Source organism: Ovis canadensis, chromosome 26, assembly GCF_042477335.2.
Source record: "Ovis canadensis isolate MfBH-ARS-UI-01 breed Bighorn chromosome 26, ARS-UI_OviCan_v2, whole genome shotgun sequence".
Lineage (NCBI taxonomy): Eukaryota > Metazoa > Chordata > Mammalia > Artiodactyla > Bovidae > Ovis > Ovis canadensis.
The window spans coordinates 41834964-42351362 of NC_091270.1; the positions used below are offsets into that span (position 1 = coordinate 41834964).

Sequence of the window (516399 nt, forward strand, 5' to 3'; positions counted from 1 at the left end):
TCCCTGGTGGTCCAGGGGCCAAGACTCCACAGTCTCAGTGCAGGGGGCCCAGACAAGATGCCTCGTGCTGTAGCTAGATGGTCCTGCATGCCACAAGGAAGACTGGGAGCAGCCAAATACATTTTAAAATTTACCAGGTTTATGCTGTGTCTTTACTTCAATAAATGCTCCCCCAAATAAAATGCAGAAATAAAAAGTCCTTATTCTCAAAAAGTTTACATTCCCATCAGAGCAGACAATACAAATAAATATACAATATGTTGAGAGGTAAAAATGCTGTAAACATCTGATTGTAAGAAGGATGAATTCAGCGAGAACGCAGACGTGACAGAGAAAGCACAGTCTGACACATGTTCTGCCACATGAAAAGCGTCCTCAGGCTTCCAGCCACCCACCTCAGAAGCTCAGCTTCAACTTGCTTTCTGAGTCAGGCTGACACCTACCTTTGTGCTGCTAACTGGGCTCAGCTGAGGATTGTCCTGCCAGGGACGGATGTGGGCGTGGTTAGCAGATGGGTGGGGTTACATGTGGGACTTCCCAGGTGGCTCAGTGGTAAGGAATCCACCTGCCAATGCTGCCGATGCAGGTTTGATCTCTGGGTTGGGAAGATCCCCTGGAGGAGGAAATGACAACCCACTCCAGTATTCTCGCCTGGAAAACCCCATGGACAGGAGAGCCTGGCAGGCTGCAGTCACAGAGAATCGGGCATGACTTAGCGACTGACCACATATCTCGAGCTCACATGTAAAGCCTGACTCACAGAAGAGCACGCACCCTCAGCTCTGCTTCTCCAGGTGCTGGAAGGATTTGATCAGATATTTTGTACATGATTGTTTATATTTTAGAGTGTTTAATGAGAAATGTTAGAATTGCAGAAATGGAAAAGACATTTCCCCATGGCCAGCGCGTGTTTTTGGACAATCTGCTGTGTGCCCAGGCCTGTGGAAGTCAGTTCTAAGATACAGTTCCAACCAAAAGTAGTTTATCATCTTAATAACAAGATGGATACCTGTGAAACAATTACAGAATAATATAGGAATTTAAATAATCAGACTTAGGATCACCCTGGTGGTCCAGTGGCTAAGACTCCTCCTTCCAGTGCAGGGTATGCAGGTTTAATCCCTGGTCAGGAAGCTAAACTCACATGCTGCAGGACCAAAAAAAACCTAATCATAAAACAGAAGCAGTATTGTAACAAATTCAATAAAGGCTTTACAAATGGTCCGCATCAAAGAAACAACAATCTTAAAAAAACTATCTCGTGTGATTTTTAAAAACTGTAAAAAATTGGAAAACAAACAAAAACACGATAGGCTTGTACAGTATCCTGTATCTCCCCTTTATAGCATTTGTCACACGTGAAATTTTATTTATTTTTTAAAATAATTTTATTTATTTAATTTTCTGGCGGTGCTGGGTCTTCACCGTCACGTGGGCTTTCCTCTGTTGTGGTGAGCGGGAAATACTGTCTAGCTGTGGTGCTTGGACTTCTCATTGCAGTGGCGTCTCCCGTCGCAGAGCACTGCTCTAGAGGGTGCGGGCTTCCGTAGTTCCACCACGTGGGCTCAGTAGCTGCAGGTCCCGGGCTCTAAAGTGCAAGCTCAATAGTTGTGGCCCACAGACTTTGTTGCCCCAGGACATGTGGGATCTTCCCAGACCAGAATCGAATCCAGGTCTCCTGCACCGGCAGACTGGGCCACAAGGGAAGCCCATGTGTGTGATTTTATTTTTATATGTGTGGGTATTTGATTGTTCATCTCCTCACCAGCCTGTTAGCGCTATAAGTCTGGGACTGGGTCCAGTTTTGTTCACCATCATAGTCCTTAGAGTGGAGGAAAGTGCCCCACACAGAGCAGGCCCTTGGCGCACATGTGGAATGAAATAACTGAATGTGAGAATGTAACCACATCAGAAAGACAGAGTGGTTTAGCTGTCCACAGCATGGGCTGTGCCGTTAGATCGATCTACAGATTCCTAGATGATTACTTGTGTGTCCTTGGGTAAGATCTTTCAAGTAAATAAATGTTTCACTCCCTTATCTCTGCATAAAATGGGGAGAATTATCATTCTCACCGGGACGGTTCATTGTGAAGGATGAAAGACAGGGGCAAAGTACCTGGCACAGAGTAACTGCTCAATAAACAGCACTTCTGAGTATTACCTTTGAAAGTATTCCAGTAGTTGCTTTTATGAGGTTGAGGCAGAAACTAGCAGAAATTATGAATCTAGTTTCTAGTCCTCATTTCTAAAAGAAGAAATGAGATGAGATGTGTATCCTGCTTGCACGCATTCTTCACTCACTCATTCCATCTGATGAAGCCCCAAAGCCAGTGTTCTGGGGTGAGCGTCTAACTTGTTGAAAGTCAGCAGACCTGGCTCCTGAGACTCTCTGGGCTGTGTCGACTAGCCACATCAAAGCTGCAGGCCAGCGCAGCCAGCAGAGCACTGGCCCTGGGACTGGCAAGGCTCAGGGTCTGTGTGACCCTGAGCCTTCCAACCACAGTCCTTAGATCTCTGCAGGAACCACAGTGAGTCTTCAGGGCCCAACATCTCAAAGATCCCCTTCCTGTGAAATTTCAGAGGTTTCTCCTGGGTCAGGGAATCTTGGGTAGTAGTTAGCATAAATATTCTCACGTCCTCGCCCCAAATCCCAGTTTAAAAACTGGCTTAAAATCCAAACACGATCACATGTTTACACCCAAACATGATCCAATGTGTATTCCCCACGTGGGAGGAACTGGCAAACCAGGTTGGTGAGCATCAGAAACAAAATCACCTGCCCAACTAGTTGCTCAGTCATGTCCAACTTTTTGTGACCTTTATGGACTGTAGCCCACTAGGCTCCTTTATCCATGAGGATTCTCCAGGCAAGAATACTGGAGTGGGTTGCCATGTCCTCCTCCATGGCATCTTCCCAACCCAGGGATCGAACCCAGGTCTTTTGCATTGCGGGCAGATTCTTTACCATCTGAGCCACCAGGGAAGCCCATTTCCCCAATAGTTGACTGGCAAAGGAAGGAGTTTCTACTCTGGTTTTACCTGAGCAGCGAGAACTAGGTGGGCCACATGCAGGATAGGTGATAATAAGCTCCAAAACCTAACCTCCCCCGCCATATTCCAGATGGCACAGATCATCCCCCCAAATTCCCTCATTAGAAATTCATCTTTTTAGTAAAGTTATTGACCTTTCCTTACAGTTCTTTTACTGCAATGTTTTAAAAGTCTCTCTCACTACCTGTATTATTAACAGGCTCCTGTGAACTGATGTAACAGTTCCTTTATCCCAGCCCCCAGAAGGTTGGATGGCAAAGATGAAGGGCACTGGAAGGAGACTGGGTCCAGTCTGAAAGCCAGGAATATGCCCTGCTTTTGATTTGAATCACTGAGGATTTGATATTCTGTTTATTAAAAAAAAAAAGATTTTTTAAAATGTGGATCATTTGTAAACTCTTTATTGAATTTTTTACAGTATTGCTTCTGTTATATGTTTTGGTTTTTTGGCTACAAGGCATGTGGGATCTTAGCTGCTTGACCAGGAATGTAACCCACACTCCCTGCATTAGAAGGCGAAGTCTCACATGGATGGAGTCTGTCATACAGAGTGACGTAAGTCAGAAAGAGAAAAGCCAATATTGTGTATTAATGCATATATGTGGGATCTAGAAAAATGGTACAGCTGAATCTATTTCCAAGACAGGAATGGAGACATAGACATAGAGAACAGAGACGTGGAGCCGGTGGAGGAAGGGGAGGGTGGGAGATTGAAATTGACAGATATACACCACCACGTGTTAAATAGCTAGTGACAACCTGCTACAAAGCACAGGAAGCTCCGCTCAATGTTCTGTGATGACCTAGATGGGTGGGATGGGGGTGAGAGGGGAAGGAGCTCCAAGAGGGAGGGGATGTATTATACCTACAGCTGGTTCACTTCATCGTACAGCAGAAACTAACACAATATTATAAAGCAATTATAAAGATTTTTTAAATTAATTAATTAAAACATGGGTGAAGTCTCAACCACTGGACCACCGGGGAAGTTCCAATGTTTTCTTTAAAGGACTGTGTAATTCAAAGAAAAAAAGCTTCGAAGAGTAACTCACACATTCATTTATTCATGTTCACCAAGTGCCTGCTGTGTGCCAGACATTATTCAAGGTAGAGTCTCCCCCAGCCCCCTACCTTTTGAGAGGCAAGAGGCAAATATAAAGGAAGACCCCGGCCTGTGTCCCCCTCTTCTTCTCATCTCACCCTGAAACTTTCTCCCACACCAGGAAGGCCCCTCTACAAACAGTGTGGATGCTCCAGTCAGCCTGTCGAAGCTCCATCCACACCCATTTCGCCAGAGTCTTAGGACAGACGCAAGGAAGAGGCTGATGCAGACTCTGGAAGTGGGCTTGAGGCCAACATGTGGGTTCCTGGTGCATGCTCTAGAAGCAGGGGCGTGGGCTCCATGTGGCATAGCCACTTACCCACACAGACTCTTCACCTCGACAGTGGTGGGGTGAGGGAGGCACGACCAGAGAAGGGCCAGAGAGACCTCGTACAGCCTGTTGGGGTGTAAGGGCAGTACTGATTCTAGATGCAGGGAATACATGAAGAAATGTACCAAAATCTCTGCCTTTGTGTTGTGTACCCTCCAGTGGAAGGAGACAGACTATAAGCAAATACATAGCAAAAAGTAAATAACTACATATATAGTATACTTAGGGGCTTCCCTGGTGGCTCAGTTGCTAAAGAATCTGCCTGCAATGTGGGAGACCTGGGCTCAATCCCTGGGTCAGGAAGATGCCCTAGAGAAGGGAATGGCAACCCACACCAGTATTCTTGCCTGGAGAATCCCATGGAAAGAGGAACCTGGCGGGCTACAGTCCATGGGGTTGCAGAGAGTCAGAGATATTTGATAGTAAGAAGTACTCTGGAGAACACAAGAGGTACAGACAGTGCAATTTTAAATAATGCGGTTCGAGCAAGGTACTGTACTGAGATTGCTGTAATAAAGTATCACAAGCAGGGTAACTTAACCACCAGATACATTGTCTCATGGGAGTCTGAATCCAAGGCATTGGTAGGGTCTGTTCCTTCTGAGGCTGTGAGAGAGAATTGTTCCGTGTCCTTCTCCTGGCTTCTGGTAACCTCAGGTCTTCCTTGGCGGGTAGATAGCTGTCTTCTCCTCGGGTCTTCACACCATCTTTCCTTTGCATTCGTCTGTCTCTGTTTCTAAACCGTCATCTTTCTACAAGAACACCAGTCATGTTGGGTTAGGATCGCACCCTAAAGAATGACTTCATCTTCTCTTGGTCATCTGCAAAGATCTTTTTTCCAAATAAGGTCATATTCACAGGCACCAGGAGTTTGGATGTCAACATATTCCTCAGGGACACAAGTCAACCCTTATCAGAAAGCTTTATTGTCAAAATGCTGCTGCTGCTGCTAAGCTCAAAGGTGAAGGGTTAAAGGGGTGACCCATGCTGAGATCTGGGGCCAGGCTTTACAGCAGAGGAAACAGCACGTCCAAAGCTGCTTATTTCTCCAGAACAGCGTTTTGGTGGGTTAATACAATGAGCCTGGAAGGTCAGGGAAAGAGAGTCTGCAGCAGAATAATGCAGTCCTGGGACTTCTCGGTGGTACAGTGGCTAAGACTCCACGTTCCCAATGCAGGCGGTCTGGGTTCAGTCTCTGGACAGGGAACCAGATTCCATATGCTGCAACAAAGATCAGAAATCCCCTGTGCCACAGCTAAGACCCAGCACAGCCAAATCAATAAAACATTTTTTAAAGAGAAAGAAGAAATGACCCATCCACCTCTCATGGATGTCCTCCATAACCTCAAAGTCCATCCTTTGGAAATGTTGGAGACTCTTACATTTCCCGAGAGCAAGGTGTAAGGTCACTGGAAACGGAGAATAAGCCCCCTACCTCCTGGTGGTCAGTGAGAACGGGTGATGCTGAGAGTACACAAGCCACCGTTCTCTTTCATCTCCACTCCAAGAAGTGGCTGGTACCCTTCAGCCCAGGAGGAGCCCGTGGGACAAAAGGGAGTGTGGCTGGAGGCAGGTAAGGGCTAAGATGACAGAAGACAAGGGAGTCAAGTTTATCATTGAAAGATGCCTGTGGAATTTTGAGGATGAGATGAGATGAGATGGCCGGATGGCATCACCAGCTCAACGGTCATGAGTTTGAGCAAGCTCTGGGAGTTGGTGATGGACAGGGAAGCCTGGCGTGCTGCAGTCCATGGGGTCGAAAAGAGTCGGACACAGCTGAGCAACTGAACTGAATGGAATTTTGTCATCATTTATTGCTACTCTCTTGTCACGTTCAGCCCCCCATAACACGACCATCATTGACAGCTTTCATTCTAATTTTCGTAGTATTTTTTTTCTTAGTTTTTAATTGGAGGATGATTGCTTTACAATGTTGTATTGGTTTCTGCTGTACAACGCGAATCATCTTAGCTTCTGAAATCCTATCTTACTGATGAAAACTAGAGAAGTAAAAGAGAAAAGGCAAGTTTCCTGGAATTCAAATTTAGAGTAAGAGGAACCAGCCATGGATAGTTAGTGTGTGTGTTAATCGCTCAGTCATGTCCAACTCTTTGAGACCCCATGGACCATAGCCCGCCAGGCTCCTCTGTCCATGGGATTTCCCAGGCAAGAATACTGGAGTAGGTTGCCATTCCCTTCTCTAGAGGATCTTCCCAACCCAGGGATCAAACTCGGGTCTTCTGCATTGCAGAGCCAGCAGGGAAGTTTTCAGTTAACACACACAAGAGAACAGGCATGTTTCCTGGAATGCAAATTTAGAGTAAGAGGAAATGTCTTTAGTTGAAATCTGACAGCCACTGATCAAGCCCAGCATTATGGACCCACGTAGCCTCAAAAGTTCTCCCTGGTGTGTCTCATTTCAACTCAGGTCAGGAGTGGAACGGGTAGTTCTTCAGACTTCCACTGAATCATGCCTAACCTTCTGGCTTCACTTATCTGCAAGCTGGAATGCTCTCTGCAGCCGTCAGCCATCACCCCCCACCCTTCCCTTCATCCTGCTCTGTCCTCAGATAACAATCCTTTCCAAACAGGCTCTGTTCCCACCACGTTTGGAATGCTTCAGAGTCAAACTGTGAATCAGAACCGAAGTCCCTTCATGCCATTCCATTCACCTTCCTCTCACATTCCACACCTCGCCCTTAGCTGGAGGGGCCCGGGTGGTTTTCCGCTCACGACTCCCCCAGCTCCGCCTGACCTGGCCCAGGCTTGTTGGGAGACTAAGTCCTTTGTTCCCGGCCCCCTTGGGGCCCTGGGCACCCTTCCTTGCCATCCCAGCTCTGCAACAGTCTCCTCCTTGTCTGCCCAAAGCCCACTCCGGATCCAAGTTCCCGTGTAAGCTCTGGCCTCGTAGTTATTTTCTAGTGATGTGTACCCTTGGTTTCTCCCTCAGGCTGGGACAGGAAGCCCAGAATGTTCTGTAAAGCATGGCAGAGGGAGAAAAGAGACAGTATCAGCCTGTCCCAGAGCCTTGCGCTTTCTGGGGTTTTCAAAGTAGAAAATAGCTTCCTTTCCAGGGCTCCCCTATCTCTTCCAAAATGGAGACACTTGGTGCCTAGGGGCGTGGGCAGCCCCCCAGGTGGGTTGTCTGTGTCATCAGGAATGTCAGGATGGCAAAGGGAGAAGGGTGAACAAAAGGCCTTGTGTGTGCCCAGCAAAATTTACTTGGAACCTACCAACTCCCAAATATCCTTAAAGGGCTTGGAAATCAATCCGTAGTGAGCATCCCTCAGGCGCCTTGCACATTCATTTTCCTTGTATAGTTTTATATTTATTTGTATGCAGATATACACATGCAAACCACTGTGGGGTAGGTTTTATCATCCTCATTTTACAGATGCAGAAACTGAGATGTGCCGTGCTAAGGGCCTCGCGGGTCATAGAGCTAGTAAGGGGTGTAGCCCAGACTGAAGTCACTCCTGAGTTCAAACCCTGTGCTCTTTCATTTCCTCTTATTTAAAAATAAATATTGTTGTTTTTCTGAATATCTAAGTGATACATATTCTTTTTTTAATGTATTTTTCTACTGAAGAATAGTTTGTTTACAATGTTATGTTAGTTTCTGGTGTACAGCAAATTGATTCAGATATACATATACATATACATATATTCTTTTTTAGATTCTCTTCCTTTAGGTTTATTACAGGATATCGAACACAGTTCTCTGGGCTATACAGTAGGTCCTTGTTTATCTAAGTTTTTTTATAAAGTAACATGTATCTGTTACTCCCATATTCCTAATTTATCCCTTCTCTCCCTTCTTCCCCTCCCATAACCATAAATTTATTTCCTATGTCTGTGAATCTGTTTCTGTTTTGTAAATAAGTTCATCTGCATCTTTTTTTTTTTAGATTCCACATATAAGTCCTAAAAATTTCCCTCTAAGCACTGCTTTCGCTGCATAGTTTAAGCTGTATTTTCATTTTCATTTTGTTCAAAATATTTTAAAATTTCTCTTGAGATTTCTTCTTTGAACCATGTGTTATTCAGATGTGTCTTGGGGATTTTCCAGCTATCTTTTTACTCTTATTTCTAGTTTAATTCCTGTCAGATCTGAAAGCAGACATTGTATGATTTCTATTCTTTTACAACCACTGAAGTATGTTTTATGGCCTAGAAGGCATTCTATCTTGGTAAATGCCCCACGTAAGCTTAAAAAGAATGTATATTCCACTGCACATCGATGAAGTTGTCCATAGATGTCTATTCTATCCCGCTGATTAAAAGGTGCTATTGAGTTCAACTATGTCCTTACTGATTTTTGCTTCATGGATTTGTCTATTTCTGATAGAGGGGTGTTGAAGTCAGTATCTGTGATAGTGGATTCATTTCCTTGCAATTTCTCCTTACATTCCACCAGTTTTGCTTCACATATTTTGAGGCTCTGCTGTTAGGCACATATACATTAAGCATTGTTATTTCTTCTAAATAACTTCTTAAGTCTAAGTTTATGATACCTTGTACAGTTTTATGTCCTTTTTTCTCACTAAAAACAGGATTTTGCTCCTAGGCACCAGCCTTTTCCACTACATAAGTCTAATATTTCTTAATCAACTTGGTTGGGACCAATTTGTGATGATTCACAGCATTGCCTGGCAAGATGCTATTCATGTGTTCTGGAAGGTGGTAGGAGAGGGTACAGGACTTCAGGTGTGGAAGGGGTTGACAGGGAGCCCTTGGCAGCTGGCAGCCATTATCAGCAGGGGAGATGGCAGAAGAACAGGCAGAAGTTTCAGTTATTGGGTGAGACAGCAGGTCAGCATCAGCACAGATTGGACCAGTGATGCTCTTTCCATCTGAACACCTGCCTATTGGTACAGAGTTAGGACCAGGAACCCAAAGCAGAAGGCATTTTGGGTACTTCTTAAGACGGAAGCCATGTGGGCAAAGGACAGGGCAAGGTTGAGAGCCTGTGTAGAGTAGACACCAAGGTCAACACCACTCACCCAGTCTGGGTGTCCAGCGGGTCTGCAAGATGGCGCCTCCAGTCTCTGTTCTGAAACTCAGGGAACTTTCTCATTTGTCGCCTCGGAGCTGTGCATGGCCTCTTGTCACCTGGGCAGCCGAGCCACAGTTGGAAAGTGAGTCGTGACAGATGTTTGACGTGTAAGCCCTCGTTAGTAACCACCTCTGGGAATTTCTTCAATTACTTTCCCAAGCAATTCACTTGTCTTCTGGAGCTTTGGCCTTGATTGGCCATGCCTATGCTCTCAGAATGGAAGAAGGAAAAATGCTCTAAAGAAAGGATTGGGCAATGTTAAAATAGTAGGTTGGGTGAGGGCAATGACCTTAATGCTACTGAAATGAGCTGTGTTTTATACTATTCTCAGTTTCAAGGTCTCCAAGGTCTATGCCCAGTGCAATCATATGCTGAGCTTCAGGACTTCCAGACCCCTCACACAACAGTAACCCTGAGCAAGCTTTGAGTGCCAACCAAGTCACCAGCTCCGAAGATAAGGGCTGACTTTGTCTTGCCTTCTAAGAGGGGCTTTGGCATCTTTCGTGGACTAAAATTTTTCTGAAACATCTTTTGCTTTCATTGAAATACAGTTGTGTTTCCATAACAGATTAATAAAGAGTGTTCTAGAACTAGCAGTAGGATCCTCTCAGAAGCATTGCCTTGGAGCCAAGAGACAGTGTAGTATAATCCCGGAGATTGAAGTCTCAGATTTTGAATTGATGTTACGACCAAGTGCAGTGGAAGGACCAGGAAGAGCAGAGCAGGACGGAAAGGAATACAGTGATGTGGTCAGGAAGCAGAGGCAGACACGCCTTCACCCCTTCCTGCCTTGTTATTGTCCAGCGAGTTACTTACCCAGAGCTCCAGTTCCCCCAGCAAGAATTCCCAGCATGGCCTCTTGAGGAGGGATTCCTTATCTGTTTATTGAGCATCTGTTAAGCACAGTGAGCCTCTTGTCAAGCACAGCCAGGTGTTCTTCATCTTCTATCCCAAATGCCTAACACAATGTCTGGTACATTTCAAGCATTTTACCAATGATTATTGAATAAGTAAATAAATGTATGGGTGGGAAAAAAAATAAATGAATGGAGAAAGAAATGAGTCAGTTAGAACTGCTGACCTTTGAGAATCTGCTTTGGAAGGGCTGAAGCTTAGAGGAAGTGATAGTCTTGGTGTCCCTAGCAGTTACTAGTACTAGCCACAGAAGTAAGTAGAAATAAAAGAGTTGGCTCCCTTCAAAATACGTAGCCCGTAGAAACAAGGTTGCTACGAAAGGGATGGAAAAAGCCAGAAGTTAACCAGCTCCATTGTGTAAGGAGCAATGTGGCCCAGCAAGACGGTTGGGCCAATTTCATTAATACTCTTAATGATTAATTTCTTAGTTAATAATTGACATGTCATAGCAGAGAAGCCTGAAAATTGAAATGGCGATGGTTTCATTATTTCAGATTCTCATGCGTGTCTGAGTCCTGTTAATAGTCACCATGGGAAACATCTGCAGGGGTAAGGTGCACTTTTAATCCTCTGACATGTTTAAATAAATTCAAATAAAATAAATGTAAATGCAGGTCTCTTGGGGTACCAGAAGAGGGATGAGCATCATCAAGAAGGAGTACTGGACTTCCTTAAATATCTGGGTGCTCTGAACAGGTCCTCATTTAAGATCTGAGGCTCTCCAAACAGGGCTGCCAGAAAATCGAGTCACCCCACACGTATTGGGGGCGATTCGTATAACAGGAAGAGCACTGGAGATTTTTGCTTTGTCATTTCCTCTTTGAATACAACAGAAAAATCCATTTAGCCAGGATTCTGGAACTCTGCCGATGCTTCCTGTCCTATCTGACTGTAAAATTCAACAAGGGATCATAAATAATAGACATGAGGTCAAAAATACATCTGGGGAATCCTGTCAAAGAGAAGGGCTGACGTCAATGACTTCTGCCTGGCCTCTGATATTTAGTCCTGAGAGTGAGAAGCGAGATTACAGCTGAGGGGAGGGAATGAGGCAGGGACTCAGTTCAGCCCAGGTAGCCCTGGTGTTCTCTGATCTGCGGCTGCATAAAAATTTCCCCAGGGCTTAGCAGGTTAAAACAGCAGTCTGTCTCATGGCCCTGGGGGTCAGGAATTCGGGAAAGTTCAGTTGGGCGATTTTTCTGCTTCACTTGTATCATCTCGGGAGGTCTCAGCTGGAGGGTCCGTGGCTTCACCCTTCCATTCACATGTCTCGAGCCTGGTGGGCTTGACTGGAACTGCTGAGCAGAGTGTGTTCCCAAGACTTCATGGCATGGCAGTCTCAGGGCAGACAACCTCTCACATGGTGCCCAGGGCTCCCAGAGAAAGTCTGCCAGGAGAGCTAGGTGGAAACTGCACAGCTTCTTAGGTCTTTACCCCCAGAAGTTCCAGAATGGCCCTTGGGCAGCACTCTACTAGTCAAGCAGGTCACTAAGGACAGGCCAGCTCCAGGGGCAGAGGCATGAGGCTCCACCTCTAGATGGGAGAAGTGTGTGCCCAGCTGCTCAGCTGTGTCTGACTCTCTGCAGCCCCATGGACTGTAGCCAACCAGGCTCCTCTGTCTGTGGGATTTCCTAGGCAAGAATACTGGAGTGGGTTGCCATGCCCTCCTCCAGGGGATCTTCCCCACCCAGGGGTCAAACCCACGTTTCCTGCCTGGGCAGGCGGATTCTTTATCACTGAGCCACCTGGGAAGTCCTGACATTGGGAGAAGGAGCCAGCATTTGTGGCCCCATTAACCTAGGCCATTGGAGAATGGAAGAAATATCCCCCCAGTGGAGGGTGGTCCCCGGCAGAAGCCTATTTTCATTTCTCTGCAATAGCAAGAAGGAACTGGAGAGATCAGAGGCAGGTCTTTTTTTTGGCCCCCACCCCCACCTCAGCACTGCATGGCATGTGGGATCTTAGTTCCCCAACCCATGGATCTAATCTGCGTCCCCAGCAGTGGGAAGGGCAGAGTCTTAACCACTGGGCCTCCAGGGAAGTCTCACAAGGCAGGTCCTGAACACACCCTCCCAACCTCTCCCAGGGACTCAAGGGTGCTGCAAACAGCCCTGGAGACTCAGTGACCCAAGGCCTTCCCTGTGAGTACCTTTTTCTGAAATGAAGAGCTCTTTCTGACCTCCTTCCCTGAGCTTTCAGCCCATCTCATTTACAAAGTCATATACCTCTGGAGGTCTTGAAAAAACAGAGATGCTCTTCCTGTAGCCACACTGATGAGGAAATTGATGAGGAAACCAAAGCACAGGCCTCAGACCCAGCACATCCTATAAACATTTACGTGCAGGCCTTTCTTCACCTGTTAAAGACATAATTCTTCATAAACTTTTCCACAGTGTTTTCCAGTTCCTAAACACAGGGAAGCAAGGTTATGGGTGAAGACGATCCATGCATTCCACAACAGACGTTTACTGCCCTCAATCCTGGGGCAAAAGAGCTGGCTCCTAGCAGTACAAGGAAGGACAGAACGCGTAGACCCTTCACACCAAGTGAGTCATAGGGAATGACAGGAGCCCAGAACTCTACAAAACCTTCTCAAAACTCCCTGAGTAAGGACGATCATTTAACCTCTTCACAGACGAGGAAGAAATGGACTCAGAGAGGTTAGGGAATTTGTCTAATGGCACACATTTGGAGGTGGTGGTAAAGCTGAGATTAGAACCTAGGTCAGGCAGTGAAACCTCCTTTCAGAAGACAAAAATCCCCTCACAGAAAGGAAGCAGAGACTTCCACCAAAGTCCAGTGGTCAGGACTTTGCCTTCCAATGCTTGGTCAAGGACCCAGAATCCCTCGTGCCTAGTGACCAAAACACTAAAACATGAAACAGAAGCAATATTGTAACAAAGTCAATACAGACCTTAAAAATGGTCCACATTAAAAAAAAAAAAAAAAGACAGAAAGGAAGCGATTGTACTTCTGGGTAAACACGTCTGGGTACAGAGGGTGCTGGTCTTCCTGAATCCCGCTCCTTCTCATCTCCATCATTAGCGCTGGAGAGGGGACTAGAGAGGGACCTGAAAGCAACATACAGGACCAATTTTTCCAGTTAAGCTATGATCTCTCCAGGCCCTGGCTGTCTTCTTTGGCACGTTTGAAAAATATCCATCGCCTCTGGAGATCAGGCTGGCAATATATAAAAGAGAGCTATAAAACTGTCCCTACACTTTGACCCAATGGTCCCCGCTGTGGAATAGACCCCAGGGGAAATATGCAAAAGAGAAAAGCAAGCAAATAGCACCGAGAGGTTTACCGTAACACCATTCACAACAGTGGAAAAATGGGGCATGACCCAATGCCCCAAATTAGGAAAAGGTTATGCGAACGATGGTACATTAAGACAATGGAATGTTATGTTACTATTAAAGGGAACTGAGTTTACAGATTCTGTTGATACATCGAAAGGCACATGTAAGATAATCGCAAGAGAAAAGAAAAGAATGTGAAAGAGTATGTACACCCTGACCTCGGACATAAATCAGTCTGTGTGCTCATCGATAAGGATCAGAAGCCCACAGAATGTTGCAGATAGCTGGTGCTCGACATCTATAGCATTTTTCCCCCCCTAAACTCCATAGTACCTTGAAAAGACATCCATCATTCACGTTTGTTCCCAGTGAGGAGAGAGGGGATTTCCTCATTCCAGGGCTCAGTATGTGTCTGCAATGTAATGTGTCTGTAGGGAGCCAGCAGCCGGCACATCCACATGATAGAAACACAGTGTTCAGGGCAAGGGGAGGGGCTGCCTGGCCTACACTCACTGGGCCATCTCTCTGTAATCACAGATAGTCCTGGGCCCCGCAGCCCGGGCCAGATGAGCGCGCATTTCAAGGGGGATAACTAGCATGCGTGGTGAGTAAGGACCATGGGATACGGGAAGAGCTGGAAAAGCCTGGGAATATCTGATCTGAAGCAGAACGACCTATCAGAGACCCAAGAAACTCTCCTCCAGCCCTTGGGAAGCAGTCATTTGAGAGGGGGTTGGGCTTGCTTAGTGGGTTGGGAAGACCTATGGACAGAAGTTATGGAACAGCAGCAGACTTCAGGCTGACATGAGGGATACAGTACACAAGAGGCGGTGAGTCCCACACCACCAGAAGCATGGACGCAAAGCATGTAAATTTCCATCACATAAATGGCCCTCCAGTTTGACCTTCACCGGCTCCAGCAGAATTACGCATCAACCCAAGGGACAGACACAGTTCCTCTGATTCACGGAGGCCTGAGGGAAAAACAGTAAAAATAGAATAGTCTGCTCTCCATGTACCAAGATAATTTTCCTGACCTGCTGTCAGTGGGGCTTCCATTGTCAGCTGTTTTCCTAGGACTGATCCTAAGTGTTTACAAAGTGATGTCGTGGAGAACTACAGACAGGCCAGAGGTACAACCTATAGCTTTCCTGTTTTCCAGTGGAAAGTGAATTATCCTGAACTGAGCAGTATCCGTAATCTTTGACCTCATCAGTGACGCAAACAACTCTGTCTTCAAGAAATTTACCCTAACAGAATGTTGTCGTCTAGTGGCTTCTGCACTGTTTAAAACGAGAAGCCCATTAGTAAAAAAACACAAAAATAACCTGAGTATGTACCCCTAATGTCTGTATGCTAATATACAAATTTAAACATGAACTGGGGCTTCCCAGGTGGCGCAGTGGTAAAGAATCTGCCTGCCAGTATAGGAAACACAAGGGATGTGGTTTTGATCCCTGCGTGGGGAAGATCCCCTGGAGAAGGAAATGGCAACTCACTCCCATATTCTTGCCTGGAAAACTCTATGGATGGAGGAGCCTGGTGGGCTATAGTCCATGGGGTTGCAAAGAGTAGGACACAACTGAGTGACTGAACATGTACTCACAGGAACTACTGTCAAAACATATTAAATATCCACAAAGTTCAATTTCTTTCTTACCTACCTGCAAAAGTATATAAACAAGCTCCAGTATTTTCTCTCTAAGCTCCTTGGATCATTTTACTCACCCCTCCCTCCCTGCCCTCAACTTGAATACTCACTGACAGTCCATAGCTCATGCCAACAGAGGTCAGTCTGATAATATTGGAGCAACTATAATAGGAACAAACACACTGGGCTTTAAGATAATGGGAATATCTAATAAACACTCCTACCTCTGGAAAAAAAAGTAGATCTATTGGTAGGTACTGGAGCTGTGATTTGAGCAACTTTTCCCAAACCAGTTTAAAAGTACGACGAATAAAATCTTATAATAAAATATGTGCAACTTTATAACAACTAAATAGAAAGCTTTAAAAAGTAAAGGATAAAAAATACGGGATCTCATTACTGAATGTCAGTCGTGCTACCTACTGAATGGATAGATTCATCTATTAATTCAGTATTTATTAAGAACCTACTAAGTCTAGTCAAAGCTATGGTTTTTCCAGTAGTCATGTATGGATGTGAGAGTTGGAGTGTGAAGAAGGCTGAGCGCTGAAGAATTGATGCTTTTGAACTGTAGTGTTGGAGAAGACTCTTGAGAGTCCCTTGGACTGCAAGGAGATCCAACCAGTCCATTCTGAAAGAGATCAGCCCTGGGATTTCTTTGGAAAGAATGATGCTAAAGCTGAAATTCCAGTACTTTGGCCACCTCATGCGAAGAGTTGACTCATTGGAAAAGACTCTGATGCTGGAGGGATTGGAGGCAGGAAGAGAAGGGGACGACAGAGGATGAGATGGCTGGATGGCATCACTGACTCGATGGAAGTGGGTCTGAGTAAACTCTGGGAGTTGGTGATGGACAGGGAGGCCTGGGGCGCTGCGATTCATGGGGTCCCAAAGAGTCGGACACGACTGAGCGACTGAACTGAACTGAACTGAACTGAACTGAACTGAAGTATCGATGAGGCATTGTGTGCTAGATGTTGGGGATACAGTAAGAGGAAGAAAAACAGAGGGTCCCTGAGATTGTGAGATGATAAACAAGTGGATGAGACAGAAAACACACATGCAGATAAACAAATTTCTGATTATAAACTGTGGTCCGTGCACCATGAATTAAATGAGCAAGGTGATGTGATACACAGGGATAGGAGGAGGGAAGAGACAGCTTCAGAGAAGGTCCCCAGGGTGGGCTTCTTAGGAAAGTGATGCTAAAGATTGAGGAGAGGCTGTCACACGGAAGACGGGAAAGACCTACACAGCACATTGCCAAACGCAAATCATGATACCCAAAGGCCCTAAACCAAAGGGCAAACTTACACTCACCTTTTAGTTGGAGTCCATCATGTATATTTTCTTATTTTTTTTAATTTTTTGGCTGTGCTACATGGCATGCAGGGTTTTAGTTCTTTGACTAGGGATTGAACCGGTGGCCCTGCAGTGGGGGCATGGAGTCTTAACCACTGACTGCCAGGGAAGTCACCCATCTTGTATATTTTAATACCCTCTAGGGTGGCTTCCCTAGTGGCTCAGTTGGTAAAGAGTCTGCCTGCAATGCCAGAGGCCTGAGTTCGATCCCTGGGTAGGGAAGATCCCCTGGAGAAGGAAAAGCCAACCCACTCCACTATTCTTGCCTGGAGAATTCCATGGACAGAGGAGCCTGGTGGGCTATAGTCCATGGGGGTTACAAAGAGCTGGACTCGACTGAGTGATTAACTTTCAGGCTGGCGCTAATGGTAAAGAATGAGCTTGCCAATGCAGGAGACATAAGAGACACAGGGTTCAATCCCTGGGTTGGGAAGACCCCCTGGAGAAGGAAATGGCAACTCATTCCAGGATTCTTGCCTGGAGAATCCATGGACAAAGGAGCCTGAGAGGCTATAGTCCATAGGATCATACAGAGTCGGACACTCCTAAAGCAGAGTTGTTTTTCAGGCTCCTGATGCACTGAGTGAACAGGTATCTGGTGCTAAGAAGTTCCCTATAACTGGGCCATTAATGTCCTCATTCAAGGAAGCACACACACTCTCCCCTCCTTGGTCAAGGCTTCCTGACATCCTTTCTGGATGACACTGAGACAAGACTTCACAGCTACAGACAAGCTTCCCTCTGGCCCTGCCCATGGGGACCCCTCTTAGTTGAGCAGGGTCAGCCAACCCACACTAGTGGGTACAGCAAACAAAACTGTGGACTTGCTCTGAAGTAGTTCAAATTCCCTGCAAGGGCACGTGATTAATCTTAAAATGTAAGACACCTGGATTGAGTACGTTGCAGTTTCCGTGCCCGCTGAAGACATAAATGCATGGTCGGTAGGGTGGATTTATGAGACGGTACCATCTGGGATTCACATTCTGTCCATTAGGTCGAGCTAAGTGTGGTCAGGAATGCAAGAAGAGCCGTGCTGAAATGGGGGAGCAGATAAGCAGTTAAGATGCCTTAAGTGAACCCAGCTGGACAAGCAGGCCTGTCAGTAGCAGCGCCACACCAGGCAACCCTGCTGAGCCAACTTCAGACTCAACCCTCAGATGTTCGAAAAGCAAAATACCAGTCCTTTGCTGTTTCATCTCACTGGCTTTCTGTGCACGCTTACGTGACAAGAAAACCGGAAGAGAGATCACCCAGAAACTCTTGAGACGGCAAAGAAGAAGGGTAAGTCTGACCTTGAGCTTGAACTTGACTCACACTCTAGGATTTTGTGGAAAGATTTTTTTTCACAACAGCTATGAATCTCAGAGGATCATTGACACTTAGTTCAGTTCTGAATATCGCCAATGAAAGGGTGAGGAGGAAAGTCCCTGGATTCTGTTTATAGAGAGATAACCCTGAAGTCAGGTAAAAAAAAAAAAAAAAACAACAACAACTGGGTATTAAAATAGTGTTAGAAGAGAAAGATAGCTTTCTAATGGGACCAGGAATAGCAGAGACACTTCTGATATGAAACCTTTGTCACTTTAATGTCAAAGAAACATGAGGAAAGGGAACCCTCGTGCCCTGCTGGTGGGAATGTAAATTGGCGCAGCCACTATAGAGAACTGTATGGTTGCTGTTGAGTCGCTCAGCCGTGTCCAACTCTTGGTGACCCCATGGACTGCAGCACACCAGGCTTCCCTGTCCTTCACCGTCTCCAGAGTTTGTTCAAATTCACCTCCATTGAGTTGGTAATGCTATCGAACCATCTCATCCTCTGCCACCCCCTTCTCCTTTTGCCGTCAATCTTTCCCAGCATCAGGGTCTTTTCAAATGAGTTGGCTTTTCACATCAGGTGGCCTAAGTATTAGAGCTTCAGCTTCAGCATCAGTCCTTCCATTGAATATTCAGGGTTGATTTCCTTTAAGATGAAAGTACCTAAAAAAACTAAAAATAGAACTACCATATGATCCAGCAATCCTACTCCTGGGTATTTTTCCAAAGAAAACAAAACCACGAAATTTGAAAAGATGTATGTACTCCCATGTTTGTGTGCATGTAGTCACTCAGTCGTGTCCGACTCTTTGCAATCCCATGGACTGTAGCCCACCAGGCTCCTCTGTCCACGGGGATTCTCCAAGCAAGAATACTGGAGTGGGTTGCCATTTCCTCCTTCAGGGGATCTTCCCACCCAAGGGATCGGACCCAGGGCTCCTGCATTGCAGGTGGATTCTTTACCTTCTGAGACACCAGGGAAGCCCACCCCCATATTTATTGCAGTGTTATTTAAAATTACCAAGATATGGAAACAACCTAAGTGCGTGCCTGTCAATAGAGCAATGGATAAAGAAAATGGTATGTATGTAAATACAATGGAATACGACTCAGCCATAAAAAATACAATGAAATCTTGCCATTTGTGACAATAAGGATGGATCTAGAGGCTAGTAGGCTAAGTGAAATAAGTCAGACAGAGAAAGACAGACACCATATGATTTCACTTACACGTGGAATCTTAAAAAAAAACCCACCAGATTTACAGAGAACAAATTGGTGGTTGCCTGAGACAGGGACTACGCATGGGTAAAATGGGGAAACAGAGTCAAAAGGTACACATGTCCAGTTCTACAATAAGTATGTCCTGGGGATATAATGTACAACATCCAAATTACTATAAATAGTAATATAGTGCTGCATATTTGAAAGTTGCTAAGAGAGTAAATCTTAAAAGTTCTCATCGAAAGAAAAAAATTCTGAAACTTTGTATAGCGATGGATGTTAATCAGACTCATTGTGCTGGTTATTTCATAATATGTACAAATATTGAATCATTATGTTGTATAACTGAAACAACATCATGTTTTGTGTCATTTTACCTCCATTAAAAAACAACACAAACTGAAGCACATCCAATGGTTGTATAAAAATGTAATCTGGAAAAAAAGAATGTAATCTCAGTAATCGTTTATACACTTAAAACAGAGAGCAACCAAATGCATAAAAATTCAACCAGGGAAGAAACAGGTATTCCAGAGAATGTAGACCAGAATTGGTTTGATTTTGATTCCCAGCAAAACCTAAAAATTAGTGCATAACAGATGGTAAGTAAACACTGAGAAAAGGAACAAGTGAAAGATACAGCCAAACTAGCTTCAGTTATTTTAAAAGATTTTTTTAAAGATTAATTTAAAAAATAGAGAAGGCTGTGTCCTGTGTGCCATGATTTGCAATAGATGTGTAACAAAATCTCTCAGGGTCTCTTGGTCAGAGGAGACACATGGGTTCCATGCAGAGGTGATGGGATCCACGGTTGATAGAACAAACTGAGTGGACTGTTGGCCCTGCATGAGCCTAAAGAGGGTCCCCACTGTCTGGCCCTAGTCCTGCTCACTGAACTGTTTTTGCTAGCCTCCCAGTGGACACACGGAAGACCACATATCGTGTTTTATGATTGATGCCACGTTATAAGGGACTGTCGGCACACTGGAGGGCTCCACCCAAGCGTCCATGCACGAGCTATGGGAGCTTTTGTGGGCTTCGATTTCCTTCTCTGAGTCTCAGCAACATGAGAATACCTCCTAGAGGCTTTGCGAGAATTAGACTGCACAGCAGAAGTTAAACACCCAGGAGAGAGATTCAGTAAATGTGGATTTCCATCTACTCTTTAGAAAGGGCTGGGATTCAATATTATCTCGATAGCTGAGATTGATAGACTAAAAATCCAAAACAAAATATAATAGAATACACACCTTATCTTAAAATAGACAAAGGATAGCCAAGGGAGAATGAACCTAATATCAACTTTGATTAAAAAAATAGAAACCCTGGGAATGTTTTAATTGCCTATGAGTTCATGGTAAAAGGGTAGTTTTTAGACTTCTTTTTAATGTATATGATTCTGGATCTTTTTTTTTTTTTCCCACACTACAGGGTTTGAGGGTATCCTAGTTCTCCGACCAGGGATCGAACCCCAGCCCACAGCAGTGGAAGCACACAGTCCTAACCACTGCACCACCAGGGAACTTCCAGAGGTAGCTTTTAAAAAGATACATAATCTGAAGAAACCTATAGTAGGGCTGGTATGGCGTGGAATAGGGCTGATGGCTGGGTGTTGCAATTAGGCAAAATTTGCTCAATGAAAGAATACGTTTCCTAAAAGAAAAGGCTGTTTGTGGATGAAATTAGTTTCCGCATAATGTCGTGGCACCTCCATTAGCCTCTCTAGGAGGGGAGTACTCTTGTTTAAGGTCTTTCAAGGTCTCTCTCAGCAGCACTTGGGGTCCCTCATTCCTGGGCTTCTCTCTCGTGGGCTCTGGTCTGGGAGAGAAGTACACATGGCCTTTGCCTGAGTGCCGCCTAACACCCTAGGTCCTGTGCAAGGAAGCTCTTCTCATATTTGGACACTTGGTCTGGCAGCATCACCATGTAGTGTTATGAATCTGTTTCTCACCAAGATGAGGCAGTAATAAAATAAAAAGAGAGCAAGTCCCAGGTCTGGAAAGACTGAATGTCTCAATTTCTGTTCACCTTTGAGTCACGTGGAGGTGATAACAAGTACTCAGGTAAGGTCTGCACTGACCAATGAATCATCGGTTCAAGATACTGTATATTTACTGAGTGATCAAACTGATCTCTTCTTTAAAAATACTTATTTATTTTATTTTTATTTGCTTGGCTCTGGTGAGTCTTAGCTGCGGCATGGAGAATCTTTAGGGTTAGGGTTAATTTGCAGCATGTGGGATCTAATTTCCCAACCAGGGATCAAACCTTGGTCCCCTGCTTTCGGAAATCAGAGTCTTAGCCACTGGACCACCAGGGAATTCCCTGATGATCTCTTAATAATGAAGAATTCTGTAATTCAAATTTGATCCTGTAGGTGACCCTTTTCTTGCTTCTCCATTAGCTGAAAGTATTGTAACAATTTACAACCTAGTCTCATAAACTCATATCAGGAAGGATCATTGAGTCTTTCCTGGAACTTAGTTATTTCTGAAAATTCATATTGACTCAGATAACATACTTTCCAAATTTTGTTGTTTACAGAAGCAAGTCATCACTGAATTATGTTTATAGTAAAAGTAGGCAAAAGGACAGTAACATACTAAAATAAAAGTAACACACCACATTGAGTCTGTACAGAAATAAATTTGTTTCATATTTACAAATACAGGTACTCAAAATGGACTTTCTTTAAATAAGGTCTTTCTTCTCATCTGCAACTGTATTTAGTACATGCCAACATTACTAAAAACAAAGCCATTTTTTAGTTAGGGGAATAAAAATGCATCGCATCTGCTTTTTTTTTTTTTCCCCCAAAAAAAGAGGAAATATTTTCACCATTCTTAAAGTGATCAAAAACATCCAAGTGGACTTTTAGGGAGTTTTCCAAAAGCAAAAGAAAGGGGAAGTTAAATAGAAGAGAATCTGGTACCTGAATGAATTTTTTCCCAAAATATAAAAGATTAGTTTCGCAAAAATCAAAGCACAGTGTATCTCAGGGGCTCAGAATAGCTCCTGAACTATCTGGATAAGCATATCATTTGTTATACAATTTATATTGTTATAAATGTGAATCTGGTGTTAAGGCATGAGAAGAATACAAGCTCTAATAATGAGTATATTATGATTTTCTAGGGTGACAAGTTATTATCAGTAATTTTGAATCTCAGCCCTTTGCTTGTTAAGCTTTACACTAAGCAGAGCTTCCAAATTAAGAATATATTTGAAACACTTTCTTAAATTGCCTTTAACATGAGACTCCTTGATTGAATCCAACCTGCTTTGTGCTGCCGACTCTCTTGCTTTCACTGGGTAGCAGCGCTGACCCTAGACCGTGGGTCAGGAAGGTAGAAAGACACCCAAATATCCTCCCCAAATAGCTGACATACCTGTGGAGGCAGAGCTGTCTTGACTGCACTTCACCACGCTGGCAGTTTTCTGTCCAAGTCTTCCCACCATGGGAAATCGTCTATGAACAAATCTATCTTCCAGTCCACTGGGTTAACTTTTCCTCAAAATTCTTTTTACCTGAGGTTCTTCCTTCCTCTCCCCAGGAATCTACTGCATTCAGTCTTTCTCCTCCTCCAGTTAGCTCTCTGATTGAAAACATAAACATTGAATTTAACATGACTTCTGGGTGCTGTTCAGAATAGTTCTAAGTGGCAAAATATCTCCCCCAAAAGAAGAGAGGATTATGGAGGTAAATGGTACCAAGAATGAATCTGGTGTGGATATACCTGTTACTAGTTGGACTGTGAAGAAAGCTGAGCGCCAAAGAATTGATGCTTTTGAACTGTGGTGTTGGAGAAGACTCTTGAGAGTCCCTTGGACTGCAAGGAGATCCAACCAGTCCATCCTAAAGGAGATCAGTCCTGGGTATTCATTGGAAGGACGGATGCTAAAGCTGAAACTCCAATACTTTGGCCACCTCATGCGAAGAGTTGACTCCCTGAAAAAGACCCTGATGCTGGGAGGGATTGGGGGCAGGAGGAGAAGGGAATGACAGAGGATGAGATGGCTGGATGGCATCACGAGCTCGATGGACATGAGTTTGAGTGAACTCCGGGTGGGATGGACAGGGAGGCCTGACATGCTGCGATTCATGGGGTCACAAAGAGTCAGACACTACTGAGCAACTGAACTGAACTGAACTGATGAGGATAAATATATGAGAAGTATAATTGAGCTTGTAGCAGGGTCTACTAAAATATAACTTTCTGTTTTTCTTTTCTTAAAAATTATTTTATTGAAGTATAGATGATTTATAGTATTGTGTTGGTTTCTGGTGTAGAGCAAATTGATTCAGTTATACATATATAAATTTATTCTTTTTCACATGCTTTTCCATTATGGCTTATCACAGGATATTGAATATAGTTCCCTGTGCTATACAGTAGGACCTTACTTATTCATTCTATACCGAGTAGTTTGCACCTGCTAATCTGAAACTTCCAGTTTATTTTTCCCCCACCAACCCCTCCTTGGCAACCATAAGTCTGTTCTCTGTGTCTGTGAGTCTGTTTCTTGTTTGAGATAAGTTCATTTGTCATATTTTTAGTTTCCGCATATAAGTGATATCATGGTATTTGTCTCTGTCTGATTTACTTCCCTTGTCGTTGTGTTTAGTTGCTAAGCTGTGTCTGACTCTTTGCGAACTCATGAACTGCAGCATGCCAGGCTTCCCTGACCTTCACTGTCTCCCGCAGTTTGCTCAAACACATGTCCATTGAGTTGGTTAGTATGATAATTTCTAGGTCCATCCATGTTACTGCAAATGGTATTATTTCATTCTTTTTCATGACTGAGCAGTATTCCATTGTCTATGTATGTGTATATATGTATACACACACACACAGATCCATTCCATTGTGTGTGTATATATATGTATATATTTATCATTTCTTTATTTATCTATGGACATTTAGGCTCTTTCCATTTCTTGACTATTGTAAATAGTGCTATACTAAACATTGGGCTAAAACATGAGTTTCTATTTTAAAAAATCAAATGATATTTTATTATGTGAATGTTGTATATGCATAAAAATCAATGATCAAGAACAGCTTCAAATAACCTGTTGATGGCCCTTTACATTAGTAAGCCTTGCGTTGCACTGCGGCCTGGTTTCAAATTTGCAGCACTGCCTAAGTTCAATGTCAGATATCTCAGTTTGGAAAGATCCTTTGGCTCTCTCTGTATAAATAAATGAGACATTCTTTTTTCTCGAAAATGATAATCACACTATCTGTAGATTGAACCAAGGACATGGGTAGAAATTTTAATGGAAGGGATGAAAGAGAAACAGGAATTAATGTTGATGCTTCAGGTGCTAAACCTAGGCAACTGGGGAAATTAATAAGTTCGGTTATGAAGACATAATCTATAAAGTGCTAAAATAATGTTCATGTTTGGTGTAGGTACAAAGAAACCAGCTGAGAAGAGAAATTCTGGGAAAGGGACACTGGGACAAAGAGTGATGCATTAGGATGGGAAATTCCCACCTTGGAGGGTGAGATACTTAAGCAGATGTTTCTGACGCAATTGCAGATTTCCAATTGGAAGCTGAATATGGCAGTAAGTAAATCCGGTGGTGCTAGTGGTAAAGAGCCTGCCTGCCAATGCAGGAGACGTAAGAGACCAAAAAGATGCGGGTTCGACCCCTGGCTTGGGAAGATCCCTGGAGGAGGAAGTGGTAATCCACTCCAGTATCTTTGCCTGGAGAATCCCATGGACAAAAGAGCATGGCGGGCTACAATCCATGGGGTTGCAAAGAGTCAGACATGACTGAAGTGGCTTAGCATGCATGCACTGGAGACAGACATTTAGCAGTCATCCACACAGGGGTGATGCTTAAGGCTTCGAGTAGATAAGGGACAATGACGAAAATCTCTTTCATTTTTATAATATAAATCTTTTTGTTGCCTTCTCCTCTGGTGTGTAGTCCATTATTATGTCTCTTCTGTGTCCATCTATTTTGGTTTCGCTTACATGCTCACAGTGGGTAAGAATGTGTCTAACTTACTTTGAACAGTACACAATTCAATACCATTACTAAGCAGGCGCGCTCTCTCTCTCCCTTTTTTTCAGTATTTATTTTTAGTTATTTGGCTGCATCAGGTCTTAAGGCGGTACGCAAGATGTCTAATCTTGGTTGCAGCATGCAAACTCTTAGTTGCAGCAAGCACGCAGGATCTGGTTCCCTGAACTGGGATCCAAGCTGGGTTCTCTGCATTGGGAATGTTGAGTGCCGCCAAGCAGGCTCTTAATGTGTACATTTCTTATCCAGATCTGAGTTGGTTTGACCTGGGCTTGGGGAGGGCAGGACCCAGCTCCAGGACACAGATCATGGAGTTAAGTATGAGCAGAGAGACAGGGTTGAGAATTAAAAACCCACGCAAAAGGCAGCGCCGTTGTGAAGGTCCTCCGAGGAGGCAGAATCCAGGCAGAAGACCATCAGAGGGCAAGCAGAACAGGTTCGAAAGGGAGGGCAGAAGGTTTAATGAGTAAGGAGGAAATAGATAACATGTGATGGTTTTCTCTGAGCTCCTCCACCAGGGATATATTCCTGAGTGTATGATTTCAGAAGCTCTGACACACTCTCTTCATAGTTCACCCAGTATCTCGGGGTTTGGAGCATGCATCCGGACATGTACCTTCCCACATGTGAATTAGTGTCTTTTCTTACAGTTAGTTGTGATTTTGACCATCTGCAAAGTACTAAATTGTAAGCATCTCAATGGCAGGGATGTGTCAGAAGCGCCCCTGCCCGCCCCCTTCATGGTCTACCCTGGAGCTCTTGAGGAACTGCCCCAGGCCTCCTGCAACCTGGGTTGACTGAAAGTAGGGTCCACTGGGTGCCCGAAAAATCCAGGACTCATTTTGCTAATACTAAACCGAGGACCTCTCCCTCGCTGTACCTTTCTCCTAACCCACATCATTCTCTTCGTACCACCAGGCAACCTCCTCACTCCCCAGCCCTTACCTAGCAGGCTCTTCACATGTGCATTTCTCAGCCAGATCTGAGCTGGTTTGGCCTGGGCTTGGGGAGGGCAGGATCTGGCTCCAGGGCACAGACCATGGAGCTGAGTGTGAGCTGAGACAGGGCCCTGGAGGAGGATGTTAGAGAAAGCCATCGCGTGTTATCTCTTTCCTCCTTACTCATTAAACTTTCTGCCCTCCCTTTCTGACTTGCTCCACTTGCCCTGTCCAGGTCTCCTCCGGCTGGGTTTGCAGCTTTCTCTGACACAGCACTTTCTCTGAAATACCCTGCCTCAGGCTAAACGGGCCCCAGGCTGAGAATCTCTGCGCTTTTGCGCAGGCAGCCTTGCCCAGTGCATCCCAGAAAGAGATCTGGTCCTTCTTGTGGTTGTCCACACCCTCGGCTCTGACCTGTTCATCCCACATTTCTGACACCCTTGCCCCACTTCCTCCACTATGAAAGAGAGTGAAAAGCTAAAGGTTGAAACACTTACATCCTGTCTTAACAGGTATATGATCATTAGCAAATAAATATAATAAAATATAATTCAAGTGAATGAATAAAAACAGCTCACCTTTGGGTGGATATAGCTTTGGGGTTAAATAGAAACTTTTTTGCGTAAAATTAGAACCAGTTGCTGTGTTTTCAGAAACGGCTTTGCTTTGCCAAGCAAATTGGCAGAGATGTTCTTGCAATAAAAGGACCACATCCTAATATCTTTTCCTAGCTCCAACCTATAAAATGCGGTCGCTATGGCATTTCCAAACATCAGGGAATTATAACTTCCTCCCATCACACCACCAACGTTGCTAGGAACAGAAAGAGACAAGCCAACATCTTTATTAATTTTTTTTGAATAAATTGTTACTGTACACATGTCAAGTGTTAGAAACTGGGCTAAGCACTATGAGAATTCCAGTTGCATAGGTGCTCTGATCCCTGGTCCTCAGGCACTCACAGTCCAGCAGGGGACACCAGACAGGTACATTCAGCCACACTACAAGGCAGAGTGTCATAACTGCCATGGGAGTGAGTGGTGGGGAATTCACGTGCCATGAGTTTTCAGAGGAGGGAGAGAGCATTTCCGGCTTAATAGCGGAAGTTCAAGTTGAGCTTGCCTTTTGCTTGTTCAGTAACTATTGAATGGATGTCTCTGAGGACTGGGGACTGTGCTCATTGTTGGGGATACCAGAGTGGGCAAACAGCCACGGCCCCATGGCTTCCATGAGAGCCTAGAGAGAAAGTAGAGCTTAAAAGATCACACAGTAAGGCGAAGGGGTGGGCGATGGATTGGGAGATTGGGGTTGACATTTATACACTGATGATAACTACGTGCAAAATAGATAGCTAATGAGAGCTGGCTGTACCGCACAGGGAACTCTAGTCAGTGCTCTGCGGTGACCTAAATGGGAGGGAAACCCAAGGAAGAGGGGACATATGTATACGTGTAGCTCATTCACTTTGCTATTCAGCAGAAACTAACGGTGTAAAGCAATTTTGAAAAAGTGAAAGTAGTCACTCAGTTGTGACCCCAAGGACTATAGCCCACCAGGCTCCTCTGTGCATGAAATTCTCCAGGCAAGAATATAAGAGTGGGTTGCCATTTCTGTCTCCAGGGGATCTTCCTGACCCAGGGATCGAACCCAGGTCTCCTGCATTGTGGGTGGACTCTTTACTGACGGATTCATCAGGGAAGCCACTGTACTCAATATTGGTTTTCCTTCCTATGAAGAGCTTGTCTCAGCCCCTTCCTCTTCCTCTCAGGAGTGAGTTGCCAGAGAGCAAGCGTTCTCATGGACTCCCAGCAACTAAACTCCAATTTTAAAAATCACACAATATATAACAATAACTTATGGTAAGTTGAAGGAAGGAAGTTGAGGGAGTTAAGAGGGCTCGAAGGAGGGGGTCAGGTCAGGGAAGAATTCCCTATGGAAGGGATGTGACAGCTGAGATCTATAAATGAGTAGGAGTTAACTGGGGAAAAAAAGAGAAGAAAAGCAAGAAGAAAGGAGAGGGGAATAGGCATTAGTGTCAAAGCACATGCAATGTTCTTAATGTAAAAATAAATGGTGACTTAAAATGTTTGAAATGCCCCATATAGCAAAAATAATAGGGAAGAAGGAAGAACAGGAAGAGACTGGAGCCAGACCACTCAGGACCTGGGGAGATAAGCACTTTGGTCTTGATCCCAAGAGCAGTGAGAATTTACTGAAGGGATTTAAGAAGAGAAACAGGACTTCCCTGGTGGTGCAGTGGTTCATGCAGGGGATGTGGGTTTGATCCTCGATCGGGGAACTACCAAAAAAGAAGAGGAGAAACAATCAGATTCCTCTGTTAAAACACTCTTCCGGCCACTTTGCCAGGAATGATTATTTCTAGAGCTGCAGGGTGGGTGCAGAAGACAATTCTACTACAGGCAATTACACGGGTCCAGGCAGTGGGTACGATGGCATGGGAGGAGACAAGTGGGTGGATGGGGGAGATAGGTGGGAGTAGAAAGCTGGTACCAGTTCTTAGTGGTAGGTTGCAAGAATACGGAAGCCTTTATTCTCAATTCCGACTTTCCTTCCTATAAAGAGTTTGTCTCAGGCCCTTCCTTTTCCTCTCAGGAGTGAGTTGCCGGACAGCAAGAGTTCTCATGGACTCCTGGCAGTGACTGAGATGAACATACCCCTTGGGATTGAAATGTGAATGGATCTGCTTTCTTTGTAGCTGGGGCACCAAAGCCATCTGGCCCTCACACTGAATTCAGTCCTCAACCCTATCAGTAAAGCCGATCTTCTGGTCTTCATAAGTCCTCTTCATTTTATTTCCCAAGTTTTTCACAACTTAGGAAGAGAGATGCTATTTATCAGGGAATCCTTTGAAACTCCCAATAGACTGGAGGTGGGGCGTCCTTAATGGATGAATCAGATTTTGACAGAAATAGAAGGGAAAGCATTATAGATATGAGGACAGCCTAAGGAGAGAGGAAAGTGATAGAAAAGCCTATAAGCTGTGAGGGTGGAGAAGGGAGTGAACTAGTCTAGCTAAAGTTGAAAATCTATGTGGAGAAGTTGCTACAGTCAGGCTGGAAAGATTGGATTAAGATTATGGAAGGTTCCACATGAGGGATGTGCTAAAAATTTTGGACTTCATTCTATAACCAAAGGAAAGTCATTAAGGTTTTCAAGTAGGTGGTCTGAGCTAAACAGCTTGTGGTATGTTGGGTAGGTTGAGCATGGAAACTAGTTAGTAAATTATTACAAAGTCCTGAACTAGTGCGGGAATGATAAAGAAGAAACAAATACAGACATGTGAAGGAAGAATTAGCAGGTTTTTCTTAAAAGATGAGATGTGATGCGTGGTAAACAAGATGAATTTAAGACGGCTCCAGAGTTTGCATTCTGAAAGCCAAGAGAACAGGAGTACCATGTGGATGTTGGGAAGAAAACGGTAAATTCAGTTTTAGACACCCCAGGAAAGGGACAGTTGTGGGGGACAAAAGATCATGAGGGACAGACAAGTGGATGCATCCACGTGCAGAGATGACACTGAACCTCCATCAGCTCAGGGCATCTCCCTTCCCTACGGTTACAACACGCACTTTCCCGGGTGGGGGGTCCTAAGGCGACTGTTGGTCTAGAGGGCTTTAAGCATTTACAAGCTGTTCACCTTCTAAGAACAGGAGAAGACAGAAGAAGACAGTTGTCTCGTCCAGACACAGGAATAAATTTTATTTAATGGGTTAACATTTAAAAGTCAGGAATTGATTTTCAGCAAAGATATCCAGCCTGAAGGAGGGAAAGAATAGTGTTTTAAATGAATAGGGCTAGGAAAACTGGATATCAACATGCCAGAGAATAAGATTGTACCTTTACCTTACATTGCATATAGAAATTAACTCAAAATGGACAAAGACCTAGATTTAAAAACTAAAACTGTAAAACTCTTAGAAGAAAACAGAGAGGCAAATCTTCGTGACCTTAGATTTGGCAGCGGTTTCTTTAAAATGACACCAAAAGCAGGCAACAAAATAAAAATAGATAAATCAAACGATTAAAATTAAAAACGTTTGTGCCTCAAAAGACATTATCAAGAGAATAGAAAGACAGCCCATAGAATGAAAGAAAATATTTATAAATTGCATATCTGACAAGGCTTCAATATCTGGGTTATTTATTTATGTATTTTTTTGGCCATGCCATGCAACCTGTGGGATCTTAGTTCCCCAATCAGGGACTGAAACCAAGCCCCCCGCAATGGAAGCACAGAGTCCTAACCAATGGACTGCTAAGGAATTCCCTGGGTTATATTTTTAAAAATTCCCAGAACTCAACCACAAAAAGATAACAGAGCTAATTTAAAAATAGGCAAAGGATGTGAACAAACATTTCTCTATAGAAGATATACAGATGGCCAATAAGCACATGAAATGATGTTCAACATCACCCATCATCAGGGAAATGCAAATCAAAACCACAGTGAGATAGTACTCGATACCTACCAGGATGGTATAATAAAGAATGAATCCTTGTACATTTCTGATTGGAATATAATATAGTGTAGACATTGGAAAACAGTCTGGCAGTTTCTAAAAAAAGTCTTATACCTAAAATAATTGGAAGTAGGGACTGAGATATGTTCACCAATATTCATAGCAGCATAACTCACAATAGCCAAAAGGTGGGAGCAACCCAAGTGTCCCTCACAGACGACTGGGTAAACAAAATGTGGTCTAACCATACAATAGAGACTAGCAGTCAGCCTTGAAAACGAATGAACTTCCAATGTATATTACAGCATGAATGAACTTAGAAGATACTATGTTTAAGGAAATAGGTCAGGTACAGAAGGACAAATCTTGTATGATTCCACTTAGATGAGATACCTAGAAAAGGCAAATTCACACAGACAGACAGTAGACTAGGTGTTACTCAGGTGTGAGGGAACAGAAATGGGAAGTTACTGCTTAATGGGTACAGAATTTTGTTTGGAGTGATAAAGTTTTGGAAACAGTGGTTATAGCTACACAACAAGGCACTTAAAAATGGTTAAAACAGCAAATATTCTTACCACAAAAGGCCAATAATAGTTGAATAAAAATGGTTAAAACAGCAAATATTCTTACCACAAAAGGCCAATAATAGTTGAATAACTAGATTAATGTAATAATTATATTTTTATTTTTTTAATTGTTTCCTTTTTTCCTTTTTTAGTTTTAGTTGGAAAGTAATTGCTTATAATGTGCTAGTTTTTGCTGTAGTGATAATTATAACTGTCCTTTACTGACTGCTGTCTGCATGCCAGGAGCTTTACAAGTACCATCTAATGTTATCTTCGTAATAGCCCTATAAGGGAGATGCTATTATTATCCCCATGTTATGCAGAAGGAAACTGAGGCTAATAGAAGCTAAATAATGTTCCCAGAGTCACCAAGCTGGTAAATAGTGTGAAAGTAAAATGATTTCAAGTCACTTAGTTAGAAGTTGAAGGAATTCTGCTTTCTTTTGTTGTTACAGTTAAACTTCTGTATCTAAAAATAATATTTTTAAGAAAATAATGCTAAAAAAAGACTATAATTACTTCTAAAAACAATGTGGTTTTAGAATAGCAGTGAAATACCAATTTCTGCCTCTTTAAAAAAATTATTTATTTTATCTGGCTGCATCAGGTCTTAGCTGCAGCCTGCAGCATCTTTTGTGCAGAAGTGCATGGGCTCTAGAGCACTCCAGTTCAGCTGTGGCAGCTCGAGGGCTTAGTTGCTCCAGGGCATGAGGGAGGTTAGTTCCCCAACCAGGGGTGGAACCCTTGTCCCCTGCATTGGATTCTTAACCACTGGACCACCAGGGAAGTACCCCAATTTCTGTATGTGTGTGTATGTGAGTCACTCAATCCTGTCTGACTCTGTGACCCCATGGACTACAGCCCACCAGGTTCCTCTGTCCATGGAATTCTCCAGGCAAGAATACTAGAGTGGGTAGCCTTTCCCTTCTGCAGAGGATCTTCCTGACCCAGGGATAGAGAACCCGGGTCTCCTGCATTGCTGGCAGATTCTTCACCATCTGAGCCACCAGGGAAGCCCAATTTCTGCTTATTTAATCGAAAAGACGTAAACCTGTATAATAGCTGCTGTTTTTGAGGATGTAATGAATTGAAAACCTTTGAACAGCAATCTGGTAATGTAAATCAGTACAATCCTTTTAGAAAGCCATTTCACAAGACATACCAGAATACCAAACACTCATTTTCAAAGTCATTCTACTTCTGGAAATGGATTCTAAATGAGATTCTACATATAGAGAGAAAGTTAACTATGCAAAGGTTTTAACTGAAGCATTGTTTTAAAAATGGTTAAAAAAAAAAAAACTGTTTGATATAACCCTGGGTACCTCAGGAAGCCCATATTATTTTTTTAAATAAAATGTTTAAAATCCTTATTTTTATAAGATCCTTATTTTTTAAGATTAAAAAAGGTAAAAAAAAATGAAAACAGTCTAAACTGCTCAAAAATTTTTGAATACATTATTATATATATTTATTCAGCAGAATATTGGAGAAGGAAATGGCAACCCACTCCAGCCTGGTAGGCTGCTGTCTATGGGGTTGCACAGAGTCAGACACGACTGAAGCAACTTAGCAGCAGCAGCATTCGGCAGAATAAATTTCTTAGAATATCACATATAATATTTGAAAGTACCTTTTTACAACGTTAAGTTTTAAAAGTTAGATTAAAAATTGGATGTCCATTATGAGTGTAGTTCAGAAAAAAATAGTATACAGAAGAGAAAAATTAATAAATAAACAAAAAATAAATAAACTTTAAATAAATAAACAAAAAATTTCAAATGAAATTACCTTTCAGTGGTGGAATTCTATAATTATGGAATTCTTTTATCTATTTCTCATATATCTAAAAATGAGCATATATTACATTACAATTATAAAATAAACTTTAAAATAAAGTATAGTTAAAAAGGATCAAATTCATATTCTTCTTCTGGATTAGTGAGTGAAATAAAAGATTTTCTTTTCTCATCTTCAAAGATGGTATGTTCTTTCTATCACATTTTAAGAGCTCTGGTGTGATTAAAAAGACTAATAAATGACCAGGAAATCATGGGTCATCAACTACAACTCCCTGAGGAATGAGCAGAAAGCCCTAAGCCTTGAAGTTAGCATTAAACTAATGTAAAAAATTAGTCATGTTAATCCACCCAAATTACATACACAGTACCTCATTTATTGCTTAGTTATGTAAAGACTCAATACACCAATGCAGTGAAATTGAAGCAAGTTTTAATAACAAACAGCAACGGAGGTTTCACTAAGTGAGGCAGAGATTCGACTGGAAAGATTTTGAAATGATTAAAATATTACAAAGAGCTGAAGACAATGCCAACACAGGGAAGCTCTTGGCTGATTTATAGCCAGATCACCCCCTGTTGGGGTTGGCACGTGTGCCTCGGGTGACCCTGGAAGAGACCTGGCTGAGACATGGGACAGAGCTAATGACTCCATCAAGCTGAGACCAGGGTACAGTTAGATGCATCCTTATACTAAATGGACATCACAAATTTGTGATTCCGTCTGCATAAGATTTTATTTCTACCTCAGGCTCCGTCCTGTGTCAAAATTTGCCAGTGATTTTTATGAATCCCTTGATGATTTTATACAGATCCAAATGATGCCTCTGACTTCTTAATATCCCTATTTAGCCATTAGATTTTGATGGATCAATTTAATTTTTAATATTGAGCATATTCTATATTTTAGACTAGGGAGTATAAAGCCATTCGGCAGTTAATGAGTTTCATCATTACATACAAGCCAATGAACAGTGTCTTATTTAAATTGGGCAAATGTTAACAACATACCCAGAACATGTTTTAAAAACACTCTATGGCATATGGCAAACTTTCATGGTAGATGTGAAAAAGGAAAAGGAAGAGAGAATTGACAGTGTAGAGGCCAGAAGGAGACATATCCTCAGCTTACTCTTTTACTGGAAGGAAGTTCTGTGGGTCAGGGGAGGCTGGTGGGCACGGAGCGGACCTCCTAGTTGTATCCATCTTTCCTATAGATTTATCACAGTGCCCGAGGTGCTACTATTACTGTTTTCCCCGGGAGTCTTAAAAGCTAATCATGTTTATGGTTCTGCTTTGAAGATTGCAAAGCACCTCTGGGAAGACTTCTTTTCTAATACCTCCAAGCAGGCGCTCTAACCAGTTGATCAAGATTGACTGGTAGACCTTTAATGGAAGAGGTTTGGGTTTCCGTTCTGCCTCGCCACTTACTAAGAATGACCTGGGGCGGGTTATCTTCTCCAAGACTCAGTTTCTCTAATTATAAAACAAGGATAATAATATTTACTTTGAAGGGCAGTTGTAAGGAGAAAACAGATGTAAAATAACCACAACGATACTACCTGGGCTTCCTTGGTGGTCCAGTGGATGGGAATCCGCCTGCCAGTGCAGGGGACGTGGGTTCGACCCCTGGTCTGGGAAGATTCCACATGCCCCGGGGCAACTAAGCTTGTGCACCACAAGTGCTGAAGCCTGTGTGCCCGTGAGCCAGCAGCAAGAGAAGCTGCTGCAGTGAGAGGCCCACACACTACAACTGGAGAAAGCCCACACAGCCACAAAAGCCCAGCGTGGTCATAAATAAATAAATGATACCTCTTTTAGCACAGCCACGTGGGTCAGTGGGAAGCTCTTAGCTCCTGACTGAGTTTCAGCAGCTCGGATCACAAGCTTCTCCAATAGAAGAGTTTTTGATCTAGAGGCCTCCAAACTTGGAAAGGTGGAGATATGTTTATGTCATAAAATGAGATACTCAGACACACACACTGTATTGTTGTGGTTCACTAGCTAAATCATGTTCAGCTCTTTATGACCCCATGAACTGCAGCATGTCAGGCTTCCCTGTCCTTCAGTGTCTCCCTGAGTTTGTTCAAATTCACGTCCATCGAGTCGGTGATGCTATCTAACCATTTCATCCTCTGCCACCCCTATTTCTTTTTGACTTCAGTCTTTCCCAGCATCAGGGTCTTTTCCATTGAGTCAACTCTTTGGATCATGTGGCCAAAGTACCATGATCCAAAGAGTTGACTCATTGGAAAAGCCCCTGATGCTGGGAAAGATTGAAGGTGGGAGGAAAAGGGGACGACAGAGAATGAGATGGTTGGATGGCATCACTGACTTGATGGACATGAGTTTGAGCAAACTCAGGGAGATAGTAATGGACAGGGAAGCCTGGCATGCTGCAGTCCATGGGGTCTCAAAGAGTCGGACATGACTGAGCAACTGAACAACAACAACAAAGCTTTAGGATGGACTGGTTGGATCTCCTTGCAGTCCAAGGGACTCTCAAGAGTCTTCTCCAACACCACAATTCAAAAGCATAAATTCTTTGAAGCTCATCAGCCTGCTTTATGGTCCAACTCTCACATTCATACATGATTACTGGAAAAACCATAGCTTAGACTAGACAGAGCTTTGTTGGACAAACACTTTAGAGACTGTGATTCAGGAAGTCTAAGAGGCTTTGGAGGTCAAGAGTATAGATTCTGGAGTCAGACTGCCTGACTGGGTTCAAATGCCAGCTCCCTGGCTTACTGTGTGTGTCTGTGAGCAAGTCATCCATCTTCTCTGACCTAACTCTCTTCATCTATAAAATTGTGATAATAACAGTAACTTACCTCAAATAATTGTTAATGGGATAAAATTAGTAAGCGTGGGGTAGAGCCTAGCATCTGATATTTTTAAAAAGCAGTAGATCATGAGATGCAGCTGAGCTAAAATCACTTTGCTACAAAGCTCTTTTTAATTAGCTTCCAACCATTGGCCCTTAATGTAATTTCAGAACTAGAAACAGAAGATTCAGGGACATCAAAGAATAATTTTTGGCAAATGACTGATCGCTGACAAGGAAGATAAAAATGAGGCGGCATTGCTTTTTGATCATGCCTTATATGGATACATTTATGAAACACTGGACAATTTTCAAGGTAAACCATTTGCGTCAAGAAGCACAAAGTCAAAAGATTGGAAGGAAAACCAAAAATTACAGGATTGCGCTTGACAAATCAGAAGTAAATGAATCATTGCCAGAAATGTTTCACACTGCTTAAGTTGGACGTTGAAAGTCGAGGGAAGAAGATATACCCATCTTAAAATGGAGAGAATTCTATAAATTAGATCCATTAAGAGCTTCATGCCTGTATATTACAAATAGACCAGCTCCTCTAAGAGTCAGAAATTGAAAGTAGACAATATGTAGAGAGGAAATTTCAGTGCTTTTAGCAACTTAGTATGTTGTCCATATTTCCAAAATGCAGAGACTGTCGGGCATTCCTTACAGCTTCTCTTCCTTGCTTTTTAAAATTGCCCTTTCCAAATTCCTTTCTCTTCTTGTGTACCATCATTTACTCGTCTAAGCTACTGTAATGTCAAAACCCATCAAAAACCATGGCATCTAGGTATTTACACAACATATTTTAATTGAAAATTTTTGTTGCAATAACTATAGATTTACATGCAGTTGTCTGAAATAATACAGAGAGTCTCTTTATCCTTTATCCAGTATTCCTTAATGGTAGCACTTTCCAAAATTATACTATGGTATTATGACCAGGTAATTGACATGGCTAAAATCCACTGATCTTATTCAGATTTCCCTAGCTTTACTGATACTCACTTGTTTGCATGCCTGTGTGTTTATTAAGTTCTATACAATTTTATCATCTGAATAGGATCATATATCTGCTACGAGAGTCAAAATACTGAATATTCCAACACCACAAGGATGCCTCTTTAAACCACATACACCTCCTTCCTGCCCTACCCCACCCCCAGCCCCAAGTCCCCTACCCTGACATCTATCTTTCTCCCATTTCTAAAATTTTGTCATTTTTTGAAATGTTATGTAAATGGAATCATCCACTGTGCAACCTTTGGGGACTGGCTTTTTCCAGTTAGGATAATTCCGTGGAGAGTCATTCAAGTTGTCCTGGGTATCAGTAGTTCATTCCTTTTTATAGCTAAGTGGTAGGAAAGATGTTCCACAGTTTACCTGACCATTAACCTGTGAGAGGACATTTCGGCTGATTCCAGCTTGTCTATTACAAAGAAGACGTCCATGAACACTCATGTACAAGTTTTTGTGTCAATATAACTTTTCATTTCTCTGGGATAAATGCCCAGGAGTACAATTGCTGGATCATAAGGTAATTACATGTTTAGCTTTCTGAGAAATTGCCAAAATGTTTTCCAGACTGGCTATATTTTTTACATTCCCACCCACAATATACAAGCGATCCAGTTTCTCTATATCCTCACAAGCATTTAGTGTTGAGATTTCTTAATTTTAGTCCTTCTGGTAGAGGTGTAGTGATATCTTGTATGTAATTTTGATTTGCATTTCCCTGAGGGCTAATGATGCTGAATATCTTTCATGTGGTTATTCGCCATCTGTATATTCTCATCAGTGAAAGATGTGTTTGCGTCTTTTGCCCATTTTCTAATTGACCTTTTTTTATTTTACCATTGAATTTTGCAAGTTCTCTGAGTGTGTTTCATATACTAGTCCTTTGTCATACATGTGATTTGTAAATACTCATTTCCAGTCTGTAGTTTATCTTTTCATCATTTCAACATGGTCTTTTGCAGAGGAAATGTTTTCAATTTTGATGAAGTCTGCCGATCTATCAGTTTTTCCATTTATGTATTATGCTTCTGTGTCAAGTCAAAGAGCTCTTTGCCTAGCCCTAGATCAAGATTTTCTCTATGTTTATACCTAAAATATGTTATAGCCTTACATTTTACGTTAAATCAGTGATCCATTTTTAGTTAATTTTTGCATAGGTGTAGAGTTTAGGTCAAACTTTGTTTATTTATTTATTTTTTGGTCTCTGAATGGCCAGTTGCTCCAGTGCTATTTGTTGAAAATGTTCTCCTCCCTCCATTGAATTGCTTTCTCACCTTTACCAACAATTATTGACTGTATTTCTGTGGCTCCATTTCTGGAATCTTTGTTCTGTTCCATTGCTGTGTCTATATCTCTACCTTGATTACTGTAGCTATACAGTAAGCCTCAATATAGGGTGAGTGATTCCTCCACTTGATTCTTGCCAAGATAGTTTTAGCTGTTTTAAGCCCATGACTTTCTTTATAGATTTTAGAATAAGCTTCTCTATGTGTGCAAAAAAATCTTGCTGGGATTTTGATAGGAATTGTATTAAATCTATAGGTCAGTTTGGGGAGAACTGATACTTTAAATATGTTGGACTTTCTAGCTATAACCACAATATGTGTATTCATTTATTTAGATCTCCTTTGATTTCTTTCACTGAAGTTTTATAATGTTCAGCATACAGATCATGCTTTATGTATATTTAAATATTTTTGCTTTATTTGAGCGATTGTAATTTCTGTAAGTTTACTGTCCAACGGAAATGCTATAGTATTTTTGTGTGTTGATCTTATATCCTAAACCTTTGCTGAACTTATTAGTTCTAAAAGATGTTTTTGTAGACTTCTTGAGGTTTCTACATAGACAATCATGTTGTCTGCAAATAGACGTAATTTTATTTCCTCCTATCTAATCTGTCTACCTTTTTTAAAAATTCATTTTTCTTGCTTATTGCAATGGATAGAACTTCCAGGACTATGCTGATAAGAGTGAGAGTAGACTTTTTTGCCTTGTTCCTGATCTTTTTCTTTAATTATTTATTTTTATTTTATTAAATTTAAAAAAAATTAGCCATGCCACGTGGCATGCAAGATCTTAGTTCTCCAATGAGGGATCAAACCGGTGTCCCCTGCAGTGGAAGAGCAGAGTCCTACCCACTGCACCACCAGGGAAGTCACTGTTCCCTGATCTTAGAGAGAAAGCATTCATTTTTTCATCATTAATTGTGTTATAGCTCTAGGGTATTTTGTAGATGCTATTTGTTAGGTTTAGATATCTCCCTTGTATTTCTAACATTCTAAGAGTTTTATCATGAATCAGTTCTGGGATTTAACAAATGATTTTTCCTACATAAAGTTGATATGGTCATACAATTTTTCTCTTCTGCTTGTTGATCTGGTGCATTATCTTTATTTATTCAGAAAATTTTTAATTGGAGTATAATTGCTTTACAATGTTGTATTAATTTTTTCTTTCTTTTTGAATGTTGAACCAGCTTTGTATACCTAGAATAAATCTCATTTTGTCATGGTTCATAATTCTTTTTCTGAGAGATGTTGTTCTGGTTTTTGTTGTTGTTGTTGTTGTTTACTGACTTTATCTGCTTTTGTTATCAGGGTTCATAAAATTAGTTGGCTTCATAAGATTAGTTAGAAAATGTTCTCTCCTCCTCTATTTCCTGGAATAGGTTATATAAAACTGGTCATAATTCTTCTTTAAGTGTTTGGTAGAATTCTCTAGTAAAACTATCTGATCCTGAAGATTTTGGGGGGAGTGGGGTGAGGTAGAGGAGGAGAAGGGTAGTTTTAAAAAACAGATTTTTTTTTTTAGAACAGTTTAGATTCATAGGAAAATTAGATGGTACAGGGAGTTCCCATGTATCCAGTTCCTCTGTTATTAATATCTTACTTTAACAAGGTGCATTCATTCTAACTAATGAACAATATTGATACGTTAATATTAACTAAAGTCTATACTTTATTCAGAAGACCTTAATTTGACCTCGTGTCCCTTTTCTGTTCCAGAACCCCACCTAAGGGTTACCATGTTGTGCTTGTCTTGTCTCCTTAGGCTTTCTCTTGCCTCTAACAGTTTCTCAGACTTATTTTGGATGAGTTTAAAAGTTTTGAGAAGCACTGTCCAGATATTTTGTAGGATTCCCTTCCATTGGAACTATCTGATGTTTTTCTCATGATTAGAGTGAGGTTACAGGTTTGGGAGAGGAGGAACACAGCGGTAGAGCGCCATTTTCATCACACCTTATCCACGTTATTAATACATATTATCCACACGATTTATCACTGTTGATGTTGACTTTGACCACCTGGCTGAGGTGCTGTTTGCCGGCCTTTTCCACTGTAAATGTAAACCCTTACTTTCCATGTTATTTTTTGAAACGAATTTACTACGTGTAGCCCAGGACTTCCCTGTTGGTCCAGTGGTTAAGAATCCACCTGCCAGCGCAGGGAACACAAGTTTGATCCCTGGTCTGGGAAGATCCGACATGCCTTGGGGGCAACTAAGCCCATGAGCCACAGTTGAGCCCCCACTACAGAGCCGGTGTTCCGAAACAGGAGAAGCCACTGCAATGAGAAGTCCATGCACCACAACTAGAGAAAGCCCACGCACACCGCCAAAGACCCAGTTCACCCCAAAATAAGAAATAAACTAATGCTGGCACAAAGAATTTATTATGTGCAGCCCACACTTAAGGAGGAGTTATGCTCCTTCCCAGTTCCTTTGCAGCCAGAGTATTTGTATAAATTATTTAGAATCATACATGGGAGATTTGTCTCTTCTCCCCTATTTATTTATTTATTTATTTATTTATTCACGGCGTAGCAGATTTTCCTTAATGCCTTCACCTTCTCACATGTCACTAATGGCAGATATGGGATGGCTGTCCAGGTGAAAGCACCCATTATCCTCTCTTGGTTCTGCAATGCTTGGATACATAACAACCATCTTACTTTATAGGTGCGATATGGCACAAGATCCTTAGTGAGACGGAAGTGAATAGAGACTCACCAGGATGTCAGGGTGTCACGGCGCAGAGGCTGGGCTAGGAATCGGGAGGCTGCAGCTGGACTGCTCTGGACTCTAATGAGCTACGTGACCTTGGGGAAGTCAGACTCTGCAAGACGTATGTTCACATGCAAACACGAGAACTGAAACCGATCAGCCCTTCCGATTCTAAAAATATCCACGTGTTGCAAAGCCACAGCTGGGTTCAGAGTGGTTAACTGATCACTGCAGGCGCAAACGCTGCGGTTTTCCCTGACCAGCTCTGGTGTGTGGACTTGAACCATACAAGGGGTGGCCTTGTACTTGGCCCTGCTTCACGGTTCCATAGCCATGTTTCCTGACTCTGTCTTCCCTTTCCATGCCTATTACTACGCTATCATTAACGTCATCAAGCTTCCATACCGAGACCACCACAGTACTCTCCTGGTGAATATCCCAACTCCCATCTCTTTCCCAGCACTTCAGCATACACCCTGCAGTAAGGGTTATCTGAGAGCTGCAGATTTCTTGAAGTTATAGGTTGAAGGAGACCTTAGAAAACAACCACTCTGGGATTTACCAAATGGTTTTTGTTTTGTTTTTCCCCCTTTACATAGAGTTTCCTTTTATTTTTTCCACTGTTCAAGCATTTTATTTTATTTATTTTTAAAATTGGGCTTCCCTGGTGGCTCAGACAGTAAAGAATCTGCCTGCAATGCAGGAGACTTAGGTTTGATCCCTGGGTTAAATTGATTTTTATTGAAATATAGTTGCTTTAAAACGTTGTGATAGTTTCTACTGTACAGCAGAGTGAACAGCTACACATGTACATATATCCTTTCCCTTTTGGACTTCCTTCCTATTCAGGTCACCACAGGGCATTAAGTAGAGTACCCTGTGACATTAACTGTGTTTTTAATAGTGGTTATGCTCACACAGATAAACCTGAATTTGTGATAAACTGCTTTTGAAAATTCTGTATTCCTCCCAGAGATTTACAACTCATGCTTGTATATTCAAGCATGTTCCTTGCATCATATTTTACTACCACCTATGAGTCAGGTCTCAACACTGCTGAAAAAAAACAACAGGATATAATTTTTTAAATATTATACACATATATATATATTTAATAACATATATGTGGGGTGAAAATTGCTCTGAGGAGTCTGGTTGTAGGGAAACCCTCTTAATGTTTAACCCAGAGTTCCTCAAATGAATTTGACCACAAAGCCTTTTTATTGTTGTTGCCACAAAATACCAATAACATATCTTAGAATGACTGTTCTCAAGAACATGGTTGGAAAGTGCTGACCTGCCCGTTTTCTAGATGAGGGAATTTTATCAATTGTTCAAAGTCACAGGGCTGCTTAGTAATACTTGTTTAGTTGCTAAGTCATTTCTGACTCTTTTGTGACCCCATGGACTGTAGCCCGCCAGGCTCCTCTCTCCATGGGATTTCCCAGGCAAGAATACTGGAGTGGGTTGCTGTTTCCTTCTCCAGGAGATCTTCCCAACCCAGGGATCAAACCCCTGTCTCCTTCATTGACAGGCAGATTCTTTACTGCTGAGTCACCAGGGAAGCCATTTAGTAGTATAGCTGGGACTAAAGCCCAGGTTTTCCAAATTCCTGATGATCCAGCATCATACCACACCACTATCTATGAGTCAGGTCTTAAGACTGCTGAGAAGCAACAGGAAGTGGTTTTTAAAATATTGTAAAATATTACTACACATATGTTTTTTATAACATATATGTGGGGTAAAAAAGGTATTAAACACCCATTATCCAGGGGAAGAAGGAGAATATTATCAGAACCTCGGAGTCCTTAGAAAGCTCTACCTAATTGTACCATCTTGTATTTATCATTCATTTGCTTTTCTTTATAATTTTACTGCATATATACAAATATACCCCTAAAATATATTATACTGTTGTAAATATTTTGAACATTTAATTAATACAACTATACTATTATTTTGCGACTTGTAAAGTTTTTGCTTATTAGTTTTGTGAGATTCATCAATGTCAATAAGTATAGCTAGAATTCCTTTATATATATATATATATATATCACATATATTTATTTATTCAGGGCTTCCCAGGTAGCATTAGTGGTAAAGAACTTGCCTGCCAATGCAGGAGTCATAAGAGAAGCAGATTTGATCCCTAGGTTGGGAAGATCCCTGAAGGGCATACAGTGTTCTTGCCTGGAGAATCCCATGGACAGAGGAGCCTGGCAGGCTATGGTCCACAGGGTTGCAAAGAGTCGGACACAACTGAAGTGACTTACCATGCATTTATTTATTCTCCTGTCAACTGATATCTGAGATGATTCCTTCTCTTTATTTTGGTTGCTTTTGAACTGTGGTGTTGGAGAAGACTCTTGAGAGTCCCTTGGACTGCAAGGAGATCCAACCAGTCTATCCTAAAGGAGATCAGTCCTGGGTGTTCATTGGAAGGACTGATGCTGAAGCTGAAACTCCAATACTTTGGCCACCTCATGCGAAGAGTTGACTCCTTGGAAAAGACCCTGATGCTGGGAGGGATTGGGGGCAGGAGGAGAAGGGGACGACAGAGGATGAGATGGCTGGATGGCATCATGGACTTGATGGACAAGAGTTTGAGTGAACTCCGGGAGTTGGTGATGGACAGAGGCCTGGCGTGCTGCGATTCATGGAGTCGCAAAGAGTCAGACACGACCGAGTGACTGAACTGAACTGAACTGAAGCAGTGTTGTATGAATTATCTTCCATGTACACACGTGTGTGAGCACATGTGCTAGTGTTTCTTTAGGCTATAACCTCAGAGAGAAGTGGATGAGTTATTAATATAAAATATACCACCTTCGCTTTTACTAGATAATATGAGAGAGTGTTCAGTTCACATCCTCACCAGTAGCGTATGAGGATTTCCATTGTTCCACATCCTTGGCAGCAGTAACTTGGCAGATTTTTTTTCAAGTTTATATTCTAGAAAATTTCAAACATAAACAAGAATTATAAGCATTCTTCAGCTTCAACACTTACTGATCCACAGCTGATCTTCCATGGGCCATCCTGGAGTATTTTAAAGCCAATTTCAGATGCACTATCACTTCATCTGTAGAAATGTCAGCATGTATCCTTAAAAAGATCCTACCTTTAAAAAACGGAGCTGAGACTTACATGCAGTAAAGTACACAAATCTTAAGATTACAGCTCAGTAAGTGAGTTTTCTCACATATCCACAACTGGGAAACCCACCCAGATCAACATCTAGAATGCTTTCAGTTCACCCGGAAGGTTCCTTTAAGAACCTTCCTAAGACCTAATAAAAGACCTTATAAAAACACAAGAACAAGAGCACTATCACACTGAAAATTGGATAACAGTTCTTTTTAAAAGTATTTGTGTATTCTCGGCTGCCTCGGCTCTTAGTGGTGCAAGTGGGATCTTTGTTGTGGCACTTGGGCTTCTCTAGTTATGGTCAAGGGCTTAGTGGTCCCAGAGAACATGGGGTCTCAGTTCTCCAGTTCAGTTCAGTCACTCAGTCGTGTCCGACTCTTTGGACCCCATGAACTGCAGCACACAAGGCCTCCCTGTCCATCACCAACCGCCAGAGTCCACCCAAATCCATGTCCATTGAGTCAGTGATGCCATCCAACCATCTTATCATCTGTCGTTCCCTTCACCTCCTGCCCTCAAATCTTTCCCAGCATCAGGGTCTTTTGAAATGAGTCAGGTCTTCGCATCAGGTGGCCAAAGTATTGGAGTTTCAGCTTCAACATCAGTCCTTCCGACGAACACCCAGGGCTGATCTCCTTCAGAATGGACTGGTTGGATCTCCTTGCAGTCCAAGGGACACTCAAGAGTCTTCTCCAACACCACAAAAGCATCAATTCTTCAGTGCTCAGCTTTCTTCACAGTCCAACTCTCACATCCATACATGACCACTGGAAAAACCATAGCCTTGACTAAACAGACCTTTGTTGACAAAGTAATGTCTCTGCTTTTGAATATGCTGTCTAGGTTGGTCATAACTGTCCTTCCAAGGAGTAAGCATCTTTTAATTTCATGGCTGCAATCACCATCGGCAGTGATTTTGGAGCCCAGAAAAATAAAGTCAACCACTGTTTCCACTGTTTCCCCATCTATTTGCCATGAAGTGATGGGACCAGATGCCATGATCTTCGTTTTCTGAATGTTGAGCTTTAAGCCAACTTTTTCACTCTCTACTTTCACTTTCATCAAGAGGCTCTTTAGCTCTTCTTCACTTTCTGCCATAAGGGTGGTGTCATCTGCTCACCTGAGGTTATTGATATTTCTCCCGGCAATCTTGATTCCAGCCTGTGCTTCTTCCAGCCCAGCATTTCTCATGATGTACTCTGCATAGAAGTTAAATAAGCAGGGTGACAATATACAGCCTTGACGTACTCATTTTCCTATTTGGAACCAGTCTGTTGTTCCATGTCCAGTTCTAACTGTTGCTTCCTGACCTGCATACAGGTTTCTCAACAGGCAGGTCAGGGGGTCTGGTATTCCAATCTCTTTCAGAATTTTCCACAGTTCTCCAACCTAGTTTCCAATTTCCTAGTTCTCCAACCAGGAATCAAACCCACATCCCCTGAATTGAAAAGCAGATTCTTAACCACTGGACCACTATAGAAGTCCCACAGTTTTCTAATATCATGAAATATCGAGTCCATGTTCAAGTTTCTTCTGCTTTTGTTTTATTTCATTAGTCCTATTAATTGTTTCTATGTCATTTATTTGTTTTTATTTTATTTCATTTTATTTCATTAATCTGCTCAAATCAAGATCAAAGTAAAAAACTACCCCTTTCTCCTTCTTGCAATTTATTTGACGAGCAAAACAAGGAGTTTATTCTGGAGCTTCCTGTGGTCTGAGTTTTGTTGGAGGCATTCTCGTGGTGCTGTTTCACAGGTTCCTCTGTTCCCTGTTTCCAGCAATATATTTGTTGCATCCTGAGACTGCATCAGATTCAGGATCAAATTTCTGGCAAGAGCATTCTGTAAGTGGTGGTATGTTCTTCCATTAGGAAGAAGGTTGTCTCTGTTGATTGTTGGAAAGGCAGAAATCATTGATGATCACTGTTTAGTTCATTAATTCACTGGAGGCTGCAGACTTGTCAGATGCTATCATTCCCTTTTCATTTATAAGCTAGAATATTTCTTTAAAGAGAAACTTCTGCTTGCCATTTATTTGGTTAACCTGAGATGCATTTTGTATGACAAATTGCCAAACTTTAAAATTTCTACCAATATAAAATAATATTGCGGTTTACATTTTCTATTTCCCTAATTACTAATGAAATTTTCATATATTCCATGATTTTCTTCTGTCAATTGTCCGTTCTTTTCTTTTGTCCATTTCCCCCCTTTGTACTATAGGCCTTCTTACTGGCTTTTGAATTGTTCACATATTTTGGATACTATTTCTTTGTTGGTTGAAAATATCTTCTTTTGGTTTGTGGCATTCTCCTTTTGGCCTCTGAGGCTTTCCCCTTGCTTTATTACCAGCGTGGGAAAACATTTTAAAAGATGTTCATTTTGCCATGTACAAGGCACAGATAGCCACACCACTAGAGGTATGTGTAAATAAGCATGATGTTTACTGGGAAATATACGGAAAGAGCAGACGGAATGGTCCGCCGCCTGCCATCCTCTCTCTATTCTGTGAATAAATGTGTTTGAGCAAGGTATAGCTCATTTGTAGAGAAATTAGACCACGAGAATAAAAGCTTCCTAATCAATGATACTAGCTTATTCCAAAGAGGAACTTCCAGAGCTCATCTTCTGATATCCTTTTGCTGAACTATGGTAGACCTGCTGAAGCAACTTCTTACTAAGCTACAGAAATGGGAGAGCAAATGAGCCTCCAGAGCCATCTTTTTAAAAAATTATTGGTGGGGTGGGCCCTGCGCTGGGTGTTCGTTGTGGCACAGGGGCTTCTCTAGTTGCGGCCCATGGGATTAGTTGCCCCGAGGCATGTGGGATCTTGGTTCCTTGACCAAGGTGGAACCTGCATCTCCTGCACTGGACCACCAAGGAAGTCCCTTGGGAATTTAATTTTAAAACTATTGTGCAGGTCCTAGCATGGAAAGTGGTTGGGGTTCACAGGAGGAGGGCAGCCAAGCAGGGTGACAGCCTGGCAGGCCTTAGAAGAGCGTGTACGGTGGAACTGAGCAATAGGTGAATTCATTGAGGGTAATGAGAGCCAGGTTTCTCACTGATGGAGAAGGGAATTACAAATATAGAAAAGGAAAAAACTAGAATGAGCATTGTATGTTGGGGTTACAGGGACTGATGTGAACTAATGGTATGGAATACAGAGATGTAGAAAGGAAGATATATATTTTATGTATATGTGTGTGTGTGTGCAAAAATCTAAGTGTGACGGTGACACTTTTATATATTCCCTCGCTCTGTCCATTAAGAGAACTAGTAGCAATGAGCACCTAATACCCAGATCTTGGTATCTAAATTCCTTTTCTCTGCTAAAAGGGGTCCTTGTAGAAATGACTGATTCTAGGTCTGGGGCATGGGAAGCACAATTTGAGTCTATGACATCTTCTTTTACCAGAATGTAAGGAAGTGCTTATAGACTGATGGGATGTAACAAAGGGACACAGGAGTCAGTTTGAATGGGGCTCAAATCTGGGAAAATCTGAGCATCAAAATAAAGAATAATAGGGACCTCCCTGCTGGTCCACTGGTTAAGGATCTGTCTTGCAATACAGGGGACTCGGATTCAATCCTTGGCTGGGGAACTAATATCCATAGGCCATAGAGCAACTAAACTCTCATACTGCAACCAGAGAGTCTGTGTGCCTCAGTGAAAGTTTCCACGTGATACAATGAAGATTCTACATGCTGCAACTAAGATCCAGTGCAGCCAAATGAATAAATTTGTACCCTGTAGCCTGTCAGGCTTCTCTGTCCGTGAGATTCTCCAGGCAAGAATACTAGAGTGGGTTGCCATTTCCCACTCCAGAGGGTCTTCCCAACCCAGGAATCGAACCCAGGTCTCCTGCATTGCAGGCAGATTATTTTTTTTACCAACTGAGCTACAAGGGAAGCCCTTAAATAAATAAATATTTAAAAACAAATAAATAAATAATGACAGTAACAAATTATATTCCATTGAATAGAATACGAATCCACCAGTCCACACGACTTGTCAATAGACAAATGAGTAAACACACCCGCAGAAAGTCAACTAACAAGTTTAAAAAGAGTGGTTGAATTAGAAAACTACCACTTGTCAGTCGTTATAACGATTTTTAACTGAGGCAGGAAACATCAACTGATGCTAAAACCGGAAGGTGAAAGTTGGATGAGAACAGGATATTTACACAGCCTCAAAGTTCCTTCCCACAAAATAATGATTAATTATGAGGAAAAAGAGTAACCTTACCATCAGACACTATTAACATTATTTTCAGACCCTCTGACATGAGCTTCCTGAAATGCAATAAGAAAAACACAGCATCACTTTTCTGATATCCCTGCCAAAGATGGGTAATAATCTAATCATGAAAAGAGAAAGCACCAGACAAACCCAGTTGAAGGATATGCTACAAAATAATTGAGGAACTATTCTAGTCAAAGAAACCCGAAGAGACCTAACAAGACATATACACACCCGACAGCGTGTGACCCCGGACTGGACCCTTTTGCTTTAAAGGACGTTTATTGAGACAGATGGGGTTTCCCTGGTAGCTCAGATGGTAAAGAAGCTGCCTACAATGAGGAAGACCTGGGTTTGATCACTGAGTTGGGAAGATCTGGAGAAGGGAATGGCAACCCACTCCAGTATTCTTGCTCAGAGAATTCCCTGGACAGAGGACGCTGGTGGGCTACAGTCCATGGGTTCACAAAGAGTCAGATATGACTTTCACACGTTTTCATTGAGACAGACGGTCCCTGAAACTTGATGATGTTTCTGGGTGAATAATATATGAGAATTCCTTGTACTGTTCTTGCCATTTTTTCTGTTTGAGATTGTTTCAAAATAAAAAGTAACAACAACAACAACAACAACAACAACACATAATAAACAGAGGAAAACCAGAAAAGTTCCAGATTTATAGTCAGATGTGGGAACAGCATGGAACACTTAAATACTCAAACATTTCTTTCTGGTTAATGGATGAAAGAAAATCCTTTAAATGAAAGGAAAAACAAAAAGGCTCACATGGCTGTAAATATCAATATTTCTTGTCTAGGTCTTTATGGAAAGTACTTCAGCAAATAACATTTGTATTAATTAGCAAAAATATAACAGAAATGCGCTTCCCAGGTGGCACAGTGGTAAAGAATCTTCCTGCCAAAGCAGGAGACGAAGGAGATGTGGGCTCAGTTCTTGGGTCAGGAAGATACCTGGGGGCAGGAAATGGCAACTCACTCCAGTATTCTTGCCTGGAAAATTCCATGGACAGAGAAGCCTGGCAGGCTACAGTCCATGGGGCTGCAAAGAGTCAGGCATGACTGAGCGACGGCACACACCCAGGTAAAAGAAATAGATTGATCAAAAAAGGGGGGCAGAGCTGTATAGGTCAATGTGATTAGTCACTACCTCACAAACACCTACGCAGTGAAAAGCAAGAGTTTAAAGTGAAGAAATTACGTGCAGTTCAAAATCCAATGAAATATATAGTACTGGAAAAAAAAAAAGATATAAACAGATAGGACTATGGGCCCAGTGCCAGAGGATATTCTCAGAATGGGCTTCAGACCTAAATTTTAACCATCTGTTTTCTTTTTTGTTTAAGACTCATCCTATTCAACCTTTTCAAAAAGGATGAACCTTTTAATAGGAAGTCTGTATTTCTTCATAAAGACCGGAGAAGCACGCCAAGTCCTTAGCTGAGTTAATCTCCAGAAAGCAGGCTCTGTTTTAGCATTGCAGGAGAAGGCAATGGCACCCCACTCCAGTACTCTTGCCTGGAAAATCCCAGGGACGGAGGAGCCTGGTGGGCTACAGTCCATGGGGTTGCTAGGAGTCGGACACGACTGAGCGACCTCACTTTGACTTTTCACTTTCATGCACTGGAGAAGGAAATGGCAACCCACTCCAGTGTTCTTGCCTGGAGAAGCCCAGGGACGGTGGAGCCCAGTGGGCTGCCGTCCATGGGGTCACACAGAGTCGGACACGACTGAAGTGACGCAGCAGTAGCAGCAGAGCATATTGTGAGGACTTGGCTTACGGCAAATTTATTTCATGTGGTCGTGTGTCAGCTTATCAATCAAGGAGCTGATGGACTGGCAATGTGTGTCCTAACTTTGTACTTCTGTTAAAATAAAATACGGTATTGATTTTCAAATGGTCTTGACTTCAGCTCTGAGAAGAAGGTGAGCGACGGTCACTAGTCCGACTTTACAAATAAGGAAACCACATCTAAACGAGATGAGGCACCTTTCCCAGAGTTGATTCTTACAGATGGCAGGACTTGGGCTTAACATAGATGCACTATCGCTAAATTTACTTTGATTTCCATATCAGGCTCATGCACAAAAATAAAAATTCAACAGTAAGCAGTTACTCTGTGATATCAGTTGTTCATATGGTGTACATCTCAAAAAACTTATTCATTCAATTACAGCTAGTATGAAGAACTCATTTCTAATTCATTTCTTTTTTAAAAAAATATTTTTAATTGGAGTATAGTCGCTTTACAATGTTGTGTTGGTTTCTGCTGTACAACAACATAAATCATCTGTAAGTATACATATATCCCCTCCTTCTTGAGCTTCCTTCTCATCCATCCCCATCTCACCCCTCCAGGTTTTCATAGAGCCCCGAGCTGAGCTTGCTGGGATATGCAGTAGGTTCCCACTCGCTGTCTATTTCACACATGGAAATGTATATATGTCAATACTACTCTCTCAATTTGTCCCATCCTCTCCTTCCCCCAGTTTGCCCACAAGTTCATTCTCTCTGTCTGCATCTCTGTTTCTGCCCTGCAAATAGTTCATCAGTACCATTTTTCTAGATTCCATATATATGCTTTACTATACGATATTTTCTTTTTCTGACTTACTTCTGTATGTCAGACTCTAGGTCCATCCACCACACTACAACTGATGCAATTCCATTCCTTTCTATGGTTGAGTAATATTCCATTGTATGTATATACCACACCTTCTTTACCCATCCCTCCACTGATGGACATGTAGGTTGCCTCCGTGTTCTGGCTATTGTACATAGTGCTGCAATGAACATTGGAGTACATGTGTCTTTTTGAATTATGATTTTCTCAGAATTATGAATCATGATTTTCTCAGGGTATGTGGGCTTTCCCAGGGCCTTAGCGGAAAAGAATCTGCCCGCAGCGCAGCAGCCAAAGGCGACATGGGTTCAATCCCCGGGTCGGGAAGACCCCCTGGAGGAGGGCACGGCAACCCACTCCAGTACTCTTGCCTGGAGAATCCCATGGACAGAGGAGCCTGGCAGGCTGCAGTCTATAGGGTCACAAAGTGTCAAGCACAACTAAAGCGACTTAGCATGCACGCACATACAAGAGTATATGCCTAGCAGTGGGACTGTGACCAAGCAATTTCTTTGGAATGTATTCAAGGGAAATAATCAGGCAATATATGAAGACGTTTCTGCATGGATATTCCTTATTTAATATTAAGAAACTGTCAACGACTTAAATGTTCACTCATATACAAGTTGAACACCCATAGGGGCATTCTTCAAAGCTTAAAAAAAGATTAGATAGGAAAATCTAAGGTGTCTTCATACAGATAAACATTCATAACATGGTTAATTTAAAAAGCAGGTATAGAGAATTAGTATATAATAATAACTTTTAAAATATACATTAAAATTGATTTAAAAAATAAATTTAAAGCAAACCAATTAAATAAATTGTTGAAACAAACTGTTTAAAAAATCTATTGGACCAAGATGAATATATCCAGCCTCTAGTTTTGAACCTTTTCAGTCAGAGAATATCCATTTTACATTTACAAAGATTAGTCATACATACATTTTAATATAGGTCACTTAGGGTAAAAATTATGGTAATGCTCAGGATTACTGAGACCTTAAATTTATATACATACACACACACACATACACAAAGATCTAGTTTTGCAACTTTTCAGCCACTGATGTTTATCTTATCTAATTAGTCCTATTTCTTTGTCTTTTAAAAACTTATATACTTACTTTATATTTAAACTGATTTGATGAGGCTTTTTTTTGGAGGGGGGGCGGCCAGGCTCCATAGCATGTGGGGGCTTCCTTGGTAGCTCAGCTGATAAAGAATCCGCCTGCAATGTAGGAGACCTGGGTTCGATCCCTGGGTTGGGAAGACCCCCGGGAGAAGGGAACAACTACCTACTCCAGTTTTCTGGCCTGGAGAATTCCATGGACTATACAGTCACCAAGAGTCGGACACGACTTTCACTTTTGTGGCATGTGACTTTTTAACTCCCTGACCAGGGATCGAACCCGTGTGCCCTGCAGTGGAAGTGCATAGGCTTAACCACTAGACTGCCAACGAAGAAGTCCCAATGAGGCTTTTTTCATTAGCAGAGAAATTAATTTCCAATAAATAGGAAAATATGCTGTTTTTCTTTTTTCTGCTGGATATTCCTAAAAAAAGAGGAGAGAGACTTAAAATGTTAACAATAAAATGTGCAAAAAAATAAAGGAATCTGGGAACAAGACACTTTCCTTTCGATCAATCCTCCAAGCTAGAGCCCCATTTTCACTCTCACTTCCACGCTACCAGCTGCTCTCAAAGCTTTTGGGGATTCTTCAGCGTAAGGCTGCTTCTCAATTTTCTCCCATCAGGCTTAGGATTTCATTTTCTTAGCTTCCCCCAATTTTATTGCTGTTGTTCTCTTTCATTCTCTTTATCCTTGTTAATTTACGTCTTAAATGGTAACAGCCACAGCAAGAAATCTTTTCTGTGTTTTTATTGGAGATTTTGGAACAGAATGAACAGAAACATGTAGGTTTCTCCTGCCATCTTCAAACAATAAAATGTGACAATCCACATATAGTCTGTAGCACCGTTCCCTGGCCAGTGCTTTTAGCTGGTATTATTTTTATTAGTGTGCTTATTCCCCTTTTATATCTGACTGCTTGGTCTGCCTCTTTTCTGGCTAGTCTTTCTCCTTGTGCCGTCTTAGCATAGATGCTTCCTAAGATTCTATTCGTCAATCTCTTATTTTTTTTTAAGCTCACCTATGATTCCACTTTGGATGGCACCCAAATATACATATTAGCTCCTATCTCTTCTGGGTTGCAGATCCATTTTCCAACCATCAGCGTGATCCTGACACTTGCAAACCTTATAAACTTGATGTTGAACTTGATGCTCATCTAACCGTACAACCAACTCTTTCCTGACATCTGTTTTTTTTTTTTCTTTCTGGCGTTGGCATCACTAAATCCTTGAAGCCTTGAAACCTGGCTTTTAGGTCAGATGCCTTATTCTTCCTTAGTTCCTACATTCCGTCATTGGTCACATTACATAGCTTTCCCATAGCATTCATGTCCATCCTTTTTTCTCTGCTTGTCCATGGACCATTCACCATTCCTGTTTCCCATCTCCCATTTCAACTCACTCAAATCTATACAAGCTACTAAAGATTTCTTTCTAAAGGGCAGTTTTTATTTTAATGTATTTCTATTTATTTACTTAATTTTTGACCATGCTGTGAGGCTTGTTGGCTTTTAGTTTTCCAACCAGGGATTGAACCCAGGTCCTTGTCAGTGAGAGTGTGGAGTTTGAACCACTGAACTGCCAGGGAGGTCCCTCAGGCAGTTCTTAACAATGACTAAATGAATGAAATCTTCAGCCTTATCCTTAATACTCACGTATAAATTCTTTACATTCTCAACAAGTTAGAGTACGGTAGGCATTTACCATGTTTATTTTTGCATTTGACTTTTGACTGTTTATAAGTGAGTCTCTAAAAGGCCATAGACATTTGCTAATTTATTATTTTCCTGAAGCACAAATTCAAATCACAGCTATAAAATCGGTTACAAAAAAAAAAAAAAAGTCACTTATCAAAAGCGTGCTTGCCAACTGCCCTACAGCCACACCTTAATCTGGCTTTGCTGTTTTCTACTTATCATCATGTATTTAGTGAATTTTATTGAGGTTCTGAAGGCACTGTATATATTTTTTCAATTCCACTTTTCTTGTTGTGGAAAGGAAAGTACACGCCAGAAATGGCATCTGCGATCTTCGCTGTTTTACAAATCTAACTCTTAGGTGGAGGGGTACCACACTGGCCCGTCCTTAAGTATGTCCAGTGTTTCCTGGTTTGCAGAACTTGGCTTCCATTCTTCCCTACTCCAGTGTTTTCTACTGTCTATTGCTACATTAATAACCACCCCAAATGCTAGCGGCTGAGAACACGAGTCATCGACCTGCACACAAGTGAAGTGAAAGTTGCTCAGTCGTATCTGACTCTTTGTGACCCCATGGACTGTAGCCCTCCGGGCTCCTGTGTCCATGAGATTTTCCCAGGCAAGAATACTAGAGTGGGTTGCCATTTCCTTCTCCAGGGGAGCTTCCCAATCCAGGGATCAAACCGAGGTCTCCTGCATTGCAGGCAGATTCTTTACCATCTGAGCCACCAGGGAAGCCCTGCTCACAAGGGTATTTACGATTTGGGCCATATCCTGAGAAAGCCTGTCTACTCCATGTGGTGTCAGCCAAGGGATCTCACTGGAGAGCATCCACCGCCGAGCCAGCTCACTCTGAAGGCTGGCTGCTGATGCCGGGAACTCAGATGAAGCTGAGTGGGGTTGAAGGAGCATGGCTAGGGCTTGAGTTTCCTCCACGTGGGCCTCTCCCAGTGACTTCTTGTGCTTTCTTATTACATGGAAGCTGGGTTTCAAAAGGGAGGAAACAGAAGATGCCAGAATTTTTTTTTTTAATTTATTGGAGTATAGTTGCTTTTCAATGTTGTGTTACTTTCTACTCTACAACAAAGTGAATCATCCATAGGTATACATATATCCCCTCCCTTGTGGACCTCCCACCCCACCCCCATGGCACCCCTCTAGGTCATCATGAAGCACAGAGCTGAATTCCCTGTTCTGTGCTATACAGCAGCTTCCCACTAGCTATCTATTTCACACATGGTAGTGTATGTATGTTGGACTTCCCAGTGGTAAAGAACCTGCCTGCCATTGGAAGAGACACAAGAGATGCAGGTTCAATCCCTGGTTTGGGAAGATCCCCTGGAGGAGGGCTTAGTTGCTCAAAGGCGTGTGGGATCCTCCCAGACCAGGGATTGAACCTGTGTCTCCCACATTGGCAAGCAGATTCTTTATCACTGAGCCACCAGGGAAACTCTACCCAGACATTTTTTATGCCTGGGTGCAGAATTGCCAGACTGTCTTTTCCTCTACATGCTTTTGCTTGAAGTAGAAACAGGCCTTTACCTCTGGATGGCAGGAGTCGTGTGTATGTACCAAAAAGTGATGTTATTTGGCACCATGTTTGATTTTTTTTGTTATCTGAACTCGGGTGGCTCAGATGGTAAAGAATCTGCCTGCGATGGTGGAGACCCGGGTTTGATCCCTGGATAGGGAAGATCCCCTGGAGAAGGAATGGCAACCCACTCTAGTATTCTTACCCAGGAGAATCCCATGGACAGGGGAGCCTGGTGGCTATAGTCCATGGGGTCTCAAAGAGTCAGACACGACTGAGTGACTTTTACTTTCTCTGAAGATTAGCTACTACCATCCACTGTGGCCATAATATATTCTCCTCCCAGATGAAAATATACTTGTCTCCTTCCCTAAAATATCAAAATATCTCGTCACATTATCTACCTAGTTCAGGATAAGGGTTGATCAAGTCACTATCAAGTCCAAAGTGGCTCAGTAGGTAAAGCGTCTGCCTGCAATGCAGGAGACCTGGGTTCGATCCCTGGGCCAGAAGATCCCCTGGAGAAGGAAACAGCCACCCACTCCAGTATTCTTGCCTGGAGAATCTCACAGACAGAAGAGCCTGGTGGACTACAGTCCATGGGGTCACAAAGAGTCGGACAGGACGAAGTGACTTTCACTTTTCAGTCTGAGGGCCAAACCTCACCTGTGGGCTATTTTTGTACAGCCCTGAGATAAGAAGGGTTTTTAGATTTATTCAGGATCGTAAAAAACAAAGAATAATATGCAGCAGGGATCACACATGTGACCTGCAAAGCCTAGAATATTCCCTACTTGGCCCTACATGGGAAAAGCCTGCCAGTCCCTGGTCTAGAATAGCAGCATCTGGGTCAGGGCCAAGCGCACATGTGGCTTCTCGGTGCGTTCCTTACCTATGGCTCCTCAGACACGACTTTTGTTTGATCTGAAGGTCAGTGGACTCAAGAGACAAAATAGCTGTCTTTCGCATTTGTTGTTCAGTTGCTTAACTGTGTCGCACTTTGTGACCCCTGGACTGCAGCACGCCAGGCTTCCCTGTCCTTCACTATCTCCCTGAGTTTGCTCAAACTCCTGTCCATTGAGTCAGTGATGCCATCCCACCATCTCCTTCTCTGTCACCCTCTTCTCCTGCCCTCAATCTTTCCCAGACTCAGGGTCTTTTCCAGTGAGTCAGCTCTTTTTATCAGGTGGCCAATGAATATTCAAGGTAGATTTCCTCTAGGATTGACTGGTTTGATCTCCTTGCTGTCCAAGGGACTCTCAAGAGTCTTATCCAACACTGCAGTTCAAAAGCATCAGTTCTTCAGCACTCAGCCTTCTTTATGGTCTAGCTTTCATATCCATATATGACTACTGGGTTAAACCACAGCTTTGGCTATATGGACCTTTGTTGGCAAAGTAATGTCTCTGCTTTTTAATAGCTGTCTAGGTTTGTCATAGCTTTTCTTCCAAGGAGCAAGCATCATTTAATTTCATGGCTGCAGTCACTGTCTGAGGTGATTTTGGGGCCCAAGAAAATAAAGTCTGTCACTATTTCCATTGTTTCCCCATCTATTTGCCATGAAGTGATGGGACTGGATGCCATGATCTTACTTTTTTGAATGTTGAGTTTTAAGCCAGCTTTTTCACGCTCCTCTTTCACTTCCATCAATAGGCTCTTTAGTTTCTTTTCACTTTCTGCCATAAGGGTGGTGTCATCTGCATATCTGAGGTTATTGATATTCCCTCCAGCAATCTTGAGTCCAGTTTGTGCTTCATCCAGCCTGGCATTTCGTATGATGTACTCTGCAGAGAAGCTAAATAAGCAGGGTCATAATATACAGCCTTGCCATTCTCCTTTCCCAATTTGGAACCAGTCTGTTGTTCCATGTCTGGTTCTAACTGTTGCTTCTTGACCTGCACACAAGTTTCTCGGGAGGCAGGTAAGGTGGTCTGGTATTCCCATCTCTTGAAGAATTTTCCACAGTTTGTTGTGATCTGCACCGTCAAAGGGTTTTAGTGTAGTCAATGAAGCAGAGGTAGATGTTTTTCTGGAATTCTCTTGCTTTTTCTATGATCCAAAGGATGTTGGCAATTTGATCTCTGGTTCCTCTGCCTTTTCTAAATCCATCTTGTACATCTGCAAGTTCTTGGTTCACATACTATTGAAGCCTAGCTTTAAGGATTTGAGCATTACTTTGCTAGCATGTGAGATGAGCACAATTGTCTCTCACATACCCAACACCTAATGGTAAGGTAGGGACAGAAACCCCATAATAAATACTCCCATTTAAAAAGGGAAGAATATGAGAGGGAGGTGGCTACTGGTCCCTAGCAATTCTGAAACCCATCTGGTCAAATGATATCACTTCCTTAATTATGCCCACTCCTGATCTTTAGGAGTAATTCTCAGTGAGTCTTTCATGCATCTTGAGTTATCTTCCCTTTTGGAAACAGTTCATCATTGCAAATAAATAGTTTCCTCAGCCTGTGTAAAATACTGAAGGTCCAGAGACCTCTTTTCAATATGAATAGTTTCTATTTCAGTGCAAGCTATTAAATAGTAGAAATCCTTAAAAAGCCAGAAGTGTCATATACTTAAAGTTACAATCCTCTCTCTTAGACAAAAACTGTATTCATATTTTTTATCAAGACAGGCCCTTCTCAGGGACTTCCTGGCAGTCCAGTGGTTAAGACTCCACACTTCTAAGATCCCACAAGATCTTAGAAAAAAGAAAAAAAAAAGAAAAGAAAGACCCCTCTCTACCTTCTCTGCCTTTGCACACTATTAAGCGACATCATCATTTAGATCCCCAGAAGCCCTGCTCTCTAGTTGAAAGGATCTATAAGGTACTACCTTAAATTTTTCTGAGATATTCTCTTCTTGTATAACAATTTACTTTCAAATTGTTATATTTCACACATTTCACACTTTCTGTTGGTTAGGAATCCAGGCTCTGCTTAGCTGGGTCCTCTACCTTAAGGGCTCTCAAAGGTTGTAAACCAAGATGTCAACCTGATCTGTGTCAGTTTCCAGTAATAAGATAACATAGACTAGTGGTTTCAACTTTTTTCTTTTCTTATAGTTTTGGAGGTTGGGAATTCCAAGATCAAGGTTCCAGACAATTTAGCTTTTGATGAGGGCCCTCCTTCTGGCTTGTAGATGACCATCTGTATACTCATAGAGCAGAGGGGCCAGAAGCTCTAGTGTCTCTTCTTATCAGGGCACTGATCGGGATCATACGGGCTCCTCCCTCGTGACCTCATCTAAACCTAATTATCTCCCAAAGGCTGTACATCCTAACACCATCACACTGGGGATTCCGTTCAGTTCAGTTCAGTTGCTCAGTCACGTCCAGACTCTTTGCAACTCCATGGACTGCAGCACTCCAAGCCTCCCTGTCCATCACCAACTCCTGGAGTTTATTCAAACTCATGTCCATTGAGTCAGTGATGCCATCCAACCATCTCATCCTCTGTTGTCCCCTTTTCCTCCTGCCTTCAATCTTTCCCAGCATCAGGGTCTTTTCAAATGAATCAGTTCTTCGCATCAGGTGGCCAAAGTATTGGAGATTCAACATTGGGGATTAGGGCTTCATAATATGAACTTGGGGGAGGATACAAACATTCGGTCTGTAATAGGTCTTATCTAACTAAGGCTGTACTTAGGGGAAAGCTTCCAGGCATACTCACATGGTTGTCGGCAGGATTCAGGTCCTCGTGGGTTGTTGGGCTGAAAGCCCCAGTTCCTTGCTGACCCTTGGATGTATGCGTCCACCACTCCTTGCCACATGTGCCTCTCTATCCAATATCATAACTGCTGGTTTCCCTCAGAGGCAGCAAGTGAGAAAGCAAGAGAGAGTGTGTACAATGGGAGCTGAGGTCTCTTTGTAATCTAACCTTGGAAGTGATATCCATCACTGTTGCTATGTTCTAGTCATTAAAAGCAAGTCACTATGTCCAGCCCAAGCTTCCTTGATGGCTCAGTGATAAAGAATCCGCCTGCAATGCAGGAGTCATGCATTCAATCCCTGGGTGGAGAAGATCCCCTGGAGGAGGGCATAGCACCCTATTCCAGTATTCTTTCCTGGAGAAACCCAGGCACAGAGGAGCCTGGCGGGCTACAGTCCATGGGGTTGCAAAGAGTAGGACACAATTGAAAGGTCTGAGAATGCATGCATGCATGTCCACCCCACACTCCAGGGGAAGAATTTATTATACCAGGGCTTGGGTACCAGGGAGTAGGGATCACTGGGGGCCACTATAGACGCTGCCTACCATGGGGGTCTTCTAACTACATCCTTGTGGTTTTATTTTTTTCAGGCTATGCCCTGGGTCTTAGTTGCAGCGTGCAGGATCTTTGATCTTAGTTGCAGCCCGTGGACCCTTTAGTTGCAGCCTGTGAGATCTTGTTCCCAGACCAGGGATAGAACCTGGGCCCCCTGCATTGGGATTCTTAGCACTGGACCATCAGGGAAGTCCTCAACATCCTTGTCTTGAACTTTACCTAAGGCCAGATTCTTTTGGTAGCACCCTGGCTTTGAGCTTTACCCTGAGGCCATATTTTATTTTGAGAGTGGAGAATCTAGGAATAAAGCAGCTTTCTTTCACATCCAGAAAGTCCTGGCTTCTTTAGATTTTCGCCCAGATTCTGATTGAAAATGGAACAGTTCCTTTTTCCTTTAGCTCACTTCACTTCTCTTGCGCTAACTCAAAAACGTCTAAAGGAAACCATCCAATCCTTTTGACATTCTATCCAGATCTAGCTAGATCCACATGTTCATTAGGTATCTTTCACATAATAGCAGGCTAGTTTGGCTAACTGTTCTTCCAATATGTAAATGGGGTCCCCTTTTCTCTTGCCTGCAGTGACAATACTCAGTGTCCTTAAACAAAGTTCTCTGTGGTTAACCCAGTGGTCCAGTGGTTAGGACTTGGGCTTCCATGGTAGGAAGCACAGGTTCAATCCCTAGTCTGGGAACTAAGATCCTGCAAGCCACAGGGTGTGGCCAACAAAGAAAGGAAGAAAGAAGAAGAAAAAAATGATCTTCATGAGCAGACTCCTCAAAGTTCTTCCAGCTTCTGTCTAACACCTGACCCCAAAGCCACTGCCACTTGTTTGGGGTTGGTCACTGTGACACCAGGATCCCATTTCTAGGTATGCAAATTATGTTTCAGTTATCTATTTCTGTATAACAAACCATCCCCAAACTTCAGTGTTTTCAAACAACAGTATTTGCTTTTTGGCTAAAAATTTTGCAACAACTCATTGACGACTGTTCACATCTCTTCCATGCGGTGTCAGCTCGGACAGATCAGCTGGACAGGAATGTCCACTTGTGAGATAACTCACTCGTAAGTCTGGCATTTGCTCCCCACTCTCTGTTGCAAGCTCAGCTGTAAGCCAGGGACCTAATTCTCTTCCACTTGGGCCTGTTCATGTGGCTGTGTGGGCCTCCATAAATGTTGGAGGGAAGTAATTGAATCTCAGAATTGTTTTAGGAGGTAAAAATCAAGATGTTGTACAACAATGTGAATATACTTCATACCACTAAACCCTACACTTAAAAGAGGTTAAGATGGTAAATACTATGTTGTGTGTTTTTGGCCACAATTAAAAATTAATAAATAAAATCAGGGGAAGGTGGTTATGGCCTGGAGGAGGATGGGGGCGGGCTGAGGGAGAGAAAAGTGCTAAGAAGGACAAAAAACAACAAATGCAGCCTGTGGCTTCAAAAAACATTTTTGGTCCAGCAAAGGATGGAAAAGAGTTCACGGACAATCGTAACATTTGTGGTAGATCCTGCAGCTTTCTGCCATGGGTGCTAACAGAGTTACGAAGCCTACGCCACACAAACTGCCTCAAAATAGACCTTTAATGTCTGCAATTCCCAGAGAGGAACATTTAAGACAGAATTATAGGTTTGGATTTCTTAAAGCACACTTCAAAATGAACACTGCCAGAAAAACAGAGGTGAGTGATGAAAACTACAGGTGCATAGAATATTTCCCTCTCAATCTAGTAAAGAACCTTGCAGGCCAGAAGCAATGAGGCAAAGCGGTGGGCAGGGGGGTAAGCAGATGTTTCTTGGTCATTAGATTGGTCCTGTATTTCTAGGAATATAAAATCCCTTTGTTGTCTGATAACTCTTAGCATGTCTGGAAACTATTGCTACTGAGATCTCATTTTGATACTATCTTTCTTTGAAGTAGTAAATCAGGTCATAAAGATCATTTATATCCTGATTCAACCCTTTGTCCTCCTCTCTCTTTTGCTTCACTGACAAAGCTTTATAAATAGCCAGTCTATTTACAGATTTTCACTGAGTTTTGTTGGCAACTTAACTCTATTGTTCTTCCAAGTAAGCCTAAACTATTCTTCATACAAAGGACAAAATAGGAGTCGCTCTTTTTCTGGTATATTACACCATGAAGTTCACACTCACCATTGACTATATGTTGTAAATTTCCCTGCTTTGTTGTAAATTGCCTGATGTGTCTGTCAGTGTGTGTGATTTTATTTTTCGAAATCTCATCAGTTATCCCCTCCTGCACAAGCTCTCTATCGAGGGTCTCCCACTGCAGAACAATGACTAAACACCACTACCAGGAACCTGCCTAGTGCTTTTGCAGTGCTCTCCATGCCGAGACCTCTACTAATCCAGTCCCTCCTGCAAGGTCTTGGAAGGGTCTGTTTGAATCATTCACACCCTAGAATTAATACCTGATAAGAATGTGTTTATTCATTCCGAAGTAACTATCAAGTGCCTACTACCTGTTGGGTGGACACAATAAGAAACAGGCCAGACAAGGATCCTCCATAGAACATATTCTCATTTTTTTATTCCAGAGGTTTTTGACTTTTAACAACCGACAAGGTGCCAACTTGGCTTAAAGACAAAAGCATCAGGTTCTGTGTTTGAGATTAAGCCACATTTCCTTGGATGGGGTTAGGGGAAGTTCTCCAGCATCCTAGAATCACAGGACACCCACCTACTCCTAAGTGGAGTCTAATGGGACGTTCAGAGACTAGTTCTATTGTCATTTTTCCTGGGCCTCTGCCAGGCTCCAGTTAGACAATACCTTTCTGTGAAGTGTATTCAGGAACAGGCAAGAATGGCCAAGGAGGGCAAAGAATGGCCAGTGGCTGGCATTGGTGGTCAGCACATGGGCCCAAGACCACCACTTGGCCATTGCTCAGAAAGACATTGCCCCCTCGTGGTTCCTTATATAACTGAGGGAGGAACTGGAAGTGCAAAGGGCCAGTTTCCAGATTAACTTTTCTCTTACCTCTTTTGAACTTTAACTGCAATTTCAATAGTCTCTTGGTTTATTTTTATCCAGGGTATTTTTTTTTTCCCATAGAGAGAAATGACATCATGACAGCAATGGAATCTTTTATCAAAATCTCCACTCCAACCCCAGAGAAGTCTAATTTAATATGTAAATCCAAATATCACTCCTGCTTTTTCTTTTCAAAACGCTCTCAAAGCAAATTATTTTCTTCGGTTTCTACGTTGAACCAGGACCTGCGGTTCTGGTGATGTTGCCACGGAGCTGTTTGGGGTATCTTGTCTCCAGGACACCACTTTAAATTCCCTAAAAGCAGAAGCCTTATCTTCAACTCCGTCGCCACCCCCATCTCATTCCCAGGAGCACTTAAACCAGTCCAGGGTGAAGAATGTCTAGTGGGGGAGGAGGGCGGGGGCAGAAGGGGGGAGGGGAGGAGACTGAAGCAAGCCAATACATAATTAGAAATTGTGATCGTCGCTGGGGCTGGAAGGGAATAGCTTGCTGTGCAAAATCCCGGGAGTGAGAAATGAAGGAAAATCTACCCATGTTTAGAGTTTTAAATTATGTGTTTGTAGAAATGGCAACCCACTCTAGTATTCTTGCCTGGAGAATCCCAGGGACGGGGGAGCCTATGGGGGTCGCACAGAGTCGGACACGTCTGAAGTGACTTAGCAGCAGCAGCAGCAGCGGCAGTCACTCAGTTTGAAAGCTTAAATGATACAATATTGGAAAAGTTCTCGGTGGCGCAGGAAAAGTGGAAATGAACCATGTCAGCTTCCAAGTATAGCCAACAACTGGGTCCGAATGGGTGCCAGGTGCTATAGTTTTATCTATCAATTTACAATCTCCTCTAATAAGCTTCTGGGAGAGGAATAGAACTACTATTTCAGAGGAGGAAGCAGAAACCAGGCAGTTCTTCCTTCGGCGGGTGGGGAGCCAACAGGCATGGTACGCTCACCTCCCAGTATGCTGAGTCTCCCTTCTTTCAGTGGCTTTGACCCTCAGATTATGTCTTGGCCTCCAGCTCGGCTGGCAGTGAGAAATGTTCCCTCAACCAACAAATATTTATTGAGTGCCTACGATATACCAGGTAGCGTTTTCAAACTGCCATGGGATTCAAACGACAAACAGGGCCCGGTCTTGTCTTCCAAGAAGGATCTCCCGAAAGGGTGAGAGAGGCAGGTAAACAATTCCAGGACAGTCTGATAAGGGCCGTAGAGGAGTCCGAGCAAGGGCGGCCGGAGAAGTTTCGGAGGACCCGGCGCGGAGATGGGGTCTGAAGATGCGCCCTGAAAACGCCGGCCCGGCCCCGGCTGCCCCCGGACGTCACCCCAGTTCCCGCATCCTGTCATTACCAGCTGCCCACTAGGTACTGAAGAGGAGGGGGAGGGATTGGGGAGCGAATCCCTCGTGAAGAGCGAGCAAGCACACAAAAGTAACACATCACACTTCCCGGGCGCCGGAGCCCCGCTCCGAGCTGCGCGCACGGCCCGGCGGCCTCCAGGTGCCAGGCGGACCCAGCCTTCGGCCCTCCCCCTCGGCCCTCGCCCTCCGACCTACCGCGGAGCCGGGGGCCGGGGTCCGCCGCTTCCGCCCGCCGCCCGCCGCCCCTCCCCAGCGCGCGCCATCCGGCCGCGGGGCCGCAGCCCTCGGCGCGGCCCCTCCTCCCGCGGGGGGCTCTGCCGTCCCTCGTCCCGTCCCTCCGGGCTCCAGCCGGCAGCCCACGTCCAGGGAGGGCGGGGAGAGGAGGGGAGGGGAGGGAGGAGGGAGCGAGGGGAGGGAGGCAGGCGAGAGAAGGGGAGCTGCTCGGAGCCCGGACCTCCCAGAGCCAGCCAGGAGCGCGCACTCGGCGGCTCTCCGGGTCCCCGCCGCCCCGCACCTCCCTCCCGCTCCTCTCGGGGTACCCCTCGCCCCCTCCTTCCAGCAGCTGCTACGCCCGCGCCGGCGGCCGCCCCCCAGCCCCTCTCGGCCACATCCCCAACTCTGCGGACTCACTCCCGGGACGCGCGTCCTCGCCCCGTCCTTCCTTCCTGCCTTCCCTCGCGCCCGCCCGCCCTCCCCAGGTCTCCCTCGCGGGTCGCGATTGTCTCCGTCCCCTCCGCGCTGCGCCGGCGCCTCGCCCTGCGCCGTCTTCCCCTCGCACTTCCTGAGTCGCCGGCCGCCGCTGCCCCGACTCCAGCCCGCGGCGTCCGGGGAAGGGAGAAGTGGGCGAGCGCGCCCTCGCCCAGCCCCGCGCCCCAGCCCTGCCCGGCGAGGGAGGACCGGGAAGATGAACAACGGCGGCAAAGCCGAGAAGGAGAACACCCCGAGCGAGGCGAACCTTCAGGAGGAAGAGGTACGGAGCGGCTCGGTGCCGGGGCGGGGACGACCTGGGACGGCGGCCGCGGGCTCTGCCCAGAGTGCGGGTGGCTGGCCGGCGGGGCGCGGGTCCGGGGGCGCCGGGCTGCGCTGGGGAAGGGGCACCGAGGGTTTGGGAATCGTCCTGGCATGGAGACGCAGCCCCAGAGTGCGGCCACGGGATGAGGGTGTATCATCGGAGAGTGTGTTTTGGTGGGTCCACGCGCGTCTGCGTGCCTGAAAATTGCGTAACTTTGAGGACTTTCCCGAGACCTCCGTAAGTATAATGGTCAGCTTTGTTTGCCCCGGATTTTAAAAGCGGAATCGAGAGCTGACTCCTGGGTGACCTCAGATGATTGGGACCCGGAGGGTCAGCACTTAGTGCTGGGTCCGGGGCTGGAAGTTGTGGGGTGTGTGTTTGTGGTTTAGGGAAGAAACTCGGGGAAAGTTCTCATGAAAAGACACCTTCCGTTCCCTGCCCCCCCCAACCCCCACAGTTTCTATGCGAAAAGTTCTCGGTGAAATATCTTTCCCAGCTAAGGCGTTTTGGATTAATAGATAACTCATCAGCCGCATTCTTCTCTGATGAGTCAAAGACCCCGAACCTGGCTGATTAGGTTTTGTAAATTTAGGGGCGTTGCGGTTGTGGGGCGCAGCATGCTGGAGTTTCAGACTTTGCAACTCGCGAAGTGTTGATCCAGACTGTTTTAATAGGACTTTGACGTCTGAGCGTAAATTTTATGTGGTGCGTCCCTAACAACGGTAAAAATGTTGCGGCTGCAGAGCGTTCCTTTGGTAGAAACAAAACTCAGTACATGTCGGGGAACTCCTGAACAATCCTTTCAGAATTTTGTAGTTGGGATATTTGCGTTATCTTGTTAAATGGGGCTCTGTACTTGTAGGTGCGTTATCTAGAACCCAGTAAACACTGTTTTCCGCCTACCTTTTGAAAAGCCCAGGAAATTGACTTCTGAAACATTCCAAAAGGAACTTAAGAGTATGTGTAGATGCAAGAAAGTATGCAGTCTAGATAAAAGCATTCTTACAGAAAGGTGAACTGATTTCTAAGCGGTTAGGGTGTTGAGATGATTATGGAAATACTATGTTGTGTGTAAACTAAAATTCTGATTGTGAAGCCCAAGGTTGCTGAGGACTTAATACACTTAAGCCCTCAGCACTTGTAAAATGGGAACTATTTAAATGGAGAAGACAGGAGAGCTCCAAGACCAAGCCAAATATTATGCAAAATAACACAAGATTTTACTCTTAACACCGTTGTTCGTGAGTGCAACCCAGGTGAAATGCTGTTGAGCCTGACGTTGCCGTCTCACCTGAGCAAATCGCCTTTATTATTATAAACTGTTCTGAAAAGCATTATTTTTACATGCTGGTTTTTTTAATTGCAAGTGATGGAATAGTACTGACATTTCTTCTCTTTCAGAAAGATGGAGACTTGAATTGCAAGTTCTGCTTTTTTTCTTGAACCTCACTGGCTACTTTCCTATTTTATTTTCCCTACCACTGAAATAAAATTTAAAAATAAAAGGTAGTTTCTTTTTTTTTAAATGCTGGAGTATTTTATTTTTTATAATTAATAAAAAAGGTAGCTTTATTTAAGGAGTTGCAATGGCTTCAGAAACCTTTCTGTTTCATTAGATTGGCGATCTGTTGACTTCTAAGGGTAAGACTGTATCATACATATGAAACCATCTTTCTCTCTTCACCAGAAAGAGAAACTTGTAAAAGTTCATTAGGGTAAACCAAAGACTATTTTCTTTTTTTTTTTTTTTGGCACACCATAAACTATTTGACAGAATTAAGCATAGAAAACTCAGGTTTTTCTGTTTGACCCAGCTCAGCTTAACTGCCTGCAGCACTGGCCTGTTTGCCCAAACCCTGGGTGTCTTTATATGTGCGAGGTTGGGTACCAGTAAAATCACAGGTGATCCCAATACAATGGCTGTCTCTTAACCTGTCCTATTGCCTTGTTAAGTCTTCCTTTATCAGGTGGAAATGGCCCGTGGTTCTAGAAAGTATCTGTCTTTATAGCTAGATACTTGTTATTTTAAAAATAAGGGGACAGATTAAAAAAATAGAACCCAAGCTGTACAAAAGATGGAATAGACAAAACAGATACACCGTGAAGGGAGAGGTTTTATGATGTTAAAAATTTGGTAAAAGTTGGCCTGAATGATCTCGATAATTTTGCCCTAATTCCCTGTTTGGGGTTTATGTTTTGTTTGTGAAAAACTCCTCCTTTTTTCCCCAACCCTGAAAGCCACAAGTAAAACACATGTGTTTGAGTTCCATTAATGTGCTCAGCAATATACAAAACCACCCAAATGGTCCTTTCCCTTGCCCACCCAGGGATCAGCAGTTTGTCCTCAAACACATTGGAAAGCCGCGGTGGAGGATTCCAGTAAACAGAACACACATATAAATGTATATACACAAAATGATGAGTGTTTTGTAGCTTCTGGTAGCCATTGAGCTGATGAGTCAGTTCAGTCATCTTTGAGGGAAAATAGTTCATTTCCTAGATCATCAGGGTTATTTAGACTTTGACAAAATCCAGGTTTTATTCTATCCCCTCCCCCTCATTTAAGTGTGTTCCTTTTATCTTCTGGTACATATCAGCGGCCCACCTCCTGGTCTGAGAGCTTCTGAAGCTCACTCTGAAACAATGATGCTGAAACACTTTCTTTAGTTCCATTGCTATAGTAGGAACAGTCTTGAGACCTAGGAGCATTTCTGCAGCTTTTTAAGTAAGGTTGGAAGTTTTTGAGACTGCTTTGGGTAATATTTAAAAACTTTGAGGAAAAATAATTTTAAGACTTGGCTAGCCAATAGTGTGAGAGAGAGGATACATCTGGCTTTCTGGCTTCTAGTGTGCTGTACATGCGTATTCCTATGCAACTTGTCCGGGTAAAGAAGAACCGGTTGTCAAAATCTTAATGGCGTCTGAGATTTGCAAGGCTTCTGTATACATTTGTGTAGGGGCAGACAGGACTGGGTGACTGAATAACAGGGCAGTAGAGCTTTTCTTACATAGCTTTACAGTTAATAGCTTTACAGTTAATAAAAAATTCCTTGAATTTACCTCTACTTTTGGACTAGACATTCTTCTCTTCAAATACTTCACACTTGACAAATTTCACTACTGTTAATATGTAAGAGACATAACTTTTTGGCTTGAAGTTCTGTATATTGCAACAGTCTAGTAGTAGATATCGTTTTTGATCCCTGAATTTTCAAAATGGAAATCAGATAAATAACTTGGTCTTATTTTTCCTTTTATGGTATGCCGTTGGACACTTTTCAGGCTGATTACAAGTCATTTCTAAAAGGTGTGTTATTTACGGCGAAGCACTGGTGTTAGTTTTCTCCTTAAATTGCTGTGAACGTTCTTTAAAACAAAACCTGGCCTTGTTGGAATATTGATCAAAAAGATGTTTGGCAGATGGTGGTCAGAAATCACAAAGTCAGGTGTTCAGAAGTTTAATACAGATCTCTACCTCGCATTCTACCTTTTAAAGTGCTTTGTAATTTTTCCCAAATAACTGGGGTCATGAAGAAAATTGTTTCTGATATAATTGGCACAGAGAAATGTGTGGTGGTTTGATGCGGCAACCTCAGGTTTTCATTGAGCATTAAGATTCATCAGTATTTTGACCTGGGGAAAAATACAGAATGGTTTTGTACAGTTTAACCAAGTTTGGAGTCTGTTACTCCAAATCAAATCAAATACAGTAAATTTATATTTCAGTCATAAATAGGATTTGGTGACAGCGTTTTGGATGAAAATGTGATGATTTCATAGTAAAATGATGCTGCAAGACCACTGCCAATATGGCATGCCCTTAGTTTTCCAGTAGTGGTTTTAAAATTTCCGTGATAAACCCTGACACTCACATGTAGTCATCTGTTTCTAAGGGCATTTGTGTGTTTAATGCTCTCATTGGAGATGCTTTCATGTAAATTTTGCAGGTTCATCTTAATTTTCCACTTTGAGGATAGAACTGTGACTGGTGATGGGGAATAAAATGGGAATTCTTGGGCACTGCGATGAGGGCATGAATTATTGCGGCTTTCGGAAGGACTTTGGTGGTCTGTGTCAAATTTTCAAGCCCTTTTATTCCGTGCTTTTATTTTTAGAAATTTACCCTAAGGAAATAAGCATGCACAAAGATTTATTTATAGGATGAACATTGGTTACTTATAGACATAAATAGTCTGTGAATTTTCACTAACAAGGAAATTGCTAAGTAAATGGTTGTGTAATTCCTCAAAGAGAATACTATGTAGCCATTAAAAGCCACATTTTAAAAGAATGTACCTATGTGTATTTACTTTTTTTGGGGAGGTGGCTTAAAACATTTATTCTCTTAGCTTTAGAGGCTAGAAATCTGGAATCAGTGTTTACCTCTCTTTGAATGCTGTAGTAGAGAATCCGACTTTCTCTTCCAGCCTCTGGATTTTAATTAATTCCCATGACATTACATGAAAAAAGTAAAAATAAAAGTTTGCTATTATGTGATGCCAATTTTTAAAAATAATTGAATATGAATACAAACAGTGTGGTGGATTACAGGTCTTTGTATTTACCTTCTGTTGCTTTTCTGGATTCTCTAAATTTTCTGTAATGAACATATAGGCACAGAATCAGTTCTAGGTCTTTGCTTAGAAGAAATCATTAAATACCCTTGCAGTATCTATAGGTGTCACAAAACCATTGTTGGCCACGTTTCATTTTGCTCGCAAGCCTTGCCCCAGGAATCAGGCCTCCATATCTCAAAGCATGTTTACCTCACTCATTTCCTTGTCCTGTCTGTTCCTAGTGATCTTAACCTGCTGTCCTTGTTCTGATGTTCTTTCTCAATCCATCCACACATACACTGCTGGATGCTCTGGTGCCCAACTCCGTCAACACTTGGTGAAGTTTAAATATGACCTTCAAGATTGCTTTTGGTGCTCTGTAATATTCTGCACACCATTTATTTCAACCAGTTTTCCCCTCTTGGTCAAGCTTGAGCTGCTTTCTAGGCAAAAACCAAGGTTCAGCCTGCATTTTGCAAGATCCCATCACCTGAATGTCTTATCCCAAAGAGATGACTTTCCTCAGAATTCCAGAAGTTATATTCTTCTAGTTAACTCGTGAATCATTATCTTTAAAAAAATAAACAAACAAAAAAAACCCCTGCCATCTTAACAGAGTATTTCTAATCCCCAGCACCTCCCCAGGTAAGTACCACCCATACACACTTAAACCTGTGTGCACATATAATTCTTGATAAACAACTTATGAACATAGGAAATATCCTTACTGGTAGGAGTGGTAGTGATGACCTTGAATAGGTAAACTCTCAAAAAGCAGCCACTTAATAACTTCATGTGCAATTTAGAGTCTGTGAAGGATGGACCCCCCACCACCCTCCAAAGTGACCTCCCCAACTTGTCACCTGCAGCCTCCCTTTGTGCCCAGAGGCCAGTGTGCCTGGTCCATCTAACAATGTGGGCCCGCTCATCTCCAGGTGCAGCTGGGTCTTCACTGTTAGAATGTGGTGTCTGCTGTGGGATCCGTTCTGAGCTTTTGGACCAGGGCTTCTGGGAGCTCCAGTTCGATGTGAGAGAAGCATTCCCAAATGAGCCTGCTCTGTGTGACCTGTGTGACTGCCACTTTGAAATGTTTGTGTTCTTTTTCATTTGGCACCTTAGTGTCTGCCCGGGGGTAGGGGAAAGGGAATGCAAATGGTCCTCTTGAACAGTGCTTGCTTTGGTGAAAGGAAAAATTTAGGAAGGAATGAAGAGAATGAGCCTTAGTAATAGCTGGGGCAGAAGTGGCAGCCTGGCTCTGTGGGGCCTGAGGCCAGCTGGGACCAGGCCTTTAAAGTTGATTGGAGGGTGTCATCGGGAATGACCTTGTCTGCCCTGTGGGGATAACTTGCACTGACTCACGTGGGTCCCTTTAAGTGTGGGGAGGATATTGCAAACCACTTCAGTGTGTTGTGTGTGTTGGGGGCAAGTGGGGAGTGCTTGACTGCAGAGCTGGTCAGAGCAGAGTTGCCTAGTTTGTGGCCTGGTCATCTTTGCTGGGCGTCCCACGTGGCTCAGTGGTAAAGAATCTGCCTGCCAATGCAGGAGATTCTGGTTCGATCCCTGGATCACGAAGATTCCCTGGAGAAGGAAATGGCAACTCCCTCCAGTATTCTTGTCTGGGAAGTCCCATGAGCCTGGCAGGCTACAGTCCATGGGGACGCAGAGTCAGACACGACTCAGCGACTGAGCACGCACGCACATCTTTGCTGAGTGCAGAAAAATGAAAATTCTGAACTACTTGATCCTGGGAAATTTTCAGAAATCTTTTTAGCCATTCACCCAGGTAAGAATTATTAACTTTTGAGTATTTACTCTGTACCAAGTACTGGCCAAGCACTTTTATATGTATCTTGTGACTCATCCCCACAATGAGCTAATGTAGCGATCAGGGCAGTGATGAAACTCTTTCTGTGGGGAGGTGACTGAGATCCTGAGTGCCTTGGGACCTTGAAGGTTCTGAGGAAGCCAAGACCTGGGACAAAGTTCCGACTCTTAAGTTGCTCCCAGGTTTAGTGGAGAGGGCCTTGTGTTCAGTTAACTGAGACAGTAGTTTGAGCTGGAAACCAGTCAGCATCTTAAGGAGGGAGAGGGTCATGGAGCTATATCAAAAGAAACTTTTTAAAAAGAGAGGTGATACTGGGATTTTTTTTTTCCCCAGCTGAGGGAAGGATTGAGGCATTAGGGGAAAGATGGTCCAGTCAAAGGGATCGGGCCTTCTGTGAAGATACAGAGGCTTAAGAGGTAAAACAAGCAGGGGAGAAAGGGAAGTATGGGTGATTGGGGTGGGGGAGGGATGGAGGAGTCCCTTCCATGCCAGGGACCAGCACGCTTCCTGTGATGGGAGTGGACTTCTATGCAAGGGGGACGTGGCATCCTGGGAGGTTCCATTGCGGAAGTGGATGCATTAGGTTTCAAGGCTAACGCTGCAGGAATCCTGCTCTTAAAATAAGACAGTAGCTGCTGGTGGTGACTGAGCCTGGCAGGGGCAGGAGAGGTGTTCACGGGCTGCAGTAACTGTCGGATGCTCTAGAGAGGAGACTGGGAGCTCCATCCGTGGAGCCTCTTGGGTTTCTCTTTCGGATGATTAGCTGCGTGGTGGTTGTATTTGTAGAAGCCAGAAAGTTTACCTTGAAAGGGGAAGAAAAGGCAACCGGGAGGTGAAGAGGTTGGATTTGAGATGCAGAGGTCTGATCTTGCAAAGAAGTTTTCAGAACAACTCAAGATTATGTGGGACTTCCCTAGTGGCTCAGGGGTAATGAATCTGCCTGCAGTGTAGGATGTGGGTTCAGTCCCTGGGTCAGGGAGATCCCCTGGAGGAGGGCATGGCAACCCACTCCAGTATTCTTGCCTGGAGAATCCCATGGACAGAGAAGCCTGGCGGGCTACAGTCCATGCATGGAGTTTCAAGAGAGTTAGACATAACTTAGGGACTCAACAATAACAAAAAGATTATGTAGCTGGTCATCGAAAAGGTAAATATGAACTGAGTGCCCAGAAAATTGGAGAGGGTGTGGGACCCCAGTTCCTAGGAAACTTGCAAGGGTAGGCAGCAAAAGATGGACAATTGACTTAAAATTGGAAGCTGTTTTCTTTTAAGGCGTGGGGCGGGGTGAGGGGGAGAGCTGGACATTCTCAGAAAAAGTTAAAGCAAAATTTTAAATGCACTCTCAATTTAGGAACACAAAAATGTCTTGCATATAATCTGCCTAGTTATACTAGTGTTCAGTGTACTTAACCATTTGAAAGGCTGATTCGGAGGAGCCTAAGAAATCTAGTTATATATAGTGTATTTCATATCCTTTCATTTTTTTCTTTCATCAACAGTCTTTGAACATTGTTTTCCTCTAAAATTTGCAGTTCATGCTTAGGCTTTTACTTAAACTTTTCCCAAACCTTTACCTAGAAGGGACATAAAATTTGCAAATAGGTTTGGAAGGTAAAAGATGGAAGGTGTGGAGAGGCTTGAGTATTTTTATAAGAAAATCCCAAATTGCTTTGTTCTTTTTCATTTCATAGGGGTTGGGGGAGTTAGAATGAGTCTTTGGCTAGAGCCCAAAGTCGTCTCTTCTGTGGGTTATATTTTCAATTTATTCATTTCGTTTGCTGCTTTTTCTGCTCTCAGCTAAGTGTCAGCTTGTGAATAAAGAAATGCGGTCCAGGAATTTAAGAACAAACAATTGTGTTTCTCGTAGGTTTTAACCCTACTGCAACCATTCTGATGCACATTATGTAGAATACGGGAGTTAAAAAAAGGAAATGGCAGTAATAAATGCCAATCACGCCAAGGAAGATGGTTCCAAATTCCAGGGTGTAATACAGTATTGTTACACAAATTTAAAACGCTGAGGGGTTGCTAACACAGCATAGCTCGGTTCTGTCACCCCCCTCAGACTTTGCAAAGATACAAAGAAATCTAGGCATCTCAAAATCGTAGTGTATCTCACGAGCCCACGAAAAGAAGTTAGAGACTAATTTCTACTTCCAGTTAATCTTTACTTCTCATGAGTTTTTTCCCTTAAACTTTCTTTGCTTTTCCTAAATTCTTATGTCACTAGGTAGATATGCTGGCAGGTGGCCAGCTTTATTCTAAGAAATTTTTTTTTCCTCAAATCTCCAGGGATCCTGTTTTGTGAACATTTATTTTTCTGATGCCCACCTGTAGGATGGATAGTCTTGGCCTCATGAGAGAAGGGATGGCTCAGAAAGTGCTATCTTATTACAGAAGTATCAGAATTTCCTTTGTGCTCAGAGGGGAAGTGCTACGAAAGTGTAATTACTTTACCCAGCATGTGTGATTTGCAGGCCTGAAAATGTGCGAGTTTCCAAAAGCATCTGTTTTTAAATACAGTATCCCTCTAAGCCGGCAGGATGTGTTTTGGGCCAGGGAGGGGACACACACACAGCTCTCTCCACTGTGACATACACTCACACTCCCTGTCCTGTGCCTTCCGTGGGATGCTGGGTGACGAGAGGCTGAAAGTGTCGGTAATTGCTTCTCTGGGCCTTGCTTATCCTGAGAAGAAACACAAGCTGTCCTGGAGTCCAGTCAGCCTCCCCTCTGCCAGATCACTGTGTCCTGAGTCTGCCTTCTCACCTCTCTACCCTTCTAAGCCTGTTTCTTTCTTTTCTAGGAACTCCAAGCATTTTCCCAGCAGTGAGCAAAACAATAAAAAAAGGTCAGAGTCAGTGCTGAGACCATTTTTGTTGCAAACATTTTTTTTTAGTCTTCACAGGTATTAAAAAAAATTGGAGGGATAATCGAAGATCAGGTGCATGGCTCCAGTATAATCAAACTTATAAAAGCATTTATGGATTCTTGGCAGATTGATTCACTAAGCATCTGTGGACTAATGTCGTCTCTTTTAAGCACTGTGCTTTTCGAAATTTTTTCTTGGAGTATAGTTGTTTAATGATGATGTCTTACTTTCAGGTGATTCAGTTATCCATATACATGCATCTACTCTTTCAAATTGTTTTCCCATTTAGGTTATTACAGAGTATTGACCAGGGTTCCCTGTGGTGTACAGTAGGTCCTTGCTGGTTATATATTTTAAATACAGCGGTGTGTATACTAAGTGTGTACTTTAGCACAGCGTGCACTTTGACACAATGAGGTGTTCTCATGTTTGGGGATGAGGAAACTGAGGCTCTGAGAGATTAAGTAATTAGAGGTTTTATTTGCAAGTGGTGGTAGGAGCTGAAAATCTCTATAGTGGTATGTGAGGTTCATGTAATCTGGGCCTGCTGGTCTCCTTGACCTCATCCACCAGGAGTCACAGCTTCATTATGCTTCAGCTGCTGGGCCTTACTTAAGTCTCTCCAACATGCCAAACCTCTGCTGCCTCAGGGCCTTTGTGTGTGCTCTCCTTTCTGCCTGGGAAACCATACACCCAGGTATGAGGCAGCCTTGTCCTTCTCATTCATTCAGATCTCAGTTCACATGTTACCCAGAGGGACCTTTGGGTAACAAGTTGAAATGAGCCCCAAGTTCCCAATCACTGTCAGAGTCCTCTTATTTGCCCCCCAGGACTTCTTCCTCACTGATATTACCTTGTGTACTTGTACTGCTGGAATGTGACTCTGGCCTTGTTTAAGGCAGTAATTCCAGTGCCTAGAACAATGAGTGGAACTGCCCAATACATTTGTTTGTTTGTTAAATGACTGGAATACAAACCAACTTGTCAAATTCTGAGGCCTGCCATACACTCCATCGTCCTAATCCTTTTCCAGCAGTTTTTCAGTTCAGTCACTCATTCGTGTCCAATTCTTTGTGACCCCATGGACTGTAGCACGCCAAGCTTCCCTGTCTATCACCAACTCCCGGAGTTTGCTCAAACTTATGTCCGTTGAGTTGATGATGCCATCCAACCAGCTCATCCTCTCTCGTCCCCTTCTCCTCCTGCCTTCAGTCTTTCCTAGATTTTCAGCATTTCCCAGCAGTTTTTAGATTAAATCTTAACGCTGCCTTCAAGATGATCAGTTCTCGATTCCCATTTAATTACATCAGCAAGGACAATTAGCACGTGCTTTTAAGCCAGAAATTTTGGATGGCAAGTGATGAGTCCCATGGAGATGAAGAGGGTGCGAGAGAAAAGCTGATTTTCACATGTAAAGGACTACTTCCCTTTGTCCAGTAAAAATGGAAATCGAATACATATTTCCACAGAAGCAGGAGTGAAGTGTGGGCCGCCCAGAGAGTGATAAAGTTGAGTAGAGCAGGGTGACTTGGATTCCTGCTTTGTAGATGTGCTGTTGGTTTGCAAAGAGTTAATGGTAACAGCCCAGGTGGAATTGATTTGGAGATAGACACACAGGCCTTTGATTCAGTCTAGCCTCCAGCTCAGAGAGCCTTCTCTGCTTTGCAAAGTGAGAAGGCAAGCAATGCAGGGTGCTGTGGACTTTAGCAGGCCCTGTCCAGCCTGTGAGCACCTGTGTGGAAGCCATGAGGCTGCCGCTAATCTGAGCCCTGTGAACCCTTAGGGAGGCACCTCACAGCCACTGGTCAGCCTCACAGACTCAGGAGTTGCTTTTATTCCCTGTAAAACACAACAGATGACAGGTTAGGATGAAAGAAATCCAAGTCATCCTTACTTTGGTCATCGGATTGTCTGTTAATCGAGCCCATGAAGGCACTCATGAAAACGCAGGCCATTGGCATATTCTTGTTTATGGCCTTCAGGTCCAATACTTGAGCCTGAACAGACTTTTTATTTTCCTAGTTTTCTTTTTGGCCACCTGTGTGGCAGGTGGGATCTTAGTTCCCCAACCAGGGATCGAACTTGTGTCCCCTGAAGTGGAAGCATGGAGTCTTAACCACTGGGCCACAGCGGAATTCCAAGAGCAAACTTTTTAAACTTTGCCGTCATCCAGTGTCTGACAGTCTTGGAACCAGTGGTATATAATCTTTATAATAGTCGATTCTTGACCAAATAAATCGTCAGTACTCTCTAAGATCCCCTGGAGAAGGGAATGACAACCCACTCCAGTATTTTTGCCTGGAGAATCCCATGGACAGAGGAGCCTGGAGTTGGACACTGAGTGACTAACATACACGTTGAAAAAAATTGTTATACCTTTTTTCCCTTTTGTAAAGGACCTAGGACAAGTCACTTAAGTATCTTGTTTCCCTAACTAAAATATAGAGGTGGAGAGACAACGCTTGCTATGCATTCAAAGAGCTTTAAGTTTTTCGGTTTTATCCCACTTTTCATCTCCTCTGTGTGATGCCAAGTGCTGTGGTGGCCCGCCGGCCCAGATACATCCGGGGTGGAGGGGGAGAGACTGTTCGGGAGGAAAGGTTTTAAGCCTGAGATTGTTTTGTTTTTGTTTTTCTCTAAGCAAATCAGTGCCTCTTCTGGAGAGCTGGGTGGGAGTTTCTGGGTGTGAGCTAACGGCAGGAAATGACCCTCTCTAAACAAAAGGACTCTTTAAGGCCCATCCTGAGTCTTTGTGTTTCTCGAGGAGGGGTTATGCAGAAAACCAGAGCTAGGAAATTAATCTCTGCTTTTAGCCTTTGTAAGCGGGGGAGGGGAGAAAGAAGATTCCTTCCCTGCTCGCCCTCCTAAACGTCCAAAGGGCCCGCCAGTACCCACTGTGAGTGCCAGAGAGGTTTAAGAGCAAGGCAGCTCTTTGGGCCAGTGTGCCTTCATGCCCACAACACGCAAAGAAAAACCAGGTTGGGCAGAATTACACTCACTGTGACCTTCAGCTTTAACCTTGGCTTTCAGCTGCCGCTTGAAAAAATCTATCACCAGCAAAATGCAGAATGGGGAAAGGAGAAGAAAGGAATATTTTGTATGATCTGTTAGTTGGGGTGCTGACGTTTGCTAAATAACGTGAACGTCGCTCAGTCGTGTCCGACTCTTTGCGAGTCCGTGGACAGTCCATGGAATTCTCCAGGCTAGCATTCTGGAGTGGGTAGCCTTTCCCTTCTCCAGGGGATCTTCCCAACCCAGGGATCAAACCCAGGTCTCCAGCATTGCAGGCAGATTCTTTAGCAGCTGAGCCACCCCCATAAATAAATATTTGAATACTACATTAACCACAGTCTTCATTTTTCTAAATCTTGACAGAGAAGAGCCGGTGACTTCTGCCAGTTGATGAACACAAGGCTAAGCTTTTCTGTGTTAGATGGCAAGCCCCTATGAAGAAATGTTGGGCCTTGCCCCTGCTTTGGCATGCTGCTGCTCTTTAAAGTGACCGTTCATTGGATTCATGTATCTGTAGGGCCGAGTCCCTCTGCTGTTCACCTGAAACTACCACAACATTGTTAATTGGCTATACATCAATACAAATTGATCTTAATGACCATTATATCAATATTTACACTGCAGGATTCTGAATTTATATTGCTAGGAAAGTGTCGATAGTTCTGTCTTATCAAAAATTATTTTGCTTTTACAAATTCTTGCTGACTTGCAGCAATGAACTTCTTCCAGGCACACCACTTTTTTTTTTTTTTAAAGGAATATAAATCTTCCACTAATAATTAGAAACACATATTTTGTTGAAAATGGTTTTGTGGTTTTACTTCATTTTCAGAGTGAAAACGACAAATATCTTCTCCAAGAAACTTCCTCAGCCTACTATTTTAGGCTTTATATTGTAACTGTATTTTTAGAAAGGCCTGCCGATGTGTTTGGTGGGTACAATGTGGTGGGGTGGCGGCGGGGGGTGCAGAGGAGGGTAGAGAGGTGGATTCTGTCACAGCACCAGACACTTAACAGAATCGCAGAGATAAGATTAAAGTCAGTGCTTGGATCCCAGAATGAAAGGATCTTGTCTGGATGTTGCATGTGTTGAAAGACTCTGTATCTCAGATAGGAACTGAGTGTAGTATCATTGTAAATTCCAAGGTTTACAGGGGAAAACTACTCTTGTTAAATTCTAGTGTCTGATGCATCAGGAGGTTTTCTCATTTTCTTAATAAACTTGAGAGAAAGGTTACTGTTTAGTGTTAGTAATTTACAGATAGGAAAATTACACATTGACTTAGATTCCTTTGGAGGCTTATGGTATACATTTGGCATGTGTTTTTCATTTGTGAAAGATGACTTTTCAGTTATTATCTGTGTAACATCACTTGTTTTTACAAAGATTAAAATACCAGCGATGATCTGCTCTCTGCATTTAAGCACTTATTTAACTACAATGTCTGGCCGGCCAGTAGAGTTCTTTACATTGAGAACCATCCTGGAACCGTCTTGGGGGTGACTAGGACCAAATTCCCAGCCTGCATTTTTTACACAGGTTAGTGTGTGGTTTAGCTGGATTTTGAGAATGAAGCGTGTCTGAATGTATTGGGTGGAGGGACAGTTCTTTCCCCTAGCTCTGTCCACTGGTGCAACTCCTGGTAAACCTTGAAACAAACTGAAAATATCCTGATCAGGAATGTTCTTGGATGATCAAAAGGAAGCGTCTTGCCAGACCGGCATCTGTTGCTGTTTGGTCATAGTGCACCCAGCCTGCTGACGTAAAAACAAAACAAAAGCCAGTAGGGAGGGAGCAGAGAACTCAAAAATACGCGTGGGGCTTTGAAATATGGTGAGTTTCTAGTTTTGGCAGATGATCATTTGAGAAGTTTTAACCGTTAAAGTGTCCCTTCTCCCTTCCCAAAGCCCCCCGGTTTTAATGAACAATTAACTAGTATGAAAATTGCTCTTTATTACTATTATAAATCATGGGTCATGATTATACAGAAATCCTATTGGTCTGAGCTTATTCTGAACTGTAAAGTGTTTTTCCTTTTGTTTAACAAGTCGTGTTTCTAAGTCGTTGTCTGACTCTGCGACCCCATAGCCTTTAGCAAGCCAGGCTTCCCTGTCCTTCACTATCTCCCGGAGTTTGCTCAAACTCCTATCCGTTGTGTCAGTGATGCCATCCAACCATCTCATCCTCTGTCACCTTCTCCTCCTGCCTTCAGTCTTTCCCAGCATCAGGGTCTTTTCCATTGTGTTGGATCTTCCTATCTGGTGGCCAAAGTATTGGAGCTTCAGCATCACTCCTTCAGTGAATATTCAGGGTTGATTTCCTTTAGGATTGCCTAGTTCGATCTCCTTGCAGTTTAAAGGACTCTCAAGAGTCTCCTTGAGCACCACAATTCAAAAACATCAATTCTTTGGGGCTCGGCCTTCTTTATGGTCCAACTCGTACCTTCATTCCCAGGTGGCACTAGGTGGTAAAGAACGTGCCTGCCAATGCACGCGGGTTTGATCCCCGGTTTGGGAAGATCCCCTGGAGGAGGGCATGGGAATCTACTCCAGTATTCTTGCCTGGAGAATCCCATGGACAGCCTGGCGGGCTACAGTCCACAGAGTTGCCAAGAGTCAGACACGACTGAAGTGACTGAGTACTCAGCACTCACATTCATACATGACTTCCTTATTTACTAATAAAGTCAGTCCCAGGTAAAAGCTTGGGTGCTGCTCACAGCAGGAGACCCAGGCATAGAAATCCAGCAACTTGACCTCCATTGGGACTGACATATATATATTACTATGTATAAAATAGATAACTAATTAGAGTCTTAGAGAAGACGAACAAAGACGGGGCTACAGACTTATCCACTGGCATGCAAAGATACTCATAATGTCAAAAGAAAATCAAATGTAACTAAACACTATTATGGTATGATCTTATTTTTGTAAAAATAGAGGGGAGTGAGTGTGTTTATACTCATACACACAGAAAAGCATATAAATAAGATATACACCAAAATATTAACACTAGTTGTAGAGGAAGGAATTACAAGATTTTAACAAAAAGAAAATTTTAACAAATTTTATAGCTTTTTTTTTTGCTTACCTTTATATTTAAAAAAATTAAAGATTTTATTTTGGGGGCAGGGAGAAGTGAAGAAATTTGGACCCACCCAATGTCATCCAATTAAGTCAACAAATGGTTTATGCATTTTGGTAGTTTCAGTAATACAAACCAGATAAATTAAAAATCCAGTGGAGCTATTATTTTAGTGTTGGAAGAAATGACTGCAGTGTTAAGTGTATAAAAGGATTTAAAATATGCAGCAGTAACTTTTGTACACTGAAGCTAAGCTGTGGCCCATTACAGGAGTGGGGGCCACAGATGTCCAAAATAACAACAAAAAATGGAATTAACATCCTACAGCTTTGGACAAAGGAAACCACTCCAGGATTATACAATGAACAGTATGCTTACTCTTCATCCCAAACCTATTTGTATGGCTGCAAATTAACCCACCGGGGGTGGGTAGCGATATATTTACGGTATACCTTTTCCAAGGAATATGACTGCAGTTTCAGTTTGGAGAATGTAATGCCTTTAAGTTTTGTGGCAGGATTTCAGAACGTATGAGGATGAGTCTGAGGACTGCCAATCTCCCGATTTATCCCACCTCCCTTTTCCCCCTCTTGGTGTCGTTATATTTGTTCTCAGCCCCCTCTTTAATTCTTAATACTGTGCCGTGGTAAGGATGTGCCTTCATATATTGAACCATTTTTTGTTACTGAGCAACAAGTTTGTTTCTAGCTTTGTGATATAAACTATATCCTCCTAGCTAAATCTGTGTGTACACCCTTACTTGATTTCCTTCACTTAGACCCTTAGAAGTTGTAATTTCTGGGTCAAAGGACTTCTATTCCTTTTTAAAGACATTTTAATGTTTATTGCCAAATCTTCTCAAGAAACAATTGTACTAATTTATACTCTCACCAAGAATATTAGCAGGCCCATTCTGCATCCCCGGCCACTGCAATTTTTAAATCTCTCAAAGGTTGCTTCTTCACTCAGTGGCTCAGTGGTAAAGAATCCACCTGCAATGCTGGAGACTCAGGTTCAATCCCTGGGTTGGGAAGATCCCCTGGAGGAAGAAATGGTAACCCATTCCAGTATTCTTGCCTGGGAAATCCCAAGGACAGGGGAGCCTGGCGGGCTACGGTTCATAGGGTCACAAAGAAGTGGACATGACTAAGCAACTGAACACAGTACACACTGATCTGTACAACACTGGGGTGTTACACTTTGAATATATATATATATGTTTTTAAGTGTCGATTATTTATTTGGCTGCATGGGTCTTTGTTGTGCCCCACAGGATCCTCCGTCTTCATTGGCAGCATACAAGATCTTTTTAGTTGCAGCATGTGAGAGCTAGTTGCCTGATCAGGGATTCATACCCAGGCCCCGTGCATTGGGAGTGCCATGTCTCTATATTGACTTCTTTAACCCCACTTCAAGACAACCTAGTTGTCTCAGGCACTGCTGTAGGCACTAAAATATTTGGCAGCTCATTTCTGGAACTGTTATTGAGTTCCCTTGAACCCAATGAAAAGTGTTGATTTTGTGATCCTTGATGTATATTTAGGTCCTTGATGTATAGTCTGGCTAAAAATGTAATGACTGGGTGATGAGGCCAGTACTTGGTGTTCTGAGTGCATGGATAGAATTTCATTGCATTGGTTGCAATATCTAGTGAACCAGTAGCACTGCTGATTAAACTGTATTGTAAGATGCATCCTGATCTCAGAGATGTTACTTGGTGGGGAGATGTCAGAGCCGGTGGATATGTCCTTGTAACTCTACTTTTCTTGTCTCATGGCTTGAGGTAAGCATAGAGACACTTGGAGACACAATAGTCAGTCTGACATAAGTTTTGGTAGACAGTTAGCCAGTTATATCCCTGGAAAGAACTTTAATGGACACAGTTAAAACAGTAATGCCTTTCCTTAGGCATAGACCCTCCAGTGGTACTTTTCCTCCCCTCTAGATTGAGGAGGGAGCCTGGACCTCGGTGTAGATACTGTCATGAGGATTCCTCAGTCTGAACAAGGGACCATCAGGACTTTCTCGTCTGCCCCAGAGGGGGTGTTTTCACCGTGATGCCCATAGCGTACCAAGAGCTACATGTGGCTGAGGAGTTGGGCTCAGGTCTCCCCATGTGGGTTGGGCAGTCACCATTAACCCCAGCCTACAAGGTCCCCTTAATTGTTTCCAGAACATTCCTGCAGAGCACACGCCCTCCACAAAGCCTACACAGATGTTCTTAGAGTGTGGCTCTAGGAAATGAGCAGATGTAATGGAAACCTCAGTCTTGACTCATTCTGACTGTTCCATATGAGTGGAATTTGCATCTCATTTTGCATTTACTCGAACACTATTTCAGGGCAAATTCCCATTGAGGTCATGAAATCCTGAATTTTATGCACGGGGCACCTTTCTCAAAGGAACTGGAAGCTCTTTTGCAAAGAAAAACATGCCTTTTCCCTGAGGCTTTGATTGTGGTTGACAGATGGGGAAGGAGTTGGTGGAGAGACCATTGATTAGCGGTGAAAGAGGTACATCTCCCTGGAGTTCTTTCTTCCTTATCGCTGGTTCTTGTCTTGGCTGTTCAGATAGGATGTGGAAGTGCTACAGAGAGTTCTCTTGTCTGCTCGGAAAGACTGTCAACACAGAAGACAATGGGAAAATACCGCGAGTTCCTTTGTAAATTGACGCTATTGTGCAATATAGACAGACAGCTTAGTAATTCAGAGATCAGTGTGGATGAAGAGGGAAACAGACTTTTAAGAAAGCAAAAGAAAGATGGGTCTTCATGAACTGGGAGGATTTAAATAGGTAGAGAGAATTGGGGACTGGAGCGGAGGTTCACCATCATAAAGGGTTTGGGGGTAGGAATGAATGTGGCATATTTCTGTGACAGCGGGGAGCCTTTTCTGGCTGTTCATTTTGAATGAATGGAGGAGTGATGATGAAGCTTGGAGAATATTTTAATGAATTTTTATCAATCAGTTTTCATTGGTTCCCCAACCAGACTTGTTCCATAAGTGACAGGTATAACCACCTGCAGAACACAATGCCCAGCTTGTCTGCTAGCTCTGAGGGTAGAGAATCCGCCTGCAGTGCAGTCTTCAATCCCTGGATTGGGAAGATCCCCAATGGCAACCCACTCCAATATTCTTGCCTGGGAAATCTCATGGACAGAGGAGCCTGGGGGGCTACAGTCCATGGGGTCTCACAGTCAGACATAACTGAGAGACTAGCACTTTCTTCTTCCTTTTTTTTTTTTTTTTTTTTTAAACATATATGGCTTGCAAAGCCACCTAGCTGTTCAGATTAGCATACTGGAAAAATGAAACAATTTCATCTTTAACTCTTCCCATCCAGCTTCCTCATTGGAGTCATTTACTCCATGAGGGCACTGGTTGCTTTTCGTCTTCATTCTGCAGTAGTGGGGCTGCTTATCAGTCATGGTGGCCTTCAGCTTTAGAAACTGAAAGCATAATTCCCCGGTGAGGCAGTCACTCCACATGTATTAAACTCGGAATGTATTAGGCCCCGGTGATAAAGGGGGCAGCGAACTTAGACATTGTCCTTGACCTTCCTGGAACTTGCAGTGTAGTGAGGCAGCATATCCTAAACAAAAGCGCCAGTAAGTATAAAATTATAAACAGGTCCAAGTCTCACGTCACTACTGGAAGAACCATAGCTTTGACTATATGGAGGTGTTACTTCTCATAAATCAGCTGGCACCTGAAAACATTTGGGGGCTTCTTGGTCAAAGCATCTGACATCTAGGGAAGTAATTTGAAAACTGGAAAGCACTGTCTGCCACTATTTTTTTGTTGTTGTTGTTGTAGTTAGTAGGTAGGATCCTGGTTTCCGCAGCTGACATTTAAAGCTCTCAATGATCAGGCTCTTCATTGCATTTCCAAACTTGGCGTCTGCTGTCTGCCTGTGTGCATTCTCTCTTCTTAACCTTCATCCCTGCATCTAGTCGGGTGATGGTGTCTTCATTCATTCTTTTTTAATAACTCACTCTCTCTCTTTAGTTGTTAAGTAATGTCTGACTCTTGCGACCCCATGGACTGCATGAAGGTATAATTCACAAACCTTAAAATTCACCCTTCTGAAGTATAGAATTCAGTCATGGTTTGTTTTTTTTTTTTAATATTTATAGAGTTGTGCAACCATCACAGCTCTAATTTTAGAACATATTTTGCTATCCCCTCTTCCTCCCAAAATAAAACCTGTGCTCATCAACCCCTCCTCCCAGCCCTTGGCAACTATACTAACTTTTGTCTTCATGGATTTGCCTATTATGGACATTTTAGACAAATGGAATAGTACAAAATGTGGTCTTTTGCATCTGACTTCTTTCACTTGGCATAATGTTTGAGGTTCATCCGTGTTGTAGCATGAATTCATACTTTGCTCCTTTTTAATGCCTGAATAATATTCCGATTGTCTGTCTGTACTGCATTTTGTTAGCAGATTCATCAATTGATAAACATTTGAGTTGTTTATCAACTTCTGGGCACCCTGTTCTTAGAAAGTGACGATTCCACCTCTGGGTCCCTGACATGCTTGTGCCTGGCCCGCTTTGTTCTATCTTCTCCATGAATTTTCATCCCCTCCCCATTTCCAGGCTTCCCCTTTGGGCTTTCCTACTTGTTAGCGTGTCTGGCTTTCCCCCATAGAACAATTATGTTAGTCTCTGACTTAGCACCCTGAATATGCTACCTAGTATTTTTACTTCTATCCTTTCATGAACATCTCCATACATTTATTTGGATCTCAGACTCAATTGCTTGTTAAAGACAGTTCATTCAACAAATACAGAGTTGAGGATAAACCATTGAATAAGGCTGAGAGTCTTACCTTTGTGGGGACATTAGATTGTAGCAGAACTTAGGTGACTTTTTATTTAACTTTTAAAATTAATTTTTATTGGAGTATAGTTGGGTTAAAATGTTTTTACTGTACAGCACGGTGAATCAGCTATTTGTATACATATAATTTTGGATTTCCTTCGTAGGTGGCCTTATTAAATACATAGATGTTTTACTGCTATTCTTTTAGATTTCCACCTGACCACAAGATACCACAGTGTAGATTCTCAGTAAACATTACTTGATAATTATTGCATTGAAATTTTCTTAACTTAAAAATCGAATGAGGCTACTTAATCCTCTCTGAACGGCATAGGTTGCTGGCTGGTTTCCTACTGGCACTGTAATCACAGCTTTGGAGGTGATTCCTGAAGGTGAGAGGATGGGTGTGAAGTGGCCCCTTGGAGACTAGAAACCAGCTTGCAGAGGACAAGTCTCTCATCCTCCTCTACCCCATGTCTTGAGTCCAGACCCTCGCCGGCGTCGTCTTATTTTGCTGGGCTGTTGGAGTCTGAAGTCTTCCTTATTCTAAGGACTGGAATCTGGGGGAGAGAGAGGAGGGCGGGCGGAGTCTGTTCTCCACTTACTGTCCGAGATGAGAAGCTTTCCTCCTCCTTCCTGTTCATGAGGAGGAAAGCGTTTACTCGGTTCCTGATAAAGCTGAGGCTTGTCAGGCCCTGAGCACGGCGCCTGAGAAGGGCTGCCAGGCCAGGCTGGGAGGGCGGCTTGGGGGAGAATGGATGCATGTGCTTGTGTGGCTGAGCCCCTTGGCTGTCCATGGGAAACTCTCACAGCATTGTTGCGTTTTTGTTTCTTTGGCTGTGCCGGGTTGTACTTGCGGCATGTGGGATCGAGTTTCCTGACCCGAGGTTCGAAGCCGGCTCCCCTGCATTGGGAGCTCAGAGTCTTAGCCACTGGACCAGGGAAGTCCCTCACAACATTATTAATCAGCTTTTCTCCAGTTGAAAATAAAAAGTTAAAAAAAAAAAAACCAACTTCCAGCTCCTCACGCAATGCGCCATAATTCCCTATGAGGTCAGGTGTCTGGCTTGCCCAGCCTCTTTTGGAAATGGTGGTAGAATGGCTATCCCAGAGCCCTGTGAGGATTCAAGAGTTAACATTTGTAGAGGCCTCTGGAAATGTTAAGTGCCTGGTGTTCTTATCTCCTTTCTGGGCATAGTTGCCTTATAAGGCTGTCCACTGGGCCGAGGGACCTCTGCTGGGGAGCTGGGCCAGCCCGTGAGGCTAGATGACTGGCCGGCTGTGACAGTTTTCCCAGAATGGGCTCCGATTTCTTATTTTAATACTGGTGATACCACTTTTTTTTTCCCCCCTAATTGTTAGTGTCAGCCTCACAAACACTTTACCCTCAGCTTTATTACATCTATTTTTAGCCCCTCATCTCGGTGATTCTTTCCCTGTGAAAACCAAGTATAGTAAAATCCATTTGAACAAAATAACCCCGTCAAAGTTTTTAAATTTTCTTTTTTTGGAAAGGAAGACTACTCATCCCAAGACGTATTTTGAAGTAAATGAATTCCTTTTTTTTTCTTAAGCTGTATTTGAAAAAAGAAATAGCAGCTATGACTTTCTCATAGCGCTCCTAAAATAATTGATGAAAATGCACAGATATTCAGTCTAGAAGACTACGAACTTTTGTTCATTTTTCTTTTGTGAAACAGCTTTTCAAATAGCAGTATGTAAACATGGAAACTTACGTGTTTGAGAGCCGGTTTTAAAGGTCTTCCTTCTTCCTCCGGCCATTTACTCTTGACATGTCCATTTATGCTTATCAGAACTTTCTGGAGCTTGGCGGCACCCAGGAAGTGCTTTTGTTCAACACCCTCCTCTGAGCAGTGAGTCAGCTGAAGCCCAAGGTTGGATCTGAAGCCCATTCCTTTTGTAAGACCGTGCTATTCCAATTGACCCCTGTGTCTCTTTCTGGGTCCCTTGATGTCAAGCAGAAGGACTCCTATATTTTGAGTTGGTTAACTTATAAAGTAGGAGGGATGATAGCTACTCTCAGCCTACTCCAGGAAAGGTGCTATCAAGGTGAATGGTGTAAATAGTCCAAAATGTTGTTTTGGGATCTAGAGACAGGGAGTAGAAGGTTAGAATATTATGTCTTAGATCCTTGTTGATCTCTACAAGTATTGAAACCTTGGTTCAAACCTGGCTTCCTTTTTTTTTTTTTTAATTGAACGTATCATCAGAACAACAGGTATTGTGGGGAACTTCCCTGGTGATCCAGTAGTTAAAAGACTCTGAGCTTTCTATGCAGGGGGCATGGGTTTGATCCCTTGACAAAAAAAGAAAAATTAAAAGCTAATTAAAAAGGAGCAACAGGTACTGAGTCATTGGTAACTATCTGTACTGGCTTAGTGGGTTACCATCCTTTTCATTAATGATACACTTTTGCTTGCCAGGGCAGTACCTTGTGAGTAAACCTAAGTCCTATTTAGAGGCAATGAGCAAATATTTTTGGTGAGCCTTGTACCTCCTGTATCTGTGTGAATGTTTATAGGCAATCTTGTTTATAAGAAGTGGTGCAGAGTTGGGGAACTTTGGCCTTAGTAGTGGTGGGAAGTGGGACACAGTAGGCTGGGCCTGTTGCTGGTTAGCTCATTTGATGAGAACAGTATGCTCATGACCCCGGGGTCAGTGGACCATCTGTGTGTAGGCCAGCCAGCTCTGCTCTGCTGGGATTCCAGGAGGCTGGGCCATGTGTGTCACTGGTCACGAAGCTGGAGCAGATAGATCACCAGACCCAGGGAACGAATTCAAAACACATGCCCTAAGGATGGAAGACTGCTTGTGGCTCTTGAATTTATGAGTCTATCATAACAGTTAGACATTTTACACAGTTAAAGTTTTCAGAGGAATAACAAAATACATCACTCTCAAGGATCCTAGGAAAAACAGAAAAGGAAGAAAATAAAAAAAAGATCACTTTTCCCACTAGTGACAGATTTTATATTTTGGGTTTTTCTCATTCTTGACACCGTCTATCCTTGACTTTCATGATACCATGGACTTTCACTCTCCCCCGCCGCTTTAACCTCACTCCTTTTCATCTGTTTTCCTTGGTTTGGTTCTTAGGTGATAGTATCCCTTAGCCCTCCATTCTGCCTTCATTTCGCATTATCTTACTCTTCCGTGGATGATGTCCTTAAGCCAGACTTCTCTCCTCAGCTCGATTCAAATATCTGAGTGTCCACACCACCTCCAGTTGAATGGCCCCCATACACCTTAAACTTACCATGACCAGTAGCTGATTTCATTATCCACACCCCCCTGAACCTGCTCCCCTGTATTCAGCATCTGAGCCACCCCTTACCTGGGTGCCCACTTCTTCCTCCTCGCTCCCTGTCTGTCTTCCAGTCCAACAGTTCATCCTCCCATGTGTGTCTCAAGTGTGTTGACTTCTCTCCGTCTTCCCTGCTGCTATCAGGAGGGCCACTGTCAAAGCTTTCTGCACTTCTGTGCCAGCTTTTGAAACACCTCTCTGTCTCTAGTGTTACCTCTCCATGGTCCTTGATCTTTAGGACAGCCCGGGTTGCCTTTCAGAAATTGGAAGTATGCTCTACTATTCTGCTTAAAACCTTTGGTCACATCCTGTCACTCGGTAGCCTCACCCGTGACCCCGTCTCCTGCAGATTCTGCTTTTAATCAGACTGAACTTCACTGACTTCTCTAGTAGTGCACCGTCTCATTCATTTATTCAGGAAGCATTTTTACTGAATATCTACCGTGGCAGGTGCTGTTATAGGTTCTGGCAACATCTCCAAGGAGAATGAGGGGGTCAGGATACACCTGGGGGAGGGCTCCCCTGAATGGCTGTAAGAGCTCTGTTTTGGGGAAAACCTGGGCCAGAACCATGCAGTTCACTGCTTTCCGTGTGAGATGGCAGTGCTTGTACATTCTGTGCCTAGCACAGTGCTTGGGATGCAGGAGGCACACAGTATTTCAGCTTGCATTTCTGCAGGACTTTGAAGGATGACTCTTCAGAAGGACTATATGAGAAGCACATTGTTCAGAGGAAGGGACATCTGATTTCTTCATCAAAAATTAAGTGTCTGAGGTTTGGCAGTGTGGTTTTGTGTTAGTTTTATACTTAAAATGAGTTTGGATAGGGCTGAATTTTCATTTAAGACAGTAATTCCTTTTTGTAACATTCCAAGTCATGTTACGTCGCAATGTGGGATTTTCAGAGTTGGGAAATTCCTGTGGAGCCAGGATATAGAGTGATGTTTCTGGATGTACTAGTGACTTATGACTTGAAAGAGTTGCACATATAGTAGCCATGTCGCCTGCTTTGTCTTGGGTTTGTTTCGCATCATCCTTAACAAATAAACTAAACAAAATGATAAAGGGTAGAAAAGGCCCTGCTCTAGTGAAGTCAGTGTGTAAATGTTAATCCTTAGGAAATACAGTATTCTTTAGTCCTACAGATCCCATTCTTTGACCCTCATTCTGCTGCCTTCATGGTTTTTCATATATGTTTTCCTTTTTGTGGGAGAAGCTTGTGTGTCAAAAGGACAGATACATCTTTTTGCCCAATCTCAGAATACAGTAAAACCTTTTGATAGTGTTTGTGATCTCTGAAAAGTTTGTTAAAATGTTCAGATGATTTACTTTCATATAGCAACAGAGCAGAACAGATCACCTTGATTGGGCACCTAAGCGTTTACAGAATGTTTGCAATCATTGGATGCCTTCTGTTTTCTTTCTCACTGTCTGCATTTCCCAGGGACTTTTCCTACCCAGTACCGGAGAACTGATACTAATCAGTGACTGAAATCAACATGGAGACTCCTCAGAAAACCTGTTGTTCATGAACTTTTAGAGAGCTGCAAAGGACCCTAAATACGATGGCTCCTCATTTTTCCATTGTTAATATAATGTACAAAGTAATAAGACATGATTTTTGTATGTGAAAATACAGAAGTACATGCGGCAAAAAAATTTCCCCCTCAACCTCCTACCCTATCCTGTACCAAAAATGTAATCACAGTTAATGATATAATATTCATCTTTCTTTGCACTTAGATGCAGATAAAAATGTCTTCTTACATGCAGTACATATGATTTGGTCCCTCTCTTTATTTTAACTTGACAATAAATCTTAGATCTTGGGTATCAGAATGTACAGCCTTACCTCATTCTTTTTAATAGTTATATAGTATCTGTTGTATGGATGTACACTAATATATTTTACTACTTCCTGCTGACATTCAAGTTATTTTTCAGTGCTTTTGCCATTACTAATGCTATTGCAGGAAGCATCTTTTATGCATACATCTTTGGACAGGAGTGTGCTGGTATTTCTAACAGTAATAGAGTTGCATTTTATGCATTTAACTTATTAGAACTCAACCATAATATGCTCTTATGTAATTAAAGATGTAAAATTTTATTTTGCCTACATGTTCTTTATGATATATATACATCAGTAAATAAGTTTATATTTATGTATATTATGCATATTCAAACTGGTAGGTTACATACACTTGGACAACTTAAAGGATATTTAAGGATTAAATTTTTTTTTTTTTTACCGTATGTCATTTTAAAATTTACTCTTTAACTCTGGAACATGAGTGTAATGTAGAGATTGCTAGAATTGGATTTTCTGGGTGAAAAGGTTATATGCATTTAATTTTTTGATAATGCTGAATTTTCCTCTAAAAAGACTCATTAATACGCAGGTCCATCTAGTGTTCATTTCTTCACCTCCTTTTTAACATCAGATGTTATCTTTCTTTGCAGTCTTTGGCTGGGAAAAAGGCATTTCATCACTTTAATTTGTATTTTCATTAATGAAGTTGAACATTTTCATATGTTCACTGGTTTTCTGCTTTTAAACAACTTGGTTAGTGGTCCTCTCTTATCCAAGGTTTTGCTTCTGTGGTTTTGTTACTCACAGTCAACTGTAGACCCAACATATTAAATGGAAAATTCCCGAAATAAACAACTCATGAGTTTTAAATCTCATGCTGTTTTGAGTAGTGTGATGAAGTCTTGTGCCATTCCATGCTGTCCCATCCAGAGAGTGAATCATCCCTTTGTCCAGTGTATCCATCTTGGCCATGCACCCAGCACTTAGGATGGGAAGAAGCATATGTAGACTCTGGGTTTCAGGTGTCCACTCGAGTCTTAGAATATATCCTCCACAAATGGTGGCTCAGACAGTAAAGAATCGACCTGCCATGCAGGAGACCTGGGTTTGATCCCTGGTTCAGGAAGATTCCCTGGAGAAGGAAACGGCAACCCACTCCAGTATTCTTGCCTGGAAAATCCTATGGACAGAGGAGCCTGGGGAGGTGGGGGGGACTACAGTTCACGGGATCACAAAGAGTCAGACATGACCGAGCGACTAACACTTTCACTGTATTATAATCTTTATTTTTCTATTGTTATTGATTTCTAGGCTCTCTTTATATATTATAAACATTGTTTATGTACTTTCTAAAGTACTTTGGAAATGTTTCCACTAGTTTTTTGCTTGTCTTAAGAATAGGTCAAGGTGTGATTGTTTGCCTAGAAAATCCAGAATTACCAATTGAAAAGAAAAAAAAACCTAGAATAATAAACTTCAGTAAGGTGGCCAAACAGGATAAGCACAAAATCACAAGACTTTTTTTTAACCTACCAGCATAGGAAAGCAGTATTAAATAATTCTAAATTTTAAGATACATTTTTGGCAGCAGTAAAACCAACTTGAAAGAACAACCTGAAGAATACTGTATTGTAAAGAACATAAAAGACCCGAATAAATGGAGACAGAAACTATATTCCTGGATGTATATTGTAATGTTGCCAGTTTCCTCCAGATTAATTTATAAATCCAATAAAATTTTCAAAGTAATTTTAAAAGAATTTGACAAACTAGTTCCAAAGTTCAATTGGACTTAAAGATGTAAAGACAGCCAAGAAAACTTTGAAAAAGAAGAACTATGAAGGGGGACTTTCCTCACCAGATAGTGAAATCCATTTCAAAATGTTTTTTAAAAAATGTTTCTATGGTGCAGCATTTGAAACAGACGAGTCACTAATTGAGGACAGTGAGGTCCAGAAAGGTGAAATGAGCAGCTGAAGGTCATAAAGCTCAATAAGGTCATTTTTCATGAAGTAGAAAAATATTTCTCAGTTTTTGAACGGATGGCACACCATTCTAACTTTGAGTAAAACTCCATTTGGGGATTTCTGGTTTCGTCATCTGCAAGAGTATTTTAGGAAAAGCATGCATTCAGAGAATCAACTTGCAGAACATTCACAAAGCTTGAATAGAGTTTAGAAAAGATGCTTGTACGCGTCAGCCAAGCCCACATGTGTTTTGTGTTGTGGTGTGTTTCCTGGTGGAGGTGACTCAGTTCAGAGGTGCAGGACTGGAAGGTGAGAGTTCTGGGGTGTATCTAGGAACAGGAAGGTAGGAATAGTTTAGAAATTTAGAATCAGTTGACAGGTTGGTTAATATTTTCTTGATATTGAGTTAAAAGTTTCGAATATTGATCTGTTGCAAGTCATGAGAATGGCCAATTTTAATTTATTTCCCATCGATTTCCCCCTTATGCTTTAAATGTGTGCTGTGCTGTAAAAATAAAAAGGGCATGGATGGGAAAAGGGGTGTGGAGAATTTGTAGTGACTTGTATGAAAATTTGGCACAAAATTTTTTTTTGACTGTGGCTGGTCAGCTGCAGAATGTTCTGTTTAAGGAACTGATAGCATCTTGGGTGGAGCTAGGAGCAGAATCATGTCTAATCACATACTTACCAACTTCCTGGCACTAAGAAAATTATCACCAGGCAGCAGCTACCGGGCTCATGTAACTTTAGTTCTGGACAGGCACATCTGAACTAAATCATTTTTGAAGTAACATTTTTTTGAGCAGATGCAGGCATTACTTGGCTTCCTCTTTCTGGTGATGTTTTCTTCCATCCTCTTCTGTGTTTTTGTCATTGGTGTGTGTACATATGTCAGTCCCATTAAAAATGCGTTAAAGTACAAATATCATATCTGAGTCCTATATTAGTGTGCTTAAATTTGAAAGTACGGTATCACATAGGTGATCCTTTAGAAGATTTCTATGTAAATCTGTGTACCTACTATTGCAGTGCCCTCAGGTCGCTTGTGGGCTACGTGAAAAGTATTAAATGGAGGTTGAAAGTGTTGAAAATGTTGGTTGTTCAGTCGTGTCCGACTCTTTGCAACCCCATGGACTGTAGCCCCCCAGGTTCCTCTGTCCGTGGAATTCTCTAGTCAAGAATACTGGAGTGGGTTGCCATGTCCTCCTCCAGGGGATCTTCCTGACCCAGAGATCAAACCCACGTTTCATGCATTATAGGCAGATTCTTTACCATTTGAGCCAAACGGAGGTTAGAAAAGGTTAATTGCTGTAACAGATAAAAATAATCGCTGGGCAGAGTATTGAGGAACGCTTGTTAGAAGCAGTAGCGTTTGGGCAGGGGTGTGTTGGATTATCTACTGTTACTTTATACACAAACCTGGTCTTTGTTTAGGCATGAGAGTGTCCCATGGCACTTCCTTTTGTAGGAACTTAATGTACAAGAGAAACCCAGATGTGTCTTTCTGAACAAAGTTAGACATATGAGGGTAGATTTTTGAAATCCTTCTACTTGGGCTCATTGCCATTATGTTCTCTTATGTAGCCTAACACACAAGAATTTGCAGAACAAATATGTTTAAAAAAAATTTAAAAAGCCCCTTCTTAAAATGGAAAGATCCCATTCTTCATGGTATTGAATGGATGTGTGTTCATTTTCAGTTCGTATTTGTCCACTCTTCATGCTAGAGGAACTCATTAAACAGGGATCTTTCTGTCTGCAGTAAGTGCCTTTCCAATTTAGTTGATTTTGAAGAGGTCATGTGTCCATTGATCCCCACTATCTAAAGTAGGGTTGAGGGGTCTTCCCTCATGGTCCAGTGGTTAAGATATTCTCTTCCAATGCCAGGGGGCTGTGAGTTCGATCCCTGGTTGGGGAGCCTTAGCTCCCATATGCCTCCTGGCCAAAAAACCAAACCATAAAACAAAAGTAATATTGTAACAAATTCAATAAAGACTTTAAAAAATGGTCCATATTAAAAAAACAAAAAACGGAAAGTAGGGTTGAGAAGCAGGACCTGGTCCAAAGACTTCGGAGCAGCTGAAATGGGTATACATTGCAAAGTCCACACCCTCCTCGTTCATGGCTGTGTTCATAGCAGAGCTGTTCAACCTCACTTCTGGCCTCTTTGCTCTTGAACAGCATCGCCATGGGATTAGCTATCTGGTGCCCCTACCTAGCCCTCCAGCTTTCTGCCCGCCAGTGTCTTACCAGGGCTTTTAAAATTCTTACCCGGACTAGAGATCCAGACGCTCAGACATCTGTACTGTGTGTCCCTTATCTCTTTGTTCCGTGTTTCCGTCACCTTGTGGGTATTTATAGGTCACCAGTTCTGCTTTTGTTGGAAGCCCTGGTGGCAGGGCTTGGCATCTCTTTCCTCTTTGTGTACGTGGGGTCTGGTTGCCCAGCTACCTTGGAGGGAGAGTGAGGAAGGGTCTAGAAAGGGAAGCCTGGAGTCTGGGTTAGACTCTGACTCTCCTTGTTCTCCAGGGTGGGCGGAGCTCCAAGGGCCCAGGGAAAATCTATTGCTGGGGAAACGGCCACTTCCCTTCCATTTCTTCTTTATGGTCTTTCCTTCTTTTTCTTCTCTTTTTAGTTCTTCATCTCTGCTTATATCTCAGACCCACTGGTGCTCATCGGGACCCAAGAATCTGCAGAGTCGATCGGGTTGGGGGTGGGAACTTGCTGAAAGAATAAGGTTTAACTTTTCTGTGAGCAGACTCAGGGATCACTTGAGAAGAAAGTTTTCGGGATGGTGGAGAGTTTACTCTGGGTCTGCGTTCAGAAAATTTAGATGACCTTTCAACTTCTTCAGAGTGCCTTGAGATTTGGCATGCCAGTGTAGGTTTTGAATCCCGGTCTCCTCTGCTGGCATTGTCAGTTAATAGCTGTGTTCCTTTGGGCAAGTTACTTGATTTCTCTGAGGCTGTGTCTTCCTGTGTAAATTGCCAGTCACAAAATCTACCACATCTGGGGCTGCATGTGGGCTTCCCTGGTGGCTCAGATGGTAAAGAGTCTGCCTGCAATGAGGGAGACATGGGTTCGATCCCTGGGTCGGGAAGATCCCCTGGAGCAGGGAATGACAACCCACTCCTGTATTCTTACCTGGAGAATGCCATGGACAGAGGAGCCTGGTGGGTCATGGTCTATGGAGTCCCAAAGAGTCTGACATGACTGAGCAACAAATACATATGGATTACAGCAATAGTAATAGAGAGTATGCCTCCTTGGATTATAAATGTGTGTTCTACAAGTACAAAGCTACCATTATTATTACTACCTTTATTATTATTTATTTGGAAGGGAGTTATCCTGGAGAAATGGATGAGGACAGGTTATGGAGAAATCAACCAATAAGCCTGGTTTTTGTGACATAGAACATTTAATTATAAATCACTTACTTCAGGGGACTTTCCTGATGGTCCAGTGGCTAAGACTCCATGCTCCCAATGTAGGGGGCCTGAGTTTGATCCCTGGTCAGGGTGGATTCCACATACCGCAACAAAGACCTGGGACAGCCAAAGAAAGAAATACTAAACGTGTTTTTTAAAGAAAATAAAATCACTTTAGGTGCAGTTATGTTGGCTTAATAACTAGGTTCATAATCTGTTTTGTCTGCTAGCTAGGTAAGCTTTAGCCTTTCTAAAACCATAGTTTCTTCATCTGTTTTTAAGAAAATGATAATATCTACTTCATGGAACTGTAAAGTAACCTTGTATGTAAAACATGTGGCCGAGTGTCTGACTCAGAGCTTGACCTAAAGGATCTTATTTTTAATTCTTAGTAAACTTTGAATGAGCAATAAATTCTATAGTTAAATTATATCAGCGTATTCTCTGTTCCTGGAAACATGGCTGTTTGCAAAATTTTTGACACTCTTGTGTTATTTTCCTGGAGAAAATATACATACTCAACAATAGCATGAGCCCATTATTAAGGAACACTCCTCCATAAAACCCCTTTTAAATTTTTTGGGCATATCATGTGGCGTGTGTAATCTGTTTCCTGACCAAGGATTGAACCCATGTCGTCTGCATTGAAACCATGAAGTCTCAACCACCAGACCACCGGGAAGTCCTTACTCTGCTCCATTATTACTTGGGTAGAAATTTGTCTTCCTTCAAAAGTTAAGCCCAGCTCTCCAGTGTGTGGCAGTGGATGTAAGCATGGATACTCCTCTCAGCATTCTCTGCTCCCGTGATATAAACATGTATATGTAGAATAAATTTTTTTTAACCACCAACATCTAGCATCGTGAATAACACGTGGTAGTAGCTTAGTAAATGTCTCTTTAATTTGGTTTGATTTTCTGACTTTTAAATGTTTTTTTAAAAAATATTTTTTGTTTCATGGAGTTATAGTATTTGCACTTGTAGTGGTTATCTTGGTGTTTTGTTTCACACTGAACAGGAGGCATATTACTCTGGATATTGGCATGTTACTGAACATGACTTTTTTTCTCAGTTTTGTTGAAACAGCTCCTTTCCTTAACCAAGGAATTTTGGTGAGATTTCGCGTATTTGTCAAACACTAGCTTCCAGACACTGTTCTAAACATCTTGCGAGCCTTACCTTACTGACTTCTCACAACAATCCTATGAGGGAGTTAAAACCGTGATCCCCATTTCATACTTGGAGAAAGCACAGAGAGGGGAGGTAACTTGCCGGAGCTCACACAACTCTGTGATCAGACTGGCAGTGAACTTGGACCACCGCTCTGCCGTTTGCTGCTGGGCATGCTGCATGCCCAAAGGCTCGTCTCTGTGTCTTTCATGAAAAGTCGCTTCTAATCCCGTGGCTTTGTGCAGCAAAGAAATGGAACAGAAATAGAAAAGATGCTGACAACAGAGGAATTGTGCTATGTTGCAATGCTGGTGATATGATGTAAGATGTGATGCTGATGACATGCTGGGTTAGCAATGTTCACATTCCATCAGGGGACCCAGTCGCCAATCTGCATATAAGCTTTCTTGTGTTCAGACTCTTTGGTGATTATTATTCCTCAGAGGGCAGTCATCCTTTTAATCTTGTGGTAGGAAATTAAGAGCGAGTCTCACTGAGGTATGGTTTATTTTTAAGTTTTCTTTTAAATATTAGTTTTGAGAAGTTAATTAAGTACCCAGCCTGTGAATCCAGCGTCTTGGATTTCCTCCGTGTCTTCCCCATTTAGAGGGCAGGTTTTCTTAGAGTTAGATTACAGATTGGTGAGTTTATGCCTTATCAGTAAATCATGAACATTTGGGGTCCTGAATAGGTGGCCGGCTTGCATAATATGACCTGAGTAAAGTTAGGCAAACATAACTATCTCAGATCTTAAAGGCATTTTGAACAGAGCCTTAAGCTAACGTGTTTGTCAGCTTTTCAAGTAAAGCTCAAGAGGCACGGATACTTTCTCATTTTGCTTGCACTGATTTCTTTTTAAACTTATTATGTCTTAGGGTTGCCCCTGGTGTTAAAAGTTACGGGGAGGTCTGGTCTGCTTGAAAGCAGTGATTGTTGATTTGAGGGGTCATTGATCCCTTTGAGAGTCTGGTGAAACCTGTGGATATTCTCCCTGGAAAACACACACGCAGTTTTGTTCCTAACCCCCTAAGGGCCACAGACCTAGACTTTAGAGTTTATGGAAATCCGTCATGGGAGCCAGTCACCCTCCCCTTCTATGTGCCATCTTCTGCCTGCCCGGCTCTAAAAATTTCAGCTAACAGGTTGGCTTATCACACTTACATTCTTGCTTGCACCCCAGGACTGTTTGACTCTGGGGAAGTGTTATCTCAGAAGGGAAGAAATGATACTCCTTTAAACTCCACCAGATATTACCCCTGTAGGACAGGGCTCCCAAACCTCCGGGATCTAATGCCTGGTGCCGCAAAGGTTGGGGGCGGTTGCTGTAGGAGACAGCTGTCAGTGGGCCCTTTCCTAGCCACCATTAGTCAGGTGGGGTGAGGCAGAAAGGGGCCCAGTGAGCGAGCTCTCTCCCCTCCTGCCCCACTGGATTCCGTGGGTTCGCTCACCTTTATGTACCTTGGCACATGTTGTTCTCCACCTGGAATGCCCTTCCATTCTTCCTGCTCCCCAGGAATGCGTGCTCATCTTTCAATACCCAGCTCAAATGGAAGCCTGGCTGAACTCCCAGGCAGCCTCTCTCTCTCTTTGCTGTGTTGCCACAGCAATGTTTAAAGGCCTGGGTTACAGCGCACATACTGTGTTGTAATTATTTCTTAAAAGTTTGGCAGGCTCCACCACCTGTAAACCAAGCACTTGTCTTAATTATCTTGATCACTCGGAACAGTGTTGGATGCTTGGTAGGTTTGCCATCCAGCGTTTAGACAGGTAGGCCGTGGGGTCAGGAAGGCGGAGTGCAGATTCTGCCTTCATGACCTTGTGAGGAAATGACTTCTCTCTGCCTCTGTTTCCTCATCTGTGGGCTTCTGGGGGCAGGTGGATGCCTGTTGTCTCTGGCACATGGTAAACTAGTCAGCAAGTGCTAACCATCATGATTAATCATAATATTAAGCAGTTATATTATTGAGTGAAAAGCTCTTAAGTAATCCAGCTGTAATTGGAGATAGCATTGTTTAAAGAAATGTAGTCAATGCTGTACTGTCCAGCCAATCTAGCTTTTATAAGGCACCCCAAGAGGCTTGGTAGGACCCCCTACTTTCAGCCTATTATCCATCTCCGTATTAGTATTAACTGTGAATTATGTGAGGGCTTTAAAACAGTTGGAAGTAGGTACGTCCTGTGGGAGACTTAAAAGAATAAACGCGTGGTTACCAGAGAGAAGGGGCAGGGGAGATAGATGGGGAGTTTGGAACTGACATGTATACATTACCACATTTAAAATAGATAACCAACCAGGGCCTACTGTATATAGCGGACTCAGCTCAGTATTCTCAAATAACCGAAATGGGAAAAGACTTTGAAAAAGAATGGATATTTCTGTGGATATAACTGAATCACTTTGCTGTACACCTGTAGCTAACATACCACTATTAAGTAGCCATACTCCAATATAAAATAAAAAATTAAAATAAGTACTGTGGGGATATAAGACTTTTTTCTTTACCTAAAGAAAACGCACACAGTTTTAAGGTGTAGTTTAAATGTGTTCACAACCTTGTGTTTTTCACATCACTTTCAGAGCATCACTAGCGATCTTTGGGAAAATGGAACAGGTCACCACCATGTGTAGCCTCAGCAGTAACATTCGGCCCTGTGGGAATCCCTAAGAAACACTTAATCACAAAAGCATTTGCTTCTGCTTCTAAGACAAGTCAAAGGTGGTGAGAAGAAAACATCTTCGAAGTTTTTTCCTGTGTGTGTTTTGTTTGCAGGCAAGCTAGAGACATCCTGCTAAAGTCATAAGTGTCATAATCCTGTTTTAGAACTGGAAGGAGCATCACTGGTGCAGCCTTTTCTCCTTTTTCAAATCAGGAGACCGAGGTCCAGAGAGTGGCTTGATTTGCTGTGTGACATTGTGTCTGAAGGTGGGATGGCTCTATGCCGCCGGTCCTCACGTGAGTCACGTGGATGGCTGTGTGACCGGGTCGGGGTGAGAGGGTGCTGGAGAGCCCATGGTCTCTGCGCAGGACGAGAGCATCTGCCTTCCAGCATGCGCTTGCTTCTGGAAAGCCTTCCTGGACTCCCCAGGCAGTATCTCCTTTATGCTCGCAAAACTAAACTTTGTCTAAATTAAAAGCCGTGAAATCTAGACCTCCTGGAAGGGTATTTACTTTTCCCTTTTAAAAAAAGTAAAACAATTAAGCTAATGACAGTGTTGGAAGCCTGAACTACATCATTCAGTGACCGATATATATGTCCCCCAATTTTTGTAGGGGAATATAAGAGTCTATAATCTTACTTTTCAGTCAAAGTTTAATCAATTATAGTAGGTCTCAATACATGCTTATTAAGGTTTCTTTTTTGGGGGGCGGGTAGGGAGTCCTTAGGTCACCCAGCAAGATCCCTTTTGTCAATTTGTTTATTTTTAATTGGAGGATGATTGCTTTACAGTGCTGCGTTGGTTTCTGCCGTACAACATGGCGAATCGGTCACATACACACATATACACACACACCCTCCTTCTCCTCTTTCATCAGTTTCTTGCTTCTCTTTTTCATGTTTTGGCTTCTTGGTGTCTACATAGTTTATAAGCTCACCAGCCCAATAAATGGTACTATTATCTCCAGATTTCCATGCTTTACAAAAAAAAAGTATATACTTGCTATTGTCTCCTTTTTCAAAGTGTGGGTCAGTTTGTGAATTTTAAACTATTTTTCGCATGAAAGAAGGGAAGGAGAAAGTGCTGTAGAAGTAATTAAATGCTAGTGGTTTATAAATTAAATTCCTGAGCCCTAGTAGCTTGACTCACAGAAGGTTCCTTTTGTTGTAACTATATGGTTATATAATCTACACTTAGCAAATTTTGAAAGTGTGAAATCTCACAATTCCATCTGCCACTGTTGGCAGCACAGGAGAGAACCATACTACTTGTTCTAAGCTTGTAGTATTTCTCTAAGAAACAATAAGTTGCATGTCTTGATTCTCTGCTTCATGTAGAATCAGGATATTTGAGGGGTGAAAACAAAGAAGAGACTTTCTCATGCATATCCCTGAAATGTACTTTTTGGACACGTTGTTCAGAATCTAATAACTAGTGAGTTGTTGAATAACCTTGATCCATTCCTCCACTGTATGTTACAAAGTAAATAGCATATCAAAGAACAGAAATGCAATCACGACAGCATTTAAAAAATTAGTGGTATTGAAGTGTTACATGGAGAAACCAGTGTTTTGAGTTCCTGGTAGCTATCTCAGTTACTGATTGGAAAAAGTGGCATAATCATGCAGTAATCCTTTCATATGTGTTTGAGAATATATGGGTAGCTTTGAGAGACATGTACTAACACTCCTTATTTTTTATGGGATACTGGGCTTTTTATTTAATTGGAGGATAATTGCTTTACAATGTTCTGTTGGTTTCTACCATACGACAACGCAAAGCCTCGATAAGATACATATATCCCTTCCCTCTTGAGTAATAATACCTTATGTAGTAGTTTGTCCTAAAGGGCAAAATTTTAGCTTCTTGCTTCCTCTTCATTTACTTTGCTTGAGCTATGGATGAACATGCTGTGCATTTTTTTGAAAACCCATCTCTTATAATTCACTTATTCCGATAAGATGTATTAAGTGTCTCCCATGTACCTGGCACTGTACGAGCTGCTGAAACTTAGACAAAAACAAGGCCATTTTCTCAGTGAAGGTGATGAGAAGTGAAGCAGGTGACAATGTAGGAAGATAAATAATTACATGTGGGTATGATTTTCTATATAGTAAAAATGGTTTTAAAATGAAAAAGGCCTACTCCATTCACTCTCTTCTCTTTAGTTGAATTAGAGTGCTTATCAGTATATGAATGACTGATCATACAGTTTTGTTGTCAAGAAGACACTTTTAAAGGCTTCCGTGGTAGGTCAGTGGTAAAGAATCCGCCTGTCAACACAGGTTCAATCCCTGGTCCTGGAAGGTCCCACGTGCTGCAGGGCAGCTAAGCCATGCGCCCCAGCTGTCGAGCCTGCGCTCTGGAGCCCGGGAGCCACAGCAGAAGCCACTGCATTTAGATGCTTCTGCACCGCAACTACAGAAAAGCCTGCGAAGCAACGAAGACCAGTACAGCCAAAAATAATAAAAAAGGAGAAGACTTTAAATTTTTGGTTCAACCTCTCAAAGATCACTTTTCTTGAGAACCAATCTTTAATTTGATTTACTATCTGATAGTTGTTTAAAGTGACTCTTTGGTCGAAAAGTTATGATTTTCCGTCCCTTTGAGATGTCCGGAGTCTTTGGATAGATGGAAAATTGCAGTCAAGTCAGCAACCCTGCATCCCATTTACATTATTTATTTATTCTTTTACTCTTAAGCAAGGCATCTTCCACCAGGACCTCTGATCTGGCACTGAGAAGTCCTGACCGAGAGGTGCTCGAGACGTCTTTTGATCCTTGACGATGTTGGTGCCAAGGGCTATTTAAATCCTCCTTGGAGTGATTTTTTTTTTTATCCCTTGAGGACTATTGCCTTAACTTAATGTCGCTTACCTGTTTTGCCTTCCTGTCAACCAAGCCACTTTCTTTGTTCCTTTGGCTGCAGTGACTATCTCCATGAAGGTAGTTATTTTAAAAGCAGATGACAATATTAAAATCAGTTCAGTTCAGTCACTCAGTCGTGTCCAACTCTTTGCGACCCCATGAATCGCAGCACGCCCGGCCTCCCTGTCCATCACCAACTCCCGGAGTTCACTCAGACTCATGTCTATCGAGTCAGTGATGCCATCCAGCCATCTCATCCTCTGTCGTCCCCTTCTCCTCCTGCCCCCAATCCTTCCAGCATCAGAGTCTTTTCCAATGAGTCAACTCTTCGCATGAAGTGGCCAAAGTACTGGAGTTTCAGCTTCAGCATCATTCCTTCCAAAGGGTTGATCTCCTTCAGAATGGACTGGTTGGATCTCCTTGAAGTCCAAGGGACTCTCAAGAGTCTTCTCCAACACCACAGTTCAAAAGCATCAATTCTTAGGCGCTCAGTTTTCTTCACCATCCAACTCTCACATCCATACATGACCACGGGAAAAACCATAGCCTTGACTAGATGGACCTTTGTTGGCAAAGGAATGTCTCTGCTTTTGAATCTGCTATCTAGGTTGGTCATAACTTTACTTCCAAGGAATAAGCATCTTTTAATTTCATGGCTGCAGTCACCATCTGCAGTGATTTTGGAGCCCCCCAAAAATAAAATCAGATAGACTTCATTAAATATAGCATGAGAGTATGGTATGCCTATTAGTCATATGGCTAATAGTTTAATAGTAGCTATTGTAATAAAACCAAGTACAGCTTCTTGGCTCATTCGTAACTTTGGTAGTTTCAATTATTTGTTACTATTTATAGCTTTATTCTTGATAGAACAAGGCAAGGAATAAATAAATGGGAAAATATCCTTACACAGTTGCTTTCTATTTGGCTATATTGCAATGTAGGAAAACAACAAAAGCACAGCTCTTGAGCTTGGACATTCCATTGACTCAAGAAAAAACACCCAAGCTCTGAAGACAGCTTTTATTTGGAGAGCTAGACTTTCTGAGTTTTCCTGTGTGGAATGTTCAATAGAAATCCAGTGCAAGCTTCTGCTCCTCTAAAATGATGATGACTTTTGCCTAAGAATAGATCCTTCTTTTAGTATAGAAACCAGATAAGCTGTCCCACAGTGATCCAAACAGCTAGCAGCCTCACCCCCACCCCACCCCCAAACTTGAATAACAACACAGCAATATAATTTTACCGTTTAAAACTTGGCTGACCCAAACATGAACTTTCAAAGAAAACAAGAGTCATTACTAAAAGAGATTCCATTTCTTTCCGGGGCCTAATTTAAGATGACTTTCCAGAACTTTGAAAAAACTTATTCTTCCAATGGCCACTTAATTGTGAAACAAAATAAACACCCACAAGGGAGGCAAAAGAGAGAGTTCTCTTATGTTTGGATTTTAAAATTATCCTTTTTTGCGGGGTGAGCTTTTTCTTTCTAGGGTTGTCATCCGTTGTTTGGAATGATTTATCAGGTTCCATCCGAAGATTATACTCTTCTGTGAATTTTAAGGGTGATGATTTATGAGTAACTCTTAGTAAGACTTCATTTCTCAAAATTCTGCCCTGTTAAGCGTCTCATAATACCTCTCTAATCTGTGTGCCCTGGGTTATTCAGAACCAGTGAGTGATGGTGTCAGGAGTCTTAAGCCTAGTGGGCCTGGCTTCTAAGCCCTTGCTTGTTTTAGTGAACCATATTGCTTTTTATTGGGTATGCCTTTCTGAACATTTGGAAACTTCCTAGAGATCTGAAGAATTCCTTGGACAGAGGAGCCTGGTGGGCTATAGTCCATGGGGTCGCAAAGAGTCGGACTTAACTAAGTGACTAACACTTTCATTTTTCTTTTACTTGTGAGAATTGAAACAGCTTTGGGGAACTAAAAGAGAGCAGTCAAAGTAGCACAGCAGAGAGTGGACGAGCTTTGAAGTCAGGCTGGGGTTTAAATCCAGACTCTGCATTTTGAGACATTGTCTTTGGGTAGAATGAGTCTCTTTGGCCTCATCGGTCCTTCATTTGCTGTAGCAGGGTCATTGGGATGATGGCATGATTGTATGTATAGGCTCGAATCAACTAAGATACAGGAGGAGTTTATGACACGATAGCCGTTTTACCATAGTTGATTCGTTATTGTAGTTGTTGACTGGACCTAGAACTCCTGTGTTCTGATTTTTGCCATTGTGCACGTAAGACCTGTCACTGTACCTACCCATGTTGTCTAAGTGGTGATGACTTCCAAGTGTGAGTTCCTTGAAGAATAAGATAACTGAGCAGTCATGAGTCTCAGGCGGTCCTAAACCAATGCAAAACTTCCATGAGGTGATTGAACCTGTATTTTATTCATGGTTTGAAAAGAAAAAGTGACAAAACTGTTCAGAATCGTTCATCGTCAAGTCATTTTACTTTTCTAAGCAGTAAAATGAGGGAACTGCATTAGATGGTCTCTGAGTTACCTTCTGAGTCTGAAATTCTGTGATTGGCATTAGACCCAGTAATAGAATCCTGGGACCTTTTAATTTCCACAGTTTGTAGAAAATTAGGTGTATCAAGGATTATTACATGAGCATTGGAGGTAAGGGAGTTACTATCAGTGGTCTTTTGTGTCCACAAGAACAGAAAAAGGAAAAAGTCTGATTTTACCAGATTCTCAAAAATAGTAAGTACCCCCTCATCTCACACACACACACACACACACACACACACACACACACACACGAGCGCACGCACTAGTACACACGCACTAGTACATGATTTAGTTCTCCAAGTGTAAGTTTTTTTCTACTTGTGAGCAGTTTATAGAATTTCATTTAACCAGCTACTAAGGTCACTTGTGGAACTGGGAAAGAGAGACCTCTACATCCTTAAGTAATTTATAATCTTAAGCAATGCTGAACTATATAAAACGACAAAGATTCTAGAACATGTTTCTAAGTGACAGATGTTCAAAGAAGACACATATCCATATGATCCTAGTGGTTCCTAACTCCTTGGATGCCAAGGTAGAACCCATACCCTCTGGTCACCTTTTTAGGTGTATTGCTTTTTTTAAATTAATTTTTTATTGAAGTGTAATTGATCTGTGATATTCTGTTATCTTCAGGTATATAGCACAGTGATTGTTTTCTATATATATACGTATATATGTGTATATATATATATACATATTTATTTACATACATTTTCTTTTCCAGATCCTGTTCCCATGTAGGTTATTACAAAATACTGAATGCAGTTTCCTGTGCTAGACAGTAGGTCCTTGTTGTTCATTTGTTGTTATACATAAAAATCCCATGGACGGAGGAGCCGGGTAGGCTGCAGTCCATGGGGTCGCTAAGAGTCAGGCACGACTTCACTTTGACTTTCACTTTTCACTTTCATGCATTGGAGAAGGAAATGGCAACCCACTCCAGTGTTCTTGCCTGGAGAATCCCAGGAACAGAGGAGTCTAGTGGGCTGCCGTCTATGGGGTTGCACAGAGTCGGACACGACTGAAGCTACTTAGCAGCAGCAGCGTGTATATATTACTCCCAAATTCCCAATTTACCCACCTCCCCCCACCCTTCCCTTACGGTAACCATAAGTTTGTTTTCTCTGTCTGTGAGCCTGTTTTGTAAATAGGTTCCTTTATATCATTTTTTAGAGTCCACATATAAGTGATACCTTAGGATACTTCTTTTTCCGCTTTGCTTCACTTAGTGTGATAATCTCTAGATCCGTTCATGTTTCTGCAAATGGCATTATTTCATTCTTTTTTTTCATGGCTGAGTAGTAGTTCGTTGTGGGTATAGACCACATCTTCATCTGTTCCTCCATTGATGGACATTTAGGTTGCTTCTGTGTCTTGGGTATTGTAAACAGAGCTTCAGTGAACATTGGGGTGTATGTATCTTTTTGAATTATGGTTTTCTCTGGTTATAAGGTGCATTGCGTTTTGATTTAGTTCTTTTCATACATTTCATAGATTTTTGTAATTCGGTAACATGTAATTCGTTATGGTACATGACTTTCTAAAGTCAGAGTCTTAAGCTCTAACTTAGAATTCTGTTCATGTCAGTAATCCTTATGGGGTAATGAGTAGTATGTTGGGTGATATACACAGAAAACCATGAAAGCTTAAAGAGATAGCAGCCAGTGAGGATGTGTGCACAGTCTGTGTGTGTGTGTGGTGATGGGGTGATGAGTTATGGAAGTCTCTATCAGAAATGATCTTGAAGAGGTTTCAAAGGTAAGTTGGTGACTGGGAGAAAAAGAAACAATTTTTGGTTAGATTATTTAAATCAGTTATATACTGATGCAAGATGGAAAAATTTGGAATATGGATAAATACAGGAAAGGAACCAATGTTTCTGACATCTCCTTAAGTCCTTATTTGGAATTTGTTTCCAATAATAATCCCCCTTTTTCTTTTGAAGAAAATATCTGTTCATAGTAAAACAGACTAGGAAAATAGAAAGCTTCTGGTCCCAGAGAATGTTTAGAGATTCAGAAAAGTAATGACTCCAGGCTTTTCATTTTTCTGAATCCTTTAAATGTTCCTACTGCCAGGAGCTTGCTCTTCTTCAGGGTATTCCGTTTGACTATAGACACTTCAGTGGTCTACACACCTGGAACTGTGACTTCCATGCTTGATGCTATTCCTGCCTAGTTGGATGCTGACATAGTTAACCTACTCCTTGTATAGGGGCTTCCCAGGTGGCGCCAGTGGTAAAGAATCTGCTGCCAGTGTAGGAGACACAAAGGGATGTGGGTTTGATACTTGGGTCCGGAAGATCTCCTGGAGGAGGAAATGACAACCCACTCCAGTATTCTTGCCTGGAAAATCCCATGAACAGAGGACCCTGGTGAGCTACAGTCCATGGAGTCACAAAAAGTTGGACACGACTGAACGTGCATGTACATTTGGTTGAACAGCGCAGCTCTAAAAATATTTTAAATGTGCTATCAAGTTTCTCCCAAGCCCTTGTATTTTTCCCTTTAGGATAAACATATCTACTTTGATCAACCATTTTTATTTGCCATAGTTTCCAGTTCCTTTCCTGACTGGATTGCTCTTCTGGAGAGTCTTCAGATGGGATTCTGTCCTCTGAGCACAGCCCTTCTATTCAGGATAGGTTGACACCATTTTCATTCCTTTGTCTAACAACATTATTGTCGCTCAGGACTACACTGGTTTTTCTTGGCACATATTGGTCGGCCTCTTTGGCTTTTTCCCCCAAGACTGGGGCGTGTGGTTTGTCGCAGCTTGCTGGTGCCTTATATTTTTTCATGCAGTTTTGGTTTGCCTGTGTATTTGTTTTCAAAAGAAAGTTGGATTCACTGTGTTGAATTCATATGATTGGATTTTGTACTAGCAGAGATCCTTGTTCATGGATTTCATGCTGCTTGAACATTCGCATAAGAACAATTCAAAGTGAATAAGTCATGAACCTTTGTATGTTTATATTCCTCGTCATGATATGTGTAGCAATTTGACCTTAAGTTGTTGGGATTATAGGTCAAACGTTAAAATTGATCTTATCAAAGCCTGCCATTTGGATAAACAAGTTCACTTCAGAAGAATTTTGTAGTGAACTCTGAGTGCTTAAAAAAAGAAAAAAAAAACCCACTGTTGTTTTTACTTAGGAAATGATTTATCTATTATGGAAGTTTGTCTTAAAGCATAATTTTAGATATTTGCTTAGTGTTCATTCCTATCTTCCTCTTCCCTCGCTGATGAATTAGCCTCCTGGCTTTTAGTAAGATAACAGCAAATCAACAGGGTTCTCTGCATATCTATTGTAAAATTACTGAGCCAACTGATCCTCTTACTTCCCAGGTTTTAGGATGGTCATTGTTTGCCACTTCCGTCCTGTCTGTGCCCTGAAGTAGACTGACACTGTGTAGGACCAGGTGTCGATGGTGATCATTATTGCAAGGGGTAAGGAAGACGATAGCAGCCCGGAATACCATTTTCCCTGAAACTTCTAAGTGACTTGGTAGAGGCAATACTTGTTCAAGCAAAGGTGTAACTGATTACCTTTCACAGAGGAATAAGAATTATCATTAAGTTCTACATTTGGAATTGAATTATTCAGTCCTTTATCCTTATACACGTGAGAAGGTGAAAGGCATTCAAGTGCAGACTATACTTCTCTACCTTTTTATGTTTTTCTTTTCCTTTGCATTAATGATATATATTATTAAAATATCCTGGATGTGCCATGATTTACATTAAGTTTGTATTTATTACATACAGAGCTAGAAATAGAAAGACATGGTCTTATTTGAAATGTCTGTTTGCAGAGGGGAGGTATCTGAATTTACTTGAAAATGTCAAAAATACTCTGATACTCTAATACTGGTGGTTATTTTGACCTTATTTTAGACAAAGTTAATGTGAGCTGTGATCAGTCACTAATGTGAAATATTGTTTGGAGGATAAACTTTGTGTGTGTGTCACTGAAAAGTAAATCTCTTTAATCCTAAAGCCAAATGGAAAGGATATGTTCTTTCTTCGGCGTTTCCTGTTGGGTCTTACAGGAAGAAGTTGAAGGAGTCATGAATTGGCACTTTCCAAGAACTTAAAAGTAATTTTGATAATTCATAGAGCAAAATCTCCTTGGAGAGCCCTTTTCCAGGATAGCCTAATGACTTGGAGACACTGATTCACAGTTTACAAGGACCCTTCTGGAACCTAAGAGCCCTTTAAATAGGCTGGTTTGCAGCGAACATCTCAAAAAAGGAATGTTGTGAAAAATCTTTTGACGTTCTGAAAGCGAACAAGACAGAAGTTCGTCTTTAGAGAGTTAAACTTCCATTGGTTTCTCTCTTGCCAATTGTTTCTTTTATATCATCAAAAATTTTTAATCGTGGTTAAAAGATAAAATTTGCCGTTTTTTTAAGTGTACAGTTCAGTAATGTTGATTATATTCACATTGTTGTGCAATAGGTCTTCAGAACATTTTTTTCCTAACAAACATGAAACTGTTTCTTTGCATTCCCTGCCCCCCACCCCAGTCCCTGGCAGCCGTCATCTACTCTCTGTTTCTCTATATTTGTCTGCTTCAAATAACTGTGTCTAAGTGGAGTCACACTATGCCTTTCTGTGACTGGCTTGTTTCGCTTGGCATCATGTCCTCAGGTTCATCCATACTGTAGCATGGGTCACAATTTCCTTCCTTTTCAAGGCTGAATAATATTCCATTGTATGTATAGACCACATTTTGTGTGGTCTCTCTATCGGTGGGCATTTGGGTTGCTTCTAGCTCCAGGATATGGATTATGCTGCGGTGAATGTGGGTTCGAGAATACCTTTATAAAATCCAGTTTTCAATTCTCCGGGATATATACCCTGGGATAGGATAGCTGAATCATAATGGTAATTCTATGTTTAATTTTTTGAGGACCTGCCATACTGTTTTCCTTAGCATTTACACCAATTTGCATTCCCCACTAATGGTGAAGAAGCATTCCAGGTTCTTCACATTTTCAGCAACACTTTGGTGTTAGGTTTTTTTCTATAGTAATTATCAGTTTTTCACATTAACCATAATGAACAAATACTTTGCGTGTCTGAGGGTACACAAATAGGAGATTTGTGTGTAGTCTGAAAAGCAGGGGTTTGGATTGTTCTTTAACTTGCTTTTAATAGGTCGAGTGCACTGTTTCCGTCTTGATTTTCAGCAAAGCCAGTAGGGGAATTTTTAACCAAGGTAGAAAAAGTGGTGGAACATCATGGTAACTAAAGTTGCCGATTTCAAACTTGGCACAACTATTTATGCTGATAGAAATAAGATACAGTTCAGTCCACCAGATTGTAGGGGAAGCATTATTCATGTCACAAGAGTTTACAAATAACAGGTGTACATAGCGCAACAGCGTCTTTCTTGCCCATTAATGGAAATGTTCCAGAGACGGAGCAGTCTAGAAAGATGGATAAGGTGGTGGATCTCTTCAACTCCCCAGGGTTTCACTTTTTCCATCATAATGCTGCTTTTCTGTCCTTTCTCTGTGATGGTAGAGGCTAGGTAGTATCAGGATTGTTTCCTTGCTGTTATGCCACAACACTAATCTGGAGCAAAGGGCTGTGTGAATGTTGCTTGTTTATGAAATACAGGCATTAAAAAAAAAATGAAATACAGGCATAAACATAGGCCCAGTCTGTTTCCTTAAAATGCAGTACTTATTGTACTTTTCCCGAAGCTTAAATATGGTTTTTAAGAATTTTTTTTTCAGTGTCCCGCATGAATAACTTTGGTGATTATGATTAGAAAACCCCCAACCTCATTCATCTGGATGCTGTAAGAAAGAAAAGACTGCATAGCATAATGGTTAAGAGTTCAGGCTCTGAACTGCTTGAGTTGAAATCTCAACCTTTAACAACTTTGTGAGCTTGGGTAGTTTCCTTGATCCTTAGCCTCATTTGCAAAATAACTCCTATCTCCTTGGGTTGTGATAAGGGTGATTGGATTGATACAAGTCCACACATCCTTCTCTGAACTCTTTGGGAGCAGATGTGCTCCAATATCTTAGATTTTAAAAGGTAACACAGTGTATAACCCACGGATAACACAATACCCTCAGTGAGGTCTAAAGTAGAGCCTCTTACTTAAGCACACTAATGTTTCTCCAGTGAAAGAAATACGCTGAGGGGGAGAAATGAAAACTTGTCATTTCAGGTCACATTTCGCTGCTCAGTGCATTTGCATACACAATCCTTTTCCCTAACACGCCCAACTTTAGGCTTTATGAGCATTTAGGTTTTGGAACTGGTTTAGGAATTGGATCCATACATTTGTAAGCATCATGTTAGTGTTCATTATGTGCAGAACTGAGTTCTTTCTATACTTGATGACCTTTGGCTTGTCATTATAAGAGCAGGTAAATCATTGTGGTTTAAAGTGAGTATGGTGGGGGTCATGTACTTTTATGTATTTTTCACACATTACTATTTCATTTGGGTTTCAGGTCTATCCCTTTTTCCTGTTATAAACAAACTAGAAAGATTGAGGACAAGGTGTGGCAGAAACATGCCATGTTCTTCCGAACTTCCATTTTTTTTTTTTTAATTTTAAAAGAATATCTTTTTCTAGGACTTCTTTGGCAATCGAGTGGTTAAGACGCTACTTCTACTACAGGGGAGACGCTGCTTCTACTACAGGGGACTCAGGTTTGATCCCTGGTCGGAGAACTGGAGTCCTTAAGCCACGGGGAGAGGCCAGAAACAAAACCGTTTCTTTCAAAGATTTAAAATTTCTGAATTTTAAATCACAAAACTGTGATTTCTGCTTTCATTTGCCTCTCCTCTGTAGTGCACATTAAGAACAGAAAACTGCCCAGTAAATCTTAATCTTTTGATCTGCTTTGCTGCCAGCGAATCATGGCTAGAATATCTGGTGTAGAAAATTTTTTAATTTTAAGTAAATTAAGTGCACTTCAGACTTTAGTTTCCTTTTCCAAAGAGAGGAGCCTCCTGAGCTGAGGACTGTGGGGTTAGCTGTCTTATATAAACTCATGGTTAGTATTACCATTGGCCTGAATGTCTAGCAATCTGGTATGTTTTATTCTATTTAAAAAATTCATTTAAAATCTATTAAAATCCATTGACAAATCTCTTGAAGCTTATATTAGAAAATAAGTAGACCTCTAGGTTTTCATCCTCTTTTCAACTACTGCGTGTATTTGCTAGTCAGAACCTGACCAAAGGACAATGTGAAATGCTTGAAAAAATAGTGTATGCTTTTGAAAAGATACTATAAGCAGAAACTGTGTACTTTGAGGGGCAAATTTAAAAATTTAAAGGAAATGTTAGTATCCTTAAGTCTGTAACAAACATCGATCGACAGAAGTAATTAAATACATAAGTATTTAAGTACTACAGGAGAATAATCTTTTAGATTAATTTGCTGGCATATATCTGTTTTCTGAAGAACTTCCAATTCCACTTTTACTCATTTATAAACCAGTAGTCTATTAGTTCCTAAAAATAACTAATTCTCTATAGACGTGAAGCTGATACTGGGGTTTTTAGATTCGTGTTCTCTAACATTTCTTTATCACTTATCTTTAGTCTGCCTATAAATATATTTGTGTGAGGACTTTGATTCCATTGCCTCGTTAAGGCATACCAGTGTGGCCCACTGAAAATAACCTGGAGGGGCTTCCTAGGTGGTCTAGTAGCTAAGACTCTGTGCTGCCAGTGCAAGGGGCCCAGGTTTGATCCCTGGTCAGGGAACTAGATCCTGCTTGCTGCACCTAAGGTTTTGCATGCCAAAACTAAGACCTGGCACAGCCACACACACACACACAAAAGAATAACAAAAAAACATGACTTGGACGGTTAGATCAAAATTGCCAGAAATCATCCTGAAGTAAGCCTTGTTTCTTTGTATAAAGTTGCCTCGGTTGCTGCTTTGCATCATACTGATGTGGGGTATTAATTTTAAAGATGATTTTATAGGTTAGTAGAGTTTTTGTGTCTAGTGATTGCTCCAAGTTCACTTTTCTCTTTAGTGTGGTTAATCTGTGGGGTACATTAGGTCACTTGGTACATTTTATTTTTAGTAGTCTCACAGTATTTTAAATCTTAACATTTTACTCCTTTCCCAAGTAAGGAACCAAGGCCAGCAATCGCTCATGGTGAGGCTGCTCCGTTTTTCAAACTCGCTGCTCAAAACCCAAGGAGCTTAGGAAAGAAACCAAGATGTCTTGGGTTCTTCTGCTTTTGTTTTCTATTTTAAGGTTTAACACAGGTAGATTAACTTTTAGTTTTTAGTTTAATAAACTTGTTTTAAAAGTGAGATTTATAGGATTTGAGTGTATGTGTGTGCATGCATGCAAGCCTGCAGTAGGACATTGACTGCAGCAATGGAAAACAAAGGCCTGGGGCTTAAACAAAGCAGATGTTTATTTCTCACATGAAAGTCTGAAAAGTGGTCCGTGATCTGCCTGTGTGCTTGGTCCACATTCATCGGGGACCGTATTTTGTTGCGCTGTCATCTTCAACACGTAGCTTTTTTTTTATCTTATGGTCTAAGATGACTACTCCTTTCACCATCATATATATCTTCTGTGTAGCAGAAAAGAGGGAAGAGATATGGTGCCTTTATGGGACAACTCAGAACTTGCAGGCAGTTTAGACCTTACGAGTATAACCTTAACGAGCAAGGGAGTTTGGCAAATCATGTACCCAACTAAATTTTCTCAACGTTGGTTACTCATCAGTATTTACCAAAAGAAAAAAAGACCCACCAATGTCATACAGAGGTCCATCTAGTCAAAGCTATGGTTTTTCCAGTAGTCCTGTATGGATGTGAGAATTAGACTATAAAGAAACCTGGGCACCAAACAATTGATGCTTTTGAACTGTGGCGTTGGAAAAGACTCTTGAGAGGCCCTTGGACTGCAAGGAGATCAAACCAGTCAATTCTAAAGGAAATCAGTCCTGAATATTCATTGGAAGGACTGAAGCTGAAGCTCCAATACTTTGGCTACCTGATGTGAAGGACTGACTCACTGGAAAAGACCCTGATGCTGGGCAAGATTGAAGGCAGGAGGAAAAGGGGACGACAGAAGATGAGATGATTGGATGGCATCACAGACTTGATGGACATGAGTCTGAGCAAGCTCTGGGTGTTGGTGATGGACAGGGAAGCCTGGCATACTGCAGTTCATGGGGTCGCAAAGAGTCGGACACAACTGAGCGACTGAACTGACTGACTGTGTTATATAGCCGTTGGGATTTGTACATCACCAGTCTTGGATAACCCTGGAGAATATTTCCTTACAGATCTGTCATGTATAGAGAAGCATGCATGTGTGTTTGCTCACTCATGTCTGAATCTTTGTGACCCCACAGACTGTAGTCCACCGGGCTTTTCTGTCCATGGGATTTCCCGAGTAAGAATAACTGGAGTGGGGTGCCGTTTCCTTCTCCAAGGGACCTTCCCGACCCAGGGACTGAACACACATTTCTTGCATTGCAGGTGGGTTTTTTCACTGCTGAGCCATCGGGGAAATGCTACATGCAGAGAAGGATCTCCTAATTCTTAATTTAGGAAAGGCTTTCTAAGGAGAAAATTGTCACCAAAAACATAAAAGTATGGTTTAAAAAAATAAAATCAATAGAGGTTAAAAAGTAAACGCTTTTCTTCTAATTTGCTTTGAAATAGTTTTAGAGCTTCACTATGTCGTACAAAATTGCACCCTCCTCATGTTTTTTGAATCTTCAGCATCTTTCTGTATCAGCAATATAGCTCTGTCTTCACTTGACAAAATGTTATTTAGCAATTATTTGGGGATTTTTTAAATTAAAATTGGAGTATAGTTGATGTACATCATTGTGTTAAGTTCAGGTGTTCAGTGAAGTGATTCAGTTATATATAGATCATTTTTCAGATTCTTTTATGTTTTTTTACAAGATGCTGAATATAGTTCCCTGTGCTACACAGCAGGTCCTTGTTTATTTTATATACAGTAGTGTGTATCTGTTAATCTATTTGGGGAATTTTTAAACAGTGCTGTTAATGTAGCTGTCACATACTTCATTTGTGATTACATTTTTTTTGGTTAGTTGATGAATTATAGATTGCTCCCTGATTAAAACAGGAGGTTTATAAAGCTTCTTAGTTCATTTTGTTCTTGCCTCAGAAATGTATAGCTTGGTCTTGCAGTGTTCTGAATTTTCTCTGAGAGTACATGTCATGTTGAAAGTCGGAGGCTGTTGGCGTGAAAAGCAGACAAACAAAAACTGAGATGGTTGCCCACCGTTAAATTTAGAATGAGGGACTTCCCTGGTGGTCCAGTGGATAAGACTTCATCTACCAGTGCAGGGGGTGCAGGTTCAATTCCTGGTTGGGGAGCTAAGATTCCACATGCCCTGTGGCTAAAAAAAACCAGAACATAAACAACGGAAGTATTGTAACAAATTCAGTAAAGACTTTTTTTTAATAATGTGAACCATTTTTAAACAATTCAGGGTGAAACATTAAAAAATAGATCTGGGTTTAAATTCTGGATCAATTGTGCATAAGTCATTTCTGTTAAATAGAATATTAGAGTTTTAACAGATTGTACGTTAGTAAAGCATTAGAAGAATTGGTATTTTTCACATGTGATTTGAATGCTGTAACATTAAGGATGTATGAAGTTCTTTGCACGTTTTTTAAAAAAATGTATAGCGTGACAATGTTGGTGGAAGATGCCAAGAGACCTGCGAGGTTGTGCACTCCCAGTGGTTGGTCCCCATATCCTTTTTACCGTTGGCACAAGGATCCCCTCCACCACTGTTACCAATGTATACCTACATTTCCCGAGTGTGTTGCCATTTCCTATTCCAGGGGATCCTCCAGACCCAAGGATAGCACCCAGGTGTCCTGCGTCTCCTCCATTGTCAGTGGATCTTTACCACTGAGCCACCTGGGAAGCCCATTGTTGCTGTTAGTTGCTAAGTCGTGTCCAACTCTCTGAGACCCCTGGACTGCAGCCTGCCAGGCTCCTCTGTCCATGGGATTCTCCAGGCAAGAATACTGGAGTGGGTTGTCATTTCCTTCTCCAGGAAGCCCATACTTGGGCCTAAAAGAGATCAAGCCCTAAAACTCACTCTCTTATGTTTATAGCATTTGTAAACTTGGGGTGTTGGTTAAAATACTGGGAATCTCTAACATGATCCTCCTCTTCTGATTTAGTCCTGTATTCTTATATCCAGAAGCCACTTAAGTTGTGTCCCCTTTTCCCCTCCAGCCTTTAGTTCTTCTAGGTCACGAAGTCTGTCCTTCTCACGTACCACCACTTCTCAGGATGCCAGCCCTGGCACCTCACCTTGGACAGGGAGAGACGGCCCCCGGCGAGATTGGCCCAAAGATACACTAGGGGGTTTCTGCCCCTCGGATAGTCTCTTAGGCGTTTCGTCTTTCAGAGTACTTTTCCATTGTTTTAGAAACAGCTTCTTGAGTACCAGAGCCTACAGTTTTATGGGCAGAGTTTAGTTTCAACAGCAAATCATGAAAAATTACAATTTACATTTAGTTATACTCTAAGTCAACTCGCATGTCCTGTTAGAAGCAGGTTCCCAGCCTTTTTAAAGAACAGTTTATCTTTCTTTTAAACAAATGGAGGTATTACAAGGGACACAGATGGAAGACAGGTTGCCACACCAAAATAAATTAATGCAGTTTCCTTCTCCCAAAGGACATTCCTCTTAAAATGAAGGGTGGGAGAATGGGTTAAATGTACAGAACTTTAGGTTGCTAGTTAGTCCCTTTACAGTCGAGAAGCACAGAGACTAGCCAGCCTTCTAATAATTGTTTTAAAAGTAGATGGCTTGAAAAGCCCTGGAGGCAGAATATTTAATTGCTTGCGTGCTAGTTCCTAAGAATTAATAATTAAGCAGTTCAGCATGAAATGGACTTGCAGTCTACCATGTAGGCTTTCTTTCAGTCTGGTGGAAGCTCTGGATGGTTACAGCCTGATTTATTTGCTCTTATTGCTTACTCCCAGAACCAGACTTTGATGGGGAGGTAAGACAGACCCCCAATGGAGGTCACTTTAGGGTAGGGGCTGGAAGGCTGTGAGCAGAAAGCCAAGCCCATCCCTGTGGCTGGAACTTCACATGGTGAGCACATAGCAACTTCTGATAAACAGGCAGTTCAGGCTTTCAGTCCCACTTCCTGCCTTGGAACTTTTGACAACTTGAATGGGAAGAAGTCATCACATAAAATGCTGCATAATATTTCCAGAGCGGCATGACTGTGAAAAAATAACTGGCATTCTACACTCATAGACTTAGAGGATGAACTTTTGGTTGGTGGGGAGTATGGCGGGGGGCATGGGGGAAGGGACAGGGAGTTTAGGATCGATGTGTATACACTGCTATATTTAAAATGGATAACCAACAAAATCCTGCTGTATAACACAGGGAACGCTGCTCAGTGTGATGTGGCAGCCTGGATGGGAGGGGAGTTTGGGGGAGAATGGCTACATGTCTATGTATGGCTGAGTCCTTTTGCTATCTACCTGAAACTGTCACAATATTGATAATTTGCTATACCCCAAAAACAAAAGAAAAATTAAAAACTATATATATATAACTGGCAATCTAAAAGCTAGCATAGTCTCCTATTGCAGCAGGGGTAACCATGGCTATTAATTTATTGATCATTTTTTAAATTTTATCTGGTTTCCCTTTGACTGAAAGCAGTAGAAGTAAGATTTCACATCGGAGAAAACATTCTTTAATAATAGAGAAACTTCAGAGTAGAATTATTTTTCTTTAGTCTTGTGATACTCACTGATGAAAGGCAGGTGTGTTTCTTGAGCAAAAATCCTGCTACATATGTTGAAATGAGTAGAAAACATATGATGAGCATGATGACTAGCCAGCATTTAATACTTGTTTAAAAGTGGACTGCCTTAAAAGCCCTGGAGGTGGACTATGTGATCATTTGCCCATGCCCCAAAATGTTTCCGTCGTGTGGTCTTGGACAGGCCCTGAGTGATACGACCTAGGAGGCCTTTGGTTTTTCATGACCTGCTCGTAGCAGAAGTAGGCAGACCGACTCGTTTCACTGGCCTGGGCTCCTGAGATCTTTAGAATCACATCTGCCATCCCAGGACCCTATGCCTCAGAAAATTTCATTTCCATGCCTCCGTAAGCTAATATCTAATAAACTTCATGTATAAAATGATGTATATCGGGTATTACTGCAGCTGTTGACACAGGTCTGTACTCATGGGGCTTTGCTGATTTCACAGGACTGAGCTGTCTTTCATTATTTAGTGGGCATTTTCATATAGGTCATGTGAAGGTTGTCAAGAAAGGCCTGAATGCTTTGCACAGAAACTGAGATTTTGATAGATATGGATTACCTCCCCTTACCCCCAGTCTTCTCTTTGGAAATAACTCCCATGATTTCAGCCTCTCCAGAAGTATGAATGGGACTAGTGTCTTTTCTCAGGGGAAACTGTCATTTGACTGACGTTTCCCAGAAGGAAATAGTGATGGACATACTGATAAGAAAGGAGGACAAGGGAGAAGCTGGAGAGTTTTGGGTGGAGTTGGGGGGTGATTTTGTTTAGGGGGACATTTAACCACTTTTTTTCTGTTTTGTAGTTTCATTTACTTATTTTTGGCTGTGCTGGGTCTTTGTTGCTGTGCAAGCTCTTCGCTAGTTGCGGCGATTGGGGCTACGCTGGTTGCAGTGCACAAACTTCTGACTGCAGGAGGCTTCTCTTGCTGCAGAGCGCGGGCTCTTGGCCACGCAGGCTTCAGTAGCTGCGGCTCCCAGGCCCTAGAGCACAACCTTAGTAGTTGTGGCCCACAGACTTGGTTGGTCCGTGTCATGTGGGATCTTCCTGGATCAGGGATTGAACCCATGTCTTCTGCACTGGCAGGCTGATGCTTTACCACTGAGTCATCACTACATGGCAAATAGATGGGGAAACAGTGGAAACAGTGGCTGACTTTATTTTAGGGGGCTCCAAAATCACTGCAGATTGTGACTGCAGCCATGAAATTAAAAGACGCTTACTCCTTGGAAGGACAGTTATGACCAACCTAGACGGCATATTCAAAAGCAGAGACATTACTTTGCCAACAAAGGTCCGTCTAGTCAAGGCTATGGTTTTTCCAGTGGTCATGTACGGATGTGAGAGGTGGACTATAAAGAAAGCTGAGCACCGAAGAATTGACGCTTTTGAACTGTGGTTGGAGAAAACTCTTGAGAGTCCCTTGGACTGCAAGGAGATCCAACCAGTCCATCCTAAAGGAGATCAGTCCTGGGTGTTCATTGGAAGGACTGATGTTGAAGCTGAAACTCCAGTACTTTGGCTACCTCATGCGAAGAGCTGACTCATTGGAAAAGACCCTGATGCTGGGAAAGATTGAGGGCAGGAGGAGAAGGGGACAACAGAGGATGAGATGCTTGGATGGCATCACCGACTGAATGGACATGGGTTTGGGTGGACTCTGGGAGTTGGTGATGGACAGGGAGGCCTGGTGTGCTGCGGTTCATGGGGTCGCAGAGAGTCAGACACGCCTGAGCGACTGAACTGATACTGATACTGACATCAGGGAAAGCCCAGCCCATTTGTTTTTAAAAACCAAAAATAACTATACAAATGGCTCCCATCTTCTAAGGAATGCAGAGTAGTTGGCAGCTAGATGCAGTGTTGATTCAGGAAGTAATTAGCCTGGAACCACTGTAAAGTGGTTGCTTCTAGGTTTCTTCTCCATCATAATTTCTGTTGCTTTATTATTTCAAGCATCCTTAGAAAGATGGTGCATCCATAAACAATACAGTTTTAAAGGATGAAGCAGTGATCAGAGGTGTTTAGTACTAGAACACAGAACTCAAAATTCCCTGTCCAGTGCATTTTCCTCCGTATCACTACCTTTCTCATCTATGGGCTCCCTCAATGAGGCTGCACTCCTATTTCTAAGAGATCGTCAATTCAAGTTGTACTAAGTTCAACATCAGTTGAACTTCAATAAGAGTGAGCAGTAGCCAGAAATGTATTTTACAGTCATCATTGCTTAGTTATCATGAAAAATATGGGCATTCCAGTGGCCTTTTCTCTCTATTAAGAGGTGGCCAAGAAACCCAGTTCCATGAAGTCTAGTAGGAAAGCAGGAAGGAAGGAGTAATTCTTGTTAAATGTGCAGAGAAGATTGTACTGGCCATTACCACTCAGAAGGCATCCAGACTGTAATTTTAAAACGCTAGATGTTAGGGGAGGAGAGGTGAAAAATTAGTAGGCTGGAGTTAGATATTTCACACTGGCATTTTGTTCAGACAGTTGGTGAACCTGATCTTGTAGCTAGATTGATTATTTTTCTCCCCTTCTACTCCCTCTCCTGTAAGAATTTTTTTTCTTTTTTTCTTTTTTAAGAAGTGTCTGTAGTGGTTCTTAGTTACAGCGTGTGAAATCTAGTTCTGTGACAAGGGATTGAACCCAGGTCCCCTGGATTGGAAGTGCAGAGTCTTAGCCACTGGACCACCAGGGAAGTCCCAGATTTTTTTTTTCCCTTTTATTGCACAGGATTGGTCCTTCTTTCATTCCTTTTGGTTTAGTACCTATTGTTCCATCACCTTTGATATCTGTAATGTTGCCTGGGTGGTGGGGAAGAGTACCAAGGGATTCTCAGGCCTCAAATTCCACCCCAACTATGAGATGTTGGTAGTATTTTCTGCTACAAAATGTACACCAGGATACATTGCCTCGCCTTGAAACCATTTCTTGTCAGAGAATTGGGGAAGCCGATTTCTGACATTTCTTTGTCATATGAGGTCTGCTTGTGCTTTTGGTCTAAAAACTGTTATTTTCCTACTTAATAGTTTTCCGTTGGCTAGTCAAAACTTCAAAATCTTTCCCTTTCTAAAATATCAATATCTGCCAACTTTGGAGCAAATTGTGAGTGCTATTGTTAACAAGTATCTCATACTGCTTTGAAGTATGGCTTGTTAGCACAGATGTCTTCTTTGCCCTATCCCATATATTCCTCAGAAAGACATACCAAACTTTATTCATTGTGACCTCCCTAGCAGTAGTTCTCAGCGTGTGTTCTGCCTCTATCAGTATCATTTGGGGCCCTGTTTAAAAATGCAGATTCCAGGGGCCCAGCCATAATCAGGTCTCCAGGAATGGGGACCAAAAGTCTTCATTTTTAACAACCATCCTGCCCTTCGTATGACCCTTCCATTCATTAAAGCTTGGGCAGTCATTCCTGTAGAACCTTTGCATCTGTTCTGTGGACAAGGCAACTAGTTAGAAAAGCAGAATCTTGGGCCCCACACTAGGTCAGCTGAATCACAATCTACATTTTAATAAATTTCTTTGAGATAATATGCACACTGCTGTACAACTGCATGCAAGCAGTAAGCTCTCAGTAATTAATCATTGCCTATTGGTTATATTCTACTTTTCTAAAAACGGCCATTACTTTCAGCTTTTCAGAAATGTAGGGAGTGTCTCAGAATTATTCTATTACATTATTTTCAATAAAAAAGTTCATTGTGTCACTAATTTAAGCACAGACTTTGTGCTTTCCTCCTAAATAAATGCAGAAGTACCTCATAAAATATAATCACAGATCAGTTTCTCATAAGAAAGGGTCTGATTCTTCTCTGCCTGCGTGGGATTCATTCTGGGCCTGGCTGAAAGGTCTCGTCCAAGATGAAGCCAGGTCTTCGCCAAAGCCTGTGTGGCACTTAGCGGTGAGGAACTTTCAAGGGCCACATCCTCGTCTCAGTGGGAGCAAGCATAAGTGAATATTGTTTTGGATGTTTGTTTAAGACAAGAAAACCTTCCTGTGGGCATGGCAGCTTGTTACATTGCTGTTTCCCAAATGTGTCTGATCAGAAAAATCATCTGTGTTCCTTGTTAAAAATTCAGAAGCCGAAGCTTCATCCTCAGGTCAGCTGAATCAATTTCTGGGGAAGAATCCCAGAAACCTATTTTTTTGGACGATCTAGACATTCTTGTAATCAAGCATATTTGAGAAACACTGAATTAGGTGATCTTTCCCCAAGCAGATTACCTTCCTGATTATATTTTTTGTCATCCCTTGTGTTTTCTCCAGTATGTTGTATGTTGCTCCCAAGAGCTGCTCAGGATTACTGGTTTAGAACTTCAAATCATAAATGTGAATACATACTGCATAATACTGTTTTTCAAAGACTTAAAGATTAATGTAATTTTCTACTACTGTGTTCCTTAAAAACATAAAGATGACAGGTATTGTGACGATGGAAGACCTGGTGAAACATCAGAAAATACTTGAGGGGTGGGTGTGTTGTATGTCTGGGTAGGAGGCTTAAATATGTGGCTTGTCATCTCTTAGAACTCCTTTTCTTTACATTTAACTCTTGAATGCTTTAACCTCAGGTAAATTTTTATTATTATGGCTATGTTAGAGAAATGAGTTATGCTTTTCTTTCTTATAATTAGATAATTCATGTGCCATCCTTTTGGAACTTTGCTGAAGAAATCTGGTCCTTTCCCCTTAGAGAATAACAAATTATGTTGACCTCTAGTTTCAGTCTGGTGGCTCAGATGGTAAAGAATCTGCCTGTAGTGCAGGAGACCTGGGTGTGATCCCTAGATCCGGAAGATACCCTGGAGAAGAGAATGGCAACTCACTCTAGTATTCTTGCCTGGAAAATCCCATGGACAGAGGAGTGTGGAGGGCTGCAGTTCATGGGGTCACAACTGAGTGATTAACACTCAACACTAATTTAGGATTAAGAGGGATCCTTGTATCTCAAGCATTAAAACAAGAATTCAGTTCAGTTCAGTTGCTCAGTCGTGTCTGACTCTTTGTGACCCCATGGACTGCCGCACTCCAGGCCTCCCTGTCCATCACCAGCTCCTGGAGTTTACTCAAACCCATGTCCATTGAGTCGGTGATGCCATCCAACTATCTCATCCTCTGTTGTCCCCTTCTCCTCCTGCCTTCAGTCTTTCCCAGCATCAGGGTCTTTTCAGATGAGTCAGCTCTTCATAACAGGTGGCCGAAGTGTTGAAGTTTCAGCTTCGGTATCAGTCCTTCCAATGAATATTTGGGGTTGATTTCCTTTAGGATGGACTGATTGGATCTCCTTGCAGTCCAAGGGACTCTCAAGAGTCTTCTCCAACACCGCAGTTCAAAAGCATCAATTCTTTGGCGCTCAGTTTTCTTCACCGTCCAACTCTCACATCCATACATGACCACTGGAAAAACCACAGCCTTGACTAGATGGACCTTTGTTGGCAAAGGAATGTCTCTGCTTTTCAATATGCTATCTAGGTTGGTCATAACTTTGCTTCCAAGGAATAAGCATCTTTTAATTTCATGGCTGCAGTCACCATCTGCAGTGATTTTGGAGCCCCGCAAAATAAAGTCAGCCACTGTTTCCCCATCTACTTGCCATGAAGTGATGAGACCGGATGCCATGATCTTAGTTTTCCGAATGCTGAGCTTTAAACAAGAATTCATCTAATACTTCATGGTACTGTCATAAAGTCACTGAATCTGTTTGGCTTGTGTAAATCCACTGTTAGGTCATATTTAATTTGGGATTTCAGTGTCTTCTACTTTAATCATTTCATGGGTTTAAATTGTTTTTGATAGAAAAGGAGCTCTTTTCTATTGAGATCCTGACCGTTTCTGTGAAATAATTTAAATACTATCCAGTTGTGGGTTTCCCCCAAGGGAGGGTGTCATCTGTATGTTTCCAGAAGGAAATTTCAATCCCTCAGCTTGGGACATCGAGATCCCTAATTGAAGATGGTAGTGATAGGTGAGTAAGGTACAGTATCTGCTCTCAAGGAATGCATAGTTTAATTGGAAAAGACTTAATCAAAGCCTGTGAAACAATTAGAGATGGAATCAGGCATAGGACCTTGCTACAAGCAGTGCAGCAGGAGTTGAGCAAAGAAGGAAGTCACAGCGCAGTCACGAAATGCTCCTGCTTCGGTGAAGGAAGGAAACTTGATTTGGGCTTCTAAGTCCAGAAGTGAGCCTTCTACTCAAGTAAAGAATAACTATACAACAAAAGACTTTTAGTTAGGAACATGCAAGATATGATGGATATTCACACTGACCTAGGAGAGCCCAGGGAGGTAGCGTTGCAGAAAAGGAAGGAATCACAATTATGAATATTGGAAGGCCGGAGGCTTGGGAATTTTGATGTAGTAGGAAGAAGCTGCAGCCTCTTACAGCGGTGCTGATTGTGAGGCTAGATAGAAAAGGACTCATTTTGTTTGTGTCTTAAAAAAAAAAATTAAATTATTTGCTTTAATTGGAAGATAATTACTTTACAATATTATGATGGTTTTTGCCATACATCAGTGTGAATCAGCCACAGGTATACAAGAGTCCCCCCCATTCTGAGCCCCTCTCCTACTTCCCTCCCTGCCCTATCCCTCTGTCTTTATTTGTATGTGTATCTGATATTCTGTGTTTTAGTATCTTTGAGCCATAAGATGGATTTGCAAATAAAATTTTTAAATTTCTGATAATTTAAAATTTTACTGTGTTCTGATGAATGGGATAGTCTCTAGCACAGATTAAGATGTCTGCCTTATGGGGTCGTCTGAGAGTTATGGGCTGATGTCCAAGCACCACTTACCCTTGGATAGTGTTGAACGGATGGGGCTTGAGGTTAAAGATCTGTTTTCATCCTCCCTGGGTTCATAGTGCCTGTGACACCATTTCGGTGAGCAAAGAAAGTATTGCTTGTAGTATGTAGCATACACTACACACTAAACATATTTCAAATCATTGGCGTATTGTAGCTCAATATAACAAGATTGTCTTTTAATTTTCTGATGACGTTTTATCTTCAGTTGTATTTGGAACATTAGAAAATTCTTTCACTAGGCTCCAAATAAGTTACATTTGAATAGCTGAGCTGTGGCCATTTGGAATGGCCAAGAATTTGATCGAGAAGTTTTGGCACAACAGAACAGCAAAATCTGGAAAGTTGGTTATATCTTTATTTGGTCTTATTAGAAGAGAGACTCTGGCACAGGGAGAAATGTTTTGGCTGTGCCCGTGTCCTGGGCTGGCATACCGGGTTCCAGGGAGATTGCTGACAGGCCGGGTCATGTCCACTATGAAAGAGCCTTCACATGCCCCCAGGTTTTGACAATTTGAGAATTCTTCCTCAATTGGAGATGAACAGTTTTGGAACCACCTGAGCTGTTTGAAAGTCACAAAATGGATAACATAGAGCTGGTTTCTGGAAAGTGTACCATTTTGTATTCTTTACAAATATGCTTTTTCAGAAATGCGTATTTTCATTCACATGTTAAACCTTGAAGTAGAATTCCAAGAAGTTCCTGGAAGGGAGTGGAGGTAGTGTGAACAGCAGTCTTTCACTCTGGAGATTCACTGTTAATAATGGAATATTTGGGGCTTCCCTGGTGGCTCAGTTTGGCTGCCAATGCAGGAGACAAGGGTTCGATCCCTGGGTCAGGAAGATCCCCTGGAGAGGGAAATGGCAACCCACTCCAGTATTCTTGCCTGGAGAATCCCACAGACAGAGGAGCCTGGCGGGCTACAGTCCATGGGGTCACAAAGAGTTTGACATGACTTAGTAACTAAACACCAATAAATTTGTGTCTTAAGTAGTGTGTGCAGTTTGTTCAGTGTTTTTTTTCTTTTTTCCTTAATAGCTATTGTTGAAAAACTATTTTGGGTAATTTTCAAAGTTTTTTTTTGCTTTAATTTATTTTGGCTGTGCTGGATCTTTGTTGCTGTGAGGGTTTTTCTCTGGTGGCGGTGAGCAGGGGCTGCTCTCTAGATGCAGAGCCCGTGCTTCTCATCCCAGTGGCTTCCCTCTTGTTGTGGAGCACAGGTTCTAGGCCATGCATGCGGGTTTCCATAGTTGCGGTTCCCAGGCTCGAAAACACAAGCTCAGTATTTGTGTTGCATGGTCCTAGCCCCTCCACGGCATGTGGGATCCTCCTGGACCAGGGATTGTACTCTCCTATCCTCCATGTGCAGGCAGATTCTTTACCACTCAGTGACCAGGCAAGCCCCCAAAGTATCTTCTGCTGACTAAATGAAGTCCTAAGTTCTGCACTGGAATAATTTAATTTTTAAATATTCTTTTTGCCCTGCCAGCAAAAAATATTCCCTGATAGCAGTTGAGAGGTTATATTTATTTTACTTATTTAACAAAAACTTACATAATGCTTTCTATGTGGTAGGTGCTTTTCTATGTACTTTACAAATATTCACTTGTTTGATCTTCTTAGCAATCATATAAAGCAGGTTTTATTCTATTTCCCATTTACCAGTGAGGAAACGGAGGTTCTAATTAGTTACTAGGTTGTTCGAGATAGTTTAGCCAATAGCAGTGGAAGCTGGGGTTCAAATTCAGGCAGTCTGCCTCCAGAGTTTGCATCCTTAAACACTGTGCTCTGTGGAGTCACTCTTTCTCACAAGAGAAAAAACCAATGCAAATAGCTTCCATCATGACTGTTTTGCTATCAGTTCATCAAATAATTTTACCTATCAGGAACTCTGGGGCCCATTTACCTTGTTTGGCAATAACCAGTCTGTGAATTCTTTAAATTTGTGGCTTAAGATGACATTCTCCTTTATCACTGTAAATAGAAAACAATTTTTAAAAAGTCCTTATAAAAACAATGAAATGTGTGCTCCATTGGTTTGATTGAGAAGTCCTCAGTGGCAAGAACTAAGTGATGGTCGTCGTCGTCTTTTATTTTTTCAATTTATTTGGCTATGCCGGGCCTTGGTTGCAGCAGGCAGGATCTTTAGTTATGTCACGTAGCATCTTTTTAGTTGCAGCATGTGGGATCTGATTGCCAGGGTTCGAAGCTCAGTCCCCTGCTTTGGAGTGTGGAGTCTTAGCCACAGGACCACCAGGGAAATCCCTAGGTTTTCTTGACTTGATGTCCTTTGACCCCAGTATGCTCTTACCCAAATCCTTCCCTTTCCTTTCGCTGTACCTTTGGAATTGGGATAGGACCTAGAGGTAAACTATTCCACACCTTCCTTTTATAAGTAGGGAAATTGAGGCTCAGAGCGGTCATGCCCAAGACCTCAACAGCTAGTTTTGAAGCAGATACGTGACTTAAACTACTAGGCTCAACTTAGTGGTCTTTTCCTTTCATTCTAGAAATTGAAAAGTTACAGTGCTATGGGAACCCAACTTAAATACCTAAGAAACTCTAAAATGTTTTAGATCCATTTGGAAAGCATATATTATGGTTTTATTAATCTAGGCTATTTCTCAACCTCAGACCTCATCCTTTCTTTTCTGACATTTGTTAAATCTTTCAGTACTTCTAACCAACGTATTGTCCTGCTTGTTACTCATGCCGAGTCTTCTGAGACATGCATTCCTTTACATAATTATGCATACACGTAAGTCATGTATGAACTTAATATTGATTTGATCGAAATGACCACACAAATGGAAAGTAGGTATGATTATAAGTGGTTATCAAACCAAACAAATATATCTCACTAGAGAGGTGGTTCACATATAGTGGTCTGGGAGATTATAAATCATCTTGTAAATACATTGACTGTATTTGGAATTGGCAGTTTCTATCACTTCATGGCAAATGGATGGGGAAACAGTGGCTGGCTTTATTCTTCTGGGCTCCAAAATCACTGCAGATGGTGATTGCAGCCATGCAATTAAAAGACGCTTACTCCTTGGAAGAAAAGTTATGACCAACCTAGACAGCATATTAAAAAGCAGAGACATTACTTTGCCAACAAAGGTCTGTCTAGTCAAGGCTATGGTTTTTCCAGTGGTCATGTATGGATGTGAGAGTTGGACTATAAAGAAGGCTAAGCACAGAAGAATTGATGCTTTTGAACTGTGGTGTTGGAGAAGACTCTTGAGAGAGTTCTTTGGACTGCAAGGAGATCCAACCAGTCCAACCAATCAGTCCTGGTTGTTCATTGAAAGGACTGATGTTGAAACTGAAACTCCAATACTTTAGCCACCTGATGTGAAGAGCTGACTCATTGGAAAAGACCCTGATTCTGGGAAATATTGGGGGCAGGAGGAGAAGGGGATGACAGAGGGTGAGATGGTTGGATGGCATCACCAACGGAATGGACAGGGTTTGGGTGGACTCCTGGAGTTGGTGATGGACAGGGAGGCCTGGTGTGCTGTGGTTCATGGGGTTGCAGAGAATCGGACATGACTGAGCGACTGAACTGACTGACCACTGGAAAAACTAGGAGGTGATCCAAACTTAAACATTGAAGTTTGCTCTCTTACTGGAAAAATGGATTATTAGCACTGGGCTTTGCAGTAAACTAACCAGTTTATAAATTAGAGAAAGCAGCTGACATAAAATATATTGTGTTTTTTAAACGACCCAATCAAAAAAATGGGCCAAAGAACTAAACACATTTCTCCAAAGAAGACATACAGGTGGCTAACAAACACATGATAAGATGCTCAACATCACTCATAATCAGAGAAATGCAAATCAAAACCACTATGAGGTACCATTTCCTACCAGTCAGAATGGCTATTAAAAAGTCTACAGACAGTAGGTGCTGGAGAGGGTGTGGAGAAAAGGGAACCTTCTTACACTGTTGGTGGGATAGCAAATTAGTACAGTCACTCTGGAAAATAGTGTAGAGATTCCTTAAAATACTGGAAATAGAACTGGCATACAACCCAGCAGTCCCACTGCTGGGCATACACACCGAGGAAACCAGAATTGAAAGAGACACATGTACCCCAATGTTCATCACAGCACTGTTTAAATAGCTAGGACATGGAAGCAACCTAGATGTCCATGGGCAGACAAACAGATAAGAAAGTTGTGGTGTATATACATAATGGAATATTACTCAGCTATTAAAAAGAATGCATTTGAATCAGTTCTCATGAGGTGGATGAAACTGGAGCCTATTATACAGAGAGAAGTAAGCCAGAAAGAAAAACACCAATACGGTATACTAACACATATATATGGAATTTAGAAAGATGGTAACGACAACCCTATATGCAAGACAGCAAAAGAGACACAGATTTATAGAAAGGTCTTTTGGACTCTGTGGGAGAAGGCAAGGGTGGGCTGATTTGAGAGAATAGCATTGAAACATGTATATTAACATATGTGAAATAGATGACCAATTCAAGTTTGATGCATAAAACAGGACACTCAAAGTTGGTGCCCTGGGACAACCCAGAGGGATGGGATGGGGAAGGAGGTGGGGTTCAGGACCAGGGGACACATGTACACCATGGCTGATTTCATGTGAATGTATGGCAAAAACCAGCACAATATTGTAAATTAATTAGCCTCCAATTAAAATAAGATTGTGTTTTTAAAAATTCTTATTTTAGTTGTGAGGTATTTCATGTACATACCAATATGGGCTGAAATTCTTATGTAGAAACAGGTATGGAAAAGTGGATGGTTCTTGGTGACTTCACCAAAGCCCTGTTAATATAAAATATAGCCTATGCATATATTTTTCTTTTTTCCTTATGACTTTTCTTGGCCACGTGGCACAGCTTGTGGGATCTTAGTTTGCCAACCAGGGATTGAACTCACGTCTCCTGCATTGGAAGTGCGGAGTCTTAACCACTGGACCACCAGGGCACAGGCAACAAGCCTGTGCATATGTGTTTCTCTGCTCTTCTGAAATCACTGGGCTTGACCCTCCAAGTTTTCCCCCTGGTAGTAGTTTAAAATATTTTAAATTTATACTTGTTATTTTTATTTTCCATATCATATGCAATGAATGTTACATAAGATATGGATACTAAAATAGAATATAACTAAGATATATAATACAATAAAAGGTAGTGATTGAACAAATCAGGAAAGTTAAAATTAAGTAAAATACACTTTAAAAAAAAGGTCACATTTCATTCTAATGTCTTTTACAATACTGAATCTTATCAATTAAAAACGTAATAGGAAACAGATCAGTCTTCTTGTGATGGTGCTTTAAAATAGAAATGTGTGTGAATTTGTAACTACCACCTAGCTTCACTGCTTAGTTTTACTGACTGATGTAAATCTCTTGGTTAATGTTTGTATAATTACTTATGTCAAAGTCTTAAAAAAGATGTAGTTCAATTTGTTTAACTCAACTGACTTTGAAATAATTTACATACAGGTCTAAGAAGTACATGTAGAAAGATCCTGGGTACCCTTTGCCTGCCTGCGTGCCTGTGTGTGTGCTAAGTTGCTTCAGTTGAGTCGACCTCTTTGCAGTGGCTCTCCAGGCTCCTCTGTCCATGGGATTCTCCAGGCAAGAATACTGGAGTGGGTTGCCATTTCCTTCTCCAGGGGATCTTCCCAAGCTAAGGATCAAACCTGTGGTTCTTAGGTCTCCTGCATTGGCGGGTGCGTTCTTTACTACTAACGCCACCTGGGAAGCCTGTGCCCTTTGCTTAGTTTTCTCTAAAGATAACATACTGTAAAATTATAGCACAATATCACAACCAAGAAATTGAGGTTGGTACAATCCACTCATTTTGTTTCGATTTCCCCATTTCACATGTGTTCTGTTGTATGCAGTTTTATCCCATTTATTATTTCTTTTTTTAAGGGTCAGAAACCTAGGCATGGCTTAGCTAGGTGTATCTAGTTCAGGATCTCTCATGAGGATGGATTAACTTTTTATTTTTTTGGCCCAGTGCTGTATACTAGGCCCTTGTTGATTATCTATTGATAGTGTGTACATGTCCATCCCAAACACCCCAACTATTCCTCCCATTCCGCTTCCCTTCGGTAAATGTAAATTCATTCCCTAAGTCTGTAAGTGCTTCTGTTTCGTAAATAAGTTCGTTTGTATCAATTTTTAAGAAAGATTCTGCGTGTACGTGATACCATGTGATGTCTGTCTTTCTCTGACTTCGTTTAGTATGATGATCTCCAGGTCCATCCATGTTGCTGCAGATGGCCTTATTTCATTCTTTTTAATGAGTAATATCCCACTGTATATATATATACACACCACATCTTCTTTACCCATTCATCTGTCGATGGTGTCTGGGCTGTTGTAAACAGTGCTGCAATGAACGCTGGGGTGCTTATATCCTTTCACACCATGGTTTTCTCCTGATATGTACCCAGAAGTGGGATTACTGGATCATGTGGTAGTTCTATTTTTAGTTTTTTAAGGAGCCTCCATACTTTTCTTCATAGTGGTTGTACCAATTTACATTCTCATCTGCAGTGTAGGGGAGGGTTCCCTTTTCTCCACATCCTCTCCATTTATTGTTTGTTGACTTTTTGATGGCCATTCTGACTGGTGTGAGGTGACATCTCGTAGTTCTGACTTGTGTTACTTTAATTCTTAACAGTATTGAGCATCTTTTCAAATGCCCCCCAGCCATCTTATATGTCTTCTTTGGAGAATTGTCTGTTTGAGCCTTCTGCCCATCTTTTGATTGGGTTGTTTTTTGGATTTTGAGCTGTTTGTAAATTCAGAAATTAATCCCTTGTCAGAAATATTGTAAAATAACTTTCCTTCCTTCCTCCCAGGGATAAATCACACTTGACTGTGGTGTATGATTCTTTTAATGTATTGTTGAGGGGTTTTGCATCTGTGCTCATTGGTGATACTGGCCTGTAATTTTCTTTTTTCGTGTGGTGTCTTTGTCTGGTTTTATATCAGAGTGATGGTGGCCTCATAGAATGAATTTGAGAGTATTCCCTCCTCTGCAGTTTTTGGAAGAGTTCCAGAAGGAAAGGTGTTGGTTCAGTTCAGTCGCCCAGTCGTGTCCGATTCTTTGCGACCCCATGAATCGCAGCTCGCCAGGCCTCCCTGTCCATCACCAACTCCCGAAGTTCACTCAGACTCACGTCCATCGAGTCAGTGATGCCATCCAGCCATCTCATCCTCTGTCGTCCCCTTCTCCTCCTGCCCCCAATCCCTCCCAGCATCAGAGTCTTTTCCAATGAGTCAACTCTTCACATGAGGTGGCCAAAGTATTAGAGTTTCAGCTTTAGCATCAGTCCTTCCAAAGAAATCCCAGGGCTGATCTCCTTCAGAATGGACTGGTTGGATCTCCTTGCAGTCCAAGGGACTCTCAAGAGTCTTCTCCAACACCACAGTTCAAAAGCATCAATTCTTCAGTGCTCAGCCTTCTTCACAGTCCAACTCTCACATCCATACATGACTACTGGGAAAACCACAGCCTTGACTAGATGGACCTTAGTCGGCAAAGTAATGTCTCTGCTTTTGAATATGCTATCTAGGTTGGTCATAACTTTTCTTCCAAGGAGTAAGTGTCTTTTAATTTCATGGCTGCAGTCACCATCTAAGTCTGACACTGTTTCCACTGTTTCCCCATCTATTTCCCATGAAGTGATGGGACCAGATGCCATGATCTTCATTTTCTGAATGTTGAGCTTTAAGCCAACTTTTTCACTCTCCTCTTTCACTTTCATCAAGAGGCTTTTTAGTTCCTCTTCACTTTCTGCCATAAGGGTGTTAACTTCTCTAAATGTTTGATAGAATTCATCTTTGAAGCCTTTTGGTCCCAGAGTTTAGTTTTCTGGAAGTTTTCAAGTCGATTTGTCTGTTCGTATTTTCTGTTCCTTTCTGTTTCAGTCTTGGGCGATTGTACCTTTTTAAGAATTTGCCTTATTTCTTTTAGGTTGTCCATTTTATTGGCATATAGTTGCTTGCAGTAGCCTCTTATCCTTTGTATTTCTGTGGTGTCTGTTGTAACTTCTCTGTTTTCATTTCTAATTTTATTGGCTTGAGCCCTCTCCCAACTGACCTTATACCTAAAGCAACTAAGAAAGAAGAACAAATAGAACCCAAAGTCAGTAGAAGGCAAGAAGTCATAAAGGTCAGAGCAGAAATAAATGAAGTGGAGATGAGGAAAACGGTAGAACAGACAATGAAACTAAAAACTGGTTCTTTGAAAGATAAAACTGAGAAACCTCAAGACAGTTTTCCCTAGGGCTGCAGTCATCTGAATACTTGGGTAGAGCTGGAAAGTCTGCTGCTAAGATGATTTGCTGGTATGGCTTTTGGTCCATCACCATGTGCTCCACACAGAGCCCCTTACATACCATCATGGTGCCCGGCTTCACTGAGTGAATGATTCGGGAGTCCTCTCCTGGGGAAGCCACAGTGCCTTTTTGGACCCGGTTGTTAGAAGTGACTTCGGCCGCATTCTCTTCATTAGGGGTGAGTCGCGAAGTGAAGCCTGCACTGATGGGCAAAGGAATTAAGTTCTGCGTTACAAATGGAGGGGTATCAGAGATTGGACGTAATTTTAAATTGCCACATGTGAGATTACTAGAATTGTCTCAGTTTTCCAGGTGAGGAAACTTGTGACTGGAGAAGTGAAGTGACTGGTCCGGGGTGTGCAGCTAGGTGGAGAAGTGGGGCATAAATGATAGCAGCCTGGCTTCTCATGAATCTTTTTTTTTTTTTGGCTTCTATTTGTGTGTTGTTTTTACTGTGTGTGCTTTACTGCCCAGAGACCTTAACCTTTGGAAGTGAAAGTGAAACTTTACTGCTTGGAGACCTTAACCCGTTGAGTGCATGTTGAAAAGTTATATTGACTTTACTTCTTCATAATCATCCATATCTGGATATTTATGGCTTGTTTTGCTCCATAATGCCTCCCTCCTGGTACTGTGATTTAATACTCATTTAGTTCATTCTGTAGAATACTAGCATCTATTGCTACCTACTGGGATGCTCACCACTGTCATGTAAGGAAGAACTTTAATTTTGAAGGCATACTGACCTGGCAGCAAAGAATTTAAAGGTGTATATTGGGTAGTTTCCCATGACTAAACATTGGGAAGCAAACCTTTTCTCCCCAGCTTTCAGCTTTTTATTTCTGCAATCTTGACACTTTCTGTAGCTGTTGGAACTATGGTGCATTGTGGTTCTAACAACTACAGAAAGTGTGAAAATCACAAAATTGCAAAACGGCATCACCGACTCAACAGATGTGAGCTTGAGCAAATTCTGGGAGAAGGTGAAGGACAGGGAAGCCTGGCAGGCTGCAGTCCATGGGGTCCGCAAAGAGTCGGACACGACTGAGCAGCTGAACAACAATGGCGCATTGTGAGCTGAAGTTGACAATGGGATCAGGTTCCTCAGATGGAGTTTGTCTGTTACTGATATCAAAAGCAATAAATGCATTAGACCCTGGATAGTTCTAGTACCATAATCTGCTCCTGTGAATTATTTCTGGTTACTTTTAAGTGACCATAAAGAACTCAGTGCTCTCTGGGGTAGTTTTCCTGTGTAGTGTGGGAGAGGTAAAATGATTTTTTTTTTTTAATTTAAACAGAACTGCTTTGTAAAATAACAATCATAATCACCAAAACTATGCTAAAAGAGAGAGGTTTTAGAATTTTGATTATATATCTTCATATTTTCTGCTTATATTTCATTTCATTAGGCTATGGAAAAGTCTATTATTAGCGGTGGCCCAAGGGACCTTTTTGACATACAATTTTGGGGTACTCTATAGGATTGAAAAAAACCTTAAGTGTAAATGCACTTTGAGCTTCCCTGATGGCTCAGGGGTAAAGAATCTGCATGCCACGCAGGAGACAAGAGTGTGGGTTTGATCCCTGGTTTGGGCAGATCCCCTGGAGAAGGAAATGGCAACCCAGTCCAGTATACTTGCCTGGGAAATCCCATGGAAAGAAGGGCCTGGCGGGCTACAGTTCGTGGGGTCACAGAGTCAGACATGACTGAGCATACACACACACCACTACATTTTAGAGTATTATTAATGCACACTTCTGTTTATAGCATACTATATTAATGTATCCATTTAAAAATCTTCCTGTTTTAATGACATAAACAGTGCAGTGTAATTGAACGAAGAGTGGAATTCCATGGGCTAACCAGTATTAAAACAGGATAAACCATCAGAAGTTAACTAAAGGAATTTAGAGAAGCCAGGGTGGGGTGTTTAAAGGGTAAAGCTTCCTGCCTTTATAAGGAACTTCCTGTTGACCTCTAAGGACTTGACAACCATATATTGTATTTGACAGCACTTGGTGAATTTCTTAATAATGAGGTTAAGTTCTCACATGCACACACACAGATATCTAGTTTCCTATCTAGGCTAATCCAGATCCTAAATTCCTGATTTGCCTCTGGTACCCACCTCTCTTTGTGTGACAGCACTCAGTGAATTTCTTAGTAATGAGGCAAAGTGCTTACATGTCCAGACACATCTACCTATATGCTTGCGCAGTTTCAAACCCTTGAAAGTCTTGATCTGTCTTATCCGTTTAAAAATACAGGACTTCCCCGTTGGTCCAGTGGTTAAGACTTTGCCTTAATGCTGGGGGTGCCAGTTTGATCCCTGTTGGGAATCTAAGATTCCCATGTGCCTTGTGGCCAGAAAACCAAAACAGAAAACAAGCAATATTGTAGCAGATTCAATACAGACTTTTAAAAAATGGTCCACATTAAAAACAACAGATGCAAGAGAGGGTCTAGATAAGACTTTGATATTAAGTCCTATCAAGGTTAGAGATTGAGATCATCTAATTATACAGTGACATTGGGTTGGACTGGGAAAAGTTCTTCCAGAACAAAAGTAGAAGCATGGTATACGTCGTGCTAACTTGGAACCCTAACGCCCTGTCCTTGTTCTGAGCCCTGTACATACAAGTTTTTGAAACGGGGCATTTCTCTTCGATGTGTTTCCCTGAGTCTTCCTCCTTTCCCTGACACTTGGTGGTTTAGTTGCTTAGTCGTCTCTGACTCTTTGCGACCCCATGGACTGTAGCCCACCAGGCTCCTCTGTCCATGGAATTCTCCAGGCAAGAATACTGGAGTGGGTTGCCATTTCCTTCTCCGTCCCTGATACTTAATGAAAACTTTCTATCACCTTGGCAAAATGACCCTGGTTTGCATGGACCCCAAACAAAGGTATAAATTTGGTTATACAGATCAGTTCAGTCGCTCAGTCATGTCCAACTCTGTGACCCAGTGCACTGCAGCACGCCAGGCCTCCCTGTCTATCACCAACTCCAGAGCTTGCTCAAACTCATGCCCATCAGGTTGATGATGCCATCCAACCATCTTATTGAATAGCTCTTGGGGCAAATACAAGTGGATCCCTCAAAACTAGGGAGGTGCGCATCATGGGTAATGATGTGGCTTTTTTCTTTGGAAAGGATAGAACAATCCTTCATTGAAAACTAAAACAAACGTGGGAGTCTGTAACAACAGCATTTATCCTATGGTTAGTCAGTCCTTGGTGTCTGTAGCAACGTGGCCTCATGAACCAACGCATACTTTCCCAGGGCCAGAAAAGGAGCAAGTCTTTAGGTTCAGTAGGTGGCCATTGTCAGGAACAAGGAGCTTGACCACCTGTTCCGTCTTGAAGCCAGTGCGAAGAAGAAACTGGAGCTTGACCAAAGGCTGGTCAGTTTCTACTGAGCTGCAACCAGAACTAAATGCCTGGCAGACCATTTAATGATTGTGGTCATCCATTTTTGTGGTGGCAAGATGCAAATGGGAAATCTTTGCAGGCCAGCCAAGCCTTCTTTGGAACTGAGAGGATGTGCGATTCAGTCTTGCAATTTGGTTTTTAAGCTTGTGCTTATAGAATAAGCAGAGAACTCAATTCATTTACACTTTATTTAGAAAGAATAAAATAATTTAACCAGTATGTAAAACTGAGAAGGCTCTGGGACACACACTCCCCTGTCCCAACCTCATGTGTATAAGCAACCCAGCTCTGTGGAATTTATACTGCTACTCATGAGTGGAGCTCTTTTCAATGTCTCTGTCCCTGAAACTATGTTTATTTCATCATCTCGGAAGAGATAAGGCACTTCCTTAGATGCTGGAAAGTGAGTGATCCCTCTTTTCTCGTTCGAGTGAGAAGTAAGTTGATCACAAAGGAAGAACACTCCTTTGACTGTAGTTAGGGTAGACCCTCCTGCTCTGAGGACCTTGAGCCATCAGTGTCCCTTTTTGGGTAAGATTGTAGTTTTAGACTAAGTACGAAGAAGCACTCACTCGTTGTCAGATTTTGAAAAGTGAAGTTAGTTAATATGAATGTATATTTCTACTAGATCAAGTTTGTACCTATAGAGCAAGGGCAAGCAGAAGATAAGAATTTCTAATGACAAAAGTGGATGGGCCGGACTCAAGGTCTATATATATATATATATATTAATCCATTTGAGCTTGTTTGTTCATTTAAAAAAATAATTTATGCTTATAAAATGTTTAAATACCAGATTATATAAATATAAAAATGAAAGTTCTCTTCATTCACTTTCTCTCTCCACTCAGTGAAGAATCTGCCTGCAATGCAGGAGACCCAGGTTTAATCCCTGGGTTGGGAAGATCCCCTGGAGAAAGAAGTGGCAACCCACTCCTGTACTCGTGCCTGGAGAATTCCATGGACAGAGGAGCCTGGCAGGCTACAGTCCATGGGATCGCAGAGAGCAACTAACTTTCACTTTCAATGTGGTATACAGTCTTTAAAAACTTAAAAAAAAAACCCAAAAAACGAGCATGTACTAATCTATAAAAACACTAAAAGAATTACTGGGATTATGAGCAATTTCTGGTGCTTTTATTAAACTTAATAATCAGAAACTTTGTTCTCTATCAGTAGATAAAGATATCTACTCACAGTTTAAATGTGTAAGAATTTGAGAATTTTCTCAAACTTTTTGTGAATTACTTACTTTTGTTGAAATTGAACTTATTTACACAAACTTAAGGATGTTTCAGTCATCCGTTGTAAGAAATGTGATTTTTTTCCTTTACTATTTTCCATATATTGATACCCTATCCTTGTTAAATAGGTTCATAGTCCTGAATTTTTTGCGTTTTATGACTTTTTAGGTCTGTTTTGATTTGTCTGTTTCTTTTTCATTTTTTGACCTTGTTTTTTTTCTCATTCCTCTTTGTCATCTAATTTTGATCTCTTATGCTGTTACCTCTTCTGTGTTTTTGTCAGATGAGTATTTATCATTTGATGTTTTAACTAATATAACGTCTGGGAAACATCCTCACCTCATTTTGTTTGCTGTGTCATCACTAGAAGTGTTGACAAGCAAACACTTACTGTTTCCCCTGAATACACAATGTTATCCTGTCGATTTCTAAAATCAAGGGAAATTTTTATATCGTGTACCCATGGACTGTTGTTACACACTACCCCAAAACAGCACTTTCAGACTCTAAAATGCCCACTGCAGGATCTTACCTGTGAATCCACTTGGCATGTCTCAAAAATGAGTTATTCCAAAAGAATGATTTAAACATCCAGCACATTTGAAAGCTGCTTTTGGAGTCTGTTTGTGTGAGAACTTGGATAGGTGGAGAGAAAGTTTGCAGATGGTAGATGATCATTGAAGCACTCCTGTGGGTTTTAGAATGTTTCAGATGAGAGATTATACACAGTTATTTGTGAGTCATCAGAAAATGAAATGTGGCCTTTCCCAATCCTGTGAATCTAAGAGGAACCTTGAGAGGTCAGCTCAGAGCAGCTGGAGATGATGACGAAAATCTTTTTTATAAACAATTAAAACTTACACAGAAAATGCCGTAGTCTTTGGACACTGTTTATTGGATGTGACTGCTGAAAAGTGTGCGTGACTATTCTCTACTCTGTATTGAAATTAATAAGCATTTGTCTATTGGTTTTTATTTTAATGTCTAGATTTTGTTATTGTTTAGTTGCTATGTCATTGTCTCTTTGCAACACCATGGACTGTAACCTGCCGGGCTCCTCTGTCCTTGGGGTTTCTCAAGCAAAAATGCTGGAGTGGGTTGCTATTTCCTTCTCCAGGGGCTCTTCCCGACTCAGGGATCAAACTCAGTCTCCTGCATTGGCAGGTGGGTTCTTTAGCACTGAGCCACCTGGGAAGCCCAGTGTCTAGATTACCTGTAGGTAATTATCTTATAAGATAATGTGTGTTCTTTATTAAAGGAAGGACACTCACAATGACTGTGCTTCTTGAATTCGAGTTTATTAAATTGGAAGTCAGTCACTGAAATGTGGCTTCTGTTTCCCCATGGGAGCTGGCAGTGCCATTTCAGAACACACAGCGAGTTTCATCCGGAATCTAACTGTGGGCTCCACAGGAATGGTTGGTCATGGCTGAGTCAAGAAGGCCCTGGCTCTTACTGACAGGATGATTTCTCCTGGCGTTTGTTCTTTCAGTCCTGTTGGGGGAGAAGTGAAGTTGGAGGTACATCCGCAGAATCCATTAGCGTCCCTTTGGGATAGAGCTGTCAGCAGCTTCACGTCTCGAACTTCTATGAGGCATGTTGTGTCCTTGATGAAGAAATGTGTTTCCCCGTGTGTCTGATAAGTAAACATCTGCAGTGCCAAAGGCAGAGTGCCAGGCACATCTGTGTCCATAGACAATGCTGTTAAATTAAGGGGCCGACCTGGAAAATGACTGACCTGCCACAAAGTTCACATGGCGTCATTCATTTGTTGTTTGGGGGCACTTTATTGAGTATTTGATCGTGGATTTAAATGTCTTTTAAACTTATAGCTCACTGTTTGGGTTCTAATTGGTTACTCTGAATGAGCTAAGCTTTCTCTTGTTGCAGTGGCAGTTGAGCTCCCTGCAAGCAAGTATCATATCTAACCTTAGTGATCTACATAGACACCCAGCAAAGGCAAAACCTAAAAATGCTTTGCTGTTTAATGACTTAGATAAAATGAGCGGTGGTAAGAAAAGTAGAGAAACTGTAATCTTTTTTATTTTTTTAAATATTTACTTTTATTCATTTATTTGGCTGCACTGGGTCTTAGTTGTGGCAGGTGGGATCTAGCTCCCTGACCAGGGATTGAACCTGGGCCCCTGCACGGGGAGCAGGGAACTGGACCACCAGGGAAGTCCCTAAAATGTTTAAAACATCACCGTGATTCAAGGTTCCAGTCACCGTAGATAAGTATGAAGTAGATACTTAGGAAGAGTTCCTCATCACCCTGACTCATTATCTTAAGTTTTTTTTTTTTTTTTAACTTAATGAAGTTTCCTAGTCTAGGGAGGTCTAGAAAGGATTCAGAGCACATCAATTCCAAAATTCGGATTTAAAAGACCTTTAATTGTCATCATAATTCCATAACCTAGGTATTTAAGATCTATTTCTAATACTCAGTCCATCTGTCCCATCAGAGGAGGGATCAGCTCTTCAGTGAGTGATATCTTGGCAGGTTTCTGAGAAAATAATGGGCTTCACTGACTTCTAGGAAATGTAATTTATGTCCATGTGTAAATAAAATGCCAGATAACTTAGTTGCCTCTAATTTGATGAACAGCAATGAAAAGCAAGCGGCTTGAGTGAGTGACAAACTTCAGCCTAATAAGAGGTCACTTTTTTTTTTTCATGTATAACCCTTTGCTGTTGAAATACTAAGTTAATCTTCTAATTCGGAAATACTTAGATAAAGTTTTCTCTATGAACTTCGCAATTTTTATTGATACAAATATTGACATTATGTATGGTTTTCTAAATAGAGAGCAAAGTAATAAAAAGCAATCTAGGCTATTGTCAACCTAACAATAAACTATAAAACATGCTTATTATAGAAAGATGGAAAATACTAATAAGCTCATAAAAAACAGTAAAATCAGTTATTAGGACTTCCCCCGTGGTCCAGAGGTTAAGACTCCGTGCTTCCATTGCAGAGGGCACAAGTTTGACCCCTGGTCCCAGAACTAAGATCCCACTTGCCACACAGTGCAACCGCCCCCCCCCCAAATTGCTTATTAAGCATATATATCCTCTAAGGTATTTTTACCCCCTTTAGTATACATACATGTGTTGGCTTTTTGCTTTGTAGAATAAAACTGAATGTACTTTTTCCCTGAACATGATTTTTATTGGTTGCATAATAATATATTCAATGGGTGTAGATAAACCTTAATTTATATCAAGTAGTATTTTGTTGATAACTCCCAGATTTCCAGTGGGTTTTTTTTTTTTTTTGGATAAATTGTTTGACTTACAGCTTTCTAAAGCCTCTTTCTGTAGAATAGTGCTATAAATGGTAGCTCATTTCCTGAGTTAACTCCCAGGTCCTAATTGATATTTGTCACTTGGCTAAGCTTCCCAGCTGGACAAATGGTGCTCCAGTGTTTAAAACACAGCATCTGCTTATCATTATTTCCATGGCAATCTCTGTAATAATTTGGTCAGCACCTGGCATAGTGCCAGTCATAATGGGCATTCAACAAAATATGAATGAGTGGAGTCTGGAATTCCCTCTGTCCAGGTTGTCCTGGCCAGGGCAGCCAAGTAGAGCAGATAGTGTTCACTTTCTGGAATGTGGGGAGGGGGTGTGGGTCTCAGGGAGGCCACACAGGGTAGCAGGATCCCTTTGACTGTGTCTTTGGCAGTTGCAGTAATTCAGTCTTAGCAGCGATGATAAAGTTCTTTAGAGTACTCCCCTGGCAGTCCAGTGGCCAAGACTCTGTGCGTCCACTGCAGAAGGCACAGGTTCGATCCTCAGTCAGGGAAGTAAGATCCCACATGCTGCATAGGCAAGAAAAACAAAAAACCCATTTCTTTGGAAAGTGTTTATCACTGGCAAAGTTGAGAGAGAAGGGAGAGACAAAAGGTATATTGACCAACAACAACAAATTTATAAAACACTATACGCAATAGCAACAGAATATACATCTGTTTTACATTCAATATTTATCATGCTCTAGGCCACAAAACAAGGAATTGAAGAGGGTAATTTCTTAAAAGTTTGAAAGTGAAAGTCACTCAGTGTGTCCAACTCTTTGCAACCCCATGGACTATACAGTCCATGGAATTCTCCAGGCCAGAGTACTGGAGTGGGTCGCCTTTTCCTTCTCCAGGGGATCTTCCCGACCCAGGGATAGAACCCAAGCCTCCTGCATTGCAGGTGGATTCTTTACCAGCTGAGCCACAGGGAGGCCCAAGAATACTGGAGGTGGGTATCCTATCCCTTCTCCAGCAGATCTTCCCAACCCAGGGATAGAACCCAAGTCTTCTGCATTGCAGGTGGATTCTTTACCAACTGAGCTACTAGGAAGCCCTTTTTTTTTTTTTAAAAAAGCATTTAAAAAAATGTTTTAAGCATATTCCTACCATATCATCCAGCTATTCCATTTCTAGCTAATTATCCAAAAAGAAAGCATAGGTCCATACAAAGACTTGTACACAGTGATACCTGAATGTTCATAGTCGTTTTATTTGTAAAAACCAGAAACTAGAGATAACTTGTATGTCTTATAAACAAGTGAATGGATAAATGGACAGTGATGTATCCATACCACAGAATACTGTTCAGAAACAAAAATAGCCTTTTGAGATGTGCAGCAACGTGGATGAATCTCAAAATAATTATGTTAAAGTGAAAGAAGTTGGACAAAAAAGGACACATACTTTATGGCTCCATTTGTATAAAACTTCAGAACATGCATACTCATCTATAGTGACAGATGAGTGATTGCCTAAGGATAAAGACTGAAGGAAGATTACAGAGCCATGAAGCAAGGAAACATCACAGGGCTATGATGAGTGTGTTCATTATCTTGATTGTTATGAAAACAATATTGGTTTCATAGGTTAAACATATGTCAAAACTTGTAAACAAGATGTTTAGTTATATGTCAATTATATTTCAATAAAGCTGTTTAAAATATAAATAAATGATAGACATTCATGATTCCGTGGCTATTTACTTCATCATAATGTTTATTATACACCTTTATGTAAATGACAGGACATTTTTCCATATACTTTGCTGGATCAGCAAAAGGGTCCTGCTTGCTGCTTTGTGCTTCTTCAAGCCAGAATCAATGGAAAGTGTTAGGATTCTAGAAATATTCTATTTCTCACTGAGGAAAAGTCTTCATAGTTGTACATGGTTTACAGTGAAGCACTGTTTTTTTTTTCCTTTGGGTAGTAACTCACTTTCACTTTGCACATTCATGCGTTGGAGAAGGAAATGGCACCCCACTCCAGTATTCTTGCCTGGAGAATCCCAGGGATAGAGGAGCCTAGTGGGCTGCTGTCGATGGCAGAGTCGGACACGACTGAAGCGACTTAGCAGCAGCAGCGACTTGATTTCTAATGAGGAACTCAGTCATGTCATATCAGCTTGAGTAGAGAAGAGGAATAGAAACTGTGAAAGTGAAATTGAACTCATTAAAACAGACTGGAGTGGTTAGTAACTGGAACTGGAGGGTGAGGAAAATGGGAGATGTTGGTCTAAGGTTACACACTTCAGTTAGAAATTGAATAAGTTCTGGAGAACCTAATGCATGGTGCTGTATTATAGATGTCCTTGAAGGTTACTGGCAGTAGATCTTAAATGTTCTCACTACAGAAAAAGAAATGGTAGTTATGTGATTTGATGGCGGTGACGTATCTCAAAGCTAGGGGAGTAGGGGACAGAGTAAAGGCATGCAAAACAGACAATTTTTTTTTTTGTGGCTGAGTAATATTCCATTGTATATATGTACCTTTTTCATACTGAGTTTAGTCAGAGAAAGACAAATATTGTATATCACTTATATAGAATCTAAAAAATGGTACAAATGAACTTATTTATAAAACAGTGACAGATATAGAAAACAAACTTATGGTTACCAAGAGGGAAAGGGGGGTGGGAAGGATAAATAGGGAGATTGGGATTGATATATACACAACACTATAAGAAGTGATAAAATGAAAAATGAAATAGATAACTAATAAGACTCAATAATAGCACAGGAAACTCTACTCAATACTCTAATGGCCTAATGAGAAAAGAATCTAAAAAGCAGTGGATATATATATATATGTGTATAACTGATTCACTTTGATGTACAGCAGAAACTAATGCAACATTGTAAATCAAGTATACTTTTCTAAAGATAAATGTTATATGTATTTCTTAATAAGTTTCAAACAAAGTTTTAAAAAACACACTAAGTAGAAACAAATTGTGGTGATGATAGTTCAGTGGTGACTACTTGCCGATTCATGGGGTTCTCAAGGCAAGAATACTGAAGCGGTTTGCCATTCCCTTCTCCAGTGGACCACGTTTTGTCAGAACTCTCCACCAAGACCCGTCTGTCTTGGGTGGCCCCACAGTACGGCATGCCTTAGTTTCATTGAGCTAGACAAGGCTGTGGTCCGTGTTTGGACCACTTGCCAATTGAATTAAGACCATATTCCTGTGCTGATGACTTGCTGTCTCTGTGGTTTGAGCCCCCATTTCCCGTTCAGTTTCGGCTGGCCCTTCTCCCAGAACTCTACTATCCCCCTCTTCGTTAACTGGTTGATGCTTGCTCTCTGCCTGTGCTTTCCCCTCCCCCTCAGCCTTTATATATCTATGTGGTAAATTCCTACCTATCCTCGAAGGATTGCATGCAAATGCCAGCATACTCTGAGTAAACATACTCTGATCCTCCCAGCTGGAAACGTCCCCTGCGTTCTGTGTTTCGGCACCCATTAAGTACATACTTTGTACCCTGGGCCTTACGAGTATGTATGGGTTGGCCACATCTGCCCTGCTGTTCTGGAGCTGAACAGACATAGGGCTATTCATTTGGCTACTGTTGATTCGTAGATGCATTTCAGTAGTTTAATAAACTTCTTCACTTACTAAAATTGCTATAACTATTAATGCCGACGAAGGACGCAATTACAGGACAAGCAGAAGTAAACAAAAATTGTTTGGGGACTTCCCTGGCAGTCCAGTGGTTAAAATTTCATACTTCCAATGCAGGGAGCCTGGGTTTGATTCCCCGGTCAGGGAACTTAAGATCCCACATGCCATAAGGCGCGGATAAGAAATTTAAAAAATAAAAAAATATAAAAAACTTTTTTTTTCCAGAGGCTCAAGAGTGAGGGACATACATATAACTATGGCTGGTTCATGTTGATGTTTGGCAGAAACCAACACAATATTGTAAAGCAATTGTCCTGCAATTAAAAAAAATTTACTATTAAAATTTTTTTGTGTGTGTTTTTGAACCACATTTACTGTCCCCATGACACTTTTTTTTCCCCTTTAAGCTAACATTTTAATTATGGACTCTCTCTTCCCCTCACAGCCTTAGAACCAGGCAATGAAAAGGAAAAGAGAGGTCAGTTTGTAAATTTACATTGGCTAGAAGTGATCCACTCTGATAATTCACACAGAACTATTTAAGAGTTGGGTTAAGAGCATCTTAACATTAGTCACTATGTCATAAAAAGAACACGAATTAGGTAGGAGTTGTGGAATATCTGAAGAAACATGTTTTTTTGGATTTCAAGTGAGCTGTTCTATGACTGTCCCCCGCCTTGATCGCTTCTTATATTTATTTTCCAGGTCCGGACTCTCTTTGTCAGTGGTCTCCCTCTGGACATCAAACCTCGGGAGCTATATCTGCTTTTCAGACCATTTAAGGTACCTTTTCTATCTTTTAGAAATCGTAAAATGAGACAGAAAGTGGGTCTGTCTGGAGAAAGAGACGAAGTGTTTGAGAAACGCCTATTTTTTAAAGTGGTTAGTGAGTCAAGAAGATTTAACGACTCAGTTCTAATATACATTCTCACTTTGGAAATACTGAAACGGCCTTTTGTCCTCCCAGCCGCTAATCTCAAGAAGCTAATCTGTCCTAATTTAGAACAGCCTCAGTTTCCTCCTTGTGTATTCTCTGCTAATTGGTGGTATTTTGAGTACAGATCAACCCAGATACAATCAGTGACTTACTATGTATTTATATCTCAAACGCAGGAGTATAAGTCAAGCCCTACCCCTAGGAGGTTCCTTATTAGCTGAAATACTGGTGTTCATACAATTCCTAGGTGACATAATAGGTTAAATAAGCTTTTATGAACTTGACAAGGAACCTAAAACCATTATTTTTTCGTTGGCAAAATGTCCAACATTGCTGAAACAGTAGAACAGAATTTTAAAGAACAGCTTGGCAAGAGTTGAGGGACGTCTTCCCTGGAGCTTTGTGCATGCTCAGTATCTCAGTTGTGTCCAACTCTTCGCCACCCTATGGACTGTAGCCCGCCAGGCTCTTCCGTCCATGGAACTTTCCAGCAAGAATACCAGAGTGGGTTGCCCTTCCTTCTTCAGGAGATCTTCCAAACCCAGGGACCGAACCTGCATCCCTTATGTCTCCTATGTTGCCCAGTGGGTTCTTACCACTGTGCCACCTGGTGAGATATTTAATACAGTTGTCTGTTCATTGTGATTATCAAGATAAATTTACTTTAGAGATCGTTAATGTTAATTGAAAATTTAACAGGAAATTGAACTAAGGCTGAAATAACCGTGCTGCACAGAGAAACCTTGAAAGTTAGCCTTTAGAGGGTCAGAGACAGCTGGGATTGGGCACAGTGTGGGCTGGAGGCCTTGGCTCTCAAGAAGCAATCCTGCAAGTCAAGGCAGATTCAGGCCCTGTGTCTGAGCTAGTCCCGTCGGCTGAGGACATGTCAGCAGCAGTGTCTGGCCAGGGCCGCACTTAGGACTGAGTGATGGGCCGTCTTCATTGCTGGTTAAAGATCCATTCTGATGGAAGCAGGATCCGAGCCACAGAGGCAAGACGGGTTCTAGCTTCTTAGGGAGAGAGAGTAAATGTGACAGCTGAAAACAGCTGGGTTGGAGAGAAGAACGGGGGTGGAGGGGGCTGCCAGTGAAAACCAACAAAGATAAAATAGTCTAGTTTATGTGCCCCAAAGACACCAGGTGATAATGGACATAACGCCATTCTGACAGCTCTCCTTTTTTCTGCTGGTTTTTTTTTTTAATTGGAGTATAATTGCTTTACAGCGTTGTTAGTTTCTACTGTATAGCATCAAGAATCGACATTATATATACATATATCCCCTCCCTCTTGAACCTCATCTTGCCATCACACCCCTCTGGGTCATCACAGAGCTCCCTATGCTTTACAGGAGCTGCGTGCTAGTTATCTGTTTAGCATACGGTAGTGTATATAAGACAGCTCTCCTTTTAATGCAATGATAATGATGATGTTACAGAGGGAAACAGGTTAGCCGAGGGGTTGGCTGGAGGAAGTGGGGAAGAAAGAGAAGGTGCTGTGGGAAGAGTGCCAACTTGGCAGAATTTCCCATTTCTTCTGCAGAATTGCAGTTTTTACAGTTTTGTAGGATGGGGACTTTTTAAGCTCTTAATGAACACAACAGCTGTGTTTCTGTGTGCATATGGAGAGACCTAGTAGTAAGCCCCTTAGGAATTATCTCACTTAATTCTCATCCCAGTCCTTTAAAGTGAGTTAGCCTCATCCCCACCCCCCATCCCACCCCCACCCTCCACCCTCCACCCCACCCCTACCCTCCGCAAAGAAAGAAAATGAAACTTGGAGGAGTTGAATACATTTTGCTCAAGTTCACACACATAACAGATGGCAGGGCCAAGATCAAACCCAAGCAGTTTGACTTTGCCATTCCTATTCTGAACTAATATGTGATGCTGCTTCTGATTTCTGTGACTTGAGAGGACAGTATATCCCTACAAGTGGTCTGTTACTTGAGTGAAATATCCATTTGTCCTCTGCCGCTGAGGCCTTCGGGGTATTTAAATCTGCACGTTTTTCAGAGAGCGAGAGCACCTTGAAAAAGGAAGAGGCAGGGGTGTGAATCATGACCTCTTGGGCCAGAAGAGCTCAAGGCCTTTGAGGTAAAATGTTTACAGTAGCTAATTGGTAACATAGTTCTCTGCTGGGAAGATAGGAGGGTGAATCAATTGAAACATGCTGCCCAGCAACCCCAACGCGAAAGTCAAGACCCTGGTACATTCCTACCAGCCCTATTTTAATTAAAGTCCCTGGTGGCTGACCCTCGTCTGCAAATCTGTCTCTGGACCAATATGTGCTGTGGTCAATCATGTCAAGTAGTGTTTTTTTTTTCTTCTCCTGTGTCATCTATCAGTGCAAGCCACCTGCCATTGATTACTTGCAGAAATAAGCAGAGTTTGTTATCTTCATCCTGGGGAACCAGGAGGGATCAGAAAGGGAGTGAAAGGGAGTGTTTCCATCTTCCTTGAGGATGAGCTGGAGTAAAACCCAACAGGGAATTTTTGCATCTCCCAATCCTAATACCAGCATGAAAACAGATGGCTGCAATAAATAAGCAAAATAACAGAATTTAGCATTACTGCCTGTTTAACTTTTCCAGGCAATTTTGAAATTTTCATTGACAAGTTCTACTAAGTACACTACCAGTGTTTTGTTGTTGTTTTACAGCAAATATATTTTTCAGTGTGAACAAGTGAATAAGTGTGAACAAGTCATCACATACTCTACTTAACTGCCTTTCTTCTGTCTCTTAATTGTGTCCACCTCTTTGCCACCCCATGGACTGTGGCCCGCCAGGCTCCTCTGCCCATGGAATTTCCACGGAAGAATACTGGAGTGGAGTGGCTTTTATCCTATGTATAAAATGGAAAAGACCTTCTGTTGACATAGATACCGTTTTCCTACTGTTTCCCAATTGCATAAGAACATAGAAAAGAAACATAAGAGAGTGAGTTTCAGGGCTTGATCTCTTTTAGGCCCAAGTGTGGGCTTCCCAGGTGGCTCAGTGGTAAAGATCCACCTGACAGTGCAGGAGACTTGGGCGCTATCCTTGGGTCGGGAAGATCCCCGGGAGTCGGAAATGGAAACCCACTCCAATACTCTTGCCTGGAAAATTCCATGGACAGAGAAGCCTTTCAGGTTACAGTCCAGGGGGTTGCAAAGAATTGGACATGACTAAGCATACAGCACATATATATATATACTTAGGCATATACATTGTGTGTGTGTATAAAACTTGTTTTATAGTTAACAGACATTTGTAGGAAGAGTTGGTCAGTGGTCATAAAGGACTCATTGTCACTTGAGCAAGATGGTATTACAATTGCTTTTTTTCCTGGCGTATTGTTTTTGTGGTCTAAATCTGGTTCTTTATTTTCAGGGCTACGAGGGTTCTCTTATAAAGCTCACATCTAAGCAGGTAAGCATTTCAAACTTGCACATAAGTGATGACTTATAGAATAAATTTTGATTGACTTTCTTCAGGAATGTCACAAGGGCTCAACATCCTTTTTTTTAAAATTTCCATTAAAATTTATTTTTTTATTTTTTTGCTCTAAAATTAAGGGTGAGATCAGTTAAGAATTAGCAGAGGAAAATGATTCCTAATTCCAAAGCCTCCAGCTAGAGTGTCTGAGACTATCCTCAAGGAAGGCAAATATAATGCCTCCAGCATGGTTATATTGGGATTGATCTGTATCTTCAAAAGAAATTATTGTCCAGATTCACTTTTACTGCCAATTTTTTTTTTAAAATACAGTTAAATAGTCAGACTTTTCATTCACAGTCAGTATGAGAAGTTGATGGTAAAGAATCAGGCTCTGTCTCAAACCCTTAATAACCACATGCAGAGTCTTAAGTCTAGAATGGCGCATAAAAGGCACAGGTGCAGAATGGAGGTAGTAATCAGTGACCCTGATAGCGGCTTCAAGGGCCTTGAAATGTTTTGGCTGTGCTTTTTTTTAATCCTGAGCAACCGGCATCTCACTTTGGGTCACTTTTCGTCTCAATACAGTATTCTCTGGTTCATCAGGAATAGGCTGTGTTGCAACTATCCTTCTGGACTCAAAGATACTGAGTCCAAAGCAATTAGGAGTCCTCTCTTGAGTTGGAACAGTATGGTTTACACACCTAATTAAACACAGAACTTTTTAAAAACATCCCTTGGGATTTGAGATTAAAATGTTCATTATATAATTTTGATCATGCAGTGAGACTACAGGGCTTTTATCACTGTGTCATTATATTCCTTGCACTTACAGTGTACCAAAAGGTGATTCGGTTCTCTTTGCATTTTAAACGATGAAGATGCTGAGGTACAGTGAGTTCGATGTAGGACAGTAGAGTCCCTCCACCCAAGTTTCCCTCTGTTCCCTGGTTCACTGCTGCTCACCTTCCAGCCCCTTCTAGACTTAATTTTTTTAATGATTCTCTAAATCTCCAGCTGTCCCTTGAAGAACCACCCTCACCATCCCTTTGATCCATGTTAGAAATTTGGCTAAGCCACTGAGTCATGATTCTTCTGGACTGGCTTTCTGATTTCTGCCCATTGCCTGCGGTCATTTCTTTATCTGAGCTCTTTGGTTTGATGTCACCTTTGACCCAGAAACAGAGACATCCCCTGATATTTTTTTCTTCATATTTCTCTTTCTTTCCTTAGCCCGTAGGTTTTGTCAGTTTTGACAGTCGCTCAGAAGCAGAAGCTGCCAAGAATGCTTTGAATGTAAGTACGAATGATGTTCATCTTCGGGGGTTTCCTTATGAGGTAAAGGGAAAGTAATAGAACCTCTTTGGACAGGAAAGCAAATGGAAGGGATATGACTACTTGATCTAAGAGGAACCGACTCTAGTTAGCCGCATAAAGAGATTTTGCCTAAAATTGTGGTTAGATGTGCAGACTATTAAATAACACTTTGCTCGTCTCTAGCCCTTACTGTAATGCTCAAGATACCTGATGCTGGGGATTTTATTTTAATTCAGCCCAATCATATCCCATGGTGGTGTGCAGTTTACTTCAGCCCCCATTATATCCTCAGTGGCTAAGCCCAAGTCAAGAATAGAGAAAGATCTTGGCTTTCCTTAACACAGGAGGCTTTTAAGTTGTTTGGCTTTTAAGGGCTTCCCTGTCTGTCCAGTGGTGCAGACTCTGTTCCCAACGCAGCAGGCACAAGTTCCATCCCTAGTCAGGGCTGCCTAAAAGTGTATTGTTTAAAAGGTATGTGACTTTAAAAAAAAGTTGTAGTCTTTATTCTGATTGATTTAAAATTTGCATATACTACTTCCCCAGAAGACATTCAGCATTGTGGTGTATAATAAAGGATTTCCTTCTCCAGTGCATGAAAGTGAAAAATGAAAGTGAAGTTGCTCAGTCATGTCCAACTCCTAGCGACCCCATGGACTGCAGCGTACCAGGCTCCTCCGTCCATGGGATTTGCTAGGCAAGAGTACTGGAGTGGGTTGCCATTGCCTTCTCCGATAATAAAGGATAGGCAACTACAACTGAGTAGAGATAACCTGTATTTGGTTTGAAAGCATTTTGTTTCCCATATTTTTAAGACTTTTTACCAGCTTTAATTTAGTAAGATTTTTTTCCCTCCCTTTGGTATGTTTTTTTTAAACAAAAACCAAAAGCAATTTAAGGGGAATCAACCCGGGACAAGGTGGTAGGAAGCAGAATTTAGTTCTGGGCGCCAAGGCCTGATCCAGGTGAGGCGTCTCAGTGAAGAGCCTGGCTCCATCCCTCTCCAGACAGTTGACTTAAGCGGCTATGAATGAGGTGTGAGTACAGCTGCCAGGAGTGTTGGAATACTTCTTGGAGGGTCGGCTTATGTGAACTTGTGGCTGTGGGTCCTGAAGGTGTTCTCCCAGCTGTTTCTCGGCGCCTGGAGGCCCAGGGACCCTGTGGTGAGGGGGGCTGCAGGAGGGACCCTTTCTCATGACTTGGAGACCCAAGGGAAAGGGCCTCCGAGGGAGACTGTTTACTTGGCGTATTGGTGTCGTTGTGACACAGTCTTGAAAGGGTTTTCAGCTTTGGAAAACATGTGTACTCAGAAGAACGGTTTGCTCGTTATTGTTGGTTTTTCGTGAAAGTGTACAGGCACATCTGAGGAATCCCGGAAGTCTAGAGAATTTAGTTTTTGGATTTGGACTAGGGACCTCCTGGTCAGAATAACTGCTTCCTGTGTTCCTCTCCCACAGAACAAAATGTAGTTATTTCCTTCAGTTGTGCATGCTGAGGCACAGTGTGTAACTGAAAATTTGATAGAAAAATGGTTTTGTGAATTTCACATTATATAGATACAATCAGAATCTTTTCAGTATAACCAAATTTTAAACTTAAAATGGATTTCTATTTAGGCAGTGTTTCCTTTCATTCTAGCCTGGTGACATCTTTCTTTTTCTTTTCTAATTTTAATTTTTTTTTAATTAAAAATTTTTTGTTTAGTTTAAAATTTTATTTACATGTAGTTGATTTACAATGTTGTCTTATTTCTGCTGTATAGCACAGTGATTGTTATACATACATATACATTTTTTTCCCCATTATGGCTTAGCACAAGGTAGTGACTGTAGTTCCCTGTGCTATAGAGTAGGTCTTTGTTGTTTATTCAGTCTATATATAATACTTTGCATCTGCTAATCCTGAATTCCCAATCCATTCCTTCCCCCTCTCCCCTCACCTGGGCAACCACAAGTCTAGTCTCTGAGTCTGATTCTGTTTCGTAGTTAAGTTCGTTTGTGTTATAGTTCAGATTCCACAGATAAGTGATGCCATATGGTATTCTCCTTTCTCTTTCTGCCTTACTTCACTTAATATGATAATCTCTGGGTCCATCCATCTTGCTGCAAATGGCACTGTTGCGTTCTTTTTGTAGCTGAGTAGCATTCCATTGCGTGGACATACCACATCTTCTTTATCCAGGTTGTTTTTATTTCCATTGTTCTTATAAAGGAAATAACAGCAGCTGAAGCTTGTTCACAGAGTGGGCTTTCCTTCTCCTTACTTTCTCTCTCCTCTGTGTAGAAACATGTTACTGACTCACTCTCTGAAAAACAGTAGGTTTTTATAGTGGGTTGATTTTTTTTTTTTCCCCTAACAAGAGTTTATTTTTTAGATGTTTAAATGGTCATAGTCACAAATTGTTTCTTTGCCTTAGTAAGAGGATAGCAAGCATCATTTCATTTTTCTTAATGCTGAGGGTTTAGTTCAGTCGCCCAGTCATGTCCGTCTCTTTGTGACCTCATGGACTGCAGCATGCCAAGCCCTCCTGTCCATCACCAACTCCTGGAGTATATTCAAAATGATGTCCATTGAGTCGGTGATGCCATCTAACCACCTCATCCTCTATCATCCCTGTCTCCCCCTGCCTTCAGTCTTTCCCAGCATCAGTGTCTTCCAACTGGTTCGATATCCTTGCCGTCCAAGGGACTCTCAAGAGTCTTCTCCAGCACCACGGTTTGAAAGCATCAATTCTTCCACACTGAGCCTTTTTTATGGTCCAGCTCTCACATCCGTATTTGAATATTTACTGGTGGAGTTTTAAACCTGAGCTTGCTTCTGCTTAGAGGTTGACTTGTGAATTTAGAGCATCTGTTAAAGTGCTGATTGATCTGTTTCTCGATATTTTTAACTTTTATAAAAGTATTGTATTAGAGTTTTTGGTACCTTAGAAACTGTCCTGTTCAGAGAGCTGAGACCAGAAAGGATGGATGGCCCAGCCAGGAAGGGCAGGTTTACAGCTACAACTAGAAGGAAGCCTCGGTGTCTTAATTCTGTCTACTTCATACAACATCTTGCTGTTTGCTTAGTCCGTGGAACATGGCTTCATTTTTCCTAGTGGGAATGACAGATGCCCACGGTAAAGTTTGGTGCAGGACCATGGAGCAGGGTTTCTTTCTTCTCTTTACAGAGAACATGGGCCCGTTGAGGACAACGTACTTAATCATGAAGCTGACACATCTCTGTGACCCAACCTAGTGTGATCTTTTTCACCACCATCTTTTCTAATTGGTGAATTAAAAACATACGGTGCTCATAACCGTTACAAAATTTTCTCCTTATTTCATTCGTTCAGGCTTCCCTTAAAATCTTTTCTTCGCATTCCTTTGGGGGAAGAGTTCCGTGTTGTAATGTTTTGTTTTCCACGATTGAGAAATGTAAGCCTCGTTCCAGTAAGTCCCTCTTTGTAGAGTTGTTCACAGTATTATGAACCACTTGTCTATGTTTAGAGCGTCTCTTCTTCTTGTTTGTCTGTCTTGGTTACTGTCTGTTTCAGTTATGAGTACTAAGTCTTTTCGCCAAATGACTTGAAGTGATTTTTAAATCCATTTATTTTTTTTTTCCAGTTTTGGACTATGCTTTAGTTAGTTTGATAATTGTATGGAAAAACATGCCCAGACTGAATTAAGTGGTAACACTGAACTTTTATCAGGGGGTTAGTCAAATCTTCTAAAGTAAATACAGTATATTTTGGTTTTATAGTAAAAACACTCAAGTTAGGCTAAAAAATAGCCGAAACCCAGACTTGCCTTCAGGTTATCTGTTATCTCATTAATCCACATGACTAGAAACCCCATCCATTCTTTAACCCGACAGCAGAATATCTAACCTGTCCTTTACCTCCACTCACATTTATAATTGCTGTGTGAAACTTTCTCCATTTTCCATGCTAATGGAAGAGGGAGCTGATAATCCAAACTGTCTAGTTGGTTTTTTCAGATTTGTTTTTAATTTTGGAATGTAAATCAAGTGCAGCCATGTTGCCAGTTAACAGTCTTAATTTAGTAAAAATATGAAGAAACACAGGAAACAAGACTGGCCTGGAGGTAAGGATCCTGAGCAGAGGTGGAATAAACCATCTCTGGCTACTGCTGCCAACTGTGGAAACCCTAATACTGCCATTGCTGTGTAGCCAGAATTGTGTTTCATAAACAAGAAGGATTGGAAGTTAACACTTAAAATACACAGACCTGCCAGTGGTTTCTGTTCTATGTCCATTTCCGTGGCGAGCATTGTCTTAGGTTGGTGTTTGAGGTTCACTCATCTAGAGTACTTTAAAAAGTTGTATGTGGCCTGTTGAGTACGTGTGCCATCTTGTTGGATACCCCGTCTCACCTCTTTTTAAATAGTTGTCATTGGCCTAGGCTTCATTATGAATTTATTAGAACTTGAGAAATGTAATGCAGTGTAACCATGAACGTCATTCCAAATTGCCTTCACAGCTGAACCTTGCTTGGGATGTCACAATAATTTGCTTTACTCTCCAATCTAAACTCACTGACCTAAGTGACCTCTAATTATCACTGCACCCTCAAGTCTATTGGATTCTTTTTAAAGTAGCTTTCTTGAGGTACAACTCAATGATTTTTGGTATTTTTTTGAAGTATATAAAACATATATACCAATTTGAAATTTTAATGATTTTTTTGTTTACATTTAATACATGTACCATGTTGTGCAGCTAGCCCCACTATTTGTATCTTTTCGTCATCCCAAACACAAACTTTGTAACCATTAAGCAATACCTCCCTGTTACTCCCTTCCTCTCACCCCTGGTAACCTGTCATCTATTCTGTATCTCTTAACTGGCCTATTAACTAAAATACTTGTCCTTTTGTGTCTGCCTTCTTTCAGTTAGCATGATGTTTTCATGATTATTCCACGTTGCAGCAGATACCAGAACATCGTTCCTTTTTATGGCTGAATAGTATTCCATTGGATGTGTATTCCACATTTATCTGTTCATCTGTTGATGGACACTGGTGCTGTTCCCACTTGTTGGCCATTGAGAATAATGTTTCAATGAACAGTGGGTTACAAATATGTGGGTCCTTAGTTTTCAGTTCCTTTGGGCATATACCTAGAAGTGGAATTGCTGAGTCATATGATATTAATATTTTTAGCTTTTTGAGAGACATCCAAACTTTTTCATATTGGTGGTACCATTTTATATTCCACTGGCAATGTCTGGGAATTCCAGTTTTCACTATTGTCACTAATACTTATTTTTCTGTTGTTGTTTAAATAACAGCCATCCTACGAAGTGTAAAGTGGTCATTGGTTTTTTGATACATACTCTGACTAATTTCAGTAGTAGAGTTGATCATTGCAGTTGGAGATTTGATTTCTCTTGGAATCCCATATGACTTAAGATACTGTTTCTTTTAATGGGGATTAGTAAGATTTCTGTGATGTCAGTTAAAAGTAATGGAACTGTGTTACCCTTAAATAGTTTAAAGTGGAGAAGTGAAATTGTTAGTTGCTCAGTCGTGTCTGACTCTTGACACACCATGGGCTGGAGCCCACCAGGCTCCTCTGGCCATGGGATTTCCTAGGCAAGAATACTGGAGTGGGCTGCCATTCCCTTCTCCAGGGGATCTTCCTGGCCCAGGGATCGAAGCCAGGCTCCTGCATTACAGGCAGGTTCTTTACTGTTTGAACCACCAGGGAAGCCTATAATTGTTTTACCTGTTCATAAAAGAAAGGAAGGGAAGAGCCAACCATTAGATGATTCGTTTAATAAGATAAGACTAGTATTTTGTATTCTCTCATATACAATATGCCACACATGAAGAAAAGGTGTTTTCTGAAGGTCTCAATAGACCTTGGATTAAAGAGAAAAAAGCAGCTTGATTTTGAAGAGGGAAAATGTAACAGTTATCTTAGTAAGAAGAAAATGAAGAGGACTTGAGGATATGTAGTATTAAATTATTTATTGGTTATTGAGGACATTTATTCAGCTGTGTGGTAAAAAGAATTTTTAGAAAAATCTTTGGTAGTTTGTAAGAAAGCATGTTGAAAAGGTACTTGGTAGTATCCCATGTGTAAAAAAACTGATATAATCAGGAAAACTTAGTTTTCTTCATCTCCGTAAATTCTTGGTGTTAAAGTAAGCATAACAGTTATTTACATCACAGTGATCCTGGCCTTGTGCATAACTTAAGTTTAGTTGAATAGCTTGAGCTCTCCAACTAGTGAGTTTTTAAACACTTGCTTATAATTTATTCATTATTCCTATACTAGGTTTCTCACTTGTGAAGTAGGGATAATACTTCCAAAAGTGTTAAAGGGACATCAAGGAAAAATACTTGCATGCTTACTCAGTGGTATCTGACTCGTTGTGACCCCCATGGACTATTAGCTTCTCTGTCCATGGGATTTACCCAGGCAAGAATACTGGAATGGGTTGCTATTTCCTGCTCCAGGGGATCTTCCCTACCCAGGGACTGAACCTGAGTCTCTTGCATTGTAGACAGATTCTTTAGAACTGCACCACCTGGGAAGCAGATGTTCTATGTGAACCCATTCCATTCAGTTCAGTCACTCAGTCATGTCCGACTCTTTGCAACCCCATGGACTGCTTTTGCAACCCCAGGGACTGCAGCATATCAGGCCTCCCTGTCCATCATCAACTCCCAGAGTTTACTCAAACTCATGTCCATTGAGTCGGTCATGCCATTGAACCATTTCATCCTCTGTGGTCCCCATCTCCTCCCACCTTCAGTCTTTCCCAGCATCAGGGTCTTTTCCAGTGAGTCAGTTCTTTGCATCAGGTGGCCAAAGTATTGGAGTTTCAGCTTCAGCATCAGTCCTTCCAATGAATATTCAGGACTGATTTCCTTTAGGATGGACTGGCTGGATCTCCTTGCAGTCCAAGGGACTCAGAAGCTTCTCCAACACCACAGTTCAAAAGCATCAATTCTTCGGTGCTCAGACTTCCCTGGTGGCTCAGACGGTAAAGCGTCTGCCTACAATGTGGGAGACGCGGGTTCAATCCCTGGGTCAGGAAGATCTCCTGGAGATGGAAATGGCATCCCACTCCAGTATTCTTGCCTGGAAAATCCCATGGACGGAGAAGCCTGGTAGGCTACAGTCCATGGGGTCGCAGAGAGTCGGACATGACTGAGCGACTTCACTTTCACTTTCAGCTTTCTTTTATAGTCCAGCTTTATAGTTCAATTCTCACATCCATACATGACTACTGGAAAAACCATAGCCTTGACTAGATGGACCTTTGTTGGTAAAGTAATGTCTCTCTGAACCCATTACCTGAATGTATTTTCTCAATGAAAAGATGTACAAACTGTTGAGCACCGAGTGATACCAGGGGAGCTTGAGACAGGTACTGGCCACACAGAAGCAGAAGTTTGGATGACAGTTTCTGCGTCCTGTATCACAGGTTTTGCTGACAGCTTGTGTGAGTCAGGACTTTTGATCTTAATATTTGTACAGCTTGCGAGTTCGGTGAATTGTTTCCACTAAACAAAACCTTTTGCGTGCACAAGCATCCAGATGGCCTGTCTCAGCTCCCCTTTCACCAGGCACCCTGTCAATATGTTTCTTATCAGGTCTAAAAATTTCTCCCTGAATTTCTCTTAGCCTGTTGCCCAGAGCGGTTGAAGAGGCCCATTTACTGTGATCCCAGCTGGGAACTGTGCAGGGCTGCCAGATGAGATCATGTGTCTGATCTAGTGTTTATCTGTTAAATCTGTTGATAACTGCTTACTCTTGACTTGAGTTTGGAAGTAGCCATTTGACCTCACTGAGTTGGGGGCTGCCTGTGCCCTTCCTTGATGACTGGAACCTCCTCTTTTTCTCAGCAACTGTGTGCACTTTGGGGCTTGGCAAACAACTTAATTTGGCTACCCTCCTCACAGAAATTTGAAATAGGCCCCCTTTTTTTCATGCGTGTGGGGGAAGGGGGCTGCTCTTTCATGTAGTTTTGGATTGTTACAGAACCTTGCTAAGGATACTGCAACATAGAAATTAAAAGTTGTTCTGAAAGAGCAATTGAAGGTGAATGTGAGGAATTTGCTGAATTCCCAGCTAGTCTTTGAAGAAAAGGAGGTTATTTAAGTCTATTATGAAGCATTCACATAGGAAAGTGGGAATTGGGATGCTAGTAAAAGACATTCTAAGGACTTGTGAAGAAGGAAAAGAAGCTGGAAGAGTTTGCATTACCAGTTCCCCAAGGGAAGCGGCAGATGGAAGCCCAGGGTCTTGTACATAAACCCCTGTTTAGTCCAGTGACATGTGTGTGTGGAAATCTCAACTCTGCCCAGCTTTTCTCTAAGTGAAATAGTTCATCAAATATTACATGGCTGTGTGAAACCACCCTCAGAAGTCACATGCTAGCTGCCTTTTTTCCCCTGAGGATCTACGTGTTTAAACTTATCTCGACTCTCTTTAAAAGGCTATCTTGTATTGACCTTGCTTGCCCTTTTCCATGGTTCTTCAGGTATTTCAGAAATGCTGAGAAGCTCTTTGCCCCTGTTGTAAATGAAAGTAGAAAATAATCATTAGCGTTTGCAGATCCTGTAGTGCAACGAATGATTTATTGGCTAGGATTCTTTTTGGTCAGGAAGCCAAGCTAGTTTTAGAACCAAAGATCTTGACACTCTAGGCCATATACATTCCTGATTATTCCGCAGTGCAGCATATTTTGGGGCTTTAAATCCCAGTGAAATGAAAAAGTGTTAGCTCCTGAGTCTCGTCTGACTCTTTGCGACCCCGTGGATTATAGCCTGCCAGGCTCCTCTGTTCATGGGATTCTCCAGGCAAGAATACTGGAGTGGGTTGTCATTTCCTTCTCTGGGGAGCTTCCCAGCACAGAATTATAACCCAGGTCTCCTGTACTGCAGGCCGATTCTTTACCATTTGAGCCATCAGGGAAGTCTGTGCTGTAAAATCACTCTTCTACTTCTTAGTGAATGATCAAACCATCATAATGTCAATGGCTTAATGTTTCTGACGATCTACGCAGATTTGAAGTTTTGGTCCACAAAGCTGAAACTCTATGCCTTCCTCTATAATTAAAACGCATTAGCACATTTTTAAACCTGGGGGTGGGGAGGGGTAGGACTTAATGGGGAATAGGTTATTTTGACAGGACACTTGTAAATTATTCTACTCTTATTTCCTTTCACATGTATATAGTATTTCTTTATGATTAAATACAAACTTTTCTTGCTGCTTCAATAGACTTTAATTAGTATTACATGGAAACATTTTAAAAAATGAGAGAAGCACAAATAGTCAAGGATTGTTTTGTACCTAAAAACAGGAGGAGATAGAGTAAATGTTTCTAGAATGTGAAACATACATCTAATGCATTATAAACATGGGAATAAGAGGATAAGGAATGAAATAATTCTAGTGAATATCAAACTGACTAATTTAGAATGTTAAAAGTAATAAAATCTGCCTTAAAATGCTAACATCTGTAGAAAAATAAACCATGAAATATATTGACTAAGATTTCTCTTCTAAAAATGTAGTGATAAGTTTCAATAGAAAACAGTTTGGAAAAATTAAGGGGTACCTCAGGTAACCTTGACATTGCATAAAAGGATGTGTGTTTTGGTTTTCTAGGCATTGTGGCAAGTTGATTTGAAAGATTGTTTTTAAATGAAAAGATCCAAATAATTTCCCTGGGAAATACGGTCGGGTAGAAAATTCCGAGTGTGAACTTCCCCCTTGGTAACTGTAAGCTTGTTTTTGCATTTGGGACTCTTTCTGTTTTGTAGATAGGCTCACTAGTAGCATATTTTTTTAGGTTCCACATTTAAGCAGTATCATACAGTTGTCTTGATATTTGTCTTCGACTTCACTCAGCATGACACTGAGTTCACGTGGCATTATTTTGTGTTTTCTAAAGGCTGAGTAATACTCCATTGGATATATGCACCACATCTTTATCCATTCCTCCATTGATGGACTTAAAGGTTACTTCCGTGTTCTGGCTATTGTAAATAGCGCTGCACTGAGCATTGGGGTACATGTATCTTTTTAAATTAATAGTTTTCTCTGGATATATGCCAGGAATGGGATTGCTGGAGCATGTGGTATCTCTATTCTTAGTTTCTTAAGGAACCTGCATACTTTTGTCCATAGTGACTGTACCTGTTTATACTCAGTTTGTATATGGATAGCATAGGCATTTTCACAATACTGATTCTTCCAGTCCAAGAACTTGGTATATCTCTTCATCTGTTTGTATCATCTTTGATTTCTTTGATCATTATCTTACAGTTTTCTGAATATAGGTCTTTTGCTTTCTTACATAGGCTTATTCTTAGGTATTTTATTCTTTTTGATGTGATGGCAAATGGATTTGTTACAGTATTGTTTTTCATAGAAGTTTAGCATTCATTTAGAAAGCTGGTATAATGTTGCCAATAAAGGAAAACTGAATAGAAGGCAGGAAAAGCCCATCCTGGGTTACAGGTCATAGATAGACCTCAATGAAAAAAGTGAACAACCAGATTATAAAAGAGAATCTGACTGTTTTACACACCTTAGAATGCTCAATAGATGACAAATGGAGCAAACTTCTAGAAAAGTTTACAGTAGTTGATTTTTGCCAACTATTGCTCTATCTTCTTAGCTTATCTGTGGGGGTGTTCACTAAATTCTGAAAACATATTTAACATATCCCTAAAAATGAATTTTAATTCACTGATATTAAAGTTAAATTGCATATTTGATTTAGGTGGGTGGTTTTTTTTTGTATTTGTGCATAGTAATAAGTGTATACCTGTGAAAAGGTACTAATCTCTAAATTGTGACTGAGAAGAGAACAGAAAGTGTGTCTTCTTGGTAACCACTTAGCATTTTGAAGGGCTTTCTGGTTGGTCAAAGGCAGTGTAATAAGTAAAGGTGTCAAGCAGGCTGACCTGGCTCAAATCCAGGTTCTGCCACTTACTAAATCGAGGTTTTCTGCACCTAAATTTTCCTTCTGTTAATACCGACAGTACGCATCACAAAAGGTTAGGGCATCAAATTAAATGATATAGATATTTTTAAAGCCACTAGTACTCAATAAATGGTAAAAATTCTGATAATTGGTGATAACTGTCAAAAAGAACTGGTTTTAATTCTTTAAGTCCCCTTTTCCACAGTTTGATTTAAAAGTAATTTCTGTGGAATCACAAATTACACTGGGTTCAGAGTCCTAAACATTTATTTGTTTTATAGTATTGTTAATGGTAAGTTGATTCATCAATCCTTGGAGTTTTTTAGGGAAACAAAGTCATAGTGTTGTCCTTAATATTCAAGTATCCAGAGAGGGAGGCTCAAAAGGGAGGGGATGTATATATGTATCCATACGGCTCTTTCATGTTGTTGTACAGCAGAAACACAACATTGTAAAACAATTCTCTGCCAATTAAAGAAAGAAGAAAAAGCGTCCAAAATACTGTGAGCCCAACAAGCACACTCTCATCTCACATTTATCCTGTTAAGCTGACTGTGCACTTGGCTTTCTCCATTTCCGGTTCCAGTCCAATCTGTTTAAAACCAGAGACACCACCCCCCCCACCCCCCCTCCCCAATCAATTCCATAGGAATTTCTGTAACAGCCAGTGGGATTCTTTAGAGGTTTGTGTCTAGACGAGCCTTTTAGAGAGGGAGAAATCTGGACTCTGCCTTGTCAGATCCCGGTCAGTGTGTACCGCTTTCGAGAGGAGGAAGCGTGCTGACTCACGTTGCTCAGGGGTGAGACCCGCTTTGCCTCACTTCATTTTGGCTCCCTGTGCAGCACAGGAAGTACTTTGCAGTGAACTTCCGAAGTTTGGACTTCACTGTTTACATTCTTTTCAACTAACTCTTGCTTAAGCCCCAGATTCGTGGTTGGAAAGAGCCTGCAAGCCATCTGATGGTCTGGGCTCGAGGTTTTTTAAAAACCAGTTGAAGGCGGAAATGCTACCTTCTTTTTAAAATTTATTTATTTTTGTTGTATTCATCAGAATACATTTCCCACCCACAGATCGATTTATCTATCGTCATGTTAATAAGTGACTTTGGGGACCAAATAAATAACTTATTGGTTAAAAAAACACAACAACTGAACTCATTTTTATCCTCTATAAAAGTTGAGGATATACCATCATTGACTTTTTAAAAATACGTTTAATCTTTAAATGTAATGAAACCTTTACTTTCTAAAGACTTGTCTTTTTCCTGATGTGTAGCTGAAAAAAACATAACTTGGAGGTACATGTTTTGGACTCTCCTTGGTATTTCACTTCATTAAGCTTATCCTAAATTTGGTTATACACACGCAGTATGGGACAGTCCACTGAATCCTGTTGGGGTGAGGGCTGTTCATTGCTGATAAACTAGAGAGCAGAAACAGGGCTGTAAAAATATTCCTGAGGCCCGTTGTGGGCTGTATCTGATCTTTAAATGGAAGCCTTTTGAAATGGTTTTGGAACATTTAGGCAACTGCCTTTTTTTCAGTTGTAGGGTTTGCATATATCACCACTGTTCTCCCCCCACCCCTCCTATTTGCTTCTGCACCAGTCACTAATAAAGACTCAAAGTAAACTTTGCACAGCGATCCTTGAAGCATATACAGAAAGTTAAGATGGGTGCTCAAATGACTTAACATGCACTGTCCGTGAACCTGAAAGAAGAGTGTGTTAAATACATTCTCTTTGCCTGCCTACCTCACAAGTAGGACTCACTCTTCATAGGCATTTCTAAGTAGGCATAGAAAGACTTGGTTTTTATAATTCCAAGACTGTTTATATTGCACAGTATTCATCATTCAACATATCTCAGAGTTTAGAAAGTACCTTAATAACACAGACTCACATATAGCCACTGTTTTTATTTTTCCTGGCATGCACCTAATATGTGCAAGAGCGTGTTGGTTTCTTTCTTTGCAGTAATTAGAAAATTAGTGTGTAATTAGTATGATTATTCTTTGCCTTAAAGAACTGACATCACTCTTTTAACTTTAGTCTCAACACTAGTAAACACCAGTAACCCTTTTATCTTTAAAGGACCAAGTCATCTATCCATGATACATTGGATTCGGAATTAATAAGCATTTAGAAATGCACTCCTTTGTAGTTTAATTCTGGGTTTGGTGATTTGCACAAGCTGTATGAACACATGTGTGGCCTTAATGAAAGTGATGCCCTCAATTTGCCATCACTAGGAAAAGAGATTTACACTATTATTTTCCAGTTGTAATTGATAGGAATTTGAACATAAACACCCTTGCCTTTTCATCAGATACACTGTGTGGCCAGCTGTATATATTTTCTAGACTGGCTGGTTTAGAAATATACACTATGGCTAGGGACAGGGTTGTGATTTCTTTAGTTTTACCGTTTAGCTTTCCTTTTTCTTCGGTGCCAGATTCGCTGATTTAAGCTCATGATCTGGGCTTTACAGAGATGAACCACACGCCCTAGGAATCACTTACCTTGGCCTAGCACAATTTATCTCTTACATTTCTTTAGGCTCCTTCTTTAATCCCTGAAGTTTTTGCTGTGACAGCTATAAGGTTTTGCACAAATACCAAGTAGCTGGTTAAGGCAGAACCTCTTTGTTGATTCCTCAAACAAGTTAACCATCAAAATTCTGAGCTTCCTCCGGTGTCCAGCAGAGGAGCAACAGACATCAGACTAATGTCACAGACCACCCTCAAGCCGATGTGGACCGTCAAGAGATTGTGTGCAGGTTTGCTCCAGATCCCATTAAGATCTTCTCAGAAATAGAGATGCAGGCCTAGAGAACAGACTTCTGGCCACAGTGGAGGAAGGAGAGTCTGTGTATGTACTGAGGGTGGACTGAATTGAAGACAGTAGTGTGGAAACTACTACTACATCCCAGGGCTCTGGGATGACTTTCAGGGGTGAGACGGAGGTTCAGTAAGGATGGAACGTGTATATACTTGCAATTGATTCATGTTGTTGTACGGCAGAAACCAAGACCACATTGTAAAGCAATTATCCTCGAATTAAAAAAAAAATCTTCCCAGAGTCAAAAAGTTAAAAACCATTGCCGAGTATCTATGTTCTTTTAAACTTTCATCGTGAGAGCCATTTCGTGCCTTCGTTCAGCAGATAGCCGAATGACCGCCTTTTACTCCCGCTATTACTCCCTCCCCAGGGGGAGTGAGGAGTTGCTTCGGTTTACAGTCACTGTCCCATTAATGAGACAGGAAAGAAAGAGTCTTCAGGACTAAACAGTAAGAGGGATTGCTGGCAGCGCAAGTCACATTTGGCCTTTGTGGTTTAAGGATTCCAAGAGATGCCTTTGTCCCCACCAGAAGAGTTGGCCCTGTGTGCCTTCAGAGGAAAAATGTTAATGTCAGGATTCCTGAATGGAAGTGTGCTCTCTGCACTCTGGCCTGTGCCGCCTTCATGTAATATTATTTGTCTCCAAGCGTCACTATAAAATAGTGCTGTAACAGGTTAACTGACTGTGCTTGAAATGGAGACATCCCCTTCCTAACGTCGTCAGGGCCCAGCTCTCTCAATCATCCTTTTCAGGACAGTTTGAGAACATAGTGGCAAAAGTTCAAACAATCATGCTCTCTCAACCCTTTGGAAAATAAACTCCATTTGACTCAGATTCTGTTGACAAGTTAAAGATGGAGTTTATAGTGTTTTCAAAGGCTCTGTCATGACTGTATAGTCATCCTATACAAAGCAGATTCTTCCAGGGCATGGTTATGTACCAGCGGGGGTGGGGAGAGCTGCCTAACAAAAAGTGTACTTTGCTGGAAAAGAAATAAATTTAGGTGGGGTGAGTGGTACGGAGACCCGGATCCAAAGGACTTTCACCTAATTTCTCCTCCATGGTGGATTCAGTCTCTGGAGTTATCCAAGAGCTACTCAGACTGTGAGAAACCAGTAGACATGGGCTAGAGAATTCCAAGGTCACACATCCGTTCCCTGTGGGGGAATTGAAACCAGAGAGAATAAAAGAATATTTTGAACCTGTACATCACTAGCTTCTCAAACAGCAGCTGAGGTAGCCAGCTTCCTGCAGTTGGAGGAAGTCTGATAGTGGAATATGAATGGCATCCTTCTCTTTTACACGTGGTAGAAGCACCGTTTCAGAAAGTCCAATGGAGAAGAAACCCCATCAGTCCATGGTAGCTGGGTCGCAGGAGTGTTTCATAGGCTGACATTGATCTTACCATGGAGCAGAACTCATTTTTTCTTAATGTCAACCCTGTGATGTATGGACGGTTATTCCCAGTTCATAGATTAGGAAACTGAGGCACAAAAGTTAAAAAACATACCCAAGACCAGTAGTGGAGGTCAATATGAATGCATACAGGCAGACTTCAAAACCTAGACAGTTGCTAAATTTTAAGTCGATTTTTGGAGGGAGGTTCTACTCAAAATTGGTTGTGACCCTGAATGGAGTATCTCCTTATAATTGTCATTATAATTCACTACAAGTGATGGTTGTTCTGGAGATACTGTTTTCTTGCTTCCTTCACCAATATGTGGAAAAGTATTCACCAAGACAATTTTCTATTTGTTTTCCTGGTCATTCTAGATTAGCTGTGGAGGAGGGGCATCAGAAACAAGGTTTCCCTCATTTTGTTTTCTGTGTCAGATTAAACCTAACCTTAACAAGTTGTAGGTTTTCCTGTAAGAGTCTGGCTTAGTTTTGAGACGATCTGAATTTGAATTCTGCTCTTCACACAAAAGTGAAGCCAGAGATAAACTGTGTTTTACTAAGTGGCCTAGGAAATATAAAAAATTTTTTATTCCAAGCCAAGGTTGGCTAGTGAGAGATAATCGTGGGTTTCTCTGTCTTGGCCAAGCTGGTTCCGTTGTGACAGCCAGACCTGAGCTGGTTCTAGAGAATTAATCAGAGGAGGAATTATTCAATATGTAGGCTTCAAATCAAGGGTAAACCTCAGGAGACATTTTAGTCTAGATGTGGACATAGAACGGAACTTCTCAAAACAAGATAAAGCTTCATTGTATTTTAAGGACTAAATATCTGGTTGAGAAAATTCTACAATTTTTTTTTTTTTAATTCAAAGAGTTAAAAATGAGGCTTTTCCTCATTTTTGGTTCAGATGGTAACAGATTTGTTTGCAATGTGGGAGACCTGGGTTCAGTCCCTGGGTTGGGAAGATCCCTTGGAGAAGGGAATGGCAACCCACTCCAGTTTTCTTGCCTGGGAAATCCCATGGACAGAGGAGCCTGGTGGCTGCAGTCCATGGGGTCTTAAAGAGACAGACATGACTGAGCGCCTAAGACATCTAGAAACATAATGGTTATTGAAAGATTTTTCCTTTTTTTTTTTTTTTTAATGTGGACTATGTTTTAAAAGTCTTCACTGAAAATGAATTTGTTACAGTATTATTTCTCTGTTATGCTTTGGTTTTTTCCATCCCTGAGGCCTGTGGGATCTTAGTTCCTGGATCAGGGTTTGAACCTGCGCTCCCGGCATTAGAAGGCAAAGTCTTAGCTGTTGGACCTCCAGGGAAGTCCCTGGAAGACTTTTAAATCAGTCAGTGGAGTGGGTCAGAGTCCAGCTCTGATGGGCATAACCATGTAACCCAGAGTGCATCGTTTGGAACTGGATCTCCTTCTGAAAGCTTGATCTAGATACGTTACCATGGAAAGGGACACATTCTTTCCAGATGACTCTGCTTAGGCGAGGAGGACAGTGAGTAGTAAATCAGATTATTCTAAGGTAAATCCAGGGCAAGCACTTTGAGGTAGTTGGATTAAGAAAAAGAACAAGGCGTAATCGGTCTGAGGGTTTCTCAATGGGCAGTGACCCAGCGGCACGCGCTGTCGTATTAACAGTGCTGTTGTTTCTGCAAGCAATGCCCTTATTTAGGAAAAGTATGAAATATGGTTTACATCTGATGGATTCTTCTCTTCACTTACTCACTCTCTGTTGGAATTCACGTCTGCCTAAATTTTAGCACAGCGAAAACTGAACAGCAACCTCCATTCTTACGTGAGAATAATGTCTTCTTCACGGAACTGTAATGGACGGTGGTTCGTGACATATACAGAAGACAGGGATCAAGACCATCCCCAAGAAAAACAAATGCAAAACAAAATGGCCATCTGAGGAGGCCTTACAAATAGCTGTGAAAAGAAGAGAACCGAAAAGCAAAGGAGAAAAGGAAAGATAAAAGCATCTGAATGCAGAGTTCCAAAGAATAGCAAGGAGAGATAAGAAAGACTGCCTCAGCGATCAATGCAAAGAAATAGAGGAAAACAACAGAATGGGAAAGACTAGAGATCTCTTCAAGAAAACTAGAGATACCAAGGGAAAGATGCAAAGATGGGCTCGATAAAGGACAGAAATGGTATGGACCTAACAGAAGAAGAAGATATTAAGAAGAGGTGGCAAGAATACACGGAAAGTGAAAGTGAAGTCGCTCAGCCATGTCCAACTCTTTGCTACCCCATGGACTCTAGTCTACCAGGCTCCTCTGTCCATGGGATTTCCCAGGCGATAGTCCTGGAGTGGATTGCCATTTCCTTCTCCAGGGGGTCTTCCCAACCCAGGGATCGAACCCGGGCCCCTCACACTGTAGACAGACGCTTTACCGTCTGAGCCACCAGGGAAGAATACACAGAACTGTACAAAAAAATCTTCATGACCCAGATAATCACGATGGTGTGATCACTCACCTAGAGCCAGACATCCTGGAATGTGAAGTCAAGTGGGCCTTAGAAAGCATCACTACGAACAAAGCTAGTGGAGGTGATGGAATTCCAGTTGAGCTATTTCAAATCCTGAAAGATGCTGCTGTGAAATTGCTGCACTCAGTATGTCAGCAAATTTGGGAAACAGCAGTGGCCACAGGACTGGAAAAAGTCAGTTTTCATTTCAATTCCAAAGAAAGGCAATGCTCAAACTACCACACAGTTGTACTCATCTCACATGCTAGTAAAGTAATGTTCAAAATTCTCCAAGCCAGGCTTCAGCAGTACGTGAACCGTGAACACACAAATGTTCAGGCTGGTTTTAGAAAAGGCAGAAGAACCAGAGATCAAATTGCCAACATCCATTGGATCATGGAAAAAGCAAGAGAGTTCCAGGAAAACATCTATTTCTGCTTTATTGACTATGCCAAAGCCTTTGACTGTGTGGATCACAAGAAACTGGAAAATTCTTCAAGAGATGGGAATACCAGACACCTGACCTGCCTCTCGAGAAACCTGTATGCAGGTCAGGAAGCAACAGTTAGAACTGGACATGGAACAACAGACTGGTTCCAAATAGGAAAAGGAGTACGTCAAGGCTGTATATTGTCACCCTGCTTATTTAACTTCTATGCAGAGTACATCATGAGAAATGCTGGGCTGGAAGAAGCACAAGCTGGAATCAAGATTGCCAGGAGAAATATCAATAACCTCAGAGATGCAGATGATACCACCCTTATGGCAGAAAGTGAAGAGGAACTAAAGAGCCTCTTGATGAAAGTGAAAGAATGTGAAAAAGTTGGCTTAAAGCTCAACATTCAGAAAACAAAGATCATGGCATCTGGTCCCATCCCTTCATGGCAAATAGATGGGGAAACAGTGGCTGACTTTATTTTCTTGGGCTCGAGAATCACTGCAGATGGTGATTGCAGCCATGAAATTAAAAGATGCTTACTCTTTGAAAGGAAAGTTATGACCAACCTAGATAGCATATTCAAAAGCAGAGACATCCTTTGCCAACAAAGGTCCATCTAGTCAAGGCTATGGTTTTTCCTATGGTCATGTATGGATGTGAGAGTTGGACTGTGAAGAAGGCTGAGCGCTGAAGAATTGATTCTTTTGAACTGTGGTGTTGGAGAAGACTCTTGAGAGTCCCTTGGACTGCAAGGAGATCCAGCCAGTCCATTCTGAAGATCAGCCCTGGGATTTTGGCCACCTCATTCGAAGAGTTGACTCTAAAGTCCCTGATGCTGGGAGAGATTGAGAACAGGAGGAGAAGGCGACAACAGAGGATGAGATTGGCTGGATGGCATCACCGACTCGATGGGACATGAGTTTGGGTAAACTCCAGGAGCTGGTGATAGACAGGGAGGCCTGGTATGCTGTGATTCATGGGGTTGCAAAGAGGTGGACAGGACTGAGCGACTGAACTGAATGTATACATGTGCACGTAGTCAACGAGAATCAAAATTAACTTCTGATCTGGATTCTACCAATAGTTAATCAGGGCTTTAGGGAGATTGCTTGATTTTCTTCACCTTCATTTCTTCATGTATGTTCGGTAGGCTATGGAAGTTTGGATGAGGTAGTTCTTATATCGTATGGGACTGTCCTGCTCCTTCTAGGAGTTTAACATCCTTAGTACCTTCTGCTTAAAAGCACTGTCATACATTTCCAAATATTTCTAAGGCGTGTGCTGGGTAGTAGGGATGGGGGACAGGTACCCATGGTTGGAAACTAGTAGGTTAGGAGGTCCCCAATGTTCAGTGCCAAGTTCTGTGACTTCTGTCCTCTACACACTCAATGCTTAGCGTTTGAGAACCTACCCCAGTTCGCTCTCAGTTCCCCTCTTCTGTGATCTTTACTCAGGTTGTTTGTTTTATAGTTTTGCTTTAATGTTTAGGCATCACAACTCTTCACTGCTGGTACAATGACATCTTATAAATGGTAGAAAAATTCTATTCATTGATTCATTTTCAGAAACTGTATTGAGTTTGGAGAAATTTTTGAAATTGTGGCATCGGTCCCCTTCCCCCCACCATTTCCTTTCCTCCAATCATCTTTTCTGTATGTACCACATAGAGAGAAATCTTCCCTTCTATCCCCGCTTGTCTCTGAATGAACCCCGTCCATTCCACAGTAACATGTTTCACAAGCATGTTTCTATTTGGCTGGTCATTGAGCCCTTTTAAGGCTCTGACTTAATGTAACAACTGTTTTCAGAATCCTGGGGAAACTTTTCAATATACCTTGCTTAGAGTCTGTTTCTAATTCTATTGAATATTTTATGCTGCCTTTAGAAGAGAAAGATGTATTCAGAAAACTATAAATATATTCCCCTAAGACTCTCTGAAGTATGTATTTACCTCCTCTTACTATCTGATGGGAGTAACATGTCTATCAATAATTTTCAGAAAAGTTAATATTTCTAACTTTTTTTAACCCTAAAAGGTAAAAATTCTTTCAGTTTCATTTTTCTTGTATATGTTGAAAGATTTGTGGTCCCCAAGTTAACATCCTTTTCTTGTGACCAAAATGCTCTTTGAAAATAAAAGCCTTTTATTCTTAACCCTCTTTACAAAATGTTTTCAAATATAACGGCATAAAGATACAAAAATCGAGACCACATTGAGACACCACTTCACACCCAGTAGGGTGGTGAAAATAAAGATGGGCAATAGCAAGTGTTGGCGAGGATGTGAAAAAATTTGAATCCTCCTACATTAATGGTGGATTGAAATGGTATAGCTACATCGGAAAACAGTTTCACAGTCCTTCAAAAAAAAAAGTTAACATAAGAGTTATATTCTATGCTCCAGCAGCTCTTCTCCTAGAGAACTGAAAACATAGCCACACAAAAACTTGTACACAGTATTCAAAGCAGCCCCCCAAAGTGGCAACAACCCAATGTCCAGTTGGTGAAAGGATAACATGTGATATGTTTGTACAATCGTGTATTGTTCAGCAATTAACAATGGATGGATCCTGAAAACATTCTGACGGAAAGAAAACAGTTTAAAAAGATCAGATGATGTAGGATTCCATTTATAAGAAATGTCCCTAATGAATAGGTACAGAGACCAAAGTGGATTTGTGGTTGGGAGAGGGGAGTGAGTGCAGTGGAGCGAGAGAGAGGAGTGGGGAGAGACTGCTAATGGATACCGTGCCCTTTTGGGGTGATGAAAGTGTTCTCAAGCTGTATGGTGCGGATGGTTGCACAAGTCTGACTATACTAAAAATCATTCAGTTTCATGTAAAAGGGTGACTTTAATGGTGTGTGAATTGTGTTTATTTTTAAAATGTTATTTTGTTACTTGGGGTCGTGTGGGGTCTTCATCTCTGCCTGGGCTTGTCTCTCATTGTGGTGATTGGGGGCTACTCTAGTTGGTGGTGTGCAGGCTTCTTAATGTGGTGACTTCTCTCTTTGTGGAGCGCAGGGTCTAAGGTGCTCCAGCTTCAGTGGTTGCGGCAGGTGGGGTCAGTAGTTAGAGCTCCCGGGCTCTAGAGCACAGGCTCAGTAGTTGGGGTGCTCGTGCTGCTCTGCAGCACGTGGCATCTTCCCAGACCAGGGATTGAACCTGAGTCTCCTGCATTGGCAGGTGGATTCTTTACCACTGAGCCACCAGGAAAGCCTGTGAACTATTTTTAATAACAGCTTTGTGCACTGTATCTATAATAGCAGAAACTACTGTTGAAACTTTGAGAGCATTGAATTTTTAGTTAGGCTGACATTAAATAACTGAAGTAGAAACTTAAGTCATAAGTAAAAGACCCCTGTCTCTTAGCAGGAAAGGATTCAACTACATTTTTGTGTTAAAAAAAAAGTTTTTTAATGTGTTGTAATTAAGCCACCTCCTACCTCTGAAGATCTTGCCTATATCTTCCTGTATATACTATTATGACTAGAAATCTTTTGAGTACATTGTGTATAAGAATAAATACTAGTAAGAATCATTTTCTCATTTATTTGTTAGCTTGTTTGAGTCAGCAGTAGGTGAAGGAATTTATTAGCTTGTCCTGGTCAACCATAGTGAAGGGAGCTGGTGTTGGAGCCCTAAGTTTCTTAATGAAGAAGTCTTCTTGGTTCCTGAGAAACTGGGTAGTTGTTTATTGAAGCTCCACTAACTCATGATCTCAATGAATTGGAATATACATGCTTTGCAAACCTCTCACATCACCAGCAGAGTATGCCTTTCTCTTTATTACTCCTGAGAATTGATTCAGTTCTTTCTTCCCTATGGATCTTGTTTTGTATACCGCTTTTTATAGAAGTGAGCAGTGTTTTTTTAACTTTTCTGTTTAAAACTTTATAGTTCTGATTATTTAGAAGGGAATCAATTTACCTCCCACTCCCTAATCTTGCTATGCTATCTGATTTCTTTTGCTTTGTAGGGTGATAGTCACTACCTTTAAAAAATTTAAGTAACTAACACAGCTTAGTAATAAGAAAGGTCAATGGCAGTGTGGAGATTCCTTAAAAAACTAGAAACAAAACCACCATATGGCCCAGCAATCCCACTCCTAGGCATATACTCCAAGGAAACCAAAACTGAAAAAGACACGTGTACCCAGTGTTCATTGCAGCACTGTTTACAGTAGCTAGAACGTGGAAGCAACCTAGATGTCCATCAACAGATGAACGGATAAAGAAATTGTGGTACATATACACAATGGAATATTACTCAGGCATAAAAAGAAATACATTTGAATTAGTTTTAATGAGGTGGATGAACCTCAGTTCAGTTCAGTCGCTCAGTTGTGTCCGACTCTTTGCGACCCCATGAATCGCAGCACGCCAGGCCTCCCTGTCCATCACCAACTCCCAGAGTTCACACAGACTCACGTCCGTCAAGTCCATGATGCCATCCAGCCATCTCATCCTCTGTCGTCCCCGTCTCCTCCTGCCCCCAATCCCTCCCAGCATCAGAGCCTTTTCCAATGAGTCAGCTCTTCGCATGAGGTGGCCAGAGTATTGGAGTTTCAGCTTTAGCATCATTCCTTCCAAAGAAATCCCAGGGCTAATCTCCTTTAGAATGGACTGGTTGGATCTCCTTGCAGTCCAAGGGACTCTCAAGAATCTTCTCCAACACCACAGTTCAGCAGCATTAATTCTTCAGCGCTCAGCTTTCTTCATAGTCCAACTCTCACATCCATACATGACCACAGGAAAAACCATAGCCTTGACTAGACGGACCTTTGTTGGCAAAGGAACGTCTCTGCTTTTGAATTTGCTCTCTAGGTTGGTCATAACTTTTCTTCCAAGGAGTGAGCATCTTTTAATTTCATGGCTGCAGTCACCATCTGCAGTGACGAGACCCTATAATAAAGTAAAGTAAGTCAGAGAAAGATAAATATCATATACTAACACAGATATGCAGAATCTAGAAAGATGGTACCAAAGAACTTATTTGCAAGGCAGCAGTGGAGAAAGAACATAGACAACAGATTTATGGACGTGGGGAGGGGGGTGGAGAGGGTGAGATGCATGGAGAGAGTAACTTGGAAACTTACATTACCACATGTAAAATAGATAGCCAACAGGAATTTGCTATGGGTCAGGAAACTCAAAGGAGCTCTGTATCAACCTAGAGGGGTGGGATAGGGAGGGAGATGGGAGGGAGGTTCAAAAGGGAAGGGATATATGTATACCTATGGCTGATTCATGTTGAGATTGGATAGAAAACAGCAAAATTCTGTAAAGCAATATCCTTTTAAAAAATAAATTCTTTAAAAGGTCAGTGGGTACAAGGTATATCAGTAACCACCTGGTGGAGCTCTGAGTCCTGGTGGTTTTAACAGCAGTTTTTGAAACAAATCTGGATATTTACTGGAGTCTCTGCTTGAGTAAACCTGGAGAGGTGTACCAGAACTCCGTCCTTCAGAGGATCTGGGGTTTAGGACCAGAAACCAGGATAAGGAGGGTGCTGTGGAGCAGGAAGATAGGATCCAGGTACTGAGATAATGTTATGAGGTCACAGAAGTATTATTACCAAGTTTTACTTTGATTTGAGCTCCTTTTCTTCTCATAGGAATTTCATATCCTTCCATTAAAAATATTTATTTTTTAAAGATGGGGATTTCATTGACCTCATCTGTGAAGGTATGAAGATTCTAAAGGCCAGAGAAGAGCTGAGCAGATGATTACAAAAGAAAATGGATTTTCCTACATCAGGATTTTATTGTACAGCATATAGTTTCTGGTGACAAATTATTCTCGCTCTATATTAGAAAGTCCGAATGAATTGGTTAAAACATATAACCTACACAAGGAACATTATTTCTTCCTTTCAGCGTAGACACCTGGCTAGCCAGTCTTTCTGGATGCTCCGCATTCCTTACAGCAGCATGGGTTTTCGTTGGGAGTCGGTTATGGAGAAAAGGGCAGCAAGAGGCTAATCAGAATCAACCAAGAAACTCATCAATTATACTAAGTTGACTCTTAGGAGATTGCTGCCACTGTACTATTTTTTATTCTACATACAAAAAAGTATCTGGTTCAATAACAGATACTATAAAATTACCTGATTTAATACAGGTATCCACTAGATGATCTCGGATCCACTAGATTTCTGCTTCAGAATGGGGCATGTGTGAAACACCAGGAGATTTCGATAGGAAATGACCTATGCTCTAGAAGAGGTGGGTCCCTTGTGGCCCAGGAGAGAAGAGGGTCCTGACAGTGGGGGGTGGTAGAGGCAGCCTGTTGCATTACAGGGGAATGTCATGTGGTTCACCCGAATGGAATCATGTTCTTAAACATTTGAACTTGCCTATATCAGGACCTGGTAAAGGCTTTTGACCTAGGAACCAGTAGAAACCAGGCATCATGCAAAACCTAGGTTCATTCAGGCCCTGAGCTTAACCTTTATAGCGGTATTTACGACAGCAGTTTTAGTTCCAGTTGTTGTTACTCCCCCTCCCCTTATTTTTTTTTAACATTTCAATATATTTCAATTAGAAGTTGAAAATAAACTAAAAAATTAAGTGCAAGAGTCAACATTGAAAACTTGGTTATTTAGAAGCTTCCTTCAAAAGATTGGGCCTCTTGGGAAGTCATAGCGGGCTGGGAGGATGTTAAAATTCTGGGTCCTCTGCTTTTTAGTCCATATACGTAAACTTATTCAGAAATTCCTAATCAGAAATTCAGAAATGTGTAAAAGATGAATGGGTTGATGAGTCCACTTTGACTTTTCAGTTGGTAAAAGTTTTACCTGCTATGAATAGGTAGAAGCAAAAAGTGAAGATGACAAGAACACGGAGACGCTCAAGCAAGGCAAACAGAAATAAATGAATCTTAACTATTTCAAATAAATAGTACAGCCATAATCAAGTGGGGAAGGGAACTGACCCAGATAATTATTATTTTTTTAATCTTTATTGGAGTATAGTTGCTTTACAGTGCTGTCACTTCCTCTGTACAGCGGAATAAATCAGCCATGCACATACATGGAAGCCCTCCTTTCTGGACTTGCTTCCCATCAGGTCACCACAGAGCATTAAGTAGAGTCCCCTGTGCTCTACAGCGTGCTCTCCTTAGTTTTCTATTTTACATGTTACATACGTGTCAATCCCAATCTCCCAAGTAATTCTCAGATGCACATATTGTCTGTATACTTTTGGGCTAAAGATATAAAAAACTGTAAATACCGAACTATAATTAATAGGTTTCCCTTTTATGTTGAAATTGTTTAGCACTTCTGAAACTTTTTGTTAGTATTCCTGTATTGAGCAAATAAGCAAAGGTATAGTGAATGATGAGCGCTAGGATTCAGAGGTGGACTTAAAAATAATGGAAAGAGAAGGCTAGAATTAACCTAGTGGTATTGGATTGGAATTGGAACTATCAGTAATCACTTGTGTTTTTAATACATCTAAGATAATAGGGAGAAGGCAATGGCACCCCATTCCAGTACTCCTGCCTGGAAAATCTCATGGACGGAGGAGCCTGGTGTGCTGCAGTCCATGGGGTCGCTAAGAGTTGGACATGACTGAGGGACTTCACTTTTTTCACTTTCATGTATTGGAGAAGGAAGTGGCAGCCCACTCCAGTGTTCTTGCCTGGAGAATCCCAGGGACAGGGGAGCCTGGTGGGCTGCACGGTCCAGTCTGTGGGGTCGCATAGAGTCGGACACGACTGAAGCGACTTAGCAGCAAGTAGATACAGAGAAATAGATGTGGATGCAAAAGTCATGTGTGTGTTTGCATATAAATCTGGGGCAATTTGAGCATGCCAGCAAATGCTAGTAATTTAAAATGAGGCATGACTCCATACTGATGTGTGAGTGAGTGAATGAACAAATGAATGTGGAAAGGAATAAACAGTAAACAGGGCAGAGGGGTAGGTGTTTCCCTAGAGTAGAAGACTAGTGAATATGAAAAAATGATGGGCTTGGTGGGGCGCGAGGAATAACCATTCAGCAATCCCAGTAGTAAAGGTGGCTTCAAGTAAAAAGTATTTATAGATGTTAAAAACTGATGGGTGAAATGTTGAGAAAATATTTAGTCTCAAAAGTACCTCCCTATGACATATTTCCTAACTAGAAAGGGGGAAAATAGTAACCTCACAGTGGAAACTTGGCAAGTGATCAACGTTATTATCACTAATAATGAGACAAAAATGACATCATGTGTCTCTTTGATAGAATGCATGGAGAATGACACTTGTGTGATATTCCTGTCAAATACTTGTAACCTTAATTTAATCAACAAGCAAATCAGATAAACCCAAATTGAAGGACATTCTACCAAGAAATAGCCTGTACTCTTCCAAAATGTCAAGGTCATGCAAGACAAGGCCTGAGGAAAATATTCAGGGAGACTAAGAGATGACAGCTAAATGCTATGTATGACTCTAGATTAGATCCTGGATCAGGAAAGCAGAGAGATGTCCTTGTTTTATGAAACCAAACTGATTAAAAGGGCATCATGCTTTCAAAGTTGTTATTTTCTTTTTTTTAACTTCTTATTTTGTATTGGAGTATACCTGGTCAACAATGCTGTGATAGTTTCGATCAGTCTAGTCGCTCAGTCGTGTCTGACTCTCTGCGACCCCAGGGACTGCAGCATGCCAGTCTTCCCTGTCCATCACCAACTCCTGGAGCTTACCCAAACTCATGCCCATCTAGTTGGTGATGCCATCCAACCATCTCATCTTCTGTCATCCCCTTCTCCTCCTGCCTTCAGTCTTTCCCAGCATCAGGATCTTTTCCAGTGAGTCAGTTCTTCGCATCAGGTGGCCAAAGTATTGGAGCTTCAGCATCCACCCCTCCAGTGAATATTCAGGACTGATTTACTTTAGGATGGACTGGTTGGATCTCCTTGCAGTCCAAGGGACTCTCAAGAGTCTTCTCCAACACCACAGTTCAAAAGCATCAGTTCTTCGGCACTCAACTTTCTTTATGGTACAATTCTCACATCCGTACATGACCACTGGAAAAACCATAGCTTTGACTAAATGGACCTTTGTTGGCAAAGTACTGTCTCTGCTTTTTAATATGCTGTCTAGGTTGGTCATAGCTTTTCTTCCAGGGAGCAAGCATCTTTTAATTTTATGGCTGCAGTTACCGTCTACAGTCACCGTCTACAGTGATTTTGGAGCCCAAGAAAATAAAGTCTGTCACTGTTTCCATTGTTTCCCCATTGTTTGCCAGGAAGTGATAGGACCAGATGCCATGATCTTACTTTTTGAATGTTGAGTTTTTCACTTTCATCAATAGGCTCTTTAGTTTTTCTTCGCTTTCCTCCATAAAGGTGGTTTCATTTACATATCTGAGGTTATTGATATTTCTCCTGGCAATCTTGATTCCAGCTTGTGCTTCATTCAGCCCGGCATTTCACATGATGTACTCTCCATATAAATTAAATAAGCAGGGTGACAATATACAGCCTTGACGTACTCCTTTCCCAGTTTGGAACCAGTCTGTTATTCCATGTCCAGGTCTAACTGTTGCTTCTAGACCTGCATACAGATTTCTCAGGAAGCACGTCAGGTGGTCTGGTATTCCCGTCTCTTGAAGAATTTTCCACGTTTTGTTGTGATCCACACAGTCAAGGGCTTTAGTGTGGTCAGTGAAGCAGAAGTAGATGTGATGGTTTCGGACAGCAAGGGGACTCAGCCGTATGTACACGTGTGTCCATCCTCCCCCAAACTCCCCTCCCGTCCAGGCTGCCACATCACATTGAGCAGAGTTCCCTGTGCTCTACAGCAGGTCCCTGCTTTCAGCATATTCCACAGTTCAGGGAGGACCAAAAAAGGGTGGAGGGAGTATGTATGGAAATGTAGACAATTGGTCATAGGAATTTTCTATACTATGTTTGTAACTTTTCTATAGTCTGAAGTTATTTCAAAATAAGTATTTTTTTAAACATTTTAACAGAAACCACCCACAATATGCCAGTAGCTCTGCCCTGGCTCCTCTAGCATTCCACCAGAAATCTCCACCCCCCCCCCCCCACCCCTTTCTTCCTTCTTTTAAGCTGTATCAGATCTTAAAAACTATACATATTTGTAATAAATTCAAATGATACAAAATTATACAGATTAGAAATCCCCTCCCCACCCCCCACACTACCACTTAAGCCACCACTATTGACAGGTTGGTTGTCACATTGTGAATATTCCTCGGCTTACTAGGATACACTCATGAGTTCACATACATGTACGGACGCAAAGTCTCCTCCTTTAAGATGACTAAACTGTTGAGTATCCTTTTTTTTTTAATCTAATATTGTCATGGACATCTTTCTCAGTTTAATATGTATAGCTTTGCCTAATTCTTTAACATTTTTCCCCCTCCAAGTGAATGCTTCCTTTGTCTATAAAACTAGGTGTCAAGGGCTGATAAACCCACTTACTTTAATGGTAGAACCATTTGTACAGACACTGGACTGTAACTCACAGATTTGAAGGATGTACCAAATAAACGAGACTCCCAGCAGGCGTTGGGGCAGCTTTGTTGATCTCAGTGACGCGAGTTTGGAGACCTTTTCTCTAGTGGGAGGTCGTGGAGGTAACTCGGCTCCAGCCACCTCGATTTTACTTGAATTGATGGATATATTTTTGGCTGCTCTGGCAGACTTTGTGCTTTGTGCAGACTTTCTCTAGTTTCGGCGAGTAGGGAGCTACTTTTTGTTGCCGGGCAGGGGCTTCTGTTGTTGCAGAGCATGGGCCCTAGGGTGAATGGGTTCAGTAGTTGCAGCTTGCAGGCTCTAGGGCACAGGCTCAGGAGTTGTGGTTCACTAGGCTTGGTTGCTCCATGGCCTGTGGAATCTTCCTGGATCGGGGATCGAACCTGTGTCTCCTGCATTGGCAGGTGGATGCTTTACCAGTGAGCCACCAGGGAAGCCCCAATTTTCTCTGTTTTATACTCAAGGTTGAAATCTTGGAGGGGGGGCATGTTTCGTCACTGTGTGACGCATCTGTCCCTTTAAATAGTCAGCTGCTGTTAGGGGAGTGAAGGGCCCTGAACCTGGCTTGAGGTTCTAGGTGCTTCCTGGAGAAGGGCCAGCAGAGCCGTGATCCCAGCTGCCTTCTCAGGCTGTTCTAGCTGCTTCATAGCTGGTCTGTTTCAGTCTCTCTCTCAAGTCCAGCCACCCATCCACCCCTGGAGTTACCCTCCAGTGCAGTGATTCTCAGATGTGGTCCCTACATGAGCATTGTTAGCATCAGCCTGGAGACTTGATACAAATTCAGATTCTCAAGTCTCATCCCAGACCTACTGAACCAGAAACTCTGGAGCGGGGTCAGCACTGTGTGTGTAGGAAGTCCTCCAGATGATTCTGATAACCACTCACATTTGAGGATCACGCTCTACTACCTAAATCCGATCATACTATTTCCCCAGTTTAAAAAATTTATAGCCGCTCAGCCATGCAAATATTCCAGAGCCCTCACTCATGGCCTAAAAGGTCCTGATGATCTCATCCCTGCGCTTACACAGTCATCTACTAAGCTCCCCTGCTCCCCAGTGGCTCAGTAGAAAAGAGTCCGCCTGCCAATTCAGGTTTCGCAGGAGACCTGGGTTCTACCCCCTGCTCTCAGAAGATCCCCTGGAGGAGGAAATGGCAACCCACGCCAGTACTCTTGCCTAGAAAATCTCACGGACAGAGGAGTCTGGCAGGCTAGCTGCAGTCTATGGGGTCACAAAGAGCTCGGGACAACCGAGGACATAAGCATCTGCTTACACACAACACATCCACACCCTCTCTACATCCTGCCTCTCAGAACTTTGCTGAGCTCTTTCCTGGACTACCACCTGGTAAATTTCGGCTCTTCCTCTGTGATGCCTTCCTGGTCGTCAGTCACTCCGGGCCTTGGCTGTGTTTCCCATGGAGTTCTAAACCTCCTGTTTGTCTCTTAATCTAACCATTAGTTTACCTGTACAATTCCTCTACCAGAGTGTACCCTCTGAACTCCTCAAGGCAGGGACTTCACTGATTCTTATATCTCTAGCACATAGAACTGCTGCATGCTTGCTTAAATCTGTTCTGTTTTTACTTTTATGAAATTTCAAGCATACCAAAAGGTAGAGTAATGAACATCCACAAACCCGTCAGAATACACCAACATTTCGTGGCATTTGCTTCCGTTCCCCCCCGCCCAAGGATTCTAAAGTAAAATACTTGCTGTTATGATATTTTGTCACATTCTCATTATTCTTTGTATTTCAGTACAAAAAATTAAAGACAGGATGAATCAGGAGATACAGATTGACATGTATACACTACCATGTGTAAACGAGATAGCTGCTGGGAAACTGCTATATAGCACAGAGAGCTCAGCTCAGTGCTCTGTGATAACCGAGAGGGGCAGGGTGAAGGGGTGGGATGGAGAATCAAGGTCGGGGGGGTGGGCGGTGATATATGTATACTTACAGCTGAATTCATGCAGCTGTACAGCAGCAACTAACGCATCTGTACTGCTATTATATTTCAATTAAAAATAAAATATGCCTGAGAAAAACATTCTTGAGATCACAAGAAAATCGAAAGATATTTTCCTACATTATGATATTATCATGCCTAATAAAATGGACAGTTCCCAAATACCACCTAATGCGCATCCTATATTCAGCTTTGTTCATATTCCCACAAGAAGTCTTTCACATCTGGTTTGTTTAGTCAAGGACCAAACATTGCATATGAGGCTAGGCCTCTAAGGATATTTGAATCATTCTAGAATAGCCCTTCTCTTTCCTTTTTCCTTCCATTATTCCGTGAATAAGCTCCTGACTAATATTTATTCCACTCTTGTGAGACAACATTAATACCAGAGACACTGCTAAAGGGTTGGAATGATGTTGAACCTTTATGTTCAGAATAATCATGATTCCAAACCCATGATTTGCAGCCAGTAAATCGTTCCAGCACAGCCGCTGTGCCTAAGAAACCAGAATTGCAACAGCTAGAGGAACTCGAGAGCAACTTGGGACCCAAGCTTTGCAGTGCGTTAATTAATAGGGTTTTTTCCATCCTGTCTTCCAGAAAGACACTGAAAGAGCTACAATCCGTTTCCAGTGATTCTCTAGATTTCTGTAGGCTCGGGTCTTCCGGATTTTGTGATGTCTTTTCGGTTTGCCGTTTTCTTGTGTTTTCTCATATAGTAGCTCTTCCCTTGTCCTTCTGAGACGCCAGCCTTTGATATAGTCCGTAGAGCCATAAAATGGCATTTTGAAGCTCTGTAACTTGATTAGAATCTAACTTCAATGTAAGTAAGAAACAAAGATTTTCATTAAGGGGGGGTCTAGTTTACAACTCTGAAAACTCTTTTTTCAAGATTTTTCATTTACAGATAGTTTTAACCTTTCATTTGAGGAGAAAGAGAACGGATAAAAAGATGTTTTGCAACTGCCTCAATAAAGTGAGTGTAGAGCATTGCTGTATGCAGATGCGGAGTTTGAATTTTCCTTCCAGTCTGTAATTGCCGTTTGTCGCTTTTGAGATTGAATTGTTGAGACTTCCAGTAATCGCATACATCAACACAGATGCGTTGAGTAAAACTGTCTGTACGGGTTGAGTCACTTGCAGTGAGGGGAGAGGTGGGCTTGGGGCTGGGGCTGGTGGAGAAGAGGAGATTCACCTGGATGAGACTCCAGAAAGTTCAGAAAGAGTACCGTGGCCTATTTTAGGAGCTATGGTGCAAGAAACAAAACTGTGTTGTTAAGGAATCTCAGCTCTGGCTGCCATAACAAAATAGCACAGACGAGGTGGTATAAACAACATTAATTCTCTCAGTTCTGGAGGCTAGGAAGTCCAAGATCAAGCTGCCAGCAGATTCAGTATCTGGTGAGGATCCTGCTTCTGGCTTGTAGACTGCTACCTTCTCACTTTGTCCTCGCGTGGCCTTTCCTCGGAGGGTGCTCTTGGAGAGAGAGGTCTTGCGTGTCTCTTCCTCTTCTCTCAAGGGCACTAATCCCTTCATAGGGGCCCTCCCTCTGAATACATCACACTGAGAGTTAGGGCTTCAGCGTGGATTTTGAGAGAACACAGATATTTAGTCGGGAACACATAGGCTTATGGATTTGCAACTGCCCTGATACAGTCTTTGGTGTTATTTAGTAGACTGCTAAATCCTAAAGGAAGTCAACCCTGAATATTCACTGGAAGGACTGATGCTAAAGCTGAAGTTTCAATACTTTGGCCATGTGATGTGAAGAGCTGACTCATTGGAAAACACCTTGATGCTGGGGAAGATTGAAGGCTGGAGGAGAAGAGGGCGACCGAGGATGAGATGGTTGAATGGCATCGACTCAACAGACATGAGTTTGAGCAAACTCTGGGAGTTAGTGAAGGACAGGGAAGCCTGGCATGTCGCAAGCAGCTTATTGGGTCATAAAGACTTGAACACAACTGAGCAGCAGTAGACTTCTAAGGATACTTTTGGCCCCTTGGGTAGGGAGTTCGCCTTTGTAGATCACAGTGAACCTGTGTTGCTTTGGTCAAAGTGTACTAGGCCATCTTGGAGAGGTTGTTGGCTGTCCCTATAGCCAGTAAGGTTGGGTTGCTTCTGAATACCTTCTCAAACTGGTATCATCCTGATATCCAGAAACTGTGCTTTCAGGACACCATTTACAATTGGAAGAGAAAAGGTTCTATTCACCTATCAGAAGGGTTTTGGTCAATTTTAGACAATAATGAAAACGTTGATTTTGAAAGTCACCGATTCCCTCTTTCGATTTAGTAGTAATCTTATCCTGATAGCATTTAATGTTGGAAGTCACTGTGGCCAGAGAATAATCTTAATAGGCTTTAATTAAAAGCACAAGGAGTTTGTTTTTTCTTTTCATGTCTCCTTTATGTCTTCCTCTTTTTCATCTTTCTCCTCTCCTTCCTTCCTCCTCACATCCATGTTCCCCCCATCCCTGCCTCCCTCTGCCTCCTCTTCATCCTTTCACATTTAAATGTTTTTGGCTTGGCTAATCCCTCTGGATAGAAACTGAGCAGAGCAGGATATTGATTACCAAATATGGTATTGCTGCTAAAGATGTTAGAGGAATGTAGCTTGTATTCTAAGCCTCCGGCCTCTGAATAAGCTGCCAAACAAATTAGGTCATTTTAACTTCTGAGTTGTGTTTTTTTTTTTTTTTTAATAAGGAGCTGGAACTTTGATTTGGAACAAGATGGTGGTGTTATTTTAGCTCACAGAGGGAGGGAGGAGTATGAGGGGTTGGGGCCACTCAGGCATGTTTTAGGACCTGAGTCACGAGACCAGGTTGTGTAAGAGCCTCAGTCAACTCGGGCGCGTCAGGAAAAGGACTGAGGCATTGGATACAGATGGAGAGCCTCCTCTCGGGGACTAGAAACTCCAGAGGACCCCTGACCAGGATGCTTTTCCCATGCTGCTCATGGTAATGTGGGCTCAGGGTGAAGACAGGTGCTTCTTCACAGAAGGATGATGGAGTTACGTGCCAAGGAGGACACTCTGAAATTGAGAGCACGCTGTTTCTATGTGCATTTGGATGGAGCGTGAGACGAATATGCAGGCCCTTCCACGGCACACCTCTGACAGCAGGGATCTGTGCTCATCTCCCAGCAAAGATCACAGCTCTTCAGATCCGTATTTGGACATCTTTACTCTGTTGTGATACCAGCTCTGATGGAGGGAGATGCTCTCTGTGGAAGTGAATGGAAGCAAACACGACTTCTGCATGCTGCCTTGTCTTTTTTCCCCATAGATAAATTTTTCGCAAGACAGTCCTGAAGTTTCCCCAGTTAAGACAAAAACTAACGGCAGTTAAAGAATTGCTTTTTACATTTCATACAGCTGTCCCTTTTTTCATTTTGTCACTGGTTAGGGCTGCCCAAGAGGATTCCTTGTTCACTCCAACCTGCTTGCTCCTGCAGTTGGTTTCTTCTGAGAAAGTGTGTCGATCAGGCTCAGAAGGAAATTCCACCCACCCTGGGACTGTGGGTCGGGGCTCGATGGCTTCCGTGGTGCCTCCCCGAGGACTTCTCTCCCCCTCACCTCCCTTCCTTTTTCTTATTGCTGTTACCATGAAGGCACAGCTCTTCCTCCCATCTTTGGACCTGGGCCTGTGAAGTTCAGAGTTGTTCATGCTGGTCTGCAGAGTTAGAGACTCTTACTAATTTCTGGTGGAAATTGCTCTTTAATTCAAGCTAATTAAATGAAGAAAGGGGCTTTGGAACCCACAGGCTCATGTGGGTGGTAATCTAAAAACCTGTGTTCTTAAGACCCTCATTTTCAGAACTCACTCTTTTTCCAGAACATGTCATACAGACAAACAGGGTGCCTAAGTCTGTTCTGAACACACTGGTATGCACCATATTATACTGGGGTGTCTTTTTCATACCATTACTGGGGTCCAGATTCCATAGCATTGGGCAGTAGATCTCACGAGATGATTTAGTATGCGCAGACCTTCTTGAATGATGGAATTGGGGTGGGGGGTTTCAGAACAGACTTATCTTGTCCTAAATATTGTATTTCATAGGGACTTCCCTGGCAGTCCAGTGGTTAAGACTTCACTTCCAATGCTGAGGGTTGCGTGTTAGAGCTCTGGTCAGGGAGCTCAGATCCAATATGCCTTTTGGCCAAAAAATCCAAAACATAAAAAAGCAAACAACATTGTAACAAATTCAGTAAAGAGTTTAAAAATGGTCTACATCCAAAAAAAAATCTTGTATTTTATAGTGTGTGACTTATTTTGTTGAATATGTTTTGTGTAGGTAAACTATAATAATGGAGTTAAGGGTAGAAATTACTAGCCTCTCTTTGGTCCCAGTAATCTGTTGTCTGTCCATCCATGTAGCTAATGAGTCAGCGATAGTCAAAATCAGGACCTTAACACATCAAGGCATTCATCTAAATTTATCAGTCTAGAAGCTAACTGGAATGAAATGATACTAATTATATTGAAATCTTAAAACTGTTTCATTCTTATCTACCTAGTAATTCAGAGCACATGTATCATCAATATGAAAGTTCTCCAGTTGGAAAAAGATGAGAATTTTCCCCCTCTAGAGGTGATGAAACTAAAGCATTGAAGAAATATATTGTTTTAAACACTGGTCAAATCCTTCTTATGATTTTTGGTATTAGAATTTCCAGTGTTGTAATTTATTCTTATTGGTAGGCATTAATTAGTTTTTAGCCATGCTAGGAATTTGTTGTTCCAGATTTAACATTTGAACTTGAGGGAATTTCTTGGTGATTCAGTGGTGGAGACTTCGCCTTCCAGTGCAGGGGGGTGCAGCTTCAATTTCTGATCAGGAAGCTAAGGTCCCATGTACCTCTTGGCCAAAAAGACCAAAACATAAAGCGGAAGCAATATTCTAAGAAATTCAAGAAAGACTTTAAAAATGGTCCACATTAAAAAAACCCTGAACCTGACCGTGTAGTCCAAAAAGGAAAGGAGTAGTTGGAAAACCATGCAACTAAATTAAGTTTTTGATAGAGTAAACGAAATTTCCTTGACTTTGTGGACATGTTATATCACAGCTTTTCATGTATTCTGTATAAACAGTGAGAAAGAGTGTCCTTGCTGACTTTTTTTTCTCTCTGATCGGCTGGGCTGACTGGTATGTTTATTTTGTCACCATTCCGGTTTGCTTCTAAGGAAATGAAAACACCTTCCACTTGTTCTTTATTTCCAAAGGGCATCCGCTTCGATCCTGAAATTCCGCAAACACTACGACTCGAGTTTGCTAAGGCAAACACGAAGATGGCCAAGAACAAACTAGTAGGGACTCCAAACCCCAGTACTCCTCTGCCCAACACTGTACCTCAGTTCATTGCCAGAGAGCCATGTAAGTCGATCTACTTTTCATTTGGTGGGGGGCGGGGGCGGGGGAAGAATTGTTCAAGTGCTTCATGTGAGATTACACCACGGGACACAGAGCTGGCTGAGTGACATTTCCATTTCTGAGAAGAGGCTGCCTGTTCTTGCTGTCTGAATTCCAAAGACAGCAATCTTGTTCATGACTCGCTGTCCCAAAAGATGGTTCGGCTCAATCAGAACTGTGACTACACAACTTAGTTTTAAGTGCTGTAGGCTTCCTAAATATATGATCTTGACCTTACTGTGAGTATGCCCTCTTTGCCTTGGGGTGGAAATCCTTATTTATTTCCCATCCTTGGACCATGAGGGCTGGTTCTCGGCATTCCCTTTATTTCATTTTTTGGAGATTATCAGTTCTGTGGCTTTGGGAAGATATAATGTGAAGCTTGAAAGAAGCAGATCATAAGAAGTTCGTTCTATTTTTGAGAACAGTTTGGCCATAAATTGGGAGGAGTGGGGGAGTAAACATACACAAAAAATGTATATAGTAGAACAGTCAGTTCTAACAAACTAATACGAGCAACGGTTTAAGGAAATTCAGGGCTTCCTGTTTTAAATGAATTGGGTAAAAAGACACTGACTAATTGCAAAACAAGTCTTTTACCCCCATCTAATGAGCTCATTCTCCTAAATGCCCAGGCTATGATTTCTGCCTTTGATGGAATAACTTGAAAAGGTTGTCTTAATTTTCTTTGTCAAGCTCAATCAGTAGAAGGGGCGAGGCGTGCGATGTGCCTGCACTTGTCCTGTTAATGCATAGCCGTGTGGGATTGAATATGGCAGGGCCTTCAGGGAATCCCACGTGCTTGGTGTTACTTGGAATCTTACTGCCCTCTGGTTCTTGACCTTTTTCCCAAGCCACATGATCTTGATCTTCTTTCTGCTTTCCCAGACAGTCCGCTTCAACTTTTCTTATTGAAATTGAAGGGTGCAGGGGTCCTCTCTCCCTCGTGTCTTGTGCGTGTCAGATTTAATCAGGTTGTGGAAATTACAGTCATTCTGTAGCTCAGTCATTCTTGAAAAGCTGCTGCTTATCAGTGGAAACTGGTAGATAAAAGAGTTTCTCCCTCAGTGTATTGGATAGTTTTTCTACGAATCCAGGAAATCATAATAGAGAGAATTATATATATTTTGTTCTTCTGTGTCCTAGGGAAACTCAAAACCTTTGTTTGTTGGGGAAATTGAACAGAAGTTTTATCTTAGGGTGCAGTTACATGAAAGGATATAAGAATATTTATTAATGCTAATTATGTGTCATTAACAGCATCTAGTCCAGTGCTTTGTATATTACATTTATCTAGTAAGTATTAGTGATGAGAAGTGGATAAATTTCATATTTTTTAATTTGGCTATTTGTAGAATTATTCCATTTGTATGCCTCTTCATTTCTTTCTGAAATGTCCTCTCTCTTTAAGGCATCAGAACAGAGTATTCGTAGGACACTTTTACTTAGAAAAGAGAACCTAGAGTAACTCTTTACTTTCCTAGTGATTTTGCACCAGATCTCAGAGTACTTCTTTGAAAAGCTTGATTCAGACAGAAAGTGTGAAAATGCTGACGATACTGTATCCTTTTAGTTCTTTATTGAATGTTTTTCTCTCTGGGAGTTTGGGTGGTGGTGGTTTTGTTTTTTTCCTAAATTTGTTACAACATCTCTGTAAAGTACTTAATCCAAGAGATGATAGCCAGTTCACAGTAGGGTCCATGAAAACAAAAAGATGAATAATCTGGACATCCACACACGAGGCACTGAAGTTCGGGAGAGCTGAGAGCAGAGGTTTAAGGACTGCTCTGGCCAGCCCTGGCTCCCTGCCTTGCCTGTGTCCCAGAACCGCTCAGAAGCAGTCACATAGTTTCCATGGCAGGGTCAAAACTTGCCTGGCACCTTATGGCAAAACAAACTGGAAGCTTTAAAAAAAAAAAAGAAAACCAAACACTATAGTCTATTATTGAGAAAATAAATTAGCATGATTTTTCTTAATAGAGCTCCTTTTTACGATGTAGAGACCTTGACAGTGGTTACGCTGGCCACTCAGACTGACCTTTTCATCCATTTCAGTTCCCTCTGGAAATTGGGAGCTTTTCTGTAACTTGTGCAAAATGGTTGTTTTCCCTGAAGCACTCTCCAGACTAAGAATGTGACAGTGGTTCTGCCCTGGCGAATTCAATTGCATTGTGCCTGTAATTGGTGCTAGAGGTGGTGACTTTATATGCCAACCAAGAGTAGACTGATGGAACCGTTGGATTTGGGACTTGGGAACGGCCTGTAGGCATCTCTGTTGCAGACCATGAGAAAGATTTTATAAATGCTGCACGCACACACACAGTTGTTCAGTTGCTACATCGTGTTTGACTCTTTGCGGAGCCATGCCAGGCCTTCCTGTCCTTCGTCATCTCCTGGAGTTTGCCCAAGTTCATGTCCATTGAATCGGTGATGTTATCCAACCATCTCATCCTCTGACACCCTCTTTTTTCTCCTGCCCTCTATCTTTCCTAGCATCAGGGTCTTTTCCAATGAATTGACTGTTTGCATCAGGTGGCCAGAATATTGGAGCTTCAGCCTCAGTCGTTCCAACGAGTATTCAGGACTGATTTCCTTTAGGATTGACTGGTTGGATCTCCTTGCTGTCCATGGGGCTTTCAAAAGTCTTCTCCAGCACCACAGTTTGAAAGCACTGATTTTATTTATGTGCTTGGTTGTGCTGGGTCTTGGTTGCAGTGCACAGACCTCTTGTGATGGCTTCTCTTGTGTAGCAGGCTGTAGGGTGCAGGAGCTTCAGTACTTGCAGCTCCCAGGTTCTAGAGCACAGGCTCGGTAGTTGTGGTACATGGGCCTAGTTGTTTTGCTGCATGTGAGATCTTCCTGACCCAGGGATCAAACCCATATCTCTGGCGCTGGCAGCTGTATTCTTCACCTCTGAGCCACTGGGCAATCCTAAATGCTTCTTTTTGTTGATTTTTTTTTTTTATATAGTGGTGGCTGAAAAATACCCACTGCCAGCACTCAAGGAAGAATGTGATTTGATTATTCTAACAAATACTTATTCGAACTCTCATTTCTCAAGTATCTGTTGAACCTAAATGAGCACCAGGTGTGGTTGGCACAGAGGAGGAAGGGGACTGTGATTTTTGCCTTAAAAGAGCTGTCAATCCAAAGGGTTGGTGGTGATCAAAGTTGTTAGAACACTTGGCATATGTCAAGGATATAAAAGAGATTCATTACAGCTTAGTTTAAATGTCCCCAAATCAGACTGCCTTATTTGTTGAGTGCCTGCTCTGTGCCAAGCATGAAGGATGAGAAACCCAAATATTGGAACTTAAAGACTATTAACCTTGCTATACTTCTGTTCCCTCGCCTTGGCTGAAAAATGGGAATAATACCATTTTCACATGATTGTTGTGAAAGCTAAATAAAATGATATTATAAGATGGTGTTGAGGATTAAATAGGTGTATTATATGCAGAATACTAGGCAAATGTAAAGGATAATCTTAATTTCTTTTTCTAAGTTGAGGTTTTTTTTTTTTCCCCTGAAAGCTAAATATAGGTATTTATCTTCTGAGGTGTCATCTCTACGTGGCTATAGCCAATTGCCTTTCCAAATTAGGAGAAAAGATGAATGAAATTTGCATCCAATCCCAGGAATGTAGTCTACTTCCTTCAATAAATTTTTATTTGTTTGAGCTTCTCCTTTTACTCACATTTATGTAATAAAGAAAAATATTGTGAGGGACCTCCCTCATGGACCAGTGGCTAAGACTTCACCTTCCAATGCTGGGATGCCGGTTTGATCTCTGGTCTAGGAGCTATGATCCCTCATGCCTCATGGCCAAAAACTCTGGAACATAAACCACAGAGGCAATGTTGCAACAGATTCAATGAAGATTTTTCAAAATGGTCCCCATCAAACAAAATCTTAAAAAAGAAGGGAAAACACTGTGACAAAGCAGAAAGTCAAGAGATGTATGACGTGCATAAATTACATAACATTGTGGTTCAGTTCAGTCGCTCAGTCGTGTCCGACTCTTTGTGACCCCATGAATTGCAGCACGCCAGGCCTCCCTGTCCATCACCAACTCCCGGAGATCACTCAGATTCACGTTCATCGGTTATGGAGGAAGATAGTGTTGTGTAGTGTAAGAAGTCCACTTCAGAGATGAACACAGGGCAAGACAACCTCTGGAGATTTGTTCTCTTCCTCTGAAAAACGATGATACTGTGTGTCAGACACCCTGCTAGGCATTTTACATGAATGACCTTGTTTGAGTCTCAGTAGCACTGTTTGACAGTTGAAGGAACTGCCTCTTGGAAAGGTCCAGTAACTTTCTTGAGGTCGGGATTGATGTGTGCCCTCCCCACCCCCAAATCCGTATGTCAAAGTCCCAACCCCCAGTTGAGGGTTGCTGTCACATGTAACCATATTTGGGAATAATCTCAAGGTGATTAAAGTGAGGCCCTTAGGGTGGACCCTCATCATATGACTGCTGGCCTTATAAGAAGGAAAAGAGATAAAAGGGACGACTCACACAGAGGAAAGGCACATGCTGCCAGTTAAGGACTGAGGCCTCAGGAGAAGCTGACCCTACCCACACCTTGATCTTGGACTTCTAGCCTCAGAATTACGTGGAAATTAGTTTCTGTTGTTTAAGCCACCCCGTCTGTGATACTCTGTTACAGCAACCTGAGCAATCTAGTCCATCAAGTGATAGAGCCTGGATTTAAATTCTGGTCTGTCAACTCACTCATTTTATACCTTTGGTCTAATTACTCAGCTTCTCTGTACCTCAGTTTTCTCACCTGTAAAATGACAATGCTTACACATGAACGGTTGTGAGGATTAAATCGACAAATGTGAACGTGAGAAGAAGGGGCCTCACGGTGTTCAGTGACTGTTAATATGTGCAGAGAGGAATGTATGTTTCTGTGCCTTTTGTCTCTTGCTGTGAGACCTATGGTTTTTGTATATTCAGTACCCTAGCACCTAGAAAAATATGTAGAATTTTTAAATTTTTATTTATTTATTTATTTGGCCATGCCGGTTCTTAGTATGGCATGTGGGATCTAGTTGCCTGACCATGGATAGAACCCAGGCCCCCAGCTTTGGGAGCACGGAGTCTTATCTACTGGGCCACCATGAAGTCCTTGGAATTTTTAAAGATGTACAGATTGCATTTTCTGCTCTTTCATATGGAACTTTAAAAATTCTCCATGTTAATGAGTATGATTGGGATACGATAATGATGCATAGAATGCAGGTGTCTAGTTGGGTAAATTTTGTCACAGTACATACTGGATTTAATTGGATAAGTGTTCTTGCTTGGTCTGTTTACACTGTTGTATGCTATAACAGTGCCGTTAAAGATGGAGGCAACCAACATGTCACAAAGCCCTTCCTCAGGGTAGACAGTCCTCTTTCAATTCAGATCTTTGGAGTAAATACCAAAAGGTTCATGAAAGTGAAGTCTCTCAGTCGTGTCCAACTCTTTGCGACCCGATGGACTGTAGCCTACCAGGTTCCTCAGTCCATGGAATTTTCCAGGCAAGAGTACGGGAGTGGGATGCCATTTCCTTCTCCAGGGGATCTTCCAGATTCCTGTAGTCCAGGATTCAGATATCCATGGGTCTGGTCTAGGACTTACTCATTATAATTTTTAAAGCTCCTTGGGTGTTTCTGATTTTCTTTTCTTTTTTTGAGATTAAGTACACAAATCCTTTTGTTACTCTAAGCAAATAAATTGCAATTCCAGTTAGACAGCTTCAGCTCATTTATGCATATGGTAGTTCACTAGATTGACTGAATACGCACAGTGAACAATGGAAAAACAACCCACTTCAGCCACTAATCTGATATTTGGGGACAAAAAACCCAAACTATTTCCCTATTAGAATACAGGTAAAAAGTAATCAAAAAAATTTTTTTTTGATGTACTTCACACTAACATTTTAAGATTTAGAAAACTGAAATACCTGTGTGGAAATCATGGCAGAAAATGGCATTTTAAGCTGAATAGTGTATTTCTTCTCTAAGTCTCAGTGATTTCTACTTGGGAGACCTGTTGGCCAGAAAATTAAATTAGAATTCTGTGCATGCTCAGGTGTCCAAATAGAGTATAGGAGCTGATACATAATCATTTTTGAGAATCACCAGCTGAGCAACAAATTGTAAAATTAAGTTCTCTTCACTGCTCGCACCCTCTCTTCCCTGACCCTTGCCCCTGCCATGTCCCCTCCCCTCACAGCAAATCAGTGCTCTCTCAGCGTGATACTTTTAAATACACTGTAGGCACATAACCGTTCGGTGAATAATCAGACCACCGCCTAGTTTTCTCGGCACATCACTGGAATTTCTCATCCATCCTATGCTCACCCCAGCCATCAGGAAGTGAGTGTTCTTTCTGACGTCTAAAGAGATCCTGTCAAAGTTCAGAAAAATCTTCAAAGTACATGGCAAGTGCCCTCCCAGGGAAAACAGCAAATATGGAATCTTCACCTTCATCTCTGTGGACTAGAGGCTTTTTGGGGTCTGGTCTGAAGCTCCCTGTACCCAGGAGAACACAGCCTGTGTGCCTGCATTTTCCAGGGCAGTGTGCACAGTGTGTGCCGCTTGAAGGATCGCGGGTGACTTCACAGGCCCCACCCTTGCTCTGAAAATGTGCTGAGTGCCGCCATTACCAGATGCTGGGTGTCCCATGCCTCTTGTGCTCAGCGGGGCACCACCAAAAAAGATGGCGACTGGACCTGAGGAAGACCTGGTCAAACTGGGCGGAGGGCAGCAAGGGAAAAACCACATAGGTGTCGTTTGGGGAGGAGGGCAAGATTTTTTTTTTTAAACTCTGAAAAGCAACTTCCTTGCATTTTTGTGTTTCATCGTGCAGATCATTTTATTTCTTTCTGATGATAAAAATTCTTCATGCTTCTCAGAGGAAAAACATTTTTAGGCGGTCCAGGAAAATAGAGGAAAGAAGTCAGTATAATTCTACCAGCCTGAGGCAGTCACCCTAAGATGCCTTCAGCATGTGTATGATGCTCGTGTATCTCTGTCTGATTTTTGAATTTCAGAAGCGTTTCATTCGCCCCTTTAGGACAAAGTTCCAATGCCCAGTTAGATTAAATGGCCTGGCAAGGCCATTTACTCTGGTTCTCACAGCCCTTCTCTCTGTATTGTGCTTGCTGTAGGGCACTGCGTATTCAGGTGGTACAGATACCTTGCTAGAACCAGAGGAGTGGGAGGAGATGTGTCTGTTCGGCTCTCTTAACTATCTGATGTCTCAAGTGAGTCCAAAAAGCATCTGGGCTGCTGGAATTCGGGAGGTTGATTGAATGATCCATCAGTCAGTTCAGTTCAATCACTCAGCCATGTCCAGCTCTTTGCAACACCAGGGACTGCAGAACGCCAGGCTTCCCTGTCCATCACCAACTCCCGGAGTTTCTCAAACTCATGTCCATCGAGTCAGTGATATCATCCAACCATCTCATCCTCTCTTATCCCCTTTTCTTCCTGCCTTCAGTCTTTCCCAGCATCAGGCTCTTTTCCAAGGAGTCAGTTCTTTGCATCAGGTGGCCAAAGTATTGGAGTTTCAGCTTCAGCGTCAGTCCTTTCAATGAACACCCAGGACTGATCTCCCTTAGGATGGACTGGTTGGATCTCCTTGCAGTCCAAGGGACTCTCGAGAGTCTTCTCCAACACCACAGTTCAAAAGCATCAATTCTTCGGCGCTCAGCTTTCTTTATGGTTCAACTCTCACATCCATACATAACTACTGGAAAAACCATAGCCTTGACTAGACGGACCTTTGTTGCTTTTATTAAATGGATGACAGGGACTTTCCTGGTGGTCCAGTGGATGAAACTCTGTACTTCCAATGTAAGGGGTGTGGGTTCAGTCCCTGGTCTGGGAACTAAGAACCACATGCAGTGCAGCATGGCCAAAAAAATTGAAAACAGAAAATAATGGGAAAAGAGGGAACAAATGTTTATCGAGCAACTGTGCTATACATACCCTTAAGAACTGTGTGTAAAATACTCATTTTCTCTCTAAGGAGACTGAAGCACTGAGAGTTTGAGTAATTAAAACACAGCTCAGTTTTAATCTGATTGGCTCTAAAGCCCATTGCTGGTCTCACTGTACCATACTATATAACTTACAGCCCACTGATGCTTTTGGCCAGAGCTATTTTTAAGATCCTCCTTAGGAGGTGCTTTAAAATCAAACTTTTTTAGGGTGGTTGTATTAAAGAACCCAGAGGCCTGCATCAAACTGTAAGGGCAAGATTTCAGAGCAGGTTGCTGCTTAGTGAAAAGCAGGCTTTAGTATAACTCTTTGAGGAGGGGGGTGCCTTTCCTTGTGGCATGCAGGATCTTAGTGTCCCAACCAGGGATCAAACCCGGGCCCCCTGCTTTGGGAGTTCCTAAGCACCAGACCCTGCCAAAGAAGTACCAGGCTTCAGCATTAACTCTTTGAAGTGTTAGATTTTGATGGCCAGAGTGCGTTAACTCTAAAATATATTCTTAAGTAGCTGACCAAATTGAAATACTTGGCAGTTTTTATTTAGTTTTGGTGTACTTAATTCTGAGTCATTGTTTCAGAAGATAAGAGTGACCACTTCCAAGAGTTGATGTATTTTGGTTCAGTAAATAATGGCACGTTCAGCCATCCTTCAGCCAGGATATTTGGCTTCTTTGCTTTCTGCTTGGAGGACACGCACTCGGGTCACATAGGAGGCTTTTCAGATCATTGGGGTGGAAGTGGCAGTGAGCTTGGGTGGAAAGGCATGTGAAACAGCCCTGTTTTATTTACATTGTTTGGAATTCTAAGACCTTACCTGCCTTCTCTCTGAAACAGTGATAGTATGAAACCAGCATAAATACTCACCAGTTTATGGTTAAGTAGATGGTATGCTGGAGAAGGCAATGGCACCCCACTCCAGTACTCTTGCCTGGAAAATCCCAGGGACAGGGGAGCCTGGTAGGCTGGAGTCCATGGGGTTGCTAAGAGTCGGACACGACTGAGCGACTTCACTTTCATGCATTGGAGAAGGAAATGGCAGCCCACTCCAGTGTTCTTGCCTGGAGAATCCCAGGGACAGGGTAGCCTAGTAGGCTGCTGTCCATGAGGTCGCTAAGAGTTGGACACGACTGAGTGACTTAGCAGCAGCAGATACTATGCTGGGTAAGTGGTGCCTTGCTGTACAGTCCCACTAGGCTGAATCTGCAGGAAACTTCTCACTTTTAATTTTCAAAGTGACTCAACAGATCAGCGAGAAACCTTGCCCGTTCTTTATGTTAAAGATAAAATTGAGACCTCGTTCTACAATTTTTTTGTGAAGTAAAAGTAACACAACTGTGAGGAATCATCTCACTGGATATTGGGTCTGTTATTTGAGGAGATGAAAGATTTCAGTCTACCTTAGGGACCATCCTGGAGACAGAGGTTTGATCATAGGATTATAATCTGAGCCCATCTACATTTGAGAAATAGGTCCTTTTTCAAGCAATATCCTTTTAGCTTGAATCTTCTCTTTACGCTAAAGTTTATAAACTTGTGTTTTAATGTATTTTGTAAAATGATTATGCCTGGTCCATTTTATTGTTATAAAAGTAAGGAGGTCATAAATGAAATTTAAAGGGTTAAACTGATACATTTTCCTCCCATCTGGAAATAACCTCTGTTAACATTTTATTGTTTCTCTTTCTATGTACCTGTCTATACATTTTTAAAATGTACAGACATTTTGTATAAAGAGTCACAGGTAGATTTTGTTTGGTTTAGTTTGGTTACAACATAGGACCATGTTGTCTTTATCATTTCTCACATACTGTCCTTCTTTTAGGCAGACTATTCTTCTTAAAGGTCTCCTCTTGTCTGGGAAGACAAGAGAGGGAACAGGACACCATAAAATCTTGTTGTTGTTGTTTTTTTTAATGTAGACAAGGAAATTGGATAGTAAGAAGGAGGCACTCACCCAGATTTTGCCACTGGCAGTCCCTTCAGGAGGTGGCTTTCTGCTCCCTCTCTTATCTTCCCAGACAAGAGAAGAGCCCAAGGGTGAAAAGGAAGTTCTGGAGAAAGACAGTAATGACTCTGGGCAGTCAGAGACACTGAGAAGCATTACGCAAAGGAAAGGGCAGGAGATGGACATCGGGAGGAGACAGGAGGCAGCCAGCTCCTCAGACGAAGGAGGTGGGGACATCTGAGCCTGAAAGCTAAACTTGGAGGAACTCTGCTTACTAGACTTATGTGCCTTTTGCCCCTGAGGCAGCTCTGCAGTGGGAACCATCAAGGATTCCCACTGAGGATTTCTGCCCTTGAGCTGGATCATTTTGAAGCTATCAGAAGTGATGCTCACGGAAACATGCCAGTGACTTCTATTCTATGTACTAAGACTCCATGATAATTGAGTAACCCACTCTGCATCTCTGAACACTCTCACCCTCCCCACCAGTACCAGCAGGCATTTGTAAGCCCTATTGTCATAAGTCAGGACATGTATTTGGCACTCAGGACATGCAAGGGCACCAGATGTCTAGGCCCCTGGACATTCTGAGAAATAAAAACAGAGAACAAATCTACAGTAAATAAGGACAGCAAATACTCTTAGAAACCAGAGACCTAAACTAATGTTTATTTCCCCATATGCCCCACTGTGAAAAAGCAAAAGCATGTTTTCCTTTTAAAGAGAAGAATCAAACATGTACTGGGCCACATTGAGAGGTAGAGCCCGCTTCCATCTCTTTCTTCTCTTCAAACCTGCATATATTCCTAGTTTTTGCTTGATGCACATAATTGCAATAATTTTAATAATTAAGTGTAACAGTAATATTAAAGTAGTATTAGGCAGTGGGTTTGGTAAGAACAGTTTCCATGTGATATATCTTTTATGTGGGAAGTTCTTTCTTATAGCATCAATAGGTCAGCTAATCTGATCCTATTTATTTAATTATGTTTTAATGAATAATCTATCTTTGATTCAGCTTCCCTGGTGGCTCAGAGGATAACGCGTCTGCCTGCAATGCAGGAGACCCGGGTTTGATCCCTGGGTTAGGAAAATCCCCTGGAAAACGAAATGACAATCCACTCCAGTATTCTTGCCTGGAGAATCCCATGGAGAGAGGAGCCTGGCGGGCTATAGTCCACGGGGTTGCAAAGAGTCGGACACGACTGAGCGACTTCACACACACCTTTGAGTAGTTTCTCTGATGGCTTAATGGTAAAGAATTTGCTTATCAATGCGGGAGATGTGAGTTGGATCCCTGGGTCAGAAAGATCCCTGGAGGAGGAAATGGCACCCCACTCCAATATTCTTGCCTGGGTCAGAAAGATCCCCAGGAAGAGGAAATGGCACCCTACTCCAGTATTCTTGCCTGGAGAATCCCATGGACAGAGGAGCCTGGTTGGCTACATACAGTCCACAGGGTCGCAAAGAGTCAGCTACATTTAGCAACTAAACAATAGTAGCAATCTTTGATTAGCAGTGGCTATTCGTTAACATTTTGCTTTGAATTTCTTGTTTTAAATTACTTTGCAATGTTGTCTTAGTTTCTGCTGTACAACAAAGTGAATCAATTATATATAGAGATACATCCCCTTTCTCTTGAAACTCCATACCACCTACCACTATCCCACCCCTCTTTTAATTTCTGTTTATCTGATCATTGATCAACAGACTTCCCTGGTGGCTCAGCTGGTACAGAATCTGCCTGCAATACAGGAGACCCTGGTTCGATTCCTGGGTTGGGAAGAGCCCCTGGAGAAGGGATAGGCTACCCACTCCATTATTCTTGGGCTTCCCTGGTGGCTCAGATGTTAAAGAATCTGCCTGCAGTGCGGGAGGCCTGTGTTTGATCCCTGGTTGGGAAGATCCCCTGAAGGAGGAAATGGCAACACAGTCCAGTATTCCTATCTGGAGAATCCCCATGGACAGAGGTGTCTGGCGGGCTACAGTTCCTGGGGTCTCAAAGAGTTGGAAGCGACTAAGCATGTAAACAAATGCCTTAAGAACTCAGGAAGTCAAATCTCCTTGGAAGTCAGAGATTTCTTTTGTAATGTAGATAACGGCCCCAACTTCAGTGTTTTGTAAACTCAATGTATTCATTTCCTCAGCAGAGAAATGAGAGGATAAAGGTAATTAATTTACTGGGACAGTCCAGAAGAAACACTGGGACCGACTTCATTCTTTTAAGGCCACGTTCTCTCCTCACCTGCTTATTAGAAGGAAGGCATCTCTTTCTTTGTCAAAGATTGATGCCGGCTTCTGTTTCTTCTGCTTTTTTCATGCACTTGGAATCCTCAAATAGACATATTTTCTTGTACAGCAATTCTCAAAAGTATTTGTCTGCCAGCCCTTGGTTGGTCTCCAAAACCCATTCAGGGAGTTCACGGGGTCTAAACTATTTTCATAAGAAGAGTTTGTTTTTTGTACTGTGTCGTCATAGACACAGCTGGTGAGTGCGTGTCAAGACAGTGGCACCAAACTTACCAAATGGATAACCACCGTGATCTTCACTGCCTCACACTCTTTTGAGTTTCAAAAAAGTTTCACTTAAGACTGTCCTAGGAATTAATAAAGTCATTACTTTTGTTCAATCTCCACTTTCCAGTCACTATATAATTCCTTTTTGACAAAATGCGACAGTAAAGTTAAGTTGCAAGCGGATCCGGCTCCCATTTTGCGGCTTCTCTTGTGGCTCAGCTGGTAAAGAATCACCTGCAAAGGGGGAGACCTGGTTTTGATCCCTGGGTTGGGAAGATCCCCTGGAAAAGAAAAGGCTACCCACTCCAGTATTCTGGCCTGGAGAAGCCCATGGACTGTATAGTTCACGGGGTCACAAAGAGTCAGACACTCCTGAGTGTACAAGTCATTATATGATTCCTTGTTGACAAAACAGGCCAGTACATGATGAAGTTAAGTTATAAGCTGAATCACCTGCCATTTTTACTTGAAAGAATAACTTGATAGACAATTATGGTTATTCAAACTATGATACTTGGCTCTTTTTTTTTTTAATGAAAATTAATCAAATGAGCCTATCCTCTTAAGAAAAACAGCGTTTGTTGCAACAATAAAATTAGAGCTCTAAAATTGTGTATTAGTCAGTCATGTCCAACTCCTTGTGACCCCATGGAACAGGCTCCTCTGTCCATGGGAATTCTCCAGGCAAGAATACTGGACTGGATTGCCATTTCTTTCTCCAGGGAATCTTCCTGACCCAGGGATCAAACCCAGATCTCCTGCATTGCAGGCAGATTCTTTATCATCTGAATTATAAGGAAGTCCACCCTAAAAAAATTAGAATTTTTGAAAACTTTACATTTACTACCATGAGTTTGACAACTTGCAAACTCTTAAAGACTCTTTTTGTTGAGATTAAGGGTGATACTAATGAATTTCTTTTTGAATAATGAAATTAATCAACATTTGGAAGCTCACCATAATGCAGAGAACTAGTATTTTCCAAATGACCAATGCATCATGTTATAAAATAACATGGTTATTGGTTTAAAGAAAAAACATGTAAGATATAAAGTGGAATTTAATGTAAAAATACAAAAAGTTTATTGATAAGTTTTCAGATACCACAGTGCAACAAAATTTTTTTGTGTGATATGAAAAAGAAATGTCCACAGTTACATGTAAAAAGACATAAAAATGCCCATTCCTTCATAAGCTACCTATCTCTCTGAGGCCTTTTTTCCCCCTATGCTATAGCTGGTACAATTGCTTGTAATACGTTGAATTTTTTTTCTTTTTCTTTTTTGATTTATTTTAATTGGAGGCTAATTACTTTACAATATTGCGGTGGTTTTTGCCAAACATTGACATGAATCAGCCATGGGTGTACATGTGTCCCTCATGCTGAAGCCCCCTCCCACCTCCCTCCCCATCCCATCCCTCTGGGTCATCCCAGTGCGCTGGCCCTGAGCACCCTGTCTTATGCATCGAACCTGGACTGGCGATCTATTTCACATATGATAATATACATGTTTCAATGCTATTCTCTCAAATCATCCCACCCTCTCCCTCTCCCACAGAGTCCAAAAGTCCGTTCTATACATCTGTGTCTCTTTTGCTGTCTCACATACAGGGTCATCATTACCATCTTTTAAAATTCCATATATATGCGTTAATATACTGTATTGGTGTTTTTCTTTCTGACTTACGTTGCTCTGTAATACATTGAATTAGAAGCAGATATGAGAATTCAGTTGTCTTTTTTTTTTTTAATGTTTATTATATATTGGAGTGAAGATTTCACATATGATGTCTTTCTGTGACTTCTCTTAGAGTGATAATCTCCAGGTCCATCCATCTTGCTGTAAATGGCATTATCTCATTCCTTTTATTGGTTGAGTGATATTCAATTGTATACATGTACCACCTCTTTATTCAATCTTCTGTCAGCGGACAGGTTGCTTCTATGTCTTGGCTGTTGCAAACAGCACTGCAGTGAACATTGGTGTGTGTGTATCCTTTCAAACCATGTTTTTTGAGTATGCCCAGGAGTGGGATTGCTGGGTTTACATGGTAGCTAGTTTTAGTTACCTCCATACTCTTCTCCATATTTGGCTATAACCAGTTTACAGTCCCATCAACTGTGCTAGTTGAGTTCCCTTTTCTCTACGTCCTCTCCAGCACGGCTGCTTTTAGAATTTTTGATGATGGCTATTCTGACCAGTGTGGGTTAATAATCTCATTTTCGTTTTGATTTGCATTTCTCTAATAATTTGTGATGTCAAGCGTTTTTTCATGTGCTTCTTGGCCATCTGTACGTCTTCTTTGGACAGATGTCGTGGCCCATTTTTTGATTGGATTGTTTGGTTTTTTGATACTGAGCAGCATGTGCTGTTTGTAAATTTTAGAGATTAATCGCTAGTCAGTCACATCATTTGCAAATATTTTCTCCCGTTCTGTGGGTTGCCTTTTCATTTTGTTTATGATTTCCTTTGCTGTGCAAAAGTTTTTGAGCTTCATTAGGTCCCATTTGTTTATTTTTGCGTTATTTCCATTACTCAAGAAAACAGATCGAAAAAGATTTTGCTACAGTTTATGTCAGTGTTTGTTCGTTGTTAGGGTATAGAAATCCAGCAGATTTCTGTGATTTATTTTGTATCCCGCAGCTTTAACGAATTCATTCATAAGGTCTAGTAGATTTCCTGTAGCATCTTTAGGATTTTCTATGCAATAGTATCATATCACCTGCAAATTGTCTTCTATTAAACCAGATATTAAAGAGCTTTGCAAAAGTGTAGAATTTGTTTTTGTTTTGAAATACGTTTTTCACAAAATATATCTTATTTTAGTATATAATGGTTTGATTTTAAGTTTTAATTTTTAATATGGTGGATATCAATTGATACACCCCATATAAAAATTCTTTGACATCGTCAGTAATTTTTATTAGGGTAAAGAGGTACTGAAATAAAAATTTAGAAAAGTCTAATATTGACCGGTAAAAAATTTTTTTCGCTTGCATTGGGCCTTCACTGCTTTGCTTGGACTTTCCTCCAGGTGTAGTTCTTGGGCTTCTCATTGCAGTGGCTTCTCTTGTTGGGCAGCACAGGCTCTAGGCATTCAGGCTTTACTTGTTGTGGCTTGCAGGCTCTAGAGCGTGGTTTCAGTAGTTGTGGTGCGTGGGGCTAGTTGCTCCAGTGCGTGTGGAATCTTCCCAGATCAGGGATCGAACTCATGTGCTCTGTGTTGGCAGGTGGATTCTTATCCACTGCACTGCCAGGGAAGTCCACCAGTCTTAACCGTTGAAAGTTAATATTTTATTCCTGGTTGGGTAGAGTGGGTGCGGAGATGATGGAGTTAACAGAAGATGACTAGGGATTTGGGGCCAGTGACTGGCTTCAGCAGCTAAAGCCTCTCTGGGCTAGACTGGAGGAAAACATTGCTCCTGCAGTGCCTGGGACCCTGCAGGCTCTGTGCCAGCCTCAACTCTGAGGGCCTCCACTTCTGCCACTTACTGTGTGGAGACCAGCCCAGGAATATCTGCATCGGGGGGGTTTAACAGCTGGATGATAACGCCACCGATTCATCCTCAGAGACCCTCACACAGGCCTGGGCATGGGCTGAGTACCTTTCAGAAATGCTGACTCCTCCCCCACCCTATCCCGCTCCCTTTCCCCAAAGTAATAGGAGCTCATTTCAAGAAATTTGGAAAAGGCAGAAAGTGAGTTTTTAAAAGCTAATGTTTTAAGGTCCTAAAGAAACGTGCTATTAAAGTCTTTCATATTTCCTTTGTATTTTTTAATGTACAACTTTTGCAGAGTCTTTTAAGTGTAAAGGCTTGAGACATTTTAAGTTTTTTGTTTTCCTCATGTTCACTGGTTTTTAATAATATTACTATTTTTATTTAACCTGTTTATTTTACAAATTAAATGCAACAAATGATCTTTTTTGTAAAATTGCCCAAGGAGACACTGACTTTGTGAGAGGGACTCCTAATTATTGATTTAAGTTATCCAGCGAATGTTTTCATCACAGGATTTTTTTGTTGTTTGTTTTAATTATAAACACGTCCCGCTCTCAATCCTTAGACTCACAAGGTAAAGAGACTTTTTTAAAGTTGTAATTTGCAATGATGTGTAGTTTCTGGTTTTTCAGTTCAGTCACTCAGTCATGTCAGACTCTGCGACCCCATGAATCGCAGCTCGCCAGGCCTCCCTGTCCATCACCAACTCCCGGAGTTCACTCAAACTCATGTTCATCGAGTCGGTGATGCCATCCAGCCATCTCATCCTCTGTCGTCCCCTTTCCCTCCTGCCCCCAATCCCTCCCAGCATCGGGGTCTTTTCCAGTGAGTCAATTCTTCACATGAGGTGGCCAAAGTACTGGAGCTTCAGCTTCAGGATCATTCCTTCCAAAGAACACCCAGGACTGATCTCCTTTAGATAGGACTGTCTCCTTGCAGTCCAAGGGACTCTCAAGAGTCTTCTCCAACACCACAGTTCAGAAGCATCAATTCTTCGGCGCTCAGCTTTCTTCACAGTCAGGCTCTCACATCCATACATGACCACAGGAAAAACCATAGCCTTGACTAGATGGACCTTTGTTGGCAAAGTAATGTCTCTGCTTTTCAATATGCTATCTAGGTTGGTCATAACTTTTCTTCCAAGGAGTAAGCGTCTTTTAATTTCATGGCTACAGGTGTTTAGCAAAGTGATTTAGTTCACACACACATATATTTATATATTTTTCATATTTTTTTGTATTGTAAGTTATTACAAGATAGGTGCCTGTTGTTTATCTACTTTATATCTAGTTGTTTGTATCTGCTAATCCCGACCTCTTAATTTATCCCTCCCTCGTTCCCTTTCCCCTCTGGTAACCATATTTGTTTTCTTTGCCTGTGGGTAATGAGACTTTTTAATGACGGTTTCCTTTCCAGTTAAATTCAGGCTTCTGGGTCCTGGACAGAAGGTAGGCACAACTGACACAGAGAATCTTTCTCTTTTAATCAGGAAGGGGAAAAAAAAGGCATTCCACTTAGCTCTGCACCCCTTTCTCCATCTGCCCAACGGAGGCAGTACTGTCACGCAGAGCTGTTATGAGAGGTCAGCGATTATGTACTTCCTGCGTTGTGGGCTTGGTAGTGGCTCAGTTAAATGTCGGCTTTAAAACAAAACTCATACTTGTAGCCAGTGGCCTGCAATCTCAGGATCTTTGAATCTACCACAGATGTGAGGGCATGGAAGATTAGATGAGATGGCAGCTCACTCAGCACACTGATCTCAGGTCTGTAAGACCTGGAACAGAGGACCTTGAAATCGTGACCAGTAGGGACTCGTGCCAGTCCAGTGGTTAAGACTGCGCCTTGTAGTGCAGGGGGTCAGAGTTCAATCCCTGGTTGGGCTGCTAAGATCGCACATGCCTCTTAGAAACCAAGACATGAAAAGAAAGAGGCAATGTTGTAACAAATTCAGTAAAGACTTTAAAAATGGTCCTCATACCCCCCCCACCCCCCCACCAAAAAAATTTTTTTTTTTTTAAATAAGATAAAAGAAGAAATTCTGACCAATAGAATCTGTGAAATGGGACTTTATGCCCCAGCCTCCGAATTCATCCTTCTGTATCAGTTTGCTCATTCTGGAAGTGCTTATCTATGACTGCAGCAGCTTGCTGATCAGATGTGTACTGCGATGGGGTCAGAGAACCCAAAACGGTTTCCTCCTGCTCGCCGAATAAGACCTGTCACCAGGGTTCCCTGCAATCGCGCACACCCTTGCCGAGTGTTGTCGCCTGTCCTGTGCACCCCTCCTGCCTCCCCAGATCCTCGGGCCCTCCTCGGGTCCCTTCCTTCCTGTTCCCTCACAGTTTTCATCATCACGTCAGTCACCGCTCCAGTCTTGAGGTCATTCTGCATGTTTTCTCCTTTCTAACATCTTTCTCGTGCTCCTGTGCTAGGCCAGCCTGCTCCCAAGACGTCCTTTCCCCTCTCTGCGTGATGATGAGCTTTTTCATTTGCACACAGCACCGTCCATACATTGAGCTCTGCTCTGCCGCCTTCTTCTTTTTTAAAAAAAATTTTTTTATTAGTTTTTGGACACACCACTCGGCATGTGAGATCTTTGTTCCCAGACCAGGGATTGAACCCATGCCCCTGCAATGGAAGTGTGGAGTCCTAATCACTGGACCGCCTGGAAAGTCCCTATCCCTTACAGACCTGTTTCTCCTATTAAATTGTAAACATCTTGAGACCAGAACAGGACTTCATTCCACGTCTTACCTCCCCTCCCCTCAAATCTTTGCTAAACTCAAGTGAGAAAATTGGAACAGGAATGCACCATAATTTCCTGTATAGAGCTGTTAGTGTTTGGCCAGGACGATCTCCTTGACCTCCTAAGAGAGATTTAATTAAAAGGCAGAAAGACACTCCTCCACCCTCAGCCCCTGATTAGATTGTTTTGTTCAAGTAGACAAGCTGCTTCTGGCCCCAGCTCCATCATTTCTCCAGACACCTAGAATCCGACTAGTTGCACATCGTGGAATGAAGAGGAGGATGACAAAGCATGGACTCTGTTACACTTTGAGTCTGACATTTTTCATTTCATTTATTCCCCAAACAACCACCACTTTTAGTCTTTTTGCCAAGGAAAAGAGCCTTGATTTCATGGTAATCCATTGTTACAGATCAGCTATATATTTATTGATGTGGAAAAATGAGGCCTAAAGCAGAGAATGAAAGCAAGTATCAGCATCACTTAGTATATAATCCCATTCATATCAAGGGCTTCCCTGGGCTCAGACGGTGAAGAATTCGCCCGCCATGTGGGAGGCCTGGGTTCAACCCCTGGGTTAGCAAGTCCCTTGGAGGGAGGGCATGGCAACCCACTCCAGTATTCTTCCCTGGAGAATCCCCATGGACCCAGGAACTTCACGGGCTACAGTCGATGGGGTTTCAAAGAGGTAGACACCATTGAATGACTAAGCACAGTCATATCAATATGTGTATATTTGTATGGCTTTTCATCACAAATGTTAAAATATGTAACTCAAGACTTTTTACAGTTGGATTGTTCATATGAGGTCAGTATATTGCATTTAGTTAAGTCTCCTAAGTGTCTTTTAATCTAGAAGAGATTATTCCACTCTCTCTTTTTTATTCCATTGACTTGTTGAAAAAAAGTGTCAGTTTTCTTGAGGAAAAAACCATTCTCCTGGGCTTTTCTGTTTATTTCTTGAGATGTCCTTTTATTTGTTCTTGTGTCCCTTCTAATTTATTGCAAACTGAAAGCTTGATTAGATTTGAATTTTATAGCTGAATTTAGATTTCACTTTTCTTTTTTGTCAAGGATCACCATCCTAGGTGGGTTACTGAATACTTTCTGTGGCATTGCATTATGAGGTAACTAATGTAAGGGTTATTCTGAGTTTGGTGATGCTAAGATGGACCTGTGGATTCAGATTCCATTGTAAGGGTTTTAATTCCTTGGTTTCCTCTGTTGATCTTTCCCTCACTATTTAGTTAGGGTTTGAAAAATGGTGAGTTTACCAGTTCTGTTTGTTTACTCTGAAAATACAGTTAGTTCTTCCGAAAACAAAAAGGCAGAATGAATACTGATTACTTCCCTTTCTTTGCTAATTTTGAGCCTAAGAGACTGGTGCCTATTGTCTACATTGGTGATCACTGTTTTGTGGGGGGGGTTTGTCACTTTTTTCTTTCCCTTACTGTATTATTCAATATCATCATGAACTTGTGTGTCTATATTTTCAAGGTATTTCAGTTTATTTCAATCATTATTCTTTCTGATACCTGGGAGCAGCATCTTTTAAAAAAAAAAAACCATTTTTTAACTAAAGTGTATAGTTAATTTACAGGTTACAGTGACGTGTTTGAGTTATAAATTCATATATATTATTTTTAGATTCTTTTCCAGTATAGATTATTTTAAGATATTAAGCACAGTTCCCTGTACTGTATAGTAGATCTTTGCTGTTTATCTGTGTTATATATAGTAATGTATATATGTTAGTCCCCAAATCCTAATTTACCCACCCTTCCCATCCCCTTTGGTAACCGTAAGTGTGATTTCTATAAGTCTAGTTTTGTTTGGTAAGTGAGTTCATTTATATATTTAATTTTTAATTCCACATATAGGTGGTATCATGATACCACTTACTTAATGCGATATTCTGTAGATCCATCCTTGTTGCCGTCAATGGTATTATTTCATTCTTTTTTTATGGCTGAGTGTTACTCTGTTTACTATATTCTATATATGTGCCGCACCTGCTTTATATCGTCATCTGTTAAGGGACACTTAGGTTGCTTTCATGGCTTGGCTGTTGTAAATAATGCTGCTCTGAGCATTGGGGTCCGTGTATCTTTTCACGTTAGTTTTCTCCAGGTACACGCCCAGGAATGGGATTGTAGGGTCATAAAGCAACTCTGTTCTTAGTTTTTTTAAGGAACCTCCAACCTGTTCTCCATAGTCACTGTACCAATTTACACTCCCACCAACCGTGTAGGAGTATTGCTTTTTCTCCACACTCTCTCCAGTACTTCTTCTTTGTAGACTTTTTGATGATGGTCTTCTGTGTATGAAGCGATACACAGTGTAGTATTCATTTCCTTTTCTCTAATAATGACTGGTATTGAGCATCTTTTCTTGTGATTCTTGGCCATCTGTATTCTTTGGAGAAATATCTATTTAGGTCTTCTGCCCACTTTTTCACTGGGTTGTTTGTTTTTTTCATACTAAACTGCATGATCTTTTTGTATATTTTGGAGATTTATCCCTTGTTGGTAGCGTCATTTAGAAATATTTTCTTCCAGTCTGTAGGTTGTCTTTTTGTTTGTGGCTTCCTTTCCTGCGCAAAGGCTTTTAATTAGGTCCAAAATGTTTATTCTTGTTTTTGTTTCCATTACTCTAGGAGATGGATCCAAAAAAAAATACTGCTTTGATTTATGTCAAAGAATGTTCTGTCTTTGTTTTTCTCTAGAAGTTTCATAATATCTGGTCCTACATTTAGGTCTTTAATACATTTTGAGTTCATTTTTGTATATGGTGTTAGAGAATATTCTGTTAATAATTTCATTCTTATACATATATCTGCCAGTTTTCCCAGCATCACTTATTAAAGTGACTGTCTTTTCTCCATTGTATATTCTTGACTCCTTTGTTGAAAATTGTTGTTGTTTGGTTGCTAAGTCATGTCTTACCCTTTGTGACGCCATGGACTGCAGCACGCCAGGCTGTCCTCCACTATCTCCTGGAGCTTGCTCAAACTCATGTCCATTGAGTCGGTGATGCCATCCAACCATCTCATCCTCTGTTACCTCCTCCTCTTCCCTTCAAGCTTTCCCAGCATCAGGGTCTTTTAGAATGAGTTGGCTCTTTGCATCAGGTGGCCAAAGTATTGGAGCTTTTGACAGAGCCAAAGTATGGATCTGTCATTTCTTCCAAAGTATTGTCCATACGTGCATAGATTTATCTCTGGGCTTTCTTTACTGTTCCAGTGATCTGTATGTCAGCTTTTGTGCCAGTACCATCTTGTTTGGTGACTGTAGCTTTGTCTATTATAGTATAGTCTGAACTCATGGAGTATGACTCCTTCAACTCCATTCTTTTTAGTTTGGTCAAATCAACTTTTTTTTTTTTTAAGCCACTCAAAAAAGCTCCACTTACGACCTCACTGAGGATAAGATTTTTAGAAAAGAGATTGTTATTTTTTGTTTTTTAAATTCTTCATATTCCTTAATTAGGAACTGTAGTCGAGCCCTGGAATTACTAGTCATTTTGTGGGATTGATTATTTTCTTCTTACGTGAGCAGAAGAATAATGAAAAGTAGTTTTACATGTCCTGCAATTTTCCGCAATGAAATTGGAAACATGGGTCATTTCTTAGCCAGAATGGTCATCAAAAAGAAGTGAAATTTATCTCAAAAAAGAGTATCTTTGGATTGTGCACATTAAAAAAAAACGTTAAACAGACTGAGCAATGATATTGACTAGATACTTTTAAAATAGGCTCAGGGGCAGAAAGTTAAATATTTAGATTAGTGTGAAATGTTAGCTTTGTAGCAGTGTACCATTGATGGAGTACTCCTGGAACATGTCTCCTCTGCTTGTTTTAACACCTGACCTTGATCCCTGAAATGGAATGTGTGGTGGGGAAGACACTCCGTGATGTGGGTGGGTTTGTTTGACATTTTCTCTTTGTTTGTATAAGTACCTTCGTTGTTTCTTTGCACTCCCTTTAATACCCAGGAAATTTTGGTGACTTTCTAGAATCAAGATGGTACGTATCTGTCATTCCATAAAGATCTGTTTGGGTTCACTGACTTTTCCTCCAAAAAGACTAGACCCTTGAATCTGAGGTCGATCTTACTTGACTTTTTCATCTTGTGTTTTTGAAGGGTAGATTGATTATATCCCCAAGATTCGTGACTGGCACAAAGATGGAAACTTAGTAGGCTTAAAGTTGCCTGTTTCCCTGACTCTCCCCCTCCTCTGGGGCTATTATTGCATATATAAACTGATTCCTTGTGTCTGATAGGCTTAAATGACATGGCGTTTTGCTTGTTTATTAATAAACTTAGTTTCTTGTCATATATGCATTGGCCATTAAGAGTGGTATTTTTCTGTATATCTGTTTCTTGTTTCCCTTACTGATAGGTCTCTGTTAAAAAAGCAATGCTTTCTTCACTACTGTTGTTTATTTTCTTTGGATAATTTCTTTATCATTTGGTTGAAGAAGTATCTGGTAGTTCTGTGTTTTCTTTTTTCTCTCCCATAAAAACTGATAACATGAGCACCCATCGCAGCTGGTGGTTTCCCTTTAAAATGATGATGAACTCCCTATTCTTCATGACCTTACGGCTTTATCAGGAGTAAAATGAGAAAATGTGCTTTGACATATGTTAAGCACTACAGAATGGCACATTGCAAATAATACTGCTTCATCAGGAGAACCTGAAACTCAGCTTAAACACAGTGTCATTTAGAACATGGTTAGTTCCTCAAGAAATACCTTTTTCTAAATTCCTGGCCTCTTACAAAGTCCCTAAATTGCATTATGCTCCCTATAGACACAAATTGTGATATGATGGCCTCTTGGTATTTACACTCCAAGTTGGGGGAAATAGATAACCCAGAGGACAGACAAGAAGGAGTTTACATTTACAAATTATCTTGCTTTCAGTGTTGACATTTTTTTCTTAATGGCAATCTCCGAATTTTTTTAGCTTTTTATTCCGGAATACTTCATATGCAAAGTAAAGCCTATTTGCATAATGTTTTGATGTTTTTAACAATTTGTTTAAATCAAGATCCAAATCTATATACAGTCTTTACATTTGATTCCTCTCTTAAATTTCTTCTCATCCAGTCATCCCTGTGTTCTTTCTCATTCTCTTTTTCTTTCCTTTCAGGGTAGTTACTGAAGAACCCAAATTGCTTGTCCCTCAATTCCCTGTAAGGTGTTGCTGCTTGTATCTCTGTGGTGATGTTTAGTGTGATCCTGTTTCTGACTTTTCTGTAAATTAGTAGTTTAGTAATGGAAAGCTTCATCAGATTTGGGTTTGAATTTGCAGTCAGAGGGCAAGAATACCTTATACCCGCAGTAGGTCCACATAATGATTAGTTATATCCTAATCTGGTTTTGTAATTAACAGCCACTGATGAACTTCATCTAATGGTCTGTTCCTTTTGTATTTAGTTATTTACTTACCATGGTTATTTTAATGTATTTTCATGAAACTTTAAAAAACAGTTTCTATAACTCTGTTTAAAACATTATAGCAATTTGTATAGCATAAAGCCATGTATCAGAGTACATAAACTTTAATTTTCTTAAGGGAAGTTACAGTTTTCCCCAAGGTCATAAAATACGGTACCTAGAATTCAATATGGGCTTCCCTAGGTGGCTCAGCAGTAAAGAATCTGCTTGCAGAGTTGGGTTCGATCCTGGGTTAAGAAGGTTCCCCCTCGAGAAGGAAATGGCATCCCACTCCAGTTTTCTTGCCTGGGAAATCCCATGAACAGAGGAGCCTGGGTGGGCTACAGTCCATGGAGTCGCATAGAGTCCAGTAGAACTTAGTGACCAGAGAATAACAGAGTTCAATATATGGGTCTTGCCTCAACCTCATACATAACGTCTGCTTCCTTCTTCTCTTCTTGAATCACAGCCCAGTTAATTAATCCTCTTCATTTAGAAGAAATGATAGAGAGGCTAAAGAAGGCAAGGTGACAGATTCAAAGAAAGGAACTGAACATTTAGCCCAGGAGAGTTAAAGATGAAATGGTGACTTCCAGAGGCTTCCTCAGTTTATCTTGTCATTTGATTCTTGGTGCTTATCCAGCCATTGATTATTATTACTGCAGTTCAGTTCAGTTGCTCAGTCGTGTCCGACTCTTTGCAACCCTATGAATCGCAGCACGCCAGGCCTCCCTGTCCATCACCAACTCCTGGAATTCACATAAATCCACGTCCATCAAGTCGATGATGCCATCCAGCCATTTCATTCTCTATCGTCCCCTTTTCCTCCTGCCCCCAATCCCTCCCAGCATCAGAGTCTTTTCCAATGAGTCAGCTCTTCGCATGAGGTGGCCAAAGTACTGGAGCTTCAGCTTTAGCATCATTCCTTCCAAAGAAATCCCAGGGCTGATCTCCTTTAGAATGGACTGGTTGGATCTCCTTGCAGTCCAAGGGACTCTCAAGAGTCTTCTCCAACACCACAGTTCAGAAGCATCAATTCTTCAGCGCTCAGCTTTCTTCACAGTCCAAATTTCACATCCATGCATGACTACCGGAAAAACCATAGCCTTGATTAGATGGACCTTTGTTGGCAAAGTAATGTCTCTGCTTTTGAATATGCTATCTAGGCTGGTCATAACTTTCCTTCCAAGGAGTAAGCGTCTTTTAATTTCATGGCTGCAATCACCATCTGCAGTGATTTAGGAGCCCCAAAAAATAAACTCTGACACTGTTTCCACTGTTTCCCCATCTATTTCCCATGAAGTGATGGGACCAGATGCCATGATCTTCGTTTTCTGAATGTTGACCTTTAAGCCAACTCTTTCACTCTCCTCTTGATGTACTCTGCATAGAAGTTAAATAAGCAGGGTGACAATATACAGCCTTGACGCACTCCTTTTCCTATTTGGAACCAGTCTGTTGTTCTATGTCCAGTTCGATCTGTTGCTTCCTGACCTGCATATAGGTTTCTCAAGAGGCAGGTCAGGTGTTTCTGGTATTCCCATCTCTTGCAGATTTTTCCACAGTTTCTTGTGATCCACACAGTCAAAGGCTTTGGCATAGTCAAGAAAGCAGAAATGGATGTTTTTCTGGAACTCTCTTGCTTTTTCCATGATCCAACGGATGTTGGCAATTTGATCTCTGGTTCCTCTGCCTTTTCTAATACCAGCTTGAATATCTGGAAGTTTATGGTTCACGTATTGCTAAAGCCTGGCTTGGAGAATTTTAAGCATTACTTTACTAGCGTGTGAGATGAGTGCAATTGTGCAGTAGTTTGAGCATTCTTTGGCACTACCTTTCTTTGAGATTGGAATGAAAACTGACCTTTTCCAGTCCTGTGGCCACTGCTGAGTTTTTCAAATTTGCTGGCGTATTGAGTGTAGCACTTTCACAGCATCATCTTTCAGGATTTGAAATAGCTCAACTGGAATTCTGTCACCTCCACTAGCTTTGTTCATAGTGATACTTTCTAAGGCTCACTTAACTTCACATTCCAGGATGTCTGGCTCTAGGTAAGTGATCACACCATCGTGATTATCTTGGTTGTGAAGATCTTTTTTGTATAGTTGTTCTGTGTATTCTTGCCACCTCTTCTTAATATCTTCTGCTTCTGTTAGGTCCAGACCATTTCTGTCCTTTATCGAGCCCATCTTTGCATGAAATGTTCCTTTGGTATCTCTAATTTTCTTGAAGAGATCTCTAGTCTTTCCCATTCTGTTGTTTTCCTCTATTTCTTTGCATTGATTGCTGACGAAGGCTTTCTTATCTCTACTTAGGACTGCTAATTTATTGCCTGATCCTGTGTATTTTTCAAGATCCACATTTAACCAAACATTAGTGACTTTAGAGTTTTAATTTCAAATTTTGCCAGAAAAACTACTTTTTTGAAGAACCTTTTCCCACGCCCTTTAAAGACCGTTTTTAACACGATAATAAATAGTAAAGCTGGGATCCTGTGGGAACATGACAACTGTAGTCCATCGTTTCACCTAAACACACCACTTTTCATAACATTTCTCTCTTAATTTATCAGTGGATGTATTTATGGAGAAATCTAATCTAGATATATTTATGAAAAATTTAATAAACTAGAATAAGCTGTGTCATTTAAAGGTATTTCAAAAGGCATTTTATTATATAGTAAATGTTTCTCAAACTTGTTCCGTTTAAGTTCTTTTCCTAAAATAGCCTTTTAATTTGACTTCTGGCAAATACTTATGCCTCAAAGGTTGAGCTAAATTTTGAATTAGTGATTTTGCATAGAAGCTAAATTTAGCAATTAGCAGTCTCCCACTTTTAGTTCAAATCTAAGTGAACTTTTCAAAGTCTAAAATACACTGGCCTCTCCCAAGACCTAGACTCTGATATTAACAAATGCCAAAAGAGATGTGCAAACGGGAAACTATGTGATTCTTTTTTTAAATGTTTGAAATCATATAATCATTTTTCCACTTGACCCCCCCCTCATCCCAAATAAAAAGGATCTACAGTAAACCTGTGGAAACTTTAGAAATCTTCTTGTTTTTCTTCCCCACATCTCCCTATTTATGTATTTTAAGTGCCACTTGATACTGCAAACAAACGTGAATGATGTCTTTTCAAAGTTCCCTGGCTTCCTCTGTGAAGTCATCTAAAATTCTGGAGCCATAATGCAAAGCAGCAGATAAAAGTGGGAGACTCTCAACTTGAGAAACATAAAGTGCCTTCAAATGATTAAATGAAACCACGGGAGCACTGTTTTTCTTTTTTTTTCCAGTTTCTAGAAGGGATTGTGTTACTCCTTTAAGTGATACTCTTAAGTGAATGAGTCATGAGATTTTAGTTCAGGAGAATCCAAGTTCCTTGAGACTACAGGTATATATATGCTCGTATGTTTGCTGTTTGTTTATATGTTTGGTATGGATAGTGTTTGTCGCACAGACCCTTTGAAAGACAGGTAGGTTGCTGACTTTAGGATCAAACCAAAAAGCTCCCACCTCTGCCTATGATGACCGCTCCTCCAGCTGGGTTTCCAGCCCTGTCTGCTCACTTCAAGCCTTCCCAGCCTCTCACCACTTCTCTGTTGAATTCTCCCCTGCAAACTGTACGCCGTGTGAAAGAGTTCCTCAACACTCAGGCGACATACATTGTTTTTAAATAGTTGTTGTATTTACATCCCAGGTTAGCAGCTGTTACGATAGCAGTTAAAATAGCTTTCTGATGGAAAGCTGTTTTTCATAGATCCCGTAGTGGCCTGAGAAGAGCTCCACTGTTCTTTGGGGAGAGTCTTATTCTCACCTCCTTACCGTGGTACCCTGCCCCTCTCACCAACACACAGCCCCTGGGAGTCTGTGCTGGCATCTCATGTCCCGTCTTTGCCTCCGGGCTTTTTGCTCAGTGCCTGTTCTCTGGCAGTAAATTCAGTCCTTTTGCAAATTAGCTACTTGTCCTGTAGAAGTCATCTTACCAGTCTGCCCTTGTGGAAAACCTGTCTGACTCTCCAGAGGAGAGAAATTCATTGTTCTGTTGGATACACTGCCTTACTAGATGAGTTGCTGCGGTGGAATTGTGTTCATTCCTTTAGAGAAAACTTGTCATGCTGTATTCATAATGTCTCCATAATATGTATACATCATACTGTATCATGTATTGAAATCACTAATTACCTCCCCTCTGTAATCTCCAGGCTTCCTGAGTAATAAGCCTGGATGTAGTGTTAGACACAGTAGTAGTTAATAAATACTTGCTAGATTAATTCTTCAGTTCTGCTTGTGACTCACCAGAACTTCTACCCAGCAACCTGTTTTTAATCCTTGAGCCTCATGGTGCAAATCTAATTCCACGTTTACATGCTAGCCCTTCAGAATCTAGATTTTTGGTTCTCCAGGGAAAAAATGAGATTTTCCAAAAAGTGTGGTTTCTTACACGTGGACAGAACACACTTAATCTACTTGAACACGAGCAGTCACTGTATAGCTTTCCTTCTAAAGAAGGGTAAGCAAAGATCTTACAGTTTTCTTTCTAATGATGGAAGGAAGACAGTTAAAGGTGTGAATACTGACTGCATTTAAGTTGGGTGATAGGTATAAGAAGTTACTAAAAGTAGAGACATTCCACTGAGATCAAATTTTCAAGCTCAGTTTTATTTTAATAACTGGTGGTCCAGTGGGTAAGACTGCACACTCCCAATGCAGGGGGTCTGGGCTCAGTCTCTGGGAACTAGATACCATGTGTGCTGTGCTTAGTCGCTCAGTCATGTCCAACTCTTTGTGACCCCATGGACTGTAGCCCTCCAGGCTCCTCTGTCCATGGGGTTTTCCAGGCAAGAACACCGGCGTGGGTTGCTGTGCCCTCCTCCAGGGGATCGTCCCGACCCAGGGATCAAACCCAGGCCTCCTGCGTTGCAGGGGGATTCTTTACCACCTGAGCCGCCAGGGAGGCCCATCTGCCACAGAAATAGATCCTGCAGGTCACAGCTAAGACCTGGCGCAGCCAAGTAAATAATTAATATTTTTTTAAGAAAAATAATACCTGGGGAGCTCTGAAGTGGGGTCTGGAAGCATAGATGACCTTGGGAAATGCACTCTGAACTGCATGACTACCCCTAGACTTAGACAAATCACATTCCAAGGAAGAGGAAGAATGATTTTGATGTTCCATGGCAAAAATAACTTTTCAAGAAATCATTAACTTTACCCAGAGAGAAGTGAGTTATGTGGTAGTGGGTAGGGGAGGGAGTTGGGAAGGAAGGAAAGAGCAAATGGAAATCCTTTTTATAGTTAGAAGTGACTGTGATGCGGAAGAAATTGGAATCTATTAGAAATGTGTGAGGAGGGTAAACGACTTTATCAGAAAGAACTCAGAGTTAGTTTTTTGAAGGAGGTAGCTTTGTTTTAGGTATTTTTTCTCATCCGAAATTAAGCATAAATGCGTCATCTTGTTCTGTGATGACCTAAAGGAGTGAGATGGCAGGGTTGTGAGGCTTGTGAGGGAAGGGAGATATATATATATATATATTCATAGAGCTGATTCACTTCCTTGCACCACAGAAACTAACACAACATTGTAAAGCAATTGTGCTCCAATAATAAAATTTTTAATACATCATCAAAAGTGCCAGGGTGATGATTCAGATAATACTCTCTGGCTCCATCCTAAAAAGGGCATGTCAGCCTGTTTCTCAGACACATATTCTCAAGAAATGTTCCCAGTGGGCACCTTCCCACCCCCCCCACCCCCAACCTCTGTTTATTTCCAGCACCGAAGCCCTTTGGACTTGATTCTCATCTAAAGATATTCTGAGTGTGGGAAAAAAATAACTTTACCAACAAAACCTTGTGATAAGTTACTGTAAACCCTCGTGCTGGCTTCTTGTTGTTCGTTCGCAATGGGATCAGAGGGATGAACAGAACTTTCTCGGGAGCCAGTGTGAAGACTCCACACACAATCTAAGCACAACCTCTCAGCCCCCCGGAGAGGCATCTCCTGGGACTCCAGCCTCACCCTGCATAAGGCTGTTCTCGCAGTTCTCCAAACTAAACTTCCCTTTCTCATCTCTTTTCATTAATTCTCATGAAACGCCCAGAAGCAACTCTCCAGACAGCTTCTCTTCCGTCTGGGAAACAGTTGCAAACTAGTCTTGTCTCCCGCTGGCTGGCCTGCGGCCACTGGTTACACTCATAGCTCCTTGAGGGACCCAGCACAGTGAAAATGATTGAAAGATTGGAGAAAGCTGCAAGAGAAAAGGGTGAAGGAAGGGCGTAGGCTCAGCTCTGAGAAAGAGATGGACAGGGAAAGCTGTTGAGAACAGTCTGCAGTCCCATTGCTTGCTTCCTTTTCATCACAGTTACCATCTTGTCCATAAAGATACTTTTAAATAATTGTATCCCTTATTTGGGAATATTCCCTATTGGGGCTTTCCTAATAACTCACTTGGTAGAGAATCTGCCTGCAATGCAGGAGACCTGGGTTCAATCCCTGGATTGGGACGATCCCCTGGAGAAGGGAATGGCAACCCACTCCAATATTCTTGCCTGGAGAATTCCATGGACAGAGGAGCCTGAAGGGCTATAGCTCATGGGATCGCAAAGAGTTAGACACAATTGTGCGACTAACTTCCTTTTTCTTTTCATTCCTTATTTAGCGGTATACTCTTTGTGTTGTTGTCTGTTGTTCAGATTCTCAGCCATGTCTGACTCTTTGCAACCTCGTGGAGTGCAGTATGCCAGGCTTTCCTGTCTTTCACTGTCTCCCGGCGTTTGCTCAAACTCATGTCCATTGAGTTGATGATGCCATCCAAACATCTCATCGTCTGTCACCCCCTTCTCCTCTTGCCCTCGGTTTCTCCTGGCATCAGGATCTTTTCCAGTGAGTTGTCTCTTCACATCAGGTGGCCAGAGTGTTGGAGCTTCAGCATCAGTCCTTGTGAATATTCAGGGTTGATTTCCTTTAGGATTGACTGGGTTTTGATCTCCGTGCCATCTAGGGGACTCTCAAGAGTCTTCTCCAGCACCACAGTTTGAAAGCATCAATTCTTAGGCATCAGTTCTCCATAGTCCAACTCTCACATCCGTACATGACTGCTGGAAAAAACCATAGCTTTGACTATATGGACCTTGGTCAGCAAAGTAATGTCTCTGCTTTTTAGTACACTGTCTAGGTTTGTCACAGCTACTTTTCCAAGGAGCGTCTTTTAATTTCGTGGCTACAGTCAAGTTACTGTCCACAGTGATTTTGGAGCCCAAGAAAATAAAGTCTGTCACTGTTTCCATTTTTTCCCCATCTGTTCACCATGTAGTGATGGAGCTGGATGCCATGATCTTAGTTTTTTGGTTGTAATATTACTTAGGACATGGTAGTCTGAGCTGCTCACACACTCTTCAGTAGGATCTTTTTCTCTTTGTTCCTATTCCTCTACTATGAAATTTTGGTGGCTTAGAGGGGTAAACTGATGTTGCATGAAAGAGGGTGGAGCTCACGCAAGCCTGTTTGACTGATAAACTCTGGTTGGGGAACCAGGGCGTATCTTTTCTTGATATCAAGGTGGATCTTAGGTCTTATATTACATAGTTGTGAGAGCTGATAGAACCTGGAGTTACTAGCTAGAGCACATCTGACCTTTGGGAATCTTCAATTATGTAACATGTAAAAATAACAATGTTTATGATAATAGCGTGTGGCTTACCAGGTGGCTAAGTGGAAAAGAATCCCCCTGCCATGTGGGAGACTCGGGTTCAATCCCTGGGTCCAGAATATTGCCTGAAGAAGGGAATGGCTACCCACTCAAGTGTTGACTGGAGAATTCCGTGGACAGAGGAGCCTGGCAGGCTACAGTCCATGGAGTCACAGAAGACTTGGCAACTGAACATAATAATAGCAGCAGTTGTTATTCAAGACATTTTGTTAAGCTCTTTATATTCATTATGTCACTTATTCTTCACAAGAACCCATCATGTAAATACAGTTGTTATCCTCATTTTACAAGTAATCAACCTCAATGAGCTTAAAAAGGTGTCCCAGGTTACATTTACTAAGCTGCCCAAAATGAAAAGTGAAAAGCGAAGTCGCTCAGTCATGTCCTACTCTTTCTGACCCCATGGACTATACATACAGGCCATGGAATTCTCCAGGCCAGACTACTGGAGTGGGTAGCCATTCCCTTCTCCAGGGGATCTTCCCAACCCAGGACTCAAACCAGGGTCTCCTGCGTTGCAAGTGGATTCTTAACCTACTGAGCTATGAGGGAAGCCCCTCTGGGGTTCAAAACCAGGCTTCTGGGGCTGCAAAGCATGAGATATTTTTGCTTTTAACAGCTTTATTGTTAGATAATTTGCATACTATACAATTCACCCATTTAAAGTGTACAATTCAATGATGTTTTTGTATATTATTTTTTAAACTGGTAACATATATATGACATTAAATTGGCCGTTTTGACCAGTTTAAGTGTACAATTCAGTGATAATTGATTTTATTCACAAAGTTTTGCAACCATTACCACTGTCTGTCTCCAAAACATCTTTATTACCCAAAACAGAAACTAGTCATTAAGCAGCAGCTCTCTGTTCCCTCTTCCCACAGCCCTCAGGAGTCTGATCTGCTTTCTTTCTCTGATTTGGCCTCGTCTAGATAATTCCTCTGTAACTGGGATCACCTAATATTTGCCATTGATGTCTGGCTACTTTTCTCTTAAGGTTTTAAGGTTCATTCATGTTCTAGCATGTGTTAGAAATGCATTCCTTTTTGTGGCTGAGGATAAAATGAGTATTGAATGGATATAGCACATTTTGTTTCGCCATGATGAAGTAATGGACACTTGAGTTGTTCCCACCTTTTGGCTGTTGTGCAGAGCCCAAGTTTTAACTGGCATGGATACATTACAGCCTAAACTGAGGGCCACCCCAGGGTGGAATCTCCTGTCTACAGTCTTGGGCGTCACATCTTGTTACATGTGACTGCATCGCACTGACTTTTCTAGAAGTATTTTCATGAGTCAGGAGGTCTGAGTTCTGAAATCCAGGGTGTGTCACATGTCCACTGTGGGAATTAGGACCAGTTTCTCAGCTTCTCTCACCCTGAGGTTTCTCAGTCTCTAACGGGGAAGCAGTTATACCTGCCCTTCAAGGTTATTTTGAGACACATAATATCTAGTAGTTGTGTGTGAGTGTGTTTTTAAATTTTTATTGGAGTATAGTTGATCTACAATGTTGTATTAGTTTCAGGCATACAGCAAAGTAAATTATACATATACGTATGTCCCCCCACCTTTTTTTTTAGCAGTTGTTTTTTAAGTGGCTCATTTGCTGAGGTTTAGATATTTTTCTTCTGAATATTTTTACTGACATAGGATTTAACAGGTGTAAAATTAAGAAAACGTAAAATCCACTATCCAGAAGAAATCCCAATAATATCATTGAATATGTGTTATATCCACAAGGATTTTTCCAAATCTTTTACATTACCTTATTTATTTATTTATTTTAATCTAGACCATTTTTTTAAAGTCTTCATTGAATTTATTACAGTATTGCTTTTGGTTTTTTTGGCCGCAAGGTATGTGGGATGTTAGCTCCCTGACCAGGGATTGAACTCACACCCCTAGCAATGGAATGTGAATTCTTAACCACTGGACCACCAGGGAAGTCCCACATTACCTTAGTTAATTCTCATGACAGCCTATGAGAACAGGCACTCCCTTCCTCCTCCTCTTCCCCTTTTTCTCTCTAATAATTTTCAGATAAGGAAGTTGGGCCTTAAAGAAGTTACTAACTTACTCCAGTTGTGGTGGTTTTTAGTCCCTAAATGATGTCCAACTCTCTTGCGACCTCATGTTATTCTCTAACCTGTTTTCTGTTTTAGTGTTTTGTCAACATTTTTCCGTATTTATAGATACAGATTTCTCATCATCCTTTTCAATGGCTATAATAATATGCCATTTTAAAATTATTTAGCCACGCTCCAGATTTGAACAATAAGGTCCTCCCTCTCGATTTAAAAAACCCAAACCTTGGTTACCCAGCTCCCAATTCTAGATTTGTGAGAAATCTCCCCGGCACCAGAATGGTTTGAACAAGTCCTTTAGTCAAGGTGTTCTGGTGTCTGACTCTAAGGGGGTGGAGAAGTCCCACAGACTCCTTGGTTCCTGCATGGATCACATACCCAGGCTCCAAAGTCATGTCACAGCCAGCCAGCCTTCCTCCTGGCTCTCTCATGCAGGTTTCCCTAGTTTTATGTATTAGTGTAAAACTGGGAAAGACTAACAGCCAACCAAAAATCACTGCAGACTGTGACTACAGCCTTGAAGTTAAAAGATGCTTGCTCCTTGGACAGAAAGCTATAACCAGCCTAGATAGCATATTAAAAAACAGAGACATCAGATTGTTAACACAGGTCCGTATAGTCAAAGCTATGGTTTTTCCATTAGTCATGTACAGATGTGAGAGTTGGACCATAAAGAAGTCTGAGCGCCAAAGAATTGATCGTTTCAAACCGTGGTGCTAGAGAAGACTCTTGAGAGTCCCTCGGACTGCACGGAGATCAAAGGCAGTCAATCCTAAAGGATATCAACCCTGAATATTCCCTGGAAGGACTGAGGCTGAAGCTCCAATATTTTGGCTACCTGATGCAATGAGAAGACTCATTGGAAAACACCCTGATTGAAGGGTTTTTTAGGACCCTGGGAAAGAGTGAAGACAAAGGAGAAGGGGACCACAGAGGAGATGAGATGGTTGGATAGCATCACTGGCTCAATGGACATTGAATGATAGCAAACTCTGGGAGATACTAAAGGACAGAGGAGCCTGGCGGGCATCGGTCCATGGGTTGCAAAGAGTCAGACATGAGTTAGCAACTAAACAACCACAAACAGGCGACCTTTTAGAATTTGAAGGTAATCTGATCATCCCAGACCAGAGATCCTCATGCAATAGAAATACTTTTCCCTTCAAATGAAGAAGCTCAGTTAGGTTAAACCCTCCAGTTGTCTTTCGGTATTTCAGGGCTTCTAACCAGGTTAGGGTGCCCTGTTCTCTCAGATGAACTCTTCCTGTCATTCACATCCCAAGAATGAGTGCAGTCTTCAGGAATGGGGCAGGTGGGGAAGGGGGGATTGTATAAGTAGTGCTTGCCAAGTTTTTACTGTTTATCTTCCTGCAAAGTCAACACTGTGGCTCTTCACCTCCTGCACAGTTAAGATGTAGGCTTTTTCTTATGGTTGTTCTTAAACTTGGTGCTTAAATCTTTCTGATTTTTATGAGGCAAAGAGATGGAGAAAAAAAGAGAAAATATAGTTAGACCAGTTAGGGACCGAGGTGCATCAACTTTGGAGCTGCCATTGTAACTTAGTCCTGTCGTAGCTGGTGGAATTGGGTGACCGGGGAGGTTGGAACAGTCTCCAGAGCTACTTGGCCAGTTATGTTTATGAGGTTAAGTGGACCTTTGAGCAGATCAGATTCTCTTAGAGAAGCTAAAGGGCAGTGAGACTTCTTTGAAAGGAAGCCTTGTGCTATTAAAAAAGAGCACCATTGTTTTGAAAATAAAAGAGTAAATGTCATATAGTTAACAAAGCTGTATCTTCTAGTGATCATCAACTTATCCCTAGTAAAAAGAGAGAAAGGATAAAAAGTATTAGTCGCTCAGTCGTGTCCAACTCTTTGTAACCCCATGGACTGTAGCCACCAGGCTCCTCTGTCCATGGAAAGGCTACCCACTCCAGTCTTCTGGCCTGGAGAATTCCATGGACTGTGTAGTCCATGGGATCACAAAGAGTCAGACACAACTGAGCGACTTTCACTTCAGTAGAAAGAGTTGAACAGTAAATATGATGCACAAGGCACTTCCCTGGCAAGCCAGCAGTTAACCTGGCCCTGCAGGGGGCACAGGTTCAATCCCTGGTCAGGAAACCAAGATCCCACATGCCACATGGTACAGCTAAAACATTAACAACAGCAGCAACAAAGATGAGGCTGGGAGGAATGAGGAAGAAACATGAGAAGTGGCAGAGGGCCCGCATTCCAAAGCACCACTCCTTGCTGTCTCCTCCTGGAAGGTGCAGCCCCAGACAATTTGATGACCCAAGGGAGTTTCCTGTCATTAGCATAGATTTCCTATAGCATAGACATCATTGACACTCCCAGATCTTGGTTGTCACCTCCTTTCCTATGTTAATGTCATAGGATTAAGTTGTTGTTGTTAGCTACCACTGCCTGCTATGGTACATTTACTGTCTGTGCCCCAAATTTTCAGTTCCTTTTTATGCTGAAGCTATATCATATTCTATATTTTTATCTGAGGAAACTGAGGCTCAGAGAAATTAGGTAAATAGTCCGAGATGGCACAGCTAGCAACATTTACAGCTAAAACGTAGGAGAGAAACACTAGCTTGACTTTCAGGTGAAACTTTTTTTTTTTAATTGGAGTATAATTGCATTAAGGTGTTAATTTCCGCTGTACAATATAACTGTATATATAACTGCTGTACGTATAACTGAAGTGAATCAGTTATATGTATACATATATCCTCTCCCTCTTGAGCCTCTCTCCCACCTCCCTCTCATCCCATCCCTCTAGGTCATCACAGAGCAATGAGTTGAGCTCCTTTGTGCCATGGGAGCTTTTCATCGTATTTGTGGAATTATGTGCATTACTGATCCAAGAAGGTCATTTATTCTTCCCTTGTCCAGTCCTTTTTGGTGAGCATTTGCTGACTCCCTGGAGAGTTCATAGCTGTTCCAACACTTTCCAGATGACAGATCACATCATCCTAACAGCCTGCCATCTTGAAATTAATAAGTTCCGTTTCCAAACAGTTGTTTTTCAATTACATTCTTCCCTACCCCAAGATCACCAAGATACATTCAATTAAGTAGGAATTACCTTCCCTGGTGGCTCAGCTGGTAAAGAATCAGCCTGCCATGCAGGAGACCTGGGTTTGATCCCTGGGTTGGGAAGTTCCCCTGGAGGAGGGCATGGTAACCTACTCCTGTATTCTTGCCTGGAGAATCCCAATACCTTGGACAGAGGAGCCTCACAGGCTGCAGTCCATGGGGTCGCAATGAGTCAGACACCACTGAGTGACTAAGCACAGCACACATTTCAATTCTGTAGATAATGAGGTTCCTCTGTGGCTCATCATTACTCTCCCGAATTTGGGCTGGAGAAGTTTTAAATGATGGCATTCACCTGGCATCTGGCCCACAGTAGGTACTTAGCATATATGTGTTGAAGCCATTGACAGAGATGATATCAAACATGAGAAAAAGTGGCAGTGTGCATACTGAGTCGTGTCTGACTCTTGGTGACCCCGTGGACTGCAGCTTCAGTGCTTCTCTATCCACGGGATTATTCTGGTGAGAATACTGGAGTGGGTTGCCATTACCTTCTTCAGGGGATCTTCCCAATCCAGGGATGGAACCCTCATCCCTTGTATCTCCTGCATTGGCAGTCCTTTACCACTAGTACCACCTGAAAGTGAAGTTGCTCAGTCATGTCCAACTCTTTGCGATCGCGTGGACTGTAGCCCACCAGGCTCCTCCATCCACGGGATTCTTCAGGCAAGAATACTGGAGTGGGTTGCCATTTCCTTCTGCAGGGGATCTTCCCGACCCAGGGATCGAACCCAGGTCTCCCATATTGCAGGCAGACACTTTAACCTCTGAGCCACCAGAGAAGCATTTTTGCATTCCTTGGGCTATATTCATTCATGCTGGCCCGGTACCCTGAGCTGGTACTGTTTCCCTCAAAACTGTGCACATTCTCTCGTGAACTTTACTCGGCTATGCCTTATGACTTGCTGGATCTTAGTTCCGCATCCAGGAATTGAACTGGCACCCTCAGCAGTGAAAGCGAGAGGAGCCCTAGTTGCTGTTGCTGTTAGTCTTCGTTGCTGTTGTTAGCTGAAGGCCACCGATTATTTCATCCAGCTTGTGGCTCAAGGTTCAACCCTCTTAGAAAACAGTTTATTCAGCGCCACCCTAGAGCGCGCAGATGGAAGCGCGCCCTTCAGTGGTAAAGTGAAATCTGTGTCACTTCTGAGAACGCAGGGGACCAAGGAGAGCAGCTTTTGGAACAGATGTTTCTGGAAGTGGGAGTTTGTTTGTATTAGTTTTCCTCTGAGGTCACTAGATTATAAAACTGAATGCATTGAGGAAAGCGAGTTCTGCATGTTCTCAACTATGTTACCTGTGGACAGGAAGTGTTCTGATGGCTATCTTCCTATACGTTTTTCAGAGTTTGCAGTAATGGGAGGTATGAGACTTCCTATTTAAGTAATTGATTTCTAACCTCCTGAAAGAAAACACCTTGGCACAGAGAAATGTTTAAGCAGCCTTTGCCATACCCATCTGCATTCTGGTGCTGAGAGAATCTGATATTAAGTAAAGACAGTGATGATGATACTTCATTCAGTTCATTTTTTAATGTGGACCTTTGTTAAAGTCTGTAGTGAATCTGGTAGAGTATTACTTCTGTTTTATGTTTTGGTTTTTGGCCTCAAGGCATGTGGGATCTTTGCTCCCTGACCAGGGATTGAACCTGCAGCCCCCTGCCTTGGAAGGTGGTCTTAACCACTGGAGCACCAGGGAAGTCCCTTGGTTTGCTTTTTAATATTACCAAATGACAGTCACACAGTGCCATGAGGAATAAATGGCCTCGTTACTTCAAGTGTTCCTCCTCACTTTCCAAGTGCCATTCAGGGACCGGGGCAAGGAGAGCTTGGGAAAGCATGCCCGTGTAGGGGCTTTTTAGGCATTCACCATGCATGTGATGCGGCCATCATACCCCCTGGGCTCTGAGAGTCTGGAGCACGGGGGGTGAGGTGGCGATGGCAGTGGTTGTAGTGCCCAAGCTGCCTCAGTCAGGAAGGTGATAAATGACACAGCTGCCTCTAGGTTAAGCAATGTGTTCAATTTTATTTATTTTTTATAGAGGGTTTTTTTTTAAAATATGGATGATTGTTAAAGTCTTTATTGAATTTCTTAAAATATTGCTTCTGTTTTTAATGTTTGGGTGTTTTTCTTTTTTTCTTTTTTGCTGTGTGTTCAATTTTATAATTGCCGTTTGAATTTAAATTTCTAGGAGTCCAAATTATAGTATCACCTGAGAAACTCTGAAATGTCCATCTGTCTCTAGAGATGGCATTTTACTTCAGTGGGTCTTAGTAGGACCAACGCCTTTCGGTCTAGAGGCTGTACCTTTTCAGTGATTGGAAAAGGCCCCTTGAGATACAACAGCATTACCATAAGCGAGTGCCTATTTTTTCCTTATTTCCAAAAGATGGGTACATTCCCTTGAGTTTTACAAAGTATGCTTGGAACTTTTTGACATAGCCATGCATATTGAAATCAGAATTATTTTCAGAATAGTAAACTACTGACTACAATTGATCTGACATGAGAGAACCAGAGAAGAAGGGAGCAGGGATGGCATGGGTTTTACCATGCTGGCCCACCCGCCTCTCATCTGTGCACTCAAGATGTGACAGTCTGCCAGTGGCTTGTGGATATTCTTGTCCTTCCCTGTGGCTAAGTCAAGGGCATGGAACCCGGGGCCAGCAGTGGACATAGATGGAGAACCGCGAGGCATAGAGTTCCTGAGCTCATGGAGCAGGAGGTGGGAAGGGATGAGAGCAGGGACTCGATTCAGACACAGCTTCATTCAGAAATGCCTCAACGTGGCCCAGAGGCTAGCGTGCCCTTGCCTGCGTGTGGATTTGTGTGGTTTGTACTCTAAGGCAGGGGTCCCCAACCTCTGGGATCTAATGACTTAATTCACTGAAATAATCATAGAAGTAAAGATAATGCACTTGAATCATTCCGAAACCATCCTCACCCCAACCCTCCCTCCCCCCCCACCCATGGAAAAATTGTTTTCACAAAAGCAGTCCCCGGTGTCAGAGAGGGTTGGGGATCACTGCCTCAGGTGTATTTTGAGGTTCTGCTTCTTCAGCTCCAAGAGTCATCTTCAGGCTCTTAAAAATGGACAGCTATGACAGATTATTAAAATGTCTGCCTTTATTTCCAGGACCAGGGCCTATGCAGATTTAAACTGATATTTTCTTAAAAGTCAAGGGAATGTGCCAAATTATACATCGTTTGGGTTGATTATTTCTCAATTTTATGCGTGCTTGACAGTGTGATAAGTTGCAGGCACTTGGTAATATCAATTAAATTTAACAGACTTTGTTTTAATGTCGTACTATTTCCTCAACCCTACGCACATTGTCTTGTAACCTTTACTCGGCCATGCCTTATGACTTGCTGGATCTTAGTTCCGCATCCTGGAATTGAACTGGCACTCTCAGCAGTGAAAGCGAGAGGAGTCCTAGCCTCTGGACCATTTGGGAATTCCCTAGATTTAATAAACTTTGATTGGATATCTTTTGTGTGCCAGACAGAAATGATGGGAGTAGGAGGTTACAACTTGGGGGAGGAGAAAGATACAGAAAGAGATCATTTTCAGTGCAGGTGATGGGTGCAGTAGTCAGGGTACACACGCTGTTATGGGAGCTGCCATGAAGATTATTTGGTACTTCCTGGATTTTTTATTTAAGAAAGGAGCATGCGTTAATGAAGACTTTCCTAGGCAGCACCTGCTCCAAATAAGAATCTGGCAATGAAGTGAGTTCAGCTTTGTTAACTTATTAACATAATGGAGAGATTTTTTGTCTTCTAAAATTGTCTGTGTTTGTTTAGTTTTGTTTTTAATAATAATCCCCAATATTGTCATACTAAAAGCTGGTACAAATATTTCTGTTTCTGTTGGAAATATCTATTGAAACATTTAAACACAGAAAGATGTATAAAGGTCCTTAAAAACTCTCATCACCTTTGACATAGTTGTTTTCAGTCTTAGAATTTATCTCAGGGAAAATCAGCATATGCAAAGATTTATGCCTAACAGAGCATTTATCCAAAAATCATGAGTGGAACTTCATGGCCAAGCAGTGGTTAAGACTCTGCACTTCAATGCAGGGGGCGGAGGTTTGATCCCTAGTCAGGGAACTAAAGATTCCACATGCCTGTGGTATGGCTAAACCAAAAAGAAAAAAAAAAAAAAAAAGAGCTCTGTTAGATAAATGTACTATACTAGGCACTGGGAATACTCTGGTGAGCAAAAGAGATGCAGGCTCTGGGCTCAGGGAGCTTATCATTTAATTAAACGGTTTTGTCGATGATCCCTTTGTATAACTAAATAGTGTAGTGTTAGTTGCTCATTGTGTCTGACTCTTTGCGACCCCACGGACAGTAGCCTGCAATAGCCCGCCAGGCTCCTCTTCCATGGAATTCTCCAGGGAAGAATGCTGGGGAGGGTTGCCATTTCCTTCTCCAATAACTAAGTAGAGATGTATCCAAACAGCAGTTTCATTAAAAGACACCTATGCCTGTATGTTCTTGTAAACATCTCTCCCATCCTCACTTTCTGCCTTCAGCGAATGATATCAATACATCTATGCCCCAGGAAGGTCAGTGGCAAGTGGAAGCTTTACTGAAGCACAAAGTGGTTATTTTTTCCTTAAATACTTTTTAAACAGAGCTAGAAATGTCTTCTGCTTTCTTTCTACTCCTGCCAGTATTCTCAGTAAAGCACACATTGTTACCATCTCTCATCTAGCATCTCTGTGATCCACACCTATAATTTCTCATGCCGTCTCTCTCCCTTGCTGCTGCTAAGTCGCTTCAGTTGTGTCCGACTCTGTGCGACCCCATAGGCGGCAGCCCATCAGGCTCCCCCATCCCTGGGATTCTTCAGGCAAGAACACTGGAGTGGGTTGCCATTTCCTTCTCCAATGCATGAAAGTGAAAAGTAAAAGTGAAGTCGCTCAGTTGAGTCTGATTCTTCACGACCCCATGGACTGCAGCCTACCAGGCTCCTCCATCCATGGGATTTTCCAGGCAAGAGTACTGGAGTGGGTTACTTAGTGCGTATATACATATTGTATACCTTCTAACTAATTTTGTAAATCTCATGTCGAAATTACCTTATGACTGGGGACTTCTCTGGTGTTCAGTGGTTAAGGCATAGTCTTTCAATGCAGGGGGTGTGGTGGGTTCTGCCTCTGGCCAAGGAGCCAAGACACAGAACAGAAGCAGTATTGTAACAAGTTCAATAAACACTTCAGAAATGGTCCACATCAAAGAAATATTTTTAAAAAATTTTACCTTATGACCATGCTTTTCTTTTTATTATAAATTTTTAAAATTAAGTGTTCGTTACACATCATCAGTGCCCAGAGAAGCAGACCAGAATTGTCATGTTGCCAAAATGACCTCTTGTGATATTTATTCAGCCACCCTAAAGTAGTGTTTTGTTTCTTCTTTTTTCTTCTTTGTTTTTGAAGGTGGTGACCTGTCTTTTCTAACTTGTAAAGTGAAACTTTATGGCTTGTGGGGAAGATGTTTGACCAGGGGGGTAAAAAAAAACACCGTTTTAACAGTGGGTCAAAGCATGAGCTCTGTAGCCGTACTGCGTGTATTCAGATCTTGGCCCCGTTCCTCCCCACTACGTGGCCTTGTACCTGTCACTTCATCCCTCTAAACCCTTAGTTAGATCCTGCTTTTGTGATACGCAGTAATAATCGCAATACCTCATAAGAATGTTTTGGCAAATAAATAGGTTAAGGTCTGGAAAATATTTTGCACCAAGTATGTACTGTATAAATACCCTTATTATGACCATTTGCTATGTGGCTGGTCCCATGGACAGCCACTCTTCTAGACAGTTCTGAGATCCCTTTATAATTAAATGACCTACCACAGATGGAGAAGTCTGTTTGGGCAGCAAAAGAGGCAGAAGAAACATTTTACCTGACAGTACAGTTCTGGATGAATACAGAGGAGGGAGGGGGTGTGCTGTGTAAAAGGAAGGGTATATCCACTCGGAATATTTATAGGGTGCCTACTTTGCTCCAGACACTGTGAAAATGGCATGTTAGTAAATACAGCTGTTAATAGTATAATTGCTAGTAGGGAATATCTAGTAGTGAATTCATGAGAGTATTCCATCTTCATGAAGCTTACTTGGTCTCCAGCAGAGTAGATCTGGGTGAATGTTTTTATGTTGTATGTGTGTGTATTAGTTGCTCAGTTGTGTCCAATTCTTTGCGATCCCATGGGCTATAGCTCCTCTGTCCATGGAATTCTCCAGCCGGAAGTCTGGAGTGGGTTGCCATTTCCTCCTCCAGGGGATCTTTCTGACCCAGTGATTGAATCTGGGTCTCCTGCATTGGCAGGCGGATTCCCCACCATCTGAACCACTAGGGAAGCCCTTTATGTTGTTTATATGATAGAAAACCAACACTTGGGATTTCCATCGTGGTCCAGTGGCTGACTCCATGCTCCCAATGCGAGGGGCCCGGGTTCAATCCCTGGTCAGGGAACTAAGATACCTCGTGCCTCAACTAAGTTCTGGAAAGCTGCAAAGAAGACCCAGTGCAGCCAAATATTTTAAAAAACAAACAAACATAAAACTACCAGTGCTTTCTGGAAATAGAGCTCCTGTTAAACATCTAGATTTGATTGCAGTTGATTCCTTGTTGACTGGCTCTCAGAGAGAAACCCTAAAAGTTCAGTTGCAATGTCTGGGTGGGAAATTGCTGGGGAAGTTCTGGGTGATCCTCCACCCTGCAGTTCCAGGTCTCAGGAAGGAAGAGGTATGAAAATGTGCCATTCTGATGAGCAAGAGGCAGTAACAGTGATGACTTTAATCAAGTCACCAGAGAAACAGTTTTCCTGCAGCTTGTTCTCTGGGTTTCCTTCCTCACTCAGATCAAGGGTCAGTTTAGTTCAGTTGCTCAGTTGTGTCCAACTCCTTGCAGCCCCATGGACTGCAGCATGCCAGGCTTCCCTGTCCATCACCAACTCCCGGAGCCTGCTCAAACCCATGTCCATCGAGTCGGTGATGCCATCCAACCATCTCATCCTCTGTCCTAGACTGGAAGGGATTTTGACATGGAACATCTGCCCAGTAAGGAAAGAATGGGATCCTGGGAGCAGTGACTGCTCATGGCCTGGCCCAAAATCCATTAACCTGGAGGGGAGGTGCCCCAGTTGAATAAAGACCGGCTTGCTTTTGGAATTTCCTTGGCATACCTTTTTTGGTCTGGGTTAGCCTGCAGGTTTAAAGGGTTGCTCTAGGAATATGTGTTAGGAGAGATGAATGTGAGTGGAAAGACCGTGGAAATCATTAGGAAACCAGTTTAAAAGTCAAGAAGAGGCTGTTAAGAGTCCAGCTGGAACCTCATTTGGGTGGTAGAAATAAGGCTGTAAAGGGAAAGATAGTTATGAGAAAGGCACGGAGGAAATGCCACCCGTGTGAAGAGGCAGAGAACTGGAGAGGCTGGAGATGACTGATGCACACCCTGGTGTCGCTGGCTGTGAGCCAGCGGACGAGGAACGGAACCTGTGAGTGCCCGTGCTTCCTGAGGACGCACAGGGGCTGGAGTTAGAGCCTCCCACCAGTGCTGTGAGCATGGTGGTTGCCCTGTGAGATGTGCTCCATAAACATTAGCTACTTTCTTGCTCTTATCATTAGAGTCTGTCATTGTCTTTAGTATGTTAAAACTGCAGTTGTTGGATGTGAGAAATGAAAGGTGCTTGTACCTGAATGGATGGGATAGTGGAGTGTGGGGAGGTATAAAGAGGCATTGGTTTATGAGCGATAGTGCATTTTCGGATGAGTTGACTTGAATGTGTTTAGGATGTCTGCACTGAAGTGGAAATCTTTGCTGTAGATTTTTTTTAAAAAAAATATTTATTTTTTTGCACCAGCTCTTAGGGCATGTGGGATCTAGTTCTCTGACCAAGAATCGAAAATCCAGGACCCCTGTATTGAAAGCACAGAGTCTTAGCCAGTGGACCACCAGGGAAGTCCCTTCACTGTAGATTTATGTTGTTGTTCAGTCACTGAGTTGTGTCCGACTCTTTGCAACCCCATGGACCAGGCTCCTTTGTCCTCCGCTATCTCCTGGAGTTTGCTCAAATTCATGTCCATTGAGTCGGTGACGATATCTAACCATCTCATCCTCTGTCACCCCCTTCTCCTTTTGCCCTCAATCTTTCCCAGCATCACGATCTTTTCCAGTGAGTTGGCTCTTAACAAAAATGGCCAAAGTATTGATGCTCCAGCATCGGTCCTTCCTATGAACATTCCAAGTTGATTTCTTTAAGGATTCCTTGGTTTGATCTTGCAGTCAAGGGGCTCTCAAGAGTCTTCTCCAACAGCACAGTATGAAAGTATCGATTCTTGGGCACTCCGCCTTCTTTATGGTCCAACTCTCACATCTGTACACAGCTACTGGGTAAAACCATAGCTTTGACTATACGGACCTTTTGTCAGCAAAGTAATGTCTTTGCTTTTTAATACACTGTCTAGGTTTGTCATAGTTTTCCTTCCAAGGAGCAAGTGTCTTTTAATGTTATGGCTGCAGTCACCTTCTGCAGTGATTTTAAAGCCTAAAAAAGTAAAATCTATCACTGCTTCCACTTTTTTCCCACTTTTTGTAACTTTTTCCACTGAAGACTTAGGAATTATCCTAAATTGAATTAGTAACTGAAGCAAAGAAAATGGCCAAGGACTTAATTAAAGAGCAGGTGGGGGGACTTCCCTGGTGGCCCCATGGTTAAGCATCCACCTTCCAGTGCAGGGGATATGGGTTTGATCCCTGGCCTGGGAACTTAGATTCCTGCATACCTCAGAGCAACTAAGCCCAAGTGCCAAAACTGAGACCCAGAGCAGCAAAATAAATATTAATTTCAGAAAAAGAACAGGTAGAGTAGAGGGGGTGCTGAGCAGTGATTGATTTTTCCTGGGTCTCCAGCCCTGAGCACAGCTGGCTCCCTGTGCCGAACGCACAAACTACAGTCATGATCAGTATCACGTCCTTTTGAACTTTTCACCGAATCTTTTGATTGTCCCTCTACACTTACCTTCTTTGAAGTATGTGACCTTTTGTGGGAACCAAAGGTATTCTTGGGGCATGACAACAGATTCCCACCAGACGGGTGGCTGAAAACAACTGAGATATATTCTCACCGTTTAGGAGGAGGGAGGTCTGAAGTCGAGGCATCCACGGGGTTGGCTTCTTCTGGAAACTCAGACCATCCGGTGCGTCTCGTAGCTTCTGGGGGTTCCTTCGCTTGTGGCTGTATCATTCCAGCCTCTGTTCCCGTCTTCACATCACCTGCTTCTCTATGTCCTCTGCTCTTATAAGGACATCAGTTTTTGGATTTAAGCTCACCACCACCACCAAATCTAGAATGATTTCATCACGAGATCCTTAAATAATTACATCTCCAAAAAGTCCTGTTTTCAAAAAGGTTACATTCTGAGGTTGCAGGCAGATAGGAATTTTAGTGGGGACACTCTTCAACCCCCTACAGCCTGTGTGCACTGTCCCTGGCCACAGAAACTGGGAGTGGACTGTGTTCTTAGCCCTTACATCAGAAGAGTATGGCCCAGTGGGACAGTCCTCAAAAGAGTGGGCCTCGTTAAGGCTGGTTTTTGAAGGGTTTGCTTAATAAACTTGGATCAACTACTTGCAGAGGTATGTGAGTAGGAGTTGCTTGCTTAACAGAGTCCTGGATTTATTTTTCTTGTTTGGAATTTTTCATCATACTTAGGCCTTCTGTGACATGGTTGCTGTTTTTTCTGGCGGAATTCTTCATCTATCAGGCAGGCTCTCGTGGAGTTTGTTCTAGTATATTGAGTATGTTGAATGCTAGAGATGAAGACCACTTATGCTCCAGGGAGCCTGAACCATGAGACGTGGGTGAAAATAAGTGAACGTGTTAGTTGCTCAGTCGTGTCTGACTCTTTGTGACCCCGTAGACCATACATAGCCCACCAGGCTCCTCTGTCCATGGAATTCTCCAGGCCACAATACTGGACTGGGTAGCTGTTCTCTCCTCCAGGGGATCTTCCCTCCCCAGGGATTGGACCCAAGTCTCCCATATTACAGGCAGATTTTTTACCATCTGAGCCAGCAGGGGAGCCCAAGACATGGGACCTGGGTTCTAATCCCAGTTCAGCCGCTTGAGTTTTTCTCATCGTTAAAATACGATATCCATTCCTGCCCCTTTCTCCAGGATTTTTTTTTTAATATTTATTTATTTGGCTGGGCGAGGTCTTAGTTGCGATATGTGGGATCAAGTTCTCTGACCAGGGATGGAACCCAGGCCCCCTACATTGGGAGCACAGAGTCTTAACCACTGGAGTAGGGTCTTTTCCACTTTTCTGAAGAAGTCTCTCTCCAGAGTTTTTAATAAGGATTCAGAATAATGATGTGCATGTTCTCAGCTGTGTATAAAATGTATGAAAATAGGTGTTATTAATATAAAGTGTAATGTTACTTAAAAAGTAGCATTTGGGGGCTTCCTGGCAGTCCAGTGGTTAAGACTCTGTGCTTCTGTTGCAGGGGACACGGCTTCAATCCCTGATCGGGGAACTAAGATCCTGCATGCTGTGCAATATAGCCAAAAAAATAAAATTAAAAGTAGGATTTGCATGCTCTCACCTTCATCCTCTCTCTGCCTATTTCTCTCCCACACAGAGTTGAATTAATCTACAATTTGATCATTTCCTCCTGAAGGGCAATTTCTCTTTTTTTTCCCCCTCCATTCACTTTATCAAATACACAGCAAAGAGTTGACTTCTTAATACCTTCTGATGTACTGGTCTAGGTACCAGGGTAAGCAAAGGGTGTCTGTGACGCTGGGAGGTGCAGAATGTAGCAAAACAGAGAGAGAGAGGACTTTGCTGGTGGTCCGGTGACTGAGACTCTGTGCTCCCAACGCAGGGCACCCAGGTTCGTTCCTCGGTCATGAACTAGATCTGATGTGGCTCAGCTGAAGTTCCTGCGTGCTGCAACTAATAAGACGCTCCACAACCTCAATAAATAAACAAATATTTTTTTTAATAGTTTTTTTTTTTTTAATGAACACAGAGAGGATTCTAACGGCCCCAAAGATGGTCCTTGTCACCTCCCTTCTACCCTCTAGGAAGTGACATCTAAGGGGAATCCTTTAAAGAATGAATAAGAGTCACACCAAGTGAAAGCAAGGTGCACGCCTGACAGAAGGGATGTGTGTGTACTGGACCTAGAAGTGGGAAGGGAACCATGTGTGGTCAAGCCAGGTAAATAACTCACTGACCTTAGACCAGGAGGGAAAACCAGGTGAGAGTAAGAGCTGGAGGGTCTGGGGGATTCACAAACTCTCCAGACATCAAAGGGAAATCATAGAAAGGTTTTAAGCTGGAGAGTGACAGTACTGAATCGTACATTTTAAAGTTCTTGCGTTCAGGAATCCTTTTCAGTAATCCAGTGACAGTGGTTAGGATTTAAGTGATGGGATGGGATAGATTCAGTAGGACCTTGATGAAAGATTGGAGGAGGGTAGGGTGACTTCCAAGTCATCCTGGCTTGGACATCTAAGCATCTTTTACTGAAATCTGGGACCAAGGAGGACACGCCATTGGAGGGAATGTTTCCTTTTATGAATATTGAGCGTGATGCTGCTGTGGAATATTTCCAAACGGAAATATCCAAGAAACAAAGTAAATGCTGACTTAAAGTTCTTGGACCTTGTGTTCTCAACTGTACTAAGGTTATGTCCTTTAAAGAGTCTCCTTGTCCCTCTTGATCTCCGTCGTTTCTAAGAGTCCTTCTTCTTCACCTAAGTTTCAGCGTGACCTTAGACTGGAAACTTCCCCTGTCTGTCTCCTTGTTTCCTCATCCAGAAGAAAAGGCAGACTGGGTGATCTTCAGGAGCTCTTTGGGTTTAAACCTTCATCAGAGACTTGCAGTTATTTGATTTCGAAGAGATCAGAGGGTGGAATTGGGGAATCTAGTCCTTGTTTGTTAGAATTCAGTTTGAACTGTTCTGGTTGCATATTCTTATGCTAAGAAAAAGGTCATTTCAGATGGATACTGCCCCAACAACTATATGTATCCTCAGTGGTACAAAAGGAGAAAGTGTGTGACCAGATCTGGGGCAATGAGAAAGGGTTGAGCCAGCCTCCCAGGAGGGTTGACTTAGGCCCAGACGAAAGCCCTGGCCTCCTAGTCTCTTTCTGCTCCCTGGGTCCTGGCTCACTCAGCCTCGCTGACTCCCAAGCCATCCATCCCCACGGGCTCAGGCCATCAGAGGTTCTCTTGCTTTAGCCTTGCTTTCCTACTAAGTTGGCACAGGATGGGCTGAGACTAAGGAAGGTGAAGCTGACCTGAGCTCTGCTCCTTCCAGGGGGTGGTCAGGTGAAGGGCTTGTTCTATGGGAAACGCATCTCTTTACCTATTACAATTTTCTCAAACCACATTAGCAACAACAACAACAACAAAGCATACAGATGCAACAAAGCTCATTCAGCTTACTATCTTCTTGCATCAAAGGAGAGCATGTGTGTTTTCAGGGAGTTTCAGCCTCTCAGTGAAGTGGAGATGTTCTTAAGGACTCCTCCTTTCCAGGTGTGATCCTGCCCCGGGCCGGCCACTCCACTGTGCCTGTATGTCACTCATGGGTGGCTCTGAGCCTAGTGGCTCAGTGGTAAAGAATCCACCTGCCAATGCAGGAGGCATGGGTTTGACCCCTCGGTCAAGAAGATCCCCTGCAGGAGGAAATGGTAACCCATTCCAGTGTTCTTGTCTGTGAAATCCCATGGACAGAGGAGCCTAGAGGGCTACAGTCCATCAGTCCATGGGGTCGCAAAGAGATGGGCACGACTGAGCGACTAAACAGCCAAGCCAAGCAAGGGATGCCAGGCTGGATCTACTTTGCCCCTTCAGTTTCTCTTCACAGAACAAGTCCAGGATGATCGCTTTCATTTGCATCTTCTCTCCTGGAGTGTCTCATTCAGTTATTCCACAGGTACTGTGTCACAGCACTTTGAAAGCAAAACACCCCAGACTTTATTCAGGTGGCTACTGACGTTAGTGGTTCTCAGAGTGAAGTGTGTGCCAGAATCACCTAGAGGGCAGAATTCCCGATTAAGTGGATCTGGGGTGGAGCGGAGAACTTGCCTTTCTCCCATGCTGCTAGCTGCTGGTCTGGGGAGCACATTTTGAGAAGCACTGGCCCCCAACACAGCACTCTGTGGGGGCTGCAGTGCCACTGGGCAGCTCCGCCTTGGGAACACAGGGAAGGGCGTGAATAACTCTACCTGGGTTGTTGACCTTTCTTCCTGTTACTTGACCTGCTGTATGGCTTGGGTCAGATTTCTCAGCACCTCACTCATGAGGCCATTAAGCGTTGGTCTCTCAGTCATGTCCGACTCTTTGCAACCTCATGGACTGTAGCCTGCCAGGCTCCTCTGTCCTTGGGGTTTTCTAGGCATGGAAGTGGGTTGCCATTCCCTCTCCAGGGGATCTTCTCAACCCAGAGGTTGAACCCAGGTCTCCCATGTTGGAGGCAGATTCTTGACTGTCTAAGCCACCAGGGAAGTCATTAATCCTTGGCCTTGGCATACCTTGGTACCTTGGCCACTGAAGTCAGGCCAGGAGGCCTGCTTGCTTCCCTCCCAGCTGCTTCACTGTTTGATCCCAAACATCCTACTCTGACTACCCCTTGCCCGTCTGCCCACTCCACGAGGGGTTTCCGGGAACTATAGGAATGAATTCATCCTTCAGAAGTTTGGAAGAGGAGCTTGCTTTAAAAACAGGCCCCTGGATGAGACCCACTGGAGGAGCAGTTTTCAAACAGTTACCTCCAGAACCTTGGTGTTCTCCGGGAACTGTCACAGGAGTTGAGTTCCTCCAGCCAGGACCACCAGAGAATCTGCCCAGACCGCTCCACTCCTATTAAAAAAGAGTTTCTGGGAAACATGTTTGAAGAAAAGTTCCATTGGTTTTATTTTTAACTTTGGAAACGCCTGCTCCAAAACACTTGCTCTGATTTGAGCCTCCCTTGGCTCAATATTTTGGGTGCATATGACAGTTACTTCCAGGGTTGAGAAATTTTAGATCTAGTTCCTCTGGCAAAGAACAGTTCCTTTAACAAAGAAAACAGTGATATCTCTTTAAAGAAGTTTTGGAATTTTCTGTCAGGTGCTGTTCAGTACAGCAAGCATGACGGCATGCTAAATGCCAGGCTCAGAGCCGGGCCAGGGGTGCAGAGTGAGACCTGGCTCCTGCCCGGAGGATGTGCTGTTAGTCATCATTTCACTGCCCTCCTGGCTTAGCACTCATCACACAGAGCATCTCCGCTGATACCCTGAGTTCATCTTCCTCCTGACCAACCTTTCACGTGCCTCTTTAACAGTTACCATAACTTCAGATTCCATTCTAAGAAATGAAGGGAGAGCTGATGAGCTGGAGCAAGGGATTTACCTAGTGTATATTCCCCCTGGTCTCTTATCTTAGGATCTGCTTCACTGAGGCTTTGCTAGTAGCTCAGATGGTAAAGAATCTGCCTACAATGCAGGAGATCCCCTATTTGATCCCTGAGTTGGGAAGATCCCCTGGAGAAGGGAATGGCTACCTACTGCAATATTCTTGCCTGGGAAATCCCATAGACAGAGGAGCCTGGTGGTCAGTCCGTGGGGTCACAAAAGAGTTGGACACAACTGACAGACTAATACCTAGACTTTTCCACCACCTGACTATACTATTACTCTGCAGTTGGGATATAGGACAGCGGCCCCCAATGTTTTTGGTACTAGGGACTGCTTTTGTAGAAGGTAATTTTCCCACGGACTGGAGTGGAAGGGGTGGTGTTGGGGATGTTTCAAGCACATTAAATTATCGTGCACTTTATTTCTATTATTATTGCATTAGATCCTGGAGGTTGGGGACCCCTGGCTTAGAGGACTTGGAAGCAAACACCCCCCCCATTCTTTATTGATTGCACTGGGTCTGCCATGCTTTGCGGGCTTTTCTTTAGTTCCAGCAAGCAGGGGTTACTCTTGTTGGAGAGCATGGGCTGTAGGGTGCTCTGGCTTCTGTCATTTCTCCCAGGTGCTAGAGAACAGGCTCAGTAGTTGTGGTGTGTGGACTTAGTTGCTCAACACCATGTTGGATCTTCCTGGACCAGGGATCGAACTCTGCATTGTCTCTACAATGTCTGCTGCACTGCCAGGCAGATTCTTTACCACTGAGCCGCCAGGGAATCCGTGGGCTAGGTTTTGTGCAAATATCCATCAGGGACTGGTCCACTGTGAAGTAAAGCTTTAGGACAAAATATGGAAAGATCTGACAATCACAAATTCCATCAGGCTGAGATAAAAACCCAGACCCTATGTCTTTAGGATCAGATACCTTAAAAGATACACTTTCTAGAAACGTTCTGAAGGGAGCCCCAGAGCACCCTGCAAGGCTGCCTCACCTTTAGCCATCAGGCAGCAGACTCAGCAGAGCCCCTGGGTGGTGACTGTTGTCCTCTGCTGTCGCCGTGGGGCGAGGCAAGCATGGGCCGAAAGATGACTGTGCTGGGTCTTGAGACTCTTGACGTTTTTAAAAAAAGACTCAGAAGTCTTAAAATAACCTGGTAGCTGAAATAACAACAGCAGCCACAGTCACAGCCTGCCATTCCTGAGAATGGTTGTTTGTTTAAAATCTGAGGCACTGGTTCTGGCAGCGGTTGGTTTCCACGAGCCTGGGCTCTCACAAGAGTTGTTGCTCTAATAGAAATCATATGGTCTCATCACCACAGGAATCACGGGGCTCTGCTAACCCCTCGCTAAGGAATTTCCTTCCAGAAACTACACACACACACCTCCACACCCTAGAGCTGTGGAAGCAGGTGGTGGAGACCTGATCCCTTTAAAAAGGATTATGATGTTAATATTTTCCCAACCAAATAATTGGCCTAGGCTCCCCAGCCTAGATAGACCAGCAGATTCTGTTCCCATCACCACGAGGAGGTCACTTTAACAGCCTTGTTCAGAGAGGGAGAGTTGGGGTGCCTGAGCAACCAGAGCCTCATCACCCCACCTTGTTGGGATCCCCCTCCTGGCCGCGAAAGTGTCATCATCAACAGCTCTTGCCTCTCCCTCATCCTTTTAGAAGCTCTTCCTGGGACTTCTCTGGTGGTCCAGTGGTTAGGACACCACCTTCTGATGCAGAGGGTGCAGGTTCGATCCCTGGTCCAGGAGCTAAGATTCCCATGTGCCTCACAGCCAGAAACCCAAAACAGAACAGAAGCAGAATTGTAACAGAGTCAATAAAGACTTTAAAAGTGGTCCACATCAAAAATAATTTTAAAAAAGAGGGACAAACTATTATCACAATGACAACTGAGTTGATTAAAAAAAAAAAACTCTTCCACGCCTGCTGGAGACAGAAGCTCCGCACACACCCATCCACTGATGAGACGCTCCTGTGGGCTCAGCTGCCTTCTGCTTGTTCTGTAGGGTGGTCTCCATGGCACACTCAGCATGGCACTCTTCTACTTCTAACCTCCTCCCCACACTGAAAATCCTGCCCATAGTCAGAATTTAGGGAGATAGGGGAGACCTGGAATGAAGACTTGGGGTGGCTTAGATGGTGAGAAGGAAGCAAATGACTCTCTTGACCTTGGGTCACATGCCATGCACTGTCGACCTCTGGAAAGTCCTGAATGGCAGTCACTAATGGCTTTAGGGGTCACCTTTCCTGACTCCCTTGGCAGTCCCAGGGAGCATCCCTGGCCTACATGATATCAGACTTTGACAGGTGATAAAAGCACGTACTGAGATGCTGCTTCACGGGTTCCAGATGCGTAACTATTGACTGTGGGTATTTTTGCCTTGAGACACACCCCAGCCCGCCCCCCATGTGTGTGTGGTGGCTTCAGCGGGCCGCTTCCCGATGCATCCTGAGACCCCAGCGCTTGCCTGTCAATCTGGCAAAACTGCAGCCTGACCAGCGTGGACTCGGAGCTGAGCAAGGAACATTGAGACCAGCCGGTCGGCATCACAACTCACGTGTTTTCCCTAGAAAATGAAATCTGTATCAACAGCAGCAGTGAATGCCCTTATTTGGATCTTGGTGCAGTGCCCCTTGAATCTGAACACCCCAGACCTTGCATTTCCATCCTCCAAACTTAGAACACTTTAAATGCCCTGTGGGCAGTGTCTGGCCTTGTGCTTCTAAACAGAAAACTCTGGATGATCACGGTTTGCCAGTAATCGGTATGCCAATGAACAGAGGAGTCCTCCAGTCCTGGGGTCCTTCTGGTCCTGCCAGGCGGCCGCTGTTCTCCCAATGGCTCTGCAGTGGGTCTTCATGGGAGATCGCTACTGGATCTCTGTCTTCCTCGGAGGACCCTGTTTGCAGTTGGCTTCAGGAAGTCCTCACTGTTCAGGGGATCCCCGTATTCCAGTTGGAAAGACATCAGAGTGTCCGCTGTGGAGGCTAAGATCTCAGCAGGCCAGGCCGGAAGCAGATTCTTACTGCTTTTTAAAAAACGTTTACTTACTGATTTTTATAAATACTATATAATTACATATAAATTTATTGTATGGTATAAATTTATACTTTTTAAATAAATATGAAATATGTTTATGAATTTTAAATTTATTTTTAACTGGAGAAGAATGGCTTGGCAGTGTTGGTTTTTGCTATCCAACAACATGAATCAGCCATAGGAGACATAGACCCCCTCCCCCTGTCTTGAGCCTCCCTTCCACCACCCCCAGTCCATCCTAGCCCTCGAGCCTTTTTTTTTTTTCAATTCTGTATGTACTGGTCAGTGATCGGTGTTCAGGAGACTGGCGCCAACAGGTGATGCAGCGGCTGAGTGATGCGACCCGTGCCGCGGACGGGGGCTCGGGTGCGCGCGGGTGTGTTTGCGGCTTGGAGCCGGCGGCGGGGTGGCCACTAACTGTCCCCTTCTTCTTGTCTTGCAGATGAGCTCACAGTGCCTGCACTTTACCCCAGTAGCCCTGAAGTGTGGGCCCCGTACCCTCTGTACCCAGCGGACTTAGCGCCTGCGCTGCCTCCTCCTGCTTTCACCTACCCCGCTTCACTGCATGCCCAGGTAATTGACGCCCCTCGGCCACGACTCCACTCACCCCAGCACCCGTCCTTTCCAACCTGGTTGCCCAGAGCACACCGTACGACTAACACCTCTCCGGCTAACAGATCCACCTCCGAGAGATTAATGCCCCCCTCTCGATCAGCCGCCACTCCTCCGGGACTTCTGAGGACCGTCTGACAGCCATGGCATCACCCACTGCCTGACGTTTGCCCCCCCCCCCCCTCCAACCCGCGCCCCCAGACAACACCACTCTCCTCCTTAATGATCTCACCTCATGCCACACACATGGGAGACGGGCCTGGGTTAGACCTCCCCCAGCCAGCTCGAGGGCGCCCCCGGAGCACAGGCGTGTGTGCCTTGTCGTGTGGAGGGACCGCAGCGGGAGGCCTGCGCGTGGCCCTGGAGTCGTGTGTCTGCGTGTGTTTGTCTGTATGGAGAGTTCTCGTGTATTCTGGGAGCCCGCGTGGTGAAGGGGGCATGTCGGGAGTTTCCAGGAGGAAGGCCGGGTGCTAGCCTGCATGTGTCAAGGACCAGATTCACCCTTCCATTTATTTTTAAGAGACCCTGTGGGAAAGGAGGTACGATATAGTGTCTTAAATGGAATTAGAAGTCAGGGTCAAGGTGTGTCTTCTGACCGGCTTTCTTTCTCAGTTAAGAATAGCCTGAGTTTTATAAACACACTCCAGTGTTTCTTCACAAAGATTACTGTCTACTTACAAACCCTTTCTCTTCCCTTGGGGAAAAAAAAAAGTTGTTTCTCTTAGCTTTTCTTTTCTTGCAAGCAGTAGTAATCCATGTTAGGATCCAGAGTGATGATCAGTAGCAAATAAGAGAGAAAGAATATAGCTGTCATTTGTCTTATTCCACATGTAGGTCCTCTAAAAGCAGAAAAGCCTGCTTTTAAAACGTCATCAGCCTGCACAGGTTTGGAGGGACGGGGGTTGTTTTGCTTAGTGTTTATGGACCAGGCCGGGTGAAATCAACAGCTTGCCAGAAAACCCTTCTGACTTAACACTCTTTTACGTGGTACAGAACTTACCTGTGTTGTACACGAGACCTACCAGCCGCCCCAGTGAGGGTTCTCACAGGGAGGCCGTGGGCTCAGGAGTGTTGTTAGATGGACATCCTTCCGTTCTCTTCCAGCTCAGCTGTCAATGCTTCGATTGTGCATGGACAGCCCGGCCTCTCAGGTACCGTGCAGGCAACCTACAAAGAAAAAGCCTCTGTGCCTGGACCTCCAGAGTTGGGAGAGGCAGGTGGAAAGAGTCCAGGTAGTAGGTGAATGGTGGTGGCAGCACTTGGCACAGGAAACAGAATACCAGGGCTCTTCCTAGACTGACACCCAGTCTGGGTTGCTGTTCGCTTCCCTTCCCTTGCTGCCCTTTCCACCTTCGTCCACGTCAGTGCTTGGCCACCCTTGCAACGGCAGGTAGCCAGAGCTGGAAAGGGAAAGAGAACCAGCAGATACCTTCTGCTGGGTTACCAGAGTGTTCCTGGGGGCCTCAGGCATAATTTCATAGAGGCCATGGAGCAACTCAAAAAAGTCCTCTCTGTTGGTGGCCCACCCCCACCATCTGGGCTATGTAATAGCTCCCTTCTTCCTCTTCCTGGACTGCCTAGATACAGATCCATTGACTGTTGAGGCCATCTTAATGACACCATGAAACGGTGCCAAGTTTGCATGGTCTTCTAAATACCCATGGCTTTGGTTAATCAGCCACAAAGCCTTCTCCCCACTGCCCTGGAAAAGCAAGGCCTGACACTGGCCGAACAGGACCGGGAATGAGAGATCCGAAAGCCCAGGCCATTGTGAGAGAGGATGAGGAGAGACGGTGCCAAGATAAATGGACTCGCCGGTTCTGACTTACGGGGATGTGTACCACCCATGGTGGCATGTTCCCCGTGAGCTGTTCCTTGGTCTTGAGGCTTGCCCAGCCGGGCATCCACTTGGCATCGCTACATCAGCCCTAGAGCTGGTGGGACTCTCATCTGATACCAGTGTGAGATCCTTGCGCTCAACCCTGCTTCTTACTGGGGGTCATTCCCAGCACGAGCTTCAGTTCTGTGTTGCAAAGGCTGATGAACAGATAACGGTTATTTAAATGTCTTTGTCCGACAGGAGAATCGTAGAATGAACTGGGAGAGGCTTGACAGATCAGCTGGTCTGACCCATTTTACAAATGAGGACACAGACCAGAGAAGATGCAGAGAGTTGTCCAAAGTCTGCACGTGGCTCTGCCGTGGCCAGAGTCAGGTCACCTGATTCCTAGCTCTGTCCACACCTCAGTGCTGGCTCACCAGAGACTAAGTCTTTGATGGAATTGTGGAGAGGCCTTGCTCCAATGACTCCTTGGCTCTTTTTCTTCTCTAAGTAGATGAGAAGCCTGTAAGAAGAGACTTGGAGGCAGAGACGAGGGGCTCAGAACTTAACCATCACCCAAAAGGCCTAAGAGAATTTTTACTAACTGGAGGTAGAGCAGAGGGGAAGACCAGAATGGAGCATCCCCTTAGTGGCTAATTCCGTTTTTGTTCTGGAAATCTTATTATATGTCTTTGGAGATCAGCTTTGAGATGATTTTGCTTTCCTTAGTGATGTTGTGCTCTGTTTTGAGACTTGGATTTTTTTTTTCTTCTAGTGTTTCTCTCCTGAGGCAAAGCCCAACACACCTGTCTTTTGTCCACTTCTCCAGCAAATTAGATTTGTCTCTGGGAATGTGTTTGTAACATATCAACCTACTGCAGACCAGCAGAGGGAGCTCCCATGTTGAATTTGCTTGTTAGCTGTTTTTTTTTTTGTTGTTTGTTTTTTCCCTTCCCTCCCTTTTGCAAAAACTATTTCTTGGTAACATTTGAGAGATTTCAATAAAAATTTTAATTAGAGCAAACATGATCTCAAGTAGACTGCAGCGTTTTGTTTTTCACGGTGATGCGACTTGGAGCTAAGATGTTATCTCTGACTGAGGTTTGGGGAGAGCTGGGCCTAGGATGCTGAGTACACATTATATGGGAGAAGGAGCCAGCATCCCAGGGAGACTCGCTGCTGCTGCCTGTATCCTCTTGGGCTCCTGAACCATCAGAGCTGCATAATAGAAGTTGCTCATTCTAGCATCCATGGGTCACAACTGCCGGGAGCTGTCACTTCAACAAGGATGGCTGTCTTTTCCAGTCTGTCTGATCCAGAAGGAAGATCCAGGAGAGACAGAAATTATCGCTGCAAAGGAGTCGATGCTTCGTGTCTCTACTTCTGCCGGGCTTGTATGGTGCCCCCATGGCTACACTGAAGAGAATTACTGGACAAGGACTGTAAGCTGCAGTACTGCCTTGGTACTTCTAGGGATAAGAGAGCAGCTGATTTCTGAGAAGATTGTTCACATTTTAAGAAGTGCTCATCCTGCTTACGTTCACCATCGTTGGCATTTGAAATGTATTAAGTGTATTATGGAATCACTGTCAACAAGGGAGGAAAGTTTCATTCACGACTTTTAGGAAAGGCGCACGCGGAAGAGAATCCGCACAGTTCCTCTTACCTCATACTCACACATCTCAGCTTTTTTGTTTTTTTAAGTCTGGGTTCATTTTCACTTTTGGTCTGCTTGCTAATGGGTCTGAGAGGAAGCCAATAAAACACGCTGTCCTCTCCCACAGTCTGGAAGCAATGCCATTTACCCTTGACCAGAGTCGCCTTGAATTGAGCCAGGACGTTGCGCAGGTAAGTGGGACCGAGAGAGCAGGTCCTGGCTACCAACCTGTCTCCTCCATGGGCCCCGTCTGCCCTGAGTCTCTGCACGTTGTGTCCCAGGCTGCCCTGCGGCTTGTGACTGGAGCGCATCACCTGCCCTTGAACAGAAGGTCTTCAGATGAAACCACAAACTTCCTGGGGCAAGACGGGCCCCTGGGGAGGTCTCCCTGTGACACACTGGAAAAATCCTAAAGGTTAGACCTAAAATAAATGCCAAATGGACCATGGGAAAAACTCATAGGCAAACAGTGAAGAGAAGTCATTGGGGAGAGATGACCTAGGGTGACATATGGGTGTCCTGACCTCCGGGTCCTCACTCCAGACACTGCAGTTTCTAGAACTGCATTTGTAAACTTCTTGTTTTGTTTTTTTTTTTTTTTTAAAGGAAATCTCTTTAGGCATCTCCTCTGTCACTGAGCCCCCGTAGTGAATACCGAGATGAAGCAGCATGGTCTGATGTGAGTCGGATTTAAGCATGGTACACAGCTGGTCAGACGGGGCATGGTGAGGGAGGCAGGGGTGAGCGCATAGCCTGGCAGCGGGTCAGCAGTGCTTGCTTCCTACCCCGGTGCTCCTGGGGACTAGCACAGGGGGGACTCTGTTCCTTGAGCTTCTCCCTCCTATTCAGAAGGCAGCAGCCAGTGTTGAAATGCTGGGCCTGAGAACTGAACCCCTCAGAGGCGACTTTATTCCCTCACCAGCTGCCAGCCTCCCAGAGGAAAGGGAGGTGTCAGGAGATTCGGGCGTGGTTTCTCTTCCCCCTGACAGCCTCATCCTTGAGGCCTGGCTTTCCCAAACATATCTTATCCTGTAGCCCTGGGGCTGGTCTCTGCCCCAGAGACCCCTTCCTTGAAGGACTGCTTTTGAGGCAGATCAGCTCAAGGCTTTGAATTGTTTGGGCATAAATGAAAGTATTAATCCTCTGACATTTGCTTTTCTCTTTAAACCTGCAACTCCGTGAAGGTCAGAGTAGGGGCGGGGGAACCACGCCCTGGCAGTGTCTCCTGATCGCACCAGCCTTGTCTCGTTCCCTGTTTTTGTTTTACTTTCTGGTCACCTGAGAGCCCCTGGCTTGGCTCCCATAGGAGATGGAGGATGGGTTGGCGTGGTGTTCACGGCCCAGCCTCTTGTGAGCACCGGGCCCCCTTTCCTGTTCCAGTCCCCCCGGCCCCTCCCTAGGGGGCTCTTTCCCTGTCAACCCCATAAGGCCTGAGGTTTCTGGGGCTCCCTGGTCAGATGCGGGCTTTGCCACTTACAGGTTCTGTGACCTTGACTCAAGTTCCTTAAAAGAATCCACCTGCAATGCAGGAGACCTGGGTTCGATCCCTGGGTCGGGAAGATCTCCTGGAGAAGGAAATAGTAACCCACTTCAGTATTCTTGCCTGGAAAATCCCATGAAGAGGAGCTTGGCAGGCTGCAGTCTGTGGGGTCGCAGAGTCGGACACAACTAAGCAACTAACACTCCAAGTGGGGCTAAAAGTCCCTCATGTGAAACAGTGGTGCCTGGCACACAGTAAGGGCTTAGAAAATGTTAGCCTTTCAAGGTGCATTTGAATCTTCAAGAAGGGAGCCCAGGACTAGCTACCCCTGCGAACTGTGCTGGTTCAGTCATCTAGCCCGTCTGGATACCAGTGGGAATGCAGAGTCCTCGTGGCTGCAGCCCAAGGGAAGACCAGAGGCTGGGGAGGTGGCAGAGGAACGGGTGAGCTAGATGAGGCCTGAGTGACAGTCCCCACTGTCACGAGCGATGCCTGCCTGCATCAGCACTGTGGTCCCTGTAACCGGTGCCAGCTCTGGGAGAACGTGGCCCCCGGAGGAAGCCCCCCACCCCCCAGGGGCAGGCCAGGCCTGGACACGCCTGTCCCCGACAGGAAACAGCTGGGTTCCCAGAGACCGGTGGTTACATGTGTTCCTTTACTCAGAGCTCTTCAGCTGCTGGTCACCCCACCTGTCCTTCCCCGGGCCTTCTAGCTCATTCTCCCTCCAGTCTCTCTGCTGTGACTTGGCTCCAGCCTGGTGTCCAGGTGATGGGGTTACACTGTGTGCCTTGGGGGGCGGGGGAGATGATTCTCCTAGTCCTGGTGGCTGAACACCGCCTCCCCACCCCCGGGAGCCAATTCCTGGCCTAGGAGATGCTCTTTCACCTTCTCTGTCCCACCTGTCCTGTATCTTGCCCTTCCCTCCTCTGCCCTTCAGTGTTTGAAGACCTAAGGAGCCTCTTCATAAGGCAACAACATACGCCTCTGCCCTGGCCTCGCCGGCCTCAGAGCAGTCCAGAGCCGGTGTTCCATCTGGTTGTTGGGCCCAGTGGTTCCTTTGATCAAAGCCGCTGCCACGGCTGCAGAGGCCCGGACTCCCCCGGTCCTGGGCAGATTTCCTGACAGTGGGGGCAGGTGGAAGGATTGCCTTCATTCGGGGGGCACTGTGTTTTCCAGGTTCCTTTTCTTTTTTTTTTCAGCTGTAAGGCTACATTCCCCCAACACTGTGTTTCCCTCAGCCTGCATCCCTCCAACCTTGTGAGCAGGGAGAGCCCCCAAGGCTCTGTGAGTCTCACCTGGGTGCTCCCCTTTGGGACCGTCTGTTCACTGCTGAGCCGTCTGCCTGTCGCAGTGGGACGGTGCAGAAAATCCAACAGGCCAAATTTTAATGACAGGTTCCGCCCATGCTCCTGACTTTGAGGTTTTAGGCTTTTGTTCTGTTGATTTTGCTACCTCACTGAACCTCCGTTTCCTCATCTGTGAGTAGGAAGAATGAACCTTGGCATAGAGCAATAATTACTGTTAAAATAGCTCTTCCATTTCCTTTTTTTCTTGGTCAAGAAGAGATGCCTAGGACCTCTCTCCGTAGCTTAAGAAGCAGGTAGGATGCAGGGGCTCAGGACTGGTACCCCTGCCTGCAGAAACCCGAGGGCCCAGGCTTCACACTTTGGTAAATTAGAGAAGCATCTGGAATCGTGCAAGAAGGGCCCTGGGGTGAGCTGAGGGGCGGCTGGGGCCAGCTCCTCCACTGGCCGTCCACCCAGGTGTTTGGCCTCTGGTGGGACAAGTCCCCAGATGCCATCTGAGAGGACATGGATTCAAACTGCTTTGGGAGCAAAACCAAGAAAGGCTACCAAGAAACTTTGGAATTAAAAGACTCAGGCGCCATAAAAACCAAGTGAACTCCATGAAGAAAACCCGTGGTGACGGGGCGAAAAGGAGAACGAGCTCCAGATGGGATCATGTTTTATTCAAGGCCGGCGCTGCCGGTGGGGAAGGCCAGAACTCGGTGACAGGAGGGGAAAGTGAGACACCCCAACTTCCAAGTTCCATCCACTCTGCCACCGAGCGCTTCTCGCTCCACCGACCCCGGCTCCTGGAGACCTCTAATGGCCCTTGATAGCAAACATAGTTAAAAATTAACAGACTGACAGAATTAAATATGGATGACCAGCCAGCACTGCAGACTTAATCTGACACAGGGTGTTACACGCCTGGGTGCCTTCAACCCGAGTAGCGTCCTGAGTGAACTTCTGGGATGTCTGAGCACATTTCGCATGCCTGTTTGGAAGCGCGAGTTGAGCTGGTGCCGAGGAGAGATGGGGAGAGATCTGAAAAGGCCAGAAGAGAAGCCGATCCCTGAAGGGTTATGTTTAATTAAGCCCGGCCTTGGTTGGTCTGAGTGGGAGGGGTTCACTGGCCTAGGACCTTGCTCTTGGGATCTGGACCTTGTGGCTGCCTGAACTCAGACCTCAGTAGCCTCACACTGTTCAGACCTGGAGATGGTGCAAGGTCCTTGGGCCTCCTCTCCCCCCGACCCCGACCTGGTCAGGTGGCAAGCTTCAACCTTTGAACCAGTTCACAGAAATCTTGACATTTTTGTCTAGGTAACAATAGCCACTTGCTTAATCGCCCCAGGCAAAGAGTATTGTAAAAGAAATAGTAAGAAATGCTGATTGCAGTTCTGTGTCTTTGTCCTTGGAAAGAGTAGGAGGGGGCGGAGGGGAGACTGGGGGGGTGGTAGGGAATGGTCCTCAATGGGCCTCATCTTGTGGGGTAGAGAAATTCCTGGCAAGTGTTCTGGTTTTGGTGAACGCCTTGTTAGAAATAGGGAAGACTGCTGTTTCACAGAATCCTGTAATTCATCCCATCATGAGGATCATCTTTTTTGTGATTGCGAATCATCACTGGGGTCTGTTGGGTGAGTTTGGACTTCCTTGGACCAGAGGAGGTGTTCGGCTTGGCTGCCTCTCCACAGCCTGCAGCGGAGTTTGCTGTGGGACCTGACCTGTTTATTTGGTGATACCGCTTAAGAGCGGAGCCTCAGAGCCGGAGTCGGTGGGGGCAGAGTTGATCATGAATAAATAGCATATGAGTGGCTAGTGGCTGGTGGCCGGTGGCTCGCAGCTGAGAAAGCTCTGGCAGGGTCTTCAGGGCTCTGTGTTGGGGACAGTGGGAGAAACCCGCCTTAAGATCTCCATGCCTTCAAGAGGAGAGAGAGCTCGGTTCTGAATGTGGTGCCGGGAAGTCTGCGTCCAGGCCCAGCACCCGCCTTAGGAAAGGGAAGTTGCCGCTGCGACTTGTAGATCAGGCAGCCAGGGAACCAGCTGGTCTGGTGATCGCCTAGCTCTGATTAGTTTCGTTTAAGAGCTGGTTGACACATCAGCATGTTCAGCCTCCCGCCTCCGCCAAATGTCACCACTGGAAGGCACCTTCCAGACCAGCATTTCTCAACACTGTTACGTAGTTTAAAAGATGACGTGATCTGATAAACTTGGGAAACCCAGGATGAAATCGGGCCAGACAGGTTTGTTTCAGCTTCTCAGAGCCTTTCCCGTACTGATGTGGATCTAGAATCTGCTGAGATGGTGTGTTTTTCTCTTAAACATACTTGACTGCCGAGCGTGACTCGCTTCTTCCGGCTGCCCTTTAGGAAACCTTGTGCAAGAGCAGGGTCTTTCAAAGTTGAGCATGCATATATGCAGCAGCGTTACCTGGTGGACTTGATAAATGCAGGCGCTTGAGCCCTCCCCCAAACAGTTTCTGCGTTTCGGACCAGGTGGTCCCAGGTGATGCTGGTGGTCGGGGGACCATGTTCTGAGAACCACTGGTCTAGACTTGTCCCTTGAGTCCACAGAGAAGGAAATCGCTAAACCGAGGGGTGTTTAATAATGGTGGCTCCCAGGAGTTGAACCAGCCACCTAGTAAGCACTTCTCGTGACTGTTTCTAAAGGCAAATGGGATAATGATGGACTTGTGCCTAGGAAGGAAGCCCTTTGGATGCTTTACCGTGTTTGCTCCTCAAAACACTGCAGGATAGCTCCTGAGCGAGGCAGGGAGCCCCCTCTGGAGCCCAGTCAAGGTCGGCCTATGCTTGGCAACACTGTTTAGGATGTGAAGTCTCTGTACTTGAATCCTCTGGGCCTTACTCCCTCATCTGTACATGGAAGAGGATGGATGTTTTATGGGTATCTCCTCCTCTTCTCTAGCACTTTATTTTTGCACTGAGTCATTTCTTCTCTGGCTGCTCTCCTCCTCCTGTCACCAGTCACTGGAGCTGGTATGATGCTGAGGTGGTGGAGACTCCAGGGTTACCCTTGCTGCCCTGGGCAGGAGTGTTCCTCAAGAAGCGTGATGGCGGAACCCCATTGTGACCCCTGGATGGTGAATCGAAACAGGGATGACTGTCAAGTGTCAGGATGAGGCTCTAGTGGAAGCGCCCAGGGTCTTCCATGTCGCTTACTCACATGTCGCAGTCTGCGTGCTGCGTCTAGCCATCTCTGGTGCAGAGCGAGTAGCAGTATCAGTTTGGATCCTATCTGTTATGTTAGAGGATCTTTCAGGGACTTCTGAGGCCCTTGGAATTGCACACAACACGGTGAGCATGCAGTTGTGTACATGAGGTTGAGCACACGTGCATTTTTCTACTGAACAGGACGGTGGCCTTAGGAGGAAGGTCAGCCATGCTGGATGGTCCCTCGAGCCAGAGTCAGTGAGTCATGGGTTTCCCCAATGTTTATGACACATCTAACTAGCCCCTAGGCGCCAGGCAGGAGTGGCCACAAGTGACCAGGAGCCAGAAACCACAGCAGATCGGCAGTCTTGAGTGGGCGTAAGGATGAACCCTCTGTTTTCTTAGAGGAGAGTGGCGATTAGCACAGAACACTTGTTCCCCCCGGGCTGGCTGCCTGTGCTGGGGTTTTGCCCTGTGAGCTCTGCTGCTGATTTGCCCTCCTTGGGCATGGGGACGTTGCTGATGACAAGCACAGGCTAGGCCAGTTCCTGCTGAAAGGGGGATGGCGTTGCACCCCGTGGAGCTGGAAGGAGGCAGCCTTTGGTTGAAGGGGGCGGCACGGCGGGGAAGGGCCCACCTTCTGGGCATGTGCAAGAGTGGCCACGTCCCAGTGGGTCTCAGGCCCATTGCCCGATCACCTTCCTTGAGGACCAGCCCTTGGGCTGACTGAACCTCTGCTAAGCTGAGCCCGGCTTCTGGCCCCTGGCTTAGCATCTGCCCGCCCATCCCCTGCGGGGTTCTGGTCCCCACCGCAGGCAGGTGCCCTGGAGAGTGTGAGGCTGTGTGTGCAGTGGAGAGGCTGGAGCAGATGTGTGGGACGGGGTGAGGGGGGGCGGGTCTCCTTGTCACCGTCACCTGCACCAAAACGGGAGTCATGCCATCCACCCTGCGTCCCCCCTCTCCCCGGGCTCCTGTGAAACACCAGCGCGCCTTGGGCTCCGTGCCCCAGCCCCGCACCTGGGCATCACCGGCCGCCGCCACTGCTCCCCCAACCCTGGTGCACTCGGACCCATCCCCCCTCCACTGTGTGTCTAGGTTCCCAGCCCCCCACCTGCCACGGGGCTGTGCCCCTGCCCCATCCTTTACTACCTGTCTCAGGGAGGCAGCTCCAACTCTGCCCTTTGCTTAGTGAGCAAGTGGATTCAGATGCACAAAGCCGTAAGCCATGGGTAGGTATGAGTTTTTTCTTTTGTGTCTCTCCCTTCTGCCTTCTCCCCCTCCTCTACCCTCCCTCTCTCCCTTCTGCCCCTGCCTCCCACATTTCCCCCCCCCCTTCTTTGTTCTGCACCCCCTAAATTCCCCATGAGACATGTTTTTAGCCTTCCTGCATGAGAAGGTTTGATCTGTGTCCCCTTCATTGCTATGAGTATTGAAAAGACTCTGGTTCAGTCCTAAAAGAGTTTCAGTACCAGCTAGTGGCCCCCCGAGGAATACAGCTTTGCCCTCCTGATACAGGGGCTCCACTTTGGCTGGTAAACCGTTTCTAGTCATATGTGATGTTCTGCCCTGGCAGGTCTCTAAGGCACAGCCGGCCCAAGGGCTTCCATGAAACGGAGTCCTGGTGTTAGGCAGAAGCTCCATATACACCCTTGGTATATGGAGTGAGCGAGGCCAGACTGCTTTGCTCCAGGAGGGGATGGTGTCCGCCAGTGTGGCCCCTCACCATAGAAGGGACACAGTCACTCTGTGAAGGATGCCCGTGGGGTCGAAGGGAGCTCTGCAGACTTCTGCATGTGACCCATGGGGAAAGGCCAGGGTCAGCCCAGCTTGTAGAATCTAGTTAGATCTGGAGGAGCCCGAGCCCTGGATCCTGACCCAGCCCCGGGCCCACTGGGCTCTGACCATGGTGGACACCACCAAAATACCCAGCCCTTGGCCGATTTCCCCACCTGTACCTATCAGGTGAGAGGAGGTAGAAGGTCTCCAGGCCCTCTGCACCCCTGGCTCAGCCAGAGGGCTGCTTCATCTGTTCACGCTTTGGAGATACAAATAAGATGGCTGTGAAAAAGGGGTTCTGCTGGCAGATTTGATTTTATTAAGCCACGGAAGTTGGCTTGCCAGAGTAAAGATCCCCCCAGCATCGCATTCCACTCCAGAAACGAACTCCCATGAACCGAAATAAAGAGCCGTCTTTTCCTGCCGTGCTGGGGAGGGTACCACCTCTGGGTCCTCTGCTGGCAGCCTCCACCTTTGCTGTAATTTGCCCGCCTTCCCCCAACCCCAGAGCTGCCTCCTGTGTTGCTCAGGGGCTGGTGGGGAGTATAAACAGAAGCAGCGGTAAACGGGGATCTCTCATCTCTCGCCTCTGTCCAAATGCTTAGGGGCAAAGCCCACGATGCCAATAGATGGACGTCTGTTCAAGCCAAAGGGCACTTGCCCTTTTGTTATTTTCACGTTTTCCTCGGTACAGGATGGAGAACATTCTGCCAAGCGTACCCAGCATCACAGTCCATTTGTAGGTAGGGCTGGCCTTGCATTCTGGAAACCTAACAGAAGAGGCGGAGCCCCACAGAATGAGCAGAGGGCATGGGATACCAGACACCCCCCCATAGTTCCCAGAGGCCTTTTCTAAAAGCACGGGAGCAGATTCTCAAAAGCCCTCCTGGCCAGACCGCTGGCATGGATGGTGTCAGGAACCGTCCCTTCCTGATCAAAGACAAGTTTCTAGCCATTAGGCAGGCTGGTCTCCCCAGCCTGGGTGATGCTGGGTGAACATGAGGATGGTGGCTCACTGGGCAGATTCCAGCCCTGCACTGGCTGTTGGCTATAAAGGAGGCTGGGAGCAGGGGACCCTCCGGGGCTCCTGAGAGCATGGTCCTGTGGAGGCATTCTCGGGATGCAGCTCTGATGCTTTTCAGCCCCTGATGGGGAGCTGCCCGCAGGCAAGGACCCGGGAACAGTGAATGGGGTGGGGGCCCTGCCAGCCAGTGAGCAGTGGACCTGCGTCTGGGGCCTTGGTTCACAGCCTTCTCCCCATGTGTCTTCCAGATGCGCTGGCTCCCTCCCTCCGAGGCTACTTCTCAGGGCTGGAAGTCCCGTCAGTTCTGCTGAATCCTATGTAAGTACTTGATTTCAACAAGAACCGTGTCCCACGCCTGGACGATCCCAGGACAGAGCAGACATTTGTAACTGGGTGGCCCCCATCCTGCCCCAGTGCCCACTCCTAGGTGCTTCCTAGGCTTGTCCGAGGTCGTTCCACTCACCCCAGGAACCCCGCGTAGCCCAGAGAGTTCTGAGGATCACTTACCTCAGGCAGGTTGCCCTGTTGACCTGAAGTCTCAGGTGGTGGCTCCCGTCCCCTTCGTTTCCGTTTCCAGGGGGACTGCCAGGGGCAGATTTCACTTGCTGACATTCTGGGTACCATAAAAGGTCAGGACTTCCAGAGGGCTCTCATCCTGGGTCAGAAGGCCAGAGCCTTACCTAACAGGAGGATTAGCAATAGGCATCAGAGCCTCGGAAATCCCACCCTCAGGGGTGGTCCACACTCCAACTCGTCAGGATTCTTCCTCTGGCAATAAGTAAGTTGAGGATGACATTTTTGTGCTGAAAGACATCAACTTCAATAAGCCACGATTGTACCTTTCCTTCCCCTAACCCAATGTATTTCTGAGTATGGTCAAGGAGCACTTGTCTTTGGGTAGAGTCTTACATGCTTGCAGGATTGGAGCTAAAAAGATTTCTTCACCAAGCAATTCTCAGAACCTTTATAACAATGTGAGCATTGTGAATCATTGAGATCAGGAAACTCTAGGGTGCAGCAGTATTTCTCAAACTTGAGACCAGGAAACCCTTTTCTCAGAGAATCTTAGGAGACTCAGGTTTTACTTAGAGCACGCCTTGGGAAAACTTGCCCTCACCTCTTACCCAGAACGTAAACCAGTGGCACCCACACCTACAACCCTCGGACCAGTAGTCATCTGTCAATGCTTGTCACTAATCTGTGATGAGAGGGAAAAAACCAGAGTTCTTCCCTTAAAGCTGCTTGTATTTGTCCTTCATTCTGCAATGATGTTCTTTTCTGTGTTAAAATACACTTGAATAAAATGGTAATGTTAGTGAATGACAATTTTATTTTAAATATTCGTGGTAGATACCTAAAATGTTCCTTTAAAATATTTTGTGACATCTTAAAGTTTTTTATTTAAGGGAGACTTTTTCCCCTGCCTCAAAACACGAATTTTAAGTTTTGAGGTGTTCCAGAGTCCCTTTAAGTACAGAATTTCCTAAGTCCATGCTTCATATCAATATGCAGGCCCATAATTAATGTTTATTATTGTTTTTTTATGTGGACCATTTTAAAAGTCAAATTTGTTACAATACTGCTTCTGTTTTATAGGAGGGTTTTTTGGTTTGGTAGGTTTTCTTGGCCATGAGGCATATGGCATCTTAGCTCCCCAACCAGTGATTGAACAGGCACCCACAGCATTGGAAGGTGAAGTCTTAACTACTCAACCACCACGGAATTCCCCGTAATTAACTTTCGCACTTGATTTCTATATCCCCAGCCATTGTGTCTTTGTTCTGAAAAGCCTTAGTCATTCCGTTCTGCGGGAACCGCCTCCCTTAGCAGGTGACACGGGCCGAGCACGGTCATGTTACAGGCTCCAGAAGACACTGTCCCCACGCACCTCTCTCTTCCATGACCATGTTTCTCTCTTAATGTTTGGAGGCTGGTAGGCATTCACCCGAGGTGTCTAGGGTAAGAAAACCGAAAACTGTGACACTCGTGAAGGAGAGCACAGGGTGGAAGGTAGATCTGGCTTTTTTTTAGCATCAGCTAACAGTTGAGATGAATGACATCGGAGGGGAGGCCAGTGGGACAGAACCTGGAGGCTCCCCCAACTGTTCAGGAGTCAGCTTGTCCGCAGTGAAGAGGGACCAGGAGCGGGGGCCACCCGGGGCAGGGCGGGGGCCAGTGTTGAGCTGCTTGGTCTGCAGTGTCGGATGGTGAAGGAAAGCTGCGTGAGATGCGGGCATTTCCAGTTGGCAAAAGATGGTGATGGAGGCATAGGGCCTAAGGGAGGATTTTGCTTTAAGCGTTTATAAAGAACAAAGAGAAGACGAGATCGGTAAGCAGTTGAAGAGCTCTCCCTCCATTCCCCAGAGACCTAGTGTGGGCGTGGCCTCCAGGGAAGGGCCGGCAGTTGCCCCACCCCCTCCCCACCCCCCTTGAAGTACGACTTCTAAGACATTGCCGGATCCACATGAAGATGTCATGTCTCCTGTGGCTGCATCGTTCGTTCTGAGATAAACTCGGGCCACGGGCCAGGCGCCTTCCTTGAGTTGAGGAGGTGCTTAGGGAGGAAGACAGATCCGTGAGCTTATTACACCGCACTTGCGGTTGGGGCTGCAGTCTCCCGTCCGGCCTGAAATTAGACCAGCTCAGTAGGGCCCCATGACTCAGGCTCCCTCCAGTCTCTTGGACCAAGCCCTTTCCGAGACAGCTAATAATACAGGCTGAGTAATCGTAGGGAAATGTAAGTTAGAATTGAAAACAGTGGCGCCGCTGCAAGGGCAAACATGTCATAGCAGAATGAGTGTCTTGAAAAGGCTAAGTGAGGGTTAAGTGCCACCCGTGCCACCACTGGTGACCCACGCGGCCTTTCTGCACTCACTGGGAAGGGCCCCAGAGCAGGAGCAGGAGAGACATCTGCTGTCAGACACGAGGTCCTGGGAGATGTCCGGGCTGCCTCCTTCTGGACCCTGAGGACTCCAGGCCTGTTCCCCCAGGGGGCCCTCAAGGATTTTTTAACACATTACTGACTGGGAGCAGCGGTGGTGTTGCAGAAACTAATGCCTGCGGCCAGTGGTTGGTTATGTAAGTGAATATTGGACATTTGGGTAACAAAAGACGTGTTAATGCATCTGATTGCTGATTGACCCACGCTGAGCTCTTACTTCTAATGGGAAATCACTGACTAGAAAAATAAACAGGCTCTCTATTCTTTAAATAAACACGTTATGTATCTACTATGTGATAGATGTAAAAATGTGTGAAACTAGGCCCGTGCCCCTGAAGAGCTTAAGTTCTAATGGGCAAGAGCCATGGATACACATTTCAGAGTGAAAGGAGAATTACCGCTCAGGATGCTTCTAAGGAGGTGGGTGTGCGTGTGGACTGCCATCAGTGGCGTAACTAAGACCTTTAGAAGAGTGGTTGTTGGATGGTTGGGTGTTTTTGACTCTAATTTGTTCAACATCTTGCTTGACAGATGATGTTTAGTCTGGTTGCAATGTGTACACGTCACTACCGAGTTTTGCTGATGGTTCAGCCATGTGGTAGAGAATCCCAGAATACATAATACTGATTGGAAGTGATCAGTTTCCCAGATGGTTTGAGAATAGGACACTCGAGCAAGTCTGTAGTCATTCCTTGGAAGGAATAAGGGTTACGCAGTTTTCCTGGAGTTCCTGGTTATGCAGTTTTCCTGCATTTCCAAATATAATTAAATAAATCAGAAAAAAAGGGGAAGACAGAGAGTTGGAGTGGATGTGAGAGGGTGTTCATTAGAAACTCATGAAACTTTCCTGGCTGTGGACCAAAACCACAGCATAAAAACTGTAGGCACATGTAGTTACAGCCTCACCAAATCAAAGGACGACATAGCAAGAGAGATAACAAAGCTGGAATTTGAAGCTGTTTGTTCCTTTTGTTTACTTTCAGGGAGGAATGGCCTAGTCTGTCTTTGGTTGTTAACAGGAGAGCCTTGGGTACGTGGCTGGCTATCATCTAGAGAGTCCAGGAGCTAGATATCCAGGCAGAACTTAGAGTTTAGCAGGGTGGGAAGGGCAGTCTTCATGGTGCCCTAATAACTGCTGTGGCTCCTGCAATCACCCCTGCCTTCTCCCTAGAAGAGGCCCCAGGACCATTCCTTTTCTTCTATGAACCAAGGTCTTTCGATCACACTGAAGTAGATTAACACAATCAGTATTCAGTGAAGATCTGCAGGGCAGAAGGTGCTATTCTAGGTGCTGCATATACAGCAGTGGATAGAAGCAGACAAAACCCCCGCCTTGGTGGAGACATTCTAAGACAGGGAGAAGAGTAATAAACTACGAAAACACAGTAGGTCAGATGGTGAGAAGGGCTCATGGAGAAATGCAGAACAAGAAAAACAGGCCAAAGTCAAGGGTAGCAGGTGCTTCCTTGTGCACCGGAGCAGAGGCGAAAGCTCGCCCATATTTATACGGGGTTCCTTCGCTAGAGCAAACCTGTGTGCATAGCTGCTAAGTCGCTTCAGTCACGCCCAACTGTGTGTGACCCTGTGGGCTGTAGCCCGCCCGGCTCCTCTGGCCATGGGATTCTGCAGGCAAGAATACTGGAGTGGGTTGCTATTTCCTCCTCCTGTGGATCTTTCCAACCCAGGGATCAAACTCAAATCTCTTAAGTCTCCTGCATTGGCAGGCAGGTTCTTTACCAATAGTGTCACCTGGGAAGCCCCAGAATAAACCTAACTTTGCTCAAGTTTAGGGAACAGTTTAACTTCTCTGCTTTTCTGCTCACCTCCTCTTTTGCTAAATCAAAGTGAACAGGCTTGAGCCGGGTTACACTTTAAAGCACTGCTAGCTTTCCCAAACCTGGGAGGCCGGAGTTCATGAGCCCTGCCCTGAGAGGGGTCTCTACATGCCCTGGTTATGATTTCCCCACCCAGAAGTCTGGGGTTGGTCTGTTCTGCTTCCTGTGTGCATTAAAAAGTAGGGATGGGCCTAAGAACCTGCCTCCTGCCAGGTACTGGGGTCGTGGCATCCCTTCCAGCTTTGGGAGTTTAGACACACCAGGCATCTGCGCACCAGCTCATCTGCAAACCCAGACTGTGTGACAGCCCCCACCCTGCCCTTCGTCCATAGCCTATTTCTGGCTGGGAGACCCCTGAGCAAGCAGCAAGTCCCTGGAAGACGTTCACAGAGCAGAGCACTGAGTCTGGGCGGCTCCACAGGCGCTGGGCAGGGCCACCTGCAGGAGCCCACTTGCATCCCTGCCCTAACCCTTCCCACCATCAGCTCCACTTGGCTGAAAGTGGAGGTTCAGAAGGCCCGTGTGCTCCCCATAAAGTTAAAGCTGAACGCCCGGGACTCCTCTCTGGTGTGTTGTGTTCCTTGGGGAGTCATCTCCTGGGGTGTCTACAGAGCATGCATTCTGTCTGCCCGCCTGGTGTGCAGACAAGAGTTGCTGATGTTAGCAACTGCAAAGGATGCCTTGGTGATAAAACCTCTGTGCTCCCAGAACCTGGGGCGAGAAGCTAGGGTCCCAGGACTCTTAAATCACCAGTCCTTAGTCATCAGTCCAGAGGCTGAGTGGCATCTGGTCATCAGTATGATTTCTTAAACAAGAAGCATCCCAAAAATGCAGCCTTGGTCTGGCCGCCCCGGGGCCTCTCTGGGTCTCCCTCCTTCCTCGCCCACACCCGGCAAGTGTGGACAAGGCCAGGGAAAGTTGGGTGAGGGGAGATGTTTTGTTTGCAGGGTGAATTTTTTTTTTTTCTGTCCTCAGATAACCCAAGTTTTACTAGGAAAGTACAATCACATCTATTCATCTTTTAATGTTTTTTATAGTGAAATTCTAGGGAGAATTTTTTTCCCCTTGATTCTGAGAAGAGAGATGCCCTAAGGTGGCGATCTTTCAGTGCAGGGCACCGGTCTCCCTGCAGCCTCCTGGGGTCAGTCTGTACTCCTTTGTACAGTTGACCTCCAGTTCACGCAGCCTGCCTGGAGCAGGTGCTGTGTCCCAGGAAGAACAGTGCTGAACTTGAGGAATGTTAGTGGGGAATGGGGTCCATGTGGGCCATCCTTCGGGCTTCCTCAGCACCAGGAATTCTTGATGAAAACCAGCCAGCTCAGAGGCAGCCACTCCTGCAGGAAGAACATTGAAAAATGTATGGCCCACTGACGCTGTCCCTTATAGTGTTTCAAAATTCTCAGATCTTGGGAATAGCAGGATATGTGTTCACATGTCTTTGCCTTGGAATTTTGTTTTCTAGTAGGTGGTTCTCCTGGAGAGTGGCTCCTTGGTTGACCCTGGGGGCTGGGGTGGCCCCTGGAGTTGGTTTTGGGTTCCTCCTCTCGGGGCACCTGAGGCTTTTGGCCAGTCCTGGGGATCTAGCCCATGGGAATGTGTGTGCAGAGGCCCTGCCAGTCTGCCCCCGGGGCACTTACACCCTGGTCTTATTGAAGGTGGCCTCCCCACTGGCCTAGCTATCAGGGAGCCCCGCTCTGCTACCGGCCACCTCACCCCCGCCCTGCAGAGCCTCCTCCACCCCACTCCACTGCACCACATTCCGGGCCCTTCGTGGCCGTGATGGTCCTGTTCACTCCTAGTGGTGTCTGTCTTCGGGCTCAGCAGGCAAAGACCTTTGGTGCTGGGGCCTTTGCCTTTCAGCTCTTTGCCCTGGAGCCAGCCGGCATGGACGTCACTGGTGTTAACGGCTGCTCTTCTCTCCACCCCAGGTTCCAGGTGTGTGATGGTGGCTGCAATATGTCTTGTGGGTATTAATGCAATCTTCAAGTGGCTACTGTTCTCAAGCTGTTCTACAAAACTGGAGCGTGCTGGTGAGTTCCAAGCCGAGACTGAACCGTTCCTTCCGAAAAGCAGTGTGTCCTGGGCTGGGCACAACCGCTTAGATAGGAGCAGTGTGGTTGGGACCAGCCTCCCATGCAGGGTGGGTGCTGGGGATCGGGGCGAGCTCTGTCACCTCCTCTGGCCACCACCTGCTCAGAGACGTCATCCGAGGAGAGCAAGTGAGCTCTGCAGGTTCTTAAGAGAGTGTGGCTCAGTGCTTGGTCCTCACAGCTTTGCTGGGTGATGCCCGGTTGAGAGTCAACACTTCTCATCCGGCAGCATCCAGGGATGAGATCATCCACCAACGGGAACTTAGATATGAATGAAGCTTTTCCCTTGAAGCCCTAAGCCTTTTTAAAAAAATAGTTTTGGTGGAAATCTTGATGTAGTATGTATATCCCTCTTATTAATCCATTTATGCTAAATACAGTGTAGCCCTTTCTTATGACTCGAGACATTTTGATGAGCCTTTTCAGAAATAGAGTGATGATGGGCCTTGAGTGTGACTGAACTATGATGGTATCTCACTGGCTCCCTCGAAACCATGGGGCTTTTCTGGTGGTGAAGGTTTGAGTGACTTGTCCGTCTTTTCCATGGATACCAGCTGTCAGTGCTCAGTTCTGCTTGTAGCATGCAGTGAGGTCTCCATCGTGCAGCAGAGTTCCCAGAGGCGAACTGTGTGTGGACCTTCCAGTCTTTTTGGAAAGCTTGACCTAGGACAGCAGGAATGAATGCCAGGGGCAGGCCAACCGCAGTTACGGCTCGGCCCAAATAAGGTGGCAGACTGCATCCCTGTGAGGGGCCTATAAAGCAAAGATGAGTCAGAAGGAGAACACGATTCCTGCTAAGGATAGAATCGGGCAGTCGGGCCTAGGAGGTCATTACCACATTTGGGAGGTAAGCAAGCACGTGCTCAGAACACCACCTCTCCTGTACTCCAGAGGGGCGTGTGGTGCCTGTGTGGGGAGCTGGCCTCCAGCACTTGGGGTCTTTTTTTTCCCCCAGTGAAGTCTGTTTCTCACACTAACCTGGGGCTTCCCTGGTGGCTCAGGCAGTAGAGCGTCTGCCCGCAATGCAGGAGACACTAACCAAACGTAACAACAGGTAAACGTTTTCCCCACATCACTGGGGAAAGCTGACAGAGAACCACCAGCTGTACAGGCTTCTGATTGGTCAGGCCTTCCTGTTGTCACGGTCCTTAATGGAAGTGCCCACTGTATTCTTACTGATGTTCCACTCAGTAAAAAGACAAGATTTTATTTTGCTTTCTCTCTTCCTCTGGGGAAATTTAAGGACCAATTGAAAGCCACCCATATATAACTTTGAAGCAGGTTAGAGTAGGTTTTTTTATTTTTAATGCAGGAGATCAACCCAAACTTCAGTAATTGGGGCACAAACAGATGAACCCTGTGAGGACGCAGCTGGAGCGTGGGGTGACTGTCCGTGGACAGCGGGAGGGCCTGGTGACAAGGGGGAGGAGAACCGGGGCTTGGTCCTGGGGGGAGGCAGCTGGGAGTCTGACCACAGATGAACCTCAGTGAGTGGGCGGTGCCAGTGTGGATGCGGGAGGGCCGGCAGCACTAGCCCTGTTCCTGGTGAGGCTTCTGGGTCCCAGGGCCACCCAGGGGGTTCCCAGACCTCCCCGCCCAGCTCGGACAGCCCTGCAGAGGTAGGCCTGGCCTGGGCGGAGGGGAGGGTCCGGTCGCCGGGCTGCACAGATGGAGGGGGGACGTGTCTTTAGCTTAGGGAGGAGTTCCTAACCACAGAAGATGGGTGCCCAGAGATTCTAGACTGTGGAGGTTTCTATCTTGTAATATTTACTTTCACTTATCTGGTTGCACCACTGAGTCTTAGTTGGGTCGCTTGGGATCTTTAGTTGCGGCAGGCAAACTCAGAGCTGGAGCACATGGGATCTAGTTCCCTGGCCAGGGAGCGAACCCTGGCCCCCTGCGTTGGGAGCGCAGAGTCTTAGCCACTGCACCACCGGGGACGTTTCGCCTGACCCTTTTTAAATGTTAGTCTTTTTATTACTAATTAGTATGACTTTTTTTTAAAAGCTGACAGAAAATGAAAACTAAACCACTCCTTAATTAAAAACCTTAAGTCATATGATGTTGGGTTTAGGTAGAAGGGAATGTTCCTTACTTGACTTTTAATAAAAATGAACAAATGTTAGAAAAACTCTTAGGGAAGAAATCATTAGGAAACAGGTCAAGTATATAGGGACAGATTGGTGGAAAACAGGATTTTCTTACTGCTGGGAGGGAAAAAAGCTCGTAAGGCGCTTGGATCAATAGACTTGAATCTACAAAGTTACCTCTGGGAAGAGCGGCCTCTCGCGGGTCACGGCATTGACCACCAGCAGCAGGGCAGCCCTTGACCCACGCACGTCAGCAGCTGTCCCCAGGCACTGCAGAACACACAGCTGAAATGAGCTGGTTTAGAATTGCTTCCTAAGCCATAAGACACCAGGAGACGCTCTCCATTGTCTTCAAATTGGGCGGGTGCCAGGGGTTCCCTGTCTTCCCTTGTTTACCCGGCACGTGTGTGTCGTAGAGTTGACCCCCTTTCAGGAAAGGCTCTGTGAGGAGAGTCTGCTGTCTGAACAGAGGGGCCTGACCCCCCTCCCCGCCGCCCCCACCCCAGTGCTCTGTGTTCCCGGATGCCTTTGCCGTGTTTAAAATGTCCTTGTTAATACATTCCAAGGTTTGAACTCTGTTTCCAGCTAAACCCCCTTCCTTGTTTACAGGGACTGAAATAGCCACATTTTGACCTTGTGTTCAGTCTGGAACAGCTATGGCAATGAGGACACATTCTTTTCCCATGTGAGAGCTGCCTTTACCCAGCAGAAGCAGCTCAGAAGTTATCAACTCACACCCCCTTCCTTGTCCTTTTTCACTCTGAAAGATCCGTCTTTCAGCCTAGGTTAACCAGCTCCATCCACCTTTCTTTCTGCTCAGGAACCTGGCAAAGGCACAGAGTACCCTGAAGCCCGGTGGGCTTCTCGAAATCCTGGGTGGGTGCCTTCCCAGCCCGCGTCAGCCTTCTGGGGTGACTCCTGCTCTGCCCCGAAGGCCAGTGTGCAGAGCTCCACAAGGGCTCCGGGCACCTCCTTGCTCTCAGCCCAGCCCTGGCATCGTCAAGCCTAGGGGCCCACGTCTCTGGGCCTCCTCCCACTAATGGCCCATCGTTCCAGTTTCATTTGTTCCAGCGTCCCAAGTGTCTGCGTTTTTGCTATATGCAAGTGACTGTGTCTGGAGTAGAGGAAGGTAGAGCTGGTCTTAGGAAAATAATCCAAGGTGATGATCCTTCTGTAAGTGGTCTGGACAGGGAGAGTGCCTGTGAAGCGCTGAGAAAGCCCTGAAGGGACCAGGAAAGGCTGGAGGAAGTGGGGCTTCACCTGAGTTTTGAAAGACAGGAGGGTCTGTGTGTGCAAAAGATACACTAGCGAAGGGAGGAGGTGCGAATACAGACAGCATGGTCTTGCTGAAAGGGGATTTTAAAGAAGCTTTTGAGGATCTTGGGGAGGCACTGAAAATCTGGGCAGGGGGGTGCGCTGGTGCTTTAGGAACTGTCCGCTGGATGGTCAAAGCACAATGAAGAATCAAGTGGAAACACCCAGGTGAGGCAAACCCCCAGTTGGTAATGTTGGTGTCAGGGTGACAGAGTGACCCGAGTGCGGTGTACGTGAAGGCAACTCTGAGTAGAGACACATGGCCTTTGTGGTCATGGCAGAAATATCCAGCACAAAGGTAAGTGGAACGTGGGGAGCTGGCTGTGGAACCAGAAAGAGGCCTGAGTGGGCACAGTGCACTTCCTGAAGGTGGCCTCAGCTCCCGAGAGGCAAGCAGGCCTAGACCAGCCAGGCTCTGCCTGTAGGGGCTAAAGTTGTGGGCCCACCGAGGAAGGTCCCTCCGCCTGCTTGCGCAGTTCCTGAAGGCTGCTGTCCAAGCCCACTGGCCGTTGCAGGCCCCTCAGGTTCCTAGGGCCCCGCTGCTGTCCCCAGTGAGTTGTTCTGAAGTGGAAAACTGCTGCTCCTTAGAATCGGTTTTCTATGTCCACAGCTTGGGTTGCTGGCATGGGGCCAAGTTTGCAATGCAGGACTCGTCATTCCAGGCCTGATGAACCCAGAGTGTGGAGGAAGGAAACTGGCCTTGCCTCCAGTTTCCCGAAGCTGGTTCCCCTCCTCAGTGGACAGAGTTGGGGAGGGGGGTGCTCTTTAGGCAGACTGAGGCCAAAAGGTCTAGAGTTCACTAGGGAATAGCAGCTACTGTGTGACCCTCCATAACCCTGGTCCCAACCCGAGCCGCTTGCTGTTCACACCTGGATGTGATCGTGATTTCTACTGGGTAGAAAGATTTGGGGGGGCAGAAGACACGTGGCTTTTAAGAAGGGATCCCTCCAGATGAAGTTGGTGTAGTGGTGTATTCTTGGTTATCAAAATTGCATAGCTTTGGTACTTTGCTAGATATTCGTGATGTGTGAAAAAGCATGATAGCTGTATAATCTTAATCACATAAAAGTGGATGCTTAGCTCTGAAAATACAGAGACCTAGAAGGACACATCAGCCAGCAAACTGCTTGTGAATATGGATGGCTGTTTTTTTTTTTTTTGCTTCTTGTGTTTCTGATTTCCTATTATGCAGGTGTTAAACTTTGCCCACTTAGATTCCTCCATCATCGAGTGAGTGGTGGTGGGGGTTAGGCACTGTGCTGGGATCCGAGAGAAGCAAAGGAATCAGAGTGGGGTTTTCCTTAAGGACGGCACCTCCTCCTCCTGAACAAGTCCTGTGTTTCCCAGAAAGTGGAGGGAGGAGTGGGGATCGCCGAGCTTAAGTTGGAAGCATTTCTCAACCCAAGGGGGCACACTCACTCTAATCGTTCAGTCTTAGCACGTCATTTGGTTAATAGTTCCAACAGGCTGAAGAGACAGGTTAAGTGCTACGCTAACTTCAAAGAATCAGAGCCCTACTCCTGAAATCAACACCCTTCTCCTCGTGGACTTTTTCCTATGATCCCTAGGTACGTGATTGCCACATTCAGTCTAACAGCTTGTGGCTCACTATTATTTTTACCCGTTTGGACTGTCATCTAAAAACTAGGCTGTGACAAGATATATTGGGTCATAGTTCAGATCTAGCTGGCACTGTACAGATTTGGCTTAGATAGGAATATTAAGGTCATCTTGTCAGCTATGTTTGGGAGTGTTAAATATATTTGTTTCTAATTTCAGGATTCCTTGGTAAATACATTTTCCCAAATAGGTCTTAACACAGGGCAGTACAGTAAGTTCCCTACATACGAATTAGTTTCACTTCAAGAGCATGTCTCAAAGTCCAACTAAGTTAGCCTAGGTACCCAACTCACACAACAGTACTTTACTGGGTTTATAATACTTTTCACACAAACAATCCAGAGAAAACAAAACACTTTTAATCCTACAGTCCCCTTGATAAGTACAGGAATACAACAACTGGCGTACAGGGAAGAACAGTTACTGACCGGAGGAGGGCGGAGAAGTGAAGGATCGTCAGCAGTAGGAGATGAAGGCAAGGTGCAGTTTCACTCTTGCCTGATGTTGATGGCACCACAGATTCTGGTTCCTTGCTGGTTCAATTCTATTCTCTTGGGAAAAAACCATCCGTGTGGTAACACTGGGTTGCACTCTGAATAGCTGCTACAACCTTTGTGTTCTTGTTCTACGTTCCCATCCCATGCCTCCTTAAATAAAGAAAATCCCCTTTTCACGTCCTGTGTCTCGAAGCGCTTCAGTTTCTCTTCATCCTTTCCCTGGGCCTTCAATTCCATCCTTTCCTCTTGCTCCACACTCAGTTATCTTTACTTTTGTTTCCACCGCTAGCACTTGGCACTTCACAGTGGTACCAGCTACTTGCTTTACACTGTATGACTATCCTCTATACTGTAAAGTACACAGAAGCACAACCACTTGTAGAGGATGCATGCACGTGACGGTTTACTGCAGACACGTGAACTTACCTGACTGGACACCACAACTTTCAAAAGTTCAAATATAGGGGCCTTAAACTATGTGTAATGACAGCTGCCTCCCATGTACAAACCCAAAATTCTAGTCCCTTTCCTACAGTCAGACTTTTGTGAGTCTCACCTATTGGTAAGAAAAGAAGGGACTGGGGAGTTAGACGATAGTAAAATGAGTAACAGCAGGACACTTACCAATGCAGCCTTTTTGCGTACTTTAGTCACTCAGTCGGGTCTAACCCTCTGGACTGCAGCCTGCCAGGCTCCTCTGTCCATGGGATTTTCCAGGCAAGAATACTGAAGTAGGTTGCCATTTCCTCCTCCAGGGAATCTTCCTGACCCAGGGATCGAACCCACATCTCTTAAGTCTCCTGCATTGACAGGTGGGTTCTTTACCTCTAGTGCCACCGAGTAAATTCAGACACAAAGAATTGAGATGTGTTTAAGAAACTCCTGGGAGCAAGACGGAGCTCTGGCAGAGGCAAAGTCTTGTTGATTTTCCAAAGGCCCTTTTTTCTGCCACAAAATGAGTGTTTCCTTGCAGCTGCAGGGGAAAGAGAAATAGAAATTAAGCACCCACTGTGAGGCCACCAATCCTCTAGTGCAGGGTCTTGCTGTGGAGAGGGTCAGTGAGTGTATTCTGTGTTTACACAGACGAGTACATGCACAACTCTGAAGGGGAGCAGCCAGGGGTTTCCCAGCTGGGACTTCTATCCACCATGTCTCCAAACAGCCCTGCGGCTCAGAGAAAGGATTGTACGCCGTTATGAGATCAGCACCTCTTACATACCTTCTTTCTGTTTCAGGCTTGAACAACACCTCGCCCAGTTTTGAGCCCTTCAAGACTTTGCCACAGCCTCTATCACACATCTGTTTTTCTCGAAGAAAAAAATATATAATAAAAAATGTTTTACTCTTTTACACTGTATAATTGTAAGAAATAGTGTGTTATTTGTGAACGCATGGTCTGCCATTTCTGTACAGTTTGGAGATATTTTCAAATGAAACATAAAAGATGTCAACGATAAAACCAAGAGAGTGAGTATTTTTATACCAAACATTTTAAGTGTGACAGGATGGATGATCTTACACTGGGTTGGATCACACATTTTGTGCTTGACTTTTGAATGCTTGTAATTTAAAATATCTATTTTTTCTTTCCTCTAAAATTAGCTGCATGTTTGAGGCATGGTTTAAAATATTATCAGAATTTCCAGGATCATATGGTGAATGTATAGAAATCTGTTTACCTGGCCTGGGTCCATGAGTAACGCGGCGACAGAGGTTAGAACTGCTGGTGCGGCCCCTGAGGTTTGCTGGTAGGATGCCCTGCAAGACAATCAGAGCCTCCAGGAGCTTCCAGTGTGATGGCGGATTCCCAGCTGGGCAAAGCAGCCCGTGCTTGGTGCAGATTCCTCATTGAGGTGCACCCGTAACACGCCCAGCAGCGTGAGGTGACTGTACAAACTGTGTGTGAGGTTCTGGGTCTTGCCTTTTTCTTCTAACAGCAGGCTCCTGCATGAGCCCCGCTGATGCACACCACCACCAGTTGATGTGCTGAGTTTAAAGGGGAAGCCTCCACTTGGGAGCCCAGCCCTGCCCACGTGGCCGCAGTGGGCACCTCCCAAGCGATTTGCAGAATATCAGTTGAACTGAGCTGGTGTTCCTGAGGCTTGGCGGCACCAGGCCAGACGAACCATTTAAAAACCTGACCTTGAATCCCGCTGTACTCACTGGGACACTTTGACACACTGGCCTGGGGGAAGATGCGTGAGCAGTGAGGAGAGGTCAGCTTGCTTCAAGACTCCCTCCACACCCGGGTCAGTCCTGTGTGGGAAACTGACACTGTTCCAGGGTCCCCTCACGCTCTCCCCACTGTGGAAGAGCAGCCGTGTGTAAACATACATTGACCTACAGATTTTTAACTGCTGACATACTAAACGTGACCACAAGCTCTCTTATTGATCTGCTCACAGTGTGCTGAAGATTTTTATATTCTAATGATTATATATATATGGCTGGTGTTGGGTTTTTAGTTTCATTATTTTCTATTAGAAATCAAGGTGTCAAGATGCTTTTAAAGGTCGTCACAAAACAAACGAGAGCCAAGGGTGAGAGGCTATAAACTTAAGAGAAAGGCTGGCAAGGGGTGTCTCCGGTGCACCCAAGCGCTGCTGAGGCCTCCAGCACCACCTGGTTCGTGGTGACAGTTGTAGACTCTTGTTTCCAAGGAAAACAGCAACTTCCACACAGTCTGTTCTGCTTTTATAAACTGTTTAAAGGTACTTTTCTATTGTCATTTTTAAAAATAAAGTGCTAATTCCAGCTGTCACACCACTGCTTGGCAAATTCCTTCTTGCAAGACCAAGTACATCCGATACTGCAACCCAGGAAGTGGCAGATTTTGTTGCCATTTTCAGGTCTGGATGGAGCAACCAAGGGAGGGATGGGAGAGCCTGTGGAAATGCTCTACTGTGGGTGCCTGGGGACCCACAGGGACACCACGGCCCTGAGCCCTCCAGACCCTACAGGAGGTTCACGGGGGAGACACATACCTCTCTCGATGTCTTTTTACTGCACTCAGCAGACTGCACATCCACCTCAGCCTACAAAGACTCTGCAACCTACATTTGTGGTTTTCTACTGACTAATTTATTAGCGTAAGAAATACATTCTATTAAGTGGTAAGACAGGCACTGGTAGCCAAGCAATAAAAATGCTTTACCGATAACACTCACCAAGCCCTCTGTCCCCAGAAGGGGGGAGGGAGGTCACAGTGCTCAATTCCAAGTGAGGGCAACAACCACTAACAGCTACTAGTCTTGCTGGGCACTGACACTGCAGGTTCTGTTGTTGGATTGCACGTACCTTTTGTAGAGGAGACCAGCCACCAAAAGTGGGTCCCAGCCATAGCCTACCAGTACCCTAGAGCCGGGGTTGAAGGCAGACAATGACTGCACAGCTCTGCCGCCCTGCCCAGGCTCTGAAGCCCACACCCATCACGGCTCAGGGGTCATGGCTCTGGGACGGGCTCAATCGCGTGGCTTCACCTTCAGCCGTGCGATTGAGCGCGGGACTTCCCACTCACTCCAAGGCAGCAGGTTCAAGCCAGGAGGCAGAGATCTGAGGGTGGCTCCCTGGAGGGGCTGAACATCATCACTGCTGTGTGCTTTTACATAAAGTGAGTGCCTGGTCACCACCACTGTACAAGGGACAAGTGTGTAGAGAGTACCTACCCGTCTAGTGTGAATTCCAGGCACAACCTGTCTGGTCGCTTGAACACCAGCTTCATTTCCTGTCACTCCACTGAGCAGAAACACAGTGTATCTTCTGGAATTGGGAACTTGGGATAAGAAAAGGGCAGGTCTGTCTGTTCCCTCTGCTTACACACATAATGTCCCAGTTTGCAGGATCCAGAAAAACGATAACTAGGCCATTTTTTGTTACCGAGTAAATCCTCCCTTGGGGGTAAAGGTCTGCTGCTTCTGAACACAGGACTAATGCAGCTATAATATAAAACCACCATTTAGTACTGAAATTAGGAACTATGCCTTCTACCTCTAAAAAAATTACAAAGTAATCTGGAAAAGAACCTTAAAACTGGCAAAATGTACATTATACTTACAGTGTAATCATATGTGTGGGCTTCAAATTCACTGGATCCAGTACCTGAATATATGGCAGACCACTTTCAGAGTAAGTATGGTGGACACCCCGACAATTCTTGGGCTCTGTGTCACAATGACATACAGGAATCAACTGATTCTGAGTGTTTCGGGCAGGTGTGCTTAGCTCTAGAAGTGCAAGCTGACTCCCTACTGTTTCCCAATCCATCACTGGGATGTCCGACTGTTAGGGGACAAGCGTGTTCGAGTTTCAGCACAGGGTTGCCCTCTTGCTCTTCAACTGGTCCCCCTGTTCTATCATACCTGATGATATCAAACAACTGTCCAACATTCTGAGAAGGCAGAAGAGTATCTGTTACTAATGACATTATCTGTAACACTGGTCTTCAAAATGCCTACACAACTCATGACTCAGATACTGAAAAACCACATGCCATCAACCAACGGATAAGCCTCTCTAAGCAGGGAAACATTTACCTGCCACAGTGAAGCTCTGTCACCACCGCAAACTGTCCTGGGTGGCACTCAGCTCCCCAAGACTGGCCTGGCTCTGTAACCACCCCAAGCCCCAGATGCCAATCTGCTGTGAGAAACCTTGGCTTGTTTCCTCCTCTTTTTGCAACTCTCCAACGACCCATGGGTGCTGATTCCCCCGGACTTCCATGGTACAAACCACACTTTCCTGCTTTATAAGTGGAAAAGGGCCCTGTGCCCATGAACCATTACAACAGGCCCATAAATCAAGACCACAGGGAAGCCTGTTCCCCACTGCTCACATATACTGCTCATTTCAAGTTTAACTCTCTTGCCATGCTAAATAACAATTAACAGAAATTTAATTATGTTAGATGCTTAAATTCAACCTAAACTTGTCTTTAGAGTTAAAAGACACACCTACATGGAATAGGAAATAATGCTCAGGTTAAAATATTAGTATTTACCTGGACAAGAGAGTACTTTTTCCTTAAAACTAGGACACAGAAAAGTTCAAAGCTTCTTGACACTCACATGCAAGATAAGATCTGGTCTTGGAGTTTCTGGAGATGGTCCTGCCAAGGTCAGGCTGTGGTTTACTCCATAAGGTAAGTTGGCCCTGAAGGGCTTTGGAGCCCCGCAAAGTTCTGGGTGGTGGCAAGTCACTGTGTTCTCACAGGGTCTTGAACCCACATGGTTTGAGTCACAGGAACATGCTGGCCCATCTCCAAACGAGGAGAGCTGGTGAGTGTTCCAGGCCTGTTTCCAAAAGGTCCATGGTAGCAGCCTTGCCACTTGGCCTGCAACCACCAGGTCTTTTCAATGGAAACCCCACTATGAAGGGAAATGTGTTTTTGTTTCTTAAGCTATGGCCAGAAGGAAGGGCAACAGCATGATGTCAGGGCCTGTTCCAGCTCTGCACTTCCCAAGTGCTCACTCAACACCATGCTCACAGGGCAGGGACGGGAGTTCTAAAGTCCAGCTCACCTGAGAAGTGGGTTCCAAGAGGTCCTTTGGTTCCAAGAGATTCTCCCCCACAGAACACCCATTCTCTCGGGAAAAGCCCACAAAACACGCCTAGGGAAAGGGTGGACTGTGAAGCCCCATGGGTGGCATCACATGATGAAGGTCATCACGCTGCCTCCACACATAGCATCCCAGCCTTGCCACAAAGCAACAGTAGTGGACCCGGCTTGTTAAGGACAGTCACTAATACCTTTAAAAAAAAAATCACCTGCAAATGAATCATTTTTGCAAGTAAAAGCAGTAGTTAGAAGGAAGAGGGGACATCAAATATCATTTCCCATGCTTCAGAAAACCACTGTTAGCTGCTAAGAATGGGGAGTTTATAAATCCAAATACCCTATCCCCACACCCAAAATGTATTTTCTGCTGGTGAGTTCAAACACCCCATCACAGAAGAACCCAGGGCTACATGCCTGCAGCGCCCTTGCTGCAAACCATGGACCGAGCAGGAACGGGAAGCAGCTGCCCTGCCTTCTCACTCAGGTACGGCTTCACACGCATCAAGTGCTCCTCTGTCCCTCGAGTCCCACCATCATCTGACTACACTTACAGGATGTGACAGCAGCAGCCAAGTGTTCGTTTTCTACACTTTGGGCTCAAAGACATTCCTTTTAGCCATCCCCTAAAAGCCTCAGCTGATTGTGATGAATTATAGATCAAACACACTAAAGATGGTCTTAAACTTTTAATGCACCCAGACATGCCCATTCCAACTTGCTGCTTCTAAACAGCCCAAAGACCCAGCAGAAACAGGCAGAGGTGAGACCATGACTTTGACTTTAATTTGAATTTCTCATGGAAATGTTCCTAGGTACCCAGAAGAACTGGTAAAGAACTTCTTTCTATTACAACCTTCAAACACAACTGGGTTCCTATCACAATTTGCCACAAAGACTATCTCCTTCTCCATATATCAAAACAGCCAGAAAACAACAAAATGGAAACAGTTCAATGTCCTCCCCTATCAATAATTACCTTAAATGTAAATGGATTAAATTCTCCAATAAAAATACACAGACTTGTTGAATGGATTAAAAAAAAAAAAAAGACCCTGCATGCCACAACTAAGATCCAGTGCAAATTATTTAAAAAAAAAAAAAAAAGATAACCTATGGAATCAAAATATTTGCAAATCATTTATCTTACAATGATAAGGGGGTTAATATGACCATAATACATAAAGAACTCATACAACTCAGTAGCAAAAAACAACTCCACAAATAATCCAATTAAAAGATAGGCAAAGGACTCAAACAGACCTGAATAGACATTCATCCAAATAAAATACACACATGACAAACAGGTACCTGAAAAGATGCTCAACATCATTAATCAGTGAGGCATCTCAGTTTTCCATCTTCTTATGATGTCTTTTGGGGTTTGGGTATAAGAAACAGATAAGATGACACTCAAAATCAATGAGAAGTAAATAAAACAACAAAATGGCTCCTTGTCATGTGTACAGAGTAGTTACTGCTCTGGGTTATCATTATGCCTTTTTTACGAACACCAAACCCTGTTCTTATAATCCACTAGTTTCAATTTGTGATATGAGGACCTTATCAACCAACCCAAAGGGCCACTACAAATCATAAACAAGCACAGAGAAGGAAAATGGGTCGTTTACAGTAGAATGCTGGAATGACCACAGATCTCCCCAAAAGTCATGACGATTCTTAGGAATCTACATACGTGGTAACAGCTCTTGTGAGCTCAGTGAGTGAGAACCTTGGGGCCAGGCGCCACCAGGGCTGGGACACCATAACACAGACATTCAGGCTGGCACGTAGACACAGCCCATCCATGCTGTAAACAGCCTGACAACATGACCTGGGACATCCAGGAGACTAAACAGTGATCTATCCTTTTAAAAGAAAGCATTAAGAATCATGTCAAGTGTACCTTTACTGCTTCACTTGCCAACAAGAGGCACACCTTGGGTTCCACCTGTGAAATCCACACGCTCAGTGACACAGCCCAGACCACGGTCTTCAACAACATTCCAGACTAGCACCTGCAGGACTCAAAGACCACCGGCAACTGCCAAGAACGGAAAGAAGCAAACTAAAGTCACCGACGTCTTAGAGCTCCTTCTACAATGATTTTATTATAAATATGATCTTTTGGAATAAACAAATATTGCATTCAAGACTACCAGCAAACTTGTTCTAAAGTAATAAAAGAGGGGAAAATGGAACCAGGAGCCACTTAGAAGTAGCGATAAATAGCAAAGATGCCTGCACGCCATGCTGAGCGCCGTTCCCCAGAGAAGTGACAGGAGGTTCACAGGGGACGTTACATTTCTCATTAGCCCCTTAAGGAAAACAAGCTTCGAGTTTGGTAATTTGCCCTAGTTCTGTAAACCGAACTGCTCCTCTCCTCAGTCCTAGATGGGAGAACAGGAAGATGATCAGCCTGCAGATGCCAGCGTCAACATGGAAGATCTTGACTTTGAAACTCTTTGCTCTCAGACCAAACTGTTTACTACTTGCCAGGAGCGATATCAGAGTAGTCCTTCAGCACCCCAGCCAAGTGCTCATTGTGAGTCTTAAACCGTCGCTTTTTCTGTGAGGCAGGCTTTTTCCTTCTCTGAATTGGGGCCTACAGGAAGGTAAAAACAGAAATGACAGCTACTCAGAGCAGTGATACGGGGAGGATTTACAAAAGATGCAGCAAAGAGATGCAGGGTTTTGTAACCTTTTCTCTGTTCCTCAACACACAGACACAGACACACACAGAGACACACACACACACACACACACACACACACACACACACACACCCAATCCACAGCACATCCCCAACCACAAACACCAACCAGCAGTTTCCGTTACAGTGAAGCATGTGTACTTCCATCCACCTGGAAAGAACGGGCTGGCACAACTTACCAGAACTACGCTAGGCACTAAGTGAGTGAAAAGAGAGACAGTACAGCTCTTTTGTTTTTCATCTCTGTTATCAGGTTTAAAAAATTTTATCCACCATTAATTACCCATAAAACAAAAACCTGAACCAAATACAACAAAGTATAGAGACATAGCAAAATTGGGGAGTGAATGGGCACAGAAAGAGTTGTTAGGTAGTATTCTCTTTACTACATCACATGATTTAAAAAAAAAAATCAACAAACTAAGCAATGATAGGAAACCATGAAGTGCTTCAATCACACTAATTCTTAGAGATCACTGGCAATAAATTTTCCCTTTAAAGGAGTCCTAAACTTCACCGAATAAAACACACACACACACACAAAAAGTCACAAAGAAAACAAACTACAAGGCATGATGGTGGCCAGGGAAAGGAGGGTGTTAGTGAAATATCCCTCATTCTGGCTTTGTCTCTGGACTGCAGAGAGCCGGTTAGCTGGTACGAGGCAATTCACAAATCTTCATCCAACTACAAATCCTTCCAAATGAGCGGATCTGGGGTTATCAAGACAGTAAAATCTGGTTCCTAAAGGATCTGAGAGTCATCAAGGACAACTGAGTGTGATCAGCACTAAGGCAAAGTCAGGCACCAGCAAGAAGCAGGTCAGGGGATGAAGATCATGAAGGCCAGGGGGATGGAGCAGGCTCCTGGCAGAAACCAGGAGGACATCACAGGCATGCACGGCTGCAGCCAGAGCAGGCACTGCCAGGACAGGGGTGGGGCAAGGGGAGAAGCCTGAACGGGGGCGGGGTAAGGGGAGAAGCACTCCCCTTACCTGGGAGTGGCACCTGAGGGCAAGGAGTACACCAGACGTGACCTGAAAGCATCTGACCAAGGTCAGAGGGGTAGGACACGGAGAAAAACCTGGAAGGAAGAACCAGCTACCTGCTCTTCCGAGAGCTGCACAGTAAGCAGGCTAACAGTTCAAAGGGCACAGCGTTACATTCTCTCCTAGAGACGACATACCACTTTCTTTGGTCCGGAGTCCTGCATGGAAGAAATACCCTGTCGCTTCAGATACTCTTCAATTTTCTCCTCGTCCATTGAATCCACGGTGACACTCCTCCACAGTTTCTGAAACTCTGCGCCAACAAGAAGTAGTTACCATACAATAGCTGTTTATAAACTGTAACATCTTGGTGATCAAAATCAGGCTTCCACATTATCTCCTCTGATCTGCGTTAGCACATCTGAGATTTCATTATAAAACTGAAGGAAGACAGGAACATTCAGATGCTGGACACTGAGCAGCAGAAGGGCCTGGGAACACGAGCTGCATCCCTAGGCCAGATCAGCACTGCTCTATTTTTAGAGTCTATAAATGAAGGGCCATGTGACTGAGGCCTCCCCACTTTCCTGAGAAGACAGGCAGTTGACACTCTCCTTTTATCCCCAAAATCAGTTCTCTCCACTGAAATAGTTCAAATTCCTGCTCATCTCCCACGAGCCCAGTACATCCCACTTCCTTTCCTACAGGAGAAAAGAAACACACAGGGAGATGAGGAACCAAAGTTTTATATGAGTGAGGAGTTATAACAGCCTATTTGCAAAAGAGCCTTCTGAAATCTGAAATAAACCGGGGATGGGTGACTAAGAGGTCATTAAAGTGAAAGGAAGGAGGCTGAGGCAGTAACACTGCTCTCATGCCTGCAAAACAGGACAAAAACCTTCCTACACCTTGTTCTCAGAGTCCCTTGACCCCTTTGCCACTAAACTATTTTTGCAAACAAAAGGGATCACAATTGGGATGTGTCCAGAATGAAACTCATGTGCACCTTACATTCTGTCCCTAAAGACAGGCCCCTTTCCAAGTGGCACCAGTGGTAAAGGACCCGCCTGCAGATGTAGGTTCAGTTCAGTCACTCAGTCGTGTCCGACTCTTTGTGACCCCAGGAATCGCAGCACGCCAGGCCTCCCTGTCCATCACCTTCTCCCGGAGTTCACTCAGACTCACGTCCATCGAGTCCCTGATGCCATCCAGCCATCTCATCCTCTTTTGTCCCCTTCTCCTCCTGCCCCCAATCCCTCCCAGCATCAGAGTCTTTTCCAATGAGTCAACTCTTCGCATGAGGTGGCCAAAGTACTGGAGCTTCAGCTTTAGCATCATTCCTTCCAAAGAAATCCCAGGGTTGATCTCCTTCAGAATGGACTGGTTGGATCTCCTTGCAGTCCAAGGGACTTCCAAGAGTCTTCTCCAACACCACAGTTCAAAAGCATCAATTCTTACGCGCTCAGCCTTCTTCACAGTCCAACTCTCACATCCATACATGACTACTGGAAAAACCATAGCCTTGACTAGATGGACCTTAGTCAGCAAAGTAATGTCTCTGCTTTTGAATATGCTATCTAGGTTGGTCATAACTTTTCTTCCAAGGAGTAAGCGTCTTTTAATTTCATGGCTGCAGTCACCATCAGCAGTGATTTTGGAGCCCCCCAAAATAAACTCTGACACTGTTTCCACTGTTTCCCCATCTATTTCCCATGAAGTGATGGGACCGGATGCCATGATCTTCATTTTCTGAATGTTAAGCTTTAAGCCAACTTTTTTGCTCTGCTCTTTCACTTTCATCAGGAGACTTTTTACTTCCTCTTTCCTTTCTGCCATAAGGGTGGTGTCATCTGCATATCTGAGGTTATTGATATTTCTCCCAGCAATCTTGATTCCAGCTTGTGTTTCTTCCAGTCCAGTGTTTCTCATGATGTACTCTGCATATAAGTTAAATAAGCAGGGTGACAATATACAGCCTTGACATACTCCTTTTCCTATTTGGAACCAGTCTGTTGTTCCATGTCCAGCTCTAACTGTTGCTTCCTGACCTGCATACAGATTTCTCAAGAGGCAGGTCAGGTGGTCTGGTATTCCCGTCTCTTTCAGAATTTTCCACAGTTTCTTGTGATCCACACAGTCAAAGGCTTTGGCATAGCCAATAAAGCAGAAATAGATGTTTTTCTGGAACTCTCTTGCTTTTTCCATGATCCAGCAGATGTTGGCAATTTGATCTCTGGTTTCTCTTCCTTTTCTAAAACCAGCTTGAACATCAGGGAGTTCACGGTTCACGTATTGCTGAAGCCTGGCTTGGAGAATTTTGAGCATTACTTTACTAGCGTGTGAGATGAGTGCAACTGTGCAGTAGTTTGAGCATTCTTTGGCATTGCCTTTCTTTGGGATTGGAATGAAAACGGACCTTTTCCAGTCCTGTGGCCACTGCTGAGTTTTCCAAATTTGCTGGCATACTGAGTGCAGCACTTTCACAGCATCATCTTTCAGGATTTGAAACAGCTCAACTGGAATTCCATCACCTCCACTAGCTTTGTTCGTAGTGATGCTTTCTAAGGCCCACTTGACTTCACATTCCAGGATGTCTGGCTCTAGATGAGCGATCACATCATCATGATTATCTGGGTCGTGAAGATCTTTTTTGTACAGTTCTTCCGTGTATTCTTGCCACCTCTTCTTATCTTCTGCTTCTGTTAGGTCCAGACCATTTCTGTCCTTTATCGAGCCCATCTTTGCATGAAATGTTCCCTTGGTATCTCTAATTTTCTTGAAGAGATCTCTAGTCTTTTCCATTCTGTTGTTTTCCTCGATTTCTTTGCAATGATCGCTGAAGAAGGCTTTCTTATCTCTCCTTGCTATTCTTTGGAACTCTGCATTCAGATGCTTGTATCTTTCCTTTTCTCCTTTGCTTTTAGCCTCTCTTCTTTTCAAAGCTATTTGTAAGGCCTCCCCAGTCAGACATTTTGCTTTTTTGCATTTCTTTTCCATGGAGATGCTCTTTATCCCTGTCTCCTGTACAATGTCACAAACCTCATTCCATAGTTCATCAGGCACTCTATCTATCAGATCTAGGCCCTTAAATCTATTTCTCACTTCCACTGTATAATCATAAGGGATTTGATTTAGGTCATACCTGAATGGTCTAGCGGTTTCCCCTACTTTCTTCAATTTGAGTCTGCATTTGGTAATAAGGAGCTCATGATCTGAGCCACAGTCAGCTCCCGGTCTTGTTTCTGTTGACTGTATAGAGCTTCTCCATCTTTGGCTGCAAAGAATATAATCAATCTGATTTCGGTGTTGACCATCTGGTGATGTCCATGTGTAGAGTCTTCTCTTGTGTTGTTGGAAGAGGGTATTTGCTATGACCAGTGCATTTTCTTGGCAAAACTCTATTAGTCCTTGCCCTGCTTCATTCCGCATTCCAAGGCCAAATTTGCCTGTTACTCCACGTGTTTCTTGACTTCCTACTTTTGCATTCCAGTCCCCTATAATGAAAAGGACATCTTTTGGGGGGGTATTAGTTCTAAAAGGTCTTGTAGGTCGTCATAAAACCATTCAACTTCAGTTTCTTCAGCGTTACTGGTTGGGGCACAGACTTGGATAACTGTGATATTGAATGGTTTGCCTTGGAGACGAACAGAGATCATTCTATCATTTTTGAGATTGCATCCAAGTACTGCATTGCAGACTCTCTTGTTGACACATGATGGCTACTCCATTTCTTCTGAGGGATTCCTGCCCACAGTAGTAGACATAATGGTCATCTGAGTTAAATTCACCCATTCCAGTCCATTTTAGTTCGCTGATTCCTAGAATGTCGACGTTCACCCTTGCCATCTCTTGTTTGACCACTTCCAATTTGCCTTAATTCATGGACCTGACATTCCAGGTTCCTATGCAATACTGCTCTTTACAGCATCGGATCTTACTTCTATCACCAGTCACATCCACAACTGGGTATTGTTTTTGCTTTGACTCCATCCCTTCATTCTTTCTGGAGTTATTTCTCCACTGAACTCTAGTAGCATATTGGGCAGCTAATGACCTGGGGAGTTCCTCTTTTGGTATCCTGTCATTTTGCCTTTTCATACTGTTCATGGGGTTCTCAAGGCAAGGATACTGAAGTGGCTTGCCATTCCCTTCTCCAGTGGACCACGTTCTGTCAGAATTCTCCACGATGACCCGCCCGTCTTGGGTTGCCCCGCCGGCATGGCTTGGTTTCATTGAGTTAGACAAAGCTGTGGTCCTAGTGTGATTAGATTGACTAGTTTTCTGTGAGTATGGTTTCAGTGTGTCTGCCCTCTGATGCCCTCTTGCAACACCTACCATCTTACTTGGGTTTCTCTTACCTTGGGCGTGGGGTATCTCTTCACGGCTGCTCCAGCAAAGCACAGCCGCTGCTCCTTACCTTGAACAAGGGGTATCTCCTTACTGCCGCCCTTCCTGACCTTCAACGTGGGATAGCTCCTCTAAGCCCTCCTGTTCCTGCGCAGCCATCTCTCCTCGAGCTATCCCGCGTCCAAGGCCAGTGGCGGCCGGGAGGAGACACCCCGCGTCCGACATCAAGGGCGGCCGGGAGAAGCCACCTCGCACCTGAGGCCAGGGGCGGTGACCCTGAGGAGGCACCCTGAGCCTGAGGCCAGGGCCTGTAGCCAGGAGGAGCAGATGCAGGAGGAACAGGAAACTCAGGTTCAATCCCTGAGTCGGGAAGATCCTCTGGAGAAGGAAATGACAACCTACTCCAGCACCCTTGTCTAGGAAATCCCATGGATAGAGCCTGGCAGGCTACAGTCCATAGGGTCACAAAGAGTTGGACACAACTGAGCATACAAGTAACAAAGACAGACTCAGAAAGCCTGGTTTCACTTCATCATTAAACTACTTGCCAACACACATCATCTACTTGCCAACGCACAGAAAGTTTATGATGGACAATCAGAAGATGAATGTACTCTGAAGGACCAAAAAAAAAAAGGAAAGTTCCCCGGGTGCCCTAAGGTGAGCCTTCTGCTCAGATCAGGACACATCCCCCCCCAATTCCCTCACCCCTGCCACAGGATCTGGAGGCCTAATCCAGGCAGCGCCAGCGCCGCCCTACCTGTCACTATCGCTGCAGAGCCCTCAACCTTCAGGTAGACCGTGGGTACAGTCCATTCACAAGCTGTAAATAAAATCAGCACACAATACCGCTGGAGCAGACTGTTCTCTTTCCTGTCTCAATACAAACTACATGAAGCAAACGATGCCCTAATAGCTGGGGTGCCACTGATATTTAAGAAACCTGTCTTGAAAAAACTTTGGTTGATGACCAAATGCAAAAATGACAGTCTACTACAAAGAATTCAACTTAGGCACAAAATGTTTTGGGGTTTTTCCTGTTTTTTTTTTTAATATTTATTTGGTCGCACTAGGTCTTGGTCATGGCACTCGGGATCTTTAGTTGCAGCATGCACACCCTTAGTTGCAGCCGGTGGGGTCTAGTTCTCTGATCAGGGATCGAACCTGGACCCCTGCATTAGGAGCACAGAGTCTTAGCCACTGGACCACCTGGGAAGTCCCCAATCTGAGCACAAAGTTATTTCAATACAAAACATCTCTAAATAAAAATATTCTACATTTCTATAGATACATTAGGGACTCATTCTCTTATACTCCCTGAACTTCCATCTGCAGAGATTCCAGAAACCACTTAACAGGTGGCAATTATTTGTTTGCATGACTTTCTCAGCCTCTTGAAGCTCCTTGGGAGGGGGATTCTATTTCATAAGTTTTCCACTATGGTTGGTGCTAACCTTATTTATTAGCACATCCTCAACAATCTGACCACCGAAAGTATGAAATGCTATTGTCTGGGGATCAGAGAGTATCTGTTTTCCTTTTACATTTTTTAAACCTCAGTTGCATCATTAGGATACCCAATTCCAGTACGTGCTTTGACCCCGTTTTTCCTAATGTTAACACTATATAACCTTAACAAAACTATTTAAACTAATACAAACCTATTAACTAAGCCAGAGATCTTATTCTCCCATCCAGCTTTAGCAGCAACATCCCCACCCTGGCCCAGGATCCCACCATGTTTAGCTGCTGTGTCCTTGCTCCAGGCTCTAAGTACACGACCAGTCTCTCTGCTCATCTCTCAGGACCGTGACACCTTAGAGGAGCTCGGATAGTTATTTTATAAAATGCCCTTCAATGTGGGGTTGTCTGACATTGCCTCATGATGAAACTGAGGTTCTACCTTCTGGGCAAGAACATCACAGAGACGATACCGTGCCCTTCTCAGGGCCTAATAACATCAAGGGTCCGTGATGTCCACACGTCTTTTTACTGGGGCTATTAGACTGATTGCTGGTTAAGGTGGTGTCTTATCAGATTTTTCCACCATGAAGCTACTGTTTGTCCCTCTGTAATTAATAAGCATCCCCTGGAGAGATCCACTAAGACTATGCAAACTTACTGCTTCTCTGCATACTTTAGCTCACTAATTTCAGCATCCATCAATGCCTCTTGCCAACTACAAGTGTTAATTGTGGGTTTGCCTAAAGGCACGTTATTTTCATCATTCCTTTCATACATATGGATTAGAATTCCACTCTAAGGGAGGAGACTATTCTCGATCCAATCTATTTAATTAACTTAGATGGATTTATGGATATTTTACTTCACTTCAATGGATTATAATCCATTACTATCAGTTACTTTGCTCTTCAACTATCCTGGCTTTGGATATTGAGTCCCTCTAAATTGTTCCTGTGTCTTTTTGATTTGTCCCTTTTTTGTTACTTGTTTTGGGTTTTTTTTGAGCACTTGCTCAATTTCTGATACCAAAGCATGTTTCAAGCTCAGCTTGCATTTCCACAAACTTGGAATCAAAAAGTCCTGACTCCTTTTACTGGAGAACAGTACTGTAAAACCAAGATCGAGGCAACCTATTTTCTTTTTCTAGCAATCATTTTTCTTTTTTTGAAAACAGCAAATAATTAGAGGACATCACATTTAAAAACAAATGATTTGTTTCAGATTATTTCCAAGTATCATGGAAGTCAGTCAAGTTCTAAAATATACAGGTAAGTAAAATAGGAACTGTTTTAAAACTTGCTGTATTTTAACAGAAAAGAAGAAAACAGGCTAGAATTCAGAACTCAGATTTGACCGTTTCAATGGAAGGGAACCCTGTCCTAACTTGAAGCTAAGATTGAAAACTGTATAACAGTATGCCAGGAAGGAAAGAAAATAAGCAAATTATTTAATAAGGCTTTGCTTAAATTCCCAAATAACTCTTTGGCTGCACCCAAAGCTTTCCTGTGACATACGATAGCAGGAGAATAGAGTATGGAGCAACATGGCCTGCATGCGGAACCCAATGAACCCTTTTGACTATGTCCTCAGAAGGTAAAGAATCTGCCTGCAATGTAGGAGACCTGGGTTCGATCCCTTGGTCAGGAAGATCCCCTGGAGAAAGAAATGGCAACCCACTCCAGTATTCCTGCTTGGAGATTCCATGAACAGAGGAGCCTGATGGGCTACAGTCTATGGAATCACAAAGAGTACGACTAACACGCGCACACACACACGAAAGAGGTTACCTCTTTGCTTCAGTTTTCTGATTTGTAAAACTGGGATGATAATATGTATTTCACAGAGTTGTGGCAATTAAATGGGTTTATATAAAGCACCGAGTTTAATGCCCACAAAGGAAAAAGCACTATCTATATCTCTCAGTTACCATTATCATCTGACGTTGATCATTTATTTCTGAGTGCTACTGCCTTTAAGGAAAGAATGACACATCTGAGCTCCACCCACGTTGGTGGGCATGTCAGCTCTTTGTTCCCTTTTATTTCAAAGTTGTATTCCACTGTAAGGATGTACCACACTTGGGAGCAACAAAGGGACAAGTTAAAGGGCACTTGAGTTTCCAGATTTTGGAGGAAATGAATAAAATTGATATGCACATGGATTTTGAGCAAAACTGGGTAAAAACCTGAGTGGGATGAACGGGTCATGCAATTATACATATCATAATGCAAAAATAAAAACAACACTGGACACACATCTCACACTATATGCAAAAATTAATTCAAAATGATAAAATCTAAATGTTAAGAGCTAAAACAGTAACTCCCTGAAGAAAAAGCAGGAGTAAATCTTTGTGTTGTTGGATTAGGAAATGGTTTTTTAGATAGGACATCAAAAACACAAGCAACAAAAGACAAATAAAATGTACCTCATCAAAATAAAAAACTTTTGTATCACAAACAATATAAGAAAGTAAAGAGACAATACACAGAATGGAAGAAATTATTCACAAAGTATAAATTTGCTAAGAGACTTGCATCCAGAATAAAGAACTCTTTAAAATTCTGTAATTTAAAAAAGTTTAAAATGGACAAAGAACTTAAACAGACATTTTCCAAAAGACAATATACAAGAATTGATGCTTTTGAACTGTGGTGTTGGAGAAGACTCTCCAGAGTCCCTTGGACTGCAAGGAGATCCAACCAGTCCATTCTAAAGAAGATCGGTCCTGGGTGTTCATTGGAAGGACTGATGCTAAAGCTGAAACTCCAATACTTTGGCCACCTCATGAGAAGAGCTGACTCATTGGAAAAGACCCTGATGCTGGGAGGGGCTGGGGGCAGGAGGAGAAGGGGACAACAGAAGATGAGATGGCTGGATGGCATCACCAACTCGATGGACATGAGTCTGAGTGAACTCTGGGAGTTGGTGATGGACAGGGAGGCCTGGCGTGCTGCGATTCCTGGGGTCGCAAAGAGTCAGACACAACTGAGTGCCTGAACTGATAACTGAATCACTTTGTTGTACACCTGAAACTAACACTGTAAATGAAGTATACTCCAATACAAATTTAAATAAATTTAATAAAAAATAAAGTATATAACTGGCCATTGAGCACATGAAAAGATGATCTTTAGAAAAATGTACATCAAAACCACAATAAAATTCCATTTTGCTAAATGGTATCTTAAATAGCTAAACTCAGTGTTGGCAAGGATATGGAGAAACTGGAACCCTCGTGCACTGCCAATGGGAATGTAAAATGAGGCAGCCACTTTGCAAAACAGTATGGCAACTGATCAAAAAGTTAGCTGTCGGAATTACCACATGTTCCAGCAATTCCACTCCTATACTTAAAGGAAAAATTATGGCCACACAAAAACTTGTACATGAATGTTCACAGCAGCACTAATCACAATAGCCATAAAGTAGAAACAACTCAAATGTCCATCAACTGGTGAATGCATGAATAAAGTGTTATATCCAAATGTAATGTTCTTTCTTTTGTAGTGTTGTTTTTTTTGGTAATGTTCTTTTTAATGTAAGCATTTAATGCTCTATTTCACTTTAAGCACTGCTGCAGCCGCATCCCATGAATTTTGATATGTTGTGCTTTCACTTTCATTTAATTCAACATACTTTTTTTTTTTAACTTCCCCTGTGATTTCCTCCTTGAACCATGAGTTATTTAAAAGTGTTATTTGGTTTCCAAATATTTTGGAGAGTTTCCAAATATAGCTGATTTCTAGTTTGATTCCATTATGACCCAAGCACATCCTTTGTTTGCTTTCAACTCTTTTAAATTCCTTTAAGGTTCTGCGGTAGAATACCATCTGTCTTGGTGAGTACTCCAAGTACACTGGAAAACATATATACTCTATTGTTGGGTCATCTTGTTTTATAATAAATATCAATTAGGCAAGTTCGTTAATAGAGTTAAGACTTTTATATACTTATTTTCCATCTATTTGTTCAACAGCTGAGAGGAATGCTATGAACTTTAATCTTAATGATGAGTTTATCTATTTCTTTCACTTGTGTCTATTTTTAATTCATGCACTTTAAACATTTTTATGATTCCACTTTATTTCTATTATTTTTCTTTATTGAGATAAGTATAATTGACATAATATTGCATTAGTTTCAGATATGTAACATAATGATTTGATATATATATATAGTGAAAAGAGTACCACAGGAAGTTTAGTTAACATAACTTTTTTTCTCTAATGAGAACTTTTAAGATCTATTCTCTTAGCTTTCAAATGTACAACATGGTATTGTTAACTATAGCTACTTTTTTAAAAAAATGGTTTTAGTGGTTATCCTAGGGTTTACAATACACACCTTGAGTTAACCAGACCCTGACTTCAATTAAATTATCCCAGATCACATATGAAAATGTAAAACAGCATACCCTTCCTGACCTGCGGTGACCGTCAAAAACTTCACTTTTACATATGCTTGAAACACAAATTTATCTCTTAATAGTCTGCTTTATAAGTTAGCTATCTTTCAGAGTGATCAAAAATTTTTAATAAGACACACATGAATTTTAAAATTGGATTTTCATTTATTCCAGCTTTAGCACATTTTCCTATATATATCCAAGTTTCTGTCTAGTATCATACCCTTCTGCCCGAGGACTTCTGGCAATGCAAGTCTGATATCAAGGAATTCTCTCAGTTTCTGTGATACTGAGAGAATATTCCTCTGAGACAGGACTTTGATTTTTAAAGATTAGTTTTACTGCAGATGGAATTCTGGGTTGAAAACTTTTTTCCCTTTTAGCACTTCAAACATGTCACAACACTGTGCTTTGGTTTGCATAAGGTCAAATGACAAGTGTTCTCTAATTCTTTTCTCCTTTGTAATGAGCTTTTGCCTCTGCTTCAGGTATTTTCTCTTCACCATCAGTTGTCAGCATTTTGAATGTGATATGCATAGATGTTTTTCTGTCATTTGTTTCTATTGGGAGGGCTTATCTTGCCTCCTGTTCTCTGAGCTTCCTGGACTTTTGTTTTGGTGCCTATCTTTAATTTGGGGGTGGGGGTATCCCTTGTAGTTCAGCTGATTAAGAACCCACCTGCAATGCAGGAGACTTCGGTACCATTCCTGGGTTGGGAAGATCTGCTGGAGAAGGGATAGGCTACGCACTCCAGTATTCTTGGGCTTCCCTGCTGGCTCATCTGGTAAAGAATCTGCCTGAAACGCGGGAGACCTGGGTTCAATCCCTGGGTTGGGAAGATCTCTTGGAGAAGGGAACTGGCTACCCACTCTAGTGTTCTGGCCTGGAGAAGGCCATGGACTATATATCCATGGAGTCGCAAAGAGTCAGACACAACTGAGTGAATTTCACTTTCATCTTTAATTTTAGAAAATACTTGGCCATTATTTCTTCTTCCCCATTCTCTTTCTCTTATGAGATTTTAATTATACATTCAGACCATTGATGTTATCTCACAGTTAATGGAGACTCTGCTGTATTTCTTCCCATTTGTCTCTGTGCATTTCACTTTAATTTCTACTGGCCCATCTTGCAGTTTGGGCTCTCCCAGGGGCTCAGTGGTAAAGAATCCACCTGCAATGCATGAGCCGCAGGAAACATGAGTTCGATCCCTGTGTAGGAAATAGCAACCTTTGAGGAGGATATAGCAACCCACTCCAGTATTCTTGCCTGGAAGATTCCATGGACAGAGGAGCCTGGTGAGCTACAGTCCATGGGGTCACAAAGACCATGGGGTCACACACAACTGAACATGCATGCAGCAGCAGCATCTTGCAGGTTACAGATTCTTTCCTTGGTTATGCCAAGTTGACTGATGAGCTTACAGAAGACATTCTCTGTCTCTGTTACCGTGCTTTCCATTTCTAGAATTTATTTGATTTTCTTATAATGTCTACCTCTCCGCTGAAATATCCTACCTGATCATGCATGCACTCTGTTTCATTTGTTTTAAATTTCAAGTCTGACAGTTCCAATACCGTGTCCTCAGAATTTGGTTCTATAAACTCTCTTCTCTCAAAAGCGCTTTGTTTTTCCTTGCTTCTTTTTATGCCTCGTAATATTTTGACAGCAGAATATCCTCTAGAGAACAGCTGAGACTGAGGTTAATAGTTCTGTGCCGGGATCTGGGCACACCTTTCCTTCTGCTAGGCTTTCAGCGTATAGAGGTTGAGGCAGTCTATGATGAGAACATGAACTTGGTTTGAAATCTGTTGCTGCTATGGTTATCCACAGTGCACCACAGGCTCCAAATTCCTCCAGCCATACCCTGCACTCAGTGGAAAGACCACTTTGCCAGAAGGTTTGGCCTCAGTGTCTGCTCAACCTCCTCTCTTAGGTCCCCCCTTAATGCTATAACCCTGGCTGGCCTGTCAGCCTCCACGCTCTTGCGACTCTCACAGAATTCCACTGCTACCTGTCACTGCACACCTGTCAGCCTGGGGTGGGAGTTCTGATATTCTAATTAAGCCTCGGCCTCAGACAAGCCCTGTGTCCCATGGCACTAAATGGGGTCTCCTCAGTGTCCCTGCCCTGTCCTCTCTGCCAAGTTTTAGGTCCAGCATATATTTCGCCTTTCCCCTTGACAGAAGGTTTTTCTTTCTTTTCTTCTCACAGAAGTTTAAGACTTTTGTCTCACAGAAGACAGGGAGGGAGGAGATGGCTTCACGTCTTTTCTGAAGCGTCTACCGTCCCCTTCTCCAGCCCTGCCCGGCGGGGCCAGGACCCCCAGCCTAGCCTCTGCTTTTTAAGAATCCAGGGAAGTCTGTGGAGAAGTGCCATGAGTGGGTGTCCACTCCCAAGTGTCTGCAGCCCAAGGCTTCTACAGTCTCTGGCTAGCCTACACTAAGCCTTTAGCAGTTCATTAAACATTTTAAAACTGAATTCTTCTCACCAGTATTCACGTTCTCAGTATTCATGTCCCAGGTGTACAAGTGTTTGTAGCCCATCTTTTCTTGGTGTCTGTCTTTCCTTCAATTTCAGGTTAGGTGGCTGCCCTGCACCTCAGCTCTCTGATGGAGTCAGAGTTGCTCAGTTGTGTCCGACTCTCTGCAACCCCATTGACTACACAGTCCATGGACTTCTCCAGGCCAGAATACTGGAGAGGGTAGCCATTCCCTTCTCCAGGGGAGCCTCCCAACCCAAGGATCAAACCCAGCTCTCCCACACTGCAGGCGCATCCTTTACCAGCTGAGCCACAAAGGAAGCCCAAGAATACTGGAGTGGGTAGACTATCCCTTCTCCAGGGGAACTTTCTGACCCAGGAATCGAACCAGGCTCTCCTGCACTGCAGGCAGATTCTTTACTAACTGAGCTATCAGGGAAGCCCCGGATGGAGTCAAGAAAACTCTAAATTTGTAGCTGTCTAGGGTTTGTTGTTGTTGCCAGAGTGGGAACAGTGCTTCCTCCATTCTAAGTGAAAGCTGAAAGCCCCAACTATCTTCTAGCCAAACTTGAAGAACAATGTGACGACCACGACTAGGTCTGATCACAACAGGTATATATGAGAGAAAACAGCTTCAAACTTCCAAGTCAGCAATAAAACATCTAATTCCAAGAAAGCACACAAAATTGTTTTAAAACGTATATCATAACTGGGATTTTACATGCCAACTTTACCACAGCAAAAGAACAGTTCTGATATTTTAAATATGACTTGCTAAATTCTAACTATCAACATGTACAAACTCCATTCACTTATTTAGAGTAGGTAAAACATGATGTAAGTGTGTAACAGCTATACTGTGGACATCTCTGTATAAAAAAAGGAGAAAAATACATATAATAAAAACACTTTTCACCCAGCGTTAAATTTCATTCAGTTCACTTTTTACCAAGCCTGTGCTGCCAGGATTGCAAAATTTCAGTTCCTTGAAGACAAAGTACTTTTACTTTGTGCCTGACATGTACAGAGCTCATGTACTTCAGGGCACTCACGACACAACAACAGAGACTCATATTGACAGTAATGGTCGGGAAAGCCAATCTTTGTTAATGTGCCACCAAAAAGAATATACAATGCTATATATACATTCTTCTAAGCACAACAGAATTGAAAGTACATTAAAACAAAATGTAACTACTTCCTTTCACTAAAAGAAACATCACAATCTCAATATCTCAATGAAGAAAATATCTCAATAAAAAGTCTTCAATGTCTTTGTTTCAATAAGACATTTCTACTTTAATCTTTGGCTTTCCTTAGCTCAGTGCTATTGCAGTATTTAAATAATACATCTACTATGTAAATGTATTACAGCTGCATAAATACTTAAAATGAACACTGGAAGGCAGGGCCTAAAATAGAGACAGAATCTCACAGGATTCCAAATTTAATTACTTTTTAATGTATGTAGGGACAGAAAGAAAATGCTCAGATTTTCTGTCATAGGTGCAAAAATAAAATGAAATAAACTGGTATAAATTTTATTAAAATCATTGAAAGAAAAATTAAAATCAAGATAATCTTTATGTTCTAGAAGGCTGGCAAAGTCAACTAAAAACATCCAGTATTGGTGAAGGTCAAGAAATGGAAACCTCTGCATAAAGACTGGTCTCCTAAAATAGGTTGGGTATTAGGCAGGCTACTGAAATTTTTTCAAGTATGCCTTATCTTTTTTTTGTCCCATCAATTATACTTTAAGAAAACAAAATAAGAAGATAACTAGGCAAAGTGTACATACAATATATTTATATAGAAGGATTGAGCATTATTTATAAAGCTTACAATAGCATATAGCAAAAAAATTAAATTTCTCTCTGTGGAACATCAGAAAAAATCTTTTAAAGTATGGTCATATCTGGAATACCATATAGCTATTAGGAAATGAACTAAGACAGCATCAGGGCCCCAGGCAGTGTGGCTAGCCACTGGGAGGAGTCCTGGATTCTAAGGATAAAGTTGAAATTGCTGAAGCTTCCAGGCAGAAAAAAACAATTTACTGGCAATCAGAAGGAACAACCAGATTGTCATCAGACTTCCTCCAAGGAACACCACCTAACATTACCTCACTGCCACAGATCAGCAATTCCAACTAACTGCTAAACTGACTTGGTTTCTTTGCTATCTGTATAGCTCAGTTGGTAAAGAATTTGCCTGCAATGCAGGAGATCCTACTTCAATTACTGGGTCAGGAAGATCCACTGGAAAAGGGATAGGCTACCTACTCCGGTATTCTTGGGCTTCCCTTTTGGCTCAGTTGGTAAAGAATCTGCCCGCAATACAGGAGACCTCGGTTGGGAAGATCTGCTGGAGAAGGGAAAGGCTACCCACTCCAGTATTCTGACCTGGAGAATTCCATGAACTATATAGTCCATGGAGTTGCAAAGAATCAGACACGACTGAGCGACTTTCACTCGCTTCACTAACCAACTGCCAAGCCACAGATTCACTGAGTGAAGATTAAACCAAGGATTTTGGTACTACTTTATATTTTTAATGCTGCTAATAGTAGCTAGCCTGATGTTACTATTATTCTTACTATGTGCCAGGTTCCATTCCAAGCTCTAAGCATTTTTATTTATATTTACTCATTTAAACCTCATAAGGACCACAAATGAACAGACACCATTATTCCTATTTTATACTGGATTGGCTGAAAAGATCATTCAAGTTTTTCCATAGCATCTTGCAGAAAATCCAAACAAACTTTCTGGCCAACCCAAGAGATAAGAAATCTCAGACAGAGCATCTTGTCTTCGCTAGTAAGCAGCAGAGCCAAGATTTACACCAACAGATCAATTACTCAGCCCACCCTCTGGACCTCTGCATTTATACTGCCGCTAAATTAGTAAGATTCTGACTTAAGGAAATAGGCACCTTTGTGAAATAAAACACATACCAAGGTTCAACTACTCTGGATTCACTTATCTATTTAATGTTTTAAATTACCACACAACAGACTATCTCCGTACTTATGCTATGTCTCATTTTTGGACGTCTGCTTCTATCACAGAACGAACGAAGGGTGAGTCTTCAGTGTGACTGGAAAGCTTGCCCACTCAAGATGTCCTCTCTACAGCTAAGACTGCCACCTAGTGGGCTAGAACAAACAGCCTCATCAGCACAAAACAAAACATTCTGAGAAATAAAACACAAAAGAAGAGACAGATGGACACAGAGAAGGACAGATGTTAAAATATGCATCACTTTTCAATAGATCTTCTCTGGAAACACATAATGTAAGTCAATAACAGAAAACCTCAGTTTTTAAAATTAAGTGATTTAGGCCACACCAACACTTTCAACTAATGGGCATCTCAGCCCTGAGCTTCCTGTGGTAGCTGTGACCCCCAGGGCTCTACAGCACGGTTATGAACACCACAGTGACATGCTGTGTGGCATGTTGCACCATATGTGTACCCGTGTCATTCCTCCTTCTGCCTGGGCTCAAGGACAGAAATCTTATTCACTTTGCTATCTTTGCTATCACTGAATGTGCTGAAGAACACATGAAAAGAAGCTTGAAGACAACATACTGTAGCATTTCTGTTTTATAAATGTAAACTATACCTTTAATATAACCCGGGCAATTCCACTCTCCAGGGAACCAGTGGTGATGTCTAGATACATTTTGGGGACTCACACTGTGGGGGAAAGTCTGCTACTGGCACCGAGAGCAGCCTGGGATGCTGCTAATCGTCCCACAATGCACTGTGACAGCCGTGACTCCAAAAAAAGTATCCAGCTCCAAATGTCAACACTGCCAAGGTTGAAAAATCATGCTTCCTCCCAATCATCTTTAGTAAAAAGTATACAGATTAATGATAAATATAAATTTATAATAAACTGATAACACCACTAATAACTAATAAAAGATGATACCACTCTAACGGCAAAAAGCAAAGAGGAACTAAAGAGCTTCTTAACAAGGGTCAAAGAAGAGTGTGAAAAAGTCAGCTTAAAACTCAATGTTAAAAAAACTAAGATCATGTCGCTCAGTCGTGTCCGACTCTTTGCGACCCATGGACTGTAGCCCACCAAGCTCCTCCGTCCATGGGATTCTCCAGGCAAGAATACTGGAGTGGGTTGCCATTTCCTTCTCCAGGGGATCTTCCGGACCCAGGGATCGAACCCAGGTCTCCCACATTGCAAGCAGACGCTTTAACCTCTGCACCACCAGGGAAGCCCCTGATCATGGCACACTTCATGGTAAATAGAAGGGGAAAAGTGACAGATTTCCTCTTCTTGAGATCCAAAATCACTGCGGATGGTGACTGCAGGCATGAAATTAAAAGACTATTGCTTCTCAGCAGCAAAGTTATGACAAAACAAAAGCTATGACAGTGTGTTAAAAAGCAAAGACATCTCTTTGCCAACAAAGGTCCGCATAGTCAAGGCCTACGGGTTTTCCAGTAGTCATGTACAGAAGTGAGAGCTGGATAGTAAAGAAAACAGAGAGCCAAAGAGCTGATGCTTTCAAACTGTGGTGCTGGAGAAGACTCTTGAGAGTCCCTTGGACTGCAAGATCAAACCAGCCAATCTTAACAGAAATCATCCTTGAATACTCTTTGGAAGGACTGAGCTGAAGCTCCAATACTTTAGCCACCTGATTCTAACAGCTGACTCACTGGACAAGATCTTGATGCTGGGAAAGACTGAAGGCAGAAGGAGGTGACAGAGGGTGAGATAGTTAGATGGCATCACCGATTCAACAGACATGAACTTGGACAAACTCAGAGATGGTGAGGGACAGGGAAGCCTGGTGTGCTGCAGTCCATGGGACTGCGAAAAGTTGGACACGACTTGGCGACTGAACAACAAAATAAGAAACTGAGCTAGAACCCAACTGTGGTTTACATATATCAAGTATTTCTTATATTGGTTAAGTACACACTTGATTTTCTAGGAATATATGGTGCATAATGTATATGAATATACTATCATTAACCTTTGTATATCACAGAACAGCTATACTTTGTATGAATTTTTTTAGAACTTTACCAAGAATTTTTATCACTTTAGGAAAATACGAATTATGAATGGTATTTTCATAAACGAATGAATCACACATTTATTGAATCAAATGAATCATACATTAGTTCACTTGTAGCTATAACATTCAATGGTTAATTCTACATAAAAATGTAAACAACTTCTTCATTTATATTCTCGTCTGTATAAGAAAAACAGTCCACTGAACCTGATTAAATAATTAAAAACCACCAGGTTAACAAAAAAAAATCAGTCATTCAGCGTTTGCTGTTTTCTACCTGAAAGATCTCTCCCTGCACAACTGCACACATGGGCACTGTCCTAACACTTCACCAGGCTGGCTCCAGCTCATTCTTCCTCTTTTTTCCCACAGTGGTCTTTTCTGAGCTCCACCCTGCCTATTATTTTACTAGCTCAGCATATACCTCATTGAATTCCTTCCTAACATTTGATACACTCTGCAATCACTTTTTATTTTGTGTGATATCATCTATTTTCCCCTTCAGAATATAAGTAAGCTCCACAAAGGCTAAAACTATCCTATGCTGTTCACCACTGTACCTCCTACATTACCAAGATGACCAAAGAAGGCAACAGGAAATCGATAAGTATTTGTCGAAACATGGATTCATGAATAAATGATAACAGACTGTAACAAAACTCTCATAATGTATCAACTAGAGAGTAAAAAGACAATGAAGTTGATAAACTGATACCACGAATAAGCAAACTACTTAAAGATTATAAGGAGAAATACTTTATATATGAATAACCAAAAGTAAATTATACAATTTCCAAATAAGGGTGAGGAAACATCAGATAACAAAAATAGTAAATACAAAATGACACTAACAACTGGTTCAGAGAGTTAAGACTAACTATATGCCATCTACAAAGGAAGTATCTAAAACAAAAGAACGCAGGTACAAAGCAAAAGAACAGGCAAAACTATCTCAAAATGTTCTTTAAAAGGCGACAGATTAGACATAACAGGATATAAAGCTAGAGTTCAAGTAAAATAGCATCAAATATGAATAGTAATTATGATACAAACCTTAAACTATGACTGTCAAGAACACTTATAAACTGAAAATTGCAGGAAAACATATAAAGCAGAAACTACTGGAAGTATTGGCTAAATTAACAAGAAATATGAAAGCAACAGGAAATGTTAACATTTGTTCAGTCACTTCTCACATCAAGATGTGAAACAATCGGTATGTAAAGGAGGATCTGATATTTTCAAACAAAAACACAACAGCAACTAAAGTAAAACAGATAAACCAACAGGTAAATAAGGGAGAAAGCCCAAACACAAAAAGTTAGCAATAACAAGGGAAAATAACAGGCAATAATTCTTAAAGGAGGACATAATGAAAGAAGATTCTAAGAATGTCTGAAAAAGCATGCTAGATACATTCACAGGTGTATGCTTTCAAATAATCTTTAAGGAATCCAATATTCTCCTAAAGATAAGTAAGGAGAAAAGGCAGCGAAGGGAGGAAAAACTCTTCTTCCCTTTTCTGAATCCAGCATTATACCCATACCAAACAGCAAGAAAACATGCAAAAGAAAAAAGCAAAAATCCTTAAATACATTAGTAAGAAAAGCACACAAATACATAAACCAAACAAGTATTACTCTAGGACTAAAAGGATGGTTCAATACTGAGAAATCTAGTAATATAGTTCACCAATGGCAGTCAAGATCTTAAAAGATGCAAAAATAATTTACTGTTAATCTTCCTAATAGCTTCCTAAATTATATGTATTTCATTAATATAAATTACATATACATATCTCACTATATAAGGGTTGTAAGAATATTTGCTGCAGCAACATTAAATGTTTGAAAATATATCAATCAGACACATCTATAAAACGAAATACTAAATAGTCACACAGCATCACAGAATACCTGCAGTACAGAGAAAATAAACTGGAAAATTGTACAGAACTTATACCTAGAAATACATCTAACAAGCACATATAATCTGGGGGGGGGGGGTAGTGAAAATGCTTATTTTGCCTTTACAGACAAATAATGAGGTGATGGGAAGAGTTTAAGCCGGTAGAGGCCATAAAACACAGCAAACGAAAAGAGTTTAACACTAGGGAACAGAACTCTACGTAAAAGGTACGAAACAGGAAAAGGCTGAGCAAAGTTACAACAACAGCATCCAGAGAAAGCACACACAAGGGACAGAAAAATCACAACCCAATATAAGGACTAGGGTGACAGCTATTACTAAATTCTAAGTGCACTCCCTACAATTTTTCCAATGAAATACGATCAAGAAACCCTACAGTTTCAGGCTATTTTTTTTCTCTTGACATACAGAATTTAATTTAGAAACTGTTTAAAGTAGGTAAAAACCCTTGTCAAGAAGGAACAGGTGGAAAATGGGTTCCCAATAAAATGGAATTCTAGGGAAACGAAAGTCTAAAAGGTCACAAAGGAGAAACAGCACCATTGTTATTTGAATAATGGCTAGTTGCTTGCATTTTCTGGCACTGTTAATCACTAAATCTGGATTTTCCTCTGAATTCCACAGAGAGCATGCACTACGCAACAATTTTATCATAAAATACCTGCTTGCTACACACATGTCATGACAGGCTACCACCAGAAACAAGACAAACACATTCAGGCTATTCTTACAGAACTACTGTAATCTCTCTCCTATCAAACACGTGCTGTGCTTATTAGCTGCTCAGTTGTATCCCCACTCTTTGCGACCCACGGACTGTAGCCCGCCAGGCTCCTCGGTCCATGGGGATTCTCCAGGCAAGAATACTGTAGTGGGTTGCATGCCCTCCTCCAGGGGATCTTCCTGACCCAGAGATCAAGCCCAGGTCTCTCTCGCATTGCAGGTGAATTCTTCACCATCTGAGCCACGAGGGAAGCTCAAGAATACTAGAATGTATAGCCTTACCCTTCTTCTCCACTGGATTCTCCTGACCCAGGAATCGAACCAGGGTCTCCTGCAATGCATGAGGATTCTTTACCAGCTGAGCTACCAGGGAAGCCCCCAAATCAAACACTTCCTTCAATTTAAACATCTACTTCCAGAACAGATTTGCTACACTATGCTGCCATCTAGAGAGCAGAATTAATACTACATATTCTCTCTGAGAAAGTTTATGTTGTTGAAAGTTGGATGTGGTCAAACAAGAGATACCAAGAGTGAACATGGACATTTTAGAAATCAGTGAACTAAAATGGGCGGGAAGAGGCAGATTTAATTCAGATGACCATTATATCTACTACTGTGGACAAGAATCCCTTAGAAGGAATGGTGTAGCCCTCACAGTCAACAAAGGAACCCGAAACGCAGTATTGGCTTCAATCTCAAAAATGACAGAATGATCTCGGTTTGTCTTGAAGGCAAACCAACCATTCAATATCACAGTAATCCAAGTCTACGCCCCAACCACTAATGCCGAAGAAGATGAAGGTGAACAATTCTATAAAGACCTATAAGACCTCCTAGAACTAACAGCAAAAAGGATATCCTTTGAGCATATGAGACTGGAAAGCAAAAGTAGGAAGTCAAGAGAATACCTGGAGTGACAAACAGACAAGTTTGGCCTTGGAGTCCAAAATAAAGCAGGGCAAAGGCTAACAGAGCTTTGCCAATAGAATGTGTTGGTCACAGAAAACATCCACTTGCAACAAAACAACAGAGGACTGCTGTGGACATCACCAGATGGTCAGTACTGAAATCAGACTGATTATATATATAGTCTTTGCAGCCGAAGATGGAGAAGATCTATACAGTCAGCAAAAACAAGAGCTTATTGTGGCTCAGATCACCAGTTCCTTATCGTAAAATTCAGGCTCAAATTGAACAAAGTAGAGAAAAACATTAGGCCATTCAGGTATGCCCTAAATCAAGTTATGATTATACAGTAGAAGTGACAAATAGATTCAAGGGACTAGATATGGTAGACAGTGTCTGAAGAACTATGGATGGAGGTTTGTAACATTGTATAGGAGGTGGTTACCAAATCCATCGATAAGAAAAAGAAATGCAAGAAGGCAAAGTGGTTGAGGAAGCATTATAAATACCTGAGAAAGGGAGAGAAGCAAAAGGTAAAGGAGAAAGGGAAAGATATACCCAAATGAATGCAGAGTCCCAGAGTAAAACAAGGAGAGACAGGAAAACCTTCTTAAGTGAACAATGCAAAGAAGTAGAGAAAGACAACAGAATGGAAAAAATCAGAGATCTCTTTTAGAAAATTGGAGATACCAAGGCAACATTTCATGCAAAGATGGTACAATAAAGAACAGAAACGGTATGGACCTAACAGAAGCAGAAGAGATTAAGAAGAGGTGGCAAGAATACACAGAGGAACTATACAAAAAAGCTCTTAATGCCCCAGATAACCACAATAGTGTGAACACTCACCTAGAGCCAGACATCCTGGAGTTCAAAGTCAAGTGGGCCTTAGGAAGCATTGCTATGAACAAAGCTACTGGAGGTGATGGAATTCCAGCTGAGCTATTTCAAATCCTAAAAGATGGTGTTGTTAAACCGCTGCACTCAATATGCCAACAAATTTGGAAAACTCAGAGCAATGGCCACAAGACTGGGAAAGATAAGTTTTCATTTCAACTCCAAAGAAAAGCAATGCCAAAGAATGCTCAAATTACTGCAAATTGCACTCATTTCACATACTAGCAAGATTATGCTCAGAATCTTTCAAGCTAGGCTTCAGCAATAATGTGAACCGAGAACCAGATGTACAAGCTGGATTTAGAAAAGGCAGAAGAACCAGAGATCAAATTGCCAACATACGCTGGATCATTGAATAAGCAAAGGGAATTTTAAAAAAATCTATTTCTGCTTCACTGACTATGCTAAAGCCTTTTATTGCGTGGATCACAACAAACTGGAATAGTCTTAAAGAAATGGGAATACCACACCATCTTATCTGTCTCCTAAGAAACCTGTATGCAGGACAAGAAGCAACAGTTAGAACTGGACATGGAACAATGGACTGGTTCAAAATTGGGAAATGAGTACATCAAGGTCATGTACTGTCACCCTGCTTATTTAACTTATATGCGGAGTGCATCATATGAAACACTCTGCTGGATGACTTACAAGCTGGAATCAAGACTGCCAGGAGAAATGTCTACAACCTCAGATATGCAGATGACACCACTCTAGTGGCAGAAAGCGAAGAAGAACTAAAGAACCTCTTGATGAAGGTCAACGCGAGAGTGAAAAAAGCTAGCTTAAAATTCAACATTCAGAAAACAAAGATTATGGCATCCAGTCCCATCACTTCATGGCAAACAGATGGCGGAAAAGTGGAAATAGTGTCAGATTTCATTTTCTTGGGCTCTAAAATCACTGCCAATGGTAACTGCAGCCACAAAATTAAAAGATGTTTGCTTTTTGGAAAAAAACCTATGAAAACTCTAAACAGCATATTAAAAAACAGAGACATCACTTTGCAGACAAAGGTCCATACAGTAAAAGCTATGGTTTTTCCAGTTGTCATGTATGGATGTGAAAGTTGGACCATGAAGAAAGCTGAGTTCCAAAGAATTGATGCTTTTGAACTGCGGTGCTGGAGAAGACTCTTGAAAGTCCCTTGGACTGCAAGGAGATCCAACCAGTCAATCCTAAAGGAGATCAGTCCTTAATATTCACTGGAAGGACTGATGCTGAAGCTCCAAAACTTTGGCCACCTGATGGAAGGAAGCTCACTGGAAAAGACCTTGATGCTGGGAGCAAGAGGAGAAATAGGCAACAGAGGATGAGATGGCTGAATGGCATCACTGACTCAATGGACATGAGTTTGAGCAAACTCAAGGAGGTAGTGAAGGACAGGGAAGCCTGGCACGCTGCAGTTCATGGGGTTGCAGAGAGTTGGATACAACCCAGTGACTTATGGACAACAAGTCATTAGACAATATTTCAAGTTAAAAATAAATAACAGTATAAACATATTATTTAGCAATATGGGAAAAGCCACTGGAAGAATTTAAAGTAAAACCAGTTAAGTTACTTGCCATAAAATAAAGGGACTGGAACCAGAGAAAGGAAAACTACATCTGCTTTTTACTATATCTTTCTTACTATTTGAAAATGTGATACTAGTGGTAAGTTTAAGACGATGAAAAATTTTTTTCAAATGGATTAATTATGCTTAAGGAATCAGTTGTTTATTTAAACTCAGAAGGACTTAAAGATCAAGTCCATTTTTATGGTTTTAAATAGGAAGAACTCAATCTGACAATTATAAAAGTCTCTATAACAGCAAAACTCCAAGTAAAAGAGACACAGGCAAAACAAAAATTGCTCAGCTGAATCTTTCTTGAATGAGCACCTATCACTACAATATACAGGAGGAGTTGACTACTACCCTGTTTTACATACAGGAAGCTTATTTAGAGAAATGGCATTATAGAAGAGCCGTAATACTTCGCAAATTTTCACTTAACTAACAAACATTAATAGAGAACCAACTGTATACAAGGCACTCTTGATGAGGATTCTCACAAAAATATAACATTCTGTTTCCTACAAAAAATCAAAGTCGGGGCTTCCCTGGTCCAGTGGTAAAGAATCCGCCTTGCAATGAAAGGACACCAGTTCGATCTTTGGTCAGGGAAGGAAGATCCCACATGCCTTGGAACATCTGAGCCCATGTGCCACAACTACTGAGCCTGCTCTCTGGAACCTGTGAGCTGCAACTGCCGAGCCCACGTGCCCTAGACCTCGTGCTCCTCGACAAGAGAAGCCACTGTAATAAGAAGCCCTCACACGGCAACTCGAGAGGAGGCCCCACTCACCAGGACTAGAAGAAGCCCGTGCATAACAACAAGGATGCTGCACAGTCAAAAATAAGTAAGTTTTAAAAAATCATGGTCATCTAAGTAACTTTAGGTTGATGAAATTATAGCACCACAAGACTGAGTATCCACAGCTAGGTAACACATAAAAGAAAAATCTGGAGTTACTGCACAAATTACAAATCATAATCAAGGCAGGGCTCTCCAGGAAATGCATTTCTTTTACAAAATTATTCATTCAATAGAATCTCCTTTAAAAATGTCATAGAAACAGTCAATAGGATTACCAAACTGGGACAGCAATAGTTTCACTCTACTGCACTTTGTGTCTTTCTATATTGTTAAAATATTTTGCTGGAGTTTGAATTACTTTTGAAATTTTATAATTAAAATGTTCAATTTTTCTTGCCTTTTAATAAAACTTCAAAGTTAATACAAATTTAGAGTAAAAGATATTTGCTTAAACGGGAATATCTACTTGTCTAGAAATTTCTCAAAACTAAACTCTTACACTTCTATTTTATATGAAAATACTGATGAAATATTTGAAACTAAAATCCAAAATATAAGTATCATGCATTTAGAAGACAGCATAGAGCTTGTTAGCATCCAACTCTACAACCGCCAGAAAGAAAAACATTAATCTCCTTTCTTATCCAATTGGATAACCAAAAATTCATAACTTTTTTAAGAAAATATCCGTTTTCACAAAAAGTTAGTATTTTTTCTCCCCTTCATGGATCGAGCTTTCATACCAAGATATGAAGTAGTATTTGTAAAACAGAAATAAACTCCTGTTTGGTATACCTAAGTATGAGAACAGGAAGTTACTGTTACACTACAAGTACAATTAACCTAAAATTTTTCAAATTACATATTTCAAATTGTATTGCGAGAAATACATTAGACATATAAAGTTGTTAACTCTAAGAGATGATAATGCTAAAACAGCAGTATAATACTATTTAAAGTTTTAATTGCATTATGAACAGTAGGAATTCTATCATCCTAAATTTGTAACATGTCTGTATATTACAGAAAGTATCTAGAAAGGAAGGCTCACCTTCATCCACAGAAAACTGACAGCTCTTATCATTGAAGAAAAGAATTTTCTTCTTATCAGGACGGTTTACAAATAGTATCTGGTCCCCTAAAGCCTTAAAGATAAAGAAAAAATTTTCAGTTTCCAAATTAAATTCCAAAAATTTTTTTCCAAATTACATCACTCAAGATTTTTTCTTAAACAACAAAGGATTTCCAGCTTCTTTAACTCTCAGTATACCAATAGGGTCCACTAGACCAAATTTTAATTCTAAAGTTTCTTTCTTGAGCAGTTTGACTTTTAAGGATTGATATTTTGAAACTTTGAGAGCTCCTTTACAGTTCAAAAAGAAGAAAAACTGTTTTAAATATTAGGACAAAAGTCAATCCATCTGACAATTACAACTTGGTATAGCAGGCTCTTATTAATCTGTGGGAAGAAAACCATGGATCTCAATGTTCTTACTTGTCCTTGAAATATTTTGTTACTTACTTACTCATCATTATCCATCAGTTATTTCCAGTCATGCTTTGAAAAGCTAGAACCCTAAGATAATGGAAGAATGATTAAATCATCTAAACTGTGTGTGGCTATGAGATAAATAGCCATCCTTCAGTTTTCTTACTGCATTGCCCAAAATACTGCATCATCTTTACAGAAAAAAATAAAGGACTTGAGCAGTTTTTGTTCTTTTAGCTTTGATTGAACACAACTGACAATTAAAATTTTCACCCACTGCTCTAGCGAGGACAAGAAAATCAACATATTTCATTATTATTAATTAATGAGAACAAGAATGCAAAAAGTCTGATAATACTCTGGACTATAATGATGGTAAAATTCATCACAGAAATACACTCTCAAACTATAAGTCTTTAGATGACAACATCACAGATGAATAATCTCAACCTTAGGCATCAACAAGGGCTTCCCTGGCAGTGACAGTAAAAAATCTGTCTGCGATTCGGGAGACCTGGGTTTGATTCCTGGGTCAGGAAGATTCCTTGGAGAAGGGAATGGCTACCCACTCCAGTACTCTTGCCTGGAGAATTCCATGGACAGAGGAGCCTGGCGGGCTACAGTCCATGGGGTTTCAAAGAGTCAGATATGCCTGAGCGACTAACACTTTAGGCATCAACATGTGAACCATATGCACTTAACAGATACATAAAGAGCATTCCATCCAAAGACAACAGAAAGAATATATACTATTCTCAAGCGCCCACGTGATATTCTCCAGACTAGTTAATATGATAAGGCACAAAACAAGCCTTAACAAATCACATCTAGCACCTTTTCTGACCACAACAGTATATAAAACTAAAACTCAATTATAAGAAGCTGGAGGATTCACAAATAACAACAGAATAAGTCCACTACATATGAACAAGTTCTGTTCTGAGAGCGCATTCCTAAGTCCAATTTGTCTGTTAAGTCCAACAAAGCTAGCCTAGATACCCAACTAACACAACAGGCTATACAGTATTGTACTGTAATAGATTTATAATAGCTTTCATACAAAAAATACACAGAAAACAAACAAAACATTTAAAACCTTACAGAACAGTTTCATGAAAAGTATAGTAGTAGAGTACAACAGCTGGCCTACCAGGGCTGGCATCAAGTGAACAGGCAAGAAAAGCTAAATGACTGGAGGAAGGAGAGGAGGTAGGAGTCAGGATTGTCAGCAACAGCAGATGGAGGTCCCGCTATAAGTTCACCCGTGCTTTATGTGATTGGACGTGGAAACACACATTTGCCTCCTTGAAAGTTTACTACTTTAAAGCTGCTATGTAGGGGACTTACTGTATGCTGCTAATTGCTGGGTCAAAGAAGAAATGTTAAAAACACCTTGAAAAAATGAAAATAGAAATATAATGTACCAAAACTTATGAGAGGTTATCTGTATGCAGGCCAGGAAGCAACAATTAGAACTGGACATGGAACAACAGACTGGTTCCAAATAGGAAAAGGAGTACGTCAAGGCTGTATATTGTCACCCTGCTTATTTAACTTCTATGCAGAGTACATCATGAGAAATGCTGGACTGGAAGAAACACAAGCTGGAATCAAGATTGCCGGGAAAAATATCAATAACCTCAGATATGCAGATGACACCACCCTTATGGCAGAAAGTGAAGAGGAGCTAAAAAGCCTCTTGATGAAAGTGAAAGAGGAGAGTGAAAAAGTTGCCTCAAAGCTCAACATTCAGAAAACGAAGATCATGGCATCCGGTCCCATCACTTTATGGGAAATAGATGGAGAAACAGTGGAAATAGTGTCAGACTTTATTTTTTGGGGCTCCAAAATCACTGCAGATGGTGATTGCAGCCATGAAATTAAAAGACACTTACTCCTTGGAAGAAAAGTTATGACCAACCTAGATAGCAGATTCAAAAGCAGAGACACTACTTTGCCGACTAAGGTCCACCTAGTCAAGGCTATGGTTTTTCCAGTAGTCATGTATGGATGTGAGAGTTGGACTGTGAAGAAGGCTGAGCGCGTAAGAATTGATGCTTTTGAACTGTGGTGTTGGAGAAGACTCTTGAGAGTCCCTTGGACTGCAAGGAGATCCAACCAGTCCATTCTGAAGCAGATCAGCCCTGGGATTTCTTTGGAAGGAATGACGCTGAAGCTGAAACTCCAGTACTCTGGCCACCTCATGCAAAGAGCTGACTCACTGGAAAAGACTCTGATGCTGGGAGGGATTGGGGACAGGAGGAGAAGAGGACAACAGAGGATGAGATGGCTAGATGGCATCACTGACTCGATGGATGCAAGTCTGAGTGAACTCTGGGAGTTGGTGATGGACAGGGAGGGCTGGCGTGCTGCAATTCATGGGGTCGCAAAGAGTCGGACACGACTGAGCGACTGAACTGAACTCAAGAAGAAATTCAGTTATTAATGCCTGTTAAAAAACCAGAAAAATCTCAAAAAAGCCTAAACTTACACCTCAAGGAATTAGAAAAAGAATAAATGAAGCCCAAAGTTAGTAGAAGGAAGGAACTAACAAAGATTAGAATGGAAATAAATTTGAGAGAGACTAAAAAAGACAACAGAAAAGATTAATGAATCTATGAGCTGATTCTTTGAAAAAATAAACAAAACTTTAGCTTAACCAAGAAAAAAAGACAAGAAGACTCAAATACATTAAATCAGAAATGAGATTCATGTTGACATATGGCAGAAACCAACATAATACTGTAAAGCAATTATCTTCCAATTAAAAAATCACTAATGAAATAGATGTTACAACCAATATTACAGAATACAAAAAATCATAGGAGACTAGTATGAACATGTGCCAAAATTGGAAAACCTAGAGGAAATGAATAAATTTCTACAAATATATAAACTATCAAGACTGAACCATAAACAGGAATTCTGAACAAATCAATAATTAATAGACAGAATAAGTAATCAAAAATCTCCAATCAAAAGTCCAGGACAACTGCATTAGTTCTACCAAACATTCAAAGAAGAGTATCAATCCTTCTCAAACTCTCCCAAAAACCTGAACCAATGCATCAAATTTATTCTGAGGCCAGCACTACCCTGATACCAAAACGAGACAAATATGCAACAAGAAAAGAAAACTGCAGGCCAACATCCCTGATGAACACACGCAAAAATCCTCAACAAAATATTAACACACCAGATTCAACAGTACATTAGAATAATCTCACACCACAATCAAGCAAATTTACTCCAAGTATACAAGGATGGCTCAGTATCTGCAAATCAATGATGATATAGCACATTAACAAAATGAAAGATAAAAGTCACGTGCTCATTTCAGTAGATGCAGAAAAAGCACTTGGCAAAATTCAAAACACACTGACCATAATGCGCCACAATATGGACACCAAGGTCACGTATCTCAACATAATGAAGGCCATATATGACAAGCCCACAGTTTACATCAAAATCAGCAGCTGAAAGCTGAAAGCACTGCCTCTAAATCAGGAGCAAGACAAGGAAACCTACTCTTGCCACTTTTATTCAGAGTATTGTGAAGTCCTAATCAGAGCAGTCAGACAAGGAAAAGAAATAAAAGGCATACAAATTGGAAAGAAGTAAAATATCACTTTTTACAGACTATATTTTATATACCTCCCTAAAGACTTCACCAAAAAGCTATTAAAATAATGAATTCAGTAAAGCTGCAATACAAAACCAATATACAAAAAATTTGAGTTTCTATAAATTAACAACTATCAGAAAGAAATTAACAATCCCACTTACAACTGCATCAAAAAGAGTAAGGTACTTAGAAATAAATTTCACCAAGATGAACAAACTACATTGAAAATTACAAGACAATGATGAAAGAAACTGAAGAAGATTCAAACAATGGAGATATTCTGTGTTCATGAATTGGAAGGGTTAATACTGGTAAAATATCTATTACCACCCAAATGAATACCAAGATTCAATGCAATCCTTATTAAAATTTCAACAGGATTTTTCACAGAACTAGAACAGTGCTAAAATTTATTTGGAATCAGGAAAGATCCTATCAAGCCAAAGCAATCTTGAGAAAGAACAACAAATCTGGAGGCATTGCACTCCCAATATTACAAAGGAAAACTAGTGAAACACTATGGCACTGACATAAAAACAAGCATGCAGATCAATGGGACAGAACAGAGAATCCAGAAATAAACCTGTGCGTCTACGGTGAATTAATTTACAACAAAAGTGCCAAGACTATACAACAAGGAAAGGACAGTCTCTTCAATAAATGGTTCTGCGAAAATGGGACAGCCACATTCAAAAGAATGAAATTGGACCACTATCTTATACCATATGCAAAAATCATTTTAAAATGGATTAAAGACCTGAATGTAAGACTTAAAACCATAAGAATGTTGGAAGAAAACACAGGCAGTAAGCTCTGTGACATTCATTTTGGCAATGTTTCAGATTCAACATTAAAAGCAAAGGCAACAAAAGCAAAAATAAACAAGTGAGACATCATACTCAAAAATTTCTGCATAGCAAAAGAAACATCAACAAAATGAAAAGGCAACCTAACCAATGAGAGAAAATATTTGCAGATCATACATCTGATAAGGCGTTAATACCCCAAATACATAAACTGATGGAACTTAACAGCAAAAAAAAAAAAAAAAACCCCACACCACTCAATTAGAAAATGGGCAGAGGATTTGAACAGATATTTTTCCAAAGACGACACTCAGGTGGTCAAGAGGTAAATGCAGAGATGCTTAACATCACTAACCATCAGGAAAATGCAAATCAAAACCTCAAGATTATCACCTCATGCCTGTCAAACTGGCTATTGTCAAAAAGACAGAATGATGAGTCTTGGAGAGGATATGGAGAAAAGGGAACCCTTGTGCACTGTTGGTGGGAACTGTGAACCACCATGGAAAACAGTATGGGGGTTCCTCAAAAAGCTGAAAATAAAACTACCAGATGATTCAGCAACGCTAACTCTTGAGTGTTTTCATCCGAAGAAAGTGAAACTACCAACTTAAAAAGAGATATGCACCACCTTGTTCAGTGTAGCATTATTTACAACAGCCGAGACAGGGAAACCAGTCAAGTGCCCACTGAGGCATGAATGGATAGAGAAAATGTGTTATATATAAACAATGGACCCCCAGGGCATTACGCTAAGCCAAGCAGGTCAGAATAAAAAAGACAAAATACTGTATGAACTCACTTATATGTGGAACCTCAAAAAAAAAAAAAAAAAAAAAGCTTACAGATATAGAAAATAGACTGGTTGGTGGTTGCGAGAAACAAGAGGTTAAGGGGTGGGCAAAATACAAGCAGGGGATCAAAAGGTACAAACTTTCAGTTACCAAGTCAGTCGGTCATGGGGATGTACAGCTGTTAAGAGCAAATCTTAGAAGTTCTTATTACAAAATAAATTTTTTGATAACTATGTATGGTGACAAATTTAACCAGACTTACTATGATCATTTTTAAATTAAAAGATTAAAAACAATCTTTAATTGAAAAAAAAAAACCTGAGTAGCTGATTCAATATACCATCTTAAAATTTAAAATCCTATCACTAACGCAGAATGGCCTATTTAAAATCATACTGGTTTCATTATTTCATTTCATTATTAACCTCCAGAACACAGCTACTTAGAGAAGAATAATCTGGAACAATCACTGCTTTCTCTCATTCTCTTCTCTTCTTGCTTTTGCATACTCTTTTTTATTCCTTGCTGGCATTATACATTTCTTCAAAGCACTGTATGGTCAACAAAATGACAGGGGTAGTTATCTTCTATCTCTGCCAAGAACTGAAGAAAAGGAAACAACCCAGAAGGGATTTAACTTAATTATGCCAAATTTCTCCCTTGAGAAATTACTTAGGCTAGAACACATCTTCACATTTTTTAAGTGTGGGGTTTTTTAAAAACTTGGGTTTTTAACAATTTAGAAATAATCCTGCCTGAAAAGGACAGACTGTCCACTTTTCATGACCCCTTCAATTCCTTAAGGAAAAGAACCACTAAAAACAGGATGTCAAAGTGACTTTACATCACAAAACTATTTAAAACAGAATAAGCAATTGTAAATTTATATCACCATTCTACTTTAGAATGTAACGAAAAGCCTCCTGAAGACTAACAATACTACCTCCTATCAAACTGGAGGAAAAGAATGGAGCAGGAAATGCACCCAGAATTCCCAACCAGTAAGCTACGATTCAATACTTCTACCTTTCAACATGCTATAAAAGCGCAATTTATCAACTCTGGTCACATATTATTTGCAAACTAATAAGTTTAGACACTTAAAGTTGAAATCTCAAATGGGTTCTTCATGTGGTAATGGCCAAGTAGCTCCTAAGGGACCAGCCCACTTGAAGACAACTACTGTAGTCTCTGGACAAGGTATTTCAAACAGAAGCCTCCTCCCCGCAAGCAACAACAACAACAACAATTCCCTGGCAGTCCAGCAGTTAGAGACTCCGCACTCTCATTGTGAGGGCCCGGGTTTGATCCCTGGTTGGGGACCTAAGATCCCATAAGCTGCGTGATGTGGCTCCAAAAAAGACCCAAAAAGGAAAAAAAGAGCTAACTGAACACAACAGATGTGTCATACGGTACCTACCACAGAGAAGAGAAAGTCTGAAGTTTGAGTCTAGTCAAGACATATGCCCACTTAAAAACAAAATAAAAAAACTCTTTTGAGGACTATCCTGGAATCCTGAGTCATGTAATTCACAATGTTCAAAATTCAATAGAAACTAGGTATCTAAAGAAACAGGAAAACAAGCGCCATACTCAAGAAACAAAGTCTCAGTGCAGACCATCCCCAATATGAGCCAGCTCTTAAAATTAGAAGATTTTAAAGCACTTTTTCAAAGTAGCAACAGAAATTATTCACAAGGGTGTAATGGAAAATATGCTTGTAATGAACGGGGAAAAAAAAGAGTATCTCAGCAAAGAAACAGAAACCATTTCATTCAGAAAGAATGAAAAGCCTACAACTGAAAATACAATTTATAAAATAAAGAATTCACCAACTGGGAGCCAAAGGACGTGCGCTTACCTCCTCCTGAGAGAACACCAAAATCTCAACTAGCTGTTGAGCAAGCATTGACAGGAGGACACTGGAAACTACCAAAACAGATACCCCACATCCAAAGACAAAGAAGCAGCCGCAAGACAGTGGGAGGGGCACAATCACAATAAAATCAAATCCCATACCCGCCGGGTGAGTGACCCCCAGACTGGAGAACCTTAAGAACTGTAATACCAAACAAGTTCTCCCACTGTTGTGAAGGTCTGGAACCCCACGTCAGGCTTCCCAGCCTGGGGACCTGACAAAGGGGCTGGGAATCCCCAGGGAATCTGACCTTGAAGGCCAGCAGGATTTGATTACAAGACTTCCACAGCACTGGGGGAACAGAGACTCCAGTCTTGGAGGGCACAAACCAAACCACGTGCACACCAAGACCAGAGGAAAAGAGCAGCGACTCCACGGGAGACTGAACCAAAACCACCTGCTGGGATGAGGCTCTCCTGGGGAGGTGTGGGTCGGCAGGGGCCACGCACAGAGACGGGACACTGGAAGCAGCAGGCTGGGAAGGTCCCCCTCGGTGTAAACCCTCCTGAAGGTAGCCATTAAGCTTACCATAGAGCTGGGGGCTGGGTCGCCTCAGGCCAAACAACTACCAGGGAGGGAGCGAAAACCCGCTCATCAGTGGACAACTGGATTAAAGCTTCAGTAAGCAAGGGCGTCCCCACCAGAGCAAGACCCAGTTTTCCCCACCACCTCTCTCCCATCAAAAAGCTTACACAAGCCTCTTAGCCTCCTTCATCATAGGCCAGACAGAAAAAGCAAGCAGAACCACAATCCCATAGCAAGTAAAACAAAACCACATTACAGAAAGTTAACCATCATGAAAAACGCTGGGCTGGAAGAAGCACAAGCTAGAATCAAGATTGCCGGGAGAAATATCAATAACCTCAGATATGCAGATGACACCACCCTTATGGCAGAAAGTGAAGAGGAGCTAAAAAGCCTCCTGATGAAAGTGAAAGAGGAGAGTGAAAAAGCTGGCTTAAAGCTCAACATTCAGAAAACGAAGATCATGGCATCCGGTCCCATCACTCCATGGGAAATAGATGGAGAAACAGTGGAAACAGTGTCAGACTTTATTTTGGGGGGCTCCAAAATCACTGCTGATGGTGACTGCGGCCATGAAATTAAAAGACACTTACTCCTTGGAAGAAAAGTTATGACCAACCTAGATAGCAGATTCAACAGCAGAGACATTACTTTGCCGACTAAGGTCCGTCTAGTCAAGGCTATGGTTTTTCCAGTGGTCATGTATGGATGTGAAAGCTGGACTGTGAAGAAGGCTGAGCGCCAAAGAATTGATGCTTCTGAACTGTGGTGTTGGAGAAGACTCTTGAGAGTCCCTTGGACTGCAAGGAGATCCAACCAGTCCATTCTGAAGGAGATCAGCCCTGGGTGTTCTTTGGAAGGAATGATGCTGAAGCTGAAACTCCAGTACTCTGGCCACCTTATGTGAAGAGCTGACTCACTGGAAAAGACTCTGATGCTGGAAGGGATTGAGGGCAGGAGGAGAAGGGGACGAAGGAGGATGAGATGGCTGGATGGCACACTGACTTGATGAACGTGAATTTGAGTGAACTCCGGGAGTTGGTGATGGACAGGGAGGCCTGGCGTGCTGCGAGTCATGGGGTCGCAAAGAGTCGGACATGACTGAGCAACTGAACTGAACTGAACCATCATGAAAAAGCAGAAAGGTACCTACCAGATGAAGGGACAAGATAAAACCCCAGAAAAACAACTATATGAAATGGAGACGGGAAACTTTCCAGAAAAAGAATTCAGATTAATGATAGTGAAGAACCCAAGATCTAGGGAAAACAAAGGAGAAGATGCAAGAAATGTTTACCAAAGACCTACAAGAACTGAAGAACAAGCAGAGATGAACAGTGCCCTAGAAGGAATCCACAGGAGAATAACTGAGGCAGAAGCATGGATAAATGACCTGGAGGACACAATGGTGGAAATCACTGCCACAGAACAGAATATAGAAAAAAAGAATGAAAAGAAATGAAGACAGCCTAAGACACCTCTGGGACAACATTAAATGCATCAACATTTGCATTATAGCGAGCCCAGAAGGAGAAGAGAGAGAGAAAGGACCTGAGAAAATATATGAAGAGATAATAGCTGAAAACTTCCCTAACATGGGAAAGGAAATAGTCAACCAAGTCCAGGAAGCACAAGAAGTCCCAGGAAGGATAATCACAAGACACAGCGAGACACACAGTAATCAAGCCGACAAAAATTAAAGACAAAGATAGAATACTGAAAGCAACAAGGGAAAAATGACAAATAACATACAAGGGAATTCCCATCAGTCTATCAGGTGATTTCTGAACAGAAACTCTACAAGCCAGAAGGGAATGGCACAATATATTTAAAATGATGAAACGGAAGAATCTAAAACCAAGATACTCTACCCAGTAATATTCTTCTTCAGATTTGATGGAGCAATCAAAAACTTTCTAGACAAACAAAAGTTCAGAGAATTCAGCACCACCCAACCAGCTTTACAACAAATGCCAAAGGTACTTCTGTAGGCAGGAAACACAAGAAAAGGAAAAAAGACTTACAAAAAAACAAACCCAAAACAAATCATAAGTGAAGTAAGTAAATGAAGTCACTCAGTCGTGTCTGACTCTTTGTGATCCCATGGACGGTAGCCCACCAGGCTCCTCCATCCATGGGATTCTCCAGGCAAGACTACTGGAGCGGGTTGCCATTTCCTTCTCCAGGGGATCTTCCCAACCCAAGGATCGAACCAGCACTGCAGGCAGAAGCTTTAACCTCTGAGCCACCAGGGAAGCCAAAACAAATTATACATATCAATAATTATCTTAAATGTAAATGGATTTAATGCACCAAGCAAAACACACAGACTGGCTGAGAGGATGAAAACATGTGCATTTATGCACTGCCGCTTACCACTCTGCTTGACCCCTCAAATTGTATGTAATTACTGCATATTGTTAGGTTAATCATGTTCCCATTATGGCTTGCAACTGTAATTATCCTTTTTGTCTGGCTACTGATTGTGAACACTGATAAAACATCTATACTAGTAAAAAAAAATTTACCAAATCGGCTTAATAACAAATTGAAGGTAAAAAAGAAAAGTCAGTATAATTAACAACAGATCAATAGGACAAAAAAAATCCAAAAGCAGGCACACACATATGCGCGTACACACACACCTCCCCCACCTCCCCCGCAAGTGGGACAATACCAAAAAGACCCAACACGTGTAACTGAACTACCAAGAAGAGGAGAGAAAGAAGCAAGCTTTCTCCATGGGTAGCAAAAAAAAAAGAACTTAAATCTTCCAGATTAGCAGCAGTCATTAGCAACTGTGACTAACAGAGACTAGCAGCCTTCCCAAGAGAGTCGAAAATTCAAACTAGAAATATAGTCTCTATCACATTTACTGACTGCCCCTTTCAGAATGCAAAACCAAGTTATCAGTCAGTGCTTTTGTGTTTTAAAGCCTCTGGTTCCCTCGGGTTGGCAATGTGCCCAAGTGCTGTTGAAGGAATCCTTGAATACAAACATTAACAACTTAAAAGAAAAACACTAATGCCATTGAGGAAATCTTTCCAGACGCATTTTGAAGAATCAATTATATACAACACCACGAGAAAGATGTCAAAGTTACACAAAAATGACTATGCTCTGTCCTGTTCTATAGCACAAAACACAAATTTCAAATCTTCAACTGATGATGGAGATGGTTTTAAAATAATTTTTTTTTAAGTCGATGTTTTTTAAAGCCAAAAGACAGTATCAATTCAAGTTATATTAAGGTGTAGAAAGAAGAGAGGGGTTACCTTGACAGCTTTCTGGGAATTGGGCAATCCTTCCTCGATGTCTTCTAGAAGAATCCCTCCTAAGCCTCGCTGGTCATGCTGATCCAAGAGCCTAAGCAGAGCCTTCTTATCTTTCAAGTTGTACTTGGGCTTAAAGGCATACTTTCCATCTACTACTTCAATTTTGGGATTATTGACTAGTGCCTGAAACAGTGACACAATTTCAACATATTAACAAAAGGAAATACCACACATACATTATTTAATTCTACTAATACTAAAAAAACAACAATACCTAATACAGAGGCAAATTAAAAGTATCTTGTGGATATCAACAGATCTAAACAACAGGCTATCTATCAATAGGCTAAAACAACAGGCAGAGATCAGCACGGTGCTCACTTTTTATTAAAAAAAAAAACTTTATTATTCACATAGAATCTCTAGATAAGAAAAAAACCAGTTTATTAGAACTGCTTTGAAGAAAATGTACCCATATTGTTTCAGAAGACAAAAGAGGTGAGAATCAAAAACACACCTATTAACATCAACAGCCACGGCCTACCCACCCTCAAAGTATCACATATCAGGATTATAACGTGAAAAACATTCCCCTGGGATGAACATATCAAAAATCAGTCTGTCTACATGGTATCAAAAGGCACTAGCAGCTGTAGAAGGACTTCAAAAGGACCAGAGAAGTGCAGATACGAAATTACCAAAATGTCAGTTGAGACTGAAACTGAGAAGGAACACAGAAATTTCTGAATATAATTATGTTCCCAGTCAGTCCTGTTGTATAACTAATACCAGAAGGAAAGCTCTTCAAGAAAGAGCAACCATTTTATTTTCTTCTACAGCTGCCAGCCTGACCATGAAAGGATAAAAAAACAGAAAGAAGAAATGAGAACAGAACAGTAATTAAAATAACCTTTACCTAATGTCAGTAATCCATGAAATTTCACAATTAGGAAAAGCATCAAAAATGTGGATTACTAATATGAGCCACAATGATACTGCCTAACTAGTTCATTTTACATTATGAAAATCAAAACTATCTTGCTTGGTAAAATAAACTGAACTCTATTTTAGAAGTTTACATTTAAAATCAGCACTGGTCTTAGAAAGTTGCTTTAATGAATTGTCATTTCATACTTTGCCAGAAAAGAGACAAATATCTCAATTTTTATTTTAAAGTGCTACTCATTTCCAAATCAACACAGTCACTGATTGTTTTCAGATTCATTTTCTTCCAATGTTGTGTGTATATATACAAAATATTCGTGGTTATTTTTCCAAGTGACTTGCCAGATGCAGTAACATCACTGTCAACTCATAATAGCAGTAGCAGTACAACAAATATATTTCTTAACAAAATATTTTGCTTTCCCTATAATACTTCAAGCTTTAAATGTCCCAAAACATAGAAACAATACAATCTGTCAAATACATACATTACAAATTAAGCAATTCAAAATAAGCATCAATTATTCTGTAAAAACTTAAAAATTAGTAGTGACTGACTTCTTTACAACTTTAATGCTACTGTCTCCAACATTTTAAAATAGATACACAGAATATACAAAAACAAATCAATCTCAAAATGTGTATGTTAAAAAAAAAAAAACCGTATACCAATTCAAGAAAAAACATCAGATTTCAGCATATGAAAACCCTACTTACAGTAAAAAAAATTTTTTACGATAATTTAAGACTATTCTTACCTCACTCATTAGCCATTGCTTCTGCTTGAGTCCAATATCTAAATGTTGCGTTTCATCCAAAATTTCTTCTAAAGTAAGAGGATGTGTATCTCCTCGCTGATGTCGTGTCTATTGAAGGAAGAAATTGCTATTTGAAGACGGTTTTAAAATGCTAGGTGTATTAAATAACAGGGTAAATGAATCTTTTCAGGAATGTAGAATGTGTAATTATTTGAAGCAGTACAATTATAGTGAAGAAGAGAATGGACTATAAAATCAGAACTGAGTTCAAACTTGAAGCTACATAAAATCAAACAATAAAATGAGAAAAAATATTTGTAATTCTTATCACAAAAAGTTAACCTTCCTAACATTTGAACAGTTCCAAAAAGCTAACAAGAAAAGGCCCCCAAAACAGGAACATTCTTTTTAAAGAAACGCTAATGACCATCAATGGAGGAAAAGATACTCAACTTCCACTAAGATATTTCTCATCTATTACACTGGCAAAAATCCTTATTTGACAACTCAATTGGTAAGGCTATAAGGAAACAGGCCCTCTAACACACCGATGGTAAACAATGCAAATTGATATGATTCCTTGGAAGGGAATTTGGCAACAGAAATGCACTGAAACCCTTAATCTAGCAAATCCAATTCTGAGCATTCACCCTAGAAGAACTACAACATAGAAAAGCAGAAAAGTTACCTGCAGCCTCCTTTTAAAAGGAAAATATTAGAAACAACTCAAGTAGCCATCAATGGACCTGAGTCTGAGCAAACCTCAGGAGATAGTGAAGGAAAGGGAAGCCCGGCGTGCTGCAGTCCAAGGGGTCGCAAAGAGTTGGGCACACCTGAGTGTCTGAACAACAAGGGCCCATCAACAGAGGACTGATTAAATTACAGCATATCAATGCTACTATACAGATGTTAAAAAAGAAAATGCAGGTGTTCGCAATGTGCTGATCTGCAAAGATGTCCAATACAAACTATTAAGAAAAATATGTTGAGACCAAATGCTGGTGAGGATGTGGAGAACAGGACTCTCCTTCTTTGCTGGTGGAAATGCAAATGGTTATGTGCAGAGTACATCATGAACTGTATAAAAAAGGTCTTAATGACACAGAAAACCACAATGGTGTGGTTACTCACCTAGAGCCAGACATTCTGGAATGTGAAGTCAAGCGCACCTTAGGAAGTATTTTGACAAACAAAACTAGTGGAGGTGATATAATTTGTGGAGGTGATTTAATTTCAGCTGAGCTATTTCAAATCCTAAAAGATGATGCCGTGAAAGTGCCACACTCAATATGTCAGCAAGTTTGGACAACTCAGCAGTGGCCACAGGACTGGAAAAGGTCAGTTTTCATTCTAATCCCGAAGAAAGGCAATGCCAAAGAATGTTCAAACTGCAGCACAATTGTGCTCATTCACATGCTAGCAAGGTAATGCTCAAAATCTTTCATGCTAGGCTTCAACAGTACATGTACGAAGAACTCCCAGATGTACAAGCTGGATTTAGAAAATGCAGAGAAACCAGAGCTCAAACTGCCAACATCTGTTGGATCATGGAAAAAGCAAGGGAATTCCAGAAAACATCTACTTCTGCTTATCGACTATGCTAAAGCTTTTGACTGTGCGAATCACAACAAACTGTGGAAATTTCTAAAAGAGATGGGAATACCAGACCACCTTACCTAAGAAACCTGTAGGCAGGTCAACAAGCAACAGTTACAACTGGACATGGAACAAAATTGGGAATGGAGGACTTCCAGCTCAAGATGGCACAGTAGAAGGACGTGTGCTCATCTGCTGCAAGAACACCAAAATCAAAACTAGCTGTTCAACAGCCATTAACAGGAGGATTCTGGAAACTACCAAAAAAAGATACCCCATGTCCAAAGGCAAAGAAGCCACAGTGAGACAGTAGGAGGGGCACAATCAGGATAAAATCAAATCCCACACTCACCAGGTGGGTGACCCACAAACTGGAGAACAATAATAGCAAAGAAGTTCTCCCACTGTAGTGAAGGTTTGAAGCCCCACATCAAGATTCCCAGCCTGGGGACCCAACAAACGGACTGAGAATCCCCAGGGAATCTGACCTTGAAAGTCAGCAGGATTTGATTCTAAGACTTTCACAGGACTAGGGGAAGCAGACTCCAGTCTTGAAAGACACAAACAAAACTTTGCGTACACCAAGATTCAGAGGAAAGGAGCAGTGACTCCACAACAAACTGAACCAAACCTACCTGCTCATGCTGGAGAGTCTCCTGTGGAGGCCTGAGTCAGCAGCGGCTCACCACAGGGACAGGGGAACTGGCAACAGCTGTCTGGGAAGGTCCCCTTTGGTGTAAACTCTCTTGGAGGTCACACTTAACTGGACCATAGAGCTCACAGACCCCACGGCTGGGTCACCTCAGGCCAAACAACTACCAGGGAGGGAGCGCAACCCTACCCCCATCAGCAGACAATTGGAGTAAAGCTTTACTCAGCACTGAAGATGGTGACTGCAGCCATGAAATAAAAAGACACTTACTCCTTGGAAGAAAAATTATGACCAACCTAGACAGCATATAAAAATCAGAGATATTACTTTGCCAACAAAGGTCCGTCTAGTCAAGGCTGTGGTTTTTCCAGTAGTCATATATGGATGCGAGAGTTGGACTATAAAGAAAGCTGAACACCAAAGAATTGATGCTTTTAAACTGTGGTGTTGGAGAAGACTCTTGAGAGGCCCCTGGACTGTAAGGAGATCAAACCAGTCCATCCTGAAGGAAATCAGTCCTGAATATTCATTTGAAGGACTGATGCTGAATCTGAAACTCCAATATTTGGCCACCTGACGCGAAGAGCTGACTCACTGGAAAAGACCTTGATGCTAAGAAAGATCGAAGGCGGGAGGAGAAGGGGATGACAGAGGATGAGATGGTTGGATGGCATCACCAACTCAATGGGCATGAGTTTGAGTAAACTCCACGAGTTGGTGATGGACAGGGAGGCCTGGCATGCTGCAGACCATGGGGTCGCAAAGAATCAGACATGACTGAGTGACTGAACTGACTGACTGACTTTAGTCAGCAAGGCCCTGCCCACCAGACCAAGACCCATTTTTTTCCCACCACCAATCCCTAGCATCAGGAAGCTTACACAAGCCTCTTAGCCTCCTTCATCAGAGGCCAGACAGAAGAAGCAAGCAGAAGCACAATCCCACAGCAAGTAAAACAAAACCACATTACAGAAAGTTAACCATCATGAAAAAGTAGAAAGGTAACTCCCAGATGAAGGGACAAGATAAAACCTCAGGAAAACATCTAAATGAAGTTGAGATAGGCAATCTTCCAGAAAAAGAATTCAGAATAATGATACTGAAGATGATTCAGGATCTTGGAAAAAGAATGGAGGCAAAGATTGAGAAGAAGGAAGAAATGTTTACCAAAGATCTGCAGGAACCAAAGAACAGACAGAGGTGAATAATACACTAGACGGAATCCACAGCAGAAAAACTGAGGCAGAAGCACGGATAAATGACCTGGAGGACACAATGGTGGAAATCACTGCCACAGAATATACAAAAAAAGAATGAAAAGAAATGAAAACAGCCTAAGACACCTTTGGGACAACATTAAACAAATGAACATTCACATTATTGGGTTCCCAGAAGGAGAAGAGAGAAAGGACTTGAGAAAATATATGAAGATATAACAGCTGAAAACTTATGAAGATATAATAGCTGAAAACTTCCCTAACATGGGAAAGGAAATAATCAACAAGTCCAGGAAGCACAGAGGATAAACTCAGGAAGTAGGAAGGATAAATTCGAGGAGGAACACGAGACACATAGTGATCAAGCAGACAAAAATTAAAGATAAACTATTAAAAGCAACAAGGGAAAAATTGACAACATACAAGGGAACTCCCATCATGCTATCAACTGATTTCTCAACAGAAACTCTACAAGTCAGAAGAAATAATGGCAGGATATATTTAAAGTGATGAAAGAACCTACAACCAAGAATATTCTACCCAGCAATACTCTCTCTCAGATTTGATGGAGAAATCAAAGGCTTTTCAGACAAGCAAAAGCTAAGAGAATTCAGCACCACCAAACCAGCTTTTACAACAAATGATAAAGAACTTCTCTAGACAGAAAACGAGAAGGAAAAATTTTACATAAAGAAAATAAACCCCAAATAGTTAAGAAAACAGTAATAGGATCATACACATCAATAATTATTTTAAATGTAAATGGATTAAATGCACCAACCAAAAGACACAGACCAGCTGAGCAGATGAAAACATGTGCTTGTATGCACTTCCACTTAGCACATCACTCTGCTTGGCCCCCCATGTTGTATGTAATTATTTCATACTGCTGCTGCTAAGTCACTTCAGTCGTGTCCAATTCTGTGCGACCCCATAGACAGCAGCCCACCAGGCTACCCCATCTCTGGGATTCTCAGGCAAGAATACTGGAGTGGGTTGCCATTTCCTCCTCCAACGCATGAAAGTGAAAAGTCAAAGGGAAGTTGCTCAGTCGTGTCCGACTCTTAGCGACCCCATGGACGGCAGCCTACCAGGCTCCTCCGTCCATGGGATTTTCCAGGCAAGAGTACTGGAGTGGGGTGCCATTGCCTTCTCCAAATTATTTCATATTGCTAGGTTAATCACGTTCCTAGTATGGCTTGCAACTGTAATTATCTTTTATTTTTTGTCTGGCTATTAATTTTTTGAAAAAATACAAATGCCCAGGGATTTTTTTTTTTTTTTGCCAGAGCTCCAGATATGTTTCTAATGAGCAGTCATGTTTAAAAACAATTGAACTATATGAGGATCTTTTACTTTTATCTAGGTTGTTTCACTTTTCTATCTCATATTCGGTGCTCCCGTTTAATTCAGTTTATGTTTTCCAATTTCTTCATCATTTTTTTCTCTTTTGATGTTCTTTATCAGGCACAAATACATATATATATATATATACTATGTATAATACATGTATTTAGAAAACTTACGAATTTTTGCATAGCTAAAAAATTTATGACATTTTCATTCCACTTGCTTGACTTAGTATAAATAGAAAGCTCAATTTCTAACTGAAAAAAAAAACAGATATGCAAGAAGCAACAATGGTTTTTACTATACAACACAGCGAACTGTAGTCAATATCTTGTAATAACTTATAATGGAAAATATATGCAGAGTACATCATGGGAAATGCCAGGCTGGATGAAGCACAAGCTGGAATCAAAACTGCCAGGAGAAATATCAATAACCTCAGATATGCAGATGACACCACGCTACAGGTAGAGAGCGAAGAGGAATTAAAGAGCCTCTTGATGAAGGTGAAAAAGGAGAATGAAAAGGCTAGCTTAAAACTCAACAATCAAAAAACTACAGTCATGGCATCACTTCACGGCATCCCATCACTTCATGGCAAATAGGTGAGGAAAAAGTGGAAACAGTGACAGACTTCATTTCTTGGGCTCCAAACTCACTGTGGACAGTGACTGCAGCCATGAAATTAAAAGACACTTGCTCCTTGGAAGAAAAGCTATGACAAATCTAGATAGCGTATTAAAAAGCAGAGACGTCACTTTGCCCACAAAGGTGCCTAGAGTCAAAGCTATGGCTTTTCTAGTAGTTACGTACACATGTGAGAGTTGGACTATAAAGAAGGCTAAGGGTTCAAGAACTGATGCTTTCGAACTGTGGTGCTGGAGAAGACTGGAGAGTCCCTTGAACAGCAAGGAGATCAATCAATCCTAAAGTGGGCCAAACCTGAATATTCACTGAAGAAGACTGATTCATTCAAAAGATTGATGCTGAAGCTGAAGTTCCAACACTTTGGCCACCTGATGCAATCAGCCAACTCACTGGAAGAGACTCTGATACTGGGAAAGATTGAGGGTAAGAGAAGGGGGTGATCTAAGATGAGACGGTTGCATAGCATCACTGACTCAACAGACCTGAGATGAGCAAACTCAGGGAGATAGTGAAGGAAAGAGAAGCCTGGCGTGGTGCAGTTCACAGGGTCACAAAGAGTCAGAAATGACTTAGTGACTGAAAAACAACATATTAACTATATGGCATTCTGAAAAAGCAAAACTATGGAGACCATAAACAATTTAGTTGCTGCTAGTGGAGGTGATGGAATTCCAGTTGAGCTATTTCAAATCCTGAAAGATGATGCCGTGAGAGTGCTGCACTCAATATGCCAGCAAATTGGGAAAACTCAGCAGTGGCCACAGGACTGGGAAAGGTCCGTTTTCATTCCAATCCCAAAGAAAGGCAATGACAAAGAATGCTCAAACTACCATGCAATAGCACTCATCTCACACGCTAGTAAAGTAATGCTCAAAATTCTCCAAGCCAGGCTTCAGCAGTACATGAACCGTGAACTTCCAGATGTTCAAGCTGGTTTTAGAAAAGGCAGAGGAACCAGAGATCAAATTGCCAACATCTGCTGGATCATCGAAAAAGCAAAAGAGTTCCAGAAAAACATCTATTTCTGCTTTATTGACTATGCCAAAGCCTTTGACTGTGTGGATCACAATGAACTGTGGAAAATTCTTCAAGAGATGGGAATACCAGACCACCTGACCTGCCTCTTGAGAAACCTATATGCAGGTCAGGAAGCAACAGTTTGAACTGGACACAGAACCACAGACTGGTTCCAAATAGGAAAAGGAGTACATCAAGGGTGTATATTGTCACCCTGCTTATTTAACTTATATATGCAGAGTACATCATGAGAAACGCTGGGCTGGACGAAGCACAAGCTGGAATGAAGATTGCTGGGAGAAACATCAATAACCTCAGATATGCAGATGACCACCCTTATGGCAGAAAGTGAAGAGGAACTTAACGGCCTCTTGATGAAAGTGAAAGAGGAGAGTGAAAAAGTTGCCTTAAAGCTCAACACTCAGAAAACGAAAATCATGGCATCTGGTCCCATCACTTCATTGGAAATAGATGGGGAAACAGTGTCAGACTTTACTTCTTTGGGCTCCAAAATCACTGCAGATGGTGACTGCAGCCATGAAATTAAAAGACGCTTTCTCCTTGGAAGAAAAGTTATGACCAACCTAGATAGCATATTGAAAAGCAGAGACATTACTTTGCCAACAGAGGTCTATCTAGTCAAGGCTATGATTTTTCCTGTGGTCATGTATGGATGTGAGAGTTGGACTGTGAAGAAAGCTGAGTGCCGAAGAATTGATGCTTTTAAACTGTGGTGTTGGAGAAGACTCTTGAGAGTCCCTTGGACTGCAAGGAGATCCAATCAGTCCATTCTAAAGGAGATCAGTCCTGGGTGCTCACTGGAAGGACTGATGTTAAAGGTGAAACTCCAATACTTTGGCCACCTCATGCGAAGAGTTGACTCATTGGAAAAGACTCTGATGCTGGGAGGGACTGGGGGCAGGAGGAGATGACAGAGGATGAGATGGCTGGATGGTATCGCTGACTCGATGGACGTGAGTTTGAGTGAACTCTGGGGGTTGGTGATGGACAGGGAGGCCTGGCATGCTGTGATTCATGGGGTTGCAAAGAGTCGGACACGACTGAGCAACTGAACTAAACTGAACTGATAGGAAGTAAACCAGGAGAAAAAATAAGTAGAAATACAGCCAAGAATAAGACTTCTTCATTTATACCTTCTCATACGGTTTTTCATATTTAGAGACATATTATGTAAACAAAAAAAAGAGTTAAATTAAAAAGAAATATTCCAGGCCCTAAGCTTCATCACTGTTGGGCAGGTTTTTGAGTCTCTCCGGGCTTCAGTCAGGCCATTATATAACTAAAACAAAAGTATTTCAAAGGTATGTTTAGAAAGCATATAAAGATATAAAGCCTGCAACTTCCCTGGTGGTCCTTGGTTAAGATTCTGTGCTTACAAGGCAAGAGGCATGAGTTTGATCCCTGGTCAGGAAACTAAGATACCTCATGTTGCATAGCGTGGCCAAGAAACAAAAATATGTAAAACTGAACACATACCATGAAGAACCATTTATTGAGCATTTGCTGTTAATTCATTCACTTACTTGATAACTCCCATATGCCAAAGTACTGCAATGAGACACACAATGAAACGCAAACCACTTCTGCCTTTCAAGAGCTCCCAAAATAGGGTCAGAGCTAAATGCACATGTATGAAAGTTAGGTATCTGATTATCTGCCAAAAACACAGGGACATTCAGAGGAAATGAAAGAGAAAGCTGAATGTGGACAAACCTCTGAATGGTGACTAGAGAAACAGGAAGGAGCAGCAGCTGCAGTATAGCAAAGCACAGGGGGCTCCAAAGCCAAGTGCACACAACCCAGAGCTACGAAGGTTGATCCATTTGAGAGCTTTATTAAATTTTTTAATTTAAAATTTCCACTTACAAATTATGTTTTACTAATACTGAATGTGAACTGACACCAGAAGACTCCCCTGGCTTCATGTCAGATGACCCACATTTCAGATGGTGACGCGCGTGGAGGAAGCCTGAGAAAAGAGTGGGAATCCCACATGACAAGGGGGTTGACGGGCACGGCCTCACTCATTCACTCTCAGCCTTCTGCAGCACACTATAGTTTATCTGCTGTAAGATTCCAGCACTGCGGTGAATCTTTTTTTTTTTAAGACCTTTAAAATAGAGACTGTATAATGATTTTATTAACCTATTAAGGAACATCCACTTAAAACTGAGTCACAAATTTGTTTTACAAAAAGGCAAGTGTTTCAAATTTGTTAGCTATTTCTAAGATTACAGAGGTTATTCATAGTTTGCTAACAATTCCTTCAAAGTAAAACTAGCATTTTAACAACATTTGAAAGTAACAAAGCAACTATTTTGGAAAGCAATTTATGCTGAAGGAAGAGCACATTGAAAAAGAACCTTTAGGAAATATTTCCATCAGTATGTGACTTGAGTTTAAAATATTTCAGAAGAAAAACTCATACCTGCCTATTTTCAAAATTTTACAAATTTTTTATTTTTAACCTTTATTTTTAAAAACACTTCTAACAAAATCCTTCAGTGAATTTCAGATCAATACATCAAAAATATAAAAAATTATAAATCCTTCTGACATATTTGCATGAATTGAATGACACACAAAGATGGAAATGTACTAACCAAAATGCCTAATGAGTTGACAAGAATATTAAAAAAAAGAAAAACACACAAAAATTTTTGTAATGTAATACTGTGACTGTGTCACTAGAGAATCCCCTCCCCCAAATACTGCATCCTCTCCCCCAAGGATATCCGTGTCCAAACCCTTGCAACCTGAAGTGTTACCATATATGGCAAAAGGGACTTCACTGATGTGACCAAAGATTACTGTGGCTTACTGCATAGGCAGTAATCACAAGTGTCCTGGGAAAAGTCACAGTGAATGTGAATAGTAGCAGATGTGACAATGGAAATAAGAGGCTGGAGAGATGGAAGGAAGGGGCCATGTGTCAGGAAACACAGCTGGTCTCCAGAAGCTGAAAAAGAAAAGAGAACAGAAGATCTCTTCACAGTCTCCAGAGGAACCACCTGGCTACAGCCCAGTGAGACTGACTTTGGACTTTGGACCTACAAAACTGGAAGATAACGAATTTGTGTTATTTTAAGCCACCAAGTTGGTGGTAATTTGTTACAGCAGCAATAAGAAACCAAGATAAGGACTTTCTTCCCTGCAGATCTAAAAATCTATGTATTTATAGCTATGAATGCAAATTAAAACCCAGGATCCAAATACACTAAACTTAATTTTTAAGACACAAGTTACTTTACAGAAAAAGCTAAATGAAGATTTTCAGACATGATGAATGACATATTGCTTTACTTAGCAAAACAGCTTTTAAGAAAACATTCATTTTTTTAATCTCAACTTTCAAAAATTCTTAATTCTGTGCCAGTTTAAAACATACACACTTTATCTGTGCAGTAGTACATTAGCACATATAAAAAGAATAGGCCAGAAAAAATATAATTTGGGGGTGGTGAATCAAAAACAGGTGGAGACTGGGACTTCCCTGGTGGTCCACTAGTTAAAATCTGCCTGCCAATGCAGGGGACACAGGTTGAATCCCTGGTCAGGGAACTAAGACCCCACGTACTGTAGAACAACTAAGCCCGTGTACCACAACTACTGCACCCGTGCACCTACAGCCTGTACTCTGCAACAAGAGAAGTCACCTCAACAAGAAACCCTCGCACCTCAGCTAGTGAGCAGCCCCCACTCACTGCAACTAGAGGAAGCGCATGCACAGCAATAAAGACCCAGCACAGCCATAAATACATAAATCAGGTGGAGATCAGTGCATTTTGCACTGGTACTTTGCTTACTTTGGACATATGTAATATATTTGTACGTATTTTGGACATATGAACCTGGAAAAGCCTAGCCTAAAGGAGAAGGAATAAGGGAGTTTAGGGTAATTTTACTTGTCTAAAGACAGCCAAATCAAGTCCTTCAAAGTAATTATTCCATACTCTTCATTGTCACTAATTATCAAATTTCATATATTTTCCTAATTTTCTTCACATTAAAAACTTCTCCCCCATTATAATATTATGTAAAATTATCAAAAGGCTAAGTTAATCTGGAAACAGAAGCAAGAAAGAATGAAGACAGCTCAAGAAAAAATTTAGAAAGCACTAGCCATGTCTGTTATTACTCGTTTTAATATTTAAAATAAGTGGGACTTTTAAAATTAGAAAAGTACAAAGATGGAATACTCAAGATACAAAAGCCTAACCATTTTGAAACTATGTAAAGAGAGAAGCCAAGAAACACAGCTATCAAACTGTCAAGGGAAAAGATAAGAAAATATGAGTGACCAGCAAAGGAAACAAGAGATATAAACCTGAGAAACTTAAAATTACTTTTATTTCCTGCTCTTAGATCAAGAACTAAGAAAAATGAGGGAGCACCTAAAGAGAATACTCAATACTATAGAGCTAAAGACTTCAGTTTTCAGTGAAGGGTATTACACATCTTTGTTCAATTTCTTCCTGGTCATTAGATGATGTTTGGTGTACTACACTGCCGGGAGCCACCATGAGGAATTCCACCCGTGACAAGGTCATGTGGCAGAGCTCTGATGGCAAGGCTAACCAGACCTCAGGTTTTCCCCCTGGAATTTCCTGAGCATCCACCCCCCCCCCCCCAAAAAAAAAGCAGAATCTGCCTGCTTTTCCACTCTTCTGACATTCTTTGGAAAAAGTCAATTCAGCGCTTTAGTCTTCTGCATTTGAGAGTGTTTCAATCCAAAAACCCCTCTGATGGCTTTCTAGCCTGCCTGCAGGACTCCTACAGCTGCGCACATGATTGTTTGAGGCCTCCTGACGGCAGGAGGCACAGGAAGCTTAAAACATCCTAGGAATGTAGGGGCTTCCGAAGAGTCAAAATCATTAGACTAGGACTGATTAAAAGTTTCATTTGTTGAGCCAATACTTGCTGCCAAATTTTCATATCCTTTATTTCTAGATATAGTTGGTATATAGAAAAACAAGTAGTAGGCCTGGTATTAGCAACATTAGATCTTTGAGTTAAGTACCTTCTTTCTTACAACCCACTGCACCTTTGTTCTATAGAGATGTAACTTTAATGCTTTAAAGAGATGCAGATTAAAGAAAAACACTTCAGGGGAAATGAAATTAACATTCATTAAGGAAGAGAGCCAAAAAGTGTTAACAAGCCTCTTGGCCAGAAGATAATGTAAATCACCTGAGATCTTCTGTATACAAAGATACACAGAAAGAGTCTGGGCTGCTAACGCTACATAATTTTGTATTACCCATTGATCTCTATGTATAATCAAAAGTATAAAAGGCCTTGAAGGACAATAGAAGGAGAGCCAGTCGGTGGACTGGTTTTCCCCGTGTCTCCCTCTCTCTCTTTTTCCTTTTCCTCTTTAATTTCAGGCTGAATTCCCATCTGGGGCACGGAGGCCCGCCAAGTCTACTTTACTTGCCCTGGCTGTTAAGACCCGCGCAAAAGGGAGCCTAAGGCAAGGCACCCTTAGATATTCAAGAGAGTGCCGGTGGCCTAACGTAGATGGTGCAAGCTCCTTGTCTGGAACTTTATTGGTTTTCCACGTAACCCAAGTTAATCAGCCTCTTCTCTCCACTTAATTTTCCTACTACACTATTTCTTCCTAATCTAATCTTATGTTAATAAATAAATAAGTTTTTCTCACACCAACGCCGTCCCCGCTTCTAATTCCCTGGATCCACCAGGGCTGGACCCCAGCACTACACTGTAATTTTACTAATTTTTTTCTTGTTACTTTGTAGAGACTGATTTTAGCAATACTGACTCTGTATGTAGCAACCCTATTAAACATATTTAATTCCAACAGTTGGCAAATTGCCTTGGCTTTCCCATGTACTTAATCACGTCTACAGTTTCACTTCTTCCTTTACAACTTTTACATTTGCCATTTCTTTTTTCTTGCTTTATTGCACTGGGTAGGACTTCCAGCATAGTACAGAAGTGACAAGTAGCTATCTTTTTATGACTTCTGAGGAAAAGCACTATTTCACCGTAAGTATGGAGGTTTTTACTGGGCTTCCCCAGTGGCTCAGTGGTAAAAAATCTGCCTGCAATGCAGGAGACACAGGTTCAATCCCTGGGTCAGGAAGATCCCCTGGAGAAGGGCATGGCAACCCACTCCAGTATTCTTGCCTGGAGAATCCCATGGACAGAGGAGCCTGGTGGGCTACAGTCCAATGGGGTTGCAAAGAGTCGGACATGACTGATGAGACTTAGCATGCATGGAGGTTTCCATCACCGCTCCCCCATTACAGGGTTTCCCCATCATTGTTCCACAGAAATCTAGGATCCATAAGATGTCACTAGGTGTACCATAAGAAACTGTGATTTAAAAAATGACTTACAGGAGCAAAAAAGCAGTTCTGCTTGTCTAACAGGAAATTTGGGGGAAATTCTAAACAAGGAATCTTCCATACTGAGACTCAACTGCCTCCTTCTGATCTGCTGTTGTAAATGTTGCGCAACATGACCATGTAGTGATACAAGTAAAATTCTGTGAGCTGTTCATATTTTTTGAGACATTTTTTGCAAAGTTAGTATTACTCGCTGTTTTATCCTTTATTAGAGACTGTTTTATAAACATGTCCAACAGTTCACTGTGACGATTTCTGAAGGCGAGATCTGTGATTGATAGAAGAATCTAAGCCTAAACCCATGAACAATCCTAATCAGGCTGCTGTTGTTCTTTAGTCGCTCCGTCGTGTTCGACCCTTTGTGATCCCATGGACCACAGCACACCAGGCTCCTCTATCCATGGGATTTCCCAGGCAAGAATACTGGAGTGGGTTGCCATTTCCTTCTAAAGGGGATCTTCCCAACCCAGGGATTTCACCTGTGTCTTCTGCATTGGCAGATGGACCCTTTACTGTAGAACTATAATCTTCTAAGCCATTTCACTGCACCAGTGCAACAAGAGATACCAAAAGAGCCTACCATTACAGTGAGAGCTAGTAACCAATGCATTTTACATGGCCTGATCATCCACAGAGACCTAGTCCATTATTCACCACTACGGCAAACAACTTATAACGGTTCCAGCAAAACTGAAAAGACACTTAAGCAGAAGTAACAGGCACTGGAAAAGTCAAGGTACTCACCATTTTAAACAGCTATTGGAAATCTCAAACCAAACAGAGTAAAATTTCCATTTTACAAAGTTACATTGAGTGAAAAGGCTCAGGAAGCACGTTACAGTAAAACTTATTACCCAGAAAAGGGGGATTAGGGGATATCCCACTGCTAGCAGGAACCCTAATAACGCCATCCTATCAAATGACAGTGAGTAAAATGCGTATTATGAGAAACTGAAACGTATCAAACCGTTTAAGTCAACGAACTGATGACATATCACATGGTGCTGCTGAGGCATATTTAATAAACTGAGAAACAACAGCTTGTCTATCTAGGCTGACAAACCAACAGATTTCACCAATAAATATCATGAAGTAACATCTGTAAAGTTTTTAAATGATGGTGAATTTCAAGAAAAACTTTGCTACTGCAAAGAACCACCATGAACAAGCAAAGAGAAGGACATTTAGGTGGTGTCTTTATATCTGGAAACAAAGGTCTGTCTTGGAGGAACTGTGCTGGTATTCTCTTACACACACACACACACACTCTCTCTCTCACACACACACACACACACAAATAATGATGTTATCACAACACAGATTTCTTCAGAGAGGTACCAGTATCAAAAACCTTTGGAAATGAAATGAAAAATGTCTTAAATAATGGTACAAAAATGGTCTGCTTTATTACACAAAGACCAGTACACTTGGGCACAGAAATCTGCTGCATATAGAAATCCAGTGGCTTAGCAGATTTCTCTCAAAGAACATTTAAGCAGGTGAGTTACAGAAGTGCTTTCAAGAAAATAGGAGACCATACTTCACTGAGTGCTCTGAAGATGAAAAAGGACCGCAGAAGCCAGCTTTCTTTGCAGACTTTTTTTTTTTTTAATTATATGAACCAGTTGAACAAGTTTCTGCAAGACTCTAGAAAAAAATGTTCTGACTTACAGTGGCTTCTGATTTTCAAAAGAAAACAGAATCTTTGGAAAAATCATGTAGCAAAAGGAAATCCTGCTGTTTGGGCTTGAGAGTGAGGAAGGATGTCAGCAAGTCTCAAGCGTTACTGAAATGTAGATGGAGAAGGACAACATGAGAAAAATCAAACTGTATTTTCCCTTCCTTTCAATGAAAAAGTATGCCTGGCTGAAGGACTCTTTCTTTCTCTGGCTCGTCTGCTCATTTGTGAACAAGTAAACTCCCTACCTGGGTAAGGTTAAAAAAATAAATAAATAAAGGAGCTTCCCTGGTGGCTCAGTGGATTTGATCCCTGATCTGAGGAGGCCCCACAGGCTGTGGAGCAACTAAGCCCGTGCACCATGACTACTGAGCCTGTGCTCTGCAGCCTGGGAGCCACAACTCCTGGAGCCCTCGCATCCGAGAACCCACGCTGCCCAGGAGAGTCACTGCAGCGAGAAGCCTGCTCATCACCACAGAGAGCAGCCCCCGCTCGCTGCAACTAGAGAAAAGCCCGAGCTGCAACTAGAGAAAAGCCCGAGCAGCAACGAAGACCCAGCACAGCCAAAAACAAACTAACTTTTAAAATTAAAGAAAAAACTGAAGCTTACCTATACCACCGACTTGCATTAGAGTTGGTATCCTTTCTGGAGAGGAGGAACCTCACACACATGAAAAGAGTAGGCTAACAAACAGAGTAAAATATATACAAAGAAACTCGCATTCTCTATTTACATGAACAATTATTATTGGCTATGATAGTCACAACTTACAGTTACGTAATTACATGAGCTGTAGGTATAACAATTTTTTAATAAGAGTTCCCTGAGACCTAAAAATTATTTCAAGGCTTTTTTCAGAGTAACAAGTTTGAGAAAGGCCATTCTGTTTTCCTAAGGAACTCTGCTTCTATTACTAACTTGTTAAAAGTTTTTATCATAAACGGGTGTCAGCTTTTATCAGAAGCATTTTCTGTATCTAAAATGATCCTAAGATTTTTCTTATTTGTTCTGTTAATATGACTCACACTGACTGATTTCCAAATAGTAAAAACTCTAACATTCTTAAACTCTACTTCATCATGACATATTATACTTCTTAAATATGAGTGGATTTGGATTGTTCCTATCTTTTTAAGGATTTTTACACCTGTATAGACCTGAGATACTGGTCTATAATTTAAATTCACTTAAAACTGTAAATAAATCCAGGTTCTTGACCCAACCTTGCTGTCAACCAAAGCTGTGTCTATGAGTTGGTCATTTAACTTCTCTGAACTTCAGAGTTTTGAAATTCAAATATGATTGTCTGAATTAATTCAGACAGAAGCTAGCCCAGTGGTTCTCAGCCATCAGTGTGAATCAGAATCACCTGAAGGGCTTGTGAAAACCCAGATGGCTGAGCTGCACCCACAGAGTTTCAGCTCAGTAGACCCAGGAAAGGGCCCAAGAATATGCACTTCTTACAAATCCCCGAGAGATGCTGATGCCACTGGCTGGAGAACAACACTTTAAGAACCACTGAGCTAGGCTAAACCACACTGCTTTCAACATGATGTTTTACATAACTAAGGTACAACCACCTAAAGAGGTAATATAGTGAGATCAACAGAAAAATCATTTGATCAAAAGCAAAGTGCACCATTAACTTGCCATCTGAGAACTAGAACAGTGTCCCATATGGAGCTAATGGTGTCCACTGAACCTTCTCCCTATAATTTCTACCTAATTCTCATCAAGCAATTAAAGAGAGCTCTTCCATCAGTGAATGAATAAACTATGAGGAGCATTTTGTGTTGCCTTTTTTACTTTCTAAGTTTTTGCAGAGAAGGCAATGGAACCCCACTCCAGTACTCTTGCCTGGAAAATCCCACAGACGGAGGAGCCTGGTGGGCTGCAGTCCATGGGGTTGCTAAGAGTTGGACATGACTGAGCGCCTTCACTTTCACTTTTCACTTTCATGGATTGGAGAAGGAAATTGCAACCCACTCCAGTGTTCTTGCCTGGAGAATCCCAGGGACAGGGGAGCCTGGTGGGCTGCTATCTATGGGGTTGCACAGAGTCAGACACAACTGAAGGAACTTAGCAGCAGCAGCACCAAAGTTCTTGGCTTTATCAGCTCTTCAGAGTTGAAGACTTTTCAAAAAAGAGTTTACAGATCATCATTCATATGTACACTTTCCCTTTCAAAAGAGAGCTACCTTTTTACTGAAAAAAAAAAAAGAGGACACACACAAAAAAAGGTTATAACTCTCATCTCCACCCAAAATTTATAATGCGTTGCCTGAAAGTATAATTAAACTCCAGGGACTCAAGTCAGAAAAAAAAAAAGCACTGTTTGGGGGAAGCCTTCATAAATGATAATTGAAGTATCATAAATTATCCACTATAGTCAGGGCTTCTGGTTTCTTCCCATCCTAAATATTTTTCTGACAGTTAAAAATAGGACCCTTGCTCAGTTCAGTTGCTCAGTCGTGTCCGGCTCTTTGCGACCACATGAATCGCAGCACGCCAGGCCTCCTTGTCCATCACCAACTCCTGGAGTTCACTCAAACTCATTTGCATCAAGGCAGTGATGCCATCCAGCCATCTCATCCTCTGTCATCCCCTTCTCCTCCTGCCTCCAATCCCTCCCAGCATCAGAGTCTTTTCCAATGAGTCAACTCTTCACATAAGGTGGCCAAAGTACTGGAGCTTCAGCTTTACCATCATTCCCACCAAAGAATCCCAGGGCTGATCTCCTTCAGAATGGACTGGTTGGATCTCCTTGCAGTCCAAGCGACTCTCAAGAGTCTTCTCCAACACCACAGTTCAAAAGCATCAATTCTTCGGCGCTCACCTTTCTTCACAGTCCAACTCTCACATCCATACATGACCACTGGAAAAACCATAGCCTTGACTAGACGGACCTTTGTTGGCAAAGTAATGTCTCTGCTTTTCAATATGCTATCTAGGTTGGTCATAACTTTCCTTCCAAGGAGTAAGCGACTTTTAATTTCATGGCTGCAGTCACCATCTTCAGTGATTTTGGAGCCCAAAAAAATAAAGTCTGACACTGTTTCCCCATCTATTTCCCATAAAGTGATGGGACCGGATGCCACGATCTTCATTTTCTGAATGTTGAGCTTCACACCAACTTTTTCACTCTCCTCTTTCACTTTCATCAAGAGGCTTTTTAGTTCCTCTTCACTTTCTGCCATGAGGGTGGTGTCATCTGCATATCTGAGGATATTGATATTTCTCCCGGCAATCTTGATTCCAGCTTGTGTTTCTTCCAGCCCAGCGTTTCTCGTGATGTACTCTGCACAGAAGTTAAATAAGCAGGGTGGCAATACACAGCCTTGACGTACTCCTTTTCCTATCTGGAACCAGTCTGTTTTTCCATGTCCAGTTCTGTTGCTTCCTGACCTGCATATAGATTTCTCAAGAGGCAGGTCAGGTAGTCTGGTATTCCCATCTCTTGAAGAATTTTCCACAGTTTCTTGTGATCCACACAGTCAAAGGCTTTGGCATAGTCAATAAAGCAGAAATAGATGTTTTTCTGGAACTCTCTTGCTTTTTCGATGATCCAGCAGATGTTGGCAATTTGATCTCTGGTTCCTCTGCCTTTTCTAAAACCAGCTTGACTTGCTAGGACATTCTAAATTCTGAATTCTGATGAATTGCAGTTTATGGGCAATTGAGAGCCAAACCTTTCAATAATTCTGTCTCTTCTATCTCCACACACCCCATGTTCATGCCATACTGTCCAACAACGCATTGCTTTCAGGGGAGAATCTCCAAGGAAAGGAACCATTGATAAGAAATCTCTAATGATAAAAGTAAACTTTTGTCAAGTATTTTCAGATAAGTAATCTCTTCAGTAATTCTCAAAATCCATTCCTTGAACATTTATTAGCTTGAAGGAAAGGCACATTTGAAGAACTGGAGAAAAATCAGTAAAGGAGGTTGATTCTTTTAAATGTAACAAATATTTTCTGGGACTACCAAAATGTTTAAATTACGCTACATAAAATGTACAGACAAAAACCAGATATGAACTCTTTTAGCTTGGGTGTGCATTATTCAATGTGGTAATTAAAACCTACTCAATCAAACTATACCATAAAATTTTTATTCTAATTAGTCAATTCTCATTACATCTTTTTAATATTTAATATTTCTACCTCCTACTGAAAAAATAAGTCATTGCTAGTTATAAAACCAATTCGTTTTCAGCAAAAGTATCCTTCTCCTTCATTAATCACCCCAAACTAAAATTTACAGTTATTTCTGAACCAGTCCCCCTTTATTTATAACTAAAGGCTGATATTAGAAGATACAAATACACACATTTAGAAAAAGAGTAACATGATTTAACACACCCTTGCTTCATAAACATTTGATTATTTCATTTTTAACAATGCAATGTAACATGATAGCAAACCACATTTTTAATTATAAAAATGAACAAATTCATTCTTCTTATGCATGTAATTTTAAACTCAACTACCTTAGTAGAAACTGTTAGTATTCATTCCATACTATATTTCTCAGTGATTATTACTTAAAATATTAATCTGTTTATTCAAACTTAATAGTAAAAGATCATAAGAGCATTAGACCTTAGAAGATGGCGCTCATCTTTTCCTGTGAGAACACCAAAATCTCAACTAGCTCCTGCACAATCTTCAAGAGGAGAATGTTGTAACCCACCAAACAAAGATACACTACGTCCAAGGGCAAAGAAGAAGCCACAGCAAGATGGCAGGAGGGACACAATCACATTTAAAATCAAATACCTCATACCCGCCAGAGATGCTTGGAGGTTACAAACAAAACCTTGTCCACACCAGAACCAGGGAAAGAAGCAGTGACCCCAACAAGAGACTGAGCCAGACCTGCCTGTGATTGTTTCAGAGTCTCCGGCATGGGTCAGCAGTGGCCTGCCATGGGGACAGGGGCTCTGACAGCAGCAGTCCTGGGAGGTGTGAAGTGTGGCCCAAGTCCTCCTGGAGGACGTCACCATTAGTCCCTATAAATATAGAGCCGCCAGGAAGGCGATGCACAAACTGCAGAACAAGTATACCAAAAGAGTTCTCGCACTGCTGCAAAAGTTCTAGGTCCCACAACAGACTTCCCAACCTGGGGATCCTGGACTGAGAATCTCCAGGGAATCTGACTTTGACGGTCAGCAGAACCTGATATAGAACTTGCACAGGGCTAGGGAAACAGAGACTCTTGGTGGGCACAAACATAAAGGTGTACCCACCAGGACCCAGGAGAAAGGAGCAATGACCCCACAAGAGACTGAGCTAGACTTGGCTGTGAGTGTCTGGGAGTCTCTGGAGGAGGCATGGGTTGACAGTGGCCTGCCATGGGGTCAGGGACACTGACTTACTGGCGTAAGTCTTTTTGGAAGAGGTCAAAGGTTGCCAATACTGCCATTACCCCTACCATAATTAGGCCTCAGACCAAACTAAAGGGAGGATATACAGCCCCACCCATCAGCAGAAAACTGAATTAAGGATATACTGACCAAGGCTTTGTCCACCAGAGCAAAACCCAGTTATCCCCACAGTCAGTCAGTCCCTTCCATCAGGAAACTTGCACAAGCTTCTTATCCTCATCCATTAGAGGGGAGACAAAATAAAAACCATAACCACAGAAAACTAGCCAAACTGATCACATGGATTAGCTTTGTGTAACTTAATGAAACCATAAGCCATGCCGCATAGGGCCACCCAAGATGGACAGGTCATGGTGGAGAATTCTTTTTTTTTTTTTTGGTTGTCAAATGGTCCTTTTTCTTTTTCCTTTGCAGTTCTTAACTAGCAGGGCACTCCACTGCGCCACTGTTTATATCATCTATGATGTCATGAGGGTGGTGGCCATCAACACTGCAGCCCACAGACTGGGCAGTCCCCAGGATCTCTTTAATGGTTCCAGAAAGTTCTCTAGCTAGAGACCGATGCCGCATCTGCCAGGCAATGTTGACAATCTCATCAAAAGTGATGTTTCCACTGTGCTTAATGTTTTTCTGTTTCTTTCTGTCCCTTGGTGGTTCCTTGAGGGCTTTGATGATCAGGGCAGAAGCAGAAGGTACCACCTCAATCTGGGCTTGTCTGTCTGAATGGTCAGTTTCACTGTAATCCTCAGACCCTTCCAATCACCAGTTGCCTTGGCAATGTCATCACCGACCTTTTTTGGAGACAGACCCAGAGGGCCAATCTTGGGAGCCAGGGCAGACGTGGCACCGACTTCCCCACCGGTACACCTCAGGAACACGACTTTGATCTCGTTGGGGTCGAACTTAGGCAGCATGGTGGAGGCGGCTGGTGTCGGATGAACCCGGATTCGGGACAACCGAAGAAAGTTACACCTTTGCCTCCTCCAAGCCGAAAGCTGAAAGGCATGGTGGAGGATTCTGACAAAACGTGGTTCACTGGAGAGGGGAATGGCAAATCACTTCAGTATTCTTGCCTTGAGAACCCCATGAACTGTATGAAAAGGGAAAAAGCTGTGACACTGAAAGATGAAACCCCCCCACGTCAGTGGGTGACCAATATGCTGCTGGAGAAGAACAGAGAAACAGCTCCAGAGAGAAGAAGAGGCTGAGCCAAAGCGGAAATGACACACAGCTGTGGATGTGTCTGGTGGTTAAAGTAAACTCTGATACAATAAAGAACAACACTGCATAGGAAACTGGAATGTTAGGTCCATGAATCAAGGTAAATCAATGTTAAGTCCATATCCAAGGTTTGGTTGTGGTCAAACAGGAGATGGCAAGAGTGAACATGGACATTATAGGAATCAATGAACTAAAATGGATGGGGATGGGTGAATTTAATTTAGATGGCCATTATACCTACTACTTGGGCAAGAATCCCTTAGAAGAAATGGTGTAGCCCTCATAGTCAATGAAAGGGTCTGAAATGCAATATTTGGATGCAATCTCAAAACCGACAGCATGATTTCGTTTCAAGGCAAACCATTCAATATCACAGTAATCCAAGTCTATGCCCCAACCACTAATGCCAAAGAAAATGAAGTTGAATGATTCCATGAAGACCTACAAGACCTTTTGGAACTGACACCAAAAAAAAAAAAAAGATGTCCTTTGCATCATAGGGAACTGGAAAGCAAAAGTAGGAAGTCAAGAGATACCTGGATAACAGGTAAGTTTGGCCTCAGAGTACAAAATGAAGCAGGGCAAAGACTAAGAGAATTTTGTCAAGAGAACATGTTGGTCAGAGCAAACACCCTTTTGCAAAAACCCAAGAGATGACTCTACACGTGGACATCACCAAATGGTCAGTACCAAAATCCGACTGATTATGTTCTTTACAGTCAAAGAGGGAGAAGCTCTATACAGTCAGCAAAAACAATACCTGGAGTTGACTGTGGCTGAGATCATCAGCTCCTCATTGCAAAATTCAGGCTCAAATTCAAGAAAGTAGGGAAAACCACTAGCCATTCAGGTATGTACTAAATCAAATCCCTTACGATTATACAATGGAAATGACAAATAGATTCAAGGGATTAGATCTGATAGAGTACCTGAAGAACTATGGACTGAGGTCTATCACATTGTACAGGAGGCAGTGATCAAAAGCATCCCCAATAAAAAGAAAGGCCAAAAAGGCAGACTGTCTGAGGAGTCCTTACAAACAGCTGAAAAATGAACAGAAGTCAAAGGCAAAGGAGAAAAGGAAAGTTATACCCATTCGAATCCAGAGTTCCAAAGAATAGCAAGGAGAGATAAGAAAGCCTTCCTCAGCGATCAATGCAAAGAAATAGAGGAAAACAATAGAATGGGAAAAACTAGAGATCTCTTCAAGAAAATCAGAGATACCAAGGGAACATTTCACACAAAGATGGGCACAATAAAGGACAGAAACGGTATGGACCTAACAGAAGCAAAAGATATTAAGATAGTAAGAATACACAGAAGAACTGTACAAAAAAGGACTTAATGACCCGGATAACCGCGAAGGTGTGGTCACTCACCTGGAGCCAGACATCCTGGAATGTGAAGTCAAGTGGACCTTAGGAAGCATTGCTATGAACAAAGCTACTGGAGGTGATGGAATTCCAGCTGAGCTATTTCAAATCCTAAAAGATGGTGCTGTTAAACTACTGCACTCAATATGCCAGCAAATTTGGAAAGCAGTGGCCACAGAACTGGAAAAGGTCAGTTTTAATTCCAATTCCAAAGAAGAGCAATGCTAAAGAATGTTCAAACTATCACACAATTGTGTTCATTTCACATGCTAGCAAAGTAATGTTCAAAACTGTCCAAGCTAGACTTCAACAGTACGTGAACTAAGAACTTCCAGATATATAAGCTAGATTTAGAAAAGGCAGAAGAACCAGAGATCAAATTGCCAGCATCTGCTGGATCACAGAAAAAGCAAGAGTTCAGAAAAACATCTACTTCTGCTTCATTAACTATGCTAAAGCATTTGTCTGTGTGGATACAACAAACTGTGGAAAATTCTTCAAGAGATGGGAATACCAGACTACCTGACCTGCCTCCTGAGAAATCTGTATGCAGGTCAAGAAACAACAGCTAGAACCAGACACGGAACAGACTGGTTCCAAATTGGGAAAGGAGCATGTCAAGGCTGTATATTGTCACCCTGTTTATTTAACTTATATGCTGTGTACATCATGCAAAATGCTGGGCTGGATGGAGCACAAGCTGGAATCAAGATTGCTGGGAGAAATATCAATAACCTCAGATAAGCAGACGACACCATCCTTATGGAAGGAAGTGAAGAGGAACTAAAGGGCCTCTTGATGAAGGTGAAAGAAGAGAGTGAAAAACCTGGCTTAAAACTCAACATTCAAAAAAGTAAGATCATAGCATCCAGTCCCATCACTTCATGGCCAACAGATGGGGGAAAAATGGAAACAGTGGCAGCCTTTATTTTCTTAGGCTTCAAAATCACTGCAGATGGTGACTGCAGCCATGAAATTAAAAGACGCTTGCGCCTTGGAAAAAAGCTATGACAAACCTAGACAATGGATTAAAGGTGCATTTAATTTCATAGCTGCAGTCCTTGTCCGCAGTGATTTGTCGACAAAGGTACACAGAGTCAAAGTTGTCGAAGCTATGGTTTTTCCAGTAGGCATGTAGAGATATGAGAGTTGGACCATCAAGAAGGCTGAGCACCAAAGAACCAATGCTTTCGAACTGTGGCACTGGAGAAGACTCTTGAGAGTTCCTTGGACGGCAAGATCAAACCAGTCAATTCTAAAGGAAATCAATACCAAATATTCATTGGAAGGGCAAATGCTGAAGCTGAAGCTCTACTACTTTGGCCACCTGATGCAAACAGCCGACTCACTGGAGAAACCTTGACGCTAGTAAAGACAAAGTCAAGAGGAGAAGGGGATGACAGAGGATGAAATCCTTGGATGGCATCACTGACTCAATGGATATGAGTTTGAGTAAACTCTGCGAGACAGTCAAGGACAGGTAAGCCTGGCGTGCTACAGCCCATGGGGTCACAAAGTGTTGGGTGACTGAGCAACTGAACAAAACAACAGTAAAAGATATTTAGTGATAAAAAATAAGTTTGATATATACAGTTGGCCCGACAGTGGAAACTAGTTTTGTTAACCAAGAAAAAATTTCCATAAATTGAATATGCTAAACCTTAACATGACAGCTTTGGCAAAGATATATTTATAAACATAAAAATATTTCATTAAAAATTGCATTGGCAAAACTGTTGAAACTAATATTTTTATTTTTCAACTGCTTCTGAATATATGAGATTAACAAAAGTGCCTAAACAGAGGAGGAAACTGATATAATCACTTATTTTACTGAGTCTTAGTAAAACTTTTTTGACATATATCGTAGAACTGAAAAAATGGTTGAAGACAAGATAACAAATTCTTTGGCTAATTAGGTGATTCCCATTCTTCTGCATTCAACAAAACTGAAGGAGGACCTAATATTAATAGAACTGTCAACTGGAAATGCTTGATGATAAGTCACCGTGTGATTTTTGGCACACAATTTGGAAGGTTTTCTACCACAAAATTTCTATTGGAATGAACATATTTATATCAACATTTTTATTTTTCAGCACTACAAAATCTCAAAATAAGACCAGAAATTGATGTCAAACCTGATTTCACTCTATTAATAAATATTATCTCCAGATACAAGAACCACTGGAGAAAGACAGCTCCATTTATTTCATTAAAAATGGATTTCTGTTGTATAATTATTACATACAAAGTGCATTTTAATCAAAATTTTTATGCATTTATGTTATTCCAAGCAACTACATGGTAAGAATAATTATAACTCAAACCAGAAAATATGTAAGTCTTACGGTCATAGGGAAAACATCCCTTACTGCATATACATAGTGCCATGACAAAGGAGTTAGACAGATGACCAACAGCAGATTCCTGAGCACGACAATATGTAAAACTTGCATAGAATTCGGCAGGAGTAACAGAACTACCATACAAGCTGAAAGGAAAAATAATTAAAATTTCCAACCACTGAAGTTTGTTTTTATATTTTAAAAAATGGCATTTAGATTCCCTAAGATAAATTTAAGAGTGCTATATTTTATTTCAAATATGCCAGTAATTTCATTCTGTGTCACTATGTATAGTTTTGTTAAAACAGAAATAGACTGAGACATAGAAAACAAACTTATGGTTGCCAAAGGGGAACACAGTGGGTAGGGGGAAGGTGGGCAGGGAGTAACAGGAGTTTGGGGTCAACAGATACACACTATTATATATAAAACAGATAAACAACAAGGACCTTCTGTATAGCACAGGGGACTTTATTCAGTATCTTACAGTACCCTAGAATGGGAAACCCATCTGCATCACTCTGTCATACACCTGAAACTAATACAAACTGTGAAAGTGAAAAGTTAGTCACTTAGTCGTGTCTGACTCTTTCTATCAGGCAAGAATACTGGAGTGGGTCAACTATATTTCATTTAAACAAAAATTCTGCTGAAAAATTATACTTATCAATTTAAATATGTGCGAAGGAATACACAGTTTTTCAAAACTGTTTCAGGGAACATTTGAGTAAAAATTTTAAGATCGCTATTCTAGATTAACAAAGCTATAAAATGAAAACTTTTAGCAAAATACCAAAAACATGAGACTTAAATGTCAGTCTCCCTCAAAAGGCTGATAGACTCAAGGGCATACATTCGTCTGGGTGTTCATACTATTCGTGCCATAATTAGCATATAGTATTGTTCAGCTGCAAAGTCATGTGCAACTCTGCAACCTCCTGGACTGCAGCACACCAGGCTTCTCTGTCCTCCATTATCTCCTGGAGTTCGCTCAAATTCATGTTCACAGAGCTGGTAATGCTATGTAACCATCTTATTCTCTGCTGCCCCTAACAGGATACAGCAGGTTTTAATAAGTGTTTACCATGTGGGGGAATGGATGGATGGAATGAAAGATGAATGCCTAAATATGAGCGTGTATTACTCAATAATGGGAAATTACAGATTTCTACCAAAAATCAAATACAAACCACAGATTTCAGATATAGCCAGACAGATACCAAGTTCTCTTAAATTACAAAAGAAAAGCCTTCACATAAATCTGATTTATATACTAAGGAACAAAGAGCTAAAACACAAAATAACAACAGATATATCAGTAGTATTTTCCATGACTTTTTTTCAAGAGGTGCAAGTAGTAACTAAACAGAATATGAGTTTGGCAGACAAAGAGATTAAATCTGAAATCACTTAACCATTTTAGCTAAATGAAATTTCACTTTGATACACTAAGTTAGGGTTCAGAATTTTTAGTAAAGCCAAATGTTGTATCATCAAAACTTCAAAATCTACTTCAAAAAATACTATCAAACATTAAATTCTAATTCTTTTGAAGTCAAAGCTTTTCTAAAGTAAATCTTGATTTTCACCCTCCAAGATGTAGAAAAGCCACTACTACCATCTCCCTGAACTATGTTGTGTTTTTTACTTCTCACCGTCAATGAAGTAAGATCCTGTAAATCATTCACATTTTTTCATTGGTTTTGCCAACAGGTATTGACTAATTAAGAGGTGGCTATCTCTACTGCCTGAGCACAATTTTATTAAGTGAAATGGTGGGCTCACACTGTGTACTTCAACTACTGCTCTGCAATGTAAATAAAATAGATGACTCACTGCAAAGCTAACTTGCTATAACGTAAAAACCTTGAAGCATTAAATATTTTTTTACAGTTTTGCTGAGGTATAATAGGCATACAATAAACCACATATTGAAACATACAATTTGATAAATTTTGACATGTATACACAAATTTACTTCTGAAAATTCCAATCCCCTTCTTCTGCCCAAAACCAAAAGAATTTGTTAGCTGAGAAAAGTACTTACCTTCATGTAATTCACAATCTTAGCCAGAACGCCAAACTTATATCCAGAGCTTCCTGACAGAGCTTTCAAATTAAATGATCCATTGCTATGATCTGAAAATAAAGTTCAAAAAACAATTACAACATTTTCATATTAGATGTGATTATCTACTTTTAAGCAGCTAAGATGATTTTAAATCTGGTAAAATATTTATTGAGTTTTTCTATCTAGAAAACCCCACCCTATGAAATTTTGGTGACAAATTCAAAATCTTTACATGTGTAGTAACTATTTTCTGAGAATGGAAACAAAGTACAAATCCTTCAAAAGCATTAAAATATATTTCTTTTATAAGCACCTTTATCTCACTCCTTCCTTAAGTCTGACTAGACTTCCTCCAAAATTAAAAGTAAAGTTTTTTAAACAAGAGGACAATACAAATCACAATCTGATCCATAGTGCTTTTCTAATAACCTTAAAACCATGAGAAGTGGGTAGATTACTTCTAAGGGATAAAAAGTTCAATTTATCACCAAGTACATCAATTTCTGCTTATCAACATAAAACAAATAGGTATTGATCAATGGGAATTAATAAAAAGTGATCCCATAACTATTTTAAAGTCAACTTCAGAAATATATTGGAATAAAAAATGTAAGCAGTACCACTGTATAAAGAAGACTTTAAAATGACGACAGCATGATACAAGGAGCAATTTACAGAGATCATTTGGTTCACAACATATACCATTCTGTTGCATATTTACAGGCAGAAATCCAAATGCTACCACTGCATCACAAATGCGTTCTACAGGTCATAGGTAGCAAGAGTGAAAAATTCACTGTAAATACTAGAAAGACATTTCAGAAGTACACATTCTATTAGCAAGGAATCAGATCACATGCTATAAAGTTCCCATGTGGCTGATCCACAATGGAAGAGGTTAAATAAAAGCGGGGAGAGTCAATTTCTGGCACCAGTTTGGTAATAATAATTTAAACAAAAGAATGCATTAGAATAACCGCAAGTCAAATGGAACAACTGTCAGAGATCCAAAAGAATAGCTTCTAGAAGGGAGCATAATATTCCTCTGAGATTAGTTAGTGAAAAGGCTTTATTGAATATGATTTTTTTTAGACTAAAATGAAACCTCATATGCAATATTCCTTTAAGAATAACTGCTACAACTTTAATGAAACTTAATTGACACATTAAAGTCTACTTTATGTTTTCTGAAATAACATTAAGAATGCCTTACAGGTGTGCCTTCTCATTTGCTATTTCAGTTATGATACACTTCCTATGTAGCTCATTTTCCCAAGGTGTTCAGGACACTCATAACAAACAGTGAAGTAAGTAACCTTCACTGAACACTGACTATTGCCAAGAATCATGCTAAAATGGTTTTCTCATTTAATCCCTCCCAGAAATCCTATTTAAGAGGTTTTCACTGTCTCATTTTAAACGTAAGAAAACAGACTAATAAGTGGCAGACTCAAGATTCCAATCCAGTGGTCAACTGTGATGTGCCTGGTGTAAGAATCATTAGTTAGCATTTAACAAAATTATTCCATTTCCAACTGGATATTTTTTCAGAATACAGGAATTCATAAATACATATTTAGTGAATTCTTATTAAAGTAATACATTCATCCTATAATACTAAATAAACAACTGGGAAGACTATGAATAATAGCTAAGGACAATATGCTAAGGATGCACCATGCAAATGGTCCATCATGAAGCATATACAGTTTTGTTTACCATAAGGTCTCCAGTGTTTAACCGCAATGCCAGGAGTAGTAAACAATAAATATTAGTTGACCGAACAAATGAACATAATAAGATTATTTCCACATACTCCTGTACTGGTCTTAGAAACAAATGTGACTTACTCAAAATTTTAAAAAGTAAGTCTGCACAGCAAGCACTAACCCAGTCGTCTGCTGTTCTAATAGCCACTCTCACAGATAAAAACCTTGACTGTTACACTTAGACCACAACTCTAATAAACCATAATAGAAACATCATTCTATCTCTAAATATCCAACTGAGGGTTCTTTTGCAATTTAACTTTCACAAACGGTTTTTTCGTACCTACCAAAGTTAACCCTCTCCCAATTAGTAGAGATAAAAACCTCTTTTTCTTTTTCTTCTCCCTCAGAATTTCATCTAAAGCAAACTACCACATGGAAATAATCACTTCCAGAGAGTCAGATTCATATAAATGGCAAGTTGAAAGAAGAGAAAAGAGAATATCATTTATGAGAGCCTATGCGCAATTTGTGGAGGAAACACCACGCTGGAGAACCTGGACTGCTGGTTTCCCAGGTTACTGCCTCTCTCGAGATTAGCTTCTAGCCTGAGCACTTAAATAATCACTGAAGGATCAGAAATTCTACAGCTAAACACTAAGGAATCATCAATTTGTTACTAACTCACAAATTCCTATGCAGAAATTTAGCTTAAAAACAAAAAAAAATTAGGCCTAAAGAGGGGGTGACAGTTGAGAACCCAGTCAGCTCTATTCAAGTTTATGAATGATTTACTAAGGGTGGCAGGACTCACTGCAAATGAACATAGAGGAAACTGTCAGCTGCCCTGTGGTTCAGCCAATAGAGGCGCAGCTCCATCCTAGCTGTGCACCAGACTGCATTACAAACAGACGAAACCATCTCTTCAACGGCAGCCCTTCAGACAAGAGGTAGGTTCCTGAGATCTTTTCATTTAATAATATATGGTCTTATGATACAATATAAATATTTTACCATAAAACCCAGGCAGAAAGCTTTGTTCCTGCTGAAGACCAAAAAACCTCTATTCTTTTCATTGTCTGGTAGGATTTTATTATGAAAATATGAGGACCGCCTTTGCTATTTGACAAGCACGCTTACCATCTGTGCCTTAATGGAAAATTCATGACATTTTCTATGAACCTGATCTATATCCAGACCTTAGAGTAAGCCATATGCATTTGATATTAAGAGATTACTTGCAAATTTCATTTTCTCTGAGCTATTTCATTTCAGCAGTTTGCTCTGTCTTAACAAAGGATTTTTCTTAAAGAAGAATCTAGACTAAAAGCAAATCCAGGACTAAAGCTTTCTGATTATACATACAAATTTAAAGCACTTATATTAAAGTTTATTATATTTTAGAAAGTATGAGTATATTCAGAATTGTTTTTATTTAAGTGTACATGCAGTGAAGGCCAATAATCACACTGTGATTTTTATATAAAAAGACCACAAAAGTACCATTACTAGGCTGCATTATACTGTAAGCAATGAGATGATTTTCAGAGACAGAGCTTTAGATTTTCATACATTTTAATTAAAATAATTTTCTACAAATTTTAAAGTCTTTATTACTGTAACATACAAGTCATGCTATTATTAAATAAAAATCTACTTAATGTTTCATTTTTAGATGCCACAGAAATATGTATTTTTCACAGTATTTCAATATAATGTTGTAGTTATTCTTAAACTAATCTTCAAAAATAAATAAACAGTAAGTCTTTTTTGATAAACTACATTTTAAAATGAAAATATGTCCTAAGAAGAATTGGTTAAGGGAGGGAGGAGGGTACCTTTTGAGGTAATAAGATTAGTTTCATAGCTCAGAGCCATCATTCATGTCTACTAAGAATTACTATCAACTTGCTGACCAAATTTCAAATCTTATATGAATTTGAAATATTCAAGCATGAAAATGTAACTATTTAGTAAATGCTAGAGTTCTAAAATATTACCTATATATACTGACCTTTCTGCCCTTTTCTTTGCTGGTAAATCTATTTTAAATTTTAAAGGTTTTTTTCATAATTTCTGTTCCTTCTATAATAATCAGTGTTCTGCCAGCATGAGAAAAGTATCCCCTACAAAGCCCAAAGGTTGCTGAAAGCAGATTTCTCCAGACTCAGTACAATGTGGTTAATTACTTAGGAAATATTCTTGCTTGCTACCCAAAGAGAGCTCAAAAACAGTCTCAGATCAAAAAAAAATAACTGTCAAATAGAACAGTTAACTCATAACTTAAATTTCAGACAGAAACTCCTACCTCCCAAACTGTCTTAACGCTATAATCAGCCTACATCTTACTGGTAACGGTCTATAGTTATACAGATGGAGGCTCACTGCCATTTCCCCCAGCTAACTAGATACATGGCCTACCCCAGACAGTTCCAGAGTTGGGTGAGCTATTCTATATGTAAAAGCTATTATGATTAATTGATCATATTTCAAAGGGATATGCTTTTAAAGGCACCAGAAAATTCAATTCAAGGGCTTTTTCCATAAATAGAACAAAAGCATAACTTTATTTCGATCTGGCAATTCAAGGGCTCCAGAACAGTTCCAAGTCCTATACCCACAAATATTTCACTAGGGCCTTAAAATGGGAGGAATTAGGTGAAGGGAATTTATATTTTAAAAAACTAAAAATTATCTATATAATTGTGTATATATGTGTAACAGACTGTTCCCACCTTTGACTGTTTTCTCTCACTTTCTCTAAGGCATGTTTACAGCATTTGCTTCATATAAATTAACATTTTAATTTCAAAAACAGTATCATAATACAAGAGAATCCTATTCGTAAATGACTTTCTACATATTCGCGTGCATGCTAAGTCGCTTCAGTTGTCTCTGACTCCATGCGACCCTATGGACTGTAGCTCACCAGGCTCCTCTGTCCATGAGATTTTCCCGGCAAGAATACCGAAAAGTGGACTGCTATGCCCTCCTCCAGGGGATTTTCCCAACCCAGGTATCAAATCCGTGTCTCTTATGTCTCCTGTATTGGCAGGTGGGTTCTTTACCACTATTACCACCTGGGAAGCCCCTCTACATACATATCTAATTACATCTAATTCATCAAAAATTTAGATTTTAACCTAAACACACAAAATTATTCGAGTTCTAGTGTACTATGAAAGAATAAACCACATTACATGTAAGGTGGAAAATAACTCTAGATTACAGGGTTTACTTTTTCCAGGTTATGCCCAGAAGCTAACTAAAGGGTGAACGTTCTGAGCTGCTCATCAGTTAATCAACACATTCACAAATGGCAAACTGTCATCATTCACAACATAAACCTGCTATGTATATACTCTGAAAACTGCTTAGATACCCACAACAAAAAACTTACAAGTACCCTTGGAGGTGGCACATACGTCCATCCATAGTCACCATTCCAAGCATAATTATTATAAGCATGTTTGCATGTGGATAAAGTATGCAGTCTAGTCAAAGTTACGATGCACTAATTCTATTTTAGAAGTAATCTAAACACAATAAACTATTAAAAGCCAAAGACAAGGAGTACTTTTGGCTTTGAATAACTACATTCAAATGGTTCGAAAACCAAAGGATTATAACAAGGTACACCTTGACAAGTTTCACACACATTCCTATCACCTGACTCTACTCTCCAACCCCACAAGTAACCATTGTTATTAATTTCTGTATATCCCCAAGATTCCTGTGCAGATACAAGTAACTAAAAATACATATTATTTCCCTTTTTCCTCCACATACTGTCCTGCACTTTGTTCAGTTAACAACATATCCTAAGATCTTTCCGGGTCACTACAGTCGCGCATTCACGCATAACATTCAATTGTGTGACTATACTGTATTAATGTAACCAGCAGAACAGTTCAACGACAGGTACAAGTCAGCCTCAAGTAAGTGAATGTAGTGTTTGTGTGTCTCTCTGCCCCCTTCTCTCCTCTCCTTCTCTCTCCCATTCCATCTCTTTCCCTCCCTCACGCTCTTTTTTTCTTTTTTAAAGGGAGAAGGGGACCTGAAAAATTTTTAAGCAGTTCACTTGCACCTCAAAAATAAATAGAATACAAAGTTCCTTAAGCCAACTTTCTGATCATTCTAAAATTTCATTTTGAAAAAATAACTTAATTATTAAGTCTCTATAATTTCTCCCCGGTCTTAAAAAGTCACCACAAATTTTAAAAGACTTACTCATAATAAATTTAAATACAAAGGAGTAAATTCGGTATAATTTCAACCAGGTATGACTTACACATTTTACACAGCCAATTTCTAGGAGAAAAAAAAAAATTAAAAGTTTGATATGTTAGGGAGATAAGATTATAAAAGACACTTTTTAATTTAAAATTGCTAGAATAATGTTTCTGAAATCAGTCATGAAAAACAGAAGTTTAAATTAATTATTAGGATAGGTTAAATCTGAGAGGTAAAATGTGGAAACTGCCTGACTCTACTCTTTTCTCCCTCCCCTGCCATGATTCTCCCTGCAGTCAGTTCTAATGTCAGATTTAGAAATTTCAAAAGAAATTTCCAAATTTTATAAAGGAATCACAACCTGAAAGGCCTTAACACAACCTGCATCACAACCTGAAAGGCCTAACGAATACTTTTATGTGTGCTGGAGAGGGCTAGGTGGACCAAGGCAAAATCACTAGATAGGGCTCAGGCAATTCTTCCTGTTCTTACGCATCCACATATGACACCCTTACCCCGATTTCCCCACGGCCTTCATCTTCTTCCTCTCCCTCTCCTCTATTCGCTCTGCTTTTCAAAAAGAACCTAAAACTCATTCATACTGAAGCAAAAATAACTAACAATCTGTGTTACCCCTCCAAGGAATATCTGCATTTTATTTTAGCAGTGTTAAAAATTCAAAAGGATTTTTTTTCCATTATTCAGGCATTTGTGCACATGCATACATGACACTACTCTATCAGCAAGGCTGGGTCAAAAGGGGGTAACTTTTGTCTCCATTTGAGTTAGCTTCTACCGGTTACTTGACTGTGTAAAAGGTGCTAAGAACAGAGGCAGCGACCATGCAAAGGAGGAAGAGTGGGCTATCAGGACCTTCACACTGCACAACCCCAGGGTAGACTGTATTCTATCTGAAAGGCACCCACCACACCCCGAACGTGACTGATACTCCCTGGAGCTGTGCAATGCAGAAACCCTGCCTTCTCCTAGGGTAGACTTGGAATAGAAAAAACCAAAAGATAAAAGAGTAACTTTGAAAGGCTGGGTCTCCTGACATAGTCTGCAATCCCACTGGACAGAGGAGCCTAGGCGGGCTACAGTCGCAAAGAATAAGGGGTAACAAATCAAAGAGTAGAACACAACTAAGGGACTAAACAATAACCACCACAAGACTGTAAGTTATCAGATACCCACGTGCCAGACAATGTATTTTTGTATCTCCCATAAGCAACTGATTCAATTACTGTCCATTAGTCTCCTGTCTCTCATTTCAAGATGAAAGGTCACCAAGCATCATAAAACGGAAGGAGTCTTAAATCCAACAAGAAAAAATGAACTTAAACCTTTATTTTTGCGCTCAGATCATCAATTTAACCTTCAAAATACACGAAAGAGGAAAGGAAGAAACCAAGTCCATCCAGAAGTGAAAGGACTTGCCAAGCAAATCAGATTAAAAAAAAAAAAAAAAAAGCTTGGAAAATATTAGTTTATTAACAGCAAAGTTTTAGTTATATTTATAAGGAAAACAGAAATCTAAGGAATTAAACTGTTACATTTGTGGGGGCAAGGGGTTTAAGCTTTAATCATTTTTGAAAATGATACTGCAGTTATATTTAAAAAGAGTCCTCACCTCTTAAGATATACATACTGCAATATTCCTAGATGAAGTGACATGTCTGGAATCTGCCTCAAAATATTCCATGGGATGGAAGTGGGTAGAGATATAGACTGGCCAAGAGTTGAGAAATGAAGCTGTGTTATAAGTATGGGGGTATTTACCATGCACTTTCACACTACCTTGAAATCATCTATAAATGAAACATACTCTCACACACAAGTTATCGCTAGCACTTAGAATAATATTTGCTACATAGCAGGTAATCAATAAACACTTATTTACAAGAATAAAAGTCTACTTACAACTATGTAGCAAAAAAAACACACTAAATAATTCATTTCTTTCATAAAAGAAAGCATACAACTGACAACAGTCACTGAATTAGGGAAGTGGGACTCTGGGGTTTTTTCCTCTCATTTCAAAATTTCTTAGTACTTACGTATTTTAGAATGTCTTTCAAAAAGCTTAAAAAGATTATATTTGATGATTAAGATAATAAAAAGTCATTTTTTAATTTTTAATACTATCAAATCTTCAATCCTTATGGTCCCACTTAAGGCCCAACAAGTATCAGGTCAACAGGAGCAAAGCTCAATGCAAGAATAGTGAAACTTTAATTCCCTGGGTAATTTTGTGAAATGGAATAAAAATTTAATAATACATACCTGTGGAATGCTGAATCTGCCTGTTTTTTTTCCTTAACTATTCCTGTCCATAGGCCATTTAAGTATTATGAAACATTTAAAATTAACATATGCATATATATATATATAAAAAACACAAAAAAACCCTAAGATTAAGGTCTCTTCATAGGCAACTTTAATCTAAAACTGTATTATCCTTATTCTGAAAACTTTTTATTTGGCTTTTCTTTCTCTACTGTTTTTCACTCAGCCATTATCTCCTGATTTACATCACCTGTCTTAGAAGTTTAAGGCGTGGAACTAACACAGAATACACTGAACCAGGGAGGTGAGAAGGACCTACAAAGGTATGAGAAAAGCTTTTCTGGGGGCAGTTTGAAGAACACAACTCTAAAATGCTAAGTTTTGGTTTTGCTTTCTTTTTTTTTTTTTTTCTTTTAGATAAAAGTTCTGTGACTACCACTTTAGTCGAATTTTAAACCAATTCAGCTGCCTTTTTTCTCCCTCCATTAGCATAGCAGTTAATTTCTATATATGAATCTTGAAAATACTTGTCTACCAAGTGATACATATTTAAAAAAAAAAAAACCATGGTATGGTTTATAGAATTTTATACTCTATAAACACAGAAATATAGAAAAACTCGAGAACACCATTTTGGTATTAATTCTGACAGAAAATAAGGAAGATTCATGCAGTCTATATAAACTGACTAACAAATCTCAGAACTGAGATTTTAATTGACAAATTTGTTGAGTTTGGTTACATACATTCATTTTCTACCTTCTACAGGTTCAAAGGAGCGATATAAGAAGTAGAATCTCTAAGAATGGCCTCACTGAGCTCCAGCCTCTGGAATGAAACCACTACATCTGTTTATCAGTACCTTGGTTTTCAAGTTCAAAAAATTTACCCTTTCCACGATAACTGGAACACTGCCTGCTTTGTCATTCTGCTTTTATTTATATTTACAGTGGTTTCTTTAGTGGTGCTGGCTTTTCTTTATGAAGTACTTGATTGCTGCTGCTTTGTGAAAAACAAAACTGTAAAAGACTTGAAAAATGAACCAAACCCTATCAGAAGTATGATGGACAACATCAGAAAACGTGAAACTGAAGTGGTCTAGTACTCTACACAGAATGAACAAAAGCTTTGAAAACAGTCATCAACTACTGAGGAAAAAAAAGAAAAATTTCTGAGACCAGCTGTTATAATATTGACTATGAATAATTAAAAGATTTCTACTAGAAGGGAAAAACAAGCTAAATATGCACTTTTTGTGTCTGTATCTATTTCATTAAATATACAATAAAACTGACAAATGTGAGTAATTGACCAACCTGTTTAAAATGACACTTCAGGGAATTCCAACAGGCCAGGGGTTAGGACTGGACGCTTTCACCGCCGTGAGCCTGGGTTCAATCCCTGGCTGGGGAACTAAGAACCCACAAGCCACACAGTGCAGCCAAATAAATAAATTTTTAAAAATGAAGTAAAATGACACTTCAAAAACTGGATTAGATTCTTAGAATTCAATATGAAGCATTAAAAGGTAAACTGAAAAACAAAAGAAAGGCTAGTGATCCCAAAATGACTTACACCTAAACAAATCATGTGGACTAAAAAACAGTACTGTCATTAATGTGTTTTGGTAATTAAAACACTACTTAAAATGCTTATCTAAGTCCAAAGTAAAATACTCCCACTTACATGTAAGACCCTACTTATTAAGCAGCAATATTTTCTAGTTAGTTACAGACAACTTTCATAGTTTTAAAGACTTAAGTTTTATGCAGAATTAGTGTGAAAGACTCAAAATACTCAGCAAGGTCACAAGGACACTTGCATACACATTTCATAAAACCATCTTACTCTTTAGTAAGAAATTCATGATCTAAGACAAGCTATTTTCAAACTGAAACTCACTAGCACACCTCCTAATTTCACTTAAGCTTGTCCTTTCATTATGCCTCTCATATTCACACTCTCAAGAACTAAGATACCCAATGCAAAAAAAACTGCTAAAAATGTCAAAAGATAGGACCACTTAACACTTGTTAATATGGCAGTTTTATTTCTTGAAATGCCAAAGGCTGTACAGTCTTAAATTTTATAACCCTGATACTATTTCGCTACAAGCCATGAGCAAACATGGTTTTAACCACTACAACTGCCCTTAAGCCAGAAACATCTGGAAATTTATTCTGAGAAATTAGTTCCAAAGAAAAAAACTCAAGATACAAAGATGTTTACAATAGCATTATTCAAAACAACAACAAAAAATGGAAGCAACAGCCTGTAACTAAATGTGTCATATCGACTTAAAAGATTAAGAAGCTACTGAAAATTATGGCAAAACAGAAAAAATTTGATATGTGAAGTGAAAAATAAATATCGTTTTCAATTTAAAGAGCCCTACATGCCAGTCTGAAATCCCTTATCCAGAGTATTTATTTATTTTGAAGTCTTTATTGAATTTGTTACAATGTTGTTTCTGTTTTATGTTTTGGACCACTAGACATGTAGGATCTTAGCTCCCAGACCAGTGATCAAACCTGCACCCACCCTTGCACTGGAAGGTAAAGTCTTAACCACCAGATCACCAGGGAAGTACCTATTTTTTTTTCTATATTTTTCCTCTAATGTTAGAAACTAACATAAATCACATAATCAACTTTCAAAGGACTTCTGAAACTTAGATACATAGAATATTTTGGCAACCAGGAGCAATTCTCAGCAATTATTAAAACCACATTTTCATAAATTGAAAAACTTGGGGTCCCTGCCATAGATGGGAAGCATACAGGTCCTTTAATAAACAGACTTTTTGATCATGAGCACTATCTTTTCCCTACCTTACTCTGTAATTTATTTAATTCATTCAAAAAATACGTATCGATGCGAGAGTGATTAGGTTACAATAGCAAACAGGTAATCATGGCTCAGTGGGTAAAGAATCTGCCTGCAATGCAGGGGACACAGGAGATGCAAGCTCCATCCCTGCGTCGGGAAGATCCCCTGGAGGAGGGCATGGCAACCCAACTCTAGTATTCTGGTCTGGAGAAGCTCCCATGGGGAAAATCCCATGGACTCAGGAGCCTGGCAGACTACAGACTACAGCCCAAAGGGTTGCAAAGAATCGGACAGGACTGAGCAGACTAAGCACAATCATGCAATTACAGTAGCACAAACAGCTTTGTCAGAACAGGGAGTGCTGTGGGAATTCAAAGGCTAAACAATGAACACAAATTGGCAAGTGGGAAAGACTTTTAGGTTGAAACCTAAAAGAGAAATAGGAGCTCACCAAAGGAAAGTGGGAAGGAGGTAAGAAAGAATGTTCCATGAAGAGGAAACATTATGACCAAAGACCAAGAGGCAGAAGAAAGCAAAGCATGTTGGAGGGGCTCCAAGCCAGGGGCACTAGCACCGAGTGTAAGAACACTAAGCTATCAGATTCATCAGCAGAGAATCACTGACGGTTGTGAACAGAATGGCCAGGAGAGAGGCGAGTCCAGGAGACCTGGCAAGCAGCGGACTGGGCAATCCAGTGATAAGGACCCAAGCTAGGCTGGTATGGCAGTCTTGGGTGTTTACACCCAGTATTTCCAGCTCCCCTCTCATGCAGCACATGGAAGTGGTGGGGTACATAGCCCTGTGATGAGGTCTGGTCAATGAGCTGTGAGAGGAAGTGATATGTGTCACCTCCAAGTACTAGTCTCTCAGCTGTGTCCAACTCTTTGCAACCCCATGGACCATAGCCCGCCAGGCTCCTCTGTCCATGGGATTCTCCAGGCAAGAATATTGGAGTGGTTGCCACTCCCTTCTCCAGGGGATTTTCCTGACCCAGGGATCAAACCCAGGTCTCCTGCATTGCAGGTGGATTCTTTATCATTTGAGCCACCAGGGAAGTCCAAACCAGAACATTTAACTGCTAGGCAAGATTTTCCAGAGTTCTCTTTCCCTCAGTCATTGAAACCAACAACATTTGAAGTATCACCTACTACGTCAGCTTGGGTCCTTGAGTGACTACAATGAGTTAAGACCCCTGTCAACACATGACAAACATGGGATATGAAACAGAAACAAATCTTTGCTGTTTTAAGCCACTGAGATTTTGGAGCAAAAATATTCTTGCTCAGATGCTCAGTTGTGTCCAACTCTGCAACCCCATGGACTGTAGCCCGCCAGGCTCCTCCATCCATGAGATCCTCCAGGCAGGAATACTGGAGGCGGTTGTCATTTCCTTCTCCAAAAGATATTCTTAAATAGACAAAAGAGACTAGTTCTAAGAGTAGATTTCTGCTAATACTTAAAACAGTTTCTAAAATTTTGTTCGTGCATGTGTGTTTGGTCAGTCATTCATGTCTGCCTCTTTGAGACCCCATGGACTGTAGCCTGCCAAGCTCCTCTGACCATGGAATGTTCCAGTCAAGAATACTAGAGTAGGTTACCATTTCCTTTCCCAAGAAATCTTCCCAACTCAGGGATCAAACTCAAATCGCCTACATCTCCTGCATTGCAGGCTGATTCTTTACCTCTGAACCCCTTTGGGGAAGCCCAAAATTTTCTTTACTATGAGTTAACTCAATATAAATTTCATTAAGGGACTTCTGAAATTCCAGTGGTTAAGACTCCAAGTCCTTATGCAGGGGCCATAGGCAGGATCCCTGGGGGGCACAAGACAGCCAAAAAATTAAACTTAAGAACAAAAAGAAGTTTGATTTAAATTTAACTAAAAGGAAAGATAATCAAACCCAATGTATGTGCTAAAGAATGATAAACCTGCTTTGATAGAAAGATTGGCTCTGCTTTAACATCAGTTAGTAAAACAGTCTGAAAACCACATAACAAAATGACATCAGTAAAGATTACTACTGCTACACTTTTAAGTAGATAAATAATTTCTGTTGTGAACTAAGTTACACTGATCTAGTTCTCTAAAAATAATATATTAAGAGTAAACTAAATCCAAAATAAGGGAAGAAATTATGAAGTAGAAATAAAAATTTTAAAAACCAGAAAAACAAATGAAACCAAGTGTTAGCTTTTTATTAAAAAAAAATCAACAAAATTGACAAACCTTTAAGTGAGACTAACCAAAACAAATAAACAACAAAATTCCTAAAATCAGAAACTAAAGTGGGGAGGGATAGCCCTACTGATCATACAGAAATCAAAGCATTGCAAGGGAATAGTCTGAAAAACTTTGGACAATGTAAATGATGAAATGGACAGACTCCTAAGACAGACACAGAGTACCAAAATTAACTCAAGAGGAAACAGAAAATCTGAACACATCTATAGGAAGAAATTTCTATGAAGAGCATCCCACAAAGGAAAGATCAGGCCCAAAAGGCTTTCCATGAGAATTTTATCAAATATTTAAGAAGAAATTTTTATCAAAACTTTCCAGAGAACAGAGGAAAAGGGAATACCTCACAAATCATTTTATGGGCAGAAATACCCCAACAGGCACAAAAAGACTACAGACCATATCATACCCCTCACAAATAGATACAGAAATCCTGTACAAAACATCAACAAAGTGAATCCTACAACAAATAAAAAGTATTATACACCAGAACCAAGTATAATTTATTCCAAAAATATAAGGCTGGTTTAACATTTAAAAATCAACTAGCATTAGCATAATATCCACATTAATAAGAAAAAGAACAAACACGTCCATGGATGCCAAACAAGCATTTAATAGTAGCCACTACACAGTGACATTAAAAGTTCTCAACAAACTAAACAGAAATAGAGAGGAACTCCCTGCAGCTAACAACATATTACAACATGAAAGACTGAATGCTTTCCCCTTAAGATTAGGAATAAGACAAAGATATTACACTTACTACTACTAGTAGCCAATATTGACAAGAAAAAGAAATAAAAAGTATTCAAATTGGAAAGCTGAAGTGAAACTTCCTATTCACAAATGACATTATCTCACACGTGCTTGTGCTTAGTCACTAAGCTGCACTGACTGTGCAACCCTGTGGACTGTAGCCCACCAGGCTCCTCCGTCCAAGGGACTTCCCAGGCAAGAATACTGGAGTGGGTTGCCATTTCCTTCCATAAGGGATCTTCCTGACCCGGGGACTGATCCTGGTCCCTGGTGGGACCTTTATTGCAGATGGGTTCTTTACTGCTGGACCACCAGGGAAGCCCCAATCTCACATAATCCGTAAAACTTCACACACAAAAACTAGAAATAATGAGTTCAGCAAAGTTGCAGAGTTCAAGATCAATGTACACAAATATAGTGTATTTCTAATAGTAGTGATTAACAATCCAAATACCAAATTAAGATAATAATTTCATTCACAATATCAAAAAAAAAACATTTAGAATTTAATAGAGCCAGACTTACACATTAAATACTACAAAGCATAGCTGAAAGAGATAAGAAACCTAAATAAATGCAAACACAGCCATATTAACTGGCTGCAAGACTTACTATTGTTAAGGTAACAATTTTCAATGCAATCTCCATCAAAATCACAGGTGACTCTCTCACAAATGAAAACAAGCTGATCCTAAAATTTATATGGAAATGCAAAGGATCCAGGAGAAACCAAAACAACCTTGAAAAAGATAACAGAACTGAAGGACTTATACCTCCCAATTCCAAAATGTTACTAGAATGCTACAGCTATCAAGAGACTGTGGTACTGGCATCAGTTCAGTTCAGTCACTCAGTCGTGTCCAATTCTTTGTGACCCCATGGACTGCAGCAAGCCAGGCCTCCCTGTCCATCACCAACTTCCGGAGTTTACTCAAACTCCTGTCCATTGAGTTGGTGATGCCATCCAACCATCTCATCCTCTGTCATCCCCTTCTCCTCCTGCCTTCGATATTTCCCAGCATCAGGGTCTTTTCAAATGAGTCAGCTCTTCGCATCAGGTGGCCAAAGTATTGGAGTTTCAGCTTCAACATCAGTCCTTCCAATGAATATTCAGGACTCATTTCCTTTAGGATGGACTGGTTGGATCTCCTTGCAGTCCAAGTGACTCTCAAGAGTCTTCTCCAACACCACAGTTCAAAAGCATCAATTCTTTAGCGATCAGCTTTCTTTATAGTCCAACTCTCACATCCATACATGACTACTGGAAAAACCACAGCTTTGACTACACAGACCTTTGTTGGCAAAGTAATGTCTCTGCTTTTTAATATGCTGTCTAGGTTGGTCATAACTTTCCTTCTAAGGAGCAAGCATCATTTCATGGCCACAGTAACCATCCGCAGTGATTTTGGAGCCCATAAAGCTAAAGCCTATCACTGTTTCCACCATTTCCCCATCTATTTGCCATGAAGTGATGCGACTGGATGCCATGATCTTAGTTTTCTGAATGTTGAATTTTAAGCCAACTTTTTCTCTCATTTTTCACTTTCATCAGGAGGCTCTCTAGTTCTTCTTCACTTTCTGCTATAAGGGTGGTGTTATCTGCATATCTAAGGTTATTGATATTTCTCCTGGCAATCTTGACTCCAGCTTGTGTTTCATCCAGCCCAGCGTTTCTAAACGATGTACTCTGCATTTAAGTTAAATAAGCAGGATGACAATATACAGCCTTGACATACTCCTTTTCCTATTTGGAACCAGTCTGTTGTTCCATGTCCTGTTCCAACTGTTGCTTCCTGACCTGCATACAGGTTACTCAGGAGGCAGATCAGGTGGTCTGGTATTCCCATCTCTTTCAGAATTTTCCACAGTTTGTCGTGATCCACTACTTTGATGTAGTCAATAAAGCAGAAGTAGATGTTTTTCTGGAACTCTCTTGCTCTTCTGATGATCCAACGGATGTTGGCAATTTGATCTCTGGTTCCTCTGCCTTTTCAAAATCCAGCTTGAACACCTGGAAGTTCACAGTTCGCATACTGTTGAAGCCTGGCTTGGAGAATTTTGACCATTACTTTACTTGCGTGTGAGATGAGTGCAATGGTGCAGTAGTTTGAGCATTCTTTGGCATTGCCTTTCTTTGGGACTAGAATGAAAACTGACCTTTTCCAGTCCTGTGGCCACTGTGGAGTTTTCTAAATTTGCTGGCATATTGAGTGCAGCACTTTCACAGCATCATCTTTTAGGATTTGAAATAGTTCTACTGGAATTCCGTCATCTCCACTAGCTTTGTTCATAGTGATGCTTCCTAAGGCCCATTTGATTTCTCATTCAAGGATGTCTGGCTCTAGGTGAGTGATCACACCATTGTGATTATCTGGGTCATGAAGATCTTTTTGTATAATTCTTCTGTGTATTCTTGTCACCTCTTAATATCTTCTGCTTCTGTTATGTCCATACCATTTCTGTCCTTTATTGTGCCCATCTTTGCATGAGGCTAGACATATGAGTCAATGGAAACTAACTGAGATTCCAGAAGGGAAAAAAAAACTCATTTGTAGTCAACTGATATTCAACAAGGGTGCCAATGCAAGTCAAAAGTGAAAAGAAAGTGGTTCCCCCCCAACCAAGAAACTGCACAGTGACAACTGAATAACCACACACAGAAAGATGAATTTAGACTCTTACATTAAAACCACATATTACGAAATCAACTCAATGGATCACAGGCCTAAATATGAGAGCTAAAACTATAAAACTCTTAGAAGAAAACACAGGAGTAAATATTTTTATGATCTTGACACCAGAAACACATATAAGGGAATTCCACAAGGTGGTCCGGTGGTTAGAACTCCACACTTTCATTGCCAAGGCCTGGATTCAATCACTGGTCAGGGAACTAAGATTTCGCATACCCCTCTACCTGCCCGCAGAAAAACAACTTTTACAAATCAACAGGAAGACAATTCAAGTTTTTCATATGAGCAAAAAACAATCTGAATACACATTTCATCAAAAGACACATGAATGATCAATAGCACATGAAATCTTATTCATATTAAATCCACAATGACATCACTTCACACCCACTAGAAAGGGTATAATCAAAATGGCAAGGATGAGAAAAAACAGATTCCTCATGCATTGACAGTGAAATGTAATATGGTACAGCCATTCTGGTAGTTTCTTAAAAAGTTAAACAAAAATTTACCACATAACCCAGAAATTCCACTCAGGTCTCTTTGCAAGAGGAAATAAACACATGCCCACACAAAGACTTGTACATGAATGTTCCCAGCAGCACTATTCTTAACAGCCAGAAAGTAGAAATAATCCAAATGTCCATTAACAGGAAAAGGATAGGCAAATTATGGTATATCCATCTAGCGAAATACTCTTAAGCAATAAAAATGCAATGAAATGCTGATATATGGGATGACACGGATGGACACTGAATAAAGTATCAGCAAACTGAATCATACAACAAACGATTATACCCCATAACCAAGTAGGATTTATTCCAGGAATGCTAGGTTGGTTTAACATCTGAAAATCAAGTAATTAATTAATACCATATTAATTAACTGGAGTAGGTTGCCATTTAATTAATTGGAACAAGAAATGGCAACCTACTCCAGTATTCTTGCCTGGAAAATTCCATGAACAGAGGAGCCTGATGGGCTACAGTTCACAGGGTCACAAAGCCTGAGCACAGCACAGCACACAGCACCATATTAACAAAAAACAAGAACAGCATTATCATCGCAATAGATGCCAGGAAAAAGAAGCCACATGCTGAAGAACATATTCTATACAATTTCATTTATATGTAATGTCCAGAAAAGGCAAAGAGACAGAAAGTAGATTATCAGTTATCAGGGGCTGAAGTGGGAACAAGGAGTGACTACCAACTGGCACAAGGAATCTTTTGAGGGTGATGGAAATGTTCAAAAATTCAATGCAGTAACAGCTACACAACACTGTAAACTTACTAAAAATCTTTGAATTATACACTTAAAATGAGTGAACTATAAGGTACATAATTTAAACCTCAATGAATGTGTTTTTTTTAAGAGATAATAACCTAAATTCTAACTACAAAACAACTATTAACATCTTAAGAGCAAAAAAACTCATCATTCCAGCCCTTATACTTAACAAACTATCTAAGAATCAATATGAATGTTGAACTAAAAAATGAACTTACCATGACTAAGTGGTTCCCTGAAAAATAAAAACTAAATAGTCAATTCTACTAACCAGAATTTTGTTTAGAGCCCGATGATCCTCCATGTTCTAGCTTTGCTTTTTTCTTCTTTGATGATGATGGCTCCGAAGACACAGAACGTTTTTCTACTACAGGAGTGGAAAGAGCTCGTTTTTTGAACAGCTCCCGTTCTCTCAAAAGACTTGGATCCATAATGCTGCAAAGGTAAAAATAAGTTTTTTTAATATAGATTCAAGTAACTCAAATGTATATGCCAAATCCACAGGTCTCAACAAAAGTTACTTCCCAAACAAAATTGCCTTTTATTACTAGTTCTCTACGACTTGTATTCATTCACTTACTCATTCACTAAAAAAAAATCTTTAACTCATGCCTGTTATGTGCCAAGCACTGCCCTAGGCTCTAGGAAAGAAAAACAGGATTATTCTCTAAAGCCCCAGAACTTATGCTGTCCAAGATGACCGCCACTGGCTGAAGTGCCAATTGAGCACCTTAAGTGGGGACAGAGCTGAGATGTACTCTAAGGCTGAGATGTACTCTAAGTGTAAAGTACACACCAGATTTAAAAAGAGTCAATACAGGGACTTCCCTGATACTCCAGTGGTTAAGACTGCACTGACAATGCCGGAAACACAGGTTCAGTCACTGGTCAGGGAACTAAGGTCCCTGAATGGCATGAGGTGCAGCCAAAAAACTAAAAAGACTCAATATAGCGAAAAAACATTTTAAATTACTGAAATATTTTAAATGGATGTGATAACGAGAGATTAATATAATATTTTGGATATACGGGGTTAAATAAAACATTAATTTGCCCTATTTTTTCTTTTTTTCTTAAATTATGGCCACTAGAAAATTTTAAATTACATGTGTGGCTGACACTCACAGCTCACACGGTATTCCTACTGGACAATGGCACTTCAGAAGCACTGGGCAGAAATTAGGAGACAGATTTAGGCTCACTGCAAAAAAAGAACAATCAGAATTAGTTAGTTAAAAGGTATATTTTCAAGCACTGGAGAAGGAAATGGCAACCCACTCCAGTATTATTGTCCCTGGAGAATCCCAGGAACAGAGGAGTCTGGTGGGCTGCCGTCTATGGGGTTGCACAGAGTCGGACACGACTGAAGCGACTTGGCAGCAGCAGCATATTTTCAAACTGGTGGACTCTCTATCACAAATAATGAAGAGGTTGAATTAATATTTGTTAAGAAATATCTACAGAAAACTCCTGCTTTGGAAGGAGGTGGGACTAGATAGATCTCTTTGGGGTTTTTTCCATTTTAAAATTCAACATTCTGAGCAACTTCAGTACAACCAGAGAAACCACAGGTTATCCAGCAAGTATTTTTAAAACACTCCTCTCTTGTCTGAACTCTCCCTAGAACGCTATGGAGAGTCTCAGAAGTACACGAAATGACTATGTAAACGATTTCTATGCTATTTAGACTAGTGTTCATAAGCTCATAAGCAAAGTCTCAGAGGAAATGAAACGGAGCAGGACCCTATGGCCCTTGCCCCCATCAAGTCCTCTGTCTTCTGTCTGTGGAAAGGTTCCGAATTTACTCAGAGAAGTGAGAAATGAAGAAACAAGAGGAAACAATCAAAGGAGACTAAATAATAGTAATGCAGTCATTAAGCATAGTCAAGGACCTTTAGTTCCTTCTCAATGACTACAGATAATATTCTGAGCCATATCCTGTGAGCTTGTCTTAAAGATACTGAAACCCCAGGTGGGAGAAGTTACTACATGATGACCAGATTGTACCCACAACAGAAGCTGCCACAATTCTGAGAACTGGCCTCAGAGAAATCTGAACAAATGGACCCTGGAACTGAAGATTAACTGTACCTAAAGCAGCCAAGGTGATGCTGGTCAGACCACTGATGACCAAAGTGAAGATAACTGTCAGAGCTGACTGTGCTGTTTCTGCAACAGCCCCCTTCTTCTATCTATAAAAGCTCTTGCCCCACCACCAATGGCGGGGGAGAGGGAGGCAGGGAGGGGCGGCACAGTGAATCGGCCTTTGGACAGACATATGCCCTCTCCCAGCCTGCTTTATTTCAAATAAGCAAACTTTCCTTTCCACCAACCTGGCCTGCTTACTAGCTTTTGAGCGACAAGTAGCCAGACCCCACACACCCTTCTGTGAGAGAAGAGAGACTCTCAGACTTTGGAAGCTTTCCGGCATGGGATAGCTCAATAAGTATTTTGTAAATGACTAACAAACAGAAGAACATCTTTAAATTGCCCTAGCCTCTCTGTTAATAAGTTTTACAAGCCTTTATTAAATGTCTTCTGTTTGCGGGGCACTGTACCGCACTGCAGCCTTTGGAAAGTTTTGGAAGATAAATCCTTGCCTGCATGTAAGCAGCTTACATTTGAGAATGTGAAAGCACTCAACAACTTGCTTAAAAAGCAATGAATAAATAAAACGTGACTTAGCACGCTAAAAGTTAAAAATGTAAGCATTGAATATCACTCAGTCATGAAAAAGAATGAAATAGTCTATATGCACAATATGGATGGACCTAGAGATTATCACACTAAGTCTGAAAGAGACAAATAGCATATGATTTCATTACTTGTGGAATCTAAAACATGACATAAAGGAACACATCTACAAAACAAAAACAGACTCACAATTGTAGAGAACAAGCTTGTGGTTGTCAAGCAAGATGGGGAGGAGAGAAGAGAAGGGTTGGGAGCTTGGGATTAGCCAATGCAAACTATTATACAGAATGGATAAACAGGTCCTACTGTACAATACAGGGAACTATGTCCAATATCCTGTGATAAACCATAATGGAAAAGAATATGACAAAGAGTATATGTTTAACTAAGCCACTCTGCTATACAGCAGAAATTAGAAACACTGTAAATTAACTATACTTCAATAAAATTTTATAAAAGCACTGATAAGAAATAAACTTGTCAAACTTTAGTTCAGGAAAGAAGAATCACTGACCCTGGACCTCGAATCTAAGACCTCCCTAAATTCTGACCCCTAACAGTAATATGACCTAGGGAATCCACTAGACTTCTCTAAATCCAATTTCATCATAAGTAAAATGAGGATACTACCAATGCTGTCTACATCTAGCCCAACTGTAAGAATAAAATGAGAACATGTTTGTGAAAGTGATTTTTTAAGTAGTAAAGCTAGACCAACGTGTTATTTCAGAACTATTATTTGGATCTGAAAAGAAATAACCCAGTGTTATACTCAGGTGAGGAAGGCAGAAGACAGTCTTGGGGGAGGGAAAGTGTATTAGAACAAGAAAGGAGAATTCCCCAATGATGTGGTGGGGGAAGGGGGGGGGGAACAAGCCTAAAACAACAAACATCTGCTGATTTCACTTTGTAAAGACAGATTATTAACCCAGGCTTTTATAATCACGATTTTAACATAGATAAAATCTATGTTGTTTATTATGTAATTTATTATTAACATAATAAAAGCCTTACAAAGACCTGGATGTTAACAGCATTTGATCCTCACAACTCTATGAGGTATCAGGTATGTATCCTATCACACAGAGTTAAGATCACACAGCTGAAAGTACACAGCCTGGACGCCAGGAGATTGATTCCTAAACCAGGTGCTCCTTATTCCAGACCTAAAACTGGTAAAAGCCTCCAAAACAAAAGCGACCTGCGTGGTATGGGTGAAGTTCAATGGTCCCTAGAACAGAAGGTTTAATGTCTTTCACCATCACATGCTCTAACTTTTCCACCTTTTTCTCATGAGACTACTCCGCATCTGTAGAGTTTCATATGTCCTGTGTAGTAAACAGGACACATCAACTTCCCCGTTTTACATTAAAACACACATCACTGCCACAACTCAGTGAGTTCACGTGTTCCCTCACTGAGAAGCCAAAAGTTCAGTGAAAATCTTTTAACTGCAAAGCCCACATTCCTCCCATATTATCATTTGACTTTATCATTTATCCAGTTTATCATTTGATTTCTTTCAACCTTTCAACTCTTTCTCTCTTGCTTCATTTGCCTGCCTGAGCCTCGCAGGGGCCAATAGTGCTTTGAATAGCCGGCAAGCTGAGAATAAGAGACTGCTTAACCCTGAAAAGACAGCAATGTAGAAGTGGAAGTGAAAAAAGTACCGCAGCGACTTGTTTTGGAAAATGTCTTTAGACTTTGCAGAAAACTATTATAACTCAAGGTTAGGAATCATTCCAAACTAGGTTTCCAAGAGGAAGCTGAAAAAAAAAAAAAAATCCGTGAAGGAGCGCCTAAATCACAGCCTTTACTTGGCTGGGCGCCGCGGTTCCTCAAACTCCACACACCTGGTCCGTGCGGCTACAGCTAATGTAAGTTTGGGGGCTCAGGAAAGGCACGACCAGCGCTCCAATTCGAATTTCCCCTCTTTCCAACCCAAAACTTTGCTCACTGAACCTCCGGCCTCAGAAACAATGCTCCCGAGAGGCTGTAACCGGGTTAAGCGTTTCGGGCAGGGAACCGCAGCCCCGGCTTCCCGCGGGATGGGAGGCCGCGTGCCCCCGGGAATGGGAGGAGGCCCCGAAGAACAACAGGCTGGGGCTCCGCGCCCCAAACCCGGCGTCCGCAGCTCCTACCTGAGCCAGGAGGGCCGCCCCACGCGCCCCGCCGCCGCCTCCCAGAGCCTCCGCCTGGACCAGCCGCCCACGCCCGCGTGGCTGCCGCTTCGGGCTCGTTGTCAGCGCCTCCGCCGCCCGGCACGCATGCCCAGCGCTGCCCCGCCAGCTCGGGGGTCTTCGCACTGGCGGCTGCTGCTGAAGCGGCGGCTGAGGCGGCGACTCTTCCCCCGGCTCCGCCCGCCACTTCCTGATCGGGTGGCCGGGAGCTCAGTCCCGGTAGGCACCGCGGCGCCTCGGCCGCCAAGAACGCGCATGCGTCATCCCGTGCTCCGCCCAGGTATCGCGGGAGGGAAATCTACCAACTTGGGCGTCCCGATCTCCATGACAACGGAAGGACGATTGGGGGCGGGACGTAATTAGGAGTTGAGTCAGTTCAGTTCAGTCCCTCAGCCGTATCCGACTCTGCGCGACCCCATGGACTGCAGCACGCCAGGCCTCCCTGTCCATCACCAACTCCTGGAGTTGAGTAGCCGCAGCTAAAATGGTGCGACTTTAAATGCTATTCACCATCACCTAAAATTCGGAGAACATTGTTCCAGCTCTCTCCCTACACAACTGAAACAGGAGACGCAGTGAAACTAAATAAATGACTGGCTCGAGACAGCACCGCTAGCAATGGCAAATTCTGAAGCAAAGTCCGGTTTCTGAACTCCGAACCCCCATCCCTGTAAACTCTCTTAGAAAAGGATTTGGGATTCAGCAGCAGCGTAAAGGGGTAAAAATAAAAATAAAGCGGCGAAAAAGACAACTGCCCTTGTCCACAGCCTGCAATGTATTGGACCATGCCAAATTGTGGCGCTGGCCTTGCCTCACTCCTGCAGCCTGAAGCGACCGCATGGCCAGTGCTCTACTATTTTATTGCTGTCCTTTACTTACTGCTGGTTACTCAAGTTACTTGTGTTTTGGTTTTCACATCTGGGAAATGGGAATAATAATTGAACTACCACAATGGGTTACTTTCATTGGATTGTTGTGAAGACTGAATGAGATAATACATAAAATTTTTAATCAAAACTTGGGAATAAAGCCAAAAGATGGTTGTGTGGGTATTTTTTTACGTTTTTATTTTATTTATTTTGGCTATGCTGAGGCCTAATTGTGACAGGCAGGCTCCTGCTCTAGTTGTGGTGCAAGGGGTTAGTTGCCCAGCAGCCTGTGGGATCTTAGTTCCCCTACCAGGGATGGAACCCACGGCCCCCTCATTGGAAGGCAACCAGGGAAGTCCCTGTATGGCTTTTTAAAATTGATTTCATTCTATAGGATTTTGTAATAAACACACTTGATATTCATTTGACACCCTCGGGAAACATAACTTCATTTGGATAACAATTTATTAGGACTCAAAGGTTTTATAACCCAGGAAAAATTGATGAGGTGTAATGAGGAGGAGCAGTCATACACTGAAAAAAAAATTCCAAAGCTTAAAATTACGTTGTCTGAGAAACATAAGCCAGTTTTGTATAAATTTATTTTTATTTCATCCCTTCCCCAGTGATTATGTAAGTACCAATTTACCAGTAAGTCTCAATTTACTCATGGAATCGATTCTACCATTCTGCTAGCTTCCTTCTTAATGAATGAGAGAATTCCTATAAATGAACAGTGGCTAGACCATATATGCTGATAAAACTCTGGCCCACTTGAGAAACCAAGCCACAACCTCTGCAGCAATCAGCTCAGAATGGTCAAGATTTACTCAAAGGCTGCCAACTTCCCTGTTTCAGACCTCCTTCCTCCAAGTTCCCCTTCCAGCGCATACTAGAAGCGCTCCCCCCGCCGCTTTTTTTCCCCTCTATAAAGCTTCCCTGCTCCATGATTGCCTTTGAATCTCTGCTAAATGCAAGAGATGGTGGCTGACTCTCTTGCTTAACATTGTAGCAAGGGATGTGATCTCCTCATTTGAGTGGTCTTCGTTTTTTGCTAGGGTTTAATAAAACTTGGCATCACCGACTCGATGGACATGAGTTTGAGTGAACTCCGGGAGTTGGTGATGGACATGGAGGCCTGGCGAGCTACAATTCATGGGGTCGCAAAGAGTCACACACGACTGAGCGACTGAACCGAACTGAATAAAACTTGGATACATACATGCTCCTTACTAATCACTTGAGACAGGATTTTAACAATTAGAGAATCATGCTTTGACAGAACTAGATTTACCAGATGGACAGCATGCAAGGAAGTCAGAAGATAAACTAAGGTACTAAGGTACATTAAAATTCTGAAGAGTTTGAGCAAATGCCAATTCAAATTAGCCCCAAACCAAAAATGATTAACATTCCACTCCACAGAAATGAGGGGGAAAGTTTTTCACAGAGAAGACAAGGAAGCAAATCAAAGAAAGTAGTGATTGGTTGCAGTTCTTAAGTGGCTGCCTTATTGGGAAATCCTAGTTGGCTGTTGGTGATTAGTTCTTAAGTTTCATTTTTTTGGATTCCAGTGACTCTGCCTTAGGTTATCGTTTCACGTGTAGACTTACCAAGGCTCTGGAGCCACCCAAGTCTATGGCCTCCTTGTTTAAGTACTTGGACAAAAGGCTCACAAGCATTCCTTTATTTCAATATTCTATCTCATTTCAGCCAGTTGAAACACCTATGTGGTGGTGGTGGTGTTCTAGTTGCTAAGTTGTGTACAACTCTTGTCACCCCATGGACTGGAGCCCACCAGGCTCTTCTGTCCATGGGATTTCCCAGGCAAGAATACTGGAATGGATCTTCCTAACCCAGGGATTGAACCCAGGTCTCCTGCATTGCAGGTGGATTCTTTACCAACTGAGCCGTCCCAGAAGCCCTGGAACAGCTATAGGACATGTTAACCCTTCTCATGCCATTATTAGAATATGTTGCTTATAATACAAACCCTCAAATCTCAACTGCCCCCACCTCTACCCCAAAATTATAGCTGTTATTATCATTCTCCAACTTGAAACCCTCTCCTAAACACCCCAGCAAATCATTAAAATAAATAAATGATCAACAACATCAACCAGTGGCATCATTTCTCTTTATTCTGGCTATTTCCTGTGACTAAGTCGTAACACTGAAAGCAATGACTGCATTCATTCAAAACACTTTTGGGTGACACCCTGCACTTTGAAGGTACTCTTCAAGTGATACCAAAAATTAAGTCCCTATATGGCCTGTAAATAGGCCATTTTTGTGTCAAACATACTTACACGTGGACAACACACTTCTCAATGAACTAGAAAAGGATTCCATTTTTGTCTGCTGGTAATGTTGATGACTGAATGATAACCACATTTCCAAACATCAGCCCAAATTAGCCTGATTTCAGACAATTCAAGATGTGAGGTTAAACACACAGACTTTCATTCTGCCTTCTCATCCTTGTTACACAATATAGATACCATGTGGATGGATTCTGAAGCAACCTCTAGCCAGGGCTCAGGGAAGGAATAGGAAAACATTTCACTCTGAGGTGAGGGACGTGATGATTTATAGGAATGGCTATTTGTGTAATATACACCGTCTCCACGACTGATGCTTCATGGTAGTTTAATTATTATAGCCTCAATATTTCCAGGTCAGAAGGGTGTGGTGAATGTTAAATTATATGAAGAAGGATCCAAGCTACTAATGCAATAGCAATTTATGTCTTATCTCATGAATGCTTCAAATATACTGCATACACTTTGGTAGACAGTGTGGTGACTTCTTCAGGGAAATATACTTTGTATATTTAAAAAAAAAAAATTCTTCCCTCCTGGCCTATCCAAACCCTCTTACCCCAAGGAACAACTGAATATAACCGCATGATTAATTCCAACATAGTGTTTTAATTATTTTTTACCATTTTGTTTAATTGTGATATATTGTGGTTGTGGTTTAGTTCCTAAGTCAAGTCCAACTCTTTGTGACCCCATGGATTGTGTAGCCCACCAGGCTCCTCTGCCCATGGGATTTTCCAGGCAAGAATACTAGAGTGCGTCACCATTTCCCTCTCCTAGGGATCTTCCAGACCAGAGAATCAAACCCAGGTCATATATATATATAATTTTGACATTTCAACCATTTTAAAACATACAATTTTGTGGCGTTAATCACATTCAAGATACTGTGAAATTATCATCATAATTTCTATAAGTCTTCATCACCTCAGACAGAAACCCCGTACCCATTAAGGGATAACTTACCATTTCCTCTTCTCCTCGGTGCCTGCTCACTTCTAATGTACTTCCTTTTTATAATACTTATTTTTATTGATTTGGCTGCACTGGGTCTTAGTTGCGATATGTGGGATCTAGTTCCCTGACCAGGGATCAAACCTGGGCCCCTGCATTGGGAGCACAGAGTGTCAGCCCCTGGACCACCAGGGAAGTCCCCCAAACTGCTTTCTATCTCTATGAATTTACCCTAATTTTAGACACTTTACATAAGTGGAACAACACAGTGTTTGTCTTTTTGTGTCTGGCTTTTCCACTTGATATAATGGCTTCCCTGGTGGCTCAGAGGTTAAAGTGTCCGCGTCCAATGCGGGTAGATCCTGGTTCGATCCCTGGGTAGGGAAGATCCCCTGGAGAAGGAAATGGCAACCCACTCCAGTATTCTTGCCTGGAGAATCCCATGGACTGAGGAGCCTGGTGGGCTGCAGTCCACCGGGTCGCAAAGAGTCGGACACTACTGATTGACTTTACTTTACTTACTATATCATAGCCTGTATCAGAACATCTTTTTTTTTTTTTTAATGTAGTGGCTTAATTTTACATTTTGATTTTTCACACTAAATAATTGCTTGGTAGAGGAAAACTGGGTAAACAAAATTTACTTCATTCTATCAGATAATTACTGCCTTTCAACTCTCCTCACCAGTTGATCCATCTCAACTAATTAAGTAGATAAGTACCTTCTCAAAATAGCTGACAGAACAAATTAGCCAAGGGAACAAATTAGCCCACATCCACACAGATCATGAGCTAACGTATGTAGGTTTCTCTAGCATTGACAGTCTCTGCTCACTTGGAGAATTTACCCTGCCTTCTGATGCAGCCTGCCCATTCCTGAAAATATCTTTCTAGGACCCTGCTTCCGTCTCAATCATTTACCCAGTAAGGGAGAAAAAAGTCTCTTTCACCCCATCGTAAGTTCTCAGACTGGGGTCCTGTTATTAGACTAACAAAAGGCAGACTAACCAGAGAAAAAGCAGAAGTTTAGTTTATTAGCATGGGCATCACACACACACACCGGAGCACCAAGAGATGAGTAACCCAAAGAGGCGGTTAGAAGTGGAACTTACTCAGCACCTTTTGTTTTTGGCCACACGGTTCTGCTTTCGGGACCCTAGTTTCCCCAGCAGGAATTGAACCCTCACCCTCTGCAGTGAAAGTACAGAGTCCTAACCACTGGACAACCAGAGAAGTCCCTTAGCATCTTAACAAAAGAACAATACATTTTTAGAGAACTGATGAGAGTTTTGAGCAAAAAGGACGTTGAATTTCTAGGATGGTAGACTGTATAAAGGCAAACATTTGGAGAAACTAATGCAAAAGAAGGGCTCATTAGTAAAGTCTGTCTCCTACCTCCCTCTGCTGCCATCTCTGTGATGCCAAGGATCCAAAGTTGTCTCCAATGATTAACTTTCAGCCGTCCTGGTAGAGAGAGGAAGGGGCAACCTTCACAAATTCATATCCCACTTCTAAGCAAATAGAGGGAGGGCAGATAGTTTTTCTTCTCATTTCCTTTTTTTTTTTGTTTTGTTTTGTTTGCTTTTGGCCATGCAGTGTGGCATGTGGGATAATAGTTCCCTGGCCAGGGGTCAAACCTGTACCCTTTGCACTGGGAGGGTGGAGTCTTAATCACTGGGCCACCAGGCAAGTCTCCAGAGAGCTTTCTTTATCTGCTGCCACTGCTGCTGTGTGCGCTCAGTCGTGTCTGACTATGCGACCCCATGGACTGTTGCCCGCCAGGCTCCTCTGTCCATGGGGATTCTCCAGACAAGAATACTGGAGTGAGTTGCCATGCCCTCCTCCAGGGGATCTTCCCAACCCAGGGATTGAACCCGGGTCTCCTGCACTGCTGGCAGATTCTTTACCACTAGCTCCACCTGGGAAGCATGATCCACCACTTACTAGTAGTCATATGGCCTTGAGGCAATATTTAATCTTTGTAAACCTGTGCTGGCTCACCTGTGATGAAAAGGATCTTCTCAGGCAGCTTGGGCTGCTATAACAAATTACCATAGACTGAGTGGCTTAAATAACAAACATTTATATCTCACACTTCCAGAGGCCAGAAAACCCAAGATCAAGGAGTCAACAGAACCAGTGTTTGGTGAGAGCCTGCTTCCTGGATTGTAGACGGCTGCCTTCTTGCTGTGTCCTCACGTGGCAGAGAATAAAGTGACCGAAAGAAAGGAACCAAGCTCTCTCCCTTCTCTCCCAAAGACACTACCCCTAATACCATCCCACTGGGGGTTTCAAAGTATGAATTGAGGGGGGTACAAACACGCAGCCCATAATAATTTAGTTCAGTCAGTTCAGTGGCTCAGTCATGTCCAACTCTTTGCGACCCCATGGACTGCAGCACCCCAGGCTTCCCTGGTCCATCACCAATTCCCGGAGCTTGATCAAACTCATGTCCATTGAGTCGGTGATGCCATCCAGCCATCTCATCCTCTGTTGTCCCCTTCTCCTGCCTTCGATATTTCCCACCATCAGGGTCTTTTCAAATGAGTCAGTTCTTTGCATCAGGTGGCCAAAGTATTGGAGTTTCAGATTCAATATCAGTCCTTCCAATGAATATTCAGGACTGATTTCCTTTAGGATGGATTGGTTGGATCTCCTTGCAGTCCAAGGGACTCTCAAGAGTCTTCTCCAACACCACAGTTCAAAAGCATCAATTCTTTGGCATTCAGCTTTCTTTATAGTCCAACTCTCACATCCATACATGACTACTGGAAAAATCATAGCTTTTGACTAGATGGACCTTTGTTGGCAAAGTAATGTCTCAGCTTTTTAATATGCTGTCTAGGTTGGTCATAGGTTTTCTTCCAAGGAGGAAGCATGTTTTCATGGCTGCAGTCACCATCTGCAGTGATTTTGGAGCCCCAAAAAATAAAGTTTGTCACCGTTTCCATTGTTCCCCCATCTGTTTGCCACGAAGTGATGGGACCAGATGCCAAGATCTTAGTTTTCTGAATGTTGAGTTTTAAGCCAGCTTTTCACTCTCCTCTTTCACTTTCATCAGGAGGCTCTTTAGTTCTTCTTCACTTTCTGCCATAAGGGTGGTGTCATCTGCATATCTGAGATTATTGATATTCTTCCCAGCAATCTTGATTCCAGCTTGTGCTTCATCCAGCCCAACATTTTGCAGGGTGTACTCTGCATGTAAGTTAAATAAGCAGGGTGACAATATACAGCCTTGACGTACTCCTTTCCCTATTTGGAACCAATCTGTTGTTCTATGTCCAGTTCTAACTGTTGCCTCTTGACCTGCATTCAGATTTTTCAGGAGGCAGGTAAAGTGTTCTGGTATTCCCATCTCTTTCAGAATTTTCCAGAGTTTGTTGTGATCCACACAGTCAAAGTCTTTGGAGTAGTCAATAAAGCAGAAGTAGATGTTTTTCTGGAACTCTCTTGCTTTTTCCATGATCCAAAAGATGTTGGCAATTTAATCTCTGGTTCCTCTGCCTTTTCTAAATCCAGCTTGAACATCTGGAAGTTCACAGTTCACGTACTGTTGAAGCCTGGCTTGGAGAATTTTTACCATTACTTTACTAGCGTGTGAGATGAGTGCAATTGTGTGGTAGTTTGAGCATTCTTCGGCATTGCCTTTCTTTGGGATTGGAAAGAAAACACCTTCCAGTCCTGTGGCCACTGCTGAGTTTTCCAAATTTGCTGGCATACTCAGTGCAGCACTTTCACAGCATCATCTTTCAGGATTTGAAATAGCTCAACTGGAATTCCATCACCTCCACTAGCTTTGTTCATAGTGATGCTTCCTAAGGCCCATTTGACTTCACATTCCAGGATGTCTGGCTCCAGGTGAGTGATCACTTCATCACTTATTTCTCACTCATGCTCCATGTCTATTGTGGATGGGTCATAGCTCTACTCCATGTCATCCTCACTCCAGGATCATCAAACATCATGGCTATCAAATAAGGATTAAATGAGACCATAAAGGTAAGCCATTCATCAGAGTATGTGGATTACAGCAAGCTATCAGCAAATTATAGCTATTATTATTAGTAGCCAAGTCTCCAGTGAGTCTATTCAAAGGTCACCAATGATTTCCCAATTGCCAAATCCAGTGGCTTCTATGGTAGTTGTGTAATTGTTCGTAATTATTCACCTCTTCTTGAAGGAAGATTACACCGCCCTGTTAAATATAGGAGTGGCATGTGACTTGCTTAGGCTAATGGAATGTGACACACGTAATAACTAAGAAGAAGCTTTAAGAGCTAGCTTGTGATTCACTGTCTTGTTTTTTTTCACTTGCCGTATTCCAGGTTGGGGCACTGTGTCTACTGGATCCTGGAGTGAGGATGACATGGAGTAGAGCTATGACCCATCCACAATAGACACGGAGCATGAGTGAGAAATAAACTTTATGGTTGAAAGCCACTGGGTTCATCCCTAGCCTGCTAGAGGAGTGCACTGAAACCTTAGCTTTTGCGCCCATAGAGCTAAGCACCAACCTATGTCCTACTGACGTCCTCAGAGACTCTTCCTGAGGGGTCAACTGGTCTCCCCATACAACAGCTGTAATTAGTCTCTATACTTTCAACAGTGGCTTCCCTGCTGGCTCAGTTGGTAAAGCGTCTGTCTGCAATACAGGAATCCTGGGTTTGATCCCTGGGTCAGGACAATCCCCTGGAGAAGGAAATGGCAACCCACTCTAGTATTCTTGCCTGGAGAATTCCATGGACAGAGGAGCCTGGTGGGTTACAGTCCATGGGATCACAAAGCGTCAGACACACATTACTGAGTGACTAAATTTCACTACTTTCAACACCATCCTTTTCTCAACTAGGGTCCGTATATGAAAGTCAGCTGCCCCAGTAACCCTTTGCCTGGCAGCAACTGCATTGTAAGTCATCAAAAAAAACTTTCGCTTGGGATTTCCCTGGTAGGCCAATGGTTAAGACTCCACCCTTCCAATGAAGGGGATATGGGATGGATCCTTGTTTGGGAACTAAGATCCCACAGGGCACATCCAAAAGATGAATAAAACAAAAAACCTTTCACTCAAAGAGAGAAGTCAAGGATGACTACAAATCTTTATTTTGCATAACTGAGTGAGTGGTGACCCATGTACTGAGATGGGAAAGGAGCAGTTCTGGAGCAGGAAATGAGTTCCTTTGACCACGTGAAGCTGACAGTGCCTGTTAGACCCCTAGGTGGAGCTGCTGGGTAGGCAGTTGGCCCCAGGAGTCAGCTTAGAGATGGCATTCAAGGCCACAGAACTGAGGACTTCCCTGACGGTTCAGTGGTTAGGACCCTGCATTTCCATTGCAGGGGGCATGGGCCACGGGTTCAATCCATGGCAGGGAATTACGATCCGGCAAATTATGTGCCATGGCCAAAAAAAGATTTAAAGCCATGAAACTGGCTCAGTTCATCTGGGGAGTAAATGAAAATAGAAAAGAAAGACAAGAAATGAGTTCAAAGTCCCTCGAAGAAAGACCAGAAAGGATGCTGAGAAGGGACTAATGAAGCAGAAAGAGAACCAAGGAAGATCCCAGAAGCTAAGTGAAGGAACGTTTCCAGAAGAAAAGGTTGACCACGTAGCCATCAGTGACCTTCACAAGGGCAGTTATCTTAGTGTGGTGAGGATGAATGCCTGAGTATTGACACAACATCCAGACAACTCTTTTAAGGGTTTTGCTAGAAACAGATTCAAGTGATGAAGCAGCAGCAAGAGAGGGCTATAAGGTTAAGAAAGGATTTGGAATCAATGGGAGCTGATTATAGAACTGTGTATGTTGATGGTTCTCATCCAATGAGGAAAGAGAAATTCATGATGCAGAGAGAGAAGGGAGCAAAGTCCTCAGTTCTCTCTATCTGGATGCCTCCTTGGACCCTGGCTCCGGGTCGTGCCTGTCCATGGTTTGCTCCACAGCTCCTGAGCTTTCCTATCACAGCTCTCACCACACTTGTGCATTCACGAGCTTTCCCTCCTGATAGCTAACAATCTGGGGAATGGATAAAGCTACTCTTAGGAGAAAAAACCCAGGTTTGCCGGAGGACAACAAAGAGGATGAACATTTTAAGAACAACCCTTTAGGGAATTTCCTGGCGGTCCAGCGGTTAGGACTCAGCTTTCACTGATGAGGGTGCAGGTTCAACCCCAGATCAGGGAACTAAGATCCAACAAGCCGTGCGGCATGCTCAAATAAATTAATTAAATTTAAAAACAAATCAGCAATACTTTAAAGATTGGGTATAACTTAAGTGCCCCCCCAGAGAAGGAAATGGCAACCCGCTCCAGTATTCTTGCCTGGGAAATACCATGGACAAAGGAGCCTGGTGGGCTACAGCCCATGGGGAAATAAATTAATTAAATTTAAAAGCAAAGAATAGTCACGGGCAATCCAGTTTATTATGCACTAGTTAATATGCTAACTTCTTTACCTGCATTAACTCATTTAATCCTCACAAGAACCCAGTGAAGTATATACTTTAACTATCCCTATTTTACATATGAAAAAAGGAAGGCAGCAAGATATTAAGTAACTTGTCCAAGGTCACCCAGCAAATAAACAGTATTCCATAGGCTCAGAGCCAGGCACCCTGGCTCCAGACCCTATAAACCACCTACAATACCACCTCATCCGGGCCCAACGTCAGCCTTCTCTCCCTTTCCCAGTCAGTAATTGAGCCTCCAGCATATACCACAAAGTTGCTCTAGACACTCAGATTCCATTCTGCTCATCAGGCTTTGCGGCTTTATTTCACTGCAAGTGTTTGCCTTGGAGGAGTCGGTCTACATTCCACCTCCATGCTAAGTATAATTTCTTGAAAGTTCCCTTGCCTAGTGTAGTGCTGGCCTAGCAAATTTCTTGTTTCTATATTCACCTTGTTCTTACTTTCCATTCTGATCCTGTTTAACATTTGAAGACCAGGAACCCATCATAGCAAAGATGTGAAAATAGATCCACTCTCATAGAGTCCCAGTAATGCAAAGCATAATCACAATGAGATGTCATCTTTGTTAGTCAAATTGGAAACAAAAACCAACATCTATGCTGATGAGTTTGTATCTGAGTTTTCAAAGGAAAGGAAGAAGATATTATTCAGGGGGGAAGAAAAAGTACGCTAAGAAAGGGGATAAAGGGTATCCTTAAATTTCTAGAGAGTTAAGCTTCTGAAAATCAAAAATTTTGATTTTTCAGAAATCTTTCTGTTCTCTGCCCTGACATTTTCTTCCATGAAGACAATGAGTAAAGAGACAGCTCAAACAGGAGGGAAAGAAGGAGGAAATTTTTAAGTTGGGCAAAAACAAATAAAGCAGGTTACAGTTTAAGAGATATCTAGGCATACCAATAATCTTTAAAGCAGACTGAGCTTTCAAAGTATTTATGAACTATTACAAATTCTATAACCAAATATTCCATTTTTCCAAATTATTAAAACCCTGGGGTATTGATATTGGGCTCATCGGAATAAAAATTTCAACAGAAAGTCTTTATGAAATATTTTATGTATTTTACAGATGTTTTATATACAATATAGGTTACTTTATTCAGTAGTGGTACAATATACTCCAGAGGTTTTATATAAGTAGAATTTTGAGACTTAAATATATTTTTAAAACACTAAGGAAAAAGGAACTAACTTTTATTGAGTATTACCTAAATGTCTGATAACTGCTAATACTTTGCATATGCTATCACATATGAAACTTGCTATAGAAAACAATCCTGCTATTTAGTTTCTTTAATGTAAAAGGTATTTCCTACAATTTTGTAAATGCAGTTTTATAAATTAAATTTTTACAAGAAAAAGTTTATTTTTTGCTTATAATATAAGCAAACTCAGAACTATGGAAATGTATTCTATGGTTTAGAATATTTTGACTGCAAGTAACAAAAGATCTATCTAAATATAGCTGAAATAATATGTAATTTCTGATCTCACATAACAAATGCAGAGACAGATATTTCGGGGTCTCATTAATTCAACAACACCACAGTGTAATTATGAACCATCTTCACATCCTCTAACTGTGGCAAAATTTTGCCCTCATGGCCACAAGATGGCTGTAGCAGTTCCAGATATTATTTTCTTCCCTCATAATTAAAAAAAAAATTTAATGAGGTAAAATATAAAGTAAATCTACCATTTTAACACATTTTAGGTCCATAATTCAGTGGGATTAAGTACACTCACTATGTTATGAAGCCATCACCACTCCCCATTTTCAGAACTTTTTCTCATCATCCCAAGCAGCACCTGTTAAATGTGAACTCTCCACACCTTCCTCCCCCCAATCTGGCAATTTTTATTCTACTTTCTGTCTCTGTGAATTTGCCTATTCTGGGCACCTTGTATAAGTAGACCCATACAATACCTGTCCTTCATTGTCTGGCTTATTTTACTCAGAATAACGTGTTAAAGGCTCATCTACATCACAGAGTGTGTCAGAACTTCATTCTTGTTTTTATAATTCAAGGATAGTTGATGTACAAAATTACATGTTAGAGGTGTACAGTATAGTGATACACAATCCTAAAGGCTATACTCCATTTATAAGTTCAGTTCAGTTCAGTCGCTCAGTCGTGTCCAACTCTTTGCGACCCCATGAATCACAGCACACCAGTCTTCCCTGTCCATTACCAACTCCCGGAGTTCACTCAGACTCATGTCCATTGAGTCAGTGATGCCACCCAGCCATCTCATCCTCTGTCATCCCCTTCTTCTCCTGCCCCCAATCTCTCCCAGGATCAGAGTCTTTTCCAGTGAGTCAACTCTTCGCATGAGGTGTCCAAAGTACTGGAGTTTCAGCTTTAGCATCATTCCTTCCAAAGAAATCCCAGGGTTGATCTCCTTCAGAATGCACTGGTTGGATCTCCTTGCAGTCCAAGGGACCCTCAAGAGTCTGCTCCAACACCACAGTTCAAAAGCATCAATTCTTTGGCGCTCAGCCTTCTTCACAGTCCAACTCTCACATCCATACATGACCACTGGAAAAACCATAGCCTTGACTAGACGGACCTTAGTCGGCAAAGTAATGTCTCTGCTTTTGAATATGCTATCTAGGTTGGTCATAACATTTCTTCCAAGGAGCAAGCGTCTTTTAATTTCATGGCTGCAGTCACCATCTGCAGTGATTTTGGAGCCCAAAAAAATAAAGTCTGACACTGTTTCTACTGTTTCCCCATCTATTTCCCATGAAGTGATGGGACCAGATGCCATGATCTTCCATACTCCATTTATCAGTTCAGTTCTGTCGCTCAGTCGTGTCCGACTCTTTGCGACCCCATGAATCACAGCACGCCAGGCCTCCCTGTTCATCACCATCTCCCGGAGTTCACTCTGACTCATGTCCATCGAGTCCGTGATGCCATCCAACCATCTCGTCCTGAGTCATCCCTTCCTCCTACTGCCCCCAATCCCTCCCAGCATCAGAGTCTTTTCCAATGAGTCAACTCTTCACATGAGGTGGCCAAAGTACCGGAGTTTCAGCTTCAGCATCATTCCCTCCAAAGAAATCCCAGGGTTGATCTTCAGAATGCACTGGTTGGATCTCCTTGCAGTCCAAGGGACTCTCAAGAGTCTTCTCCAACACCACAGTTCAAAAGCAGCAATTCTTCGGCACACAGCCTTCTTCACAGTCCAACTCTCACATCCATACATGACCACAGGAAAAACCAGAGCCTTGACTAGACGGACCTTAGTTGGCAAAGTAATGTCCCTGCTTTTGAATATGCTATCTAGGTTGGTCATAACTTTTCTTTCAAGGAGAAAGCGTCTTTTAATTTCATGGCTGCAGTCACCATCTGCAGTGATTTTGGAGCCCCCCAAAATAAAGTCTGACACTGTTTCTACTGTTTCCCCGTCTATTTCCCATGAAGTGATGGGACCGGATGCCGTGATCTTCGTTTTCTGAATGTTGAACTTCAAGCCAACTTTTTCACTTTCCTCTTTCACTTTCATCAAGAGGCTTTTTAGTTCCTCTTCACTTTCTGCCATAAGGGTGGTGTCATCTGCATATCTGAGGTTATTGATATTTCTCCTGGCAATCTTGATTCCAGCTTGTATTTCTTCCAGTCCAGCGTTTCTCATGATGTACTCTGCATAGAAGTTAAATAAGTAGGGTGACAATATACAGCCTTGATGTACTCTTTTTCCTATTTGGAACCAGTCTGTTGTTCCATGTCCAGTTCTAACTGTTGCTTCCTGACCTGCATACAGGTTTCTCAAGAGGCAGGTCAGGTGGTCTGGTATTCCCATCTCTTTCAGAATTTTCCACAGTTTCTTGTGATCCACACAGTCAAAGGCTTTGGCATAATCAATAAAGCAGAAAGAGATGTTTCTCTGGAACTCTCTTGCTTTTTCCATGATCCAGCAGATGTTGGCAATTTGATCTCTGGTTCCTCTGCCTTTTCTAAAACCAGCTTGAACATCAGGAAGTTCATGGTTCATGTACTGTTGAAGCCTGGCTTGGAGAATTTTGAGCATTACTTTACTAGCATGTGAGATGAGTGCAATTGTGCGGTAGTTTGAGCATTCTTTGGCATTGCCTTTCTTTGGGATTGGAATGAAAACGGACCTTTTCCAGTCCTGTGGCCACTGCTGAGTTTTCCCAATTTGCTGGCATATTGAGTACAGCTCTTTCACAGAATCATCTTTCAGGATTTGAAATAGCTCAACTGGAATTCCATCACCTCCACTAGCTTTGTTCGTAGTGATGCTTTCTAAGGCCCACTTGACTTCACATTCCAGGATGTCTGGCTCTAGATGAGCGATCACATCATCATGATTATCTGGGTCGTGAAGATCTTTTTTGTACAGTTCTTCCGTGTATTCTTGCCACCTCTTCTTATCTTCTGCTTCTGTTAGGTCCAGACCATTTCTGTCCTTTATCGAGCCCATCTTTGCATGAAATGTTCCCTTGGTATCTCTAATTTTCTTGAAGAGATCTCTAGTCTTTTCCATTCTGTTGTTTTCCTCAATTTCTTTGCATTGATCACTGAAGAAGGCTTTCTTATCTCTTCTTGCTATTCTTTGGAACTCTGCATTCAGATGCTTATATCTTTCCTTTTCTCCTTTGCTTTTCGCCTTTCCTCTTTTCACAGTTATTTGTAAGGCTTCCCCAGACAGCCATTTTGCTTTTTTGCATTTCTTTTCCATGGGGATGCTCTTGATCCCTGTCTCCTGTATAACGTCACGAACCTCATTCCACAGTTCATCAGGCACTCTGTCTATCAGATCTAGCCCCTTAAATCTATTTCTCACTTCCACTGTATAATCACAAGGGATTTGATTCAGGTCATACCTGAATGGTCTAGTGGTTTTCCCTACTTTCTTCAATTTAAGTCTGAATTTGGTAATAAAGAGTTCATGATCTGAGCCAAAGTCAGCTCCTGGTCTTGTTTTTGTTGACTGTATACAGCTTCTCCATCTTTGGCTGCAGAGAACATAATCAATCAGATTTCAGTGTTGACCATCTGGTGATGTTCATGTGTAGAGTCTTCTCTTGTGTTGTTGGAAGAGGGTGTTTGCTATGACCAGTGCGTTTTCTTGGCAAAACTCTATTAGTCTTTGCCCTGCTTCATTCCACATTCCAAGGCCAAATTTGCCTGTTACTCCAGTTGTTTCTTTACTTTCTACTTTTGCAATCCAGTCCCCTATAATGAAAATGACATCTTTTTTGGGTGTTAGTTCTAAAAAGTCTTGTAGGTCTTCATAAAACCGCTCAACTTCAGTTTCTTCAGCATTACTGGTTGGGGCATAGACTTGGATAACTGTGATATTGAATGCTTTGCCTTGGAGATGAACAGAGATCATTCTGTCGTTTTGGAGATTGCATCCAAGTACTGCATTTTGGACTCTTTTGTTGACCATGATGGCTACTCCATTTCTTCTGAGGGACTCCTGCCCACAGTAGTAGACATAATGGTCATCTGAGTTAAATTCACCCATTCCAGTCCATTTTAGTTCACTGATTCCTAGAATGTCGACATTCACCCTTGCCATCTCTTGTTTGACCACTTCCAATTTGCCTTGATTCATGGACCTGACATTCCAGGTTCCTATGCAATATTGCTCTTTACAGCATTGGATCTTGCTTCTATCACCAGTCACATGCACAACTGGGTATTGTTTTTGTTTTGGCTCCATCCCTTCCTTCTTTCTGGAGTTACTTCTCCACTGATCTCCAGTAGCATATTGGGCACCTAATGACCTGGGGAGTTCCTCTTTTGGTATCCTATCATTTTGCCTTTTTATACTGTTCATGGGGTTCTCAAGGCAAGAATACTGAAGTGGCTTGTCATTCCCTTCTCCAGTGGACCACGTTCTGTCAGACCTCTCCACCATGACCTGCCCAACTTGGATTGCCCCGCCGGCATGGCTTGCTTTCATTGAGTTAGACAAGGCTGTGGTCCTAGCGTGATTAGATTGACTAGTTTTCTGTGAGTATGATTTCAGTGTGTCTGCCCTCTGATGCCCTCTTGCAACACCTACCATCTTACTTGAGTTTCTCTTACCTTGGGCGTGGGGGTTGCTCCTCCTGGCCGCCGGCCCTGGCCTCGGGTGTGGGTGCCTCCTCCCAGCTGCCGCCCCTGGCCTTGGGCTTGGGGTGGCTCCTCAGGGTCACTGCCCCTGGCCTCGGGCGAGAGGTGGCTTCTCCCAGCTGCCCCTGACCTCAGACGCAGGGTGTCTCCTCCCGGCCACCCCTGACCTCAGACTCCATTTATGCTTATTCTGAAATGCTGGTATATTCCCTGGGTTGTACCATATATCATCATAGCTTATTTTCCACATAACTGAGTGTATGTCTTAATTCCCTACTCCTATATTGCCCCTTCCCCTTTCCTCTCATTTGTAACCGCTAGTTTGTTCTCTCATTTGTGAGTCTGTTTCTTTTTTGTTATATTCACTAGTTCGTTTAACTTTTTAGATTCCACATACAAATGATATCACACAGTATTTATCTTTCTCTGAATTATCTCACTTAGCATAATAACCTCCAAGTCCATCCATGTTGTTGCTATTTCACTCTTCTTTACGGATGGGTAGTATTCCACTGTATGTATGTAAAATACGAGGGCATGGCCACCCACTCCAGTATTCCTGCCTGGAGAATCCCATGGCCAGAGGAGCCTGGCGGGCTACAGTCCATGGGGTTGCAGAGTCAGACACAACAGAGCGACTAAGCACAGCACAGCACATGTATATATACACATATATATACCAAATCATTTTTACTCATCCCTTGATGCACACTTGCTTCCATATGTGTTGGAAATTGTAAATAATTTCCAAGTGCTGTGAACACTGGGGTGCATGTATGTTTGAGTTCGTGTTTTTGTTCTTTTCAGATATACATCCAGGAGTAAATTGCTAGATGATATGGTAGTTCTATTTTCAGTTTTTATAGAAGCCTCCATATATTTATTTCCACATTAGCTGCACCAATTTACATTCCCATCAAGAGTATAATAGGATTCCCTTTTCTGCACATCTTCATCAGCATTTGTTATTTGTGTTCTTTTTGACAATACCTATTCTGACAGGTGTAAGGTGCTATCTCACTGTGGTTTTTGATTTGCATGTCTTATTCACTCTAGTATTTACTCCTCCCCACTCTCAAGCATGGGGTTTTCCTGGTGGCTCAGACAGTAAAGAATCTACCTGCCATGTGAGAGACCTGGGTTCAATCCCTGGGTCAGGAAGATCCCCTGAAGGAGGAATGGCAGCCCACTCCAGTATTCTTGCCTGGAAAATCCCATGGACAGAGGAGCCTGGCGGGCTACAGTCCATGGTGTCACAGAGTAGAACACAACTGAAGCAACTTAGCACGCATGCAAAACTTGTAACACACTGAAGCAACTTAGCACGCATGCAAAACTTGTTCAAAGATGCGATGCTCCTTGGCTGAAGAACTGACACTCTTGTGAACGTTCCTCTGCCTTCAGGTTCAGTGGCCTAAGACTCGTCTCCCTCTTCCTTGAGCACCTTCCCCATGACCTTATTCCTATCCTGTCTTTTTCCTCCAAGAGTTTAGCCCTTTATCCATCCTTTAAATGTGGGCATTATTGATGCTCTGGCCTCGTCTCTCTTCACACTCCCTAAGGGTCATGGATAGACTTGTGGCTTTAACTATATCTCCAGGTGTGTAATTCACAAATCTCTCCCAAGTCCTGACTTTTCTTCTAAACTCCAGCTTATCTTCAGGACCCTACTGGGACCACAGACTCAACATGCCCAAATCTTGGAGCATCTGCTCCCTGTCAACCAGTTCCTCTGCCTGTTCTTGGTATTTTATTAATGGTCTTTCTATGAATGGTATCATCCTTCTCCTAGTCCCTCCTGCTGGAAATGTCAGGCCTAGTTTTGACTCCTCCCTTCCCCTCAAGCCCTAAATTCAATCAGCTCACAAATTCTGCAGGTTCATTTTAATACAATTTTTCTCGCATGTGTTCCTTTCCACTCCCACTGCCGCCACCCTAGTCTGGGCCCTTTATGGACTCACACAAAGACAGTATTGGCCTCATTGCTGATCTCCACCCTACTCTCTACTTTTTTGCTATTTCCACCTTCATCTTCTAACCCCCACTTTGGTGACATTTCCTCCTTTGACGATCTTCAGTGATTCCTTTTTACTCATCTTCTCATCCATTTATCAAGGTTCTCTTTGCACAGCACAACCTAATTTTCTACTGTCATCTTCCACTGCTCCCAGTCACTCAACAGTACTGGACGCTGCAGTGAACAAGAGCAACACACAGCACAAAAATGTGTAGGGTGTGCTCCCTGACTTTGAAAGGAGCAAAGGACGTGGAAAAATATTTAATGGCAGTGCAGCAAGTGCACCTAGATAGACAAGCTCTCTTGAAATTCAAGATGGTTTTAGGAAAATAAGACAGGGTCAGTGTAACTTTCAGACAACCATGGACTAATCTGAGCAAAAGGAATGGTATCCTATGTAGGGTAGCTCACAGAATCTTGGGAGGACTGGTGATCCATATTCAGAAGTTAGGCAGCCAGAGTCACAGTGGCCAAAACCATGACTCTGAAATGGGCCCACGAGGTCAGCATTAGCGTCATGGTGCTCTAATCACGATAGCTAGAAACCAACAAGACAGGCACTGGGGCTGCAGCCAGGCTGCCCCTTGATTTTACTGCCAGGACTACTATCACCTACCAGTAGGATGGAGCCTCCTATCCCCATTTCTTTGCATCACTGATTTCGTGAATGGTCAGGAATGGGTGAGTCTGATTGGCCAAGTCTGTCACGTGCCTCCTCCTTAGCTGCAAGGGAGACTGGGAAGCCTTGCATCCAGCATTTCTAGGCTCTGTGTGGGGAGTTGGGCTTCGTCTCCAAGGTTTGTAAGGTTCGGATTCCTCAAATATATGGAGTTTAGAGGTTGAACATGCAAAATGGACAAATGTTTGCTTATACAGCTTAAGGGGAATTGTTTGCATAAAAACTGTATGTAAAATCTAGATTTAACACCAGTGCTACCTACCATCCAGCATGTTTTGAAACTTCTCCTAAGACATTAAATAGCACTTAAAGTACACTATTTAAAACCGAGAAATGACTGTATACAATCATTCTTACCTTTAAAATGTTGACTTTGATCTTTATTGATGAGTCAACATGCTAAATTATTGTATCAATGGTAATGGCAAAAAAAAGCGTATTTCTCAGAGTAGAGCACAATGGAAATCATTTTCTGTATCTACCTGTTTCCCTGGAGGTCAGATTCACGCAAAAATTCATGAAAAGTTTGAAGGCCTGAAAATCCTGCATACCTATTTTTCACAAAAAAAGTTAAGGATTAAAATGTTATGGTTAGAGTTACAGGGCTCTTTTTAAATATAGATCTTAGTCTCAAAAATCACACAATCACATACCTTTGTCCTTGTGCAGCCAAATTTGCTGTATAACATACCAGGAATATTACAAAACTGAACTAGAGAATACAGAAAATGATCGACACTAAGTAGAAAGTGACATATACGAGGTGAACACATAGTGCAGACCGCCTAATGTGACAAGGAATTATGGGAATACATACGAATAAGACTGTGAAAGAAAAGTCTTCACAAAGGTGGTGTTAGTCAAGCATTGTAAAATGAGTAGATTGCCATTAGTGTCTGATTACAGATGGCCACAAGTTTACCCCTCTTCCCAATGACAGTTGAAGTCCAATTCACTCCCTCTTAAATCCTCTGTGACTTGCTTAACTGATAACACATAGTATTAGTGACATTCTAGAACTTCCAAGGTTAGGTCATAGGGCTTGCAGTGCCTGTCTGGGGATCCTGAAACAATCTCTGGGAGCCCTGAGCTTCCATCTAAGTCTATCAACTCGGAGACGGCCATGCTAGAGAGGCCACACGTGGGCAGTTTGGTTGACAGCCCCAGCTAAACCCAGTCTTTTAGTCATCCCTGTCCAAGTGTCTGACACATGGACAGATTGACACACACGATTGTTTTAGACTCACTAAGCCAGCCCATCTGCCATATGAACACCACCAGTTGATTTTTATCAACATCAACAGAAGAGTCATCCTTGCAAGCTCCTTCCTGCTCCAATTCCTGACCCGCAAAATTGTGAAGTATAATAAATTGATTGCTAGGTTAAGCCCGTTTTCAAGCGGTTCGTTATGTATCAGTATATTACCAGATCATCAGGTTTAACAAGTGGGAAAGAACATTCAGCTAACACATACTCTTCAGCTCCAGTCAAGTTGAACTTTATCATCCCCCATGTATACATGGCCATCTCTGCCCCACTGAACCTCCCACATCCTCTGACCTCCTCCACAATCCCCAATTCCAAATCCTGCATACCTCTTTCGTTCTTAGTTTTCCCAGAAAACTGGTAGTTTCTGCTTCCTCTGAACTTGTATCCTTCCACCGCTCCAAAGCCTCACTAGGATAGCACTGTCCCTTTTTCCCACAAGAGTACAAATTTGTGTCTACTGTCCCAATTAATTAAGAGTGCCCCTCCCACTCCCCAAAGTGTCCCATTCTAGTCAATAAATTATACGGTCACTCCATGCTTAACATGCTGCTTTGAATCCCAGTTATTTGTGTAGAATTCTTTCTCTTATGCTAGATTATACGGTTACTTGAAGAAACCAAGTACTACAAGCTTTCCTTCCTACTGAGCACCTACACCGCATTGCCACATGTATCTGAGCCTTCAGTAGCAACTTGGGTGATCAGCTTGCAGGCTGGACCGAGCTGAGGACAAATGAGAAAGAAGACTAACACTTGGAAAAGGTTATTTCCAGGTTGCTTTACTCTGGAACCAGAAAAAAGGCAGTGTGGAGGGCTCCTGAGATAGAAGGAAACCCACCAGGTCAGCAGAGCCCAGGACTACAGGCCACGACCTTTTGGCTGGTGGAGAACAGGCAGTGATTACGTCAGTTTACGTCCAGGTTTTCAGACCCTGTTTTCTCGACATGACAGATATATAACCCGGTTACTAGTGACAGTTTTCTTTTGTTGAGACTGGACCTACTTAACCATCAGTGCAGCGGCAACCTGGCCATGGCCAACCAGAAAGACATTCAGTAAAAGCGTATTGACAGAAGTCAGTAGCACTAAGTCACTACTGAAAGCCAGGGGAAAATGTAACCAGCTTACCTAACCTAGCTGGTAAAGGCTAATGGAAATAAAATGCTGAAAACTTATGATTTCTCAACCATTATATTCACTAAATGTTTCTATTATGCCTCTGGTCCTACAAAAGCAAAATCTCTTTTCTCTCCCATAAGGTCTTAAGCCTACTTAACATAGCTCATTTTGGCCATCTGACCCTTCAATCTGAAATATTCTTAGAAAATGAACTGTCACCCATTAACTCATAACAAATTTTATACGAAGGAAAGACTGTGATTTTATTTTCAGATTTTTGGAAATAGTTTTCAAAAAAATAAAATGACAAGAACACATACAAAAATTGCAACCATTCACTGAACTATGAGCTCTTAGCAGAGGAAAGGCCTTTTGAAGTATTTGAGTCCCTCTCCTTCTGAAAGCCAGAGTCACTTCTCAAATATCCCTCACGCAACCAGCCTCCTCAAATCTTTCCCAAATTTGATAAACTTCATCTCTTAAAAGTTAACAGGAATCATTTTAAATCATTTAGAACAAAAGAAAGAATAAAATACAGGAGGTATGCCTCTTAAGTTATATGTTTTTAAAGAAAACTCACATCCTTGAAACAGCTTTGCAACATGCAGAGCACAGTACTGGCTTCATAAAAAACAAAATGACTCTGTACTTGCATTCTTTAAATGTGAAGAGCAGCTGTCATCTTCCTCTATAAAAATTAGCAAGCGATATTCATTCAGGTACATTCGTTTAACTGTACTTCATATAGTTTTATACTTGGGATGAGGCTAAAACAACACAAAACCCCGCCAGCCCAGAGCTACTAATAAAACAAACAGTAATTACTGAGAGATGTGACCAAGTGAAAAATCAATCCTGAATAACAAAACAAATTTCTGAGTACAGAATTAAGCTGACTGAAATTTTCCACACTTGGAAGATTCTGATTACGATAAAGAAATACGTAAAGTGGGAACAGTAAGTAAACGTGATGATTTGGTTCCTTCCTGAAGGTCTACTGGTCCAGCTGCCAGCCATACAAGTCTCTGGGTTCTCAACGAAGTGTGACCAGTTCTTCTGAAGAGGTAGGATGAATAGCAACCGTGTTGTCAAAGTCAGATTTTGTTGCTCCCATTTTCACTGCAACTGCAAAGCCCTGCAGCATTTCATCACATCCGATTCCCTGCATATGAATTCCAACCACCTGCAAAAGAAAAGAAAAAAAATTTTTGCCTCCACAATTGCATGAGCCAATTCCTTGTGATAAATCTCCTTCTAGGCATGTGCACACAGGCACACACACATTTGTACACTAGTGATTTTTTTATTAGTCATGAGAGATACCTGGTATTTAAAAACCTCTAAAAAAACTTACATCTCTAATCCTGATATAGCATAAAACAGCCTATATAGCCCTGCATAATTCTGCCCCAACATCCCTCCACAGCCCACCTCACTCAGCTCTGCCAAAGGCTCTCCGCTTTCCAGCCTCACCAGCTTTCCTCCCAGCCTAAGGATTCACCACGCTCTCTCCTGATGGAACACAGGCTGTTCCCTCTGTTCTGGACACTCTTTCCTCCCCTCTCAAGTGTTAAAGTCCCTTCATTCTTCAGATGGCTACACCTGCCTTTCCAACCAAGTTAAACCATCCATCACGTGAGCACTCAGTCCCAGTATTACTCCATCATGGTTCTGTCACAACTGCAAAGTTGTATTACTTGGGGAATGGACAATTACAGTCTGCCTTTCCCAGCAGACATTAATCTCTAGATGGAGGGGCCCCTGTCCACTTTTGCTTTCCACTCTATCCATCTGGCCTAGCACAGAGATAGCTCTTCGAGGCACTCAACCCACACGTGCTGGCTGACTGCACAGATGACCATTGAGAGGTTTCAAATCACACTTTCCAATGAGGTTTCTAAATATATTTAAAAACTAGTTAGTGTTCATCTAAATATATTTAAAAACTAGTTACTGTTCATCTCCAGCAAATATTTTTAGGGTATGTAGTCTGCTGAAAGACAAAGTTAAAGAATATAAAGTTTCACCACAAAAATATTGCGCTTCAAAACAAATCAGGAACATACTTAATATAACTGAACAGTACACTTAAAGATGATTAAGGTGCAAATTTTGTGTTATATATATATACATATTTTTTTTAACAGTTGAAAAAAAGTATATTTCAATATAAGACAAAGAAATCCAAAATCATACACTGCATATATTCAACATGGCTAAATTTTTAGATACCGTGATCTAAACTGAGTCATAAACAGCTTCTAGTGATGGCATTCATCTTATGCTATTTCTGTTCATATCCCAGTTCTTAGCCTTTAGTTGACTGTCAGGTAATGTTCACCAAATGAATGAGTGATAAATGGTATAAAGAAGTAATGGATATGAAGGTGAAGGTGAAGTCGCTCAGTCGTGTCTGACTCTTTGTGGCCCCGTGGACTGTAGCCTACCAGGCTCCTCCGTCCAGGGGATTCTCCAGGCAAGAATACTGGAGTGGGTGGCCATTTCCTTCTCCAGAGGATCTTCCCGACCCAGGGATCGAACCCAGGTCTCCCGCATTGGAGGCAGACGCTTTAACCTCTGAGCCACCAGGGAGTCCATGGATATGAAGAGGTAAGTAACGACCTCACTGTTTCAGTAATTGGACATCTCAGGCTACCGAGAACATTCAGGGCAAGAGATGGTAACTTTTATCTTGCTGCCAAACTACTTACTTCTCTTCATACCGATTCTCTGCGTCTGTTAATTTTCAGTGACACTGATTTTTTTATAAGCCAGGGCCTATCTCACGGCTGTTAGTGTAAGGCCCACTGATTCAGATTAGTGTCCTCTTTAATAAGAAAAGTTGGAAACTACATCTGAACCGTCAAGTATTATTTCTCACAGAGCCATGTTCCCAAGGCATACTGCTAAATTCCACCTAAATATTTAATTCCATTTATAGAAAAGTCCAATAAGCTGACCTAATATCAAAACAAAACCCATTTTTTTAATTATTTTAAAAAAAGGAAACTGTTCAACTTCAAACCAAAATCACAATGAAATACCACTTCACATCCCTTAGGATGGCTACAATTAAAAAAAAAACACAATAACAAGTGTTGGTGAAGGTGAAGAGGACCCGCAACCCTCGTATATTGCTAAAGGGAATATAAAATGGCACAGTCACTTTGGAAAATAGTTTGGTAGTTCCTCAAAACGTCAAATCACAAAAGATAATTGATTATCTCAGAACATTTTACTAAATAAACTTCTTTCTCACTGGTTATGTTAAATCTAAACTTCTTACATTAAATTCTTACACTTACCAATATTTCTGAGTTGCCTATCTGTTCTGGCCTATTGGTCAATGACATCCTTTTCCCCTTATGCTTTTCTTTTTTGAGGCCAAACCATGTCGCTTGTGGGATCTTAGTTCTGCAACCGGGGACTGACTGTAGGCTCCAACAGTGAAAGCACCAAGTCCTAACTATTGGACTGTTAGGGAATTCCTCCCCACCTTACATTTTCAGTGCAGTGGAACCTTCTTTCTATGTGAAATATTATGAATAACTCCAACATAGAGAGACAGATAAAAGAGTGACTGTGCTGGCTGAACCAGAAAAAGCTTTACTAGGTCTCTTCCCTTCCCACCTCACGAAAACACCTCCACCCCTGCCAATCTTGAAGACACTCTTCAGCTTACTGGACTTGGCCCATACCTTTTCCTCTTTGTTGGCACAAACCATTTTCATCACACATTTTGTTTTCCTTTTGGTAACTGCATGATACATTGGGGTAAAGGTGGTAGAATAAGTCTTCACATTTTCTTTTCCATATTTATAAATGGCTTCATCTGTAAGGCAGGGGGGAAAAAGCACCTATCAGAAACTGAAACAATTCCACTGAGCAATCAGAGAGATGGCCAGAAATACATAACCTGAATCAAGTCATGAAGGAACATTAACTGAAATGACAAGGAAGGGCACTCTACAACAGAAATGTCAGTATCATGAAAAAGACAAGCTAAGGAATTCTGTTTCTTGACTAAAGGAGACTAAAGAGGTATCAAAACTAAATATACTGTATTATCCTAGAATAAACCCAAGACATGGGGGAAAATGTTAAATGTAAAATTATCTGAGGTAATTGGCAAAATTTGAATAAGGTTTAAAGTTTAGATAATATTGCATGTATTTAAATATTCCCATTTGAAACTGCTTCTGTAAGGCAATGGCCTTGTTCTTAGGTACTGAAGTATGTGTATGCAAATAGCGAGAAAACGATAAAGCAAAAATGTGATCGGCAGACAGGAGTCCTCTGATGTTTCTGCAACTCTAAATTTGAAATTAGTTCAAACTAAAAAGCTTTAAAAAGTCAGACAGATAAAATGGGAGCGGGGAAAAGGAATCACACTTTCAAAGTAGTAACAGTTGGGGAAGAAACTGGAGACATGATAAGAAGCTGGCGCAAAAGGTGTTTCTGTAACATCTTATGGAAAACCTCAAATGAACTGTTTAGTCACCCCAATAAAAAGAATTATAATTTGGGGGGCTGAGATAGATTTAGTCAGCTGATAGACACCTAGCTAAAGTTAGCAGAGGAGGGGAAGAAACCAATAAATGACCTTCGTTTTTAACCACCTACCTTCTGTGAGTCCCACTGTCCCAATAGGGGGGTGGCTGAAGACCACCGTGGGGATGTTGTCATAGTCTAATTTGGAATCTTCTTTGCACTCAAAAAGTCTGTGGGCAAGTTTTCGGCCAGCAGCAATCGCAACTACAAAGATTTTTTAAAAATCAGTGTCTAGCTTATTGTTGATTTTAACAAAGCAGAATTGTTCTACTAATCATTTATTCATCTGGCTTAACACACAAGTTTTAAGTTTTTCAGCAATGCTCATTACAATATCCATTTCGATATAATAAAGACCTATCAATGCCTTAGTTAACAATCCAAAACAATTTGCTTATACGAATTCTACACATTCCATTACGATCCCCCCACATCCAAGAGACACATTTGCAAGTTCGCAAACATCTGGCAGTTACCTATTTTTTAAATTATACTGTTTATTTCATATTGGAATATAGCTTCTTAAGGGCTTCCCTGGTGGCTCAGATGGTAAAGAATCCACCTGCAATGCAGGGGACCTGAGTTCAATCCCTGGGTTGGAAAGATCCCCTGGAGAAGGGAATGCCTTCAGTATTCTTGCCTGGAGAATTCCATGGACAGGATTCCGGCCGGGGTTGCAAAGAGTCAGACATAACTAGGCAACTAAGCACACACGATAGCTATTAACAATGTTGTGATAAATTTCAGGTGGACAGCAAAGGGATTGAGCCATACATATACATGGATCTATTCTTTTCCAGTGGCAATTACCTCTTAATGAGGATATTAGCTTTTTGATACAATATTTACAGAGCAAACTATCTCAAGCATCTATTTCAAGCATCTTCAGTTCTACTTTAAAATCAGCTACTTCACAGGAATATTTTAAGTTTCTTTTAAAAATTATGTTTACTTATTAATTTTTTAAAAAGTTTACCTTCCTTAGCCTGTTTTTATTCCTAACAGTCTTTTAGAACAAATGTCTGAGTTCAACATAAGCACTGGTTTTTAATTTTATTGACTTCAAATTGACAAGTTTTTTTTCCAAGATATCGAAGAAATTTTCTCCACTTCGACAAAACTTTTGGCTGTTCAATTATGTTATGAAGTCTTTGAAACTTTGCTTGTTTTGCTTTCGTTGAGAGAGCTTCCTAAAGGAGGTGTAAGGCTTTGGGTGTGTGACCAAGGAAGTTTCCATTGTGAGTAAGAACTGGGCGATTATGGAAAGGCCAGTGAAGCCCCAGAGGGGACAGAATGAAGCTGATGGAGGGATGCTGCCAACAGAAGTGGCTAGAGAGCCTGAAACAACATCAGTTAACTCAGCACTAGGCGGAGGCATGGGATTCAGGGGATGGCGATCAATCTTAGTTTTATCAAGACTAAATAGGGCAGGAAATTGGGAGATTGGGATTAATATATACACGCCACTATATATAAAACAGAAGGCAGAGAAGGGGATGACAGAGGATGAGATGGTTAGATGGCATCATCAACTTGATGAACATGAGTTTGAGCAAGCTCCAGGAGTTGGTGACAGACAGGGAAGCCTGGCGTGCTGCAGTTCGTGGGGTCACAAAGAGTCAGACACGACTGAGCAACTGAACTGAACTGAATAAGAACTACTACTGTAAAGCACAGGGAACTGTTCTCAGTCCTCTGTAATGACCTATATGGAAAAAGAATCTGAAAAAGAATGTATATATGTATAACTGATTCACTTTGCTGTACACCTGAAACACAAAATTGTAAATCAATTACACCCCAATAAAATTTTTTTAAAAGACTAAATAGTATGTAAGAAATATACAAGATTAAAATATATATTTTCTTATAAAAATATAAGAAAGCCACTCTAAATCACTAGTTCCCAAAGCTACTTCCTTCCACGGTCATGAATACAACTTGGATTCTAATTTCTAGCACTGTTCAGAGGGTGACTGTATTATCTGTACAAAAGTTTCAGTCTTCACTAAGCATTTTAAAAATCTTTGGAAGAAAATTGAATACTACTAAAAGCATTCTCCAAGTAAAAATGGAAATTATTCAGAAAATGTCAGGTACCCAACCAACATCCATTTCAAAACATTTTTATCATAAAGACACTCATCTTTTCAACTTTGCTTGAGCTGATTTGACTGTAGAAAGCTCAACAGTTTATTTATATAACACACAGAGCCTCCCTTATGCCCCCAAAAGAAGAAACATTACCTGGAGTAAGAAGAGCTTTTCCACACACATCCCCAACTGCATAGACACCTTTTACGTTAGTATTCTGGAATTCATCTACTATGATGTGACCTTTGTCATCAGTTTGAATCCCCTAAAATTGTAAAGGGACATCAGGTAAGTATTTGGCCCATCTACAAAACCCAGCAACTCACATCTCTGGATCCGCCTCACTTCAGGCACCTCTTCAGCCTGAATCTCTAAGAAGCCACAAGACTCAACCACAGGATGAAAAACATCCTTGCAAGTTGACAAGTTTGGTGTCTTTTGTTCGACTTAAAAGGTAAATATTTTATCTAATTTTGAGGAGTTTTAACAGGATTTGACTTTGCATTGTACAATTCAGTGGGCCAGACAAGCCTTAGAAGGCATCACTCAGCTGTCAGACATGGAAACTGGCATCCCTGTGGAGTCCATCTAAGACAGTGATTTTCCATTTCTCCCTTGGAAGCACTGCTCCTGAAGCATGCTAACTCATACTTCAGACGGGCATAGCCTGAAGCAGTCATCAAAAGCAGATTTCGTTGAAGTTTACAGTTTTATCTTTAAAAACCCAAGCAAAATTTGTATTCTACTCTAAAACATATCAATGTTGCCTTTAACCAACTTTTTCTGCCTATACGTTGAGTTGAATTTTTGCTCCAAAAAGATGTATGATGCTTATCTTGTGGTTTTGCAGATCCCAGGTGTATATATGCTCAAATGAGAAGTAGAGAGGCAGCAGGCATAGGGAGACGGTAGTGTAGTGGTGAAAATACAGCCTTTGGAGCATGGAGATCTGGGTTCAAGTCCCAGCTCTGTCACTTACTACTGATAATTATGAGACCTCCCATTTATCGACAAATACTTGCACTTCTAAATGAGGCATTCATGTAGTCACTGTGGATACAGAGGTAAATAATACAGACATCTCTGTTCCGTGCTGAGTTTACAAGCTTGGTGGACAATTTCTTATCTCTGCCCCTGGGCTCCTCACCCTTACCCCTAAAACAGTTGTTGGCAAGAATAAAGCAGGCTAGTATAGCACAGTGAACTCTTCTCAATACACTGTATAAGAAAAGAATCTAAAATAAAGAGTGGATATATGTATATGTAAAACTGATTCACTTTGTTGTACAGCAGAAACTAATACAAAATTGTAAATCAACTCTATGCCAATAAATTTTTTTTGAAAGATTAAAGTAGGCTAGTACCATGTTGCCAAGACTTGTGCAGAGTAATCATTCAACTTGCAGTCTGAAAATATATCAACACTGAACTGAGGGAAAATTTCTGCCTCATTTTTTAAAAATTCAGCAACTATAGTTGAAAACTGGACTAGCAATGCTTAGGTCTATACAATGGTACAACATCTCTCAAAAGGTGAAAAGCTGGATGAATAGCTTCATTAATATAAAAACAGATAACTAATTTTACTTTCACTCGATAATAAGATTAAAATCAAGTAAAACATGTCCCTGGATATTTTATTCTTTTTAATTATGAAAAATGCCTTTTAGTGAAATGAAAAAGGGATGGAACTTAAAACAGATACTAATATTAGAATATAAACCAAACTGTCACACACTACTCAAGAGGCTCCATCAAATATACAGTGAAAAGTCACTCAGTCACTCTGACTTTTTGCCACCCCATATAAACCTTCACCAGATATATAAAATATTCTATTATTACTAGTAGAAGAATATAGCATATCAGAACAATTATCATTATCCTCACCATCAGCAGCAGCTGGTTAACGTTTGCTGAGTTCATACTATAAGCCAGCATCTAGGCAAGCTACTTTGCATGCACTTTCTCATTTACTTTCTGTCTAACCCAATGTGACAAGTACTATTTTTATTTCCATATTTCCATGAAACAGTTAAAACTTAGAAGAGTAGCTAGGTGACTTGCCTAAGGCCATGAAACTGGTATAAAGTTCAAAATTGGGTCAAACACTGGGACCCACATCCCAGGCTACTGAACCAGACTGTCCTTTAAAATTTTAAAGGACAAGTAAGAAAGATGGCACTGGCAGGTCAGCTTCATTGTGTCTGGTGCCACAATGTCCTGGACAAGTCACACATCCATCCATCACGGTAAGAGCGGCAGAGGGTAAGGAATAATTATCCGGCTTTAAAGAGACAGGTACTAGAGTACGAAGGAAATCTGTAATGAGGCTAGTCAGGAAATAGCAAGACAACGACCTGATCTAGAGTGAGGGCACCAGTAATGGAGAAAAAAAAAAAAAACTTTTAAAAAACTTTCAGAGGCAGAAGCAATAGGATTTGATGACAGATTAGACGAATGAAAAGAATCGAACAGAACCCACTCAAGTTTTAGGGGGTCTGGGAGTGGATCAGGGGAAACCACAGGACTACAACTGATTCCAGAATGTTTTAGGCAAGGAGGGTGGTCAAAAACAAACTTCCGGTTACAATATAAGTATTAGGGATGCAATGTCTATAGTCACAAGATGACTATGGACAACACTGCTGTGAAGAGTGTATGTAAATCCCGAGTCCTCAACATACAGAGAAAAAATTTTCCTTTTTTCTTTCCTACTTTCTTTTTATTGCACCTGTATGAGAAGCTGGATGTCAGCTGACCCTTCTGCGGTAATCATTTCACAATATACATAAATCAAACCATCATGCTGTATTCTCTAAACTTACACACTAATATGTATCAACCATTTTTAAACAAAATTGGGGTGAGGGGAAGAATATCATAGGCAGACTAGGTCAACTTACCAGTTTGTTTAAATTCAGGCCCCAGGAGTTTGGGTCCCGCCCAATGGCCCAGAGCAAGCAGTCAACATCTGCAATAGTGGTGAAGGTGGGTTTCCTACCAGGAATCGAAGTAACCATGCGGAGTTCCAGGCCTGAAGACGTTTTTTTAACTTCCCTGACCTATTGGCAAATACAAGTTATTAACCGGGGGTGTGGGGAATGGGAAGGAAAGCAAATAAACAGGAAACCAGAATTCTTAACATGTAAAAACTCTCCACTGAATACTGCAAAAGATTCAGGATTCAGTGTGTGTGCTCAGTCATGTCTGACTCTTTGAGACCCCATGGACTGTAGCTTGCCAGGCTCCTGTCTGTGGAATTTTCCAGGCAAGAATACTGGAGTGGGTTGCCATTTCCTTCTCTAGGGGATCTTCCCGACCCAGGGATCGAACCCTCATCTTCTGCTTGGCAGGCAGACTCTTTAGCACTGAGTCACTTGGGAAGCCCACATATGAGTCCTACTGCTGCTGCTGCTAAGTCGCTTCAGTTGTGTCCGACTCTGTGCGACCCCACAGATGGCAGCCCACCAGGCTCTGCCGTTCCCGGGATTCTCCAGGCAAGAATACTGGAGTGGGTTGCCATTTCCTTCTCCAATCATGAGTCCTACCTGCTGATAAATTTACTTCTGCCCAAATGCCACCCACACTAGAACTCTCTGGAGCCAAGACAGTATCCTCGGTGACCCCAAATCAGACGGCCAGTGGCCAGAAATGTCAACTCATGCCAAGACCCTAACACTTCAGCCTAAAAACAAAGTATTTTAAAGTGTACTTCAAAGCTGCAGTAAAATTTTAAATCACAAATCTAAGCACAGTGATTTGCAACTGGAGTTGGGGGAGGAGATGGGCTGTAGCAGCTTCATTAAGAATTTTCTAAACTGCACATGCTGGGAGGGATTGGGGGCAGGAGGAGAAGGGGACAACAGAGGATGAGATGGCTGGATGGCAACACCGACTCGATGGACGTGAGTTTGAGTGAACTCAGGGAGATGGTGATGGACAGAGAGGCCTGGTGTGCTGCAATTCATGGGGTCACAAAGAGTCAGACACAACTGAGCAACTGAACTGAACTGAGCTGCACAATCCTTGCTTCTCCCAGGACACTCTTAGGATCAGGGAGGAGGGTAAGATTAGGTCAGGAGGGTAAAGGACATACAAAGTTTAGTGAGAGTCCCAAGGGGATTCTGATGTTGACTTTCACCACCAGTCTAGACTTCAGCATTTACAAAACAACTTCACATTTATTATTTTACTTATGATATGGCCTATGCTGACAGGACAAAGGGGGAAATCATTTTTACAAGGCTCATACTCATGGAAAAAAATCTAACAAGTAGGTGATTCCCTGAGAATTAAAAATATATATATATATACATATATATATATATATATATATAGTCACTTTGGCATTGTTTTCATCTACAAAACTCAATGAAATGCTTTCAAAAGAGATTCCATAATAATATTTCCTGAAAAAAGTATAAACCTGAAAAATAAGGATGTTCAATGAAGACTGTGATTTTTTAAAAACATTTATTATTTTATCTATCACATATTTATCTAGCTGTTCTGGGTCTTACTTCTGCAGGCAGGATCTTTGATCTTTATTGTGGCATGTGGGACTGAGCTCCCTGACCAGGGATCAAACCCAGGCCCTCTCTGCTGGGAGTGCAGTCTTAGCCACTGGACCATCAGGGAGATGAGGACTCCCTGATGAGGAGGAGTTGGAGCACAAAAACTATAGTTTTAGTTCCAACTAAACTAAATTCAACTACCAGATTCCTAATCTTTTATACCTTAGACTTCATTAAAAGATCAATGTGAAATACAGCTTCTTACGATAAAGAAAAGACTTGGAAGTACTCTAGAAAGGAATAAACCAACTGGGGTACATGTAATTTGTGTTGATAGAACTAGTGGGGCACAGGACATATGGACGACCAAGGGTGGTAAGCTCACCCAGGGCTCGGTCGTACCTGGGAGTACTTCAGCACCTCAATGCCAGCGTTCTCCAGCTCTTCGGTACAGTTGGAACTGATTATTGAATCAAAAGTTCTAAGCACCTGTATACAGAGGCAGCCGAGGGATGGGTGGCAGGAAAGAATAAAACCTGATTAAAGACACGCTACAAACCTGGGAGGAAATTTCAGTATCAGTCCCCCTTTCTTCTTCATTCATGGCCACATTGTAAGTTTTTTTTAACCATTTTAAAAAACTAAAATATAGTTAATTTACAACGTTGTCCTAGTTTCAGGTGTACGGTAGAGTCAGTCAGTTATACGTACACATTCTTCTTCAGTATTTATTTGGCTCTTCTGCATCTTTCGTTGTGCCACGTGAACTGAGCTGCAGCATGTGGGATCCAGCTCCCTGACCAGGGACTGAACCCGGGCCCCCCACACCGGGAGCCCATAGTCTCAGCCACTGGACCACCAGGGAAGCCCCAGTGGTGAAAAACACATAAAGTTAAATTTACCCATTTCACCATTTCTAAGGACACAGTTTGATGGTGTTATGTGTATTCACATTGTTGTGCAGCCAGAATCTTCCCCCTTGCAAAACTGAGACTCTGGGAGTGGGGGAGGGATAAATTAGGAGGCTGGGATTAACATATGCACACTAGTTTATGCAAAACAGATAACCCACAAAGACCTACTGTATAACACAGGGAACCACACACAATATCATGTAGTAACCTATAAGGCAAGAAAATTTGAAGAATATATATATGTATGTAGAACTGAATCAATGGTGAACACTTGAAACTAACATGATACTGGAAATCAACTAGACTTCAATTAAAAAAAACTGAGACTCTGTATCCACTAAACAACTCCTTGTTTCCTTCCCCCAGGGACTGGAATAATAATCCAATACTATCTGACCATATGAAATTGATTTTCAGAATAAGAAATTTCAAATGTCTTTCGGAATAAGAAATTAACCTGGTAGTCTGCTCAATTTAACTAATATTTACATTTAAGCCTGTGGCAATGCCACTCCATTTTCTGTTTCTCTGAGCACAGGTACTCTAGATACTACATATAAGTGGAATCATAATATTTATCTTTTTGAGAGTGGTGTATTTCATTTACCATAATGTCCTCAAGCTTCATCATGTTGCAGCATGTGTCAGAATGTCCTTCCTTTTAAAAGCTGAATAATATTCCATTTTGTGTGGATATACCATACCTTTGTTTATCCATTCACGTGTTATCAGACACTTGGGTTGCTTCTCCCTCTTAGCTATTGTGAATAATGCTGCAACGAACATAGGTAAGCAGGTATCTTTGATGTTTCCTTTTGATGTAAAGAATGTACTAAATTTTGACTGAATGTTAATAATCCAATACTATCTGACTATATGAAACTGATTTTCAGAATAAGAAATTAACCTGGCAGTCTGCTCAATTTAGCTAATATTTATGTTTAAGCCTGTATGCCTTATTAGGGCATCGGATACTAACCACTACTTCATGACAGAAACACCAGCCAGGGTGCCCACTGTTCTCAACTAGCAGCTGGGGGAGGAACACTGGTTCTAATCCTGCCTACTATGCAGCTCCATGAGGAACAGAATACACACTCTGCACCCTGTATTTATTGACAGCATAAGAGGAAATGTTCCCTGTATTTTTTTTTTTTTTTGGCTGCTCTGGGTTTCACTGTTGCACACGGGCCTTCTCTAGTTGTGGCAAGTGGGGGCTACTCTCTAGTTGTGAAGCACAGGCTTAGTTGACTCAAGGCATGTGGAATCTTCCCAGACCAGGGATCAAAACCCAGTCCCCTGCATTGGCAGGCAAATTCTTAACCACTGAACTACCAGGGAAGTCCTCGCTGTAAAGTTTTTAAAAGATCAACATCAAGAACAGATTTTACCTTATCATGGCGTATCATTATTGATGTCTTAGAACCCAGGGCAGACAGGATGCCAGCTATTTCCACAGCGATGTAACCAGCACCAACAATGACACTGCGGCTACAAGAGCAGAGGGTTACGATCGGTAAATCAGCTCATTTTAGAATAAATGTAGATTTACAGAAAAGCTAAGTATATCCCTGCCCAGGTTTTCCTAACGTCAACATTTTATATTTATAGCAGCACTATTCAGAATAGGCAAGACGTGGAAACAGCCTAAATGTTCATCGACAGCCAAATGGATAAAGAAAATGTGGTGCACGTATACAATGGAATACTACTCAGCCATAAAAAGAAAGAAGCGATGCCATTTGTAGCAGCATGGATGCAAGTGGAGGTTATCATACTAAGTGAAGTAAGTCAGAAAGAGAAAAGCAAATGCCATATGACATCACTTACATGTGAAATCTAAGATACGACGCAAGCGAACTCATCGACAAAGCAGAAACAGACTCATAGAGGACAGAGTTGTGCCTATGAGGGGAGGTTGAAGAAGGGGGGGACTGGGAGTGTGGGGTTAGTAGATGTAGCGTGGATGGACACGGTCCTACTGTATAGCACATGGACCTATATTCAATGTCCTGGGGGAAGTCATAAAGAAAATCAATACCAAAAACAATGTACATATTGTGTAACGGGTCACTTTGCTGTAGAAATTAACACAACATTGTAAATCAACTATAATTTTAATTAAAAAAAAAAATAAAGTTAACATCTTACAAACCATGGTTTCCACAGGACTGGAAAAGGTCACTTTTCATTCCAATGCCAAAGAATGTTCTAACTACTGCATAACTGCACTCATCTTACATGCTAGTAAGGTAATTCTCAAAATCTTTCAAGCTAGGCTTCAACAGTAGGTGAACTGAGAATTTCCAAGTGTAAAAGCTGGATTTAGAAAAGGCAGAGGAATCACAGATGAAATTGCCAACATATGCAAGATGACAGTTAAAAAGCAAGCGAATTTCAGAAAAAAATCTACTGCTGCTTCATTGACTACACTAAAGCCTTTGACTGTGTGAATCACAACAAACTGTGGAAAATTCTTAAAGAGATGGGACCACCTTTCCTGCCTCCTGGGAAGCCTGTATGCAGGTCAAGAAGTAACAGTTAGAACTGGACATGAAACAACAGACTGGTTAAAAATTAGGAAAGGAGTACGTCAAAGCTGTACATTGTCACCTTGCTTATTTAACTTATATGCAGAGTACATCATGAGAAATGCCAGGCTGGATGAAGCACAAGCTGGAATCAAGATTGCTGGGGGAAATATCAATAACCTCAGATATACAGATGACACCACCCTTATGGTGGAAAGCAAAGAGGAACTAAAGAGCCTCTTGATGAAGGTGAAAGAGGAGAGTGAAAAAGCTGGCTTAATACTCAACAATCAAAAAAACGAAGATCATGGCATCTGGTCCCATCACATAATGGCAAATAGATGGGGAAACAATGGAAACAGTGACAGACTTTCTTTTCTTGGGCTCCAAAATCACTGCAGATGGTGACTGCGGCCATGAAATTAAAAGATGCTTGTACCTTGAAAGAAAAACTATGAGAAACCTAGACAGGATATTAAAAGTAGAGACATTGCTTCACTGACAAAGGTCCATCTAGTCAAAGCTATGGTTTTTTCCCAGTAGTCATGTACAGATGTGAAAGTTGAACCATAAAGAGTGGTCCAATAAGAACTGATTCTTTTGAACTATGGTGTTAGAGAAGACTCTTGAGAGTACCTTGGACTGCAAGATCAAGCCAGTCAATCCTAAAGGAAATCAGTCCTGAATATTCATTGGAAGGACTGATGCTGCAGCTCCAGTACTTTGGCCACCTGATGCTAAGAGCCAACTCAAAATAAATAAATAAACAAATAAAATTTTTTTTAAAAAAAGAGCCAACTCAGTGGAAGAGACCCTGATGCTGGCAAAAACTGAGGGCAAGAGGAGAAGGGGGCAATAGAGGATGAAATGTTTGGATGGGATCACTGACTCAACAGACAGGAGTTTGAGCAAACGTAGGGAGATAGTGAAGGACAGGGAAACCTGGAGTGCTGCAGTCCATGGAGTTGCAAAGAGTCGGACACACTGAGTGACTGAACAATAACACACCGTGGTACAACTGTCGAAACTGACTCTGGCACATTACTGTTGACCAAACTCCAGACTTTATTCAGATTTCATCTGTCTTTCCATTCATCTCCTTTTTCTGTCCAGTTCAGGATAACATAGTCATCTTAAGCAGAAAATATCCTTCTGTAGAAGGGGAATATATTTTTAGGTGTTTAAAAATTCCTTAGCTTCGTTTCTTCAGAGAGGAAAGAAAAAGCCTTTGAAGCTAGAGATGATTCCTTATGCAATGATCTTCATACCTAAAACTAAAATTGGCATAGTTCTAACCACTATTATTCCCCTCTAGCTCAGTATTTCTCCTTGATCACTGTTAAATTCTATCAGTCTTTCCAAGATGATGAAAGGCCAATTTAAGCAAGCCATTTTAACTTGTAGGATAGATCTGCAATGAAACAAGATGTCCTGAATAAATTCTGGTCTAAGAAAGCAACTTAAACACTAGATAAATGTTTGGACGAAGGTCTGAGTCCACAATGGGGAAGCTAACCCCAGTTCCTAACTTCCCCACTGCAGCCTACAGAAAAAGTGCCCCCGCGGCCCCTTTTGGGATTGGCGTTCTCTCAAGCTTTGAACACAGTCATACTACCAGTACAACGCTTGGGTAAGAAGTAAGCAATCGGGGAGAAGAAAGGAAACCTTTCTTTAGTATCTTCTACAGGTAAGGTGGGCTTCCTTTGTAGCTCAGAATCTGAGCTCAGAATCTGTAGCTCAGAATCTGTAGCTCAGAATCTGCCTACAATGCACGAGACCTGGGTTCGATTCCTGGGTTGGGAAGATCCTCTGGAGAAGGAAATGGCAACCCACTGCAGTATTCTTGCCTGGAGAATCCCATGGACTGTAGCCTGCCAGGCTCCTCTGTCCATGGGGTCATAAGAGCTGGACACAACTTAGCAACCAAACCACCACCACCACCACCACCACAGGTAGGGTATCTGTGCTGTGAGTCCCAGTTTTTAGAGGGCTTCAGTCTGGATGGAGGATCTGGAATGAACCCAAGTGGCTGCAGGGAGGCTGGAACACAGATCCTGTGGAACACTGTGGAGCAGGGAGTTCTCGCAATGGTATGATCAGAGGTAAGAACTCTCTCATACAACCCAGCATACAAAAAGAGAACTGTCTAGGAAACTAGGAAATAGCCCTTCTTCCCTCTCTACCGTCCCTTTTTCTTTTATATGTTGACTCATTCCTTTCTTTGGGTCTTTCCTCCTGAGTCCCTCCTTTTCCCTTTCCATCTTCTCTCTCTTGCACAAACGTTTCTTATTTAAGTTCTACTTTTGTTAAGCGTTGCGCTGGACGCCATGGGTAGCAATCCCTGAACTTGAGGAATTCCTGAGGGGAAACGTGCCCAGGGGTCCGCTAAAGCACAGAAAACGACACGCAGTTCCTGCATGGGCGAGGTCACAGGAAACACTCCTGATTCGGAGATGTGTTCTCAGCAGAATGGATATACAAGAAATAGGTGAGAAATAGGTGAAAAATCTTCAAGGAGCTCAGTGTTCCCCTCTCAGCTTCCACAGGACCGTCTTGTCCACTTCTTACCACTAAAGTAACCACTGGAAACAATCTTTTCATTTGCTTTGGTTTAGAACAAAAAAGGGAATTTATTGATTCATGTAACCAAGAAGTTCTGGCTTCAGGTACGGCTGCATCTAGGTGCTCAGACGCTGTGGTCCCTTAAAGACACTCAGCTTTGCACTTCATGCTGGCTTCATTCCCAGGCTCCACGCTGTGATACAGACTGCCAGGGGAATGAAGACCCAGTGGCATGGTCTTAAGAAGCTGAAGCTACGGCTGGGGGGCAGACACCCAGGCTTGTGGACTCTTGATTTAAAACACCAGTTTTCAGTAGATGAAAACTCAGTAAGTTAGGTAAACATTGTGAACCAAGAACAACCTCCACATTCTCTTTCTTACCCTAAATGCCTACAGGTCTTGGAGAGTCTCCAGGAGAGGAGAGGGGTGGCCACAGCTCACCCTGGGGACACAGACACTTTGGCTGGCACCCATGGGAGGCCTCCACCACGTGGAAACAGTCTTAAATTCTGCTGGGTCCCCAGAGTTCTTCTCTTTCCCTCATTATGGCCCTCAGAATTCCCTGCCCCACAGTATTCCACAGGGTCTGTGCTCAAGCCTCCCCTCAGCCGTAAGCCCAATGAGGGCAAAGCTGGATCATACGGCCCAGAGCACGTATTAACCTCACCTACAGAATTTGTTCCTTCTTTGATTATTCACTTACTTACCAACATAACAATGATAAAGGAGTCTTAAAAAAAAGACAAAAATCATATACCAACTGTTATTTTCCTGTGTTTCCAGAGTCTTATTTATAACACGCAATATATATATTCACTTCCGAAACTTGCATTGCTACCTACAGAAGTTTCATAAATGGTTTAAAAATATGTAACAGATATCTAGAATGAAGCTTCTTGAGTCTAGACTTAATTATATCATTTAAACACGATGAGTCACAACCATATTTTTGTGTATATTCTCACGTCTCACATCCCTAAAACTAAAAAGATTATGAAAAAAGGCTGCTCTCTTAACATGCTGCCATGTCCCAGAAAACCTAAACAACCTGCTTGCTCTTCTCTAAGTCAGAAGATGACCTGGTCTGAATATCGTAATGGGACATTTTCACAGCAGCCATGAAAATGCCAGGACGCCCTCTTGTCCCTTGTGAACAGTCTGTGGCTACAGGTGAATCAAGGTAAAGAAGTGAGCAGGGATTATGAGTCACCCACCAGGAAGGCCTTTATGTAAAAGCTCGGGATTAAGACCCATAGTGGACTGGCAGCGCCCACCGAGGGAGCAGCAGAGTTGAGCAACAGTAACAATGACTCCAGGAGTGAGTAAGCGCTACTCACAGGAGATAAAGACCAGTCTCTGGGCTAACAGGGCCCCTCCTCCTGTTCCCCGGTGCCCTCACAGTTAGCATGAGTGAGAGGAGCACCCCTCTCATCTAGGAAGCCTGCAACTGGCCATTTCTTCCATAGGAACTTCCCTGGTGGCCCAGTAGCTGGAATTCCATGCTTCCACTGTGGGGGCTGTGGGTTTGATCCCTGCTTGGGGAACTAGGATCCCATGTGCTGCATGGTACAGCCAAAAACAAAAGAGAGAGAAACCATCTTCCTTGTTATATTTTCTCTCTGTGTGTATCTAAACCAGTGGCAGAGGTTTACAAAGGTTATTTGGATAAACACATATAAATGACACCTTCAGGAAACCTATTTTTGTGAGACTGATGGAGGCTTCATTTATCCAGAGGCCTCAGGGCTAGCCGCTCTGAAAACCTGAAATGAGTCACTTTAGACACATCATCAACATATGCTCTGTCACGCTGAAGAGAGAAGATAGTTTTAGGATTTCAGTGCTTATTCTCAAACCTCCCCCTGCGTTTGAGTCTGGTCCTAAACATCTTATCATGGCCTCGGATCGAAAGCATGAAAAGATTTGAGTCTTTTATTGAGGGGCGTTCATGAATGAGAGACCCAAGGTCATAAAAAGAAAAGAGCTGGGAGAAGAGAATCCAGGAAACCCCTACACATAACATCTGGGAAGAGGAAGGAGAAGAAATGTTAGGAGGCTGAGGGAGAATGGACACGGAGGTCAGGGAGGAAAGCGGCTTACCGAGGCAACTCTTCCAGCTGAAAAAACCCATCGCTGGTTATTCCTAGGCTGGCACCTATGTAGGGAAAGGCAATATAGGTCACACCAACGGAGCTTTCTCTTGTAAAACAATCATATTCTATGCACAAACCAAACACCTTCTCAGCTCATCACTGTTTCGATGAGTTCTGTTAGAGTCTCCACTCAGGAAGCTGCCAATCAAATCTTCCCAAAGTCAACATTTTAATTTCCTCTGCCGTGAAGACTAAATAACTATTAAATTCCTTTGAGAAATTAAGATCTCAGGTCCACCCTCAAATGGCTCACTATCTTGGTTCTCTTCTCCCTCCCTTTTTTCCTTCAAAGGTTTTAACCAACTCTCCCTTCATTGCGGGGAGACTTCCAAATGCATAGTTTTCAGTTTTGACCTTCTCCCCAGGCTCCAGTTCCGTATTTCTAACTTTCCTGCTATAAGATTCTATTCTGCTTCAAACTTGCTATTTTCCAAATTGAACCTTAAGTTTTATAATATCTCCCGAACTATATCCCTTTCTCATTTACCACTTCAGTTAAAAAGACCATCTTCCATCAATAATCCAAAGTCTCGAGCTTCCCTGGTGGCTCAGTGGTAGAGAATCCGCCTGCCAATGCAGGAGACAATGGGTTTGATCCCTGATCTGGGAAGATTCCCACAGGCCCCAGAGCAGTTAAGCCCAGGTACCACAACTATTGATTGAGCCTGTGCTCGAGAGCCCAGGAGCCAAAAGTACTGAGCCCACGTGTCCTAGAGCCCGTGCTCTGTGACAAGAAAAGTCACCGCAATGAGAAGCCCTTGTACCACAAGTACAGAGTAGCCCCCGCTCTCCCCAACTAGAAAAAAGTGCACACAGCAACAAAGACCCAACACAGCCAAAAATAAATAAATATAATTATTTAAGAAAACAAATAATCCAAAGTCTTGAGTTCTCAATTGTGATTCCTTCTTTTAACGACCATCTCATCAGTTATTAAAAATACTACATTTTGCCAAATTTAATGCACAATGATTAAGGACACAGCTTGATTTCAGAAGTATTGAACATTTTCTAAAAATGTGTCTTGGAATCAGTGAAATACAGTAGCTGGCTTTTCCTTCTGTGTTTCCCGTCTGCTCTCTTCTCCTAGTGCCTGGCATAGAGCAGTGGCTCAGTAACCATCTGCAGAGCTGAACTGAGTTCTTCCACCACATTTCAGACAATAACACTGTAGTTCAGAACCTATTACCACCTCCTGCACATTCTACTGTAGCAACTTTCTAACTGGCCTTCCTCCTCTGTAAATCACTGTCAGATTAGATTTCTAAAATTACCACTTAGATCTTGTCACTACCCTATTTATAAGCTATTAATAATCGGTTTTCATGAATGACAGACTCCTTAATTTCACTTTAAGTCCTCACAATTTGGCCCTAAGCTTCTTCCAGTTTCAGTTCAATGTATTTTGGGGGGCTTTTTTGCTGTACCATGTGGCATGTGGGATCTGACTTCCCTGACCAGGGATCAAACCTGAGCCCCCTGCCTTGGGAGGGCAGAGTCTTAACCACTGGATCACCAGGAAAGTCCCAGTTCAGTGTATTTGCTTCCAGATTTCACCGCTAGAAAACTGGTTGAATTGACTGAATGTCCCTTAAAGACCCATTTATCACGCACTGGTTCTTCTGGCTTTTTTCTTCTTCAGCACATAATACACAAATCTGTAAGCCCTTCTCCTGGCAAGTCTTTTTGGTCCATGCTAGCTCATAGTAAAGCATCCCCCCTTTCAGCGACCCAATGCTCACTGTCTGGTAATCACCTTGGAATATTTACATTTCTCTGCATTTATTTTTTTTACATGTTTTTAATAAATGTATGTTTTAAAAATTTCAAAAAGCACCACAGGTCATTGTGTGAAAAGCAGGTCGCTTTCCCACCCAGGGCTCTGGTCCTCTCCTGGGGGGAGTGGGGACTGCAGGGTTTGGTGCGCCCTTCCAGAGACCCCGGTGCATCTGCACAGTCTCCCTGCCTTTTTAAAAAGACATAAACTGCAGCATATTATACACATTGTTCTGCGCATTGCTTTCTTTCTCTAAACGATCCACTTTGAAAGCTGTTCCCTATCAGGATGTTTATATCCCATCTCACCAACTAAATTTTAAGTTATTTGACAACAGTATCTTTAACTTTTTTTTTTTTTACACTTGCTGTTCTTTAGCTTTGGGGCCACATATCCCTTTTAAAAACTTATGAAATTTTACAGATTCCCTCTCCAAAGAGAAAGAAATACCTACATGCATAGAAACTCAAAATTTTCCATATCAGTTCAGGTTAGTCGTGGGTCTTCAGAAGCCAATCCATGGAGAGACTTCCCTGGTGGTCTAGTGGTTAAGACTGTGCACCCAATGCAGGGGACTTGGGTTCAATCCCTAGTCAGGGAACTAAGATCCCATGTGCTACATGGCATGGCCAAAAAAAACCAGAAGAAGCCAATCCATGGAGAATATAAAAGTTGTATAAACCACGATCATCATCTATTAAATAAAAGAGCTTATAACTAGTTGGGGAAAAAGATACAGACAGTTTCCTATGACAGAACAAGGCATTACGTTATGATTCATCCCTGTGTATACAAAGTAAAGGCAGATGACTGTTGGAGATTCATTACTGCTTTAATTTCTAATTCTTTACATGAGAGAAAAATACGCATATAAGACTTAATTAGCTGATGAAATTATATCTATACAAGATTTCTCTCCTTTAAACAAAACAGTAAATATCTCATAACAAACTGAGGCTAGAAACAGACTCCACTGTGCCGAGAGGGGAAGGATGGGGCAATTGCTGATTTTTCCTCCTGTGTTACCTGTAGCCTGGAGCTGGATGAAATCTATCTTTCATTGCCCCATCACTGAAAAGTCAAAGTGTTAGTCGCTCAGTCATGTCCGACTCTCTGCGACCCCATGGACTAAGCCTCTGTCCATGGAACTCTCCAGACAAGAAAACGAGTGGGCAAGCCATTCCCTTCTCCAGTGGATCTTCCCAACACAGGGATCGAACCCAAGTCTCCTCATTGCAGGTAGATTCTTTACCGTCTGAGCCACCAGGGAAGCCCTGCCCTGTCACTTAGGCACCACTTAAGCCAGTTACATTCAGGTTCTGCAGAGACCTCCTCTCAGGTGTCCAAAACAAAGAACTGGCAAACGGCAGATGCCCTGGTGTGGCGGGTATGGTGGGAAACAATGGTAAGGGCTGTCTGACTGTTATTTGTTAGCAGATGACTTTGGACGACTCACCGGGGATCTGGCTCTCCTGAGGAACCGAGGGCACGCCGCCTGTGGCGATCAGGATGTGAGGAGCGGTGTATTTTTTCCCATTGACCTCCACTGTGGGCTGGGGATCGCACGTGAAAGCTGCATGGCCATGGATGATGTCTATGTGGGACTGGAGAAGAGAGCATAGTAACATTAGCCTGTTGGTAGGACTGAAAAACAAGGGAGTGGGGAGGGAAGTATTGGGAGTTTGGGGTTAGCAGATGCAAACTATTATATTTTGGATGGATAAACAACAAGGTCCTACTGTATAGCACAGGGAGCTATAGTCAGTATCCTGTGATAAACTGCAATAGAAAACAATATGAAAAAAATATATATGTATAACTGTTACTTTGCATTACAGCAGAAATTAACAGAATACTGTAAATCAACTATACTTAAATTTTTTTTTAAAAAGACAAAAATTAAATAAAAAGATTAGAAAAATAAAACAAGGGAATTCCCCAGCGATCCAGTAGTTAGGACTCAGTGTTTTCACAGCCAGAGCCAGCGTTTGATCTCTGGTTGGGGAGCTGAGATTCCTCAAGCTGCACAGCACAGCAAAAAAAAAAAAAAAAAAAAGAACCCCCCTCCCCAAAAAAAGCAAAACAAAACTTGTAGCAACTTATTTTTTCCAGTCTCTATGGAGGATTTTGATTTATGGCTTGCTGATGTCAAGACAACTCTCTGACGTCCGAGTTTCTGCAGAACTTCTAACTGTTGATTGATAGTTAGGTTGGGGGTTGCCATTGATGCTGAAGTACACAGTAAGTAGAAATAAAGATGGAATCTTGGGTGAAAACCCAGAAACTAAAAAAATATATATGCAAGTCATCCCATGAGGAAGAAGATTACATGTTTGTTCTCAAAAGGTGAAGGAGAAAGCCTTCCTCACTTGGAATGAAAACACACTGAAGAGTGATGTGTCTGGAGGAAAGAAGCCTGAGAAAAACAAGAAGAATAAAGGTGCAGGGAGCTGAGGCAAAGGGAAATACTCTGGCCAAGTGGGGAGAAATGCCGTCCTTCTCTTTTCTCAAACAAAAAAGGGGAAGAACATCACAATCACATGACTGTGAAGTTTTACACAGAAGGTGTTGAGAACTCAGATTTGATTTGCTCGCACTGGCAGCCTCCATGCCTGGGACTGAGTCTGAACTACCAGCAAGTTTCTGCCAGCCATGATACACGCACAGGCAGAAATGTGGGCAACCCACAAGGACACTGGAATCCTGTAAGCATGATCACAGAACAGGACGTTTTAAGTTTGAGCACACCTGGTTCTAAATTGAGCTATTTCCTCATTTCTAATCAGCCCTCCAGCCCTGTTCTGCAGATGCCCTCGTTAATCAAGGTGAAACAAGATTGATGCCAAAAGCCGCGAGGCTCCCCAAACACCTTCCTTCACGAAGTAATGATTTCCTATGCAGTGTTAGACAAAAAAGGGAGTGAGTCGAGTAGCAATAAATATAGGTAATCATTTAGGAAAGAAACTGATGAAATTTTAATTTTCATTCCCTAGGATATTTAACAGAAAGTTTCCTATTCTGAATTTCTGGATGACCCATGGTTCTTTTCCCACATGAGGTCATGGAAATTCTGCTACACACCAAGATTTGTGAGTATTAAAAAATGTTGTTTCCTGAGTAATTTTCCATTCTCTTTTGCAAAAGTATTTTAAACAAGTTCCATTTAAAAAAAAATTTTTTTTTAACTTGGGTATCTTACTATAGCAAATGGCATCTCACATTCATGTCTATCAGTCTTAAAATCCCGTGAACTCTGAAGACCAAATATGTTCCCTCTGAACTGGGCTTAAGGTCAGAAAATACTACCTTCTCAAAAAGAAACCTAATGAAAAGAATTAATGTAAAAATATAAACGTGCTGCTAAGGAGATTACAGTGGCCCAAATATAACCCCAAGTATACTGATCTAACATAACCTAAGCGATGCTGAAGTCTTAGAAGCTGCAGAGTGAGACCACAAAGACCACTGAAGGATGGTGACAGTCATGCCGTCAAGAGGGTTGGGAATTCCCTGGTGGTTCAGTGGTTATAGGACTCTGCGCTTTCACTGCCTGAGGCTGTGGGTTCAATCGCCGGTCGGGGAACTAGGATCCTGCAGGTTGTGTGGCCCAAAATAAATTAATTTAGAATAAATCAATAAAAAGGAGGAAGGAGAGCTGGATGGTTCGTGGTGCACAGTTCGTCGATGTCTCCGGCACAGTGCAGTGGAAAAGGGGTGACATGAAAGCACAAAGTGGGGGCTTCCCTGGTGGCTCAGGCGGTAACACAAGGCGGGAAAGGCCTCAGGATAGCAAAGAACACCAGTGTGCTGAAAGCAAACACACCGCTGCCTGATTTTCTTTTTTCTTTTCACTTTTAGACTCTCCATAGATAACGTTTATTAATATATACCTAGGTAAGTACAAACACATGTATCTCTTCATTGGCCTAGAGGGCCTAAAACCAATAGCACTGTAGCAGCAATGAGCATATCTAGAGCCCAGTTTATGTCTGCCTAATTTTGCTGACCAAACTACGTTCACAAAAATGTCCTTCTGAACCACAGCATGTCCTGAGTAGACCCAGCCACCAAGGACGAGGGTGTTCTGAGCAGGTGAGCAGTGGCAGCGTTCCAGCCAGATAATGGTCCTGAATTTAATCCACAAACTGGCTCACTGTTACATAATCAGGCTCTTAGGTGCTTGGTTTCCGGAACTGAGTGGAGGGTCAGACAGGTGCAGGCAGGTATTCAGTGAGACCTGGCACATACCACCATCTCTCCACAGAAACAGAAACAAGATTGATCTGCCAAGCCCAACTTATGCTCTGACAGATCAACATCAAAACCATTAATCACAAAGAAAGGAAAGAGATAAATGTACAGGCTGTGTTTCAGTCTGGCCAGATTCAGTTCTCCAGCAGAGAACAGTTTCTTCTCAAAGTTCAAAGCCCGACACACTCACCTTGGTTAGATTATTTTGATAGATGGTGTTCAGGCGGCTCACATAGGCATCCCGCTTTTCCTTTATAATCCTGCAATGGACCAGAGTCAGTACTGAGGATCCGTAGTCTCCTTGCTCAGTGGTAACTAGGGCCTCTGACCATGAACACCCCAGAGCAGAGAATCAGACTGTCCACGAGAGCCCTGGGGGTGAGTGTCTCTAAAGGCAGGCGCCCCTTCCCCTGTGTCTGTCTGCTTTCCGTATGCATGCAGAGAAACCTTAATCTACTCCAGGGAAAACGTTCAGTTAACACAAACTGTTCATAAACTCCTTTCTGCACAAAAAGCAAGGAGCACTGCTTTGGCACAAAGCCTAGTATGTCATGGCCACTCATTATTTGCTCAATAAATGAATAAATAAGCTAACTTTTTAAATGTATGGCTTCAGAGACGTTTATACGAGGGGATTCTCTGGCAGTCCAGAGGTTAGGACTCCCCATTTCCACTGCAGAGGGCACGCGTCAATCCCTTGGAGAACTAAGATCCTACATGCTGCAAAATGCAGCCAAAAGGAGACCAAAAAAAGAGTTTATAGCAGTTCCTTTCAAAGTTAAACATAGGGGATTAAGAGGTTCAAATTATTATGCATAAAATAAGCTACAAAGATATATTGGACAGCACAGGGAATACAACCAATGACTTATAATAACTACAAAAGTAGTATAACCTTTAAAAGGTGTGAATCACTATGATCTACGTCTGAAACTTATATAATATTGTAGGCCAACTATACCTCAATAAAAAAAAATAAAAGATATAAAAACTTCCAAAAAAAGTTAAAATATAAACTGTCACAAGACTCGGCAATTTTACTTCTAAGTGTAGACCCAAAAGAACTGAAAACAGGACTTGCAGACCAATGTTCATAACATCAGTATTCACAACAGACAAAAGAGGGAAAAAACCCAGCAGTCCACTGACAAATGGATAAATACAACACGGTATGTAAACATCAGGGACTGTCACTCAGCCTTACAAGGAATGAAATTCTGACACATGCCACAGCATGGATGAACTCTAAAAATGTTAGGCTAAATAAAATAAGCCAGGCATAAAAAGTACATAGACTAGGCAAATTCATAGAGACAGAAGATAAAGTAGAGATACCAGGGGTTTGCATGTGGGAGGGAAGACTGTTTCACAGGTACACTGTTTCTGCTTGGGAGGCTGAAAAAGTTCTGGAAATGGATGTTGGTGATGGCTGCACAACACTATGAATATACCTAATGCCACTGAACCAACAACTTTAAAATAGCTAACACGGACCTTGTATGTTGTATATGTATTTCAAAACCATTCTATTAAGGTATGACTGAGATACAAAAAGCTGTACATATTTAATGTATACAACTCGATGAGTTTAGAGACAAGTATACACCTACGAAATTATCACTGCAATCAATGCCATAAACATATCCATCACCTCCAAATGCTTGTTATATTCTGTTTACCATGATAATAATAATAATATGCCCCCAAAAGTTTATGGTTCACTTCATTATGAAAGAAAAAATTTGCACTTATAAACAGAACCATCTCAGCATTTATACTTACCGCCAATTGAATTTACTTTCACAACTTTGAAAGCCATAATCAACGTGGTCATGCATGAACTCAGAGTGGACAGCAGTGTTCCACATTACCTATATTTTTAAAAAAAGTGGTGCATGAGTCTTGAGAGAAAAGAGAAATTTTTTCCTATAGAAAGGTAACTATATAATAGATAAAAATACTGATCTTTAAGTCACAAATAAAAACATAAGAAAAATAAATAAATAACAAAGAAAACTAAACATTTTTAAAGAGAAGTTCAGAAATATGACCAGATAGATTTTCTAGTGAGGCTTCCGAAATGTTGGGGGAAATTACTTCTGCTCTTGAATTCATTCCCGAGTTTATAAGCTCTATAAAAGCAGAATAGTATATGCCTCACAGTTCTATTCACTACTGCTTACATTTGTTTTAAGTTTCAGATTTCTTTAACCTTTTGCATCTACAACTTTAAAGTGATTTAGAAGGAAACTGTGAGATAAAACTGAGCACTGGAAACTTTAAAAGAATGGACTCTTACTATGTAAGAGTATGTATCCCGTAACTACAAACATGTCTTTGTAAGGATATCTGTAATCAGACACCTGGAACTCATAAGATTTGACTGGGATGTAGCCTATAATCTGTAAAAGCTTTTAATACCAACTGATTGTCATGATAACTGAATTAAAACTGGCATCCAGAAGTCTAGATGGCAAACTGCCATTTTATTGGTCAGAAATGCCCAAGACTCCACTTTTAACAAGCCTTTGATTTCTTCTTTATGCTTTTCTCCCTGTGTGCCTCAAAAAGAATAAACTGATGACTTTGCTGGACTCTTTTAACTGAGGTGCAGTTCTATCAACTGCTTACCACCATGGCATCCAAATACTATCCTCAGAAACATCATTCAAGCAACTTGAGAAATTCAATTGTAGAATGGCCAGGAGACACCCCACGTCACATGACGCATGGGTTTAACATGGATAATTTACAGGGCAATAGATTTCTGCTGAAAAAACAAAAACTATCAAAATCAAGATTAAAAAAAAAAAAAACAACAACCCCGACAATCTTGACACACCTTTTCAGGAGAAAAACCATTCTAGTCTCTCTGGGAAAAAAATCAGAGCTGCACTGGAGCAGGTGATAGACCAGAAGGATTGAGGCAAACACCGAACTCTGTGCAAAGTCACTGAGGGTTCCAGGTATTAACTGAAGCCACCTGCGTGAGGCACACCCATCCATTTGCTGCCCTCATGTACTAGGTCTTGCTCATTTCGGCACTTGGGATTAGAGTTGGATATAATCGTTTTTATTTCCTGGCTGGACCTCCCGATTGAGAAAAGGTTATCCTGTGCAGACAGATAATGCTTCTCTTTGACATCATGACTATACATATTTGGTTGGCCTTTGTTCCTTCTAGACCATCAGAAGCTGGAGACGACACTGTGTTCTATTCCTGGTTATCTCCCCGCTGTGTCCCCAAAGGAACTTTGTCCCTGTGAGAACCTAACCACAAGGTGAACGGCCAGGATGAATTTCCTTTGTATGTATGGTGCAGTTAGTATCCAGGAGCTAATATTTCTGTGGTTATCTCTGCAGCAGCCCCTCCCTCCCTTCTTCTGGGCTGAATATGCCACTCACTTGCCTGGTCTCCTCTGCAGTGGTAGCTTGCCCTGGCCAGGAGAATCTAAAGCCATCTGCGGGGAAAGTGCTGGGTGAGGACACCCTGCCTGGAGCTCCACCAGACATCCTGTGGCTTTGAGGGGGTGGGGCATGATACTACTGATCATACACAGAGGATACCAGAGCGGAAAGATGGAGAGAAGCCAGGGGTCTTTCAGATATCTATCCCCAGGCATCTTTTCTCCCTCTTCAGGCTTCTTAATAAATGTTATTTGTGCATGCTCAGTCGCTCAGTTGTGTTCAACTCTTTGTGACCCCCTGGACTGTAGGCCACCAGGCTCCTCTGTCCATGTGGATTCTCTAGGCACGAATACTGGAGTGGGTTGTCATGCCCTTCTCCAGGGGATCTTCCTGACCCAGGGATTGAACCCTAATCTCCTGCATTGCAGGTGGATTCTTCACAACCGAGCCACCAGAGAAGCCCAAATGATATTTAAAAACACAAATAAAAACTATCCTGTGGCTTAAGCCACCATTAGTAGGTTTCTCAGCTCTTTTTTGTGGCAAGGATTTTAACTGGTACATCTGAAAATAACCTTATTCTGATCATGATTCACCAAATATGCCCAAGGGGAATGAAAGGAAGGAGAAATAAAAGTTCTACCTTTTTAGGTACACATCCGACATTCACCTAGAAAAAAAATAAGAGGGACATATTTTAGGAATATTCAATTCAAAACCATCAAAGAAACCTGCAAAAGATGAAACCCAAGCATCCACCCCGGAGACTTACTCCCTTTTTTCTATTATAGAGTTGCAAAAGTTATGAACAATACTTCCTTGTGTGAGAAGGCAGAGAATTTTACTTATCAGCATTTTGTCAAGAAAAGCAGTGGGTTGCAGTGGGGAACAATTCCATTCCTGAGGCAGGGCAGGGGGGAGGGAGGCACTCCAGGGATGATACAGATCAGGAGGTAGCCAAGGTCAGAGCTTGCATAAGCCAAGAGGGACACAGCAGAAGAGAAAGAGCAATGCAGTGGCAACAGGACCCACCAGCTGAATAAAGGCAACTGAATCGTTCGAGCAGCTGTCCTGGAGGATTTCTGAGAAATTTACTATAGCTTATGCTGGGTAAAACACCCAGAATGTTTCCTCTGAGAAAATCTATAGCAAAAATTACATTATTTTTCAAGATCAAAATATGATGATGAATCAAGCAGTAAAGTTCATCCATTATCTCTCTCTATGCTTATATACACGAAGATAATACACCATATATACACTTATATTCATGTATATGTATAGACCTTTATGTCTGTATTGTTAGAAACAGACCACAAACTTGACTCTTAGTCTTCTAGCAGCCAATACAAAGGAGAACACAGATAGTAAGATTTCAGTAAAAACCAGCCAGATGTTTAAAAGTATACTATTCATCATAAAAAAACATATAACTATTCAAACTCCTTAGGGAGGAACTCCTCCCAACAGTCCTTGTAAATTGTGATGTATGTTTACACACACATTTTTGTGTACATTTGTTTATCTCCTTTTGATCACACCCTAAAATTTATAACTTGAAAAAAACTGTGGCTAAGAGTAAGACTAATTAGTACTTAGGCAGCAATATTGTACTATAATTATGTAACATGATACATATTCTTACATTAGGCAATCATATTACAATCGATAAATACATCAAAGTGACAGGCTATATACCTTAAACTTACACGATGTTACACATCAAACTTATTCGACTACAAATATGTATTTTTTAAAGAGAAAGCCATTAAAACTGCACATAGTGTTTGGCACACACCGTTAGAGTTTAGAAATTCTAAATTTAGGACTGTATTACACTTAAACGGTCACATATTATGTTCCAGCATCCAAAGATACATAGATAAGGACGTGCATTCACTGTGACAGGGATCAACAGGAAACAAGGTAACTATCCATCATTAAGGAAGCATTATTATAGGGAAATTACTGTACACTGAGCTTATGGAATACTTTGCAGTCCTTTAAAAGGCCTCCGTGATTTCTATTTACTGTTACAGAAGGGTTTCTTAGAATATTAAGCGACAAAAAGAAAGCTGCAAAACAATTTGTTCTGTATATTCCAATTAACATTTACATATATTTGAAAATGTGCACATACAATTAAACACTTTGAGCACATACTCCATGTTATTAACAGTAGTCATCTCTGGGGAGGGAGAAAATGTTCGTATTTTACTCCATATGCTTTCTGTAATGTCATTCCTTACTTGTGTAATTCATTTAGACAAAGAAATAAACCAAAATGATTTTATCTGGGTATTGGAATTTAGATGGTTGATTCTTTGATCCCTCTTATCTATTTTCAGTATTTTCTACTATACAATTATTTTTCTTTACATGGAAACATTTGTTACATTGGAATGATTTATATCAGGTGCTCATAACCTCTGCTGACCACGACCATAGAGAACTAGGCGGGCTCTCTGGATGCCTAAATGTTACAGGTCTGGGGCCAAGTGTATGACTTTTGAGTAGTTTATTTTTTAGAAGTTTAACCAATCATTCATTCAGAAGTACTGATTAAGTGCTCAGAAATGACGCAAATCAGAGCACTAAATGGAGGCAGACTCTGCTCTCCTGGAGCCACAGTCCTGACCAGAAGGAGGTGCTTGGCCTGTCCAGGAAGCCGACTCCAGAGGCAGCAGCAGAATCACCCACATTCCCTAAAATCGCAGACTCTTGGGCCGAAGTCAGAAGAGGAAGCTGGTAGAAAATTATGAGCTTTAGGAGCCAGAGAATCTGTCTAGCACACTTCGGGACCTGGGGCTAGGGCTGAATGGAAACCCATGACCTTGACGTGCTCCTCCTATTTTGGCAGCTCCTAGTGACAGGCCTCCAGGGGTTTCCACTGGTTTCCAAAACCTCAAACACTTCAGCACAACCCCACTATCAAATGCCTCTTTGATGTGGAAGGAGAAAATGATTCATTACCTACAAAGCTGAGGAAGCTGGGTTGGAGAGCTCTACGCAGCCCTAGTCAACCCTCCTTCCCACTCTAGCTGAGGTTGAGCACAGACGTAGAGTCAGACAGACAGGAGCTTGAATCCTCTACTTGCTGGCTGTTGGGGTAAGTTTCTAAACCCTTCTGAGCTCGGTTTCCTATCCCATAGAATGGGATTTATATTACTTATGGGATATTAGTATCCCATAATACTTATATTGTAGAGGTTTTGAGATGACCAGAGATGATGTATGTAAAGCACCTGTTTCCTAATTCGTGACAGTTCTGATGATGCCATTGACCTCTCTGAATTATTTCTGCAGTCTGCCAGCTCTTCTGGTGTAGAAAAGCCATATAGAAAAGTGTGTGTCTTAGTCGCTCAATTGTGCCTGACTATGCGACCCCACAGACTATAGCCCACCAGGCTCCTCTGCCCATGGGATTCTCTAGGCAAGAATACTGGAGTGGGTTGCCATTTCCTCCTCCAGGGGATCTTCCCGATCCAGGGATCGAATCCATGTCTCTTGCATTGGCTGGCAGATTCCTTACCACTAAGCCACCTAGGAAGCCTAAGAGTCCAGTGATACCTGTGGCAAAATTCATGAGCTTCACCATTTAACCAAGGTCTGGCCTTCTCACCTAAATTCTGCCCAGACAAGTAAAAACATCACAGTAACTTGGCTAATTTGCAATCTCACGGGTCAAGAATGTCACTGGTGCTTAAGTAACAGTAAGCTTCCTTCCTCTGGTTTCCCCCTTACCGTTTCCCATCACGGGTTGCCTGTGGTTTCGTCCATCCATTTTCCTTCTTCACAGCCTAAAATCTAGTTCAGAACTGAGGCAGGAGCACTTAGCAAGTGACAAATCGCCATTCACTAAGCAAAGCACTATTGGTTCATCAACAGCTTCTTTCAGCACGACCTTTCAGTCATATTGCACAAGACACTGTTCTAGGGGCTCAGTGTTGATGAACAGAAGAGATAAAGATCTGTCTTTGTCGAGTGTCACCAGCTTTACATCCACAGCTAATAAGCCCCTGGACACCACTTACCCACGTCCCTTCAAAATTCTGACCACTCCTGATGTGTGTTTTATTCCTCCACAATTTAGCTCCATTCTGACAGCATCCATTGGAGACAGGATCAGATCTCAGCAGTGAAGGGGTCAGTCCTACAAGACTGCCCTATCCCCCATGTCAGTCACCAAACACAAGTCCAGATTATCGGCTGTGCTTCTGACCAACCTGCTATAGATCCAAAGTTTCAATGACTCCACCTCCCACCGCCCTTTCTTGGTTTTGATTAATTTGCTAGAGTGGCTCACAGGACCTAGAGAAATGTGTGATGGAACATTTTACTCATGAGATTACCAGTTTATTATAAAAAGCTATAACATAACTCAGGAGCAGACCAGTGGAAGAGATGTGCAGGGTAAGCCATGTAGGAAGGGGTGTGGAGCCTTCACGCCCTCTCTGGGCACACTCCACTCTCCTCGAATCTCCAAGTGTTCACCAACCCAGAAGCTCTCTGAACTCTGTCCTTTTGGTTTTCTCTGAAGGCTTCCATTACACAGTCAGGGTTGACTAAATCATTGGCCACTGGTGTTATTCGACCTCCAAACCCTTGTCCTTGCCTTCCCAAGGTCAGAGGGTTAGGCTGGTTCCTTTGCCAACCAGCACCCATGCTTATGTTCTTTCCATCAGACACCTCATTAACTTAAACCCAGGTGAGGCTGAATGTCAAGGCACCTTTACCACTCATCATATAGTAAATTCCAAAGGTTTTAGGAGCTCTGTGCCAGAAATGGGAATGAAGATCAAATACGTATTTCTTATTATAAATCCAATTATCACACCCTAGCACATATTAAACGTTTAATATCCATGTCTTTTACCTTCAAATTTCAGATGAAAGTTAGTCTGGGAAGGCATCTAGCTTGAAAGAAGAGTGAAGGTATTCTATGTAAAACAGAATCTAAAGCAAGAAAATGAACTTATAAAAGAGGTATTCAAATGTTAGAACTAAAATTGTTTGAGCTCAGTTCTTATTTTAGAGGATCCTCAGATTAACATGCAATCTCCCAGTCCCAGGAATCAAACACAAATGAACTGCTACTCTGGGGCAACCAGGGGAAACCAGATTCAGCTATGTGAGACAAGCTCTTCTAGGGTATCACTTTTCTCTACCACCTGACACCCACCGAGTGTTATCTGGCCTCACAGCGCTTGCGCACCCCCAAAAGAAAAAGGATCTAGGATCCCATATCCTATTTAATATCTCATGTTGCAACACTCAGTGAATAAACGGTTATTAATTGTGACTGTGTGTAATCTGCTTAGAAATGTGGAAGGTCACTCATATTTCCATAAAATTCTTTAATTCCATCCAACCAGAAAAATTCTGTTGCTACTTGTGCAAAATACCTTTTACACGCAAGCAGGAACTTTGAAGGATTAAGAGGCAGCCTTCCTTTTACTGGCCTTGCAAATTTAGTGGGTTCTGAGGTGGATGGCAAAGCAACATTACTAAGACTGTTGCAAAAGATTATACAATCAACAAGGTAAATCAAAAGACTTCAATAATAGGATTTGCCTGCTTCAACAAACCCCACCCTTTCTGATTACTCCTTTCTTTGGCACTTATGAACATAGGTGTGCCTCATTTTATGAAACTCTCAACTCATGAAATAATCAGGATTATTTTCTGGTTTTGAGGGATCTTTGTCAATACTGAAGGAACTAATGGCAAGGTTCCCTAAATTGAGCTCTCCTTTTAGTAAATGTTCATTTAAAAATGCATGTTCAACCTTGGGAAAGTGTCAGTTGCTCAGCTGTGTCCAACTCTTTGCAACCCCGTGGACTGTGTAGCCTGCCAGGGTCTTCTGTCCATGGGATTCTCCAGGCAAGAATACTGGAGTGGGTTGCCATTTCCATCTCTAGGGGCTCTTCCTGACCCAGGGATTGAACCTGGGTCTCCTACACTGCAGGCAGATTCTTTACAATCTGAGCCACCAGGGAAACCAACCTTGGAACATCATAGTGAAATAAGACAGTCACAGAAAGATAGCTATTGCATGATTCCACTTACATGAGGGATCTAAGACAGTCAAATTCAAAGAATCAAACAGTGGACTGGTGGCTGCCAGGGCTGGGGGTGGGAAAGGGCAAAGTGGATTTACCAATTAATGGGCTCCAAATCTCGATAAGCAGGATGTTTTAAAGATCTGTTGTACAACACTGTACCTACAGTCAGCAATACTGTTGTTGTTCAGTTGCTCAGTCGTGTCTGACTCTGCGACCCCATGGACTGCATGCAGCACGCCAGGCCTCCCAATCTCCTGGAGCTTGCTGAAATTTATGTCCATCGAGTTGGTGATGCAGTACTGTACACTAACAATTTTGTTAAGAGGGTGGATTTCATGTTAAGTATTCTTACCATTAAAAAATATGCATGTTCAGCCTACTGGGGCTACAGATACTATAATATCAAAGTACCTGCGACTACCTCCAAGTTAGTGTATGATTTACCTGTTATACCACATAATTGTTTGCAGCCTGAAGTGAAGAATTGTTAAGTTGCTTAGTCATGTTTGACTCTCTGCGACCTCATGAACTGTAGACCAGCAGGCTTCTCTATCCATGGGATTCTCCAGGCAAGAATACTGGAGTGGGTTGCCATTTCCTTCTCCAGGGGATCTTCCCAACCAGGGGCAGATTCTTTACCATCTGAGCCACCAGGGAGGCCCTGTAAACAGCCTAGATGAATACAGACAACAATTCACCAGATGGCTGTTTCTCAGGCCTCTTTTAAAGCCTCCACTCCTCCTGCTGGCCTCTCCAACTGGTGTGTACAGCACAGCTCACTGTGACATTAATGATCAAGAAGACTTTTGCTAGGTGCAAACTTTCCATTATAAAGTAAGTAAGTCACGGGGATGTAACTACGTACAGCATGGTGCCTACAGTTAATAACACTATTTGAAAGCTGCTAAGAGGGCAGAGCTTAAAAGTTTACAAGAGGGGACTTTCCTGGCAGTCCAGTGGCTAAGGCTCCACACTCCCAATGCAGGGGGCCCAGGTTCTATCCCTGGTTGGGAAACTAAGATCCCACAAGCCACAACTAAGAGTTTGTATACCACAACTAGGACCTAGCTCAGTCCAATAAATTAATTAAAATAAATTTTAAACAGTGGGAAAAAAAAAGTTCACAGGAAAAACTTGTAACTATGTATTATGACAGATGTTAACTACATTTATGGTGGTGATCATTTCACAATATATACAAATTTCAAGTTATCTGAAAGTAATATTATATTTAAAAAAAAAGACTTTTTGTCCAGGGATCAACCCTTACTCCCTCTCATTGGTTAAGAACCTCACACTGATACACTAAAACTGGGTTAGTCTTTATCGCTACATCAGCAAGAACACTGGAATACGCGCTCCTGCAGGCCCTGGGGCAAGGGAATAGTAAGTCAGAAAGAAGGGCCCTGAACCACAGCAACCAAACTCCCAGAAGGCTCTAGTTCACCTTGGCTTTGGGCAACCTCTGCATTTTCCCTTGGTCTGCACTTGATCATGAGACAAGCATGATACAGGCAGGCCTCAAAGATATTTCGGGTTTGGCTCCAGACCACCGAAATAAAGTGAGTACCCCAAGAGTCACATGAATTTTTTTGGTTTCCTAGTTCATACAACAGTTACGTTTACACTACACTGTAGTCAATTAAGTGTGTAACAGCATTGAGAAAAAAGGCACAAAACTAAGAAACACTTTTTTGCTAAAAAATGCTAACCGTCATCTGAGTCCTCACCAAGTCGTGTAGTTAAAATCAAGGATCATTGATGGCAGACCACCATAACAGATACAATAATGAAGAAAAAGTCTGAAATACTACGGGAGTTAAAATGACACAGAGACATGAAGTGAGCAAATGCTGCTGCAAAAATGGCACTAAGAGATGTGGGCAACGCAGGGTAGCCACAAGCCTGCAGTTTGCAAAAAGGAAAAACAAACACAGAATCTGCAAAGTGCCACAAAATGAGTTACGTCCCTATTTACCGTTTTGGAGACTCCACAGAATGATCTCAAAAATTATCTCATGTATTCTCCAGCCCTCAGAAATGAATGACTTGCAGGAGGCAATACAAGATTACTTACTTCTAATTGAATGCTAAAAAGATGATTTCTTTCAGCTTCCCATTTTTAATGTCTAACCTGATCCAGAAAAATAAAGACTAATTTAAGAGAGGGATCATGTTATTAGAGCTGCACAAGCCTTTTTCCCTAGTTCATCCACTAGACGTTTAGTAGCAGTACTAGCCTTCACTTATTTCCACATTGAACTTGAGGGCAACAGAATGTGCTACTCCGAAACAGTGGGCCACCCTATTGCCCATGCCACTCCTCTAGCATTATTTTGAGGTGAAGACAATTTAGAAACAGCAGACAGGAGGAACTCTGATCTCCCCACCTTTCTGCTGAAAAGCAAAGCTAATATTTCCCTTAGTGAAGGTGTTTCCCACCCTATCCTATACTAGCTGGAGAAAAACCCTTATCACTGGAGATGGAAAGGTAGCCATGAGAAGAATCTGCGCGCGCGCACACACACACACACAAAAACCTTATTAAAGTAACCCTTATCTTCCGTTAGTTTCCCTCCATATATTTACCTTCCCACAGTTTATTGCCTCTAGATGTCCAAATCCCCTTTCCTTTGGTTACTTTTCCACAATTTGTCACCCTCTGTTAATTTGTATTAAGTTTCCAGGTCTACGAGTTCCTTTTTTCCCTACGAGTTCCTTTTTTCCCAATTCTTTTCTGTGACACTCATGTGTGCATGTGAAATAAACCTTTTGTCCCATTAATCTGCCCACTGTCAAGTTTAACTTGCAGGCCCCAGCTACTGAACATAAACAGGTAGAGGAAACGTTTTTCCTTCCCTACAGTACACAGTATAGGACACAGTCTTCTCAAACCTGAGCTTCGTAACAGTTTAAGGTGATAAACTCCATCAAAGAAAAGTGAACTCTCAGTATACCAACATAGGTCACTCATCCTGAAAATACGTGTCTCCTCGGAAGGGGCCGTCCCCATTGTATCACAGAAGGGACAAAAAGCATCCAGGAAAAGGAAAACTGTATATGTGGCAAGCAGTCACACCACATATACACCCATGGAAGGCATTTACTCTGGATGCATGAAACGATGAGAGCAGGAAATGACTCTTGGACCAAACCCATTATCATCTGACCCCGACAACTGTGCAGGGTTCACCAGATTCATTCTTGTGCTTCTATGGGGTCGAATTCAGTCTTCTCACAGTTCCTGCTTCCCAAGAAGCCTGCAGCATTGTGCCCGGCTCAAGTACACCAGAATCAGAATTGGGCTCTTCATAAAAATACACCTGCTGGGGCTTCACTCCAGACCTGCTAAATCAGCTCTGAAGTGGACACCCACCTGGTAGATTCCAAAGCAAGCGTTTTTTGTTTTGCTTTGTTTTTTAGTTTGGCTGCACCAGGTCTTAGTTGCAGGATCTTTGTTGTGGCATGCGGGGCTCTTTAGTTTTGGAAGGTGGGATCTAGTTCCCTGACCTCAGATCGAACCTAGGATCCCCACACTGGGAGAGTGGAGTCTTAGCCACAAAATGATGACTGGTTCCTAAGAAACAGAAGAAGTTTCCTTCTGTGTAGCTAAGAATGATTAAAAATGTTCATCAAGTCATAAATTACTCCACACAATGACACCAAAGCCACAGCTTCTGATGGCTGGGCTGCTAATTCCATAGATTATTTTATGCTTGGTTTGTTTTCAACCACATTTCAGCTGACAATTTGCTCCTTGGTAAAAATGAGGGTCCTAGGCTAGAACAATGCTTCTAAACTCCTATAAGGTTCTATGTGAGTCTGATCCTTAATAAAATGAAAGCAACAAGGCCCATGCCCCATTTACATAAAGCTGCTGCTGCTGCTGCTGCTAAGTCGCTTCAGTCGTGTCCGACTCTGTGCAACCCCATAGACGGCAGCCCACCAGGCTCCCCCATCCCTGGGATTCTCCAGGCAAGAACACTGGAATGGGTTGCCATTTCCTTCTCCAATGCGTGAAAGTGAAGTCGCTCAGTCGTGTCCGACTCTTCACGACCCCATGGACTGCAGCCCACCAGGCTCCTCCATCCATGGGATTTTCCAGGCAAGGGTACTGGAGTGGGGTGCCATCGCCTTCTCCTGCATAAAGCTAAAAGTATTTAATTTAAAGGACTGTCAGGGCTTCCCTGGCAGTCTAATGGTTAGGGCTCCGCATTTCCACTGCAGGGGGCATGGGACTGATCCCTGGGCGGGAAACTAAGATCTCATAAGCCGCACAGCATGGCCAAATAAATAAAGAACTGTCCTTTACTTAGAATCATAAGCTTCCTACTTTTAATAAAAAAAATTCTTGATAAAAATGACAGTAATACAATTTTTTCAAATGGTCATTAAAAAAAATTGAGTCAGCACACTTATGTTAGGGCTTCCCATTAAAAAAAAAAAAAAACTATAGGAAGACTGAATTAGTGGGACTCCAAAATCATTTCCAACTTCATCAATCCGTGAGTCTAAGATTTCATGAAGGAAAGCTAAAAACAAAAATGTGTACTTTTTTATTTGTTAAAAATCGCATGGAAAATTTAGAAATTACATATACTGATTACAATGTAAGCTCCATGAGGATGGGGATTTTTATCTGCTTTGTCTGTTGCTATGACCACAGCACCTAAAAATGTACCTATATACCTGGTATACTAATAAACAAGCAAATAATTAAAAACAAAATGTAATCACACTCCCTGTAAATCACCACCACCACTAGAAAGCCCTAACTTGAAAATTTTGTGTGACTTCACCCACAGCAAAAAATTTAAAAATCCACCAAACTTGAGATCTATATATTTTTTAAAGTTTATGCTCTTAAGAATTATTTAGTTATTCATTATTTTTGGCTGGTCTGGGTCTTTGTTGCTGCACACGCAGACTTCTCACTGTGGTGGCTGCTCTCGTTACAGAGCTCAGGCGCCAGGGCTCCAGTAGTTGCAGCACGCGGCTCAGTTGCTGTGGTGCACGAGCTAAGTTGCTTGCTCCATGACATGTGGGAGTTCTGGACCAGGAATTGAACCCATGTCCCCTGCACTGGCAGAAGGATTCTCATCCACTGTGCCACCAGGGAAGTCCCTAGATTTATATATTTAAGAAAAAAACTGGTTGAAGAGTCAAAAATTAACATCTATGTCAATTTCCCAAGGGACATCTCTCAACAGTATTAATACCTTGACCATAAAACCACTTTTACAGTGTCCTTTTCCTGCTCAAAATCCTTCCATAGTTAACTGTGCTTCCAGAAACACTATATGTTTACTACCCCTTCCCATCAGCTTCTGTCTCTCACTGGAGACACCCCTGCTCCAGTCAAATTTGATTACACAACACACCCTGCCTCTGTGCCTCTGCCCCTACCCTGTCAAAAAATGATATACATTCAGTTCAAGTTCACAAAGATATTATTATCTCTATCCCCAAACTATCCAATATGTCCAAGCAGACGTGATCATTTCTCAGCTACTCTAAGGGAATCTTACTCTGGTGCCATCGCACTCTGGGGATGACTGTCTACAATACATTTTGCTCCCCTATCATACAGTAAATTTCTAGAGGGAAGATACCTTTGTCTACAAATCTTGGTATCTACCCTTTTCTCTCAACCACCTCCCATCCAAATACTTCGCACTTAAGAGAAGTGAAGTGAAGACAGGAGCAAATGAAATGTGCTTTCATTTTCCCTACACCTGTCTGGAAATCACTGCATGTAAGGAGTCTGTTATGGCACCTGCAGATAACCCAGATATTGAGAATCCTATCAATTAGTTATTATCTTCTCTGATAGTCAAGGCATACTACACCCTTCCTGGCATTTCAAAACCAAATCCAGTTTGATACAAGCCCAAATGGCACATCATAAAAATATGAAATAGGGGATTTTCCCCAAGAGATCAGTGTTTACAGAAAAAAAAAAATTGTAGTAGCAGAATGACATAAGGAAAGTGAAAGTGAAGTCACTCAGTCCAACCCAACTCTTTGCGACCCCATGGACTATAACCTACCAAGTTCCTCCATCCACGGGATTTTCCAGGCAAGAATACTAGAGTGAGTTGCTATTTCCTTCTCCAGGAGATCTTCCCAACCCAGGAATTGAACCCAGTCTCCCGCATTGTAAGCAGACGCTTTACCGTCTGAGCCACCAGGGAAGTCCAAGATAAGCAAAGCGAAGTTGCTCAGTCGCGTCCGACTCTGTGCGACCCCATAGACGGCAGCCCCCCAGGCTCCTCCGTCCCTGGGATTCTCCAGGCAAGAACACTGGAGTGGGTTGCCATTTCCTTCTCCAATGCATGCAAGTGAAAAGTGAAAGTGAAGTCGGTCAGTTGTGTCCGACTCTTAGCGACCCCATGGACTGCAGCCCACCGGGCTCCTCCGTCCATGGGATTTTCCAGGCAAGAGTGCTGGAGCGGGGTGCCATTGCCTTCTCCGAAGATAAGCAAAGCCAGGTTCTTTATAACGAAGCGGTGAGTGGCTAATTCCTAAGCTGTCCTTTGCTAGCTCTCCGAAGTAGTTGATCTTTTTTTTAAAATTGGAAGTAGCTGATCTCTTAATTTATCTATTTACATTTCTAACAGGAATCTGAAAGTGGGGGCATCCCCTTCTTGATTAATACCGATTAATCAAGGCAATGATAAAGGATGCCCAGGCTGATTAGGACATTCATGAGGAAGAAGGAAAACAGAAAAGCAGAGCAGGACTAGGATGGGCAGCTATCAAGTGATGTCACCGGCTGTCCCGGGGGCCTCTTACTGGCACCCCTCCATCTGCTTTCTGCAGTCAGACTTCTCCGAGGCTCTGTCTGGACTAAGGCGTCAAGGTACAAGTTGATCATTAAACCGGGATTTTTCCTTCCGTCGTTCTCACTTCCGTTTTGAACTTCAAAAATGAGCACTGGACACTGGAGACAGTGTCCTGTCTCCTTTAACCTTTCACAACTGTTAATTTTGAGTTTCATTCACATACAGTTACTGAGCAGGGACTTTGTTAAAGTGATAAGAGGCTAAAAACATACAAACCCGCTTCTGCCTTTAAGGAGTTCCCAATGTAGTGTCATTTAAGCATCTCTCTCCAAAGGAACTTCAAGAACCCATTCCCAAGTCAAGGGACTCTTAGATACAACTTTTTGGGTTTTTTGGCACGCGGGATCTTAATTCCCCGACCCAGGGATCGAGCTCACGACGCCTGCAACGGAATCGCGGAGTGTTACCACTGCACTGCCGGCAAAGTCCCTGGGATACAATGGTTTAATACCAACAGCAAGTACCTCACCCAAGTCCTGAGAGAGAAAAGCCATCAATAACTTGGAAATTAAACTTATTTTTTAAATGAATAGTTTCTGAATCGCTGCATTTACAACCCTCTTTGGCGGAGAGGTAGTTTTAAACCACCGCCCCCGCCCCAACGAAAGATCTGTAAAATCATTTAATAGTAAATCCTACATCCACGTAAACTGGAGTCTGTGATTCTCAACCTTGGCTGCAATTCAGAGTCGCCAAAGCAGAGGCTGCACCCGGGTTAAGCAGAATTTTTTTCAACTCCTCAGGTGACTTGAATGTGTAGTCGAGAGAGAGAGCCGCTGCTATAACTCATTCTGCCCTTGAAACTGAAGGGAGAGCCCCAGGATCCCCAGTGACCTGCACAAGCTCCATCTTTCCTCCCCCCGCCCCAGTGAGACGCGGGCGAGCGGCAGTTTTCTGTTTCAAGGGTCTGGGTGTTAAGATCCAGCGTGGAATACCCTTCCACCCAGAGAAGTGAGGATGTAGGAAAGTTCTGTTACATTTAATCACCTCGGGCCACCGTTAGGATGACACCTGCGCCAAAAAGGATGCAAGCTTAGCTTCAAGGGTCGCGGATAAGTCCTTTTATACTTCCTTCCTCTACACCCGCTTGGATCCTGACTCGGACCGGCTAGGCGAAGCGGAAAGCGCTGCGCTGGAGGCGAGGGGGAGTCCATCATGGGGCAGGGGGTGGGGGTGGATCGCACTAGGGAAGAACGGAGGCTGTTCCTGCAGAGAGCAGCGGACACAAAGCTGGGCTTCGGGACGCTGCTCGGCAGGGACCCAGGCACGAGGAGAAGCGCCAGGAACGAGGGGTACTCACGCATGTGCCGCCCAACTTGTGTCTCTCCACCACAGCCGCCCGGGCGCCCAGCTCCGCCGCCCGGCGCGCGCTGGCCAGTCCGCCCGAGCCACCGCCGATCACCAGGTAGTCGTAAGAGATCTCGGCGCCGGCGCTGAGTGGCGGGCACGGCGGCTGCGGCTCCTGCTTGCACGCCATGGCGCGGGAGAAGGCGCGGGCTGGCCCGGCCGGAGGTGGCGCGGAGGTGAGGAAGGCGCGCGCCACCCGCAGCCAGCCGTGCCCCTCGCTCGCGATTAGAGTCCGGGCCAGCAGGGCCATGCGCGCGGAAGTGCGCGCCTTGGGGGTGCGGCCCGGGGCGGGCCCAGGGAAGGGCGGCGGGGGCGTGCGGGCCCCGGGGCCGGCGCAGCCTCACGGTGACTAAGCACTCAGCTGCCGCGCGGTGCTTCGCTGGGAGCAGGGCAGGGTGGGGGTGGGGGTGGAGCCCTCAGGCTCGGCTGCGCTAGAGCGGACTGGCGCCGAGGGGCGGTGTCGACCCCTCTGCGTCCCCTCGTGCCCGCGAGCCAGCGTTCCCTGCTCCAAAGGCGGATGTCTTTCCCGATCTCGCCGCCTACGTGTTCTCCCCAGCACCTGGGTCCCCGCACCCGAGTGGCATCAGCCGGATGTAGGTTTCTGAAGTCGGATGGGTGGAGGAAGGATGAATGCCCCCTTTTGTTCCCCCAGCCTTTTCTGAGCGAGCCCCTTGGGAGTTGCCAGTGGCGCCCGACTTCTCCAGGAAAGACTTGCCCACAATCATTTTGAGGGTGATGTTTCTCAAGGTTTAATCCGCAGGCCACCTGATCCCTGAACCCTAACCCAGATCTAAATCGGAAGCTTTGGGGCAGGACCCAAGCAATCTACATTTTAAACCCTCCACCCAGCCCCCATCACCACCACCAGATGATACTTTAAGCACGGTTTGGGAGGCTTTGGAACAAATGTTTTTGTGTTCAAAAGTTGAAGCATAAAGATAGCGTAGAAGTGGACACACAAAAGCATTTCCTCCCAGGCTGTACAGACTGGGGTGTCATTTTAGAATATCTGGAGGCTCTCAGCTCCACACCACTTTGTGTGGCCAGCGCCCGCCACTCACGAGGCCGAGAGCGTTGTAGGCAGAGGAGTAAAGGTCCGGTCTGAGAGAAGCTTAGGCCCCGCATGTGCCAGGGGAAGGAGAATCAACCGCACTCCAGATAGACTAGCATCCAATTCTTTAAGATTTTGTTTGGATTATTTTTGTTTTCTTTTCCTGATTAAAAAGGAATAGAGAAAAAAATGGGAAAGTTCCTCCTTTCACTAGACTGCCATGTAGTAAATGTAGATGAAACTGAGTTTTTTTTTTTTTTTTAATCATTTTACAGCTATCATAGTGATCGCTGTGTCATTAAACATTGAACCACTGGGTGAAAGTTTGAGGAGGAAAAAGTTATTTACACAGTCAGAATATGTCCCCAAAGATTGCTTACTGATCATAAGAGGGAAACTGGTGGCTTTACAGTACTCCACACACCACCCTACTCCAGTGGTCAAAGGCGAATATAGTGGGACAGCTCTCATTGTGTGCCTGGCAATGCAATGCAGTAAGAAGAATACAACTTCACTTATGTAGTATTCCTGCTAAAAATCCATAACCTGAATCTATTCATGAAAGCCACCTGAACCTATTCAGAAAAAGCCACAGGGTGGGAAATTATACAAGTAACTGACCTGTACTCTTTAAAAGCTATCAGTGTCTTAAAAACAAAGCAAGCTCGGGAACTATTCCAGGTTAAAAAGATTGAAGAACTAAGAGAATGAAGGGCCAGGTTTGATCCTAGATGGGATTCTGGAGGGGGAAATTTTCCTATAAAGGATGATTGGTGAAATTTGAATATGGCCTGTATAATGGATGGAGGAGCCTGGTAGGCTGCAGTCCATGAAGTCGCTGAGTCGGATACGACTGAGCGACTTCACTTTCATTTTTCACTTTCATGCATTGGAGAAGGAAATGGCAACCCACTCCAGTGTTCTTGCCTGGAGAATCCCAGGGACAGGGGAGCCTGGTGGGCTGCCATCTATGGGGTCACACAGAGTCGGACACAACTGAAGCGACTTAGACTTAGCAATATACAATAATAATACATCGATGTTAAGTTTCCCGAGTTTCAGAATTGTACTGTGGCTAAATAAGAGAATATCCTTGTTCTTAAGAAATATTCGCAAGTACTTAGGAGTAAAGAGTCTGAGTCAGAGAAACTTGGTTTCATATCCAACTCAACTCCCCCTCCCCCCACAAAGGCGCTATCATAGTCGTTTAATTCCTCTGAGAGTCATTTTCTTCATGTGTGAAGTAGGAAGACTGACAGAAAGAAGACAGGCATGTCAAACAAAGAAAATTACTTAGAGTGGAGGAAGTGAGCTAGCAGAGGAAGTAGTAAGCAGAGCAGTGCTGATTGGCTGAACCATAGGCAGCTTGAAGGGGGCGATGGGAGATGGGTGGAGGAGTCCTGGAAAGCCTTGCTAGTAAGCAGGCTAAGGTGTTTAGACATTATTCCACAGGCAGTAGCCTCTGGAGATTTCTCAGAGGTGTCTTTCCCTGGAAATAAACGAAATGGATTGGAAATGGTGAAACTGGCAGTGTAGGAGGCAAAGCTAATAGGTGGCAGTATTGAGAACAGACAGGAAGGAACAGATTGGACAAACTAAGAAAGTGAAATTGACAGATTGGGGAGAGGGCGCAAGAGTCAAAGATGACAAGTCTTGAACCAGGAAATATGGGAGGACAATAATGCCATAAAGCAAATATAAAGATGATGAAAGGAGGTCAAGGTCTACATCTCTGCTGGTTTTAATACAGAAAACTTTCCATCCCCTAAGTACATAATCCCATGCAATATGTTGAACAAAGATTCATAATGTATTATTTGACTCTAAAATATTTTATGGTCAGGACTTCCCTGGTGGTCCAATGGCTGAGACTCTATACTCTCAGTACAGGGGACCCAGGTTCGATCCCTAGTCCAGGAACTAGATCCCACATGCTGCAACTAAGATTGAAGATACTACATGCAGCTAAGGACCCAGTGCAGGTAAATAAATAAATTAAAATATTTTAAAATATATATTATGTTCATGTAAATTTTTTCCTTTTTGAACTTCTGACTTAGGTGGGAAGGAACAGGTAGCCATATCCCCAGCACTTGAAGACTTCAGACTGTACCTAAACTTTCTCTTCTTCAAGCAAAGAAATGTCAGTTAAAGAAAAAATTTAGTAAATGTAGCTAATAAGAGGTAGTTTCAGGATGCTGAGAATGAAAATCAACTAAGCTATTCAAGGGTGGCAGTCTTACGACATCATTATAATCTACCATAATTTGTAAGGAAGAACAGAGGAAAGCATCTATTTCATGTTTTAATAATTTCATCGTTAATTTTTTCTTTTGACCACTAGACAATTTTATGTGATTTCCACAAAGACTGTGAAATATTTGTCAAAGTAATAAAGTACAAGTGAAAGTTAGTCACTCAGTTGTGTCTGAATCTTTGTGACCCCATGGACTGTAGCACACCAGGCTCCTCTGTCCATGGGATTCTCCAGGCAAGAATATTGGAGTGGGTTGCCATTTCGCCAGTGATTAATATGGATTGAACCAAACACTGTCCTGAAGAGCTTTCTTACGGATTTCTCTGGTGATCCAATGGCTAAGATTCCGCACTCCCAATGCAGGGGGCCTGGGTTCGATCCCTGGTCAGGGAACTAGATCCCACATGCCGCAACTAAAGATCCCACAAGCTGCAATGAAGATTGAAGATCCCACATGCCACAAATCAGGCCTGGTACAACCAAATCAATCAATCAATATATATATATTTAAAAAATAGCTTTATTAAGCATGATGGTAAGAGCTTTCTGTTATCCCCTCCTGAACCCAAGAAATAAATAATATTATCATCTCCATTTTGAAAATAGAGACCAAGGCGCAAAGAGAATAAATGCCTTAACTTGAATAAGATGACACAGTTGGTGAATGGCAGAGCTGGGATTCAGATCCTGGAGGCCTGACTCTAAACCATATTTTCTTAACCATTACTGGAAAGAAATCATCAAAGATATTGTCTCAGTGAAAATACAAGATCCAAGTTTTTTTAAGAGGGTTTTTGTTTTGTAGGAGAAAATGTTGAATATCCCTTTTTATTTTGTTAAAAGAACTTGTAGCCTCATACTTCCCTGGTAGTACAGTGGTTAAGAATCTGCCCACCAATGCAGTAGACAATGGTTTGCTCCCTGGTCTGGGAAGACCCCACATGCCTCAGGGCAACTAAGCCCATGCACTACAACTACTGAAGCCTATGCACCTAGAGCCCGTGGTCTGCAACAAGAGAAGCTGCCACATTGAGAAGCGCAAGCACTGCAACCAGAGAGTAGCCCCTGCTCACCACAACTAGAGAAAGCCCTCACACAGCAACGAAGACCCAGTGCAACCCCAATAAGAAATTTTACAAATTGCTCTTCCCTTCTGTGGCCATCGCTGAAGCACTATCGGCCAAAATGCAGTTCAGTCCCTTTGTGACTTCTGACTGAAGCAAAAACGGAAAAAGGCATTTCAGTGTGCCTTCCCACATTTTCAGGAAATTTATGTCTTCTCCTCTTTCTAAAGAAAGAAAAGACAGAAGTACAACGTTCAATCCATGCCCATCTGAAAGGATGATGAAGTTCAGGTTGTATGAGGGCATTACAAAGGGCAGCAAATTGGCAAAATAGTTCAGGTTTACAGGAAGAAGTACGTCATTTACATTGAACGAGTGCGGTGGGAGAAGGCTAATGGCATGACTGTCCATGTGGGCATTCACCCCAGCAAGGTAGTTATCACCTGACTAAAACTGGACAAAGACTGCCAAAAGATCCTTGAACGTAAACCCAAATCTTGCCAAGTAGGAAAGGAAAAGGGCAAATATAAGGAAGAAACAATTGAGAAGATTCAGGAATAAAGTCATCTTGTCTACAGCTTTCATTAAAAACTGTTAAAATGAAAAAAAAATTTTTAATTGTAGCCTCTCACTATGCATTTTTTTCTAAAGTGTAATTTATAGGAAATGTATTCATGACTCATAAGTGACATTTATATTACAACTCTGTCTTCTTTTAAGCTATTGTCACAAGCTATTATTAGAAGGAAGGTAGAAATGGTACTTCAATAAACAATCTGAGAAGTCTGTACAGGAAATAGTAGTACACAAGGAAGCTTGCACATCCCAGTTTCTCAATGAAATATAAATTTCTCATGATGCATATGTGAAAATAATTACAGTTATTTATAAGAAGGATAGAAATAATGAGAAAAGAAATAATATAAGGATTACTCAATTACACAATTTCATTGTTTCGTATTGAGAAAACAAATACTGAAGAGACAGAGAACAGTAACTATAATTGAATGTGAGATTAACAAAAAGCAAGTTTTACAATAAGAGGAATTTTTCCAAGGGAAAGAGCAAGGCTCCTTTGTTGGAAAATGGGCCACTCCCTCAGAAGATATGTCTAGACAGAAATCATATATGCACTGATTTCCTTTTTCACCCTTTTGATCTCTAATTGTTTTACTGATGTATTTTCAGAGAATATGAGTGGGGGAGATTATTAAAAAGCTTTAGAAATAACACATACACCTATTCTGAATCTAAACATGTTTTATTATTTCGGTAATCACTTCTTTTTTTTTACAGTGTATATTCATCCCCATGACTTACTTGTTTTGTAAGTTTATGCCTCTTAATCTCCCTCACCTGCTCATTCATCTACCCATCACCTCCCACTCCAGCAGCCACCTGTTTCTTCTCTGTGTATATGATGGTTTCTGTTTTGAGTGTCATTTGTTTTGCTTTTTAGATTCCACATATAAGTAAAATCATACACTATTTGTTTTTCTCTGTCTGACTTACTTTACATAGCACTGTACCTTCTAGTTTCCTTCATGTTATCACAAATGACAATATTCCATTCTTTTTTATGACTGGGTTGTATTCCATTTCATTCTCTATCCATTCATCTATCCATGGGCACTTAGGTTGCTTCCTTATTTTGATTATTTGAATAAGACCAGAATGAACTTATGGGTCCATATTCCTTTTCAAATTAGTGTTTTTGTTTTCCTTGGGAAAATATCCAGAAGTGGAATTGCTGGATCATAGGTTCATCCTATTTTTAATTTCTAGAGGAAATTCCACACTGTTTTCCATAGTCACTGTCCAATTTATATTTCCATCAACAGTACACAAGTGTTCTCTTTTCTCCACATCATCACCAACACCTGTTATTTGTTGTCTTTTTGATAATAGCCATTCACAGGTGTGAGGTGATATCTCATTGTGGGTTTGATTTATATCACCCTGATGATTAGTGATGTTGACCATCTTTTCATGTATCTGTTGGCCATCTGTATCTCTTCTTTGGAGAATGTCCATTCAGATCCTCTCCCATTTTCAAATCAGGTTGTTTGGTTTTTTTGATGTTGAGTTGTTGGAGTTCTTTGTATATTTTGGATATTATATCAGATATATCTGGACAGATCATCCAGACAGAAAAGCAGTAGGGAAACACTGGCCTTACACAACACATTAGATCAGACGGATACATGTAACACTCCTTCCAAAAGTAGTGGAATACATTCTTTTTTCAAATACACATGGAACATTCTCCAGGATACATCACATGCTAGCCACAAAACCAGTCTCAATAAATTTAAGAAGACTGAAATTATATCAAGCATCTTCTCCTACCACAATGCTATGAGACTGGAAATCAACTATAAGCTAATGGGCTTCCCTGGTAGCTCAGCTGGTAAAGAATCTGCCTACAGTGTGGGAGACCTAGGTTCTATCCCTGGGTTGTGAAGATCCGCTGGAGAAGGGAAAGGCTACCCACTTCAGTATTCTGGCCTGGAGAATTCCATGGACTATTCCATGGGGTCACAAAGAATCAGACACAACTGAGCTTTTATGTAACTTTTTAAGTTAATAAAAAACCTGCACAATAGCACAAATACATGGAAGGCTAAACAATATGCTATTAAACAACCAATGGGTCAATGAATAAATCAAATAAGAAATTTTTAAAATACCTAGAGATATGTGAAAATGGAAACACAATGATTCAGAATCTATTGCTTGTTGCTGTTTAATCACTAATGATGTCTGGCTCTCTGCAGTCGCATGCACTATAGCCCACCAGGCTCCTGTGCCTATGGAATTTTCCAGGCAAGAATACTAGAGTGGGTTGCCTTCTCCAGGGGACCTTCCTGACCCAGGGATTGAACCTGCAGCCCCTGATGCATCTCCTGCATTGAAGGCGGATTCTTTACCCCTGAGTCAAATCTATGGGGTGAAGCAAAAGAAGCTCTAAGAGGGAATTTTATAGCAATACAAACCTACTTCAGGAAACAAGAAAAACCTCAAATAAGTAACCTACCTTATACCTACAGGAACTAGAAAAATAAGAACAAACAATACCCAAAGTTAATATAAGGAAAGAAATAAGAAAGATCAGAGCAGAAATAGAGACCTAAAAAAACATTTGGAAAGATCAATGAAACTAAGAGCTGGCTCTTTGAAAAGATTGGGGAAGAAAATAAAAAAAACAGACAAACTTTTACCCAGATCCATCAAGGAAAAAAAAAAAAGAGCAGGCCCAAATTGATAAAATAAAAAATGAAAAAGAGACATTATAGTTGACACCATGGAAATATAAAGGATCATAAGAGATTACTATGACCAATTATATACCAATAAAATGGGCAACCTAGGAGGAATGGACAAATTCCTAGAAATGTGCAATATCCCAAAACTGAACCAGTAAAACTTACAAAATATGAGCAAATTACCAGTAAGGAAACTGAATCAGTAATTTAAAAATCAGACAAGAAAAAGAAATAAGAGCAATTCAAATTGAAAAGGAAGAAGTAAATCTGTCCCTGCAAATTATACCATATTTAGAAAATCCTAAAGATGCCACCAAAAAATTATTAGAACTATATATATAATTAGTTCTATATACTATACATATATATATATATACACACAGTGAAATACTACTCAGTCATAAAAAATGATGAAATTTTGCCATCTGTAACATCATGGATGGACTTGAAAGGTATTATGCTAAGTGAAATGAGGGGTGGGATGTGGGAGGGAGGCTCAAGGAGAAGACATATGGTTGATTCATGTTGATGTAGGGCAGAAAGGAACACAATATTGTAAAGCAATTACCTATGCTTCAATTTAAAATACATTTTAAAAAAAGACAAATACTGTATGGTATCATTTATATATGGAATCTAAAAATAAAGCAAACTAGTGTATATAACCGGAGAAGGCAACGGCACCCCACTCCAGTACTCTTGCCTGGAAAATCCCATGGATGGAGGAGCTTGGTAGGCTGCAGTCCATGGGGTCGCTAGAGTTGGACATGACTGAAGCGACTTAGCAGCAGCAGTGTATATAGCAAAAAGGACACAGATATAGAGAACAAATTACCAGTTACCAGTGGGGAGAGAGAAGTGAGAAGAGGCAAGATATGATTAGGGGATTAAGAGGTACAAATAGATACACTGTTAGGTATTAAATAAATAAGCTACAAGGATATACCGTACAACATAGGGAATGTTGCCAATATTTATTAATAACTATAAGTGGAGTATAATCTTCAAACATTGTGAATCACTATGTTGTACACCTATAACATATAATATTGTACCTCATCTATATCTCAATTTTTTATTTATTCTTTTTTCAATTGTTTTAAAAGGGGAAAAAAGAATAATACAGTGAACATCCACACATTTTGGCTTAAGAAATGAAGTTTTACCACACGGTATAGCTCCAACTATCCATCCCTTTTCCATCCTCTTTCCTCTCCTCAGAGGTAATCAGTATCCTCAGCTGGGTCTTTATCACTTCTCTTTTCTTGGAATTAAATGTCCCTCATCAGAAAAACAGACATCCATGTTCTTATATTGGAATACTATGCATAAGTGAAAATAAATTAGGGCTACACAAATTAACTTTGAACAATTTAACATAACATTAAATGAGAAAAGAATATATTAAAGTTTGCAAAACAATATTATTTTACTTAGAGTTACATAATATGCTAACATTTGAAACTTTTCCTTATATATATAAATATTTAGAAATTTTAAAAAATCATCCATAATTTCACCACTCTGATGTAGCCATTTTTCCTTGTTGGCCTATTTTAAAGTCACGTCTGCTAATTCAATCATCTATGTAATTTCTGAGTCTGTTTCCCCTGATTTTCTTCTGCTTATGTGTCACCTTCTCCTGCTTCTTGTCATACCTAGTAATTTTTTAATTTAATGGCTTAGGGACTTGCCTGGTGGTCCAGTGTTAAGATTCCAGACTCCCAAGTCAGGAGGCCCAGGTTTGATCCCTGGTCATGGAACTAGGCTCTTCCCTGGTGGCTCAGATGGTAAAGCATCCGACTATAATGCAGGAGACCCAGGTTCGATCCCTGTTTCGGGAAAAGCCCCTGCAGAAGGAAATAGCAACCCACTCCACTACTCTGCCAGGAAAATCCCATGGACAGAGTAGCCTGGTAGGCTACAGTCCATGGGACTGCAAAGAGTCAGACACAACTTAGTGACTTCACTTCACTTCATCGAACTAGATCCCACATGCTGCAAGAGCCAAAAAACCTGCCACAGCGAAAAAAAAAAAAAAGTATTTTAAAAAATTTAATGGTTAACATGATATTGAATATCTGACTTTTGTTCTTTTTCTTTAAAAAGTGTTGCTCTTTGTTTTTGCAGAAAGTTGTTATGGATCAACTTGATCTTTTTGTGACTTCTTTTCTAAAGTTTTTTTTAGAGCAGTTCTAAAGAAGCCTTTAAGTAAAACTCTCTTGTGGTCTCATAAATGCCTCACAGAATGGTCAGAAAACCATGGTCTATAGGCCAAATCTAGCAATGGACTGTTTTTATAAATAAAGTTTTATTGGAACACAGCCATAACCATTTGATTATTTATTATGACTGGCTGCCTTTGTGCCACAATAGTAGAGCTAAGTGTTTGAGATAGAGACTGCATGACCTGCAAAGCTTAAAATATTTGCTATTTACTCATTTATAGAAATGACCACTACCTGGTCATTTACATACAATGTTTGTTTATTCCTTTCCTGGGGGGGACTTCCATGCTGGTCAGTTGGAGTCTAAATGTTTCCTTACCTACGTGAGCTGTATGGTTCAGTCACCTTACAGCTCCCTGATCTGTCTTTGCCTGCCCTTGTGGAGTTTCTCCCTCCAACTGTGGAGCTTAGGATCCCAAGTAGATTTCTGGAGTCACTCTGAAAAATAAATATGGCATTTTCTTACAAAACTAAAAATGTGTTTACTATCAGTTCAGTTCAGTCACTCGGTCATGTCCAATTCTTTGCGACCCCATGGACTGCAGCAAGCCAAGCTTCCTTATCCATCACCAACTCCCGGAGTTTACTCAAACTCAAGTCCATCGCGTCAATGATGCCATCCAACCATCTTGTCCTCTGTCGTCCAATTCTCCTCCCACCTTCAATCTTTCCCAGCATCAGAGTCTTTTCAAATGAGTCAGTTCTTTGCATCAGGTGGCCAAAGGATTGGAGTTTCAGCTTCAGTCCTTCCAATGAATATTCAGGACTGATTTCCTTTAGGATGGACTGGTTGGATCTCCTTGCAGTCCAAGGGACTCTCAAGAGTCTTCTCCAACACCCTAGTTCAAAAGCATCATTTCTTCTGTGCTCAGCTTTCTTTATAGTCCAACTCTTATATCCATACATGACTACTGGAAAAACGATAGCTTTGACTAGAAGGACCATGGTTGGCAAAGTAATGTCTCTACTTTTTAATATGTTGTCTAGGTTGGTCATAGCTTTTCTTTCAAAGAGCAAGCGTCTTTTAATTTCATGGCTGCAGTCGCCATCTGCAGTGTTTTTGGAGTCCCCCAAAATAAAGTCTCTCACTGTTTCCATTGTGAGAGAATAAATAATGATACACTTAACTTGTATAAATCTCAAGGAGAGTATACTGAGTAAAAAAAGCCTATCTTAAAAGCCAATATTAAAATTTTTAATATGGCTCAATTTTTTAAAAGTTTTTAAAAAGTGTGTATTTATTTGGCTATGCCAGGCTTTAGCTGCAGCGTGTGGGATCCAGTTTTCTGACCAGGGACCAAACCCAGGCCCCCTGCATTGGGAGCACAAGAGTCCCAGTCACTAGTCTGTTTTTAAACATGCTTATATGGGTACGCAAGGAATGGTACAATTAAGAGAAGTGAATTTAAAAAAAAAAGATGTGCATTTCATTGTAGTTAATGAACTCCAGTATTCTGGCCTGGAGAATTCCATGGACTGTATAGGCTATGGGGTCACAAAGAGTCAGACACAACTGAGCGACTTTCACTTCATGTCAATGAATGCTGTACAATTTCACTTCACATAATATTCTTGAAATGACAAACTTAAAAAGATGGAGAACAGATTACTGGTTGCCTGGGGTATGGTGGTGATGAAGGATAGAAAATGAAGTGCCTGTGGCTATAAAAAGGTAGGGCAAGAGATAGTGATGGAGCTATTATGTGTTACGTATCTTGACTAGTGGAGGTCACAGGAAACAACACAGGTAATAACACTGTATACAGCGAAATGCCCACCCACAAATGAGTGTATGTAAAACTGGTAAGATCTGAGTAAGCTTGATAGATTGTGTCAATATAAATTTCCTGTTTATATAAATCCTATACTATAATTTTGAATGAATTTGCCAGTGGGGGAAACTGAGTAAAGAATGCATGTGCTCCCTCTGTATTATTTCTTATAACTCTATGTGAATCTAAAATTATCTCAAAATAAAAAGTTTAAAAAATTGTGATGTGTATACAAAGCTTAATGAAAACAGCACATTTTCTATCATTCCATTTATAGAAGTCCTGTGTGTGTGTTCAGTTGCTCAGTTGTGTCCAACTCTTTGTGACCCCATGGACTATAGCCTGCCAGGCTTCTCTGTCCATGGGATTTTAGATGTTTTAAAAGAGACAGAGCTAATCTATAATAGGAAAAAAAAATCAAAACAATGGTTACTTTCTGGGAAAATCTTGTATCTTGCACTGGTATATGAGGTTAAGAAACAAGACAAGAGGCCTAAAACGGATTGATTATGAGAATCCCCACACCACCAAATGCAGAATTTACTTACAGCTTCAGCTCTCCCAGAAATGGAATCACCTGATCAGCACTAGTTAGGGAATCTACTTCTTGGACCCCTGCCATCCTCTAAAATAGCCTTGCAATAACCAACCTGCTGTTTTGCCTAAGATAACTTCCGTGTTCGTGTTCCCTTTTGGCTAGTAAAGTCCTTCATTTTCTCAGCTCCCCAGAGCTCCTTTCTATCAGGATAGAAGATTTGAGTCAACTTTTGCTCAAACTCTCAAAATTTTTAACGTTTCATTTTATCTTTTAACAATGATTATGTTGGAACCCAAGGAAGGGTAGGGTTAAGATGTTAGCTTTTCAATGTAGTTAATGAAATGCATGCTGGAGTATATATATGAAGTATGCAGACAGACACATATGATATAGTTAATGATACACACACTAAAGTATCTTGGGGAAAATGTTCTAAAGTCTCCAAATATGAAATGCATCAAAATAAGACCTATGGATGAATGGATAGATTGACAGATATACAATAACATGTATAATAAAATGTGGGCTTCCTGGGTGGCTCAGAGGTAAAGAACCCACCTGCCAAACCAGGAGACACAAGGACACAGGTTTGATCCCTGGATTGGAAAGATCCCCTGAAGAAGGAAATGGCTACCCACTCCAGTATTCTGGCCTGGAAAACCCCATGGCCGGCTACAGTCCATGGGGTCGTAGAGTCATACATGTCTTAGCAGTTAAACAACAAACAACATAATAAAATGTGGATATATGGATAGTCATTGTAAGTTTATTCAACTTTTTTGTCTGAAAATTTTCATAAGCTATTGAAAAACTTAACTAGTTTTTTTTTAAATACAAAAATTCCAAATATTAGGTAACATAAGCAGTTTTGTTGTTGTTATTCAATCACTCAGTCGTGTCTGACTCTGTGACCCCACGGACTGTAGCACACCAGGCTTCCCTGTCCTTCACCATCTTCCAGAGTGTGGATACTCTTAATACATACAATTCAGGCTACATGTTAATAAACATTCCCACCCCCCCAATCAGATATGATTAGATTTTAAAATGTGATGGCAATCCTACTTAAAAAATTTTTTTTATTTGGCTGCACCAGATCCCAGCTATATATAGCACACAAGATCCTTAGTTGCAGGATGTAAACGGCAAGCTGTGGCATGTGGGATTTAGTTCCCCAGCCAGGACCAAACCCCAGCCCCCTGCATGGAGAGTACAGAGTCCTAGCCACTGGACCACCACAGAAGTCTCAACAATCCTACTTTTTTACACATGAAGAAAACTGGTAGCATCACTTCTTAAATATAAAAAAAATGTGAAATTTGTGTTTTAAGAATGCTAATAGAGAATGACTTAATATAAACTATCAAGATTTTAAAGTCCCTTCCTCTTATACCAGGGTTTCCCTGGTAGCTCAGATGGTAAAGAATCAGACTGCAATGCAGGAAACCCTGATTCAATCCTGGGTCAGGTAGATTCCCTCAGAGAAGGGAATGGCAACCCACTCCAGTATACATGCCTGGAAAATCCCCCGGACAGAGCAGCCTGGTGGGCTACAGCCCATGGAGTCACAAAGAGTTGGACATGACTGAGCAACTAACACATCATTTCTTCCTCTTATACAATACTCAGTGTTCATATAAGATTTTATTAACTGAAACATCTATAAACAATAGCTTAATTATGATCACTGAGAACTGTGACCTTACATCAATCAAAATGACTTTCCTATTTGTTCCAGGAAATTCTTGCCAACAAGGCTAGCTGTAAATCAGCACATAACTTAATTGTCTTCATTGTTAGCCTTATAAACTTCCTGAAAATCTAATTATGTGAACAACAGGTTACTCATTTGGGTAAAAAGCTTCCCTCTCATGCACTACACTAAGAAGCTGAATTGGTCACTCAACTGGGCAAATTCCCATTCTTATCAAAAGAGGCCACATCTGCCTTCAAGTCCTGCATCTTGCTATGTCCACCAGAACTAAACTCTTATACCATGTACTATGTCAAATCCAAGTTAGAGCTTGGATCCAAAAGACTACCTTAAACCATTCCTAGATAGCACATTCAAAAACAGAGACATTACTTTGCTGACTAAGGTCCGTCTAGTCAAGGCTATGGTTATCCCAGTAGTCATGTACGGATGTGAGAGTTGGACTGTGAAGAAGGCTGAGCGCCAAAGAATTGATGCTTCTGAACTGTGGTGTTGGAGAAGACTCTTGAGAGTCCCTTGGACTGCAAGGAGCTCCAACCAGTCCATTCTGAAGGAGATCAGCCCTAGGATTTCTTTGGAAGGAATGATGTTAAAGCTGAAACTCCGGTACTTTGGCCACCTCATGCGAAGAGTTGACTTATTGGAAAAGACTCTGATGTTGGGAGGGATTGGGGGCAGGAGGAGAAGGGGACGACAGAGGATGAGATGGCTGGATGGCATCACGGACTCGATGGATGTGAGTCTGAGTGAAGTCCGGGAGTTGGTGCTGGACAGGGAGGCCTGGCGTGCTGAGATTCATGGGGTCGCAAAAAGTCGGACACGACTGAGCGACTAAACTGAACTGAACTGAAACCATTCCAACCTAAATTTGAAAAGCCTTATAAAAATCATCCTTGAATTCCCCTCTAAGATACTACAAAAATTATGATACATCAGTGTTCTCCCTTAATGCAGTGAGAAACTTGGTTTTAGTTGAATAGGTTAGTTTGGTGGTCTGGCGGGAGGAAGGGGTGGATAGAAGTAGGTAACTGCGGTGAAGAGACTTCACAATCAACAAAGTTTGGGAAATGTGTTACAACCTCAGGCAAATCTTAGAGTATGTGGGAAGCTCCACTTTACTGTTCTGACAGACTCATTGCTGTCATCAACAGATTATACTAGGAATACAGAGAGAAGAAGCAAAATGCCTAAACAAGGAAATCACACCAAAATGAAGACAGTTAAGTGTGGAACTTCCTTTCTTTCCTTTTTTCATGCAGACAAAAAAAATGAGAGCTCTGAGTCAATATAGTTAATTACTTCATTGGTATGCCATATGAAAATTTATAATACTTCATCTAGACTGATTTTGAGATTGTGCCCTCCTATTTTGCACCTTCACTTCCAGGATAAAGTTCTTAGCTTACAAAGCCAAGCCCTGTGTGCTCCTAACTGCCTACCTCTAGGCACCTCCACTCAAACTTGAAACTGCAATATTTTAATTCCTGGCTTTTCTGCATTCAGTTTCCTAAACTTGAAATCCCACTCTTCCTCTTGCCGCCTTTCCCAATTCCTAACCTTTAGGACATAATTTAGGCATGATTTCCTTCAGGAAAGCCTTCAAGCCCTCGCTGGGGATAGGGTTCTACAGCCACGTGCCCATCCTTATCACAACACTCAAGCACTCACTGTATTTATCTGTTTACAAGGCTACTAAACTGAGTTTCTGAGCTTCCTGGGGGCAAAGGAAGCTTACTAACTTACTAATTTACACGTATTTGAGTCTCATAAATCCTCCGGGCACCAGACTGTGGGGCTCAATAAATGTTAGCTAAACTAAATGCCAGGGTGGGAAAATTGATGGCTAGGTCAGAAAAGGATCTCCCTAGCTTAATTGCGCTGTAGGTTGGCAGCAGCGACCTGGAGGTGAGTCACGGGATGGCAATGAGGTCACAGAACTGTGAAGCTGAGTTAAGTCTTTAACAATAACCCTGCTGGCAAAACTAACCCAGAGCGGGGAAGGGGTGGCGGGTCTCCAGGATTAGGTGCCAGGTCCCACTTTTGAATCGTCTTTCCACAGGAACCAGAGACCACGAAATGGGCCGGAGACCATTGAGGCGATGAAGAAGGTGCTTCGGCAGAGTGGCGCTCAGTTGCTCCGACCAAAAAGTTCACAAGCACCCTCTACCGACACAAGGCCAAAGCGCCAGGCTGCCTCCTCACAGCGTCAACTGCCCGTACCCTTTCTATTACGCCTCATTTTACTCTTGACAACTCTTTCTCACCTCCGGAATCCAGGTGCGGCCAGCCTCGCCAGAGCCCACGTTTGACTTGACAGCGAGCACGTTTGACAGGACTTGACTAGGCGGGCGCCAGCGAGGCCTTCTCACCGCCCACGTGACGTGAGGTGTCCTGCATTTGTTCTAACGCTACAGATTATGAGTTCAAAAACCTGGGCTCATCTCAATCTGACCAACGACTCGGCTTCAGGGTCTAGCTGTTTTCCAAATTCCTCCCTTAACAAGGTCTCCCTCCACTCCACTTTCCTAGGGAAGCGCAGCCGGAAGGGGCGGGCCTTCCGCCCGGAAGCGGGGCTCCCATCACTATGGCTTCTCGTGGGGTTGTTGGTATTTTTCTACTCTCTGCTCTCCCCCTCTTGTGTCTGGAGCTCCGGCGTGGGATACCAGATCTGGGTAAGTGTTGGCTTTTCCATTTTGACCCTCATACTCGGGTAACAGCCCCATGAACACTGCAATGAATTTCCGTTTCCCAGCCGCGATGCCTCTGGGTGGCTTTGACTACGACTCCCAGGTTGCACCGCGCCGGCCTCCCTCTTCCGGATCCAGGTCTGGATCGGGGTCCGGGTAGGGGTCTGGTAGGGGGAAAGCAAGATTCCCGCTGCATTGAGGAAGTTGATTGCCGGTGGCTGAAAAAGTCGCCCTTGATCTGGTGAAGTTTTGAGTGTAAGGGAACAGAGGCAGAAAGCACAGGAACAAACATATACAGGACTTTCAAATTGTGTTGAATGCTCAAAAGGAAATAAACTGACGTGAGGTAAACCTGCTGAGGAATTTAAGCCGAGATTTAAATGATAAGGGATCAACCCTTTGAAAAGCCGGAAAACATTCCAGACAAAGAAATTGCGACGCATTGGCGGAAAAGGATGAAGACCATTGAGGCTGGATCAAGGAGACCTAGAGGGAGATTGGCTCAAGATAGTATCAGTAACATTCATTTAGCACCAAATTCTAAATACTGTTCATTATTTCATCTAATCCGCTTTACAATCAATATGAAAAGGCAAAAAGATGGGTACTATTATAATCCCTATTTTTGTTGTTCAGTCGCTAAGTGGTGTCCGACACTTTGACAGCGACCCTATGGACTTAAGCACACTAGGCTTCTTTGTTCTTCATTATCTCCTGGAGTTTGCTCAGACTCATGTCCACTGAGTCGGTGATGGCATCCAACTGTCTCATCCTCTGTCACCCTCTCTCCTGCCTTCAGTCTTTCCCAGCATCAGGGTCGTTTCAAATGAATCAGTTCTTCACATCAGGTGGCCAAAGTATTGGAGCTTCAGCTTCAGCATCAGTCCTTCCAATGCACATTCAGGGTTGATTTCCTTTAGGATTGACTGGTTTTCTTCCTCTGCATTCCAAGGGACTCTCCGCAGTCTTTTTCAGCACAACTGGAAAGCATCAAGTCTTGTCCTCAGCCTTCTTTATGATCCAACTCGCACATATGTACGTGACTACTGGAAAAACCATAGCTTTGACCATACAGACTTTTGTCAGCCAAGTGGTGTCTTTGCTTTTTAATACACTGTCTAGGTTTGTCATAGCTTTTCTTCCAAGGAGCAAGTGTCTTTTAATTTCATGACTGCAGTCATCATCCGCAGTGATTTTGGAGCCCAAGAAAATAAAATTTGTCACTGTTTCCACTTTTCCCCCATGTATTTGCCATGAAGTGATGGGATTGGATGCCATGATCTTAGTTGTTTGAATGCTGAATTTTAAGCCAGCTTTTTCACTCTCTTCTTTCACACTCATCAAGAAGCTGTTTAGTTCCCCTTTGCTTTCTGTCATTAGAGTAGCAGAAACTCAGATAATAGTGAGGTTAAGGGACTTCCTTAAGGCTTTTTAGAGGTCACTGGGTTCTGCGTGAAGAATGTTTTGCAAGGATGCTACAGCAGAAGCAGTGAGGCATGTTAGGCTTCCGAAGGAGGGAAGTCATGATGACAGTCGGCCTGGACTAGGATAACAGAGGAGGTGAAATGTGCATAGATTTGGGATTTTAGCCAAGTAGAATCAGCAGGGTTGTTGATGGATTAATTATTTGGGTGATGGAAAGGAGAGATTCAAGGATGACTCCTACATGTGGCAAAGAACAACTTCAAGCAGTTGGTGGTACCAGTGATAAAGTGAAGAATGAAAGGAAACGTGGACTGGTGGAGAGTTCGTTCATCTTTGGACATATTCAGTTCAGTTCAGTCACTCAGTCGTGTCCGACTCTTTGCAACCCCATGAATTGCAGCACGCCAGGCCTCCCTGTCCAGCACCAACTCCCGGACTTCACTCAGACTCACATCCATCGAGTCCGTGATGCCATCCAGCCATCTCATCCTCTGTCGTCCCCTTCTCCTCCTGCCCCCAATCCCTCCCAACATCAGAGTCTTTTCCAATAAGTCAACTCTTCGCATGAGGTGGCCAAAGTACCGGAGTTTCAGCTTTAACATCAGTCCTTCCAAAGAAATCCTAGGGCTGATCTCCTTTAGAATGGACTGGTTGGAGCTCCTTGCAGTCCAAGGGACTCTCAAGAGTCTTCTCCAACACCACAGTTCAAAAGCATCAATTCTTCGGCACTCAGCTTTCTTCATAGTCCAACTCTCACATCCATACATGACCACTGGAAAAACCATAGCCTTGACTAGATGGACCTTAGTCGGCAAAGTAATGTCTCTGCTTTTGAATATGCTATCTAGGTTGGTCATAACTTTCCTTCCAAGGAGTAAGCGTCTTTTAATTTCATGGCTGCAGTCACCATCTGCAGTGATTTTGGAGCCCCCCAAAATAAAGTCTGACACTGTTTCCACTGTTTCCCCATCTATTTGCCATGAAGTGATGGGACCAGATGCCATGATCTTCGTTTTCTGAATGTTGAGCTTTAAGCCAACTTTTTCACTCTCCTCTTTCACTTTCATCAAGAGGCTTTTTAGTTCCTCTTCACTTTCTGCCATAAGGGTGGTGTCATCTGCATATCTGAGGTTATTGATATTTCTCCCGGCAATCTTGATTCCAGCTTGTGTTTCTTCCAGTCCAGGGTTTCTCATGATGTACTCTGCATAGAAGTTAAATAAGCAGGGTGACAATATACAGCCTTGACACACTCCTTTTCCTATTAATGATGTATTTACATGTCTGTCTCCCTTATTAAACTCACTTTTAAAATTGGCCACTATGAGAATTCCCTGGAATTGGTTAGGATTTGCACTCTCGATGCAGAAGGCAGGTGTTCAATCTCTAGTTGCTGCATGCATCCATAAATCAATGAATGGATGAGAAGGAAAGAGAGAGGGAAGAAGGGAATTAAGAGACCATGATGAAATTTAACTTTGTATATTTCCTCTCGTTACCCTACCTCCAAGAAGTCAGGTACCCAGAATGTTGCTTGAAATAAGAAATTAAAATAAAATGCCTTTTAAAAAATCTACAGACATTCTCTAGAAGTTTCCAGCCATATTGGACTCTAACAAGACCTTTATCTAAATGATAGAAATGTTAAATTCACACTTATTCCAGAATCTACCTGCTTCCTTACCTTACAGAATTCACCATTACTCTGCTTATCTATAATATACTTTGCACTATTATTTGAGTCACTAGTCAATGAGAAGGTAGTTACTCAGGTTTGCAGAAGGAGATGTTCACACGATAAGCTCTGACCACAGGATAATATACTTCTTGAGCACAGAGGGGCCCCCCTCTTCTTTTTTTGTATTCCCATCACTTATCACAATATCTAATTTAATAAAAGTAAAAAATTCTAGAAAATGCAACTGGGCTCCTGGTAGCCTTTCCACTTAGTTTTATACATTTTTCACTTAACTCCTTTCTTCTAGAATCCTCTCACAATTGTGAACTGGTGGTTGTCTACTTTGGTTTCTTGTTACTGGTTCTGCAAATATCCAGTAACAGTATTTTAGTCTATTTTAAAAATCATCACATCTCAGTGCAACAGCTGCAGGGCTAGTTATGTTTGGACCAGGACTTAGAGATACTGCTGCTTTTAGCTGGAACTGCTAATTGAATTACCAAAGAGAATTCAGACATGTTCATTCACCTGTGCTATATTTTTGGACATTCTACTCTGTACAGTGCTGATACATTTTTACTTATACTTAAGCTAAGTGTTTTAATGCTGGTTCATCATGTTTGTTATCCTTTGAAGTGTCCTGCATATGGGCTCTTGAGCATAGTATAAACAAAACACCTCAACTTAATTAAAAAATTTCTTACTTGAGAGGTGTACACATAAATCTAGTTCTTCTGTATTCCCATTTGAAATTGCTTGCTTGTTAGAACAAAAAGCAGTGTTATGGAACATAAATTCCATAAAGCATTTGTTTCCCTAAATATGAATACTCTAGGTATCAAATTACTTTTGAAATGATCATAGTTACTCTAGAGTTAATTACATATCATATTGAACAATACCTGAATCAGTAGTTAATGCTGGCAAAGGTTGGAGGGGCTGTAATACAAAAGAAAGCAAAAAAACTTTAAACAAATTTAAATTGCTTATTTTTTAAGGATGATATATATATGCGTGTGTGTGTATATATATATATGTGTGTGTATGTGTGCGTCTATATATGTTTTTAGTTAAAAAGAAAATATTTAAATCTGTATATATGATTCCTTTGTTAATTCTTAGTTATTTGACTAACTGCCAGCCCCCATCACACGGGTAAGATGGTTCCTCTGTACTTTTGCCTGGTAACTTTTGAGAATTACAGAACAAAACTAGAAATTTGTGGAGGGTGGAAACCATTTTTAATCCAACTTTATACGTACACTCTCTACCATTTGGCAAAATGTATTACACAAAGAAGGTACTTGTTACATTTTTGCTGGTTAATTTTCATTTGGTTAATAAAAATCAAGTACTGAAATTTTAATTTTTTCTAGGCAAACATGTGTCTAGTAAATTTACTTACAAATGATGAAGTAAATATTGAGCAATAGAGAAGTACAGAGTTGCATAATTTACCTGTGAGAAGAATTTGGTGTTTCAGTGGGAGTGCCTTTTTTAAAATAGAACTAGAATCTGATAATAAGATACTATCACAATTTAATTCCCAATTATGTGGATTATTTTCTTTCCTTCTCTGGGCAGAAAGGAAACCAGAATTTATGCATTATTGATAGTCATATATTTATAATATAGCCAGTCACTCAGATTATACTTATATTCCTGAGAGATAAGATGTTCTAGAATCATTTTCTGAAAACTTGTTCTGGTAATGACAGTCATGAATTTTGTTGCCCAAAGGAGACTATATGAAAAATCTTAAAAGACAGTTACATACCTTAAATTTTACTCTACTTTTCTAGACAGATAATCTTCTAATGTATTAGTATTCATTATTAGTATCAAGAAAAATGTTTTGAATTGTAATTGTAATTTTTTTTAACCTTTATAAGGAATCAAAGATCTAATTTTGCTGTGTGGCCGGATTTTCCTACTGCTTGCTCTTCTTACATTAATTATTTCTGTGACTACCTCATGGGTTAACTCGTTTAAACCTTCCCAAGTTTATCTGAAAGGTAAGTTTACTGTTTATGCTACCCTTTTATACTTTTCTACTGAAATTTCTTTCCTTTATTCGAGAACTTTTGCACAATAAGCATCATTTTACCATTCATTTGTGCTGTGTAATTTTATGGTAGAGTAATACTTACAGCTTTAGTTAACAATTTTGAATGGGCTATACCCCAATATTTTTATGAGGAATTGTTCTTTTTTCTTGTATATACGTCTGAAACTATGTCATTTCTAACCCAAACTTTAAAAAGTCTATACAACAGCAGAGATCCCTTCTCTTGACATTCAGTGGCTTATAATCTAATATTGGTTAAGTCACTGAAAGGGTTGCCACTCACACCCCATGTTGAGAATCTAGGTGTATTGCTTTTACCGTCATGTCCAAGGGTGACCAGATAGATAGAGCACAGTATTCTACACCTCATGTGTGGGAATGGGCTTCTGTAGAGCTGCTAAAACCCTATCCGGCACCTTCAGAAAAAAACCCCGCCATCATTATTCTTGAAGTCTCCCTACCAAAACTGTAACACACAACATTAATACATGTCAGAAAGTTTTTATTTCAGAACAGACCTTTTCCTACAGATTGACATTTCTTACAGAAAGAAATTTCTTGCAGATTTCTTTGTTTCAACTGTCTGTGTCTATTTGATCTTTATTATTTGAAAAATAAATCTGTTTTTTGAAAGCTTTTCTCTCCCCAAATGTGAAAATCTGCAGATTATTTTCAGAGAAAATAACATTCAACTTACAGATACATGGGAATTAAAAAGCACTTGTATGTTTTGATATCTTAGAAGAAGAAGAGAAGAACGAGAAAAGGCAAAAACTTGTGAGGAAAAAACAACAAGAGGCACAAGGTGAAAAGGTAAAGCCTACTGTTTGGAAAGTATTATATAGAGAAAATACAAAAATATCTGGGGGAATTTCAAATTTAGGTCACAACTGAGTGACTTTCACTTCACTTCAGAGAGCCACCTTCAGACTTCACGCCTGGCCTTACTGCCTATCACCCTTTTAGCCCATCTAAAAGAATTAAAAGGTATAAACATTGAGAAGTGAAAGTGAAAGTCGCTCAGTCGTGTCCAACTCTTTGCGACCCCATGGACTATACCGTCCATGGAATTCTCCAGGCCAGAATACTGGAGTGGGTATCTGTTCCCTTCTTCAGGGGATCTTTCCAACCCAGGGATCAAATCCAGGTCTCCCGCATTGCAGGTGGATTCTTTATCAGCTGAGCTACCAAGGGAAGCCCGTAATTCAGTGGCATTTAGAATATTCACAATGTTGTACAACCACTACCTCTGTCTAGTTCCAAAACATTTTCGTCATCCCAGAAGAAAACCCCAAACCCATTAAACAGTTATTTCCCCATTCCTCACTCCTTCCATCCTCTGGCAACCAACAATCTGCTTTCTGTTTGTATGGATCTGTCTGAATGTTTCATACAAGTGAAATCATGTAACATGTGACCTTTTGTGTCTGACTTCTTTCCCATGCCAGTGTTTTGCAGGGTTCATCCATATAGCATAAATCAGCACTTCATTCCTTCTAGGACTGAGTCATATTCCACTGTATGGATGGATCAAAATTTGTTTTTCTGTTCACTGATGGACAGTTAGGTTGTCCCCACCTTTGGGCTATTGTGGATAGTGCTGCTGTGAATATTTGTGTGCAAATATTTGAGAACTTATTTTCGATTCTTTGGGTGTATATACATAGAAATGGAATTGCTGGGTCATATGGTAATTCTATATATTAACTTCTTGAGGAACTGCCAAACTATTTTCCACACCGTTTTGTATGTCCACCAGCAATTTCTGAGGGTCTCAGTTTCTCTACATTTATTTCTGATTTTGGTAGTCATCTCTTGTTCTTAGTCAAGTTAAAGGTTTGTTAATTTTTTTTCAAAGAACCACTTTTTGGTTTCATTGGTTCTGTTGTTTTTCTATTCTATTCCCTGTTTTTATGTCTTCTTTATTATTTGCTTTCATGTGCCAGCTTTGTGTTTAACTTGTCCTTTTTCAAGATTTTTAAGATGTAAAGTTAATGATTTGATATCTTTTCTTCTTTTTTAATTAGATATTTATAGCCATAACTTTACCTCTGAGCACTGCTTTTGCTTCATCCTATCCAAGATTGGTTTTGCTAATTAGAAGTTGCATTTACCATGGATGATCATCTAACAGTTATTTTCATGATCTTGAAATATCAGGTAGCACTTGGGCATACTTATATCTCCAACCCTAGTAAGTTTTTGTTGCACTGAAAACCCATTAAAGGATGTATCAGCAGACTGCCATACAAGCAGAAGGATAGAAAATTTGTTTTTCTTTGCATTGTGTACAAATGCAAATTTTTAGAGAGTAGTGCAACAGTGGAGGATGTAGGTTTTTTGGCAAAACTGAATTAGTGTTAAAACACCACTTCTTACCTGGTTCTTATTTACAACTTTATAGACAATGTAAATAAAATCTTAGGGGTGTTAATGTATAGTCACCTGATTTTTTTTTTTTTAACAGGTCAGCAGATACATAGAGAATGTTCTAAAACCTAGCCAGGAAATGAAGTTGAAAAAGCTGGAAGAACACTTTTATCAGATGACGGGTGAAACCTGGAAGTTAAGCAATGGTCATAAACTTGGGGTTAGAAAATATTCTCATTTCATATTTTTTTAATCCTGCTATTGTTTATGTTCCCTTTAACATATACTAATTTTTTTAAAAATTTCAAATTATTATTCCAGTCTATTTTTAGGAGTCTTTATTAAGAATGCTTATATATCAGTTATATATATATATAGTTTTTATTGATCATATTTTTATGTCAAATGTTTAAGTGGTTTTTGGTGCCTAAAGAGCATATAACTTAGATCCTTGAAAAGTTCTAACTTAAGACAGTCTGAGAAAACTGTTGACTAAATCACATCTTTTATATGAGGGCATCCAAATCTCTTGGGTATTATAAGCTCACATTATATTCATTCTGTTTAGCTCTGTTTTTTGAAGCCAAATTGACCTTTGACTCTCTTCCTTTGGCATTGAGTATGAATTTTGTCATTTGCAAATGGAAGTTTACAATGTTAAGTTTTCTTTCAGCGAAAAAAGGATATTCATAAAGAAATTCATTTTTAGAGGAACTGGCTGCAGATTTTTTTGTGTAAGATGCTTTCTGTCCCAAAGACTTTTTTTTTGCTTTCTATTTACACTGTACCTCTCATCATCTCATAAAGAAGATGATCCAGTAGGGGTAAACAGGATTCTGACAATGAAGCAGAATGTTTGTATCCATTTCATAATGGTAAATATGCCATGAAACCATCAAGGGTTGGTAAGAAAGTTAATGTGAAAGATGGCAACATAAAATACAACTGCTGTTGGTAGTGACTTCACTTCTGAATTGAGTTTGCTTTTGAGCAGGGTGATGAAGATTTGGAGCTTGATAGTGAGAGTCAGACGTCTTTTGAAACATCAAACAGAGAAGCAGCAAAGAGACGGAACTTGCCTAAGCCTGTAACCAAAGTTTTACCACCCACTGAGCAGCCCACGAAGAAGGAGGTTCATTACTTAATACCTGTTCACTGAGCTGTATCTGCGTACAGTAGGGATATTATTTTTTTGGTGGAAGTGGTATATTGAGGGAATCCAGATGGTGTCTTCATTAAGAATCACTTCAGCTTCATTAAGAATCACTTTTCTTGTTAAATACTAGCATTCTGAGCCAAACTTACAAGGAATCTAGGAAGGGAAATGATAGTACATTTAGTAAATAGTTCTTTTTAAGGAAGTAATTTAATTATGTAGAAACAAAAAATGCAATATTTACTAACGGAGACATTCCTTTGGGCAGCTAAGATACAAGAAGTCATATATTTTGTTGTTGAGTTGCTCAGTTGTGTCTAACTCTTTCTGACCCCATGGACTACAGCATGCCAGGTTCCTCTGTCCGCCACTATCTCCCAGAGTTTGCTCAAACTCATGTTCATTGAGTCAGTGATGCCTTCCAACCATCTTTTCTTCTGCTGCCCCCTGCTCCTTTTCCCTTCAGTCTTTCCCAGCATCAGGGTCTTTTCCAATGAATCGGCTCTTTACATCAGGTGGCTAAAGTACTGGAGCTTAGTTGAATGGCTAACGTTATTAACATGAATATATCATTGTCCTCAGTGCCCCTTTTAGGGAATGAGTTAGCAACCATTCACTCTGGAGTGATGTCCAGGTTTATTATTCCTTCTTTTCTTTCAAATCTTTAATCCTTAAGAAGACCAATTTGGAGCTGGTTAAGGTTGAAATAAGTGTATTTCTATCGAGTCTTAGGTAAAGCTGCTAAGCTGTGTATTCCCTAAAAGTAATTTCCAATGTATTGCTTCTCAGTCTGAGGTTTCCTGGTCCCTTCATGGAGCTTGAGGGTGGGAACTGGGTCTTTAAACTGTTTCTAACATTTGAAAAAGATCTAGAGAGCTACATGGACTCATTACATTTGTAAGATTCTTTGTTATGTGTTAATAGCATAGATTATCTCATGCTGATGGTAAATTCTAATTGACCATCACATATGTTTTTGATACCAAACAAAAAGAAATGATTTAATAAATGCAATGAATATTTGTTAGATAAAATGTTATAAAATATGGAATCTATGGTATTAAAAAATAAAAAGCATCCCTTGAAGGTGAAATTGTTGTACAGTGTTTTAGTGAGAGAAAATGCTTTGTACATCTGGTGTTTTAATAGATTAACAGAAATAGGGAAATGTGGATAAATCATGAAAGCAACCAAAGTGGATGGTGGTTTTCCAGCCCCTTAGAAGGCACCAATAAAGAGAAATATATATGTACTCATCCTGATGCATATATGTGTGAACCTAAATAATCGAGGGGTTCTACTGAACTTAATTTTTATCCTGTTTCTTTAGTAGTACATTTTAATGTAATATCTTAGAACAGCATAAACATAATGTTCTTTAAATGTGTATAGATTAGCAGCTGTCATCTGAGTTTTTTTTTCAAATCCTGTTTTTATGATGTATTGTTAGCACAGAGTTGCTGATCCAAAAATGTTTATTGAGTCTCTCATTGTAAACATTTTATAAATGTATATTAAAAGAAAAGATTTCATTAAGCATAGATATGTCCAAACTCTATGTTGAAAGGAACTCTTCTCTTTGAGGTTATTTTTTTCTTCTTCTGTTTACATTCCTGTTACTAAATACTTAACTTTTCTTTAGGTTCTTGATTTTCCTGAAGAACCTCCTGAAACAGCTGAAGAAGTAAGCTTATCTTTTTTTTCTTTGAAAATCAATGTATTTTTAATTTTCTTTCACATCAAGTAAATACATCTTACCTACATTTGGGTTTAGAAAGAAAAAATAGTACAGTGTTTATGTGTTTGCACCATGATTAGGTCTTGTTTCAAATATGTGGTGGTATCAAATGCTTCAGTCAAGCCCTGTTTTGGAAGCCTGCTATCTGCTGAGCTTGTGTTTTAAAGCCCTCCCACTTCATCGGGCAGAGATTGGATATGTGGTTTTTTCCAGAATGTTAGGTCATCACATGAGTTGCGTATTAAAATAGAATCAAAAGAGGCAGATGACTTCAAATTGTAGTTTTTCCATTAAAAAGGAGAAAATGAAGGATGCAGCTACTTTGTAGGTGTTTGAATTGAAAGATGGTTTGCTGTTTGGGGTCAGGGTTGGACTGAATCCCAACTTGGCATTGTGTCCTCTGCCCAACTGCTTTGCCATAATCTGCGCCGCCTTCCTGCGGTTGCCCAGCTCAGTTTCACTAAGTCTCTAATGTACAGAAGCACATCTTTAAAGCCGTGAAATGGCGTAGGCAAAGGAAAGCTGGATGGTTTTCCATTTCTTGACTCTCAGCGACTGTTACACTCCCTGAAAACCATTTCTGAGGCAGCCATGAACGTGCTAACACATTTGCAGCACATAAGTTAGTATTTTGGATACTAAAATACTGAGGAAAATGCTGAAAGTCTTATAGAAATAGAGACAATGAAGTGTGCAATCAATCCCAGGAGAATCACAGTCCCATAAGAAACACAATTTAAGAAAAAAAACCAAAGGTCTAATTCCTCCCTGTTACACCCATCACATCCACACCCATGATATGTCTGTCCTGACCCTCCTACATCCTCACCTCTCCTCAAGCTCTGGGTTGGTATCCGTGACAACCACTTAAAATACAGGAGTAACTAAGTACAGCTCAGGTTGACAGGGAATGCCTTTTAAGATTTTTCTCCAGCTTTAAAGCACATGACCTTATTCCTGCAGAACACCAGTGTGTCACCAGTGACAACAGACGTCAGGGGGTCAGTGAATCCTTTGAAATTGTACCTTTTTGTGACTACAGGTAGAAGGAGGGTGCTCTTCAGAATCTCAGGTCTGTGACCCTAAAAAGGTCAACACATCTCCACCTGGAGGCAGTTGGTGTTGCTCTCCACTTTATTAAGAGTTATTCATAGTCATTCCATTTTGTTTCTTTTCTGCCCTTTTCCCATACTTGACAGATGACCTTCTGTGCTACACTCATTAAAGTGTCTGTCACAGTAATGGAGTTTTAGAGCTGGGATGGAACCTCAGTCATGTTTCATCCCATCTCCTCAACTTGAGGCTGAAGCCACAGGCAGGATTTTGAGGTCCCTCCTGGGGGAGCCCAGGCCCTCTGGCTGCATGAGACCTCTGGGCTTAATTCCCTTGTTTACTCTAGAAACAATACTATCCCTATTTGCTTCTCCTTGCTCCTATTTGCTTCTCTTTTGGCCTTGCTCTGATTTTTGGTCCTCTTTGCTATTTTTGGTTAATAAAGTCAACAAAATTATGGTAAAAAATTGTTACTTGAGAATTACATGTTACCTGAGAATCACATACATAGTATCAATCAGGTATAAGCAACTTTAAATTATATAATAAGGTTTTGTGAAGAATGCCACTAATGTATAGTTAATACCACTTGATACTTGTCTAGTATATTCTATTCTACACTAATCAAGAAAAGAAAATACATTTTGGAAGATTTTGATTCTGTCAGAATCATCACTGGGCAAGGTGTTTTCCACCTGTGCAGTTGCTACTGTGCATAGATTTCTTAGAATTCAAAGGATGAATTCCTAATTCCCTGCTAGCCATTCATCAGCCCTTATTTTTACCTCCCTGGATGACTCTGGGTGTCCCAGTTTATACTCCTTGACCTGGTCACCAACTCTTTGATCTAATGAGCTGTTTCTGAGCAGTTAGCCTGGTCCCTCCAGGTGTCTCTGCCTGACCTTTCCCCTCTGTTGTAGTTGGACTGTTTAATAATAATGAAAGTAGACATTAGGCGTGGAATGTCATCATCACGATAAAAGTTAAAAACAAGAAAAAGGAAGCATTCTAGTTTGGAGACTGTGCCTTTCCTACCTACCCTTCACCCCATCACCCCAAAAAAGTGCTTTTCAAGTTAAAAAGGCACGCCTGGAGTTGGCAGTGAGCACTTTGCCAGTTACTCCAGATTTTAGGATGTTTGTCTTTGCCAGTCACATAGTCATACTTGTTTCTGGCTTTCTGCAAAGTACCATTTCGTATTTTGTCAACTTCGAAGCTTTGCTCTGATACCATAATCATGCTCTATCATCATACATAAAGCTTGCCCATCATAACTAATATATTTTAATCCCTAAGCCACACAGCTGTTTCATGAATCCATATATAAAAGAATAATTTCACCTTTAGCAATACTGGAGATTTTCATTTTCAGGACATTCTCTATTTTCTTATTAAAGTTAGGCCCATTAAGTGTGTGGTGTCACCCACAGAATCGAGGGACATCTTAATAAATCTTTGTTGCTCAGGGAAGGGACTAACATTCGTCTTAAAGGTTATCAGAACAGGGTGAAGTTTTCACTGTGTGAGTGTGTATCCTATATATGTAGCCTGTGGCTCTGCACGCTTTGCAATAACCATATGAGAAAATTCCTGTCATAGTGGAAGCCTCCTTGGACTTAGGAGCAGACTAATAGATGAGTGAACTAATGGCTGACACAGATTTCTGAAAGGGGGCGGTATCTGAAACAATGCCATTCTTAATCCTTATACTCTGATTTAAGTAAGTGCTTGTTATGTATTTCATATTACTACTATCGAAAGTTATAAGTCGTCTAGAATTCACAACAGAATAGTCACCACATGTTACTGTTCTACTTGTAAACTGAAAAGACAATAATTGTAGAATTTAAGATAATTTGAAAAGAGTTTTGTAAATCCTCATGTAATTACCATAACACCATAGCAACTGTTTTCATTGTTGCATGCTATCTTATTTCATTTTAAGGGGAGCCAAATTTTAATTAGTGCTGCCCCTTTTCATTTAGATTTCATTTAACAATCTGTGTTCGGGACAGAGATTTACTTTACAGTTTGGACTGTGTTCCAGGCCTTTGACCTGTTCATAGGTCAGTCCACTAGACTGTCAGTAATCTTAGGAGAAATTACATACCCACCTTTCACAGTAATTGTAATAATAGAACAGTAACTAGGTTTCGAACAGTGATTGTTCATTTCTCTTAAATATTTATCTAATCACAATGGTAAACATTAAGTCACTATATTTTAACCTTAGTTTCTTTGAAAGCATTTGGCCTTAATTCTCCCCGTAGATCATTAAAGTTTGAACAAAACCTCACTGTAAAAGTTAGGTTTTATTGTTCTACAAATAAGCAAAATTGGCTTTTGTGATTGTTAGTTTGTGTTTTGTTTTATTATAAAACTTTCCTTTAGTAGAAGTAGTAACAGAGCTCAACATCGCACCAGTCTGGATGTGAATAAAACACTCTACCTGCTTGCATGGAAATATTTGCTAACGCGGCTTTCCTGAAGCGGGTGGGTGCTGCTATAAAACAACCATTTCTACCATTTCTGTAACTGTGCTGCCAAAAAACTCCCAGGACAGTTAGGATAACGTTCATAAAAGTTAAAAACAAGAAAAAGATAGCATTCTAGTCTGGGAAGTGTGCCTTTCTTACCCATAAGAAACACTTTCCATAGGACCATCAGAAAGGGTTTCCTGAGAATGAATAATGAATGTCAGAATTAATGACTAATTTGTCATCTTTTCTTTTCTTAAAATTGAAGTATAGTTGATTTACAATGTTGTGTTAGTTTCTGGTGGACAGCACAGTCATTCAGTTATACATATATACATATTCTTTTTCATTATGGTTTATTACAGGATATTGAATATAGTTCCCTGTGCTATACAAGTAGGACCTTGTTGTTCATCTATTTTGTATATAGTAGCTTGTATCTACTAATCCCAAACCCCTAATTTAGCCCTCCACTTTGGTAACCATGAAGTTTGTTTTATATGTCTGTGAGTCTGTTTCAATGTTGTAAATAAGTTCATTTGCATCTGTTTTTAGATTCCCCACATAAATGATACCATATGGTATTTGTCTTTCTCTTTCTGACTTACTTTGCTTATTAGTATGGTCATCTCTAGGTCTTTCCCACTCTTTTCTCTTTTAGAATGTTCTTTAAATTACTAGGATGTTGCAAGCTCTTTTTAGCTATTTAACACTTTCATCAGAGGAAAAATTGTGGGGGAACTGAATATGTAGAACAAAGCTGCTCCCAGGAAAAGGGTGTCTCCAAGACCCCCAGCAGCCAGGACTAACTCCAGGCTCATCTCTTGTTCTCATGAGGTAGACATGGTGCCCAGCCAACGTGATGGGGTGGCCTGGGTAACGTTTTGTTTCCTTCCAGTCCACTGTTTGTCTTGCCTGCAGACTCTGAGGTGGCTCTGGATCAACTTGGCTTGGTAAGGCCTCTTTCAAAGCCCAGCTGCAGTCTTGATATTGTCTGGGCAGACAGAAACCTCAGGTCTCTGGCGCCCTCTCTGGAAGACTCTGTCACTGGTTTCCTCAAGCAGTGGGAAGATATTTTTCAGGTTCAGAATTATTTCTGTGTTTAAGGTGAATTTTCTCTGGACCTTAATGTTGGCGTACAATTCTGAGAGCTAAATTTCTACAAAACCCCACATGAGTGCTTAGAACTAGGTACAGGTGTTTCACAGGAGTAGTGATTTTGGAATTAAAGACAGCCGTAGTCGGAATTCTCATCTGAACACTTTTTTCCTCAGGTCGTGACTGTAGCTCTCCGCTGTCCAAGTGGGCGTGTCCTGAGGAGAAGGTTTTTTAAGTCTTGCAGTTCACAGGTGAGGAAAAATCATATTTGGAGAAATATTTGTGTTGAATTTGGCAATAGTTTATTTCCATGCAGGGTGGATGTGTTGTCTGTTGTCTGCACTGCCATCAGCTAAAGATAAATGGGATTTATGTATACTTTATGTGACAGAAATTTGGAGAATTAGGCATGCTGAGCCTTCTTGAATTGTGATTTCTGCATTCAGATTTCAGTTCTTCCTTGTTTTAATTTGTTTTTAAATTATATTTTCACAGCTCAGTGGTAAGATGCTTTCAAATCTTTAGGAAGCAGCTATTATTAGCTCTATTCTTACTAGCCCTAATGGATTATTAATATTAATAATGGATTATTAATATTATTAATAATGGATTAATATTATTAATATAAGAAGCCCCACTGCTTGTGTTTTCAGATCATTCTCTAAAGCTTGTTTCTTTTTGTTCTAATAGACTTTTTTTCCTTTTAAAAACAATATTGTGTTCACTAGCAATGATTTGGAAAATATAGAAAACTAGAGTGAAAAACAATTTTGATTTGCCATCTGACACCAAAGCCAATTACTAATATGTTGGTGTATTTCTGATTTTAAGTACATTTGAATTTATCATTATGCATGCATTAAAAATCTAAGTAATTATCTAAATAAATTTCTCCTTATTGCTACATTTAACCTTCTATGTCTAGACTGCTATAAACTATAATAGGAAATATTAGTAGGTTAGACTACATAAAAATTTTAAATTCTATAAAGCTCATCAAGTTAAAAATTTGGCAGCAACAATTTAATAATTATTTATAAAGTAATGATTATGCTAGCTAGAGAAAAAAAACTTGCCTGGGAAATCCTATGGACAGAAGAGCCTGGTGGGGGTCCGTGGGGTTGCAAGAGTCGGACATGACTTAGCAACCAAACAACACTTTAATAAATATTTATAAAGTAATGGAGCTAAAAAAATTTGCTAGCTAAAAAAATTTGAAAAATTAAAAACCAAGTGATAAACATGAAAAGAATGTTTGGTCTCACTTAGAATCAGAGAAGTGCATATTAAAATGGATACCATTTTCAACCTATCAAATTGTCAAAGATTAAAAAGAAGAGTACCCAGTTTGGGGCAGTGTGTGCAGAAAACAGAGATTCTTATTAAATTACATTCACATTGTTCATGTAAATGTAATTTAGACTGCTGTTCTTGTGGGATAATTTATCAGTATATATTTTACAATATATCTTTTGGCCCAGTAATTTCATTTATGAGAATTTATTCTTTGGAAATAATGACAAATGATCAAAGGTAATAATATAAGTGATTATGTAGGCATTGGTTAAACTAAGGCTCATTCGTATATTGGAAAATTATGGCATTGTATGACATAATGCACATTTATTACATGGAATATCAACAGGGACATGGATGGTGGTAGAAGTCAAGGGTTACTTATAATTGATATAAGTATCACTTTGATATAAAGTCTAATTATTGATATAAGTTGATATATGTATAATTGATACCAGCATCCCCTGAGAACATTCTGTCATTCAGCTTTCTTCCTAAAGCAACACACCATCCTTTAGCAGTTTTAGTGGAAATTTGGACAATTACAGTGGGAATCTTTATGACAGGAAATGCAGTACATTCATAGGGATGGCCTCTTATCAAAAGGCAGAGTTTCTGGACCATGGACACGTCTGTTTTGACTGTTCCTGGGTAATTTTGATGTGGACTATTGGCTTTCATTGTAATCTAAATGACTTTTTTCCCAAATGCTAACCTTTTGTTCTTAACCTTTTTAGTGAATAATCTCCCCGTTCCCTATGATTGGAGCTTTCCTAATTGTTAAATGCTTCTGCTGCCTGTAGGTGTCAGTAGTCCCTAGGCCTTCTTTGAAACAAAAGGTTATCAAGGGTCATTCACATCTCAAAATTCATGGCATGCTGTTTTGCTTTAAACACTGGAAAGTTCCTTTGAAAGATATGAAAGTTCTGTTTCATGACTCCTAGGGGCATGATTTAACAATGAGAGATCATAAACTATCATGAGGGACACAACCGTGAGCAGTTATTTATAACGAAGCTTTTTCTCTTCTAGGTCTTGTTTGACTGGATGATGAAGATTGGGTATAGCACATCCCTATACAGCCTTTCTACTTCCTTTCCCAGAAAGCCTCTGGAAGTGGAGGGAGGCTGGTCACTGCAGGACATTGGAATAACTGTGGATACTGTACTCAACGTGGAAGAGAAAGAGCAGAGCAGCTAGTTTAGAAATGCCAACTAGCTGTTTTACATGAAATCAGTTACACCATGACCTTAGAGGACAATAGAGGATTCACATTAAAATCATGCCATATGTTGACTGAGCTCAAGGCCATAAACATTTCAATGTTGATCTCCATGGAAATGTATGGACATTAAGTATTACAAAAGGATTGCTCTCTACATATAATAATTAGGGAGTGTGCCATATTACAATGTACCAAATGAGGATGAGATAGAAATGTATACAGTAAGGTGCTCATTAATTTGTATTTTCCCCAGCTGACGTCATTTATCAGTTTCTTCTTTCATTGGCCTTGCCATAGTGAACATTTCACCATTCAAACTCTTTAAGGTCTTCTAAGTAGGAATGTTTAGTTTGCTGTATTTCCAGAAATTAAACTTTGAAAATGTTTCAAAGCTCTTTTTAGACTTCAGAGTTCTTTTTGATAGTAAACATTGTACTCATGTTTACTTAACTAATGTTTGAGATTTATTTTGCCTTGCATTGAACTGTAACATTTACAACATTCCAGGTGGATCAGTGTTTTAAAGATAAAACAAAGTGAAGGTGAGTTTTAAAAATATATCTGGGCACTTCATTTCCCTGCTTATACTTCTATAATGGTGTATTCACACTAATAACAAGTTCAAACTCCAAGGATGGTTTAAAGGCTGTCTATTCCAGCCACTCCCTTTCCCATGCTATCACTCTTTTTTTGTTTGTTTGGCCATGCCCCAAGCCATGTGGGAACTTAGTTCCCCAATCAGAGGTCAAACCCATGCTCCCTGTGAAAGGCTGTTGTTGTATTACGCAAAGACGCCAGGATTCTCGGCCCCCGGAGGAGAAGAATTTAATCTGGGGCCAGAGACGAGGCTTGATCACTCAGAGCTTTTGTGTAATAAAGTTTTACTAAAGGAGATAGTGGAGATAGAGAAAGGAGAAAGGAGATAGAGAAAGCTTTTGACATAGGCAAATGGTCACTGAAATGGAGAAAGAAGTCATACTGTGGGTGGCCTCATGGAGAGGCCTGTGTGGCAAGCAAGTGAAGCCAACAGCAAGGGGAAGGAGCTTGTGCAGTTATGTGGGAAATGGAAAATGCAGCTAACAAGGTATCTAGCTAAATCTATTTCTAACCAGAGTACTGAAAACATCAGCCTGTTTCTTCTTGCTGCTTATAGTAAACTGTGAGAAGAGAAGTTCAAGAAAGGACTTGAAAAGGAACCAGGGGTCACTGGTTTGGAAGATCCCAAATAAGGCCAGACAAAATGGCTTCAGAGCAAAGTTAAATCAAGGACATTCTCAGGAAGTGTGAAAGTGTTAGTCGCTCAGTCGTGTCTGACTCTTTGCGACCCCATGGACTGTAGCCTACCAAGCTCTTCTGTCCATGTGATTTCCCAGGCAAGAATACTGGATGGGTTCTGTTCAGTTCAGTTGCTCAGTCGTGTTGACTCTTTGCAACCCCATGAACTGCAGCACACCAGGCCTCCTTGTCCATCACCAACACCCAAGTCCACCCAAACCCATGTCCATCGAGTCGGTGATGCCACCCAACCATCTCATCCTCTGTTGTCCCCTTCTCCTCCTGCCCTCAATGTTTCCCAGCATCAGGGTCTTTTCAAATGAGTCAGCTCTTTGCATCAGGTGGCCAAAGTATTGCAATTTCAGCTTCAACATCAGTCCCTCCAATGAACACCCAGGACTGATCTCCTTTAGGATGGACTGGTTGGATCTCCTTGCAGTCCAAGGGACTCTCAAGAGCCTTCTCCAACACCACAGTTCAAAAGCATCAATTCTTCAGCTCTCAGCTTTCTTTATAGTCCAACTCTCACATCCATACATGACCACTGGAAAAACCATAGCCTTGATTAGATGGACCTTTGTTGGCAAAGTAATGTCTCTGCTTTTGAATATGCTATCTAGGTTGGTCATAACTTTTCTTCCAAGGAGCAAGTGTCTTTTAATTTCATGGCTGCAATCACCACCTGCAGTGATTTTGGAGCCCCTAAAAATAAAGTCTGACACTGTGTCCACTGTTTCCCCATCTATTTCCCATGAAGTGATGGGACTGGATGCCATGATCTTAGTTTTCTGAATGTTGAGCTTTAAGCCAACATTTTCCACTCTCCTCTTTCACTTTCATCAAGAGGCTCTTTAGTTCTTCTTCACTTTCTGCCATAAGGGTGGTGTCATCTGCATATCTGAGGTTATTGATATTTCTCCCAGCAATCTTGATTCCAGCTTGTGCTTCCAGTCCAGCGTTTTATGATATACTTTGCATAGAAGTTAAACAAGCAGGGTGACAATATACAGCCTTGACGTACTCCTTTTCCTATTTGGAACCAGTCTGTTGTTCCATGTCCAGTTCGAACTGTTGCTTCCTGACCTGCATACAGGTTTCTCAAGAGGCAGGTCAGGTGGTCTGGTATTCCCATCTCTCTCAGAATTTTCCACAGTTTATTGTGATCCACACAGTCAAAGGCTTTGGCATAGGCAATAAAGCAGAAATAGATGTTTTTCTGGCACTCTCTTGGAAAACCATGATCCAGCAGATGTTGGCAATTTGATCTCTTGTTCCTCTGCCTTTTCTAAAACCAGCTTGAACATCTGGAATTTGATGGTTCATGTACCGCTGAAGCCTGGCTTGGAGAATTTTGAGCATTATTTTACTAGCATGTGAGATAAGTGCAATTGTGCGGTAGTTTGAGCATTCTTTGGCATTGCCTTTCTTTGGGATTGGAATGAAAACTGACCTTTTCCAGTCCTGTGGCCACTGCTGAGTTTTCCAAATTTGCTGGCATATTGAGTGCAGCACTTTCACAGCATCATCTTTCAGGATTTGAAATAGCTCAACTGGAATTCCATCACCTTCACTAGCTGTTCGTAGTGATGCTTCCTAAGGCCTACTTGACTTCACATTCCAGGATGTCTGGCTTTAGGTGAGTGATCACACCATCGTGATTATCTGGGTCATGAAGATCTTTTTTGTATAGTTCTTCTGTGTATTCTTGCCACCTCTTAATATCTTCTGCTTCTGTTAGGTCCCTACCATTTCTGTCCTTTATCGAGCCCATCTTTGCATGAAATGTTCCCTTGGTATCTCTAATTTTCTTGAAGAGATCTCTAGTCTTTCCCATTCTGTTGTTTTCCTCTATTTCTTTGCACTAATTGCTGAGGAAGGCTTTCTTATCTCTCCTTGCTATTCTTTGGAACTCTGCATTCAATCTTTCCTTTCTCCTTTGCTTTTCGCTTCCCTTCTTTTCACAGCTATTTGTAAGGCCTCCTCAGACAGCCATTTTGCTTTTTTTGCATTTCTTTTTCTTGAGTTGGTTTTCATTCCCGTTTCCTGCACAATGTCACGAACCTCCATCCATAGTTCATCAGGCACTCTGTCTATCAGATCTAGTCCCTTAAATCTATTTCTCACTTCCACTGTATAGTCATAAGGGATTTGATTTAGGTCATACCTGGATGGGTTGGCATTCCCTTATCCAGGGTATCTTCCAGACCCAAGGATTGAACCCAAGTCTCCTGCACTACAGGCAGATTCTTTACCGTCTCAGCCATCATGGAAGCTAACACTCTTAGGAAAGCACAAGACTACAACTGTAAAGTCATTTGTTAAGATCTGAAAAAAGATAAAAAATGATGCCTCAGAATAAGACTCAAAGAAGATTCAAAGTTTTAAAAATACATCAGCAGGAACCTGGTCAACTTGGACCGAAGGAGACAAGAGAAGTGAAAATACAGGGAGACCTTTGGACCCCGAAGATTCTACTTATGGGAAGCAAGCTGAGAAAATCGCTCCCCCATAAACCTTTCATGTAAAAGGATGACTCAGAAGATGAGGCCAAAGACTCCGAGGGCCCAGGTCAAAAGCCATTTGAAAGTCATTTCCTGGCAGGAAGACTGAATTCTAGTCAAGGAATTTCTAACACTTGCCCAGCTGGATTTCAGAACTACTTACAGACCAGTAACTTGTGTGTGCTATTCATTTTCTGTCTTTCTGAGCAGGAATCATCCTTTCTGATAAGCAAGTGTACTGGGCACAGGGAGGGGGGATACCATTGCTGTTCACAGGCCTACAGAACGGGAGGAACTGTGCTTAAGTGCTGCATACATCCTCATAGCTCCATCTGCACCTGGACCTGATTTAGATAAGATTCTGGACTCTGAGCTGATGCTGGAATGGGTGGAGACTTTCATATTCCTTGGGAGGGGGCAGGCTGTGGGAGGCAGCCTCCCAGGTGGCCCTAGTGGTCCCTCTGTCCTGGTATTCACACTTCTGCACTGTTCTGGCCCACAATGTACCAGGGTTGATCACAGGCCCAATAGAATAAACTAGAATAATGCTGTGTCCCTTCTTACCTTAGATGACAAAGGACAGCTGCTTCTCTCCCTGGCTTTGTCTCATCAGTTACTCTGATGGAATCATACTGCTCAGACAACGGGAGCCTCTCACCAACAGCTCTGTAAGCGAGCTTGGGGAGAATCCTCCAGCTTCAGTTTTATCCAGAGACTGCAGGCCTGGCTGATAACTTGACTGAAGCCTAATCAGAGACCCTGAGCCAGAACCACCCAGCTAAGGTGCTCTGGGATTCCAGACCCATGGAAATGGTGGGAGAGAGAATATACATTGTTTTAAGCTATACTGTTTTGGGGAAATTTGTTATGTGGCAATAACTAACTAGTACAAGCAATATTCAGGGCATTGTCCCCAGCAATATAAAGACCTTCGTCCTTAGGAATGACTTTTTACTTTTTCGGATTCTTTGGTTCCTCTAGCTGTTTAGATCTCTTAATCAGGATCCCTTTCAAAGACTCAGGAAGCTTCCATTATTCTTTGAAATAGATTCAAATGCAACGAGAAATGCAAAAGAAAAAAAATCCAAATATTTCCATGTTTACCTGTTTTAATCACAGGTTCTATTTTCAGTTGTCCATCCACATCCATTTCCAAGGATACTGGCTGCAGAAAAGAATTATTACCATTTAAAAAAGATCTGGTTTTTTTTTTTTTTTAAAGCTAAAATTCCAGACATTAACAAATAGATCCTAAAATTTGTGGGATAAATATTCTTCCAACCCTCTAATCCCTGATTTTTAATACAAAAACTTTAAAGCCATTTCTTTGCCTGGCAGTACATTTGTATTTAACACAAAGAAAAAACACTATGAGTTGCATGGACAGCTAAAGCGCTAAAAATAGATGGTTAATTGTTTCCTTGGTGATAAAAGCTAATTCTTCTTAATTTAGGGAAACTGCACATGCCTTAAATCTTCAGATTCTTGGTTAATAATACCATTCTCTTATGCTGTAGTCTTCTTGCAATGAGTTGGAAAAATTAGAAACATATGATTAAGGACATTTTTTTCTAGATGTGATGATGGTATCGTGGTTAGGTGAGAAAAAAGGAAAGCCATTAAAGATATATACTACAATATGATAGGAATTATGGTCAAAATCTGCTTCAAAATAATCGGAGGGGGACAGTAGGTAGGGATATAGATGAATAAATGTTAAATTTAAGTAAAAAATACATTGAGGCACCTAATACTCTTATTTCTGCTGCTGCTGCTGCTGCTGCTAAGTCACTTCAGTCGTGTCCGACTCTGTGCGACCCCATAGACGGCAGCCCACCAGGCTCCCCGGTCCCTGGGATTCTCCAGGCAAGAATACTGGAGTGGGTTGCCATTTCCTTCTCCAATGCATGAAAGTGAAAAGTGAAAGTGAAGTCGCTCAGTCGTGCCTGACTCTTAGCAACCCCATGGACTGCAGCCCACCAGGCTCCTCCGTCCATGGGATTTTCCAGGCAAGAATACTGGAGTGAGGTGCCATTGCACTCTTATTTCTACTTTTGTTTAAATGATAAAGTGTTTAAAGATATCACCAGCTTAAGACAGAAAAAGAAGCAGACTTGTAACTTGTCTAAGTGATTTCTAAGAGAAGTGTGACTTAAAATGCTTTAGATTTTTTAAAAAAGAATAGCCTGAGGGAAAACTAACTTGAATCCTATTTCAACTTAGCCTATGTATTTTTGTTTTTAATAATATCCTTCAGTGAAGGAGTGATACTGAAAAATTTAGAAGACATTCATCTTTAGTGTACTAATGAAGAGTCTGCGTAGCAATTGAAAAAAAAGCACATGAGAGTTGTGGGTTATGTTTTTATTTGAGGGCAAAATGAGGACTAAAGTCCAGGAGATAGCATTTCAAATTGCACTGAGAAATTGCTACCAAGAGGCAGGGGGGAAGGTCAGTGTCATATATGAATCAGTGACGGGCTCAGTGCAGTCAAGCTCACATTTTGTCAGAGGCTTGCTGCTAGTCGTAGGGAGCAGGTGTCACCATTAATGATGTTAGCATTTTTCTAATTATGAGGAGACGCAAGAATTGGGCTCGTAAAGTCTTTTTTTTTTAACTTTACAATATTGTATTGGCTTTGCCATACATCAACATGAATCCGCCACGGATATACAGTCTTCTAAAAATATCTATCTGAAGACCTGTTCTGCCAGTTTTTCCCAGAACACAGAGTAGGTCATACCTGTTTTCACCCTGAGCTCTTTTCAGTGGTGTTGAAGGTCAGCAGCTGCAGCAGCAGCTCATGATTTAATCCTTGTCGAGGTAGATGGCATATGCCAATTTGTAGCTGGCAAGAGTATTTTTAAAAAGTGTGCAGTCAATATGTGTACTATATAACCTATTTATCTCTAGAGCACAAGCCACATATCCTTACTTAGAGAATTTCCCCTAATTTTATTACTCCTCCTCTCTGTTCATGCTTCACTTTGTAACTTTCTCCCTGTTATGAGCTAACGGGGGAGATCAGTTGAGTAACTGGGTTTCATGATACCATAGCTGCCTATTATCAAAATACTATACTTGTCATTTCAGGTTGTTCTACTATTGACAGTGACACTAACACATATTTTGTTGTGGGCAGAAAATAAAAAACATAAAACCATCTTTTTTCTGTAGGAAACTTTAAAAGAAATGTGATATTCCCTTTTAAGGTAGGGGTGGGGTGGGGTGGGGAGCCAGGGATGGGAGAGGGAAGACTTGCCTTAATCAGATAATTGTTCTGTTGGCTGAAATTTTGAGATCCTGAAAAGAGCAAGTTTTGAACCATACAGCAGTTTTGGACTTCCACTTAGGAAGTGAAAAAAATTCCCTTAGAAACCTACAAAAAATGTTTCTCCTACCCTAAAAAACAGCTTGATGAAAGACACAATGGCAACGTTTTTGAGCCCTCAGAGGTTGCAAGGCAACCACAGAAACTGAACTCAAAGATAATCCACTGGGAAGAGAGACAGGACAGACTGTTTTCCATTTCACATGGATGGGACAAAAGGTAGCTGCTCTAGAAGTTGATAAGAAAAACTCAGCAAAGATTTTAGCATCTGTGAAGGCTACCACATCACTTTGGAACAGGACTGGCTACTTCATCTGTGGGTCTTAGTGCCAAAGGAAAATACGATAACTTTTGCTCAAAAATAAAGAATTCAGGATGGTGATGGCACAGCCTGAAAGCAGCTGCAAGGATCTTCAAAGTGTGGGCTGTTTGTGACGCACAGATCATGTGCCTTGAAGCCGGTCCTCAGAAATAAAGGGAGTTCTCACCTACCTGAGAGCTCTTCGCCCTCCGCCTTCACCAGGCGTCTCTGAGGAGAGCGTGCGGTGCTGATTTCCCTGCAAATGCGGAGGTGATTGGTGGCTGTGAAGGTGCTTGGTGGCTGTGGAGGATTGAGGAGGTGATTGGTTCCTGTGGAGGACTGAGGAGGTGATTGGTTCCTGAGGAGGACTGAGGAGGTGATTGGTGGCTGTGAAGGTGATGATTGGTGGCTGTGAAGGTGATGATTGGTGGCTGTGAAGGTGATTGGTGGCTCTGGAGGACTGAGGAGGTGACTGGTGGGCTGTGGAGGAACAAGCTCAAAGTCCCACTACGTCCTCGGACTCCCTCTCCTCTGCAGAGCCCAAGTCATGACGTGCTGGGGGTGGTACTTTGTGAAGCAGCAGCAGAAGTAAAATCCATCTGCCTCTCCTAGTTCAGTTCAGTTCAGTCGCTGAATCGTGTCCGACTCTTTGCGACCCCATGAATCGCAGCACGCCAGGCCTCCCTGTCCAGCACCAACTCCCGGACTTCACTCAGATTCATGGTCATCGAGTCAGTGATCCAGCCATCTCATCCTCGGTCGTCCCCTTCTCCTCCTGCCCCCAATCCCTCCCAGCATCAGAGTCTTTTCCAATGAGTCAACTCTTCACATGACGTGGCCAAAGTACTGGAGTTTCAGCTTTAGCATCATTCCTTCCAAAGAAATCCCAGGGCTGATCTTCAGAATGGACTGATTGGATCTCCTTGCAGTCCAAAGGACTCTGAAGAGTCTTCAACACCACAGTTCAAAAGCATCAATTCTCTGGCGCTCAGCTTTCTTCACAGTCCAACTGTCACATCCATACATGACTACTGGAAAAACCATAGCCTTGATTAGACGGACCTTTGTTGGCAAAGTAATGTCTCTGCTTTTGAATATGCTATCAAGGTTGGTCATAACTTTTCTTCCAAGGAGTAAGCGTCTTTTAATTTCATGGTTGCAGTCACCATCTGCAGTGATTTTGGAGCCCCCCAAAATAAAGTCTGACACTGTTTCCACTGTTTCCCCATCTATTTGCCATGAAGTGATGGGACCGGATGCCATGATCTTCGGTTTCTGAATGTTGAGCTTTAAGCCAACTTTTTCACTCTCCTCTTTCACTTTTCTCAAGAGGCTCTTTAGTTCCTCTTCACTTTCTGCCGTAAGGGTGGTGTCATCTGCATATCTGAGGTTATTGATATTTCTCCCAGCAATCTTGATTCCAGCTTGTGTTTCTTCCAGTCCAGTGTTTCTCATGATGTATTCTGCATATAAGTTAAATAAGCAGGGTGACAATATACAGCCTTGACGTACTCCTTTTCCCCGAGGCAAAGACTTGTTGCCTCAGGGGGAGGGTAGAAGCCAGAAGTCTCTGCTCCTGTTGGTGGGGCAAGTACAAATACCGGGTGATTGCTTTCCTGGGGGGTGTGTATGGAAAACAACCACTCCAGACCACCACAGTTACAAGGCAGCATTTGCAGGCCACGGGTAGGAGGAACAGGAATGCCAGGAAAACCTCACCCGTGAAGCCAGAGTACGAAGGGCCTGCCTAAGATTTGAGGCTGAATTGGGACAAAACAATCTCACCTGGTCCTACCACGAGCTTAGCACCAGAGTCACAAGCAACAGCTGTGGACAACCGGGGAAGGCGTCAGAGCCCGGAGGAAGACTCTCTGATGCATGTATGCGGGGACAGTGGCAAGCTGAGGGGGGCACAGGGACCCCAGGAAACCTGACACCCAGCACCTACCCTGAGCACAAGGGGACAGCAGCCTGCCCACCTTTTATGGAATTTGAGGCCTATGGGCCCTGAGACTATGAGTAATAGAAGTCTATACTTAGTGAAAATATCTTTCAGAAAATGAATCTTGAGGGAATTTCCTGGTGGTCCAGCAGTTAGGGCTCGGTGCTTTCACTGCCGAGGGCCCAGGTTCGATCCCGGGTTAGGGACCTAAGATCCCACAAGCCGCAAGGCACGGCCACACACAAAATAAATAAAAGAATCATGGGATAGTTTCTAAAACATACAAAAGCCGAAGGAATTGTTCACCAGTAGACTTGCACTACAAGTAAGTCTTTAGGGTAGAAGAATAACTATACCAAAGGAAAATATGAACCTAAATAAAGGTATGAGAAGTCTGGGAAATAGTCTACATTTAAACAAGCAAATACATATATAAAAGTCTTAAACATTATTATTTATAGTTCTTTTTTTTGTTTTGTTATTTTTATTTATTTTTTTAATTTTATTTTTTTACTTTACAATACTATATTGGTTTTGCCATACATTGACATAAATCCACCACAGGTGTACATGAGTTCCCAACCCTGAACCCTCCTCCCACCACCCTCCCCATATCATCTCTCTGGGTCATCCCAGTGCACCAGCTCCAAGCATCCTGTATCCTGTATCGAACCTAGACTAGTGATTCATTCTTTAAATAATAATCTTGTCTAAACAAAGTAATATATGATTTTTAATATGTGCAAAAGCAACATGTATGACAATAGTGCAAAGTTTGGGTGGGGATAAACATAAGGTTCTAATTCTATATGTGGCATGGTGTAATACTATTTGAAGACATTGTTTTAAGTTAAAAGCATACCACAAATCCTAAAACTACCAGTTAGAGTAACAAAATTATAAGCTCATAAGCCACTAAAATGATATATGGAATAAAAAATATTCCATTAATCCAGAAGAATTAAGAAAAAAAGAATGTATGAGACAAATAGAAAACAAATAGCAAGATGACAGACATAAACCTAACTGTACTGATAATCACAATTAAATGTAAATACTATCAATATTCCCAGTTAAAGACAGAGTGTTAAACTGGATTAAAAAAATTAGTGCCCAACTGTATGCTGCCTAAAAGAAATATGATGGGGCAAGAGCTGATGCAAAAACCTTGGAAGTGGTTCTCTGAGCCTCAGTTTTCTTATCTGTATAATGGGAATATTTAGAGTTATGAGGATTAACTGAGTTACTATGTATAAAGACCATAGAACAGGTCCTGGGACATAATAGATTTTCTATAAGTGTTAACTATAATAACAATAACCAATTTTTTTTTTCAAAGTGGAGAACTGTTGGAAGGCTTTCAGGAAAGGCGATATTATAAATCAGAAAGTAGCATTTTTTTAAAGGTCATTCTAGCTACAGATTGGAACAAGGAACTAACAGACTTGGGGGTTTAATAAGGAGACTTTTGCATGGGGTCCATTGAGAGCTGTGAGACAGTTAAACTAAGTAGGCAGAGGGGACTTGGAAAGATTTTGTGAATTAGGTGGTGGAAACTACCAACCTTGATGTTTGAGGTGGTGGGAGGATGTAGGAGGTGGCAAGGGGCCTCTCCAAACTGTGGCCCTGCCAGCAGGGGCTGGTGGTGATGTGCTTCACCGGGTCAGGGTAGCCTGGAGGAGGACGAGGTTGGGGAGGTGCAGAGCCCAGTCCTGGATGTGCTCAGAGTCAGGGACCGTGGGGCATCCTGGCTGAGGGGCTGCAGAAGCAGTCTGGAGTTCAGAAGACAGATTGTGGCTGGAGACAGAAGATTGAAACTGTTGGCAAACAAATGAAAATTGGACCACAATCAACCAGTCTGGAAAAGGTGGGAAGAAGGAGATAGCTAGATGATTTTTAGTTTCTCCTGGTTCCCACATATGTAGGATTCCAAGTGTTGAGGTTGTTGAGGGACCAAAAGATACACAAAAAAACAATGTTAGATGGCAAGATTTATACACCAAATAGTATAGTATGATGCTGAGAGAAGCTAAGACTTGAAGGGGGTATGTGCCATCTCCATGGACTGGAAGACTCTAGGTGAAAGCATCTATTCTCCCCCAGTGATAGATACTGCAGTCCTGGTCAAAATCCTAGCAGGTGTTTTTTTTTCTTCTGCATGTATGACTATAAAAGTTGATTCTAAAAAAATTTTTTTGATTGTTGTAAAATATGTGTAACAGAATTTACCATTTTAGCCATTTTAAAGCGTACAATTCAGTGGCAGTAAGTACATTCACCATGGTGTGCCACTATCTATTTCCAGAATTTTTTCATCATTCCAAACACACCAGGCATTAAAAATTAACTCCCCATTCCCTTCTTCCCCAGTCCCTGGGGATCTCTATTCTACTTTCTGTATCTATGAATTTGCCAATTCCAGGTACCTCATATAAGTGGAATTAAAACAATATTTGCTTTTTTGTGCCTGGTTTGTTGCACTTAGCATGTTTTTTAGGGTCATCTGTGTTGTAGTATGTATCAGAATCTGCCCTTTTTATGGTTGAATAGTATTCCACTGTATGTATACACCATATTTTATTAATTTTTTTGCCAACTGATGGACATTTGGATTATTTCCACTTTTTGGCTATTGTGAATAACACTACTAAGAACTTCAGTACCTTGTATATTCTTTGTAAAATTTAAATGAGTGATTCAATTTCTTTCATAGTAACAGTAGGTTGCATTGTTTTCTTTTCCATTACGGCTTATTACAGAATATTGAATATACAATAGGACCTGTTTATCCATTCTATATATAATAGTTTGCATCTGCTAGTCTCAAACTTCCAGTCCACCTCTCCCCCCGCAGTGCCCCCCCATCCCCATTTCCCTTGCCAGCCACAGGTCTGTGCTTTATGTCTGTGTAGACTCATTTATTCCTGAGTCAGTTTCATAAGATTAAAATATCCTAGTCATTTGCTCATTACTTGTTTTCAAATTTATCGTTGTTGTTGTTCAATCGCTCAGTCGTGTCCGACTCTTTGTGACCCCATGAACTGCAGCACGCGTCTTCTCTGTCCATCACTATCTCCAGGCTTCCTCAAATTCATGTCCATTGAGTCAGTGATGCCATCCAACCAAGGTATTGGCAAGTATTATTCATACTACCATCTAAATGTTTTAATCATTTCTTTTTGCAAATTCATGGGTTTTTTGGTGCTCCCTGAATGCTTTCCTTCATTTTATCTTTTGAAGTACTTTCATTCTGTTGATATTTGGAGTCTTTTGATATTTGCTCTTAATTTAAAAAAATTTTTAAAAATATTTTCTCTAAATCCTCTTTTATGGAATAGTAAACACAGCTCAATTAATTTTTAGCTGTTCCTCTATTACAAGCACTTAATTATAAATCTCCTGTAGAGCCTGGTTTGGTTGCATTGCACAAGTTTTATTTCTGTGAACAGCTTCATTGAGGTATATTTTACATACGGAACTTTCCCGTTTCAAGGGTAAAGATTTCTCGTAAATTGACCAAAAGGAGCAATTATGACCATGAACCAGTTTTAGAACATTTCCTTCATTCTAACAGGTACCTTTGTGACCATTTACAGTTAATTCCCATTCCTACTGGCTAGGCAACCACTAATCTTCTTCTGTCATCATAAGTTTGCCTTTTTTAGGCATTTCCTAGAAATGAAATACGTGTAGTGTCTCATGTCTGGCTTCTTTCATTAGCATATTTTGAAGTTCATCCATGTTGTTATGTTTCAGTTAACTTTTTTATTAGTGGTGGTTTACCACTCTATAACATTTTTGTCTATCTACTGAGCAGTTAACAGACGTTTAGAATGTTTCCAGTTTGGGCCTATAATTAATGAACATTTGCATGCACGTATTTTCTCTTGGGAAGATATGAATGAGTGGAATTGTTGGGGCATAGTTAATTTACGTTTATCAAGTTGTCAAGTTTTCCAAAGTGGCTACACCTTTTTAAATTAACTGATAGCGATGTATGAGGGCTCCAGTTTCTCCTCATTCTCACCAGTATTTGTTATTTGTGAATAAATAAGGAAATTATTACACTTTTTCTGAGTGTGAAATCTCAATTGTGCATCAGTTTTCATTTCCCTAATGATTGATGTTGATCTTTTCACATGCTTATTAGTTATTTGTTAGCTATTTGTGTATCTTCTTTAGTGAAATGTCTATTCACATCCTCTGCCCATGTTCTAACTGGGTTGTGTTAGAGTGGTAAGAGTTCTTTTAAAATCTGGATACAAGTCCCTTATTAGATATGTGATGCAATCTTCTAGTTTCTTTTAATTCTGTACTTTGAAGCATGAAAGTTTTGAATTCTAATGAGGCCATTTAGCAACTTAAAAATTTTATGCACCATTCTTTTGGTATTATTTACAAAATCTTGGCCTAACCCATTCTCAAAGGAGTTCTGTTTTCTTTTTAAAGTTTGACAATGAATTTTTGTGTATGATAGGTTAAGCACCTCAGTTCACCCTTTTGCACGTGGATATCACTTTCCCAACATTTGTTGAACAATTCTTCCTTACTTTTATTGACTATAAATAGAAGGATTTATTTCTGGATTCTCAATTCTGTTCATTGATCTTTATGTTTATCTTTACTCTTAAACTACACTGTCTTGAAAAATGTATTGTTAAATTCTGACATAGGGAAGAAAATGTACTCTTTGTTCTTGTTTCTCAAAATTGTTTTGGCTGTTCTAGATATTTCATCCAGACTTTCCTGGCAGTCCACGGTTAAGACTCCGTGCTTCCAATGTAGACGGGGTGGGTTCAGTCCCTGGTTGGGGCACTATCGACCCCATGTGCAGCAAGGTGAGGTCACAAAAAGAAATTTAGGTATTTTATTTACATAATTTTATATGTATTTTCATAACCGGTTTTTCTAAATTCTATTTTATGGAATTTCAAATTTCCTTTAATTCATCTTTGACCCTTATTTTTTAATTTCACTATTAACCTCTAAATTAACTGCACTAGTCAGCGAATTGGGTGTCACGTATCAGTTCTTTGAAAGTTTCTGAGACCTGCCTTATGGCCTAATAATTGCCAATTTTTATAAATGTCCCATATAAATTTGACAAGACTGTGTATTCTCTGTTGGGATACAGAGATGTATATATGTTTATTCTATCAATTTTATTAAAATGTTTTCAAATCTTCCACAATTTGTGTTTTATTGTATAATAACAGAGAAGTGAGTTGAAATCTGCCACTGTAATGCAAACTTGTCAATCTTTATCTGCATTTCTAAGGCTTTTTGTTTCTAAAATATTTGAGGCTATTTTGGTATGTGCATAAAAGTTTAAATTATGTGTTAACTCAACTTGTACTGATCTTATACTCTTAAAATTGTCTCCAACTGTTTTAAATAAATTTATATAGCTACTCCAGATTTCCCTTTTTAGCATCTTTTCTTGGTCTAATCTGTCTTTGATTTCAACCTATCCAAATCATTTGCTATTGTATGTGTCTTACAATCAGTTATACAGCTGGAATTTTCTAAAAAAAATCAAACTTGACCCTTTGTCTTTCAACTAGAAAATACAGTTCATTTACATTGATTATAATTTTGAGATGTTTATACCTATTTTTACCATGTCATTTTCTTATATAAAGGTGAAAAAATTCAAGTCCCCCCCCCCCCCACCTTTCTTCCTCCCTCACAGCACATAACGACTATTTTCCTTTCTACTACTTGGGATTTATACTATACACTTAACTAGTCCTACTAGTTGTAGTAAAGCTTATCTGGAGATTAATCTCATTTCTAGATTAAAAGGTAAAAGAGTCTACTCAGCCATATGTTATCCTACAGTTTTAGCATATAATCTATAGTTTAAAATGTGAATAACAGGGGGAATTCCCTGGTGGTCCAGTGGTTAAGACTTCACCTTCCAATGGAGGGGCTGCAGGTTCACGTGGAAGCTAAAATCCTACATAGCTTATGGCCAAAAAACCAAAACATAAAACAGAAACAATATTGTAACAAATTCAATAAAGACTTAAAAAATATCTGCATAATACAAATTACCTAATGAGATGATGTTTACAAATAATAATCTTTTATGGCCTAAAAGTTATCAGGTACTATCAAAATTTTTTTCTTCTGAAAATAAGTTCTATACAAAGAAGACCACATTTAAAGTACCTCAACACAACTATTTATTACAGGTCAGAGACCTATGAAATTTCAAGCAGGTAAAATGTTCGCTTAAAGTGTACCACAGTAACTCAACATGTTTTTGTTTAAAACAGAAAGTTTATTTGCTCAGTACACCAAGTAGAATGCAAGCACTATCATGACAAATATACAGAAATATGCAGATCAACATAAAACAGTAATTTATTTTTAAAGAAGGGAAATCTCTTTAAATGTTATGACAACGTACTCCCAAGAATCCTTTTTTCAGTTAATTATACATTTCAATAAAATAAATGGTAATGAATTAAGTGGAAGTTAGCTTGTGAATTTTTCTTAAAAATAAAAATCCAACCCTATTAATCCATGCCAGTTAAACACTCTCAACTAAAATTTCCCAGTAAGTGCAAGAGATGGAGTTAGTTACCTTTTTTGCTTGAACAGTCCCAAGGAAAATGGTTACTACAAATACAGCAGGCAAACTGTTAAGACCGATCGATCTAGAACATAGTGTTGAACTAATTTCAGTCTCAAATTGTGCTGAACGCTCATCATTAGTACGGCACATTTTGGTCCATGATGTGGTTTAATGCCAAGACAGATCCCAATTTGTTACAGAAACACATAGATTACTGTTGCTTTTTTTTGTTGTTTTGTTTATATATATATTTTATATATATATAAAAGCCAGATATACTTCCACATACAAAGGCGGGTTTTCCCAAGAGAGATTTACAGGAAGTAGTCTGGGGTGCGCCGGGTCACATGAGGCTCTCCACGACGAGGTGCTGGGTCAAACTGAAGGCTATAAATGGCAAAAAAAAGAGAGAGAGAAAGCAATTGGTTACAGGTTTTGACTTTGCAGGCAAACAAATCAATTAAGAACAGACATTGAGGCAGAAAGAGCAGTGCTCATCTCTCGCCTTCTCTGTTATGACCCTGGGTAAGTCACCACAAGTGTTCTCTTCCATAAAACCAGCTGAGCTACAGTGAAGATTTAAGCTAAGAAGCTGTCTGGCTCACATCTGACATAAGACGTCTGTAATACTACATTCAGTTGAATGGAAGCAATGAGAGCAGACATGCTTGTTTTAGATTTTAAGGGAAAAGCATTCAGTCTTTCACTATTAAGAATGATGAATTTAGCTGTGGGGGTTTTGTAGATGACCTTTATCAGGATGAGAAAGTTCCCTTCTTTGACTAGGTGAGCACAGCTGACCCTTGAAAGAGGTGGGGGTTGGGTCCCGACCCTCTGCAGTTGAAAATCCGAGTATAACTTATAGCCAAGCCCTCTGTATATGTGGTTCCTACCTGTGGTTCCAAGGATCCTGTAATACTAGAGTACTAAAACAGGAAACCACATATAAGTGGACTCATGCAGTTCAAATCTGTGTCGTTCAGGGGTCAACTGCATTTTTATTGTGAAAGGGTGCTGGATTTTGACAAATGGCTTTTTCTGGCCTTACTGAGAAGATCATGTGGTTTCTGCCCTTTATTAATATGGTTTATTATAAGAACTTGGAGAAGGCACTGGCAACCCACTCCAGAACTCTTGCCTGGAAACTCCCATGGACGGAGGAGCTTGGTAGGCTGCAGTCCGTGGGGTCGCTAAGAGTCGGACACGACTGAGCAACTTTCCTTTCACTTTCATGCATTGGAGAAAGAAATGGCAACCCACTCCAGTGTTCTTGCCTGGAGAATCCAAGGGACGGAGGAGCCTGATGGGCTGCCGTCTATGGGGTCGCACAGTCAGACATAACTGAAGCAACTTAGCAGCAGCAGCGGCATTGTAAAAACTGATTTTCCTATTTTGAACCAACTTTGCATTCCTAGGATACATCCCACTCGGTCAGTGTATAATCCTTTTTATATACTGTTGGACTTGGGTTACTATTTTGTTGCAAATTTTTGCATCTATATATGCATAAAGACTATAGTCGGTAGTTTTCTTAAAATGTCTTTGATTTTGGTATTAGGGAAATATCTTTAAAGAATGGGTGGGGAAGTAATCCTTCCTCTTCTGTTTTTTTGGAGGTGTCTGTGCAGGCTTGGTGCTAATTTCTTTAATCATCTGGTCAATTCACAACTGAAGCCAACTGGGCTTGGGCTTTTCTTAGTAGGAAGTCCTAAAATTATTAATTCAATTTCTTCACTTGCTTCAAGTTTATTGAAGTTTTCTACTTCTGAGTCAGTCTTGGTAGTTTTTCTTTTTGTCTTTCTAGGAATTCATCCATTTTATCCTAGTTACCTAATTTGCCCCCACAGAGTTATTCCTTGTATTCCCTTACAATTCTTTTTATTTCAGTAAGGCTTGTGTAGATTTTGCTAATATTGGGTTGTCACTCTTTTTTTTTTTTGGCCAATCTACTTAAGGCTTTTCAATTCTATCAATAAGAAATGTTTGGTTTCACTGGTTTTCACTATTTTTCTATTAATTTTATTTCCACCACTAACTTTCTTTCCTTCCATATGCTTGCAATAACTTTAACTTGCTCTTCTTTTTCTAGGTCCGTAAGATGTAAAGAGGTTATGGAGGCTGGATTCAGAGATGAGGGTACCAGCATGAGTGAGTTCTGGTGAAAGCCCTCTTCCGGGTTACAGACTGTCAACTTCTAATTCTACCTGATTCTAATATAGGCATTTACTACCATAAATTTCTCTGAAAATACTGCTTTCACTGGGATATCCCATAAGTTTTGGTACCCTGTGTTTTCATTTTCACTCATCTCATTTTCTTTTTGACTACCTGAAAGGTTATTTAGGAGTGTCTTAATTTCTACCTATTTATATATTTTCCTAGTTTTTCTTTTGTTATTGATTTCTAATTTCATCCAACCATGTTTGGAGAATATGTATTTTTTATGATCCCATTCTTCTTAAATTTACTGAGGCTTGGCTTATAGCCAAGCACACGGTCAGTACTGGACAATGTTCTAGGTGTGTTTGAGAAGACTGTTCTGCTGTTGCCGGGTGGAGAGTTCTGTAGATGTGAGGTAAAATGTTTCTCAAGTCCTCTATTTTCTTGCTGGTCTTCTGTGTACTTCTGTTATTTCCAAGTGGCATAATGAAGTCTCCAGCGATTGTTGTTGAATTGTCTGTTTCTTTCTCAGTTCTGTTCGTTTTTGCTCCATGTATTTCAAGGCTCCACTATTAAGTGCATATCTTTGTGATATATTTCCCTAATAGTCAGACTCTTGATCACTGTGAAATACACTTCTTCATGTCTAGTAACAATTTTTGTTTTGAAATCTATTTGGTCTGATATTAGCATATCCAGTTCAGCACTTCTGCGGTTCCTATTTGCATAGCATATCTTTTCTCATCATGCTTCTTTTAACCTATTCATGTTTTTGAATATAAATTATATTTTCTATAGACATTATAAAGCTAGAGATTTAAAAACAAAAACACCAGCTTGATAATTTCTGCCCTTTGATAGCATTGTGTTGATGACTCATTCGGTGCTATGGATATCAACTGGATTTATACCTGTCGTTTTCCTTTTTTAAATTATGCCTTTTGTTTCTTGGTTCCTGCTCTGTGTTCTCTGTAGTAAAATATTATTTTCTAACATACTATTTAAATTCCTTAATAACTGTACACATTTTTATTAGCAGTTGCTCTGGAACTTAGACTATACAACTTGCAAAATTCTACTTCAGATTTGTAAATTCTAGTGAATTAAGAGGTGTTCACTCCTAGATAGCATATAGCTCCTTTCCATTTCCACTTCCTTTTTTTTGCTACTGATCTTAGAGTATATATGTTACAAACCCCTAAATTATATATAATACTATATAATTACTATTTTACATACTCTTACAACCTTAAGCCGAGAGAGGAGAGTGAGTATATATTTATAGATTTTGTTAAGTATCTTTCTCATTTTTTCTTCATATACTTCCTTTAATTCAAATTTACCATCTGGTGGCCCTTACTTTAGTACAGCTTTGTTCCCCTCAACCTGTTCTGTGCTGTTACTGTCAAATCTACATTTCTGTACATTCCATTTCTTATAAGTTCAACTATACTATAAATACATTCATGCTGTGTCATGCAACTGATTTTTAAACTCATTAAGAAGGTACAATTACTATTTTCTGTGTGTAGCAGACTTACTGTCTGGTGTCCCTTGCTTTCAGCCTTAAGTGCTGAAAGTATATCTTGTATGGCAGGTCTGCTAGCACGCAATTCTCTCCATTTCTGTTTACCTGAGTATGCCCTTTCTGCATTCACTTTGAAGTTGTGCTGGCTATGACCTGGGTTATTTTATTTTTAGCACTTTAAGAAAGTTTCATTGCCTCTCTGAGGTGATGTCAGCTGATTACTCCATTGAGGTACTCTTTTGTAAGTCATTTTTCTCTGTCACCAGGATTTCTTCTTTTAGACTCTCAGCATTTTGACCCTGATGCGTCTGACTGCTCCTGTGTCCATACAGCCTAGTAACTGAGTACAGCCTTCTTTTCTCCCAGAGTTGACTGTGATGATCTCAGGAAAGCTCTTCTTCCCTTTACCTGGTTTTATCTGTTAAAGTTCTCCTTGCTTTCCGCTCTTGCTTATTGTTACTAATATTGTGGGAGCTATAGAGCCTTCTTTATTGGTCTCCACCATATTACCCATTGTCTTCCACACAATACTTAGGCTTGCAATTCTTGACCCTCTGTTCTAAGTAAGGTCAGTCACCTCAGGCAAAGGTGAGGAACTTTTTTCTGCATCTTTCTGAACAGAACTTTTATTTCACTGTTGAGAGATGCAGGCAGGTATGAAGGCCCACTTCTTACTGGCATCTCCTATTCTAGAGCAGGTGCTGGCAAGAACCAGGGACACAGCATTCTCTGCTCCTAACGTGCACAAATGGAATAAAGCCTCCACCCTAGGACCAGGTAGGGGAAAGGAGTCTCAGCCTGACTGACTGAACAGAACTGGACTGGGGAGGCTGAGATATGCTGGCATCTGCCTGTGTCGGGGGAGAAGCCCCATCTTCTTGGCCACACCTACGGAGTAGCTTCTGTACCAGGGATCTAGAAACAGGGGAGAGAACAAACACACTGTGACTCAAATTCCACAGACTCTGGTGTATGCTGAGAGTCAGCAGATCTTCTAGAATCAGTGTGTCTACATTTGCTGTATACATTTAGGACAAATCTCAAAAATAACAGTTTAATGTCACATTCTCTAGTCCAATGGTGGTTTCTGTTGGGGAGAGGGTTTGCTATGTTTCTTAGCCCACTAATCCAAAACCAGAAATCTTCTACCTCTAATTTTCATAATCTACATTATAGTTCTCCTTCTAAAAGTGATTTCATACAATTAAAATTTAAAGGTACTTACAAGGAATATTTCAAAGTGTCATCTAATTCCATGATAGCAGCCTGGTTTCCACAACGATAACAGTAATTGGGTGCACTGAAAATGGTAACCACATTCCGATCATGACACCAATTGTATCCCTGCAACATATAAAAAAAAAAACCCGACCCATCAAAATCAGTATTTCACCATAAAACTGTCATGCTGACAGAGGTAACCTTCGAAAACGTGAAGGCTGCAAGCGTTCTGTGTGCACCTGATGCGGTGCCCATCTTTTATACTAGACATCTGCACTGAGGCTCACCTGCAGACACAGGGTTCTGTTACTTAGGGCTCAGTACCTTTTTCTGCTTAATCGATGTTTGATATCAGGGCTAGGATGTGTATTCAGATTCCTCCCACAATGACAGAAGAGATCTCGATTCCTCCTCATAAATTATGTCAACTTTTGCTTTATGAATTTTGACTCTATTACTAGGTAAACTAAAATTTACAATTATTCCCTCCCGTAGAACCAGATCAGTTTTCATCAGAGAAGACTTTTTATTTATAAGTATCTAAAGCCTTGTTCATATTATTAGCTATATTTTGGATAATTATCTAATTGATATACTGATACACCATTTTCCATCCCTGTACTTCTGGTCTATGGTATCATTATGTTTTAGGTAAATTCCAAATAACAGATGAATTTTGATTATGTCTCCAATCTGAAGGTCTCAGCATTTTAGGGAAGTACAAATTTTCATCCATTCACATTTCTTATGATGACTGATAGAATTAGGTTTATCTTTACCACATGAATTCATGTTCTTTATTTACCATGCTGTTACCCTACCTGACTCTATTGGATTAGAGAAGTTTTCTCTAACATCCTGAAGCCACTCTCTACTGGTTTGGAAGGATTATATGCTATTTATATTCCTTTAGTGTTTAAAAAAATAGTTTAACATCATGGTAGAGAAATCTGGCAGGCACCACCTTAACTAAGTGATCCAAGTTAATGCCACCAGCAGTGGGCCGGATCTCATGACCTGCTATGATGTGCCGAGAAGGACACAAGCATCATATCATACTGTGATATGCCCGCCAAAAATGCTTGTCCTGAATCATAAGGAAACATCAGCCAAACCACAAACAAAGGCGATTTCTACAAAACAAAATGCTTGTAGTCTTTAAAAATGTCAAGATTATCCAAAACAAAGAAAATCTGAGGAATTATGTCCACATCAAAGGGGACTGAATACAGCATGAGCCTATATTAGACTTACACGCACAAATACAGTTAAATTTTGCTATAAAAAATTTAGCTATAAAAGGACATTGGTGAGATAAAAAAAATTTGAATAAAGTATTTAGATAATAGTACTTTCTCAATGAAAATTTCCAGACTGTGTTAAGTATACTGTGGTTATTTAGGAGAAAGTCCTTATTCTTACAAAATACACATGGAAATTTGGATGTAAAGGAGCATTTCACCTGCAACTAACACTGGAACAGTTCAAAAGTCAGGGGGAAGGGGAACAGGAAGAGAGAGACAGAATTATGATGCAAACATTAAAGTATACTCAAGGAATCTGAGTGTAGGATACAAAGAATTTTTTTGTTACTATTTTCGCAACTTTTCTCTAAGTCTTAAAGTGAGTTACAATTTTGCTCTGGTCAACAATATTTTCCTTACTTGCGAAAACTAGCCAAGTTTTTTCTCCTTTCCTTTAGGTAATGGGGAGGGATGTTTCTGACATTCTAAGTCATGGAGCCTTACTATCGAAACACTTATTGGAAGCAGAGATCATCATCCTATAGGAGAAGGACATACCTCCATTACAAGTTGGTGAGCGCGAGAAACCAGTGTGAGACCATTAGCATGGTTAAACGTTTCAGAAATATCTTGTCCAAATGTGTAGCCAGCACCACGTGGTGAAATACCCCACCCACCACGATCATCTGGGTCCGACCATAAGAGATCACACATTGGGCCCTGGCAAAGAAAATGGAGCACAAAGCATACATCATCAGCACTCATAGGTGACTAACCCAGGGTTACCACAATGTGGTTGTATCTTTCTTTTTCATTAAAACTAAGTTTAAGTTCACCTCATGTGGAACTTCTTGTAAACGATCCAGGGCTCGTATATGATCCAGTGTATCTATGGATGGAGAGAGGCCACCGTGGAGGCAGAATATCTGTTCAGGAATTTAAAAAGAAAATGAACTTGTTTTATTAAATGCTAAACATCAACCTTAGTAGCTTTTCTTTTCAAAATAATCTTTCATAATATTCAGTGGAAAAGTTTATAAAATACAATGAAAAAACCAGAAAACATTACCGGAGAAAGCAGTTAATATTTAAATATATTTCTTCTGTCTTTTTTCTTTATAATCCTAGGTATTTTATGTAGTGTGTTTCTGCTTTCTCTAGAATGCAACTTCTGTGCTTGTGACCACCCACCATTACCTTTTCTGTTGGTTACTGCTGACAGATAAAAATTTTTCTTACAGCAAAGATCCTACTGATGCCTGTTAATGATTCTAATATAACAGCCTGTCAGTTTTTTAAGAGTTTTCTGAGTACATAATCATATTGCCTTCAAATATATTTTTGTTATTTTCTTCTCAAATGTTTGGGCTTCCCTTGTGGCTCAGCTGGTAAAGAATCTGCCTGCAATGCACGAAACCTGGGTTTGATCCCTGGGATGGGAAGATCCCTGGAGAAGGGAGAGGCTACCCACTCCAGTATTCTGGCCTGGAGAATTCCATGGACTGTATAGTCCATGGGGGTCACAAAGAGTTGGAAACGACTGAGCGACTTTCACTTTCACTTCTCAACGTTTATACCTTTTAATTTTTTTTACTGCTCAGTCCATTGGCTAGACTTACAAAAACAAAACTGAAAAATAAAAGATTTGGTGGGAGGGAGGGGAGACAGTACTCCCAGGTCCAGCCTCCAGGGACTCTTAGTCAGAGATAATAAAGTTTTAGAGGACACGTTCCTCCTGATTTTGAAGAGGTTTCTGATGTCTTGCTGATAAGTATAGTGTTTTTTTTTCTCAATCCAATTAAAGCTATTTCACTCCTTAACTGAGCTTCAAAGACACAGCATTCAAATGGTTCTGGTCTGATTTTATCTTTCTGTGCTTGCCATGTCTGATGTTATATTGGGGCTATACTAGCTTTACAGAGTTTTAAGCTGTCCATCTTTTCCTAAGCTCTAAAACATGGAAATGTTGTATTTCTTAAAGGTTTGGTAGAAACTGCCTATAAAACTATCTAGATCTGGTTACTCTTCAGTTTTTTCTTAGCCTGGTAGTTATTTACATTGGTCTAAATTCTTCAAAGCAGTTTAATAATATTCTGCTATAATAAATTTCACCTATCTTTTCAAGTTTATTGAAGTAAAGCTATACCTGTGATATGCAAGTACCTCCATACTTATCAGTAATGCTTTATTTTTCAATCCCAGTGTTTTATGCAACCTCCTCCTCTTTTTCTGGATCAGTTTTTACTATTATGTTTCCCAAATAGAGTTTTCAAAACTTGCTTTTGGCTATATTCATCAACTCTGTATTTGTTGGTATCCATTTCTGCTTTTATTTTGAATTAACCCTTTAAATTTATTTACTGTTTCACTCTTTGAATTAAATGTTTATTTTACATTTCCTTTCTATTTTTCTACAGATAAAATGTGATTTATAAATAAATGCATTTCCCTGCACTGCATCCCTTACGACATCTAAAAGTTTCAGTTTGCACCATATTTCCACTTGGTCATCTGGAAATAATTTTTATCTTATGAATGTTAGTAGAAGACTGTGAAAGTTTCCAAGGAGGGCGATCTGTCCGATTACTTAGAATCAGACTGTCACTTAACACATGGTGTATAAATAGATGGATCAATAGATGGAAAGGGAAGCAGGAAGGTGAAGGAGGATGAAAAAAAGGATTTGCTGTCTCACATAAAACTTACCCAACGCCCTGTTCTGAAACTTAAAGACACAGAAAAGGCCAGGGAGATGCAGAAAGAATGTCACATAAACCTAGACCCTAAATTACTAATAAACATCTTTTATCCACCCCCACATACATACCTGTCCATCTACTAAAGCTGTAAGTGGCAGATAATCAAAGAGATCTGTAAAATATTTCCAAACATTGGCATTTCCATACTTTCGCAGACATTCATCGTAAAAGCCGTATACTTGGGTAATTTGTCGGCTTTCGTGGTTTCCTCTCAGTATTGTAATGCGTTCTGGATAACGCACCTGGAGGGAAAGGAAAAGGAACCCATGGTATATCTGGTAGCTACTAGTGTTAGTTAAGCACATTAACCTCTGACCCACTTTATTTAATGGCCAATACATTAAATGTTAATTCTTTTTCAGAATAAAAATCTGTCTTATTCATCACTAGGTCCCCTCTTGATTACTTTGAAATATTTTTTTATGGTCATCTTTCTTCATTACTATGTACTCGTACTCCCCTCGCTGGAATTCCTTATTTAACTGATAATTGTACCTGATTCTTTGTCTCTTAACACTTTTTTCATACTTAAATTATCATTAGTCTTTCCCAGTCTTTCCAGAACACTAAGACTTTTTAATGCTCAGTGGACACAGACCAGAGATCTGGACTTGAGATAAACTCTACACGCTTCCTCCTTTTTATTTCCCACAGGAAGAATGTATTTGCCAACAAAACACAAAAACAGGCCCTGAAAAATCTGGGCAAAATTTCAAATGTATTTATAGCTTCCTTTCCATGACAGAACATAGAGATGTACTTTATGGCATAATTTTTGGTTAGGAATGTGTCTGGTAAGAAGTATGAAAAAGCATCAGATTCTGTAAACCAAAAAGCTGCAGGTGCATAATTCATATATATTTACTAAGCAACCACTGTGTGTCCAACACTGAGCACAGAGTTCAAAGCCAGATGCCAGTTCCACAGAAATATAATACATGAATTCTGCTGGTTGGGGACTAATTTCACTTAAGGAAGGATGGGAAATAAATAAAACAAGGCAATAATCCACTATGTGACATAAATAAGGGATGTGAGAGCAAGTTTCATGATAGTCTAGAGAAAAAAGAGGAAAGCTAACATGGAGCTAGGACTTGAGCCACGTTGTGGCAGAGGGGTAAGAAATAAGAGAGACCAATCTTATGAAGAAATCAGATAAGGAAGTATTTGGAGACAGATAGCACATCTAAACTCTCTGATTTGAGGCAAAAAGTTTATGCTACCAACTCTGACCAGCAAATTCAGGCTAGACAGTACAGGATCAGTCAAGGAGTGCAAGCTTGATTCTAAAGGTAACACAAAATCACTGAAGAGTTGGGAACATTGAAGTAAGATGAAAGTTAAATGAGAGATTTAATCTGGCAGCATATGCAAGGTAGATTTGGAGAGGTCAGGTCTTGGAGAGAGAAATGTAGGTTACCACATTACTGTACTAATTAAAGCGACATGATGAAGATATGCATTAAACGACAGTAAAAATAGAAAAGACACAGAAACAACAGATTTCTCAAGGCAAGAATTTTAAAAATAGAGTATCAATTAACTATATATGTGGGATAAGTTGATTAAAAATGATTTTAAGACTTCAGCTACGGATTACAACCTATAGCAATAATTTACCAGAAGTAGGCAAGAGCAGTTTAATGCATAATTTTCATATCTTTCTCCCAAAAGATGTAAAATTAACTATTATTTTAAGGGGCTATAAAATGAATGGACCATAAACTAGAACATTACGATATGCAATGCCCACTCCGTCTTTTGCTGATTTAAAGCTTGGGAAAAAAAAAATGAATTTCATTAGTCATACCTTTAATGCCACAAGAAGAGTTACCGTCTCCACAGAATAATAACCTCTGTCTACATAGTCACCCATGAACAGATAGTTTGTATCTGGTGACTTCCCACCGATTCTGAAGAGCTCCATAAGATCATGGAATTGACCATGAACATCTCCACAGACGGTGACAGGACAACGGACCTCTTGTACATTTGATTCTTTTGTTAAAATTTCCTTAGCCTGTTAAAGAAATGAAATCAACAATTAAAAAAGAAGATTCTCTCACAAATCTGAAGGCATCATTTCTTGTCTATTTAAGAAAATCTGGAGGAAAAAAATCAACTGAAATGTGCACTATAAAATCATAAAACTAAAACCACAAGAAGAGACGACTGTACACGTTGTAGGATGGCTCGATACAAAAGAATTACAAGTGTTTTTGAGGATGTGGAGAAGCTGGGAACGTTCACAGTGTTGGTGGGAATCTAAAACGGTACACCTGCTGTGGAAAACAGTCTGGCAGGTCCTCCCAGTGCTACACACAGAACTACCGTGTCACCCAGCAATTCCATCCCTAGACAGAGACTCAAGAGGCGAAAACTGCAGCTGACACATGTTCATGGCAGCATTACGCACAATGGACAAAAAGCGGAAACCACCTCAAAGCCCACTAACTAATGAATAAATAATGGTATTATTTGTTCAATGGAGTATTATTCAATAATAAAAGCACTGAAAGACTGATTACACCCTGTTAACTTTGAAAACATACTAAGTGAAAGACAGTCACAAATGGTCATACTGGATGACTCCATTGATGTGAAATGTTTGGAACAGACAAACCTACAAAGATAGAACATCAGGGCTGCCTAGGTAGGGCTGAGGGGTAATAACTAAGGGGCAAGAGATTTCTTTTAGGGGTAATGAAAATATTCTAATAGGGCAGTGATGGATGCACATATTTACGAATGTACTAAAAGCCAGTGAAGTGAACACTCACAATCACTGACTTGCATAGAAATTTCACCTCAAAGCTGGTTTTTTTAAACGAACAATATTATTTATAGGTTACAAATATCAATATTAAAGAAAAAGTCACAATTATTCAAATTCTTTCACAAACACCTTACAGCAACTCATAGGACAATTTTCAACTTTATTTCAACTATTCTATATTTAATGACTCAAGTTACTGTTTGGAGGCCCTAAAGTACAGAATTTATATATAAACAGTGACAAATTAAATATATTGACTAAGTTCAAGTTCATGACACCTCACTTATCTAACAACTTTTCCTAATAAGAGCCCAGAATCAGAAAGTAAATGAAAAAATCCTCTGAAGTAATGAGCAGATATGGTAAAAGTATATGTACCAACTGAGACATGAGCTCCCTGCTGCACAGTCAGTCACTGGGATGGGGCAAGGAGGAGGGCAGAGCTGCTGCAAGGTGTAATTCCAATTAGCACTAAAGGGAATTTTAGAGATTATCAGGTATCTCCTAGGAAGTTTGACAAACGGCTCAGAAATGTCCAAGTTTACAAATGAAATGGCATTTTTATCAAGTTTAGTCCATAAAAATAGCTTCCTAATTTTGTTCAGGAAAAACAAATCAAACTGAGGAATATAAATTGGAGTTCAGTTGGACCTGATGTCTATTGGTTTTTTTTTTTTGGCTGTTCCCGCTCTTTGTGGTGCACAGGCTGAGTTACCCCAGGGCATGTGGGATCTTAGTTCCTCAACCAGGGATCAAACCCATGTCCCCTGCATTGGAAAGTGGTCAACCACTGGACCATGAAGGAAGTGCCTGGACCTGATGTCTTTTATTTATTATTATTGGGAAAAACCCTCAACATTCAGCTGATGGTTCCAAATCTAAACAGGAAATCTCCTTTACATACAAACACTATCTTCAGTACCTTATTTTAAACATGGAAATAAAAAGCACCAAAATGTAAATATTATCCAATTCAACTGTTCTTTTAAGGCCATATGGTTCTCTTAACCCAGCACAGGTTTTAAACAACTATGAAGATGAGTTAAGAGACATGATTCACAGTGTGTGTTTGCTTTACATTAACAGCAATACTTCCTGAGCTTTTATCTACATAGCGCTGAAGTACTTCATCAGGCCAGACAAATTTTTATCTTTATGGTACAGATCCCTCATGTTTCTAAATGATTTATAGCTCACACCCTTTATTGTAAAGTGCTCTTATTTTGCAATCACTCTGGGGTCCCTTCAAGCAAAGGGCGGGCTGGCTTGGCAGAAGTTACAGTTCACCTGTAGGCAGCTGGAATTCTCAATGTACAAACCCCTGTGTGTCAGGGGTCCCCAAAAGCGCCCCAGGTTTGCTAGTGATTCACAAAAGACGATCCAGAGAACTCAGCACACAGGTGTACTCACGGCTATGACTTACGACAGTAAAAACAGACACAGCACAATCAGCAAAAGGAAAAGGCGCAGAGGCATGGCCCCGAGCAAATCAAGGGCAGGCTTCAGGAGTCCTCTCCCGGCGGAGCTGCACAGACACACCTGACGCCTGTGTGCAACCTGCCCGTTACAGGGAAGCTCTTCAGCCTCGGAGCCCAGACGGGGAGCTGGTCCCTCTATGATGTACCAAAGTACTAGACGTCCAAAGAAAACCACATGTCCAACATAAATCACACTATTTGCATGAACAGTTTAGGCACAGTGAGCAATTCTCAACAGGGAATGGTGCGAAGCCTCCCCAAATCCAAGTTTCCAGACACCAACAAGAACCTTGACACCCAGCTTTTAAACAGACAGTGGTCTCGGGGCTGCTATGCCAGCTCTTTTCTGTACACTGTGTAACTCTGCACGTAATTCTCATGAATGTTTCTTTAATGCGACTTAGAACTCAAAGTTTGATTCTCTCTATGACTCTGATAGGGGCTTCCCTGGTGGATTAGTGGTAAAGAATCCTTCTGCCAATGCAGGAGACACAGGAGACTCAGATTCTATCCCTGTGTGGGGAAGATCCACTGGAGGAGGAAATGACAACCTGCTTCAGTATCCTTGGCTGGGAAATCCCATGAACAGAGGAGCCTAGCAAGCTACAATCCATGAGGGCGCAAAGATTTGGACATGACTGAACATGCATGAAGACTGATAGTTCGGTTCAGTTCAGTCACTCAGTCGTGTCCAACTCTTTGCGACCCCGTGGCCCGCAGCTCGGCAGGCTTCCCTGTCCATCACCAACTCCCGGAGCTTACTCAAACTCATATCCACTGAGTCAGTGATGCCATCCAACCATCTCATTCTCTGTTGTCCCTTCTCCTGCCTTCAGTCTTTCCCAGCATCAGGGTCTTTTCAAATGAGTCAGCTCTTCGCATCAGGTGGCCAAAGTATTGGAGTTTCAGATTCAACATCAGTCCTTCCAATGAACACTCAGGACTGATCACCTTTAGGATGGACTGGTTGGATCTCCTTGCAGTCCAAGGGACTCTCAAGAGTCTTCTCCAACACCACAGTTCAAAAGCATCCATTCTTCAGAACTCAGCTTTCTTTATAGTACAACTCTCACATCCATACATGACTACTGGAAAAACCACAGCTTTGACTAGCTGGACCTTTGTTGGCAAAGTCACGTCTCTGCTTGTAGGCTATCTAGGTTGGTCATAACTTTTCTCCCAAGGAGTAAGCGTCTTTTCATTTCATGGCTGCAGTCAACATCTGCAGTGACTTTGGAGCCCCCCCCCCAATAAAGTCTGACACTGTTTCCACTGTTCCCCCATCTATTTGCCATAAAGTGATGGGACCAGATGACATGATCTTAGTTTTCTGAATGTTGAGCTTTAAGCCAACTTTTTCACTCTCCTCTTTCATCAAGAGGCTCTTTAATTCTTCTTCACTTTCTGCCATAAGGGTGGTGTCATCTGCATATCTAAGGTTATTGATAGTTCTCCCAGCAGTCTTGATTCCAGCTTGTGCTTCATCCAGTCCAGCATTTCTCATCATGTACTCTGCATATAAGTTAAATAAGCAGGGGGACAATATATAGCCTTGCTGCTGCTGCTGCTAAATCGCTTCAGTCATGTCTGACTCTGTGCGACCCCATAGACGGCAGCCCACCAGGCTCCCCCATCCCTGGGATTCTCTAGGCAAGAATACCGGAGTGGGTTGCCATTTCCTTCTCCAATGCACGAAAGTGAAAAGTCAAAGTGAAGTCGCTCAGTCGTGTCCGACTCTTCGTGACCCCGTGGATTGCAGCCTACCAGGCTCCTCCGTCCATGGGATTTTCCAGGCAAGAGTACTGGAGTGGGGTGCCATTGCCTTCTCCAATTGATGTACTCCTTTCCTGATTTGGAACCAGTCTGTTGTTCCATTTCTTCCCTGTTCCTTCTCGACTTGCACACAGATTTCTCAGGAGGCAGGTAAGGTGGTTTGGTATTCCCATCTCTTGAAGAAGTTTCCATAGTTTGTTGTGAGCCACATAGTCAAAGGCTTCAGCACAGTCAATAAAGCAGAAATGGATGTTTTTCTGGAACTCTTGCTTTTTCGATGATCCAACAGATGTTGGCCATTTGATCTCTGGTTCCTCTGCCTTTTCTAAATTCAGCTTCACCATCTGGAAGTTCACAGTTCAGGTACTGTTGAAGCCTGGCTTGGAGAATTTTGAGCATTACTTTGCTAGCGTGTGAAAGTGCAAGTGAAGTCGCTCAGTCATGTCCAACTCTTTGCAAGCCCATGGACTGTAGCCTACCAGGCTGCCCTGTCCATGGGATTTTCTAGGCAATAGTACTGGAGTGGATTGCCATTTCCTTCTCCAGGGGATCTTCCCGACCCAGGGATTGAACCTGGGTCTCCCACATTGTAGACAGATGCTTAACCGTCTGAGCCACCAGGCAAGTCCTTTGCTAGCATGTGAGATGACTGCAACTGTGCGCTAGTTGGAGCATTCTTTGGCATTGCCTTTCTTTGGGACTGGAATGAATACTGACCTTTTCCAGTCCTGTAGCCACTGCTGAGTTTTCCAAATTTGCTGACACTTTAGAGTGCAGCACTTTCACAGCATCATCTTTTAGGATTTGAAATAGCTCAACTGGAATCCCATCACCTCCACTAGCTTTGTTCATAGTGATGCTTCCTAAGGCCCACCTGCCTTCCACTCCAGGATGTCTGGCTCTAGGTGAGTGATCACACCATCGTGATTATCTGGGTCATAAAGATCTTTTTTTGTACAGTTCTTCTGTGTATTCTTGCCAGCTCTTCTTAATATCTTCTGCTTCTGTTAGGTCCATACCATTTCTGTCTTTTATCGAGCCCATCTTTGCATGAAATGTTCCCTTGGTATCTCTAATTTTCTTGAGGAGATCTCTAGTCTTTCCCATTCTATTGTTTTCTTCTATTTCTTTGCACTGATCGCTGAGGAAGGCTTTCTTATCTCTCCTTGCTATTCCTTGGAACTCTGCATTCAAATGGGTATATCTTTCCTTTTCTCCTTTGCCTTTCACTTCTCTTCTTTTCATAGCTATTTGTAAGGCCTCCTCAGACAACCATTTTGCCTTTTGGCATTTCTTTTTCTTGCGGATGATCTTGATCATTTCATCAGGTTTGACCTATATCAAATCCCTTATGATTATACAGTGGAAGTGACAAATAGATTCAAGGGATTAGATATGATAGAGTGCCTGAAGAACTATGGACGAAGGTTTGTGACACTGTACAGGTGACAGAGATCAAGAACATCCCCAAGACTCTGCTAAGACCTAGTTAAAACTGTCAAGTTCAGGACCGTGGTGATGGAAAATGCCACTTGGCCCAGATGCATCCAGGCAGACAGCTGTTATTACTGCATGCACTGCTATATTCCTACCCATTCAAACTTGTTTTCTCACCCACTTAAAACATTCTTTCTTTTGCTGTCAAGTCAAATCTACGAACAGAACTGAAAAAATAAGTTTGGAAATGACATTCACATATAATTCTTTATTTTTACTCTACCCATGTTTTAAGAATACAGAAAATAGAAATGTCAAGTCTCCCCAGCCCCTCAACAGGTGACACGCTATTGACATCTCTATTTCTGTGCGGGTGCCCATCACTGGAGCCAAAATACCACAAAGCTACTGAATTTGGTTTTGGGATAGCCAGCATACAAATTCCTTTCCCCTCTATTTACACATAAATCATCTGCTATTAAAAAGTGATTACCTCTTACTCCTAGGCAAATTCATCTAAAGAAAGCCATAGAACAGAGTGATCTCTGAAAAAGATGAGATTAAATAAACTTCTAAATCCTATGAAAGTCACTCAGTCATGCCCGACTCTTTGCGACTCCAGGAACTATACAGTCCACAGAATTCTCCAGGCCAAAATACTGGAGTGGGTAGCCTTTCCCTTCTCCCTGGGATTGTCCCAACTCAGGGACTGAACCCAGGTTTCCTGCATTGCAGGTGGATTCTTTACCAGCTGAGCCACAAGGGAAGCCCTCTAAATCCTACAGGGCAAGGTTAATGTAAGCATGGTGGCCTGGCCTCCTGCAGTTACAAGGTTTCTTCCATAAATGAGAATTGACTTTTTTTTTTTTTAAAGGGAACAAACTTTTTCTTTCAGTTTGATGCCACTCAAGTGCCTATATACCAAGTAATATCAAGCTTGGAAACACAAGTAAGAAAAAAATCATATACTCTGTTAAAATTAAGGAAGAATGAGGCATGCATATGTACACAGAACAAGACACTGTGTGGTTAAAAAGGTTTTAGGATAACTGTGATCCCATTTTAATAAAAACAGCACACCACAAACATCGTTCCTAGCCCACAAAACACAGGCTTTTTGCACAGAGAGAATAAAAGCCTGGAAAACAACCTCAGGTTTGTCCCTGAGGTAGGGCGGTAATGGGAGGGGAAGGTGTGTTTAGCAGTGGAGCCCGCTGGTTTCCTTCCCTACATTTTTGAGATGCTTAAATTAAAAAAAAAAATGTGTTACTATTTCAATGGGCTTCCCTGATGGCTCAGATGTTAAAGAATCTGCCTGTAATGCAGGAGACCTGGGACTGATGCCTGGGTTGGGAAGATCCCTTGGAGGACAGTATGCAGCCCACCTCAGTATTCTTGCCTGGAGAACCCCCATGGACAGAAGAGCTTGGCGGGCTACAGTCCATGGAGTCACGAAGAGTTGGACACGACTGGGCGATTAAGCACTTTTTCAATCAGAAAAAGTAACTTTTTGAACTTTGAAACAAATTCTAATGGCAATAACCTAATTATGAAAACAACCGCATGCTATATTCATATAAGGGAATGTTATTCAGCCACAAAACATGATGTATCACATGATGACGCTGATATAAAGCATCTACAACAGGCAAATTCATAGAGACAGAAGTCCACCAGTGGCCGCCAGGGGATGGAGAAGGAAGAATGAGGAGTGACTGCTAGTGAGCACAAGGTTTATTTTCTGGAGTGACGAAAATGTCCTGCAATTATATGGTAGAGATAACCAGAAAACTAGGAATATACTAAAACCACTGAGTTGTACACTTTATAGGGCAAACGTTTATAGTATACGAATTGTATCTCAATTTAAACATACAAGGAAAGCCCAAACCTAAATGTGAAACACTGCTGTAGCTCTGAACTAGCCTTCTTGGAGAGATGACAGGGATCTTTTTTTTTTTTTTTTTTGGCAGCACACAGCATGCGGGATCCTGGCTCCCTGAGCAGGGATTCAGCTGGTATCCCCTGTGGTGAAAGCATGGCGTCCCAACCACTGGACTGCCAGGAAAGGACGACAGTGAATTTAATGCCATTTTTGTTAGAAAAACTAAGTCCAAGAAATACACATAGTTTATATAGTCTAAAATGCAGTGACTGTTTTGGTATTAATTTTAGCTTCAATTTATAGAATTTTGATTTCCTTTAATCAAAGATGACGCCATCCACCAAGTCCTTCTTAGCATTTGTCCTAAAAAAAAAATGAAGAAAAAAATCTCTGCAAGATTTTCAAAGCAGAATAAATGACATATGTTGCAAATAAAACTACTCCATGTGAAAGTAGTTTATAATTATCTTCATTTTATCTGTGAATATGATTTTACACATCCTATGGACATCTGAGAAATGATGAACTGATTTTTAAAAAGGCTGCTTTCTAGTCAGAAGCAGTAGTTCATGCTAGTCTAGTCTGGTTTAGTTTCTTTACCTGTCTGACATGAAGGATGGCTTAGATAAGCATGGAAAATGATTTGTTCAGTCGGTAATACTGGGTTTTAACCTCGTATTTCAGTGTAGTCATGCTATTTTTTGTTATAGTAAGAAAGAAACACGCTACTCTCTATCTCGATCACTGAATTAAAAGAATGACTTATTTGTATCCGGCCGTGTCAGGTCCTGGGTGTGGCACGGGAGCTCAGCAGCTGCAGCTCGTGGGCCGTTTTCGCTGTGGCATGTGCGATCTTAGCTCCCTGACCTGGAAGGCAGGTGCTTCCTCAACAGACCACCAGGGACGTTCTCTACATCACTGCCTTTTCAACTCTATCAATGGGCCACCAGAGCTGGCACCAATACTTGCTCAAGGGAAGTTAAAATGAAAGTAACAAGGCTTTTTGGCTGTTAACACCAATTTTAAGTACAAACTATTAAAGAAAACTACTCGAGAGCTTTTCTTGACTCAGAAAAATCATTTTTACCAGGACCTAATTTTCATTAAGATGGTTTTAGGCATTCATGAATTTACACATGCTATTTCACATCAGTGAAGTAATACCCTACAGAGAATTCTGCTTCTTTCAAGGCTGAGGCCAGGACCCAGGAACATATCCATTAGACCAATACATAATTTACATATGTATCTATACAAACCTCAAACTGTTTCTAAGTAGCCACTGTATAATCAGCATAAAGCTCTGCTGGCACACACATGGGCTAAAATTTCCCTCCCTGCTTAGAATATCATCACCAAGGTTCTACAGCATAAAATAAAGTTTATCAGGTCGAACAGCCTAAAAATGTCTCCTCCTGAGACTCTACCAAACGTTAAATATAGTTCTAGTCACAGAATGTCCTCAGCTGTGCCAGGCTGGCTCTCCAGGCACCCTATCTTTACACATCACGGTGCACACCGTGCACAAACGCAGAAGCAACCACTCTACACACTAAGGGGGCAAAACGTGCCACTGGCCCCAAAGTTCCACTGCTCGTTTTTTTTTTAATTAAAAAATTTTAAATTTAATTTTTGGCTGTGCTGGGGTCTTCGCTGCTTCACATGGGCTTCCCCTTGTTGTGGAGCAGGGGCCCTAGAGCATGCAGGCGTCAGTGGTTGCAGCACGTGGGTTCGGAAGTGCGAACGGGCTTAGTCGCTCCGTGGCGTGTGGGACCCGGATCAGGGACCGACGCTGTGTCCCCTGCACTGCAAGGTGGAGTCTTAACCACTGGACCACCAGGGAAGCCCCTGGACTGCTAATTTAAGTTCATGTTAAGAGCTGGTCATCTTCTTGGAAGACATGTCTCAACTATTTTATGCAAACAGTTTTTCTCTAGACAGAAACTAAACTTGAAGGCCAGACATACCATATCACTCATACCCATACATATTTTTTAATCAATAGTTATTCTCCAATCGGCATTTGGATGGATTTTATTTTGCCACTACCTCGAAACAGGGCTATTTCCCGGTACCACTCTGGTCTTTAATTTCAGCTGATTTCTTTGTGATTCAGGCAATCTGGGTTAGAACAGAAATTTAATTTTGAGGGAGAAATCACCATCCTGTGATGTAACTTTCTATAGAGTAATATTTCTAATAGACTCTCAAAAAATCATGTTATTAAAAAAACTAAAATCTAGTCACAAAAAACTAAACAAAAAGGTGATTTTTATAGTTTTAAAACATTAGGCTTTTCATTTTCTCTTATATTCTTTCTTTATGCCTGCCATTCTTGACCTGGAAGGGGAGAACATATATTAAGTAGACCAAGTGAGGAACTACTACTAATCCCAGCAGTTTGTGCTTCAGGTAACAGGGACCACAAGAAATAACGAAACTATTTTTCAGAGTTCTAGAGCCACTAGATGGAAAACCTCTCTTGAAGTACATTCTGCAAAGAGAAGTCATATCGACAAATCCACTTATTTTGCAGATTCTTCCAAAAGAAAACAGGATGACACTTAAAAGCAGATAGAACAGCTGGGTTTTTTTTTTTGTCTTTCACTTGTTTTGTTTTTTTGTTTTCTTCATTTAGTATCTACTGCAAATTTCTTGTTAGGACTTCGCTCCAGTGGAGTCTTAATACAACTGCCTCGGGAGGTCAGCAAACCAGGAGGTCAGTGATCACCCCAGCCTTAGCGATAAGGAGTAGGAGGGGCAGGGCTGCGCAGCCATCAAGCTGTGGAGCCAGGGTCTGAATGCAGGCTGGCCATTATAAACAAATGCTGCACTCAGCAGGAAAAAGGAGGGCAGAGGTAGGGAAGTAAAATGGAGCTGTAAGGTTAGATGACAGAAAATCAACACCACAAAGGTTTGCCACAGCTGCTGGCAAGGGGCTCCACACTAAGCACCGCTGAGAAGGGTAGGGGCCGCGGGGGGCACGCCACTCTGCTCCAGCCCTCCACATCCCTGGCAAAAGCAGAGGATAAAGATAAATGACATAGCACTGCCACTTAAAAATTCTGTTTGGTGGAAAAGTACAAATATTCAGAGAAAAAAGTAGGTAACATATAAGCTTAAATATACCTCAAAGAAACTAGGGACTGGCAGTTCAACTTATTTAGGAGCTGAAGTCAAAATAATCTCTCTGGACAAATTCAGAAAGCTTGCTCAGGTGATGAAGGATCAAGTGTGATCGAGGAGGGGTGCAACATTCTTCTCCCGAAAGACGTCTTAAAATTATCAGACAGTCAGAGGGAAAAACTGATTCAACTACCAACTTTGCCCACCACTTAAAGTCTATGTCTACTAGTCACAGAGAGGTTAACTGACTCAGCTAATTTCAGAACTGGGTATTTCACCCGACAGTCAAGCCTGAGAGAGACAGCGATTTAAAACATCAATCTTAAAACGTGAAATTACAGGTTATCACACAAGAAAATTGAATGTAGCCAGAACCTGAAGCAGTCCATAAGCAATTTGTCTCAGAAACACAAATATACCACTTTTTGGTAGTTCTATTTACAGAAATACATCCTCCTGTATCAATACATAGCTATTTAGTAGACTCACAGACATAGAAAACAAACTAAGGGTTACCAAAAGGGGATGGGGAGGGGATAAATTAGCAGTTTGCGATTAACATATACACACTACTTTATGTAAAAGAAACAAGAACCTTCTGTATAGCACAGAGACCTATACCCAATGTCACGTAATAACCTATAATGAAAAAGAACCTGAAAAAGAATATTGTGTATTTATAGCTGAACAAGTTTGTTGAACACTTAAATGCAACATTATACTTAAAAAAAAAATTGTTAGTACATAAAAACCCAAAACAACGTTACACTTAATTTAAAAAATAAAACTCTATTTTAAACTTAGTATTAACTCTTCCATTCCTAAGACATTTAATTTTAAGGGTACTCTATAAATAATATTAATAAAATCTTTCCTTCAATGCCTTTCTGAAGCATCCTGCTTTCCAAACAAAATCAAGAAAGTCTTAGGGAGTATGGCTTAAAAATACATAACAATTCAAAAGCATTAAAGAATAAATAATTTTGTTACTCCTCCACGAGACCTTTTTACATAAAAATAGTCTAGGCTATAAAAGATGAATGAGAAAAAATGTAAAGTCCAAAATAATTCCAGTGATTAACAAAAAAATGGATACAGAATTCAGAAGATTGTCTACGATCACACAATCAAGAGCGACTGAAAACAGTAAACCACCTGCATATTTTATTACTTTTTGGAAATGAAAAAAAACCTTACATGTAACAGCAACAGAAATAACCTTCTGAAAAGTGCTACCCTTCAGGAGAAACACATACCCCACTTATCATTTCAGGTAAGCACTGTTGCCAAACTTAAGACTTGCCGTCTTGTTTCTGAAAAATCAAACATTTTTGCTTCCAAAGAGCCTCTCAACGTGAAGACCAGCCACCATCTGTCTCAACTAGAGTCAACTTCTATTTTAAAAAATCGCAGTCTGCCATCACACCCACCTCTCTACAAACAAATGCCTGACGCGTTACCAAGTATTAGCGATGTTTGAAGGGCCGAGTCACCTGAGCAAAAGCCTCTGTTTATTATTACCACGCGCGTTGATAATTCACAACACCCAGGCTCATTTCGGTGCACTTTCCATTACGAGGCTGCAGGAGATTAATCTGCTTGGCGGCTGAAGCTTCGGGATTGCCAGTCCGCCCGGGTTAATGCTGGGGTTGTCAGCAACCCTCACTAGAGCGCCGGTCACCCCACAATCACACTTGGGTGATGAATTCCAGGTGTCACGGAGCCCCCGCTCACCCATCCCAGACACCTTAGGTCTGGATCCGGGGCGGTGCGGGGGGGAGGGGGGGTCCGGGCCTAACCAAGGGCTGTGTCCCGAGAGGGGTCCTGGAAAGGCCCGGCCCCGCCCAGGGGCTGAAGCCGAGCAAGAGACGCAGCTCCGCCTGGACCCGGTGCCGGGATGAAGGCGGGCGGGCGGCCCGGGAGGGGAAAGACGAGGGGTCCCCGCACCGCCCACCCCGCACCCAGCCGAGGCTCCCCGGCCGCACCTCGCCCCTCTTCTCGCTCACCTTTTCACACAGCGTCCGGACTTGGTTCTCGTTAAGCTGTTTACACTCATTCAGCTGCTCGACCCACTGGTCCAGGTCCTTAGTGAACGCCTTGTCGTCCATGGCGGCCCCCGCCCCTCCGCCGCCGCCTCCTCCCGCCCCCCGCGCGCCCCCGCCCCGGGCGCCGCTCCCCTAGCCCCCCGCCGCCGCCGCCGCCGCCGCCGCCCAGCTCCCGGCGGGGGAGGGAGGAGCCGGGCACTGCGGACCCCGCGCCCCGCCCAAGCCCCTCGGGCGGCTCCGAGCGCGCGGCCTCCGGGAGACCCCCGCCCGCCCCGGCCCGCCGGCCCGCGCGCCCCGAGAGTCGGTGAAGGCCGCGGGGACGTGCGGGGCTTCCGCGCAGCTGCCGCCGGAGGATGGGCACCCGCCGCCTGCCGCCCGCCAGCCGCTCTCGCCTCCCTGGCTCCTTCTCTCTCGCTCTTTCTCTCCCCTCCCTCCGGCTTTCCGTCATCGCCCGGGCATTTCCGCCGGGAAAAAAGGCGAGCGGGCGGCGCCGCCGGGCCCGGGACTCGAGAAGGCCTGCAGCGCCCCGTGTGGCGCGGCGGAGAAACAGGCCGACGGGCGCGCCGCTGTCTCGTTTTACCCTTTTGTATCGTACTTCTCCACTCGGGTCCAGACCAGTCTCTCCTCGCTTTTCCCTTTACGTCCTTTTCTCTGAGAATTTTTTTTTTCTTCTTCTTTTTTAGCGCTATGGAGAGAGAATTGGGAAGCTTGTGCTTCTCCTTGACCACATAGTCTCCCCAGAGTCTAGCACTGTCCCATAGCCGGCGTTCATTACCTATTAAACAGATACATACGTAAATTCTTCCATATCTTAGCTTTGTCATTAAGCAAGCTGTAGGGCACCGACATCTCGAATCCTCCCTTTAGGCATCAGAAAAACGAATCGATTACTCTGTGATTATCAATCAGTTGTCCCTTCCAGCTCCAGCATTCTTCACCACATTTATGCAGTGTTTACTGAGCTCTATTGATTTGTTCACTCAGCAAATGTTCATCGAGCAACTGCTAACTGCCAGATCCCCTGGAGAGCAGGTGGTCACCAACCATACTTCCTCTACTAGACAAGTGGCGGCAGGCAGCATCCTTTATCAGAAGGCAAGAGCCCCCTCTTGGCATCGCCAAACTCCTCGCTGTGTCCTTGGACAATGACCAGATTGCCCCCAGCCTCTGAGTCCTCATTTGTTGCAAAGGTGCGGTAAGGCCTGCCTTTTCAAGTTGTGAAGATTAAATTCTACAAGAGCTTATCCAATAGTACAGAATGGAACTCATGTTCCTTGCCTTACTATCCCTACTAGGCAACAGCTACCGAAAGGTTTTCTCCCCGGGGCAAAACGTTGAAGTTGCCTGGAGAAGGGAAAAGAAATTACACCGATTTGTTTTTTGGACGGTGGCAGAGGACAAATGTGTGAAAGACTGAGGTCTTTTCGGGAAGCTATAAATACTCCTAGCGTCGGAAGTCAGTCATATGGTGGGAAATATGGCTGGAAAGCTCCTGTTCTCAAGTGCCTTGTAAATAGCAGCAAAGCAGTTGAGGACAGAACGTGAAAAGATGGCGAAACAGTACTGAACAAACAGGATACCTGCCGTGATTCAGGAGATTTGCGGTCTCCGAGGAGGTTCGTCTATAAAGGTTGAAAGGTTGAGTTTCAGCTAAACCTGGCAAGCTCAGAATGAAATGAGAGTAAGAATAGTGTTTTTGGAGTTCCTAGAGAAGATGGATTGAGAATCAAAATATACCTTGAGGAGAGATGGGAAGGACAGATTGTGTTTAGGGAGGGAGGTCCTTCCTAAACAAATGTGTTTGAGATTAATGTGAGAGAATGTTCTTAAAGCTGAGAGTATGGAGCTGAGTTTGTGAGGATGATGCTTCCGAAATGAGTGAAAGAGAAAACTCATAATTTGTTGAAGCTACGTTGGGGATTTTGTTACTGACATCTAAACACAAGCCTGAATGATACATTCAGATACTACTGATTTTTAGCATTGACTAAATAAATAGGTGAAAAATTATGATTTTTTAAAATATTTTTTGAACATCTATACTGTGTATGTGAATTGAGTGTTTACTAGTACTCTTGCCTGGAAAATCCATGGATGGAGGAGCCTGGTAGGCCGCAGTCCATGCTAAGGGTGGGACACAACTGAGCGACTTCCCTTTCACTTTTCACTTTCATGCATTAGAGAAGGAAATGGCAACCCACTCCAGTGTTCTTGCCTGGAGAATCCCAGGGACGGGGGAGCCTGGTGGGCTGCTGTCTATGGGGTTGCACAGAGTCGGACACGACTGAAGTGACTTAGCAGTAGCAGCAGCTTTTTCACATCCTTATGATTGATTTCTAGGCTGTTTGACATACTTGTTTCAATATTTCACGCAGTGTTCCTTGGATTTTATGTTTGTTTATAAGAGTCTTGCCATTCATAATAAGAGTATTTCTTATGCCAGACAGTATTCTAACTTCTTAGATTGTTATCTCATTTAGTTGTGTCACTGCAACCTTATGAAGTAGGTGCTATCATTATAGTTTCAATTAATTAAATGAGGGTACTGAGGTAGAGAAAATAAGTGAGGGGCCTGGGCCCAAACATTCGGAGCTGGGAAATGAAACCGGGTAGCCAGACCCATGGTCTGTTATGCTCTGCCACCAGTCCTGTCAATAACTTTTAAGGAGATTTAAAATGCCTCCTCTGCCTCAAAATTACATGGGTCTCTTATTATGTATTTTATATACATATATAAATGACATACAGGGTTTACTCTAAATTTTCTACTAAAATTTCCTTACAATAATTTTTTGGGGGCAACTTTTGAATTGTGGTAAAATATATTTACTATTTTAACCCTTTTAAAACATATAATTCAATAGCATTAGGAACACTCACAGTGTTGAGCAACACTTATGACAATCATTTCAGTACTTTTTCATCATCCCAAACAGAATCTCTGTACCGATTAAACAATAATCCACTATTTCCCCTAACACACACATACTTTTCTATATTACTTATCATAAATATCAGAAGAGCCCTTAGCCTGAGCAGCATTTCTTGGCATTTATTCTGATACTTAAAAAAATTAATTTATTTAATTGCAGGCTAATTACTTTACAATAATGTAGTGGGTTTTGCCCTACATTGACATGAATCAGCCATGGATGTACATGTGTCCCCCACCCTGAACCCCCCTCCTGCCTCCCTCTCCATCCCATCCCTCAGGGTCATCCCAGTGCACTGGCCCTGAGTGCCCTGTCTTACGCATCGAGCCTGGACTGGTGATCTATTTTACATATGATAATATAAATGTTTCAATGCTATTCTCTCAACTCCCACCCTTGCCTTCTCCCACAGAGTCCAAAAGACTATTCTTTACATCTGTGTCTCTTTTGCTGTCTTGCATATAGGGTCATCATTCCATCTTTCTAAATTCCATATATATGCATTAGTATACTGTATTGGTGTTTTTCTTTCTGGCTTACTTCACTCTGTATAATAGGCTCCGGTTTCATCCACCTCATTAGAACTGATTCAAGTGTATTCTTTTTAATGGCTGAGTAATATTCCATTGTGTATATGTACCACAGCTTTCTTTTTTTTTAATATAAATTTATTTGGAGGTTGATTACTTTACAATATTTATTGGTTTTGCCATACATCAACATGAATCCACCACAGGTATACATGTGTTCCCCATCCTGAACCCCCCTCCCTCCTCCCTGCCCATACCATCCCTCTGGGTCATCTCAGTGCACCAGCCCCAAGCATCCAGTACCCTGCATCGAACCTGGACTGGCTATTCATTTCATATATGATATTATACATGTTTCAATGCCATTCTCCCAAATCATCCCACCCTCGCCCTCTCCCACAGAGTCCAAAAGACTGTTCTATACATCTGTGTCTCTTTTGCTGTCTCGCATACAGGGTTATTGTTACCATCTTTCTAAATTCCATATATATGCGTTAGTATACTGTATTGGTGTTTTTCTTTCTGGCTTACTTCACTCTGTATAATAGGCTCCAGTTTCATCCACCTCATTAGAACTGATTCAAATGCTTTCTTTTTAATGGCTGAGTAATACTCCATTGTGTATATGTACCACAGCTTTCTTATCCATTCATCTGCTGATGGACATCTAGGTTGCTTCCATGTCCTGGCTATTATAAACAGTGCTGCGATGAACACTGGGGTACACGTGTCTCTTTCAATTCTGGTTTCCTTGGTGTGTATGCCCAGCAGTGGGATTGCTGGACTGTATGGCAGTTCTGTTCCCAGTTTTTTAAGGAATCTCCACACTGTTCTCCATAGTGGCTGTACTAGTTTGCATTCCCACCAACAGTGTAAGAGGGTTCCCTTTTCTCCATACCGTCTCCAGCATTTATTGTTTGTAGATTTTTGGATAGCAGCCATTCTGACCAGTGTGAGATGGTGCCTCATTGTGGTTTTGATTTGCATTTCTCTGATAATGAGTGATGTTGAGGCTCTTTTCATGTATTTGTTAGCCATCCATATGTCTTCTTTGGAGAAATGTCTGTTCAGTCCTTTGGCCCATTTTTGATTGGGTCACTTATTTTTCTGGAATTGAGCTGCATGAGCTGCTTGTATATTTTTGAGAGTAATTCTTTGTCAGTTGTTTCATTTGCTATTATTTTCTCCCATTCTGAAGGCTGTCTTTTCACCTTCCTTATGGTTTCCTTCATTGTGCAAAAGCTTCTAATTAGGTCCCATTTGTTTATTTTTGCTTTTATTTCCATTACTCTGGGAGGTGGGTCATAGAGGATCCTGCTGTGATTTATATCAGAGAGTGTTTTGCCTATGTCCTCCTCTAGGAGTTTTATAGTTTCTGGTTTCACATTTAGATCTTTAATCCGTTTTGAGTTTATTTTTGTATATGGTGTTAGAAAGTGTTCTAGTTTCATTTTTTCACAAGTGGTTGACCAGTTTTCCCAGCACCACTTGTTAAAAAGATTGTCTTTTCTCTGTTGTATATCCTTGCCTCCTTTGTCAAAGATAAGGTGTCCATAGGTGCGTGGTCTTTGTGCCAGTAACATACTGTCTTAATGACTGTAGCTTTGTAGTATAGTCTGAAGTCAGGCAGGTTGATTCCTCAAATTCCATTCTTCTCAAGATTGCTTTGGCTATTCGAGTTTTTTTTGTATTTTCATACAAATTGTGAAATTATTTGTTCTAGTTCTCTGAAAAATACCATTGGTAGCTTGATAGGGATTGCATTGAATCTATAGATTGCTTTGGGTAGTGTACTCATTTTCACTATATTGATTCTTCTGATCCATGAACACAGTATATTTCTCCATCTATTTGTGTCATTGTTCTTTCATCAGTGTTTTATAGTTTTCTATATATAGGTCTTTTGTTTCTTTGGGTAGATTTATTCCTAAGTATTTTATTCTTTTCATTGCAATGGTGAATGGAATTGTTTCCTTAATTTTTCTTTGTGTCTTCTCATTGTTAGTGTATAGGAATGCAAAGGATTTCTGAAATCCCTTGCATTCTTATTCTGATACTTTAAAAAAGTTTTCCCCCCTTTGGCCACTTGACAGGTGGGATCTTAGTTCCCCAACTAGGGGTCCACAGAGTCAACCACTAGACCGCCAGGGAAGTCCTGTTTGGATACACTTGAATAATCTGGATTATTGATTGAATTCTAATTTTCATCTTCCCATATAAGATTCCATTTTCTCACAGCTTAACATCTCTGAAATTGAGTCCTACCCTACAACCAATGACATCTTAGATTCAATCAAATCTCCTTAGAATGAGGGTTTATGGCCCAAGGGCTGTGCTCAGCTTACTTTAGTTTGGTCTCTCCCCACTCTTCATTTCCCTGTGGTTATAGGAATCATTTAATGGCTAATTTATTTCTGCTTGCATATAGTTTTACTCCCATTCTTATTGATTTAATTTTCTTTTCGGTCTATAGAACATTACAGGAACTTCTCAAAGTAAAGTTTATACTAAAAGGTGAATTCAGAAAACGTTTTTCTTATACCCCTTTCACTCTTTTCTCCTTTACTCTTTGTAGTAATCAACTTCACTATTTTCCATTTTTACTGTTCTTTTATGCAAAAATATGCACATATATTTTTTCTTATGCAATGGGTAATACATTTTATGTATTCATGTCAAAAATATTATATATTTCACAGAAAACACTCCTTAATGGTTCCTATGGATTGTTCATTTTCTGTTTACAAATTCATGGTCTTCCATTGGTGTGTATAATAGTTTCCTCAATCAATGTCTTGTTTGGAGATTTTTATAATTTCCAAGATTTTCCAATTACAAGTAATACATTTATATTTTTACATTAGTGGAGAGTTTCCATCAGGGTAAATCCCTGGAAGTAGGTCAGAGATTAAAGGCATATGTAGTTTCATTAAATATTGAAAACTGTCTTTAGATGTTGTACCTGTTTATACATGCCCACAGGCAGTATGAAGAGGGCCTGTTTCCCTACAGCTTCTCCAACAGAGAACATGGTCCAGCTTCGAATCAGAACCAATACAACAGGTGAGAAATAGTATCTCAGTGTATTTTTAATTCGCATTTCTGCTTTTTTCATTTTTTCCTAAAACTAGATTACTATGACTGTATTATTCATTTGCTAATAATTCCCTAGGTCTGGAGCAGGGATGTATCACCCCTTAATTTCAAGCACTCTCCTTCCAGTATCTGAAATCAGGGTTTGGTTAACAGGCAAGGAATACATTTGTTGGAATTCCAGATGGGTATCAAAATATAAATTGACTTGTATGTATTGCTATTAAAAGGTCTCTATATTATATTAAATGGTGAAAAAGAGACTGCCCAAATAGCACGTCTCATTCCTGTAAAACCACACACATACAAATATGCCACAGAGAAAATAACTAGAAGGATATTCCTCTAAATAGGAATAGGTGCTATTTCTTGGGAAGAGATGTAGAGGTTTTGTCAGATTTTTATTCTCTATTGTATTGGAATTCTCTACTGTATTGGTGAAATTTTTACAGTACTGGAGTGGGTTACCATTGCCTTCTCTGAGACTGTATTGGAATTCTCTATGGTATTGGTGAAATTTTTACAATGACTACAAAGTCATTTTATAACTATAAAATAACTTAAATTTTAAATTTTGAAAAAAAATTTAAAATCTCAGTAAGATCCAGAAAAGAACGCATTTATGACTAAGGATAATGGCTGATGGGTAGGTGAAGAAGAGAGTACTACAAACACACAGGGGTTCTCACCTGACCTCTCAAGGAAATGAAGATGCCAAAATCCAGTGAGTAATTAGGAAACATCCTGCTACATTTATAAGTGCTAAAATGGACTGGCAAGGTAGGAAGCAAATGTCAAAACTAAATGGTTATTATTCACTTAAAAATAATAAAATTGTTGTTTAAAACTTAGGCTTGAGATACACTTTGAAAGTTAAGATCTGAAGGCTAAGGGTTACTGGAAACTGGAAACCAGAAAGACCTCAAGAGTGATCAAACAGAAACATGGATACAAATAACCAAAAAGTGATGACCAAAGGGGAGGACAGTAACATGTGATTCTGTTTGCAACTGTGAGTACCATACAGCAAGATACTGTGCTAAGAATTAAAAGCAGGAAATACATTAAGTACAGGCAGAAGTGAAATATTTCACTTAATGTATCACTTGAGATTCTGACAGCTGTTTCTGGGGAGATACATAAAACAAAAACATGGAGAACATTTGAGAGGAGTATCCAGCAATAATCTATGAGTCAACAGATACTGAGATTAAATCACCTGAAACTGCTTCATGTTTTTCCACATGAGCCCACTCATCATAACACTGAAAGGCTAGAATGACGAAAGTTCCTCTGAGCCTATTTGCATATATTGTCATTTTTTCTATGGCTTTACTCAATCTACTGTCACAGGTCAATAAGGTGAAAAATCTCCCATAATAATCCCATTTGTCCATTTCTGGATTTCCAAAATTATGCAATTTTTCCCAATTTTGAACTACACTTTAGTATTTTGTACTACACTTTAGTATTTTGTATAATATATTTACATATTATGTATTCATAGTAATATTAACTTTATAAATTATTGCTCTGAAACTTTTCCTTAATGTAACTTTATTAGTATTATCATCTGGTGAATCTCTGTCCAATATTCAAGTATGAGGTTCATCTCTCCATTTATGTTTTTTATAAGCAGCAATGCTATAATAAAGAATATATCTGGACTTTGTCCCTGGTTCCTGGAACCCACTTCAGTATTCTTACCTGGAAAATTCTACGGACAGAGGAGCCTGGCAGGCAGTCTGTGGGGTCACAAAAGTCAGACCAGACAGCAACTAAATCACCAGTTGGCACAGAGCAGCCAAAATCCTTCATATTTGGAGTGAGGGTATCTGTTATACTGATGAGGTGACTCAGGATGGGGGCTGGTCACCAGGAAGATCAACCCCATGTCAGGCCAGCCAACTTTGGGCCAGACTGACCTTCAGTTCAGTTCAGTCGCTCAGTCGTGTCTGACTCTTTGCAACCCCATGAGTCACAGCAGGCCAGGCCTCCCTGTCCATCACCAACTCCCAGAGTTCACTCAGACTCATCCATTGAGTCAGTGATGCCATCCAGCCATCTCATCCTCTGTCGTCCCCTTCTCCTCCTGCCCTCAATCCCTTCCACCATCAGAGTCTTTTCCAATGAGTCAACTCTTCACATGAGGTGGCCAAAGTACTGGAGTTTCAGCTTTAGCATCATTCCTTCCAAAGAAATCCCAGGGCTGACCTCCTTCAGAATGGACTGGTTGGATCTCTTTGCAGTCCAAGGGACTCTCAAGAGTCTTCTCCAACACCACAGTTCAAAAGCATCACTTCTTCGGCACTCAGCTTTCTTCACAGTCAACTCTCACATCCATACACGACCACTGGAAAAGCCATAGCCTTGACTAGACGGACCTTTGTTGGCAAAGTAATGTCTCTGCTTTTCAATATGCTATCTAGGTTGGTCATAACTTTTCTTCCAAGGAGTAAGCGTCTTTTAATTTCATGGCTGCAATCACCATCTGCAGGGACTTTGGAGCCCCCCAAAATAAAGTCTGACACTGTTTCCACTGTTTCCTTATCTATTTCCCATGAAGTGATGGGACCAGATGCCATGATCTTCGTTTTCTGAATGTTGAGCTTTAAGCCAACTTTTTCACTCTCCTCTTTCACTTTCATCAAGAGGCTTTTTAGTTCCTTTTCACGTTCTGCCTTAAGGGTGGTGTCATCTGCATATCTGAGGTTATTGATATTTCTCCCGGCAATCTTCATTCCAGCTTGTGCTTCTTCCAGCCCAGTGTTTCTCATGATGTACTCTGCATACAAGTAAAATAAGCAGGGTGACAATATACAGCCTTAACGTACTCCTTTTCCTATTTGGAACCAGTCTGTTGTTCCATGTCCAGTTCTAACTGTTGCCTTCTGACCTGCATACAGGTTTCTCAAGAGGCAGGTCAGGTGGTCTGGTATTCCCATCTCTTGAAGAATTTTCCACAGTTTATTGTGATCCACACAGTCAAAGGCTTTGGCATAGTCAATCAATCAGAAATAGATGTTTTTCTGGAACTCTCTCGCTTTTTCCATGATCTAGCAGATGTTGGCAATTTGATCTCTTGTTCCTCTGCCTTTTCTAAAACCAGCTTGAACATCTGGAAGTTCACGGTTCACATATTGCTGAAGCCTGGCTCAGAGAATTTTGAGCATTACTTTACTAGCGTGTGAGATGAGTGCAATTGTGCGGTAGTTTGAGCATTCTTTGGCATTGCCTTTCTTTGGGATTGGAATGAAAACGGACCTTTTCCAGTCCTATGGCAACTGCTGAGTTTTCCAAATTTGTTGGCATACTGAGTACAGCACTTTCACAGCATCATCTTTCAGGATTTGAAACAGCTCAACTGGAATTCCATCACCTCCACTAGCTTTGTTCATAGTGATGCTTCCTAAGGCCCACTTGACTTCACATTCCAGGATGTCTGGCTCTAGGTGTGTGATCACACCATCGTGATTATCTTGGTTGCGAAGATCATTTTTGTACAGTTCTTCAGTGTATTCTTGCCACCTCTTCTTAATATCTTCTGCTTCTGTTAGGTCCAGACCATTTCTGTCCTTTATCGAGCCCATCTTTGCATGAAATGTTCCCTTGGTATCTCTAATTTTCTTGAAGAGATCTCTAGTCTTTCCCATTCTGTTGTTTGCCTCTATTTATTTGCATTGATCGCTGAAGAAGGCTTTCTTATCTCTTCTTGCTATTCTCTGGAACTCTGCATTCAGATGCTTATATCTTCCCTTTTCTGCTTTGCTTTTCACTTCTCTTCTTTTGCAAGCTATTTGTAAGGCCTTCTCAGACAGCCATTTTGCTTTTTTGCATTTCTTTTCCATGGGGATAGTCTTGATCCCTGTCTCCTGTACAATGTCACGAACCTCCGTTCATAATTCATCAGGCACTCTATCTATCAGATCTAGTCCCTTAAATCTATTTCTCACTTCCACTGTATAATCATAAGGGATTTGATTTAGGTCATACCTGAATGCTCTAGTGGTTTTCCCTACTTTCTTCAGTTTAAGCCTGAATTTGGCAATTAGGAGTTCATGATCTGAGCCACAGTCAGCTCCTGGTCTTGCTTTTGTTGACTGTATACAGCTTCTCCATCTTTGGCTGCAAAAAATATATCAATCCGATTTTGTTGTTGACCATTTGGTGATGTCCATGTGTTGAGTCTTCTCTTGTGTTGTTGGAAGAGGGTGTTTGCTATGACCAGTGCGTTTTCTTGGCAAAACTCTATTAGTCTTTGCCCTGCTTCATTCCAAGGCCAAATTTGCCTGTTACTCCAGGTGTTTCTTGACTTCCTACTTTTGCATTCCAGTCCCCTATAATAAAAAGGATATCTTTTTTGGGTGTTAGTTCTAAAAGGTCCTGTAGGTCTTTTTAGGACCATTCAACATCAGCTTCTTCAGAGTTACTGCTTGGGGCATAGACTTGGATTACTGTGATATTAAATGGTTTGCCTTGGAAACAAACAGCGATCATTCTGTCATTTTTGAGACTGCATCCAAGTACTGCATTTTGGACTCTTGTTGACCATGATGGCTACTCCATTTCTTCTGAGGGATTCCTGCCTGCAGTAGTAGACATAATGGTCATCTGAGTTAAATTCACCCATTCCAGTCTATTTTAGTTTCCTGATTCCTAGAATGTCGATGTTCACCCTTGCCATCTCTTGTTTGACCACTTCCAATTTGCCTTGATTCATGGACCTGACATTCCAGGTTCCTATGCAATACTGCTCTTTACAGCATCGGGCCTTGCTTCTATCACCAGTCACATCCACAACTGGCTATTGTTTTTGCTTTGGCTCCATCCCTTCATTCTTTCTGGAGTTATTTCTCCACTGATCTCCAGTAGCATATTGGGCACTTACTGACCTGGAGTGGTGGCTGCGCAGGCACAGGAGGGCCTAGAGGAGCTATTCCACATTCAAGGTCAGGAAGGGTGGTGGTAATGAGATACCCCTCGTCCAATGTAAGGAGCAGCAGCTGTGCTCTGCTGGAGCAGCCGTGAAGAGATACCCCACGTCTAAGGTAAGAGAAATGTCTAAGGTAAGAGAAACGTCTAAGGTAAGGTAAGTAAGACGGCAGGTGTTGCAAGAGGGCATCAGAGGGCAGACACACTGAAACCATAATCACAGAAAACTAGTCAATCTAATCAGACTAGGACCACAGCCTTGTCTAACTCAATGAAACTAAGCCATGCCCATGGGGCCACCCAAGACGGGCGGGTCATGGTGGAGAGGTCAGACAGAATGTGGTCCACTGGAGAAGGGAATGGCAAACCACTTCAGTATTCTTGCCTTGAGAACCCCATGAAGAGTATGAAAAGCCTGACCTTAGGGGAGGTCATAGGGCTGGGGACTGAGCTCATCTGTGTGAGCAAGGATGTAATTACACGTTCATGTAATTAAATTCCAATAAAAACTCTGGTCACTCCATCTCTGTGGAGCTTCCAAGTTGGTGAACACATTGATGTGCTGGGAGGGTTTGATCCAAAAGAAACACTCATGATGAAGTATCATTCATTAACTGATTATTTTTACTTTGTCATCTGATGGATACGAGTAGAGGCTGTAAGAAAAATTTTTTCATTATTGCTGGTTCCTGGGTCAAGAACCCAGAAAGCCAGGCAATAAAATTAGTCTTTAGTCTGTCCTAATATTTTGCCCTGAAAAATTCCACCAAGTGGAAGACCACAAAAGTAACCTAGCTGACTCAGCAGGTTCTGTGTTCATTTTCAATAGATGACATATCTGAAACATTTTTATGACTGACCTGTATGAAAGGTTAAGAGGGTGGGTGTATCTTTAAGAAACTGTCACAGAAATGAACGGTCTTGTCACAGAAGTGAGGGAGGGAGGGAAAGTAGAGAGTCTGCCTTTCACCAAAGCTTACTGGAGGATAATCTTCAGGATAACATTTGAAAAGACAAAGTGGGAACACAGCGAATTTTGAGGAAATTGTTTTCATTAATATTCAGATGTAGTTGTAAACACCTTGGTTGGGAATCAGTGGATTAGGAGTTATTAGCTACTTGACTTAGCATAACTCTCAATATGAAAAATAATTCACTTCTCAGTACAACTAAAATGATCTTTGCCAAGGGACTAGATTTGTATGCACATAGAGCAATTGTTTCTTAAGTGTGAAAAATCTCAACTTACTGTATTGCTCTTTGCACACTATGTATTCACAATTTTCAAGGGATTATATGTATCAGGTTAACAAGCTGATGACTGGAATTAGAAAGCAAGTAACACTGAGATAGGTCTTATATTCTTTTCAAACCAACAATACTGAAGACTATTAACTGATGTTCACAAAGATGACTCGAGGGGCAAAATATCTTGAAGGGCCTTCTGCATGAATGCATTTATAAAAGAAGGGAGTAACATTTGCCTTTATGGGGCTGATATAAAGATTAGTTGATGCATGCACACAAGCAAAACAGAATACTTTAAGCACAAATCAGATGTTCAATAACTGCTGACTGAACACAACCTTCAAATAACCAAACATGCTCAACTGACTATACCAGTCAAAACATAGATTCTCACATTTAAGAAAAAGACATGAATCTGTCATAGATCTAAATTATTCTTACCTAACCAAGGAAAATAGACTTAAATATAGACTTATAAATCCTAAGATAAATGCAGTTGCCTGTGACAAGTAAGAATGCAGTGTGTTTTAAGGGTTCCACAGGGTTATTTTAAAGGAGACTTCTTATAAATACCAGAGGGATTCTTTAATGAATCTTCAGTCACTCCTCTTAGAACTGTGTCCATCAGATGTAATTTAAGGAATGCCTGTCTTGTAAAAATAATTTAATTCTCTTCCTCCACATTGCTTTTTTTCAAACTACATTGATAACTGGGAGTTAATCACACTACTCAAGCAATATCAATATGGTAAGAACTGAAATCAAACTATGCCTGTAAAAAAATTTAATAGCTTTAAAATACCACATATACTTGAATGCAAGTCAGTTTTTCTCCTAAAATTATTCCCATTGAGAAGAATATGGAGGCTTACTTTAGTTTGAAGTCTTCAATCATTACTTTAAGGAAGGTCTTTGGGAAGGAAATTAACTTGAAATGACTTCAACCAAAAGCAATTTTAGATACATACCCAGGTTTAGAAAGCATATGTCTCAAAGAATTTAGAAGTGAGGATGATATGCTTTGGAAAGCTCTGTAACAGGGCTCCAAAAGGATCTGATGATGTCAAATGTGCATAAAAAATGAAAGTGAAGTTGTTCAGTCGTGTCCGACTCTTTTCGACTCCATGGACTGTAGCCCACCAGGCTCCTCCATCCATGGGGTTTTCCAGGTAAGAGTGCTGGAGTGGGTTGCCATTTCCTTCTCCAGGAGATCTTCCCGACCCAGAGACTGAACCCCGGGTCTCCCGCATTGGAGGCAGAAGCTTTACTGTCTGAGCCACCAGGGAAGTCCCAAATATGCATAAGAGGACTTGAATCCATCTGTTTATGAGTTAATGCATTTTAATATAACATACAATTGACATTTAAACATACATATCTCTAAAAGTTTATATATTCAAGTTTACCAAAAAACTTTTTTGAGGAATTCTCTCATCAGAGAAATGAAAGTATAGCCTTACATTTGGCTGGATTCAGAATTCAAGTTTTAGAAGCACTTTTATACTAGGTATATTAACAGAAGGCACAGTGACAGAATTAAAATATATGAAGTTAATTTGATTACCTCATCGAAGAG

General features: G+C 41.7%; 6 protein-coding genes, 3 long non-coding RNA genes and 2 pseudogenes across 14 annotated transcripts; 4 read left to right on the plus strand and 7 right to left on the minus strand.

Annotated features, from left to right (window-relative positions):
• Positions 1-4094: 4094 nt before the first annotated feature.
• Positions 4095-41117, minus strand: LOC138430831 (uncharacterized). The gene is made up of 5 exons (XR_011253400.1): positions 40985-41117; positions 22698-22904; positions 10357-10433; positions 9488-9596; positions 4095-5705 (listed from the first exon to the last, which is right to left on the minus strand). It is a non-coding gene; the product is annotated as an uncharacterized lncRNA (long non-coding RNA).
• A 22641-nt stretch (positions 41118-63758) lies between these two features.
• Positions 63759-267399, plus strand: RBPMS (RNA binding protein, mRNA processing factor). Of its 2 annotated transcripts, XR_011253436.1 has the most exons (9): positions 63759-64982; positions 145233-145310; positions 148835-148873; positions 150113-150175; positions 186003-186153; positions 241172-241302; positions 253802-253871; positions 260258-260359; positions 267176-267399. XR_011253436.1 is itself a non-coding variant. In XM_069572899.1 (7 exons), exons 1-7 carry the CDS (start codon positions 64917-64919, stop codon positions 244068-244070), a joined length of 660 nt encoding a protein of 219 aa, XP_069429000.1. In that variant the 5' UTR covers positions 64079-64916; the 3' UTR covers positions 244071-244192. The 2 variants fall into 2 exon arrangements, 1 of the variants encoding a protein (XP_069429000.1); XM_069572899.1 differs by lacking the exons at positions 253802-253871; positions 260258-260359; positions 267176-267399 and adding an exon at positions 243939-244192 and having other exon boundaries at positions 64079-64982.
• Positions 252826-258099, minus strand: LOC138430888 (uncharacterized). Its single transcript, XR_011253438.1, has 4 exons — positions 255640-258099; positions 255442-255507; positions 254061-254233; positions 252826-253299 (listed from the first exon to the last, which is right to left on the minus strand). It is a non-coding gene; the product is annotated as an uncharacterized lncRNA (long non-coding RNA).
• On the minus strand, positions 265781-270309 carry LOC138430887 (uncharacterized). Its single transcript, XR_011253437.1, has 3 exons — positions 267160-270309; positions 266565-266913; positions 265781-265994 (listed from the first exon to the last, which is right to left on the minus strand). It is a non-coding gene; the product is annotated as an uncharacterized lncRNA (long non-coding RNA).
• Positions 270310-273576: 3267 nt separating this feature from the next.
• Positions 273577-364035, minus strand: GTF2E2 (general transcription factor IIE subunit 2). Of its 2 annotated transcripts, XM_069572901.1 has the most exons (8): positions 363723-364035; positions 359159-359322; positions 340826-340917; positions 313900-314007; positions 312197-312379; positions 300816-300909; positions 275390-275505; positions 273577-274096 (listed from the first exon to the last, which is right to left on the minus strand). In XM_069572901.1, exons 2-8 carry the CDS (start codon positions 359316-359318, stop codon positions 273980-273982), a joined length of 870 nt encoding a protein of 289 aa, XP_069429002.1. In that variant the 5' UTR covers positions 359319-359322; positions 363723-364035; the 3' UTR covers positions 273577-273979. The 2 variants fall into 2 exon arrangements, with proteins under 2 accessions (XP_069429002.1, XP_069429003.1); XM_069572902.1 differs by lacking the exons at positions 273577-274096; positions 275390-275505 and adding an exon at positions 284519-286622 and having other exon boundaries at positions 363723-364014.
• Positions 334231-334827, minus strand: LOC138430884 (large ribosomal subunit protein uL11-like; annotated as a pseudogene).
• SMIM18 (small integral membrane protein 18) lies at positions 349323-350224 on the plus strand. Its single transcript, XM_069572908.1, has 2 exons — positions 349323-349400; positions 349846-350224. The coding sequence occupies exon 2, from the start codon at positions 349883-349885 to the stop codon at positions 350177-350179; it is 297 nt and encodes a 98-aa protein (XP_069429009.1). The 5' UTR covers positions 349323-349400; positions 349846-349882; the 3' UTR covers positions 350180-350224.
• A 21748-nt stretch (positions 364036-385783) lies between the features above and the next one.
• GSR (glutathione-disulfide reductase) lies at positions 385784-429316 on the minus strand. The gene is made up of 13 exons (XM_069572896.1): positions 428515-429316; positions 414948-414974; positions 412679-412767; positions 411087-411156; positions 408102-408249; positions 404816-404870; positions 399014-399113; positions 397111-397197; positions 395098-395256; positions 392345-392456; positions 390170-390301; positions 389245-389378; positions 385784-386729 (listed from the first exon to the last, which is right to left on the minus strand). Exons 1-13 carry the CDS (start codon positions 428809-428811, stop codon positions 386580-386582), a joined length of 1560 nt encoding a protein of 519 aa, XP_069428997.1. The 5' UTR covers positions 428812-429316; the 3' UTR covers positions 385784-386579.
• A 3738-nt stretch (positions 429317-433054) lies between these two features.
• Positions 433055-433544, plus strand: LOC138431162 (large ribosomal subunit protein uL24-like; annotated as a pseudogene).
• Positions 433545-444392: 10848 nt separating this feature from the next.
• UBXN8 (UBX domain protein 8) lies at positions 444393-463117 on the plus strand. Of its 4 annotated transcripts, XM_069572903.1 has the most exons (9): positions 444393-444837; positions 444981-445123; positions 450134-450256; positions 451052-451122; positions 452777-452899; positions 453674-453811; positions 455478-455519; positions 460378-460452; positions 462530-463117. In XM_069572903.1, the coding sequence occupies exons 2-9, from the start codon at positions 445036-445038 to the stop codon at positions 462695-462697; spliced, it is 828 nt and encodes a 275-aa protein (XP_069429004.1). In that variant the 5' UTR covers positions 444393-444837; positions 444981-445035; the 3' UTR covers positions 462698-463117. The 4 variants fall into 4 exon arrangements, with proteins under 4 accessions (XP_069429004.1, XP_069429005.1, XP_069429007.1 ...); XM_069572904.1 differs by having other exon boundaries at positions 444511-445123; XM_069572906.1 differs by lacking the exon at positions 453674-453811 and having other exon boundaries at positions 444511-444837.
• A 15119-nt stretch (positions 463118-478236) lies between these two features.
• On the minus strand, positions 478237-502157 carry PPP2CB (protein phosphatase 2 catalytic subunit beta). The gene is made up of 7 exons (XM_069573365.1): positions 502049-502157; positions 489378-489587; positions 487636-487809; positions 485645-485734; positions 485367-485528; positions 483569-483687; positions 478237-479042 (listed from the first exon to the last, which is right to left on the minus strand). The coding sequence occupies exons 1-7, from the start codon at positions 502148-502150 to the stop codon at positions 478970-478972; spliced, it is 930 nt and encodes a 309-aa protein (XP_069429466.1). The 5' UTR covers positions 502151-502157; the 3' UTR covers positions 478237-478969.
• Positions 502158-516399: the final 14242 nt, after the last annotated feature.

Excerpts from the sequence above, each read along its gene's own strand:
- RBPMS (XM_069572899.1), top strand. The coding sequence starts at position 64,917 with ATGAACAACGGCGGCAAAGCCGAGAAGGAGAACACCCCGAGCGAGGCG. Across the intron at positions 145,311-148,834 it reads TGCTTTTCAGACCATTTAAG|GGCTACGAGGGTTCTCTTAT; the intron begins GTACCTTTTCTA and ends CTTTATTTTCAG. Across the intron at positions 241,303-243,938 it reads CCGCTTCACTGCATGCCCAG|TGTTTCTCTCCTGAGGCAAA; the intron begins GTAATTGACGCC and ends TTTTTCTTCTAG.
- SMIM18 (XM_069572908.1), top strand. The coding sequence starts at position 349,883 with ATGGCCTCACTGAGCTCCAGCCTCTGGAATGAAACCACTACATCTGTT.
- GTF2E2 (XM_069572901.1), bottom strand. The coding sequence starts at position 359,318 with ATGGATCCAAGTCTTTTGAGAGAACGGGAGCTGTTCAAAAAACGAGCT. Across the intron at positions 312,380-313,899 it reads AGCAATGGCTAATGAGTGAG|GCACTAGTCAATAATCCCAA; the intron begins GTAAGAATAGTC and ends TCACTGTTTCAG. Across the intron at positions 274,097-275,389 it reads ACTCCGGACCAAAGAAAGTG|GCCCCAATTCAGAGAAGGAA; the intron begins GTATGTCGTCTC and ends ACCTTCCTGTAG.
- GSR (XM_069572896.1), bottom strand. The coding sequence starts at position 428,811 with ATGGCCCTGCTGGCCCGGACTCTAATCGCGAGCGAGGGGCACGGCTGG. Across the intron at positions 414,975-428,514 it reads ACAAGTTGGGCGGCACATGC|GTGAATGTCGGATGTGTACC; the intron begins GTGAGTACCCCT and ends TTTTTTTTCTAG. Across the intron at positions 386,730-389,244 it reads GTGCCAACAAAGAGGAAAAG|GTGGTTGGAATTCATATGCA; the intron begins GTATGGGCCAAG and ends TTTCTTTTGCAG.
- UBXN8 (XM_069572903.1), top strand. The coding sequence starts at position 445,036 with ATGGCTTCTCGTGGGGTTGTTGGTATTTTTCTACTCTCTGCTCTCCCC. Across the intron at positions 453,812-455,477 it reads AGCAGCCCACGAAGAAGGAG|GTTCTTGATTTTCCTGAAGA; the intron begins GTTCATTACTTA and ends ACTTTTCTTTAG. Across the intron at positions 455,520-460,377 it reads CTCCTGAAACAGCTGAAGAA|GTCGTGACTGTAGCTCTCCG; the intron begins GTAAGCTTATCT and ends TTTTTTCCTCAG.
- PPP2CB (XM_069573365.1), bottom strand. The coding sequence starts at position 502,150 with ATGGACGACAAGGCGTTCACTAAGGACCTGGACCAGTGGGTCGAGCAG. Across the intron at positions 489,588-502,048 it reads TCCGGACGCTGTGTGAAAAG|GCTAAGGAAATTTTAACAAA; the intron begins GTGAGCGAGAAG and ends TTTCTTTAACAG. Across the intron at positions 485,735-487,635 it reads CAGCTTTAGTAGATGGACAG|ATATTCTGCCTCCACGGTGG; the intron begins GTATGTATGTGG and ends ATTCCTGAACAG.